Raw genomic sequence first — 576,716 nt, forward strand, 5'->3', positions numbered from 1 at the left:
AAATTAAGTCAATACCATGTTTGTTGACATTGATCCTTATATCCCTAAAGCTTTTTCTTTCTTTTTTTTAGCCCCTTAATTAAGAATAGAAAGAAGAATGGGAAAAGAAAATGGGCCATGAGCAGAAGTTCAGGCATTTGCACATGACTTTATAAATACAGTAAATATCAGAATTTGGAGCAAGGGTATATGAAATTCTTGACTCTGCTCTTCGTTCTGTAATAGCTTGGTGTAGTTTGCTTTGTGTTTGTACAAATCAGTGAGCTCAAGCAGAAGACAATTTCAGAATCTGAGTGGGTTTGGAGCCACAGACAGTGGGAGGCACTCATGACGTCTGTCTACATTTTCTTCCTCATAACTAAAATTGTAATGTTTTTCACAGACTCCAACTCTCAGCGATGAAAGCAAATTTGAGTGACTTCTAACTAGCCAAATCTGGCCTGAATTTTACAAGTGCATACCAACAGATTCTACCAGAAGGATGCGAAGGTTGACTTTTAGAAATCTTCAAGAGTGGTGATGAATTTCTCCTATTTAATACCTTGGAATGAATGGCTGGCAAGTTCAGTATAAAACCCATTCTTTTAATGAATATATTAAAAATAGAAGGAAAACAAAACAGAGACATCCTTTAAGAAAAGGTTTAAGATAGGCTGCAGGAATCTGACATGGTTCAAGGCTAATCTTTGTCATTCAGAGTAGAGTGATTTAAGCAGTTTAAGCTTCAAAGGGTAGAAGCTCAAAGAATTCAGTGTACTCCAGAATGATTTTCTTTTGATTCTGGTCAAATTACTTGGAGGGATGAAGTTTTCTTTTTCCTTCCTTCCTTCCCTTCTTCCTTTCTTCTTTGGAAGAAAGAAAGCATCCTGGCGTAGTCAAGAGAAAGTACTAATTGTATCACTCAGCCCTTCTCTAATAAAGAGTGTGGAAAGACAAGAAGAACATATCAGGTGTGTGTGCAGCCTCTATGGTTACTGAATCTTGGCCCTGGGTGCTCATATGTCTTGTACACCATAAAGAGGATAGAAACATTCTGATCATGATGGGACCCAGCATGAAAGGATGCAGGTGAGTCTTGGTATGTAGAAAATAACAATTATAAGATTGGTCTCAACTGTATTATAGTCTCTGTGTTTGCACATTTACAGATGGCAGTAAGACACAGTGAAAATACAATGCTGACTATGGTGGTATTACATCGTGGAATTACATACTTCAAGGACATGCACAGACAACAGGATGGAAGGTAGCCTCTTCCCAGCATTTCCTCTCTTTATGCTCCCATGTTAGGCTTCACCCATGCAGGAAAAGCAGGCCCTCCTTGCTTATCCAAGAGGACTCAAGTGCCTATTAGGCCATTATTGTGAACTTGGGTCTCCATGCAATCATATGCAGATGTTAGACTGCAGATCCCATCATTTCATTCCTAAGCAGATCAATACAGAGAAGAAAGAAATATATTTCTTTTTCAGCATCAACAACAAGTACTTTCTGGAACATAGTTTTTTTTTAAGCATTCTATTACTTTTTCTTCTCTTTCTGGGAGAAAGTTTGAGAAGATTTTTTGTGGTCTGTCCAGATATGGAGCAAACAGAAGCTAGAATGAAGGAGTGCAGTTTCTCACATGGAAGATGTCAGCTCCATAAAGCTGAAATTCTTTTCATTAGTAGGCAGTGCTGTTTCAAGGAAATTGGCAGCTGAGGAGCCCAGTGAGCTGGTACCAGAGAGCTACTTTCCCTGTCTCTTTCCACTCTCTTCATTTCCCCTCTACATCCTGTGCTCTTAGGAGGAGATGGCATGCCAGTGTGGGAGAGCGCATACAACTTAAGAAAAAGACAAAGGGAACTAAAAGTAGTGATTGTGGTAACCCTTATACCCATAGTAAAATGTGGAGTTTCAGTCCTTTTCGTGTGGGTGCACATAAGGCAAGAATTGTCTGTTTCATGATGAGACACAAAGGATGCTCCGGGTAAAGTTTTCAAGTTGTGCAGCTCTGTGATGTACATGGGAGCACCATTCATAAACGACAGCCTGCTATAGCTGCTACTGGTGCTGTGGCCTTAAAAGCCGGACTCCTGGTCAGCTCTGTCAGTAGAAACAGTCCTGGAGTGTTAGTAAGCTTGGGACAACTTCTGGGAGAGGACTTGGCCTTAGTATTGCCTGGCAACAGTCACCTCAAATATTTCAAAGCTACTAAAATAGTGCTGACTCAGTCCGTCTTGTATTTGTTGCTGTACCTATGCCAAAAGGATATTTTCTAAAGAATTTTTTTGAGTGATAGGAAAAGAGAAGGGAAGAGAGAGAAAGAGAGCGAACGAGCAAGAGAGACACAGAGACAGAGACTCCTGTCTCTCATCTCACTCCCCAGATACCGTGATGATTGGGACCGGGACAGGTCAAAACTAAATACTGGGTACTCAATCCAGTTCTCCTTCACTGAGTGGCAGGAGCCCAGTTCCTTAAGACATCACTGCTGCTTCTCCAGGTCTGCATTAGCAGGAATCTGGAGTCGAGAATCAGAGCCAGGAATCAAATCCAGGTACTCTGATGTGAAATGTGGGCATCCCAATTATGCCTGATGTAATTTTCTAGTAGCTTCAATAAAAAAAGGCTACAAATAGATATTTGATATTAACATATATTTCACCTAATACATTGCATTCAAAATGTGTAATAAAGATAAAGAAGTCATTAATAGGATATTTTATGTTCTTTTTCTTTCATGTTAAGTTACTCAAATCTAGCTCGCATTTTATGTTGTTGAATGTCTTGATTTGGACTAGTTACATATCCAGTGCTTAAATAGCCCTATGAACCTCACAGCTATTGTACTGAACTATGCAACTCTAAGGAACTAAAAAGTTAGAAACTATAATGCTTCTATTTTCTAAAAAAAGATTTATTTATTTGAAAGGCAGAGTTAGAGCTAGAGGAAAGGAGAGACAGACAGACAGAGACATCTTCCATTCATTCATGCATTCCCCAAACGTCCAGACCAAAGCCACGAACCAACCAGGAGCTTTATTCAGTTCTCTCAGACAGAGCTCAAGCACTTGGAGCATCCTCTGATGCTTTTCCCAACTCATCAACGGAGAGCTGGATCAGAAGTGGAGCAGCTGGGAATTAAGCCAACAGCCATAATGGGATGCTGACACTGCAGGGAGCTTCTTAACCTGACATGCCACAACGCCAACCCCAAACTCTCTACTTTTCAAGGATAAAAAAAAACAAAACAAAACATTCTGGAGACATAGATATAAGAGGCAATAAAATTATGGTAAGTGTGCAAAACTAGCGACTAAACTTAGCTATGTGAAATAATTGTGCTCATGAGATCTTGGGAAGGCATATGTAGGTCTCTGAGGGACACCGGGAACATACCTTGAAAGATGAATAATGGGAGGAGGTAATCCACATGGGAAGACTGCCAGAGGTTGGTTTCAGTGTTCTAGGGTTTGGGCACAGAGCTTGAGGGTCCCAACTCTGTCCTTTCAGGCACTGACCACTTCCTCTCATTAGAGGTCCCTTAGGGAACCTTCTTTAGGGTTGTTATTGTTGAAAGAATACTCTTAAAGCTGGCCTGCCGCGATAGCGTAGCTGTTAAAGTCCTTGCCTTGAACGCGCTGGGATCCCATTTGGGCGCCGGTTCTAAACCCAACTCCCTGCCTGTGGCCTGGGAATGCAGTCAAGGGTGGTTAAAGCTTTGGAAACCTGCACCCACATAGGAGACCTGGAGGAAGCTCCTAGCTCTTGGCTTCGGATTGACTCAACTCCAGCCATTGTGGCCACTTGGGGAGTGAACCACCAGATGGAAGATCTTTCTCTTTGCCTCTCCTCTCTGAATATTTGCCATTCCAATAAAAATAAATAAAATCTTTTTTTAAAAAAGAATACTCTTTCAGCAAGGAGGGGGGAAAGCAAAGTGTATTCCCACTGTCCTCTCATACTGTCACTCACGACAGTACAGAATGCCTCTGTAACCAGATGTATATTGGGGGTAGAGGAGTTCCTCCGACACCAAGAATTCTGCAGTGGATACAACCGAGCCGATACCAATTTAACCCAGCTCAGACTCTGTTTACTTGCCAATAGCATCAGGTGCCCTAGACGGAGGGCTCAGTCTCACAAGAGTGTTTCCCATTTCAGAGAGCCGCTGTCAAGTGGTAGGTTGTCACACCTACACTTCTGCCTGCCTGACCAAAAATCTGGGTTCCTAGGACTTTCTCCTGGAGTTCCACTAATTACAGTGAGTGGTTCACAGATCTCAGGGAAATGTAATGTTTACCATTTGATTAGTAAGGGATATAATAAAGGATCTATGTCAACAGACAAGAAGATGCACATAAGACACATGGGAAGGAAATGGAGCTCCAGGAACCTTCAGGTGTTTAGCTATTTGAAGGTTCTTCAAACCCAGTCCTCTTGGTTCTTTATGGATGTGCAATTTCATACAAAAATTTTATTTCATCCTTCGACATTGGTGATTTTTCTATCTCTCAGCTTCCCTTTCTACCCCAGAGGGTGGTGGGGCAGGGAGGCAGGCAGATGTGGCTAAAAGTCTCAACCCATTAGTCTTGCCTTACTCTGTCAGTTCTACCCTGAAGCTCTTTAGGAACCCACAACCTCTACCGCCTCCTTAGCCTCTGGCAAGCACTCATCACTCTAGGATTCCAAATTTCAATGCTAAGCAATGTGGACTAAGTACAAAGATATTTTATATAAATCACAATGTCATAGTGATTCTGCCTGATCCCTGCCATGAGAATTGAGAGACCTCAATTGGTCACTCTCCATCAACCTAGAGTTTTGTTCTCAGGCTGAATTTTGCTATTGGATAGCTCAGAGTTCTGTTACCCCTGTTGATAATTAACCACCTTCTACTGGTCAAGAATTCTTTGAATTAAGTTTCCCCTGTGCTATAAATGGGGATGTTTCTGATTCCATATTACACATTGATGGATAATGCACACACTCTCTGTCTCCCTTTCCTTCTGTTTCCCTTATTGCATTTATTTAATTTAAAGATCCCTTGGGCAAAGATGCCTCCAGTCCACATGTTAGCAAATTATTTATGGAGGTGTTAAGGATAAGCAGCAAAGTTTGCCATGATCTGTTCTTGGACCTTAGCATCTCAGAACAACCACCTACTTCCAATTGCTGTCACCAAAATCTTCATATTGAGCTTTCTCTGAAGCTTCAGGGAGTTGCTCTGCCCAGCTTACAGGATACCGTACCTGCCACTAAATCAGTATACCCCAACAGCAGGTATCACACCAATGGCCCACAAGATTCAGGGTGCAGCTTTACAGCCCTTTGCGCCTTGGGTTTCCCATGGCTCCACAGAGCTCCACAGGAGGAGTCCACCTGCCCCTGTGGTAGTTGGTAGAACAGTCCTCAAATCCACCCTTTGCTCTTCTCTTTCTCGCTTCATCATCTCAGGATAATCTCCCAAATAAAGCATATTCATTGAAATCGTTGTTTCATGATCTGCTTCTGGAGATTCCCAATTTGAGGCAATCTAATGCCCCAAGTCCACTAGGATTGCATATTTTAGGTCACAGAAAGATTTACCACCTCTAAAACCTATAGGTCATCAGTCGTAATATTGATTTCTATCGCAATCTAAGGAAAATGATTTAAAAAAAAATCCCTAATAGGCTTTGAGGCTGTGAAAGCATGTTGTTAAAACATCTGTTTGGTTTATTTTCTTCAGTCCAATAATCAGTCAACTCAGCCAAAAACATGTTTGCTTGTACAGATTGAGTTCCCAGGGGGTTGTTGAAACTTCCACACTCGAGTTACTTGGTTAAGTGTTGCTGGGGCACATCTGTCATCTCAACCACCTCCATAATAAACTGAAATAATCTGCAATGCTCCCCTCAGGCTGCTGTGAAGATAATTCTTAAATATTTTGGGGATGCATATGGCACATATGGAAGTGTTTTCCAAATGTTAAATAACAAACATGCAATATTCTATTAAGGTACCCCAAGAAAACAGACTAATGTACATGAGTGCTTAGAACTGGCATTCTTTTCCTCCTGTGTACCAGAGATTAAAAAATACCTTTTATCTTACAGATTTCCAGTTTTTTGCTTGTTAGTTTGTTTGTTTCATCTTTATCCTAAGCTTGAACAGTTCCTGGTCAGTTTTGTTTATGAAGTTCTGATAACACAGAAGTGACTAACCAACATAAACCCAAAATGACTAACGCAGTAGATAGCAATTATGACCTAAGTTGCTATGTGACTATACAATGTGGCACTTATCGCCACCGGAATCCTGCCTTTGCCTTGACTCTGGTTTCAGTTGAATTCTGAGTTCAACACAAGGCAAGAAGTTTATACATTGGACTTTGCTCTTTCTTGCATGTCTGTCAGTGCCATTAACACCTTGGTTGGTTTCCTGGGGGATGTCAGACATTTGGAGAACAGTCAAGTCACCTGGAGCTAACCATAACCCATCACTGAATCTGGTAGCCCAGCTCAGAGCAGAAGACCCTTCAGGTGACCGTAGCACAAACTGCCAATCCACAGATTTCAGTTCATTGTCTGAAGTGTCTAAACTTTGAAGAAACCCAATGAGCCCTTAAAAAGTTCATGAAAAATGCATATTATGGAAAACTATACATGGGTCTTAGGAACAATTTTGCATCAACATAAACTTTTCTTTTATATCCTTTTCTCATGAACTTTCTGAAATACTGTATTCTAGGCTTTAGTTTTAATTGGGCTTTGAGGAGCTGGCTCAAATAGGACTACTATGGTGTTGCATGACTATACCTATTAACACTGCTAAATTTACCAGCATGTCTGCAGTGGCATTCGTGGATCTAATTCCCCTGACTGAGGGGATGTTCACCCCTTCTGGTATTGACTTGCTGCCAAGAGTTTCTTTGAGACATAAGCACTCCAAGCCTTCCAATGTTTTTCTTCTCTTCTGTCTCCTTCTATCCTATTAGGAACCGGCTGCACTTTTTGCCATTAGCCAAATATGGAAGTCGGTGGTTCAATCATATAACCCCTCAGTAAGTTTCCTGTTCACTTTCACCCTTTCAAACAAGAGTTTATTATGACAGTGCCGCCAGCAACAAAAGTATTTTATTACTCTGACAGCTTAAAATAAGTTTTCTTTGACATTTTTCAAGCCAGAATGGGAGCTGGAGAAACACACAGTGGGTGGGAAGTTGCCGATTGGCAGAGATGTTTTAAATGTATTTTTATACAAAGGGATGCATCTCTAGTTTTCATAGCACTTGACATTTGAGTCTGAACTGCAATAGCTCATCTTCCCCTAAACTATTTTAATAATGTATTCAGAAGAAATATCATTTTTTTCCCCTATGAGTACACACATTCTTAGAGCACATACATGACCCTTCTCGGGGTCTAATTATGTCTAGAGCATGTGAGGGTGTCCCTTTTAGATTCTTTCATTTTATCCTTCAAAGCACTAAAATCACACTAGCATTTTTAGGAACTAGTGAAGATTTTACTGGAGAAGGAATGAATTTGTATTACCCGTCACTTTGCAAAAATTCCATGAGCCGTTCTTTCATGTTTTCCGCTATAAGATTACCTCAAAACTTTCACAGAAAATGGAATTAAAAGACAAGTTTACTTTGGTGCAAAAAAATATTTTGAAATCTGTGCATCCCAGCATATCTAAATCCCTCCATATGTTTTTGTCCTAGGGGGAAATAGTTTTATACAATAAACACTAAAATAAGTACTAAGGCTTTGGGTTTTAATAAAACAGTCTCGGAGAGTTGAATTAAATGGGTTCATTTTGATGCTAAATGTTTATAAATCGTATACAAGTGGTCTTCTAAAAGATCACAGAAGATGGATGCTATGAAAAACAAACTACAGAAATATATCTTAACCTTGTTTTCCCATGATGTTTAAAGAACCCTCATAAGGCTTAGGTAACAGGATGCAGTACAAAATTTGGAGAAATCTTACACCTTCCACCTTCTCTTTGAAACCCAAGGTGATTTCAGATTTGAGGACCCCAGGACTCCTGGCTCTCACCTTTCCATTTCTTTAAGTTCAACTTGAGGAATGATTTTCAGCTTTAGCTAAAAAGTCTTCAAAAGAAACACAAAGGGAGTCGAGAGGAGAACAACATTCTTCTGGGGCTTACTCAACTTTAAAACCTTAGCAGATACCACTGAGGAGGTTTGAAATAGAAAGGAAGAATAATTGAGGCAGCCACTTAGTTCTACCAATATATGTATGTAAACAGAATGCAGCACACTCAGAAATGCATGTGAATTTATTTCACAGGGCATCAGAAGGACTGCAACTGGACAGAGGGAGAGCTAGGAAAGAAATATTATTCCTTGTTCTAAACAAAAGCATACATTCTATATGAATAAAGACTCCATGGGCTGGAAATTTGACCTTTTCCAATTCGATGGTGTAACTTTGTGAAATCCTTCATTTGCTTTCATTAAATGCAAATGCTCAGCGTTATGCATAAGAGAATGAAGAGATAGTGTGGGCCATAAAATATTCACTTGAGCTTCTAATTTTGATTCTGGAGATAAATAATAAAATGGAAATAAGAGGAAAATATTCTAACATGAGTCATAAGATCCACAGAGGTCTGAAAAAAATCATTTTTAACTTTCAGATCATATTAGAATATACATAAGCTAATGAATCATCTATTAGTGCTACTTTCCAGAGTGTGAGCAGATGGTGGGCATTGCAGGAAAGTGAAGCTCACTCACCTCTATAGAATGTACTTGGATGCAGAACACGGCCCAGTGGTACTCAGGCAGTGAGAGTCACACTTCAGTGTCCAGCCCTACTAACTGATCTCACCACCAAAGTCCATCCCATCTCTGCACAGTGTGAACATAGCTTTAGTTGGAAATAAGATGCAGAGGAAGATTGTTGCAAAGAAGCTGCCCCACACAGCAAAGCAACTCAGCTAATGGTTTGCCCTCTTTAAAGTGAAGTTTCCTTTGATTATACCAAATTCAGTTGCATTGGAAAGTTACACACATAATTGAAAGTGAACAAAAGAGACAACAATTGAGTTAGAGTCTTGCAGCCTAAGAGGCCTGATGGTTGACCTGGTTGGGGCTACCAGGGTCACTCTCACTAGAAAGAGAGCTTGGGGGATGTGCCCACATCTTTGATACCTTTCCCATTTCTTCATCCATACCTTGATTTCTGCTTGAATTTTCTTTTAATATTTAAACATTAAGACTCTTTAGAGACCCGTCATTGGGCTATTATGAGCTGTTTGCTCGCAATATGTAGGATGCAAAATGCTTTTGGGATTAAGACCTTATGGGATGACCCATAACAAAAAATTGAAGAGTATGAGAAAATGAAAGCTTAGGCCCTTTGTCTCTCTGTTAGCACAAACTCAGAGCTGTAGAGTACACTCTAGGTCTCACTTGCACGATGATGAGCAGGCTTGGATCTTGCCTCATCTTGTACCCTCTCTCTACTTCTTAACAAAGAGACAAAGCTTCACATAATAAAGGAATTTTTATAGTAATTTTGCTGCTTACTGTATCTGAGACAATTCCCCTTAGAGAGCTTTCATAACCACCTGAGGGCACTTCAAAGTTCAAAGAAAATGGAATGAAGTTTACTTTGGAGCAAAAACTTTTGAAGCACATCCACAGATTTTTAATACTGTATGTTTTTACAGGAACTTTTCAGGTCCCCCATATACATATAATTATGTGTGAGTAGCATCATATATAATCTCTTCCCTATATAATATAGGTTCCATAGAATCACAGACTTCATTTTGCCTCCTGCTGTATCCACAGAATGAGACATTTGCAAGATGCCCAATATGTTAACTGTGGAAACAGGACAGACAGGAAGGAAGAAGGGAAGCAGGGCTCCCATGCATATATTTGCAGCACATTTGTACTTCTGACCAGAGCATGGCTGCTGCCTTACATTTGCATGTGAAACACAGAGATGGATTGGGCATTTGGCTCAGGGGTGAAAATGGTTGATTTGGCCTGTGTGGCACCCAATTGCCATATCAGAGTGCCTGGGTTCAGGAACCATCTCTGGCCCCAGTTCCAGCTAGTGCTAGTGTAAACCCTACAAGGCAGCAGTAATGACTCAAGTAACTGGGTGTCTGCCACCCACAAAAGTGATCCAATGGCATTGCTGGTTCCTGGCTTAAGCCTGGCCCAGCTTGAGCTGTTGTGGGCATCTGGGAGTAGACCAGTGGATGGAAGATCTCACTTTGGCTCTGGCTCTCTGCCTTTCAAACAAATAAGTGCTAAAATTAAAAAATTAAATGCCCCCAGAGAGCTTCCATAACCACCTGAGGGGACTTCAAAAGTTCATAGGAAATGAAATTAAAATAGGATCCAAAGATATCCCATTGAACAGGAGCATAAGGGGTCTTCTGGGCCCTTTTGGGCCCAGATGTTAGGATAATTGGGAATTAGGATAATTCTTTTGGGAGAATAATGCTAAGTAATTCACAGTGAGTTGAAAGCCTTGGTGGACATATATTTTGGCCATCTCAATTGACCTTTATGCATTAGAAGAGAATTTAATTGGTGCTAAGTCTATTGAACATAAAGGGATGAGTTAGGTTGAAAAGAGAGGTTAGTTTCTTATTTAAGGAACCAGGAGACTGGAATGGGGAGTGGTGAGCAGAGCACTGGCGGTGGGGAGGAGGTGTCATTGGCAGGAAGAAATTTCAAGATGTTCCAGGCATTTACAGCATTTCTGTTTCCCAAAATACCCAGAAAGTCGGTCAATTAAGAGATTGTGACCCTTCATTCCTACACAAACATATTTATCACTTTTCAGTGAAAGTCAATGCAGGGTGGAAATAAAATAGCAACCTCTTTACCAGAACTGCCTGTAAAGTCAATTACTTGTAGAATGTGAAAATTGCTTATGATTCTCAATGTCACAATCACCAGAAGGTTTCCATCCCAACGATGGACTGATACAGGCACTTGGCTCCAAATAATGCCAACTTGAAAGTGCCTTTTCCAATCATTTCTTTTTATTTATTTATTTTTTATATAGTGAGACCTCTAATTTTCTACTCTTCCAAGTTAGAGATCTCAAGAGTCCTCCTTGACCTATGCTTCCCTCTATTACTACACTCAGTCTACAATCAAATCCCAGTGGTTTCTCTCTTTTTTATGCCTTTTCTTTCACCTCCAGTGACATGCCCTCCACTCAAGGACACATCCCCATATCTTTTTATCTGAATTGTTCTAATAACCTGCTGGCTGACCCTAGGCTCCGTCACTGTTGGTTGCAAACTCAAATTGCTTGGGGGGCTTTCAGGTGATGTGCAGAAAGGCAGAGAGAACTACAGGGCTCCAGTCATAAATGAAACCAGCAGGGAATGATTATTTTCAAGGCAGTGTCATCAGGATACCCTTATTTTGCTCCAGGAACACTCTCGGGGTTTTCATTATTTAGTTATACAAAGGATGACCAGAGAGGAAGAATTCAGGGCAAATTATTTCAGCTGATTTTCTTTTTTTTGCACATGTAGGTAAAAATATGAGGTTGCCACTAAGCAGATATCTTCTGTTTTATTACCTGTTTATGAAAGTGTTAGCTCCCTTACAGAACACAGAGGCTGTACAGGAGATGTCATTTGTTTATAACTGTATTTCTCACTTGACTTGGAGTGGATTCTCCATAGGAACAGTTTACTTCCAGCCCTTTTGCCATTGGGTTTAACACTGTGCCTGACTGCAACCATGGGAATGCAGACAGGAGAGAGTGAGTGATGATCCTGAACACGGATGCCAAGAGGTCTGAGATGTCTCGATTTGCCTTTCTGAGTTTCATATTCCACCCTTATACATGGGGTTCTTTTTCCAAAAGTGCATGGAAAATCTGCTTTCTTTTTCAATTCCATTTTTAATGAACCTTTTGAAGTACACTTATGGATGCATGTATGTATGTTTCTATCCCTTATAATGGTTGTACATATTTATGGGATACAGATACTATTCCAATATATACATACAATATACAATAATAAGATCCGAGTAATTTATATATCCATCATCTCAAACAGACTTTTCCAGAGGGGTCCTACAAAACTGTTAGCTTTTTTGGAATATGGTAAAATACTTTAAAATGCCTGTGAAACAATGGAATTAACTGACAAGTTTACTTTGGTGCAAAAAAAAAAAGGTTTGAAATCTAGGCACAGTTTTGTTTTCACAACACACATTTCCCTTGAACTTGTTGAAGACCCCTTGAGTAATCAACTATCATCAACATATTTATCCTTCTGTGCTGTAAAACTCCAGCAGTTACTCCTCCTGTCCAGCAGCACCCTGGCACTGGGTGGTCCTCCTCTCAACATCCTGCCTCCCTCCTGCCATCCTATTAAGCCCTTGGTGAGCACTATTGTCTATTCTTCAGGTTCCAATTTCTTAACCAGTCACATAAGCGAGAACATGCAGTATTTTGTCATCCTCTGGCTATGGCTCATTAAATCAGGTTCTCAGAATGGAAATATGCAGAGCTAACCTGAAACAACAGAAAGCTTAGAGTCCAGCATAGCTCAGCCCAGCTGATTACCCTACAGCTGATCCACGGACATACAGATTGAGCAATTCTGTTTTAAATCACTGGATTTTTTTTTTTTGGCGTATTGTCTATGTCATATTGTGACAGTATGACTTAATGTAGGTATAAGGGGATTACCTGTGACTTTGTGGGACTCAGCCAGAGCTAATTTACCGTTAAGAATCTTGGATCTAGTTGGCTCCCATTTCAATTTTCATCTCACTGTTGTCACTTCCACTGTCTGCTATTTGCTGTGCTAACATTGTACAGTGTTAGCATATGAAAAATGATTGGAAACAAACCAAAAGGCTGGATTAGCAATAGGATATATAAATCTTGAGTAAAAGAGAAAAAAAATTGCTCATGACACTGTGGATCAGGCAAGAAATAAATTCAAACTACCCAACTGATATGGTTATTATTGGATAGAGTTATCAATTCAAAAAGAAGTTGGCATGGGTATCAACTTACATGATAACATTTACTATGGAAGAAAAGTGAAAAAAAATAGGAAGTGTTAAAAATCGCAAACATGGGGAAAAATTAAACTTGATGAAAGTAATCGACAAAAAATAAAATGATTAATGGAGTGGAAATTGATCAGAGAAGCAAGTCTTTTTAAGAAAATCCTGTTGTGAAAAAGATAATCCTGGAAACATGAGCTTGGTATTAATAAAGGCCACAGAAAACTGCTTCCAACCAGAACAGTGTAGGGCTTTCCCCTGGGCTCCACATGACCTGCTTGTTAAGAATATGCTATGGGTTGACCCTACACCTCCTGCCTGGCCTCTGCTGGGAGTGAAGAAATTTTTTAAAGACTAGAAATACGGGCTGGTATTGTGTCTCTCTTTCTGTCTCTCCCTCCCTCTATTTCCCTCCTCATCTCTTCCCTCAGCTCTGTAGCTCTGCCTTTTAAGTAAGTAATTTTAAAAATAAAACTAGAAATAAATGTAGCACATAAGTTTTACAGAATAAAACACATAAAATGTAGTCTTGCAAAATACAGAAAGGAGAATGGAAGATTGTCAGGAAGTAATTCTCATGGTGTTGAAATATCACCTACAAAACACTAACAGAGAAGGGGATATAGACCTCGATAGGGACAGATCTACTGGAGCAAGTGAAACAACTGTCATCTATTCTGGAAGATCCCTGGAGTTAACCCATCTGAAGGAAAGCACTTCTCCAAAGCCTTTGACTCCCATAGGTTTTACAGGAAATGCAGAACAAGGGAAACAACTTCTTGAGGTAATAGTCACATAATCCGCAGTACAGCTGGCACAGTCGCTTCAAAAAAAAAAATCAGTATCAAATCCAAGAAAATGATAAAGAATGGCAGAGAATGGTTCTATCTTGAAGAGCCACAGCAACAGAAGAAAATGGTTGAGTCTTCATTGGATATTGGTTGTAAAATAAATCCAGATGTTTTATGCAATCCATAACTGCATATTCACTATGTATTCATTCTGAAATAATTTTTGGCAATAAAAGGAATGACAGACCAACAAATAATATGCTACAACTTTGATATATCTTGAGAAAACCTTCCATGGACCAGCCCTGTGCTGTTGCTTGAAACATCCACATTTGGTATTAGGGTGCTGGGTGGAGTCCTAGCTGTCCCAGTTATCTGCTAATGAGTCTGGGCACCAGTGGATGCCTGCTACCTCTGTGAAAGCCCTGGATGGAGTTCCTGGCTTCTGATTTTGGTCTGGGGCAGCCATGGTTCTGACAGTCATTTGGTCTGCAGATCAGAAGATGGAAGATCTCTCCCTTGCTATTGCTGTCTCTCTCTCTGGTGCTTTCCCTTTTAGGTGAATAAGAACTAAGTCAATCTTTCTAAAAATTGTCTTAAGTAAAAGAAAGGAGACACACAAGACCACATGTTGAAGGATTTCATTTGTAGTGAATGTTCAGAATAGAAAAACTCTTACACAAAGTAGATCCGTGGTTGCCATGGACAAGTGGAGGGGAAATGGAGCCTAATTGCTAATAGCTTTAGGATTTCTTTTGGGTTAATAGAAGTGTTCTGGAATTAGAATCAGATAGCTGTGCTGGTTGAACCACTTTGTAACTATATTACAACTATTTAATTTTGTACTTTAGATAGGTGGCATTTTTATTTTGTGAACTGCACTTCAAAATGAATAGGTAAACACCAAACAAAACATAGCAAAGTTTTAAACACTCAAAAAAAAAACTGTAAAGAGAAAATTTGAAACAATTGAGAAAATCTGAATACAGATTGGATATTCGACAATATTAAGGAAATTATGTAGGTGTGATAATGATATTGTTTTTGGAATAATGTCTTTTTGGGAGATGCATATTTTATTTCAAAATAAAATACCATTCCTGTAATTAGTTCTCAAATAGAACAGGTGAAGTATAAATAAAATAAATGAATATCCATAAATACAAATACAATATGGTGAATAATATGACTTTTCATTGCACTATTGTTTCAGCTTTTCCATATCTTCAAAAAATTTTCATGCTGATTTAGAGAGAGACTGAAATACTTACGTGTTCACCCAGGTTTGGATGTATAAACAATAATATAAAGATTGTGAACTTATGGACATTATCTATGCTTTCAATGTCATCCGAAAGAGAATTTTATCAGCTCCATTTTTGGAACTTGAGCTGGAGATGCTGTAGAATAGCTGGAGAAGTAAGCATATGAGGGGAGCCAGCAATGTGGTGTGGAGCAGCTTAAACCACCTTTTGCAGTGCAACATTCAAATTGGGCACTGGTTTGATTCCTGGCTCCACCCATTCCAATCCGGTGCCCTGTTAATGTGCCTTGGAAAGCAGCAGAAGAGAGCTCAAGTGCTTGGGCCCCTGCACCAATGTGAGACTCCTGGAAGGTGCTCCTGGTGCCTAGCTTTGGCGTGGCCAAACCCTGGCTATTGCAGCGAGCTGAGATTGAAACAATGAATGGAAAATCCGTGCCTCCCCAGCCCCTCTGCCAATGCACACAACACTCTGTAATTCTGCTTTAATAAATAAAATAAATTGCACAAAAAAGAAGAAGAAATAAACAGGTGAGCACAGCCAGGGAAATTCTGAAAATGGGAATGAAAGTGAAGACTACCATCCTCACAAGCTATTAAACCATTGCACATACCCAAACTGTTTAAACACTGGGAAAGGGGAAAATAGTCAATTTAACAAAATAAAATAGGGAGCTCAGAAATGGACCCAAATCCATGTGAGAATTGCTTATTAATAAAGGTGTCATTAAACATCCATGGGAGGAAGGGGATTATGTAATAAATTGCTCTGGATTGCTGTTGGCACAAATCCAAACAGAGGTCTTCTTTCTAATACTAAATACATTCTAAATGGCATAAAATCCTTAAAAATAAAACCATATAAAAATTTTCCACAGAGTGTAGCTGAATAGCATACTGAGACTTAAAAATAAATACAGGGGCAGGTGTTTGTCCCAGTATTTAAGACACTGCCTGGAAAAAACTGAATTTGGTGTTGGAGCGTCTGCAATGAGTCCTGACTTTGTTTCAGATTTCAGCTTCCTGCTAATGTACACCCGTTCTTGGGGCCCTGCCCCTGGCTGGAAAGACCTGTCCTGAGTTCCCAGCTTCAGGCTCCAACCTGGCCCAGCTGTTGCAGGCACTTGAGGAAGTGCAGCAGCAGATAGAATATCTCTCTTTTTCTCTGCACCTCTCAAGCAAATAAGCAAATTCGCATTGCACTGATTAGCATGACTGTCTATTTTTAGAAAATTATGTATTGGACATTTTGTTGCCAACATGCCATTGGAAAAAATGAGCTATTTTTGTTGCCAATATGCCATTAGGAAAAAAAAATGGAGATGCTTGGAATTTTCATTGCACTGCATTTGGCCAGTGTAAATTTTGTGGAAAAGTTCACTGTTACAAATATCTTCCAATGAGGAAGCTTGCTGTCACCTCTTTTCAGACAGTGGGAGAGGGTCTCATTCTGGACTGGTGCCTGAAGTTACAGATGCTTATGGATAACAGCTCACAGTGAAACGGGCAAGGTAAGCCATGCACAGTGTTCTCAAAGACAAGTGCAAGGGGTGGACACCCAAACTTGTGCAGCCTTTGAAGGATTTGTGTACTGCAGTGCTAAGCAAATTACAACTCTTCAGTTATTTTTCTGACTTCAGAGTTGTGCTTGCAAACATGAACATGGGCCGTAGGAGTGGATCTTCTCTTCTCCGGCTTGGGGAGAAGTTTAATGACCCCCACAAGGATTTCTCTAAATTCCAGCAGTGTTTACGTTCCCCTGTCATTTCTGTGTAGAGAATGACTGAAGGTTGGAGAACCCATCAAAGAACTCTTCTGCTCCCAAGGCCTGAAAAGTCAAATTCTGCTCCTTGTTTCAGGGCCTTCTTCTGACTCTCCCTGAAGCTCAGCTCCTCTCTGTGCCATGTAGCACAATCTGCAGTCTGTATGAGCCATCTTCTTTTAGGCTGAAGTTTGACTGGATTATCCCAAACCTGCTAATGTCTCCACTGACACCAAAGAGCTTGAGACTGCTTGTTAACACAGTGAAGAAAAGAAGGAGAAATCTTCTGAAGAGCTCTCTGCTTCCTGCCTCACTTTCCTAAATCCCATTTCTACGCAGGGAAAGGAGAGGGGGTGAAAGTTTATTTCTTTTTTAAACCACAAATAAGACCACTAGAAAAATTTTTGATGTTCAGATTTTCTTTCCAATGGAAATATTTCTTTATCAGTAACCTATCCCAATTCACACATTTGGAGATTTTGAAACATGAAGCAGATACCTGTTTCCCAATATTTTTTCTCCTACTTTTTGCTCAAAAAATAAAAGTCCAACTTTTAGGCTGGGCTTGGCTGCCAAGAAGAAAACCCTTTCTGGGTTTCCTCTGAAACTGAGCACGACTACAGGACTGTTTTCCTGCAGGCAGAAGAACCCAGGCTGTGAGTTTTGTGGGGTTGTGTCTCTAATGGAAACATCAAGCACTTAACTTGCTCCATTCTCTATCTGCTAATTAAAATATAACTCATGGCTGGAACTCCAGTAGCCACCTTGGAATGTGAACTGGGCTCCACTGTTGATGGCAGGGGCCAAACACACAGAAAGATGAACCTCTGAGAAATCCAAAATGATTTCGTCCAGGCTGTTGGTATGGAATAGAAGCAAATTCCATTTTGTTTAAGTTATGATAATGCTGAGTTTTCTGGCCATTTGCAACAGTTCGCACACACATGTAACTCCATTGCTTCTACTGTTTCCAAGCCTCTCCTCAACAGTATATTTGATATAATCAAGATTCTTACTGAGATTTGATCTTCAGTACTTAAGATTTTCCTGACCAAAGTCTAAGAAAGCATGTTCATTCTTAAGCTTTTGAAGCAACAATAGTATACAAGTCAATTGGCTTTGAGCTGCAAATGAATAAAATCCTTATTCAGATTACCCAAACAATGCACATTTTGTCTGTCTAGTGTGAGAAATTTATATGCAAGCATGTTACTCCAACTCAGTGGTTCAGTCATGTCCAGAAGGCTTCCATGTCTTTTCCTCTCACTGCCCTGTTATCCCTGCCAGCAGGCTTTACCTTAAGGTAACAGCCAGAAATCCTTTTAGGTATCTGGTTCCAATGCTAATACTCAAAGAAACAAAGAAAGAAATATTTTTGGGTTTCTTTCATAGACGCAGTTTCTCTCACATACTGTGGACCAGAATTGGACCACATATACTAATTCATTTGTTAAAGAAAATGGATTATCTCTAGAACTTCTGGAACTAGGGGAGTGATGAAATACATGTGAAGAAATGTATGCGGTTATATCTGCTTATGTAAAAGAAGGAATATAGGACACTGCTCATAACAGATGCCAGATAGATATCAATGGCAGTCATGTAGATATCCACAAGCATACAATTATAAAGCTTCGTCATATTTATACAAAACTCTGTGCTCAACTCAAAGATATTAAGAGAAATAAGCCTCATCTTCACCTGTTATTCAGCTTAACAAATAATTTCAGTAATATGAAGTATGTTCAAAAATACATGAAAAAATTCATGCTAGGAAAAAAAATGTATGAATGAATTTCAAGAATGTTTTTGCCCCAAAATAAGCTTCTCTTTCTTTTTTTTTTTGTTATTATTTTTTTAAAGATTTATTTTATTGGAAAGGCAGATATATAGAGAGGAGAGACAGAGAGGAAGATCTTCCGTCCGATGATTCACTCCCCAAGTGAACGCAACGGCCGATGCTATGCCGATCTGAAGCCAGGAACCTCTTCTGGGTCTCCCATGCAGGTGCAGGGTCCCAAAGCTTTGGGCCGTCCTCGACTGCTTTCCTGGGCCACAGGCAGGGAGCTGGATGGGAAGCAGGGCCGCCGGGATTAGAACCGGTGCCCATATGGGATCCCGGGTATGCAAGGTGAGGACCTTAACCACTTGTGCCACCGCGCCAGGCCCTAAGCTTCTTTTTCAAATTCCCTTTTCCACAAACATTTTGAAGTCCTCATTAAATTGCATCTCCTCCTTGAATGACATCAGCTTTCTCTCCTTTGTATATAGATATACCACTCTTCTTTAATTTCAACTATTTACACAGGAATCAAGAACATACATGGATCCTTAAGAAACATTTGGTATTATCTAGTAGAGCTAAGATTAGCATTCTCTAAGATTCAGCAATTTTATTTTTAGGCACACACAATTTTACATGTTTTAAAAATGTACATAATATAATGCTTGTATATATTCTTTTGCAAGCTGATGTTTTTCCAATATAATGTTTGTAAGATTTATGCATGTTGTTACATACAACTTTGGTTTATGTATTTTCATTGCTGGATTGTATCCCCTGATATAAATATGCCATAGTTGATTTATCCACACTCCTTTTAATGGAGTTAGGCGATTTCCAATTTTTTTTTCTTTCACTCATTCAGCTCTGGTACACATCAATGGGTGTTAGAGCCTCGTTCAACCCACCTAATCCCACAATACAGTGCCACCACCTGCCTAGCCATGGCCAACCCCAGCCTTGGTTTTCATGCTCTCCAGTGGGAGGTGAAGTCCATCATAGCAGTGCCCAGTTTCCCAACTGGGTCCACTCCCAGTCCCCGATCTGGCACTCTCCAGGTCATTCTGCAGTCTAGTTGAACAGGATTTGCCCCCAGTTCCAGCACTTGACAATTGACACTGCAGCAAAGCCCATCCAACCTGCACTAACTCTGGCATGAACCAGTGGACAAAGACGGCTGAGATGTTTGGAAGATATTTTTTTAAAGATTTATTCATTTTTATTGAAAAGTCAGATATACAGAGAGGAGAGAGAGAAGAAGGTCTTCCATCCGCTGATTAACTCCCCAAAGTGGCTGCTACTGCCAGAGCTGATCCAATCTAAAGCCAGGAGCTAGGAGTTTCTTCTGGGTCTCCCACGCGGGTGCAGGGTTCCAAGGCTTTGGGCCATCCTTGACTGCTTTCTCAAGCCACATACAGGGAGTTGGATGGGAAACAGGGCCTCCAGGATGTGAACTAGTGCCCATATAGGATCCCAGCACAAGCCAGGCAAGGACTCCAGCCACTAGGTTACTACATGGGGTCTGGAAGGGCTTTTTAAATTATTTTATTTGATAATCTTTACATAGTTGATTAGGGCATAAAGGGTCAAGGGCTACAGGAAAGTGGGTAAGACCATTGTTTCCACATTATTATTACTATTTTTCTGTAAATGGGGTAAGAGAGGAGATAAAAGGAGAAGCCCCACCCAGCATCCAGGTCCCCGATGCTCTGAGGGTCTTGCTCAAGTGGTTTTGACAGTTCAACAGTTCTGAATTGCTGCCAATCTCATCATTCCAAGCACAATAAAATCTCTCCAGAATCTACTGGCTGACATAGTTTACTTTAGAGTCTCAATTTGCCCAGATTTTCACTGCCAACACATGGCTAGGGTAGTTGATCCATTTGTTCTGTTCTCCATCCTCTGTTGTGGTACCAGGGTCCTCTGCAGACTCCAATGCACTGCCATATCCTTCATGTGCACCTGGATATGCTGTCCACTACTCCGTCTGAGCCTCTGAGGAGGCTCAGCTTTGACACATGCACTCCATGGTCAGACCATGGAACCTGCAATTCTCTTCATGGTTGTGGTTTAAGATCAGCAATTCAGTTGGAGGGATCCTCAAAGAAACGTCATCTGAGGTGATCCCAGACCTGATTTTTTTGTGTGCTTACCAGAACAGGGTCCGGCACAGTTAACTTATGCACACGCTGGTGTTTGCAATTGCTGGGTCAGTTCTGTTTCCAGCCCTATGGAAGGTTTTTTTTTTTTTAATTCATAAATTCATAAATACCAGGGCTTTCTATCTTACTTAAAAATAATTGTAAAATGCAGATTGCGGGCCCGGCGGCATGGCCTAGCGGCTAAAGTCCTTGCCTTGAACGCACTGGGATCCCATACAGGCGCCAGTTCTAATTTGGCAGCCCCACTTCCCATCCAGCTCTCTGCTTGTGTCCTGAGAAAGCAGTCAAGGATAGACCCAAAGCTTTGGGACCCTGCACTCACGGGGGAGACCTGGAAGAAGTTCCTGATTCCTGGCTTTGGGTCAGCGCAGCACCGGCCCATTGTGCTCACTTGGGGAGTGAATCATCGGACGAAAGATCTTCCTCTCTGTCTCTCCTCTCTGTATATCTGACTTTGTAATAAAAATAAATAAATCCTTTTAAAAATGCAGATAGCATAAAATACATCATTATAGCTGTTTCAAGTGCACAGTTTAGCGGAGTTAAGTACATCCCCTGTTTCGCAATGGTTACTACTATTCAGCTCCAGATCTTCTTTCATCTTTACATGGAAACACTGTACTCATTAAATACTGATTCTCCATCCTGTCCCCACCCTTTGACAACTTCATCCTACTTTCTGTCTTTATGAATTTGACTGCTCTAAACATCTCAAGTAATGGAACTTGTAAGTGTTTATCTCTGAGATTGGCTTACTTCCCATAGCACAACTGTCCTCAAGACACCACGTTGTGCTGTGTGTCAGAATTCCATTTCTTTTTAAAGACTATGTAATATTCTACTATGAATATATCAATATCACATTTTGTTTATTTATTCAACTAATTCCTGAGGTTTTTTTCCCCTTTACTAGTAGTATTCATTATAATATGTGTCAGGATGGGGTTTGGTATCTCATTATAGTCTTGGCTTGCATTTCCTTAATGATTAATAATACTGATCATCCTCTTACATGCTTTTTTTTTTTTTACAATTTGTACATGTTCTTGGAACAAATTATTTAAACTGGATTGTTTGGTTTTTGTTGTTGAAATGTAGGATTTATACATTTGATCAAATTCTAATCAGACACATGGTTTGGGGAATACTTCTTTCCTCTGTATAGGTTGCCTTTTCTTTCTTTTTAAAGTTTTATTTGTTCATTTGAAAGTGTGAAGACTATGCTTTCAGGGATCATTTCTATAGTCCTTGAAAGGCCATGTGACACACAGAGATAAAGAGATACAGAGAGAAAGAGATTCTCCATCTTCTGGTTTACTCCCTGGATGACCACAATGATCAGGGTGGGGATGTACTGAAGCTAGGAGCCTAGAAACCTATCTGGCTGTCCCACCTGGATGGCAGGGACCCAACCACTTGGGATGTCATCTGCTGCCTTTCCAGGTTTATTAGCAAAAAGCTAGAATTAGAAGTGGAGGAGATAGGACTCAAAGTGGCCTTCTACTATGAGATTCCAGCAAAGCAAATGGAGGCTTAATACACTGTGCCAAAAGCCATGTCCCTAGAAGACAACATGTTTAATAAGCATCATCACTGGCAAACAGCAAGTGCCCAGCGTGTGCCAGCTCCTATTTCTGTTTGCGGGTGCTACTGTTCTGGGTCCCCAGACTCTCTAGTGTTCCTTCTACTAAATTCCTCTTTGTGTTCAATTTAGGCAGAATAAATATCTCTTTGTGGAAGTGACACTCTCTATTTGATTCAAACACTTTCCTAGTGAACACACTTTGCCTTGTGCAACCATCCTGTAGCATTACTTAAAAAAAGAATTGTTACTTAACAGACTAAAGAGTTGTGGGCAGACACTAACAGGACTTAACAAAGAAGGAAAAGCACACATTCGTGGAGGGACTTCCCCCCTCCCCATTTCCTCTTGAAGGTGAACAGAGCAAGCATTCATCAGTAAGTCCACAATTTGCCCTAGATTATAATATTTGGTTGTCTTAACCACATGGGAAATTAGGCAAAATAACTTTCAAGCATAGCTGTAAGAAAATTATAAGGCTGGCTTCCCTAACAGGCTTTTTATCCACATAAAAAAGAAAAATAAAACTCAAAAATGCATTAATAGAAGGTCCAGCTCCGAAGGTCAACTTCTTTGGAAAGTAGCTACTTGCAGAGTATACACTTGAATGCAGTGAGTTCACAGAGTTCATAAATATGAAGTCTTGTATGAGTTCATAAATGTGTGCAGGTTAATGAAGGTAGATGGAGTAGCTTGACAAATCTCAGATTTTTACTGTAAAAGAATCATCTCTAATCCTACTTCTTGACCATAACTAGCATGAGTGGTTATGATAAACTCCCCCCTCCTGAGAAAACATATCATATATTTTTATGATCTTCAAAGGGCATGTGTCCAGCAAAATATTTATGTGAAATCACTAAATTATAAAAAGAGCGTCTAGGAAATACCCACATGTAAATATAGATGAAAGAAAGAAATAGGCATGTGAAATAATTGGGATCACACATTGCTACTGAAACGTAAAATAGTCATGAGGAAACAGTTTGGCAATTCTTCAAAATATTAAACAGTTACCACAGGACTCAGCTGGCATCAATCCCTTGGACATATCATCAAAAAGAAGTTAGTTATCACCCATTTATTCCATGTATTCCTCAGTTGGCTCTGAAATTGGCAAAGGTTTTTGCTCCTTTGCAGGGGAGTCTTCAGTAATATTCTTTGTGTATCTGCCTCTTCTTTTGCTCTTGGTCATTGCATTTTTGGATAACAGATTCTTCTCCTTAGGGCGGTTTCTAAGTTGTGTCACCCATAGGCCTGCAGTTTGATTTATTGATTGCATTTGGTGCCCAATTCTTCATTTGTAGACACTTATGCCACTTCTTCTAATGAGTTTCAGGCCTGGACTCTCATGACAGGCTTCCACCATGGTCTCTGCAATCCCAGCTCGTAGCTCACCACTCTCCACCTCCTATGAATCTGTTCTGTGGCTTCACCATTGCTTGAATAGTGGTTCTTGCACTTCCAATTCAAGAAACTCCCAGGATTAGGGAAACACCAGGTGTCCTAAATAACTAGGTTGTTGGTGGTGCTGATTTTGCTGGAACCTGCTGGCCATTAGGTCTGAGGGCCACCCAGACCTATTTTGATCCATAGGATGCCAAAGCCAGTGCCATGCACTCTCCCAGTTTAGCACATGTGCAGCTCATTGCTGTCCCTCCAGTCCCACAGCCTTTGCCACACTGTACAAAATGGCACTTGATGTGGCACTGGTGGAGTTCTGGATCTGCTGGCCATTAGGTCTGGAGGCTACTTGGACTTATTTTTATAACTTTTTCTAACTCCTGGAAAATAAATTTATCTTTGTTTACAAATATTCAGAACCCATTGTCTCTGTATTATTTCTGAATCCAATTTTACCAAATCATGAAATATTCAACAAGATTGGGGAGAAAGCATTTTAAGTCATTATGCCAACCAGAAATGTTTATGTGGTGGAAAAATTGTACAGAACCGAATGAAAATATGCAAACACAGTAGCTTGAATACCTCTCCTAGGATTTCTCGAGAGCCTTTATGATTAGCCACACTTAGAACAAGCTAAGCAGCCAATTAATCAGGCAAATTACTGGCAGAGAAATTTGGAAAAGGATACGTAATTGTAAGACAATAGGAGGAGGCACGTGACAGGCACAAGCAGAGAATTCTTACACTTGCAAACTTGAAATTGGACTTGGTTTGCTTGTCAAATATAAACAAATGACCAGAACTCCAGGAGGTTTGGTTCATTTATCTCCTAGAGGTCTCAGGATCTCCTCCCTTTATGTATAAAAAGAAAGGGATGGGATAAATTAGTGGGTTTCCAAACCAGTGGTGCTTTTTAAAGAAGTGTGGATGCCAAGGATGAATTCTGAGGAAATCGAAATTCACAGGCCCTGGAGTCTGGTGCAGGGAGGCAGACAGGCTTTAAGTCAGCAATGAGTTTTCTGTACAGCCTGATTGGGGACTAACTGGACACAGTTAGTTCATTCTGGATGTTCTATCTGCCTGGTGATCTGTGTCCTAGCACAGTGGAGTAACAATTTGCAACCCTCCCCTGATTGCTTCCCCTTCCCCTCTTCCTCCAAATTGAAGTCATGAAGTGGGGGACCAAGGAAGAAATCTGCCAGGGAAGATGAGGGCCTGGCAAGGGGGGTACTGAGCAGAGGGAGGATTCCAGCGTGCTGGATTTTGTTGCTATGGCAACCCCATCCTTCCCCCAGCATGTGTTCCGAAAGGTTGTCTGTACTATTCTGTGTGCTGCACATCTCATGAAGGGTACGTCACTCCTGCCACCCATGTGGACATGGAGACTTGCAGATAGAGAAGGACAATTCAGTAACAGTGTACCCAAAATTTAAGAGGCAATAATACGATAACGTGAATATTGGTTTGCTTACTGGGATCCCACACGTCTCACAGATTTTCTTCATATCTCTGTACTGTTTTCTGTTTATTTTTATGTGATTGTGTTTCCAGAAACCTTTTCTCAAGATCAGAAATTATTCTGCCCTGGTCTGCTCTGTTCTTAAAGCTCTCAACTGTGTTTTGTATTTAACTGAGGAATTTTCAGTTCCAAAATTTCTTGGGGATTCTTTTGAATAATTTCTTTCTGTGTAATTTCTCACTCAGATCAGGTATCATTTTTCCTCATTTCTTTGAATTATCTGTCTGTATTTTCCTTCATCCTTAGGATTAATATTTTGAGGTCTTTTTTCCAGCCACTTCATAGATTTTTTAAAATCAGGATTAATCTCTGCAGATGTGTCACATTTCTTTGTTTTTCATATATTTTCTGTCCTTCCATAGACCTCTGTGCATCTCATGTCACAGTTCCTTCCTTATGAAGAGTGGCTTTTGCTGGAAAATAATTTTTTTAAGCTTGGAGAGCTACTTCAGTTTTGGCTCTAGATTAGCCTAGAAATGTAACCTGAGTGATTTCTTGAACTACAACCAATATCAGTAGTGTCCATGAGTGCAACATCTGGTCAGTCCCTAGAGGCTCATGAGGAAGTAGTATATCATGGATGAGAACATGAGCTTCCAGAGAGTGTGTTTTCAAGCCTTTGAGACTTGTATGTCAATCACACTGGGGTTTTTAATGGCAGTAGCCATGTTCCCCGTGCTGTTGGACATAGAATAAGCCATCTCATTGTCCCACCAAGGAAACTTGAATGATGTTGGGGGTTTGGGATATCAAAAACTGTGACCCTATAACTTTATGATTTCAGCAGGGCCTTCCCCAGGTCCTGTTTGGTGGGAATGAACGATGCTGGGGCTTATAACATCAAAAGTTCCAATCCCAGTACTGGAGAATGTAAAGAAAACCTTGCTCAGTTCCTATAGGAGTAAATTCAGGTTGCACTTGGGGCTGTGCACTGGCAAGCATGAGTCTAGAGCAGTGGGATGTGCGTAGGGTCTTCCCCAGCCCCATATTGTGAGTTTAGATTACTTCTGAGGAATCTAGAACTAAGAACTCCAGTAGCAGAGCTGCCAGAAAAGTAGGGTACATTGCCCAAGACCCACAGGAAACATGTAGATTGTGCTTGGGCAATGTGCCTTGACAACCATGGACCTTCTGCAACAAAATGAAGGTGGGCCCTTCCTGGAGACTCCTAGGACAAGCACAGGAGCTGGAGAGTCTATAGTGACAGCTCCAGAGCTGCTGGATGTATCAACCAACTTACTTAGGTCCTATGCTTCCTACACAAATTATTCTGGGAATTTTACACTTGCAGGCTTGGGCCTCGAGCAGTGGCAGGCAGTTATATTCCTCTCACAAAGTAAACTCGGGTGACTATAGAATTTAGCTCTCAAGAGTTCTGGAGCTACAGAGCCGAGAGGATGCCTTACCCAGGTCCCATGCGATGATCACAGGTAATACTGGGGATTGTACACTAGCAGGTGCAACATGGATATAACAGAATGCAGGTATGGCCTTCCTCAGTACCCATGGAACTCACAGAACCAACAGTCTCAGGTAGCTGAACTCAAGAGACCCTGTGCAATATAGTTTCAAGAGTCACTAGTTATAGCTCAGGTCTCACATGATGCTGACAGTTGTGCACTCCCGAGTGCAGTCACACAACAGAAAAATGCAGTTATGATCTGCCCCAGGCTTCACATGGGAGCATAGATGTCCTAGGACTTCTGGAATGAACAGCCACAGTCTCAGGCCTGCATGAGGCTGTAGGGTCCTTATCCTGGTCTTGCAGAATAAGTATTAGTTATGCTGATGGGTGTGTACTGGCAGCTTCCAGTCTGCAGCAGAGGAATGCAGAAAGTGCCCTCCAAACTCCACTAATGAGTACAAGTGACTGCAGGGATTATAGCAGCAGTGGTCTCAGTATCAGAGCAGTAAGACATGGAAGAGGCTGCTCCAAGGACTCAAGAGGCATGCAAGGAAGATACTGGGGTTTGTGTCCTGTTTACCTACCACCCTGTGTAAGAGATGCAAAAGCAGATCTTCCCAAGTCTGGTCTTCTGAGTTTATGTGCTAGATGCCGCAGTGCCAAGTTCCAGGAAGCAGATCCACTCTACACATGGATGGTGTAGGGTGAGTATGCATAGCTCAAGGGCTTGTGGCCAGCAACCCTGCAGGTGCAGGAAGCAGAAGGGCTGGCAGTCTTCCCTGAGAGGGGCCCTGGCTCTGATTGTGATTGGGCTGCCTGCTGTCCTCTAAGCCAGAATGAAGCTTAGCAGTGACTGTGCTGCAGAATCTGTGTCTAGGCTTTTGGATGGGAGAAAGTAGCATAATTTTCTTTTTGGGGAGAGAAAAGCAGTTACCAAGACTCCAGCCAACTCTCTAAACTAATTTTAAATTCAGTTTGGAGTGTGGGATTCTCTTGTAGTTAAGGGTTAGTTGCACAGGGATGGTGGAGAGTGGGAGTCTCAGAGCTCTCGGCTCCTCATTCTCCTGTCTTTATGTTTAACTTTAAGCTACCAGGAAAGTGTATCTGCTCATTTGCTTTAAGCTTCTAACATTGCCACCCCAATATTTTTTTTTATCGGTTTTAAACAACTTACATATTTTAAAAGCATAATAATAAAAAGGTAGAAATAGAAAGAAAGAAATCTTTCATATGCTGGTTCACTCCAAAATTGGCCACAATAGCCAAAACTGTGCCCAGCAGAAGCCAGGAGCTCAGAACTCCATCCTGGTCTCCCTTGGGAACCCAAGCACTTGGGCCATTTTCCACTGCTTCCCCAGGAGGATCATCAGGGAGCTGGATTGGAAATGGAGCAGCTGAGTCTTGAACCAGATATGGGATGTAAATATTGTAGGCAGCAGCTTAACCTCTCACCATGAGGCCAGACCTTATCAATTTCCTTATCTGGACCTCTCCCTTGAACACTATGCCTAGCTAAATTGCCTAATACAGATCTTACCTCTGTCCAACATTTTCTGGCTATTATCTTACCTCCATCTTCAATTTCTGTCCAACATACCCAGTGTCTTTCCTACCACAGCTAATGGTCCTGCTCTCTTCCTTGTCTCGCTGAATGTAAAGCCTGATTTAGGAACATTGAAAGCTGAATGAAGAGATGACACTGCTATGTACTGCCAGTGAGAATAGGGTACAAGATTTAAATTAGAAAAGCATCTTCAAAAACAATAATCTGAGGACAACCATATGAACATTTTGAGGGCTTTTTGAATGGCTCATTCATACTGTGTTATGTGTTCAGGGAGAGCAACAGGAAAAGCAAAATTGAGCTGGACCCTGAAAAATGGTAAGACCCAAATAGGTAGAAAAGTAAGGGATTTGTCAGTTAGAGAAAATGGCAAGAGGAAACATGGAGCCTGCATGAGCATGACAAGTTTAAGGGATGAAAGGGAAATTTGTTTTTAAAGAGCTTTAGGGTCTTGCTATGAAATATGATGAGTTCTAATGAAGAATAGGCTATTGCAGTCATAAGGACAATATTCTTTTTCATTTTTCTCATTCTTCAGTTCAATCATTTTTCTGCAGATTGTTTATAATGTTTCTTTTAGCATTTCAGAGGACAGATAAATTTAGAAGCTATGATTTAAGCGCTGACTTGTGTATTTATATAGTTCTATAGGACTGTACCTTGCATCTACATAATAATTATTATTGTTCCTTCAATTATCTGTATTTTCAGCTTTGCCTCTGCTAACTCCTTTTCAGCAATGACTGCATCATCACATATACTAAATTCTATCTCTTCTCTGTGCTTTCATAATAAATTCAGCTGCAGCCTGAATATTCTGACTGAGGATTCTGACTGTAGCTCTGACCTAACTTCATTTACAAGACTGTCACAAGTAATTAGGGACAGAGAGAATTTCCCGCTCAGCATCTGGAAATGCAAAGATATCAAGAAGGAGTCTCAAGTGTCATTAGCATCACCTTTCTGCCTGCTTTTTATATCACCCTGTAAAATAGTCTATTTCACAGCCAGCAAGGCCTATTATGGGAGCTGTCCTTCTCTTGCTGGGGGCGACAGATTTTCCCCGCTGGTAGGAGGCAAGAAGCAGGTTCCAGTCCTTGGAAGACCATATTGGTTTTGCTGTCACATTGACCTACCATTGATGCCTATGTGGCATTGGGCAACTTATTTAACCTTGACGTCCCTAATTTCCTCATTACAAATGAATTACTTCTAAAGATTTTGCGAGGTCTCCACAAAGTAATGTGTGTAAAACAACTTGTAATCCGAATTTTATAATACTCCAGAATAGATACAAAAATTGGCTGTTAAAGTTAGATGAGGCAGTGAAAGACTTTGAACTCATAGGATTTTTTATACGAAAAGTGGAAAAACTTTTAATAAAACAAAAAGAAATTATATTATAGCCAAATTTTGTTCATTTGTTGTTTGTTTTACAGAAACAGCAATCGTTTTGTATAAACAGAGGTAAGGCAAAGAATATTAGAAAAGTGAAAATGGGCATGGGTTACTCTTCAGACCCACGATTTAAATCTGGGAAAAATTGCAAGAGTGCACCTGGATACACAATCAAGTATGGGTAAAGCATAAAGGAAGAGGCTGAGAGGAAGATGTCTCTGGCAAATTAACAGCAGTGCCAAGGGTTGTTCTTTTTCAGGTTCTTCTTTAATTAGTGGAGAAATAACAATACATTTTCAGGGCATTTTTGGCTCCTGGAATCCAGTAATGCACACTCAGCTGGATGTTGCCTCTAGATTGTAAGATGAACCAATTTCTTATAACTTAAAATGAGCTTTGTTTTATGCACAAACTTCTTTTGTCAACTTGAATTGACAGTCATCAGGGTTACTAAAAAGACTTCAGGTAAAGATACCCCAAGGTTTTAGGAGGGCTCTAAGAGAAATTTTGGGCATCTCTGTAGTATGGTTGCTCCATGTGTCCTTATGTTCATTCAGCTCTGTGATTACTGTTCTTTCAGTAAAGAAGAAGCACTGATTCTATAGGCATAGTTGCAGTTTCACTGGTCCTACTATCAGGGATCTGGGATGTTCTTTTTTTTCTTCCTGCCTACGGCAGTCAGAAAACATTGTTCAACTGGGCTTGTTCACTCATCACAACCTTGTTTCTGTCAGCTTCCCATGATGACCCACTACCCTTCCTCTGCCTAAGCCACAGCTATAGCAAGAGTTGGGTTACTAAGGAGATAAGCCCACTCTCTGAGTATTTCACTCCCACAGTTGAACCCCTGATTCTAGATAGGGAAACATCTCCAACTTTCCAAACTTTTCAGCACAATACCCTCTTGTTACCATCCCATGTACCTACACACACACACCATTAGAAAAATATCAAGGAAAGCCAGATTCAAACATGCAGATTCAAACCAAAACATGCTACATAAAAACAAGGAAATTTTAAATTATAAAAAGGCAAAATGTGCAAAGAACAGAGCGATATCTGTGGTTCAATGCCTAAAAAAATAACTGAACTGATATTCAGAACCAAAAATGACAAAAGCTAAAAACAGAACTTTGTGAATGCACTGATGGCATGTGAGTAGCACTAGTAAAAAATGAGAACAGTAAGAATGAATTTGGGTAGTTAGATTTGAGACCATGAACAATAATACTTTTACTCCATATTGTAGGCTATAAAAGAGTGTCTCTTTCATGAAATTATGCACATCTATCTCCACATCTATATGCTCCTTTAGACTACTCACTTGTTAAAGGCAAGAATTATTGCTTCTCAATTTTGACCCCTATATGCAGTATATTTTCTTCTGTTCAGCTATTTCTTTTATATACATAAAATCATTTTTGGAAGACTTTAAATTTTTTTTTTAAATTTGGAAGGTATATTTACAGAGGAGAGACAGAAAGGATTTTTTATCTGCCAGTTCACTCCCCAAATGGCCATAACAGCCAGAGCTGAGCTGAATCAAAGCCAGGACCCAGAAGCCTCCCCAGCACCTCCCATGTGGGTGCAGAAGCCCAAGGGCTTGAGCCATCCTCCACTGTTTTCCCAGGCCACAAGTAGAGAGCTGGATCAGAGCAGGTGGGAATACCAGAGCGGCACTCATATGAGATACTGGCATTGCAAGGTGGAGAATTAGCCTGTTGAGCCACCTTGTCAGCCCCTCAGCTGTTTCCTTCTATCTTCACAATAATTCTGTCTGATAGGCAAGGTTACATTTAAACAGACTATTAACAATTATCACCAAAGTTCTTTTCAATGTGGAAAATTATGGAAATACACATGATTTCTGAGCTGTTAGAACATGAGTTGTTACTGAACAGTGTTGAAACATGGAGGTAAGTTGTAGTTATTTGCAAGAATCTTTAAACTGACCATTTGGTTTGAAAACAGTGTTAGAACAAATAAAATAAATTTTCTGTTGTATTTTTGTAGTGCCTCTGGTTGTTTAGGGAAAATGTTCCATCTGTGTAGCACCTTTGTCCAAGGCCCCTCTTGATACTTTCCCATAGATTTGGAGAGATTGAGCATCTTTACAAATCATTTAGTAGTCACTAGTTATGATTCTTCATAAGTCATCTGAAATTAGCCAACTGCAAGCCCATTAGAAGCGAATCATCCTGCCATGTTCACATTGAACTTCTGTTTTAACTTCTTCAGGCTGCCATTGCCTCTCTATTCATGTTTCTTTGCTTGGTTCTCTACTACAGCTGAAGAGACAGGAGCAAAAATGTATTGAAACTTAAGGCTTTCCTTGGCAGAGCCAATCAGAGAATCCAACTTGAAGGAAGTTTGAAAATTATCAAAATAAGGTGGTTGTGGTGTTTATTTATTTTGCCATCAAACTTAAATGATTCATGCTTTTTCATCCTGTAAGTATTCTAAATTTTGTCACTGAATAAATCAAATTGCATAAGAGAGATTTTGTTTCTAAAATGAAAAACAAGGGTAAATATTATAAGGTAGAAAGCAGTGTGATTCTGTGGAGGAGGAGAGAATTCATCTTAACTGTGTATACATTATCCAATTGCTTCATTCCTTAGGCTTTCTGATTGCTTTTTATAATTTATAACTTATAGTTTAATATCTAACCTTGAAATTAAAATGATCCAAAAATAACATAGTAGATTTTTAAACCAAAGAACTGTCATTAACCCACAGCAAACTGTATGCTGTTAATTACTAATTGTTCATGAGGCTAACATAACCCCAGCAGAAGCAAGACAAAAAAAAATTGGTGGAGTAGGGAGAGAGCGCTACAGAGGACTGGAAAAATAAACACCGAGTCAAATGTCTTCATCAAATTCTCTGGAAATGCAGTGAATAAACAGAGCCACCCTGTCTCTCTCTGATTTCTCCTGAGTTGGTAACCTGGATGTGCAAGCTAGACAAACATCAATGACAGGAAAAGGAGAAAGGTCACTGTGTATTTCTGGGACTTAGTCACAAAGAGGTGCTAACTTTTGGGCTCCACATGGACACAAGGTTGGAATCTCAACCAGGTTGTTATTAGGGAGTTATATTTTCTCTTTCTCTGAGTTAGCTCATAGCATGAGTTCTTATTCTCAACTCCAGTGTAGAACTTTAGTTTTAATCATAAAAGTCTTGGATCTATAAATTATTCAGACAATATAGAAATGAATAAGATAAAGTTTATTATACTTGGATTCAAGGTTATGATTGGGAAAAAGATACTGACATGAAGTAATATGTATCAATTATACACACTATGGTGTCCTGAGAAACTGTGATGTGTTAACTTTATGCAACATGAAAATGACTGCACTTAAACTAATCCCATCATCCAATGAAACACCCAGTAGATTGGGCCCGGCACTACAGTCTAGTAGTTAAAGTCCTCACCTTGCACGCGAATCCGTCTGTGAGACCTGGAAGAAGCTCATGGCTCCTGACTTTTGATTGGCTCAGCTCCAGCTATTGCGGCTGCTTGGGGAGTGAAACAATGGGCAGAAGATCTTTTTGTATCTCCTTCTTGATGTATATCTGCCTTTCCGATATAAATAAATAATTTTTTTAAAAGTCAGTGATTAGTTATTTAAGCGTATTTAACATTTTTGTTGTCTCTGTTAATTAAAGACAATTTCTTGGAATAGGTACAAGGAGATGAGAATTACATCCAACACAACTGGAATCAAAGTTTTAGATGCAAGTAAAGCAGCTTCCAATCTCCTCCTGTCCCTCTGTTGAACAGGGCTGATGTTCTTGGCTCCCTTTAAGGTATCAGATGGAAATCACTTTTGAGCAACCCTCGTAGGTGACTAACCGATTCATTATCCATGACCAGCTCATATATTTATATACTTTGTTTGATCTGGAGGACATTTGGGCCTGATGGGCCATTTTATTGACTCCATCATTGACCATCATGTGTGGAATTTAACTAAGCAGATATATTCTATGTTTTGTGAACACTCCTCCTAGCTAAAGCCAGCATTTATTCAAAGCAGCCAGTCACAGGCTGCTGGTCCTCTGTACTCTGATCCTTGCAATACGAGTTCCTTTAATGAAGTCAGACATATTCACTTGTTCATGGCTCCTGTGCGATCAGTCAAAATGATTCAGAGCTGTAATCTTAATATGCCAATTATTTTCTAAAGAAAAGCTCAAGACTGCTTTGCATGCCAGAAAATAATTTGTGTCTATTTCAGAAATTACAGATTCTTTGCACTGGATATGAATGTTCATTCTCCAAGAAAGCCTGGTATTTATAAGGGAGCAGGAGTTTAATGTTGCTTAAAAGAAAATTAGTTCTAAAATTTTTGCAAGTTCTTCATTAGAAATAATTTTTTCATTTCATTAGTTTGTCGATTGTTAGTGTGTCACCATTAGGTTGGGTGAGCTGCATCCAGCTTTACAGTTTCATGACCCAATAACAGAGGCCAGCACGATGGCACTTGTGAGCTTATGTACAGTTTGGCAGTAGAGAGCTTAATCCAGAGGAAGAGGTAAGCCTGATCCAGGCTCTACAACACAGGACTCATTTATTACCATTAATGAACTCACCATTTTTTAATAAAAAGTAATCTCTAGGTTTAAATGATTTATTTATTTTATCTTAAAATATCATTTATTAGGTTTTGGCAAATATTCTTGAAAAATAAATCCACTGCCTCTAGAGATAATGTGGATAATGCTTTATCCTCCATAGAGTTTTGTATTACAATCAAATGCTAAGTAGCCTGAATGAGAGGAGTGTGAAGCTAACTCCTCCTTTGTGCTTTGCTGCAGGGAAGGACTCTGAGGATTAAGACATGATGAACATTCTCCTGGTGTGCTTTATGAAACTGTCTGAATTAAGTTTTATGATCTTGAAAAAATATCTTTTGTTTTTTGTGATGAGAGATTGGGACAGGTTAGACAAATGTCAACATCTGTGTATCTTATGTTTGTGCTGCCCTAATATACACATGATTTGACTCAATTTGTAAATTTTGTATTATAATAAAAATTTTTCATAAGACAATTTAATAATGTCCCTTGTTAACTAATATCTACCTAATAGTCTACTGTATAATTATGTCATAACATACTTAAGCTTTGTTTACAGTCAAGCACTCTACGGATTCTGATATTTTGCTGTAACAGACAATGAACATCGCTTTTTCATTAATTTTTTCTGTAATTGATTGGTTACCTGTTCTATTCCAGACACTAGGCAAGCACTGAGAATAGCAATGAACATAATATAAATTTCAGTATCCCTCTCTGATTTTTCTTAGGAAATGTTGTTGGAAATAAAATCTTATTTTATTTCAGAGGGTTCAGAAGGACTGAGAATCTTTCATGCTCTTTATATCCATATCATGAAGCTATTTAGAAACATGCCAATCTCTGCATCCTCAGTAATAAGTGACACAATTCAATCAAAATACAATGTTTCTTAAGTGTCTGCATGAGTCTAAAAACATGTCCACCCACTGGAGACTCGGTTCTAAGAAACAGGTTTCTCTTTCTATTATCAGGAGCATACATTACAGTGAAAAAGCCACATCAACTCATTCAGTGTGGTGAAGTCATTTTAGAAAGATAGGAAATGGGGATGGGAGAGGTAGAGAAAGAATGTATCTGGTGGTATTAATATACCAGGTGATACACTCTTACAAAATACAAATTATGTCCTGAAAGGAGGTAAGATCTAAGGATAAGTATCAAAAAGATTTATGATAAAGCAACATCCTAATATAATTCCATATTATTTTAATCTGCTATTTGATATCAAATTATCAAGTATGAAATAAGACACTTTATCAAAAATGGGTCACATAGAAAGAGAAGAAATGGAGAGATGAGACTGAACTCTTTGGTTGTCACAATACCATGAGATTAAATTTATTAAAAACAATGATGAATGCAAAACCCAGTCCATTGATTAAGAAACTTATTTTAGTGTGGCTTTATTTAAAAAAAAAAAAGACCTTCTTTTGAGTTTTGAGTTCATGGAACCATAAATTACTTCCCATGTTTCTTTTCATAGATTAAGAGCCTATTGCTCAGGCCTTTAAAACAAAGGCAATAAACGCAATCTAACTGTGCAAAATGTCCCTAAGCAGTGTGTTTTTTTTTTTTTTTTTAAGATTTATTTTTATTATTTTTTCATTGGAAAGGCGGATATACAGAGAGGAGAGACAGAGAGGAAGATCTTCCGTCCGATGATTCACTCCCCAAGTGAGCGCAACGGGCCGATATTATGCCGATCCGAAGCCAGGAGCCTCTTCCGGGTCTCCCACGCGGGTGCAGGGTCCCAAAGCTTTGGGCCGTCCTCGACTGCTTTCCCAGGCCACAGGCAGGGAGCTGGAAGGGAAGCGGGGCTGCCGGGATTAGAACCGGCGCCCATATGGGATCCCGGGCGTGCAAGGCGAGGACCTTTAACCACTTGCGCCACCGCGCCGGGCCCAGCAGCAATGTGTTGTTGATGTTATATTTAGGGTTGATCAGTGGCAGAATAAATGGAAATGAGTCCCAAGCCAAGAAAAGGCAATTAGATTACGTTCCAGAAGTCAAGAGATAGAAAACTACTCTGGGATCCCAGAAAAAAATAACTCTGGAACATCTCCTAGGGGAATAAAAGGTTTGAGTACCTCAAATCAGGTGAGGCTGGTACCGACAGAAGACTCCCGGCAAGACGGCTCAGAGATACAATTCCTGTTTCTGGAGGTCTAAGGGTTCAGGATTGCCATTTTCTTAAGAATTCTACTACAACTAATACCTGTGATAGCGGCTACTATTTGTGAATTTGTTGCTATCTGCATGGTTTTACACACACAAACTTCTAATATCCCTCAAAACCTAGGGGAGGATAGTCTACTGATTCCTTTCCAGGGCAAAGAAACCAAGGCTCAGAGGGTCTTGACTGCATAAGAGAGGACTATCCAACAGAGGATAGCAGGTCCTGACTTTAAGAACTTTGAGTGAGTTATTGCTCAAGTGTTTTCTCAAATAGTCTAGCTTCTGAATCTAAAAGTACAAGGGGTCGGGGTTAGGAACATCAACAAGGAGACTGAGCATTAAATGGATGAGACTGGACTTAAACATCTTTTATTTTTTATTTTTTTTAAATAAAATTTAATTTAGCATTCTTTACATAGTTAATTAGGGTAAGAAGGTTCAAGGGTTACAGGAAAGTGGATAATACTAGTATGTTTTCCATATTGTTACCTTCATGTTTAAAGGGGGGTATTAAGGAAGAAGGCCCACCCAATTTCCCACCCTCCCCAGGTCCCGGATGTAGGGCATGCTCTGAGGTTCTTGCTCAAGTGGTTTTGATATTGCAACAGTTATGAATTGCTGTCAATCTTGCCACTCCAAGCACTATGCGGTCTTTGAAAAATCCACTGATTGACATAGTCCACCATAGCGGAGATGGTTGGTTGACCTGTTCCGTCTTCTCTCTTTTTCGTCAGGGTTCTGAGTCCAGCATTTAATTAGGAAGATCTCCAAAGAAACTTCTTGTATGTGCTAACAAGTACAGGGCCTGGCACCGTCCATTGCTCCAATCAGCTGGTGGTTGCAATTGCTGGGTTGGTTCTGTTCTCACTCCGACTTCTACTGGAACCAATGGATGTTGCAGTCCAGCCTGGTTCTGCCCAGCACATACTTGGCCCTCACATAAACCAGTGGGAGCTGCAGCCTAGTTGGAGCGACCCACAATAACCCCCACCAGGCCCACCCCCTACCCTGGTTTGCCAGTAAGTGTAGCAGTAATCCAGTCTGTCCCACACCCCATTCCACCCCAGCCGCTATCTTAGTTTTATGTCCTCCTGTGGAAGTGGTGACCCAAGAGGGATGAGCCCACTATTTCCCTCCCAGGCCTCTCCCACTCCCAGATTCCAGCTGATGCTGTGTCTAAGCCCAAACAACCCTTGCCCACTTTAATTTTGTTTGCACCAGTAGGAATAATCAGCCCAGCCCGGCTTTTCCCTGATCTAGTCCACATGAGGTGCACAGGTGTGGTAGCTCTGCCTAGTCTGGTCTGCCCCCACCCCAGCTCATGCTTTCCTGCAGAAGTAGCTGTACTGCAAAGGAACCCTCCCTTATTCCCCTGCCAGCTCTGCCCACTTCCTTTCTTAATCTCAGGCTGGTTGGGCACTGCGGTCCCTTCCAGTACAGGCAACCTCACCTCGGCATTCCATATTGTGCACTAGTCTTTGTTGCGACCGACCCTGGGTCGACCCACACTGGTGCCTGGATTTGCCAGTGGATGACGTGGACAGCTTCAGCCTGGTCTTGCCCCCACGTCTGCCAATTGTATGCCAGTGTGTAGCTTTCCATGGCCTTTTCTGGGCTGTTACCTATCATGTTGCTTGCGCTTACCTGCCGGGTCTGTGTCCTGCCAGAGGAGTTGCCTGGGCTCCTCCATCAGAACCTCTCCCAATGCCAGGTTTCACGCTTACCAGTGGGTCCATGAGTCAACCCTACTCAGTCCACCTCCTGTCATAGCAGGAACTGTGGCTTTTCCTGACTGGCCTTCCACCCAATCTGGTTCTTGCTGTTGGATGTTCCAGCCCAGCCATGGTTTGTCCATACCCACGTATGGCTCACACATGGCTCAGTAGGGGTTTGAGACTTGCCTACTCCATCCCACATCTGCCCTGGTCCTCCAGAACACCAGCGGGAGTCGGGGTCCAGCCCGGTTCTGTGCATCCAATCCCAGTCCACACTTGTGCCAAGGGAGACTACAACTGTTTCCAGATCAGAACGCAGCCCCGCTTCCAGGCCACTCGCCTCTTGGTGGGAACCTCAGCCCAGCTAGGGTTGCCCCCCTTAGATCCCCAATCGGGTCTGTTCCCAGCCATAGATCACTTGCCTACCAATGGATGCTCTGACTCAGCTTGGCACAGCCCCTCCCCTGTCCCGAACGCTGCCTTAGACACTATGGCTTAGCGTCCCTAGCTCCCGCAGACCAGTAGGTACAAGAGCCTAGCTCGGCATGACCTCTGCTCCCTCCTGGTTTCTAGTTTTACTTGTGGGCTAAGGTTTGCTCAGTTCTGCCTGATCTACTCTGTTGCATTACCAGTTGACACATTAGCCAGCTGTTGGAGCTACTTTTGCAGGACAAGCTGGGTTTAAATAACCCAGGCCCAAGGTCGCGCCCCTCCCAAATTCCATTCACCGCCCCATGAAGGCGGCGGGTGGGTCCCAGACCTGCCCAGTCCCGGAGGCCTCCCCCCTCGGTCTACTCACCCTGAAGGAAGCGGCCCCCGGAACCCAGCAGGCCCGGGGAAAACAGTTCACCACATGCACATGGCGGCTGTCCGGGAAGAATCAGTACAGTATATTTGATGCTTTTTGTGTAACTGCTTGACCCATTTTAATTACTTTTCTAGTAATGTAAGAAACAGGAGAAACGTTCTTCAATGCACAAAATTTGGAAAAACATACAAATAAACACAGAAATAAGCTGTCATTAGCCCTCATCACTTCCAGAGACTCTGCCAACATGTTGGTAAATACTCTTAGATATTACATTTTCCTGGATCTGCATGATTGTAGAAATAGATGATGTCAAAGATAAAGAATTATTAATAGGAAAGAAAACCAAATTTTCTGTACATATTATGGCTGCTACTATGGTAACCAACATTTGCCCTGGATGTGACAAGCAAGCATGCTTGCCAATGAGGAAATGTAACCCAGTGGCATTGTGATAGGGATCTGGGGGTGCTTTTGAGAACTGACTGTGCCCCCAAAGAGGACATAGGACTGATATGTAATGCCCTCTGGTGTGCACATCAAGACAAAAGACCCTTCCAGACCTGATCTGACATGTTTCAGGCCTGAGTTATCACAGTCCTCAGGCCTCAGGGTTCGACCTAGTCGCATGGGACTCTTTGTGGTGTGTCTGCAGCTCCTATGGCCAAGTCTGACAGCAGATCTGTGGGACAGATGCTTTCCAAGTGTCTTATGAATGCACAGAACAGAGTGATCGGGACCTAAGCAATCTTTCCGCAAACCTGTCTCTTTTCACTAATAAATGATTCTTAATGGGCTTAGCCTCTGTGTGGTAGCCGCAATTACCAAAGACTCCATGTAGCAAGCTGCCTTTGTTTTCCCTACAAAACACAGGTTCCTGTCTCCAGCAAAGTCCTCAGAAGCAGGGACTCTGGAGGATGGTGGGACTTCACACTGAGATGTCAGTTAGAGAAGCATTAGACACGGGTGACCTTCAGGCTGAAGAAGCAGGGTAATAAGAGTGTGTCTGGCTGTAGGCTGGTTGTTAGAATCCAAATAAAGAAAGCACTTTTAAAACTGACTGACAGTATCTTTCTAGAATGCTCTGGAGGTAAAACACCAACTAATTTTTTTATAAGAACTTCTGTGAGGTAAAATTTCTCTGAAAATTTTAACATTTTTCTTCCAAAAGAGAAGAATGATATTTTAATTTAAGAAATACATTGTTCTCTAAAATGATATGATGTTTCTTAAGTTTCAACTCCAGTTGAACTGTTGCTAATGATCACATAACAAGTTCTCCAATAGTCCTACTGTATTTCAAAGCCGGGGAAGATAATTGATTAATTAAAACTTCTTAAAAATTCACTCTAGTTTTATTAAGTTGCAGTTGACAAATAAAAATTACATGTATTCGTGATGCTGATGTGTATATATCACAAAATTCATTTCACCAGAGGATTAAATCAAAGTTAGTTACCAGGTATTAGACCAATGAGAACAGGCTGCTTCCTAGAGATCCAGCACACCATGAGAGTGACATAAATAGAAGAGGCAAATGTCAGAATTATAACCTTTGAAATTAGTTCCTAGACAGGAACATGGGAGCCATGAGTTTTGAAATAAACAGCTACAAAAATTATGCTTAAGATGCCAACAGGCTTCACTTGTCCTTCCTGTACATGGGTGTTACAGCTCTTTTCTATAGTAACATCATAGGGACCATAAACTTCCAACAAGAACCTGAAGGTTTGGAGTCACTTGCTCTGTTGCGGATTTCCTCATGAATAACTGGGGCGCATTCCAAGACAGTCATTGTTTATCCAGCTTACACTATTTTGTCAGAGAGTTTGAAAAAATGAAGAGATCAACTGCAGTAATAACTTCTAACATGTGATGTATTCATCTGTACTGTCTGTCACTAGGAGAAACTACGGAATGAGGTTCTTAACCAGGGCTCCCCCAGATCCCTACAGCATCCATTGAAAGAAATAAAGAGGGAGGGGGTTTCTAGAAACTGAGGTGGAAAAGAGGTCTTAAAAAGCTTAGCTTCAGGGCCACTGCTGTGGGGCATAGTAAGCAAAGCTTCAGTCTACTGAACTAGCATGCTCTACAAACACCAAATTGAACCTTGGCTGCTCCACTTCTGATCCAGCTTCCTGATAATGCATCTGGGAAACCAGTGGAGGATGGCCCACATACTTGGGTCCTTGCAGACACATGGGACATCCAAAGGAAGCTCCTGGTTCCTGGCTTTAGATCTGTTAACCTGCTGTTATTGCAGCCATCTGGGGAGAAACCTCTCTCTCTCCTCTCCTCTCTCTATTTGTAACTCTGCCTTTCAAACAAATACATCTTAAAATATATATTTATATATTTAAAATATATAAATATATAAAATAAACACATATATTAAATACATATATCAGCTTGAATTTTTTTTAAAAGCTTGGCTTCTGCAGTTGCCACTTCGCACTTCCTTCCAATTTAATGCAACAATCCAGAGTACTATTAGCAGTATCTGTGCCTTGTTCCCAGTGGAAATTTAAAAATTTCATACTATATCTCAGTCGTCGCAGCTCACAAAATACAATTTATACCCATCATTTCAAAATCAGGATAGTTCTGTGTTAGTGTAGTTAAATATTTAATGCCTTAAATAGGTAGTTATTTACTGCATTTATTAAATAGCTAGTTATTAGATGCATTCATAAGAAAACATATATTCTTGCTATAAATTTATAATCACAACTTAATCATAAGAAAACAGATAATATTCAAATTGAGGAGCACACTATAAAAAGTATTCCTCAAGTGTGTTATGGTCAAAGAAGACTAAACACAAATAGCTGTCTACTGTGTGGGGCTCTACAGCACAACGGGTGTTGGTGGTAAAAAAAATGCTGACACTCATAGTGCATGGTTTAGTTCAGCATACTGTAGCAATCCTAATTTTGACAAACGTGGCATGGCTATTTAAGATGCTAACATTAGGGGAGTTGAATGAGGGCAAACCGAAAGGCCCATGTTACTTTTGCAACCTTTCTACAAATCACATGTTACTGCAAAACAAAGTCTAAAAAATTATATTTGAGGGGTGGGGCATTGGGCAGAGCAGTTTAAGACACTTGGTTGTGGCGGCTGGCACCCACACTGAGATGCCTAGGTTCAAGTTTCAGCCTGGCTCCCAATCTTAACTTCCTGCATCCTGCAGTTTTGGAATGAATTGCTGTCATCCACACTGGAGAACCAGATCATGTTTCTGGCTGGTGAATTCAGCCTCTGCCCGTCCCAGTCATGGCAGGCACTTTGGAGACTGAATTAGCAGAGGGGAAATCTGTCTGTCCAGTTGTCTCTCTGCCCCAAATACAGAAGTAAAATAAAAATTGCACACATAATGAATACTTAAGTAAATAATGATAACACATGGAATTCAAAATAATAATAAAAAAACTATGTTTTTCCTGTCATAATCTGTATTTACAGTATTTTCATCAAGGTATTTGATAAAGGTATCAATAATTGTTTTCTTTTGATATTCTATGTACTTTTTGATTTTGAAATTTATCTTGTGAAGGGGCCCTCAAATTACTGAAAAGATTATGCCAGACAGGAGGAGCGACAGACTAGAAGCATCTGAAAGTTGCAGCTTCCGTAGGCCACAGTCGCTGGATTTTGATCTATGAGGAGCGTGTGGTCAGCAGAACCTCTTTACATTGGCCTTTGCATTTAACAAGTTGGCTTGAAATCAAGGCCTGTTCTTCAGTGTCCTTCAGTTGGACACTGCAGATTTGTGGTGAATGAAAAGCCTACCCAGAATGGCAGGCAGAATCCACATGGTGTTCGCTGCTGGCTGTGAGGCACATCCCCCTGCCATTGGACGCTAGCATCTGGCTCCTCTCCCAGCACAACAGTGCCCGAGGCTCACCATGGCCTCCCAAAGCACATTTGTTTGAGCTTGGGTCAGGGCTTAAATTATTAATCATTTCCTGAGATATTTGTCTCTCAGATTCATTTCCAAACCACTTTCACATGCATGCGGAGGCTTTGTCCTTCCGCCAGACAATTATGCAAAAACAACCTTGTAGATGTCACCGCCACCTCCGCAGGTGCTGGCGCCTGAGCCAGATCAACAGAAGAATCTCACTGGAGGAAATGTGGTAAGATGCTTTTAAAGCTGGATGTTTATGCAAACGGTTGTAAAATACAATAGGCAGAAAAGAGACAGAGAGGTGCCAAGCAAGAAAGGCAGGAGGAAGAACACGACTGCATTGTCAAATTTAGTCTAAAGATAACTACAAAGTCTGTTTCTTCCCCTTCTGTGAGGGCCAGGCATCTGGACACTCAAATTTGTGCCTTCTGTCCTCAAGGGGCAATTGAGCTCTTACAGGAATAAACTTCAGTGACTCAAAATGGAAACAGGAGTTTGCTTTACCCCGTGCTAAAACAACTCGCTAGAAATCATCTAATAAAATCTGGTGAAAAGGAACATGCTGTTTGCTTCTGTGGCAGTGAATTATGGTTTGGTCAATGTGTACGGAAGTGAGGCAATATGAAATCTCTGCTGTCCAGAGATTGGCAGTGTTACACAAGGCTTTCCCTGATTAGACGCTGCCTCTCAGCCTTCTGGGGCAGGACTGCCCTCGAGCCTAGCCCTTGCTTGACCAGCTAACTGCCATGATGTCTCAGCTGTGAGAGCAGTTATTATCTGGGCTAGGTGGGACTGTGTATACAGATTCAGAACTGAAAATAGCCAACAGGCAAGTCTTAAAAGCATTTGGATATAAGTGTTCACTGAGGGTTTGGAAACCTCTCATCTGGGGATGTTGAAAGAGCTGTTTGGAGGAATTCCTGGTAATTTTTATTGGGTCTGTAAAGAGGTTTACGATTTTTTTCTAGGCCATCAAGAACCTTTCATGCATACCATGGGGCTTATCGTTTCTCGATGTGTTTGTTCTATTCAACAGAATTAAAAATGAAGCAAACACATCTTAACTGTCAAACACAGGCACTCTGGAACTGAATGCAAGGTGATGTTAAATACCCATCATGTGCTAGATGTCCTACTAAGTACTGTAGATGTACTACTTTCTTTAATCATTGTTATGTTCTTAGAACTTGAAGCCTACTCATCTCATCTTATAAATACTAGAGGGGTTTTGTCAGTGGAGGAGAGTATGACTTTTTCTAGGCAGCAGCAAGTCAAAGAGAGCTGAGTATTGTAGCAGACACCCTGTTTTCCAGAGCTTGGCACTATGAGCTCTGATCTGGTTGGAAACTGCATTTCCTTTGAAGGAAACCATGTTACTTTTTCCTACAAAGAAAATGATCAGACAGTAACTGTCTAGACAAGATGCCATAAACTCACATCAGGTTTAAAAGCTATGATGCCTTTTTCATTGTATAAACCTGCTGTGAATAATCTTCCACATGACTATATTACAGAAAAGAGTTAAAATGCCTGTGAATTTATGTTGAAGAGGATATAAGGATTTCCAGGCCAGAGAAAAAAAATTTAAAGATTAGAGAGAAAATGTTTAGAGAGGACTTCTCTGAATTAATTAACTGGTGACATTTCTGAAATACTAGTGCTGGTAGAGATGGAGAATAAACATCTCATTAGGAATTCCTACCCAGTAAAGGGTGAGGGATGGATGGCAAGTTCAACCTCAGGGCAGCAGGTTTGGGTAGTGCTCCAAGGAAAGCAGTGGGTGGCAAAGAAGAACCTAGAAACTGAAGATCAGAGGTCAGATGTGGAGCACTGAGGAGCCCAGGGGAAGACCATGGCACTGGGCTCCTTGGCTCTCTTCCATCCAGAGAGACCCGTAGAAAGGAAGGTAGTGATTGACAGTCCAGGTTTGGAATTTGAAGAACTGCGTCCAAATCTCTACTCTGCCATATAACAATGAGAAAGCCACCTCAGCCCCTTGGTGTTTAATTTTCTTGTTTTGAAGTAGGATTGTGACGTTATGATGTCTATAGTTTCCATGCGGCTCAGTCACTAACATGCATGAAAGAACACTGTGGGGTTCCTGGTGCACAGTAAGTGCTCAGAAATGGTGTAAGTTGCTTTATCATGTCTCCTGACTTAGCTTCTCCACCATAGGACTGAAAAGAATGAAGGAAGATGGGGGTGAGAGGAAGAAAACAAATTCACAACATTTAAACTGATATACAACAGGATAAAATACCAAATTGTATCAAATCTATAGGAGTCAGGCTAATAAAAAGGTGCAGGTTTTCACAAATGTTCTCATCTTGTTCTGTAGTAAGTTTATGCAATATATAAATGGAATAACTATCAAGTTTCTCAAACTTTGTTTCCCATGAGGTTCCACATCCTTCAACATTACATTTAGAAAAACACCTCCCTTGTGGATATAGAGTAGTTCTAATGCCCATCTCCTTCCAATACATTCAAACTAATGAGTAAATCAATACTCAGTAGGGACAGTAAATGCTATTTGTAGTGGTGCAGGCAAAAGCATCCAGGAAAGGAGGGAGGGAGAGAGGGAAGGAAGAAGAAAGCAAGAAAAGGAGGAATGGAGGGAGGGAAGGAGAAAGGGAGCAAGGAAAGGAAAGAAGAAAAAAGTGAGAGAAGAAACCATGAAAATATCCATGGAGGTGAAGAAAGGCTAAGTGGAGAGGAGAGTGCAGGAGTGTATATCTTGTCTCACATACTTGGCCTATTAGGTTTGTTCCCCACAGCTGTGACTGCCATGCTGTTCTTCCACACCACAGCTGACAGCAGAAGCAGCTGAGGGCTGACCAAGATTGCCTTAATCTCTGCTACTACTCAGCTTGGACTTCCAGGAAGTGGATCGCTTCTTGTATTTGATGCTTTGTGCAGATGCCACAGAAAGAAGATCCATCATTTCTGGATCAACATTTCCTGAATATGCTCTCTTTTGCCACTTGGGATTAAATACCCAATGGAGGAGCTGGTGAGCTGGTGACACCTGCAGACTTGGAGGTCTAGCAAAGAGGACTCTATGACACCCGCTTGTCACCTTACAATGTCCCTCGGGACAGCTCACATTCAGGTTGAGAGTCAGCATCACTGGGTCAGTGCTGTTCATTCAGAGGAGGGTCTAGAAGAGAACTGTGGGCGGTGAGGGGTTGCCGTTGTCCATACTGGAGGTGCACCAACACTAAATCACAGCACACTCCTACCCCTCGGAAGGCACTGGTTGATGAGTCAGCCATGTGATCACTTCAGAACTCAGTGGCATAGTGGCTAAACAGATCCCAGGAATGATGCTCACTTGCCAAGTATACTGGGTGCCCGGCAGTATTCTCAGGTCTCCTGAGGGTGTTTCATGTAAACTTCGTGACCACCCTATGAGCTAGACATGGCTTTCATTTCCATTTACAGATGAGGATACTGATCTTAAGTCAAATTTGAAGCCCATATCTGGGTAGATGGAAATGTTCCCCTTGTTGGACTCCCTCAGTTGGTACAAGGAATAGAATTAGTTTTAAGAATGCTGCTGGCTGATTCTTACTATCTCATCTCTCTTTTTTTTTCCCCCTTGCAGATCCCTAATTCGTACAACCTTTCAATGTAGTTGTACTACTAAGGCTCAGCTTCCCATACACTTTTACAAATAGGATGGCTGCAGTTGAGTTGATACAACCAAAATTAACATTCTCCAATTTTGGTTCAGAGCACACAACTAGGGGGAAAAAAAACCCACAAAACTTGAACCACTCTCCACTAGGTTCTGATACATGTAAGCTACATGGAAATGACCATATTTTCAACTTTACCACTTTCCTGTTGCCTTCACATTGAAATTAAATTAATCTGGTAAGGATTTGACATAAGTAACCACTGACAACAAAACAAGGCAGAATATAATACTTCAAATGTCTCCTGGATTACTATGGGACCACAGAAAGTATAGAGGGATTCTGATGACACATCCTAGGAAGAGGATGAAGACACATTATAGAAGGAGGCAGGGAGAACTTCCAGGAGGCAAAGTTACCACAAGCACATACACAGAGGTTTCATGAGGATCCTGGGAGCACAATACGCTCATGCGTCCACTCACAGCGCAGGTGTTTCTCGCATTTATCAAACAACCACATATTTCCTTTTCAATAAGCCCATCACCTTGTCCACTCAAGCTTCTCTTCTCCAGACACTGCAGATCACAAAAGAAGCTCCTTCCTGCCTTTGATGGAAGATCCCTATCCCTAAAGCATTCTCAGGCAAATCCCTGAACAGAAACAAAAAGCTCATCTGCATAGTACCATGGTCCCTCTCTGCCTCCGGATCTGCACCCGTGCACTCAATCAATTATAAAAGGAAAATGTTCGGCAAAAGTTCCTGTGCTGAGCAATTGCAGACTGTTTTTCTTTTGCTGTTAGTCCCTGAACAGTACAGTAGAAAAGCCATTTGCCTAGCAATTACATCATATGAGATTTTTTAAGTAACCCGGAGATTATTTGAAGTCTAGAGGAAAATCTGCGTAGGTTACATACAAATACTGTTGCGCATAAGCCTAGGTATTTGGGCATCTACAGATTTTGGCGTCCACAGGGGTGCTGGAGCAAATTTCCCAAGAATGGGTAAAGATGATGGTATCTCTCTGGTTGCTAATGATGCAGCTCAATTCTCACAGTGTGCCTCTTGGGACATAAACCCAAATGGAATCACTCCCCAAAAGGGGTAACACAACCAGACCCTGGGGAAGCCCTTGCATCAGGATGCACCCAGGGTTCAGGACAACTGGACAGTGTCCTAGCCTGCTCCTGAGTGTGATGTCTGTCTCTCCCAGACAGAAAAACCTGTGGCTGATGGCACTCCTCAAATTTTTATCACTTCACAAAGAGGTAAAGAATTCCCTCTAATTTCTTTCTCTGGTAGAAAAATTCTTCATCATAGCTTGGATCAATCAAAGGCCCGAAGGAATAATAAGTCATCCCATGTTGTCAATGGGATCATGGGGTTTGGCCACACTTGATCATATTACCTAAAAGAGTGGAGGAACAGAGCAGACAGGACCCTAGGTATCTATGATACTTTCACCATTTTTTATCATCCTCTCAGCACAACCTCTAAGGCAAGTACATAACTGCATTTACTGAGGATTAAATTATATCTCAGATTTTTTTTCAGGACTGCCTATTTCATTCCATTTTAATGTTCAGTTCCTCGGCTAGATTTCAAATGCCCCTTCTTCCCACTTGGTTTACCCACCCTCTTTCCTGCACCTAATCCTTTCCCCTGCCTCCTCCTGTGCTTACTTCCCTGGCTCTGCTAATTCAAGCTGCCTTACCTTTCTTCACTCAAAAACGTTGTTAGCTAAAACCTACTTCGTCCTCTTGTCCTGCTTGTACTTCCTAATTAGCACATCTTCTGCAAGTTATTAAACCAGGTTATAACAGCAGTAGTCATCATGCTGTCTTGTCGACTAGATATTTAATTCTACAATTTTATTCCTAGATTCTAGACCCTTATTGGCAGGGACCCTATTTTATTCTTCCAGTAACTCATATCACAATGTCAGGTGTTCCAATTAGGATTCTGTGGTAAATAAACACCTCAAAATCTAGAGGCTTTAGATAACAGCCATTCTGGGGGGGTCATGCTTCTGTGAGTTGAGAATGTGGGCTAAGCTTGCCTGGAGTGGGGCTACTCCTATAGTTTGTAGTCAGTGTTGACTGGGATGAAGGAGTAGACAGGTAGCCCAAGTTTATTTACATGGCAGTAGCAGCATCTCAAGAAAAGGGAGAAAGGGGAGGTCCCATTATGCAAACATTTATCACCTTTGACCCATAGACCAAAGCAAGTCACATGATTAGGATCAGCAGCTAGAAGGGAAGTGGAACAGCTAGGACACAAACCTGCATCCATATGGGATCCCCACACTTGCAAGGAGCGGATTAGCCAACTGAGCCATCACACTGGGCCTGTAAGCTTGAATTTCTTCTTACTCAGGAAGGAAAGTAGAAATATCCTCAACAGTGACCCAAGTCATCTGAGCTATGTACTTTATCTTGACCACACAGGCATCATGATTCCTTATCCTGCACCTTGTAAGACATTCATGTGTCTGTAGACATATTCATATGTCTTCCTCAGCTATCAGTGACCTTAAAGGATTGTGTTTATTCTGATGGACTTTGACCTTATAAAGCCCTTGTAAAGCCCTTGAGTGTTCCTTGTCTGTTCTGTTAATATGAAAAAATATATTATCCTGGAGCCCAAGGAGGGTTGGGCTTGATATACAAGGAGGGAGACAGAGTAACTGAGCAAGAAATTTGGAAAGGGCACATTTGTGTTAAAATTATGGTTCTGCCACTTGGAAGCTATTTTCTTAGCCAAGTTCATTAACCTATGGAAGCTTCCAATTAGCTCCTATAAATTAAAAACTGTAATACTATAATACTTCTCTTTTACATCCAGAAAAATGTGTGGTGCAGCTGCAATGCTCTAAAACACTGTGAGCTTCTGCTTACATGGCAGGATTTTGTAGTGTTCTCCATCTGAAGTTTGTTTCAGGTGGAGCCATCATAATACCTAGGGTCATGAGATTGCCCTGAGCTGGGACCACCGAGATGGCAGGCTTCCTTTCCTGAAGTGCTTGCTATGTGTCAGCTACAACATTCAAGCCTTTGCGTGTGTGATTTTGGAACCCTGTCAACAACCTCCTATTTTTCTACTCCTCACTCTTCATCACTGTGGGCAGTTGATTAGCCAAGTGTCCTTGAAAATGTTTGCAGCTGCTGACTTGTAGCTCAGGAAATCAAGACTTGCAGGAGGTGGAGGGTGGGGCGGGGAAGACAGAAGAACTGGGCTAAAAACTAAAGCACTGTGTTGTCTGGAAAGACTGAATGGCATGAAAATGCTCTCAATCACTGGCTGTGCCACATTAAAATGTCTGAGCTAAGAAATGTTCACGAAAAACAAACAAAAAACAGTAAAAGAAGTGTTCATGGTTTTAACGCCAATTTTATATCCTACGGTGCATTTTAATTTGCTTTCCAGTGAAGTTGGTCATTCCCAGTTTTTGAAGACCTAGCAGTTCTATCTATCAAGATCCTATCAGTTCTCCAAAATACATACGCGATGCTCCCACTTTCTCTGTGCCCAAGTGCCTTCTCCAGCCTAGCCTTCATGTTCAGATTTCTGCTTTTCTCACAGAAATTGGCTGGACTTTGGGGACCTAACCCCGATTTAGAGGAAGAGAGACCTAAAAGATAAAAATACTCACTGGTCCTTTACAACCTGGAAAATGTGTGGTGACAATCGCAATTTTCTCCAGGGCTCTGAGCTGCTGTGTGTGTGTGCTGCTTATTAGCAGTGTCCTGTTTCTGAAATGATAGCTCTGCAGGGCTTTTTTTTTCCCATATCCACATCTTACACTGGCACCACATGCAGCTGTATAAATCTCCGGCCGCTAAATTCTGCTCTGCAACTCCCCAGCCTGTTCATTTATTATTAATTACAGCCATTATTTATCTAGAACCGGAGAGTTTTACGTCAGGGCTGAGCCCTAGCTGGAACATAAAGCAGCTCAGGGAACAGCTTGGCCACAAGGAGCACCAGGGGTCAGTGGTCTTGTGGTTTCCTCCTCCTGCTCCCTTACCAAGGGCAGAGGTGTGGCAAGGAGCTAGGAACAGGTGTAGACAGGAAGCTGAGGGAGGGGCTGGTCTGACGTGAGTTTTTATGTTCTGACAAATTTCTTTTGGAAGTAACAGGAGCAGCCGAGGGGCAGAAGGCACCCTCAGCTGAAATTTTGTACCTGAATATTAGGATATTCTGTACACGGATTCGTTTATTTGTTCCAGAGCCAATAACTGGGCTCAGTTATGCACTAGGGGTACGGAATATTAAGATTCAAGAAGCAGATCTGATCTCTATCCTTCTAGAACTTACATTCTAGGGGCATTCAAGGTCAAAGCTGCAGTTAGGACAGAGGTCTGGGTGTTGAGGTGGGGCAACCAGGGTGGCAGGAAGTGGAACAAAGATGGCAGTTTACTCAAGAGCTAAATCAGCATGAATGTCCTTTCTCATGCAGATCCAATTCATTTCAGCATGTCAGACTCACAGGCTGGCATATTTTCTCTTACTGTGTCTTGGGGAATGAACTCTTACATTCCCAACACACACTTGTATTTAACAAACACTGTACTAGTTTTCTGCACGCCAAGCTTGTTCTGGGGCTCTCACACGTGAACTTATACAGCTGTAACCATTTATCAAGGTAGGTAGTAGCATTGCTTTCATCTTGTAGATGAGAAAATTGAAGCCAAAAGCTAGCCACCTTGAAGGGGATGCAGTTTTATACATGACCTGCATCAAAGTACTTGGAATTCATGATTCCAGCTTCTCAATACATACACTAGGTGGCAGCAGTGATGGCTCAAGGAATTGGATTTCCACCACCCACACTAGAAATCTGGATTGAGTTTCCAACTCTGGGCTTCAGGTTGGCTCAGCACCAATTGTTACACGCATTTGAGGGAGTGAACCAAAGGATAAGGACTCCTTGTCTCTCAAAAGGCTAACTACATAGACAAGAAACTGAAGTTCCAGCGAAATAACTGAAATGGAGATGTCAGTTGAGTAACACTGTGAATTGCTAAATGTCAGTTTGCATTATGTGAATTTTACCTCAGTGCCAAAAAAGGAGGACAGAGAGGCAAGGTCTTCCGTGAAGACAGGGGGAGGGGAAGGCTGAGGAAGTGTCATTTATATCCTGATACAATGGCAACTGGATTCTAATGGAATCTTGCACATGGAAGTTGGGAATTCTGCAGCCTCAGTGCACAAGGAAGTATTCCCAAAGAGTGTCTATTTGAGTTGAGCATACCAAAAATCACACCTGAGGAAACTTTGCAATTGAAGATGGACATGTAAATAAATTTCTACTGGATGCACAGACAGGGTAAGGTTACAAGGCTATGGGTGGGCAGTGTACAGTTTATTGGTGAGTGGAGACAGGAGCTCCAGAGGAAACCACAAGAAGCATCAGAGGAAAAATCTACCCCTAATCAGCAAGCAGAAGGGCAACAAGGTATGGCAAAGGGTTTATCATCCCAAGGTACCATCCCATGCCCCTCCCAGGAATATTCACAACTTAAAATATTAAGCACTGGGCCCAGTACAATGGCTCAGTGGTTATATCCTCACCTTGCATGCAGCAAAAATACCATAGGGGTGCCAACCATGTCCCTGCTGCTCCATTTCCCATCTAACTTACGCTTGTGACCTGGGAAAGCAGTAGAGCCTTGGAACCCTACACCCATATGGGAGACCCAGAGGAAATTCCTGGCTCATGACTTTAGATTGGCTCAGCTCAGGCTGTTGCAGCCACTTGGGGAGTGAACCAACGGACTGAAGAGCTTTCTCTCTGTTCCTCTTTCTCTCAGTAAATCTGCCTTTCCCATAAAAATAAATAAATCTTTAAAAAAAATAGTAAGCATCGTGATGGCCAAAGAAAAGAAATGAACATGCTGGCTTGGCCCAGGTACATTAGGGCTGGTTTTTTTACTAAGGATAGAAGGCAATGGCACTTCCATTGCACTGAGTGGGGTCCTTGTGGTTGTGAGGCCTGAGCACATGACAATGCTGTTCCCGAGTTCTTTTTTTTTCTGTTTTATTGTTGTTTGTTTGCATAGGTATATTTCTTTGTTGGAATTCCTTTCTCATTAGACTAGGTAAAGAGAAAATAATCCTTTGTGGAAAATAAAAGCATGAATGTTAAATTTTCTCAATTTCAGCAAGTAAGGTGCCATAGTGGGGTTTTGTAGTTCATGACCATGAATTGAGCCATGGCAGTTCAGTTTCTAATTGTCTTCCCGTCCTGTTCCACTCATAATTCATGCCAGAAATGGGAGGACATTCTTTTTTTTTTTTTTTTTGGTCAATGAAGACTTCAATCAGTAAGAAATGTATTTGAGGAGATGAACCTAAAAAAACAAATCAAAATCCATGAGATATGGTTTCTGCTGATCTTTGTTGGTAAGATACATCTCCAGCAGGCAACAAATAGATGGGTTTTGTTTTGTTAATCCAGTTAAATAATCTACGACCTTTGATTGATGAATTTAAGCCATTTACATTCAGAGTTAATATGAATGGGTGGTAATTTGGTTCTGTCATTTTAGCAATGAGTCTTTCATTGATTTAGTTTTCTATTGTTATTTTACTAGGATGTTCTTCACATTTGCCTTTGGTTTTGGTGGGTGCTATTTCTCTTACCTATCAAGAGAACAAACATCTTTAAGTATCATTTGTAGGGCAGGTTTGGAAGAGGCATATTCATCTAACTTTTCTTTACTGTGGAAGAATTTTATTTCATTTTCAAGACAAAGAAAAGCTTTGCTGGGTACGTTATTCTGGGCCAAAAATTTTTTGCTTTTAGAATCTGGAATATGTCGCTCCATTCTCTTCTGGTCTGTAGAGTTTCCTGTGAGAGGTCTCCTGTGAATTTAATTGGCATTTCTTTATATGTCAATTGATTTTTTTCACAAGCAATTTTAAGAATCTTTTCCTTACGTACACTTAAAGAGAACTTGATTATCATGTGTCATGGTGAAGATTGCTTTTGGTCAAGCCTGTTGGGAGTTCTGTGCCCTTTCTGGATGCTATTTCCCAATTCTTTCTCCAGATTATTATTTTGTTAAATACATTTTAAAACACAGTTTCTGTTTCTGCACCTTCTGGGATTCCTATAATTCTTATATTTGGCCTTTTAATAGTGTCATTCTGTCCTCTCCTATTTCCTGGAATGTGCCCTCTCTGCTTCACCCTGGCTAATGTTTCTCCATCTGTTTAAACATGTCCTTACCCTTTTTTTTTTTACCATCTTCTCTGTTCTTGAGTTCTCTCTGCTCACTAACCTTTTAAAAATATTTATTATTTTGAAACTCACATTACAGATAGAGAGGAGGAAAAAGAAAAAGGGATGGAAAGAAGAAGGGAGAGACAAAGAGAGAGATAGCGTCCGTTCACTGGTCCACTCCCCCAGGTGGCTGCCATGATCAGGGCTGGGTCAGACAGAATCTTGGGTCTCTCACATGGGCGGCAGCTACTCAAACATTCAGGCCATCTTCCTCTGCTTTTCCAAGGCCATTAGTAGGAAACTGATTTGAAAATGGAGCATCTAGGATACAAAGCAGCATACAAATGAGATGCCAGCATTGCAAGCAGCAGCTTTACCCACTACACTACAATACCAACCCTTGTCCACTTTAATATGCTTCTCAAACCAACTACCAAAATAATAATCCATTGGGAGTACAAGATTCTCCTTCTCATGGGTACTCATTGAATTAAGTGTTTCCCATTCAGCCACTACTTCATTATTCAAACATTCAACCAAATTTACTAATAACTGCCCACTTTTCCAGGAGCTATAAATTATTTTTAGGAGTAACATAGTAAAAAAATGAGGCACCATTGTTGTAATTATGGAGGAAATAGACAAAGGAGAACCAGTCATGTGTTGGATAACCACATAAATAAATGTACATATTGAAATGAGAATTCTAACGGATAAATTACCTCTGAGAAGTCTCACTGTTAGCTGGGGAAAAGTGCTCAGGAAAGTAATATTGAAACTGCAACTTGGAAGATGGGCAGGAGAAAAACTAAGAGGAAAAGAGTAGAATACCTTAAGCAGAGATGACAGCAGGTGCAAGGACCCTGAAGAAAACAGAATATGGGCAATTGGAGATATGCAGAAGACAAGGGTATCTGAAAGATGGTGTGTAAAGTAGATGTAAGATTAGAGAGGTAGACGGTGATGGAGGGAGAAGTCTAATTACACACCAGCAGATTGTTCTGCTTCCAGAATTCAGAGTGGTTGCAGTAGGTCAACCAACATTGCAAAGACTAGCATGGAGGCTACACAGGAATGCAGTGATTAGGTTAAAGGAGCCTACGTATATGAGCAGGGTTGTGACCATGAAAACATACTTGAAGACCAGTTAGAACCAATGGGACCTGATGAGCTCGTGGGTGTGCAGTAAAAAGGCAGAGGGCTTTTCAGGTGCTGCGGTGCCAAATCCTCCAACACACCAGACTAGAGGCCTTGATTTGCAGAATCACTTTCTCAGGATGGGTACTAATATTATCCTGCTCAATACGTGAAAGAGGAAATAGAGACTAGAAGAGGTTAAGAAATATGCCCAAGGATAGACAGCCAGTAAGTGGCAACCTAAGGATATAAATGAGGGATTGGTGACTATTTAAATCCATGCTGTACCTCTCTCTGTGTGGCACCTTCTCTATATCCTGTCCCATTCTGTTGCCCTCCATATGGTCTCTTCATGCATCTCTTATGCTTCCATATGGTATCTGTGCGCATTCATTTCTCTCCAATTAACTTACTTAACCACTGTATGGGTGATATCCTCAGAAAACTGCTCTCTGCTGGATGCCAACCAACAGCAAAACTAATTTATGTCAATGGGGGCACAACACATATATCTTTTGGTAGGCAAATTTCAGGGACAGCATTCGTTCATGATGTGGCCTCCCGGGACTGGCAGCTATGATTCCAGGGAAAATCCCTCAAAAGAATTCCTTTTCCCATGCCTGGGTTGCAATACTGGCTCTTCTGGAAAGGGTTTCAAGCCCTGTTAGACTTCCCAAGCAAACTGTCTTCTTGCATCCCTATGACCAAGTTCAAGGCAAAGAGAATGACAGATGACAGGTCTCTGGGGTTTGTTCCTTGTAGATCTTAGCAACTGTTCTAATCAAAACCATACTCTGGAAAGAAGGCCGACTCACCTTAGAATTCCTACAAGTTGAAGACCTGTTGTCAAACAAGAACTCTGCAGTATTTAGTAGAATCTGGACACCGAGAATGATTAAGACACCTCTTATTTCCAAATATGTTCTTTCATATTATGGAAAAAGTAATCACCATTCTTGAAAACCCATTATATTTACACCCTAGCACTTGGAAAGACTTTTTTATTCCAGTCTCAGGAATCACCTAAAGTGAACAATATCAGAAACCTAAAAGGAAGTCTGCCTTATGGTGTAGTAAGTTAAGCTGCCCCTTGCAATGTGGGTTTCTGATATTGGAGCTGCAGTTAGAGTCTTCACCACTCTGCTTCCAATCCAGTCCTCCTGCTAATGTGTATGGGAAGACAGCAGAACATGGCCAATGTGACAGACAAAGATGGAGTTCTAGAATCCTGACTTCAGCTTGATCAAGTACTGACTGCTGTAGCCATTTAGAGAGTGAACCAACCCATCCCTTCACTGTAAAAGTATGTGGCCCTTTCTTGGCTACTCTCTTTAAAAGAATATCTACCTGAGTTCTGGCATGTTAGCCTAATGGGTAAAGTCCTTTGCATGCACTGGAATCCCATATGAGCATCTGTTCATATCTTGGCTGCTCCACTTGCCATCCAGCTCTCTGCTTGTGGCCTGGGAAAGCAGTCGAGAATGGCCCAAATCCTTGGGACCCTGCACCTGCATGGAGACCCAGGAGAAGCTCCTGGCTCCTAGTTTTGGATCAGCTCAGCTCTGGCCATTGTGGCTACTTGGGGAGTGACCAGAAGACAGATCTTTCTCTTTGTCTCTCCTCTCTGTGAATCTGCCTTTCCAATAAAAATTTTAAAAATCTAAAAATATATACTAAATGATTTATTTATTTATTTATTCATTTATTCATTCATTTAAAGGCAATGCAGAACAATCCAACAGACAGCATTATATTGAATGGGGAAAAAGTGGAAGCATTTCCACTAAGATCCAAAACCAGGCAAGGATGCCCATTTACACCATTCCTATTCAATATGCTTCTGAATATTTTAGATAGAACCACTAGGCAAGACAAAAAAATCAACGTGTTACAAACAGGAAAGGAGGAAGTCAAAGTATTCCTAATTGTAGATAATATGATCCTACATGTAGCGGAACCAGAAGACTTCCCTAAGAGACTACTGTAACTCATAAAACAATTTGGTAAAGTTGTAGCATATAAAATCAAAACAAATATCAATGGCATTTGTATGTACAAACAATGTCATGCCTGGAAAAGAATTTGTTATAAAAAGTCCCATTGACAGTATCTATGAAAAACTTTAAATACTTCAGAATAAATTTAATCAAGAACATGAAAGATCTCTAAGGAAAGAAATATAAGATACACTAAAAAATCTCCTATGATTATGGATTGTAAAAATATCATCAAAATATACATATAGTCCAAAACAATTTACAGATTCAATGAGGTCCCAGACAAAATATCAAGATCATTCTTCCAAAGATTTTTTTAAAAAAAGAAATCTGAAAGATAGTCTTTCTCTATGTTAAGGCAAACATGCATTGATGACTGTTAACTCAATACCACAGATATAAGGCACAGGTTGTTTGTAAATATTTCTTTACTCCTATACAGCGCACATATGGACTGGAACAATTCAAGCATCAGCCACTCAGGAGTGGCCACATATCACCACAGGTTGAGTGGAGGTGTGTTACTTGCCCCATTCACCAGATGAGTTAAACCCACTCAATATGGCAGGTATGCAGCCATCAGGAAATGATTGATCAAACAGCAACGATCAGGGGGCTGATCTTAACAGTTATCTCCATCTCGGCTACATACTGTAGGAACTCAGAAGCCAGGTGCTGTCAGTCTGAGCACCTCTTTGAGCTGCTTGATTGTGAGCTTGCCTTTAACTTCCTTACTGCTAATAACTGGCTAATTCGACAGAAAAAGAAAAACACTTCCCATAGACTCTTTTCATAGATTTAATCTCTTGAATAGATTGGGAAATTATGTTTATGAAAAAACCCACCAAGGGACCCCCCACAGAAGAACTATTTTGTGTCAAAAACCTACTCTGATTGAGAACAGTGTAGAAACATTAGACATTCTTTCTCAGAAAATCTTGGAAATGATGTTTTTTTCCAAAATCCTTGATAGGCTTTTGTACATAGTCTCTCAGACTAAGTAGTTCTTGAGTTTGTTAGTGTTTCTGATTTTCAGAAATACAACTTGTTATTCTAGGATCATGACAAGTTCTTCATTCTTCTGGGAAAATCAGCAAGTATAAATTAATACTTGTTTCAATATGGAGTATAGTCTTTATGGGAAATCTAAACAATACAAAAGCACAAGTTGGGTTAGGTCATCCTGATGCATATTCTGAAGGAGTAAAACAAACGCTTCACATGATGTTAAAAATATAAGAAAGATCTCATTTAGCATTGGGAAGATCTGACAAAGAAGTAATCTTTTCGGTGGGTAAGCATGTGTCAGTGTTCTCCATGCACACATGTCGATGTTGGCCGGTTAACAAAGTTCCAGGCAAAATCCCTTATTAAATGTGTGTGTGTGTGTGTGTGTGTGTGTGTGTGTGTGTGTGTGTGTGTGCGTTTATACACCCGAGCTTCTAATTTGCAAATGGCAGACTGATGCATCCAGGAGCTGGTTAAACTCTGTAATTGAAATTAGTTTCCACAGTTGAGAAGACCTAACATCTGCCTTCTGCAAACTAGGTACCAAGGAAAGACAGTGGCGCAGTTTCAATGATCCTGTCAGAGAAACAGAAGCAAATAATGGAAACTGATTCTGAGCAAGCACAGCCTTCCAGAGTACCTGGATCCAGCCCTGCAAGGTATTTACACCTAGCTGATACTACCACTGAATTTTAAAAAGGTCATTCCACCATTTTTTCCCCACCAGCTGCTTCAAGATAGTTGGAGGTGTGAGTAGAGCAATGAATTCCTTGAGCCCACTACCACACTCTTTCTGCGGTGAGCTGTTTCAGGATCAGAAGCAGTGCTGTGTGGAATGCCCTGATGTTGGATCAGGCATTCATAGGCATGATCACCAAGCCCCAGGCTTCTCATAAGTGGTTGATGAGGAGGATCTGGAGGTATTTTACACATTGGGTCATGAACCGTATCATTGCAATCCTTACTATCACAAACAGAGTCATTAGCATCTTTAATAAGATTAGAAAGTCAATTCCAGAAGCTGCACAATCACTGCAGAAATTTCATCCTGAAGATTCTGTTCCTTTAAGCTTTAAAAAAAAATCACAAGTGGGAAGAAGGTGCCTAGAGGTTAGGAAAGGAAGGAGGAGGGTAGTGAGAGGCAGATAGTGGGTCGCAAATGCAGATGAGGAGTTCTAATAATGTACAATAGAGCAACTATAGTCTACAATTAGCTATTAATTATACACTAATTAACTATGCATTGCAAAATAACACAGGAAAGGGCCTGAAGGTACCCAACATATGCAAGTGACAATATTTGAGGAGACAAAAATACTAATTTCCTTGATATGATAATTATATCTTATGTACATGTATTGAATTACCATACTGTTACCTCATAAATAAGTACAAATAATACATATGAATTTAGAAACACACCCATGAGGTCGGCTTAGTATGTAGCTTACAATGCCATTATCCCATATTGGAGTTTTGGGTGTGATTCCTGGTTCTGGTTTCTGAATCAAGTTTTCTGCTAAAGTAGGTCCTGGTGAAAGCTAAAGTGATTTGGTTCTTTCCACCCTCATGGGAGACTCAAACTGAGTTCCTGCTTCCTAGCTTGGTCTCATTCTAGCCCAGGTCACTGCAAGCTTTTGGAGAATATGCAAGTACCTGAAAACTCTCTGTCTCTGTTACTGTCTCTATTTCTGTCTCTCTGCGTCTCAAAGAGAAAAAAAATTAAGAACACTCATAGAAATGATATACTTGAGAAGATGGAAATACTATACAGTATTCATTTTATATGTGTACCAAACTATAATACTATACTCTATAAATATGCACAAGTGTTATGTGTACAGTACAAATATAAACAAATAAATAATTAAAAGTTCTATTCCTTTAGAACCATTCTTGGCACCACAATCTGTATTAATTAAGGCTTTCAGGGAGAATAAGTAGAGTATCTATGTATCTAAGTTTTCTATCTTAGATAGAAAATTCCTGATCAGGAATTGGCTCATGTGATTAGTGAGAACTCCCATTATCTATCATCTGCAAGATGGAGACCCACAGATATAGTGATGCAGTAGAGCCAAATCTGAAGTCTTGGGTACCAGCAGAACTGAGAGTGTAAGCTCCAGTCTGAATCTAGATGATCTAGATGCTTAAAGACAAGAATGGAGGATGGTGTTGGCCTCAGCTAAAGGTCCCTGTGGCCATTTTGGTCCAAAACTATGTCCAGTAGTCCAGTAATACAGTGGTTTCAAGCACATATACTGCTGAGCACTTGAAATGTGGCTAGGCCATATGCTGAAATGATAATTATGTTGATTTAAATACATTATTATAATTATTGCCATTATGGAGAACAGAATGGAGCTCCTCAAGAAACTAAAAACAGGTCTACCATTTGACACAGGTATGCCTCTTCAGAGCACATGTCTGAAGAAAGCAAAAATCAGTATTTGAAAGATACCTGCAGTCCCACATTCATGACAACACTACTCGCAGCACTGTTCACAATAACCAAGATGTGGACTCAGTCTAGGTATGAATTGATGGACACATGGATTTTAAAAATTTTTAAAAATTGGGAGCTGGTTGGAATAATGTGGTAAGCTAATTATCCACTTGCTAGTTTCAGCATTCCATAAGTGCACCAGTTCGTGTCCTGCTTGCTCTGCTTCCAATCCAGCTCCCTATGTATGGCCTGGGAAAGCAGTGGAAGATGGCCCAGATCTTTGGGTCCTTGCATCCACATGGGCAATCGGGAAGAAGTTACTGAGCTTCAGATCAGCTCAGCTCTGGACATTGCAGCCATTTGAGAAGTGCACCAGCAAATGGAAGCTCCCTTTCTGTTTCTCTTTCTGTAAAATCTGTTTTTCAAATAAAAATAAATAAATCTTTTTAAAAATTCATATATATGTATATACATATGTTAATATTACTCAGCCGTTAACAGGAATGAAATCATAACAGTTGCAGGAGGATGGGTGGAATTGGAACTCATTATGCCACATGAAATAAATCTATGCAGAAATAAAACTCCTGCATGTTGATCTGAACTTAGAGTACCGATTACCAGAGGCTGAGGCTGAAACAGCTACTGGTGCATGTGATAAAGGAATGTCAGATAATGGTTATCAAAACAGTGAGAATGTGACACTTGCAGAGACATTGTCTACACTAGGGTTAAATCTGATAGAAATGATGTTTTGAATCTAGTATCACAAATCATTGTCTCAATTCCCAATACAATGCAGATCATACAAGACTAGAGCTACCAACGAAAACCATTTAGTCAACTAATTTAATAAAATTATCTATTTCCTTGGTCTCTTGATTACACAGACAGTGACTGACAACAGTTCCAAGGAGAGATATGAAGATACTTGTAAGAGACATTGCATAAATATGAACGAACGCTTTACGAATGAAGGATCCCGGTTTACTGGGTGGTCAGTTAGATCACTGTGTGAATCACTGTTTCACCAAGGGCACTCGTCATTCCTCCAACAGGAAATATGCACAAACTTTTAGCCAGAAAGACACAAAATAATTACAACAACAATACTGGCTCAACTGATGAAAAGATAGAAAGATTAGAAAAAATGCTTTAATGTGTTAATGAAAGGAAAAAAAATCATGTGATTATCTTGAGATATTAAAAAAGCAAGCAAGCACTGAAGGAAAGGATATGAAACAGCTATCATATACTAACATTGCAAGTGTGCACATTAAAAATGGGCCAATACAAAAACCATGTATTATAACAAATTTAGCAAAACCAATAAACATCAACAGAGGATCCTAAAGTCCAATTAAAATAAACTCATCATCAACATCAACACAATCTAAGTGGCAAAAAATATTTATTTATTAAATAAAATAAAAGCTTTCATGGAGAAAAATGTTAAGATTTTAATAAAAATGCTTGAAAGAATCTCAATAAGGAAAGACTCAACTTATCCTTAGAGAAGATGTAAAATCACAGCTACTCTGTAAAATCCAACAGTTTTACAATCAAGGGCTTACTTTACAGGAATTTTCAGACATGAACACTGAGATATGTCCTAAGATGCTCATTACTGAACTATTTATAGTAGAAAAATAAAACAGTATAACTGTCAATCAGTAGAATAAATATGCATATATATACATATGTATGACAGTATTTAAATAAAATGGGGTAACAGCATTCAAAATTAAGAAATGAGGCCTGTAAGGATTGACATGTGTGAATCTAAAGCCATACTCAGTCAGAAACGGTGGTTGTGGAGGAATACATGGACTGTGATTTTGTGTAAAAATTTTAAAACAAAGACAGTAAGACTTTCAATGAATGTGCGTTTATGTAGTAAAAGTATGGAATTATAGCTAGGAAGAATACACATCAATTCAGAATCACAATCACCTCTACTTGGAAGGAAACATAATGAGTGACACTTCCAATTGCATGTTTAGTCTTTCACTTGTTTATTGAGAAAAGGGGGGAAACTAGCTTTGTGGAATAGGGAGTAAAGCTGTCACATGTACATATCGGCATCCCATTTGTGCACCAACTGGTTCACATCTGGCTGCTTCAGTTTGCATACAGCTCCCTGCTAATGAATGGCCCTGGAAAAGCATGTGAAGATGCTTCAAGTCTCTGGGCCCCCACCCAAACACAAGAGATCTAGAAGAAGCTCCTGGCTCCTGGCTTTAGCCTGGTCCAGCACTGGCTGTTGTGGCCATCTGGAGAGTGAATCAATGAATGAAAGATATCTTTCTGTGTCTGTTTCTCTTTACAACTTATAAATCTTAAAAAAAAAAGAAAGTAAAACCTAAAATGAGCTATGTTGATGCTTGCTAACACCAAGTGACATGTTAGCGGTGCCATCACATAATTTGATAATCAAATTTTCTCAACTTATTTCATCCCCATTTGTATTATAGAATTTTTACCTTTCCATAATCAATAGCCATAATAACAATAAACCCATCATCCAAATCAACAAAAGTTTCAAAGGGTAAGAAATGATTATTTATCAAAAAAAAGTACAAAATCTTAATATAGGGAAATGTAAGAATTTAGTGAAACACATATTTTAAAATCTAAGTAAAAAGAAAAATGGTAGGAATCACATCAGGTCCAGCTCATTTACGATGGTGATATAGAATCAGGCATATCTTCTCAGAAGAGTGAGCTGCAGACAAATAATCAGAGTGAGCCATGAGTTTGAGCAGCAGGACCAGAGAACAAGACATGGACTGGCCTGGGGAAATCCAGAGATGGAACCACCTGCCAGGCTTAGCAGTACAGGAATATTCATCCTGGAGAAAAATGCTAAGCGCCTCCTTATTGAATCAAAGAGGCAGGACCAAGAAAGCGGGTTTGGAAATTGACTTCAGAGGAAAGATTAAAAACCAATAGTTCAGTCTAGCAGAGAGGGTGAAACACACACACACACACACACACACATCCAGCATTGGAAATTTCACCACTGCTTAGTAACTTCTTGGAACCAAGATATTTTTCTTGATTTAAAAGAATCTCATTAAAATGCAAATATCTCACCTGGAGGTTAACAACTGATGCTTTCAATGGTTATAAATAAAAGGGAAGTAATCATTTATTGAGCTTAGTCTGTACTGTATAAAACTCTATGAAGAAGCTCTTGTTATCCCTGTATTATCTGAGACTGTGGTTCAGTAAAAAGGTAATTAAACATTGCAAAGGCCACTTGGTCGTTGACTAGGGTTTAAATCCTAATTCTTGTAAGAATAAATCTCTAACACTTTCCTCCCTGCTATGCTTGTCAGAGCAATGGAGAACTGTGCAGACTCTGAAATCAACACCCACTGAGGAACAGACCAGTCAGGGAAGAACAGAAAGCATCTGCAGGCAGGTCTGGGCTCCTGGTCCAGGGTGACACCAGCCTACCCTGCAGTCAGACCTACCTCTGCTCAACTCACAGACTTGCCATGCCACAAGATTCTCCCTTCACAACACTGCAGAGCAGCTGCTGAAGTCACACAGCTCTTCCATGCTGTCCTGCAGTCCCAGAACCCCTCTGCATTCCAGCTCCCTCCCGAGGAAGAACTGGTGCCCCACTACAGGCTTTGGAAACTTCACCCCATGGCTTCCTGGTCTGCAGGCTGATGAACCTGCGGAAGCAGCAGGCAGCTTCTGAGAGTGGAAATTTAAAGAGCTGTTGGTGCTGGTTCTGTGATTAGCATCAAAGGCTAAATAAATAATGTAGTGTTCCTAATCACAGAGTCACGCAAATAGCAATTAGGACTGCATTACAGGGGCTGCTCATGTCGATCTCTGTACCTGAGACCAAATTCGGCTAATTTGCCACTCTTATTTTAATTTCATCAATTACAGAAATAAATTGCCAATAAAAGCCCATCTTCTAAAAGGGATGGTTTTAACCTTTTGTAAGGTACTTGGGGAAAAGCATAGAGGAGAGCTTCCTAAGTGAGTAATAATTTATCAAGTTCAGGAGGGATGCTGTGAAAAATACTGCTCCGAAAAACAGCAGAATGCTAAAGGAAATGTGGTACAAAAGATTTGCTGAAGTCTTCCGAAACAATTTCACTTAGATTGAAACTATATGGGTATCAAGTTCGTGTCCTAGCTTCTCTGATTCTGATCCAGCTCTTTGTTAATGGCCTGGAAAAATCCAGGTACTCACATGGGAGACTCAGAAGAAGCACACAGTTCCTGGCTTCAGCTTGGCTCAGCCCTGACCATTGTGGCCACCTGGGGGAGTGAATCAGGGGATGGAAGATTTTACTCTCTCTCTCTCTCTCTTTCTCTTTCTATTTCTCTTTCTTTCTTTCTTTCTCTCTCTCTGTCTCCTCTACTTCTTTCTCTCCCTCTCTCTGACTTTCAAATAAATAAATAAGTCTTTTAAAAAACCGAATGGAAATATAATAAGGAAATTCAAACTTGGGTTCAGAACACAATAACAAGAGTTATCATGGAAGATTGCTACTTTTCATTCATGTATTTGTTCTGTCCCTGACTCTTTACTGATGTTCATTGTGCACCAAGTGTTAGGAAGATAGAGATAAGCTCCACCAGATAAGACCTTGCCTCAACAGTGTTAGAGCTTGCAGCTTTATTGGAGAGTTAGTTACCAGACAAATATATACATAGCTAAATATAAAATAAATAAAAGAGGGTGTGAGGGCAGCCATGATGCCCATGCAACAAGATGATGTAATTTAGGATGGAAGAGGTCAGAAGAGTGATGCATACCCGAGGAGAGATTTGAACAATGGATGAGAATCAGTTATGTGAAGGAGACAGAGCTTGTTCCATTCAGAAGGAATGGTGTGTGAGACAGCCAGGAAGTCAGAAAGACACAGCAACTTTCATGATCAGGCCATGCTTATGGAGTGAGAGATATTTACTGAGCACCCACTTCAGATCAAGCACCGAATAAAGTACTCCTCATTTGTATCTCACTTAATTGAATTATCCTTATTTTAATCAGGACATAACTTCATGAGGTTAAGTCAGTTGTCTAAAGCTACTGAATCAGGAAGCCTTCTGCTTTAGTCTGCAGGGATGGCATAGGCTCCAGGCAGAAATTTTCAAGGTTTCCTTCTAAGGGAGGCATGCACAGTGGAGAAAAGCTGGTAGTACAGATGGGCTCAGTGTGACCTCTTCCAGACTCTTAGGGGTCTTTCAGAGACCCAAAGCTTTGTGCTCAACCTGAGCCATCATTTGGAAAACACAGACGATGTGCAGCTTCCTATAGGAATGCACTGTGGCAAATAGATTCTTTTGCCACAGCTTATGAGAGCTGGGGGGCAGGTGGGGGAAAGAGGCTGCTGCAATAATGGGGATGGGGAAGGGAGGGATGAAAAAACAATCCGGAAAATGGGGCTGAAACTTGGCAATTGATGGTCTAGGATTGGGTAGGGGCCCAGGGGGTTTTCGATGGGTCTTTTCTGTTTCCAACAAGTGCCTCCTTGGACTTACCAAGAGACAGAAACTCACTGGCAAGCAAGAAAACAAAAGGAGAAATCAATTTCTCCACATGGAGAAGCCAAAGCAGAAGGTCATGATTGAAAACAGGCAGGCTTGCAAACACAAGTCCGGGAATATCCTGCCATGGTGCTAATGGTACTGTTATGACATCCTGGCCACCACATTTATACCACTGTTTGTTCTGTTACCCTTTTCATGCCATGATAAACTGAGACAGCAGATCCCCTGTGGCCAAGTGGCCCTTGGTTGAGATGTGGGGTGGGGAGGGATCTATCATTTGGTTAACCGAGGTCACCACGGTGGCTAACAAAGGCTTATGTACTAAGGGCCTGTCACTCATGATCCTCACTTAGACCACGGTTGCTTGGAGAAAATATAAAATATGATACTCATAATTAGAGGTAAAGGGTCTTCATTCTGGGAGGAACTCCCTGAATCATCCAGCCAGGTCTCTTGATTATTTAGGAGTCAGAAATCAGGTACTCAAGACACAGATGAATTCTCCAAAATGATGGAGCTGGGATGAAAATATAACATTTAGAACTCAATATCTGCACTAACCTCAGAGAAATTAACACTGAGGAGTTCTTTCCAAGCTTATTCTCACTGTGATTTCATAGAAGACCAAAGTGTGTGGGCCGAGGGAGAATGCAGAGCTGAGGACACATCCTCCTTGCCTCAGAACCTGTGTTGCTCTGCCCAGGACACTATAAATTTGCTGTACATACAGACAGGAATTAGTGGCCACATTCTAACTACAGTGATCTGGGAAGGCAAGAAGAAATTGTGGCTTGCTGGCTTATCTATCTTTGGCTGTGGCTGTGTGTTGGCATATGATAGTCAACAATAACCAAGCATAATTTCTATGATTGAGTAAGTAAATTGACACATGACCTCCCTCCTCACTCTTCAATCTAGCAATCATCTCAACACCCAAGAAATTCCAAGTTTCTTAAGCTTGGACATATCCACTGATTTCTGTGGCCCAAACTCTGAGGTAAAATCTGGCTAGTGTAGGGGGAGGGCATTTTTTCCAGGAGTTAAAATGCTGCTTCACACTTAACTTTCTATATCCCCTGTCAGATAGTCTGGCTTCAAGACCTGGCTCTGGCTCCTAACTCCAGCTTCTTGTTAATGCAAATTTTGAAGAACAGCAGTATTGGCTCAAATAATTGGACTCCTGCCAGCAACAAAGGGAGAACTACACTGAGTTCTCAGCTCTCAGCTTGGGCCTAGGCCAGCCCTAGACTTTGTAGGCATTTGAAGAGAACAAATTAACAGATGGGATCTCTCTTTGTTTATGTCTTCTCTGGTGCCTTTCTCTTTCTTTCGCTAATATAAATAAATAAATAAACTTTCTAGAGTCACCTGTTAGCTAGAACCTGTGTGGATCAGATTAATTTACGGTTTATGAATTTCCCTAATTGAGCATTTCTCTTCATCTTGGACTCTGTGAAGTCACACCATTCATTATTTAAAGAGCAATAATAACAAACCATGTTTTAAAATATTGTGCATCCATTTGCAAGTAGATTAGGAAAATAACAATTTCTTAGGTATGAAAACCGGTTGGTGAAATGCAAACCTGGCTGCAAGAAATCCCTTCCTTCTTGGAGAAGAGTCACAGAAGAGTGGAGAGCAAATTATTTTTCTCAGCTCTGGTCCTTGAGGGCATGCAGGCTTCCTAAAAAGGATTATCTATCATGGTAATTGTGAATGTACCTTATCATTCCATTTCTCTCTGATGAATTCTCCGAAATCGATAGAGGGACTTAACAGTTAAGAATTTCATTAGGCTTCGTTGCAATACAAGGAATCTCTTAGATTTATCTAACATCTAGCTTTAGCAAGCTTTTTGAAGCAATCACAGAGGATGAATGTGTTCTCCTGCTGTGTGAAATCCAGTGAATCATGTCAATTTAGAGTGTTTTTCCCATTGTGGAATCACTGAGCTTTGGATGACATGGAGTCTTTGCAAGGATTACATGTTTCCCTTGTTTGTATGTTTTAAAAATATGTAATCCCACTAAGTATGCATGCAAAAAAGGAGTCTAAAACATGAGCAATCTTTAACTACTACTTGGATGAAAAATTTGACTTAATACTAGGAGACAAACTAGGAAGAATAAAATGTAAACTAATTCTGGAAGACAAGAATGCAAGACAAAGCGAGCCCTTTCTCTGCCTCTAGGAAAAATTTTATAAAAGGTATGCAACTATTCAGCTAAATTTTTTTAAAAATTCCTTTATTTATAACATTGACCCATCTTTAACAACTCACAATCATCTATATATTTGCGTTCATTAAATAGAACTTTTAACCTGTAATTTTTGTTTGGTTGTTTGTTATTTTTTGAACGAGTCATTGATACTGTCTCAACCCAGCTGTTTTGAAGAATTGAACTTGCATTATTTTTAACATATTGTTTACTCAATACTATGTCAATTAATTCCATAATGTTGTATATTGATGCTGAGGTTTTGTTGGGGCTTTTAACTGACCGGAACTTTACTCTGTTAGCTCTACCTTCAGACCAGAGAAGGTCTCCCCAAGAGGCCACTGAACTTATCTGGACAATAAGACGCTGGACTTTATGCTAGGTATATGCTTGCAATGAAGGAATCTCAACTGAACTTGAACCGTGGTTATGCAGCAAGGTGGAGGAATCCACTATGGAGGGAGGGAAAGGGAGGGGTGGGGGGAATCCCCAGTGCCTATAAAACTGTATTACATAATACAATGTTAATAACAATTTTAAAAAAATGTAAAAAGAAAAAAAAACTAAAAAAAATAGAACTCAAAATTAAAACCTATGTCTCTGAAGTTCTGTAAGATGTTGAGAATTGGCGGAGGTCATAATTCTCAGCCACGCTAATTCACTGGAACCATAAACAGTCTCTGCCTCACCACATGTTAAGGAAAAAACAGTTACCCAAATGATATTATCAAGAAAGCTTCCTTGGGTGCTGGGATTGAGGGGTGAAGGGCAGACTAATTTGGTTCAGTATCTGCATCTTTGTTTAACATTGGGATAATCTTTGCTTACATAGACAAGATCTCCTTTGAATGTGCACATTTAGGGAGACACAGTGTATGTGATTTATTCTAGAGGGATTTTGTTTCCCTAAACACACAAACGAAATTCATTCTGATGATTTTTAGCTTTCAAGTCTACATGCCTGGGGCAAGCTCCTTTGAACCAATCTTATTCTGATTCATTCCAACTTAAGTCTTCTTTTGGTTTTCACCTCTGTGCCTGCCAGTATACCCATCATTTCTACAAAGTTAATAGAAAGATTATAGTAAAATCCATCAGGAAACTTATACGGTTTGATAAACACCCCCTCTTCCACCTCCATACTAATTAATTTCAGTTCTAATCATCTTAATCTTTGTGTGAAACAAAACATCTAAATTTGTTCCTCATAATCTTTATCTACCTTCAGATTTCTAAAAATACCTCAAAACATGCATAAACATAAGGTTCCAGAAGTAGGCTTTATCTCTTAACCCTCAGCATATTTCAACATGAAATCTCACTGTCAGAGAAATCAGATGCAAAAGTCTTCTCCTTTTAGCCAGCCAGACACATATTTCTCATAGCTTTGTGGTGTCTCTTTAAAGTAGATTTTCTTATTTTGGTTTCAGATCCCATTAATTGTACCATTTATTTCTGTTTCTTTGAGATTCTTTTTTGTCTGCTTTTGCCGTCTCCTGTATGCATTTCTGAATAGCAGGGAAGCTCTACTTGACTAACAGAACCTTTGCAGGCTTTGAGACATTGATGTCTCAATTGTGATGCTTGACAGCATGATAATTTTAGTTTAAAAAACTGTAAGCATAAAATTATAAAAATGAATAAATTATAATTACTTCTTGATTAGGGTCTTACACATCAATCCATAGGTTCTAGAAAAGTTTATCAAGTTATCACCTAAATGTTTAAACTGTGCACTATCAAAGGAAAGTAGCTAGAAATTACTGTGGCTGTCTCTAGATCTTCCTAGAAACACTAACTCAGAGTTGAACTAACTAACCCACTTCTTCAATAAGCCTGTTGGAAAGCATGTATTTTGCAGAGAATAACGTAGGAGGGTACAAAGAGTATTGGATGTGGAAGCCAAGAAAACTGGTATCTAAGCATCAACCTAGGCATTTTCCATTTGACTTGTCACCTTTCTGTAAGTTTGGCTGCTTTATTTGTGGAATAAGATGCTGGGTGGATAAAACTATGTCTTTTAGTTTGGATAAACAGTGATGCTGTAATTCTAAGGTGCTCACCAGTGAAATGGAAGCACAGAAATCAAAGTCTGAATCCATTTTTCCCGGCATTATGCAAACCCAGAAACATTTAGCATACAATAGGATAGGTCACAGTCTACTCTGGCTAGTTGTCCAGAGTACTTACTTTTGTGGCAAACAAGCAAATAAACATCAAAAACAGAAACTTGGAGCAGTTAACAGTCATGAAACTGCTCCTGTGCAATCAAGAGGAGAGAAGTCAGCATGGAAAAAATGACCAAAGCAGAAAATTTTCTGAATATCTGATTTGAAGCTCTTCAAAATTGAGAGGACCTACTGAAGTATCCAAACTGATGACATCATTTAGATTAAATCATTCTTGCTTGACGGAACTAACTATTGTATTGGTTGCCAAAAAAATAAAGTGCATGATGCTATCAAGGCATCTACCTTGTAGCCTGCTATGGAATTTTGCCTTTACCTCTTGGACATACCCCAGAGGCACCAGTACTTCTTACTCAATATATGTGTTAATTTCTGTGTTTTCAAAAACAGCATGGATTATGTGAAATCCTGCCATGGTAGACTCTATCGCAGGGGCTGTTGCTTATGGGTATCAAAAGTCTTCAGATTTAAGACTCTCACTCAACCTATCTAGTTCTCTTAATGTCAGTATCATATGTAATTGAGCATTCATTTTTTTTGTCTTCCCCCAAAGTACTGTGTCTCTTAGAAATGGAAAAAATCAAGGTTGCTGGACACTTTCCAGTGAAGATTTGGACTTTCTTATTCCTCTGCTTCTAAGGCTTCAAGGAATGATGCTCTCCTGTTAGACTGGCACTGTTGGTGCTGGTAAGAAATGCACACATTCACAAGGAATCTACTTCTTGTCTTCAGCCCTTCTTGGTCTTGCCTGAGGTCAGATTTACTTGTATTGCAGTACAAACAGCCACCAATCCATCATACATTTGAAAATGGCGCACATCCTTGAGATACTTACCTTAACAATTTTGTAGGTAGAAATGATTTTGTAATTGGGATAACTGGAGTAAAGATCCACTTTCTCCAGACCAGGTATTCATTCATATAATCTGTGATCAGGATTCGAGCTCCTAATTTCCACACTAATAAGCTCTTACACTATGTCTGAGTTTGGAAAGAAATACAGAAAGCTGTAAGGGGATGGGGTGAACTCTCAGGGAGATCATGTTCATTATGTGAGAAAATTAAATGTTTCCATATATGTTCACATACGCAAAGAGAGATATTTGTATCCTTTTGGACTTTTGTTTGTGTATAAATGACATATTTGATCTCTTTATCTTACTGATGACATGTCAGAGTTAGGATGTTCTGGCAACCTTCTTTTGTGAGTAAAATAGTGCTTGATTAGTTAGAGAAGAAAGTCTTTACTTTCTCATTATTTGCTGGACAGGTTGAATTTGCCTATATGCTTAGCTGGCCAAAGATAGTCTTAGTTATACCCGTTGTTCTGAATTAATTATTAATAACACCCCCTCCCTTACCAAAGTGCTCTTGTATCAGTGTTAGGATCCAAGCATTTTCTGTTTGCTGTCGGTGGCAACAAGTCTTCATTGTCTGGACCCTGATGATGATTTTCAAATATTTTTTGGCCTATGTGCACGACAGGTTTATAAAGTTACACAAATCCAGCAATATTCCCATCACAAATACCTATTAAATGGTTATAACGTCCAGTGAGAAACAGGGTTAATTTCCTCCATTTTCCCTGATTGTTTCCTCCATAGTGTGTGGGTGGTAGAGCTAGAGCAAGACTCATTTAGAGGATAACTGTGAAGGGCACTGCATGGTGGCCTTCAAATGTCACACTGCATATGCCCATGATGTCTGTAGGCAGCAGCTACAGACTGACCAGTGATCAAACTGAAATGAGCTTGGATGAGACTGGCATTTTCCAGTTTCTCTTCTTCATTCCTCTGCACTAGACTCATCTTTATAACCACTTTTCCGGACACCCAAAAGGCACAGAAAGGAGGCAAATGCCTAGCACATTCCATTTTTCTGATGGTTAAATCGAGAATGCATCTACTCTGTAGAGATAAGTCTCTATTTACTCGTTGGCATGTCATGGAAAGTTTTATGGTTGTGAAGCTTAGCTGTTTCTGTGTTTCCATGTTTGATATTATGCCACCAGGTAATATGAGAAATTCACTGATTTTCATGAGATGGTTAAGACAATTGCTTCATATTCTAGTTCCACTCAATCAATGTCTTTTTTTGTACTCATCACTGACATTTCGACAGAACATAAATTAAGACATTAGTGACTCTGTTCATAGATAATGGGTACTTGGAATTTCAACAACGTAATAACCCACAGGAAGGTAATAACTCACAAAAGTCCAATTTACTTTTAAATTTTCCCCAAATTATATATTTCTTTAGGAAAACATTAAGGGCCTTTCCTTATCGCTTGTGATTTCAAACTGTAACTTTCAAAATGGGTCAATTCTTTAAATAGTGGCTCATAAACGAGGACCCTGAGCAGTTAGATTAAGGGAGTAAATTTGAAAATGATGGAATTAATGATACAATAAGCAAATACTGGCTAAAAACACATACAAAACACTAGAATATTTCTTTGCTGTCTTTCCACTTCATGGGGCAACTAATTATTAACTCTATTATTTTTCACACAAGTACAGATCATGAACTAACAGCATTAACTATGAAGTAATAATTTTAGAACTGCCTGATAATTAGTTATGGTCAATGCCAATCAATTTTTATAAAGATTCTTCACATGTGTAACCTCAAATAATTCTTTCAATGACATGATAAGCTTTTAATATTTCTATTTTACTGATGAAGTTAGGTTCTTCTAAGCTGTAGTTATAGATCTAGGAATCATCAGATTCTATTCAATTTCGTAGAATAACAAACTATGCAGCTTTTTAAAACAATAAAAACAACAACAACAACAAAAAGAACAGTCCCTTGCACTTATTTTACTTGAGAATTTGTCTTATCTGAATCAAGGTCACTTTTGAGATGCACCTATTTTGTAAGCAAGGATATGTGAACCAATTCCATGCGATGGAATGTCCTAGCTGTAACTGCTTAGCTCGTTGCCAGCTGTAATTGCCCCTCAGCCTGCAGACTGGATTTGGATGCACTGGCACACAGTGTCTCTGAATTTCCCCGTTATTGGAGTAGCTGAGATGTGTTTGCTGTAAAGTGCCGTGTTTGCTATTCCCCTCGGGAAAACTTAATGAAGCATTCTGCATGCAGTCAGGATGATGCTCACATTAATCATTACTGCTAACTCCTGGTCTTGAAAGCAGGTGACAAAACCCATCCCTCCTCATACAGCCTGGACTGAGGTTGTGAATTGATCCCTCTTGTTTTCATTTAGAAGGCTTTTTTTTCCCCACTAAATTGGGCATTTTTATCCTTCTATTGGGAGGATGACTGTCACAAAAACATTAAAGGAATATTTAATGATACCTTATAAATTTATTTTGTTGCAAGAAAATTTTGGTATCTATGACTACCTAAACATTATAAAATATGTAATATGCATGACTATGCCTACACTGTTGATTTTTATGTAAATAAGCCAGCAACATCTTAGAGTAATGCTGGAGATATGGGGGACATAGCCATTGGCACTGAATGGAAGTTCTTCAGCTTGTGAGGGGGATTCACTAGATGAGGCAAAAAGAGAGTTCAAAACCCAGGATAGGCAAGCCTTATGACCTTAATCAGCAGGAAGCAAATACAAAAGATGTGATAAATCTTTACCATTCTGCAACCCTTAGATTAAAAGGCAGAAATCTCTGAGAGAGTAATTAAATGGGACAGTTAAGTAGTTAGCTTAGGGTCATGGTCTAGAAGCCAATTCCCCTTGGTCATTGTAAACCCAACTTGTGTATCTATCAATAGAGTGATCCTTCCCCCAGAAAATACTTCTCTTCAACAGGTAACATAAAACCATTGCCCTTCCAAAGATTATATGAATACTGACAATACAGAGGACCATCTTTCTCTTCCCATTGACACAGAATGGAAAGTGGGAACATTCACACTCCCAGCCTTAATCTCATGGCTCCCTTTGCCCCAACCATGCTCCATGTATATCCGTGATCTTATCAAGTTTTAAATGAACTTAAAAATATTTTTTTAAATTGAAATGATAAAAGGAAAATGTATGATATGAAAAAATTAACATTTGTTTAGGTGCACATATGTGCAACAATATCTGTGTAAAATTAGTCTTATTCCATACAGTCACTTTTCTCAGAGGGAAGATAATAAATATGATTAAGTACTCTCTTGAAGAACATTCAAAAAACTAAAAAAATATAAAAACATATTTCCTTAGAAGAATTAAAATATGGGCACAGTGTGACAGCCTAGTGACTAAATCCTTGGCTTGCATCCACTGAGATCTCAAATGGGTGCCAATTCATGCCCCAATTGCCCCACTTCCCATCCAGTTCCCTGCTTGTGGCCCAGGAAAACAGCAGAGGATGGCTCAAAGTCTTAGGACCCTGCACCCACATGGGAAACCCAGAAGAAGCTCCTGGCTTCGGATCAACTCAACTCTGGCCATAGTGGTCACTTGGGGAATGAGTCAATGGATAGAAGAATTTTTTCTCTCTATCTCCTTCTCTCTGTATATCTGCCTTTCCAATAAAAAAAATTAAAACATTCTAAATAAAAATAAAAGAAGAAGAAGAAGAAGAAATGCTTCAGTTACGTGAATGGATTGATTCCAGGGTCTCTAAAAACATCTCAGTTTGACCTTTCTTCTCTTCTACTACTCCACTTCCTTTGACATAAAAGCACCTGGAGAAACATTTGGATTTATAACGCGCCAACCCAAGCATGGTGCTTCTGTGTAACTTTCCTGACAAATTGTCTTCCATTTTGCTATTAAGGTTCTTCAGTTAGACTTTTGAAGCAGCATTGAGACTGATGGTTTTGTGGCATTAGACATTGCTATATTTTTTCCCACCCACTCCTTTCCCACATAACCATTACTGTGTTTTTGAGGCATACTGAGAAAGTTTAAGATCATCTTAAACCTTCGAGAGTTGCTTGGTTAGTAACTCTTTCCAACTGTTCTCGGAATGCAATGCAATCACCAAGTGAACTGGCTGTGAGCCTAGAATAATCAGTACATGTGTACCTGTTTTGTTTGAGAAGTCAGTATTTACAAAGAAATTGAAATTCCAAAGCCAGCTTTTTGCTACATGAGGGTGACATACCCAGACTCATATGGCCAGAGGTCTGTGCATAGTACTTTGAAAGTAGAGCATATCCAGCCTGGAGATCATGCTGACTGTTTTTAAAAGACACTGGGAAGTAAAACAGCCACCACCACTAACCACCAATTATAGCTCCTGTAAAAGAGGGAGACCCTGTGACATGGAAGTATCTTTTATTGCTTTGAAAACCTTTATTCATGTTGAGAAGCAGACCTTTTGCACTTGCTAATGATTTTATTAAGTACTAAGACAACTGAACAGGTCCCTTTTTTCAGTGCCTAAAATAAAAATAAATCACTTGACTCTAAGAAAGCTATACAGATATGAAGTTACATTTCTGTATGTGTGTTTGTGTATATGTATTTATATATACACAATATATTTATATATATACAATTAATGAAAAGAGGAGGTATGTCCCCTCCTCCAAAAATTCTCATGTTTAAACCATAATTTCAGCCTGGTGGTATTTTCAAATAGGATCCTTAGAAGGTGACTGAGTCATGGGTTGAAGCCCTCATGAATGCCATTTGTGCTCTACTAGGAAGGAGCAGAGAGGTAGCTTGCTCTCTTCCTGCAATGTGAAGATACAGCAGAACATTAACATTCTGAAGCCTAGAGAGGACACTCATCAGAATCTGACTCTGCTTCATATCAATCTTTCAACTGTAAAAAATGACTTTCTGCCTTTTTTAAGTCAATAAATCTATGATACTTTATTATACCAGCCTGAACCAAGACACTATCCAAATTTTCCTACCCCATCTCAAATGTGACCAGCAACATACACTTATAAATATATTTATGGTACAGACTGTGGTCCTGTGGCCCCACATTTTGCGGCTTGACCTTGGCCCACCTCAGTGGGCCACAGTGGACAGGTGCATTGCTTTCCATCCATTTCCAATTTCTTGACCCCCACACATTAAAATAATAACAACACTGTGATTGTGCAATGATCGTTCTCATTCCACATGATCATACAATATGACTTTAGCACTCCTCACAGTATGTCAGAATCACTGTCCCTTGTTCTTAATTGTGAATAGAACTTTCTCATTGCCATGACCCATGAAGTGTAACAGAAATGTGACTTCCAAAGAATACATCATAAAAACACTATACATTCCTGTCTTGATCTTCCTGGGACCCTGACTTTAGAATTCAACTCCATGCAGAAAGGCAAAACCAACCTTCACAGGTAGAGACCTGCTATAGGTGCTCCAAATAACAACCCACCTGGCTGAGATCCCACCCATTTCCCCACCAAGATCATGAGTGATGATGACCCTAAATGATCCCAACTCCAATCCCCTAGTCACCTTTGAATCTCTTCAGCTTGGCCTCTGACAATGTAGAGAGGAGACAAATCATTCCCATTCTATCCCACCCAAACTTCTGAGCTACACAATACATTTAGGAAACTGTTATATAACAGTAGTAAATGAAAACCTGGAAAAGCTAAGACTGAGCTTGCTTCCAAGCCCTGAATTATAAAAAAAAAAATAACATTCCATCACCAAAGTACTTGCACAGCTCTGCAAGGCCCCTCAAGTTTCTACAAATTGTAAGCTTCATCAGGGGCCAACTGGAAATTGCTAGAGCTCAAAGTGCTCAAAATGGCTCAAGGATAAAGACCTATTTTAAAGCACTGCATTTTTAAGTTAATTAAAAGTCCATTTTTATCCTTCTTTAAAGCAGTGCTCAATCCTAGTACTTCAATGGAGTCAACTCTCAGAAGGAAATTTAAAGTAATGATGCAGCCTTCTTACCTTATATAACATGCTTGAAGTACCTTCTCTAGCTTAATGATTGCCCCTCCAACTGTCACCACTTCCTTTTTATCACTAAGAGAAGAGTTAATATTTACAGTACTTTAAACACGTAGCATATTTTCTATGCCTTAGGGCTCAGTTATAACATTCATACTTTCATTATTTAAATTTGCATGAAGGCAGAGCACCCACTCATCAACATTTTGCTTTTGACCAAGCGCTCTTGCAGAATCATTCTCCCAACACATAGCATAACATAAAAATGTCAGTAACACCATCCTTCTTCCTCTTCACAGAAATAAGGACAAATACCCTGACACTACTATTTTTCTGTTTGTTTGTTTGGTGGGTTGGTTGGTTGGTTGGTTTTGGTTTTCTTTCTGGGAATCAGGCAGCTCCTCAGTGGTTCCCAAGGACCACCTACACTATTCCACCCACATCTTAGATCTCATTCCCAAGTCCATATCTGCAGAGTTTGGAAGGAAGAAACACCCACACACACATGTGCCCTTTATCAACTCTAGGAAGACACAGGGCTCTTCAATTTCCTTTACTCATCAATCTGAGGGAACAACGTGCAATTTTCTTCTACATCCGGCCACAGGGAAAGTGCATCTTGTTCTGAGCTAGACACTTGCTCCCAAGGATGAAAGTTGGATTCCAATCCTAGGAGTCATAGAAAGCCAATCAAAGCAGGAAAAAAATACAAGGCCCTTGAACTGCCAGGCCACCAAACAGGACCACTTGCCCCAGAGGTGGGAGAAAAATTTAATGAAATGTAGACTCCGAGTAGCAATAGAAAAGACACTTGCATTATGGATGGAAGGCCTCCTGGAAAAGTCACAAGAAGTAGTCAAAAGTCAAAGAACGATTTGAGGAAATGGACAAAACAACCATAAACAGGAATAAAACCTTAAAGAGCTAGCTACAAAGCTAATCAAGGATATCCAGGGCCCTGCTTGAATTCAGGTCAAGTTGTTGGCTAAAGGACATGTAGATATAATTCAATCTAAGACAGTAGTTAAGAATATTTTTCTCACAAAGTTTCAGCCACTTTTCAGGCCATAGCCAAGCATTTTGAAACATGTCTGTTTTTAACAAAAAACCCCCACTAGACTAGGTGTGAAATATTCTGGAATATAAAAAATCAAATTTATTTAAAAGAGCATATGTAAGGGCACACTGGTATCCACTGCACCCTCTGAAAACTCCACATGGTTGCCTCAGTATCCCTTTAATGCATTATGGAGGAGTCCATAATCTCTCCACCAAGGTTTTTTATAAATACTTCAGGGTAAAACAAATATTCTCATGGTACCTCTGAGTTGGGTTCATCTCTCAACATCTGTTGTTTCTTCTAGATCCTTCCACTTCAAACATAAAACCCAGCCTCTTTTCCCCAACATATACATAAGACACTTACCTTCACAGTTTCAGGAAGACTAGTACGCTCAGTGTCATATATTCCTACTCTGTGATGTCTTTCTGAAAACCTTGTCACCTGAGGAGTCTTAGAAACTTATTTTCAACTATGGACTTCTCCATTTTCTGGGGATTCCCTCCTCTCTCCTCTTATAAAGAACAGTAATTGAATTCCCTGCTCCTATTTTCACCTACCCAACTTTTAGCCATCTCTTTGGCTTGTCAAGCTGTAGTACACACAAAGTTCAAACAAAGTTCTGACCTTAACTGAAATCAAGATGGCAATAGCTGAGATCATACAAGTTGTGTTCCTATACGTTAGCATTAAGACAGCTACTCTTGGGCACGGGGGTTGGAATAGCAGTTAAGTCACCATTTGATATGCCCATGTTTCATATCTGAGCACCAATTTGAGTCCTCGTTTTGCTCCCAATTCCTTTTTATCCTGATTCTTGGAGTTGGCAGGTTCAAGTATTTAGATCATTTACTTAGGTGCCTTCCACTTGTGTGGGAGAACCAGCTTGAGTCCCTAACTCTTGATTTTAATCTGGCCAAAACCCAGCTGTTGTGGACATTTAAGAAGTGAACCAATGGCTGTAAGGTCTCTATCTCTGATTCATTCTCTCTCTCTCTCTCTCTCTCTCTCTCTCTCTCAAAATAAATAAATGCTTATTTAAATGTAAAGAAAGACACTTTCCATTTCAGTGCTTGAGTTTCCCTGCCAAGATTGAACTGCACCAAAATACACTTATCTCTTAATTCCATTTTCCAAAGTACCCTTGCATTATTTTTTTTAAAAAAGACTTTTAAAATATTTTTAATCTGAAAATGCATTTTAAACTTTATTTATTTGATACAGACAGATTGTTCTCAGAACTGGTTCACCTCACAAATGCCTTAATTTGTTCTGGGTGTGAGATCAGAAGTCAAGAACCTAAATCTCAAACAAGGTCTTCCATTGTGTGTGTCAGGAACCCAAGCACTGCTTCCAAAGGAGCATGTGAGCAAGAAGCTGAAAATGACTGCGGAACCAGGAACTGACATCAGTTCACTCGGATATGGGATGTGAGTGTCCTTACCATTGTCTTAACCATAAGGATAAATGACCTAGATAATATTTACAGAATTTCATACTTTGTTCACAAAAGCAGAGAATATTCCCCAGAGTTTATGACACATTTTGGGTTGGTATGGAAATAAGATGGCTGGCTAAGATATTCATATGCTGAGCACCTTGTAAATTTAGGGCCAAATTGTTGCATACTGGTGGAGCCAAATTCACACAATACAATGTGGCTGTCACAATACAATTGTTTATGTTCACATCTACACATTATAACAATCTCTCTAGTGTGAACACTACATTGAAGACATTAAAACATGACCTCGCAAAGGCAAATCGACATGAGATGTTTTATCCCTGATCTGTTCACAACATTTATTTTATAAGCCCATAAATTCCTACTTGTTTTCACAGTACAGACAACTGTGTCTGCCTAGTACTGAAGTGTTCATGTTCAGGTTGTATTTTCTTCATCACAAGGATCTGTTCTTATAGCAAGACTTCCTACATTGCTCCTTTATGTGTTTGATAGGCAGGCTGCATAGATCTTCTGCATTTTTTTTTAACATTTAAGCATTAGGAGCTGTTTAGGTTAAATTACCTTGAAATACACTAAAATGCAAGTTCCTACACAAATGATTTTGTAAAAAGGTGTTCCTGAGAGAAACAAATGGGGACTGGGAGGAAGCAGGACTGGGAAGGGGAGGCAGCTGTGCAAATGACACTTTGGAGCCTCCCAAGGGAGTTAAGCTTTCTCACTCTCCCACACTGATAGTCATTAATGACCATGTCCCCTGGGGAACATAAACTCTCAGAGGCTCATTTGATGCCAGGAAAGCAACTGCTGCAAGAATGTACCAGTAACAACACAAGAGATCTGGATGGAGCACCAACATGGGGCACACCTCCCATGTTTCAGTGTAGTGGCCACCTTCAGCCTGCAACACTGAACTCTCCAACGGATCTAGCACATAGCTCGTTCACTATCTCTTTTTCTCCACACTGTAAAGGGCACGGGAAATGATTCCCGAGTTCCTCCTGCATAGCCGGTCTTGGGCTTCTTTTGCCTTGCAACTTCTAAGCTTACCAAAATGAGAAAGGGAGGAAAGGTGGCAGTCGGAAATGCACATGGTCCTTCCTTGGGGGCCTTTCCCATAGGAAACCCTGTCCTTCTGACCTCATTTGTAGAGGAGAACTGAGGTGGTACTAACCAGGTCTTGACCTGTGTCAGCATCCTCAGTCTGAATCCCAGCCCCTAGCATGCTACCTGTAAGTTTTTTGGCAAGCAACTTAATCTCTCTGTGTTTCATTTCCATCACCTCTGAGACAGAAATAATAGTTGTTTTCAATGTGAGATTTGAAGGGAGGATTATATGCATTATTAACAGAAAGGTATACAAAACAAGGAAGCCCAGCAGGAGATGGCCTACAGGCTACACTTGCCAAACCTCTCTATCTATGTTTTCAAAGACTGCACTTATCTACTCAGTTATCCATTTGTAAAGCAGAGTGGGGAGGGTAGGGAGAAAAGAGAGAGAGAGAGAGGAGAGGAGAGGAGATCTTTCATCTGCTGAATCATTTCAACTGGCTTCAACAGCTATATCTGGACTAAGCCAATGCCAGGAGCTAGTAACCCCACGATGCACATCTCCCACATGGAGGGCAGGGGCCCAGCATTTGGGCCATCTTCTGTTGACTTTCTGCACGCACTGTCAGGAACCTGGATCTAAAGTGGAACAGGCAGGATTAACTGACATTCATATATTGGATACCGGTTTGTGAGTTATGGCTTACTCCACTGAGCCACAACACAGGCCCTTTGAGTCATTGACTTTACTATCAGGGCAGGCACCCTGTGCAGCAATAAGAATGTAGCCTAGACAGAAGCATATTTGTTCTGAAGCTTAAGCACTGAGACATCTTGCCTAATTTTTACTAGTAATATGTTATTATTTGGCTCGTAGACAATCCTCCTAATTGATTAAGCTTTCACATCTACAAAACATAACACTGCCTCTAAAAGTGAATTATTATTTTCTTTATGCTTTATTTCTTAGGGAAAAAAAACTATGGAGGAGTAGGAGAAGATGATTGGAGAACCTTATAAATGAAGTCTTGTTAAACCAGGAGTGATGCTGCAAGAGATGATCATCTCCATCTGTGTCATCACCTTCATCAACCTTGTCATCACCATCTTCTGCATCAAAGTCACCCTCACCACTGATGCTATTTGCAGCGTCCTCCTCATCGGTACCCTCCTTCTCACTTGCACCACAATCAACAGCAGCCCACTTGTTGCCATTCACTTCATGGCACCTGTGTCCCACCTTCTCATTTATTCCCCCAACCTTCCAAAGGGAGGAAAAATGTGAAAAGAACATGTGCTGAGATCTTCAGTCATGAGTCAAATAACAAAGCTGATTGCATAGCACGGCTCATTCTTCGTCTCATTCTCTTTCAATGCGACCTAGGAAAGATTCCAGAAGTCAAAGGATCCAGTGTTTAGATCCTCAGGTCCAGGGGTCAAATCTAAACACTATCACTAATACCTAAAGTTATTTAAAGGGACTCTTCACCTGTGAAAAGGAAGGGTAACATGTACATCACAATGAGAAAATAGACACTGAGAGTTATTACAGTAGCTACACAGGGGGTGGCATTGCCTAAATCTAAAATAAATAGCTCATTGTCCCCATTTGACCAATTGTAAGACACAGAATTCCACATATCTTAATATGAAAGAGGTGCACAGGATATTTTAAAAAGTTTATGCAAAATTTAAATTAGAATGTGTTTAGTTTGGTGCTAGATACTTGAAAATCCATGCACAGAGATCTCTTCAAAATGTTCATGGAAAAAGCATATTGTGAAAAAAAATGTGCATGTATTTTGAATTTTTGCATTGAAATAGATATCTTTAATTCCATTTTCAAATGATGAAATAATAAAATTCATGAAAGGGGGAATGAAATGACTGTCCTCAGCTTTAGTATTTTCCCTGAAGTAACTTACAACAGAGGAATCAACATGATAGCTTAACTAGCTAATCCTTTGCCTGCAAGTGCTGGCATCCTATACAGGTACCAGTTCGTGTCCTGGCTGCTCCACTTCCTATCTGGTTCCCTGCTTATGGCCTGGGAAAGCAGCAGAGAATGGCCCCAAATCTCGGGACCTGCAACACAACAGGCGACCCAGAAGAAGCTCTTGGCTCCTGGCTTCAGATCAGCTCAGCTCAGTTCATTGTATCCATTTGAGGAGTGAAACAGCAGATAAAAGATATTTCTCTCCGTCTTTCCTTCTCTTCATAAATCTTCTTTCACAAAAATAATCTCTTTTAAAAGAAGAAATTTACGACAGCAAGCCCTGTCCCCTGAATACATTTTCAGACACAAAGCAAGAAAGTACTAGCCATGTGACTCTGAGAGGTACAAATGTAGCATGATTGCATAGTATGTGTGTCTGGTATGCTGAGATGGCTTGAGTTATCCCAGGCACATGACCAGGGCTCACCTGTCAGTGCTTATAGAGCAGGTGCTTCTAAAGAGCAGGAGCGTATGTGGCAGGGCATCTGGACTCGATAATCACTCAAGGGGTAGGTAACAAGTAGGTTCTCAAAAGTCAAAACTAGGTAGTGGGAACTGAAGAGCAAATATTTCTTGGATCCTTGTTATAAAAAACAAAATCTTGCATTGTGATTCAGCATATTAAGACTTCATTTCCAATACCAGTATTGCATATGCTCCACTTCTGATCCAGCTTCCAGCCGGTGCTCGTACAAGGGCAACAGAAGACGTCCCAAACACTTGCGCTCATGCATCCATGTGGGAGACCCTGCTGGAGTTTAAACTTTCTGATTTTGGCCTGGATCAGCCATGCCATTGTGGCTACTTAGAAAGTGAAGACACTATGAGACATTTCTCTGGCTTGCTTGTTTGCTCACTCACTTCTCCCCACCCCTGTAACTCTGCCTTTCATGTTAAAATATTGATTTCATATTGCATTAAAAGTGCATTAAGGGGTGACATTTTGCCTAGCAGTTCAGTCACAGGTTAGGACATCTGACTGCCTGATTCTGATAACAGCTTCCAGCTCCCGATACCAGCTTCCCGATGCCAAGGCACACCCTGAGAGGCACTGGAGAAGACTCGAGACATTAAGTGAGACCATGTGAGACATTAAGTGAGACCATTAAGGACCATTTGAGAGACCTGGATTAAGTTTCCAGCGTCCAGCTTTGACCCAACCCAGCTCTGGCCATTGTGTGCATTTGAAGGGAGTGAATCGGTAGATATTTTGAACATTTTGTAAAAAAGTACAGAGAGAAAAGTATACCTTTTTAGATGCCAGAGAACAGAAGCACATTCATAAATGTCATATATTTTAAAATTTTCAAAGATAAAAAGAAAGGCTGACTATTTGAAAGTACAGAATTGGTATTTTTAGCCATAGATATGCATAATAGAAAAAAAAACAGGCAGGGGAAAATTGATTTGCCAGAAAAGAAGAAAATATCCAAGTACATTCAGGATATTTGCATGGACAAAACCATAGAGAAAGAGAGAGGCAGAGAAGAGGAATTAGAAAGTAACACAAAAACAAAGACTTTCCACAATCCAGATAGATTTTACTGAGAGAAAATGTTAACTGTCATGGTGTTAAAATAGGATGCACACTGAAGGCTGAGATCCACAGCATTTCACTAGTTGACTGACATTGCATTTGGTATTCACTTTCCCTATCTTTTGGGAAAATACCCAACTGCGCAGTTTCAGCTTTGCATTTAGCAGCTTGCACATGTCTCTGTCTTGTCCTCTAGTCCCATGTACAGACAAACCCTGCAACATCCATTTGCTTATTGATCTTTTCATACATGATCATGTGATGCCTGAATTAGTCCCTTTCCTCTGTCAAATCCATCTTACCATCTATTCTCCTTCTTCTTTGAGACCAATCAAAGGCTTCGCCTGAGATTGGTGCTGTGATATAGTAAACTAAGCCTCAACCTGCAGCATCAATGTCCCATATATACACTAGTTCATGTCCTGGCTGCTCCACTTCCCATCTAGCTCCATGCTTATGGTCTGGGAAAGCTATGGAGGATGCCTCAAGTCACTAGAATTCTGCACTCATGCAGGAGACTTGGACAGATTGGCTCAGCCCTGGCCATTGCAGCCATCTGTTGAGTGAACCAGAGGATAGATCTCTCTAAAATTAAATAAATGAATAGATAAATAAACAAATCCTTAAAAAGGGCACCTAATCAGTAAGTCTCCCCTATTAGTTGTGCTGATCAGCTCTCATAGCCTCCTAGATAGGTCCATTTTTTGTAAATGTTTATTTACTTTATTGAAAATGTAGATTTATATAGAGAGAAGCAAAAAGAGAGATCTCTCATCTGTTGGTTCACCCCTCAAATGGCTACAATTGCCAGAGGTGGACCAAAGTTAGAAGCCCAGAGATTCGTTCTGACCTCTTACATGCATGCAGGGCACCAAGGACCTAGAACATCTTTTGCTGCTTTTCCAGCCAGGCAAATCACCAGGCAACTGGTTCGGAAATGGAGCAGTTGGGCCTAGAACCAGCACCCATATGGGATGCTGGTGCCACAGATGTATGCGTAAACTATTATATCACAATGCTGGCCCCAAGTAGATTTATGCTAATGTAGAGATGTTCAACGGAATCTGAATTGTCTGTGTATTGATCACTCTCTTCCAATAAGTTGGACATTTATTAGGAGTAATAGGCTGTGTTCATGTATAACAGTAGGGATCCATGTTAAATGGAATAAAACGGAGTATGTTAAATATGGCATTTGCATCACTACATTTCTCAGGTCTTCTTTAACTCTGCTGTTCTCAAATCTCTTATCCTAGGAAACTTCTAGACATCATTTTGGGTGTTTGTCCTTTGGTGCTTTTATATGTGGTCAAGTAAGACAAATAGGAGTACCCCAAACATACCAACACATAACCAAGTGACCAAAGAGTCAAGAGCTGCATCGCCTCCACAGTCCCAAAACTTGGCAAAGCTCAAAACAGAATTTCTAATGCATCTGAGAGGATGTTTCTTAGAATACTAAGTTATGTAAGTTATCTATTTGTATGGCCATGGTAGTAGAATCACCTGCTTTTCTCAGCTGTGTGTCTTTCAGATGGCTCAGGCTGCCAGAGAGGGTCCAGTGCGCAACTCTCAGAAAACTGGGTCGCTTACAAGACAATGTCACATCTTTTAGATTCAGTGGTTTAGGAGGGAGTGGGTGGGGCAGAGCAATCAGATGGAATTGACTACTGGTGGATAGCGATTTGTCGCATTTTGCATTCTCTTCTGTACAATGTCTTTGATTACTAGCACTGTCATTTCAGGTTTGACATCTTTCTATGAAGAACATCTGTGGCATGCTGCATCTCTCTTCTTATTGGCAAAAAAGGCAACAAAACACGGATAATTTATTTTTTAATCACATGATATAGTGGCACATACAGTAACAATTATGCTGCATCCAGGCTTGAATTAGTTTTTTACTTTATTTGGCCAGTTTCTCATCTTGTTGCTTTCTTTTGTTTTTGTCAACACATATCCTCATGAGCACCTGGATTTGGGGGACTCCAGGCAGAAGTCAACATAACGATCATTTCTTTGGCGTTGGTTTGTGAGACACAGCCTTCAAAAGAAATAGGGTCATGAGGACCCATCCTTTGCCTGGTGTTCCTTGTTCCATAAATGTACTCCTTTTGATATGTCTTATTATTGTTTTCATCCAGAAGCTCACCACGATCCTCATACTTCTTCAGAGAGGAGGAAACACATGACAAAGAAGTAGTTCTACATCAAAGCTCAGGGATCCTCAGTTCTAATTCTTACCCAGCACCCTCACACACACAATGGCATTCCTCTTGATCAAATGGATTCCCAGAGGAATGAGGTAAATGGAATTAAGTGGTAATTCTGGGGCCAGCACTATGGTATAGCATCTGCCTGTAGCACCATCATCCTATATGGACACCAATTCCTATCCTGGCTGCTCCAATTCAATCCAGCTCCCTGTTTATATCCTGGAAAAGCAGTGGAGAATGGCTCAAGTCCTCAGGCCCATGCACCTCTGTTGGAACCCCAAAATAAACTCTTGACTTTGGATTTTCTGTGTGTGTGTATGTGTATGCTTCTCTGTGACTCTTACTTTCAAAAAAGAATAAATCTTTAAAAAATGATGAACACATGTCTCACAGCTCTAAAATGCTACCTAGTAGTGAGTTCTAGAACACTTCAAAAATTTTCTCACAACTTGACACTGGACTAGTAGCAAAACTACAAATTTCTCTGGAAAGTTGTCACCACAAGGATATCCAGTTGCTTTCTACTAAATGAGATGTAAATAAGACAAAATGCAAACAGAAAGAAAAACAAGGTTCAGATATCATAATGGCTTAGTAGTTTTTCTCACCATCTTTTTTGTTTAAATGGTTTTGGTCCACACTGTGGAGCAGTTGGCAAGATGCTTCTAAGAGAAAATATTATTTCCCAGGAAACTTGGTTTCTGATTGTATTTATTTGAACAGATAGGACACATACCAGTGTGGATCAGGTGCCTACCTCCCATTTGTCCAGCTATGGGGACATTGAAGTTTTGGGGTGGTGAATTAATGAGGACAGCTCTCTTCCCATGAGGAGAGGGGGTTGTCTACGAGCCCTTCTCCCTGACTGGGGCAGGGTCCTGGATAGCTATGACCAGTAGAATAAAGCAAAAATGAATCCAGATGTCTCTAGATCCAGCCCACCAGAGACTTGCAGCTTCCACTTCCTGTTTGTTAGAATACTTAAAGAAGAAAAGCCAACTCCATGTAAGAAAAAGAAGTGTGGCTAACTTGAGGCCACTATGACATGAGAAGCAAAACCTCTAGAAAGAGGACATGGAGTACATCTGGACAGAGAAGGCCAAGGTGAACCAAGAAACAAGTGGCCTGATTGGGAAAGCCATCTTGGTCATGGATCTTGCTGTTCCTGCCATTTTGGCTGATGTCTCATGCTTCAAAGAACCCTGCAGCTTTGCTCTTCCCAATTCCCAATTCTAAAAATCATGAGCAAAATCAAGTGCTTGTTCTGACCACTAATGCCTGGTAGTTTGTTGTGCAGAAGTGGGTGCCTGGAATGAGCCAGTAATAGGTCTCTGAGAAGGGAGCTGTCTTTCCTCTTTAGTGCAGAGATGATGGACTGACAAGTATCAGTCTGTGACCTTCATGTATGGACAGCAGCAGCTGGCCTTGTGACTCAAAGCTTCTTTTAGCTGAAATCAACAGGATATTGCTCCTTCATGAAGTCAAATATTTGCCTCTGCTAACGGAACTGTAGAGGCTCTCCATTATCAGTCATTCAGAAGAGTTTAATGGATCTAAAATCTCAGGTGGTATGTGTTTGGATAAAAAGTTGGGCAACCTTGTTTTGCTTGGTGTCGAAAAACATGACTCAGCAGAACATTTCATTTGTGAATAGGATTCAGAGAGTAGAAATCACTGATTCAGCATGCCAGATGGCCATAGATAACTTTCCTCTGTCCTGAAGTGCCCCAGGATGCATTCTGTTTAGCCCTGCACAACCTCCCTGCTACACTGTTTCAGGGACAGAGAAACTTCAGCATGCTTGACTTTGTTGAATGTGTTTTCCAGTCATGATTTAATGTGTACTTACCTTTCTCTGTTGACAAGATTCAATGATTCTAGCTACAAATTTTAGGCATTTTAAGATTTTTAATTGCCTTTGTTCTGCTTTTATATGTGCACATTTTAAAGTTTTACATTTTAATGTGTTTTTGCTTGTTTGTTTTGGAATCAATAGAGTTCTTTGGCACAGCTTCAAATTTGCAGAGAAAAAAACTGAGTGCAAATAGAGTTCTCACATACTCCCTATTTTTAACATCTTGCATTTGGGTGGTACATGTGCTATGTAATTGATGAACTAATAATGACATACGATTACCAATTAAGGTCCAGACTTCATGTTAGGTTTCACTCCTTGTGCTGTATATCCTGTGTATTTTGATAAAAGGATAAGGCTGTAGACCCATAGTTACAGTTTTGCACAACTCAAGATTTATACACTTCCTATAAAGACAGCACAACCCAGGTCCCTCTTGTTAATAAATACTTTTAAATAGCATGGTGCATTTGTCACAAATAATAGACAATGTTATATTTGTTGTCTGAATACTGAACATAATTCACAGTTCCTGAAGTTCTGATTTGTGGCTGTATTTCCAAGCCTCTGTGTCTCCTGTCACTCCTTGTGGTTCTGACAGTTTCTCAGCTCTTCCTTGTTATGGAGGGCCTTGCTTTGCCGCCAAGATACTTTGTAAAATGTTCCTCTGTGGGGACTTTCCTGACTTGTTTGTCATCATGACTTTAGGATACTAAATCTTGAGGGCAGGAAAATCACGGAGGTAACGTGTCATGCTCATCACGTCCCATCAAGGATACACATTCTCAAAGCGATTTGTCACTGCTGATGTTCACCTGGATCATGTGTATGGAGATACCTTTTTTTGCTCTCCGCTGTAAGCTTAGCTTTTCCTCCCTGCCTTTTCACACTGCAGTATGGAGGAAAGTTGCTAGGCATAGTTCATACTTAAGAAATCGTGATATTTTGCTCCACCTTCTTAAGGACAGAACATCTATATAAATCATTCAGAATTCTTCCACACAGGAAATTTGTGTCTTCTTTATTTTTTATTCATGCATTCAGACACTGAGTTTTATCCATTTAGACTTGTAGATTTTAAGTGTATATTTTAGATTATCACATGATGATGCTTTGTTAATTACTCAAAACTTCTCCAGTTTTGCCTTGTGAGAGCTCTTTCAGTTGCCTATCACAGTTGCCTGGGGTGTACACCAACAGCATAGATTTGAATCTTTCATTTTGTTTGGGAATTTTTTTTAGTGCTCCCTTACTTTCTCCACTACAAAATTGTCTAGGCTTATTTCTTTCCTCAGCCTTAAAATCAGCACTTTATCCAAAGAATCCTGGCTCTTTTAGAATTATGGTGGGGGATACTAGGTTGCTCCTTGTTTCTGAGGTGTCATTCCTGCTAGGAACTCTGAGCTAACTGACCTATGCGTGTGCACTAATCTGTGTAACTATCTGTGCTGCTACTAAGCAAAGCGCAATTTCATACTGGCATCCGTTAGCACAGGGATTATCCTACTGCCTTCCGCTTTGCTTGTCTAGCTCTTCATAGACCAGTAAAGAGACACCAGGTTCACTCATCCACCATGGGTTTACTAATTGTTCAATTATAATATACATGTAGTATCTATGCATCTCTCTGTGAGAAAAGGCCTTATCAATTGCTAACATATAGCTCTATGGAAAGGAACTTCATTGATTACAAAACAGCTCTTACACACAGCTCATTTTGCCTTTAGTTATTACATAGACTTCACCATTCCAAAGTGTTGCTTAGCTCAGCATTTTATTCCCCTAATCCCTTCAGCAAGATTTTATATTTAGATATTTTAATCACATTCTACACTCTATTTTCAAGTCCCTTGAACTCCAAAATGGCTTTCTTTAAAATTTGCATGCATTAAAATTTAATCTTTATTACTATAAAATTCTATGGATTTTGTTAAATTCTCAATGCCTTACATTTACATTACATGATCATACAGAATGATTTCTTCTATAAATTATCTTGTGCTTCCCTTGCTTTACCTCTTTTCACCTACCTCTGAATGCCCCACAACTACTGACCTGTTTACCACCTCTGTAGTTTGTCTTTTCCACCAGGCATTATTTAGTTGGACTCATATAGAATATAGTGTATTCAGACTTGCTTTATTCATTTAGCAATATAAATCTTCAATGTATGTGTCTTGGGTGGTTTGATTGTTCAGTTCCTTTTATAAATGCATAATATTCTATGGTAGCTATGTGCTATAATGTTTTATACATTTACTTTCAGAAAGGAATTATTTTGGGGGCCACTATAAGTGAAAGAGTTCTCAAGAATCAGGTGCAAGATTTGTGGGGATGTGAGTTTGCAAGCCTGTTTCATGAATATATGTAAGTGTGACTGATAGATTATAGGGTAATATTATAAGCGTTATGAAAACCGGATTATGATGTTTGCATTCTGACTAACAGATTCACTATTTTGTTTTTCAGAGCGGCACTGTGATGCAGCAAGTTGAACCATGATCTACAATTACTGAGGTCCTTTACGAACACCAGTTCAAATCCCAGCTGCTTCAGTTCCAATCCAGCTCCATCCAATATCTTTAACATAACAGTAGAAGCTCACCCAAATCTTTCAGTCTTCTCACTCCCGTGTGGAAGCCCTGGATGCTCCTGGCTTCAGCCTGGTCTAGCCCAGGCAATCGAGGCCATTAGGACAGTGAACCAGGGCACGGAAGATCTCACTTTCTTTCTTTCCACTCTTTCTGTAACTTTTTTTCAATAAGTAAAGAAGGAAAATAGAAGACTGATATTCTTGTGGTTAAATATTATGCATCTAGGTGTTAGGATTTGGGTTTTGGGTTCCTGGTTGTGGGGACTTTACTCCTGAGTCCATCAAGTATAACCTTTGTTTAAGCTATAATGCTATCATTTTTAATTATTCCTCTCATTTCTTTCATAAAATTCTACCTCTCTTACTGTGGATATCTTCTTGCATCTGACATTATCCATTCTTTCCATTTGATTACTGTACATATTAATGTTATTATTTTAAATTTCCTGACTGATAATTCCAAAATCCATGCCTCCACTGAGTTTGGTCTTGATGCTTGATTTCTCTTTCCAACTTATGTTTTTCTTCCTTTTTGGCATGTCTTTTATGTTTTGTTGAAAGATAGATGTATTCCATCAGACAATACAAACTTAGGTGAATAGCCCTGTGGTGTGAGGGTTTCATTTCATATTTTCTACAACTACAGGGTCAAAATCTTCAATTTCATGGTTTCTCAGGATTTCTACTTCCCTCCCCTGCCATGGCGTGTTTTTGTTTTGTTTTAGTTTCTTTCTCAGTTCTTCACTATGAGAGACTGCTAAAGTTACTCTAGGTGATAAGTCCCTAAAAGTGAAAGTAGACATGATTGTTTTGTAAACATAGATTCAGGTAAACGTGGGTTATAGCTGCAGAATAAACATGATTTTCTCCAAACCCTTCTTGTAGAAATTTAATCCCCAAAGTCAAATGTTAACGTCAGTTACAGAGTAGACAATTCCTCTTACTGCCGTGTTTATGAAGTGGAGCCTTAGGAAAATGATTGTGTTTGATTAGATCATTAGGGTGGAGCTCCCAAGATGTGATTTTTAGGGCAAGGAACAGAGACCAGCCATTTGTACAGTCAGGTTTGTTGACTGCTTCTTGCTACCAATACTATTGCAATACTAAGACAAGACCCCTACAGCTGGACACCTGAACACCTCCAGAGTCTTAAGCCAAAAGAAAATCCCTTTCCTTAGCCCAGGTAGCCAGTATTTCATTACAGTAACATAAAGCAGACCAATAGAACCTTCTGAAGACTGCGGCTTCCAAGAACCTCCCACACTCAGCTCATCCATACTGGGCCTCTGTAAAATCATCAAAATCAGCCTTTAAGTGTGTCTAAGGTCAATCTAAGGAGTAAACTCGCTCTCTGCTTCTGCTGCAGGTGAGCAGATCTCAGCTGTGCCTCACCCCAGATTTGGGGGTGGCAAATTTGCTCTGCAAATCAATTTACAGCAGAAGTCAGTGAATCTATGAATCTTCAAAGTCAACCTATATGATAACACTAACCAGCAAACTGATCATTTTTTTCTGTTCACCAACACAGACATTATTCATATAACATTTTATAAATTTAGTGAGGAAATCATAATTTCTTAAAACATATGGGCTTTTATCCAATTTATATCACAATGTGCTCAGATGGAGAATTATTTAAAGAAAAGTTTCATTATTCATAAAAACCTAATTTAAAAATTACATTTTTCACTTGATAAAAAAAATAGGAATCCTATAAATGCCTCAATGGGTTTACCTGATTATTTTGAGGCTAAATTCTAAAAGAAGAAGTAATATACTAATGCATATGGAATATCATCTCTAAGGGACTTAGAGATACCTAAGTTTGTTGTGCCTTTTATTAACTGAATACTAGTGGGAAAAAAATAAAGTAAGAAGAAAGAATGAAGAATTTAAATTATTTTTTTTCCATGTCTCTGCAGAAATAGAAATTTAAAAAGTAAAAGGTACTGTAGAGGAATATGAGGGTGTTTGAAAAAGTACACCAAAAAAATGGGAATGAAAAGATAAGTGTATTTTTGTGTAAAAAAGTTTTTGAAACCCATACATAACTTTTTCACCATACACATATTCAATAAACTTATTTTGGAAAACCCTAACCCCATAAATGTTGGGAAAGACCCTCTATGAAGTTTCAGCTCATTTGTGTTGCCTACCTGTGGTCATCGTTTTGTTGCCTTCCCACTTGTCACAAACCTCTGGGATTCCCTAGGTAGACTTAAAGGCATGTGACATTATCCAAGGGAAATGATTTTTGGAATCTCCTATAAAAGACCTTTGGGTCAAACAGTCCTGACTCATTTCTTTGAAGAGAAAGTTAACGCTCCACACGAGTTCAAGACCCTGCTCAAGCTCATTCTGCAGAGCAAACACATGTGGCCAATTTTCTTTTATAATGGAAAACCGACCAAGAGATCAGACCATTGGTCACTCTTGCCTGGAGATTTGTTAGTTCTTGAGCTGATTTTTATTGGCAAAGGGATGAGTTTAAGGGACACATTAAGCCACCTTTCATTTCAGCTTGTTCTTTCCATTTAACCTGTCTTCTGAGTCACCTGTTGTTTTTCCTTCAGGCTTTTAATTACCACTGCACTGGCCATAAAAATAACCCAAGTTTTTAGCCTGTGTCTTTGCACTGAGAATATTTTATGATAACTCTTGTCACCCTTCCTCTCCTTAAAGGCCATAGCCCTGCACTTTGAGAGGATTAGCCTTCACTGTGCCATTTTTGTCTTTGTGTGGGGAGTCAGTTTCTCCCTTGATAATGTGCCAGGTCTAAGCATCCTCCATAGGTAACCAACATGTCTCCTTTATTCTGCAGAGGAGTTGAGCTCTGGGGCTCGCTGCTGAGACAGGAACTAAGCTGGATTCATACTTGTGGCAGTGTCTCTGGTTCTCAGCTGGAGCTGTGCTCCCTGGCTCCAGTTCAAGGACTAACTATCCTGGTTATCCTGTGTGGAATCTGTCCTCTGGAGTCTTGTTCTGCCCAGCTTTTGTCCTGAGAATGTTTGCTCTTTGTGTCCCATCCTCTCTCCCAACTTAGTCAATATTTGCTTTCAGTGACACACTCTTCTCTTCCTGGATATTTACCTTTTTTCCACTTAACTCTCCCACTGTTAGACTAAAAAAAGAAAACAAAACCCTACATAATCAAAGTTAGCATTTGTGACTCCCAGAGTCCCTTAAGGGGCCCCAGACTCTACATGCCCCTTACTTCCAACTACTAGTACTGCTTATCTCACCATTACATCTTAGTACAAAACAGTATACTGGTGGACACATCTTTTATTTAATTACTTAGTTTTTATAATAGATTTCCTAATGATTTTTTTTCTATTGGCAATAATAAGTCTGCCTGGGAAGAGGGGAACTTCTGATAGAGGAGAGGAGGATGTCACTTGGTCACCACAAACAGCCCCCAAAACTCACCAGTTTCAAAGAAAATGTTGCCACTTTGACAAAGACTCAAGAATGCACCCAATCAATAACCTGAGAACTTTGTTGCCTCTAATAGCAATGAGAAATGACTGAGACTTCACGCCTGTTCTTCCTCCTGCCTGGATGTCTTTGTTGCCCCTGATCTCACAAATTCTTGCTCAGAGACCAAGCAGTGAATGAATATCACTTCTTCAGCAAGGCATGCCTTTGACCTGATGTTTAAATTACTTTTAGCAATGCTTTTATGTGACCCTCAAATTTTAACCAAACCTCTCTTTGAATGCCAGACTTCTACCCAGCTGCCTACTTGAAATCTCCACCACAGTCACCGTGAACTTAAGAAATACAAATTGAACTCATCAGCTTCTCCCACTCACACCTATTTATCACTGGTGTTCCTCATTTCAGTAAACACCACCACTGCTACCTAGTTGCCCAAACTAGACGCCTTCAAGCCATCTGTCTTAAGTTACGTTTCTTTTTTTAAGATTAAGATATTTATTTAAAGGTCAGAGTTACAGAGAGATAGAGAGACACACAGAAAAAGTGAGAAAGAAGGCACTGGTTCACTCTCTAGAGGACCACAAAGATCAGGACTGGGCCAGGCCAAAGCCAGGAGTCGGGAGCTTCCTCTAGGTCTCCTACTTGGGCAATAGGAGTCCAAGCATTTGGGCCAGCCTCTATTGCCTTTCCCAGCCCACCAGGAGGGAGCTGGAATAGAGACAGAGCAGCCCAGACAGGCATGCTCAAGGGATGCCAGCATCAAAGCAGCAGCTTTACCCAGTAAGTCACATGCCAGCCTCCAGGAACGATGTCTTAAAAGCAGAGTTTGACATTGTGATTTTTGTCCATGTGATATCTGTCTATGAGGACAAGGTAGGAGACAGGACTTAGCAAAGATGCCAGTGTCACTGGAGCTGAACCTCAGACTTATGTACAGGAGCTGTACTACAAGAGCCCCAGCAGGTTGTCTCACTCTCAGGCAAGGGAACTGAATCTGCTGTGCCCAGTATAAACAAGTTGTCGTTTACAAGCTTTCCCAGCTTGCCTTAACATTTCTAGGTGAGTAAGGTCCACTGACTAAAGCCACTTCCAGGAAGAGAGGAGGCAACTGAAAGCCACAGCAAGCAACACTGCTAACAGATGAAGCGTGGTGAAGGGATATGCACAGAACATCAACAGAGTCTACCATACCACTTAAATTCCTTTATTCCCCTCTCTGAACTGTCCCTTCACCACATTCCATCCTGACAGATCCACCTTTAAATTGCAGCCCAACATAGTTTCCTCACTGCCTCAATTGATGTTCTCTCAGTGCAAAACACAGCCTGTCTCCTGGACTGTTGTGGGTCCCCATGTCACTGACTAGCCTTCTCCCACCTATAAGAGGTAGGAAATAAGGGCCTAGCACAGTGGCCTAGCTGCTAAAGTCCTTGCCTTGAAAGCGCCAGGATCCCACATGGGCGCTGGTTCTAATTCCGGAAGCGCCACTTCCCATCCAGCTCTCTGCTTATCGTCTAGGAAAGCAATCAAGGATGGCCCAAAGCCTTGGGACCCTGCACCTGTGTGGGAGACCTGGAGGTAGTTCTTGGCTCCTGGCTTCAGATCGGCTCAGCATCGGCCATTGCAGTCACATGGGGATTGAATCATTGGACGAAAGATCTTCCTCTCTGTCTCTCCTCCTCTCTGTATATGTGTCTTTGCAATAAAAATAAATAAATCCTTTCAAAAGTAGGAAATAAAAGAATGAAAAGTTCTTTCTGAGAGATAAGCTGCCAGAACAAGGCAGGACTAGTCAGGAAAGTGAGAAGCTAGATTTGGGAGAAAAGAATGGGGCTGCCTGTAGCAAAGCAAGTCAGATGATACCCAGCAGAGTAGCACATCCTGCAAGTAGCCAGGTGACTCTTGGGGTCTGCAGGTTCAAACAACCACAGGTCAAAGTGTTCAGAAGATAACTGTATTTGTAGTGAAAAATACATCCAGACTATTTTTATGCCATTAATTCCTGAATGACACTATTACAATTATTCATATGGTATTTACATTGTTTTAGGAATTATCAGTCATCAGGGATGACTTACAGTATATGGAAGGATGTGAGTAGGTTATAGGCAAATGTTATGCCATTTTTTATATGGTACTTGAGCATCTACGAATCTTGGTATCATTGGACCGTTGATCCCAATCCCCACCAACAAGGATATTTAGGGTGACCTTGACTATATTTCAAAGGCACAGTCGCTCAGCTACACAAAGGGCAATGACAGCAGGAACCATTCAGAGACCTTACAAGTCTCAGTCAGTGGTTATCAATAATTCATATTTCGAGACATAAATGCAAACCTCACTTTAGCCTTCTGCTCTTTAGGCCAACCACTCAGATCCCTCACTCCTTTGTTGTGCATTCATGCTCACCAGTTACATGGAAAGCACAGAAAAGCTGAGTAGTCAAATGTCAGTGACATTTCCTTCTAACTGAAAATAATAAATGTGCAATTCTTTCTAATATATCAGTACCTTGACCCTCCCCCCCAAAAAAGGACATTTGGTGGATTTTATTTTTCTGTTTTTTTAAAGATTTATTATTTTTATTGAAAAGGCAGGTTTACAGAGACGAAGAGAGACAGAGAGGAAGATCTTTCGTCCAATGATTCACTCCCCAAGTGTCTGCAATGGTCAGAGCTGAGCCGATCTGAAGCCAGGAGCCAAAAACTTCCTCCAGGTCTTCCACGTGGGTATAGGATACCTAGGCTTGGATCGTCCTCAACTGCTGTCCTAGATGATAAGCAGGGAGCTGGATGGGAAGTGGAGCTGCCAGAATTAGAACCAGCGCCCATGTGGGATCCTGGCGCTTTCAAGGCAAGGACTTTAGCAGCTAGGCCACTGTGCTGGGCCTGTGTTTTTCAAATATGACCACAGGGTGCACATTACAGTGCACATTACAATTAAGTCATTGCTCCGGACTCCCACATCTCCTAACAGAGTATCTAGGACCAAGCCCTGCTCTGCTTCCCTTTCCTCTTCCAGCTAATGTGCCGAGAAGGGAACAAATGATGACCCAAGTGCTTGGGCTCCTGCCGCCCATGTGGGAGCTCTAGATAGAATCCTTGTGTTCTGGTCTCGGCCTGGTCCACTCCTGGATGTTGTAGAAATTTGAGGAGAAAGTCAACTGATAAAATTCTCTCCCTCTCCCTCTCTCTCTTTTCTCTCTCTCTCTCTCTCTCTCTCTCTCTCTCTGCCTCTGCCATTTAACAACTAAATAAATGATAGGTAAATAAATAAATGCATCTTTGAAATAAACAAACAAAAATGACCGCAGTAAGACACCTGGTTCCAAATGAGTATTCCAGAACTTTACTATCCTTCACTTAGAAAAGGGAGTCCATTTCCCTTTCTCTTGAATCTTTGTCATTGCTTTAATGAGCAGAATATAGCAAAAGTAATTCTGTGCAAGTTTTATGACTAGATCTTTGGAAACAATACAACTTGCTCCTTTGGGATGTTCACCTTTTGAACCTGTCACAATTTTAAGAATGATTAGGGTTCCAGACAAGAAGTGGATGACAGCTCCCACAGAAATCCCAGCCACCAACCAGCACCAGCTGTCAGACACGTGAATGAGTCTTCAGACCATTGCACGGCCAGACTTTGGAAATCCCGAATTGATGGGAAACAACTGAGATGAGTTGTCCTCTCCTGCTTACAGCAGATTGCAGATTCATGGGGGGGAAATGCTGCTGCTGCTTTCTGCTACTAGATGTTGGCATGGTTTTTCATGTAGTAGACAATCAGATAGGGGACAATGTGCCAAATAGTGGCAGGTCAGCCTGATACTTTCATTCAGCTGCACAAATAGTTCTGTCTATTCTTCATGTTCCCAGCTTCTGTGGTACTTGCATCCTTCTTTTATCATAGTCATAACCTCTCAGGCCAAGTCTCGTGTTCTGGTGGCACTGACTGACACTTCTCTCTGCCATGGCTCCCCCACCATCTGAGATCTTTTATATTGCTACTGTCTCTTTCTGAACTTCTGTTTCCCTATTTCTCTACAAAGATCACACCTCTTCACAACTTGGTTCAGTGAAGCCTTCTCTAAACACCTTTCTATAATTATACAATCTAACCTACCCGTTTCTTCTCCTTCCCGTTATTTTTTACAAGGGTCCTAACTACCATCTAAGAAATGATATATTTATTGATTTACTATTGGACCACATGTGCTAGGATATAGGCAGGGGCTTTGTTTGCTCATTATTATATATCTGGTGCCCACAACAGAACAGTGTCTGACATACAGTACAAACTCAACAAATATTTATCAAGAGAAATGACTAGTACCCAACTCAGATCACTTCCAGATTTCAAACTACAGCCAAAGGTACTCTTATGTTTTAAACTTTCATGTACAACCACTTAATAAACATTTAATGTTTGAAGTCATACAAATCCCTTAAATATTACAAGAAAAAAAAAACTTGTAGGATCCAGTGTGGTGGGACAACAGATCAATGCACCCTGATGTGATGTCAATAACCCTTATTACAGCATTGGTTTAAATCTTAGGAATTTCATTTCCAATCCAGCTCCCTGCAAATCACCTTGGAATGTATTACCTCAACCTTCTGGGACACCAGAACAGAGTTCCTGCCTGTTGATTTCTTCCTAGTTCATACTTGTTTGTTTCTGTCATTTGGACAATGAATACTTATTGAAGTACTATTTGGGACATTTCTGTGAGGGTGTTTTGGAATGAATGCAATGTTTACATCAGAGGAATGAATAAGGAAAAATGTCCTCCTCATTATGGTAAGCTTCATCCAATCATTTTGAAGGCCTCCATGGAACAAAAATATTACTTTGTCCTAATTAAGAGATTCTTTTCTGCTTCTGAACTTGAACTTAAACATCAGGTCTCCTTGGGTCTTGACTCTGCCTCTCCCTCTCTCTCTTTCTCTCTCTGTCTCTTCCTCCTTCCCCTTTCTGTCCTGACTCTCACTTTTCAAATGAATAAATAATTAAATAAGTCTTTAAGTAATACCCACAACTTTCTACCGCCACTGCCAGACCTTCTATTGCTGTGTTCTCTGCAGATGAATAAATACTATTGCCCTCCGCCTAAGTACTCAAGCTAGGAATCAAATTCAGTGCCAACAACACTGCAACTTCAAAAGAATGAGGACTCAAAGAGAGACTGTGAAATGAATTAGTGGCCTCTCACATTGAAGCACTTAATTGCATGCTGCTATATCTGATCACCAAATATCTTGCCAGCCGCTTTTGTTATCTCATTCTGCTCCCCCTTTCCATCTGTTTAAAGACTACTTGCCTTACACTCTTCAATTTGCAATCCAAAGAACCACAGCCGGTTCTGACTGGGTAAGAAATCTATTGCATCTGCATCCTCAGAATAAAATTATTCAAGTTGGAAGACTGAGTCTTTTACAAATACTCGTGTGTGTGTGTGTGTGTGTGTGTGTGTGTGTGTGTGTTTAAAGACAGAGAGAAAAAGAGAGAGAAACTTGCTATACAGAACTGATTCACATGATTAAGGAAGCCAGATCTGCAGGGAGAGTTGGCAATCAACAGACCAGGACAGATGAAGGTTTAGTTTAGTCTTGCAGGGTAGCAACTCAAGACCCAAGGAGACCTGATGTTTCAATTCAAGTCCAGAAGCAGAAAAGAATCTCTTAATTAGGACAATGTCTTTTTTGTTGTTGTTGTTCCATGAAGGTCTTAAAAATGATTGAGTGAGGCTTACCATAATGTGGAGGACATGTTTCCTTATTCGTTTTTCTGATGTAAGCATTGCATTCATCCCAAAACACCCTCACAAAAACGTTCCAAATAATATCTGGATTTCCAATGGCACAGTCAAATTAACACATGACACTGATGATCACAGATAGCAAATGAGATCAACCCTTGCATCCTTTTTAACCAGATCTGGGAACCCTTGCTTGATGACTAGTTAGTGGAGCAGGGGTATAATCCCAGGTCCCCTACTTCATGTCAGGACTTTCCTCACTCCCTAACTGAGTCTGTCTGGGATACAGGAATTTGTACCACACTTAGGCTTTGTAGGGAACCTGGCCCAAGTTAGCCTTTCCCGTAGGACAAAGGTACATCAAGAACTTCATGGAAAATGAAATTAAATGATAGACTTGAATACAAAATTTGAAATCCATGAAGTTTTTCATTATATTCATTATTATGAGCTTTTTGAAAACTCTTCATATTTAAGGGTTTCAAAAATTTTTTTGCCCTAGAAGAAAGTTTTAGTTCCATTTTCAGGGCCATTTTGAAGGTTCCTTAATCCTTTTTGGCTTTTATAAATGATGTCGCTTTCTTTCTGCAGTGGCCTTTACTTGAAAGTTTCGAGATGAACTAATATATGCTAAGGTTTGCAACGTCAAATGGCCAACTTGGTGTCCCTTTATGTTGGGTGTCACTAAGAAGCACACCTCAAAGGAAATTATAACATTTGGCTCAGCATGTACTTTTACCCTACTCTACTTTGAGCACAACACAGGGAGCCAGTATTACCACAAGATTCCCTGGGAGGCAGCCTCATTCTCCCAAAGTTCCAGAACGAGAGCTTGGGGAGGGCTACTATTTGTTAAATGATATACTTTATAATGAAAAGAGAGCATCAAGGAAGAAGCCATTTCTGATCATCATAAAATATGGTTAGCAGTTAATTTGTACACATGTGGACTTATTTTATAATTGCAGGTTGCTGGAGAGGTATGTTTTTCTTTGCCAGAGTCCCCATTGCCTGCAAAAGGCAATGATGACCACAATGGTCCAGCCCTGCTGATGACCCAGAGACACACTGCAGTTCTTGAAATGACTCAACTCCTGCTATCACTGAACTTCCCAGTGAAGAGAATTAGGCTCAAGAAACCACTTTCATGAGCAGGTATTTATTTTCTTCATCCACACACATGAACTAACTTTAATTACTTTAATTCTGCACTCTCCTATTCAACGAAGCACCCAGCAGTCTGTGACACAATCCTTTAACAGCCTGTTGATAAACACTGTCACAGAACAATCTTTAGAAAATGTTTTCACATTGTTCTAGAAGCCAGGCTATTTCAGAAGATGTTCTAGATTATCAAGTTTTAGATATTTAAGTGCAAATGTATACACACACACACACACACACAGTGCTATCACTGTCATGATGTCTAATGCCCGGGATGAGTGCTGACATAAAGTGAGCACCCTTCAAATGAACAAATGAGCATTTCCCTCACCCACATGTGTGCCAGAAGAAAGCCAAAACCACTGCAAACTGTCTCCCTGCTGTCTACCATACTCTTCTCGTCAAATTTACTTCCCATTCCAAATCTCCCATATTTTGTCTTCCCTTGTGTTGGCTTCCAGACCAAGGTTTCAGACGATAGGAGACCACTTGCTGTCACCCCATACAGAAGTTCACATGGTAATATGGGGAGGGGAAGGGGAGGGAGTCCCAGTCAAGGTGAAAGGGATTCAAAGTCATGGGGCCTGACAGGCTGGGAAATTATTAATGATCCATTTCAGTTCAATCCTAACATCTAAGGATGGGAAAAGAGGCAAAGTCCGACAGGAGGAGAAAGCCACAGGCTGGGAAAGAGCTTGGACTTAAGTAAACCACAGGGCTCCACTGAGAGAAAGGACATGAAAGGACTCTTGGGCAGCAGTAGCAATGATGCCTTACCAGAGGGCTGATGAAGGTAGGAAGTTTCTGAGGGAGCTGCTGTGGTGTGATGACCCAGCTCAGAGATGAGAAGCCAAAATACAGACTTGGAAGAGAGGGCAAGGAGCAGACCCATGTGTAAGTGAAACTGGAAAAAAAGAGGATTCTAGAAGTCATGTCAGTGTAAGCAGAGATGCCCTCCTGCTGTGGCAGGCTCCTGGGCCTCCTCTCTGACAGAGAAATGTGGATGCCATGAGCACTCATTAATTACTTGTTGGGTCAATCACTCTGATGTTCATTCCCCATGTCAGCAATTCTGCAGTAGGTGCCCTGAGAGACAGTACAACGATGAAACAGTAAATAAATTATCCTCCATGGGTATTGTCAGTTTTCAGAATCCCTGTTTCTACATTTCTCAAATATGCTGCTCAGGGATCCCTGCTGAGCCACACTTCCGGGTAAGGCACTTTGTAGGGCAAGATTGGCAGAATTCAGGGGAGATGAACACCCCAGAAGGATATCTCTGCCAGACCCCCTCAAAGCACAGGGATGACCAAGAGAAGGGTGCATTTGTTGCTTGTATTTGTGTTCTTCACAGACCCTGAATATTCATTGTTTCTACAATTCCTTTTAGCTGAGGAAATAAAATGAGCCCTTTTCCAGGCCGGAGTAAGGGGCTAAGTATAACACTGTGGTTTCATTTAAGGAAGATTTCCAGTTGGCTGAATTTATGCTGCCTTTGATGTCTCTTTGTTGCTTTGAATACAACCTTATGTCTCCTGGCTTTGTTTTCCCAAAGCCCTGAGAAAGGATTCCCAGATTGTTGATTAAAAGCTATTCAGAAACAGCCTGCAAGTGTTTCACTGATAACATTCTCTTTACAGATTCATCAGGGCTATCCCATAGGGAGCCTATGTGTGGGTCTCTCCAGCCTGTTCCATTAGGGTGCTGTGAACAAAGAATATAAAGGGAAAGCACAAGGTTCCTAGTGCAATCTTGTCCCAGACTTCACCCTGGCTTGCATTGCTTTCCTGTTCTGTGCTTTGGCACCCCAGTGCACCGTTTTCCCCTGTCAATCCCTTGAAGTGAGTGGGAGGCTATATGGTGCACACTGTGTGCTCCTGGTTTAAAACAGAAAGAAAGGCAAGTTTCTTTGCAGTTCTGCAGGGATTTTAGAGCTAACCCTTGATGACTGTGTGAAGGGGAGGCAGAACTCACACATAATTGAGCCCTCGGGGCTGGAGTTTCTCTCAATAGAAGTACTGGCAAGAAAACATTGCTAGACTGGGAATCTCTTTTTATTAAGATTTATTTATTTATTTGAAAGCCGGGGTTACAGGGAGAAAATGAGAGGAAAAAAAGAGAGATTTTCCACCCATGCCTTCACTCCTCAAATGGTCACAATGGCCAGGGCTAAGCAAGGATGCAGCCACGATTCAGGGCTCCTCAGGCTTTCCAACCTGAGTGGCAGGGCCCTGAGCACTTAGAGATTCCACTGCCTTTCAAATGTCATTATCAGGGAGTAACTGGATCATAGGTGGAGCAACCAATACATATTGGATGCCAGGATTGCAGGTGGCCACATCTAGTACACCATAAATACACCCACTTGGGAAGTGTAGTTCCAACCTCACAGCCTCTTTATCTGCAAAATCACAGAAACTGTCTAATCTCAACTGACCCTTACAATATGAGATTTCTAGAAATCTTTCTGTATTCATTAATATGTGTTATTTTTGTTCAGTAGGGGTAACAGGGAGGAGAGAAGCAATTTTCTTGGTTATCTCTATCATCAATAAGCTTTAATGGGAGCTGTCCATGGTACTAAAAAGCTAGAGGATGCAAAATAAGTTATCAGGCAAAGTAAAAATCTTCAAAAAATGAAAGAACTTGTTGTCAAGACCACAATACAAAATGGAATAAATTGCTTCCTCTAGCGATATCCTTTGAGTAGGATGACCCTAGTCATTCTGAGGTGACTTCAAAAAGTTTGTGGAAAATGGATGAAAAGAGGAACCTCTCTTTATGTAAAGTATTCTGAATCTATGCATCATTTTTACATAATATCCATTTTAAACAACTTTTAAAACTTTTGTACAGAAATAAATTCATCTTTTTAAAGATTTATCTGTTTCTTTGAAAGGCAGTTGGAGTGAGAGAGAAAGGCCGAGTGAGAGAGAGAGAGATCTTACATCTTCTGACTCTGGGATGGAGTCTGGGTCAGAGCAAAGTCAGGAGCCTAGACATCCATCAAGTTCTCCTACATAGATGACAGGAGCCCACACGCTTGAGCCACTTATCACAATGTTCCCAGAACATTAGACAGGAGTTGGATTGGAAGTGTAGCTGCTGAAACTTCAGCTAGCAGCCATAAGACTTAACCCACAGCAACACAATGCTGTCCCTAAATTTATTTTTTAATTCCAGTTTTCATGAAATTTCAAAAATATCTTTGCATTTTTTTTGTATTACGTTTCTTACTTCCCATAAGAACATTCTTTCTACCACTTTGCATTTGGTTTATATTGGTTCACTCTTTAACAAGCAAGTTTAAAGTACCTGTGCAGAAGTTTGATAAAATAACAGTCAATTATCCATGTCCTTAGGTTGTTCCCTCCTACACTGACTATGGGCTTTGCCCTGTGATTTTCTGGGGCCAATAAAACATTAGCAAGCACAACGTGGGGAAAAGAAGAAAAGAAAGGTTTATAAACCAAGGTCCAATATCTTGCCGCCTCATTGGAACTCTGCAGTTGTCAGGCAAACAACTGCACTTGTACTTGCTGGTGAGAACCCTGAAAAACTACATGCAGCCGAAATTATCTATTCCAAAGAGGGCTGTTCTAGACCAGTTAAATTCCATCCAATTCAGCTGCTGCTTGCAGATCCACGAACAAACCTCATTAAGATGAGAACATGCTCTCCACTGAGCCTACCCTGAATGTGCACTCCAACAAATTATGAACTAAATAAATGGTTGTTGTTTTCAGGCTAATGTTTGTTACATAGCAAATGTTGATACACCTTTTATTGTGGTGAAAACTAGAGAGTTCATAAGTCATCAATACTGGATCTGTTACACAGTAAGTATTATATGTATTATATACTATGGCATACAAATGTATCAAAATATAAGTGACATATGTATACTCACACACTTTTCTGCACCCTGATTGTGAGGCAAACTTGCCCAGGTAAAATAATAGTCCCCTTTTTTAGTACAAAACTGCTTATTATTAATATTTGACTATTTTCACCAAGGTTTCTTTACATTTTGTACCTGAAGAAGAGAAATGATGATTACATGCAGAACCTTGTTCTGACCCCTTAGATGAAGTGGGTAGGTTTGATTTTTTGTTACCAAGGTAACCTCTTTCAATAAGCCTAGAGAAGATAATTACTCTGTGCGAAGACTTTTGCTTGCATTGCACACCAAGACAGTTCACAGACAATGCATTTACATAAAAACAACATAAACACACAAAATTGCCTTGATTTTATGAGGAGCAACTATTCAAAGCACAAACATATATCTATAAAAGGGCTTAACTGAAGTCCATGTTTAAGTGCCTCATCTCAATGTGTAAGATTTTAGAGTTAAACACATTAAAAAATAAATATGTCCAATTTCTCCAAATAATGACACTGCAGCTCAGAAAAAGTAAGCTATAGTCCCAAATGTTTCACAGCATTATTAATGGCAGAATTTAGACTTTATATTAGTTTCCTAATTCCTAGTCTCATGCTCCTGTCATACATATTTATTTTGAAAGTCAGAGACAGGTATACAGATGGAGCTCTCCAATGTGCTGATTCTCCCCAGATGCCTGCTGGGTCAGGCTAACGTCAGGGACCAATCTAACTCTTCTACATGGGGAGCAGGGCTCCACCAACCTCAGCCATTGTCTCTTGCCTCTGAGAGTGCAACCAGACACTCTGCTATTGAATACAAGCATCCCAAACAGTTTCTCAATTGCTACCCCCAATGTCCATGCCTTGCTTTTTATGACTATCTGCCAATCCCAATGGATTTTGAAAATATAATAATTTTAACCCCTAAGATAGTACAGAAAAAATGACCACAATGCAGAGAAGCACAAAATAAAAATATCACACAGCCTTCCCATACAGAAGAATCATGTTTGATTTTTCTTGTACATCCTTCCAACCATTCATCTATGTACATCCTATATTTTTATAAAAGAGCATTCACATGAACTACAATTTGATATACTTTTTCTTTTAAATATTCCTTTGTAAATGTGTGTTTCATGTCATGCTTTTAAAGCATCATCATATTGGCATATCTCCTGTCAAAGTAGGTATGAAGACTGAACACACTTATGCTGAAAATGGCCGAAAACTTGTTCTACCCAAGGGTCAGTCTTGATTTACAGAGAAACAATCCCAATGAGACCCTGAATTCAAAGAGAGAAAACAACATGATTTTCATGACCTAAAAAAAAGTTAAAACTCAACTTCACAGACATCAGCAAAGATGATTATTGTTACTTAGAATGGAAAAACATTTTAAAATGACATTACTTTTTCTCTTTTTAAATTGGGAAAAAAATTGACAACTCTGATAACACATGATATTGGAGAACATTTAGAATATATTGCTTGTGGGAATAAAAAATCAGTGCAGCATTTATGGAGAAAAATTCAGCAGTTTATTAATATTTTAAATGTATAATCTTTGAATTAAGAAACATCTTCCTAGTTCCAGGAAATAGCATCCACATTTATTTTCCCACATGCAAAATGATATGTACTTGCAGTTAATGACTACATCATAGTTTCTAATCAAGAAAAATTAAAAACGCCTTCAGTATTGTCAACAGGGAATTGGTGGATTAGAAGGCATAGAAAGCAAAACCACACAGCTGCAAAAAAGTAGCAATTTCCATACCAATATGGTACACACTCCAAAAATTAATGTAAGTACAAAATTCAGGACACAGGAGGATTTATTGTGTGTTGCCATTCATGTGACAGGGAAATTCCTATTAATCATTGAGGAATATTCAGAAATCACCTATCTCAGAATCTTGGGTACCATGAAAATGATGTCCTTTAACAGAGATAAACTAGGGTTCCATTTTGGCGAGCAAAGAAGCTGAGCTTCTCATGTCTTTTTATTTTTTCTGCAATTGTCTGTCTGTTTTCTCTTTTCCTCCTAGAGATGGCTACTTTCCTCTTGGCAAAGATTCGGCAAATTCAACAAAATATTGAAGACCCAAACATGGGGATTTCTCTATTAGAATAAGACCTTGAACATTCTGATTATCACTTGTGTTGATTTTTCATAAGAAAACCTTTTGACATGAGGCCTGAATTAGCCCACAGGCCTACAATCAAGTGATTGGTTGAAAGGAGAATATAGATTACTGTCCCAAGATTTTGCTGCTTGCCAATGAACTAAGCCAGAGAAGACCCTGTGCAAGAGGAGACAGAAAAATGAAAACAGACTTCCAACCCACTTAGATCCTGAAGACAAGTCTCAAGATCCTGGAGACACTTTCCTGACACCCCAAACAGTCACAGGTGGATGCTTTCCAAGCAGCCCTTGACCATTAAAGGGCACCACAGTAAGTTTGCTTGCAGAAGGAGTCCAGCTGACTGTACAGTTACTGTCAGAGCTCAAAGTCCAAGCTCACTCAAAGGAAGGTTTGAAAATAGTCTACAGCCAATGGTGAACAGAGCAGTTGGTCCCTAAATCTCTCAGTCCTGTCAGTCTTCACTGGGGATGATGTAGGTGTGCTTTCACACAGACTCTCAGAATTTCCCAAGCAGCTTATGTCTCTGTTGACCAATGCAGGAACCTAACTGATCAGATACACAATTACAGATGCAGTAAATATGAACAAGAGAGTAAATGATTCATTTTCTAATAGCACAAGGTAAGAAAATTTCAGAAGAAATACTATTCAATTCCCAATTCTAGGCTTTAAAAAAGATTATTTAAAATTCTGGATTATTGAATGGGTAAAACTTAAGAGAATTCTTTGAAGAGTAGAAATGGCAAGAAAAGCAAATCCAGAGAAGTAAGTATTGCTTTTACCAGCATTTTCCCAGTATTTCTCTGATTTGGGATGATCTAAACCTTGAATTTTCCTGGGACACATGGTAGGGAAAGGAAGTATAACTTGAGCTTAAAGTGGGTGAGAGTTCTGATACACCTCGGGCAGGGAATTCTAGCAAGCAGTGATCTCAGATAAAGACAAGGGAAAAGATCCTTTTACAAGAAAGGAGGAGGGAGATCCATTGCTTGATAATAGTATAAACCTTAGTAAAAGTAATGATTTTAAAAATATTTTTTAAAGATATTTTAAAGCTCTCTGATCACAACATCACTAGAGACAGAATTTACTTAACACATGTGCACTGAAGCAACTCAAGACTTGACTGTAAACTAAATTGTTTCTGGGTTCATATTTCCTAAAGCAGCTGGAAGAAACAAAAGCACACCCTCTTTGGAAAACCATTGTCTCTACTCAAACCGCTAAAACATTCTCAGAGATGGAATTCTAAGAAAAGTAAGCTCACAGTTAAAATACAGTTACATGTGATTTAGTCATGAGGATGCATTCTAAGAAATACTTTGTTAGGCAATGTTGTAATTGTGTGAACATCATGGAGCGTACTTACATGAACGTATGGCACAGACCAATCAGAATGTGTTGTAAACCGGAAGAATGAAGTTGTTATCAGTGTAACATGGCACATGACTCAGGAAACATTTTTATAAGAGTACCCTCTAAAATAGTGATAATGTGGTTCATTGTGACAAGTGTGGTAAAATAAGGGAAGCAGGGTGAAGGGAACTTTTTGTATTCCTTCTTCACAGTCCTTATTTTGTAAATTTAAAACTATTCTGAAATAAAATGTCTTAAAGCTACATTACAGTAAATACACAAATCAGTAGCATAGTCACTATCAAGATTTATGCACTGTTATTAATGTTATGGCTATAAATTTATATAACTAGAAATATAGTAGCTTTGCTTACACCAGTATCACCATAAACACTTACATGGAATTATATTTCAAAGACTATGACCTCATTGGATGGTAGGAATTTTTCATTCCTTTGTAATCACATAACACCACCATTGTACAGTTGGTCTTTTGTTGATTAAACCATTTTGTTATGTGGTACATGCCACAAGTGACAGGAAAACCAACACACACAAAAAATCAAGCTAGCAATGACTGTAGACACCACAGCATTTACAGAATGTAATGACATACCGAATATAGGATAAAAGGACCTAATAAATGGATAGATCTAAGAAAAAGGGAAATTCGACAAGAGAACAAAAGACATTCAAAATGAACCAGAAACAGGTATTTTTGCAAAAGAACAAAACAGAACTTCTAATGAAAATTGTCACAATTAAAATTATAGACTTAATGCACAGGGTGGAGAGTGTGGATTTGACACTTTCGAGATTATTGTTTATGGATGAAAAGTAGATATAAAAATAGTATCCAAAGCTATGCAGAAGAAATGCAGTCAGAGAGACACTGAGCAGAAACAGAATGAAAACGTCTCACAAATGTGACCAAGGTTCCAAAAAAATAAGAAGCAGTGAGTCAGAAGCAATATCAGAAGTGCTGGAAGAATTGGCATGAGTCCTCAGTTGCAAAAACATTTATTTACTATAATCAGGAAGATTTTTAAAAATACTCATATGTAGATATATGGTAAAAAAAAAAGAATACAAACACACATTGTTTTAAATCTTGTAAATACAAATACATGACAATTAGAGAGCTGCTGTATCAATAATAGAAAACACAGGACCTAAGGACTTGAATCATAAAATGATAATAATTAAAAAGAAAAAAATATTAAAAGATTGAGATGTGATTTGTTCCTGAATCCACAGCAGCACTCCCTGAATGAATTCATTCTGTAAATCCAGTAAATTTACATTTGTGATTTTTTTATGCATAAACTATATTTTAGAAAACATTTAAACTATAGGTAGGGGATTTACTAGCAACACAGTCAAAGCATTGATTGGACAATATAGATATGACATATAACTAAAACCTAGCTAAAGAATTGGTGCAGATACACCAATATCAATATTAAGTAAAATAGACAGTCTGAATAAAACCTTTTCAATGGTAAAGTGGATCATGAAAAATTTGATAGATTTCAATACACACACACACACACACACACACAAATCCAGGAGTTTAGAATCTGTGTGACATCAAACATAGCTTACCCCTCAAAATTGCATTAATCATTAAAGTGGAAAAAATGAGAAGTCCACCATCCTGGTGGAAGATATTTAATTCTCCATTCTCTATAATTGAATGAGCAAGACAGAAAAAAAACAAAGCATAGGATAAAGGTTTGAACAATGCCTGGAGAAAACATTTTAAAATGTGATCTCAGCACCAGAGACACCAAACATCTGCATACATCTGAGCTAGTTCAGAATACAATTGAAACAAAAACAAACCCCATAGATTTATTTTTCCTGATTTCTAAAAACACTTAACAGGCTTAAATAATATTACAAGGCCCATTTAGGTCAAATTTTCATTATTCTCTCAAGTTACATAAATGTTATGTCCAGTGTTTGGTTTTCCTGAGATCTCCTTAATCACCAATTGTGAGACATGAAGTGTTTTGAGAGACATAGGTGTTACCAAACCAGTATAGGTGACCATATTCCTGTCCATTCCTATTGCAAGCTGCACCGCGATGTTGCTTCAGTAAACAAGAGAATATACTAGCCAGTTCAAGGGATCTTCAAAAAACTTATTAGAAAACCTGTCTTACAGAAAAATTATGATGATTCAAGTATTTGGGCCTATGTTTGCAATGTAGAAGATGTGGTTTGAGTCCTCACTCCTGGTTTCAGCACTGCCTGGCCCGAGGAACTGCAGGCATTAGAAGACGGAACAATCTGGGTCGTCTCTACTGTAACTTCTCTCAAAAAAATGATCACAAAACACATTTGCGTGAAAGTAAACATCTCTTAATTCAATTTCTCCATGAAATTTTCAAATATTCCCATATATATGCATATATGTATATGTGAATACATATATGCACCCATATATATGTAAGTGGTGAGATAAACTACCTAGTTTTGTGTATGTAAACTCTCCAGTTCAAACAATGATGAAATTCCCTAAAAACACAATTGTCAGTTGAGCCATGCATGACTGAAATTAGACCTCTGCACTTTACTTCGATACCGGGAAAATAACTGGTCTGAAATAGAGGAGGAAATGAAGATTACAGGATCCAATAAACAGATTTTTTTCTGGCTGATGAGAAGGAAGATTTAATAGTAAGATAAATCTTAAATACCCTTACAATTGATTGGAACTTTTCAAAAATGCTCCCTCAGCAATAATCGGAATGCACCTGTACCTTTTAGGGACAAAATTTAAGCAAAAAAGAAAAATAAGATAATATGGGAAGTGGAGAGGGGTACTCTAATGCTGTCTATTTCGATGCAATGGTGAGAACTAGATCCACTAACTTTAAATCACATACCCATGGCTTTCCCTTTGTTTTATGCTAAACAGAGGTATGTTGAGACATTTTGCCAAATATTGGTTATTATTCAGTCAAATTATGAGGCACTTTCAAAAAATGTGCTTTCTTATTTTATTTTTTACAAGTCCTCAAAATGTAGAAACATCTTTTAGATGGTCAGTGTTTGAATATTATGTTGCTTACACACAATGACTGTATACAAAGTGACTTAGAGAACACAAAGGGATCATCCTAGCATACTTCAGGTCAGAAGTTCGGCGTGTGTTCAAAGGGCTAGAAACAAGCTGTGCGTAGAATTAAACCACCTTAGCTATAAGGTAGCATACATCTCCTTGCCCATTTGATGTTGGCACAATTCAGTTCCTTTTGCTTGTGGGACCCAAATTCCTGAGGGCCTGTCAGCTGAGAGTCAGCCTGCACCTGCTGAGAGTCCACCTTCCTTGACTCCTGTCCTCCTTTTGTGACTTTCAAAGCCAGCAATGACATATAACGTCCCTTCCTTCTTCCATCCTTTCTACTGTTCCTCCAGCTGGGAAAAATTCTCCACTTTTAAGGACTTCTGTTATTAAACTAGGCTTTCCCTGAATAGTTCAGGATCCTCCTCCCTCAAGTTGTGCCCCCCTTAGTCAGAACACAATTCCATTCAACTACCACATAAGGTGACATATTCATAAATTCCAGAGACTGAGTGGATATCTTGTGGTGGGGAGACTGCATTCTGCTAGGCAGAATGGGATAAAGGCTGGTCCTCCCAGTTTAGAAATCAAGTTGGCATTTTAGGCTTCAAAAAAGTCTCACAGTGGGAAGAAAGAGAGGGTGTGACCATGTTATACTACTTCCTTGCTCCTCATTCCCCTTCCACACTCTGTGGAGGCCAGGAGCTAAGTAAGAAAAGCCAAGGAAAAACGGAGATCTTTACTGCACTAAGAGGCTCTGTGCTCACTCACCCAGCGAATATTTAAGGAACTCATCCGTGATTTCTTTACAAGTTCTTTCTAGGGCTTTTCCCTCTATTGAACGGAGAACGGGCATCTCTGTCCAGGGGGAGAATGCTTTGGGGAACGTATGTAGGAAGCCAGAAAGACTTGGGCAAACAGCACTAGTTGGAGGTCCAAATGGAGACTCAGCAGCAGAAAACCGGGTTCTATAAGGAGTGAGAAGCAGCAACTGCCAGAGCAGAGCCAGGGTCTAAGTGGAGATTCAGTTCTCTAACAAGATTAACTTACAGATGTGCGCTTCCCCAGGAGCAGAACTTGAGGGCTAGAAGTTTCCTGCCACCCTGGAAGGGACATGGAAATGTTGTGTAAAGAAATGGACAAAAGCCAATATAGGTCAGCTCTAGATAGACAACTGAAATGTCATGTCCTAGGAGTCCTTGAAAATGTTGTGGAACACACCTCAGAGGCAGTTCTCCTGAGGGCACTCAGATACCCTCTCTCATCACTCACATCTGCTGAATGATGTCCTGGGAGACATTTAATGACCAAGCACTTCTGGTCCAAGTGGACACAGCAACCTCACTGAAAAATCTGTCACAGAGAGGCTGCGAAAGGTGCCCAAAGTCCTCAGCTCTATGATGATATAACAGAGCTTAAGTCAAACAAATGACTCAGTGAAGCAAAAAGTACACTTAACAAGGAAAGTGTGCATGGTGCTGCTCATTCCTAAATACATTGGGAAGAAAATGCGCTCCCAAATCTGGATAGGGTTGAATCTGGAAGTAGAGAAGAGGGCTTCAAAGTACAAATGATGTTCAGGAAGCCAGGAAGGAAAAACCAAGATTAACATGCAAAATGATAGCAGCAGAAACCAGCATGTACTGAGAACCCATTTGCATGACAGAAATGAGAGTAAGGACAACAGAAAACCAGTGAGGCAGAAGGCAGTAGAGCCTCTATAAAGAAGACTGACCATGGATGTTGTCTTGAAAGAGGGATGTGAGTTAGCAGAACTCTTCATGCAATTTGCTTTAGTAATCTCGTTCAGCTGTGACGTTTAATTAAAGCCAGGAGGAAAGGGAGAGAGAAAATGAATTAGCAAACAGTGCTAGGGGAAGGGGCATCTTCCAAGGTTCATTCTCAGCATGGCCTGGGAGCACATGACGGATGCTGGGAAGAGTTGGGTTGGCTGTATGCTGAGATTGTCTCGGAAAAGATCCTGTAGTGTTATTTGAGGGCTGGAATGACTCTCTCAGCTCCCCTCTCTTAATTTGCTGGAGACTCGTCCAGAGAAAATAATTAGAGTTGCTTCAGTAATGTGTTTGTGTTACCACTTCCAATTAAAGACAAGAATAGAGTAAGAGAAGGCAAGTGCACAAAGACGGGAGTACTTTTTCTTTTTATGCCATCACCATGCCATTCCTCCATGCAAACCTGCACGATATTCTATTGCTTATTTTAAACTATTGAATTTCCAGGTAATATTATTCTAAACAGCTTTGTAAATATATAATTAACATACAACAAATTACACTTAATGTATAAAATATAGATAGACTTTGACATATGTACATGATGAAACTATCCTCCCACCTCAGAAAGTTCTTTGTGCCTTCTTTAAACCCTCACTAGGGCCCCTCATGTCCTTAGGCAACCACCTGCTTCTTTGTCACTCTGCAGTTTACATTATTAGAATTTTATGTAACTGGAACTGTACCATATGCAGTCTTTTTAAACTGCCTTCCTTCACTCCCTACAGTTATTTTAAAAACACATTCATCTGTGTGTTCCTTTAATGCATTAAAGCTTCAAGCTTTTGAAATTGCAAAATCAGATATGTCTTTTTCTGTGACCCGGTCATAAGCATCCATTTCCAAAGACTGTCTTAACAAATCAGCACAAATCGAGTGACTAGAAATAATGAGAAATTATGCTCATAGTTCTGGAAGCCAAAATTCAAAATCAAACGGCCAGCAGGGCCAGGTTCCTCAAGAAGGCATTACGGGAGTTTGTCACACACCATTCTTAGCTTCTGGTGTTACCAGCAACCCTGGGCATTCCTTGGCATGTCCATGGATCACCCTCATGTTTGTCCTCAGGCATGCATTGTTGCCTATTCCTGTATGTGTTCTCCTCTTTTCCTGTGGGGAGACTGGTCAGACTCATAGCACACCCTACTCTGCTATTACCTTGGCTTAACTAATTGCATCTGCAACAGGCCTGTTTCTAAATACTCTCAAATTCTGAGGACCTGGGAAGAATATGACTTTATGAGAGGGTCTTATTCAACCTCGTGCAGCCATGTTACACATGAAACTTTGCACGGCTCTGTAAAATCAAAGTAGAAAAAAGGTGAATTCTGTTTTATTTTTTTACCTATGTCAAGAACACATGAGCCAGGACTCACAGTTCCCAAGGTGTGCTCCAAATAATTGCTTACAAAACCATATTCTCTAAAAATAGGACCATGTTGTCTTATAAGTTGAATGAAGCCTCAGTTTTGAGAAACCAGTGTCTCTAAAGAAAGCTTACTGAATTTTCAATATGTATGGCTGGAATAAATGTGGCTCTTTTCTTGCCTTTGTCCAAGCAGCAGTGCTTTCAGAAAAGCCATGGAAATGAAAAGCAATTTAAATCTCTACTGCAGAACTCAAAAACACCACAGGGAAATACCTAACATTATATAAAGTAAAAATGCACCCCCAATCATCACCCACTTCCCCCAAGCTAGCTGACAACATGCAGCAGCTCTACAAAGTTATCCTTCCCCTTGTGGAGTTATCCTCTTAAGCAGCCTTCATTACCTTTTGCTATAGTCATCTTATTAAGCAATAAAACACCAGAACTCTCTCCTGTAGCTGTAACTTCATACCCAGTAATCAACCTTTCACCACCCAACTCATCTTTTTCCTGCCCAGGCTTTGGTAACCACCACTTCACTCTCAACTCTTATTGGAACAGTTGTTTTAAATACCACATACGAGTGAAATTGTGGTAAATGCCTTTTTGTGCTTGGCTTAGCAAATTGTTGCCTTTGATAACGCTACTTGCTCTACTCCGAAACAGACTGCCTGCGTGGACCTCTCTATGGCTTCCAGATGATCAGTGGATGCAAAAATGCTATAAACAAAATTCATGGCTCCCAGAATGCCAACAGTTACCTTTTCTCTCCTGTATTACTGCTTCTGTTTTCAACTTCATTTCTTGTCTCAGTCTCACAACTAATTCCTCACATGAATAAACTGCCTGCAAAATAAATTCATAACAAATACCTTTGGATTGTTCATCAAGAAACACTGCAAGCACTTTTTCCCAACCCTGTCTTGCAAACTCTGCTTCACTGTGTGGGATATGTCAGGCATCCCTGCTGTTTCTGAAGCCCTATTCTTGCCCTTAAGGATCTCATTAGGACATGTGGGTGGCTCCAAATGTTGACATATGCACAATCCCTTGACAGTGCCATTACCAGCCAGGGCTGCTAAAGACCCCCCCCCCCAGGATTTTGCATTGGAACCCACTGAAATGTAAGCAAGTATGAGTCACTCAAAAGATACACTCAAAACAGAATTTGCCTATCATTTTTTCATGTATGTAAATTCTCTGCCAGTGGGTGAAAATTTTAGTAGATGAAATGAATTAGGCTCTAGGTAGCATTGTTTTCACTTTAAATACTACACAAAGGCATGATTTGGACATTAAAATGACCAATCCTTGATACAATGATATCACTGAACATGATTTAATATCACACTTTCCAATCCTGCTTGTCTCTACCTGACCTTCTATGGGATTGGATGTCATGGGAGAGGGGTTCTTAATTCTCCCCACATTGCTCCTTCTTCCTGTGCTTGCTGGTGCAGAACCTGCACCTCCCAACACTGGCCCAGTATAGTAGTCAACTTTCTTTTAAACTCTTAATGAAAAGAGCATCTTTGGAAAAAAAAAAACAAGGTTCATTTCAGCACACAGTTTGAGGTTATCAGATTCACCAACAACATAGTCTAGCATCTGGAGACTGTTGGTTAATGATGGGTGGAGGGCCAGGGAAGGATGCAGGATCTCAGTCAGGTAGGAACCAGAGAGAACACTGTTGGACAGAACTTGAACTTCAATAATGAAAACTTGTGCCAAGAGACACCCTCTCAATACGGCCCTAATGACACAAAGAGGGCTTCTTATGGCCTCACCTCTCAGACAGCATCATTTAAATAAGCCTACACCATTGATCAACAATTAACACTGAGATCTCATGGTTTATACAGCTTCATAAGATTTGTGAAAAACTCCTATTCATCCCATAATGCTCAAGTGCAGTTTTTACCTCATTTCAAGATTCCCTAGTGTCAGGTGAACAGTATTAATCTAACACTTCTGTTTGCAATGTGGTGCAGAAAGAACTAACCCTCTGCCACTCTCAACTCCTGTGAGAACAACTGAGTCTGGCTTGTGCTTGAGCTTCTCACTGTTGGTGGTGCCACCACCCTCTCCTCCCCCACTTTGAGTTCATCCTGTTGTTCAAGCACTGAAATGGATCCAGGGAAGCTCTGTTTCATTGGATTATTTTATCTTTTTAATTTGAGAAGCAGTGGGACACAGGAAGACAGCTCTATCCACTGGTTCACCCATCAAATGCCTGCAAGTTAGGACTGGGACCAGCTGAAGAAGGGAACTAGAAACTCAATCTAGGTCTCCCACATGAATGACAGTGACCCAGTACTTAAGCCACTCTCTGCTGCCTCCCAGGGTTCACATTAGTGGAAAGCTGAAATGATAAGCAGAGCCAGGACTCCAACTCAGGCACACCAGTAGAGGATGCAGAAGTTTAAGCAGTATCTTCACCACAAGGACAAATACCCACCCCAAAGCTCTCTTCTGGAGTCAAGAGCCAGAACTCAGGAGATTTCCAAACATAATATGACAAACAGTCATATTATCCCCCTTGCTTCCCATGTGATCCCCCTTGCCTCCCATATGATCAACCACTCATAGGCTCCTGCCACAGAATCCCCAGCAGTCCTTCTCTGACATCTGATTCCCTGGGATAAAAGAATTCATTTCCTGAGTCTCCAAAAAACAAGAGATGCATCTTCAATTCAGAGCAGAACCAATAAGCATTCCTCCAATCCAAAACAGGCTGGAGATCAGGGAACAGTTTGTATCTCAACATCTCCTAGCAAAACAGCTTTCTCTAAAAATACTTGTCACAAAATCCTCTCTCCACAGTGGCACTCCCTTTAATCTCTAGATTATATGCCCAAATTTTCAAACGGGGGGTCTCTTTGCCAATGCTGCTTATGGTGATCTGGTACCTTGCTTTGTACTTTCACTTTCTATTATAACTTGGCTTTCAATAGAAACTTCCACTTCAATATTCAGTTAGAATAAGACAAGCACCAGAGGGCAAATATACTAGCATACTCTTTCTCTGAGAAGAGAGTCAGAAATTGAACTGGTCTAGCTTTGTATGATGTTTGTGATGCTATTCTGATATTTTTCTCTGTGAATGTATACTATCAGAAAGACATGATACTTTTTTATAAGTGTGTTATGTGTATGTTCATTTAAAAATTGAAATAATACAGGGTTGGCATAATGGCAAAACAAACTAAGCTTCCACCTGCTGCACCAGTATCCCATATGGGCACTGGTTTGTGTTCCAGCTGCTCCACTTCCCATCAAACCCACGTGGGAGACCCAAACAATGCCTTTGGCTGAATTCTGGCTATTGTGGCCATTTGGGAAGTGAACCAACGGATGAAGGATCCTTATCTGATTCTCTTCCTCTCTGTAACTCTGCCTTTCAAATAAAAAATACATACTAAAATTTAATTGATTAATTAAAAACCAAACAAAACATTAAGATGAGTCATTTCTGCATGGAAGCTTTAATTTTCACTTTTACTTCACATTTATCCACATCCTCACTTTTTTTACATTTTATAGACCTGAGGAGAAAAAAGAGACTTTCATTACTATGAAATATATTTCTCTTGCAAATATGAGGTCTTTTGGTTAACATAATTATGCTTAAGTGTGCTGTTATGGAATGCAGTAAGAATGTTTTATATTAATTATAATTTGCTTCCCAATCTGAATTCTGCTGTTTCACATGCAAGTAACACTGTAACGATTTTTAAAATATATTGATGAGCCAGACTATTTGTTAATCAGTTTTATTTATATTCTCACCATTTAAAATGTATTTCTTTTATTCAGTGGTTGTAAACCAATTACAGGCAAACAAAAAAAAGTCTTGAAAGCAGAACTTGTGTTTCTAGTCAAACAATAGGAAAATGTCTTTATAAATTGGGTGGCTTCCATTCCTGATAAAACAGATTGCTTAGCAGTGTTTGATATATACATGTGTCTTGAATTTCCAATAATACACACCACTTTCTAGTTAATGTGTTTACTTAAATACATATTCCATAGTCGCCATAACAGAATTATTGGAAGGAGGAAATTGAACTACTAGAGTAATACACTGAATAGACAGGAGTTGTGCACTAGGGCTTAATATGTGCAGTGTGTTCTCATTCAGTCTTCCTTGGGAATCACAAAGCTTGTAGATGTAGAGTAAATGTGGCGCAAGAATGATCTGGTATAGCATTATCTTTTAATTGGAGTTTCTATTTCTGTCACTGTTTCATTTGCTCGCCATAATAGCTTAAACCATAGCAATTGGCAGAAGCATTATTGTTGGTTTGGACTGTAGACAAAAGGACACATGCAAGTGCTTTATTTCCAAAAAGGATTGGAGAGAAATATAGGATTTTGCCTATATTTTGCTCAGGGAACAGATTAGGTCTAAAAACAGTTATGACCACATTAAACCAGATTCCTATGGAGTCTACATCCAAGCCACACCTGAGGAGTCCTCCCCAGTTCCTTTCCCTAACCTCCCAGACCTAGCTAATTTTTTCTACAAATTTAAAGCTATGTTTTTTCTCAAAGTAGTAGATAAGGATATTGGAAAATTGGAGCTATTGTGTTTTTTGGGCATTGATGATCAAAACCCTTGGCCAATCACTGCATAAAATGTGAGTAGGCAATTTGGTCCTACTTAATAGATGATGAAATTTCTCACAGAGCTTTTATCTGCATTTGGAGGAAGTTCACAAATGGAAATGGGAAATTCTAAGCCTGGCTAACCTGGAGAATCTCATTGTTTCTACCCTCCAAGGTTCAATATAGGTTATGAAAGAAAATTTCCTAGGGCAGGCATCAGCCTAACAGTTAATAAACCCTTGCCCCACATTGAGTGCCTAGCGTCAGTAACCTGGTCCAGCTTCCTAAGTCTACCGTTTTGGTAATTTAGAGCCTTGGAGACAGTGGTGATAGTTCAAGTAATTGGTTCCCACCACCCATGTGATTTCCAGATAATTCCACTAATGTATCCAAAGCTGAGAGCTATCTTCAGGGAAGCTTGTACATAAATTTGTGCATGTGACAAAAATTCTAGATTGTGGCACCTTGCCTATAAAGTTTTGCTAAAATATGTGTTTTCCATCTTCAGTCTTTCTTTTCAGTTCTCTTCCCCTCACCTATAAAGTTATTCTGCTGATGGAGAATACACCTTGAATAGCCCACATCATGACAACATTATTTCCAGAAGTTTCCCTATACAATCAGTCGGCTCAGGAGACTGTTTCACAAAAGCAAGCTATTCATTTGTGATGAGAGACTGTGTATTACACTTACTCCAACCATCCACTCTCAGCTTCAGGGGTTGAATTGAGAGCCAGACATCCTGCTCTGTAGAAGGCAGATCTGGTCTCGGTTTCTGTCTTGGAGGTTCCATGCCTCCATGAACTGAAAGACCTAGTGGACCATTCTAGAGAGGATCTCTGGGAACTCAAAAAACAAGTAGAATATCAGACTCCACATTGAAAATTGGAAACGCTGAACTTGGTAGAGCTCATGGTAAATCAGAGATCACCACCAAGTTTCAAACCAGCAAAAAACCAAACACACACACACACACACACACATATATATGATTCATTGAACAAAAATCTTTCACATGTTAAACATCTGAGAATTTCTTCAACTTTTATTGTAAACAAAACACTGGGTGATGCCCATGGTAAAATGTAAGTGGGAGCCAGATGTGCTATGCTTGAACATACAGCCCATAAGAAAAGCATCTCACCTTTATATAACAGATGCTATTTACCTGGAGCTAACTATTTTATGTATGGTCTGTCATTTCAACCTCTAAACAATTCTGTAAAAGGTACTGCCACGATTCTCAGACTATTCTGCGTACCAGTTTGTAGATCTCCAACTGTGTTCCCACAAATTATCTTATTGGGTCCTCACAACAGCCTTTTGGGTATGCTCTAATTATTCATCTTTTATACGTGAAGGAAACCACAGACTCAGAGAATTTAAAAATTTGCCCAAGGTCACATGTCTGAGAAGTAATAGAGCTCAGAATCCATCTGACCAAGGGCTGTTACCTTCACACTGTGGGGGAATAACCGGATCCCTTGGAGAGATCACATTATTTGTCTCTGTAAATACAGATTCGTAAGACTAAACCCACCACTTTTTTTCTTTTTCTTCTTACATAGCACCCAAAATGTTCCCATAGTAAATGTGCCCAGAATTAGCTTCTGATAAGTTAATTGGTTTTAGAAGTCAAAAGGAAGAAACAAAAGTATCTTTTAAATTTTAAAAATCCATGTTTATTCCTAATTTCTTAGGTTTCAATTCCCCTTAGATTGTGAAAACTCTGATTTTGTGATTGATCTAGTGGTCCACACCACATAAGCTGCAAAGACGATCTTTGAAACAAGCAAGAAGTAACAAAAGCTTAAACAACTATTCTAGTTTCAAAGAGTATCAGAATGGCTGTTAGCAGTTTGCACTTTTCAAAAATAGACACATCAATATCTCTGCCCCATAGGCTCCTCTTACAGGTGATTTGACACTTCCTGTGGAAAAGTGAGCTCTATGTTCCTTTCCTTTACCCCCAGAAGGTTTGGTGACTACAGTGGAAAAACCACTGTGTCACCTACAGTTCAAGTTAATACCTGGTGACACATCTCCCAGCAATTGTCTTAGTATTCTCCTGTTGGAATCCAGAACTAAACTAGCCAGATCAGCTATGTCATGAAGCGAGCTTTGTTAAAGAGCCCTAACCTGTAGTCTTTACTGACCATCAGACATGGTTTCCACCCCCAGCCATCATGACACTCCTCTCCATTCAATCTTTCAGGCTCAGGTCTCAAACTTCCCTGCAGGGACAGAAACCATCCCCACCATGCTCTCCTCAAACTCCTGAGCCATGATCAAGATAAAGAGGCTGTTTTATGCCACTACATTTTGAGATAGCTTGCAAAGCAACAGAAGATAGCCAAGAATGGCTGATTTCTCTTTTTCAAAGAAAATGTTGTTTGAGAGGCAGAGACATGAAGAGACAAAGGGAGAGATGGCCAATTTTCTGGTTCACACCCCCTAGAAGCCTGCAGCAACCAGGACTGGCCTAGAGCAAAGTTGGAAGCCTAGAACCCAGTCCAAGCTTTCAAAATGAGTTGGGCATCACTTTCTGCCTACCAGGCTGTGCATTAGCAGGAAGATAGAGATGGGAGTAGAATCAGGCCTTGACCCAGGTTCTTCCGTGATAAGTGAGCATGCAAACTGACATCTTAATCATTGTTCAAATACCTTCCCCAATGACTGATAGTTCTATCATTCATCATGACTTTAATATCAGGCTTTCAGGATAATTGAACCATTAAATCTGAGGCTGTTTTTTTATGTGTAATTTAACGACATTAAAGGTTCAGACTCAGAACTTATAATCACCACAGTAAAAATAAACATGATAGATGTATTCAAAATAAAAGGTGAAAAAATCTAAATGGAACTGGTGTGTAGTTACCAAATACATATCACTGAATAGGTATGCAAATAATATAGAATTATGAATATTAAAGTGTAATTTAAACTCTGTGTTATTTTGAAAGTAGAGAAAGTGGCTGGCTTTTGAAAATGACCTGGTTAGGAATATCAGATACAATTATGACCAAAGCTTCCTTTTCAAACACCATAATACCTAATTACAGTGCATTTTAGTAAAATGTACACAGATAAACTAATTAGAAATGGATTTCCTTTTCAAACTCTTTATGCATGCAATGCTAATTCTATTTATTTTCTTTCCTCACTTATTTGAAAAATGGAAAAATTTTACTAGTCAAAGGGAAATAGCGAAAAAGTTGGTTTTGAGAAATACATTCACATAAAATGTGTGTGTGGATTTTAACTCCTTCAGGAATTTAATAAACTTCTATCATCCCAAGTTTCAAAAACCTGAGAATCCAAGGGTAGCTTATAATATAATAAACATGCAATATTAAAACAGACTAACCAATTACATTATTACTATGTTGCATGAGCTACACTTCCTTTGTGATTTTCTGGTTTAACTCTCTTTTTACAGTATTTGAAAGGCAGCCAGAGACAGAGGCAGAAAGATTTTCTATCTGCTGGTTCACTTCTCCAAATGCCTGCAAACAATCAGTTCTAAACCAGGAGTTTGGAACTCAAGCAAGCTTTGCCAAATAGTTGGACAAGCTTCAACTTCTTGAGCCATTACCAGCTGGCAGAGCTTTGTCTCCTCTGTACAGGTGTAAAGACTAAAACATGCAAAATTAGCAGAAAGCTAGAACAAAGTAGCACTGCAACTCAAATGTAAGCACTCAAATGTGACATGCAGGCATCCCAAAAGGCGTCCAAACAATGCATGAAGTATCTGCCTCAAACACTTTGTTCTCATGGATGGAGGGAAGTCAGCCTTAGAGTAAAAAAGCTGAAGGCAAGGATGGGCTCATAATAATCATCTTGCCTTCTATTCACCTCTGCTTAGGATGGATGGGATCCAATGAAACAGCACAATTCTCTTTGTGCCTCCTGTTTCTGACTTCTACTAGTCACAAAATACTGAGAAAGAATCCTTTCAGCAATGTGCATTGAAATTTGATTTCTGAAGTCTTTTGTCCTCAGAATTTACAAACCAAATTCAAAGCTTTGTTGGAGACCCAAATGTTCCCAGTCTTGTAGTCTTTCTTACTGTAGCTCATGCTCTCAACACCTAGGAACAAAAGAAGCTTTCTTGTATATTTTGCTCTTGTTCCCCTTAGCTCTTGTACCACATCCTTTGCTTTCTGCTTGCCAAATATTACAAAGCCAACCCTGAAAATTAAATATGATTCCTCTTCCATCATTAAGATTATTCAATATATCAAAACCATTTCTGGAAAAAATGGGTAGTAGCATGCAGGACAACCAAGTCTAGAGACAGGTTGGGCAAGGCAGTAGTTTCCACTGGCTAATGTAAGAGCTACATCTGGGAGTGGGCAAGGTCAGACCATTGCACCCACCAGCATGCACGAGAATAAGGTCTGGGGACAGACTGGGTCAGTCTGCTGTACCCACTGGTTTATTTAAGAGCTGGGTCTGACAGCTAATAGGGTCAAGCAACAACATCCACTGGCACACATGAGAGTCCACTCTGAGGACCAACTCGGGAGAGGCTCTTAGGGGGTCTCCCTGCTCAGACTGCTGAACATGTTGATGGGCTTGGTAATTGGACCTGGAGGTAGGTCAGTCTGGCCTAGGCTATAGCACCCATTGAGAGATTCAGAACGGGTGTGGGGCAGTTGGGCTAGGACACAGTAACCAACAATGAGTGCTGGGACTAGGGGCTGGTAATGTCAGACTAGGCAATGGTGCCCACTGACACATGTGAGATCTGGGGCTGGGAGTGGGTCTGGTAGGAGTGGGTCTGGTAGGAGAACTTAGAGAACTCCAAGTGGTGAACATGAGATTCAGGGCTGGGAACAGGAGGATCAGTCCAGAGCACACAGTGGCACAAGTGAGAGCCAAGACAGGGGTACAGGCCAGGCTGGGTTGGACTGCAACACCTTACAGTTCACATGAGGGCTAGAGTTAGTTTGTCCCAAGCTGGGATAAACTGCAGCAGCCACTGACAAGAGCTGAGCTGAACCAGGCTGCAACACCTGCTGCCCAATAACAAAACTTTGGCAAATCATCTTAGACTGAGCTATAGAACCTATTGGTACAGCAAGAGCCAAGGTTGGGAGCAGGCCTAGTAGAAGAACTTTTAGAATTCCCCTACTTCCATGGGTGAGAATAAGAACTGGGACTAAGGACAGGCCAGGCTGGACAAGGCGGTAGCACCTGTCAGCATACATATGGGCCAGGGCAGTTGGTGGGTCAGGCTGAGCTAAGCCACAACATACATAGGCACACATAAGTGCCAGGTGATATGGAGGCCAGTTGAGGTAGGCCACAGCAGAGGCTGGCACGCACAAAAACTTGGATTGGGACAAGCCCGTTGGGAGTTATTGGGGCTACGCTGACAAGGTTGTAGCACCCACTGGTATGCGTGAGGACCAGGCCTGTGGTGGGCTAACAGGGCTAGGCTAGGCTGCAGCACCCATCAGTTCATGTGAGATGTGGATCTGAGGCAGAATTGACCAGGCAGCTTGTATCCATGGAAGTATACATTGGCTAGTGCAGGTAACAGACTAAATCTGACCCTGCACTGGCTGCAAATAAAGAGTCAAGTCTGAGGTCATCCCAGGCAAGGTATCTTGTGGACACCCCAACTAAATTGCTGGACTCAGATCCTGGTCACATAGAAAATCACAGGATGTGTGATCCAACCTTGGAGTGTATGTATCAGGACTGCACCTCCTCAATTGCTGATGCCTGTGTAGTGGACAGCATGCCCAGATGCACACAGGGGACATGATGGCCAGCTCATCTAGGCCAGTAGGAAACATCAACTACCTCATAAGAGCATGTAAAGTAGCACAGGTTGGACAATTCTGACCAAGCTTGCAGCATCTTCCTGGGCCTGTGGATGCAAAAGGTGGACTTTGCCAACCAGTAGACCTTGGAAAATTTTTCTCAACCCTGGAGCAATGAAACTAACAACTTCTCAGAACTACCAAAACCACTCAAGTGGTGTGCCTAGAACATTCTTCCCCACATTGGAGTCTTTAAGGTATTTCTCATTCCATGATGCTAATATAGTTTGACAGCAAGGAGCAGCCCTCTCCCCATTCCTAGCCTGAAGACATGGGAGAAAAAAAGAAAACCTGAAACATTTGTGCCACCCACCTTCCTCCATAGTTATTCTCCCCACCCTAATCAAAGGCCCACAAGGGCATGCATCCCTTTGAAGTATGTAAACAAACTATGTTAAGAAGAAAAAAAATTTTTTTTAGTATTTGTCATTTGAAAGAGTTACAGCGAGAGGAGAAAGAGAGCCATAGAGATCTTCATTTCCCAAGTGGCCATAAAGGTCAAGCTAGAAAGTCCCCACTTGGTGGTGGGGACCCAAGCACTTCCCAGGCACATCAATGGGAAATTGAATAGAAAACAGAGCAGCAGGGACTTGAACTGGTACTCATATGGGATGCTGGCATTCCAAGTAGCCAATTAATCTGCTCTGTCACAATGCAGCCATGTAAAAATAATATTTTTAAAAAATATTTATTTATTTGAAGCATAGAATAACAGAGATAAACAGAATCAAGGACAATGAGACATCTTCCATTTGCTAGTTCAGTTCCCAATGGCTACAAGAGCCAGGCCTGGGCAAGGCTGAAACCAAGTCATTCACTCCACCCAGTCAGAAATTCCAGATGTGTAACTCAAGCATTTGAGCCATCATCTTCTATATTCCAAGTGCATCACAGGGAGCTGCATTACAGGCAAAGTAGATAAGACTCAAGCTGGCACTCCAATATGGGATTCACATTTCTCAAGCTGCTTAACCCATTATACCACAATGTTCAACTCGACAATTTCTTCTTATCTACAAAATTTAAAAAGCCTTTGAGGCTAACTTCTTGGGGAAGAGTATGTCTGGAGTAGGAATATTTTTTTTTCCTTTTCTTAATTTCACCTTTAAGACAAACTCAAAACTCCTAAAAATCCTAGCAATACAAATTGTGAGTTTGGGTAGACCTGGAGAAACGACAGGAATAACAAATATTTCAGAGATATCTAGCTTTGACTTCAGTCTGTTCAGGTGTAAAGGCTAAAATGTGCAAAAGCATCTAATGAAGGAAAGGCTCGGTTCACACTTTGTTTTCAGGAAACAGAAAAGCACCTGCTGTTTATTTATCCTTCCTCAAGTGCAGGTGTTTTGAATCTAACTGTTGAGTGGGCTGGCATTTCTTTCAAACAAGCTGTGTTCTACAGCTCTTAGAGTCTTAAATAACCCACCATACTTGCAGGTAAAGATCTAACCTGGACTCAAGTCAAACTTACAGGCAGTTGTGTCTTTGTTCCATAATCTGTTTCTTTCACATGTCATTGTAGTTGGAATTCTACAGCAGACAGCCTTCACCGGATTAACCACTTCTACTTAGTGGTATGCAATTAAGGTTTTCTCAAGTATTTTCATGGTCCCAGAGGTGGGAAACTTTTTTCACACCAGGAACCATTTGGCTATTTATAACATTATTTGTGGGCCATACAACATTATCAACTTAGATAACATACTCTTATAGAGCTATTGAATTTCAAATTCTGCCTGTAGTTGCTTTGGCAGGGCCAGATCACAAACTATTTCACCAGCTTTATATGGCCTGTGGACCTGATGTTCCTCACCCCTGATGATATGCCCATTTTCAGCACTGAATCATATTCTACATTGTGGATATATATTTATTTATTCACCTATTAGAAGAATATCTTGGTTGCTTCCCAGTTTGGGTAATTTTTTGTTTTGACATAAATTTCCACCTCTTTCAGGTTGAAATCCAGGATTGTGATTTTTAGATTATTATTGGATTGTTGGATTAGTAAAACCATGATCAATTTTGTAAGAAGCAGCCAAACCATTTGCTGTTTCTACCATTTAGCATTTCTACCAACCATGCACGAAAGTTCCAGTTGCTCCAATTCATAGCACTGGATGTTGTCAAAGTTCTGGATTTCAGTTATTCTAATAACTAAGGCACCTCATTGTTGTTTAATTTGTATTTCCTGGATAGCATCTGATGAGGTGGAATGTATCTTCCTGGAGAGAGGATTCTAAATTTTCTCCCCTTCTATAATGGGATTATTGATTTTCTTATTGCTGAGTATTAAGAGTTCTGTGCGTTTTGGAAACATTCATTTATCACGTGTAGCTTCTGCAAACAAGAAATGAATCAACATACAGTTCAAGACACAACAGCAAACAAAAGAAACCCAAATCCCTGGCATCCTAAAGCTATTATAACAAACCCACATATCCCAACCCCCTAACTCTTACCTAATCAAGGCAAAAATGTTTGTCTTGTCCAAAAAGAAGTAGGGAAAAAAGAAGAAAAACAGTATGGTCCTATTAATTACCTCACTCTTAGGAATCCTCTCCCCTCAAGCAGCACCCAGGACATTAGAAATTATCACTGTATATCAACTGATCGGTCATATTATGAGAGGCTTTCACTGATCATAATTCTGTTTTTGTTAGAATATCAAAATGTGTGCAAAATAATTTTGACCACAACTCTTTTCACATCTTTTCTTCTATCCTCTGTTCTGGGGTGTTTTCAACCTTTATTTTTTAAAGATGCTATTTATCATTTGAAAGCCTGGTACACACACAGCACTCTAAGATTTTAAAACATCTCACCCAAAACCTCCAAGTCACTGCGTTCTCTCTCATGGGCCATTGCACAGTCTCCCAGCAGGCTCCTTGCCACCAACACCTCCCAGGCTCATTTGCCACCTGACTCTCAGCCACAGGGATCTTTGTTCTGAAACCGTATTGAGATCATGTGATTTACCATCTCATTCTGAAAGAACCTCAGAATTTCCACCTTTTTACACCAACCCCCTCACTCCATTTCCAGCCACTCTCCTGCTACCAAGCCTCCTCCTATCTCAGGGCCTTGACACTTGCCATTTCCATAACCTCAACTCACTTGCCAGCAAGAGAAGCCCTGCCCCATGGCAATCTAAGTTTCTACCCAAACGTCATCTTAACAAGAGGCCTTCACTGAAAGCACCATTCAAAGTGATTCCCTGCTGGCATCCTCTTTCCACATACCCTGAGTTTTTCATTCTCTTTAGCCTTTAGTATTACCTGATATTCAGGCAGGTTTTTATTCACTTTATTTAGCTTTGTTGAAGCTGTTCTCCCAGCATGGAAAACATGTAGGTCCTCAACAGCTATTATGTTCAGAGAGTGCCTTGTTGACTGCTTCTACACAGTTTTCAACTAAGTCCTAAGAACTTTGGAATGGCCGCATTTATAAATTTCTTGGACAATGAGCAAATAAGAAAAAGCTTCAGAAATAATGTTATAAAGCTTCTGCTTTATAAGTATGAAAATACGAAGCCTGGGTGGGTTGAGTGAAGTGCAGAAGAGCACGCATCTATTCATTGCATAGTTGCTTTTGGCAAAGTATAAAAACCCTGGCTGAAGCTGTTTACCAGCCTTACAAAGGAGGACGCCCATGCTGTGTGTGGGGCTCTTCTGATTTCAATTGCATCTGGAAAGCTCTGAGCAAGAAGCAGGTGCAGCCAGCTGGTTTTGTTTTCTCACAGGCCAAAGTAATATATGTATGGCCTTGACCTAGGCTTGCTTCCAAAGAAGGGATTGGGGAAGTCTGGAACACAAGGTCTTCCTCCCCCTCCTCCTGTCTTTCATTATCTCTGGCTGCACAAAGGAATTGAATGAAGAAATGACGCTGTGCCCCTGGAGCCACAAATGGGTCAATGCCCAAGAGCTAAGTCCCCTGTGCCTGGTCTGTCTCCCATTAACAGGCATGCCTGCTCCTTCCCTGCCTGCTTGCTGTACCATAACACTCTCGAAAGGACAGCATATTACAATGATAAATGATTCCCCAACTTGTTTGATAACACGGCTTTATTCTCAAGGGATCCTGATTAGCATCTCATGGCTTCCTTCCAAGACACTTGGAGAAATGCTACCTTCATAAAGAATTGCAAAGCGGGCGGCAGTACCCACAGCTTCTTCCTCACAATGCCTTCAATTTACAAGTGAAGATCTAGAGAAATATAATGATGGCGCTCTGGATCACCCAGCCAGATGCTGCACAGCAAGGCCCGGGACCTGATCTTTTCAACTAACCCAGGCTACCTATTCAATTATGCTCAATTTTGGTTTCTAGAGAAAATTCAAATTCAATTGCCTTCTCCCCACATGATGTGATTCCTAAGTAGGGCACTCACAGGACATGCTGAGGCCCAGGCAGTTTTGTGTTTACTTATTTCGTGAAATGCAGCATGAATGAAGGTACTTCAAAAAGCTCATGGAAAACAGAATTAGGACACCAGTTTCTTTTGGTGCAAAAAATTTTGAAAACCTTGGGAGGCTTTGCTTTAAGGATCTTCTTGTGCATGGATTTGGACTTTTTGCACCAAAGTAAACTAACCGGATCATAACAATGACTTTCTGAAGTATCCTGGTGTATCGTGTCTGTATTTTTGTATACACACATAAATATATGACTGAAGCATCGCATAGATAAGGCAATGAATCCCATGTACCCATAATCCATCTTAAGATATAAAACAATAAAAATAACAGTAAGTTCCTCCTATGCAGCCCACCCTTGAATATTATGGTTTCTATTGTAATTTGATGGTCATTTATTCATTGATCATTCACATTGTTTCTTCTGAAAATCAACCACTAGGGCCAGCGTCGTGGAAAAGTAAGCTAATTTTCTTTCCTGTGGTGCCAGCATCTCATATGGGTCCCAGTTCATGTCACAGCTGCTCCATTTCCAATCTAGTTATCTGTTTATAGCCTGGGAAAGTAGCAGAGGAAGGTTCAAATCCTTGGGCCCCTCTTTGGGAGACCCACGTGGGAGACTACAAAGGGGCTCCTGGTTCCTAGCTTCAGATCAGCTCAGCTCTAACAGTTGCACCATTTGGGAAGTGAACCAGGGATGGAAGACTTTTTCTTCCATCTTTCTTTCTCTGTGAAAATCTGCCTTTCAAAGAAAACAAATCTTTAAAAAAAATCAACTTCTTCTGTACTTACATGTACTTACTCAGTTTTTCTACTGGATTATACATCTTTGGAAGCGTCCTTTATGTATTCTAGAACTGAATCTGGATCACATGTATTGGCTGTATACATTCCACATATTTTCCTCCAGACTTTAATTAATTTTAAGCTAGACTCAAGCATGTTTTTAATTTTTCATATTGATCTATAAAGAGCATGATTTTGGTCTTAGTAAAGATGAATATACCACATTCTTTCTTAAGGCTTATAACTTTAACTCTTAGAAATATTTCTCTGAAGATATTCTGCCAAAGTGTTTTTTTTTTTTGCAAAGATGCAATTATTTACTTTTCAATCAGGTCAATAACCTGACAAGTTGATACTTACCATAGATAATGGCAAAGGAATGTCACATTGTCACCTAATGATTACATCTTTGTAAAGTAATGTGGTCATCCTTACCCCACAGACCTGTAATTCTCACTCTGACATTTGTCAGATTTCCATGTCTGCAGAGACCTATTTATGGATTCCTTCTTCTGTTCTTTGTGTGGTCTCCTGAAGCCACAGGCTGAGAGTAGAGTTGTATTTTCCTTAATAAAAAAAAAACTTGCTGAAGCCAGGTGATGAACCTGCCAAGCCTCATTACGCCATTCCACCTGCTGTTGTATGTATTTGCTAATTTCTTAGACTTATCAGACTCAAACAAATAACTGTATCTTAGTAGAATGCCAAATGCATGTGTTGGAAGTTACTCATGGACCAGGCTATTTGGGACCCCCAAATCTTAGTTGTCTGTCCTCTTTTAAACCCTGATTTTCCATCCACCATTGATTCTCCTGGCCAACGATACACACCCCTGATGACTTACTCATAAGAATCCCATTAGAACCATTGACTTGGCACCAACACTGTGACACACGGGGCAAAAGACACTGCCTATGGCACCAACATCCCATGTGAGCGCCAGTTCAAGTTTTGACTGCTCCTCTTCTGACCCAGTCCCTATTAATGTACCTGGAAGGCAGCAGAGCATTGCTCAAGTACTTGAGACCCTGCATCTACATGGGAGATCTGGAAGAAGTGCTTGGCTCCTGAGTTCAGACACTCCCCAGCTCTCATCATTGTAGCCATCTGTGGAATGAACCAGCAAATGGAACTTCTCTCTTGATCTCTCTCTTCTCTCCTTAACTTTACTGCCTTTTAAATAAATAAATATTGAAGAAAAGAATCCTTGGCTGAATACCCTCTGGCTAGGACGGTTGTATGACCCTTCTGTAGGCCCTCCAGAAAGGCTTTCACTCTCATGTGTCATGGGCTTGAGTTTTCCTGTCTGAAGTTGCCACTGAACTGAGCTCCCAAGCAGTTGGAGCAGTGCCTCTGTTATTTGTGTTTCTTGACAACCTAACGCGTTGCAGAGGAAAGTTTAGTTGTGACAATTAGCTGAAAAGTTAAGCAAAGGAATAAGTGAATACACGCTCATTTTTCAAAGGCCAACAGTGAACAATAAGAAAGGAATGGAAGGTCTAGCAGATTATTGATTTCTAAATTTGGCCCATTGAGTATAATCAGTACTGGGATGGTTCCAAATGTTAAGATTTTGACTCTGTCAGCAGAAAGAGTGGGAGAAGCCATCTCCAAAGCGGAACACATGGAGGTACTTGGCAAGCATGTAAGACCTGTGCTCCTACACAAACAGGAAAGTCGCTTGTTCTAATCAGCAGCTTGTGGAAACTCCTCAATTCTTGGTTTCCTTCTATAACTCCAAAAAACTAGCTTTTTGGAAGCCCAAGCCAAAAAAAAAAAAAACCCTAAGAAAAACAGGATCTTTCCACAAAGCAGAAAACATGATTCAGCCAAGAGCTCAAAGATAGCATGACCCGCCTGTCTTGACGACAGTTGGAAACGCATCTCAGAGAAATAAACAACCTTTCACAGAAGAACTAACAGTAAGAGCATACGGACAGTGGCTGTGTCGAGTAGTCTAGTATTTCTTTTTGTTCCTGAGATCAAGCCCTAACATTTCCACGCTGCTGCCATGAGTTGTTTTTTTTTTTATTTAAGTATTTTTGTTTTATTTTTATTGGAAAGTCAGAATTACAGAGAGAAGGAGAGACAGAGAAAGATCTTCCATCCACTGGTTCACTCCCCAAGTGACCACAACAGCTGGAGCCAAGCTGATCTGGAGTCGGGAGCTAGGATCCAAGAGCTTCTTCTGGGTCTCCCATGTAGTTGCAGGGTTCCAAGGCTTTGGGCCGTCCTCGACTGCCTTCCCAGGCCACAAACAGGGAGCTGGATGGGAAGTGGAGAAACTGGAACATGAACTGGTGCCCATATGGTATCCCAGCGTATGCAAGGCAAGGACTTTAGCCGCTAGGCTACTGCACTGGATCCACATGAGTTGTTTTCATCAGTGTATGTAAAAGGTTCCCCTGGATAAAAGCTGAAGGTGATTCTCCTCCCCACTCTATCACATCCTATTATATAATGTCTCCTCTGTGTTTTTAATATTGCTGTTTTCCTAAAGGAACAGCAAGAAGCCAACTGTAATAGAGTAAGATCAACCGAAGAGCTCACTCATTTAACACCAGCTGCCATGGCTGTTGTTCTTAGTTTACAGATGAGAATCTGGAACCCAGGCAAGTGGAGACATTAGGAACAAGTTCCTGTCATCAGTGAATGACAAGACTTCCTGACTCTAAATCAAGCGCTTTGATCTCTCCCCTCCTCTGTGGGTTTGTTTCTAATTAATCTGTATTACAACCCAATTAGGATGAATCAAGCAGATAATATGATGTGTTCTTGGAAATACAAACTTGGGCAATTTGATAATTGAAACACAGATAAAAATTGGAAGACTAAAGGATTACAGGTGTTTTTGCTACAGGATAACCGTACATCAGATGGTGTTACCCAGAAGCTTAAGGCTGAATTTCCTACTTGGAACAGAAAAGAAAAAAGCTTCATCTGCCTACTTAGTGCTACTCGAGACTATGAAAGGCAGTGAGGTGTGGCTTGTGACTTTATCAAAATTAGCAAAAACAAAAACACATGTATAAGCATGTATAATCAGAAGGGCATTATGTACATAATCCTAGCAGCTTTATTGAATGGCTTATTCCATTTCAGTAATCATGTTGGTAGATGAGCTAATTGCAAATATGTTAAATATTCATAACCAGCAATTTCTGCTAAGTGACAATGAGCTGCCACAGTCGAAAGGATTTCATACCCTGGTGTGACATGATTCCATGGGCTGCTTTATAGGGAGTCATTGCTGCAAAATCTCATACACTCCTCCTTACCTAAGATACAAGCTTGAAAGAATAAAGCAAGTGCCCAGTGTGGTGGGGCAGTAAGCCAGCAGTGGTCCCAATTTGACACCCACTAGGAACTCAAGGTTAGTGACTAGAGGTCTCAGGCTGACAGTTCTTCAGTGTCAAAGATTCCACAAGTGGATCTGAGGATTTGTTTATGCAGCAGTCTATTCCATAGCTCTCTCCTCTGCATAAGCACTGTTCTCATGGGAAGGTGACAAGCAAAGGCATGGTTAAAAATAATCATCAGGCAGCAACCTCAGGCCTACCATATACCTGCTGCATCAGGATCTGCATCTTCACAGGATGTGCATCTGCAGGCATGTACTATCCACTTTTAAGTTTAGAGAAGTTTTGCACACCACCGCTATAGTTGCTGGAGTTACTGCAATATTGTGGTAGTGCCTTTCCTTATTAGGACTTACAGGAATTTCTGTATTTTTCTTCTCTATTAGCTGTCACACCATGCTGGGCCAGGTGAGGTTATTTGTGTATTTTCCATAGTATACAAAATGGATCTGTAAGTTAACTCCTTGCTCTTCTTACACTCTGTTAAGCAGTTTCCACATTCAATCAAAAGCAGATACATTTTCATACACTGCAATCTTTTTTACACATTTGACATGGATGATTCTACATGTATCTATCTTATATTAGTCTAGTCATAGAAACGTATTTTTCATTTCACCATTACATTTGCCTAACTACTAAAGTTGAGCAACTAATCCATTGTCCATGCATTCACTCTCACAGCTATCAACTGCTATTTTGAAAAAAAAAAAATTTATTTTGAAAGAGTTGCAGAGACAGGGAGACACAATGAGAGAGATCTTTCATCTGGTGACTCAGCCCCCAGATGGCCACAACAGCAAGGACTGTGGATCAGGTCAAAGTCAGTATTTTGGAGCTTCATGTGGGTCTTTCACATGGTGGCAGGCATTCAAGCTCTTGGGCAATCTTCTGATGCTTTCATGGGCCATTAGCAGGAAGCTGGATCAGAACTGGAACAGCTGGGACAAAAACTAGTGCCCAAAGCCCCAACACAGGTGAACGAGGAAGTTGAGGTTAAATCCAGAGTGTAAATTGGCTTCTTTTCACTACCTTACACTCCTCTATTCATATTTGACTGCTGGCATCACTGTAACATTGCATTTGCATGACAATGTGATAAGTCTTGAATTCAGACCTGTAACAAAGTCACAAAGTATTGACAAATTTTCTCCTCAGTAAGTCTTAGCAGGCTGTTAAAAGATGGAAATTGAGCCATCTCCTGCTAGACATAGACTGTTTCTTGCAGTTGAGGATGGTCTCCTAATTAGAAAAGACTGGGGTGAGGCAAGACCTTGGGACAAGAGACCCATTAAGGAGATATTTTCTGAGAGACACCCTGGGCCCCAGAGATGCTCGCAGCTCATGGTTTCAGGTGTTCCCATTGGCCATGCTCTTTGCCTCTGTCTCTGTGGGTCCAGGTGAATTTCTTGTCCTTTAATGTCTTCACAAATCTTTTATTTGGTCCACATAGATGTACAACTTGCTAAATGTGTTTTTATCTCCACAATCAGTCATCCTAGAAGGATTCTGCTTCAGCAATTTGAACATAATCCAACGTGATCCCTATAACCAATTTTATATCACTCTTCACTTCTGACACTTAGCATCAATTGAACTTCCCTTAGTGCCATCCAGTTCAGTTTTCGGGGGTCTATTCTCAGTCTTTCCTTGGATGTGTGTCTTCCCTGGTCAACACATCTTAGGTTTAGTAAAACACCTTCGACACTGTTAACCAAGTTATAAGCCATGGAGGGACTGGCAATGTGGTGAATCAGGTTAAGCCACCACTTGCAAGGATGGTATCCCATGTCAGAGTGACAGTTCAAGTCCCAACAGCTCTGTTTGTGGTAAAGCTTTGTGCCAATGCACGTGGGAAGGTGGCAGAAGACAGCATAAGCACTTTTCCCTGCCACCCATGTTGGAGATGTAGATGGAACTCCTGGATCTTGGCTTCAATCTTACCCAGACCTTGTTATTGTGGCCATTTGGGGAGTGAACCAATGGATAGAATCTCTCTCTCTCTATCTGTGTTGTGTGTGTGTGTGTGTGTGTGTGTGTGTGTGTGTGTGTGTGTATGTGACACTCCCAATCAAATAAAATTTTTTTAATCTTTTCTAAAAAAACAAGCCAGGCAATTTTAATATTTAATTCAAGAGCTTTCATTCATTTATTCATTCAATGAGCAATCATTTAAAGTATATTAATTAAAAACAAAGATGACACAGAGCTCAACTCCATTTTCCACACAAAAAAACTGTGAATTATGTAAAGTCAAAGCTAACAAGTGTCTTCAGGGGACATGGAACACGCAATAGTAAAAGCATAGATTGACCTGGGAGGACTATATACAATGAATGTTCACAGTAGAGCTGAGAATCCAGAAGAGGGGTCTGAAGAAATTAAGTACTAAACTCCATTTTCTATCACAGCACTTGGATCCATTTGCATATAGTAAGCAAGAACTAAGATGCATATTCAAATGGAGTTTCACTATTCCAGGGAGCCTATCAATGTGTCAAATGTCTAACTGCAGGAATGAATGCCTGCCATAGATGAACGGGACTGTTATAGAAAAATGATGTTCAAATCAAGCTTTTAGTTTAAAAAAAGTTAGGATAAAGACATCTCAAAAATCATTTACACATTCCTCTGCCTTCATAAGTACGATATGTTAAACACTTAAAAACTGATCTGCAAAGTGCAAAGAAACCAGACCTTGTGAAATTAAGTGATGACCTGCAGGGAAATAATATACTTGTGCCTACACTGGGTTTTGTTGTTATTGTCCTTTTTTTAAAAAATCATTTTTCTATATTTTCCTGTTAGCAAAATTGTAATAACGTTGCTGCTTGCATAGTATCTATCTGCATTTACCAGGTTTGCCTCTTCCCAATTCTAATTCGCAGCGTCTGATCTGCCAAGGGAGGAAATTGGGTCAGGGCAACTATCAGAAACTTGAGTAAAGTGAAGGATGAAAGGCTCAAAGTAGGAACACAGCGCTGTCTTGTAAATTAAAGGCAGGAGATTTAAAGAACAAGCATTCTAAAACCTACTTTAGAATATTCAAAAAAACTCTATGCTTACAAATTTCCATCTGTGTTCTAGATAGATGAAGGTCTGATATGCTTGATTTCTCTATTTCCAAGCATTTGCCATAAAGTCAAATATTCTATGAAAATCTATTCAAGACAAACAGTTCCCCAACCCAGCCTCCATGCCTGAAGAAGCTCTGGTTGTCTACAGCCCTTGGAGCCTCAGCTTTGTGGAGAGTACCCAGTTGGCACCATGTGAAGAGATCTTTGTTGCATGGGGTTCCATTCCTCCTGCTCCAGGGAAAGATGCGGGTTGGCTTCTTTCAAGGGTATGAAGGAAGCACTCCATAACTGAATAGGAGTCCAATTATGTAGAAATCTATTGACCTGTCTCTTCTGGGAGGTAGGGAGTAAAGAACGGAAGAGGTAAATAGGTCACGAAGGGCAGCCTCCCTTCCACGTTAGTTAGCTATGTCAAGAACAAGTGGATTTTCCATCAGTCAGGTGGACAATGAAAACAGTAACTGTTTGACCAGAAATCTGCCTCCTGCACAAGAGGCAAAGGCAGCACACAGCTGTCAGTGGTAGAATCGGAGCAGATTAAAAGAAATGGAGCCAAGCTTTTAGGTCTGTGAGAAGGAACATACAGTGGACAGGTGTACCACATGATAGGCAGGCTATGACAACCAGTCAGGACCAGCATTAGAAGTGTTATTTACCATAATGTGCATTAATTTATTAAGATTTTTGGATTGGAGAGAATCAAGATGGTAGAATAGGGTATGGACATGTTTAAAAAGACAGAGACATAAGACAGGATGAAGCAGAGAGGGAACATTCCAGGAAATAGAAGAGAACAGACTGACAACAGAGGATCAGCAGGAAGATAGACAGACAGATGGGAAGGGGAGTTCACTGGGAACTCAGGAAGTAAACACAGGAAAAGAAATACCTGTCCTGCTGATTGATTTGATTTGACCAGGCACAGAGACAGAGCAACAGACACAAAGCAGGTAGTGCAGGAACAGGGTGGATTTCACAGCTAAAACTCCCATCACAGACACATCAGGTGCCATTTTGTATAGGGAGACAAATATTGTGGGACAGAAGTGCACATGCACTAAGCTGGGAGCAAACTCATTTCTGCCTTAGTGCATTGCATTTACATGGCATCCTTCAGATTCCACCCAAAATAGGTCTGGGTAGCCCCCAGACCTAATGGCCAGCAGATCCAGAACTCCACCAGTGCCACATCAGGCACTATTTTCAACAGGGTGGCAAAGACTGTGAGACTGCAGAAACAACAATGAACTTTGCGTGCGCTGCCCTGGGAGAAAACTCACTTCCAGCTAAGTGCATTGCACTGGTCCCATATCAAAATAATACTGATTTTGGTATCTTATAACTGGAAATATGCCAGTATAGCCCTAAGACCTAATAGCCATCAGATTCCAGCAAGATCAGCACCACCAACAACCTAGTTATTTATAACACCTAGTGTCTTCCTAATCCTGGAAACTGCTTGAGAAAGAAGTAGAAGAAAGGTTGTACAGAAAACTTTGCAGCTACAGCACAGGATCACAGGAGGTGGAGAGTGCTGAGCCAGGAGCTGGGGCTTCAGAGACCATGGTAAAAGTCTAACATAAGAGCCCAGGTCTGAAACTTACTGGAGGGAGTGGCACAAGTGACTGCAAACAAAGAACTGGGTACCAACCACAATAAGTAAAATTAAACTGTAGACCTGTGGGTGACACAGCTTAGAAACCTGCCCTAAGGAGAAGAATCTGCTAACCAGAAGTACAAACACCAAAACTAAAGAACAAACAGAGGCACAGTGAATATTACTGAAGACTCCCCTGCAAAGGAGCAAAAGCCTTTGCCAACCTCAGAGTTAACTGAGGAATATATCAAGAAAATGGGGGATGCAGAATTCAGAAAACTCATTATAAAGCTTCTTATCAACAAGAAGCACATATAGGAATTCAAGGAATTTAAGGAGTATGTCACACAAGAAATAGCAACACTGAAACACTAAAACTTTCTTTTCTTCAAAACCACATTAATCATAGAATAGCATGTTATTTAATTTTATGGCATTATAAATTTCTACTTTTTTCCCTGTTGTTGATTTTGTGTTGTGACTTTTCATTTAAGGGGATGTATAGTAACTGTGTAATGGAGATTATCACATCCAGATGTGCGGATACAATGCAGTATGCATCTCTACTTCCAGATCAAAGATGGACTCCCGATGAAACTGTGACATCTATCTTGACAATAGGATTCTGAACTTTCTGCCATTGTCCATGCCTGCAATGATTGTTCAAGAAGAACTATACTATTATAATAATACCAGGGAACTCAGTGGCAGGGAGGGGACTTGGGAAAGGGGTAAAGGATATCATATCATAAAATAATAATAAAAAACATAGAAATATTTTTGTACACATCAGTTTATTTGTTAAAAGCAGCATTTCTGTGAATAATTTGCCCTCCACCACTAAGCCCAGATTCACAGATTTTTAATTCCCATTTGAACAGAGAAATATTGCACTGATTTCCTGTATGTCTTACCAGAAATACCCAATATATATTCAACTATATGCAAACTACCAGAATACCTCTAAAGATAAATGTAATGAAATAATAAATTTATTTTGGTGCAACAAATGTTAATAACCATGGGTAATTTTTAATGGCATATGTCTTCCATCAACTTGTTGAAGACTCCTCTGAAGAAATGACTTCAAAATTTTTGGTAATCAAATAAATTTATTTTTTCATTCCATTTTAGTGCAAGGTTTTTTAAGCGGCCTCTTATAAGTGAGTATAGGGTTATGAAGGAAAGAAGAGCTGTCTGTAATTCCACACAAGTGGTGGTATATATATCACAGATGTCCAATACTTTGCCTTTTTAATTTTACGCAACATCTTCGCAATCCTTGCATATCAAAATATGCATAATATTTCATGGTATGTGCAAGCCATAATTTACTTAATCAACTCTCAACTGACAGGCATTTTGAATGTTTCCAATATTGAATTCTAACAAACAATACTGCCATGTATAATTCCGGTATGACAGCCTAAAAAGTGGTCCCCTAAACCATATCACTTCTAATCTGTAAAACCTGCAAGATTGCAAATATGTTAAAATTAAGGTTCCAAAGGTGCTTAGATTATTCTATACTACCTAGGTTGGACCTAAATTAAATAGCAGATATTCTCATCAGAAGTGTGGAGACTGGTCACATTATTCATACAGCAGAGATGCAGGGAGAGATATGAAAGTGTTTACCTTGAGACTGGAGTAATGTGGCCACAAGGTTAACAAATGCTGGCAACCACAGAAGCCAGAAGTGCCAAAAAGCGGATTCTCTGCTGAAGCTTCAGATCAACCAAGTCACCACTGACACCTTAATTTCGATCTCGTGATACTGAGACCTTTAGCCCTCCAGTAATATGAGAAAATAAATCTTGAGGGTTTTAATTCCTTTGTTTGTGATAATTTCATTAGATAGTCACATGAAATTCATGCACTTGGACATAAAAATTGAACTTAGAGATCAGTAAATCATAATAGATTTCCAAACAACAGTGACTTACGAAGGTACATTTACAATCTTTACAGACATTATAAATTGCCCCCAACTTAGTGGATATACCATTACCCAGTCGCAAAGCATAAAAGTTTCTATAGCCTGAAGCCACTGAGGTGGCATTAATATGCTAATCATTTTCTTGCGGCACCTGGATCCCTTGTGGGTGCTGGTTGGTGTCCTGGCTGTCCACTTCCCATCCAGCTCCCTGCTTGTGACTTGGAAAAACAGTGGAGGATGGCATAAGTCCTTGGATCCCTGTACCCAGGTGGTAGACCTGGAAAGAAGATCCAGGCTCCTGGATTCAGATCAGCTCATCTCCAGCCACTGAAGCCATTTGGGGAGTGAAACAACAGCTGGATAATCTCTTTCTATCTCTCTCACTGTGTGTGTGTGTGTGTGTGTGTGTGTGTGTGTGTGTGTGTGTGTGCTTCCTTCTCTCTAAACCGCCTTTCAAATAAAAATAAAAAATAAATCTTTTTTTAAGGGTTACATATACTGACACTTGCTGTGACAAGATAATTAAATGTTTATATTACAAAATAAAATTATATTCTAAGCATGGTTTTCATTTGAATTTATTTCATATGAGTTAGATGGGCTTGTTATTTGTGAGTCATTTGTATTTCTTTGTTCTGAAATATCTACTTGCATACATTGCCATTTTTGATTGTGAATTTGACATACTTGTCTAATCAATTTGTGAGATTCTTTATATGTCAAGGCAATTAGCTCTGCATCTGCTTAAGACATGCTCTTCAAGGGCTCCTGTGTTGGAAGCTCAATGCTCAGTGTGGCTATGTTGACAGGTGCGACAACTGAAAGTAGAGGAGCCTAGAGTGAGGACCCTAGGTCACTGGGGCCACTGCTTTTGGAGAGATTAAGATTTGTTCTCTAAGGGGCCAGCATTCTCTATGAGTGTCAAGTCAAGCTCCATCTGCTCCACTGCTGAGCCAGCTCCCTGGTAATGCACCCAGGAAAGCAGCAAAAAGATGGTCCAAGTGCTTGGGTGCCTGTACTCAACAGAGTGAGCAGAAAGAAGCTCCTGGATCCTGATTTGGACCACTTTAGCTCCAGTCACTGTGGCAAATTGGAGAGTGAAGCAGTGGATGGAAAATTCTTTCTCCTTCTGTAACCCTGTCTTTCAAGTCAAATAAATAAATCTTCAGATTCACTTTCATATCAATGAGTTGTTGTGAGAGATCCTGGATCCTGAATTGCTCTGTACTGTTTCCTGTCTGGCAATGTGATCTTTAACAAACATACATATGCACATGTTGCTCTCCCATTATGTAATCGGCCATGGTGTGAAGGAGCGAAGAGAGCCTTCACTACTGCTAGCAGCATACCCTTGAACCCTCAGAATTATGAACTAAACAAACCTCTTTTCTTTATGAAGTATACTTTTTTAAGCATTTCATCATAGTGATGAGAAAACAGCAACTGAATTGCAATTTGATTTTGGTCACCATATCCCCTTTAACATTATCATGATGTTTATCATACTAAATTTTTTGCGTAGTTAAATCAACAAAAAATATTTTGTAGCAGCTAGCTTTGGAATAATGCTATATCAAAATTACATTTTTAATTATTTCCTTCTAGTTATTTATGGTTTCAATTTTCATATTTAAATTGTGATTCTTTGAGAGTTCGTTTTGGTTAAGACATGAAAAACGGATTAAGCTGCTGCTATTTTCCCCACCTGTCTAGCCTGGGGTCCTAATACAACTGTAAATGATCCATCTTTTTTTAAATCTTTTTATATATCAAATTCCTGTGTGTGTATTGGGGTCTATTTCTGGACTTTGTCTCCTGCTCCAGGGATCAGTCTGTCTACTATTCTTTCAGAAATAAAATAAAATAAAGCAAGCTGTCAAAAGTGAATTCTGGTTATAGCATCCTTTGAGTCCCCTGGCTCCAGACTGGATGTGAAGGACACTGTGGGAACTGTGGCTCGGAATGGCCCACAGACAAACCCCACGCTGTGCTCTGATGCTATCTCAAGCTCCCAGCCATCCATCTGGTGAGGTTAGGTGATGACAGAGGGGCCCGTGATGGGGGCAACTACAGACAACCCCATTTAAATCAGAAAAAAAAATAAAAAGATTTCCATTGAAGGGACCAGGGAGACATGAGGCAAGGACGATCGTAGGTGACTGATGAAGAAAATGGATAAAGACCATGACTGTTTGGTCTCAAGTGATTACAAGGATGCAAAATTAATTTGGGCTGATGACGTTACCAAGCCTAGCCACAGGATGTCTCAGGAATCCTCTAAGCTTGCCACAACAGGAACCATGAAATTGCTGAAAGCTGCCCCTGGAGTGAACAAATAAGCTAGCCCTGAGGGTCACAGGTGCCCAGGAACAAAAGCAGAAACTGTTAAAAACAGCAGCAGCAGACACTGACGGCCCCTCTCACACATCCAAAGGGGGTAGATGTAAAGAACTGTCCCCAGTGTACTCCTCTTCTGGGATGGTTTTAAGTTGTGCCACATTTTCATGCTTTGTGCAGCCTTTTCTTTGTTATTTACTTATTTTAGCTTCCTTAAATGCATAGGCATGTAAAAGATAGGATGTCTCGATAGATGCAGTTCTCTTATGCTATACAATAGTGTCAGGTAAGCAAGAATCCCATGGCGAATGCAGAAAACAGGAAAACCAGTTCTTTTCTTATCACACTAGTTGTGGGAGAAGCACCTGTCAATCAGTTCCATGATAGCATCAGCCTGAAGCATTGCCTCAGAGACGCTCCCACACAGTTACTCAGGACCCACACAGGCTCAAAGATCAGGCTTTGGTGTTCATGAGCACGAATGAGTCCACCTCCTGCTTCTTATTTTTAGACAAACTGCCCTCTCAGCACAAGACACAGCAGCAGACGTCCCTATGAAAATTAAATTGAGCTCCGGAAAAAAAGGAAGATAAACCTCCCCTCCTTCTTTAACTTTAAAGCCAAATGGATTATCTATCTATCCACTGAGCTCTGGGATTGTGCAGCTCCTGGGAGCTCCAGGAGAGGCCTGTCAGCCCTCAGGAGGTTCTGGGAGACAGGGAGGATAGTGAGCATTCAATTCAATCTCATACTTGGCACTAGCAACCTTTCACAATAACATCTTTCATCCCTGAACTAGAAACTTTTCCTTAAGAAGTACACATATTGGTAAAGTGTGTGCCAGGAAAATGGAGCACTCCGGGTATCTGGAATAAAACTGGAAGACAGAAAACTTATAATTTGGAAAATACACAGTCTTAAAATACACACACACAAATGCATGCATACATATATACCCAACCTAGAGTATCTTTTTTCAGTTCTGTATTTTGCATAATCAAGAACTGGTTAAACTGAAAAAAATGTTTTGCAGTTACCACCCTTTCACTTCAAGAATTCTGAAGCTATCATGTGTGCTTTTCAATTATTGAAGCAAGAAGAGAAATATCCCTTCAAAAACACAAAGAAAAAAACCTAGAAACAGTATCAAAAGCTTACACAATCTCCAAAGCACTCACTTACCTACCAACATATACGATCTTGATATTTTGATAATTAGGAAAATAGAAAAAATGATCAAGGGTAAAAAACAAACAAACAAAAAACCAGGAAGGCTATGAAGTATATTTCACATTTAGAGGCTCTTATTATCTGGCTATGTTTCTACACACACACACACACACACACACACAGACATTTTGATTTTGATTATTTACTGATGTCTCATTTGAGCACCACATTTCAAAACTGCAAGAAGTCCAGATGGAATAACAGGGGTTGGATTTATTTTCTCACTTAAAACAACCAAATTTAAAAAAAAATCATAAAATCAATGAAATGATGATGCTCAACACACAGGCATCAAGCAACAAGGACAATGATTCTGGGGGAAAACAAGGCATGGGCGGGGGTGGAGACAAATAAAATCACATCTACAGTGGTTGTTCAGTTTCTGGCCTGAAAGAATTTTCACCCACTGTACAATAAAGCAGAACCAAAGTAGAGGCCAGCAAGCTTCCTTTATAAGAAATACAGAGTCGAGAACTCTGAAAAGATCAGGGCACTAAGAGTTTGCAAGACACAATACCAAAGAGGAGACATTCGAATGATTAGTAGTTTCAGTACCTCTCACAATACTTGGGAGAACAAATAAAACAGAGGGGAAAAAAGTACTCAAATCAAATCACACAAGCTGCATTCCTTATCCACAAAGGAATTAAATTAACATATATAGTACATCGAGAAGAATATTCAGATATTGAGAACCACAATGAAACAGAAGAACAAAACCAAACGTTAGTTCACTGATAAGATCAATAAAGTTGATTAACACCGGGGTTAAGTGAGGTGGCAAAGCTATAAGTACGAAAATACACAGAGATCTTATTCAAATATTCTAAGATCACAGCAAATGTGAAAAATGCCATGACAAAAAGTGAAAAGTTAGTTGAAATGGACAAATTCCTTGAAGGACACATACTAAATCACACTCAAAGAGAAACAGATGCCCTAAGTAATTCTGTGTCTATTAAAAAAATTAAATTCAAATCAAAAACCACCCCCACAAATGTAACTCCAGGCCCAGATGGCTTCCCTGATGAATGACAGGAAAAATTAATTGAAAAACGACAATAATAAAAAGAATTATTGATACATGTAACCACACAGCAGATAAGACTTAAAATAATTTACTGAATGAAAAGAAGTCAGATAAAAAGCAGTACATGTTGTACAATTCCATTTACATAAATTTCTAGAAAATGCGAACTTATCTACAGTGATAGAAAGCAGATGTGTAGTTTACTAGGAAGAGAACAAAAGGCTGCAAAGGAGTGTGAGGAAGTAGTCGACCTTAATGAAAACACTCACTATCTTGATTGTGGTGACAGGTTCACAGTACACATTTGTGTCAAAATACACGAAATTGTACACTGGAAATATCTTGTGTGACCACCATAATCAAATGATTGGAAAAATGTAATACACAGTAAAAATATGCAATATTATGTGAATTTAAATAAATGTCATTATCAATAACCTTTCTCATATAACATAAAAAGTTGTCTATTTCCTAGTTTCCATGTAACTTAGTTTTTTGAATTGAACATTCAAAAATCAGAAGCTTTATTGACCTAAATCCATTCACGCTTACTATGTACTTTCTTTGATGTAATGTTTAGTGTGTCCTTCATAAGCCTAAAGCTACATAATCACTAATCAATATTTCCTGTGATCTCTAGCAAGTCTTTTTTTAAAATATATTTTTATTTTGAATTTTGAATTATGTGGTACAATTTTGTATAGGCTGGGATTCCCCCCAAACTCCCACCCCCCGTACAATTTTTGATACTACAAAAAAATAGTTATGTTATACTCAGAATTTACCTGGGTATAAGCATAGGTGGCTTTGCTTGTAAAAGAGTACTAGCTGAACTGGGATGCTTTATGAAATTCTAGCTTGCCCTTACTGTATGTGCTAGTACCTATCTCAAGCTGACTTATGCTTTAAATGTTCTAATAGAAAGCATCTACTGAACACATCTCCCCTGTACCTTTTGCCCAGACCCTGATGGCATCTAACCCCATGGTCTCCTGCTTTCTACCCCTACTTTTATTGATTCTGTCTCTCTCATCACATCCACTCTTAGCTTTTATGTTTCTTTTTCTCTACTCCACACAGCACTTACCCACCTCCCAGGCTGTAACACTTGATTACAGTCAAGTTTACTGAGAAACAATTAAAATGCAGTAAGATTCATCTTTTGGAAAATACCTGCTACTATTTAACCACCACTACAATCAAAATAAAGTTGACATATCCACAGAACCTGCCCTTCTTTGCCTGCAGTCTCCTCCTTTCCCCAGGGTCAGCACTGCTGATGCGATTTCTATCCCACTGGTTTTGCTTCTTCCAGAGTGACACACAGATGGAATCTACTTGAAGTCTTTTCCCCCACTTCCTCCTTTTGGCATAATGTGCTTCAGATTCATACAAGCTGTTTCAATCAGGAGCTCATTGCTTTCTAGTGTCCTCCTAGCCTTTCTTTTTCGTTATTTCCCTTGCTAAGCATTCCATGGTGGCAATAAATGAAAGCAGCAGAGGACACATATCCCTGCTTTGGTCCTCAATTCAAAGATGAAATTCCAGCCTTTCACCAGAGAAGCTGCTACAGTTTGTTAGAATCTGATTAATAAAGTTTCCTCTCTTAATGCTTTTATTTATTTACTTAATTTATTTTTTATTTACTTGTTTATTTACAGGTGTTTTTATTTACTTGTTTGTTTCTATCATTAATGCTTCTTACATAGAGTTGGTGTGAAAATAATTTTAAAATAGGGAAAAAAGGGTTTTAGAGTCCTAACTACCTCATCCACCTGGATTATCTGTAACTTCCACTGTCTTTGAGATATTTTACAACCCAGAACCTGTAGAAAACAGATCGTTTTTGTCCCTGAAATGCAAACTGAGTCCAGGAAAGATACTGCTCATTTTTATTTCTGTTTAACGATTGAAGTTTTAAAGCTCCCACAGTCACTCTGTCCTTGATTTGGCTGCATAACACACACAGTGAAAGCCATAAGGACTCTATTACCAGCAAATTGGCACTTTAAGCCACGACATTGGTTCAGTCTGGATGCATTAAGGGCCCAAAGTGAGGAAGAAGCCATCATTTGCTAGCTCTCTCTTTTCTATACCGAACATCATTGATCCCCAGGGTAAACTAGAGGGCAAGACGAATTTAGAGCATGTAATGAAGAAAGAGAACCGAATTCATGTCCATCATGTCCTTTTCACCCCATCGACATGTGATTTTTGTAGTTCTCAGCCATGTAGAACTGTTTAAGATTTTTGTGATGTTTTTCTACCTGAGTCAAGTAAATAAATTTGCAAGGGGCCTTCAAGAAGTTCATGAAAAATAGGTAGCATTTTTGCACCAAAATAAACTTATCTTTTAATTCTATTTTCTACAATTTCCCAAGATACCCTCGTATTTGTCAGTGTCTATCTAAACAGGATGTTCAGTTTTACTGATCTGACACCTCTGATACTTTTCATCTAGACAAGTGAAGCCAACTTGCACCCAGAAAAGTCTAAAATCTACGCTTTGTATTTTACTTCACCTAGAGAGTCAGGTTTCATTTGACTTGCCCTATTAGTTTTCTGTACAAATGTTGAGTTTTTTCGCTTTTGATTAAACACCCTAAAGCTAGCAAAAAACAAAGTAGCAATATATATATGCAGATTTTCATGTTTTGCTTAATTGTTTATTCTTTTGAAATGTAGAAGGAGAGACGGGGTAAAGACAGAGAAGACAGAGAGAGAGAGAGACCTTCTATCTACTGATTTATTGTCCAAATGGCTACAACACCAAGATAGGTGCCAGGCTTTAACCACGGACCACAAATTCTGTCCTGGTCTCCCACGAGGGACACACTGGAAACTCAAGTACTTGAACTGCCTTTTTAGTACATTTGCAGGAAGCTAGGTCACAAGCAGAACACTGAGGACAGAAATCAGCACTCTGATCTAGGATGCTCATGTCATAAAGTATGGCATAACTTGCTACACCACAATGCTAATCCTGGAACTCTATCATGAGGTCTCAGTCTCATTTTGCTTTAATTCTGCTGCAAAATACAACAAAGAACAAAACTCAGTGATGTTTGTATTCATTACTGTGAGATGAATAGCTTAACAGTACTTTCCTTGCATTAACAACAGAGCAAGCTAGCAAAATCCATAAATGGAATGCAGGTGTGCAGTTTAATAGCTCCTATATTTATGCTAAAAAATTTTTTTTAAAGATTTGAAAGAGTTACCTAGAAGAGAGACAGAGAGAGAGATCTTTCATCTGCTGGTTCACTCCCCAGATGGCCATAGAAGCCAGAGGCTGTCTCCCACCTGAATGACAGGAGCCCAAACACGTAGGCCATCTTCTGCTGCTCTCCGCAGGCCATGAGCAGAGAGACAGATCATAAGTGGGGCAGCTGGGACACAAACTGGTACCCTTAAGGGATGCTGGTGTTATAAGCAGCTGACTAACCTACTATGCCACAACACTAACCCCTCCATAATAAATCTTAAAATAGTTCTAGCTGGATTGTCTGCAACAATACAAGAGTTGGCATTCGGGAAAGTTTCAATAATAGGTAAAGAAAATAAGAAACAAAGATTACAGAATATTGTGATGGGGATGGGAATTAATTCTATCAGAATGGCATTAAAGGCTTCTGAAAATACTATTTCCATCTGTGAAAACTTGTTTTTTGTGTTCCCTTTAGAAATAAAAGTATAAATTAGAAAGAGCCCCACTTCTTGTAAGAAAGGACTAGCAAATGCATCATTTAAACTAAAAGACACAAGAAGAAGAATACATAAAACATTTTTATAAAGGACCCAAAAAACCCATGGAAGGATGAGGAACTACTAGACCAAGATCCAGGAGAATAATAGAGTCTGAAAAATGAGCCCAATGCACAAGGAAATATCCAGCCTGAGGACAACTGCCAATCCTGAAAATGCAGCTCATCAACCGAACATCAGCTGTAACCACTACACAAGATAAGCAGCATCTAGGCCCTGTCAAGGTAACCCACTCCCATTTTGGGCTAAAATTGGACTCACCAGGAGTCAGGTGAAATGAACCAGCCCTTCCATACTCTACAGACTGTCTTCAACTCTAATGAATAATGCAGAAAACCGAAAACCTTAAAACTAGGTTAAGATTTATCCCTGATTGTTAGTGCTCTTAGATGCCTATGGGAAAAATAAATGCAAAATTTTCTTTGGAGGAAACAGAATGATTGTGTACTGAAAATTACTTGTTCATATATTTTTTAAATAAAATATCCAACACACAGTGAAATAAGCAAAAAGACAAGACACTGTAAGAATCAGCAGAAACGATAAGCAAGACTATATTAACATTAGGAGCAGAGATGTGACACAGAGAGCTAAGCCACCACCTGCAATGCCAGCATCACATACGGGCAAGGGTTCAAGTCCCAGCTGTTCCACTTCCAACCCAGCTCCTTGTTAAGCTCTTGGGCAAGTAGCTCAAGATGGCCCAAGTACATGAGAACTTCACTAATGTGGGAGGCCTCTGCATATGTTTGTGTCTTCTTCAATTTCTCTCACTAGTGTTTAATAACTTTCATTCTGGAGAATTTTCAGATCCTTGGTTAATTAAATGTTATTTGTAGCTACTGTGAATGGAAGTGTTCTATAGAATTTCTCAGCAAAATCACTGTGGGTGTTTAAAAATGTTCCTGCTTTTTGTGTATTGGTTCTTTATCCTGCAGCTTTGCTGAATTCATTTTTGGTTCTAATAATCTCTTGATAGGGTCCTTTTTGTCTCCTTAAGGTCATCTGCAAACAGGGATAATTTGACTTTCCTCCTTTCCTATTTGTATGAATTTTATTTCCTTCTCTTTCCTAACAGTTCTGACTAAAATTTCAACACAACACATTCAGCCAAAATTTAAAAAAAAAAAGCAAAGAGAAATTGCATTATCATTCCATTGACATAAATGTAAAAACAAAACAGACAAAGCTACAGTTTGGGCATGTATTCTTAGGTGATGAAACAGCAAAGCCAATTAAGCAAATAGGTGATCACTGTAAATGTCAGGAGAAAGATCACTTCTAGTGAGGGAGAAGAGAATGGGACCAGGGAGGGGGAAATGAAAGGCTGTTTCAGAAGTAGTGACAACCACTGTGCTTTGGTCTGTGGCTGTCACTTGAGTGTTTACAACACTTTGTTAAAATGTGCATTCATATCTTGTGCATTTTTGTGTGTATTCTATTTTCTAATAAAACAGGTTTAGGAGTGGACCTTACACAAATTAAGAAGAGGGAGATAAAAAGAAAAGGATAGTAGAGAGCTCTGGAAAACTTAACCCACCAGCCAATATTGATGTTCTTTCTATAAATGGGGAGGAAAAAACCCTAAACATTATTATTTTTCAACTGCCCCTTGATTTGATAGGAGATTTCACAGGAAACGACTGTATGTTTACAGAGGATTTAACTTGGAGAAAAGGTCAGTGTTCTTGCTGTGAATAAAATATTTATGAAAATAGCTTTGGTTGTTCTTTGTTTCCCCACCTGCCCAGAGCCAGCCAACCTTGCAACACTGAAAGACCTGCTTTGCCTGTGTTGGTCGTGGTGCCTTTCAGCGACAGCTTCATCATATCCTCTCTAAAAGAAATGGGCTTTTTTTTCAAGGTTGCCAAGGCCCTCATTTTTTTAAAATTTCCTCTTTGTAGGACTATCTGCTTACTTTTCCTTCACTGACAAGTGATAAATACAATGAATGACAGTTTTAGAATATGTGTCACAGGAATTTTGGCACTGCCATATTGCACAGCTCAGGCAAGAAACACTCCTATCCCAATAATCGTGTATAGCACAGTTGTTCAGTGCCCAGAGCACACATCACATGCAATAGCCTGACTGGTGCTGTTCCAAAGAGTTTATTTTAAGGTCTGCATGGATTTCAGGTAGAAGGAAGTGAGTTGTCTGTTTCATAAAGAATATGATACATAAATTTCTTGGTCCAAAAATTTCAAAATAGTAGCAATAGCAGTGAAGTTTTAGTGATTTCTACAGCACAAAGATGTAATTAATGCACCTTCTGATCTTCCATAAAGAGTGTTGGAGTTGATTCTCACAATTAAACCTGAATTCAGTGAATAGAATAACAGTAATCTAGCAGCTAAAGTCCTTGCCTTGAATGCTCCGGGATTCCATATGGGCACCGGTTCTAATCCTGGCAGCCCTGCTTCCATCCAGCTTTCTGCTTGTGACTTGGGAAAGCAGCTAGAGACAACCCAAAGCATTGGGACCTTGCACCCTAGTGGAAGACCTGGAAGAGGCTCCGGGCTCCTGGCTTCAGATTGGCTCAGCTCCAGCTGTTGCAGTCACTTGGGGAGTGAATCATAGGACGGAAGATCTTCCTCTCTGTCTCTCCTCCTCTCTATAAATCTGACTTTGCAATAAAAATAAATAAATCTTTAAAAGAGAGGGAGAGAGAGAGTGTGTGTGTGTGTGTGTGTGTGTGTGTGTGTGTGTGTGTGTGTGTGTGTGTTGGCTTGTCCTCATACTAACAGTGTGAGTTTAGCCAATTGTATAACTTCTATGAGCTTCATTTTCTTCAGGTTTAGAAAAATGACAGCGGAATTCATCTACCGTAGAGAATTAAATAAGATCATAAATAATACAAATAGGCACCCTGTGACTATTCAATAATACTGCAATTATTAATTTTTCTAACTATTCCTACTTTCTTCTGAAAATATCCATCCAGACATTCCTGCCTTCTCCTCCTAGCTGTCTGTCCACAAAACCATACAACTAAGATCTTAGTTGTCACTCTGTCTTACAATCACTTTCCTTTAAGTCTTGTCTTCTACACATTGAGACCTTGTTATGTACAGCAGTCCCATATTTTGTTACTTTAATCTTGTACCTTCGAATAATCACTAGCACTGAGGATAGGCTCAACTTGTGATTAATTTAAAGCAATATTAAGTAGAATCTTTTTCTCTGGATAATTTTTTCAGTAAAGGTTGCCTGGGTATCTCTAGAAAATCAAGCACCTTCATGGATACCATTTTTAGTGCTTCTGTTTCGACAGTCAGAAATCACACTGACAACTGCTGGATGAACTCTGATTCAGCGTTAGTAACTGCTTCCCACCACATTCTTTCCCCTCTTCCTTGGGCTTTGATTTTGGTTGGCAGAGAGAACTCAAAGTTTACTGACATCAGACACTTTCCTCTAAAGCCAATCATAGACCAACTCATCCCTCTTCATCTATACCAAATAAAAATCATGAACCTTATTGAATCGACCTGATTTCAGCTCTAAGAAAGTCTCCCCAGATGAAGCCTTAAGTGGTATGTCTTGGGTATGTCTTGGTGTCCATCATGTGTTTCCCTTGACTCTCAAGTGGGGTGGAGTGTAAAATGCTGTGTTCTAGATACCTCTCCCTTGAAATTCCATGACAGGTAGCAGAGTAGATGCTCTACTCTATCATATGATGTGGTTTGGTTTGAACCTGGCCAGAATCCCTAACTTCTGATGGGAATTTCATTTCTTTTGCTTATGCTGTGTGTTAACTTTCTGCTTGGTAAAATTGCAAATCCCCAATGAAAGCGTTCTACTACACATTAGACCCAGGCCACTTGGCAATTTCTTTCTAATCTCTTTTATTGTGCTTTCCATAAAAATGACAGCCCTGGTATAAATCCTGGTTCAAATCAATACCAGTAAGTGCTAATCTCTTCACAGCACTGGAAATGAAAATGTCAAATGGTACCTCTTGTGCATTAGAACTTCAGCCATAAGTCATCAAAAAGTAAAGCAACACTAAATTGATTTTATTTTCCATTTAAAAAAATCTGTTTTCAGATTTATCTTTTTTTAATAGAATTTTCCTTTCTTTTCTTTTACAATCAGTTTGGGTAAGACCGATGAACTGCATTTGTCACATTGAATGAGTTGATGTCTCATGGCAAAGTAGAAAGGATCATGATCAAGAAATCTCAAGACAGAATTGGCACAGTGGATCAAAACTAATCCTCCAACAGCAAGTGCCAGCATCCTATATGGGCACTTCTTATGAAGAACCATACTAATGTAACAATATAGGGGAAATCAGTGAGGGTAAGGAGATTTGGGGAGGGGATAAGGAAAATCTCAGAGCCTATGGAACTGTATCAAAGAATAGTAATAATAATAGGAAATCATTTTAAAATGGGAAAAAACATGAAAAATTTGTATTATGAAAAAATATGCATGAATTTTACATTTTTCAAACAAAATAGATTTATCATCTAATCATATATTTTCACAAACTCCTTGAATCTCCTTTGTTTTTCAAGACTTATTTCTTTGAAAAGTAGAGTTACAGAGAAAGAGAGATACAGACACAGAATCTTCCATTGCTCTTTCACTCCCCAAATGGCTCAAATGACCAGGGCTGGGTAAGACAGATGTCAGGAGCCAGAAGCTTCTTCCAGGGCTCCCACTTGGTACAGTGGCCCTAGCACTTGACTGTCCCTCTCAGGCACATTAGTAGAGAGTTGGATTAGCAGTAGAGCAACTGGGATTCGATTGTTGCCTATATGGAATCCTGGCATCACAGACAGCAGCTTTACCCGGTACACCACAATGGCTGCCCCTTTAGACATTTCTCATCAATGAGTACAAGATATTTTACAAAAAAAACAAACTTTCATTTCAGACCTGAGAAAGGGTGTGTATGTGTGTTTTATGTAAGTGGAAAAAAAATGCGTTTGGCTTTTTGTATTTGCTGGTTTCACATTCGTGGATTCAATCAACAGCAAAAAAAAAAAAAAGGTCTTTAATTTCAACTGTTCTGAATAAGCATAGCATTGTTCTTGTCATTGTTCTCTAAGCCATATAATACAACAACTATTACATAACATTCACATTCTGATGGGTATTCTAAATGACCTAGAGATTATGTAAAGGACATAGAAGAGTGGATATAAAGGTTCTACAAAAATCCCATGGGGTATCCTGATGCCTATCCCTCAACTGCAGTCACTCCTTTTTGTTACAGTATATCCAAAGGAAAACTTGTTGATGGGTAAAAATATCACTGCATGATTATGTAATCTAGGCATTAAGCATGATATAATATAGCCAAGAAATGAAGTAAAACCAAACCATTTTAAATAACGTGCTAAAGTTGAAATATTTATGATATATTTCATGTCTATTATTTCTTGAATTTGCATATCAAATATATTGCATAAAAACAGATTAAACCAAATGCAATGAGCATAGGTAGACTGACAAGTATTTGCAAAGCTAATTGGAACAAAGAGTACTGAATCACAATGGATTGTTTCCACAATATCTTAGTGGAGTAATATTATACCTAGTGACATTTCAGGTGCATTTTGCATTTGCAAAAATCAGTAGGTAGATTAAATCTTAAGACTTTCTACTTCGTGCTTAAAAGCTGTGTTTTGTTTTAACGATCCATTCAGTTGTAGGTATATCAGCTTTCAAAATAGTATTTTCTTATATAGTATAATTTCAAGCATTTTGTTTTTAAGAGACTAAAATATGAAATAGAATATTAAATACCTCAGGCTACTGAAGGATGTCTTAGAATGCTAAAACATTTTGACAAGTCATACTACTGGCGTCTTCCCCTAATTGTGCTACATAGTCAATGGATTTTCTAAGGTTATTTTCAAAATAATTGAGTAAATACAAGCACAATTTCTTGTCTCATAGAAAATTTTGGCTTAAAAATTTAGCAATACTGTGAAATATCACCTTCAAACTTTTTAAAGATTCATTTATTTATCTGAAAACCAGAGTGACAGGAAGAGAGGAGAGACAAAACCAGGATAGGGGAAGGGGACACACACACATAGAGGAGAAAGATCCTCCATCTACTGGTTCACTCCATCTGAGACTCTCCTTCACACGTGACAGGGATCCAAGTACCATAGCCATATTCCACTGCTTTCACAGGTGCATTAGCAAGGAAGAAAACAGAAGCAGAGCAAGCTCTAGTGTTCCTCATGTGGAATGCTGGGATCCTGAGTAGTGGCTGGTTATAACCCATCATGTCACAATTTCAAGTTTAAATCCCAGTAGTCTGAGTTCAGCAAAGCTACAATTTAATTGAAATACAAAATAATATATCGAAGCATACGAGATCTCAGGGAAAACAGATACAAAAAAGTCCAATTTGCTGAAATGTTCTTCATAAACGAGATACACAAATAATGAAGACAGCAGTGGTATATGGGAAACAACAGCACGTGTTACCCAATGTTGCCTAAACAATAATATTGGGATAGGCATTTTTATACAGTTAAGGTGCCCTTGTGATGCCCACATTCCTGGTATGAGTCATGGCTCCATTCGTTATTTCCTCTTCCTGCTAACATGCACTCTTCCTGCTAATGTGCATTTTGGAAGGTGGCAAATAATGCCTCAAGCAGTTGGAACCCTGTTACTCATGTGGGAGACCTGTATCAATTTCCCTCTCCTGGCTTTAGCCTGGACCAGTCCTAGCTACAGTGGACATGTGGGCAGTCAGTCAGCAGATAAGAGATTTTTTTTCCCTCTCTTTCTTGTTCTGTCTTATACTTAAGTAAGAAAGCAAATAAATAAATAAACGTTGTAAACCTTTTAAAATCATATGAAATACACCTATAAGAATATCAGGTCATCACTACAAATTATTTCAATAATGTGGAGGTAGAGTGAGGCACAAAACAAGAAATTATAATTCAACCTCCTGCCCCAGAGCAACGACACAGTTATTCAGTTATTAATAAACCTCAGACATTGATTAAGGAGTAAATCAATTTAGTTGGTCTTTGCTTTACTGTGTGTCCTAACTTTGTCCTCCCAACTCGATAGTAGGCTCTTCAATATGAACAGATCATGGCTGATTCTTCCCTCGATGCCACCTCCATGAAAAAAAGGGATCATAATAGAATCATAAGCAAATATTTACTAAGGAAAGTGACATGTGGTCAGTTTATCCAGAGAATGTGGAAAACATCGTCAACATTCACTGTCGCATTCCATTACTGCTCTTCAGTAATTGAGGCTTTACAGTAAAACTTGCTAAGAGTTTGGATACCTAATGATATTGTTTTGAGTTCTTCTGAGCCTTAATTTTCTCACCAATAAAATGGGATGATAAATTCTAATATATATATATTAGATGAATATCAAATGAAAAATAATTTAGTAAGGATGTTTAATAGATCTTTGTTGTCACTGTTTATCTACAAAGAATCTGCTTATAACATTTAATCAAATTTTAAAATCAGGATAGTTTGCTACTTCCTAGACAGTAGACCAAAAAAAAAAAAAAAACCCCAAGAAGAAGAAGAAAAAGAATTTAATTGGGATATTCCCAATAGATCCAAATGATTCTAGACCATTTCCCTTTTTCCCTATGAAAAGCAAATCATTAGTCTCCAGTCCATCATATTAGTCTCCATTATATTCCAAAGAGAAAACTGAAGTTTGGGGTCTCGATCCAACTTTACGATCTTTTGTAAAACTACAAATTTTTTAAAGCATTGATTTTGCCTTCCCTCCCCTCAGTCAAAGAACCAATACTCTCTGTTTTCCCACTATTCAGGATTAACTGTCATTCAACTTGCTTTCTTGCCAATCAATAATTCTTGGGGTTAGCCTCCATTGAATGTGTTATCTATCAACTTCTCCTTTTTACATCCTGCAGCATTCAATGAGAATGCCATTCTAACTCAGACCACAACTTCCCCCAACACACACACACACACACACACACACACACACACACACACACACACGCACACACTTGCAAAGGCAGGTTACAATGGGTAAAGGGAGAAGAAAAGACTTAAAGCTGGGTTCACTACATTTTCAGACTAGGATTTCTCTTTTAAAATGGTTGGAAAACATAGCAGAAAAAAGTGGATCATGCAAGTCCATATATGCTGAATCTGTTTAAAACTTAATACACATGAAGCAGTAGAAGAAAGTAGTAGAAAATCATCACAATTTCCTCTGCACTCGAATGTCATATGACAGTCATCTTCATCATCATTATTTTCATTCTCTTCTTTACCAACTTGGATTTCATAACACATTTGTTTCATGTTTCACTTAAATTCACAAAACTTTTCTCCTAGATGAAGAAATGGTTAAGTGGACAGATTCTTACTTCATTTCTCTGCTTACATCCAGAAAGAGAGCCTGGCACAATAGCGAGGACACATTATAGGTTAAATGCATCCACTTTAGGTTCTGTCACTCATTATGTAGCATCCCTTAACGTCATGTAATCTCAGTTCCCTATTATGTGAAATGGAATAAAATAACACACTGTTAGTGGGATTCTTAATTAGCATAACCACCATGGAGAACAATATGTCGATTCCTTTCAAAAGTACAAATAGACCTGTAATCTCAGTACTGGGTATTTATCCAAGAGATGTGAAATCACTGTATTGAAGAGAAGCCTGCTCTCCTGCTGTCCTTTTTGGTCATAGGTTACTGTGACTAACACGCTGGCTGCCTGTTCTACCATCACTAAGACGTATTTGACCAAATGTAGAGAAATCATGGGCTACATGCTCTGCCAATCATTCCACAGTTTTGACCCCTATAACATCCTCCAACAATGACAGTTATCTTGGCCACTTTGGTACAGGCCATAGCAGCCAGTATTGTGGCACTATCCTTGGCAATTTCTTTTGCTGCACAGCCTCTATCAACCATAAACCTAGCAGTGCTTTTGAAGGGACAGTGGGGAAGTATTTCTTTGGTGGTATTGATGGATGAAGTGAGCACTTTATTTTTACAGACTCAGAAAAGAAAACTCAACTGTCTCCAGTTATTTCCTATGGTGTATTCAAAAATTTGAACAAATCCTGTAACAAACAAACATCTATACATAAGGCTTTGAATTCACTGAATATTCTTCCATGTGAGATTCTAGCAATGACCCCTAGGCATCAAAGTTCTTCTTGAGGTTAGCACCAGCTATTCCACAGACCCATGAGCAGTAAACAGGTTCTTTATAAGGTTCAAAAGTAGCATCCAATTTCTTCGTGTACCTAAAAGAAGAGCGTGTCAACCACCTGGATCATAGTGGTCAGACATTCTGCAATGAAGTTCAGCTCTCCAAAGATCCTCAGCAAATATCTTTTTTTCTTATTGTCACTTTAAAAAAGCATGATCCAGCCAAGAGGATCAAGTCAAGAAAACAGTAACCTGCTTGCAGAAGGCAATGTTTTCATTGACCCAGGAAGATGCATAGGAACTTCCTATTATGCAGAAGTCCATGATGACCACCAATTGTGTAATATTGTAGCCCAACTTTAGAATATGCAATTGAAGTAATCTCAATATGAAATGTATCTGGTAAATTTGCCCCTCCTGAATTGATCAAGTAGGTACAAGGGAATCTATTCTGCAGTACAATTCCTGTGCCCGTAGGTATTTTTGCACAGACACTGGGTAGTAGGTACTATGAAGTTAGGACCCTAGTTCGGATCTGCTGGAATGAGAAAAAAAAAGAGAGAGAGAGAGAGAGAAGTCCTTTTAAAAGTGTACAAGACACTTGCTTCAGGTCAGAAGGTGCTTTTACCAAGACAAAAGTGATATGCCACCATTTTGAGTTTCTAATTTTATCATCAAAACAGAAAGAATCTTTTCTACCAAATCCTTTTGATGGTGTGTGTGTGTGTGTGTGTGTGTGTGTGTGTGTGTGTGTGTGTGTGTGTGTGTGTGTGTGTGCAAACTAAGCAGGATTACAATTCTGGTGTTCTGCTGGCTTTGGTCCCCTTTCTCTTGCTGATTATCAGCTGTTGTCTGCGCCATGGAATTGAGCTCAAGAGCCCAAATAGAACATTTACTCCCATCTTCCTCTCTTGGTTCTCAGTGAGGCTGCTGCACAGCCCAGGGCTGGGGTTCAGACCACATCATTGAAGACCTCAGCAAAAGCCTCCTAGGCTCCCATGCCAGCCCCAGAAATCTAAAAAGAAAATGCAGGCAGAATATGTAATCGGAATGACTCTAGAGAGGCATTGTATAAATGGATCTTTTCAGCCCTTTTCCTGTCCCAGTTATGTCCAGTTTGACAGAAGTCACACTAAAAACCAAATACTTCCCAAGTTAATACAATAGAATTAATTAAGTATGAGAAATTCCAAATGTATTGATAGTTAAGATTATTCTTATAATTAGATAACTCTTAATGACTCTGAAACTCCTGAAATTCATGGTTAAAAAGGGAAATCATAGGATTGCCCACAAAGAAAGAAGCACACACCAAATGTTCAAAACAGATAAAATCTAAACAGGCAACAATTAAATAGCCATTTCTCATGCTCAACTTTATGAAGGTAACACTGAGTGACATGATAGGCAATCAATTTCAGTTAAAGAGTTTTTTATGTGGATGTTTGAAAAGGGAAGTTGGATAACAACCTAGGGGTCAAAATTGAAATCCATTTCAGTTCATGTGTTACTGGGGGCGGGGGGGGATGAAACTGATACTCTGAAGAACGATACTTCACAGTAATCAAACGCGACATAAGGGCAGAGTCGGGAAACAAGCACTCCAGTGCTGTGGAGTCAGGAGTTCACTGCAGGGATTCCATTGCTCACAGAGGCCAGAGGTGCTGGGGAAGAAAGGTTCCAAAAGCAGGAGAAAGAGGATAAGGGAAAAGCCCCTGATCAGACTGTCTAAGGACCTGGGAAAGGTGAACATGTTAGGACATTCAGTGGCACTTGGAAGCCAAGCACAAAGAGCAACTGAAGTGGGGTCACATCTGTGGCAGCCACCACCTCTTCACTGCTTAGTGCTTTTGTGGGTTTGCAGCCAAAAGTTATTGGTCAACTTGGATTTACCACAGGTCAGTGGACCTGGGAGGCAGAAAGAAGTCTGTACTTGACATCGGACAGAGGGTACAGAGACAAACAAGAATTCATCCCTGCCTCTGTGTCTTTCTTGGTCTGACCAACACCACCTCCAAAGCACATGATCATTGCCATCACATGCCTCTCCAAATACCTATAATGTCCTCTTTTGTTCAACTGCAATCTGGAAAAACACAAGAAAGGTCTATTCAGGTTTGCCAAGTGATCCCTGCGCATAACTACACAGGACCATACTGCAGCCAGTGCAAAGTAAGAAAAAGAAATAATGATATGACCTAAGGATGCACCCTTTCTTTCTCAAAAGGACAGTTTCTGGAAGCCACTCATGATGTTTCTGCTTCTATTGTAATGGCCAGCAGCTACGTCATTCACTGATCAGATGTTTCCTTCTAATTTTTAGGTAAAATACCAGGACATGGCTTGGAAGCCCCAAATAAGCATCTGCTTTAATGCTTGACCTACCAAAACTTCCATTTGATACCTAATCACCTTCCATGACCAAATCCCAAAATCATAATGTTTACCAGTAACTAACACAAAAGCACACCAGCACCTGATGTGAAGGTGATAGCTCAATGTAGAACTGATGACTTGGCCTTCTACTTAATCCTATAATAATTATCTTTATATCGTGTACAAAAGTTAATTTTATGATGAATTTATTTATTGTAAAACACTGTATATGTTTTATTTTGTTTAATTCTCATCATCCTAGAAGATTTCAGCAAAGAATACATTGGAGACTGCACAAGTTTAAAATTTTGCTTTAAGGTACATAGCTAACAAGTACCCATCTAAGCCTTGAATTCTGAACTGTCAGAATTCACTGCACAACACCATCATTTTCCGTGTCTCCACTGTTTGGTAAAGACTCCAACACCAAAGTGCTAAGCATAATGGAGAGGCACAAGGCAGTACTGTGTTAGAGCTGTGTTAGCATCTGGGCCAACTGCATCAGTCCAGACTGGTTTTTGCCTGGGGTGTACCCCAAGCTGTGTGTTAACTCTGTTCCCAAGATAACTGCATGAGCCAGGATTGCTGCTCTAGCTCCAGTCAGCCAGCAGTAAATGTGATAACTCTCAGCTTCTGTGTGTGATATCACTTTCCTTCCTTCCTCACCCTGCCAAAGCTGTGTAGTGATATGACAAGCAACTTTACGAGCTTGCCTAGAGCGGCCATGCACCTTACTACTGGCATTCTGGTCCTCAGGATTCAGATGAATATGCCTGGGAGGCTGAGTATTTGAAATGCTTCCTTCAGCAACACGTAAACCCAGTTTCAGGTTTGGCCTTCCCACCTCTCCACTGGTTGGAAGACAACTTCTTAATATAATATTTCATAATATAACATTAAGTATGTGCCTAGTACTATTGTATACTTAAATTTTCATTGGTTTATTTGATTTAATTCACAAATCACATGTGTGTGTACTGTAAATTTGTTTAAAATGTGACGGGACCTGGCATGGTAGCCTAGCGGCTAAAGCTCTTGCCTTGCACGCGCCGGGATCCCCTATGGACCAGTTCTAACACCAGCTGCTCCACTTCCCATCCAGCTCCCTGCTTGTGGCCTGGAAAGCAGTCAATAACAGCCCAAAGCCTTAAGACCCTATACCCATGTGGGAGACCAGAAAGCAGTTCCTGGCTTTGGTTTAGCTCAGCTCCAAACATTGTGGCCACTTGGGGAGTGAATCATCAGATGGAAAATGTTCCTCTCTGACTTTCCTCTCCTCTATGTATATCTGACTTTCAATTAAAAATAAATAAATAAAAACAAAATAGATCTTAAAAAAAGTAACAGCGCCTCGAAAAACATGGACAATAAAATTAAAATTAATTTTATTTTGATGTTAAAAAAAAGCATTCATTGTGGAGTGACTAGATTGTGTAAATTAGCAAGCATTAACTCAGGTGTTTATCATTTCAGGGAGTTAAAATTGTTTGTAACTAAGAAGTAATTGTAAAGGCCACAGTAACAATCCTTAATCACAGTTGCATGATTTTAAATGCATATTTTAAACTCAATCCTCCTATCTAACTCAAATTTTGTAAGTTAAGTGCTCTGTTCGTACATCAGATTCTGGTGATTGAGGTGAAATTTTGTTCTGATCGTGAAAGCATGCTGCTAACAAATTTAAACCACTAGTTTTCTGGTTTGAGGTAGGGCAACTCTTGTTTTCCATCATTAGGAGCACCACTGGCCAAAAATTAAGACCAGAGTTGGCAAAACAGACCCTCAAAAGAGACTCCAGAAATGCCTATTAAGACAGATTGGCCAGTACCAGAAAGAGATCTATTACATACATTTTGCTTCATCTTGTTCTTGATGAAGAAGCATCTAATAAACCAAACATGTAAGATATGGAGGAACTATAAGCTAAAAACAATGCATGTGCTAAGTTCAAAGCCTATGACAGCTAATTAAACTCTAGTTTTGTCTTAAAACATTTAGTAAATGTCCAGGATGGCCACATAATATGTTTGCTCCAAATGGAATAATTCCAATTCTAGCTTCCAGTATTTTTCCTCAGTAACCTTTCTCTAGACTGCATCAATTAGTATTCATATAGCACTCTTATTCAAGTGTAGTCTGTTTATTATAGTTATTTATTTCTGTGCCATTTTAAGGAAGCTTCCATGGTACCATGATTGTATGATCAATTTATTAGTGCTACTAAAATAACCATAACAGGAAAAATATTTTTAATTTCTGTAACACCAGCTTTTGATAAAAGCTGCCTTCTGTTAACTCCATGGTAACAGTACTCTTGAGGAATTTCATGGGTGTGAATGAACAAGTTTAGGAGATGGGGTTTCCAGTTCCATGCCTGAATTAATGGAATTCTGTTTAACCTAATCAATGTATCCAGAGCAACCCAGGTGTGAAGACAAGCACAAGGAGGGGATTAAGATTCCCCCAGGCCATCCGGCTGGGATGCACAACAATCCAAATCAGATCCCAGGGACCTGAAGCAAATCGAATGTTCTATGGGTTACTTTTTAAAATATATTTTTATGTTTGTGCTTATTTAAAAAGCAAGATACCTTAAAGAGCCAGATGGCCCCTGTATCATTAGTATGGAGGGTAAGGGAACAGACGAGAAACCAAGCACCACAAAGGCACACAGCTTGCTCTGCATCATTGTGATCAGGCTGAGAACCTGTGTCCTACAGTTCTTTAATGTTCTTGTCACCACACTCGGAGACTTTTCCAGAGGCAGAGGGTGAAGGGCAAGAGGTAGAACACCAGGTGACTTGCAGGCACCTGCGTTTCTGAGGGATGATGGTGGGAAACAGGATCAGGATCATCAGCCTGTGTTTTTTGATAACTTAATCACAAAACTGAAAGGACACCTCTTCCTGACAGTTGGTTGTCTCCTGAGATTAATATTCTCTTCATTGCTAATTTTTTTTCTATTTCCTTTTCCCATCCAATTTCATGTCAATTCACTCTAATTTATAGAAAAGTTTTTACAGGTTATTAAAATACTCCCATTAGTATTAAATCCTACATTCTAACTTAAAGTCTGTAATATGAGAAGCGCAAAGCCTATCAAAACATTCAGATACATACACCATTTTCATGAATTAAGTAGTTCATGCTTTGTAAGAAGCTATACGTTTTGTTTTCATAAAGATTGATCATTACAGGGCCTGGCGTGCTAGACTATTGGCTGAAGTCCTCACCTTGCACATGCCAGGATCCCATATGGGCGTAATTTTGTGTCCCAACTGCCCCACTTCCCATGAGCTCCCTGTTTGTGACCTAAGAAAGCAGTCAAGGATGGCCCAAGGCCTTGGGACCCTGCACCCACATGGGAGAACTGGAAAGAGTTCCAAGATCCTGGATTCATATTGGTTTACCTCCAGCTGTGTGGCCATTTTGGGAATGAATCATCAAACAAAAGATCTTCTCTGCATCTTCTCCTCCTCCTCTCTCTCAGACATATTTATTTTTATTGGAAAGGAAGATTTGCAGAGAGGAGGAAAGACAGAGACAAAGATCTTTTACCTGCTTGTTCATTCCCCAAGTGACCACAACACCCGGAGTTGAGCTGATCTGAAGCCAGGAGACAGGAGCTTCTTCCAGGTCTCCCACGCAGGTGCAGAGTCCCAAGACGTTGGGATGTCCTCGACTCCTTTCCCAGGCCACAAGCAGGGAGCTGGATGGGAAGTAAAGCAGCCAGGATAGCAACCAGTGCCCATATGGGATCCTGGCACATGCAAAGCGAGGACTTTGCCACTAGGCTACTGTGCTGAGCCCTTCTCTCTCTCTCTTTCTATCCCTCCTTCTCTATCATATGATACCTTTCAAATAAAAATAAAATAAAGCTTTAAAAAGTACATTGAAGAAAAGATATGTCATTCTCTTCATCAGTGCTATTACATTAATAGTAATTTAATAAAACAAACTCTAGATTAAATTGTGATTTCCTCCAAAAGCCTGGAATATTCTTTGTTGTATCAGCTAATTTATTCTCATCTTAAGCTTTTTAACAATGTTATTCTTCTATTTGGAACATATGATAATCATCTTTCAGCTCAGTTATTCTCCTATTTGGAACACATGATTATCATCTTTCAGCCCAGTTTCAATTAATGGAGTCATAAAAGGATCTCTGATCCATTCTTATAGAGACATTTGGAATATTTCCAGGTTGTGGCTTTAGTTATTCTTACCCTGGCCTCTTATTTTGAAAATGCTTCTCTGAGTTCTCATATTTGTGTCTATCTGCACAGTAAATGGTTTTAGCATGGTAATGTGCTCAGATCAGTTGCTGGAACAGTAATGCCAGTATCAATCAAAGACCAACATGTGATAGCTTGGAGACAAATGAGGCCTCCCTCTTCTCCTTTTAGCCTGGTACAGTTTGCTCTTCTGGAAGATGTGTTCAGTACAATGTAATTTCCAGGGATGCCTTCGGGTGTGTGAGACTTTTTTCTGTTCAGCTGATGAGCAGAGACAGACCTGCACAACTGGTGTGATTGTTGTGACCCAGGCTGCACCTGCTCAGAGTCCTGCACTGCTAGGGTGGTGGCTCCCAGGGCTCTCACCCAGCTCAAGCCCCTCCTTTCCATCTATTTTTTTCCAGTGCATTATTATTTGATTTTTTTTCAGAGTCCCTTTTTCTCTTCTACAGTTTTCCACACCTCACATATAGGATTCCGGGGTTAATATTTTGAATTCTGATTGTTTGGTCCTGGGGACTTTTCCTAAAAATCCGGACTAAGCCATTTTCCCATGTCTCTTCAAATGGTTTTCCTTAATATTCTTGCCCACTATATGTCACATTTTTGTCCTTCTGTGTTACATTCTTTTGCTTTAAAAAAAAAAAGTTGGTTACTTTATTTTTCCAGCCAAGATCCCACAGGCACTTCGGTTATACGTGTATCTATCACGAGCGCTTTGTCCATATTTATACAATTTGAATGTAAATGCATTCTATGTTTTGAAAATACACACTATGTGGCATACTTTACATAGGTATTATGTCTATCAGACTGCTAGGAAAGCAGAATGGTATACACAGATGTAGTAACTTGGGAGGTTAGCAAGGAAATATTGTTAAATGCAAACACAATGAAGCATACTGAAGGCCCTGAGACTGGAAACTTACTGGAGGCATTGCCCTATGAGGTATAAGGAATGGAAGCGAGTAGCAACAACTCCACTGCCGATACAAAGAGACTGTAAACTCAGACTGTACGATAGAAGGTGCATCTACATTCAGCACCTGGTACATAAAATAAGTAGTAGACCCTCAATGATGTCTTGCCTGGATATTTTTTTCTCTCTTCAGTATCAAAGCCAATTTTTCTTCGTAAGAGTCTATCACAAAGACCTCATAGTGCTTGGAGTGGCAAGATTGACAGCGATTCATAACTGTTGCAATATCAAAACCACTTGAGCAAGAACCTCAGAGCATGCCCTACATCTGGGACCTGGGGAGGGTGGGAAATTGGGTGGGCCTTCTCCCTTAATACCCCCCTTTAAACATGAAGGTAACAATATGGAAAACATACTAGTATTATCCACTTTCCTGTAGCCCTTGAACCTTCTTACCCTAATTAACTATGTAAAAAATGTCAAAATAAATTTTATTAAAAGAAAACAAAACAAAAAAAAGAGTCTATCACTTGATACCACTCACCACTCAATTAGTTAGGCAAACGTGAGTGGGAAGTTCACTATTGTCCAATTCTTCAGCATTTAGTTGAAATGTCTCCCGACCACTGTATTCAACCATATGAGAACAATAGACTTCATGTTATACCAAAAGCTTTTATTCAATGTATTCAGTGATTTAGATTTTAAAATTGTCTCTGATTAAGGATGAATACAACCCTGGAAATCTGAAGACAGGCAGAAAGTTGTGGGTTTTTTGTTTTCTGGTTTTTGGTTTGTTTTTTGTTTTTTCGGTTTTTTTTTTTTTTTGACAAATCACCTCAGCAAAAAGACGCAAGCTCATGCTCCTTATTTATTCATCTGTTCTTGCCAAGGAAACTTGCCAGTTCCTTCTGGAGCATGTCTTCTGGGAAAAATGAGAGAAGAAATAATAAGGGCACCTTGAAGAAACAATGTAACTATACATAAAGCACTGTGGGCAGATGTGAAGGTTGAGATGATTTTGCCATTTCATGTGCAACTGAGGAAAACAAAACCCTCCTTTCCCTACCAGAGGTAGATGTAGATATAGGTAGTTGATATAGATTAGATATAGATATATAGATATAGATATAGATACTCTATAGATGCATGCACTTAGCATGGATAGATGTCTTTTTAAGGGTTTTCTTTTTATCACCACTTGATAAAATGACTATCCTTCCCGAAGACTAACACTTATTTGTTGATGCTACATTCACCCCCTAATCTCACCAACTGACTCAATCTATCATTGGCAAGTCACTAGACCTAAGCTAGTAATATATTCAAGCCAAGTTGATTAAGTGCTATCACTGACACACATATGGAATGGTCCATCTTAAAATTCTTTTTAATTGGGCCTGGCGCGATGGCACAGTGGTTAAGGTCCTCGCCTTGCACGCCTAGGATCCCATATGGGTGCCGGTTCTAATCCCAGTGGCCCCACTTCCCATCCAGCTCCCTGCCTGTGGCCTGGGAAAGCAGTGGAGGACGGCCCAAAGCTTTGGGACCCTGCACCCGCACGGGAGACCCAGAAGAGGCTCCTGGCTTCGGACTGGCATAGCATTGGCCGTTGCGCTCACTTGGGGAGTAAAGATCTTCCTCTCTGTCTCTCCTCTCTGTATATCTGCCTTTCCAATAAAAATTAAAAAATAAATCTTCTTTTTAAAAATTCTTTTTAATTAATTCATTTTCTTATGCATTCTTTCATTTTTTTGAAAGGCAAATAACAAAGAATGGGGAGTGGCTGAGACAGCCCATCAGCTGATTCTCTCCCAAAGTAGCCACAAGCTTCCCTCACCACTGGTCAGTGCTGAACCCAGCAGCCCAGAGCTCCATCAAGTCTCTCATAACAGGTGAGCAGGAGCCCAAGCATGTGAGTCATCTTCCTTGGTCTTTCTTGGTGTTCCCTCAGGGATATGAATGAAGCTTCTTGGATTCAGAGCATGACCCAATACCAGACACTGATGTGACAGGCAGCAGCTTCATCCACTGTACCAGGATGACAGCCTTGGAACTCTTCTTATCATCCACGAATAAATCACCAGAGCATCAGTCATTATTCTATCTGCTCAGGTTTTAGAGGGTGTTTGCACTTCACCAGCCCTTTTACAACATTCAGCTTTACTTTGTCAACAACTGCTTCATAAAGTGCCCACCCATCTATTGGTGCCATCCATCTTTGGAGAGCAGGAATTTTGTAATACATATATGCTGCTTTTATGTCCCTACCATCCTTGTCTCTCCTGTGGACAACAGCTTCCTTGTCTTTCCCTCCCTTCTAGGTCTACATAGCTTAACTTAGGCAAAAGTCACAGGTAGGTCAGCTCCAGGCCGGGCTTGGCAGCTAGTCCCAATTCCTGGATTCTGTAATTAGAGAATTGGCCATATACTACAAGCCAAGTTAGTGAGATTCTATAAAAAATTACTAGGGAATGGTGGGAGTTTGGCATCGTGGCAAAGATTCTACTTGGGAAGCCCACGTGCGTTGTTCACACCCACAAGGAACTAAGTCTGATCTTTTTGTGACGTGTGTGTGTGTGTGTGTGTGTGTAAGTGTGGGGAGGAATTTCACACATATCCCAATACAAATTTAGGAGCTTAATGATATATAAAGGCACACTTTGATTTCACTTCACATACACGAAAAAGTGATAAATACAAGTAAGGACCTGTAACCTGGAAGGTGCCCAAAAAGGCTAAGGCCACAGAGTTGAACTCTGACCTCTCTTCAAACTGGGTTTCAAAGCATTGATGAGGGATGAGTCCGAGCTGACTTATTTTCAGACAAAATAAGACTTGCTTATGTTGTCATCACCCTGAACATTGCATTTAAATCAGATTCAGACCCCTAGAAATGCTTAGCAGCTCTCCTGAGAATAACAGTATAAAGAACTCCAGTCCCCTAACAGAAGAATGACTCTGCCACACAGAAAGGAGATTTTTAAATTTTCTTTATCACATTTTTAATATTTTTAGATTTATTTATTTTGTATTTATTTATTTATTTATAGAGAGAAGGAGACACAGAAAGGTCCTCCATCCGCTGATTCATTCCCCAAATGGCCACAAAGGCTGGAGCTGGACCAATCTGAAGCCAGAAGCCAGGAGCTTCTTCCAGGTCTCCATGCAGGTTCAGGGTACCAAGGCTTTGGGCTATCCTCTGCTGCTTTCCCAGGCCACAAGCAGGGAGCTAGATGGGAAGTGGTGCAGTTGGGACACGAATCGTCACTGATATGGGATCCTGGTACTTGCAAGGGGGAAGAATCAGCAAACTGAGCCATTAATTGCACCGGGCCCTCTTCCTTGCATTTTAGAAGACACCCCCTAAATGTATTATAGATACCAATTTTTAATTAACCCTTTAAAATTCTTGAACCTGTCATTTATAACTTGTGGGAAAATATACTTTGAATTTTAAAAATCCTATCTTGTTTGTTATGATACTTTTAATGACTATTGAGCAAATATTGTCTCCCTAGTCATCTCACTCTGGATAGTGCTAGGATTAGCACTACTAAAATTCTGGGGCCACCGCCATGGTAAGTAAACTAAGCCTCTATCTACGGCCCTGGCATCCTACATGGGTGCCGATTCAAGCCCTGCTGCTTCACTTCTGATTCAGGTCCCTACTTGTGGTTTGGGAAAGCAGCAAAGGATGGCCCAAAGCCTTGGGACCATGCATTTGCTTGGGAAACCCAGAGGAAGTTCCTGGCTCCTGACTTTGGATCAGCTCAGCTGTGGCCATTGTGGCCATTTGGGGAGTGAATAAGCAGATAGGAAATTTCTGACTCTCCACCCTGTAACTGTACTGTTCAAATAAAAATAAATCTTAAAAATATTAACGTCCATTCAATTTTCTCATAATATATATTTATGAACATTTTGAAGATTTCTCATACTCCTGGATTTCAAATTTTTGTGACCAAATAAACACCCTTTAATTCAATTTGAATGAGATTTTTGAAGTTCATGTGCAATAAACCTGAACCAAACCTGACTGGCATCAAACAGAGCCAACCTACAGCCAGGTCCTGACAAGATTATCCAGACCACACAATTTCTGAAGATCCTTCATAATTTAAGAACAAAACACTTGTAAGCCATTTAGTGTAGAGTAGATGGTTTCACACCATTATAGTGCCATGAACTGACTGCTATAGTTTGCATCTATACACTTTTGTGTTTTATTTACCACAGTATAACTCATGTAGCCAGTATGCCTTAAGAGGTATGGGATGTATGAGAGAAGTAAATGTGTGGTCTGCACTTGACCTCAGCCAAAAGGTCGAGAAGCAATAACTGCATGGTCTAGAATGTCATCATTGCACATTAGCCCTAAACATGATCTTAGATGCAATCAGCCTAAAAAAATCCCTGCCCCTAATTTGCACTGAGGCCAAGATTAAGTGACATTCTTCACATGACTAAAATGACACAATATCTGCATTAACAAAAGAATCTTTGCTTACAGCTCCACAATATACCCACAATATCATTCTGTTCTCTCTTGAGCATCAATAGACTAATTCATATTCTAACATCTCACTCTTCTTTTATAAGTAATCCTAGGAGAGTTTTTCTTCCTTTTCTTGCAGTTCCTCTAAGCACTACCTTGAGGAGCATAAAAGCTAACCATATTGGGCATCTGCAAAGGCTTTCACTGCTGGGAAAAGGAAGCAATGCCACTTTGTCTTGTGTCATGAGATATGGACAGAGAATGCCTTTGGCCAACTCTGCACCATTTCCCTGAAAGTCTGAGTTCAACCGTTTTCACACCTCAGAAACAAACAAAAAAAAAAATTAGAGAATACATGTCTATGCCTATGTTATTTAAAAGTTTTGTTACAGATCTTGCAATTAGTATCTATAACAAAGTGAGTTGAGATCTCCAGGCTGTTCACACCAAAAGTTGTAAGTCCAAATGACCAAAGGCCAGATGATGAATGTAAGTCACACGACTGAGGAGGCTTGTTGAGAACTTCACAAAATGATTAGCTCAGGCACTATAACACAAGAGAGAAAATAGCAGCCACTAAAATTAGCTAAACTATCAACCTTAGGTTAGTCCACAAGAAGCCACACTTCTGAATTTCTGTAGAAAACAATTGATTGTTAAAGCATTGTGATTATTTTTATTAACACTGTGATCCATTTAAAGCATACTGTGTGGTATCATTTCTTTCAAATAAATCAATATTTTAAAAAGGATGATGGAATTCCAATGAAACTGTTAAACATATCTTGACAATGGGATGCTGAACTCTGCCACTATCGATACCTATAATGTCAGGATACACTTAAATAGCAGAATGAGGGACTTAGGACTGTTTATAAAGGACTATACTACTGTAATAATAAAGGTGAAATCAGTGAGAAGGTAGGCATTTGGGGAGGAGCAAGGGAAATCTCAGAGCCTATGTAACTATCATAAAATAATAAAATAATTAATTTTAAAAGGATATCTGCAAGCTGGATGCAACTATGTCACTGTTATACAGTCTCTGACAAAAATTAATAGAGAATAAGGTGTGTCATGAGAAATTAAGGTTATTGTGATTATATCCTCTTTAAGTCATAATCTCTTGATTGTCCAATTTTAAAATTATGTGACTGAGTAATTCTAGAAATATCTGCTTATAAGGCTGTACTTGGTGGTTGGCTCCTTCCTGTATCGTAAGAAAATAAAATACATAGTGCATGATGAAGTTTCTTAAAATAGACCATGTCATGTTTCCTCAAACAATGAAAAGATGGAATATTTTCAAAAGAATAGAAAGTAGTATATCTGAGAACACAATTATAAGCTTATACTTTTTTTTCAGTATGTTTAATATTACATAACAATTTCTTAGGCTACATTGTCCAAACTGACACTAAATAGTGTTCTATTACCCAAAGCATATGAATTAAAGAAAAGCCTTTCCTAGACTCACACTTCATTATAGTGGACAAAGTTGACCTTACAGAACTAGTACACATCTGTTAATAATTGAACTGCTATTTCACACATAAAAATTTTGTCGCTTAAAATTCCAGTTCTTTATTTGCTACAAAGCCACGTGCTTTGTGGTTTCTGAATTATTTCTACATTACAGGTAGTTTGAGGGGTACAACAAATTTCCTTTCTTAAAGACAGTTTTCATAATCATTCAAAAAGTGAATCTAGAAAGATTCGCTGTATGTTTTTAAAGACCATGAAAAGGAAAATAACACAAGGTAGAGAATTCATGAATAGATAATCACTTTGCACAGACAGTAAGCAGTGTTCCAATAAGCCCTGAGAAATAACTAATTAATTTTCCAAGTGAGCAAACATTATTTTGTAGTCCTGTAAGCCTAGGGAGAAATCTAAAGGTAGTGAATAGCAGTGTGTTTCTAATTTTCAAAAGAAGATTAAAAGGGCCCTTGGTCCTCATTGTTTAGCTACTTCAAGCCCTATCGAAAGAATAAAACCCAAATTAGCACAAAAAATAAATTTTCACTGTCCTGGAAAATAAGGAAGCAAGGGATAGCTTTTGTTTACAGTCAATTAGTAAGAATAAATTTTATGTCTTATTGATGAAGTAACAAAATGAATGTAAGATAAAGTACTCTAGATTCAGTTCCTTGATAATGATAACGTACTTGGTGAAACTTCCTACTATACCAACTTAAGATAGCTTAGGCAATAAGTCGATTGAGAACTTCCAATGGATGGAAAAATATATAAGTTAGTGAAAGCTATATGAATCAGAGGTAGAACCAATTAAATGTCCATGATTGAGAAAAGAGAATGTGCACTAAGAAAACAATTAAATTTCTGAACATCTGAATTTTGAATTATAGCAACTACAGGAACATAAGATGAGATCTCAAAAGATAAGAATTATCTGCAGAAAGAAAAAATTCATTGATCCTGGGATCAAAACTTAGATGAACATTATTTCAGAAACCCTGGGATAACTCTGGGTGTAAGGAATAGGTTCGAACCCACTTGATAAAGTCAATGATACAATATGAAAACAGAGAACTACTGTCCTCTGAAGATTCCAGAACAAATACAGCAGAGAAGGGATGTCCACCTTGACTTCTCGCAAGCCTGATTTTTACGGATCTCATTCTCCAACATGGAAAACAAAAACACAAAAATTTATCATGTCCCTAATGGTCCAAAGAATTCTTAGAGATCTGACAGGCTCTCCTAGGGGCTGTTACTGGCTCATTCTGTTCCCTTCAACACAGAGCCCAAGTTCTCCTCTTGGGTGGTTTGGGAACTTTGTGTTGCCTATAGTCATAATGATTCGTAATTATGCAACCATCAAAGGAGAATTTTCTGGTTTGCCTAGTCTAGACAACATCTTCAAAGTGAATGTTGAGGTTGTGAGACATCTGAACCAGAACCAAATACCACACATCACTGCTAGAGATACAGCAAAATACCCAGTGGATGAGTCGCAGGATGCTAACGGCTTTTGTTGCTGCTAGTGAACGTCAATATATCTGTGTCAGTTATTCTTCTCTCCAATCCACATAAGGAACTATGAGTTCATTTGGAAGATGCCACACAAATAAAACAAAATCTGCTGGCCACCCCAAAGTTATCTCAAAGTGTGGCATTCCCCAGGACTGGCATTGTAGCACAGAGGATTAAACCACCAGTCCATACAGGTATAGGTTACAGTCCCAGCTGTACCACTTCTACCTCAGAGCTCTACTGAAACACCTGAAAGCAACAGATGATGGTTCAAGTGCTAGAATTCCTGCCACCCACATGGGAGACCTGGATGGTGTTCCTGGCTCCTGGCTTAAGCGTGGCCTGCACCAGCCACTGTAACCATTTGTGCCTTAAGCCAGCAAGTGGGAGATTTCTCTCTCCTCCTTTCCCTTTCTTCTTTCTTTCTCGCTTCTCTCTCTCTCTCTCTCTCTCTTTCTCTCTCTCTCCCTCCCTTTCAAATAAATAGGTAAATCTTTTAAAAAAAGATTTTTTTAAAAAAAACAATTTGTGCCTATTCTCAACATTCTGCCCATGTACTTCTTTTTAACAACTTTTAGTTATTTATTTGTTTTCATTGTATTTGGAAAGTAGAGGCAGAGAGAGAGAAGGTGATCTTCCCTCTACTGGCTCACAACCCAAATGCTCAAAAGAGCCAAGTCTGTGCAAAGCCAAAGCTACGAGCTGGGAATTCAATCGGTCTCCCACACTGGTGGGCAGGGACTCAAGGACTTGGGCCACCATCTTCTCTCCCAATGGGTGCGCATTAACAGGAAGCTAAAACCCACAGTGGAGCCAGAACTCAAACCAGGCATTCTATTACAGAATGCAGGTGTCCCAAACTTAACCACTGTGCCAAATGTCACCCCCTTCATCTCTTAAATGTCCTAACTGCCTATCCTCACCACAGTAAAATCCAATTCTACCCTGAGTTGCAGAACAGACAAACCATATTCAAACGACAGCAATGTATAAGATTCAACACTTACCATCATCTCATATTTGGAATTTATTTAGGAAATGAAAACTCATTCTGTGGTTCCAGAAAAAAATTAATAAATGTCTCTAAATAGATGGTAATTTCATGTTTATCTTCAGAGAGATTTAGCTGCATTAGCAGCACTATTTCCCAACACCCATAATCTTCTAAATTGACTTATCTGATGCTCTTAGCATCTATTTGTTTGTAGACTTAAGCCTAACTACACACCCTTTTGAAATGCTCTCTGTGCTTGTGAATCTAACTAATATCATTTTGTCATTTGCTGCCATTTTTCTCAAGAAACAATATAGGGCAGGAAGAACCGTGTGGTACTGCTTCACATCAACCTCATGCTTTGATGCAAAATACAGAGGAGACATAAGGAAGAGAGCAGAAGGGAGGAATGAAGCTCTCTCCACATGAAAACCTTGCATGGTAGGCAAACAGATGCAATGTAAGAGGACAAGGTGTGGAGTCAATAGGAAATAATAGAAGAGTCTCTTGGTAGAAATGAGAGCTTCTGAGTAGTAATTAAGGGACTCAGACTTGGTTTGTTCCCTTTCATCAATGCTTTTCCAGAAACCTCGTCTCCATTCTGTCCCTGGCATTCTTAACTCAGCCAACCTTCTCTGGATTTTGTTTAATTGTCTTGCAGAAATCCAAATAAAAACAGCAAATTATTATGCTTTCTTCAAAACTGTCAATAAGTCCAAATTGTGTTGGACCATACTTGAAAGGGCTCTGGGGGAGACAGCCACTTCTGAACCACAGGCTCTCTGTATACCATGTGACCCACCATAACTGGGTTCTTGGGGAGAGTTCCTGCTGTTCCACTTTCGTTCAAGCTCCCTCGTCATCCAACTGGGAAAGCAGCAGAAGACTGCTCATGTTCTTGGGCACCTGTCACCGACGTGGGAAACTCGGAGTTCCAGCTCCAGGCTTCAGCCTGGCCCAATCCCAGCCACGGCGACCATTCGGGGAGTGAAACAACAGAAGGAAAAAGAGAGAGAGAGAGAGAGAGAGAGAGAGAGAGAACGCCTTTCTTTCAGTTGCTCTGCCTTTCGAATATATAAATCTTTTCAAAATTGTGCTCATTTCTACCAAGAGTGCTTTTCTTGTGGAATCTAACTTCATGCTGGAACGGAAAGGGAGAGTGCACATACACAGGTATGTGTAGTGTGTTCTTGTTACATTCTCTTTCGCTCTCACTCTCGCTCTCAATTGCATATGCTTAGCTCCTGAGCAAAGGTCTCTTACCTCTCATCCCTGTAAAGCAGGTTTTGAACTTTGCAACGAAATGCCAACCAAATCTCCGTAAATACGCTGGAATGCAACCTTGTGTGAATTGCTTGGAAACAATTGTCCTCATTTCGTCCCAGCAGAGCCTCCTCCACCGGTCCGAGCCAAGGCAGCCAACCCTGCAGACTGCGGGCATGTGTTTCCTCATGGGACAACCCATCAGACCCCTGCCACTGGGACCCAATCCACGTCCTTCCAAGGACGCTCAGGGCCAGTCTCCCGTCAAGCGCGTGGGACCAGTGGCAACACCTCCTCCAACTCATACCCTCGCTGTCCTTGGGCCGCCCAGAGTCCCCACGCCCAAGAAGGCGCCTCCATGTGTGTTCGCCCTCGCGCATCTCCGCCAGGGCAGTCTGGACAGCAGCGCAGCATAGGCTCCTTGGGGAATCAGCTCCAGGGCCAGTATACGCACAGGGCTAGCCCGGCCTCCCGCTGCCCTTAGCTCCTCACCTGCAGCTTTTCCCTGTATCCTTGCCCCTGGAGTTGCCCAGAACAGACTGTTTTACCAGATTCCCTCCCCCCGCCCCCCCGACCCTTTGGCGTACCAGCAAGGGAAGCAAACCTCCCCCTGGGGATTTGCCCCAAGTGGCAGGGCAGGGGTAAAATAAGCTTTGTTATTGGGAGGAGCAGAGTTACGAATGCCGTGTGTGTGTGTGTGTGTGTGTGTGTGTGTGTGTGTGTGAGAGAGAGAGAGAGAGAGAGAGAGAGAGAGAGAGAGAGTTGTTTTGCAGCGGGGCAGCGGAAAAATAATAAGCAGGGACGAGAAACAAGCAGAGGCTGAGGCTGGTGCCCCCAGCTCCCCTCGGGACCTCTGGTAGCCGTGCGCTCCGTAATTCCATTTCCAGAGCCGTACAGATTTCCACAAACAATGACATCACTCGGGCGCCGCCGGCCTGCTTGCAGCTGGGGGGATTTTCCTGGGTGCGCGGCGGCCGCCGAGGCGGAGCTGCAGGAGCGCGCCGGCTGCGGAGGGGACGGGGGGCGCGGGCTCGCGGCGCCTAGGCCCTCCCCTTCTCTCCCTCCGCGGAGGTGGCCGGCCGGGCCGGGCCGGGCCGGGCTGGGCTGGGGGCGGGCAGGGGCGGCCCAGGGCGGGGCCCACCACTTCTCCAACCCTCATTGGCCGCGGGCGGGCGCACGTCAGCCGGGCTGGTGCTCTCCTCCAGCCCCTAGGGAACTGGAGCCGAGGAGGAGCTGAAAATGCAGATTTAGCATCAAGCACAGACATACACTCGCTCTTTCTCTCTGGTACACACAGCTCCCCACGCTTGCACCCCTTACAGCGAGCCGGGTCGCCGGGCCACCCAGCTTTTCCCTCCAGCCAGGAGCCGGAGGGGAACGCACACTTGATTTGCTGCTCTTTAACCCCCTGTTCCGTCTCTTTCTCGACACAAAGATTTTAAAGAAAGAAAAAGAAACTATAAATATATATATATTTTTTATTTGCACCTTCCCTCCGGGTCCCCCTACTTCACCAGCCTGCGCGCCTCGGAGCCGCACTTTTCGCTCCCAAAGGAGGATGAAGGGTGGTTGTATCTCCCGCTGGCAGGCGGCCGCTGGGCTCCTCCTGTGGGTCACGGTTTTTGCATCCTCCGAGAGAGCAGTCTTCACGAATCATTTTCTTGTGGAGTTGCATAAAGGGGGAGAGGAAGAAGCTCGCCAAGTTGCAGCAGAACACGGCTTTGGGGTCCGAAAGGTAAGCTCTCTCGTGCATTTCGCATGTCGTTTGCCCAACGACGGGTAGCCCTGCGCAATCTCCATGCAGATTTGCAAGTTTTTCTCTTTCTCCTACGATGCAGATACTCTGCCATCGGCTCCTCCAACACGACATTGCCTCCGGTGATCTCTCACGGGTTATGTAATTAAAATGCCCTTCATCTGTACCAGTAAGGTCATCAAAATAATTTATTGCTCTATGACTTGGGGGCAAAAATAAGGCCACGTCTTTCAAAGGATGCTGTGCGCCCGGCTGCTGTCCGAGGTACCAAGTTCTCCAGGCTGCCTGGAGACAGACGGATGGAGCCCTGCACAACCGGGCTTGGCGTCCACTACCCCGCCAGGGACGACTCCCCTCCAAACCCCACCTCTGGTGAAAGAACAGTTTCAGAGCCACCGGGCCCAAAGCTTGGACGGTGCCCTCAGCGACCCCGCGCTGGGAGGACTTTCCTCCTTGGGACTTCGGTCCCTGCTCTTTCCCGGGAAAAGCCGCTCCAGACCGGGAGGATCTGACATAAGAGCTGGTCTCTCCCAAATCTGGGCGGAACTTCTGAGCCCTATTCCTCCCCTCACCCTTACCCCCTCCCCGCCTATGACTGCCCACCCCTGGATCATGCTCGTGGTTGGCTCCCTGGTCCTCCACTAGCGGCAGGTGTGGACTTTGAGTGGAATTCTCCACGGAGACGCGGAGGTGTCCCCTTCAGATGCGTGGGCAGCCAGCCTGGCTTTCCCACGACAGCGTGGGAATCCCCGTTGCCCTAAGTTGTCAAGAGTTCAACTGAGCAATTAGTGAAGGCTCCGGGTCTCCGATGCCTCTAGCCCCTTTGCAGACGCAGGGTGACCATTCTGAGACGACTTGGAGGAGAGTGCTGGCTGGGGACCGTGGCTGACATGCTTGCTCTTCCTTGGAAATATCTGTAATGGGGATCGCGAGTGTCCTTAGGGAACCTGGCCCGATTGCGATGCAGTGGGGGTTAAGGAGGTGCAGATCTGGAGCGAGGGGACACCAACAGACAGAAGGACACGATGTGGCTACCAGAGGCTGTGCGAGAGAGATTCCACGCCCCAGGAAAAGAGGCGGGACGTAAGCGCTGGGTGCTTCTGATGTTTGCTTTAACCTGGGGCTCCGACCAACTTCTTCTGTCCCTCCTTCCCACGCCTCTGGCTCCTAGCCCAGCCATCACTACCCCCGCAGATGCAGCGGGCTCTCCCACCTCCCTGCGATTTCGCCCCCGAGCTGATTCCTACCAAGTGCCCTGTCTGCCTTTGGCGCGCGGGTGGGTCTCGCAGAAGCGAACTTGTTGCTAGCAGGAGGCGTGGGTGGAGCAGGGGCGATAAGGCGCCAGTGGAGGGTGCAGCTCGCGAATGTAGCTGCCGAGCGCCTGGGGACCGTTTCAAGAACACCCCTCAACACAGTAAAGGAATATATTCTGCCTTATTACCCTGTGCTAAACTTGGGGCTGGGGGCGGGGAAGGGCGTTAGAAACACAGTGCTGATTGTCATTAGGGAACAAGTGTAGGAACACTGAGGTGCTGTGGTCCTTACATGAATTTCTCATCTGATCTGGCAACCCTTAGAGGAGTACTATTAATGAGACTGATCAGGAAACGGGTTCAGACAGAAGCCCAAGTTAAAAATAGGTAAGGATTGAAAAACTGATCTTTCTGAGTTGAATCCCATGTTCTCTTCCTCCTTGGTCCACAGGAAGCCAGGTGCTGACAGCTATTCTGGGAGTTAGGATATGCTGAGAATGGATGTGGCCCTGGATTATTTCATCCTTGGGTGTAAAGGGCTGCGGCTGATACAGAAAGACCTGTGACTCGCTCCTCTAGGCATGTACCGTTGCGTGGTGTGGGTACTGTCCTCATTAGTTTTATCTCCTCTTTGCTTCTCCCTTTTAAAACTGCTCTTAGGCTCTGACCTCAAAAACTTAACCAAATCTTACTGTAGTGGAGAATAATGCCCTAACTTACGAATTTACCCAGAGGTTACTCACTGTTCCATGCAGCAATAAACAGATTATTGAGAAATTCAGTTAGTTTGTTACTTGGGGGGCGGGGGGCGAGGGTCTAAGGATAATACAAGAATCATTTCTATACCTTAATCCCTTAATCTTTAAATCTCAGGGAGCTTGTCCTTTTGAGGCAAAACCAAATAACTAGGCCTCTTACTACCCCATTCTTCCTGGGAGAGGAGCCCTGATTTTATTCAGACACCCAGATCTGAAGAAATGGATTTTTTTTTCCCCCTGGCCATCTCTCTTCACCTCTCCATAGTTCGACAGGTGGTAACCTCTAACCTAAATCCAGTGAGGTAACAGTCTGACAGGATACTCCCACCCTGATGAGTCTGCAGGGTGTAACTGACACCTGTCAGGATAACCCTGCTTTTTCTTTGGACTCAGTTCCTGTCCACCTTTCAAGATCTGAACCGCAGAACCCCCTTGACTCCATTGCACTAAACATGTGGGGGACCAATAAAGAGAAAGTCTGCACTACAGAAACTAGTGTGTTCCACTGCTTGCCTGCATCATTTCACACAAGTAAATACATTTCAGGAGAGAGGGGACTGCTACTCTGGAAATGGAACTACTAGGGATGAGAGCATCTGGTTTCCTCCGATAACTACTCCCTCTCTGTTCTTGCCAAAGGAAAGTGCCTTAGCTGTACTGATTAGTTCAGGCTTCTCAAACATTGTTTTCTGGTCTTTTTCTGTACTTTTACATACATTTGTTACTCGCTGTGCATTTGAAACCTTCAGTATGTCCTTCCCCTATCTTACTCTGATTTCAAGCAGCATCCCAAACTCCCTGCTTCTCTGTTCCCCCATCCCATACAACATGTCCGACACCAAATATTCTCAGTGATTATTTATTATTGGCCCTTGTGAGGAGTCAGAAATATAAGCTAGCTGAACCTGCTATTTTTCCTCAATTGTGCCACAGTAATCTCACAAGCCTATGGAAGGAATAACTGCATCACCCATAAGTCTCAACTAAAACTCTTAAAGCACCAAGAGGTTAAGTAACTGATAATATCTGCTAAGTGAAAAAACTCATTTAAAATAAAAAATTGCTTGACTAAAAAATAATTTTTCTACATCATGCTCCTGAATGCCTCTTGAAGGCACGGTTTTAGATTTGTGATATTTTTCCTTTCATTTTAACTTTTTGTATACTCGCTATTTATCTGTTATTAACATAGAAACATAAGTCATCAAATAATGCTTATGTTCATGTTCTTATTCAAGTTCACTTTTCCCAGAAGAGACAAGGCATATGAATTTTTACAGCCTCTATATATAGCATGGTGACCTGAATATGAGGTATTCAATAAATATTTATTGATTATTTGATATTTCCAATACCATGAGCAAAACTGCTCATTTTCTCTCTAAAACGGAGTAAAAATACTACAAACTTACCACCACCACTTCCACAAAAGTTTATGTAGATTGAAATTTTCTATTATATCATGACCTGGTCCTGGCCCATATATATGCTATGTCCGTTACAGAAGATACACATCTTGAGGAAAATGAGTTTACAGTGATCACAGACATGGTACCGCAAAGGGTGTCATAATAATCCAAGTGCTACTACTTTTAGTTCTATTAAAACATAAAACAAAAATTATTTATTAAAGCAAAAATGTTGAAATGTGATAAAAAAAATCATAAAAGCCAGAACAAATTTAAGGCAAAAGAAAAACCTTATAATTCAGTATTATTGTTTCATTATAGTCTGCTCTATTGATTGATTGATTGATTATTTACTGAGGGCTGAGCCTGGTTTGATTATACAAGTAAAGTAATGGAAGTTTTATATGTGTGAGAATGTTAAAAATTATGTAGTTATTTGAAAGGCAAATACAGAGAATGGAGAATGAAGGAGAGAGAGAGAAGGAAGGAAGGAAGAAAGGAAGAAAGGAAGGGAGGAAGGAAAGAAGGAAGGAAGGAGGAGAGAGAGAAATTTGCTGGTTCACTCCTCAAATGGCCACAACAGCCAACGCTGGGCCAGGCTGAAGCCAGGAGCCAGGAATTCCAACCAGGTCTCCAACATGTGTGGCAGGAGTCCAAACACTTGGGCCGTCTTCCACTGCTTTCCCAGGTAGTAGCTGGTTAGGAAGTGAGTAGCCAGGTCTTGAACTTGCACTCATATGTGATGCTTATTTTTAATTCTCAAGTCTGATAACAATTATACTGTCAAGTACTGAATGTAAATTTCTGATCATTTTGCTTTCATGGAAGTGTAGTATCACTTAGGAAAGAGCTCAGCTTAATAAATTTGTGCAAACAGTGCATACGTGTGTAACTACTCTAAAGTAAAAAAATGTTTTGCTTATCTGGGTGGTTTTCAGGTTTGGACCATTATATAAATGTTGTTTTTCTGCATGCTGAAGTACAGTTGATCCTCCATGTCTGGGAACTCGGCTTCTATGGACTTAACCAAATCTTAAAAAATATTTGGGAAAAAAATCAACTCTGCACTAAAAGCATGCAGCCTTTTTCCTGTCATCATTTCCCCTTCAGCACAGGGTAACCATGGTTCTTACAACATATGCCTTCCATTAAGTATTGCAGGCAATCCAGAGATGATGTCAAGTATATAGAAGTATGTGCATAAAGGATATGCATGTCCTGCACCATTTTGTGCATGACCTGCACTTCCAGAGGTTTGATAATAACAAGTTGACTGTTTAGCAAATACTCTTCTCCTGGAAAGCAGCATGGATTGACTTCCATAGCCATGATAATTGACTGGATGATGAATCTATACCTAGTCCATCAACAACTCATCCATAGGATAACCAAGGTCCATGAAATGATATGGTTCAAATATTTCAGTGAACTTCATTTAGAAGGAATCATAATTTTCTCAGCCAATAACACAGATTCCCACAGGAAATTTTGCTGGCTAGTTGATATAGAAAAGAGAATAGAATCCATTCAGACAAAGGGGAGGCTCAAACATTTTGTGTGAGTTCCTAATAGTTTTCCATCCACATTTTACAGCAAAAATTAACTGTGACAGCTGAAGACATAAGTCACCAATTTCATTTCCCCTTCTTTATGAGTCACAGCAAGACCACCTATCCCAGTCGGCACTCAAAATAAGTGTGACCATGTGGTCATTTCTGTCTGTGCATTAAGAACCTAAATAATGAATTTTCACCCTTGAGCTGATCGATAAAAATTCCCTTTTGATTGACTCTAGATTCTTCACTTTCTATCGTTTTTAAAACAGCAACTTTGTAAAAGCCAAATGCTAAATATGGCAGAATCATAAGGCACAAAACACCCATGTCTCTGATTCTGGACTTAAGAGCTCTTATATGAGAAGTGAAATGCTATTATATTACTGAAACTAGGGTGTTAATCTTTAAAGCAGTAAATGTTACCCAAACTAATAAACCGTCAGTAAATATCCCTTTCCTACTGTTGCTAAAGTGAATCTCTAAACCTTACAACCAAGCCAACTCAAATTATAACAAAAACAATTTCTGAAAGTCTTGTGAAAAGCTTTTATGTTTGAATCTCATACCATCAACCAACTTTTCAGTTATTTAGGATTTGTGTTCTCTAACAAAAATATGAAACGCATGCACTGCTCAGTTCCTCACACTGATAATCAGTATGCTCTGCTCATAATAGACACTCAACATGTGCTTCTTGCACCCCAAGAAGATTTGGTCAGGAGCTCAGAGAAAAAGTGCTGGAAGAACTGCTCTGCAAGATGTTATCCCTGTAGGGTCCATTTCAGTTCAGCTAGGAGGCAGAAAAGTAACAAGCAACCAGAAAGTGGGTGACTGGCATGCTTCCCTGAGTCCCTACAACCTTCCTCTTAGAAGCTATCAGTAGTGAACATAGGAACTCTGAGCAAACAAAATAACATCTACAGCTCAAGTCTAATCAAGATACAAAAAGGAAGAGAAATTATATCACTTTTTCTCAAGTGAATGAATTGCTGGAAATCAATTTCTATTTCAAAAGGTCTTATTAGGTATAGATCAGAATATTATAGTTGGAAAGTGATGTTCTAGCAAGGTTTGAAATAATTACATATTCAGTTCTAAATGTTCAACGTAAAACTTTGAGTAAAACACAAAACTCGAAGTTCAAACTTCTCCCGACTACAGAATTAGTATCATTTCATATTTGAGTTCACACCCATCATTTTTAAAAGGACTCTACTGGATTTACAGATTGTGTGTGAGATCCAAATAACTTCTGGACAGTTCAAAAGCAGCAGTTTTTAGTTATTAAGATGCATTTTTATAGCTGAAGTTCACTAAAGTCCTCAAATGGTAAGAGTTAAGAAATTACATCTGAGTTAAAATTTTAGTAGCAAACAAATAGGTGGTTTTGACATGATACATATACCAAAAGAGCTAACCTGCCATGAAAAATTCATTTTGTTCATAAAAAAGTAAGTTGACTGTGGCTTTTTGCATAATGCTGTGATAATCTGAGTTTTTCTGATGAAACAGCTGCATGTAATAAATGCTTCTTTTGAAACTCTTAATTTTCTTTTGTAAAGAAAAATATATTTGGGAATGTTGAAGGATTTTTAAAAAGATTTATTATAATTACTCAAAAGGGTGACAGAAAAAGAGAGAAAGAAAGGAGAGAAAGGGATCTTCTATCTACTGGTTCACCTCCCAAATGGCCACCATAACTGGGGCTGGACCAGGCTGAACCCAGTCTGTTCCCCCTGGGTGAGTGACAGGGGCCCAAGAACTTGAACCATCTTCTGCTGCTTTCCCAGGTGCATTAGCAGGAAGTGGATCAGAAGCAGAGTGGTCAAGATCCCAAGCAGTACTCTAATACTGGATAACAGTATTACAATCAGCTGTTTAAACCACTGCATCACATTCTGCTCTTGTTATAGAATATTGATAGTCCTGGGGTTACCCTTTATTTATAACTTTAAATTTGACATTAACTTCCGTAAATATCCAATTAGTCTCATTTTTTCCATAATTGCTTTATTTAATGCTCTCTTTATATCAAGGGAAATTTAAAGAACAGTGAATAACTTATTTAGGGATATCAAGAACATACAGATAATCACTTAGTTCTAAAATATTGGCAAGGTGTTATATTGTCATTAGAAAGTTCAGCTGGGGCAAGAGTACTTGGGTTTCACTGTTCTAAAACTTTAATATAAGGTGAAGGTAAGAACATTGTCAGTCTTCTTTTCTATGTAATCATAGTATCTGACAAAATAGCCTGCCATGAGTACTTCTTGAACAAATGATCTAACTTACACTGCTATTAAACTGAGTAGACAATTGAGCACTTTTCCTTGTTTTATTTAAGCAAACAAGGGTGGGTGCTGTAGTGCAGCAAGTCAAGCTGCACTCTTGGATGCCTACATTCCATATCAGACTGTCTAGGATCAAGTTCTACCACTGTTTCCAGTCCAGCTTCCTTCTAATGCTCTGGGAGGCAGTGGATAATGGCCCAAGTATTCTTGCCAATCATGTGAAAATGTAGATGGAGTTCCTGACTCTGGGCATCAGACTGTCTGACTAACTGTTGGAGGCAATTGGGGACTGAATCAATGGATGGGAAGTCTCTGTTTATCCCTTTCTCTCCCTTTCAAATAAATACATAATCCTTTAAAAATGTGTAAGCAAACCTCTTTTATTTATGAAATGGCGAACATCTCCTTGTAAGGATGACACTCTTAGCATTGTAGCACTTACGAATGCCATAAGTGGAAATAATCAAGTTAAATAAAATCAAGATAATTAAGAAGCTCTAATCTCAGGAAAAATATACCTTTTTATTTTTTCCAAAATCAAACCTTCTCATTACTTGTAAAAGTAGCATTTTGTACCAAAAGAAAGCTCTAGAAGAGAGTACATTTTTAGTAATCCAGAATCTGATTAGTCAGAAATAACCACTACCAGAACTAGATCAATTTTATTGGAGATATTTCTACATTGAAAAGTATAGAAGCAAGCAATATGGGATCACATCATATATTTTATTTTTAGTTTTTAGCTATTTAATTTATTATTAACAGAGGATCAGGACATTGAAAGAAAATAAAAGGAATAGTTAAACTCTGCCATACAAAAACATGGTATGGCCTCATAGTGCTTGCTAAAGTTTGGAAAAATACATCTAATAGTTGGGAGCTTGTGATTATAAATTTTATGCATAAATGATTGATAATATGTATTTAGTCATATTTAATTATCTAATTACATATTTCCATTTCATTGGGGCTTACACTCAATGCTTTCCAGAATGGAGAAATCAGTATTCCAAACCTTCCTCTCACCTCCCTGCTTCTGCATCCCAATCTTTGTTAGCTCTATTGTTATTTTTGCATCATATCACAAATGTAAATATTAACCTTCTTATAAACATAGTTCTTACTACTGCTTGTATAAATTCTATCTTAAAATTACTTCTAATTTCATTATAATTATTTTTTTCCAAAATCTTTATTTTTTCATTTATCTGTTGGTTAGCTGGGCTTTATTTAAAAGTGAAGGGATTCACCTAAGGAAGACAAGGGAACTCTCCTCAACCAGACTAAAAGCAGAAAACTTAGTGAATGGAGTCTGGTTTATAGACACAGAGGAGACTGTGTTGGTAATATCCATTTAACAGTCATGATTATTTTGAAAGAGCAAAAGGCAGGGTCAGTGTTGAAGTGAAGGAAAAGGTGATCAGGTGAGTGGCTTCAGGGGAGTTAAAAGTTTCAACACTGCTGGAGGGAACAGGAGAGAAAGCTCACAAAGACCAGACAATTTCTGAACCATACTCGAGGTTCAACAAGCAGAGAATGAATCTTAACAGTGCAAACTGAGTCCTTTTATTAGGCAACGTTCAGATTTGGACTGTGATGGGATAGAGAAATATGAAAAGAGCATTTTTTAAAAATAGGGAATTTCAATGAATGAGAAGAATGGGTGAATTAGGAATGACAAAAAAAAACTGAAAGGAACCAAGATTTCCAAAAACTAAACACTAGAAAATGACAAGGTCCATGGAACTGAGTTACCAAAGGGAAAAAGAGGCAAAAGTGGTGAAGAAACTGAAAGTCATACATTGACTAACCCATACACCACCTTCTTCATGCCAGAGAAGTAAATGTCATCGCCTAGGAAGACTGTTGAAAGAAAACGTCTTGGAACAAAATGTTATAAAACTTCAGACTTGAAGAAAGAATGAGAAGTGAGGAGAGCAGGCAGAACTTGGACCACCAGAGATATAGGAGGAAAACTGAGAGTATGCAGGGAATTTAAGGAAGGGAGATGTTTATGGAATCAAGAATTGGGGAGCCATGACCACTGGTTTTAGAGACGAAGTCACTTGGAGAAGTCAGAGGAGTTGTCTCAGCACATTGGAAGAGGAACTGTACATCCATTTGGATCACCAGGAGAAGGTAGGACAAGGATTTCCACATAGCAGATTCAGGGAGTAATACTAGAATAGAAACATATTGCTATAGGAATGGAGACTTGAAATAGAGGTGGGAAAGCAGGAATAAAGGATGCAATATGGAGCACCTTGTCATCATGGATAACAGGTACCCAGACTCACTCAGGCAATCTAGGAACTGGCAGAGACCACAGGACTCAGATTTATTCTGCCTGAGAGCTGCAAGAACTGGGATATTTATATGCCACTTGCATTCAGAGATTGGTTGGTGATTGATAGTTAATCTAGGCTGTGCTAACTCTCTGGTGTTATTTTGTTTGTTGGTTGGTTTTGTTTGTTTGTTTGTTGCCTGGCATAGGTACAGATAGAGCAGAATTTGGCCATCTGGGGTGGTGGGGTGGGGACTTTGAAAAGATATGAGGAGGCTGACATGCACTCAGTAGAGAGAGCTGGAGGATCTGAACAAGCGATTGCTCATGTCTGCTGTGGGAAGAGTAATGGAAATTCTGATGACATGGAGCTAACAGATGTGGACAATTCCTGTAAGAAGTGCAGTGGGGAAAGGAACAAAAGAAGAAAAGTGGTAGTATAGTACCTTGATGCTGTTATAAGGATTTCTATGAATAATGATTTCTAAACACTTGTCAGACAACTTCGAGATTGCTGCCCCACCAAAATATTATGACATGCATAGCTAATCAGAGCTGCATGACTCTAACTGGTTTATCCAAAGTCATTAACATCTTAAAAATAATAACTGCAATTACAGAATCACAGCCTGTCAGAAAAGGAAAGGATCTTAAAAAGACATTTTTAACCCTTCATTTTATACATGAGGAAAATTATATTAAACACTATGTTTATGTTCTTAACTATTTTGAAAGAGAGTATGAGCTCTATTGCCAGTCGGCTGTAGTTTATACAATACATTGTTGGAACCATGAACCAATTTTTCAGACTTGATGAAACAACAAGCTGGAAGATTCTGTCTCCTGTGATTGCTTAGCTACATAAACAAATTTTATCTGACCATACCAATTCATTTCAGATTCTCTTTATCTATTCTCAGCATTTGATACCTAAAATTTTTATGAATTCATGTTTTACAAACAGCTGCCCATGAATTACAAGATCACACACCAACAGTGGACTCTTGATAGAATAAAAACATAGCTATCCCCTCAGTGAATAACAGTGCTGTATATTTAGGAAGCACTAAGTAAACATCAAAATACATGATTAGAGAAAAATGTAAAAGTTTAGCAGTATCATTACATGTTTCCTGTAGTATAGGTGAATGGGGCAAGAGATGTGAAACTAGGAGGGCCAAACATGCTAGGAAAAATTATATGAACATCCCATTTCATGCCTATATTAAATGGCTTCCATCAGGGCCAGTGCTGTGGTTGAGTGGGTTAACCCACCACCTGCAACACCAGCAGCCCATATGCATGCCAGTGTGTGTTCCAGCTGTTCCACTTCCAATCTAGCTCTTTGCTACTGCACCCAGGAAAACAGCAGAATATAGCCCAAGTTCTTGGGCCCCTGCTCTCATGTGTGAAACCCAGATGGGGTTCCAGGTTCCTAACTTCAGCCTGACCCTGGCCTGGTTGTTGCACCTTACACCTATTTAAGATTTCTCTGCCTGTCTGCCTGTCTGTCTCTCTCTCTCTCTCCACATGTATGTGTGTGTGTATAAAACTCTGCTTTTCAAGCAAATACATAAATCTTTTAAAATGCCTTCCATCAATAATTTGCCCTTCATAGCCTAAAATTTTGTGGTTCAGTAGCTAATTGATACAGGAAAATGTCATCCTTCTTTTTCCTTAGCTTATTGTTTAATTCTTCCTTTTTCTACAATTCATTTTATTTTTTATCACAAAGTCAGATATACAGAAAGGAGAAGAAACAAAGTGGAAGCTCTTCCATCTGTTGATTCACTCCGCAAATTGGCCACAATGACTGGAGCTGTGCCGATCCAAAACCAGGAGCCCAGAACCTCTTCCAGGTCTCCCACACCAGTGCAGGGTCCAAAGGCTTTGGACTATCCTAGATTGCTTTCCCAAGCCACAAGCAGGGAGCTGAATGGGAAGCAGGGCCACAGGGATTAAATTCGCACTCATATGGGGTCCCGGCATGTTCAAGGCAATGACTTTAGAGGCTAGGTCACAGCACCAGGCCCTTGCTGTTCAATTGTATGAGGGAAAACAAGCAATGTTATCAGGTGCCTATCAATCATCTTCAATGATGGTGGAATTTCAAACAAACAACAACAACAACAAAAGATAGAGTCTATTCCAGTCATTTCTGGCTGTGTTCTGAGAGGACTCACTCAACAATGTGTGACCAATAGAATTTGCCATTGGTTCTAAGAATGATTGGAAACAAGACTCTGTGATCCCTTGAAATCTATGAGCAGTGCTTTTCGGGCAGGAAGGATTTGGGGAGGGACAGAATTAGGCTAAGAAGCTTGAACATTTGCATTTTCTATGAGCATTGACATGAACCTAAAGTTGAACCCAACTGTTGCAGCTATTTCCTGGAATGTAAGAACTCCAAATCAATGGACAAAAAAGTGAACCGTAGCTACAATTATACCTGGGGAAAACATGGAAACAGAGGATATTCAATTTATTTAACAGTTTTGTGCCGAGTGTATGCAACAAGCATGTATTATGTCCAACACTGAGACATGGATTGGGGATGATTAGGCAGTTGGGATTAAATCCAGTTGGATTGAGTTGGGTTCCAATAAATAAAGCAAAGATAAAGATTCCAATGTGAAAACATTTGTAAAGTGCCTGTGTATCATATTTACTAAATCCGTTTTGTCAAAGAACTTACATACCATAACATTCTGCCATAGGACTTTCTAGCAGTAACAGATGGGAAGCTGGGAAATTGAGTGCCAGTTTTCATTTCCTTTTGTTTGAGGGTTTATCTTGAATCACATCAGATCTCTGACATTGCTGCCTGCCCCAGGTTGGCCAAGCTGGATTTCAGAAACAGAGGATACCCTCTGGCAGAGATGCATGAAAGATGTTTGCACGCATAGGCACTGTCTACAGGTGACCTCCAGGGTGAGCTAAAGGAATGGAGACAAGTCATCAATGCCATTTGAGACACACACAAAAAAACATAAAGTTAGATACAATGCAGGTCGTAGGTTCCAGAAGTCACAAGGGAACACAGGTGCTCTTGTGAACAAGCAGAGTACTGGGAAGTTTTGAGATATGTTTAAGATCTGATATACCTGAGGCAATGAGTGCCAGCAGAAGGGAATCCTCACAAAACAGGAAATGTTGAGATGAGTTGACACTGAAGCTTTCAGTTTCAACAGGTTAAAAGGAAAGGGGGTTTATAAAGGAAAGCACAAAAAGTGCAGCAAAACGTACAGGCATTTCAGTAGAATTGTTAATAGTCTTGTCTGTCTAGATTCTAAGAAACTAGGAAAAGAGGCCAAAGAAATGGCCTAGAGATAGGTCATGGGGTGTCACCCTCAGAAAAGAAGAGTTTAGACTTCTCATTTGGGTAAAAGGAGGAAAGGAAGGGCATTTGAAAGTGTGACTATACTTTTCTTCATATATGAGAAACTCTAGGGTAATAAGCTGAGCTAGTAATGAGTTAGAGAGACTTAGATCTCAGCCTACTCCCTTGGTCCAGTGAAGTTGCTCATGCCCTGGCAGCTAATAACACCATGCATTTTAATAAATTGTGCCACCAAAAGTCATGTTATGTGTCTTTGATCCAACTGTCACTGGCTGATAACATCAGTGATACCAATGATTTGATTAATTATTGTCTTTAAAACCACCAGTTATTGCTGTAGAAGCACCCAGTTCTATCCAAGAAGGCTAAGAACAAATAATTAAATGCAACTTACTTTCTCTCTTGACATATGTTATATGAGTCTAGAGAAGGCCTGCTAATTTAGAAGCCAAAAGAAGAGGAAAGAAAGTATTAGTTTTCTTTTATATAAGCTCACCTAATAGCTAGATTATTCCCTAAAACTACAAAGGAATAATGCTTGTTTTTAGATTTTTCTTTCTATGATAATAAATGGATTTTTTTTTACAGAGGAAGAAAAAACATGGCTTGTGGGAGTTGAGTACCCTCAACTCATCACATCTGGGTATCATTCTAAACTTGATATAAATCAGTGGCTCAATTCTTAGGGATAAGTCACAGTTTGAATAGCTTCTATCTCCATTACAGAATAGTGAGGAACCAAAGATAGTCAGGCTGGCCATTGGGAAGGGTGGCTTGGAGAATCACAGAAAATAGCTGAGTGTTATCCACAGAGAACAAATGTTTAGGAGCAAACAGGGTGGGCCTGCAAATAAGTGTGTTACGTGGTAGGTCAATAACTTTCTTCCCTTCTACCCTGTTTCTCTTCCACACAATCCCTTACATTTCAACTAACTACAGAGGCACATCCACCTCTATGTCATTATGTTATTAACAAGTTTTTACTGAGTCCTTTAGGGATGAGGAACTTTGAATGGATAGATTCTGTAGAAAAACAATGTATTCAAACTTACATGAAAGCAAAGCATATTATTGTACAAAGCTGAGTTTATACACTTCACCAAACTTAATATCTCCAACAAGCTCTTATGAATATCACTGTTATGAATGGAGGTAGGGAAATTGTTTTAGTGATTGGGCTCTAGTTAAAGTTGCCAAGGGCCTTCTCCGGCAGGACTAACTTTATAACATTCCACCCAAAACCCGAGGCTGTATAAGTCCTTCTTTCACATCTGCTTACTCCAAGAAATGATGTCCAATGTTCACAGGCCTCCCATTGACAGAGGAGCTGACATATAAACAATTCAACACCTCCACCGTGTGAAACAAATCTGTCTGAAGCAACAATAGGGCCTTCCATGGCTCTAGGGAATTCGTATTTACTTTACTCATCTAAAAATATAAGGCTGGTTTCCCTTTACATGAGCTATTTCTCATTGATTGGGTTTTATGAAGCAATGTATGATTTTTTAATGCTTCTATCTGCCACTCTGCTGAGAATGGAATGGCTTCTTGTTCAGTAGTTTCTATGACTATTCAGTTGATAGTTTTTGAGTCATTAAATTTACTCAAAATGTTCAGTTCCTCAACCTAGCCTATGCAGAGCCAGCAAATGCAATATGTTTCATTCAGTGATTACCAAATGCAGCTTGTTTAGCCAGCACCATGCTTTCAAAATGCTTATCTTGAGGAGAGCATGTCATCCATCTCACATCAGGTGCTACCTCTCCCCCACTGCTTTACACCTGCTTCAAATTCCTACATGTCGCTTACTTAATCCCAAAAGTATTTTTTAAAGATTTGCTTAAAGAGGGGGAAAGAGAGAGAATTCTTCTATTTGCTGGTTTACTCCCCAAATTGCTGGAATGCCAAAGCTGGACCTGTGCAAAGCAAAGAGCCATGAGCTTCATCCAGGTCTCCCACATGGATGTCAGGGGTCCAGACACTTGGGACATCACTACTACATTCTGAAGCACATTAATAAGGAGCTGGATCATTGGTGAAGCAGCCTGGACTTGAAACAGGGCCCATGATGTCACAGGCCCACTGTCATAGGCATTTACATAGGCATTGCTTTACCCTCTCCACCAGACCATCATCTCCTAAATGTTTTTCTAATAGCCAAAGAACAGTACATTCAAAGAGATTTAACCATCTACATTGAGTTGCTCAAATATTTAGCACCTCTTTTCAGAACCAAGAATCAATAAAATTGATGCCATGAATACTCAATACCAGACACGTGAAAAGTGAAACAGATTATTATACCTCTGGAAGAAACAGTCCGTCCAGTCTCGTCCAGGTCTTATTATAATTTTTCAGCATGTTGGAGTCATTTTGAAAGATGAAAATTTAAGCAATATGTCAGTAGCTCGATTTTCTCTTTTTTATTTTAAGATTTTTCTCATTCCTATTACTACATGTAATGCAGTATAGATTCGTGTGTATGACTATGTCTATAGGAAGAATCATTTCGTAAAGTGAATTATGCATGATCCACTTGGTTGTGGATTAGTGTGGTGGTTCTGCTGGAGTTCACTGGGTTAGCCCATCCCCGCTGGTAGGTCGATGAGAACATATAGATATCTAGAGAAATTGGAGTAATATGGCATCCGCTATGGCACCAGATCACTTCCCAGCTACTCTACTTCCAATCCAGCTCCCTGTTAATAGCCTGGGAAAGGCAGGAGAAGATGTCTCAAGTGATTGATTGAACCACTGTTGTCAACATGGGAGATCTGGTAGAAGCTCTTGGGTCCTGGCTTCAGCTTAGTCCAGTCCTGGCTGTGACAGCCATCTGAAAAGTGAACTGATGGAAGACCTAAAGACCTGTTTCTCCCTCTTCCTCCTGTAACTCACCTAAGAAAAAGAAATAAAAGCAGAATCCACTAGGATAAGACAATAGCTGATGACAAATGTTTGCACTCTGCAGTTAGGACCTGAAAAACCACCCACAGAGTACCAATTGTTGACCCATGAAATCGTGAGCTAAATCCTTTAGCGTACCTGTTTGTAAGGTTCTAAGATTTTTGGTGGTATGCAGCACAGCATGGTCACAGTGATACCTGACTGATCTTTCATGTGACTCACAGGCTGTCTCCAATGCTAGAGAACGCTAATGAGGACCCCTGGGGCTCCTTCACCATCAGAGTGGCAGCCTCCTTCCCAGTTTGCCTATCTCTCCGGTGTTCAGCCACTGATCATCATTTCTGAGCTTCTTTATGAATCACCTGAGAGCCTGGCAACAGAGGCAATTAATATTACTCCTGCAGGGCATGAGACAATTAGGAGTGCCAGGCAAGAGGGAAGAGGGTCTTTACCTGTCATTCTCTTTCTACCAGTCGATTTTTTGGGGGAGGGGGGTTTATTTCTCTTTGCCAAGATGAGGCAACCAAAGTAACAGAGTTCAAGTAGCTGAGAAAGGTACTCCTAGAGCCAGTCCTTAAGAAAGAGGAACCTAATGGAGGGAAATGCAAGTGAGTACAGGTGAGCAGTTAGAATGTATGAACAGATTATTCAGCCTAACTGAGGCGTGATTGTGACAGATAGGACCAGGTTTCTGCTACATGTTTCTCCTGATGCTGAATTCTCATCTCCTCATTTCTGGCCCCAGACACCTCTACCCTATCAGCAAATCTTAGGTGAAACGTAAGCTGCATGTGGCTTGGGCTGTTGCCCCTGCCAGAGATAACAGTATTTTCAACAAAATGAAGCATTCAGCACATGCACACAAGCATGAAACTGGGCCCTGGGCTGAGAGAGAACATTCTGAGACAACAACCGACCTTTTAATGTTACCTAACTCAGACCAACAACCTATACCACTCCATTAAGTTCTCAGCCCTGCCTCCCCTTCCTTTTCTCTCCCTAGTTTCCCCCATTTCACACATACCTTAGACCTCCATTTTATTATTCTTTGTTTCTGGGGTGTTATACGTGCCTCTCAATTGCACAATGTAATTTTGTCTGTATGTGTTCCTGAAAGCCTGGGACAGGTTCTCCCTGCAGGGCGCCTTTTTCCTGTCAAGATGGCTGTCTGAAAAAAGGGGGAAAAATGGGCTCCAAGAAGCATTTAGACAATGCAGAGCCTATCCCTGTCTGTAGACTACAGGCCCCCAATTGAAAGTGATGAGCAATAATCAACTGGGCCAGCTTTCAAGTTTTGATTGATCGCTTCATCTTCCACTTTTTATTCCTTGAATCTTGACAACTTCCCTTAAGACAAAAAAAAAAAAAATCATAAAACTCACACATAGGATGACTCCCAAAGTTCTATCAGAATAGATTCCCAAGTCTGATTGAGGATCATGAAAACCAAAACTATGGGCACATGCAAAGAAAATATCCACAGGACAACTGATGGGTATGAGCCAAGCAAATCTTGCTATTTGAAGGCTGGGCTGGGGGTGGCTCTCTGAGTCCATTTGGAAAACTGTAATAAGCAGTGAACTGTCTCCTGGGAACAAACAAATGCATAGACACAACATTTGGGGTGGAGGCTGTGGTCGCACTCAACTCTAGAGCATGTGTGATTCACCTGGTGTCAAGGCAGGCAGGCAGGCAAGCAGAGGACTCTATGAGAACCTAACATGTGTTTCCATTTCCATCTATTGGTTGTCAGTTCTCTGGGGTTCCCTACTGAGGGGCAGAGGGAGTATATAGGTTTAGAGAAGTGCTTTACCTTGGAGAAAGGAAGCAAGAGGGAACAAAAGAAGGCAATGAGAAACATTTCCATGCTTCATAATTTTTGAATAATGAGAATTCCCCAAAATATTACAAGTCTGAGTTAGCGGTATTAATATATTGTCACCCAGCCTGAACCCTTAAGCTGACAATTTGCTATGAATTCTTCTTTCACTCCTTTTGCAACTGTAACTGTACATTTTTTTTTTTTTGCTTAACAGACATGTGTATATGAAGAAAACACTTTAAAAAGAAAACCTAACTGCCCACCATTTGAGAAATGTCTTACCAGGATGCTCAGCTGAGTATTTGAGTCTTTGTTGTTCATAATATTAATATAATTGAGCTAAAATCCAGTGAGCATCACATCACTGAGCTGTGCAGAGGCAGCAAGGCCCTTGCGCTCCAGAGAGTCACACAGCAGTGATTCTTCCTGTGCTAAAGCTCCTGCCTGTACAAGATTCCCAAGTAGCTGCTGTTTTTAGATACTCAAATGACAGTAGCTGATAGATCTGTGCTCCAAAGAGGCAAAAAGGATCCAGAGGAATAGCCAATGCCTGTGATCAAGTCAAATCAGTTTACCTACTTATGACCCAAGAATAAGTTGCTCAGAGTTTCCGATTCTAGTTCCCCAAGACCAGTGAGCTTCACTTTCTTCTACAATTAAGACAGCTCCTCTTACCAAAGAATCCAGAACTAGGGGGTTGAGGTCCCAGTAATGGAGCTGTCACTCACTAACCTGGATGTCCTGTGTTCAATTCATTTCACAGAATCCAGCCTAAGATCTCACAGGTTTGTTGCCATGACTGCAAAGAAGAGGTGGCACAATGTGGTTCTTAATGGAAGCAGTGGGGTGCGAAGGGTGCTGGATATACAATGAGGAGACCTGGGATTGTTGTCAAGAGCACATCTTGGTTGGATAAGCCTTACTCTTCCCTGAGCTACAATGTTAGTTTCTCTAAAGCAAGGTAGTTAGATGAAGTCAGAGAGTGCAATTCAATAAGTTATTTTGGAAAATAACTTCAGTGATTGATATTCAGAGTTGGTGGGGCCTGTGACTTGACACTAATTAAGTATATGACTCTCCTAAAGACATTCAAATTAAAATGTTAAAATATTTTACATTTTAACTTGTAATTACTCTTTTTAAAAGATTTTTAAAATTTTATTTGAAAGGCAGTAATAGAGAAACAGAGAGAGAGATCTTCCATCTGCTGATTCACTCTCTAAAGGGCTGCAATGGCTGAAGCTGGGCCAGTCAAAGCTAAGAACCAGGAGTTTCTTTTGGACCTCCCAAATGGATGCATGGACTCAAAGACTTGAGCCAGCCTCTGCTGCTTTTCCAGGCCTTAAGCAGGAAGCTTTATCGTAAGTGGAGCATCCAAGACACAATCCAGCACCCGTATAGGATGTCAGCACTGCAGGTAGAGGTTTAATCTACTATGATACAGCACCGACCCCTAGGAGTAATCTTACATTTTAAAAATGTTACAAAAAAACTCACAGGTATACCTATACCCACAGAAGCATTATTCACAATTGCCGAAAGGTAGAAGCTAATGAGAAACATATTTTTAGAAAAAGAGGGATTGGTTATTTGGCCTAATAGTCAAGATGCCTACATTCCACATCTCAGGCTCCTGGCTCCAGTTTCCAGTTAATGCAGATTTCTGAAGGCAGTGGTAATGATTCAAGTGGTACAGGTCCTACCACTTACAAGGGAGATCTGGTTTATCTCATCACTTCCTGGCTTAGGCCTGGCTCCATGCCAGCCATGTGGAGATGTGGGAAGCCAGGAAATAGGAGAACGCTCTGTTATACACACATGCTCTGTGTGTGTCCATCTATCTTCTTCTCAAAAGTAACAACAATAATAAATAAAGCAAAAGTAGAAATGTTAAAAATAAGATAAAACTGCCCAGCAAGAGATGAATAGATAAACTGCTGTCTATACATAAAATTCATTTAAGTCAATCTTATAAAGGAAAGAAATCTGACACTTGCTACAGCATGTATAAAACCTGAAGACATCACACTTAACAAGCCAGACACAAAAGATCATATACTGCATTATTCCATCTACTTCAGGTTTTTAGAGTAGAGAAATTCATGGAGTCTAAGATTAAGATGGTTGCCAGGGACTGGCTGCAGGAGGGAATGAGCAGTTGTTATTTGAAAGAACTTCAGTTTGTGATGATGAAAAAGTCTATATATGGATCGTGGTGTTAGCTGGACACTACTTAATACCACTGAACTATACATTTAAACAAGATTAAGAAGTATATACATTATATCATAATAAAAATCCTTTAAAAATAAGACACAAGTTTCCATATGTCCTTCATTCAAGCTTCTCTAAGTTAGCATACTGTATAACAATAGTGCAATTACAAAAAATAGAAAACAGAGACATAAGGCTATTAACTCATTTGTGTATCTTATTCTAAATTTTCCAATTGTCCTAACAATGCCCTCTTATTGATATAGGGATCATCCAGGATGTACATTTTACATATTTAATGATCATAGCTTCTTTGTCTCCTCTAGTTGGGAAAAGTTCTATAGTCCCTTTTTTCTATTTTTTGAACACAATGACTCTAAAGAGTACCAGAAAGTTAACAGTTTACTTAATGCTTCTGCCTGAATGAATACATATTGCTTTATTTTGGCAACAAAACCATATCAGGGATGCTGTATCCTTCTGAGTGCATCTTATCTTGAGGCATTCAAACTTGGCACATCCCACCATTAGATCACTTGATTAAATCAATCTCTACCAGGCTTATCCACCGTACAGATAAAATCCTACGTTAGCATCCACTGGTATGGTTTGCCAGCCACCAGTACTATTACACTTCTTCATAACTGAATATAGCCAATTTTTACCTTTACTTCTATACTTATTAATTGGAATTCAACTATAAGGAAGAGTTTTCACTTTTCCTTCATCCAAACTTAATGTATAAAATATCAACTAAACAAAACCAAAATAGTGGTCAAATGGGTCCCTCAAATACCCACTGGCATTTAATACCCCAAAGATCCCCTCTAGCATTAAAATTTTTGGATTTAGGCCTGGTGCAATGACTCAATTGGCCGATTCTCTGCTTTGCAAGTGCTAGGATCCCATATGGGCACCAGTTTGTGTCACAGCTGCTCCACTTCCCATTCAGGTCCCTGCTTGTGGCCTGGGAAAGCAGTTGAGGACAGCCCAAAGTCTTGGGACCCTAAGCCCTAGTGGGAGACCTGGAAGAAGCTCCTGGCTTTGAATCAGCTCAACTCTGACCATTGCAGTCACTCAGGGAGTGAACCGGTGGATGGAAGTTCTTTATCTTTCTTTCTCTCTCTCTCTCTGAATCTGCCTTTCCAGTAAGCACAAATAAATCTTTTTTAAAATAAATAAAAAAAATATTAGATTTATCATGCCCTCCAAACCACCTGAAAGAAGACTGCAGAGGGCTGCTCATCTGTTTTCTTTCCCTTCCACCACTTTTTCTTTTTTTATCAAATCTTTTTGTTTCTTTTATTACATTTTAATATTGTCCTAAGTGTATCAGTGAGTTAAATAGGGAAAACATTTAAGAATCACTGAACCTGGAAAATTTACATAAAATACTTGCACTAAATGTTCTCTAGAGGCTTTGCTTTTTCATGAAGAGCACCTAAATCACAAAAGCTACAATTTTCTAAATGACTTTTCATCCACACACTATTCCCTTAGCTATCTTGGCTGTGCCTTTGAAGTCCACTTGGTACCTGCTGACTGCAGGTCCTTTCCAGTGCACTAGGGTTGTCCCTGGACTGCCTCTAGTTTAGCTGACCCAGGCTGCCTTCACAAACTGACAGACAGAACTCATACCGTTACAGAGTTTACAGCTGGTACATCTGTCAAAACTGAGACACTAACATGTTTTTAGGCAACTAGTTTTTCCTTATTATACATTGCTGAGCAATGAATCAATTACAGAATAAAATTTTTATCCTGCTTATCAAGTTTAGGGAGGAGAAATTCACACAGGGCACAGGCAGAATGCCAACATTCTGCTACAATGTCAGACAATCTAGCATCCCATTGTCTACACATGTCCAACAGTTTCATTGGGAATCCATCTTTTATCTGGAAGCAGGGATGCATGTTGCATTATACCCCCACATCTGTATATGATAGACCCCAGTACTCCATCATTATATATTTCCATAATTGAGAAGCCATGAAACAAGGTCAACAACTGGTATGAGTTAGAACAACAGCCTCCACAACAACAACAACAACAACAACAACAACAACAATGAATTACAGCACCATGAAAAAATGCACCACTGAGTAACCAACACATGGGTGACAAAAAGGAAATACAAAAGTCTCTTGGGAAAAATGATGCCACCATGTAATCCATGAGACAGCAATGAATTTGACAAGAGAAAAGAAAGTATTTGGAATAAATAAAACTGAAATAAAAACATCAAAACACATGGGATGCAGCCAAAAAAAAAAAAAAGTATGGATCAGATTATTGAAGTTACACTTTCCATGCTGGTTTCCTTATATAAGAGAGAACATATGGTATTTGTTCTTTTGTGATTGACTCATTTCACTGAGCATAATGCTCTCTAGTTGGGACCACCTAGTTGTAAATAGCATAATTTCATTCTTCTTAATAGCTGAATAATACTCCATGGAGTAGATGTACCACAATTTCTTTAACCACTCTTCTTTGGATGCACGTCTTTGCTATTGTGGATTGTGCTGCTGCAAATACAGGATTACATATCTCCTTCTCATATGCAGATTTCATTTCTATTGGGTATATTCCTAGGAGCAGGATAGCTGGGTCATATGGCAGATTTATTTGCAATTCTCCAAGCTCTTATATCAGGTCACCACCTAGAGACACATGTTGCACACACAAGATGTTGCTTGGCCTAGTCTGAGTTGGCCCACCTCCTGTCTTGGCAGGTACAGTGGCCTTACCCAATCAACCCACACCCATTCCATATCTTACTGCTGGGTGCTACAGCCCAGACACACGTGGTCCGCCCACAGACCCAGCTCTCCCGTGATTCAGCAGGAGCCAAGACCTAGCCCAGCCTGTCCTATACCTACCCTGGCTCTCATAAGCACCAGTAGGTACTGGAACCTAGCAGAGTCTGGCACACCCTAGACCCAGTCCACACCCATGCCGAAGGATACTGCAGCCATGTCCAGCCCAGTTCACCATCCCCATTGCAACTCTGTCACTCACTAATGGGAACTGCAGTCCAGCTGGGCTGTCTTCTTAGCTCCCTGACCAAGCTGGCTCCCAGTCACAGATCTTGCTCATGCTCGTGATTGCTCCAATTCTTCCTGGCATGACCCATCACCCAGCTTGACCTTTGCATAGATGATAAAGCCTGGTTTTCCCCTAGTCCCAACTTTTGTCAGTGAGTGCTGTAGCCTACCCCTGCCCCACCTGCCCATTCTTGCCTTTCATACAAACCAGTAGGTGTGATAGCCTCACCTGGTGCAGCAGAGCCTGCACCCCATCCTGGCTCTTGCACATGTCAGTGTGTGCCAATTTGACCTCATTCTGACCAATCCACCCCTCAAGAGCCAACCCGCACACCTGTCAAGGAGTGAGGCAGTCCTTCCTTGCCTGACCAATACCCAGCTGACTTACATGCTCACCAGTGGGAGCTATGGCCCACCAGGTGAGTTCCCCACGTTTCCCTCACCAGACCCACTCCCATACCCAGATTTCATATGTGCCAGCAGTTGGTTAGGCCCTTACCTGACACAGTCTAACCCCCAATGTCAGCCTTTGTGGGTGCTGGTGGATTTTGCAGCCTGGCTGCCCCACACCCAATTGTTAGATGCACCTGTGGGTGCTGCAGCCTGTTCCAGCCCAGCCTGTTTCCAACCCTAGTACCTATGAATGATGATGAGTTCCATGGTCATGATTAGCTTGAACAGTCACAACTCCCAGCCCTTGAGCAAGCCAGATGGAGTTGCAGTCCCACAGGGGTAAGCCCACAATTCCCCAGAGAATCTGCTCCCAGACCCAGCTCTACTGCATGCTGCGTATGGCCCAGACTGACATGATCCTACCCTGCTCCAACACTTACTGGCAGATACTATAATAGAGCCTTGCCAGACAGGTTCCCCAGCAATGGCTTGCATGTGTGGTTGGTACTAACAAGCCCAGCTAAGATCTCCTGTATAGGTGGGTATATTGGTTTGGCCCTGAAAGGCCCTCCAGTTTTCCTCCTCCAAACCACCCGGTCTTGCCTTTTCATTTATCTGTAAGTGCAGTAGCCTGGTTGTTGGAAATCATTCCTCACCTGTCACATTTTCCCTCAGCAATCCTCCCTCCTACAAATCCCCAGACCTCCTTCCCTGAGCAATCCACAAACCCCATGCACTCAAATGCACAGATCTGAAACCCAGTCCTCCAGCAGTGTGCTGTGCCACCCTGGTGTCCTATGTGCCTACCTGTGGCCCCAGACCCAATTTACTGTTGTGCCAGTATCTGCCCTTAACCACCAACATATCTTAAAAAAAAAAAAAGAATAGAATTGGCAACTAGGATGATACACTGGTATATTTAACATAAATTTGGTGTTAAAGCAGGTCCAGGATGCCTACCAGCTATTAGCTGCTTTTCTCCCACCAGAGTAGCACTTGGCATCACGGACTTCATCTCCTGGCATGAAAGAGTCAGGAGCTCTTCCAGGTCCCCCATGCGGGTGCAGGGTACAAAGGATTTGGGACATCCTTGACTGCTGTTCCAGGCCACAAGCAGGGAGCTGGATGGGAAACAGGGCCACCGAGATTAGAGCCAGCGCCCATATGGGATCCTGGCGCATGCAAAGTGAGGACTTTAACAACTATGCTATTGCGCTGGGCCCAGCAGAATAATTCTTTAGTAATCAAATACTAGTCGAAGAGAAAAGAGTGGACAATGCCATATTAACATGGATATAAACATAAGAGTTCAGAGAAAAGATGCAGTACTCAAAGGGTGTGTAGAAACTAAAAATGAGGGAATAAATAGAAGATGAGAACCAGTAAGCAAGCAAGAAGAAAAAAAGTACTCTGCTAGGTAATCAGAGGGCCAAATATGCAGGAGTTTAATCCTGTGCAGACCCAGCTTAGTTGCCCCTGTGCCTGGTGCAGCCCCAGAAATTAATCATACCTTGTGTCTGATTCTCCACAGCTCCCCTTCACTGAAGGTCTATACCACTTCTATCACAATGGTCTTGCAAAGGCCAAGAGAAGACGCAGCCTACATCACAAGCAACAGCTGGAAAGAGACCCCAGGGTGAGTTTTCCCTGGAAATCTGCCTTCCATTCTCTATGCTAAAACTGAGGGGGTGAAGAGGGCTTGGGCAGTGAACTTTGAGGTAAAGGAATTTCATGTACATTCGTAGGACATGGATTCCTTTGCAGAGGACATCATGGACTCTCTGCTTCTGTCTTGTTCATATTATTATTATTAGCTGAGGTCTTTTGTAGGGCCTTGGAGAGAAGGAAATGTTGGTTAACATCTTTTACTGGTTGTCTCATTGTTCATTTGCTTGTGAGGACTTGAATTTGCCGGGGGACATGTTTTGGCTTATGATGGATGGGAAGATACCCGGCAAGTTAATAAGTTATTCTGTGGAAGGTTGATGCTGGTGAAACCACAGGCTCTGAAGAGGCTGTCATGCACCATATTGTGAATAGGTCAGCACAGAGCACACATGGACTTTCCAGTAGTCATGGATGGTTGTAGACATGGGATCAACTCAGCCTTTCTTTTCATTCTATGTTCTCGCGCACTGATCTAATTTATCCCTCACACCTCAACTATCTTCCTGATGCTTATTACCCCTATTTTTTATTTCCACTTTTTTCTTAGTCTTGAACTCCATGTCTCATTTCCTCCTACTAATGCAACTTCCCCCAGTAAAGCATATTATTATAGCCAACAAGGCAGCTAATCTTTCAGTGTTCTTGTTCCCTACTTCCCTGAACATGAATTTTGATCATCGTTGAATTCCCTCATGCAGTCTATCACCATCCCCACTTACCTACACATTATTCATCGTATTGTTTAGATCCGGACTTCTCTCATGCAGCTCACTAAGCTGCAAATCAACAATCTAGGCAAGTCAGTCTCCTTGCATTGAAGGCAGATAATTTCTTGCCAACCCTCTTGGGGAAGAGTTAATGAAAAGTGGGTCACACATCTGAATTAGGGATTTGCACATGAAATTTCTTCTGAGCAAATGGAATCCAGAAACTGGTTCTTGTGAGGCTTTTCATACAAACATTTCCCTGGGTTTGAGCTTTGATTAGGAATGTAAATGACACAGGCTCCCAAGCAGATCACCAACTAACAGGCCAGAGGCAATTTTTCTTTAACTCCTCAATTCAAGAGTTCACACTATCCCTGCAGTGGAATTTCTGCTCTAGGAAACACTTCATAAGAAGAGCCAGATTGGTGCTGCTGGCCAATGGCAAGCATTCTCCAAGTTTCTGTTGTGAAAAAAGGCACTGCTACCTAGGAGTGATAGAATCTTGGTGCTAGTTGTACAAATTCATTGACTGACAATATGATACTATACTTCCTATCTTTGTCTATACCTGTAATACCATGTTGCACATAAATAGAACACTAAACTTGTAACCGTTACTAAAAGACAATACTACTGTAAGAATGTGGAAGAAAGGGCCCGGCACAGTGGCTGAAGTCCTCAACTTGCACGCACCAGGATCCCATATGGAGGCTGATTCTAATCCCAGCAGCCCCACTTCCCTTCCACCTCCCTGCTTGTGGCCTGAAAAAGCAGTCAAGGATGGCCCAAAGCCTTGGGACTCTGAACCATGTGGGAGACACAGAAGAAGCTCTGGGCTCCTGGCTTCAGATTGGCTCAGCTCTGGCTATTGTGGCCACTTGGGGAGTGAATCAGTGGATGGAAGATCTTCCTCTCTGTCTCTCCTCCTCTCTATATATCTGACTTACTAATAATAAAAAAAAAGAAAAAGAAAAGAATTTGGGAGGAAAAGGTGGCAGGGGGACAACAGGGAAGAGGAGGGGAGAGTTCCTATACTTACAAAACTGTATCATGGAAAATAATAAAAAAATTTAAAAATTCATTGCTGGAGAACCAGATGAGAGCAGCTATCTCACGAATGAATCCAGGATGAGCAGCAGTAGACAAAGACCATTCTAGTGTGGTGCACTGTGACATTGGTCTCCCCTACACTTCATCTCCATCTAATTATATATTGTGTGTGTGTATTTTATTTTCTTTTTATTGTTTTCCTTTTATTTATATATTTTCCTGAAAATTCCACTTTGTTTTTTCTTCCATGACTAAAGGCACTGTCTCAAGACAATCTGTTCTCTCAAAAAAAAAAAAAAAGAGCACATAAGTGAACTAAGAGTAGAAAGAAACAGATACTTATTTTGCTTAAGTTAGGAAGGTAAACTGAAGAACAGTATAAATAAAAAACTGCAGTTTGGAATAGAGACAATGTGGGATCACTCTGCTAAACTTTTGCTCATTTTAGCATTTTTTGACAGAATCCTGAGACGCTGACCCTGAAAACAAATGCAGAGTGATTTTTTTTCAAAAAACAAGAAGTAAATAAAGACTAGAGACTGGGAATTTCAATTATTTATCTTTCAACTCAAAATATTATCTTTCGTCACTACAAGAGGCATCTGCTCCTCCTTTGTTACCTACTGTGACAAAGGTAGCCCGCTGGCTCTGCCAGGCTTGGGTATGCATCTGCCCTGCTGGTGAAGGCAGACGGAAGAGAGCACAGAAGCTAATACAAGCTAATACCTGCGTGCCCTGGATCTTTGCTCTGCCTTCTCATCAAGGCTAAATATCACAAAGGTCAAATGTTGAGGTTAAATGTGACGAAGGTTAAATGTCATTAGGAAACTCACTGCAGGAAATAAATCAATAAATAAATCACCAATATCACGTAATTCTTGGCAAATATGCATATATATGTGTGCACACACACAAATATATATGTATATCATGACTGCTCTTTCAAAAACATTAGGTTAAAAATAAATTTCTCCCTTCGTGATGTTTTTGTAATTGTCTACTTTGAGTATCTGCTAATAGCAATGTATGTTGTTGATTGTTACGAAACAAAAATCATTGACTACGAACAATCTAAGAGTAATAAGAATTCTTCCCTTGTGGGTATACAGACATTTTAAAAAGGGTAAACTCTTGTTTTTTTTTAATCCAGTCTACTACTCTGTAACATTTGATTGATGAATTTAAGCCATTTACATTCAGGGTTAAAAAAAAAAAAACAGCTATTTGTTGTCTACAGAAGCCATATCTTACCAACAAAGATCAGCAGAAACTATATCTCATGGATTCTGATTTTTTTTTAAGTTTCATCTCTTCAAAACACTTTTTATTAAATTCTTTACTGACTCATAGATCATACAGTAGCATCATTTTCTTCAAGAAGGTTCTTGATTTTTTTTTCATTTCTTCAGTGACACATTAGTCATTCAGTAACATGTTATTTAACTTCATAGCATTATAACTGTCATTTTTTCTTCCATTTTTTATTTTATTTCATGGGTTTTCATTTAAGAGTATGTATAGTAAATGTATAAGAGACTACCATAGTCAGTAGCATGTTGTTTAACTTCATGGCATTGTAAACTTCTGTTTTTCTTCCTGTTGTTGATTTTGTTTTGTGGCTTTTCATTTACAATGCAGTATTCATCTGCTGTACTTCCAGATCAAAGATGGAATCTCAATGAAACTGTGAAATACATCTTGACAAAAGTTATTGGACTCTCTGCCTTGTCCATGCCAGCAATGATGGACTTACGACTATGAATAACTATTCTATTGTAATAATATAGGGGAACTCAGTAGGGGGAAGATTTTGAGGAGGGGATAAAGCAAATCCCAGAGCCTATGGAATTTTATCATAAAATGATGATGATGATGATAACTTAAACAAACGGGCAAAGTCTAAGTGTGAGATATCCCAATTTGAAGGCTACCAAGCACATTCAAATGGAATGGGAAAAAATCAATAAAAGTATAAAAAGGAAAGAGGAAGAACCAAGGACACATAGGAACTTTTGATCCAGATGTTTAACTCTAATGTAGAGGTTTCCAATTAGGCTTTATGAAGCAAGAGTTTAAGGGTAGGTTATTTCATCAATCTCTGAAGCATATTATCACCATGACCTATCAAATTCATCCATGCTTTTCGTCTCAGCTTCCTTCTTCTTCCTGACTCAGCCCTACTTTATTGGCCTCTCCCAATCACTGTCCACAGATTGTAAAGGGAAATGCAAAGTCCAAAACAGCATGCAATTAATACAGGATTCTCTGAGCTGCCGCAAAGTCTCAGAGCTGGACCTGCATAACAGTATTTTGATCAAAGAAACTGCCATGATTTGCTACCAACCTCAAGAAACAAAGAGAAAGAAAGCCCAAGTAACTTATTTGAGTTGTGTTGGGTTCAGAACATAAATTTCAATGATGTTTGTCTTCAATTTAGCACCCAAATTTAATGTTAAAGGGAAATGAGAAAAAGACTAGAAATAAATTGCTGTTTATAATATGCTCATTTTTGTTTATCAGTATATAGGACAATAGGTAAGAAAATAGGTTCTGAAGTAGATTATTCAAAAAATACTCTCTTGTCTTTACAGTTCGCTTTGCTAAAAGATTACCTGAGTATCATCATTTATATGCTAAAAAGTAAAATTGTTTCATTTATTTTTGTGCTTTCATTGCCTAGTGCAGCACTGAGCATTTAATAAATATCCAGTAAGTAGCTGTCAAATGAATAGATGATTAATATTTTCCTGTTAGAATTCTAATCCCTGGAACCGTATCGTTCTTCTTATCTTACATTTTTAACCTTATTCTAAATTATGCATCCATTAGGAAAAGACACAAAGCCTTCTCTCTACCTCCTCCTATAGGTACATTCTTAAATGTGGACAAGGCAAATCATTATCATTCCAAGTCTTCCTGGAAAATCAGTTTTAAAATTTTAAGGTCCAATATTACTATGTGTTCTTGTCCATATTCCCAGGGAACAGCTAGCTACTAAAGCAAAAATTATGTGTCTGGAATTTTTTTTCACAGTTAAAATAATTTAAAGGTATAATAAATAAACTCAAAGTTGTAATAAAGTAATAAAATTAAACTGTCTTGTCAGCAGTGGGGTCAAAACAAATACTAACTGGCCAAAACCCCTGTGAGACTTAAACTTCAGCTACAGCAGATTCAACAAATCTTGAAGCCAAACCTAATTACGGCCCATAGTCAACATCAAAGCCCTGTACCTTCTCCAAGTATTTGAAAAGCTGCTGGAGAACAGATTTATTTAAGATAATATTTGTTTCACAGACTGTCAGACCATACTTGCACTTCTGAAACAGAGTGTTGGAATGAAATAGATTTTAAAATGTGAAGGACTGACATTGTTCTATGAGGAACACACACAAGTTGTGTGGAAGCCAAACAATTTAATAGAAAAAAAAAAAAAACCTTGAACTTCATTTGTTTAGAGACTTTATATTTGATTCAAAAATTACAAACATTTATTACTTTGGCTAAACAAGTTTACTGGACCATAGAACTCTTTCAAAAGTCTTTTTACACCTGTTCCAATTTTACATCTCAGAAACTTCTGTCAGTCCAATGGAAACTTCTCTTTAATCTACCATTTTAAAGAGTAGATGAGGTTTCCTTTTTATTCTATGTTTGAAATCTGTATCTTTCTAGTTTCTTGTTCATCCAAATGTCTTCATGAGTTTAATCATCATAAATGGCACTTAGTGATGTCATGGTTATGTGTTTTAATTCCCTTTGGTTTAATGCCACAATTTATTTAATAACCTTCATGAGTTGGTATTATGGGATAATGTAATCATTTCAAAGATCTTATAGAACTGTACCTCCATAGCAAAAGAAAAATTTCCTATTATTACTGGACATGAATCATGTGACTTGTTTGTAAAAATTAGAGCCAGTGTAGGAACCCGGCTTTGCTTGTCAATGGGATTTGATAATTCAATCTTTATACTGTTTTTTTAAATTGATTTATTTTTATGGTTGACAGAAGGTGAAAATGGTTTGCAATTGTTTCAGGTACTTCTCTAACAAGACAGATCTATTCAGATGTATTTAGATCTAATTCAATTAATGCATCTAGATCTAACTCAAGGACACAATTTAGCTACAATTAGTTAAGACCTTTTATGACTACATATAAATTTAATCAGAAAGATTAAATGTAGATAAAATGAAAAGGTGATCTAAAGAAGCTCATGAACTCCATGACAATAGCATAACAGTGTAATCACAATCCACACTCAGTAAAGAAAACTGGACCCTCAACAGTTCAAAGCAAGCAATGACCTTCTCCCACCACAGTTCAATAAAATGCCACAAACTCTTAACTTCCAATTCTTTTTAAATATCTAGAATTAGTCAGAATCGTTCATGATAGGAGTATGCCACTATTAGGTATTGTGGCAAAGCTCTTATTTCTTCTGATTTATGTTACTTAAATATTTGACTATTTAAACATTGGAGAAGAGAAGAAAAACGCACATTTATCCTTTGAAATATCAACTTTCAAATAGAAAATTTCCTGGAGGAAAACACCCTCCTTTACTTTTATCTTAATCAAACCTCCCTCTGGTGGATAACTAATACAATTTCAGATATTTTCTACATAGGATTTCTACATAGGATTTACCCAGGAACTGGGTAAGAGAAAGAAAGACAGAAGGAGAGAGAGAGAGATGCTTTCAGCACTCTTAAAAAAAGAATGGAGATCCACACAATAGGCTATTTTATTTTATTGATGGTTCATATTTATGAATACAATGTGATTGTGCAAAAATGTATGCATTCATTGAGTGATAACTGAATCAGGTTAGCACTTAACATTTCTAAATTGTTTATTGATGCCTAAAAGGTTTTCATATGTGTGGGGGAATAGTGTGACATTTCAAGTAATGTACACAATATGTCAACTCTCTCACCCCATCACTACTCCATTCATTCTGTCTTTAACCTCCTCTCTTCTATTTATCACAAAACATATAACAATTTATTGTGAACTCTCTAGCGAACCCACTGTGCTGTGTAACATAAGAACTTACTCCTTCTATGTAACTGTGCTTTTGTTCCTGTTATTCAACCTCCCTCTAGTTCCATCACCCCTCTACCTTTCCCAATCCCTGGTAATCACTAGAAAAGGCTTTTTTTCCTCCTCATACTTATTGAGGATAACGGTTATGAAGTTTGAAATTTTGATATGCTGCTCTAAGCAATGTAAAGGAATTTTCCAATTAAGTCTTTCCTGTGCTTCCTATCTGTAACTTCTGTTTCAGCGGGGCCATGCAGGTAACTAAGATATCTTCCTCCCCATTTCTTATTGTGAGCATTACAGGAAATTGAATTTCATCCACAATCCACTGGATGTGGCAGAATCACAAAAGTAACCCCACAGGGAATGGGATAAAAATTCTGACCAATGTTTCACTTTCCAGAACATTTGACATGTCCTCTGAGGCCAAGGGTTCTCACTATACTAACAAACACCATTGTCTTCTCTACTGTCCTCCTCCAAAGATTGCATCAAACTTCAGCAGAAAACACAAATCTTTAGCTGAGAGATGCAAGTAGAGTCATTTCTGCCTCCACTTACTATCATTGATGCCCAAAATAGTTTTCTAGATCCCAAGGTAAGAGATCAGCAAGGGTGCTCCCCTCACTTATGGTGCTTTTTATGAGTGACTTGCTAGCACTGGGAGACGTGTGGTGGAGAAAAAGGGAGGAAAATCCAGGAGAGTTAGGACTGCATTCATGCCCTCCGCCTATGGGAAAAGTTTATCCCTAACTCACTGCTTCTAGCAGGCAGTAGGGAGCAACTTTCATCATCTCCTCTGGGCATTGCAGATGTGCAGGCTTCCCACCCAAAAAGCTGCTGCTGGGGCTATAATTAACTATTTATGGGAAACAATGAAAGATTCTTTACTATAGAAAAGCATGGGGAAAACTGCTAGTGAGTAAGTCTGGCTCTTCTTTCTCACTCCCAAGCATTATGAGCACATTCTAAAATAATAGCCTCTGTTTGCTGTAGCCAGTGCAGGAAAGGCATGAGCACAGTGATGGGCATGGTACAAGTAAGCTCAGAAATCACTGGGAAGGTTTTTTTCTTTTCTGCAGAAGAAAGTCTAATAAGCCCCACAGTAAAGGAAAGCAATGTGGGGAGAAGAATAGGGTATGCTTCATCTGTCTAATTTGCGAGGCAAAATCTGGGCTCCCAAATATTGTAGGACTTCCTGCAAAAACACCAAGTTCTTCTGAATGTCCTCATGAGGTCCCTTCACTAACCTTCCCCAAGACACAAAAGAAAATGTGCTTATATATTATCTAACATGTCTATCATATTTCTAAAAGTGATTATTTTGAGCCTGTTTACTAAATTCAACAATCTAATTTTTTAATCTAGTGGCTTGCTGGCAAATAATTTATTCACTTAACAAGCATTTATTGAGCTCAAACTATAGTCTGGGTACTATTTTGTGTACTGAGATATGACAGTAAACAAAGTTGACAAAATCTTCTCCTCTGATCTTGTATACTTGGAAAAATGGGAGAGACAAACACAGAAAAAGAGATTAACAGAAGCAGTTACATGGCTGGTGGTGAAGGTACTATGGGAGTATGGGAAAGAAGGCATGCCCTTGGAAGGGAATTTCTACTTAGTAAAAGGTGCTGTGGCTGTGTACTCTGGTACAGTGCTTAAATATAGAGCACAGAAAGTCAGGAAGGCGCATGCTTTCAGGAAGCAAGAGAAGGCCTAGAGTCCAAGGCATACTTGACTGTTCTAGCAACAGCAGGAATGCCTTTAAGTCCACAAAGGAATGAGGCAAGGATACAGTCAGACAGCAGAGGCAGAGCAAGATCATAGACAATGTTATAGGACAGATAAAGAACTTTGCATTGACCCTTAATGAGATGACATTCCTCTGCCTCTAGGTGAATCATAAACTGTGGAGCGGGTTCAGGAATGGATGGGACAAGTAGAAACCAATGAGATCAAGGGAAAGGGATTGCAATATTCCAGAAGAGAAAAGCTGGTGACTTAAATCAGGATCGAAGTGGAGGAGAAGGAGAGAAATAAGTAAGATGTGTGGGTGTACTGTGAAGCTAGAGTCCTGAAATTTGTTGATGAATTAGCTAAAGAACCGCAGAGAAAAAGAGAAGGCAGGAGTCATTCCAAACTTGTTGGCTTGAGTCATTTTATGTAAGTCTAACACTGAAGGAAGGAATGCATTGCTGGAGAGTAGGTAGGGAATAAAGGGTTTAGTCTGATGCATGCTAATACTTGAGGTTTGCTGTAAGTATTCCATAAAGATGCAAAATAAACAAATAAATAGATATAAGATCTAGAAGGATATCAGATTTGAGGATATAAATTAGGATCATTTATATATTGGTAATAATTCAGTGTCCTAAGGTAATGTAAAATTACCTAAAAACTTGGCATAAACAGAATAGAAAAGTTGGAGATTGAGTGTTGGAGAACTCTAAAATATATAATTCAGAAAATTCCTGGGGACCAGCACAGGAGAGGAGTCACAAGTAATAATAGAAAAAGAATCCGCTCAAAAGAAGACCTAGTTGTGGTCAATGAATCCTACCTCATCTAAATATTATCAGAGTATTGATTATTCCTATTATTTCATATTGAGCATACCCATTTCTTCAGTTTTTTCTTTGTAACGTACTTTTCAAACTCTTTCACAAAGGATATCAATATTCAATTCATGGTATATACATTCAGTTCACAGAATGAAAATAACAACATAAAATATTTTTAGACTTCTCAATTGCTGTCTGTTTTAAAGCAAGAAGTCACATTTAACACGAAATGATAAGAATTAAGCTTTGAAGGCTTCCAGTCTGATTAGACAATATCTCAGAACCAAGTGGATTCTGTAAGTTAGCGACCACAAAGTTGCCAGGAAACCCTTTGACAACTCAAAATGAGAATCTGAAGACCACTTTTTAAGTTTTACGAAGCTATAAACCTTCCAAGAGTGACTGGAAACCAAAAGGGACAATGTGTACACTCCCGTCCCCCACCACACACACACCCAGCTAAGCAAAATAAAATCCAAGCTATGCTGGTGTAATCTTGATCATATTTTCAGGGGTTTCAGATGCAGGTCATAAAATAATCCCCTGTTAATATTCAAAATCTATCTTGAAAGTAGTTTCTCGCTGGTTTAAAGTGTATTTTATTCAACATTTAGCTGCAAGAGACTTTAAATGCTTCTTTTTTGTTAAGATTTGTTTACTTATTTTAAATGTCAGAGTAACAGAGAGACGGACAGAGAAACAGAGAGATCTTCCATCTGCAGATAGCCACCGGAACCAGGAGTGTCACCCAGGTTCTCTATGTAAGTGGCTGGGGCCCAAACACTTGGGCTGTTACTTTCTCCCAGGGCATTAGCAGGGAGATAGATTGAACATGAACCAACAGAGACACAAACCAATGCCCTTATTGGATGCTAGCGTGGCCGGTGCCTCTACTAGCCCTATAAATATTTCTTAACAATATAAATAAGCAGTTAAAAATGTATGTCTGTTGAAGTGCAGAATATTCTTCCTCAGGTAATGTTTTGTGAGACAAAGGTGTGAGGCTGGAAATGCCTCAGAAAGGTTTTAAGAAATACTCTTACGGCTTTTTCCAGCATCTGTAAATTGCTGTAGTCATTTCTCCCTTTATGATACCCATTGGCATGTTTGTGATCCCATCCTCATCCAAACACAGGCTTCATGTTTTTAAATTCCAATCAAGGGAATTTTGAAGATGAGTGAAAGTGAATTTCTGCCATTTCCAGCTATTTCAGTCTTGTGGGTTCAGAAGAGGATAAGAGAAGTGAAGCCAGGGCTAGAGTAAACAGCAGTTAGACAAAGAGATTCATGTCTGAGTAAAAAACCCAATTGCTGGAGTTTATCTAATTGATTTGCCATTATCTGAACCAAAAATGGTGTTTTCCATCTTCTCTACACCAAGTATGTCCTATTTAGCAATAAAGAACTGATTGCCTGAGGGGGGAAAAACAGGTAAGGCAAAACAATTTTCCATCTTCCATTCCCTCAAAAAAGGGACAGCAGCCCCTCCACCCAAGTAAAGAATTCCTTAATGGATGACAGTTTGTAAGGACGCCTTAGAGAACTGACCTGAGAAATCCCTCCAGGGAACAGAAAAAATGCAGAACAATTAGAACCTATGATGTGGATAGGGACTTAAATAATTCTTTATCTGGAGAAAAGAAGTGTGAGGGAGAGATGCGATGTGAGGATAGTCTTGGGTGCTTGTATTAGTCCTAACACCAACTGTGTTTCCTCCAGGAAACCTTTTCACCAATCTTCAATTCCCTCACCTGCACAGTGAGGAGTGCAAATGAACTGTTCTCTAAAATCCCCCCCCTTGGGACCCACATAGCAGTGTTACAGAGTTAAGCTGATTCCTGAAATGCTGGCATCCCATATGCTTCCAGTTCCAGCTTCTTTGTTTCCCATCCAGCTTCCCCTTAATGCACTTGGGAAGACAGGAAGGCAGTTTGAGAACAAGGCTTCAACATGATTGGGGCCATTTGGAGAATAAAAGAGCAGATGAAAGATCTCTAATCTCTAGCTCTACTTTCAAGTATCCCTCTCTCTCTCTCTCTCTCTCTCTCTCTCTCTCTCTTACGCACACACACACACACACACACACACACACTGTAAAGAATGCCTAATATCTGAGATTTCAGGAACAAGAGCCTGAATTTTCTTCAACTGATTAACATTAAATCCAGGATTAAAACTCAGACATTCACACTTCTGATTATTCCTTTATGTATTCTTATTTTCATCTAAGAAATGGAAAATTTTTTAAAGATTTATTTTATTTTTATTGGAAAGGCAGATATACAGAGAGGAGAGACAGAGAGGAAGATCTTCTGTCCGATGATTCACTCCCCAAGTGGCCGCAACGGCTGGAGCTGAACCAATCCGAAGCCAGGAGCCTCTTCCAGGCCTCCCACGCAAGTGCAGGGTCCCAAGGCTTTGGGCCATCCTCAACTGCTTTCCCAGGCCACAGGCAGGGAGCTGGAAGGGAAGTGGGGCTGCCGGGATTAGAACCAGCACCCATATGGGATCCCGGGCGTGCAAGGTGAGGACCTTAACCACTACACCAATGCACCGTGCCCAAGAAATGGAAATTTTTTAAACCAATACTCTACAATGTTTTGAAGAACTGCTTTGTACGTGTTAGTGTCCTCATCTTTTAGAAGAGAATTTCAAGTCCTTGTGTTGTACAAACCAAATTAGCAGAGCCCTACCACCTCCTTCCTGTCTTGTCTTAAGGGAAATGTTAGGCAACAGAGATAATTCATCCACTTCAAAGAAAATAGCTACTGTACTGTGTTTCATAACTTCAAATTCCTTGTAACATTGCATTTGGCAAAGGGAATATTGGAGAAATGGAGTGGGAAGGGCCCTTCACTTAAAAATGTTTGAAAACCACTGGATTCTATAGAAGTCCCATTTTCCAAACCAGTCAATCCATATATCCTAATAGATCACACGCTCAGTGCTTAAAAAGGCAAGAAAATAAGATTTTTAAAATTGAGGTAGAGGCCCAGTGCTATAGCCTAGCAGCTAAAGTCCTTGCCTTACTCACACCCCAGAATCACAGATGGGTGCTGGTTTGTGTCCCGGCAGCCCCGCTTCCCATCCAGCTCCCTGCTTGCGGCCTGGGAAGGCAGTCAAGGATGGCCCAAAGCCTTGGGACTCTGCACCCAAATGGGAGACCCGGAAGAGGCTCCTGGCTCCTGGTTTTGGATCGGCGTTGCTCTGGCCGCTTCGGCTGCTTGAGGAGTGAATCAACGGCTGGAAGAAATTCCTCTCTGTCTCTCCTCCTCTCTGTAAATAAAATATCTTTATTTCCAATAAAATTATAAAATGAATCTTAAAAAAAAATTGAGGTGGACTATGTATAAGCAAACAAGAGGATAAATGACAAAATTATCTCCTGCCTAAATGTGGGTGACACTACAGGGCATGCAGGGTACTGTGAGGAACTGGAGCACACGCCTCATGGGCACATGGAAGCATTCTCTTCCCTAGATGATTGTTTTCTCCAAAAACAGTGGCCCATGCTGCCAGATACACCAGTCCACCAAAAGGGCAAAAAACACTGTGGCAGGGACTTTCATGCTAAAAGATCAAAATGATCACAGTTCATGCTTCACACTACAGAAGAATTTTCATGCGCACAATTTCAATGAGCAAAGCAATGTTTATTATAAGATATTAAACATGGGAACCTGCTGTGCAGCCTCAGGAGAGGGTTTTCAAGAGAGAAAGATCCAAGAATACAGTGGAAGTGGTATCTTTCAAGCACAATTCTGGTGAACAGAATAACAGCTAACAATCAACAAGAGGACAAGGTCAAAAATCTGTCCAAAGACCACACCTACAATCCTGTCTTCCTTGCTCATGATAAAAGAAAAAGCCATCTGAAAAGTGTGACTGGTACCTTCTTTCAATTCTAATGATAAGCTAAAAACTCAGAATTGGAGACCTGAAGCTCCTGGCTCCTGTCTTTGGATTGGCTCAGCTCTGACCATTGTGGCCATTTGGGGAGTGAACCAGCAGCTGGAAGATCTTTCTGTCCCTCCTCTCTGTAAATCTGCCTTTCCAATAAAGATAAATAATCTAAAAAATATATATTGTACCTACAAAATATATGAAATATTTTCTCTTTATATTAATAAAATGCTAAGATAAATATGTAAACAAGAAGGGAAATAATTAGTAAATAAGGCAAAATTTCTTACCACACTAACCAAGCTAATGAAAATCAGCCAGCAGAGAAAAGTCTCCCCATTAGTCCCATTTTGCAATCCCTACTCTTCAACCTCCAAGGATAAAGTCATCCAGCATGCGGCAGGACATCACTATGACTTTGACTTCTCTAATTGCCAATGAAGTTTATATTAAAGTGAGGCAGTGCCTAAGCTGCCTCCTTGTGGCCTTGGTCCACCATCCAGGTTCTGCATTCTGGAGTTCAGATGTGAGAATACTTCAAATTTTCTTGAGTAGTCATCAGGCCTCCTAGACCTTCCTAGAGCAAATAGTTCAGACTCTATCAGATGTTTTCATTGAATTTGCTGCTCATTTCCCTTGCTTTGCAGATGGCATCTCTCTGAATACTGAGAACTAAATACAGCATTCAGCTATCCTCCAATGATGTCAGAGTAACACTACACTCTCACTTTTCATATTTCTGTATTTTGAAAGCTTTTCTTCTATTTAAGCAACCTAAATTCACTTTAGAGTCCTTTCTGAACATGGTAGATCTTATTATTGACTGATAGTGGTTAGGTCCTTCTTTTATATGCTGATCATTAATCTATCCTTGGAAAATTAAGAGTATTGGTCCTAAAGCAAAATGCTTATATTTACTTTTAAAATTAATTATCTTCTTAAAATTCATTTCAACCTGTCAACATTTTATCAGATCCTGACCCAACCTCCTTCTTAACTTCCTGTCCTCCAGTATTTTGATCAACATCAATATCCCCAATCAGTTTTAACAGAAAGGTTGAATAGGACAGAAAAAAAATGACAAAGCTTGGAACTTCTTGTTCAGGGTGATATGAATCTATTAATATAGACTCCAGGGTGTGTATTTCATGCTGACCCCATGTTAAAAGGAAATTATAAAACATCCAAAGCCCCAGTAATAACATTCAAGGTAAATGAAAAGCAGTATCTCACCAGTAAGACTATTTAAGAGAGTGTTTTTATGGCTTACTGCATCTCTCTGAATCTAGTTGATTTGGTTGTGTACACTGCTCTCAGAGAAATCAGTTTATTTACAACAGAGCAATTTAATTCAGTCATTCACATGATAAAAATCACCAGACAACCAGTTCTTAATCTGGTCTTTTGAGGCAATTTGAATTCAGTTGATAACTTGTCCACACACCTGCAACTGGTGGATGTTTAATCATGAAAAATCTCAATCAAAGAACCAAAATCAATGGGTAATTACTAATCATGAGAGTGCCAGGTGGCATTCAAGTGTGGACAAAATCAAATTTGTGAAACTTAATAAAGTGATTTCTTTCAAATGATTTAGTGAAGTCATCCCATAAGTAGATTAATTCAGCTAAAGCTAACATTCTCCATCATTAAAATTTAACCTATCATTTGACTTAAATCAGGTTCCCAAAAAGAATTATTCTAACACTCGTGTGACATGAACAAGTCACTTAACCCCTCACTAACTACATTCTTAGTCTCCATCATTAAATAATGATGAAAGTCCACAAGCCTAGGAATAAATTGCCCCACTTTTTGGTCTTCATCCTGCAGTCACAATGAAAACTCAGGCTCATTGTGGCTACAAAGCTCATTCTTCCTAGAAAGCACACGTTGGTTTCACAGCTATGTTACAACTTTGCCAGAGCAGAAAAGGTTATGGTGTCATCTACAGCTTTGCACATGTTCTCACACTGAATCCTACTTTTTCTCCTTGTCTGCTCCTACTCCAGCAATATTTTTTCATGTGCATTAAAACAGTACTCACTAAGTGGCATTAGGCTGGAGTCCTTTCGCCTCTTCACATTGTTACCAATAAAAACTATTAGGTAGAATAAGACAGATTATATTGTGGTAACAAGTCAACCCTTTAATCCTAATGGTTTTGTTTCCTTCCCACATCTACTGCAAGGCCAGCATATGTAGGGGCTTCTGATTGCCACAATCATTCAGTAACTGACACTGTTGAAGGTGCTATCATCTGAGAGAACATCATCCTACCATCATGCCTCCACAGCAGGAGAGAAGAAAAGCAAAGCATGATGGACTCAACCCCACACCAAAAGGCCTAAGTTTGAAAATGGTACATGTTTGTCTCCTCAGCCCCTACCCAAAAGAGACAACAGGCAGTTTCTTACCACAGAGATGGCAAGCATAGTTCTCCTATGAGCTAAGAAAGGAGGAATAACCTGGGTGTAGGCAGCAGGAGATGTCACTTGAAGAGTGCATTTAAAAAAAAAAAATAAAAATCTTGAAAAATATATATTCTTTTCTTCTATATGATTCCTTTGGGCTGAGACTTTGCCGGCGTTCATGTTATCATTATATCAGCACCAATTTCTGTCACACAATTCCTAACTGATGAAAAAGGATGGACACTAATGTTAAACTAAGGCAAATATGTTGTCGTAAGACATTTGGGACAACTTTCTGCCATGTGACCAGCTCCTCTTCTGTCAATAGGGTAGAGTCTGTTTCTCTGCCACGTGAAAGCTCTGTGACTTTTTCCTGAGCAGATGGCAGCAGTGATGCTGTGCTGATTCTGAGGACAGCTCTTATTTGACTAAGCCAGCTGAAGGGGTTGATACACCCACCATTGGTAGAGACACTGAAGCACAAAAAGCCATCCTGGAAATGGAAATCAGGCATGGGTCCTTTGTGTTTCAGAAAGTGGCAGAGTCACAACAGTCCACTGGTGTCCTGACTCGTTAGATTCTGTCACCACTGAATTCTACCCCACTTCATTATGGATGTATCAGCTGTTGAGACACGTGACTTCCAGTGTTCCTAGGATCAATGATTGCCTTAATGCTATAGACCAGCATCCTGGATGCTGTACATAGTGCACCCTGCAATAGCACTTAATGAAGCAGAATAGTAAAGATCACTGGGCTCTGTGCCTAGATGTAGTAGGCCATTCATAACAAAAGGGTAATTTTATTCCAGAATTCTGGGGTATCTATTAGACCTAGCTACAACAATTAGAAGAGTCTCCATTAATTCCTTTGATCCTGACATGAGAACAAAGTACACCTAGTGTCAGGGCATTTTATCAGTTAGCTGGCATTAAGCTTTCTGGTTGTACGAATGGAGAATACACACAAAGTAAATCATGGCTAGCAATAATCTCCTGAGTTAACAGTCTGGGGATCCTATGCTGACTGCAAAATTCGATTGCTCCCCATAACCACTGCTTTCTATGACCACTGCTCTCCATGACCACTGCTCTCCATTAACCACTCCTCTGCATAACCACTCTTCTCCAGTAACCACTGCTCTCTTTAACCACTTCCCCCTAGTAACCACTTTTCTCCAGTAACCACTTTTCTCCATAACTAGTTTTCTCCATAACATTTCTCTCCATACCCACTTCTTTCCATAACCACTGCTCTCTAATGACCACTGGTTTCCATAACCATGTCTCTCCATAACCATCAGTCTCTAGTAACCACTGCCCTCCAGCAACCACTGCTCCCCAGTTACCCGTGCTCTTCGTAACCACTACTCTCCAATAATCACTGGATTATTTCTCTCTCCTACTATACTTTGATCTGTTTGGCAGGTCTCACAAGTGTTGTGACTACAACTTCAAACTAAACCTTATATGGTACCTTTGCCTTCTCCCCCTTTTATCTGTTGATCCTCTTTAACTCCTGTTGAATGCAAGCTTTTCACTTGACTATGTAGAGGCCCTAGAGAAGTTCATTATCAAGACTCCATTTTGGGTCACACTGGGCGGGCATGTGACAATCCTCAGTGGATATACCACCCATTTTGACTACCCAGGTAACCTGCAACAATTGAGAGAATAAATTTGTGTCCTCCTAACTCTGTAATGAAATTAGATTTATCCCTTATCTCCAATGGCCCCTCACCTAATTTCAGCAATCCTAGAACTCTCTGCTTTTCTGGGCACTTCTCCCTGACAAAGATGAAGAAACAGGTCTAGAAAGAAAGTCAATAAACTTTCTCCCTTGCTGAGCTATATATATTTTCGTCCTTCTCTGTGACACCAATTTTCTCATATAGCTACTGAGAATATCTCAAGGGAATGACACCCAGTTTTTCTACCAGCTCGGGGTGATTGGCATAAGTTTTCAAATGACCATAAATGTTTCTCTTCACTCTAATCTGCCTATTTACTAGAGTTAACACAGCTTCTGACCCCTGCCCAACCTCTTACTAGGTACAGTCTCCTTCTCTATCAATGCTCCCTGCACTCTTTGATTGAACCAGCCACAGTATTGCTGCAAATATAGTTTTGTCCGTCTTTTGCTTTACATGTTGTCAGATAAGTGACATGTTAAGTTTGAGTTAAGAATGTTAAATTTCTGTTGCTTAATGGTCTATAATTTACAATTTACTGTAAATGGATGAAATCATTCCATTTGCTTGTTATTTATAGTTCTTGAACAAACTACAGTCTTTTTAGCTTTCTAATTTTTAAACTTTTTATTTGGTGGAGACTAAGCCCTTGACTGTAGTGTAAATTAAAAATATATTATCTCAAAAATCATCTCAAGAGTCTTCAAAAATCCATGGGAATTTCATATTAGGAAATCTAAGGATTTGAAGGAAAAAGAGGAGGTGGGAAGTGGCTCTCAGTCTTTCATTATGCCTATTCCTATAGAACATTAAGTAGAAGCATTTGTCTCATTGGTTGTGCTTGTTTTTGACCCAAATATTCTCTTTAGTCCACTGTCATTTTCTTAGATAAGCTTACTCAAAGAAAGAAGAGCCCCCATTGTTGTATCAAATATAGATAAGTTCATGCCAGTATAATACCTCTTCTTAATCTTATTTCTGTAGCTTAGGATAAAAATAAAATCTCCAAAGGGGGCCAAAAGAAAGCCACATTAATTAAAAGAAATGATTTTTTTCCATGAAATGTCTAATAAGTAATGGACAAGAGAAGGAAACTCATTAGTGGAAATATTTCCTTTGAAACAGCATATACACTGTGAAAAAGAAGTGTTATTAAACCAGTCTTTACTTATTTTTTTAATAAAGTGAGACCTTTTGTCTTTTTGCTATTAATAACACAGGCTGCAGAGAGTGAGTCTTTCTGAATCTTGGAGAGAAGTTTCCATGATTTGAAGGTTATTCAGATCTCAGATTTCATATTTCACTTTTCCCTAAGGGAAGATTTTTCTTCATTATGCATGGTGTTACAAGTATGGGTATTTTGATCCAATTTTTCTAATTAACTTGTAAGCCACTTGCCAAAAGGATTTTCTACAGGCCTTGCCCCACTGAGCAATTGGATGGGGAGTTAATCACTTTTCTCAAGACGCTATACTCAAACAAGAAAGGCAAAAGGTGTTGCAGTCAGATAGATAGATAGATAGATAGATAGATAGATAGATAGATAGATAGAAGGCAATAATTTTTTAAAGACTTAAGGCTTCAGTTCTGCCATTGAAGAGTGAAGTCACAACCAATCTTGTCAAGGCAAGGAAAGAGGCTGGGAGAACATTCAATACCATTGTCAACTCTTCAAGTTGCTGACTTGCTGAAATCAAACTGGCAACCTCATCTAGTCCAGGATTGGCTAGGGTAAGAATTACTTACAGACTTCTTTCTCCTATCCAAGCTTCTCTTCATCGGTATAAGAAAGCAAAATAAGCATCTCAGAAACTTGCCACTGGAGAGAATTCTCACTTAAGAGAATCCATATCTCCTATTCTGATGTGTGTAACTCCAGCCATGCTCTCCAGTGATGGATTTTTTTAAAGATTATTTTATTTTTATCTGGAAGACACAGTTACAGAGAGAGGAGAGAGAGAGAGATCTTCCAGCCATAGGTTCACTTCCCATATGGCCTCAATATCAGAGCTAGACAGATCCCAAACTAGGAGCTTTTTCCAGGTCTCCCACTTGGGTGCAGGGGTTTAAGCACTTGGGCTATCTTCTGCTGCATTCCCAGGCCATAAACATGGAACCAAGTTAGAAATGGAACCACCAGGACTTAAATCAATGCCTACAAGGAATGCTGACGCTGTGGGCAGGGGCCTAGCCTACTATGCCACAGCACCAAACACTAATGACAGATTTTTGGCACACAGTCATGTAGCCCTGGCTCTTTTGGTCCGTTCTGTCATAACCCCACCCCCACATTCACCATGCCACTTGAATTTGGAAGATCTGATGCGAGATTGGCCAGAGTTGTTGTCTTGGCCAGAGCAATGGGAATGTAATTCCAATTAAATGGAGAGACAAGTTTAGAGAACTGGCATTCAGAGTGAGAATCATATCTGATCTTCAGTGGCCCTGAAAACATGGTTGCTTATTTTTTAATAGATTCACTCAATCAGCTAGCACTGGCCCTGTGTGTTTGCCTTACTGTGATCATAACATGTTGTAGACAATGCCTTCCATCATCTCCATGACAGCAATCCTTGATGTCCCCTAAACCTTACCCTAATCACATACATGACCATTTATTCACATTAGAGAAAACAACAACTATCGAGTAAGGACAGGGGTTTCAATTTTCTACACAGAATTATTTGGAGGAACCCTTGGCTGCTTCTGCCTTGCATTTATGCAGCGTTGTGCATAAATCCAGGAGTTGTCACATTTGCTTATGGCTGGGGAGCAGGTGCATGCCAACTGTGTCTCCATAGCCCTGAGTTCATGAGGAGGCTGTATTTTGAGTTCCTCTTGCAGGCAGCAGTAGACAAGGTGGCCCCAGGAGAGTGTTAACCTTCAGACCAAAGCTCCAAGAATGTGCCAGAGCCTGCAAAATTCTGCATCAGTTGTCCCTGGAACCCATGATCCTTCATTACTGTTTTAAGACTCAGGAATGGAATTTTCCTTCCTCCAGATCTAGAAATTAAGCCATAATCAGCTTTATCCAGGCACCAGCACACCACAGATCCACCTGTGGGCCCACCTAATGGGCTTGGAAGAGACTGGAAAAAATATTCTTACTCACAGACTCCACAGGCACTGCTGAAAATATCCCTGGACTGTAACTGCAGATTCACTTTGAGTCTTTTTAAGTTAAAGTGCATATTGTGAACATTTTAATTGACAGCGAATATAACTTTCAAAGCTCGCAGGAAAAAAAAACTACATAAAGGTAAGGTCAAGATATCCTTCCAAAGAATTCTGTGCAGAAAATAAAATCACATTATCTTCAGTCAAGTTCCCCTGTTTTCTTCACCAAGAACAAGCTTTGGATAATGAGGTGACAGCTCTTCCTGGAGCCCCACTGCTTAGAAAAATATATAGCAGTAAATGAAGACCTTGCTACCTGGCATATGTGGCTACTTGAAAATTAGCTGAAACAAAAACAAGCCAGAATCAGCATAATAGTGTATAACAAAACCCAGATGTCTCTTGAATAAAAGGTTAATCAAATGCTAATGTTAAATGAAAGAGCTTCATAGACAGGAGGAAGAATGCTGGAGATAAATGGGGAAATTAGTGCAGCCTCCATATGACTTGGAAAAGCAGGCACAGATTTTTTTTTTAAGGAATTAACCTTTGCTTTAACACCTAGAATGTGTCAGGTGGTTTATAAGAAAGGTACTAAATGCCATTCCAGCAGCTTAAGCTTTGGTGAAAAAGCCTACTTTTGCAAGTATTTGGAGGGAGAGAAATGTTGAAATTGCTGCAATGCCTTAGATATTGCCCTTGCTAAAGTTTGGTAGACATTATCATATAAGTCATAATTTTTCAGGAACTCTGTAATAATTCACCATGCTTTGAGGCCCCCCTGGTTTGCTTTGTGAATTGCACAACAGCCTATGCCTCACTCCCAACACCCCTCCCTGGTCCTTGTTCCCCGACTCCGACCCCACCACCACCACCAGATGGAGGGAGGAGTCATGCTCACAGTCTGTTAGATAGCAAGGTTCTCCAGGGAAATCACATGAATAGGATGTATGGAGAGAGAGGAGATTTAGTTAAGGAATCAGTTGATGAGTTTATGGGCCTGGAAAAATCAAAGTCTGCAGGAAAGGTGGCAGGCTGGCTGGCAATGCCAGCACAAATGAGTGCTCTAGTTCAAGTCCATGCGCAGTCTGCAAGAAGAATCCCTTCCTCCAGGAATCACCGTGTTTTCTCCTCAAACCTTCCACTCAGGCATATGAAAAAGTACAATCAACTTTACCCACTGAATTTTTAATTGCTCTATTGTGCCCTTTATTTCTAATAATTCTGCTTGATTTTGTTTCAGTGTTGCTATTTCTTGTGTGACACAATTCTTAAGTTCCTGCATGTGCTTCTCATTGTTGATAAGAAGCTTTATAACAAGTTTTTAAAGTTCTTTATCCCCCATTTTCTCGATGTATTCCTCAGTTAAATCTGAGGTTGGCAAAGGCTTTTGTTCCTTTGCAGGGGAGTCTTCAGTAATACTTATTGTGCCTCTATCTCTTCTTTTGCTCTTGGTCATTGTACTTCTGGTTATCAGATTCTTCTTCTTGGGGCAGGTTTCTAAGCTGTGTCACTCACAGGTCTAGTTCAACTTTATTGATTGAGTTTGGTACCCAGTTCTTCATTTGCAGTCATTTGTGCCACTCCCCCCCGGCGAGTTTCAGGTCTGGATTCTTGTGTTAGGCTTTCACCACAGTCTCTGTAGCTCTAGTTCCTGGCTCACCGCTTTCTACTTCTTGTGGACCTGTGCTGTGGTGGCACTGTTGTCTGTACAGCCTTTCTTCCACTTCCAGTTCAAGAAGTTTCCAGGATTAGGGAGATGCTAGTTATCTTAAATAATTAGGTTGTTGGTGGTGCTGCTCTTGCTGGTACTTGCTAGCTGTTAAGCCTGAGGGCCATATGTATCTATTTTGGGTGTGACCAATAGGAATCCAAAGTCAGTATTGCTTTTGCCATGGAACCATGGCAATGCACTGAGCTAGAAGTGTGCAGCTCACTGTTGTCCCTCCAGTCTCACAGCCTTTGCCACACTGTACAAAATGACACCCAACACGGCACTGGTGGCGTTCTGCATCTGCTGGCTGTTAAGTCTGGGGGCTACCTGGAACTATGTGGGGTAGAACTGTAGGATGACACATCAGTACTGTTTTCCCTATGAGACCAGCGCATTGTACCGAGTGAGCCGGAAATGAGTTCATTCCCGGCTTAGCACAGGTGCAGCTTGCTATTGCCCTCCCAGTCCCACAGCTTTTGTCACCAAACACAAGATGTGCCTGGTGTGGCACTGCTGGGCATCTGGGCTGTGAAATCTACCCTGTTCTGCACCACCTGTTTCAGCTCTTCTCTGTCTGCTTCTGGTTGGATCAAACAAATCAGCAGAACAAGCAGTTCTTTGCCTGGGTTCACCTGCTGAGCTCTCGGTGAACTCCACTTCCCACCTGGTTCCAGGTGGAGCTCAGACCGCCACTGTTTACTGACGCCTGAGTATTTGGTCACTCCATTGTCTCTGCTGCTTCCCTGTGTCCACAGGTTTCCAGGTACTCCTCTGCTGTCAGAGTGTCCTGGCCTATTTCCTGGAATCTGCCATCTCTGCTTCACCTTAGCTAATGGTTCTCATCTGTTTAAACATGTCCTTACCCTATTGCACCATGTTGATTCTCCCTCCAAATAGTTCATCTTTAACACAACCACTATACTCCAAAATTGAAGTCAACACAGTTGTTACTCATCAAATTATTTTTGGAAAGAATCTAACCTATCCTGAGGAGAAAGAAAATTAGGAAAGAATTAAAGCAGTCTCTCCAAACCATACATTTGTAAATATTGTCATATTTAACGTGCTTGAGAAACATGAATTCTCAATTAATAAAAATAGTAGTTTGCCACTGGCAACAGAAAAAAATCTCAGCAATAGTTTGCCAAATGTTTTAAATGTAAAAGCTGTATTGTTTTGGACTGATACATGAATAGAATCTTCATCATTACAATGGCTGTAATAGTCTTATACTCACTTTGTTTCAAGTGAAGTCTGTATTATACTATCTTATCATTTAAAAATCTTCTATTCACAATGCAGTGCATCATTAATTCTTTTTATTACAGTTTTAAAAGTTTTGTGTGTTACATTAGCTTTTTTAAAGAACCAAAGCTTAGTTTATCAGACTGACTCTGATGTTGCATGGAAAGATTTTGTTTCTGCTTGTATGTAAATGCTATCTCTTTCCTGTTTCGTTTGAAATTTTGTTTTTGTTTTTTGAGTAAATGCCATTATTTTATTTTTAACAGAAACTATATGTATGTTTCCTTAATAACTAATATTCTGTCAAAAATGCTTTCTTTGAATCAAGGTTTGGACTCAACTCATGATGTTTGGAATGAATGCCTCCATTTCTATTGCATTCTAAGTAGTCTATAATTATTTTTACATAATTATTTTTAAAACAAATATTAGAACAAATGTGCAGTATCTGCTTGTCAGTTGCACTGCTTTCTACATGACTGTTAAATCCAGTTTCATCACTGTGCTAAAAAAATCCTCTAGATCCTTGTGGTTGCTTCCCTTCTTGGTCTATCAGTTTCTGAAACAAATATGTAACCTCTCCACTATAATCAGCATCTCACTGAATTTTCTTTCCTTGTCTAGAAGTTGTCACTTGGTGTGAATTCCAAAGCTTCTAACACTTAAAAGTTTGAGATTGTGGAGTATCTTCAAAGGATTGTCAACAATTCAGTGAAATATCCCTCTTTTTCCTTTTCCTACCTATAACTTAACTTTTGTTTCTCCTCATTTTAACATGACCTGCCCTTTTCTGAGGTAAGATGCTTTGCATTTACCTAGCCTATCCTTCAGCAGCCCTTGCATTCAGCCTCTCTCTTGCAGTGTCTTTTGAATGATGGCATATGACTGGCATTTATTTGCTTTGATTGATTCAGGTTGACATTGTCTTCTCTGAGATAAGTCAGTCGGATTCAGGAGCACCAATGATTGTGTGTCTCATTTTAAGTCTGGTGTACTAGAGTCTGGTTGTAAAAAATGCAATTAAAGGGTAAGTTTATCCCCCTCTCAATTTTCAAAAGCCTGTCATTGTTTTTTTTTTCATCATACCACTTTACATAAACTTTTTGAAGACGCTCTCATAGATGCATACTTCAAAAATTATCTTTCAATCCCATTTTCCATTATTTCTTTCAAGTCCCCATGTATTTTTTAGCTTTCCAATGTTTCCTTTCTATTTTTTTTCTTTCCTGTCTGTGGCTGGAATAAACAACTCAGCTTTGTTGCCCTCCCCTACACATGTTAGATAGCTTCAGACTGAATTCAGAAGACACAATTCATTTCCTCTCAAATTTGTAGACCATATTCCATTTTTTTTCCTGGCATTTGGTGTTTCAGATAAGATGTCCAGTACCTGAAAAGCCCAGTCTGATTTTCCCTCCTTTATCATATTGTTCTTCTGCACAAGTTTAGATGACTTTTCTTTAGTCCACAAACTCAGAAATTTCCCAAGGTATGACTTGTCTTTAACAATCATGTCTGTCACTTAAGAGTTGCCAAGTGAAAACTAAAATCTTTCTGTAAAGTAGAAAGATTCTGCTTCTGTTCTCCGACTCCTGCTGTACAGATACAAGAGTCTCTGGGTCTCTTGGTTGTCACTGGCACTTATCCCGTCATTTGCTCCCTCTTTGCTCTGTTCTTCTATTTCCTTGAATTCATCACCTCAATTTACTGCTACATTAAATTTGGAATAGTAACAGTTTTTAATTTCTTAGAGGGCTTATTTTCCTACATATTCCCTTTCTCACAGTAAATTGTTCATGTCATATTGATAGTATTGAAAGTCTAATGTGTCTCTGGCATTGTTTCCCAACACAGTGTATATTTGATCCCAAACAAGCCTGGGAAGATATTGCATTTCCTATGTGCATAACGATCATGACCAGTATGCCATATGCAAGAAGATTGGGCAAAGCCTAGATGCAACCAGGCAGTCTGACAGTAGGGCCCAGAGCATTCTACCACCATACAATGCCAGCATTTGCTCTTTATGATAGTTGAGTCACTTGAGTCTAATTACTGCTTCTACAGCTATTTCCATCAGTTCTCCGTGACTCAACTATTTACAAGTAAAATATGAGGATGGGCATTTAGCCTAAAAGTTAAGATGCTCCCCACCCTGCATCTGAGTAATTGGGTTCAAGTCTCAGTTCTGGTAGTTGACTCCCAACTTCCTGCTGATGCAGAGTCTGGGAGGCAGCAATGATGCCTCAAGTGATCAAGAAGACTTGGGATCGTACTTCTAGCTCCCCGTTTTGGCCCTACCCGCAACCCTGGCCATTGCAGGCATTTGGGGGAGGAAGCCAGCAGATGGAAGCTCTCTCTCCTTCTCCCTAAAATGTTAAAACTTTTAAAAATTAAAATGTACCTGAATTGCTAACCAGTATGGCTCCATCCTAGCCCCTCTCTAAGTAAGTATAAAGAGGCAAGTGTACTTGTCTCTGACAGTTCAGATTTGGAGTACAAGCTGTACTGGGCTCCCAACTCTGGTGTCTGTCAGATTCTCTGCTACAGTCTCCGGTGGCAGAGGTGTACCTGCCAGGGTGCAGCAACAGATTGCCCGAGTAAAGCAGACCCTCTTTGGCCTGTGGTAGGGAGTAGCAGTAACTGTTAAGGACACATTCTGCTTTCACACTTCAGCCTCTCAAAAGCTCCCAACATCCCAGCACAAAACAGAGCTAATCAGCTACATAACGTATGAAGCATAAGTCATGGACTCTTCATCTAAAACTGCCAAAAACCATTTTACAATACTAATTTTTGTAAGGCAAAGAATAAACGCAGAGAGCCTACACATGACTTTGGCCAGACAGTCAGCCCCACTCCAATCCCCCATCCACTTCCTAAATTGGGACTTCACCTGTGCTCACCTTGACACCATCTGTCTCCTGTCTTACAGAAATTCTTCCAACCCAGACTGTCAAGTCTGGCCTTCTGGGCTTTGCAGCTCTCCTGCATATTTTCCATGAAATGTGCATTCCTTTTGTTATTTCAGTAGAATATTCAAGTTCAAATACTATCTTGGAAATGAGACTTGCTGTATTTCTGGAAGACTGGTATTGCACAGAGTATTTTAAAGTGGATCATCTTAAGTTGTTAATCAGAAAGAGAAACTGTGGGAGGGGATTTCTTCTTCTTTTTTTTTTTTTTTTTTTTGTGAATCATTCAGTCCTGAAAGTTTGGGTGAATTCAATTCTGTTTTAAAAGCACAGGCAGAAGACAATATGTGATAGCTCCTAATAGTGTGTTTTAAAATGTTATATTTCTTGTCCCAAAGATGGTATTTACTTTTGTAAATAAAATATCATTTTATAGAGGACCAAAGAGCAGCATATGTGGAGAGTAAGCCAGATTCACATGTGATTCCAAGCAGTACTTTTACATTTCTATTTATTTTAGTATTATCCTAAAGGAGTTATAGTTCCATGGCATGTGAATTTAATTATAACAGCATAAGCTACATTAATTGCATTGACATTTAAGCAGAGAACTTAGTGAATTGGGTGTTAAATGAAGTAGGGGTAGCCGAATTCAAAGTCACACTGGAGGTGTTGTTTTGGAGAAATAACAAAGAGCCCCAGGTGGCCAGAATGCAGAGAAGCAAAAGACAGGAAACCGAGTGTCCAGCAAAGACACAAAGTTCAGGCTGTGCTTTTACTTTGCAAAGAAACATAAGGAGGTCTGGCTTCTGGGAGAGCAGCTGGGTGACTTGAGTCTCAAGAGGAGTTGAGGGGCTAAACAGAATGAACTAGTGAGTGTTGGGGACTACAGGAGCTACTCAAGTAGACAGCTTTGTAAGATCAGAGCCTCACCCGGGAGACGAGGAATGAATTTTTCACAGATAGTCTAGACTGGACATAGGCACCATCCCAAACAATACAGACTGCCGTGTTGGCTGAGCTGTACTCTCAGGTTGCAGGTTGAACCAGAATCTCTCCCTTCCCAGGACTGGTACCTTCTAGAGCCTGCCTTTGATGTGGCAACAGCAAACAGGAATTGTGGGTTTTGAACTGATAATATTTGGCACCATTATCCTCATTAAAAATATAGTTTCCTATCAATGTAAAACAGATCATTTAATGCTTCTTGCTTTCAAGTTTATTTTATCCAGTATTAATATAACCTTACAGCATTGGTGGTTTGGTGATAGTATTCTGACCTCCCAATATAACACCACCCTCCTGCTCTCTTGTCACATGAGCCCAATAAATCTTTGCTAATCCCTTGTATTAATTATATTTTAAGTATGTTTTTAAATAACATGCCATTGGATTTTAGACATTGATTTAAACTAAAAGAACTCTATGAATCAAACATAACATTTTAAATTAAAAAGGTAAACTAAGTTCATTTCTTTTAGTAGAACACTAGAAAGCATTTGTATTTATCAAAACTTGTATTTGTTCTTATGACTTCCAGACAAGTTCCTTTTCTTCTGTCCTTATTTTATGGATCACATGTTATTGTTCCTTTCCTTCCTCTCTTGCTTTGAGAGCTATAATTCATCTTTACTCATCTCCTGGTTGCCATAAAAATTCAGCATGTTCAAAGCCCTTTTTCTCTCATTACATAATGTCAATGTTAAATTGTGTCCAAGTGAGATATTCCATTCCAACATATTGTTTTTTCCTCTCTGCCTGCCTATTTTTCAATTTCAATTGATAAGTTGAACTTCCCACTTACCTCCCACTTTTCATGTCTTACAAATACAACCCAGCTCTAAAGCCATGGTTCTCACCATACAGAAGGAGTTAGCTGGACCCCAGGGGACCTTAGTCATGTCCTGCAGTCAGTTATGATTGTCCCTGCTGGAGATGTAATAAGTGGTACTGGTGTCGAATGGAGAGACCAGGGAGGCTGCTCCATGTTCTACAATGCACAGGACAGTGTCTCCAGCAAAAAGAATGATCCATCCAAAATGCCAAAATATTGAGACTGAGTAACTCTGCTCCAGAGGTTTTATGGCTGGAGTTAATGTTAATGATACTAGTCATATTTCAATTTTAAGTTAATATTTTATGTGAATGTTACTAATCATATTCAGATATTTTACCAACAGTATAGGCATATCTTCATCCTTAAATTTCTTAAACTTCCATTTATCCTTTGACTGGCTATAAAATGTTTTTCTCAAGTAGTTGTGGTAGGGGAGAGGAACCATACTTTACTGGCTCCCAATGTTTAAGCCTATCTTGTTAGTATCTCCACATGCAAGCTCACAGCAGCAAACACCTCCTCCAAGAAATGATAGTTTTCTGCTAGATGTTTTTCCCCCCATATATTTGAATATATTTTACACTTGTATTTGTGGATTACCTGTCCATTTCTTGGCTATTTTTTTCATATCTGTGGTATATTATGCAGTTACATATTAGGAGTGTTAACCTCACATTAAACATATATACTACAAATATTAACATATGGAATTTAGGATATCATTGATATCCTGACTATAGTTCCAATTTTTCTGTACATGGAAGGTTTAAATTTTCATTTTTAGGAGTTTCTTCATGATCTTTCAAGTTTTTGCTAGAAAGCCCTTTTCCATTTAAAAAGCAGATATTGTCCTAAGTATCTCCTATTGTGTTTTAACTTGGTCATTTCAACCCAACAGGATTTACATTTGTGTTCCTTATAAGATACTTTTGACCTGATAAAAAAAACAGTCTGGGTTATTTAAAAACCCATTTCATCTCTAACTTGAGATGTAGCTTTCATACGATACTAAACACAAGGATCAGTTTCTGACAGGTATGTCACACTTCATCCAATCCTTCTTGTCTTCCTCTAGCCTCTCCACCTCTCCATTTTAACTTATTGAGCAATATGATGTGTTCTCATACCTGCCGGGCTTCTTTCATTCCAATTTCTTCTAACAGTCATCATTTCTAAGTCTTTGTCTTTTTTTTTTCTTTTCCAGAAGTCCTCTGGAGTAGCTTTATGTAATTTCAAAAGAACATCCTGTTTGGGGGAATCCCAGAGCCTATGAAACTGTGTCATAAAACAAAATTAAAAAAAAAAAAAAGAACATCTTTTGGAACTTTTGCATTTCAATTCCAAATGTAGGAAGAATTCTTGCAGTATTAAATATCCCTAATCTAGTTTCCATTTCTTTTTTCTTCCACAATGTATACGTCCTTTCTGTTTCCCCTAAGTTCCGAAAGAATTTCTCCAATTTACCTTGGCCTTCACCAATCCCATTTTCTACATAATCAACTATTTTCTTCAGTTTTGAGTTTAATAATGCTGTTTTTATTCTTTATACAATATTTACTGGTACTAAAGCATTTCCTTTGTAGAATTCTCAGCACTACTTTCACAAATTTGATTGGGATTTGAAAAACACTCATTCTTTCTTCTCTCTTTTGCTGAAAATCTATGCTGGTGCAAGCATCGACTTTGTCTATAGTTTGGAGGCAGAGCTGTGTTTCACCTGCTCACATTTGAAGTGTGTCCCTGAGAGAGGGTTAATAGCAAGCTTCAAACCCAGAGAAGCAATGAAAAGCCAATTCTCTGTGGTTTGATTTCACCTGCTCAGAGACCCAGACATAAGGGTTGGAGTCTGAGGGATGATCTTGGCCCTCTGCCAGCCTCCTTCTCCCTACACCAAGAAACCGTGAGTTAGTCCCAGCAGGGTCTATGCAGTTCACCGGCTACAGCTGCCCTCATTAGAAGTCCACAGCCTTGTCCTCCCGACACAGCCATCTGTGCCCGTCACAGCCCAGGGTCTGCACTGCGGTGGGCACCTGCCACCCAGTGACATTGATGGGGATTAAAATGCCTCTCCCCAGGGCTCTCCGGAGCTCTCCGGAGGTCCCTGCCAGCCCATCTGCACTGACTGTGGAGAACATGCTAAGTAGCTTAAATTAGGCACAGGCCCTGGTTTACACCCAGCTGTAGGTTATCTTTTACAGCCCTTTTCATCATTTCCATAGGCATTCAGGACAATGACATTCTGAAGTCTGTCTAACCCAGCCTCTGGATATTTAAGAGGCATAGCAGTGGTAACTGAAGGACACTGAACTTTATTTCTTGATTTTTTTTACAGGGCGATCTTTCCATTTTTATCACTTTTCATTTGCACATTTATTGTTTTAGTTGATCACAGAAGGCTTTGAAGCTATAATGTTTGAAATAATTTTAGAATGCTGAATTTGTCGTCATGCAATTGGAAGTTTTACCCACATTATCCTCAGGTGAAGCTTTGCAAGTTCTCTTACTTCACTCCCCATTACTTTACTTTACAAAATGGATTTATGATTGGGAATGGCTTGCCTTAAATAACCTTACTTGATGCTAATTTTGGACACTTAGAGAAGTGACTCAATGAAATGAATGAGCAAAGAATACAAAGAAACTGAACAAAGACATAGCTACTTATTACTTGGGACAGGGCCTCCCATTTCAAGGATGTCACTTGTAAACAGCCTTTTAAAACTAGTTTTAAAAGCCTGAGGCCATTACCCATAGGATAAAGAGAGAAAAGCCATTTGATGTTAGGATTATGGCAAGGGGAATTTAGGACTTACAACAAACTTCCTAGTGTTCCATGTGGATTCAGAGATGTAGTATCCTAGGTAATTTCAATGGCAGTGAAGTTACTAGGAGCTTTGCTTTGCCAATCACAGTGTAAGGAACTGAGGAGGAAGTGGAGCACATGATTACCACAGACCCTGCAAGCAACTTGGATGAAATAATGTCACAAACTGAGAGTGACAAAGCAGTGGTTTGAAATCAACACTCCATACAATTTTAAATGTGTGTCATTAAACAAATAATTTTCATGAGGAAACATTCAACTGACTCATCTGTATTCCAAAAGCATATGTAAATATATATATTTCTTCTTGAGAAACTTGGGCATCACCTTCTATTTGAGCTCATCTTCTGGACAGATTCAGTCATAAACATAGTCATGCTAATATAGGCTAATATATTTTAAGGGAAAAGTGACCCTTTCATTTTAGTTTATAGCACAATTCTATTTTTGACCTTTTGGAAAATCAGATTTATAAACCATAAATGTTTAGCTGTGTGTTGTCCTTTTGTTGAGTTGAAAATTGCTCTAATGATGCATCTCTGGAAACTTCACTATGTGCTTGTGTAATTTCCATAAGACAACTTAAACATGAAAACAAAAATCTGTGAATTTAGTGAGCTAATTGGGAATTTTTTTTTACTTTAACTGATTTATTTTTACTTATTTGAAAGAGGGAGAGACAGGGAAATAGGAAGGCAAAAATAAAGGAGTGCTTATTAAATGCTTATAATAGCCAAAGCTGGGTCAGATCAAGACACGGAGCCTGGGTCACGTGTGTTGGCAGCAGAAATCTAACTACTTGAACCATCATCACTGTCTTCCAACCTGCATTGGCAGATAGCTGAAACAGGGAGTGGAGCTGAGTCTTCAACCCAAGTACTCTGACATGCGATGCAACCACTTACCCAGTGCCGCACTGTACTGGCCCTGAGATAAATGAATTTTGAAGTCACTGCCTCTAAATTCAACTCATTTAAATTCTTAGTTGTGTGACCAGATATAACCAACCCTCTCTGAATTCAGTTTTCCTTTCTGTACAATGCAGACCACAAAAGTGTCTACCACAGAGTCACAGTAAAAATTAAATGAGGTAACAATTTAAAAAAAACAGTAAAAATAAAGCTTGATAAACAGCAAGCACTCAATAAATAATTAGCACTCAGTATTACCGACACACTAATAATAGACAGCAAAACAAGGAAAAAAGAAGACAATGAGGGGGAGAACTTGCAGTAACCAGAATCTAACACAAGAATACAATCAAAAGTAATTCCACTCTGCCTCTCCAGGCCTCCTATTGTGTTTTGATTTGTTTCTGCCTGAGTCATCTGCCGTAAGCCCACCTGAAAGTGCAGCCCCTTCTCTAAATCTCATTTCACAAGCCTAGCAACCCTTTTGTTGCTCCCTCTTGGTATTAATTTTGTTGCCCAGTGGTTGGGATCCAGGAAGTTCTAAGAGAGTTCAGTTTCTGCTCCACTAAAAACTAATTATTCCAAAGCAGTAGTTTCCAAAATAAATTCATTGTTAGGCAAGAAAGTGTTTCTAATGGTCCAGGAGTTTGCGTAAATACTTTGTTTAAACAGTATTAAACAAATGTATTTATCCTAAGACTATCTGGAATTTTAGACATAAGAAGGTTCTGACACATTTTTTGACAGAGGAATAGGTTATAAAACTTGTAACGTGAAATTGTCTTTACTGTGACATATAGAGAACTACTTTGTTTAAAGTGCACATGTTGAGAAATCTTTTGTTAAAGTTAAACCCAAAAGGGGGAAGGAACAGAGGAAGGTAACAATCGGAGGGAAGGTAAAGGGTTGTATCTTATATAGCAACAAGAACAATGCCACTAGGTTACCTGCCATAGGACTTGATGTGGCCACTTGAAATCCTTCAGAAGCTATTTCCTCATCGCTAAAATAAGTCAATGTCTCCCGTAGGATCATTATAAATATTTAGTTAGAAAAGCATGAAATACATAGCCTAATAAGCAAGCTGACAGGAAAAGAAAACTCAAGCACACAGTGAACACAAAATGTTTTCTTATTTTATTTATTTACTCTTTGTTTTCCTAACATCTGACATAGCATACATAACTGTAGGCACTCACTGCATCTTTGTTAAGTAAATAAGTGGGCAAAAACCCTTTCACTAAATCACCAAAAAGGCAATTAATCAAACCATTATAATTTAACACTATATCAAATACACAAGCATTAAAAAGATTATTACTATTATAATTATGTTGAGCATGATACATCTAAATATTCTTAGTCATTCTCATTGTGAATGTCACAGTATTTTCTTAGATATTTTTCTACAAATATATTACTCCCAAATGATAGCAAAATTTGCATGGCTAGTGTTTGGCTCCTAAACACTGGATTTATTAGGATGAACCATTTTTATGGGGCTTTCTAAAAGACAATTATATGGACATAAAAACGGACAACAATCTTATGTCCCTTTAGTCAAAGAACATTGGAAACGCAATTTGTGCAACATTTATATGGACAATCTTAGTTCCTCATTTGTTTTTCGGTCTGCAGATAAATTATTCTGTTAAGTACATCATCTGTTTTCAACTTGGCATTGAATGAGGGAAGTAGGCAAAGAAAAATATAGACATAGAAATAAGTCTTTTGGTGAGTGCACCTGCAGACTGATTGAAAGAAAAGCCTAAAGCTTTCCCAGAAACCACTTGAACCGTCTAACACAAGATGGTCCAGGCAGGTGATGACATAGTGTGCATAGCAAGCATTATAGCTTGAAAGTGAAACTGCTTTGCTCTAAGTTTCAGTGTGCAGTTTGTAAAGGTCTCACAGGGCTCTGCATAGGTGCAGTGCTAATGAGAAAACAGGGGGTGAGGAGAGTGACTCAACACCATCTATGGCCCCCTTTATCTCAGTACTGCTCCATCTGTGCCACGTCTGGCAAGATCACTGGGTTCATTAGCAGAAACACTTTTGTTGATTCCAGGGTTCCTGTTTTTGTCCTATGTAAAGATCAAAGCATGCACCATGAACTGGAAACAGACTCTCAGCCTCAGCCAAATTGTGTCACTGTAGCAAAGCACATCATAAGACCAGCTGATATTCAAAAGAATGAGAATAGACACTGATGTTGGTGTAAGGAGCTTGAAAAAAAAGGCATGTGGCAAAAAGCATGAATGAAATATATATGGACGAATGAAGTGTCCATTGTGGACATTATTGAACAATCTAGCATAAAGTTGAAGAGACTGGCCACAGAAATATTATGAGTAACTTGATTCTCCTTTCATATGAACATAAGAAATTAGGACTGCCATGGCAAAAAGGAAATAAAAGCTGTAATAATGTACAATATGTAACTGATAAGGGGTGGACAGTTGGAACAGAGTTAAGACATGGTTTAGGGCAGGCCGTCTCAGAGCACTTCAGATCAGCCCTGCTCATCATTCTAGTTTGCTGCTAATGCACATGCTGGGAGGCAGCAGGTCATGGTTCAAGTAGCTGTGTCTCTGCCACATACTTGCAAGATTTGTATGAAATTCCTGGCCACTGTCTTGGGCTCAGCAGATACAAATTCTGTCTGCCTGTTTCTATCTATCTGCTTTTCAGATAAATAAAAAGAATGTGTAAAATAAAATTTTAAAATAATAAAAATAATTATTGATGAGCTGGAAGAAACTTCATCCTTACTCTGTTCCATCAAGTCAATAGAAGAGGCAAAGTTTCAAAATAGTTCTTCAAATTCTTGTACAAGAGTCATTCCACCCACAACACTCCGTTGCTTAAAGATCTTCTGTAGATCTGTTGCCATTTTGTGCAGACTTAGAAATCACCCCACCTGTAGGCAACTGCCTAGGTCACCATGTCCCTAGGCGAGTATTACACTGTTGGGAGAAAAATCAACCACTGTCTGGTGGGCATTAGGGGCCTGGTTAATGTCAGTTTTGTGTTAACTTTACTAATATGCTATTACAGTTACCTATTCTTTTTGTTTTTTTAAAGATATGTGGGAAAGGTGAGGAACACTGGGCAGGGATGTGCCACTCCGGCCTCCCCCAGCCTATCACAGTCTCCAGAGGGGTGCTACACATTGCCTGGGGAAAAGGAGTCTCAGAACATTTTGGAGTAGGAATTGCTGAAGGCATGTTTGATAGGGGAGGAATGACTTCTGGAGCTTTCCACGGATCGGGTCACTGCTGTCACAAATAGGCAAGGGAGCGGAGATGGAGTGGTTTGAAGAGGGGTGGTGGAATCTGGAGGGCAGTCTGGGTCAGGTCAGGTGCCTCCAATGTGGCAGACCTGGGCTTGGATAAATCACCTGCTGCTCTCTGGCACATGTGAAAACTGGGGTTGAGGGGCATGCCTGATTGGGCTAAGCCACAGTGTCAGAGCAGGGGGTGGGTCATGTCAGGCTGGGCCACAGCACTCACCAGAACATGAGAGAACCAGATCTGGAGGTAAATTCTACAGGGGACTTGTGGGCTCACCTCTGTGGGACTGCAGCACCCCCTGATTTGCACCGAGAGCTGGAAATGGTGATGGGCTGAGCTAGGTTGGACCACAGAACTCACCTGACACTCACAGGAGCTGAGGCAGGAAGGAGGTTGGGCTATGCTAGCTGCAGTACCTGCTGGCACATGCAAAGGCCAATACTAAACGCAGACCATTTCAAGCATGACTGTGCCACTCACCAGCTCATATGAAATCCACAGTTGGGAGCAGGCCTGCTAGGGAAACTTGGAAAACTCCCCTGCTAGGCCACACCTCCTGCTGGAGAGCACAGTGGCAGGAGCTGGAGGCAAACCAGGCCAGGCAAGGCTGTAGCATTCCTCAGCATTTGTGTGGGCTAGGTCTGGGAGCAGGACAGGCTGAGCTAAGCTACTGCCTCTACTGGCATGCATAAGAGCCTGAATGTGTATGGATGAGTTGGGCTAGGCCACAGCATTTGCTGATAAGAGCATAACTAGACTCATGTCAGGCTAAACCACAGCACCATCTGGCAGGTGTAAAACCCAGGGCTGGAAGCGAGTCTGGTAGCAGAATTGTGGGCACTCCCTTGTTGAGCTGCAGCTCCTGAGTATGAGAGTCAGGACTGGGAGCAGGCCAGGCTGATCAAGGCAGCACTTGTCAGCATATGTGTGGGTCAGATCTGGGTACAGGTCAGGCTGAGCTAAGCTACAGTACCAATGGGAGTATACAGAACCAGATGGGAGGCAAGACAGACTGGGCTTGGCCACAACACAGGCCAGCACATGCAAAACCCAGGGCTGGGAGTGGGCCTACTGGGGGATACTGGGGGTCACCCTGACTAGGCCACAGCACTAGATGATGCATGTGAAAACCAGGCTTGTGGTGGGCTGGGCTGGGCTAGGTCATAGTGCCCATTAGTTCAAGTGAGATATGAAGCTAAAGATGGAATTGACCAAGACAGCTGCATCCCTGGCATATGCATTGCCAAGTGCAGGTGATGGGCCAAACCTGACCCTGCACTGGCTGGCACACATGGGTTAAGTCTGAGGTCATCCCAGGGAAGGTCTCTTGGGGACTCCTCAACTAATGGGACTCAAACTCCACCCATAGGGAAAATCATAATTTTTGTGGTCCAAACTTAGAGTGCACGTATCATGACTGGGTCTCCTCAGTTGCTGATGTCTGTATAGTGAACAACATGCCCAGATACACACAAAAATCATGACAGCAGCTCATCTAGGCCAATAGAGATTGTTGAGTGCCTCATCAGGATGGAAAGCAGAACAGGTTGGACAACTCTGCTGGCCAAGCTTTGCAACATGTTCTTGGGCCTGTGGATGCACTAAGATCTTTCCAGCCAACAGATATGGAAAGATTTTCTCAACCCTGGTGCAATCAAACTGACAATGTCTCAGAATATCAAGCCTATTCAAATGACACCCTCGGAATACTCTTCCTCATCTCAGGGTCTCTAAGGCATCATCAAATGACTGTCCTCCATCCCTGGGTGCTGATGTAGTTTGACAATAGGAGCTGCCCCCTTGCCTCCCTGCAGACCCACCTTCCTCCATGCCTAGACCCTCCCCACCCTAATGGGAGACCCACATGTGCATGCATCCCTTTCAACTATGTAAACAACATTAAAAATAAAATTATATTAAAACATTTTTTAAAGAAATATAATCACAGACCTTAAAGTTTGATCCTTTCACCTGGTCACAATGGCTGAAGATTTGGTTGCCATCAAAGGCCAAATCACTGATGACAATAATTATGATAATATTCTATAAATATAGAAATTTTATCTAATATCCACACCATTTAAAAGAGCTCGTGAAAATAACATGCTCATCACTAACACAGAATGAGAATATGCCTTGTGTGTCTCACCTTGAACTCTGAAATGCCAAAAATAAATATTACCAATCTATGCATTGTGCAAATTATTCAAACTATGTCTTCTTCTATGAAAAAATAATCTTTAAAATCAGTCTGTTCCTTCCCTGGGTCATATATACCCACACATATATACCCAAGAGGTCACATGATACTGCATCAAGCAAGACATCAAAATATTCATGGAGCAAATGACTAAAGTGCTCTTTGAAGATGCAGGAGATGAAAGTTAAAAACCATCAGCAAGATTTCAACAATCAGAGTGACTTGGTCAAATTTCCCTTGAGATCCTCCGGTTTTATCACTATATGTTAATTGATCTTCATAATGAAAGCTCTCTGCCTTTAAAAGAATTTCTATTCTGCATTCTAGTAACTTGAATGATTTCCATTGAACATACCCACTTTTTAAATCCATTTAATATTAAATAGTTAAGTTTCATTTCCTGAAAAAAATCACTTAATCAGAATAATAATCTCCTGATAATTTCTGATAAACATTAGATGAATACTTCATATGTATATATTTCTGAAAAAGTTCAAACACCTATGACTTGATTGCTTTCCACTTAACTGGAGTTTTAAGTAGCTGGTCCTCCAAGGTAATCGGCAAGTAGGCAGCTGAATCTAAAGCAGATGATTTATCACCTCATTCTGTGAGTGCAAAGAAGTTCTTGGCTCTAAGGATGCACCTTGGACCATTAAAGTGCACACTGACTATGATAAATGTGACTTCACTATGTGGTTTATAACACATAGATCAGGACTAGGGCAAAAGCCTACATCTCTTGGTCCTAATACAGTCTGTTTCCTGGATGCACAACTCCCATTAATGTCCCTGCTAGGAATCTCTAGACTAGAAGAAAATAGAAGGCCATGATTTTCACGGGACATCAGTTAACGGCTCCAAGCCCAACATTACAAGCTTACTAAGATCTCCAGAGAATAACTGCTTTCTTTCTTTCCTCCTTCTGTCATCCACACACTATAAATACCATAGGAAGCACTTTGCACAAAATGTCTGTATAGTAAACCTCCCTCTTTCTCATTCAGTATGTGCTCATGATAAGCTTACCTGCCATGATGGACATCTAGATAAATAGAACATATTCTATTTCATTTTCATAACTTGGCCGCTTTACTATGCAGACTCTATTATTGAGAATTCTCTATCCTGGCAGCAAATACGTCATTTCATCAAAAAATTCTTTACAAATAAGATGGCACTGAAAGGTAGCCTCTCATTTTTCAGGGATAGAAACTAGATTTTTATGGAAAACCTTAAGAAAAAAATCAGAAGTCAGCGCTCTGATACAGCCTAGTCTTCCTGCCAAGCCCAGCTTCTGAAGTCAGTGTGAGAGCAATGTCAGGGTGATGACAACCTCAGAGTCCAAAAAAAAGGACTTGTGACTCCTGCAATGGTTTAAAAAGTGAATCCACCCTTTTCCTCAACTAGCACTCCTCTTTAGAGGACCTATCACAGCCTGTTCATTAAGAACAAATTAATATTTTCCAAATAGACATCCAAACCCATTAACTCATTGGATCCATGCATCAACCCCACGAAGTCAGCAGGCCAAATATTGACATTTTTAGTAAATGAGAAAGTGAGGCTCAGAGTGTTCAAACAATTAACTCAAGGACAAACAGAAATTCTGGATTACCAGGACAACAAAAATATTAGCAGACCTGGACCCTAAGTGCTCCTGTGCAATTTCTCATCCAAGTCTGAGAGGAAGGGTGTGGTCTTTAGGATCAGTAAGCAGGCTAACTTTCCTGTAATGCTGGTGTCCCATATGGGTGTCTATTTGTGTCCCAGCTATTACGCTTCCAGTCTAGCTCCTTGCTAACAGTCTGGGAAAGCAGTGGGTGATGGCCCAAGTATTTGGGTCCTGCCATGCATAAGAGACCCAGAGAGAAAGCTCCTGGTTCCTGGCTTCAGCTGGGTGCATCCCTGGTCTTTGCAGTCATGTGGGAAGTGAACCAAGGAATTGGAAGATCTCTCTCTCTCTCTCTTTCTCTCTTTCTCTCTCTCTCTCTGTTTAACTGTGCCTTTCAAGTAAGTAAATATATCTTAAGCAAAAAATAAAAGGATAGTTTAGCTTAAGCCACCAAGTCAGCCCCGAAGAAATTACAAATTAACCAGCAAATGGAGCAGATGTAACTCTACATCTGGAACTTGAGAACTCTCAGTTTTATATGTCCCAAACCCAAGTTTTTCCTTCTTTTTTTCTCAGATTCTTAACACAAGTAGTAAATTTATGTCCCTAAAGGAAAATGTGGATCACTCTCTATCATAATCACTAATTCATCCTCAAAACAAACACTGCCCACTGGAAGTATGAGGGGAGCCATGTAAGGAATCTCATATTTTCTAATGGACATGTCTGAAATAGTAAGACAACACTAAATATAATTTTAATAATGTATTTCATTTAATCTAACATATGCCAAACATTATCCATTTCAACACACAATCGTGTATTCTAGAAATGTTAATGAGCTGTGCCCATTCTGGATTTTATCTTAAGTCTTCAAAACCCAGGCTGCATTTGCCATTCACAGCACTCCTCTATCCAGAACAGTCACATTTCAGGTATCTCCAAACCTCATACGGCCAGCATGGCTCACAGCAGAGCTCCAAGAGCACTCATGAGCTATTCCTCGTATTTTTTCAGGCTGTCTCTCAGAGATGTATCCGCCATCCCCTTCCACTCCCTGTTGCCACAGCCCTCCATCCTCAGAAACAGACTCCAAAAGCGGCTCTTCTATTTGTTCCCAAGAGTGTCCGCCGGAAGCACTTAAGCCCAGAAGGAAGAGATTGACGTAAGACCTTAGAGTGGCTTACTTCATGGAGAAAGCAGAGAGAAGCTGGCAAACCAGAAAACAGGAACCCACTTTCTCCTCTTCACCACCCTCATTGCCTAACCTGTTAACAGCCTGGAGGAGGGAGAGGCCTCCAGAGTAGCTTTTTGGGTCACTGGGGGGTGATTCACAATGGGCCCTAATTTATAAGGTCCCTCTATGCTAGTCAACTCCTGCTAATGGCAGGCCACCATTAACATTGATGCTAACAGCCCGCAAGATAAAAGAATGGATGTTTGTTTCTGCAGACCATTGAAAACTCCAGGTTCAAACCCATTTACAGAACATTTCCTAATAGATAAATGAGACACAAATCATGTGTGCCTGACTATAAATGAATAGCTCACATACACAGAGTAAACTAGAAACTCCACATTTCAACCCAGATGAAAATGACATGCTTTTGTTTCAGCAAAGACTAAGTGCTTCTTTCCATCTGGCCCCCTATCTCTGCCCCAAAGAGGCTGAATTACTCCCACTATTAACATACGTTCCCAAACAAGTGTATAGGAGGCCAAAACCCAATTCAGTTTAGCCATTTAAATTCTATCTTGAAGTAGCACCTCACTGGATAAATGGATCTGCCATTTAGAAATTTTCAGGGTTTCCAATCTGTTTTGATTTCCTGCCTATGTAGCATTTTATGTTGTGTATCATTAAGCTTCAAGTATGTAATAGCAGGGGAAAAGCATAGCCAAGCTTGAAAACAACACTAAGGTTTCTAGATTCAGATCCAGGACACAATGGGCAACAATAAAGTAAGGCAAGTTATTCAAAATCTATAAGAAGCGAAATATTTCTGTTCTAGGCCAAGTTTACCATGCATGCAGAAATCTCACTGGATTGGGCAGGTGTGGACTGAAAAAGCACTGCCTGAGCGATGCTCTGAATGACTTAGCATTTCTACCTCTAAAACAATCAATTTAGGGAGGGTGAGGTGTAGATTGGCTTCTGACCTATCAGTGAAGATGTGTTTGTTTTTTCTATTTTTATTGTGCATTAAACCAGATGAATCCAAACACACCAGTTGTTACTTTGTGAAAGATTTTTTAAATTATATCTCCAGTTGAGGCTATTGATTTATTCTATTGATAAAAAAAACTCTCTATAGTTCTTCAGTGTCTGCTAGTCACTAGCCTCAAAAATTAAATTTCCACATTTTGCCTTTGCCACTTTACCAGATGTTTCTTAAATGTTTACTAATCTGAGAGTGAAACTTTTCATGTGTACTGTCTAATGACATACCTGTGTTTGCAAAATAATTCTTTGGGCATATACTAATTCTACTAACTCACAGAAACAGAGATTTGGAGTAAGTAAAAGGGAGAACTTCCTTAAGTAGAAGATAATAAATGCTGAAAAAATATTTCAAAACCCCTTTGAAACAAGTTGGGAAAATAAGTAATGCAATCATTCTGTTGGAGTCTCCCAGAAAGTGTGTACAGCTTCCTCTGCGTATTCACCCAGCCCGATACCAGGGTCTCTCCTAGGACTACTCCTTGCTCCATTGCCTGACTAGAGTTTGATGCTAACTGCCTGATTCTCAAAATGTAGTATGATAGTGATGTGTGTGTGTCTCTGAATATGTTGGTTGGGATGGGATGGAAGGATTTGCAAGAGTTGAATAGAGATAACAGGGGGAAAAAGAAAATAGTAAATGAGTAGTTTCAGAATCCAAAATTCACAACAAGCAGTGTTCTTCATAAAGTTACTGGCAGAACTGAAATGTGGGCTTAGTTGATAGTCAAACCTTTTTTGATCCAAAGGGATGCCTGGCTGCTGGATCACTATACTGCCCTGCAGAGTGGGGTACACTCCTCAACAGCAGCATGCGGGTGCATTTCCCACACCACTCAAGAGAGCAACTGCATGCTGCTAAGGGTGGTGCACAGGTCTGTGCTGCCCAAGGTACAGCAGGCTTTCTTTTACCCTACCCTTCCATGTCCCCTCATCTTCTCTTATGCTCCACAGTCTTAGCAGAGGCAGGCCTGCAAAGCACACAAGGCTTATTGGCTCCAAATAGGCAAGAGAACAAGAGAGATTCCTGTAGCCAGGAACATACTCATTTTTCCTTACAAAGAAGGTTCAGGATATCCAGTTAGTGGGCGAATGAGAAAGAAAACGGAATGCTGAGGTAACACTGCAGCTGACTTAATAGGAAAACTTCCTAGTGGGGACAAAGGCTTTCCACTCGCCAGTGACCACACTTTCCCCACTATTTCATCCCACTGGCTGCTTCCCCAGTGCCCAGTGTGAATCCAAAGCTGACTGGGACATACTTGCCAGGCATGCACAGAGCAAAGGTATCTAGGTTCCTAGGGTTCCCTGGACACCAAGATGTGTCCACTTCCCACCATTAAAGATTAACCATCAGGGCTTTGTTGGCATTTTTATTAGCAATTCGATCATTACTGCTGACAACTTGATCATTACTACCAACACCAACACCAAAGTCAGAATGCCCAGGTTCAACTCCTAAACCTTTTCGAATTTAGAGCTCATTTCTCTTGGGGAAAATGGGAATCACAGTAGCCAGAGCCTCATTGAATGACTGAGGCATGGAAAACACTCAGCAATGTGTACGGATAAATATTGGCCGCTCACAGTTCCTGTTCCTCCTTTTGCTGTCATCACACTTCACTCATCTTGCTTCACCTAACCTGTTGATAACCCAACAATAGACTGATAAAAAAGCAAAGCACTAGGGGTACAGTCATTTATCCAAGTCATTTCTGCCAGTCTACCCCCTTCCAAAACCAACCCACACACTTGCCAACAGATAGAGCTACCTTGCCAAACCTGCCCATCACCCAGGCCTGGAGCTATGACCCAATGGGGGAGTTGCCCAGGTTCCCCCACTTGGCTCACTCCCAGACCCAGATCTCACACATGCCAGTGGGTGCCAGGCCCCCACCTGGCACAGCCTGCCCCCTCTGTCCCAGCCTGGTAAATGTTGCAGCCCAGCCTGCCCCACACCTGTTTTAAGGTGCACATGTGAGTGCTGCAGCCTGAACCTACTCTCCAGTACCCATGAATGTTGACAGAGTCCATGATCACTCCTACCTCATCCCTTCACCATCCTAACTCTTAAGGTAACCAGTGGGACTTGTATTTCCATAGGGTTAGGTTCACATATCCCCCACAGAATCTACCCCTGGACCTGGTTCTCTTGCTTGCTGGTTAGTGTCATGGCCCAGCCTTGTGTGACCTGTCCACTCTTCCGACTTGCATTGTCAGGTACTAGGATCTAACCCTGCCGGACAGGACCCCAGCCCTAGCTTTCATGTGGACTGGCACTGGTGGTCAGCAATGTTCCATGTTAACAAGTCCAGCTCAAAACTCCCATGTGGGCTTGTGCACTGGATGAACCCACTAAGGTCTTCTGGTCTCTCCCTTCCAAAGTACTGGGTTCCAGTCCTCTCACTTACCTGCTAATACAGTGGCCTTGTTGTTAGGAGTCCTTCTGGAGTCATTCCCACCTACAAGTAAGTGGCCTTATCCAAGGATGTCCCTCAGCAGTAATTCCTCACCTGGGCATGAATCCACAGGTCATTGCTCACCCTCACCTGTGTGAACCCTGCAAATCTTCCACCCCAAACCCCCAGGACGGGCTGCCCACACAGCTGCCAGACCTGGATAGGGGAAAATGCCTCCTGCCCCTACACTTGAAGGCAGCCAAGGGCTGCGCAAGCAGCCACTAGACCCGGGTGAGGTAGGATGCCTCCTATCTCCACCCTTGCTGGTGGCCCAGGGTTGCCTGAGCAGCCCAATCAAGAATTTTAAAGTATTATGGGTATCTACATAAATATATATATGAAGGGTATCTCATATATATATGAAGGGTATCTGTATATGCATAAGAAGGGTATCTAAGAATTGTGTGGAATAAAACATATTGTGAAGAATGCATGCATTTCAAAGAATTTTTGTACCAAAATAAATTAAGCTTTTCATTCCACTTTTCCATGAATTTTTGAGGTGTGTGTGTATATAGTATATACAGGTATAACACCAAATCAACAAGCATTTGTACATTTTCCTTGGTTTGTGATTTTGAAAATGCGATCCTTACTGATTTCATTCTCTTAACTGTCCTCTGCTTCTTTCTTTTCTCCCCTACCACAGCTTTTTGGAATCACCTCCAAATAAGCTGCTTGCTCGCGAATCCCACTCTCAGGGTTTTATTTTATGGGAAACCAGAGTGCTAGGAACTTGAAATCCTTTCCCAAGACTAGGATGATCTCTTACATACAAAAAAATGCATCGTTCTTCAAGAGTTAGAATTACAAACAGCCTCAAGTTCCGCTCATCAACAATTCCCACCTCTTCCCACTTGCATGATTCCATTACTTCCATGTGGGATGTTGTGGTTACAATATTTGATACTGTGAAATGGCACATGGTAGCCGCACTGTAAGAGTCAAATATATAACTAGATTTTTTGTTATATGAATAATTCTCAGGCCCCACAATGTCTATGCTTTGAAGAAACGGTTCAAAAGCCAAAACATTAAAATTAATTCTAGGGGCTAGTGGCCATGGCATAGTAGGCTAAGCCCCCACTTGTGGTGCTACTCCACTTCCAATCCAGCTCCCTGCTTGTGGCCTTGCAAAAGTGCAGAGGATAGGTCAGGTCCTTGCACCCTTGCACCCTTGCACTCATGTGGAAGACCCAGAAGAAGCTCTTGGCTCCTGGCTTCAGATTAGCTCAGCTCTGGCCATTGCAGCCATCCATCTTCCCTTCTCTCTGAAATACTATCTTTAAAATAAAAATAAAATGAAATTTAAAAAAATAATAATTCTGTTATTTCCTAACCACTCTCAAAGAATACTAAAGGAAGGGCTTATTAAAGTCCATCTTTATCTCTTTTCCCCTTTTGCTCAGCTGTCAGAATGTCCCATCATCTCCTCTAGTCCTGGCATCTCGCAGTTTGCTGAAGACTGTCCAAAGACTTTGTCTTTGCTCTCTCAATAAACTCTCCAGCTAGCTCTGTTAGTTAAATCAGCCTGGTCTCTCCACACACATTCATTTTTATCTCAGCCTCCAAATTCTCAGTCATGACGACTCAGCTGTTCCCCGTGACAAAATGGTGGGCATGAGGAACAGAAATATGACTATTTATACATAAGTAGTTTTTGCCCCCATTAAATTTCTCTCCTTGGAACATCCTGTGAGCTGTGCCAATAGAGGCCCAATGTTGGTCTAGATTTTCCAAAACTCCTTCTATTTCTTAGTTTAGCTTCCCTTTAGTTTTCTCACTGGCATGAGCATAATTTCTCACAATTTCCCACTGTGCTTCCCAGCAGAGCCTGACTGTGTCCATTAGTGTCTCTCTTGGCAAACTTAGATTTGGAAAATTGATAACTAAATCTCCATTTATTAAAGGTGTTTTTCTTTGACTAACGCTTGCCATCTGTTCCTCTCCACATCAGTGGAAACCCCTCTGCCCCGCCTCACACACACCCCTCCAACATCCTCTGGAGGTGTTTTAATTCCAGGTGCTCTTTTGCACTCTATTCACTCGTGTAGTCAATTGTTAGCCTTTTTCAAAAAGGAGAAATAAGAAAAAACTCAAAATAGAAATAATAACAAAATATTAACCCCAAATAAAAGAGCCATAAAAAGTGTTTTTTTTTTAACAAGTACATGTAAACAACTCATGAAAGGTTGGAAAATAATGAAAGAAAGACTTTTTTTAAAAAAGACCTAAATGCAGGGAGAATAATTTAGGAATGGCTGGAAAGACTAATAATAACCAAATAGCTGGAGATGAGCCTGCAGCAGAAATGAAGGGGATAAATCAGGAGAGAAAAAAAAAAACCTATTTGCCAGCTTCCAATTTACAGAAGTTTTTTTTTTTAAAGCTCTGTGTGTCACTCAAATGTGCTTTGATGTGCCAGATGTCTCCAGTGTCCACCCTATGCCTTAGATGCAATTTTGTTGCGCACACAAATGGGTGTGTTGTAAGATCTGCTATCCAGGCTCTCTGCTGATTTACTTACTTACAATGAGCGCCCAACAGGAACACAGTTCCAAATGACAAATAAAATTGAGGACAGAACAACATTTCCACTTCCATTTTCATCTATTATGTGGTCAAAGAAAACCCCAGTCTTTCAACTTGCACTCCAGTTTGTTGTGTGCCATTCAGAGATACATCTGCCCTTTGGGAAAGATGCAAGATGTGACTAGTTTCTGACAAATGGGTATTCAAGATCCAAAATATATTGAGATCAACTTGTTTGTCATCACAGTTTTTATTTGCCAGAGTTCCATATAGACAGAAAACGTCATCAGTCAGTTTCAAAGGCAAAAAATCATGCTGAATTGTATATGTGCTGGGTAATGTCAAGTGGCTGTGATTGCAGTGTGGGAGTTGTTTTGGTTTGTTGTATTTTGACTTAAGTCAGGAAACAATAGCTATGTCATTTCCTAAACAATATGGCCCCAATCCACTTGTGGCTGGTAGTCTTTCATCTCCATGGGAGATTCCACCAACAACTACCATCTGCCAGGGACGCCTACAAATGTCAAAGTTCTGCTGGATTTCTCTGAAGCCTGCCTCTGCTTTCAGCAGCTTTCAATCAGCTAAAGGGCCACAATTTACTTCCATTGTCATTTTTTCAGGGAGATAGAGTGGTCTCTGCTCTTTATTGGTCGTCTGCTCCTTTAGATGAGAAGCCTATGAGATGAGTGCACATGCAATCAGAGCAGAAGTGCAAATGCATTCAATTCAACTACAGTCAAAGCAGGAGAGATAGGAGAAAAGCCTCCACTCAATATGTGCAGTATTCATTTCCAAGCTAATGTTAGAGGAAGGGGCACATTTGTGAGAAAATCTTATATTCTGTTTTATAGTATTAAGTACAAACAATTTACAGAATAAATCACTAATTATTAAAAGGGAAAACTAACTTTTTTTTCCCATTTAAAATTTTATGTTTGGGCCCAGCACAATGGCGCAGTGGTTAAGGTCCTTGCCTTGCATGCCCAGGATCCCATATGGGCGCCGGTTCTAATCCCGGCAGCCCCGCTTCCCATCCAGCTCCCTGCCTGTGGCCTGGGAAAGCAGTCAAGGACAGCCCAAAGCTTTGGGACCCTGCACCCACGTGGGAGACCTGGAAGAGGCTCCTGGCTTCGGATCAACATAGCATTGGCCGTTGCGCTCACTTGGGGAGTGAATCATCGGACGGAAGATCTTCCTCTCTATCTCTCCTCTCTGTATATCTGCCTTTCCAATAAAAATAAAATAAATCTTTATAAAAAAATTTTATGTTTAATATTGCTTACATACTTGAGAGGGATATACACCCATTTGGCCTCTGATTGTAGTGGGGAGGGACTAAGGGAAAATTAAGTTCTAATGATAGACCTAACTATTTGTATGCCAGGACTCCTATAATTCCCATTGTAACAAATTACATTTTGTGCCTTTGGACAAAGTAGAAATGGAGAAATAAAGACAAAAAATAATTGTAGCAACTCATCTGACTATATAACAAACCATCAAGGTAGAATAGATTACAACAACGGCATTTATTGACGCAAAATTCTCTAATTCAATAATTTAGATTGAGTTCAACTGGGTGGATCTTCTATTTATCTTCCTTGGCATCACTCATGTAGGTATGTCAGCTGGTGGTTGACTGGGAGCTGATCAGTGGTCAGCTAGTTTTCATACTGCCTGCTGGCTATGTCTCCAACAGACTACCCCAAGGCTTATTTAAATGTTGGTGATCACAGTGTTCAAAAACACAGCAAGAGAGAGAACAAGACTCAATACACAAACACTTTCCAAGCCTCCGCATATGACAGGCTTGTTATATCCCACTGACCAAAGCAAGTCATGTGAACAGGTCCAGGGTTGGCATGGACGGGTAATGTTCAAGGGAGAAAGACACAGTGGGGCAGCAACAAGTCAGAGCCATTATTCCAACAACCTACCTTGGAAACCTAAGTATTCTTGGAAATGCTTTTATGTGTATCAAAAAAAAACTAGAAATCTGTTAACTTAAGAGCAATGACAGAACAAATCCTGATTGTCTCCAAATTCTTTCTTTGGCAAATGATACAACTTAAAAAGAGAGGTGACTATATGAATAACTGGATAAATGAATTCATTATAAAATCATTGGGAATAACCTGGGAACACTGATACAATAGTTTGACTTAAAGTGTAGGATAGGTAAAATTATTTATATTAGAAGGAAAAATCGAACTTGGCCTAAAGCAAAAAGAAAGAAAGAAAAGACAAAGCCCAACTTGGCAAGTAATGAGGGAAAGGCAAGTAAACCTCAAAGTGTCATTTTCTTAGATTCATAAGAACTTGCTTCTCAAATTTTAATGTTCATATGAATCACCTAGGCATCTTCTTATAGATTTTAATTCAAAAGGTGGGGTGTGAGACTAAATTTACTTTTTAAAAGATAGCTTATCTATTTGCAAGTAACCGTTACAGAGAAAAAGAGAGAGACAGGTCTTCCATCCAGTGGTTCCTTCCCCTAATGGCTGCAATGGCTAGTGCTAAGCCAGGCTAAAGGCAAGAGCTGGGAGCCTCTTCCATGTCTCTGATGTAGATGGCCAGGCTCAAGTACTTGGGCCATCTTGCACTGCTTTTCCAGGCACATTAGCAGGAAACTGGACCAGAAGAGGAGCAGGCAACACTTGAACCAGCACCCATAGAGGGTGCCATCACTGCAGGAGGTGGCTTAACTCCCTTTGCCACAATACTGGACCTGAGACAAAGAATTCCCAGGTATGGTTAATAAGGCCATACCTGAAAGGACAACATATTGAATGGCAAAACCCTGGCAGTCAGTCATTTTATCTAATTTCTCATCTGTCATCTTGCTGTAGTTTGAATGCTGATTCTTCTCTAAAATATATATGTTAAAGATTTGGTCCCCAAAATCTTATGTTAATGGTACTAAGAGAGCAGGAATTTAATTCAATTGGGAAATCTGGAGATGAGACCTTTGTGGTCTGATAGATTGGGCTATACAAATCCCATGATTAAATCATGTGGCCTGATAGGATAACATATAGACATATACTGAGACACATATATTCCCTGTTACCTCAGGACTCTGCCAGAAATATTGTCACCAGACAAGGAATCAACTATAAGTCTCCAAAACCACTAGCCCAAATAAATCCTGTCTTCATAAAGTCAGTTGCTTCAGGCATTTCAATATAGTAATGAAAACCTGACTAATACAGCCTCTAGACACATCTGTCTTCCCTAATATCACCACTCCTCACTACGGTGGCAGAAATCTGGCTGTGAGACCCTTGCAGAAGGAGCTATCTCACTGCAGCAGGTGTGTTCCCAAGAGACACTTGGTCCTGATTCACTGTTTTCAGAAATAATATAGAACTTGTCAGATATTTTCTGAAACTTCGATTTGGAGAGCTTCTCCCTCTGTCTCCACACCACTTCCTTCTAAAATCAGTGTCTTCTTTTTGTGGCTGCATTATCACCCTCTGAAACAAAAAAAAGGCTGCTCTTTTATGTCTTCTCTTTCTGGTCAGGCTACTTTCTCTAGAAGTGTCTCTCTGAATCCAGGACAAGTTCCTCCATAAGCATCAGTGTAGGCTTGGGGGAATGAATTTAAAAATTAAATAAAAATGATAAGTTGCATGTTTTAAAGAAAATTATTAGGGTGGGGCTTGTGGCACATAGGATTAAGCCACTGCCAGGGGCACCAATATATCAGATGAGCAGCCATTCAAGTCCCAGCTGCTCAACTTCCAATCCAGCTCCCTTCTAATGTACCTAGGAAAGCTTCCTCTGCCACTCACCTAGAAGACCCAAAGGGAGTTTCTAGCTCCTGGCTTTTGCTTGGCCCAACCCTGGCCATTGCAGACATTTAGGAAGTGAATCAATAGAGGATCTCTCTCTCTCTCTCTCTCTCTCTCTCTCTCTCTCTCTCCTCTTTCAAATAAAAGATTTTAAATAATTTATAAATAAAATAAAACAGATTACTGACATATGAACTGCTTCTCAGGCCTGCCAAGGACTCCTTGGAAACTACATAGAGCATGCCTCAGAATCATGCATCTCAACAAGAGAAAGTCAAATATTTATATACCCACTCCCCTCTGGATATGACTGGAGCAAAAGTGCTTTGCTGGAATTCATTCTCTGACACATGTGGTTTTTCTAGGTCTGTAATGGGAATGCCAGTGAAAGAGCTTCAGGCAGAGAGCCTTCTAGAAACAGCTTTCAATTTGTTGAGAGGTAGAGAATGCAAAAAGGAATATAGGCAAGATCAAAATTCTTCTGCCGTAATCATATTTGGAGAACTATTAAGAAAACTGACGAGTGCTTTTAAGTATAAAAGCTTTTATTATTAAAACCAAAAAAAATCAAATGAAAAGCAAAATATTAGAAAAAGCAGAAAATATTATGGCATCAAGCAACCATTTTGATTATTTTCTCTTTTTCTCCTTCTATTGATTACTTGGTTGGCTTATGTTGTTAAATATTTTTTCCATTGCTTCCATTAAGAAGTAATACAGTTGACCTCTTTATTCACACTCTCCATTAACTGAGATCTCAACCAAGAAAAGTTGAAAATATTTTTATATACCATGTCTGTACTGAATAGGTAAAGACTTTTCTTCTTGCCATTATTCCATAAACAATAGAGTTGATTCACTCTTTACCTAGCATTTACATTCTATCACATATTAGAAGTAATCTAGAGACAATGAGAGTACATGGAAATATATGTAGAGCAAAAACTATGCCAATTTCCTAGAAAGGACCTGGATTTTAATATCTGTGGTGGGTTCCTGAAACCAGTTCCCTTGGATACCAAAGTATGACTATATTAGATCTAGGATTCATTCTGTCCCTGTCAGTTTCCAAAACTGTGTCTTGGTTGAATTATCCTCTTCAGATTCTAATTTCCTTGTCTGTTAAAAGGAAATAACAATTCTGATCATATAAAATCATCGTGTGGATTGAATGCAAAGACTATTGAGTAGCTCACCATTTGAAAAAAACAAAGATGCCCTACTCCTTTTTCACTCTCCAGTACTCTCCTCATTACTGAGTATGAAGTCTGATTCTACTTAAACAACATGTATTAAAATTGTGTTGTGTATAGAAGCATATATCCCACCAGTGCTATAGAGCTACTAAAAACTATTTTTTTGGTTCTAGTAGCTTTCTGATTTAAAGAGAAATACACAAGGAAGTAGTTCTAACAGATTGGGTAGTGAAAAGTAATACTATCAATACAATGAGTGCCACATTCTGATCTTACACAAAGAAATCATTCCCTATTTTCCTATAATTTACATAAGAATAGTTGATTCCATAATTCACACTCCTCTTTTTTTCTTATTCTTTTAACGCTCAACTTCTAAAGACTATAAAATTCCCACTGACTGCCATGCTCAGTGAAATTCTATTCCACATTCAAAAAAACCCTCAACTAACCTCTAGTTGATTCCAACACTCCAAAGGGTAAGAAGAAAGCTTGAAAGTAATTTTAAAACTGTTGACTTGTATCAGGCATAGATTTGCTCAAATGAAACAGAGAGACAAAAGGTTTTGAAGTGAGATTATTTTTGTCAATGGGCCATGACAATGGAAGAAAATAAAAATTACTATTCATGCTTCGAAAATGTTTTCACTTCAGAGGAGTTTAGGACAGGGAAGAAACCTAAAATTGATTAATCAACTCTGAAGGCCAGAGACTGTAATGAAGTCTTCACTTACTTCACTTAATCCTGCCTACTCCCCAAAGACCACCACCAGAGAAACCTATTGCTAATAAAGGTCATGTTTATTAATCTTACTAGAACAAAGACAAATACTATCTTCCCTGTAGTTTAAGGACTAAACTGGGTGACTTTGCAGTGGGTCTTGCCAAGTGGAGAAATTCTTGGGACTAGGCAAAGTTTGTGGCACTATTACTGTTTACTTTGGTTTGGTGGACACATCAAGGTAAAGAGTTTTCAAAGAGTGCCTTGATGAATAAATTATCTTGATAAACATTGGTGTTATGGAATGAACTGAGTCATAACCCTCACAAAAGCCGTATGTCGAAGCCTCATCTCCCCTAACCTCACAATGAGACTGTAATAAAAGGTGGGCCCTTAAAGAGGTAATTTAGATTAGCTGAGATCACATGAGTGGGCTCCAATTGAATACAAATAAATCCAAAATATGTTTCTGCTGATATAACAAAATATCTGAACTTGGTAACTTAAAAAGAACAGAAATTTAATTCTCAGGGGAGGGGTTGGGAAAAGGTGGAAGGGGAAATCCCTGAGCCTAAGGAACTGTACAATGAAAAAGAAATCGTTTCTAAAAAATAAAAAAGAAATTTTAAAAAAGAAATCTATTTCTCAGTTCTGGAAGCTAAAAAGTCCAAGATTATGGCACTGACAGATATAGTGTCTACTAAAGGCCCTGCTAATGTCTCCCACTTCCCTACAAGTCATTCCTTCCCAGCTAACAAGTCATTGTTACATCTTCTGAAGACATCCCTGTGTTCTAATGTGGTAGAAGGGCCAAGAGGGCTAAAAAGATTCTCTCTCTCTCTCTCTCTCTCTGTGAAGCCTCTTTTATAAAAACATTGATTCATCCATGGGAGTGCAACATGCCCAAGGACTCCAATCCAATATGACCACAATGGGGATTAAGTTTCAACACATGGATGTGGGAGAACATTCAGACCATTACAATGAGTATCCTGATAAGAAGAGGAGATTAGACACAGGCACACATGCTCTAGGAGGACCTTGTAAAAACAAAAGGAGCAGGTGGCCATCTGTAAGTCAAAGAGAAGGGCCTCAAAGAAATCAAACTTGCCAATAACTTGATGTTGGACTTCTGCTCTCCAGAACTGCAGGAAAATTGATTTATGTTAAGTCACTTAATTTGTAGTATTTTTCTCTGGTAGTCTTAAAAAACTGATATGTTTCAATCAGTAATTTTTTTTTTCCTTCTAGAAGCATGTACTTCTAAAGGCAGCAAGTGCCCAAGACTACACAGCCATGAGGTTATAAACAATATTCTAACTTCAGTCTTCCGGAATACAAAACCAACTTCTTCCCCATATTTTGAATTACATACAGATCCACTAGGAAGCAACCAGGACTTTACTATACCTTTTTTTCCCACATTTTTGATTCATCATTTTTTTCATAGGGCAGAGGATGGCCCAGACATTTTTGTCTTTTTTTTTTTCGCCAATCCTCTAGTTTAAGATAACATTTTGCATATTACCAAGTATAGAGGCTAGTTGGTATTTTTTTTTCTAGATAAGAACTCCTGTAACTCATCAACATTCCCATGGGTATGACCATTTTGAGGCCTAGAAAAATTTATGTTGCCAATACCTACAATTCTTCATTGCGACGGGCTGGCCCTTATTTGGGACAGATTGAAAGTTCTGAGAAATGAACAATCTTACTGTAGTAACCCTCAGCCAATGATTGGAAGAAGTTGGTGGATAAATACTCCAGATCCTTCCTTTCTCCCATGGGATATCTGTGGGACATATTTTATGCTATTCCTAGAGCCCTCCTGTAGGGCTGACCTCAAGGTGACTTGGTAACCCCTGTCAAAATGTTTGCACTAAAATCACTGTCTTGCAGTGAGATTCATGAAAAGACACCAGGCTTCAATCTCAGTTTCCCCCCTTGTCTCCAATACCTATATGAACCTCTAGCTAGTTAGTTCTTTTCAGCCAAAACATTACTTTTCTTTCATATGACTCAGAACAGCTGGCATGATCTGTAACCTACCCATAAGTTCTTGGTCTTAACAACAGAAACAGAATATGAGCATTTAAAAGCAGAAGAGGAATTTATTAAAGGAGTCTCTCAGACTCAACTTAGCAGGAAAACAAGCTAATTCAGGGGTAACCAACCAAGAATTGTCTGTTTAAAACACCCTCAAAGAACCCAATACAACTTAGTCTTAAACACTCTCTACTTGCTTCCCAGATACACTCCCTTCCTCTGAACATTCAGGAGAACCCCCAATGGGAAGGTCTCTAACCTGTATGTGCCTGTGCTTGAGGAGTTGCTGAGGCTAGACATGTTTGAAAGGCGTACTCTGATCATGCAATAAATGTTTTTTCATCCCATACTTCTCCATCCGCAGCATGTTCAAATCCCAGGCAGTTGGAATCAGCCTATCACAAGCCCTTCCTCATCTGAATGCCAGCCCTACAAGGTTTTAAACACCTGCCATGCTCCATCCTGCCACAATGTATGCCATCCTGTTTGCATATGCTGCTTCCCTCTTCTGCCAACTCCCCTTGACTCATGGTCCAGGTCAGCCTTCTTCAAGGAAGGTTTCCTGCGAATGTCAACAGGTCAGACTCCAGAACCCTGATCCATCATAAATGCAAGCACAACAGCATTCCTTTGAAAATTGCATTATCCTCATAATTATGTTTTTATTTACATCTTTTCCAAGAAGTCAATTCCCTGAATTTGCAGGGCTAAGTCCACTTTTGCTCACCTGTATGTGCCCAGCATCCAGGAAAAGGCCTAGCACTGAAAAAGTGCCAAATAAACAGTTGTTTAGTTGAACATATTCTTAAGCGGTTCAATTTTTATTTTTACCAAATGATTGTAGAGTTTAATAGCTGAAAACAGTATCCTTTTGGCTTAGAGGGGAAGCAACTCATATCGTCAATTAAAAAATATTAAAATACTTCACTTGAGCTATTCCCAAAGAAATGTTTTCTAAAGAAGAACAATTTAAAAAGAAGTTTTTAGTTTTTCTGAAGTCTTGAGTATACTGAACATTTGGACACATGGCAATCAATAATTACTGCATATCATGTATCTCCAAACTCAGTAACTAAAAGCAACAATGGTTGACTATTATTCATTTTTCTAGAAATTGGCAGGTGTTGTTGATCCAAGCAAGATTGACCAAAATAACTCTGTTCCATGTGACTGTCATCCTGTTCATGGCACCAGTGGGCAGGTACCAGACTGTGCCCCTGTGTGTCCTCCCTTTGGGCTCCTTCCAGCCTCATTTCATTGTGATCCCACCTTTGTCAGCACATTTGCCCCAGAGTCAGCCTCCCCTTTTGTTTGCTGACCTGCACAGAAAGCCAGACGGTATCCATTCTCTAGATCTGACTCTTCTATAATATTTGAACAGCACAGTGTAAACAGGCCACCTTACACATCCACAGCAATAGTGCTACAGAAGATAAGATGCTGCTTTAAGAAGCCCACATCACCTGTTTAGAGAGAATATTTTCGAGTTCAAGCTACAAGTGCTGGCTGTGCTCCTGAGTCCGACCTTCTGCTAATACACACTCGGGGAGGCAGCACATAATGACGTGTAAATTCTTGAGCCCCTACCACACACATGGGAAACCCAGCCAGCTCCTGAATGCTACAGGCATTTGAGTGAGCCAGGAAATGGAAAATCTTTCTTTGTCTCCCTCCCTGCCTTTCAGAGAAAGGGGGGGGAGGGGGAGAGACAGAGAGAGAGAAAAGGAAGGAGGGAAGAATTAAAGGAAAAAGGAAGTTTCTTTTTAAGCTTACAGCTAAGGTAGGATTAGAGTAGTCCATTCTACCCACTTACTGAAAAAAAAAAATTTTCTTGACTTCTACAAGCCTTCATAAATTGTGTTTTCTCTAGACACAGGAAGCCCTAACCTACATAAGCATATACATTTCTTTAGGGTGTCATTCTTAACTATAAGTTTCTTGAAGGCAGGGCCAAACTTGAATGCATCCTTTATCCTCCAAAGATTTAACAAAATGCTAGCTCACATGCTTCCTACCCTGCCAGACACCCAACGCAAGGAGGATGCTCTCTAACCCCTCCCAGTGACAGAGCTGCTGTCTGAGGTTGCAGGCAGCTCACTGGCATAGCTTGCTGCCATGGCAACATGGCATCCCTCAAGTAGACCACGCTCCATGGTGTCGTGGAGCAGCTGCTACCACTGTGTCTCCACCAGTGCCATTTCTGCCTCCCTGAATTTTATATTGGCTGGGATAATAACAAAAATTAGGGCACTTGCTGCTTTTTATTACCAATTCTTGGTAAATCATTTTTTCCATATTAATGCATGGGAAAGAGAATGTCAGCACACACACTATTTCACTAAGAAAAAGCTTTAAATGCTCAGTCATGTTTTTCTAATACAATTCACTGCTTCCAAGTTTATTTACTTCTGCCTCAATAAATCCAAGTAAATCATCTTTTACATATGCACACTATGCCCATATTGAGAAGAGATTTGCTAATAGCTGTGTTTGTGGAGTCCTGAATCTGGCTACATACCTAGAACAATGGAACTGAAATGCTACTTCAGAATGGAATGGCTATTAACAGCAAAGTCTTATCCCAGTTCTCAAAGAGTGCCAATTTAGTGATGACAGGAAAAGATTCACCCTCTGTTCCCCACAGTTACATTTCCAATTGGTAGATGTAAAACATTTTTGAATTTGGATTTTATTATAGATTCGGAAATCCAATTGCATTGTTGTTTTTTCTTTGCTTTCTCCTGTAAGAAATCCTTGAGATCTGGGTGTTTAAGAACTTCAAAATGGGATTTCTTCCTTTATGTGTATATTTCAATACACATAATTATGTAATATGCAATTATGTAATATATAATATGCATATATCATATCAATTTCATTCTATATCATCCTATAATATAAATACATAATTTTATGTGTTATATAGTTTCTTATAAATTATATAGAATTATATCTATCAAAATGCATCGACACAGAAAGTTTATATATATATGTATAGATTAAAAGGAGGAATATTTATAATGCAAAGAATAAATGAAGGCTTTAAAATCCAGATAATCTGCATTTCTCTGATACACTGAATATCTCTGCAAAATAGAAAATCCACAGGTTAGAAGGAGGAGGCAAGTTCAAAGCTGGAGAATATTTTCAAAACCATCTTTCAGTCTGCAGGCCTCACTCAGTAAGTTGGAGGATGAGGTCCAAAGGGGAAAACCACCTAGCCGAGAATGCAGTCAACTCATGACAGCTATGTGTAGACTAATGCCCTAGACACAAAATCAGCTGGATTTCACCTTGAGTCCTGTGATCGTGAACTGACACCCACAGGCTCCAGGGCATAGACCTACACATCAATTAGTGCTTACACTTTGCCAAAACACAGTGAACAGAGCAAAAACATCTTGTAGGCTCTCCTCCCTTTCAGCAGCCTGAGAGTGAGTTCACACTATCCATTTTCAGAACCCTTATAGCTGTCCTTCTCTCCAACTCTATTAGCATGTGGGGAATTGTGTGCATGGCTCTCTAATTAAAAATAATAATAATTAACATGCCAAACACAGCATTGATGAAAACACACCATTATTCTCCATGAATTACCTAGACTCAGTCATTTATCTTGGTATTTAGCAAGCCCACCATGGGAATAAATCAATGTTAAATTTGAAATTGAATGACTTGGTAGTTTTAGAGAAAAATAAGCCTACCAATTCATTGCCAAAAGACAACAGCTAGAATGAATCAGGGCTGTTTTTAACAATTTGCTATGCTCAACCTTTCAAAACAAAGGATAATAATACATATTGCTAATCAGATCTGAGCTACCCAAAAACATCTTAATTCCCTTATGACACCTATTATTCGTCTTATTCATCTCATAAATATATTCAACTATCCTACCATTTGCAACCAAATGGTCCCAACTAGAGACCATTATGCTCAGTGAAACAAGTCAATCCCAAAAGGACAAATATCATATGTTCTCTCTGATATAAGGCAACCTTCATGCAAAATACAAGATCAATAGCCCTTTCAATACTGTTTTTGCTACATCTCAGGGAGTTTGATATTTTTATTTTTATTTTCATTCATTCAAAAGAAAGTTTTTGTTTTTCTTATTAATTTCTTCACTGACTCATAGGTCATACAATAACATCATTTGCTTCAGGAAGGTTTTTTATTATTCATTTCTTCAGCAACACATTGGTCATTCAACAGCACGTTATTTAACTTCATGTTGTAAATTTTTTATTTTTTTCTCTGTTGTTGATTCTATTTTATGGCTTTCATTTAAAGGGATGTAAAGACTATCACATACATAGGGGAAGATACAATGTAGTGTGCATCTCTACTTCCAAATCAAAGATGGACTCCCAATGAAACTGTTGAATGTATCTTGACAACAGGATGCTGGGCTCTCTGCCATTGTCCATGCCTACAATGTCAGGATATGCTTAAATAGCAGAATGATGGACTTATGACTGATTGTGAAGGACTATACTATTGTAATGGGAGAATATTGAAATGGGAGAAATTGGGAGGGGGGAAGGCAGGAACTGGGAAGGTGGAGGGGAAATCCAGGAGCCTATGGAGCTGTATTATGGAATAATAAACTACAATAAAAAGTTCATTTCATATAGGTTCTTCTGCAGAAATAGGTATTTTGTTACCTCAAACTCTGACTGATTTTCCATGTGCTTTGTATAATATATTTAAAATTGTAGAGATGGGGCCTGGCACAATGGCGCAGTGGTTAAGGTCCTCGCCTTGCATGCCCGGGATCCCATATGGGCACCGGTTCTAATCCCGGCAGCCCCTCTTCCAATCCAGCTCCCTGCCTGTGGCCTGGGAAAAGCAGTCGAGGACAGCCCAAAGCTTTGGGACCCTGCACCCACGTGGGAGACCCAGAAGAGGCTCCTGGCTTCGGATCAACATAGCATTGGCCGTTGCGCTCACTTGGTGAGTGAAACATCGGACGGAAGATCTTCCTCTCTGTCTCTCCTCTCTGTATATCCGCCTTTCCAATAAAAAATAATAATAATAAAATAAATCTTTTAAAAAAAATCGCACTTCTCCAAACGTGGTTTAAAAAAAAATTGTAGAGATGGAAAATGCCTGATAGCATATTTAAGTGCATATAATGATCCAAAACAGATGGTAATCAAGTTTAAATACAACACCCTCACAGCTGACATTTGAAATTGACAAAGCCGGTTTACACCTTTACCTGATTTTGCTCACCATTCCTAAGACTCACAGAAATAAAATGCAAATGTGTACTCAGTGTGAAAAATCTAAGAATAATATAGACTGAAGAAATAAAATCTTCCTCTAAATCAAATTTCACAACCCAGGAATTACTGCTATCAGTTTAGTATCAAAATACACATATATGTGCATATATACATATATATAATATGTAATGTGTATACATATATACACATATACAATTATAACTACATATAAATCATCAATTGTACATCTAAAAAGTAAAAATCTATAAACTAATCCTTTAAACTATAACTATAAGCATATACAGAACTATACTATAACTACAGAACATCAAGTGATTACATCAAAAGTATAGAATGTAAAGTAAACTTTTAAAATGTGGAAGAAATGTGTGAAATTAATAATGGATTTTGTGTAATAGATTGTGAGAATACTTGAAGTAAGGTTGGTCTGCATTACGATGTATATAGATAAGATAAAATACACACTAGTTTTGGAGATTTAATATAGGAAAATAATGCCATTTGACAATATCATCTTACAGAGCCAGAGAGAATGAGCATGCGCATGGTAAGAATTAAGACTTCTTTAGTAGCAGGAAGGACTAGGGAAGACTTCAATAACAAAGCCATGATTGCCTGAGCCCTTGAAGCCGGAAGTCTGGAGGTGGGATGTCCCAAAGCTGGACCACCAGCAGCTAACAATCCAAGTTCCAGGTTCAGATCACTGCAGTTCTGTTAACTTTAACTTGTGATTGCATAATGATGGCTAGAGGTTCACAGAACACATGTTTCTGAAGAAATTCCATACTCCAAAGATATGACAAAGCAAAAAATAATAATACCAGGGAAAATGAGAAAGTGGTCTCTCATACAGGTGCCAGTTCAACTACTGGCTGCTCAATTTTTGATCCCGCTCTCTGCTAATGTGCCTAGGAAAGAAGTAGATGATGGCCCAAGTACATAGAAACTGTACCACACAGGGGACCTGGGTGGAGTCCCAGCCCCAGCCTTTGCAGTCATTTGAGAGTGAAACAGTAGATGAAAAATCTCTCACTTCCTGCCTCTCCCTCTATCTCTCTCTGCCTGCCTTTCAAATAAATGAGTAAGTCATAAAAACTTTTAAAAGGCATATAAAAGGATTCCAAGTGGAGTGCTATCAAATGATTAAATGAACTGAGAACACAGCAATGGGCTGGATAAATAAGACATTGTTGAGTAAGGCACCATATGAAACCCTAAGCAGGGACACCATCTGACATGGATTTCTCTACAGCAGCAGTTTCCACATGGTTCTTTCCTGCATCAGCAGCATTATATCATCTTGGAATCTGTTACATCTTCTCAGACCCTACCACAGACCAGCCAAATTCTTAGTGGAGATGGGCAGAAGACAATGATTTGCATTGTCACAAGATTTCCAGATTCTGGTACTACTTCTGAATTTAGTAACTGCTGCTAGAAATTCCTGAGAACCCAAAGAAACAGCGCTTTTCATACCATTCACTATTGCTGCTGTCCTACTCTAAAATGAGTAATTTTCCACTCAAAACTTCCCATGGTTGGTATAATAATTGGGATTGATTTTAGTCTTCTTAATACCTGTCCTACAGACAGAATGCCACTTTACCTTTGACTTTGGTTTCTCCAGAGATGGAAAGTATTTTAAAACAAGAAAATCTGAATTAGAACCAAGCTTAGATCCAGGGTCTTCTGTTTTTCTTTACCATAAAGAACATTAATAGAACAAATTACTCCCAAGCCTACATGTGTAAAGCAACAGCAGTTCTATTTGGCTCAACTCTTCCGAGGATCAAGATTCTAGGTAGGCTTGGCCATTCCCACTGGGAATCTCACAGGGTTGCGATCAGATGGCAATGTGGGTGGGTCATCTGAAGACTCAACAGGACCGGATGTCCTGATGGTTCACTCACACTGTGGCAGCCTGAAAGCCCAGCTGAAGAGATCAACTAGAGCACCTCACCACAACTTCTCTAGCATAGCTGCCTCTTGGTTAGATAATATTTGGCTTCCTCTAGATCAAAAAGAAAGCAAGGGGCTTTTGATTGATCAGGATTTTACTCTGTTGGCTCTGCCTTCGGACCAGAGAGGGTCTCCTCAAGAGGCTGTTGAACTTGTCTGGACTCTGTGCTTGGTATATGCTTGCAATGAAGGAATCTCAACTGAACTTGAACTGTGGTTACGCAGCGGGGTGGGGGAGCCCACCATGGGGGGAGGGTTATGGGGGGGGGGGAATCCCAGTACCTATGGAACTGTGTCACATAATACAATGTTATTAAAAAAAAAAGAACAAATGTGAACATATAATTTTCCAGATTTGTGACCTTATCCAAACACAGCAGACAGGTGAGAAGAGCAATACAAGTGGGATGCAAACAAAAATAAAGAAACAAAAGGGATACAAAAATTGAATTTGGGAATGTTTGTTAATTTGTAACCATAAAAAATATATCTAACCATGCACATTTAACTTATTAAATACAATGGTATAACTGATGTAAAGACAATCTTTAAAAATATGAGCTAGTAACTGGATATGATTATGGATTTAGTCATAATCATACTTTGTCAACCAATCCCTGCATGCCTGGGGCAGTCTACACAACAGAAATCTCAATAAAATGTGTGATGAATGTGCTTCTTCAATACTTAAAAAAAAAAAAGAAAGAAAGGAAGAAAGAAAGAGCCTAACTTTGGAACTCAGCATGATTCCTGCCATATTCTCCTGGCTAAATCACGTAAAAGCTCTCACAGATCAACAGAAGGAACACAGATCCTACCTCCCCAGGAGAAAAAACATCAAATGACTGTTCTAAGAATTGAACAGTAACAGTGCACATTGAGGATTGTAGAAGAGACTCAATGTGTAATCATCAAGAAGTATTTTACATTGATGCTATTGTTGAGGTTTTTGTGATTATCTGCATATAGCAGGTCAATTGGTGCTACTTCACATCTATAGGACGGATATATGTTTTTGAAAAAATTCATCACTGGTAAACAGTATTGTTTCTTCAAGTCACAGCTTTATGCAAATTATAGTCACTTGAATCCAGAGTAACAACTGGTTGAATACCATTGATTGTTTGGACAAATTGGCAGGCACCTCCACCGGGTCTCTAAGATATATTAATCTGCCTTTCTCCCCAGCACGGCAGGAACGCCACTGAGCAGTGAGTGGCTGTCAAAATGGACAGAGATATTGATTTTCTTTTCTCCCTTTTTTGAAAGCTCTTTGCTTACCAGGAGCTGAGCAAACATCAGGCAAATGGCACACCACATAGAAATAGATCAAGTGAGGAGCAACAAAGGCAGCTGTAGCTTTCCGAACATGAAACTGGTTAAGCATCAGATGCTCCCTCATGTATACACACCCACACTCCGGTTTCATATCTGAAAAAACACACCATTGTTCACACTTTATTATTTGTCAATGCATAATAAAGTTGGTCCAGATGCTTTCAACTAGCATCATGGAAAGAATTTCCAATCATCCATGGAAATGAGGTTCTAGCCTTGTCTGAAGGCAGCTGATTGAAGACTGAGATGAACTGAGTGCTAATATCAGATAGTGCTACCATTTCAGAGGGTAGAAGTTTCATTAATGTTCATTAATTATACTCTCAGAAATCATCAAGAAGCTCTATCTTTGTCTCAGCAGTAACAGATACACACAGGTTAATACATTTCTGGGAGGTTTTGATATCAAAAACTTTTAAGAAACTATATCTTTATTTATACCCAAGAAAACAGAGATGTGGTTTTCTTCAGCCAAAAAGAAAAAAGCCCATAGTTCTTTCACGCTAAAAATCACCTATGGGGCTAGTGCTGTGGAATAGTGGATTAAGCCTTTACCTTCAGCACCAGCATCCCATGAAGGTATTGGGTCATATACTGGGTGCTACATTTCTGATCCAGCCCCCTGATTATGGACTAGGAAAGCAGTAGCGGATGGCTCAGCTCCTTGGCCTCCTGCATCTACACAGGAGACCAGGAGGAAGCTCCTGGCTTTGGATTATCTCAGTTCCAACCATTGCAGCCATTTGGGGAGTAAACCAACAACAAGTGGAAGATCTCTTTCTCTCTCTCTCTGTGTCCCTCCCTCTCTCATTCTTACTTTGAAGCAAAAATCGGTAAACCCAAAAGAGAGAGAGAGAAAGGAGAGAAGAAAGGAAAGAAGAAAGGAGAGAAGGAAGGAAGGAAGGAAGGAAGGAAGGAAGGAAGGAAGGAAGGAAGGAAGGAAAGGAAGGAAAGCAGGCAGGCATAACATTGGAAGGAAACCAGTAATTGTGGAAAAGAGCCCTTAGGATCTTGACTGGGTCATTTCCAACATTTCTCACCAGAAGGTAGCACAGTGCCAGAGAACTTATCTCAAAGAATTATAAAAGTGAATCTCTAAAGAGCAATGTCTTCACATAGTTTGTTGGGTTTTCTGAATGTAAATGGTTGTGTGTGATGAAAGTCATAATGAAGCATCCTGGGGCTTGGTTTTACATTTTCATCTGCTTAAGGAAAAGATATTAACAGGATATGCTCACCAAGCTCATGTTTTCAAGAGTATATTTTCAGCACTTGATTTGAAGAATATTAATTTTCATTTCCACTGTGGTTGAGGAAGCAACAATTTCATTCCAAACCAGAAAATAACATTGACTTGCCTACACAATTTCCATAAGTATACGAAGAAGAAGAGCTACCTTGTCTTACCTTACAACAGTAATTTCCTTTGTCTTCCCAGAGATGACAATGAAATTATTTAAAAGCATTAGCAAAAGTGGGAAATAAAATCTAAAACCCCCACCTGAATAAGAAGTATGTGGATTCAAGATAGGCAGGCACTAAAATTCTGGCCAGTCATTTTTACCTGACCCTGATAGAGGTATTTCACACCTAGAAGTCAAAATCTCTCTGCCCTTGGATTACTTCTTCTGAAGAGAAGCTTGACTTTTTTGTTGTTGTTGCTATTTTTGTTTTAAAGTTATTTTTTCTTGCTCTGGAAAAAATCATTTCAGGGGAGTAGCAACCCTGAAGAAGACTCTGCTTCTCTCCCACATATCTTTCATTTTCAAAAAAAACAAAGCAAGTACCTATTGAACTTTTGTTCTACACTTGACACTCTGGGAAGCTCAGACGCAGAGGGAAAACCCTAGAAACAGGGCCAATACCTTCAAGTAGCCTTGAGTGTCACCGGGAGGGTAAAAAATATACCCTGATCCAGGGAATAGTTAAGAGAGGCTATTGCAATTCAAAGAGAAAGTAAATTTGCAATATCAATGTGACAGGTGAGTCCAAATTGATAGTAGAATTGAAGCAAAGTGACCCTGCCTTAAAATTCAAAACAGCACTCACAGGAAAAAACATAAGGAAGTCCCCATAGCCTATTATTTTCGAAAGGATTTTTGCTGGACTCATCAAAACATGTCATGCATTTTTCATCAAAAAACCAAACATTTTTAGGAAGATCCATTCATCAATTAATGTGTCAAGAGTCTCCTCTAGAAGATTCCTTGGGAATGCACAGCATTTTTCAGATTCCATGAAACGACTGCATACAAGTGATAGAATTTCACACCGTGAAATGAAGCACATTATAGCTTTTTAAAATGCTGACACGGCATATGCAACCCAATGACTTTCATTTGCTTGTGAAACCAGAGGAGGAGCCGATTCATGTTTGGAAATGGAGGAAAGGGAAATGAATGAAAATCACCTCATCAAATAACTACCCTGTACTCTCCATGTCTAGAAGAGTGGTAGTGGAAGTGCTACAAAGCCATGGCCCATAAATCCAAAGCTGCAGTATGTGAGTGGCAGTATCTTTTTTTTTTTAATGTTTCTCTCTGAAAATGGAGAAAACACATTTCTGAAAGGCAGAGAGTTCAAGGAAAAGAGAAAAACAGATACAAAGAAAACTCCCAATTCACAGATGCTTGCAATGACTTGGGTTGAACCAGGCTGAAATGTGGAACCGAAAACTCAGTCCAGGTCTCCTACATCAGTGGCAGGAATCCATCTACTTCAACTGTCATTGCTTCCTCTCAGGACCCATATTAACAGAAAGTTGTAGTCACAAGCACAGCCAAGACTTGAGCCAAAGTTTTTGATGTGGAATCTGGGTGTTATCCATGAAGCTAAATGTCTACATTGTCATCTCCAAGGAAATCACAGTTCAATCATGGACACACTGGAGCACAGGAAATAGCCAATGATCTAATGCCAAATAATGTCGTTCCAGCAATCTGTTTTTAAAGAAAGTTATTAAAAATAACAATGCTGGTCATTGGGAAATGAAGTGGACATCAAAAGAATGGGCAGAGTGTGGGCAGTGGTTTGTTGCTGTTTTGCCATAAAAACATTGAATTGTGAGTGAATAAGCCCATGGGGACAAATGAAGGTTTAGAGAGATTAGTGAGTCTGGATGATTCTGAAAAGAACATGATACAGAGCAAAGACTGGACAGATGGGGTGAGACATTGTTGCCTTGAAATTCAGGCAATGCAATCATTACATCCCACATAACTTAACTTCTGATTTTAGGAAGTAATTGAGCGAGGCAACAAATGTGTAGGACTAAGCTTTCCTTTGATAGACTCCATTCTGATATCCTAAACCAGCAATAATAATCCTCTTAACCCCTGAGTCTCCCTGCCTTTGAGTTCTTCCAGTTGAGGCTCTAAAACAGTGGTAGAGACCAAGCCATTCTTCTTTGCTGTCTCTGAATTCCTGACCCTCAGAATCTGTGAGCCTGGGACACTGCTTACTTTGAGCCACCTTATTTTGGGGTAATTTGTCACACAGCACTCTTAGCTATAGCATGGGCATTTACCTCTCGATCCATCTATAGCTCCTCATTGGCTTTCACCATTCAAGTGTTGCAGCAAAAGCCTAGCCCAGATTGATTCTTTTTTTATCCCATTATAATTAACATGGTTTTGTTTTTCTTTCCTGCTTGGATACCTCTGGGATTTTGTCATTATCACAGAAATTCAAATACATCCTGGAAATGGCTAAGTACAGATCTCACGTTAATAATCTTGCCAAGATTGGGATGCATTTAAGTCTACAAACTCCAGTGTTTTACTTTGTGTATATTCTAGTAGTTTGGCTTGACTTGTTTGGTTTGACTTGATTTGGCTTGGCTTAACTGTCTGTATTCCAGGGAAGTCATTAGGAACTTCACCAAGCTAAAGATTTGGTCCCCATAGAAAAACTTACAATTTTAAATTTAAGTTGTTCCCCTCTACTGCCCATTCACAGAAAGAATTAGGAATCCTTATCATTTAGGGTAGACTATGGCCTCAGTCTCTGATGCCAGCAATGGCTATGTCTCAAATGAATTCTTTAGGTTCTGACACTAACTACCGAAGGCTCAGTGTTTATAACTCACATCATGACCCAGGCCTACATGATACTACCTGTTACATGACACATCTCTCCTCTCAGGCCTCTGAAATCCATAACACTCTGGCTGTAAATTCTTTAACAGGGCATCTGCCCCAAATACTGGCACTGATACATACAAATTGGGATAAGAAAACCTGCCTTTCATCTCTGTTGAGGCTTGTCACAAAGGATGTACTGGAGCTTCTGGAGTAAAAATGTATAGACAGCCAGAAGGTACTGTCATCCAGATCCCTGTGACAAGGCCGTTGGACTTCAAACTTCCTGTCGCATATCATTAGTATTTGTTACTGAGAAAGCATTTAGGATGTTCCTGTCCTCCAAGTTAATTATGACTTTTATGCTGACTCTGGTTCTCTGTTCTATGACTTACCACTTACAATGTTCTGTTTCAACATTTTATCTCTTTCTGGTATAACTCTTAAGATTTACTTTTACTGCTATCAGTCCACTTCTGGGGGGATGAATTCTGCTCTTTGTTATTTTCAAAACCAATTTTAAAGTTTGCTTTTGTGCTTGGAATCTTCCTTATTTCTGCGTTTATTGGAAAGGCAGTTCAGATTTACAGAGAGAATGAGAGATAGAGAGAAAGATCTTCCAGCCCATATGGGATCCTGGAACATGCAAGGCAAGGAGTTTAGCCATTAGGCTAATGTGCAGGGCCCCAAATGAATTGATTTTAAGACAATCCACATATACACTGCTACCAGGCTTCTGCTTCATGCTGTCACAAACAACACTCAGTTGTGTGATTTAGAGTCGCCAAAAGAAAAAAGGGTCATTACCAGTCTCTACCTTCTGTCCATCAATTGTGTGTTCTGGGAATGCATGTTTCTTAACATACATGGGAAAGCTGATATAAACACTGAAAACGGGGATAAAGAGCAGCTCTTGATGGTTACACAAATACCGTGTTTCTGAGCTAAGAGGCAGACACAAGAGGGACTAAAGGCTACTAAATCAGATTTATATTTTTTAAGCAGATCTCGTTTTCTGTATATTAAATATACAAGCTGTAAAGTATGTTTGCCTAGTCAGCAACACTAACCTAAGTACTTCCAGCAATTCCTTTGCATTCTAGCATTAGCTACCTACCAAGGTGGTAGGATTTTTTCAAGTATCTTGAGTACTTTTGTGGGAGAGCCAGGAACCCATGGCAAGGTGTTTTATTATTCAGAAGCCAATTCCACACAAATAAAAAAAATGTTTTCCAGAGAGACAAGCACAGAATCAGAGTAAGCACATGTGTTCTCAAAAGTTGGACTTTTGTTTACTAAGACATCAGTCTGACTTGTTTCTCACTGTCTTCCATGAACATGTCCCTTGCCACCTCGGTGCCTGCATGTGCAACATGCATCTTTGGCATCTTTCTGTTCATGATCAGCCTGCTTCCCACATGTTCCCACAAACATAAAGTTAACTCTGGCTATGGAGATAGTTGATTTTACAACATATTTAGAGAAAAACTAGGCAAAACATAAAGCTCTTCTCTGAACATTGATGTTTTTAACTGTCCATGTTTTTCTTTTTTTAAGATTTTATTTATCTTTTTATTAGAAAGTCAGATATAAAGAAAGATCATCCATCCATTCCTTCATTCCCCAAGTGGCCACAACTGCCACAGCTGCTAATGTCCAAAGTTAGGAGCCAGGAACCTCTTTCAGGTCTCCCATATGGGTGCAGGATCCCAAGGCTTTGGGCTGTCCTCGACTGCTTTCCCAGGCCACAAGCAGGGAGCTAGATGGGGAGCAGGGGCGCCGGGATTAGAACCGGCATCCATATGGGATCCTGGCACATGCAAAGCAAGGACTTCAACTGCGAGGCTATTGCACTAGACCCTGTCCATGTTTTTTTTTATGGCCATGACTTCTAATGCAAGAGGTTGAAAGTGTAAGCAGACATACATTTCTCAGCATAAACCCAAAACAATTTACATGACCAAACTCAATATCAACAAAGTAGAGTAACATACTCCTTTCAAGGAGGTAAGAGAGTAGTAAACTTAGAAACCCCAAGAGTATAAGCAACTAGTAAAAGGCTCTCAAATCTTGGGGAAAATTTTTGCCCAATTGTACCACCATTTGGAACACTGAGCAGATACTATGGATGCCACCATTTGCAAACCACCCATGAACCAGGGTTTCACACCTCCAATTTCCTACATGTGTAGTTTCAAAGATCTGTCATCATTTCAGCCCCCTTCGTCTGGACACAAAATGTGTCAGAGTCTTTCTGAGAGCAGACCGTGGCACTGAGCAGCCCGTGTGACTCAGCAGATAACTCAGCACCTGCCCTTTCCTCCCTGTGGAGCTCTCCCTCTGCTAAGTTTGAAGTGACTTTGTCGCCAGCAATAGCAGCTCCACACTCTTCCACATTAATCTTATGGTTAGATGAAACACTTTATCCTGCAGTTGCATAATTGGTGTTTTTAACCTAAGAATAGTATTTGAGATGTATCCATCCATCTACTGATACATACTTGGGCTGCTTCTGCATCTTGGTCATTGAGAATAATGTTGAAATGGACATGAAGTACATATAATCCCTTGACATAACAATTCCATTATACACCCAGAAGTGGGAAAGCCAGATCAAATGGTGATTCTATTTTTCAGTTTTGTGAAGAACCTCCATAACCATTCTCCAAAATTCTGGTGCTAGTGCTAATTTATTTTCCCACCTACACTGTGTAAGGGTTCCTTTTCTCACTTTTGCTTAATTGTTCAACTGATCTAAGACAAGTAGTTCAACCTATGAGTATCCTTAGGGAGGTTGTTTCTGTGTCCATGGACTAGCCATTCTTCCTCAATTAATGTCATGTTTTGGTTATTGATAGAACGAGCTCTAATTACTCCACTAGAGAATCAAGTCACTAAATCAGATTCATCTTCCTAGCACTCTGCCAACTGTAGTCCACCCAGTGGTGTGTCTGCTTAGTTTCTTTGCTGTATCTCCACCACACTTCCTATATTCCTACACAAATGTCTTCAGTAGAACACATCAGCAATTGGTCTTACTTTTCCAGCATGAATATTAGCTCTATTTTTGCATGTGGTCAACATAACAACCTCACATGCCCAATGATATCCTAATCCTAGGTGCTGACAATAGGTAATATTGCATGATGACGAGGTATTAAGGTCCTAGATAGAAATCAAGATGATAATAAACTGACATTAAGACATGGAAATTATCTTGAGCGATCTGGATGAACGCAGGATCATCATAAGCATCATAAGAAAAGGGCAGAAAACCAAGTCAGACGAGTGCCATACAATAAGAATTTGATCCATACATATTGCTGCCTTTGAAAAGACACGAAGGGGCATCACACCCTAGAACTTCCAAAAATTTTAAAAGGCAAGAAAGCAGGGCTCCTAGAATGGGCACAGCCCTCCTGACCCCTCCAGAACTTTAAGACAATACACTTGTGTTGTTTTAAGCCACTAAGGTGGTAACTTGCTAAACAGCTACGAAAAACTAAAACACTGCAAAATTAAAAGCCATTTTATCTTTGTATTTCTCAAAGGGCATATACAAGTACATGGATGGCTCTGAACATTCCAGAAACACTACTGCCAAGTCAATTCTTTTTTTTTTTTTATTTGTTCTGCATCACTGTACTGCAGCTCATTAACACCCCGTCACTGGGTGCTCCATGCATAAGTAGATGTGTGCTAAGAATCAATTGCTCTGACCTTTTTTTCCTCATTGATGTTTTGTCATTTGTGGGCTGCTTAGCTTGATATGCAAATTATTCTCTACCTGCCTGGTGCTTAGGATGTTTGCTCACCAGCCACCCCCTCCCAGAATGTTTCAGACATATGTCAATTACAATTTTAGTACACATTCCTCTTCCACTTTGTACACCCTGTAACTGCTTCATTGACAGCCAATGGCATACCAATAGGAGGGAAAAAAATGACAAGGCATTGCTGTTGACAAAGAGGCTAATTTTTGAGGAAAAATGTACATGAATATCCTTGAGAAACAAACAACCAGAAAGGTCAGATTTCTCTCTTCTGGAGCTCTTATCTACTGTCCTAATCCAAATATCAAAATTTCTTAAACTGTTAATTTAAGAAAAGGAGTTTGTGGGCCTGACACAACACTCAATTGGCTTAACCTCCTCCTTTCAAGTGCAGGGATCCCATATGGGCGGTCCTGGATGCACCACTTCCCATCCAGCTGCCTGTTTGTGGCCTGAGAAAGTAGTAGAGGACAGCCCAAAGCCTTGGGAGCCTGCACCCATGTGAGAGACCCAGAGGAGGCTCTTGGCTCCTGGCTTAGGATCGACTCAGCTCTGGTCACTGCAGCCACTTAGGAACTGAACCAGAGGATTAAACATTTTTGTCTCTGCCTCTCCTTCTCTCTGTAGAAGAATAAGTAAATCTTTAAAAAAGAAAAAAAGGAGATTGTTAGTTTTTAAGAACCCCGTATTCTGCGGCAGACAGCTTTTTATGGTTGGGCCTCCACTGAAAACTTGCTTTTAAAAATAATAATAATAATGGTAACAATAATATGAACTTTGTCAGAACAAAAGTGGAAGTTTATACTATTTGCAAAAATATGCTGTGCATACAGAATGTGCCTAGCGAATAGCATTCTTCTTGGGATGCCCACATCCCTTCTCAGAGTGCCTGGTTCTGGTGGTGGCTCTGCTTCTGATGCAAGTTTGCTGCTAATGGCACGTAGCAGACAATACCTCAGTACTTGGGTACGGACACCAAAGTGAGAGACCCATACTGAGCTCCAAGATTCTGAATTCAGCATCATCCAGCTTCAGCTATTGTAGACATTTGGGAATTGAACCAATGGATAGGAGACCTGTCTCTCTGCCTCTCAAATAAATTTTTCTCATGAATTTGTAAGAACGTACCTGGAGAAGCAAGGGGCTCCTGTCCTCTCTCCTGCTTTGTCTTAATCAATCCTCTTGTAGGGGTATCTGAAGTGACTTTGTCACTTACAATAAACTGCCTAACACTTTTCAAATTACACTTTCCTTAAACTTCTCTTCCAACTTAACACCAATCTCAATCAGCATCATGGAGAAAGGCTGTCTAATCAATGAGCCCTTGTACGTGTGTAGGCAAAGTGGTAACACCTGGATGTGTTGCCCTTCTCCGAGGATATATTTTCTAAATATTTTAAAGAGTCACAATCAACCTGTATGATGAATGCTTACAAACAGTTTAAACCTTTATGGTGGCAGTGCAATCTATATATATGTATGTGCCTAGGGGAAGGGATCTGGGTTGCTGGAGGCTTTCATTGTGCCCTCAAATCACAAGATTTTACATATATATATACATATATATATATACACACATATATAAGGTATATTATATGTTAATATATAATCTTATATATCGTACAGTGTTATATATAAGATGATATATGTAATATTGTGTATATATATATATATATATTAGAGAAAGATTTGTTTCTTTGTTTTAAATGAAAAGTTACAGAGAGGCAGGGAGAGACAGAGTTCTTCTATCTGCTAGTTCTTTCCCCAAGTGGCTGAAATAGCCAGAGCTGGGCCAGTCTGAAGCCAGGAGCTTCTTCTGGGTCTTCCTGATAATGGGTACCCTGAGAAGTAGCAGATGCCTCAAGTACTTGGATTTTTGCCAAAATCCTAAACTCAGCATAGCTCAGCTTCAGCTGTTCTGGACATTTGGGAATCAATGGACAGGAGACATGTCTCCTTGCCTCCTGGCTTTAGTCTGTCCCAGGTCTAAGCAGATACAGATACAGAGAAGAAAACCAACATATGGGAGATCTCTCCCATGTCTCTCTCTTTCTGTCTCTCTCTCTCTCTCTTTCTCTCTCTGTGTGTCTATGTGTGTATCTTTCAAATAAATAAAATAAATGAAAAAATCAAATGAAATTCAAAGATAGCTTATTTTGGTGTAAAGCATATTTTAAAATGTTACAGCTTTTTATTCTTTTCTGCATGCAACTTTATTTTACTTATTTTTCTTTAAAGATTTATTTTGATTATTTTTGTATTGGAAAGGCAGATATACAGAGAGGAGAGACAGAGAGGAAGATCTTCCGTCCGATGATTCACTCCCCAAGTGAGTGCAACGGCCGATGCTATGCCGATCCAAAGCCAGGAGGCTCTTCCGGGTCTCCCACGCGGGTGCAGGGTCCCAAAGCTTTGGGCTGTCCTCAACTGGGCCACAGGCAGGGAGCTGGAAGGGAAGCGGGGCTGCCGGGATAGAACCTGCGCCCATATGGGATCCCGGGCGTGCAAGGCGAGGACCTTAACCACTTGCGCCACCACGCTGGCGCCACCACCTTTACTTATTGTTTTAAAGGACTAATACCAGTTTTATTCAGAGTAAAATATAAGTGACGTAGACCAGGGAGACACAAATCAATGGTTTTTGCCCAGTCTTGGGAAGTGTGGTCTAATTCTAATTGGAATTTATTAATTTCATGACAGTAAACTTATAATTATCATTACAAAGTGAATATACACACTTTCCATTTACTTTTCTGAAGACTCCTCATACTGTTCAGCATGATTACAACTATAGATATTGACAATATGTTTCATTGATCCTAACACTGAAGATGTACTTCACATGATGATGCTCACCACTGAGTCTGTGAGGTTGAGAACTCCATCACCGCAATGCTAGACATCAGGGTCAATGGACCCATTTCAGACATACTTCAGCTTTATAGGCCATATGTTCTCTGTTGCAACCACTCAACCCAACTGTTGTAGCATGAAAATGGCCACAGGCAGAACACAAACAAATTATTCTAAGCTGTGATCCAACAAACTTTATTTACAAAAGCAGGAATGGGCTGGGTTTACCAAATTTTTGCTCTGGAAGAGAACATAACTCAGAGAATTTGAGGAACCAGCGTCAGAACATGAACAAATGAGAAGCAAGCCATCCCAGTACCTGGGTTTAATGTTTTCTGACTCTATACATAGTGATCACTCACTGCATCATGGTGAGTTTGCATACCATCTTTTGAAAATTAATTTATTTATTTGAAATGAGAGTGAGAGAGAGACAGAGAGAACCAAGTGTCTTCAACACACTGGCTCGTCCTGCAAATGGCCACAACAGCTCAGCAGGTCCAGTGCAAAGCCAGGATCCCAGAGCTCTATCTGGCTTGCCCAATGGGTGACATGGACCCAAGTAATCAGACCATCTTCCACTGCTTTCCCAGGGAGCTATGCTGGAAATGGAACATCCAGGACTTGAACCAGAACTCCAATATAGGATGCTGGCCTTGAAATCAATAGCTCAGACCACTGTGCTACAATGTCAGCCCCCAGTAGCACAGTTTTTAACAGTGAGGAAAGTCATGACTTTGGATCAAATCAAGCACACTGTCTTCTCACCTCACTTCAGTATACAAACTGATGAAACTGCACCTGCAGCTGGGCTGCGGTACCATCATTAGTCTTTTCATCATGTAGACAGAAACAAAGTAACTGACCAACAGACCAACCCAGGTAAACTTGATGCTATGGGTGAAGCCTCCTAGCCAGAGACTGCATAACTAGGGGAAACTGAAGTGTATCTTTGACCACATCCACCCTTGCCTTCCAAAAAACATACTTGAATACATTCAGCACAGAATAGCAAATGGGCAACCCAGAAATCCCTACCACCTAACATTCATCCTCCTTCTGGGTCACCAGCAGGACTAGCACCTGCACCAACATAATGATGGAAGAGCTGTGTCTCTAAGTGGTGGCAAAGCCATTCCATCCTAGCTGGGTTCCATGAGGGCCTTCCTCAGACGTCTTATTGGGCTGAGTCACCTGTCTCATTCGGTGCCTTCGTGGGAGGTGCATTATTCAGGCGCAGCGCACATGTGAGGGTGTTGGTTGGCCACAGATACAACAGAAGGGCTTTATCCTTCCTTATCATCTTCCCCTTCCTCACTTTCGCCCTCCAACCCCCTACTCCTCCTCCCTTATGCCCTCCTGAGACCCTTCTCTGTTCAACTGAGGTCCTGCTGCCGATCTGTAACAAGAAACAGAGCCAACAACATAAGCTAGACAGGAGCTCCAGGGTGCTGTACTATGTGTGTGAGCAAGGCTACCAAGGTATGAAAGTAACTTTGCTTTGCTTTGCTTTGCTTTGCCTTTTTTACTGCACTGATTTCTCAGAAGAATCACACAGAAAGGATCATGTTGGTCACAGAGAGCATTTAGAAACTTCTTACTTCTCTGGTCATTTGTTCTTTCCAGCATACTCCAGTCTAAACAGTCCTCAACCACTGGCATAGCATCTATTTATCTTTTAATATCACTTCTCCTTAATAATCTCATAAATCCAACTCCTAATATTTGCCCCACCATACCAAGAACAGGAGAAAATGGGAGATGGTGATCATGTTAAAGCACAGGAGCCTTGGCCACAACACATACATCCTTGCTGGTGTGGGAGCTGGAGTGCTCAGGGCTCACTGCTGTTCCCCTTTTCCTTACCAGTCACATCCTTTGATCCCTCCCTCATTACACTTCTGAATCTCATGGTATACCTTATGTACAGAGCTTTAGATGACAGATAACAATTTGTTAATATTGTGTCATTAAGAGGCAGTAACTGGAACTGTGGTCAGAGGCGTGCAGCCATATCCTCTCTCTCCTCAATTGATCGTCTCCATTCTTGCTAGATGGGCAAACCTCTCTAAATGAGGGCAGTCAATACTGTGCATTCAGCCGTAATTGTGGCTTAACTCAGTGTTCTTTGAGAAGTTAAGCCGTGTGATTTGCCTATAATTGGGCTTTCCAAAAAGTCATACCTACCTGCTCAAGTAAGAAATTAAACAACCAGACTCCCCAACTGCTCTGCACCTGCTCTCTCCCTCCCCGTGCTTGTCCTCCTCCGGTCATGTCTCTTCTTCCAAAACCTCTCATCTCCAGGTGCCTACTTGGATCCTGACAACCAAAGCCAGCAGTTGGAGCAAAACTGATGAACTAGAATATGTGAGCCTAGGAATGGCCTCCTTCCTGGACAATCTCCTGCAACACACCCCCACCAGCAGCAATGACTTTTCAGTGTCCCTTGCTTAATGAGCTATGTTCAACTCATAAGTCAAACACTGGACTTAACACACTGCCTTGGAAAGGCAAAGTCAAAAAGAGATGCAGATCCTCATGGCAACAGTGGACTCTGAGTGATAATGATGTCTCAAATGAAGCTCAGCAAGTGTGGTAAATGCACACAGTACCCAGCTGGGGACTGGATTTAAAGAAAAAAAGCTGCATTGTGGGGGTGCACGGTGTTTGTGGGACACTCTGTACCTTCCTTTCCATGTTTCTATGAACCTAAAACTGCTCCCCAAAATAACTGTCTTTATAAAAACTGGCAAAAATGTGCTCTTCCTGTGGGTAGACCAGGATCTGCTCCTGATGTTTAACTTAGCTTCTCTTTAGGTTACTAACAGCTGGAATGACATAAAGGCACCCTAGGATGCTGTGAACAAGACAAGCCTGGCTTGAGGTGGGGATGGAACAAATCTCTCACTGGGTATTTCACCCTCTCCCCCAAAAAATGGCCTCAAAGGCTGGAACTGGGCCAAGCTGTAGCCAGGAGCTTAGAATTCCATCTGGGTCTCCCTTTTGGGTAGCAGAGCCCAAAGTATTTAGGCCATCCTCTACTGCTTTCCCAGGCACATTAGCAGGGAGCTGAATTGGAGGTACACCAGCCAGGACTCAAACTGTACTTCAGTATTAGATGCCAGCATACAGGTGGAAGTTTAACCCATCATACCATGCCCTAATGCTGATTTCCAAAGCAAAGAACTTTACCTAGTATTTTTCATTAACTTTTGGAAGCACTCTCATACATAAATAATATTTACTGGTTGTATATCACAATATATAGCACCTACATGCTGATAGTAAACATTTGAAAATAACATATTAATATTATGTGTTAATATTTTACTGATGAATTCCTATGGCTACCTTAACAAATTTCCACAGACTTGGTTGGTTAAGACAATGGAAGTGTATGTGCTCACAGTTCTAGGGGCCATGAGTACAGAATGAATTCTTTGTAGCATTGTCCTCACTCCTCCCTGAAGGTTCAAGGGAGAATCTTTTCCCAGCCTCTTCCAGTTTACCAAAGTTCAAAGTGTTTCCTGTCCTGTGGCTATATCTCCCTAATCTCTGCTTCCACCTTCATGTGGCCTCTTCCCCTTTTCTGTGTGTCTCTCCATTGGATGTCTTTGATAGGACATTACTGGGTTTAGGGTCCACCAAATAATCTGTGATGAATCTCAAGATTCTTAATGACACCTGCAAAGGTTCTTTTTCATAATAAAGTCACATCCACAAGTTCTGGAATGTATTCATTTATCGGGAGGTTGGGAGGAAGGCTAGCTTTCAGTTCATTACAGTATAAAAGGATCATGCTAAAATACATGATTTCTAACAAAATCTTAGTGTGTCTATTTTTGAACTTGTATAAATACATTCTGGAAGTATTCACAAGTTATTGACTGCAGCCTTCTTTCAGGGGACAGCTATTTGGGAACAGGGATAGAAATGAGAACAAAGTGTTCCCTTTCCACTTTATAACTTTCTGTACTCTTTTGATCTTCTCACCATGTGCATGTGTTACCTTACTTTTCTTTTAAATGTCAACAGGGATTATCTGGAATGAAGTAAGGGAGGAAGTATGCGCTTTCTCTTTTTCTACTTTTCTATTTTAAAAATCCCCATTTTTAATTTATTAAAGAAACAGCTCATCCTAGGACTGCTGATGCTTGAGTTTACCACCAGAAAGTCTAGAAAATCAAAGACTATCATCCATCATCAATTCCAAATGTGTGTTTTGCATGCATCTTAAAACTGTCCTCAGCAGAAGACAAAAGTGAAAAAACTGTCATCATTTGGAATAATGCATCAAATTTACATAGCAGGCATGGCCTAACAGATTAACACTCCACCTGCAAAACTGGCATCCAACATGGGCATTAATTCAAGCCCCAGCTGCCCCATTTCCAATCTAGCTCTCTGTTAATGGCCTGTGAGCGGTGAAGGATGACCCAAATGTTTGGGCCCCTGCACTCACGTGGGAGATCCAGAAGAAACTCCTGGCCTCTGACTTCAGACCAGCTCAGAACCAGCTAATGCAACCATTTGGGGAGTGAACAAGATGAAAGATTCACTCTCTCTCTCTTTCTCTCTCTCTCCCCTCTTTTCCTCTTCTCCTCTTCCCCTCTTCTCTCGTCTTCTTCTGTGACTCTGCCTTTCAAATAAAAATAAATGCTTAATAAAATTGCGGAGTAAGGGTTGATGGCTAGGGAAAACACTCCAGAAAACAATCACGGAGCAGTCCCTCAAGACTTTCTTTCTAGATTACAGTGCACACGTTGGCACAGAGGACAATACTGGGTGAGAAAGCAAAGATATGCACAATTCTAACTTAGCTCTAAATATGAAAAAAGTTTAGGAACATGATAACCAATTTATTTGACTCACATTTTCTTCTTTTTTCTTTGTTGGCAAAAGTTACATATGACAAAGCAATCTTTGCCCAAATACAACCAGAAGATCTCTTAAAGTACAAAATATAGTTTCCATAATGAGAGAGAAGCTTGGGACATTGCTTCATTCTCAGTGGTTATGTAAAGTTTCCTGTGGCATCCATAATGAAAAATTAGCAGCTGAGTGTCTGAGTACAAGATAAAAGGTTTTTTTCTGATCATTTTGGAGTTCAGAAGCCTGAAACCAAAGTGTTAGCCTGCTGGTGCTCCCTTGATGTTTCTAGCTGTTTGCTTCTCCCAGGTTCTGGTAGACGCAGGCACTTCTAGACTTCTAAAGCATAACTGCAGTCTCTGCTTCTTGCATCAACTCATGGAATTCTTTGATGTTTCTCTGTCTACTTGTTATAATACCAGCCATGTCTTAGCGTGACATCACCTTGACTAACTACCTCTGCAATGACCCTATTTCCATACAGAGTCACATTTTGAGGTCCTGGAGTTTACACCTCACTATATCATTCAGGACAGCATTCAACACATAGTAATGGTAAATAAAATAGTTATTAATAGTACAGAAAATAACATTACATGATCAAAAGCATCAGAGATTAATGAACTCCAGTATTTTCAGTAACATGCAAGCTTTGTTTCACTTTTCCTGCACTCACTTCAAGACAGGATGGTCCTCACTCTCTTTAGACGCACGTTTCCCTTTTAATCCCTTCTCTCCTTGCCTTCCCCTACCCTAAACACTCACTGTTTATCAACAGCTACTTAATTATCAGCCTGACAGGGAAATAAGCATGGCCCTCTTCCTTAGAGAGGTACAACCATAACTAAACTGTCCCAGATACTGGATGAGGGGGACCACATTACGTGTCCTTGGGGAGAAGACTGTAGCTTAGTAGAACATTCACAGCATCTAGAATTGGTCAGCCCAGGTGCATCAGCCACATTTTTAAGCTTTGGACAATGATTTCTGAAACTGCATTTCCTTGACTAGAAGGAAACCCAAGCAAGCCTCACTTCTGTTGAGAAGATGAAATGTAGTGGAAGTACCTTACTAACTGTAGAGTTGTGACCAAGTGTGGTTTCTGCTCCACCCTGGTAGGATCCATAGATGGCCTGTGATAAATGCACAGAAACCATGTCAACTGAGAAAGCCTCAGATGAGGAGAGGAAGTAGAAGGAGCAAAGGAGCATGGGTCAGGTGAATTGCTTAGGTAACATATTTGCCCTTATGCCAACTTAAGTTTAAAAGCTGAACAAGAATGGTAGAATATCCATCTATTTATCTTAAGAAGAAAAAGAAAAAAGAAATACTACCCAGTAATAAACATGCCTCCATTCTTCTACTACTTCCACTTATTTTTTATTTGTTCAAATGTTTACGTGAATGGTCCAATTGGAGAAAGCATCTGAAACCTAAATATTGAAGTTTATGGTACATTATTTTTGAAAAGGGGAAAGAAGCTATGATTAACTTGTATGTGTGTCACTGGTGTCATGTCTAAATGGCAATAAAAGGCATCATATGTGAAAAGTTAGAATTAAGAGGAGGAGAAAAAGAGAGTAAGTCAGTGACCTTTCCGTTATAATGTGAAGAATATAGTTCAAACACTAGAAAATATTTCTCTGACATTAAGGACTTTGTCACACAAAGACACACACACACACACACACACACATTTCTGAAATATTCCCCAAAAGTCTTTTAAAATAGCTTATAACTTTGTCTCTTGGTCATGGTAATTTCATTTGTAAGAGGACATGATCTAAATGACCAGTAACAGAAAAATGGTTTCACAAAACATGGCATCCTGTCTCTACAAACCCACAGGAATTAAAATATGATGGTTGTGCAGCAGCAGCATGTTAAAATTATCATGGTGGCTCACTCAATAAGGAAGGAGTACATAAGAATCCAAAAAAATAAAAACAATTGAAAGGGTTTCATGTTATCATTGTGCGGGGCAGAGGGGATAAAGTGTCCTCCGGTTATCTGTGTGTGGCAAGTGGAAATAGAACATTTCCAAGGCATGCCTGTCTCAGCAAGTGGAACTGCAGTAGTTCCTGAGGACAGGAGGATGGACTAAGGCCTCCTCTCAGAATGCCTCCTCTCCTCCTAGGATTCCTAGGCCCCTATGTTACAAGGAGGGGTGGTGTCCAGGGAGTGCAATGTTCCAAGCATCACTGGTTCCCATGAAAACCTAATTTATAGAATTAAAAATTAATTTTATGGAAATGAATTGAGACAGTCTTCATTAGAGTGCACTCGGTCTAATTGAGTTTGGAGTGATTGGAATAGCTATTCCTGCAGTAATACTAAAAAGATAAATCTTTTTCTTCTTGTACTGCTGGGAAACAACATATAGGGGTAGGTGAGAGCTTTCCAATTGCCACATGGTAGTTGCTCCTGCTTCCTGGAGGGCCCAGCATGGAAGGAAGTCATCTCAAGAAGTCATTCATGACAAGGAATCCAGTATAATTTGACATCCTCACTGGAAGCCAATCAAAGTTTCCCATTAGTGAGTAGAGCAAATTAAGGATTCATTGTGAGAACAAAATGGGAAGATGCAGTGATCTAATTCAGGCTCTCTTTTCAAGCTAAAGTGGCACCCTAGTTTAAATATTATTTCCACAATGAAAGAAGGATTATCATGACTGTCTCCCCAGCTTCAGAACTATACATTTACTCATACATTTTAAATGTTACCCATTAATGAATACACAGACACACATTGAAATATCTTCTGGTAGCCATGAGATACAAGACAGACCCCGGATTTCAGGATGAATAACTGGCCAAGGACTCCCACTATTGTGCTCTGAAATCTATGATTTTATGGCAATAAGGCCACATTGCCCATGCCTGCTCCCAGCTGGTGATTGACAAGGCAGGGGTGCTGAGGCAGGTCCATCCCTGGCAGACACAAAATCTAATAGCCATGTTGTGATCCTTTACAGCCTTGTAAGACCTTCCTTAGACCACCGGGCATTTAGAGAACATATCCTTGTTCTCCCTCTCCTTAACCTGAGGGGACACTTGCAACACAACTTTTCTTTCTCAATAAAATTCTGGCGCGTTTAATTCCATCTTGGCATCTGCTTCTTAAGGGATATCGCTATAGAGATATTTACACGTATGTATGTAGAGGATACTTCAAAAAGCTTACAAGAAATACGAGAAAAATATTTATTTCAGTGCCAAAAAAAACTGAAGCCAATATATAGTGCAAAAAAAATTGCTGAAGTCCATATATAGCTTTCCTAATAGTTTTTCTATGAACTTTTTAAGGATACTTTGTATGCATGGATTTCAAAACTTTTTGCATCAAAACAAACATTTTGTTAGTTCTGTTTTTCCAAGACTTTTCTGAAGTGCCCCTTTATGTGTGTGTTATGTGTGTATTTTAACCATAATTTGTCTCCAGTTTGCAGATGCGAGATAAGTCCAGATTTTTGTCATTACAAAAATATCCATCCATATTCTGTTAACCCAGCTAGTTTCCAATTTCATTAGTTGTAATTTTTAAAACAGTGTCACAGAAAATGCCCCTTCTTGAAATCCCTCCAAAGAGCTTATGGAGCAATGCTACACTAACACTTCTTTTCCACATATAGTTTCTGGTAGCATTAGGAATTTTCTGAAAAAACAGCCTCAAGCCTTGGAACAAAGTAAGGAATGAGTCTCCCACAATTCTGCCATAGTCCAGGCAGCAGATAAGAAAAAAAATCTGGAGTCAGAGCCGCAGTTCGTTTGTTCTTCCATTCTTACAATCACTCTTAGACTCTGCCAACCTCCTCTCATCCCGTGCATGTCAATCAGAGTTCTTGATTGCAAGTAGCAGGAATTGATTGTGGGTCACTTCCGTAAAAGGGAAGTTGTTGGACAGGTGTCAGCGTTCATAATCGATGGGAGGCTGAAGTTCAGTCTTTGGGGATATCCATAGTGAGGACAGAGAAAACACAGCAAAGATGTTTTCCCAGGACAGTTGGCAGGTGAGCCTCTTAGGTAAATAGACTCCAAGGGTTCCTATTCCCTCACATCAGATTCAAATCCTGGGACACAGACAGCACGGAACCTCAGAGTCTTTACAATTCCTTAGTGTTAATTCCATCCGATAACTCAGGGTTCTGTTTTATCATCTAGAAAGGAAATGTGGCCAGTGCAGAGACAACAGTGCCATCCATCAACGTCTCTTCAAAGGTCTCTCATGTACCTTCTAGAGATGAACTACGGGACCTCCAGGCAGATGTTAGGGTCCATTTGTTAATTGATTTTCATTGTAATAGCACAGTTCTGTCAACATATATAAAGGCAGGGATGTCCAAACAAGCAAAAAGCAGTAAGCAACAGTTTTTCTTCTCTCCTTCCTTGAAGTATATATGTCCATCTCTTCCTTGATACACAGACATGTGCCATTGCTTTATTTATGACCCCTAACACTTTGCCTTCTTTGAGAGGCAAAGTGGTATTTTTCTCCATCTAGTCCTTGTTTTTCTCCCTCTAGTTCTTATTTTAAGGAAACTCATTTTAAGCCATCACTGAAATTTAATTGCTCAGTGCAGCCATCAGTAATATCTCTGGAAAGGAATCACGGAAGCAAGAGATTACATGATATGAACTTGTTTTTGCAGAGGGAAAAGGAAGCCATGTTACATATAAATAAAATGCGAATGCATGGAACTAAATCCCAGGAGAGATTTGGCACTTAGGTAACACCTCAGGATTGTCCTTCCAGGTAAAGACCGCCTTGCAACAGGAAGGATTTGACCGGAAAAAGCGAGGGTACAGAGACATCAATGAGATCGACATCAACATGAATGATCCTCTTTTTACAAAGCAGTGGTATCTGGTAAGTCTCTACTTGAAACATTTCTCATCTTGAAACTTTAGATGAGAGCTATATTTCTGTGTTCACATTATTCAATGGGATGTTAGCGAGCATCTGACTCAATGTCCCTTGCAATATGTATTGATTTTCTATCAACACTGGGCAATTAGGGGCATCTTGTCCCCTAATCTTCTTTCTTCTAAAACTGCTAAAAAGCCATGAACTCCTTGGTCAGAGCTACTAGCAATACCTGATCATCCCCTCATAGCCTTGGCAAGAGCGCCTTGGTTTCTAAGTGAAGACTTTAAAATTGTGTGGAAGTCAAATCAAAGGTCTGGGAGTAGTATAGCCCAGGATTCCAACAATCTGAATAATGGTGGACAAAATAAAGTCACAACTATACAAAAAAAAAAAAAGTCGACTTCACCAGGAACAAGCCAGGAAGCTCAGGGACCAAATTAGCAAAAGTAGCTTCTTAAAGTGATAGCACGAAATCAGTCCCAGGTCCGGCGCAGTAGCCTAGTAGCTAAAGTCCTCACCTTGCACCAGCAGGGGATCCCACATGGGCACTAGTTCTAATCCTTGAGGCCCCGCTTCCCATCCAGCTCCATGCTTGTGGCCCGGGAAAGCAGTTGAGGATGGGCCCAAGGCCTTAGGATCCTGCACCCACGTGGGAAACCTGGGGGAAGCTCCTGGCTCCTGGCTTCAAATCAGCTAAGCTCTGGCCGTTGCAGCTGCTTGGGGAATGAATCATTGGACAGAAGATCTTCCTTTCTGTCTCTCCTCCTCTCTTTATATCTGACTTACCAATAATAATTTTAAAAATCTTAAAAAAGAAAAAGAAATCACTCCCATTGCTGCAGGATTTGGGACAGCCCAGTGTATCTGCTAAAGTGGGCATATCCACCAACATTGTACCATGATTCATGTGAATTCGTTGGGTTAAGGTTAAAAACAATCAATGACTCCAAAACAACCCCAACCACAGACCATACTGCTGGAAAATGAAAGCTAATTTGTAAAAATGAACGAAGCTTTATTTTAGCTAAGATGAAAACCACAGAGAGATGAAACTGAATTGTTGCCTTGTAGGCCTCTCTATTAAGACATGAACCATCATTTCATCCTGGAGCATCAAGCTTAACCATGCCTTACGCTTTTCGCATGGAATTCTGAAAACGAGAGCTGGATAATGCAATGAGCTTTCTGTATGTTAGCATGTTAGTCGGAATAGGCTAGATTTGCTTCATTGATAATAAACCTACACACACACACATAAAAATCTCAGTGGCTTACCAAAACTCACAGCTTATTTTTCATTCTTGCTACATGATCAGTGTTTCCTTGTCCTTCAGAGAATAATGCTGATCATGCCAACACTGCTTTCAGAAGCACTTCAGCAAGGAAAGGGGGCAACTTGCACATTGCCGGTTAAATCTTCAGCCTGAACATGACCAAGGGTGCATGAGCTCACACTGTATTAGCCAAAACAACTCACAGCCATTCTAAATCCAGACTGGGTGAATGGTATAGCTTTAGCCTGTACTCACCAGAGGAGCAGAGACTTTCCTCAACAGCACTACTGGCATTCACACAAAAGTTTTAGCAACACTGTAATAGCCACTGACCATGGCTAGTACAAACTCTGACATCACTATTTTTTTTCACAATCAATATTTGAAATGGTCTTTGCATATTTAAGAAAATCTATGATAAAGAAAATTTACAAAGTTATAGAAAAAGAGTGTAGTGAACTACTAATTTAGAATTTTTCTTTCTTTCCCCTTATTTTTTAAATTTTTGAATCGGGGGGGAACACAAGGTTTTATTTTTCTGTATTAGAACATAGACAAAAGATGAGCCATGTCTCTTTAGTTCATTTCAACAAATATTTGTGAGCAACACTGAGTATAATGGCAACAAAATTGCTCATAGGATATGGTCCCTCCTGCAGAGAATATTGTCATTTGGTGAGGAAACTGTGTTCAAATAAGAATAACCAAGACTATATGAGCTAAATTTAAAAATGTAAGTATGATCAAAGATCTATTCAAGTGAGCATTTAATTCTCCAGGAGAATTTCTTACAGTTCTGAGGACTTTATACAGAAGTTTAAAGACTTCGTTCTGGCTATAATATATGTGGAAACTGAAACTGCTTACAAATTTACATAAAACAGAAATAATCAACTTTTTATCTCCAAAAAAAAAATTTTGGAGAGGACTGCTATAAGAGAGTGGTGGAGGGGAAAGAACACCCAAAATGCTATTTCATGGGCAATGGGATCCTTGAATATCAAACAACTGCAGAGTTAGTCAAGCCAATATTTATGCAGGGGGTTTGCAAGTTCACCCTAATAAGATTCTCTGCTTTGGAATTCCTGTGCCAGATCAACACAGGACAAGCTGATGGGACTCCTGGCCTTGACTTGAATGTGGCAGAAGCCTGGGAGCTGGGATACACAGGAAAAGGTGTGACCATCGGAATTATGGATGATGGTAAGTATTTTGAAGCTTCAGATGATTTGATATCATTTGCAACATAATGCGTCTTTGCATGCCTTCAAAATGTAAAAGATTTACTGGTTCCAGGTACCAACCTAATTACCACAAATGGGCTTGATTGCATCTTCTCCTGTCTCTACATCAGTGGTCCTCAAACTTGATGATGACTTTAACAAATATCTTTATAATTAATGAATAAAAAATTGAAGCAGATGAACTAAAAGTTGCTTATCACTCAACCATGATTTCTTATTGAATCACATGAATTAATGTCTAAAGAAATTCAATTCAATTTTGTTTACATCATCACATAAAACTCTATTGCAGAGTGTGGGTCTCGGTCCATGAAACAGCTTTGTACTAACAGATTTGTGATTTGGGGATATTTGGCTTTATTGCTGATTTCAAAATGAACCCTTGTAGGACAGTCCTTGAATACTTTATATCTCAGCCACCTTCTATAGAATATTCTATGCTACACACCTGCCAGATGAACATTTAGCTGAGCTCTGTTCTCTATAGCTTAAAATACTGTGTATCTATGGTATGTATTGGTGTTTTTCCAACTGCACATGTCCTTGATTCTGTGTTCTGTGGAGTCACCACTCTGCAGCCACCCGCTGGGGACCGGCCTCTGCTCTTCATCAGGCAGCAGTGCCCCCCGTAAAGAGCTCCAGGATACACTGTCAGTCCAGGTACACACAAGGGTCACACAGGATGGAACACTGGAGCGTTTCCCTTCAGAAGATCCTCAAAGAACACTGTGTTCTCTAAAGCAAGCCTTTGAAGCAGAATTGATGGGGAAAGCAAGAGGAGTCAGCATGCTTCAAATCTGTGTTCTGTTTGTATGGGCTCATTAACTAGCAGCACAAAAACAATGCTCCCGCATCTTCTGATGTGTGAGACGTTTTGAAGTGCAGGTAAAAGCTTTCTCCATTGGGCTTTCAAGAGAATAAAGGTCTCTATACACAAGTGGATGAGGACAGACATCAGCAGTTTATAAATGTCTTTTGTATCTTCATTCTTTGGCTTGGAAATGTGCCCAAAAGGGTTGAAGCTCACTCACTCAGAGGAAAAAAAAAGGCATGCAGGTTTGGGGAAACCTTCCTGGGATGTATCATGATGACCATTTCTATCTACAGTGACCCTACAGTGGCAACACATGCCACTGCCCTTTGGAATCTCCATCAGCACTGCAGAGACCCTTTTCAAGATTTTTTACTTAAACCCCCTAGACTGACTTTTAAGTCATCTTTTCCAAAGACAGAAAGAGAATGACTTCTGACTCTGTTCCATAGCAAGAGGCTGAGGCCTTTAGGAAAATCTAAGTAGATTTTCTTGTCTAACCTTATTTCTTTTGTTAATTTAAGGTGTGGGGTACAAAAAAGTGAATTCTCTCCCTCTCAAGGCTCATAACTTCTCCATTGTTTCGTTCATCTACTGCTGCAAAACAAATCATCCCAAAACTTAACAACTTTCTGAAAGCAGTCCTATCATCCCTCACAATTACCTGAGGGTTGACAGGGGCCCAGACAGTTCTGTTGCAGGTCTCATTAGGGTATCTCATGCAGTTGGGATCAGAAGGCAGCTGAGGCTGGAGTCTGCTGGAGACAACCAAGCAAAATTGGCTTGGTGAATCCGGTGTGATAGCTTAATGGCTGAAGATCTCGCCTTGCATCCACTGGGATTCCATGTGGGCGCTGATTAGTGTATTAGTTCATCAGTTCATTAGTTCATTAGTTCATTAGTTCATCATCCAGTTCCCTGCCTGTGGACTGGAAAAACAGTGGGGGATGACCCAAGCCTTAAAACCCTGCACCTGTGTGGGAGACTGAAAAAAAATCTCCTGGCCTCTGGCTCTGGATTGGCTCAGCTTTGGCCATCGCAACCACTTAGGGAGTAAACCAGAGGATAGAAGATCTTTTTCTCTGTTTCTCCTTCTCTCTGTATATATGCCTTGCCAATAAAAATAAATAAATAAGTCTTTTTTTAAAAAATAAATTGGCTTGGCCTCCCTCTTTCTACATGTGATCTAAGACCTCTCCTCTCTGTATAGTGTTCCCAGAAAGGTAGCCGATTTCTTACAGGTGACTTAGGACTCTCCAGAAATAAGTGGAAGCTCTTCAAGACTAAATTCACAATGGGCAAGCATTGTTCTGTCATTTTGTTGGATGAATAATCAAAGGATCAGGCCCCATCTCCTGGTGCAGAGAGATACAAGGGCTGTGACCATCTTTCTCTCATTATGTACTCATTCAGCATGATAAACTGAATAACATCTACCAAGACTTTCTCCAAATCTATGGTCAAATAGCCTAATGAGCATGCTTGGACAATAGCTGCCTCCCATGTGCCAAGGACAAGATCAGATGCGCACAAGCTCTCTCTTCTTGTTCTTAGCTATCTTCTTCCCAAAAAAAATATGAGTGGTTTGGTGTCATTTCTCACATATTCTCTCACCAAGATATTCCAAAACAAGGTAAAAGATAGCCATAGATGCTGACATTGATACCTAAAGACAAAAATAATGTAGTATTTTGTAAGTATAGTTCCCTGTATTTTGCCCTATAAGGCAAATGCTTAAAAATTTGCAAATGGAAAATTCCCTTAGTGGACTGGCCAGTTCTAATGGCTATCACCCTTCTCTTGTACTACAACTCAATGCTGAGCTACTTCCACTAGATGCAATGACTCATTAGATGCTCAGTATATACCTACTGCCTTCATTTAGGTTCAACATAACTTCTTTCCCATGTGTTATGTATCACTTGGAGAAAACTCCCATGGCTGGAGACTTCTGGGAAACTCCAAGGATATCAATGTCAGCAAGCACCCCACTTGATGGTGACAATTTCATTCATTTTATTGTCATAGAATTGCTTAGTATCAGGACCTTGACCTGATAAATGAGATGTGATCATCATGAGTTACAAGAATGAACAACAGTCACCCAGCTGAGCCACAGTTCAGAGTAGGTGGCTACTATCAAGGTCAAAGATGTTCAATGAAGACCTAAGGCAAGACTTTGATTTTATTTCTTGCCCAGAGCTACGAAAGATTGAAGATCATTGAGACAAGGCCAAGGAGAGCTTCATATTGAAGTAACAATAAAAATAGCAAACATTCATTGAGTATTCACTATGTGCTAGCCGCCATACAATTTTGGAGAATTAAAGAAGCAGAAAACTGCCCATAGTCTCACAACGAATTCTAGTCACCCATCTTCAGTCCCTGAAACCCTCCCTTTAGTCCTAACATGCTGGTGGGACTTGATGAATGCAGCCTCACTCGTAAGAGTGAAGGTTCAGGCTTAAAGAGTGAACAATCATCCAGTTCTTTCCAGCAGATTCTAAACTCTGCATCATACAGAAAAGCAATATGGTGACCCAATAGGATGGTGGTTTCAGTTACCACTGCTGCACAACAAATGAATCTAGTACTTCACAACTTAAAGTAACTCTTTTTTATGGGGGGGGGGGGGCACAGGAATTTGGGTAAGACTGACTAGGTGTTTCTCAGAGTCTTGTGAGCAGTTGAGATGAGGTGTCATCTGGGCTGCAATCTTGCATTGCCTCATTTCCATGGCTGCTGGTTAATGCTGGTTGCCACTGGAGCCCAGCTAAGAATGTCACTGTAGTATGAGGAATGCCGGTATATAATACTGTTCTCTAATTTGGTCACAAGAATGCCTACAAATTCTAGCCTGGCTGTCAGGCCCTGTGAGATCAGGTCATGATGTTTACAATGCACCTGTTTCACTCCATTCCCATTGCTCTAACCAAAAGCCTTAGGCTAGCTAAATTATAAATAATGGAACCTTCTCACAGTAGTAGAAACTAGGAGTTCCCAGATGCTGGCACTGTAGGTCCAATGTCTGCTCATGGGGTCACCTCTCTACTTACAGTATGGTGCCTATTGCTGCAGTCTCAAAGTGGATGAATTCACATGGAGGAAGGGGTAAAAGAAAGATAAACAAGCACGCTCTGGCTCCTTTACAAGGGCATAATGCCATTCGCCTTAATTGTCTCTTAAAAGCCCCAGTTCTTTATATTATCACATTGGGGAATTAAGTTTTGACATGAATTTGGGAGGAAAGCAAACGTCTGCATCATTGCAGTGCCTTTCATGGGGTGCTTATTTTATCCTGGCAGACAGCTGAATGTCTAAGTGTTGAGACTGTGACCAGGTGTCCCTCTGACCAGAAACTAATTTACAACAGCAGATGCTCTAGGGCTCTTCCCTGACCTGTGTTCACCTGATTAGGTTTGGGTGTATTTGTCAAGTGAGATGAGACACAGGAGGAGCCACATGATAAAACACATGGAATAACGGAAGTGGTTTATTACCACCAGATCTCAAAGAGAGCAGAGAAGGGCGGCCCTCAGTGGTAATGAGAAAGAAGGGCTGGGCGGGAAATGCACACTCCACCAGCAGAAAAGGAGTGAAGGAACCAACAACCTGCAGGCAAAGTCTTTATTGGAATCCAGAGCATCCTCTAGGTGTATTTCCTGCAGAGAGTTGTAATTGGTGGGTTTGAAGCATGCAGGCATGAGTTCCATGGAGTCACATTGAGACTGAGAGAGGATCACTGTGGCAGATACACAAATTCCATACCAAGTGTGGGGCCAATCAAGTAGGCTGTCTTTAGCCCTTGCACAGAAAAGAGCTGCTGTGTGGATGTGGCTCTGTAAAGCAGATTTCTGGATTGACCACATCAGGGATGTAGAACAAAGCAGAGAATCAAGACACTGCTAAGGATGATTAAGTTCTACTTCCTGGTATGAGAAGATTAATCCTATAATCAAAATTGATACTGAAGAAACTTAAAATTCTAAGAATTGACTATTCTGCACAAGCTTCTTAGCCAACTTCTAGTTTCCTCCAGTGTGAGCATCCAGAGGGAACAGGTGGAAGATGCCTGGGCTTTTTTGGCTACCCCTGGAAGCAGTGCAATGGAGTTCTACAACCCTCTGAGGGATGCAGTCACAAGCCCACTCAGATGGAAAAGTAGGCAGTGGGCCCACCTCTCAGTGGGAGGTGTGACATATGGAGTGGGAGATACTAAGCAGCTGGCTTTGAAGAACACAGCATGTTCCTTGAGGGCTCCTTCTCACTACATAAACTCAGTGAGATGTGTCGTGTGCCAGATGCTAAGTTCTCTTTGGAAACTGCAAGGGCTGATCTCAGGGTGTTGTGATGCTACATGTCTCAACTGAGCAATTAACATTCTGAGAATAAGACCATGGAATCCCTTGCTGGTTCTCAGTAGGGGATGGGGAAGATCTCTAAAGATATCACAGCTTCCTGCAATTTTGGACTCCTGCAAATAAGAATCTGAAAAGATTCAAACTTATCAAAGCATACTAACGATTGATGAACAAACATGCATCATTTGTGCATCACATTCATCACAGTTGGTGATAAGTCAATCTCTCCCTTCCCTCACCCCATAGACTGAGCACAGTTCAGGTTCTGTATCTAAATCATCTGTACTTAAATGAGTCCAGTAATAATGTAAGAATTTTTAAATTAATAAGCAGATACTGATGATTGGTAAATTCCACCTCAGAAGATGAACAACCATACAAAGGCATTAAAATGCTATCTACTTAGCAGGCTATCATTCTCATTCTTTAGGTCATTACTCCTTTTTCTGACACATGTCTGTCATCCTTTACAATTCTGTCTATAATCATTTCTTCTCAAAGTCTGCATCTTTTCTACCTAACACTTAGTTTTCACTCTTAATCAAGTCCTTCTTCTAATCAGACTAAATGAGTTTGTTTTCATTCTAATTTCTTCTAGTCTCACATTAGTTCCTTGTTCTAATATTTTCCCTTCAGTAGAGACTACAATTTCTTTTTATTAGAAGTGGCTTTGGTTTTTGTTTATCAATCTACCTACCTATGAGACAGATTGAGTTCTTGTCCTCTGGTCCACTCCATAAATGCTTGCAATGCCTAGGATGGGACCAGATCCAAAACTGGTAGTAGAGAACTCATTTTGCACCTCCCATAGGTGAAGGAACCTAATTACTTGAGCCATCACCACTGCATCCCAGGGTCTACAGTGGCGTGAAGTTAGAGTCAAGAGCCAGAAGCAGTAATCAAACCAAAGCATTCCAAATGGGACACTTGTTGTCTCCACCAGAGGTCTAAATAACCACCCCAAGACTACCATTTCTTGAAACATTTTTTTCCTGCCAAATTCTATCAGAACATAAAATCTCTGGACAGATATCTGTAGAAGAACAAAATTAGCTCCCTACCTCACACCATTCATAAAAATCTACTCAAAATGAACCAAAGATCTAAATTTAAATCCTGAGACTATGATATTTCTAAAAGAAAATGTAGGGAAAATACTTCAAGACTCCTTGGATAAGAACCACAAAGTGCAGGTAACAAAAGCAAAATAAGATGAAAAGGTTTATATCAAACTCGGAAACTTCTGCATAGCAAAGAAAACAATCAACAGAATGAAGATATATCAACAAGAATGGGAGAAAATATTTACATGCTACGTATCTGACAAAGGATTAGTATCCAGAATATGTCAGCAACACAAAAATCTCAATAACCTAAAAACAACCATTGCAGCTAAGACATGGGCAAAGGAATGAAATAGACGGTTCTCAAAAGAAGAGATACAAATGTGAGCAAATAAATGGGAAAAAAATAATTCATATCACTCATCATCAGGGAAATTCTAATCAAAACCACAATGAGATATAACTTCTTCCCTATCAGAAAAGCTATCATAAAAAGGACAACAGATAATGAAAAGTATAAGGAGAAAGGGAAACTCATATACCCTGTGGAAATCTAAATTAGTGCAGCCACTGTAGAAAACAGTGTGGAGATATCTTTAAAAAAACTTGAAACAGACTTGCCATATGATCAGCAATCCTACTATTGTGGATATATAGTAAAAATTATGAACTCACTGTATCAAAGAGATATTTCTCCAGCAAGTTTATAGCGTCACTGTTCACAGAGCCAAAATACAAAATCAATCAAGACGTCCACAAGCCCAAGAATGGATAGAGAAAATGTGATATATTGATACACTCACACACAGAGTGGAATATTAACCAAATGTAAAAAGGATGAAATTGTATCATTTCCAGCAAAATTGTTGGAAATGGAAGAAACCATGATGAGTGAAATAAGCAAGACATAGAAAGACAAATACTAAGCATTTCCTTTTACACTTAAGAACTAAAATTTTTTAAACTTTTGTGTACTAGTTTTGCTGCAAGTGGAAGATTTTGTCAAAAAATTAATTTTTAAAACAGCAGTAAGAAATGTAATAATATAAGGGATTCTAGGGGTTGAAAGAAGAGGGAGGGTGAGAGGGAAAATCCCTGAGCCTATGATATTTGTATCATAAAAAACAAAATATTTTTAAAAGCAACAGTAAGAACTACTGATAAAAAGAACACAGCATCATGTTTTCAAAAATGGCTTCCTACTAGAAAAAAATATATTCTCTGTGTGCTTTATTTTGACTGATCTATATATATATTAACATTTTTCCAAACAATGAGGTTACAAAATGTAACCAATTTCAGCAAGTACACACAACATCTCAAAGCCAAGTAAAATTTTTAATGTTTTTGTTCCTGTGTGTTATCCATATTACCTTAGTGATGTGACTGGTAATACTAATAATGATGATAAGAAATCCAATATACCAAGTCTTTACTACCAGCCAAACACTTTTGATGGATTGTCTCTAATCTTGAAAGCTGCTTTTCAAGGGAAATTGCAGTCCCATGTCAAAGATAAGAGAGACTGTGCTATTTGGCCAAAACTACATAAACACTAGCATCTGAGACCAGAATGGAACTGGATCTGTTGGTCTCATAGCTCATGCTCATCCCCAACTCCATCAAAGCTTAACTGGATGAACTTGGAATTAGTGACTGTAATTAGTGATCAGAACAAGGGTCAGCAACCTTTGTCACTTGGGATAGCCACATATCAGAGTGCCTGGTTGGAACCCTGCCACCCACTAGGGAGACCTGGATTGGGTTTTGGACTCTGACTTTGTCTCAGTCCAGTCCCAGCTATCGGGAGTAAATAAGTAAATCAAAGATCTCTCTGCTTTTCATGTAAAATGAAAATAAATGTCAATATTGTTAAAATATTAAATTTTGAGATCCATTTCCTACTGCAGATCATAAGAAGGGAAAAGAAGCAGCAAGCATGATAGTGAGTGAGGAGTGATTGGTTATACTCTCCAAGCTAGAGAAAGCAACCAGGGTGATGGCTCAGTATCTAAGTTCTACATGCGCCAGGATCCCATACTGGTGCCAGTTCATGTCCTGGCTGCTCCACTTTCCAACCAGATCTCTGTTTGTGCCAGGGAGAGCAGTAAAAGATGTCTCAAAGCCTTGGGACCCTGTACCTGCAAAGGAGACCCAAAGGCAGCTCCTGGCCCCTGGATTCAAATCAGCTTGGCTCCAGCCACTGCAACCACTTGGGGCATGAACCAACAGACAGAAGATCTTTCTGTATTTCCTTCTCTCTGTTAATCTGCCTTTCCAATAAGAATAATCAAATCTTAAGGGAAAAATAGCAACCATGAAGACCACCACTACTTCACGTGCCATGATATCCACAGTGAAACCCAATACGTGTGCTGTAGTTCAGTGACTCTCAATTCATAAAATATCTATACAACCACAAAAAAAATAAATGAATGCAGGGAGCAGATGTTTAGTCAAACAATTAGTATGTCCGTGCCCTACATTAGAATATAGTATTTTGATTCCCAGCTCTAATTCCCAACTCCAGCTTCACGCCAATATATATTCCTGGAGGCAATAGGTGATGGCTCAAGTAACTGAACTCTTGCCATACATATGGTAGGCTTGGACTGAGTTTCCAGCTTCCAGCTTCAGCACTTGACCCCAACCCTAGCCACTGCAAGTTTTGAGAAGTGAATCAGGAGATAAGAGTTCTCTCTCTTTTCTTTCTCCTTCCCTGCCCCTTCCTCCTTCCTGTTCTCTCCCAAATAAGTAAAAAGAAATACTCATCCATATATAAGAGTAATTTTAAAAGTTACAGAAGATGAAATTAAGGGTTCAGCAATATGACATTACTAGTAAAGCCCTTGTCTAAAGCACCAGCATCCCATATTGGTGCTGATTCAAGTCCTGACTACTCTACTTCCAATCCAGCTCCATGTTAATGTGCCTATGAAAGCAACAGAGGATGACCCAAGCTCCTGGGCCCTGGCATCTACATGGGAGAACCAGAAGTAGTTCTTGGCTCCTGGTTCTGGCTCCTGGCTTTGCTCTAGCCTGGCCCAGCCATTGTGGCTATTTGGGGAGTGAATCAGCAGATCACAAGACCTCTCTCTTGCACTCTCTCTTTCTCTATGTGTAACTGTGCTTTTCAATCAATAAGATACATCTGCTTTTAATTACATTTTAAAATAACTTTGTTTTGCTACAAACAAATTTGAACTCATATGCAAAATTTCAAGAAAATTAGTACTATGAAAAACCATTGCATGGGTCTCAAAGGCTTTTTTTATGTTTTTCCACAAACTTATAAGTGCGCTCATCTAAGTCCCTTTCTGCAGGAAAAGGCTATCACAGTGGCACGACTTTATGCAGCACACAGTGCAGATGCCAGCTATGAGTCAGTTCATGATTCTCCTGGCTTTAAAGTATGGCATCCCAATGTAGTTGCCAAGTGCACCAGCTCCACTGCTCCCACTTCGTTAATTCTTGCCCTGCTAAACAAACAGAGAGGGCAAGCAACCCACTTGAAGTCTCACAGCCAATCACTGGCTAGCTGGGACTCCAATTGTGATAGTTGATACCAAAAGTCTACACTTAACCTTCCGTATGCCCTGTTTCTCCCAGAGCCAGATGCTTAGGTGTAAGCCCTGCAACATTTAAAGAGCACTTTAAAAACTTCATTGGAAGTAGAATTAAAAAATAAGTCTGTTTGGGTGCCAGAATTTTTAAATCCATGCATAGTGTTTTCATAATTTGCATTTGCCATGACTTTTTGAAGATCCCTCCTAAGTGTTTTCACAGACCCAAATGAGGACTTTGCCCTGGCATCCCTTGTTGGTTAGTGAACTCCTAGGGCCTGAGGGGGCGTTCAGCAGTGCTTACAGACCATGGTTCAATCACTGGACCAACTCCTTGGCAACCAAACAGCCCCCAAAAAGAGAAACACAGGGCTCCTCCCGAGAGCTCCCAGGCCTCAGGCTTCCTAGAAAGCCACTTTTCAAAGAGGCAAACATCAGCTCCCAACTGGGAACACCACGCGGGAAGCCATTTGCCCTCTGACTAATAGCTTTTCCACCTGAGCCGCATTCCCCTCTTTATTTCCATGCCTGACTATGCTCTCCTAATCCATTGATACCCCATGCCTTGTGAAATAATAATTGCTTTTTCTCCCCAAGGCCAGTTACATTTCAGAGGAAATGCCAGTTGATGCTTTTAAAATGTCAGAATTTCTACAAATCTCTTAGATCACTTATTTGAGGAGCTATCCATCTTGCTGTCACTAAGCCCCTTAGTGCTGAAATCCATGGCAGAAGTGTGATCCCAGGGTCCAGGTGCTATTAGCTTTGCTGCCCTGAAGAATGGGGGCAGCTGGACAGAAACTAGGGCAGAGCAGCCCACCTTGTCACAGGAAGAGAAACCTAAGCTGGTGGCTTAGGGAGCAGAGCTCAGGCCGGCCTGCCTGCGGTGACACTACCCTCTTGAACAGCTTTCTGGAGGACTAACCTTGCTCTTGTCTTGTTGTCTCTTCACAGGGATTGACTACCTTCACCCGGACCTTGCCTCCAACTATGTAAGTACAAACTGACATTGGTGGAGAGAAGTGTGTGTTAAGCGTTTTGGTGCCCCTGGTTGCTGGGAACACAGTCACATGCACAATGCACAGGAGCAAGCATGCAGACACATCAACAGGAACACATGCACACAGCATGCACGAGAACACATTCAGGCACATATGCACACACATTTACACAGTAATTGAGATGATTCATTCAGAAACACAAGCAATGCATGCAGGAACCCACACATTCACAAACATACATATACAAACACATACAAATACTAGAACAACCCAAATGGTTAAGAGTCACAGTTGAAGTAATAAATCAAATGAACAAGGCCCGGGACCTAGCAGCAGGCTTGTTAAATGGCTGTATGATAAAAGAAGAAATAAAAACTTGAAGTCTAGGAAATAAGAGTACCAAGGTACTCTTACCAAGGTACAGGTAGAGGAAGGTACAAAAAAGAAAGGGACTTGGCAAGGCTTAAAGCAACTCTCGCTAACAATCCTTAGGGGAGGAAATGAGCCATTTGGGTTCTCACTTAACAAAACTGAAGGCAAAAAGACAAAAACTTCAGCAAAAATGTTACAGGCAAAGCTTCATGAGAGTGAGAACATTGCTTATGACCACTCCATACTTTTTCCCCCACAACACTGAGAATCCCAGTTAGTGGCCCTGGACAGCAGGAAGTTTTAGTCAAGAATCACAGCACGTGCTGCTGAACCGTCACATGCTGTGTTCCTGATAAAAACCACAGGCTTTTAAACATCATTGATCCCTTTATTCTAACTCTAACAAGCACAGTACTCAAGCCCTGGTATATTCGCTTAAAATTATACTCCTATTAACTCCAGACCTCAGTCTATAAAAGTGTTATCTTAGTAGTCACACACACTCATAATTAGGGGCACAGGGTTGAAAGGATGGTTTGCAAGCTAGAGCTTAGTGCTCTGGACATGAGCAATCAAGTCTACCAACAGTGAGAAAAACGGTTTACTACGTAGATCTTACAAACCCCAAGGGGTACAAATTGAGCTGAGCATTTTTTAATACTGAAAATTAAATGAATCATTGGCACAGTACAGGAAGAAAGGACAGATGATTAGCTGAAGCTAGACCCTCAGTGACAATAAACCACTTCTGTAGAACAAACAGTGAAAAACTACCTATCGGTTTTTAAGAGCAGAGTCAGCTCGGCGCTCCTGGCCCTGGCTGGCTCTTCCAGTGTCTGCTCTGTTTCCATCATCCCCCATAAGTGGAGCTCTGTCTCTGAAGCAGATGTTGGAAAACATTCAGGGCTCTGATGCCCCAAAGTGCCTTCCCAAGATGCACAGAGGTCCGCTGCACCTCTGGGACAAATCAGCCTGTGGAGCATTCTCACAGGGTTTTCCCCATTTTCCCAAAATGGAATTGCTCAACCTTAACACTTGGAGGAATTTCAAGTGTTGGAGGGCTGTCTGCTCAGCGTTTTGGAAAGCTGATGTTACGCTGCCTCTTTCCTGCACACACAGACCAGCCCCACCAAGGCCACAGATGAGACTGACCTCTGCACCGGTCCTGGAGTTTTTTGTCAGGCTGCTTCCAATGTCAGTGAACAGATTTAAAAAAGAGAGAGAGAGAGACTAATTAACACAAGGTGAAAAAAAAATTCCCCTAGGTATGATGAAATTGAGAGTGAAACATCCAAATTAAGAGATATTGGCTCTTCTTGGCTCTCCAACATCAGAATACAATTAGTGCCATGTTCTTCATTTCTTTTTGAAAAACACTTTTCCAAATTAAAGAAATAAATACATGTTTCCTGTAGAAAATTAAAACAGATTCAAAACCAGTCATAATATTGCTACTATCTTTAATGTTTGGGGCATTCCTTTCTATGTATATATTGGACTACTCTTGCATATTTAACATATCCCTGCCTACTTGATATGTAGTGTCCTTTTCATATTATTATATATTTTTCAAAACATGATTTTAAGAGCTACATTGCATTTTCGATGGCTATAAATCATTTAAACATTCTGATCCCCAAGTGTTGGACAAGTATGTTGCTTCCAATGAGTGTCTCACTCCAAAAGAGACTGTGAAAGCCTGACACAGTTGGCAGAGGGACACAACCTGCTTAAGCAGAAATAACTAGAATGTTTGTTCTAGATGGGAGAAAACTTCAGTTAGACCTTATGTTTTCAAATAACTCAAATTCCCCTTGGAGTATGAGGATCAAGAATTTCTCACAAGAAAATCCCTACCACTGGGTAGAACCCTGATGGGAAATTTGAATTCAGTCAAAGGAAGAAGTATGAAATGAATAAGGTTAGTAAATAAATGGAGTGGTGAGTTCTCCCTCTCTGCCAATGTTCAAAGCTAGAGTCAATTGCAACTTGGCAGGAATGTTGTTGGAAACATGTCAAAGGCTACCCCAGGCTTAACCTAGAAAATACCTAACAATCGAGTGAAAAAATGTGAGTTCTACACAAAAACATGAATCTTGATCGTTTCCATCCAGATATGCATTATCAGCATTTCCCAAACACTAGGAATCTTAGAAAGAATGTATATAAGGGAGGAAAATGAACATCCTAATGTCTCATTCTTTAATTTCATAGTAGAAAGCCTAGAGTGACTGGCTTTTTTCTCTCATACCATGCAGAATTAAGGGTGAATCTATTATCCACACTTATCTTCTTTATTTTTAATTAAAATGTTTACACTGTCACTAGCTGAGTGAGGATGGCAAGTGGAGCAGACCTGCTCAGGAGAGCACTGAAGGCAGTGGACAATACTAGGCTGGAAAACTGTTGGAGCAAAGGACTAGCAGGCGATTTCAAACCTTGTTAAGGGCCTTCATGGCTTGAATGTTATGCACTAGTCCAGTGCCCTTCTAGAGAAAGATGCTTTGGGGGAGTCTTTGGGTTTCCCCAGAAGCAGACCCTGAAAGAAGGATTTGAATGTTAGTAATCTATATGGCAAGTCGTTCCAGGAAGCAGATGAGGCAGAGAAGACAACAAACCTTGTGTTAACAAATCACAGCTGGCAGTGGGAACATAACCCCTAACTGTACATGATTGTTCCAAGTTATCCCAAATGGCAGGGAGCACCGGGAAAGCTAGGATATTTGTACACCAACTCCACTGGTCGTTGGTTGAGGATCAGCCCAGAGGATGTGAGTATCACACATTTTCCATCTCCCTGCAGCTCAGGAGAAAGCTCTTGCTTGACAAAGAGATACAAGGGAACGTAAGAATATTCCTGGGAAAAAAATAAAGTTAGAATACAAGTTTTTTGGGGGATAAAAATTGTTCACATTCATTTGTAATTTTTTCATAATGTTCATAATGCATTATTTTTCATGAATGTGTTAAAGAATCCTAATATGCATATATTCCAGTTTTGCGGCCTAAGTTTATGTTTTATTCTATTTTTTCCAAAAACTTTTTATTTTATTTGTCTTTATTTATTGGAGAGTGACAGAGTTACCACCTGCTGGTTCACTCCCCTAATGAACACAGTGGCCTTTTGGAACCAGGAACTCAATCCAGGTTTCCATGAGGGTAGAAGAGACCTAATCACTCAGAGTTGGCATTGTGGGAAGAGTGGGTTAAGCCATTATTTATGATGCCAGTATCCCATTTGAAGTCCTAGCTACTCTACTTCTAATCCAGTATCTTGCTAATGTGCCTGGGAAGGCCCAAATGCTTGGGCTTCTGGCATCCCTGAGGGAAACTAGGATGGAGCCCTCACATCAATACAGGGGAACGGATGTCAGATCAAACACATACATAGCAATGTCTGCAACAGAGATGATACCATGGAAATTTTTTAAAGCCCTTCCTGATTTATGTTTGGTGAGAAGTGAAACTGTCCCTGAAGGTTTTCAAAATTTTTTTTCTTAATAATAAAACCAGGCAAAATTTTCCCCAAAACAGGTCATTCCATGTGTCAAGAAAAGAAGGTGAATGTGTGGGTAGTCCAGTGTTCTTTCCACTAAACTTGAAATTGTAATACTTTGAAAACTAAAAATCGATATGTAAATGTAAGTAATTAGTGCTAATTTCATTCAGCAAATCCTACACTGACTGTTGAGTGTTAGGCACAAATGATAATAGCCACTTATTTTATTCCTTTATTTGAAAAATATGAGGGACCCAGTCCCACTGGGAAATGCTCCCTATCCCAACTAATTAAAATTTGTCCTTTTCTTCCCCATTAGTAATAACACAGAGAGAGTACTGTCCAAGATCCTGCTGTAGAGCAAGTCCAAAGAGTGCCCCTCACATCATGGTCAGGATAGTTTATCCCACCCAGGAAGCACAACGTCTGTGTCTTAACCTGGCATGTGCAAGCTGCAGAGGAAGAGAGATACATAAAAAGCAAGCATTCCATGAAGCATCCTTCAGGTCAGTGAGAATGCAGGTGTGTGACCCCTGCCTCTGAGGTGAAGGGCAGATTTGCAAGGAAGTCGTCCTGCTCTTCACTATGTGGCTCCCAGTCCAGTGATAATTGTATGCTTATGATCATGGTAATGTTCCAAGCCTATGGGGCTCTCAATTTTTAATTACTACAATTAAACACCTGAGGCAACTAACTTTAAAAAGAGCATAGTGTCTTTAACTCACAGTTGTGGAGGTTCAAGTTGAAATTGGGTAGCCACATTTTTTTTCTTTTGTTTTATGACACAGTTTACACTGGTGTCTCCCTTCCCCCTCCCACAACTTCCCTCCTCTCCCCACCAATCTCTGCTCCAGTCTTACAGTGGGTGTCTTTCATGACCTTTCACAAGTCCATCGTGCTGGGCAGCCACATTTGTTCAGCCTCTGCTGGGGAGTGGTGCACAGCAATGACAGTATGTACAGAAGGATCATGTGGTAAGTCAGGAAGTGGAGAGCGGCCAGGCCCAGACTTGGGTTTTTATTATAACAACCATCTCCCCAGATTTACCTTCTGAAGGCATACATCCAGTGACCTAAGGAACAAGCCCACTTCCTAGACACCATAGTTGCATAGTAGAACTAAATGTTTACCCTCTTAGTACTACTGACTCATGACTTTGGGGTTTAAACATCAGCATCAATTTGGAGGTTAAATAGTGTTCAGACCAAAATAATAATAATAATAATGTTCAAACTGAGCAAAAGGAAACTTCTTTAAGAACACATGGCCCGTGGCAAAGGGAGCTGGAGCAAAGAGGAGGCAAAACGTTGCTTCCTTTGCTTCCAAGGCTGTTTTGATAAAGCCCACAGATTTGTGAGAGCCCTTTGAGAGTGTTCACGCTGAGTGGCAGGGTTTTTTCCCAGGCCTGGAAAGCAAGACATTCATTCATGAGGAGATTCCCATAAGCACCAGGCAGGGAGAAGTGAAGTGAAACCAGAAAGGGAGGACAACAGGCCAATGCTTATTATGGGGTGCATTTTCACTGAGGGCATCTGGAGCTTGCAGAATACGAGGAAGCAGCACAGAGACAGCCTCTTCCACCACTGCCAGTCATTGGCAGAGGCTGCCTCCCAGGAGCAGGAGTGAAATGGGGAGGCAGCAGAGTAATTTCTAGAATCGTGTCCTTTTCCAACCTGCCCTAGAAGGAAGCAGAATGGTGTTTGGCAGCCAAAGAGGATCTTCAAATGCCACATTTACAGAGAGTTGGAAATCATCCAGCAAGTAACAGTAGGATTCTGACAGGGTGATGAGAGTGGAAAATGAGTCAAACCCGAATGTAAATACTGGCTCCTTACCTCATGATTCTGCAGTATTAGACAAGACTACTAAATCTTTACTTTGCTTAATTATGGAATGAGCAAAATGAATGTCATGTCAGATTTGTTATGGGATATCACTGAAATCATGTATATTGGACCTGGCACATAATAAATGTTCAATGAACATTAATTTCCTTCTCTAAGGAATTGAGAATGACAACTCTACAAAAAATCAGGTTGCACTGATGGAGAAGAAGCAGGGATGTGTCTCAGCAAACCAGTGTGAGGGTTCAGTGTATTTCCAGGGAGCTCACCATCATCAAAAGAGATAAAAAGGATATCTCAACCAAGCTCTGCATATGATTCTAAGATGAACAACATTCAGGCTTGAAAGTAGAATTTATTAAAATAAATCTCAAAGGGTTGAAAAACAGCATCCAAACCAAAAGAAACTAAAGGAAGATAGAGGACCCACTGCTCCTGGCCAGGGGTGCAGTGACAAAGCAGGCCTGCAGGAAGCAGGTCTTCTCTGTCACAGGTCTTTGAGCTAAAAGGATGGTAACAACAAGTTTGAAGACAGGGCTCCAAGGTGGGATTGTAAGGTAGCAACTTCTCCAAGTAAGGTTGCTTCCAGGCCAAGAAAATTACAGTGACCACAGTGGGAGGCTCGAAGGAGAAAGGGCTGCTTCTTGCCCTAGGAACCAAAAGGCATCCTCTTGGCACCTCCAGGATCCCACACTGACTACCTGCCTAGATTTCTAGAATTTTTCCTCGGATTCTTGAGTGCATCAACATGGAAGATTGCACTAACTCAACCATGCCCATTCTTTCCTTAACTTATAGCTTCTGGCTCATCCAGGAGGTTTCCCCAAGCCTTCATCAACAGGGTCTCGTGACTTCTTTAAAGCCATAATATAGAGTAGCCCCTTCTTACTTATAGTTTTCCTTCCTCTGATTTCGTTACACACAGTGCACTGCAATTCAAAACCATTAAACAGATTTCCAGAAATGAACAGCCTTAAGTTTGTAAATATGTACTCATTCCGAGTTGCATAATGAAATCTTGAACTCTCCAGAACCATCCTGCCAGACACAGGAATTATCTCTGTCCAGCACTGCTGTATATGGTGCCCACTCATTTGTCTCTGGATAGCTCTCTCGGTGATCTGAACAATTATGACATTACAGTGCCTGAGTACCCTTTATTTAGAAGCCTGTGCTAGATTATTCATCTCATTTCATCTCACTCCATTTGATATCACATCATCTCAAATCATCACAAGAAGGACCAGTGCAATACAGTAAGATATGTTGTGAGACAGACCACATTCATGCAACTTTCAGTATAGTAAATTGTTATAACTGTTCTATTTTTATTAAAAGTTATTGTTGTTAATCTCTTACTAGGCCCAATTTATCAATCAAACTTTATCATAAGCAGGTACATGGTACTTTAAAAAGATTTCAAAAATATGAAATTAAAAGGTATGTTTATTTTTGGTACAAAAAAATTGAAATCCACGTTCACAATTTTCATAAATTTTTAAGGTCCCTCATATATATAGAAAAAAACCATAGCATGCAGTAATACAAGGGTGCCAGTGTGCCAGTGTGGAGCCTGGACAAGATGCCTTGTGGATATCCCTGAGTGGTACTAAACCTCTGGCATCAGCAATAGAATAGCAGGCTTAGGCTAGCCCACTGGAGCCAGTAGGACAGACACTTGGAAAAGGGCGACCCCTGCTGCCACAGCCTGAAACACCTGAGTCAGCCAAGTCAGTTTACGGAACTGCAGCAACAAGCAGAGCTGCCTGGTTGAACCTGACCAATTCCAGCCAAATATCCACCCTCAGAAACAACCAAACCTAGCTGAAATCAGCTGGCTCCCAGAAGCACTGCAGAATCACAAGCTACATAAATACATAAATACATCTTAACATAAGGAGGGTCTGCAAAATCTTCATGAGAAATGCATATTGTGGGAAAAATGATGAGTGAGAGTCAAATTTTTTTAGTTTTTGCTTATTTGGGAAACAGAGAGATATAGAGGCAGGACAGAGAGCTTGGCAGAAAGAGAGCTTCTATCCACATGTCCCAAATGCCTGCAATTGAGAAGACTAGGATAGAGTGAGACCAGGAGCCAGGAACTCGTTCCAGCTCTCCCACATGGGTGGCAGGGATCCTAGCTGCCCCAGCCACTACCTGCTGCCTCCCAGGGTGCACATTAGCAGGAAGCTTGAATCAGACACCACAGTTGTAGATCAAACTTAAGTATTCCAGGTAGGACATGAGCATCCTCACTACTAGGTCACAAATTTTAAAACTGATCTGCAAAAAAATGAATTTAGTTTTTAACTTCATTTACCAATAATATGTCTGAAATTCCCTGACATTATAGCTGTTCAGGTTACCCAGGTTTGACTCCTATCCCACCTGGTACCCCTATACTATTTAAAACTCACGCCAGTCTAAACAGAATAGGTTTCTAACCCAACCCCATCAAAACCTTTAGGAATAGCCCTTATAATCTCTATTTCTTTAAAAGCACCCCAAGATTTTGGTGATTTATCCTACTCATTTATTTTGGTGCCTCCCTCCTTCATTCACGAGTTGATGGAACAGGGCTAGTTACTAACAAAGCATATCTGCATCACAGTAAAATTACAGGCACTTTGTAGGAAAGTGTATGCCCTGAAAGTATTTTCTGTCCCCCTTAACATTCAGTACAGTATAAAGCAGTTGTTTAATAAACATTTATTAAATTGCATTGAATATTCTCTCACCAGTGCTACTGCAAATGAAACAGGAAAATCAAATCATACAGTGACCCTCCTTGGATAAGGATGGGAAACTCCAGCACACAGCTTTCAGTCACGTTGTAGATGAATGTCACTCACACATCCCTGACGAGGGGAATTGAGGGCCATGGAACCTGAGACTCCATGGCTGAAGGTTTGGAGACAATGTTGTTCTCAAGGTTTATCAACCACTTGCAGATAACAAGGGCTGTGTCTCTTCTGTAAGAGTGCAGCCCACTCAAGCCAGGGAAATGTAATTAGGTCCCCAGATGAGAGAGCTCAATTGACGCTCTCTGGTTCAGTTCCAATTTGGGATTACTGTTTATGCTCCACTGTTGTTATTTCACCAACACCAAGTGCTTAGAAAAACGAAAAAAAGCCCACCCCGATGCCTGCACTTTTCCATTCTTTCTATGGCTCCTGACAGGTGACGGTCTCTAAAGAAGGGGTCCTTGGAGAGCTAGGCAGGGGAACCAATGCTGAGCCTGAAGCAAGTGCCTTGAGGCCAGCGTGGTGTGCACACCAGGGCTCCAGGCGGCATGAGGCTGCCACAGTGAAAGGGTGACCACTGGAGACAGGCAAAATCTCCAGCCCTGAATGATTCAGAAGCTATGAAGTATTGATCACACATGTAGCTCCTGGCTTTTAGACCTTTTAATATTTAAATAAGCACATTAACATTGCATATGAAATCAAAGATTAAATAACCTTTGTCTCTTACAAAAGGAGAGGATAATTCTCTCCCCACTTCACCCCCTTGTTCTCATGAATTCTATTCAAACCATTGTGAACACTTTCTCGTCAGGAGGCCAGCTTTTTTAAATCATTTTGCTAGACTGCCACTCAAATGACTGTCATCTGACTCAGCCAGTATACTAGAGGAAACTGCCCATTTTTCGGGACATACTTTGGAAAAAATAAGTGGGCAAAATAAAATCTAGCTGAACAAAATAAAACTATGTGTTTAGACACAGACATACCAAAAAGCAAAGGAAGGAATCAGCCAATAGATTTTTTTTCAAATTGCTCAATTGACTGGTTTTTGTTCACTGAACACTGGCAACATCAGCAAAGCCTTATTGAGTTCCTGCAGTATGCAAGACGCTGTACTACAGAACTGATTTACAAAATGTGAAAAGTCAGTCCTGCCCTTGGAGGGTCCACATGCAAGCATGTTCACATGACAACATGCTCAGTGCTATCTCAGAAATAAAACATCACTGCTTTAACAAGTAAGTCAGCCCTAAGAGAGAAGGAGACACCTAAATGCATTTAAAGGAGGAGGAGCAGTTTACCATGTGGGAAATGAACTTGTTTCCTTGGATCCATAACAGCACAGGACTTCACTTGGAAAACTGGTAAATATGATACTGGGCCAATGGTGACTGGATCTTCAACTGGAAGTTTGCTTCCGCTGAGAAGCTAGAACAAAAGTGGCACACCCCCTCAACACACACACACACACACACACACACACACATTTCCTAAAGGCCTTCAATGAAGTCTTGTCACTTTGACTAAATTTAAGCCACTTAAAAACCAGGGTGGTGTCTGTCCTCCAATGTTTTAACTTATGAGAGAATCAATTGGAGGCCTGATGTCCCCAGAAGATCATTAAGAGTTATAAATTATTGAATAGATTAATGAACAAATGCAGGTGGATCAACGGATGAATGGATAGATAGATAAGTGGATAGTGGATGGATGAATGGATGGATAAGTGAATGGCTATAGATGGACAAACAGGTGGATGAGTGAATGAATGAATACATGAATGAGAGGAAAAATCTAGTGTAGGAGTTAAGTGCTCTAGAGTCAACCTCTCTGAATCTGTCAATATCACTCTCAACCACTTACTTGTGACCCAGAGCAAGTTAATCTCTGTACATCAATCTCCTCTTTTGCAAAAGAGATTGGTAGTACTGACCTTATTGGTGATTGTGATCATTTGATTAAGCAGCGTGCAAAGCTCTTGGAATTGCTCCTGGTACGTTAGACATCCTCACTAAACACTCACTGTCATTAAAGAATTTTGTCAAAGATAGCATGACTAGAATTTTGTAGTCACATCCTGAGTCTGAAATGGTCAGACCAGAGTTCCTACTCATAACCTCCTCTTGCATCCAGGACACATAAAGAATTTATGAAAAGCATTTGAAAGCGAAATTAAAAAGGGAACCTAGTGGGTTGGGTTTTAAACTTTCATAGTTTCATTTTCCCTTCCCTGCTCTAACAGTATATATCAAAACATCATGAATAATCTTCTTTTGTTTTGCCTTTTAATCCAATTAAAAGCCAGGCCCCAGATACTGCTGAATATTAAAATTTTAACCCATTACTTGTATAAAGAAACTGACTTTAGGAATATACTTGGGTTAGACATAGGCACATGAACCATAGAAGCATTGAAATATTCATTTTCTCCTTGCTATGATAAAATATTTACAATGATACTTCCAAAATTTCATTAAAAAAAATGGAATCAAAAGATAATTTTGGCCATCCTCGACTGCTTTCCCAGGCCACAAGCAGGAAGCTGGATGGGAAGCAGGGCCCCTGGGATTATAACCAGATCCTGGTACATACAAGGCGAGAACATTAGCTGCTAGGCTACCACACCGGGCCCAGAGCTCAACTTTCAAATCTCATAGCAATAGAAGACAAGAGAGGACACTGCCAGCCACCACACCAGGACTGCAGGTTCAGTGAGGACATAGATAAACCAGATCTGAGACCTAAACTGATCCCCACAGAAGCACAGGAAATGAAAGCCCCTCACAAGTCACAGTGCAAAAAGATATGTGCACTTTGAGATGAACCCCAGTGGTCTGAGTCCATCCCTGGGGGATTAGAGCCCTTGATCAATAGACAAATCTCCCATTACTCCAGCCCATGTTTTCTCAAAGCTGAAGCTGCCTCCACATCAGGTTGATTTAAGTGTCAGTTTGAGGGCTTTTGGCTGCCTGTTAATCTCCTTTTTCAATTTCTGCTAGTTGAACGGCTGAAATGCCCTAAGAATTGCTGCCCTAGCACTGGTGGGCTTAGCCATGCTCAAGTCTAGCCTCCATCTGCTCAACAGTTCTTAGAAACACTGGTCCAATCCTCATTGCACAGAGGAGGAATGAGACCCAGGAAGAAGATGAGCTGTGAGAGGTCTCACAGCCCATGACAGCCAAGCTAGTCCTGGGTCTCAGGTCTCCAGCATCCCCTAGTGGCTGCAGGTGTCACCACACTGTACCAATTCCTACCACAGCATTTGCTTTAAGGGGCTGAGAGCCACCTGTGGGAGCTTGAAACCTTTTAATCCCTCTGAGGACTCCCTCCTGGTGGAGTCCTCCCAATCCACACCTACAACCCCTGTAGTCAGCCATTACAGGTAACCTCCGGGAGCAGGTGATGCCTGCTTTGACCCCTTGATACTAGTTTCGTAACGCCTGCAGGCCCTGCTGGGCTCCATTTTCACCTCCCACTGCTTCATTATTTTATTGTATTTTTTTTTTTACCTTTAGGAGGATTGTTCTAGGGCCCGCAACTTGTTTTGTCCCACACACATGAAGACATAGTACAAGCGAAACTTTCATCCACTCACAGCAGCCACTAACTTATGACTGTGAAGTACTAAAACCTTATCTTAGGAAATCCAACCTCCAGCGTCAGCTGTAGGAGCATGCAAATACCACTCCTTCCAGTCTTCAGCTGAAGTTTCACTCACACATAGCTTCCTCCCATTCCCTTCCTGCCTCCCTGTTTCCATGATAGGTTCCTGCCAGGCGCCCAGCCTTAATAAATCCTGTGTCCACAGCTATCATCTCTAAGAATCCTGACCTTTTACATTTGAGCAGTCTGGAGCTTGGGACAAAGCAAAATTTTCCATCCTACCGAGACCAAGGCAGAGAGAATTTCTGACGTAGAAATGAGATTAGCTTCTTCCCCACCGTGGTAACCCTGCTGCCTCCCAACCTACAGGAAATTATTTTTCACACACACAAAATCCTTGGTTACTAACCAATAATTAAAACTGGAAGTCAAATACAGAAAGCCAGGGCTTGGCTCTCAGCAATGTTCCTTAACATCGCAAGCATTTTACACAAGTCCTACGTTTTCGGTGCGGCACTCACAGAATCTCTCCACAATAAGTCTTTTGCTCAGAGGAAGCATAAGATGTATTACAGTATGTGGGAGGTATTTTCATTAAGCTATGGAATGAAGTTATATTATATGTTTTATAATGTGGACACTGCCAATTTTTAAATACAGGGTTTAGTGTACATCTAAGCTCTTTATGGAGCACTGGCTCAAGGACAACCCTGAGTCAGTGCAAAGAAAAATATGCGTGATTTGACCTGTTGTGTCCTCTGTTTGCTCAACTGTGCAATGGGATGACTGTCCTCCCCAACGTGACCATGATTGTCCTAGGAATCAAAGGAGTTGTAATGAATATTTTTATTGCTGATACGAACACTCATGACATTTGTTTATCTGTCAAAAGTACAAATTAGGTGCCCCAGAGTGCTAAAGGCACTGATGCTACTCTTCTGCAGATGCTAAACTATCCTCCTTCCCTGGCTCCAAGATCACAAACAGACACCCATATAGCCACTAACTTGTAGAGAATGTTCCAGAAGACTCTGTGGGAGGAAGCCAGTCTCTGTGTGGACACCTCTGTGATGACCACACAATCCTGAGTCTTTCGATATTTTGTTGGGGTTCTTACAAGGCACCTTGCAAAGAATGTGTGAGGATCTTCTGGGAATAATACCATGGCCAAGGTTCATAAAACAATTAGGTTCATCACTCACAAGCTGTCACTATTATCTTATACTGTGTAACAATTTTGCAGGAAATTTTTTATTTGTTTCTAGCACTCATATGGAGAGCTGACTGTTTGTGAGCAGGATACGAGTACTGTATTTTGTCTCCCACTGTCTATGGTTCTAGCATCTTTGTCCCCTGATTGGGACCCTTTTTTCTCCATTGACTCCTTCTAAATAACAGGAGTATTAATACCCAACATGTGTTGAGGATGTACTGTGTGCCTAGCTTTGTGTTTCACACTTGCAATGTGCTGACTTGGATCACCTTTACCATCTTTGTCCTGCTTGTGATGGACTCCACTGCAAGACCTAAATAGCTCCCACACTGGCTTTTCCCACAGCTACAGTAGTCCCCTGCTAGTTCCTAAACTAATCTGTTCTTCTGCTCACCCTGATACAGCATTTCTGTGTGCCTCCCTCTCAGAATGCCAGCCCCAGGAGGACAGAGATCTTAGCTGCTCTGTTCCCCATCTTGACTCTCAGCACAGCACAATGGCTGGAACTGTGGTGGCCTGGTTTTATGGTTTGTTTCTCTCATGCTCTGTCACCACCCTTTCCTTTCTTCCAACTGTGCTCCCCTTAATCCCTAGCCTACTCCCAAGCCACCACTGAGCCTGAGCCCTGTCTCTGTCTTGTGATGCTCCTCTTTGTGTTTTGCTCATTGTAGAAATCATTCTCCCTTTAAGAAAAACCATAAAAACTAAACAAAGCAGCAGGAATGATTTTTCTCAATGCTTTAACTCATTCATTTGACAACAGACACTGATTCTGCAAAGATGCATTTTCAAGCTGGAAAAAAACTCAAATGTTTAATGCTAGCTTAAGGATCAAAAATGCTTCTGGAGGGCCTGTGTTGTGGCACAGTAGCTTAAGTCACCACTACTGATGCCAGCATCCCTTATCTGAGCACTAGTTCAAGTATCAGCTACCCCACTTGCAATCCATCTCCCTGCTAATGTGTCTGGGAAAACAGAGGATGATGGACCAAGTACTTGAACCCCTGCCCTCCACAGTGGGAGACCCAGACAAAGCTGTTGGCCCCTGGCTTAGGCCAGCTCTGGCTCTTGTGGCCATTTGAGAAATGAACCAGAAGACAGTATCTCTCTTTCATTTTCTCTCTCTTTTAAATAAGTAAACCCTTTTTTAAAAAGACTTCTTTATTTTTAGTAGAATGGCTGATCAGATTTACAGAGAGGAGAAAAAAAGAAGGTCTTCTGTCTGCTAATTCACTCCCCAAATGGCCAGAGCTGAGCCCATCTGAAGCCAGGAGCCAGGAGCTTCCTCCAGGTCTCACACGTGGGTGCAGGGTCCCAAGGCTTTGGACAGTCCTCTACTGCTTTCCCACACCACAAGCCAGGGAGCTGGATAGGAAGTGGAACAGCTGGGACCAGAACCATATCCATATGTGATCCTTGCAAGGTAAGGACTCAGCCATTGAGCCATTGTACTGGACCTAATACATAAAATAAAATAATTCTTAAAAAAAAACATTGAAAACTAAAAAGAAATACAAAAAAAAAGGTTGTGCATGCCTGCTTTTAGTAAAAAAAAAAAAAAAGCTTTGCTTATCCACTATTCTTAGAACAAGAGAATTCTCAAAACACAGGAATTTGATTTGATTTACGGGACTCTTTAAAGAAATGTGAAATTTTAATGCCATCTTTTTTATTTTTCATTTTAACAGACATAAAACCATACATACTGGTACCATTTGATGTATTGAAACATATATACTTTTTTAATGTCCTATCAGGGCAAACATACCTATTTCCTCGATATTTAACTTTCATTAATGGCAAAAAAAAAACTTTACAAAATCCTATCTTGTAGGTTTTTTTAATGAAGAAATACACAGTACATTACATTACCTATAGTAAGCCTACTGTGCAACAGAAACCCAAAATTTCTTACTCTGATGGAGCTATAACTTAGTACCCATTAACCAACCTTTCCCATCCTTCCTCCTCTCTTCCCTCACAAGCCTCTGGTAACAACTGTTACACTTGAGCTTCTATGAGGCTTCCACATAGGAGTGAAGTAATATGATATTTGCCTTTCTATGTGTAGCTCATTTCACTTAACACAGTTGACCTTTTGTTCCGTTCATGCTATTGGGCATGACAAGATTTCATCCTTTTGCGTGGTTGGGTAGTATTCCATTGTGTGTATAGACCACATTTGCCTTGACTATTCTCCCAGACTCTTAGCTTCTGTGTCTTAGCTATTTTGAATTGTGCTGCAATAAACAGGAAGACACATGTATGATTGCTGAATCATACAGTAGTTCTATGATTACTTTGTGAGGAAGCTCCACACTCTTTTCCAAAAGCTGAACTGATTTACATTCCCACTAACACTAGGCAAGGGTTCCCCTTTCTCTACATCTTTGGCAACATTTGTTCTCTTTTGTCTTTTTGATAATACTCCATCTAACTAGAGGGAAGTAGTATCTCATTGTAGTTTTCACTTGTATTTGCCTGATGATTGATGATATTGAGCATTTTTTCACATATATGTTGGTCATTTATATGTCTCCTCTTAAGAATTTTCTATTTAAACAGCTGCCCATTTTGAATGGGGTTATTTGTGGGGTTTTTTTAATATTGAGTTTGCATTCCTTAATGTTCTTATTCCTATTCCCTTGTCAGATATAAACCTTGCAAGTTTCATTGATTCTTTCTTTTGTTTTGCAAAATCTCTTTAATTTGATGAAATTCCATTTGTCTGACTTTGCTTTTGTTTTCTGTGCTTTGGGGCTTGATTCAAAAAAAAAATCGTTACCTATTTCAGCAACTTAACGTATTGCCCATATGTTTTATTCATATGATTTTAAAGTTTCAAGAGTTATATTTAGGTCTTTACTCCATTTGGATTTATTTTTGTACATGGGGAGAGACAGAGGTCTAGCTTCATTTTTCTGCACGTAGATAGCCAATTACTCCAGAACTGTTTATTGGAAACGCTGCATTCTCTTAGCAGCTCTGTCAAAGATCAGTTGGCTATGGGCGGGTGGGTTTACTTCTGGAATCTCTAATTCTGTTCCACTGGACTATGCATCTGTTTTCATGCCAACATAATACTGCTTTGCAATTACTGCATCTTTGTAATGTATTAAAAGCAAAGTAGTATAATACCTTCTGCTTTGTTCTCTCTTTCAGAAGCGTTTCCTTAAATTTCAGTTTGCTTCCTTAGTATAATTATTTTGAAAACTTTATCTGGGTATTTGAAAACTTCAGTTTCTAGGTAGTTGGTTTTCATCATCTTATTTTTCATTAAGTAAGACTTTCTCTGGAAGTTCTTGGTATTTGTTGGTATATGATATTGTCTATGCACTGAAAGATGCATTATAATAATCTGGCTTCGTCTGTTGCCATCCTTCTAGAAGTCCTAAGCATTCTGTTTAGTTTCTCTGCACTTGTGGACTCTCTTCTGTTTCAGTACTAGCTTACACCTTAAGTCAAGGTTTGCCACAGATCTGCTGCTGATCTGTCCCAAATTCATAGTTGGTGTGGTCAGAATGAACTGGATAAGTTCCTACAAAGAAATATTTCATCTATAAGCCTTTTCCTTTGGCACAGACCCAGTTACCTAGCTCTGGGCCAACAATACCACCACAACTCTAGATCATTCTCAGAGCTCAAAACTCATTGATACCAGTACAGCCTGGAGACAAGACTAAAGCCTATCCTGCTTTTGTCCATCTACTATGGAGATGGACTTACTGCCTAATAACAATCTTGCAAGTCACTGGGATATAAGATTGGTCAACTAGAGCCACAAATCTCCAATTAGCACCTGAGCAGGTCCAGATACACCATGTTCAAGCACTGGCTCAGCTTTCATAGTTCTTGTGAAGGTAATCTAGTACACAGATAACTGTTTCAGCAGGTGTCTCTGTGAGCAGGTGGTCATTGGAGTGTCCTCTTCAGCTGCCATTTTCCTCTGCCCTTCTCTGTCATCATTATTAATGCCAAACTAAATGTGCCACATTTACAGTTCCTTGAAAGGAGAGCAAACCTGCTCTAGAAATAATGTGTATAATTACAATCATAGATGTTATCAGTTCTTTACAAGGAATGCTTAAAAATCAATTTAAATGCAAATGAATCTTATCATCCCAAATCAGACTCATATCATTGTGTTTAGATTAATCCAGAAAATAATATTGAACACTAAATTACAAGTAATTAATATTGACACATTGCAAGCATATACTCTTGTACTGGTCTGTGGAAGAGAAAAATCTTAATCTGTGTGTGTACCATTATGTCTTATACACAATGACTAGAACAACAATATTGACAACATTTGGCAAGGTTAATACAAGATTAATAACAAAAATGTGAGGAGAAAGTGGAAATAATGCATCTTAGGACTCCACTATTCTTTAGCACTGAGGAAAAATACAAATTCATATTTCAGTGACTACATACTAGGATTCTTCAACATGTTCATGAAAAAAATGGAGTTAAAACACAAATTTATTTTGGTAACAAAAGAATTGAAATCCATACACAGTTTTTCATAAAACAATTTTAATGAACATTTTAAAGATACCTTACAAGGCATCCATTTCAAATTTTTTTGTACCAAAATAAAATCCTTGAATTTCATTTCTTCACAAATTTTATGCAATAATCTCATACTGTTCAAAACTAAATAAGCACACAAATGCTCAAAAGCTTACAAGGTCACATTAAAATTTGAGGCAAGTTTCAGCCTATTGGTTCAGTCTCCCACATCTCATGTCAGAGGACCTGGGCTTAATTCAGCTTTATCCCTTCAGTGGTTAAGTATTGATTGCTATTATATGCCAAGAACTGCAGAAAATTAGTTACCTATTGCCTACATTATAGATTCTTGTAAAACCTCGCAGCATAAAACAAGCAATATTTCTTAACTTTGTGTGGATTTTATGGGTCAGGAACTCAGGGTCACCTGGGCCGGGTAGTTCAGTCTCTTGAGACTGCAGCCAAGACCTTAGCCAGGATGGAAGTCAGCAGGAGGCTCATTGGATTTTTTTATCCACTTCCAAGATGGTTTACATGGAGGGAGTTGCTGGTAGGAGGCCCCATGTGTGTCTCTTCATGAACACCTTGAGTGTCCTCCCAACCTTACAGCTGACTTCCTCAGAGCAAGCAATCTCAGAAAACGAGAAAGATGGAAGACACAGTGTTTTCTTTATAATTTTAGCTCCCAGTTATTAAGGAGAATAGGTGGCATATATCTTTCTGAATACGCCTTATTTTATTCAGCATAATGCCCTCCAGGTTCGATCCAGAATTTCATTTTTTACATTTGAATAGTACTTAATTCAGAAGGTCTCTTACGTTCTAACCTTGGAAGTCACATATCACCATTGTGCAATGCTCTGTTGGCTTCATGAGTCAGCTTTGATCTCTGAGGGGCACACTGTATGCCAAGTCACCAGTACCGACAGTTGAGACTCATAGGGACCAGTCTGGAGGCAGGGATCAGTCAACGAATAACACAGAAGACTCTCAACCCTCAGGAATTATGGCATCTACAGTGTAAAACAGACTTCGTGGAAATAGCTACAGAAATCATGACTTATTTGCAACTATGGTGCTCTGTTATGATGGAAGAATAATATATGCTATAAAGAAGTTTGACAAGGGGAATTTGATTTGGGCTGCTAGGTGAAGGAAGATAACATTGGTGATGAGATCCTAAAGGCTTATGAGGATTAGAAGGAGCTGGCTAGGTATCTGATAGCAGAAGCAGTAGCCAGTACAAAGGCCATGAGCCAGGAATGATCCAAGGGAGGCTGGTGTATCGGGGGAGGGAAAAATGCAACAACTTGGAGAGAAGATGGTACGAAATGGTCCTGGAGACTTAGAAAAAGCCAGTTGTGTGCGTGGTCTGTGTGAGCCATTATAATTTGTAATTTCAGTCTAGGACGTCATCTTCTTAAGATGAAAGTGGAGGGCAGAGAATATATCCAGATTTGGCATTTTTCCAAGATCTGTCTACCATGGAGATACAGAGTAAGCAAGAATGGAAACATAAAGGAGACTTTAAAGGAGAAAGATTATTTGCAGAAGAGCTATTGTGGTTTGAAAGAGAAATGTAGTTAAGTACTCTGAACTTAGGAGAATCAATAAATGTCACTTTCCAGAAGAAAGAGAGAGGGAGAGAAAAAAGAAAAAGGAGGGAAGAATGGAGGGAGGGAGGGAGGGAAGGAGGGAAGGAGGGAGGAGGGAAGGAAGGGAAGGGAAGGAAGGAAGGAAGGAAGGGCATGCCAGTCACAGGAACATTCAAAATAAGAAGAAACGTACAAAACAGGTGTTTCTAACAAGAGCAGACAAAAGCTTTATCAAATTATCAGAGATGGCTGGAATAGGCCCTTGTCATCCCTTAACAAGGAAATTTCAGACATGAGGGAGAGAGCAGTAGTAAGCAAGCAAGCAAAGTTTAATGCACTAGTATATCCAATAGGGCAGATGGTCAAATCATCAAAAGAAACTGCAAAGGCCCAGTCTGCATCAGACTGCAATTTGTAAGGCCATGGGATCTCCGGTTTCCCCTTCCTCCTCCCTCATCTACTGAGATACTGCAGAACAGAGGTTCCCTGGATATGAACTTGGTGAAAAATCTTCCCAATTAACTCCAAGTTAACTGTATTACCCAGCGTTATCCCCTTGGCACTGGGTCAGGAAGTCTCCTAGGATATCTCTTATTGTAAGGGTGGGACCCCTACAAAATTACAAGGATGTGGGAACCTAAGGTGCAAACATTGGGCTTCTCCCAAGGCATGCTTCTAAGCCTGCTTTATTCCTTCCCACAGGAATATCCTGTCTTTTCCCATCAGCCTGTTCACACACATAGACTAATGCCCACCTTCCTACCCAACAAAATAGCACAGGCCTCGTGAGGCACCTGGTAAGATCAGCATTAGGGTCCTGAAGGGCTCTTGTCCATGGGAAATGCAGAATGGAAGTCTTGCTCTACCATCCACAGGAACTGTACCAACCCAGGAAGAGCTGTGAATAGCATTTATGACACTTAACCAGAAACCCTGCCATGATGATCTGGGAATTAATTGGATGCTCAGATTTTTCAAATGTTACAAAAAGTTCAATATTACAAAGATTTTGGACAGAAATATATTTAGTGACAATTATCAACAGTGTTCAGTCCAAAGTAGGGACCCATGTCTATTTTAGGGTTCATTATGTTCTGAGTGATAACAGGCGCTTAATCTCTTTTGATTTAAAAAAAAATCTCTTTTGATTAGAATAATCAACCAAGTTGCTCAGAGTGTCTTCAATAGCTAATGAGGACTTACCCCAGAGCTACAATTTTCTAAATACAAGACCAAACCTGGGTTCTCATAACCCGCTGTGCTTTTATTTATTTAATCACCTTTATTTCACTGATTCACTATTTTAACTTAATAAACTGTTTTCTAAGTATGTTACCATGAATGAAAAAACTCACTTGTCATATAAATTGGACAACCACATAAAACCTATGTATGTGGTTTGACAAACACATGTATGTATGTGGCTTGACAAACACAATACCCCCTGTGAAGTGCTAGACCTTCGTGATCTTGGAAGGGGGAGCCAGGGTCATCAGTTCACACAGCTGTGATACACAAAATAAGTCCCCACAGCATACAGAATGTATCATTGATACATACATAGTGATTGATAGCAGGAAAGAATAGCAAATGCAATGGGAATCGACAAGAACCTACAGAACAAGTGCTCTTTGCTACAAGGATGAAGTGTGAAAATATGCTCAGGCCTGGAGACTTCCAGGACTCTACACATAAAATAGTCTCTAGACTTGTCTCCTGGGGTAGGGATCAGGACTCGTGGTGTGTCCCTATCATCTGGGAAAGGAGAGGACAGGGATGCTGTGCGCAAAGGCTTGTTACAGTATCTATGCTGCCAAATGATTCCTGTAGATGTTCTCTACTGGAAAACACCCAATGATACCTAAACATGGGTGTTTTTCAAGGCGAAGCCTGTCTGTTACCTAATGTCTTACTAATGCAAATGCAAATGGTCCAATTCATTTGGGAAAAGATTTTACATTTCTTATTAAGCTAAACACACATTTCGCACTCAACTATTAATACCACTCCAAAGTATTTCCTAGAAAAAAATGAAAACATACATTTATAAAAGGCATATCATAACATATGTATATAACAGGTGCTATATACATAGTTTTATTTATATTAGCAACAACTGGAAATAATTCCTAATTCCACAACAAAGAGCAGACAACCGATGGGCACAACAAAATAGGTGAACCTCAAAACATTGCATCAACTAAAGAAGGCAAATAGGGAAGAGTACAAAATATTCCTAGGCTCCATAGGAAGCTCTAAAGCAGCTAAAATTAAGATATAGTGGCAGCAGGCAGAACATGATGGCTTGAGAATGGTGAATACTCACAATAACATGAGAGAATTATACAATGTGACGAAATGTTCCTTTCTTTACTAGTGTGATGGCTACATAGGTATACATTCCTCCCTCTATTTCCAAAACTGGTGAGTTCCAGAACCACTTACAGATATAAAAAGCTGTGGCTGTTCAAGTGTCTTAAAGAAAATAATACAGTATTTGCATAGAACTTATGCACATCCTCCCATATACTTTAAATCAACTCTACCATTGTACTTAATACAATGTTATATGTAAATGACTGCTTTATTATACTTTTTATTTGTACTAAACTTTCTTTTTATTGTTATATTGTTACTTTTACTGTTTTCTTTTTTGGTATTTGTAACCTGTGGTTGGTTGACTCTGCAAATGTGGAACCCTCAGAAGCAGAGGGCTGAGCATATACAGATGACATACTAACTGGCATGGAACTGTGGCTCACACTTAATATTTGACAGTTAAAAAAATATATATGGGAGATTCCCCCCAATACACCATCAAGCAGGCCCCGAGTCAGAGTGGAGACAGAATAAAGGATTCAAAACAGTTTATTTGCTGACTGGTTCATCTGAGTGGGGACTGAGCACCGTGACTTGAGACCAAACTTGGAACAAGAAGCCCCTTAGGTCAATTGGGCAAGCAGGTTCATGGAGGGGGTACAGAGAGCAGATGTCAGGACATTTTTCTCCCAAAGACAGAAAGATGGTAGCCAGCTGTTTTACCAGACAAAGAGACTTTCAAACCAGGACCCAACCTGACTGCCTATTACTTCCATTTACCTCCTCCCAGTAACAAACACCAAGGCACCTGAAACTCTCCCATCACTGCTCAGGGTGACAGATGTACTGTTTAATCATTGTTATTAAATTCTTAGAAATGCACTACTTTGCTTTTTTTCCTATATTTGCATTCTATTACAGAGGCAAGGCATGCTCATCATGAAAAACATACAAACATTACAGAAGTGCAGATAAAATTAAAACTGCAATTCTCTCTTTTTTCTCTAAAAATCCCTTTACCAATTCTAAGTGCACCCTTCCAGACTTTTCCTCCAAAACTGGAATAATACAGTATATCATCAAACTGCTCTTTTACTTGACAACTTAGTCTTTTCCATGATATAGCTGCACTGCAATTTATTTCACCAACCCCCTAATGATTGACACCTTGGTTCTCCCCCAAAGTTTTGCTATTGTAACCCGCAGAACAAATAGTCCAGGGAATTTCGTAAAGTTCGTGGAAATAAAATTAGAATTAGTTCACCTTGGTGCCAACGTATTTTAAAATCCATCTATATTGGGAGACTCAAAACCGTTCGTGGGAAATAAATATTATGAAAAAAATTACACTTTGGTTTCAAAATCTTTTTGCACTAAAATAAAGCTTTTTAAGATTATAATTTACAGAGTTATGTTAATGTTTACTGTTATTTTAAAGGAAAGTGATAGAGAAGGAGAAAGATCTTTCATCTGCAGGTTCACTCCCTAGATGCCTACAACAGCCAGGGCTGTGCCAGGCCCAAGCTAGGAGTGATCACCTCTAGGCAGATCTCCCACAGGGGTGACAGACACTCAAGTACTTGATCCATCATTTGCCGCCTCCAGAACATGCATTAGCAGGGAGCTGGGTCAGAAGCAGTGCAGCCAAGATATCAAACCAGGAACTCTAATACGACAAAGGCACATCCAAAGCGGCAACTTAATCCTCTCTATCACAATGCCCATTCCAAAGTAAGTTTTTATAATTCCATTTTTCACAATTTTTCTGAACTTCCATCATACTATCCTTGAACGCAGATCACTTCCTTCCTCATGTCCATATGTCTTGAAGATGAATTTCTGAAGTAAAATGTCTGGGTCAAGGAATGTATGAAATTTTGGTTTTGATAAAAGTTATTAAATTATTGTCTGAATAATTCATAACATCCCTTCTCATTTCAATCTCAAAGAGAGGAGAAATAAAGCTGAAGGACTGTCACAATATCCAGACTCTTCAACACCCTTGAAAAGCAGAAATGGAACTGAAGCTAAAGTGTCCTTATTTTTGTTGCTGACATAAACTCCATGATGAGGAAATAAAACCCATGCTATAGAGAAAATACTCAAATCATGAGATTACTGAGAGTTGAGAGCCCATGACTTGAACATTTGCTGGTTAATAGATGTAGGAATAGAAACAATGTTGTATTAATTATTGTTATTAACCAGAAATGAAGATAAATTGAAGGGAGCTCCTGCCAGTCAAGCCCCAACTAAAATGCTAAGTAGTGAGCTGCTAGTTGGGGCAGGAAGGCAAGCATTGGGCTATGACTGGGAAAGAGAAGTAGCCTGTATTCTCCCAGGGATTCGGAGAGGCTCCAGGGCCACACTGGGGGCGCCAGCATCCCATATCAGCCCAGTTCAAATACCAACCGCTCTACTTCTGAGCCAGCCCCCTGCTAATGTGCCTAGCAAAGCAGCAGAAAATGGGCCCATGTGGGAGACCCAAATGGAGTCCAAGTTCCTGATTACAGCTTGGCCCAGCCCCAGCTATTGTAGCCATTTAGGGAGTTACTCAGAAATGGAACCTCTGTTTTGATCTCTTTCTGTAATTCTTTCAAATACATAAATTTTTAAATAAATCATCTTGAAAGAAACAGAGATTCTGTTAATAAGTAATCTTAGAAGGTAGGAAGAAAATGATGGAGTGAGGGAAGAAGAAGGATGAAGGGAGAAAAGAAGGAAAAGAATAAAGAAAAGAAGGAATGAAGACAGGAACAAAGGAAAGAAATGGTACCATCCTGCAAGGTGTCCCAAAGAATGACAGTGTTTGAACATCTTTTGGCTACATCCCCAGGGTTTTTCTTTCTTTTTTCTTTTTTTTTCCACCCTTAAACAGAGTTAACCTCCTTCTGATCCAGAAAGGATATTGCCCTGAAGGCAACTCAGCCAGCTCCTGTGATGAAATGCCCAGGCTGAAGAAGTACTCAGGCACTTCAGAAACCAAGTCCAAGAGAATTCGTGACCCATCCGATCCTGGGTCTAGTCCATTTAAAAAGAAAAATTCCTTAAAATAGACCAAAAATAGGCAACAGAGGATTGAAGAGGAGGGCAGTGCACTCAAAACTATGATAGAAATCATCTGTAATTCTCCAGCAGAAGAGGAGCACTTTACTGTTATGACATAAAATGACTCTAGTCTGATAGTCAACTGCTATTCGTTTAATTCAATTTTTATCTCCAAAAAGTGAAATTTACTTTTTCAACAAACACATTAAATTGTGTAACCACCACCACAATCAAGAGACAAAATGTCCCCATCACTCAAAAAATAATCTCCCATGCCCCACCCTCCATCCTGTCTTTTCTAAAATATCGTATGAACAAAACAATGTACCTAAGAAAGCTTTTGGAGTCTCTGGCTTTTGTCCTGCATTAATGACCCATCCACGTGACTGTGTATATAGATAGGTATCCTGACCCTTTTTATCAAAAGATATTATTCTATTGTGTGACATACCAGTCTATCTCTAGTTATGAGACACTTGGATTTGGGTGACTTTCACTTGGAAAAATTATAAACACAATTACCAAAGGCATTCACATATGGGTCTTTGTATAGAACCACCATGTCCTTTCTCCTGGAATTTCTGGATAGTACAGACTTAATCTCTGGAACATGTGAGCATTCCCACAGTGCATGGAAACAATTTGGTTGCCACTGGGGCTGGGAAAGTTCTTCTCCGTAAATAACATTCACACTTACACAGCACTGGTCTGGGAATGGATGGGCTATTTATCCAAGTTGCATCCCTGTGTGGAGGAGTAAATCTCAGGATGCGAACTCTAAGGCTTTCAGTCCCATAAGTCCAGAAAATCACTTGTCTATTTTCATTTCATGATTATGTCAAGTCGAGTCAAGACACTTCCATTTCTCCATCAATTTTTGCATCTTAAAAGTTTCATATAGGGTTCAGTATTGTAAACCCTATTCAGTTATGCCACCACCCTATATTGAAGTACTGGTCCAAGTCCTAAGTGTTCCACAGTTCAAATCTAGCTCCCGGCTAATGTGCCTGGGAAAACAGTGCCAACTGCATGTACCCTCACTACCTTGTGAGAGATCAGAATGGAGTTCTGAGCTCCTGGCTTTGGCTTAGACCAATCCTGGTTGTTGCAGCCACTTGAAGTGTCAATCAACAGATGAAAGAGCTCTCATTTTCTCTGTCACTCTGTCTTTCAAATAAATAAATAAATCAGAGCCAGTATGTGGCATATTAGGTAAAACTGCCACCTATGATCAAGCATTCCATATGGGCATGAGTTCACTCCCTGACTGCTCTACCAACTTGCTAATGATGTACCTGAAAAAACAGCAGAGGAAGGCCTGAATGCTTAGACCCCTGCACCCACAAGTCTGGTAGTGGGTTCCTGGCTACTGGCTTCATTGTGGCCATTTGGGAAGTGAACCAGCAGATAGAAGCCCTCTCTTTATCTTCTCTGTCTCTACCTGTAACTGCTCTTTCAAATAAATAAAATTAAATTATGAATAAATATTTTTTAACTTTTATAAAGATTTATCAGCAAATTGACCTATATTTTTTAATTCATTATTGGAAAGGCAGATTTACATAGAAGGGAACAGATCTTCCATCCACAGATTCACTTCCCAAATGGCCAAAACCAGAGCTAAGCTTTGATTTGAGGCAGGAACCAGGAGCTTCTTTCAGGTCTCCCACACGGTTGCAGGGGCCCAACACTTTGGGTCTTCCTCTACTGCTTTCCCAGACTGCAAGCAGGGAGCTGGATGGGAAGTGGGGCAGCCAGGACACAAATCAGCACCTATATGGGATCCCAGTACATACAAAGCAAGGACTTAAGCCACTGGGCTACTGCTACAGGCCCTGACATGCAATTTCTAACTGAAAGAGATTAATTTAAGTGAAATACTGATTGGTTTTTCAGTTGAACATTTTTGGAAATAAATGCTGTCCTCAAACTTGAACACAAAATGTGAATTTTTAATGTAAGATTATGTTCCCAGGAAGCTTTAAGAAGTTAAAATTATCATAATTACATAATGCCTTTTATACTTCAATTCTTAGAAGTAATATTTGATGATTTATCTTCAAAAAAAAAAGAGGCATCTTTTACATTTTTTTCTTTCTATTATAGTTGAATATGGCTGAGTTAAATCCAATGAGTATTCAACCAGAACTAAAGACCTTCTTTGCCTGCACACGTAATGATTTCTATCTTGTTTCAGTGTAGTGGGCTGATGTGACCTCTACCTTTATCTAAAGTTTCAGCTTATTTCATTTTTCTGTTTTTCATTGTTTATTCTAAGATAACAAAAGCAAATGCAATTAAAATATGCAGATAATGCTACTTAAAACAGTACAATAGCCAAATGTGTTATAAATAAAAGTGGTATGAGGTTGGCTCATTTTCAGAGGAGGTTTGAGAACAATGAGATTTAATGTTCAAAAATATAAATAATGAAAAGTTGAGTGTTTAAAAGTTTGGAAACTCTTGGAAGCACACTTATGTTGTTGTTCTGTCTAATTCCAAAAACAATCACATTTTTAAATTTTGTTCATGAGCATATTCTACTTTTTAACTGCCCCAAAATGTCAGCAGATACTGGAGCGAACAAAATAATTTAGACAATTCTTATAATTAGCTTGCTCATTCAACCCATTGAGTAAGACTGCTCTGTAAACAGCAGTGTTGGCTGAAAAAACCAGCCCACATCTTTGAACCAATGCACTGTTTCACAAGGAGATATAAAAATGGAATATTGTACTGGAAACTCTATTCACAGCAGAGCATCTTATTGGGAGGGCCCTTCCTAAAAGAGGACATGTCTCAGGTCAGTCACTTTACCAGAGGACAGAATTCTAGACAGAAAAAATAGCATGGGCAGGGAATGAGTGTGAGCAAATGAAAAAAGACAGTGCGGCAGCCATTTATTCTTAGAGCTACTGAGACAAACTGCCCCACGAGGCAGCTTTAAACAGCAGAAATTTATCCTCTCACAGTTCTGGTGATACAGTCAAGATGTCAGCCAAGTTGGTCTCTCTGAAGACTCTGAAGGAGCTCTGACCTACACCTCCCTCCCACTTTCCAGGGACTGTTAATAACTCCATTTTCAATCTCCATCCAAGTGCGGCATTCTCTGTGTGTGTGTGTCTCTAGGTCTGTCTTTTAATGTGACAGAACACAGGTTATTAGATATAGGCCCCACACTAAATCCACCATGACTTCATTTCTACTTATCTGCATCAAGTGCCATGTAACAATGACCTGATCAGTGACATGTATGCTGGTCAGCAGCGTGTAATGGTGATCACCTGAGAACATAACAAAGCTGATAAAGGTAGGCTGTCACTCAGCAACATTGGAGCCATTGTAAAATCATTGTACAATGCACATGCATGCATGTGCGCATATGTACTTACGTGCATTAAGAATACGTGAAATCATGAAAGACTGTATTAGTGGCTTATATATTTATGACAGTATATTTTCTATCAATGTTAAATTCCTCAATTAAAACAATGATTTTAAAACAGCCATGTCATATGATACCAGTTTTCCCCTTTTTAAGTTTTTTTATTCATTATTCTCATTTTGTTTGAAAGGCAGAAAAACAAATAGAGGAAGATTTTTCATTCTCTGATTGGCTCCTCAAATTCCCCAAACAAAGGTAGGCCAGGTCAAGTGTAGGAGCTCATTTGGGTATCCATACTGAGTACCAGGAATCCAGCTCGTTGAATCACCTGCTGCCTCCCAAGATATAATTAGTAGGGAGCTGGGTCAGAAATAGAGTACTTCAGTCAATGACTCCATTATGTGATGTGGATGTCCCAAGTGGTAACTTACTCATTATGCTACACATCAACCCCTACCTCATCTTGATTGTAAGTATCCTCTGTAACACAATACAACAATCTCAACTCTCTCACCTAATGATGTGTGGCTAAGATATCCTTGTTAACCAGTGCCTGCTGTTAATATTTCCAAACAAGGTCACATTACATCTGTGGGGAGTGGGAGGTATTAGGGTTTACACAACATAGTGAATCTCCAATACATTTTTCTAGAGCAACAATTCTACCCACGGTAAGCAGAGTGATGATGTCTTTTTTGTTGTGTAGTGTTTTTGTAAATAAGGTTTTAATAGAAACACTGCCACCACACCTGTTCATAAATCACAATGACTATCTTCCTTCCCGCTGCTATACATGTGAGTAGTAATGACAAGGACCACACAACCCATAAAGGTTGAAACATCTGGGCCTGGCACGATACCCTAGTGGCTAAATCTTCACCTTGCATCTGCCAGGATCCCATATGGGCACCGGTTCATTTCCCAGATACTCCACTTCCCATCCAGCTCCCTGTTTATAGCCTGGGAAAGCAGTAGAGGATGCCCCAAAGTCTTGGGACGATGCACCCACATGGGAGACAAAGGAGAGGTTGCTGGCTCCTGGTTTCAGATCGGCTCAGTACTGGCCTTTGTGGCCACTTGGGGAGTGAACCAACGAATGGAAGATTTTTTTCCTCTCTATGTCCTTATGTCTGTGTATCTGCCTTTCCAATAATATAATATAATATAGTATAATATAATATAATATAATATAATATAATATAATATAATATAATATAATACTGAAATATTTACCATCCAACCCACTCCATAAAAAGTTCTTGGAGCTACAAAGAAACTGGTAGAACATCAGCCATGAATAACCTTGGGTGTGAAGCTGAGCAGAGAGAACTTGACCCTGAGAACTTAGGAGATGGACTCCAGTGTTGAACTGTAATATTGAAAAGGTAAAGAGAAAAGTAGAGTGGAAAGGGATTTCTTTGTAAAGATTTATTTATTTTTATTGGAAAGGCGGATATACAGAGAGGAGGAGAGACAGAGAGGAAGATCTTCTGTCCGATGATTCACTCCCCAAGTGACCGCAACGGCTGGAGCTGAGCCAATCCGAAGCCAGGAGCCAGGAGCTCTTCCAGGTCTCCCACGTGGTGCAGGGTCCCAAGGCTTTGGGCTGTGCTCAACTGCTTTCCCAGGCCACAAGCAGGGAGCTGGATGGGAAGCAGGGTTGCGGGACTAGAACTGGCGACCATACGTGATCCCAGAGCATGCAAGGTGAGGACCTTAACCACTATGCTATCATGCCGGGCCCAGGACAAGGGATTTCTAAGGGCCCTGATGAGCTGTGCTGGAATTAGAGAAGAAAAGTGAGCAGATTCACAACAAGGGAAAGGAATGTGCCACTAGCCATTGTGGTTTTGATGAAGTCACCATTTATGGATTGAGAGAAGACCAAGGAAGATGTGGAGATGAACCTGAATAGATACATGTCGGTTTTAACTTTCTTGGTATTTGCCTTTCAGTTAGGGGGTTCATGGATCAGGAGGTCATAAGTTCAGATAGGATCTTTTCCCGGTTCTTGAAAAGATCAGGGATGTCAAGGAACACCATGGTTGAGAAAGGTCTAGAATACAGAATTGCTTTCCCAAAGACACAGTATAACATCAATCACTAATGGAGCACCCATGCACACAGAGATTGTGTGATTAATGTGCATTTTGATGTTCCACATTGTAGCAACTTAATAAGGTATGTGCACAGCCTCTAAATGAAAGCTGTAATCACTTTTTCATAGTGATTTTTCATAATAAAGTTGGATTCCCCTCACAGATGCTGTCAAAATTTTTTGGCTTCAAAACCAATTAAAAAGATGAATAGCTGTGAAAGAAACTGGAAGTACATTTAATCTTTCTACAGAATAGTTGGAGATCAGTCCCTTTTCTTTAAAAAAATGGAAATAAGAAAGTGGTCCTGATCAAACATAAGATTCAGACAACTTCTTCCTGAAAGCAAAATGATCCCTTAGGTGTTTGCAGCCGTCAACACTGAGATGTTTACAATGTTCCTGCCCCTCTTTCCACCTGTCTTTCGAGGTCATGACATTTTGTTTTTTTTTGTTGTTTTTTTAAATATATGTATTTTTTATTAATTACATTGCATTATGTGACACAGTTTCATAGGCTCTGGGGATCCCCCAACCCCTCCCCTACCCTCCCCCCATGATGGATTCCTCCACCTTGTTGCTGTATTACATTTCAAATTCAGTCAAGATTCTTTCATTGCAAGAGTATACCAAGCATAGAGTCCATCATCTTATATGACATTTTGTTTTCATCTTCTCCTCTTAGCAAGGTTATCCTAAAAGGATCACCAGATCAGAGGTTAAGCGTAGGATGCAGAAAGAAACAACTGAGATGATGGCAGACAAGTGTGAAGGCTTGGATTTTTTCAAGGGATGTAGACATAACTGGAAAGCCAAAGACCTCAGGGAGCGTCTTTCATCAGTGCCCATCTGACTGCCATGCCATTCATCTTGCTCTCACTCAGTGCAGAGTATCCCAGTGTCAGCAAGGAATGTGCAGTCTCATCATTTCTGTTTCTTTAATGGTCATGATAGGAATAAACAGCAAATGTTATGCAATACAGTCAGGAGATAATGAGTTCTGAGTCAGAAGATCTAACTCAATCACTTCTAGCTGCATATCACATTACCTCCCAGAGCCTCAGCTTTCTGGTCTGTACACTGGGGAGCTAGCACACTCTCAGAGACATTGTGAGGCCCAAATGAAACCAGTTTGTGCCAGATTCTACACATATAAGGACATATTGAGAAGTTTGTAGGGAATGGAATTAAAAATCAGCCTATTTTGGTACATATTTTGAAATACAAGAACAGATTTTACATAATATTCATTTTACATGAACTTTTTAAAGACGCCTTGTATCCATGGGTTAAAGAATTACTTTGGCAACAAAATAAGCTTATCTTTTAATTCCATTTTCTAGTATATTCCATTTTGAAGTATCATCACAAGTAATTGAAATATACAATTTATATGCATTTATATAATAGCAATAGACCCATGTGTGATACATTTATTATCTATGTAGCTATATTTTTGACAGCAGGAATGAACATTGTGTAAAAATGTATTGAAGACAAAGTCTCCAATAAATGATACTTGGACAGAACAACCCCTGTGATGAGGTGACTCAGCTATCAGTGACCTCATCTTTGCTATTTTTAGGGCTGAAAATGGAGAGGCAAGTGATCCTGAAGTTGTGTAATCACTTGCAGAGGGAGGGCTAGAAGCCAGCATCTCTATCCCTCCCAGAACACATGGAATCAAAGGTCGTGCCCTTGACCTCACCCTCCATGTGGAAGAGGTACGGAATGCTCACAGCTGAGGCAAGGCTGGAGGAACTTGGAGCATTTCTGTGTCAGAGAACACCAGTCAAAAAACAAGGAAACACAAATGAACTTGCTCCTTGTCACCTTGACAACCCAGCTATAGACCCTGGCCGCTCTATTATCATCTGAGTCTTTCTGCAGAGCTGTGTCTCTGCTCTCCTTGAGCTGATTTACAAAGACACTACTGCTAGACCTTGACAATGCCTTGCATTTGTGGAACTGCAATTCTCAGGCCTGGACTGCCTTTATAGTCAGGTACTCCCCTCCCAGTTCAACTTCTACTGTGCAAGTTCTTGCCGGTCCATCGCCCACTGGCCTAATCTGCAGGGCATCCCTGCTGTCATCCTCTTATTAAGTTGTCAAGACTCAATTCCGCTGCCTTTCTTAAATGTCCTTTTTTCCCTTCAATCTCAAATTAGCTATTGATTCCATATCACTCTCTCCTTCCAGGATAAGTAATGAAGTAACAATGGCTGGCAGCCCTATTTCTCCCTGCATTTATGCTTTTATGCAGTTCAATCAAGTTCAACTGTCATCATGGTAGACACAAAAAGACCTCAGCAGTGAAAGCCACTGAGATCCAGGAGAAATCCAGCAGGGCTACAAGCCTAAGAGAACTGACCAGTCCAGGGCAGTCACCTAAACAGAACAGGTCATTACTTTGGATCTGCCTAAGCCAGTAACTACATATTCTCAAATACATCAAATTTGGAAAAAGAAAGCCAAGCAATTAACAAGCACAGCATGATTATGGTTCTCTATGTGCACCTTCAGTTTTATTTAATCCAAATCATATATCTTCCTAGATTAGTAACTTCCGATTGTCTATGTCACGTATTAGAACTCAGAAACCCCATAATCTTTCTTTTCACAAAATAGGCAGGATGTAAAAATAACTACACTCTGAAATATGAACACAACACACACACACACACACACACCAATTGCTATTAATACAGCTTGGCATTTAGCTTCTCTGTGAGGTGATATATTTTTAAATTTGATCAGAAACTCTATTTCAAGCAGTAGGATGCAAAAATAATTCACATCTGAATATTCATCAAAGTCAAATTAACATTAGGAAACCCATTACTAGCAACTTTTACACTCCTTTCTTGTAAAAACATCTATTCACACACTCCCAATGGCCCCTGTCTGCCAGAACACACAGACTTCACTAATATCATGCACAGCAATCACATGCCTTAGCCTGCTTTCTGTTATCTTCTTTGGCCCATTGGGTTCTCCCTCCAATCCAAAGCAATCCATTTTGAAAGCTCTTCACTCTGACACATGCCATGAAGTTCTCAATGCTCCCAGAATGTCACCCTTTGATCATTTTAACACTACATTGAGTAGTAAACAGCATTCTTGAGTTAGTTCTAATGTTCCTTCCCGTCTATGGAAGCAAATAATGTTGGGAAGGAGCCTTGAATTGAAGTTATTCGTGCTTAGGTATAAATGGCTTAAAAAATTCAATAGCTTCCCATGGAAAAGTTTAGCGGTAGGAAGGAGAGAAGCAAAGTGGGAGGAGGCGGAATTTGGAAGAAGGAGATTGTGGAGACAGAGGAAGTACAGGCCAGATGTAAACCTAAAGTCCATTTTATAAATGGAAGAATCAGTGCGCACATGAATCTGGGAACATTTCAGCAGATCTGGGAAGGAGCCCAAAAGTCTGTATTATTAATTAATTAATTTGAAATATTGAGTTATTATGAGGAAAACAGCATGAAGGAAGGAGGCCTGGGTTCTTGTCTCATGTGAAAGAAGAATTTCCACATGGACAAGGCAGTGAGCAAAACAAGATTTATTTAAGTCAGAAACCTCCTGCCACAGCAGCCAGGAGCAGCCAGCAGCAAGGCTCCCAGAGAGGCAGACCCCAGAAACTCTGACAGCCAAGTGTTTCCAGCACAATTCGAGGGAGAGAGAACAGCAGCCAATAATCGAAGAGTTGGGACAAAAGGCCTGAGCTGCAGCCCTGTCTCCCCTACTCATGGTAAAACAAAAAGCCATCTGAGGGGTGGCACAGGTAACTTTTTTCCATTCTCACGATAAGTTAAAAGCTCAGAATAGTGGCATCACTATTCCCTGCTATTCTAAGGACAAAACTGGAAAGTCAGAAAGCTGGAATCAGCACTTTGATCTTGCTAAAGGAAACTTTTGGGGAGAAGCATAAATTTTATATCCACTTAAAGAGACCTCCCTTTTCATCACTTTTATTTGCACCCAACTTAACTTTCTTTTAGCCCATCTACCTTCACACAGAGTGACAGAGAGGGAGAGAGAAAGACAGAGATCTTCCCTCTGCAGGTTTACCACCTAAGTACCCACAATAGCCAAGGCTGGACCTGGCAAAATCCGGCGACCCAAAATTCAATCTGGTTTCCTACATGGGTTGCAGGAACCCAAGCACTTGAACAGTCAATCATCCACTGCCTTCCCAGGTGCACTACTGGGGATTCGAATCTGAAACAAAGTAGCCAGGCCTCAAGCTGGCACTCCAATATGATGCCAACATTCCAAGCGGAGACGTAGCCCACTATGCCACAATGCCAGGACCACATTCTCCATTTCTAGCAAATTTTCAGCTTTATGTCAGTACTACTAGTCCACAGATCACACTTTAAGAACATGGGGCTAAGATATCAGCCACCAACAAGGTCTTAGTTTAAAGATTCTCCACCTTGGCTGTGCGTCAGCAGAAATTTTGTTGCTAAGTTACTGATGCACAACCCCTAGCATATATCAATTCAATCAGAATCATGAGTTTGCTCAACCTCATGCTCCTGTTCCTAGAAGTTCTCCAGGAAATTATCCTGTACAGCCTGAATTAAGACTCACTGTTAGTTGATAATGTATTATCTCAGGATGCTGATAAGATGCCCCAGCTAAATATGTTCCTCTCCAATAATATACAATGCCTGGTAAATAGTATTGGTAGATATTTGCTCCTTGAAAATATAAATAAATGCTTGGTTGCATGCAGGAGCAAATGATGACATTCTGCAGTCTATAAAATAAAAAGGATTAAAACCAAAATGTAAAAATGGCCAATTCCAGGATTGAGATGTAGGACATAAATTTTTTTTCCATTACTTTCTTTTTTTTAAGATTTTTTTTTTTTTATTACAAAGTCAGAGTATACAGAGAGGAGGAGAGATAGAGAGGAAAATCTTCCATCCGATGATTCACTCCCCAAGTGAGTGCAACGGCCGGTGCTGCGCCAATCTGAAGCCAGGAACCTGGAACTTCTTCCGGGTCTCCCACATGGGTGCAGGGTCCCAAAGCTTTGGGCCGTCCTCAACTGCCTTCTCAGGCCACAGGCAGGGAGCTGGATGGGAAGTGGAGCTGCCGGGATTAGAACCAGTGCCCATATGGGATCCCGGCACGTTCAAGGCGAGGACTTTAGCTGTAGGCCACGTCACCAGGCCCTCCATTACTCTTTCAAATCCCCAACATAAATACTTAAATCTTGGGCTACTTTTAAGACTGACTCTGCTGATAACCAGAGAAGTCAGAGCCATCAATCTGCTGCTTTCTTCTAGCAATTCCCAAGCATCCATTAGTCTCAACACATCTTCATAATTTTTGCTACTGATATTAGAATGATTTCTTAAATTGGCAAACATTTTAACATTAAATAAATGTATTATACAGGAAAATTATAACTCAACATTTCAACTAGGAAAACAACCAGTAGCCCTCGACATTAAGTAGAACTGACTGTCAAAATAAATGCAGCTGAGGCAAGCAGAGCTGGATGCCTCTACCTGTCGTTGCCTCTGTCAGATGAGGAGTAATAGCGGAGCGAAGTGTAAAAGCCATGGAGCACTTAACAGAGACTCTGTCACTGCCAAGTTAAAAGGGAATAGGGGCCAGGAAGGCATCAGTAGAGCCCTTGTTCTTGCTTGCATGCAATGCCGTTATTTAAAGCGAGGAGAAGGCACCACATACTAGGGTATTTCAAAATGTTCATGGATGCTGGTGTAGTGACACAGCAGGTTAAGCACATGACACTGGCGTCCCATATGAATGCCATTTTAAGTCCCAGCTGCCCTACCTCTGTTCTAGCCCCTCGCTAATGTGCTTGGAAATGTAGTAGAAGATTGCCAAAGTGTTTGTGCTCCTGCCACCCCCAAGAGAGACCCATATGGAGCTACAAATTCTGGCCTCGGGCCTAGCCCAGTCCTAAATGTTGGAGCCATTTAGGGAGTGAACCACCAGATAGAAGCACTCTCTCTCTCCTTCAAATCAATACAAAAAAATCTTAAAAAAAAAAAAAAAAAAAAAGTTCTTGAAGGCCCAGCATGTTAGCCTAATGGATAAATCCTCGCCTTACATCTCCCAGGATCACATAATGGACACTAGTTCATGTCCCAGCTGCCCCACTTCCCATCCAGCTCCCTGCCTGTAGCCTGGGAAAGCAATCAAGGATGTTCCAAAGCCTTGGAACCCTGCAGCCAAGTAGGAGACTCGGAAGAAGCTCCTGGCTCCTGGCTTTGCATTAGTTCAGCTCCAGTCACTGAGGTTCCTTGGGGAGTGAACCAACGCATGAAAGACCTTTATCTCTGTATCTCCTTCTCTCTGTAAATCTGCATTTCCAATGAAAAAGACATTTTTAAAATGTACTTAACTGTGTTTTATTAAAATAAAAACATCATGAAATGGTCTGGCATAATGGCTCAATTGGCTAATTGTTCCCTTACAAGTGCCAGGATCTTAGTTCATGTCCCACTTACTCTTCTTCCAATCCAGTTCCCTGCTTGTGACCTGGGGAAGCAGTGGAGGATGACCCAAAACCTGGGACCCTGCACCTGTGTGGGAGGCCCAGAAGAAGTTCCTGGCTCCTGGCTTCAGATCGGCTTAGTTCTGACCATTGTGGCCATCTGGGAGTGAACGAGCAGTTGGAAGATATTTTTCTCTGTCTCTCCTTCTCTCTGTAAATCTGCTTTTCCAATAAAAATAGATGAATCTTTTATAAAAAAAAATAGAAAAAAGTTTATGCAAAGTGAAATTAAAACACAAGGTTCTTTGGTGCAAACAATTTTTAAATCCATGCATTTTTTTCAAATTGCACATTTTCCATAAACTTTCTGAATGTCTTTCACAGGTGTAAATAAACATAATTTAATTCTATTTTCCATCAACATTTTAATTATCTATTTTAATTAATATAAATATAAGAGATACCATGTAATTAACAGATACAATTCTAAGAATATAATAATATTTCCTTCCCTCCCCTTTCTTTCTTCCTTTTCAATTTTTGAGATAGCATATTTTTAAGTTACTTGATAGTAAATTAGTAAAATAAGTTAATTCTCCACTAAATAAAGTTCAACAAGCACAAAGTACAAAGATCATTGTTTAGCAGGAATGTAAACAAAAGCTAGAACAATAATCAAACCCCAAGATGTCAAGATTTATTTTATTCAAAAAGGCACAGTTAGAGGGCGCGGGGTTAGGAAAGACAAAGAGATCTTCCATCTGCTTGTTCACACCCCAGATGTTCACAATAGCCACACCTGGCCCAGGAGCTTCTTCTGTATCTTCTAAGCAAGCGCAGGCGCCCAAGTACTTGGACCATCTTTCACTGCTTTTCCAGGCTCACCAGCAGGGAGCTGGAACTGAAGTGGAGGAGTTGGGATTCAAACCACTGCCCCATAAGGTACGCTTGCATCCTGGGCAGAGGCTTGTTCAGATGTCCAATTCCATGCCATAAATAAATGAACTTTATAAAAAATGTTTTAAAATGCATTGGTGGGAACCAACCTGAATCTAGCTTAATACAAGCTTCAGTGGTACCTTCCAGCAGCAAAAAAGAAGACACAGAGAGGCCAGGCCATGCTTTAAAAGCCCTCCAGGGCTGCCATTTCCTGCATTAATATTTTCAGCACTTTTTCTTTCAACACTTTTGCTCTCATACACAGCAGGACTTTGGAAAACGCTTTTTTTTTAAATCAGAGACTGAAAAAGAGGCATTCTGTTGATTTAAAGCACCACGTTAACCATTAGGAATTCATATTAATTAATAATATTAACATTATTATCTCCCCCTATGCTTGGTGCTTAGAGCCACTGTATGGCCCAACTATAAATTGTCCCTTTCCTCTTCTCTGGGGAATGCTCCAGTAACTAGAGACATTGCTAGAATTTCTCAGGAGTAGGAAGGAAGTAAAAGAGGAGGTGTCAGCCTCACAATCAAGACCATTGCATCACTTGAAAAATGTATGACTGGAAGTCTTTGGAGTATGGAAGAAAGATTTCAAACAAATTTCTGACTGTGTGCCTTTGTTTTTTCTCTTTAGTTTTTTTGAGCACTAGAGAAATGTTAAATTTCATTAAGTTTTACAGCCAGACTTAATATAGACATAAATCCCTTTAATGTCGGTTTCAGTCAAAAGTGAGTTGAACATTATCGTTAAACAAGCACATGTGGGAGAATTATTTGAGGAAATCAAAATAGGCACAGTTGGGAACAATCAGCCATGACCATATGAGATGCAAGTAGGAGCAGTAGCAAAATTCTTTAGGCTCTAATGGACTGGGCTATTTTGTTGCACAGTTACCATCCAGATGAGCTTTGTTCTGGGGCAATATGGTTATAGTTTGGAATTCTATCTGGGAAAACTCATTTCTCTTTCATTAGCCCGTAAGCACAGCACAATGTCAGCTAATACTATTATCCAGCTCCTGGCTGGGTTATTTGGTGAAATGCCTTCAGGGGAAATAGCAAAACATTGCAATGTAGTTTCTTGTTCTGAATTCCTATATCATGGAGTTACATAGGCAATTAATCATACAATAATGTTGGACTCCAGTTCAAAAACTCCTATTGTTTGAGATGTTATTTACGTATTGTATTATCTGATGATTCCTAAAGACATCTTGTCTCCTTGAAACAATTTCTTCAAGATCTCAGCTTGTATATGATCATAGATGTAGAGGCCTAAGACTTGTCATGGCTCACAACAGGCCATCCTCACACAACATATTTGTGTGCAACTGAAAAAGATGCCCCCATTGGTGGATGAACTGCAAAACTGCTGAACAGTACTCTCCCTCTGGCTTAAAATAAAAAAAAAAAAAAGATGCCCTCTTCTGGGGGGGCGGGGGGGCGGGAAGGAAAAAGGAAAAGGCAGCCCCTGTGGGTTCAGAATTTTTTTTTTTTCTTTTTAAGTCTCAAATCAGGACAATTGGCTTGATGAGTCCAGCACTGCCCCAGCTGTGCCCGCTGTGCAGACAGACTTGTGCAGGGCACTGTCTGCACAAGTCTGCACAACAGGCCTGAAGACAAAAGCCAATGTGCTAATTTTATAATCAAGTCAAAGAATTTGTCCCTCAATGCCTTCAAAATGTCTCTTCAGTCACATCAAGATCAGCTCTTCATTAATGTATTGCCCTATTACAAGAACCCAGTATTTGCCAGAATGTCAACAGAGCATGAAAAATCAGTGAGAACTTGTGTAGCAGACATCACATGCATCATCTCACCTGGATGGCCCCCTTGGTATGCTGCAAGTCTGCTTATTGAGAACACCTGCCATCCTCTGCTGAGGGTAATGTTCTCACCTCGGGATGAAACAGGACAATACAGGCAGAGAGAATAGGGAAAGGACCGGTGTGCCCCAGGAATCGCCCTCAACCCGTGATGGCTGGCAGAGTGATAGAAACAATGATGGCACTTCCTCCCCATCATGGCAGAATGGTGCTGTATGGCTTCCATCCCTGCCCCAAGGGGCTGAGCCTTTGTCTCTGACCACAGCAGCATGCCTGGTAAGTAGCCCACATGGACTGGCATGAAACACAGGGAGGGTGAGCTTCAAAGCAGCGGAATCAAACCAGCTCATATCAGATTCCTTTTCAGCAGCTACAACCTCTTAGAAAGAACAAGAAGAGTGACAGGAATACACAGGCTAGGAGAGTGACTACTGTGTAGGCTATCAAAGGGAAAGCTGGGAGCCCAAAAGGACCAGGACATTGACCAAGGGTCAGCCAACTCTTAACGATAAAAAGCCAAATAGTAAATATTTTAGGCCTTGAGGGAGTCTGCCACACTTGCCTAACTCGGCTACTATAGGCAAAAGTAGCCGTAGGCAGTCTGTACTCAAATGATCATGACTGGCTTCCAACAGAACAAAACTATTTGCTAAAACAGGTAGTAAGACAGATTTGTCCTGTGGGCCATATTTTGTGACCCTTGCTGTGGGTGATCAGAGAAGAAAGCCACAAAATAAGAAGAGGCAGCAGAATGCCACACTGAGCCAGGTGATGTGTTCTGCAGCTCGCATCTCTTCTTCCATCTTAACCTCTCAGCAATCAAGTAGTTTCATTATCTGCAGTTTTTAAAGACTTATTTATTAGTTTATTTGAAAGGCAGAGTGGCAGAGAAACAGGGAAAGACAGAGACAGAAAGAGATCTTCCATCCACTGGTTCACTCCCCAGAATGGTAGCCAGGGCTGGGCCATGCTGCAGCCAGGAACTCCATCCTGGTCTCCCACAGCAGTGGCAGGAGCACAAGTACTTGACACAACTTCCATTCCCTTCCCAGCCACATTAGCAGGAAGCTGGATGGAAAGTGGGACAACTGGGACTCCAACTGGTTCTCATATGTGAGATTCTGGTGTTGCGAGTGGTGGCTTAGCTAGCTGAGGCACAACACTGGCCCTATAGCCTGCATTTCAAAGATAGAGAACCTATGGCCCAAAAAAAAAAAAAAAAAGAAAAAAAAAAGGCAGAGAAAATTTTCCAAGATCAAAAACAGTCTAGTTTCAAAACCATACTGATCTGATTTTAAACTTCCTTTCCCTTCCTCTCCACCCACATATGACAGGACAGAGAATTTCATGAAAATAAACATTTCTCCTTTCTTAGCTTAGAGTACACATGAGCCATCTGCTTGAAAAGTGCACACAGTGGGGCTAGCATCACCTGCTGGAATATACCAGTATCTCATCCTGGAATGCCAGTTTGAGCCCTGGCTGCTCAGCTGCTGATGCAGCCTCTTGTTAATGCACCTGAGAAGGCAGCACAAGATGGCCTGAGTGCTTGGCCCCTGCACCCATATTAGAAACCCAGATAGAGTCCAGGCTCCTGGCCTCAGCCTGGTCAAGCCCCAACCATTGCAGCCATTGTGATGTGAGCCAATATATGGAATATTCCTGTCCACACCCCCATAAACTCTGCCTTTCAAATAAATAAGTCTTTCCTAAAAATTACAAAGGGCAAACATTGCCAAACCCTTAATTATCGAGCTTCTTAGCCTAATAGTAAATCCAGCCTTGCTTCCTATCACTAAAATATTCCAAAATTAAACATCAGAAGTATCAAATTTCAGAAGCAATTTGTTTTCTTCCCTGTGAAAACTTTTTAATAGAAAGTAAACCGTTATCAGAAATTTCTTACAAAAATAACTTCCCTGGGAGCTCTGAGGTTGGTTTGGACTCAACCCCATCTTCTCATTTTCTGTATAACGTTACGATGAAAACTCAAGTTCTTAATGATGACTCTGAATCATCCTGATCCTGAATCATCAAAAACTAAATCATGTTCACTAAACCAAAAAAATATTTTCTAAAGCAAGAAAACTATTGCATTATAGAAATTAGCTGGCAAAGTCCAAACAAAAACTAGCATCTGGCTTAGAGCTTTAAACACTACTTCCCCCAAAATGTCCACATAAATAACCATTGTAGAAAAGTTCAGTATATGGCAAGGCAAGTTTAACTTAGTTCCTGAATGCAATTATAATGCAAAGCAATAAATGGTTCAAGCTATCAAAGCCCAAACATAACCCTTACACAACGTTCGCTATCATTCTTGCTATAAAACATTTGATTTTTAGCCAGAAGACCTATAGAACCAATCAGGAAAAACACCGGTTTGTTCTTACTCCTGCTCAGCATAGACTGTTATCTAAGCAATTTAAGCATATCAGTCATCAAGTCTATTGTAAAGACAACAAAATTATTATTGTTCAAAAGTCATCATCTCTTTCAACATATGGTCTCTCTTCTTGTTGTAAGTGCTTGCAGAATGCCACAGGCTTTTGGCTACACATTCTCCAAGTCTTCCTTGTAACCCCACCGATCACGGGGTGAACAGTCTTCTCCAAAGTCAGGAACAAGAGCCAAGATGTCTCAACCCACTGAGATGCTATAACAAACCAGAGAGATGGGCCAGGATGGAAAGCTAAAGAACCATTCTTTAAATTCTGGATCCTTATCCTGGCCACCAGAACTTTCTAGACCAAATGATTTCCAACACAATCTACTCACCAATCTCAGCTTCCCATAGAATATTTCTATGCACCACTCTGGAGTCCGGAGAAAACAGAATGGTGCTATCCTAAGCCTGTCAGCTAAGACACTTCATGGAGTTACCTCTGCTATGCAACTTCATGTCTTTAACATGTAGTGAGTCCCAAACCACTTCAAGGTTGGACCTTCCAGCAGGCCCTTTGCACTTCAAGAATAGAGCTCAGCAAATAGGAGCCCCATAATGACTACTATCTGCAAATTTCCAATCCAACTCACTTTGGACCAGGGAATTCCAATCTCTTCCATGGAGAAACAAACCAGACTTAGCAAAGAATTTTCCAAATCTATTGCTTAAGTGCAAACTCTCAGCTTTGAAGCCCAAAGGAAAAAAATGTTAACCTACTTCTTTCAATATTCATACCCTACTAACTCAACCAAAGAATGCTCTTGTCTCTGAAGAATTCAGGGAAAGTTAAGGGTAATGGAACAAAACTTCGGGAAAACAATAAAGTTACTAGTTCAAATAGTATCCCTGAAAAGAACTGAAACACAAATATCTTAAAGAGATTCAGGGGACAAACACGCCAATTTTAGGTGGGTCCCCCTCAGACCAGGGCAGTATACCAAATTCAAAATTAAATTTCAAAACTGAACAAAAAACGCTTGGATCCAAATGAGACACAAGAAGAAGAAGAAGAAGAAGAAAAACAGTGCACTTACCAATCTTTATGGCGAGTGGAGACTGAAGTCTTATTCTCCAAGACCCAGGAGGTAGATGGAGATCTAGATTCCAAAACAAAGGATAGATATGTTTAAGACTCAAGGCAAAATGACTGGGTCAAATTTTGGGGAAATTCCTGCCAAAGTATATGTATTCAAATAGTTTGGTATTATACTGCTTATCATGGAAACCATTGGTGACAATCAGCCCTTTGTCATCCAACAAATCAAAATGAAAGTTAATGAAACTAGTCAGTGGGCTCTTAAAAACATGAAGCCATGAATACATTACGTTTAACAACTCAAGTGTTTTAACCTTATAATAGAGCACAATGACTGAAAATATCTGAGGGCTCTTGGAATCAGAAATGCCAGTGGAAGGTTGCCAATCTAATCCAGTATTTCCTGACCCAGTGTGTACTGTGGATCAAGAGCTACCTAAAGTCTTTACTGCAAACTCCCAAAAACAAGAAGAGAGAGATGCAGAGATGAGCTTCCCAGAGACCAGCGTCTCTGGACCAGCAGAAAAGGCAACAGCCTCCAAATGAGGATGGCTCATTGCTCACCACAGACCAAACAAAAGACAGATCAACTAAACAACTAAATTAAATTTTTTTAATGAGAATGAAATCACTTAAAGGCAGTTTAAGTGAATATATAATTGCTTTAGGTAGAGAAAGATTCTCCATGGGAAAAAAAGAATTGTGAGGGTGGACAATTGAAAAAAAAATGTTAGGGGTTAAGACATTGACTAGGTACCTCATAACAATTCCAGGGTTCAAGACTTAGCTTTGCCCCCAGTTCCTGCTAATGCACATCTTGGAAGGCAACAAGCAATGGTTCAAATAATTGAGTCACTGTCACTCACATGGGAAGTCTGGATTGGGTTCCTGGCTTTCAGCTTCAGCCTTGCTCAGCCCATTTGAAGAATGAATAAGCAGATAAAACATACATATCCCTCCATTCTATCTCTCTCTTCTCTTCTCCCCTCACCCCCCCCCTCTTCCTTTTCTTTATCCTTCCTTCTCAGGATAATCAATTAATTATACAATATTAAGGCACTGGAATACCTAGAACTTTGCACTTCTCTCTACTGTAGGACATAGGAGTACATGTTTATTGCCATTTGCAACTGCAAATTGATTTGTTTGATCTTTTGATTAATTCTGTCCCCCAACTAGGCCATAAGTCACAGGAGGGCAAGCATGCTACCATGGTTCTACCATACCCAGCAAGGTCTCTGACATATGCTTGACTCCCATGTTATTAGCCAAATGAATGAATAAGATCAATTGTTGGCAATATTAGGAAATTGGGCAAAGATGACACCAATGAGGGAAAAGAACAAGCCTTATGACAGTAGGAAGTAGGGAGACTGAAATGAACCTTCTGCAAAAAAGCAAGAGAACTCTAGAAGCTACCACAGTTATGACATGAGAACTAGAACTTTCTGCCCATTAATCCAAAGAAGTAACACAGAAGTTTACCTTGAGTCCCAGATTCTGGGGGAAATCTACTAGCCCACAAGGTACACCTCAGCTTAAAAGAAAGACAGTCCCAGAGAACACAGAGCTCAGATTTGCCAACCTCTTGAGCACATGGAAAAGGCAGACATGAGGCAGCCTGGGAAAGAGTACAGGGGCAAGGTCGACAGCTCCAAGGACACTTTAAACTCTTTCACAGTTTTACAAGGACTGACCCAGCACAGACCACTAATATGGCACTCCAAGGAGGGACTGTAATCTTCCCTTTATCAGGTCTGTGGCTTGACAGACCTAATGAAATACCTTGTGTTTTTCAGAATGCCGAAGCAAGTTATGACTTCAGCAGCAACGACCCCTATCCTTACCCTCGATACACAGATGACTGGTTTAACAGGTAACCAGAATTCTTGGGCATCTTTGACTTGAAGCAATGAGATTTTATTTCACTTTGCTTTAACGCTTGACCATCACCAGCAAAATCATCACAATGCTTCTCTATACTGTGAATTTCTTTTCTTCCTAGTGGCTCCATTCTATAAGTTCTCAATTTTTTTTTTAATATTAAGGCACTTTCTTAGAATTATCTTTCAACAATTCTGTTCAGTCAAGCCAGGAATTATTTGCTACTTTAATCTCTTAAAGATTTTTTTTTAAGTAGAAATCACAAGTCCTTTCTTAACCTACCACAAGATGATTTGACAATACTGACTTTGCTTGGTCTGCTACAATTATTGCAGAGAAACTTGTCCCTTAGGTTTGGGTCTGTGTTTGAAAAAGTACTTCCTCTATAAATTTAACAACAGCTCATGTGAGGCTCACTCAACAAAAGTAAGCATTACAGGTAGAGGTTTGAAGTATTGCATGGGATAACGTTCCTATCACATAAAACTACCCAAATGGTCTATCCAAAGATAGTTTTGCTACTAAACATGCAAATTCAGCCTCTATTTTTCTGCAATTAAATACATGCCCAAAATGGCAAATAAATATAAGGAATGTCAAGAGAGAAAGCATATGGCTTACTGAATAAAAGAATGTTTAGATATTTAAACTTAGTGCTCCTTTTTTGATGTCCTTAAGTAAAGTTAATGAAAACCCATTAATTTCAATGTAATATATTTTATGTGTGGATCACTGTATCCATTTCTCTCACATCTCAAACCAACCTAAGTTGCACATAAGACAAAAGCTGATGTTTTCCATCCAGTAATAAAGAAACAAGCTCAGAGAGTTGACTGGCTTCTCTGATCAGACAACTGGAGTACAAGTCAAAGCCAAGGGTAGATTTACACTTCACATTGCTTCTAAATTCAAATATATATAATTCTTTTATGGCAATCCTTTTTCTCGGCCTACTGAAAAAGCAGAATGTCTGTAGAAACACCAGGGTAGATTTCCAGTGGCCCACACAGCTCACTTGTGTGTCCACATTGAGCAAGTACAATTGAGAGTGGCACTGGCAGAGACAGGGTCCCAGAGATTGGTAACACAGAAAAGCATGAGAAAAAAAACAAGATGTAACTTTATAACATAATGGTCAGTGTCTAATAGCATGCTTCTTGATCAACTTTACCTGCAGCCTGAATATGATCACACGATCACACAGGACTTAGATCTATGAAGGTGGAAGCTGAGACTGTATTAAAAATGTCTGATAACTTTGGGCATGAAATGTCATTTACCCTCATAACTTATAACCCCATACCCACAAATATCCTTAGCAAATAAAGCCTTTTCAGACACAGGGATATATAGTTGCCAAACAAGTGTCACTTAGCCAGGAGTTGAATATAATTAGCAACTTGGAGCACCATGTGGAAAAGGGTCCAGCTCCTTTATGATTGAGTAGCCACCAGCCACATGGTATCAGAAAAGAAGGCAGCAACAAATGTGTTGGCTACTTGCTGGCTCCCTGAAGCTAAAGGTACTAAGTTTCTCTTCAGTGGATTGATCCAGGAATACAAAGGGTCTTCAAAAATATTGTGGAAAAACATGCATTGTGAGAAAGAAATCATGTGTGGACTTCAAATCTTTCTCTGTTTGGTTATTTTCATCTGTCTGAAGGGCAGTGAGAGAGAGAATCTTCTATCTACTGGCTCACTGCAGCAAATTCCCTCAATATCCAGGGCTGAACCAGGAGTCTGGAATTTCATCCAGGACTCCCTCATATGTAGAAGGGGCCCAAGAACTTGAAGTATCATGTCTCCCGGAATGCAGCAGCAGGAAGCTGAATTGAAAGCAGAGTAGTCAAGACTCGAAACAACGCTTCGATATGAGATACCAGCATCCCATCTTAACCCTCTAGGTCAAAATGCCCTCCCTCAAATTAGTTTTGAATTCCAGTTTCACTGAATGGTTGAAGCACCTTTATATAATCCCTAACCACATTTTCTGAACCAAAACACAATATGCCCCAACCAAATCTTCCTGGATGATGTGCTGAAATAATACTTCAAATAAAAAAAAATAGCATTAAGAAAATGTCTTCTGTCTTAAAGCACTGCATATTTCCAATTGCAAACTAGTTCTTGAAAGTACCATTTTAAACCAGCTAGAAACCTCTAATTAGGGCTAATTATGCTTGGAGTAATAAAAATTCATCATTGTTGGTGAAAAGAATTCCCAAGTTTCTAATTACTCACGACACATACATAGTGACTCAGGCAGGCACCATCTTTGGGTCTTAAGGAGCCAATGATTCAAGACAGAATGTCCACTTTGACCAATAAATGTGCTTTTCCCAATTATCAAGTCATTTTCAGAGATCCTCGACCAGCACGAATTGTTGTTACAAAGACTGAATGATGCCACACTGAAATCATGAGCTCTGGGGACATAACTGCTGCTGTAAGTGATGTGGGAGGATAATGTGTCAGAGCTCAAAACCTTGGTCCAATGGCTGGCATCATCCTGGAGATGGAAACCTGCTTGGCATAAACAGGAAGAGAATAAAGCAACCTTCCCATGAGTGTAGGATATATTTATTCAAGAATCACGCTGGGAGGATATGCTCTTTTCCCTGATATTCACTACTACTGACATGTTGAAGAAGGAGGGAAGAGAATGGGTTGGAGTGCAGAGAAAATAAAAATTTGTCATGAATTGGTCATTGCCAAAGCCAGGGGATTGGTACCAAGGATTTCATGCTATTTTGCAGATTTTTATATTTTCTACAATAAGAAGTAAATTTGAAAAGCACAGAGCATAAAAAAAGAAGCAAGAAAAATAACAGACTTTAGTTTGGCACTTATCAAAGAGCTTGTAATTTCATACGAGGAGGCAACAGATGCCCAATAACTACACTGGAAAATGTTGCCTAGGCCAAAATAGCACAAGTGCTCTGTGTGTGTGTATGTGTGTGTGTCTTTCTCTCTAACTCTGCATTTCATATAAATAAAAATAAATCTTTTAGAAAAAGAAATGCTTAAAATACACATTGAGCAGGAACTATTAAGACACTGTTTTTAAGCACTTTGCATGTACTAATTCAATTACATCTCACAATCACCCTCTGAAATAGGTATTACCATAATTATTTCCATTTTGAAAACTGAGGCACAGAAAAGTAGCTTGTGCAAAGTCATATAACTAATACACGGTGAAGGAAACGTTTGATGCTAATTAGGGGGTCACCAATCTAGTATATGAAGGAAGCTAAATATGGAACTGAAGGAAGGGGCAAATGCACTCCAGGATAAGAGTACAATACAACTAAGGCAATAATGGGGAGACAGAGGGGTGCAGGATGCTTTTGAGGAAGTGGTAACTGTAACTGATGCGCCAAGCAAAAGCCAGTGCAAGGATTCTAAGGAGTCCTAGAAGAGGTGAGATGCAAAAGGTTTGGATGAGGTTTTGAGAGAAGAAAGGAAAGATGTGGTGGTTGGGTCAGAAACTGGATGAGGAGCATAGAGGAAGATCATTCTGCCATTGCACTTAAAGAGGATTGCCACCCAGTAGGAACCTTGAATCTGGCACTTGCCGTTGGCAAGGGCAGCATCTACAGATGTTTCAGCAGGAACCCCTGGCCAGCTGTGCAGCCACCAAGACATGCAAATGGCTTTTCAGGTACTCTCTGGGTGCGGGCATCATATGTGGTGCCCATCTCTGTTTGGGGGCTCTGTTAGGGGGATCATGCTAACATACACCAAAACCCTGATAAAGGCCATGGGGTGCTGAGAAGCCAAGGGCTCAATGCTGTTGGCTCTGTTGTCTCACAACAGAGACACTCAGACAAGTAGAATGTTTGCTTGGGTTGGCAAGCCAATGCATCTTTCCCAAGCCATCCTGACTTTCAAACCAACATATCACACCTACATACTGGCTTAATAACTTGTTTCCCTTCAAGTGTATTTTTTCAAAACATATTGGAAACTCCAAGCCATGGTTCCTTTATGAAAACAAACTTCTCACATACATAGTACTGCTTTCAAGGAGCCTGCATTGAGAATGTATTAATTTCCACTTTTTTTTTTTTAGGACTGTTCTTTTTAAGCAGAGCAAGTGTATCTATTCTACCGTGAACCACTTAATAGACACATATGATATTGAAATTCCAGAGATACATGTGCAAAACAACTGAGAAATCTGAAAAAGCAGTTTGATTTTTCCCCTAGCTTGCACTCAGGAAAATAAATCTGCACAAATAATAATAATAACCTGGATTACAAAATGGTAGAAAGTAATACTCATTTAATGAATATCATTAATGAACAAAACAGAGAATTGATTTGCTGTGTGGGATCTGGCATCACATCTCCTTCCTTGCTGGCATTCAATAAATATTGATCGACTGGCTGATGGATAGGTGGTTTACCTTCTCAGCCATGCTGAGATGTTGAGTGGCCTTGACATCTGTCCATTTTATGAGCTGTCTGCTGCTTACAAGGTTTGCAGCCCACGTTTGGTCAATAATCTTGCAGCCTTGCTCAGTTTTAAGTCAATGTTTGGTGATGCATTGCAGATCTGTATTCCATTACTATGCTGTTGTCCATAAAACTCCATCTTGCATAGCATTTCCTTGACAGGCATTCACACTGAAATGTCATCTCTGCCACCAGCAATATTTATGAAGCATCAGAGGATGCAGCACACTCTATCTATTAAACCTTAAAGAGTAAGGGTTTCTGGATTAGATGCTATCCCTGGCTGCAAAAAGTTTACTATAAATTCGGAGGAGGGAAGACATTTATTACTCAAGCAACCAGAGTGGGGAATGCAGAAGATGAAATGGATACAGAAGAACATTTATCCTGTGGGAGTTAATTTGAGTGACAGCATTCACTAAAGCCTCAAACAAGAACAAATCTCAGTGACAAACTTTTCTTTTTTACTGAAAGTCGTATTTCATTTTGAAGAACTCTACATGTCTGGCATCAGAGGAATGTGTGGGGAACAAGGCCCCTCTGGCTGACAGTCCACACACTCACGGAAAGGGATACTTCACTCTGGTGATGCCTCATGGCTTCAGAAGAGAGGAGCATCTCTTCCTCGCATATGCATGGACTAATTCTGCAGACACTCATGGATAGTAAAATCCAAACTGTTCTCAAAGACCTAATTTCACTTTTCTCCATGTGTACTTCAAGCCTTCCTCAGGAAATGACAGGAGCTCAGAGGCTGTTGCTTAAACTACCTCCTGTAAATTCAAACCAGAGCACAAGGCAACCCAGCAGAGGGGAATTGGCTTGCTCTCCTGGGCTATTAGAGGATTAGCAGGTTTTGTTGTTTGTTTGTTTTGCTTCTAATTTCTAGTCCACTACCTGGATTATGCAAATCTTCATCATTTAAAAGTTCCCTTTAACTAAATAAACAGATATGATACAGATTTAAAGATTGGAGAGAAAAAAAATAAAGATTGGGGAGAAAATTATAAAGATCATTAAAAATACTTCTGTGTTGGTATAATCATTTCCACTTTAAAAGTTATGTTGTGCATGTCATACAGGGAGATTTTAAAGCACTCATATTATAAAGCAGTCGTAATTATATTCTGAAGGGAGAAAAAGACAGCAGGTACTGGCTGACAAATGCAGAAATGCAGTAGCATGGCCCTTGGTTGGTAAGTGATCTTCAGGTCTACTTCCCTGTCTCTAAAATGGGTTCTCATGTTGAACCTTTGTTTATGTTAAAAATTGCAACTGTATATTAGAAACATTTATACAGTGTTTAGTATAGAGCATGGCACAACGTAGGCACTTCCTAAATGGCAGCAAGCATAATTTTGAATATCAATAAAGGGATTACTACAAAAGTTACATCAAATATCCTCCAGCTACACAGGAAAGCAGGAAGACGAGCACCAAAGGTGTGGACTAGATGGCCCAGCCATTTACCCATCTTTCTCAGACATCCATTCTCTCATCTAAACCCTTCATGAACCCAGGGAACAGTCAATTCAAGATTGAAGTTCCTGGGCCCAGTGGCATGGCCTAGCGGCTGAAGTCCTCGCCTTGAACGCGCCAAGATCCCATATGGACGCTGGTTCTAATCCCGGCAGCTCCACTTCCCATCCAGCTCCCTGCTTGTGGCCTGGGAAGGCAGTCGAGGATGGCCCAAAGCTTTGGGACCCTGCACCCACGTGGGAGACCTGGAGGAGGTTCCTGGCTCCTGGTTTTGGATCGGCACAGCACCGGCCATTGCGCTCACTTGGGGAGTGAATCATCGGATGGAAGATCTTCCTCTCTGTCTCTCCTCCTCTCTGTATATCTGACTTTGTAATAAAAATAAATAAATCTTAAAAAAAAAAAAAGATTGAAGTTCCTGATGCAGATCTAGTGCTGTGCTTCTGCACTGCTGCCTAGAGCAGGAGGGACACACAAAGACACTGCCTGGACAGGAGACGGGGCATACATCAGGAGAATTACAGAGCCTAGCACCTAACCTCAGAAAACAGAGCTAGGGTGGTGGGCCGCAAATCGAATTTCCCACAGAAGTAGCCATGTACATTCTCACCTGTCGCCTACTGTAACCTGTCCTGACTTTCCCATTCATTCTCTTATTGTAACCCACAGAGTATTAAAACCCCAAGGTCTTACCCTATAGAGTTCACCAGGCATTAGATAGACAATATGATTGATGTAATCAAATCTGAAGAATCTCCATTTCAGCTCTAATGGAGCTAACATTGACATTTTATGATCCAAAGACAAGGCTTGAAAATACTGCAGCTGGCCACCTCAGGATTCTAGCTTCCAAGAGCCTGCAGAGCTATAGAGGCTGGAGACTGGAGAAAAAGACAGCCTCATGTCCATGAAGTTGGCCAACTTTGACCCTTAGCTTGTTAATTAAATCTACCTTCTCTCAATTAGCTTTGTGAATCCTGAGGCCTGAAGCAATATTGCAGTGCCTGGATGTGGGTCACAGAACCAAAGAATCAATAGAAGCGACTATAGAACTCATAGGCAAGAAAATAGCCCAGGGAAGAGAGAAAAGGAAGTGGGGAATCCCAACCTCAAAATTAACCTGCAATCACGGTGGCCTAGTGCCTAAAGCCCTCACCTTGAATGAGCAGGGATCCCATATGGGCACCAGTTCTAGTCCCGGTAGCCCTGCTTCCCATCCAGCTCCATCCATCTCCCTACTTGTGGCCTGGTAAAGCAGTTGAGGATAGACCAAAGTCTTGGGACTCTGCACCTGCATGGGAAATCCGGAAGAGCTCCTGGCTCCTGGCTTCAGATTGGCGCAGCTCCAGCTGCAGTCACTTGGGAAGTGAATCATCGGATGGAAGATCTTTCTCTCTGTCTCTCCTCCTCTCTCTATATATATATGACTTTGCAATAAAAATAAATAAATCTTTTTAAAAAGTTAACCTGCAATCCAAAAGACCAAAGACTCTGAGCCAAGATACATCCAACAAAATTAAAAACCATGATGTAAATTTCAATCAGAAGGAAATAATTTTGTGGTGCCATCTTAAAAAAATTTTAAGAGAACTTATTTACTTATTTCAAATCATACAAAAAACACAGACAGAAACAAAAAGCATGAGTGCAAAAAAGAGTCAATTACCAAATCCAAAAACCTATAGAACACATTATGTGTAATGCTGAAACTCTGTATAAAGACCTTCTAACAAAATCCATCCACATATCAATGAAAAAACAAAAGATGAGCAACTCAATGGAAACAAATGAGCCAAGGTAATGAAGAAGATTATGCATAGCAATGGAAATTTGTATTGAAGCCCCTTATATATTCCAGATATTAATCCTCTGCCAGATATAGAGTTTGCAAATATTTTTTCCATTTTGTTGATTGTCTCTTACACCATTCATTGATGGTGTCTTTTGACAGACGGACGCTTCATGTTTGGTATAGTTCTGTTTGCTTATTTCCACCTTTACTACCTATGTTTTATACTCTTATCCAAAAGATCACTGCCTCTATCAATGACCTCAAGATTTTACCATATGTTTTCATAGTTTCATGTCTAAGATTTGGATTCCAAATTGATTTGACTTTTGTATAAGGTGGAGCTAGAGGTCAAGTTTCAGTATTTTGCACATGAAGTTCATTCTTCCCAGCACTATTTATTGAAAAGATTGTCCTATTTTCTTTGGTGTGTGTCTCTAACACCTTGTCAAAGACCAGTTTGCTGTAGCTGTGTCTGTTCATCTCTGGTATCTCTAGTCTGCTTCATTGGTCTATGCATCTGTTTTTTTTGTGTAGTGCTGGGTGGTTTTTTTTTTTTTTACTTCTTTTTTATTATTATTATCATTTTATGATACAGTTCCATAGGGCCTGGAACAAGTTCCCCCTCTCCACTGAGTTCCCCTATATTATTACTATAGTATAGTTCTTCATAAACAGTCATATATCCATCATTGTGGGCATGGACAATGGCAGAGAGTCCAATATCCTATTGTCAAGATAGAGTTAACAGTTTCATTGAGAATCCATCTTTGATCTAGAAGTAGAGATGCATACTGCATTTGTTAGTTATTTAAAACAGTTTAGAGTTCTAGTTCTAGTTCATACGATATTACAATATTTTACACACAGCTAATTCCCACAACCTGGTTCTTTACCATGAGCTGAAAACACCAGATGCAACAAGGTATCTTAGGAGGTTTATTCCAGCAGGGCAGGAACAGGGTGGAGGTAGTGGAGATCAGAAAAGGGGAAGGGGAAGGAGAGGAGGGGAAGAAGAGAGCCACACCTGGGGGCCCTTTTTGTCTGCAAGGTGTTGGGGGCAGGGATTGGGAGGGATTAAGGGCAGGCCCCAAGGGATTGGTGCCTGCAGGTGAATGCCTAGGGATGATTGGTGAGTGGGCAGGGTTGGGGAAGGGCTGGAAGATTGGGGGTGGGATTCTCAGGTGGAATGCCAGGTTACATCTGATTGGTGGATGGCTAGACTGGCGCAAATTTCATGAGCTGTGAGGAAGAGGAAATGGCGCCAGGTCCAGGGTGGGATATTCGAATAACTCCTTACAGCATTGTATCCTCACATCTAAATATGATAGTCTCCATTACACAGTTACCATACATTCCCTTAAATAAAAAGCCACAATACAAAATTAACAACAGGAAGAAAAATATAAATTTATAATGCAACGAAGCTAATGACATGCTACTGGATATGACAGTCTCCATTACACAGTTACTATATGTGCTCTTTAATGAAAAACCACAAAACAAAATCAAAAAAGGGAAGAAAAAAATGACATAATGCCATGAAGTTAAATAATATGCTATTGAATGACTAATGTATCACTGAAGAAATGAAAAAGAAAATCAAGGCCATTCTTGAAGAAAATGATGCTATTGTATGATCTATGAGTCAGTGAAGAATTTAATGAGAAAGTGTTTTTGAAGAGATGAAACTAAAAAAACAAAAAATCAAAATCCATGAGCTATAGTTTCCACTGATCTTTGTTGGTGAGATATACATCTCCTGTAGGCAACAAATAGATGGGTTTTGTTTTTTAATCCAGTCTACTTATCTATGACATTTGATTCATGGGTTTAAGTCATTTACATTCAGGGTTAGTATGTATGGGTAGTAATTTGATCCTGTCATTTAGCAATGGGTTGATTGATTTAGCATTGATTTAGTCCTCTGTTATTTTACTGAGATGTTCTTCACGTTTGCCTTTGGTTTTGGTGGGTGTTAATCCTCTTCTCTGTCAAGAGAACAACTTTAAGTATCATTTGTAGGGCAGGTTTGGAAGAAGCATATTCTTTTAACTTTTCTTTACTGTGGAAGAATTTTATTTCATTTTCAAAGAAAAAGGAAATTTTTGCTGGGTATGTTATCTGGGCTGACAAGTTTTTGCTTGTACAATCTGGAATATGTCACTCCATTCTCTTCTGGCCTGTAGAGTTTCCTGTGAGAGGTCTCCTGTGAGTTTAATTGGCATTCCTTTATATGTCAGTTGATTTTTTTCATGTGCACATTTAAGGATCTTTTCCTTATGTTTGATTGAAGAGAGCTTGATTATCATGTGTCTTGGTGAAGATTGCTTTTGGTCAAGCCTATTGGGAGTTCTGTGATCCTCCTGGATGTTGTTTCCCAATTCTTTCTCTCGATTAGGGAAATTTTCCCAATTCTTTCGTTAAATATTCTAAACCCAGCTTCTCTTCCTGCACCTTCTGGGACTCTCATAACTTTTGGCCTTTTAATAATGTGTTTCGGTTCTTGAATACTTATTTAGCTTGACCCAGCTCTGCTTCCAGCTTTTTGCTTGCTTCCTCCTCCTCCCACCCCACCCCCCGTGACAGGAAATATCTTCTAATTATAAGGTTCCTTCTTCTGCCTCCTTCATTCTATTTTGGAGACTCTCCACTATACTTTTAATTTGCTCCACTGTATTCTTCATTTCTGATAGATCAGCTTTCATTTGATTCATTTCCTGTGTGACATATTCCTTAAATTCCTTGAATGCCTGCTTTACGTACTTCTTGTTGATAAGAAACTTTACAACAAGTGTTTTGAATTCTGTGTCCCCCATTTTCTCAATGTTAACTCAGTTAACTCTGAGGTCGGCAAAGGCTTTTGCCCCTATACAGGGGAGTCTTCAGTAATATTTATTGTGCCTGTGTCCCTTCTTTTGCTCTTGGTCATTACACTTCTGGTTATCAGATTCTTCTCTTTGGGGCAAGTTTCTAAGCTCTGTCACCCACAGGTCTACAATTTGATTTTACTTATTGTGGTTGGTACATAGCTTTTTGTTTGCAGTCACTTATGCCACTCCCTCCAGTGAATTCCAGATCTAGGTTCTTATGTTAGATTTCTATGATGGTCTCATAGCCCCAGTTCCTGGCTCACCAGTCTCCACCTCCTGTGATGCTGTGCTGAGGCTGTACAGTTGTCTGTACAACCTTTCTCCCTGTTCCAGTTTCAACAGTTCCCAGGATTAGGGAGACACCAGGTATCCTATATAGCTTTGTCTGGCTTCACCTCCTGAGCAGCTGGTGAACATCCCTTCCCACCTTGTTGATGCCAGACTTCTGGCTGCTGGTGCAGTTCACATCGCTGCTCACTGAATGCTAGTGGGGTATTGGTCACTGCAACACCACACTGTTGTGTCTGCTGCTTTCCTGTGTCTGTCAGTCTCCGGGTGCCCCTTTGCTGTCATTCTGTCCTGTCCTATTTCCTGGAATGTGCCCTCGCTGGCTAATGTTACTCCAACTGTTTAAACGAGTCCTTACCCTGTTCCACCCTCTTGATTCTTCTATGTCATGCTGTTTTGATTACATTAGTTCTGTAGTATGTCCCAAAATCTCAAACTTCATCACTTCATTCAAGACTGCTTTGGCTATTTGGGGTTTTTGTGCCTCCATTTTGCAATTTAAAATCACTTGTCAAGATAAAAAAAGGTTAAAAAAAATCACCTGTCCAGTTCTGTGAAGAATGCCATTCGCATTCCAAAGGAAATTACTCAAAATCTGTAAGTTGTTTAGAATGGACATTTTAATAATATTAATTCTCAATTATTTTTTATCATCAATTTCTTTTATCAGTGCTTTGTAATGCTCATTTTAATCATGCTTAAGTGGTTACATTTATTTTTGTAGCTACTGTGAAGGGATTGCTTTTATAATTTCTTTCTCTTTTAGTTCATTATTGGAGTATAAAAACGCTACTGACTTTTTGTGCTGATTTTACATCCTGTGACTTTACTGAATTTGCTTATTAATTCTAATAGTCTTTTAATGGAATCCAGGCTTTTTTTACATAAGGACTCAAGTCATCTGCAAATAAGAATAATTTCACTTCTTACAGACCTATTTGAATGCCTTTTATTTCTTTCTACTAGTTAAGAGTTTCCAATTGTATTTTGAATAAAAACAGTGAGAGTGGACTTCTTATCTGAGTCCAGATCTTAGCAAGAAAGTTTATGCCCCTTCCCCACTCAACATAATATTGGCTATGGGATTCTCATTTGCAGTCTATTATGTTGAGACATTTCTGTAATCTGAAAGGATCCTCTGAATGCAAAGATCTTAACATTTTTTTTACCAAAATAAATTTAACTTTAAACTCCATGTTTCATGAGCACTTTTGAAAAATTCCTCCATTACTTTTCCAAATAAAAAATTATAAGCTTAACTATTTATTTATTTGAGAGTCAGAGTTACAAAGAGAAAGGAAATAGAGAGAGGTCTTCCATCTGCTGGCTCACTCCCCAAGTGGCTGAGCCAAGCTGAAGCCACTTCCATGGTAGGGACCCAACCATTTCAGCCATCTTCTGCTGCTGTTGCCTGGCCATGAGCAGGAAGTTGGATGGGAAGCAAAACAGCCAGGACATGGACCATTATCTATATGCAGTAACAGTGTCATAGGTAGTGTCACAACCCCAGCACCCCCTTGTATTTCATATTATATATATATTATTATATTTCATGCATTTTTAACGTCTATTTATTTGTTTTACATTGAAAACAGAGACACAGACAAGCAGAGATATCTCCAATCCAATCATTCACTCCACAGAAACAGTCAGGGTTAGGCCAGATTGAAGCCAGTAGCCAAGAACTCCATCCAGCTCTCCCAGGTGGGTGGCAGGGGCCCAAGAACCTTGGACCACTACCTGCTGCCTTCTAGGATGCTCATTAGTCAGAAGCTAGAACTATTAGGCCAGGCAAATCATAGAAAAATCACCTAATATCTGAGATGCTTAAAATCTAGTAAACCTCAATAAAGTCCTTAAAGTTTTATGCAGGGGCCAGCACTGTGGTGTAGCACAATTAAACCTCTGAATGCTAGGCCAGCATCCCATTCGGGCTCTGGTTCAAGTCCCAGCTGCTCCACTTCTGATCCGACTCTCTGCTAATATGCTTGGAAAAACAGTGAAAGATCACCCAGTCCTTGGGCCCCTGATTTTATATGGGAGACCAAGAAGTCCCAGCCTCCTGGCTTCAGACCGCCCCAGCTTTAGCTGTTGAGGCCATGTGGGGAGTGAACCAGAGGATGAAAGATCTATCTCTGTCTCTCTCCTTCTCCATCTGTAAATTTGCCTTCCAAATGAAAGTAAATAAATTTTTTAAAAAAATAAAGTTCCATGCAAAATATTCCCAGGGTTTGCCTTTTTGTTCCTGTGTGAAGGTAGGACTCTATGGTACACCCTCAATCAGATGAAGGTAAGAAATAAGCCAAGACCTACCATCAACAGGCAGAGTTACACCCCTATGTGCTGAACTTACCTTGAAAACAAGTACCAGCCCATGGCTCAGGGCTTCAGAAAAATTAAAGCTTTTCCAAGAAGCACAAAATGTACCTTACTCTGTGTTTCCTTTTTAAAGGCAACCTATGTGTTTTCTACGACAAGCTGCTTTGAATTCCAAAGACTAAATGACATAGGTGAAGATATTCTCTTTGTTACAGAAAACCCAGGGTCACAGAGGCATCCCAGGCCAGCAGCAGGCTGAGCTGGCATTCACATGCATGCATCCCACACTAGAGCGCTGGTTTCAATCCTGGTTGCTCTGTTTGCGACCCAGCACCCTTCCAACGCTCTGGGAACACAACCAAGGACAGCTAGTGCAGTCCTGCTACCCATGGTGGAGACAAGGATGGAGTCCTTAGGTCCTGCCTTCAACCTGGCCCAGACCTAGCTGCTGCAGCAACTCGGGAAGTGAGCCAACAGATGGAAGAGCTCTCTCTTTCTCTGTGTATCTTTCCCTCGCTCCCTGTTTCTGTGCCTGTCAAATACAAAAACAAACAAATCTTCAAAAGACAACTGAAAGAAATGAGCGAGAACATTAGCACCCACAGAAACCAGGATGTGCCACATATTAGCACCAGCTCAATCACAGAAAAGCACCTGTTTTCCAGTCCATGGAACTTAAAGAACCTCTTCCCAATGCTTTGCATGCCTGATCTGAATCATCTTAACCGTGTTTCCACAGCCACGGAACCCGCTGCGCAGGAGAAGTCTCTGCTGCCGCCAACAACAATATCTGTGGGGTGGGAGTGGCGTACAACTCCAAAGTTGCAGGTAAGCAGGCCCCATCAAAAAGCAGATGCCAAGCTGGGCTGCCAGTCCCAGCACAGATCACACCTGCTCCCCAGCCAGCTCAGGTCAGGCCCAGCCAAAAATCCCACTGGGGCAGAAATACTAGGCTTTGTTGATGTCGATTTAGTAGGCGTGGAAACACTTCTTGTTTTTATTTTAACCCTAGTGAAATATCAATATAACATTGAATTTTTAATGTAAGCATGAGATAAACACAGAAAGTGTGCAGATCATAAGCACACCATTCAAACTGGCCACACACTCAGCACCACCAGCATGGCCAGCCCCTCCCAGCTATCACCCAAATGTACAAGATTAACCATCACCTTGTTCCCTAACAGCAAATATTGGTGATTCCCAGTCTCTGAGCTTTTTATAAATGGATTTATGTTAATGCCTATAACATGCTTTGACAAGATTTACTTATGTAATTGAGATGTAGAGTTACACAGAGAAAGGAAAAGGCAATGAGTAGAGACAGAGAGAGATCTTCCATACATTGGGTTCACTCCCCAAATGTCACCAATGGCCAGGACTGGGTCAGGCCAAAGCCAGGAGCCAGGAGTTTCTTTTGGGTCTCGCACATGGGTGAAGGGGCCCCAACATTCAGGTCATCTTCCCCTAGTTTCCCAAATGCCTTAGCATGCAATTGGATCAGAAGTGGAGCAGCTAAGTCTCAAACCGGCGCCCATATGGGATGCCATAGTGGCAGACAGCAACTTAACCACAGTGCTCACCTGGTCAGCAACATTTTAGTGAGATTTGAACCAGACTCTAAAAAATAAGGTACATATTCTTTGTAAACACACTCAGAGCCCTTCGAAATGTTGCACACAATAAATTTCTTCATTAAGGACATATGTTCTATTTACAAACTTTTTATTTTGTTTTATGTGAAAGGCAAAGGAATCAAAGAGTAAGAGATCTTCTACCCACTGGTTCACTCTCCGAAGCAGTAGAGGCTGGGCCAGGCCAGGCCTGGAATTCATTCCAGGTCTCTCAGAAAGAAAAGATTCGGGCCTGGTGTGATAGCGTAGTGGTTAAAGTCCTCACCTTGCATGTACTGGGATCCCATATGATCGCTGGTTCTAATCCCGGCAGCCCTGCTTCCCATCCAGCTCCCTGTTTGTGGCTGGGAAAGCAGTCAAGGATGGCCTAAAGCCTTGAGACCCTGCACCTGCGTGGCTCCTGGCTCCTGGCTTTGAATTGGCTCAGCTCCAGCTGATGTGGTCACTTAGGGAGTGAACCATCGGCCAGAAGATCTTCCTCTCTATCTCCTCCTCTCTGCATATTCGCCTTTCCAATAAAAGTAAATAAATCTTTAAAAAAAAAAAAAAAAAGGTTCAAGTCAGCCCTGATGGCTTCCCAGAGTGCACCTGAGTAAGAAGCAGGTCTGGAAGTGGAGCCTGGACTTGAATCTAGGTGCTCCACTAAGGAAAGCTGCTCTTAGAATGTTTCTTTCGAGATCACAGTGGTAGGTGGTAGAAATGAACTCCCCAGCATCCCCCAAAGCAGAGAGATGAGTGGAGAGGGAGGGGCTGGGGAAGGGAGAGACTGCCAAACATTCAACAAGACACACGCCTTCTCCCAGGCGCCGCCTCTAACTGCTTCGTAACTGATTCCCAACCTCGATTTTTCTTTTTCATTTCCATTTTCTTGCTTTTTGTTTTCACAATTGTCTTGATTTTTTTTTTCTCCTAGCAATTTAATGGAACCACAAACTCCCTTTTGTGCTAACACATGCATTTTCAGGACCTAAATGGCTCAGCAGTCACCTCTGCAAAGTCTGCCGGCGCTGTCTGCCGCTTGCCCGCTCTCCCTGCTCTGTGGGCATCCCAAAGGGCAGCGCTCGCACTCGCCAGGGGCTGCCAGGGGCTGCCAGTGTGGACGGGGCCAGGCCAGCCGGCTTCACACTGGAGCCAAGCGGACCGGGCAGGTTCTGTACTCACAGGCCGAACCCACGGCAACGGGAAGACACCAAGCACGCGTCCCTGCAGCTCCGTGATCTTCTCCCCACACGGTTCTGTAGCCTGCGCCGTCCCAGGTGGCTGGCTTTTGAGCAAAGGGGGTTCTCCACAGGTTGCCTGCCAACATTAACCGAGTTGGGGGCAGCTTGCGGCTTTCTTGTCACTTGCACCCCCAAGAAAGCACCTCGGCCCTTCATACAACATCCCTAGTTCTCTTCGTTTAAAATCGCAAACATCAAAGCCCGAGGCCTCAAGCAGTCTGCTGAGGAGCGAGTTCTGAGGAGTCTGCTGTTAGGGGAGGAGAGCGGGATGAGCAGGTGTCACGGCTTCCCTCAGAACGGGGCCCCTCGTGGGGCACAGCGGCCATGGCCACCGCCTGGGGTGGCTCTGGGCCACCCACGGGCTCTCGGGCTGAGCACAGTCCACCTCCCGGGCACCGGGCCGTGACCTAACCCAAGGACCCGGAGGTGGCACGGCAGCAGCGCCCGCCTCACGGGAGGACGTCTGGGGCCGTGTCTGTCCTGAGGCCCAAAATGGCGCCCGCGTCACGCACGCCCAGCCTCCCGGGGCAGCCTGCGTCCTGCCGCTCCTGCTCCAGGAAATCCAGCCGTGTCCTTGGCCACGCACGCACGCCGGCTCCCGCCGCTCCAGGGCTGAGGAAGTGCCAGGCCCCGGTCCAGGCTTGGGGTGAACTCCCGGGTCCCGGCCAAGTCAAAGAATTCTTCTAGAGAACGCTCCCCACAACAATACACGAAGCCGAGTGTTGGCACTCTGAGTCCTTACAGTCACAGGGGACTGTTCTGTGCCTTCCACGTAGCACTTCTAGAAGTTGGCTGCTTTTTAATTATTCACCAAAATGGGTCAAATTCGCCCTGAAGTGGCTTGGCCTTCCAGAACGAAGCAAACGAGGCCCGGCGCGCCCCCTGGTGGCCAGGCGTGATCATTGCTCGCCCCAGCCGGCTCCTGGGCGAGGTGTGCCGTCTCCCAGATCGGCCTGGAAAAAGTTAAAGTGCTGTACACCTTTAGTCCGAAAATAAAAGCGGGGTGAAGGTAAGATTATAAATTGATTTCTCTAAAAGCAGCACTAAGTTTCTTCTTCTGTTTCTAAACTGCTCACATTTGCCTCAGGATTCATTTGTTAGCGATGTTATTACATCTTTGCTATTAGCTCCTGGTCTCTGAGTCAGTACTAAAATGTCTTATCCTAAAATTCCTACTTTAAAAAAAAAAGATTTATTTATTTTCATTGTAAAGTCAGATATAAAGAGAGAAAGACAGAGAAGATCTTTCATTCAACGATTTACTCCTCAAGCTGGCGGAACGGCTGGAGCTGAGTCAATCCAAAACCAGAAGCCAGGAGCTTCTTCCAGGTCTCCCACGCAGGTGCAGGGTCCCAAGGCTTTGGGCCATCCTCGACTGCTTTCCCAGGCCACAAACAGGGAGCTAGATGGGAAGTGGGGCTTCCGGGATTAGAACTGGCGCCCACATGAGATCCCAGCGTGTGCAAGGCGAGGACACTAACTGTTAGGCTGTAGTGCTGGGCCCTAAAAGTCTTACTTTTTTAAGATTTATTTTATTTACCTAAAAGTAAAGTATAATGGCCCAGGCTGGGCCAGGCGGGAGTTTCATTGGAGTCTTCCACAAGGGTGCAGGGTGCACCCAGGCCATCCTCTCTTTGTTTTTCCAGCTGCATTGACAGGAAGCTGCATAGAAGTTGGAGCAGCTGGGACGCAAACTGGTGTCCATATGAGGTGCCAGCATCACAGATAGTGGCTTAACCCACTGCACCACAACATGAGTTCCCAATATCGTCTCCTGCACCTTCACACAAGGTCACTGGTATATGTGGTACTAGCTCCATTTCCCTCCAAATAGTGAACCTTTGGTCCTAACAGTGCTGCCTCAGTGGCCCACCCTGTCCGGCTGGTATGTGCTGCTAAATTTAATTACCAGACCAACACGGGTCAACCTCTGAGAGGGCTTCAAAAGTTAATGAAAAAAAATGTATATTATGAAGAAATTATACTTGGATTTAAAGATTTTGCATGCCAAAACAGACTCATTTTTTCATTCCATTTTCCACAAATATTTTAAAATTCCTTCATACACTTTAGATAAAACCTACTAGCAAATATAAAATGCAAAGCGTGTCCACTGCAGCCGTTTAGGCGGTGACCCAACAGATGGAAGATCTCTCCCTCTCCCTCTCTTCCTCCCCCCCTTTGTGTGTGTTGCTTTGCCTTTCAAATAAAGAAATCAATAAATAATTTTCTTTAAAATGATTTTTAAAATAATTCAAAAATCTAGCGGTTAAGTATTCTTAAAAATCTAAAATTTTTCTACCAGCAAGGAATTGCTTTCATAAAATATTGTCATGATTACTGGCCAATAAGTTACAGACATTATATGCAAACTTTTATATACTACAGAACATATTGGTCAGACATTATTCACTGGCCAATAAATCATGTCAGCATATCTGTGTTCATACATATTTTATCTGAGTTTTTAATGTCAGCAAAAATCACCGTGAGGATGTTCATGAAGAGATTACAAATATTAGAAACCGAGTGGCCGTGAACTTGCTCTTAGCTCCTTAGCACAAAAGGTGACACCACTGGCATCTTGTGGGCAGATGTATCAGGCACCGGTAGCAGGTACAAGGACGCCTTGGGTAATCAGAGCAGGGGTGGAGGAGTGTGCTCACATCCACAGTCCCTGCAGCACTGCCCCCACCCCCCCAGCGTGAACCAGGCCTCTAAACACGGAAGAGGAACAGAGACACACCTCTAAGCCTTCTAGTGGCAGGCAAGCCTGGCCAGAGGTGGGATATAAGACCCCCGAGGTGCACTCTATGAATCCTTGCCGTTGAGTCACACCAGCCAGTAATGCGTGTATCAGCTGCCAATCTGCTGACTCCCCAACCTCTCTCTCTGCCTCTCTCCCTCCCTTCCCTATTCCACAGCAGCTCCTGGAGCACCCAGGGGCACAGAGAGGCCCTCCCTACAATCCTCAGGTCACCCTGAGCCCTTGGCTGAGCTGCTAAATGGTGCAGTTGCTTGCAAAATTAATATGGTATCTTATTCAATTAATGCATGCCTCATTCCTCCTAAGCTTAACATGATTAAAAGAATGTCAGTCTGGCGCCTAGTCCCTGAATATAAATGAGCCCTACTCCCAATTTGTGGCCAACTCTACCCTTCCCCCTTCTTCACTCCCCATCCCCCTTGATGCTGAAACAGCCAGAAGATGAATGCACACTAGCCTTGAGGTTCTTGTGGAATGCAAAGGGAGCCCATGAGGAAAGGAAAAAAAGAGGCGAAGGGGCCAGAGCAAGACGCTACCCAGCTGAGCCAACAGCACCCTGTGCTGGCAATGACTCCAGTCAGCTGCGTGGGTGGGCTTGCACCAACAAGGCCAACTTCGGCCAGGGTTGAATTTTCCCCAGCTTCTCATTGAGGTGGGACTCCCATTCCTGGGCATCTGGGCTCTATTCAAGACTTTCCTCCTTGCAGGTCAGTGAGTGCTGAACTCTTGGTGTTAACTTCCCAAGCACAGAGCCAGCATACTTTTGAGCAAAAAGTAATTTACTGAGCAGCTTTCTCTGTAGCCTGTTGTCTATCCTTGTCAAATATGGTTTTTTTTTCTGGTATATATATATATACCAAATATATATATATATATATATATTTTAAAGCAAGAGTTACAAAAAAAGTTACAAAAAGAGAGAGACATACAGAGAGAAAGGGGTCTTCAATCTACTGATTCACTCCTCCGGTGGCCACAATGACCTGGAACCTCCCCCTGAGTCTCCCACACACTCGAAGCATTCTCTGTTGCTTTCTCAATCCATAAGCAGAGAGCTGGATCAGAAGTGGAGCATCTGAGACTCAAACTGGTACCTTCCTAGGATGCTGGCACTACAGGCGGTAACTTAACCTGTTTATACCATAATGCCAAATCCTCAAATATATTTTTTAAGAAAATAAAACATTGGTAGAGCAAAGGCAAATGTAGAGCATTAAGCTTCCCAGCTCCTTATAAAATGAACCCTAAGAGTGAGCCCATGGAAAGCTGACACTAAAGATTAGGTTCCTGCCAAGTGAGAGTCCTCTTAGCATATGTTCACGGATGATCACAGGTTTGTTAGCAAAAATGATGACCTCGTGATGGATGAGTGATTGAGGATGGTTAACGAACTGGTTGCTTTGGTTTTGTGGGTCTGTCATCTCTGCTGGGCAGAAAATCAAGCAAATACAGTGATAATTCCAGACATGTATTTATCAAGCTTAAGATAAATACCAAGCATTCCGTCGATCCCCAAGGACATGGACGTGAACAAAATAGACATGTCACTTGGACTCCAAGACCTTGCCATCCGGTGGTGCATGGAACATTCTAAGCATTTGTGATGGTTAAAGATGCATGGAGAGCAGGTGCAGTCCATGTAGAAAGGGTGTTCCCTGAGCCAGCAAGGAGGAAAGAGAGACCCTGGCACTTCAGCAATCTGAATACAGTAAATCCCTAATGAGAAAAAAAAGCAACTTCAAGTCACAACTTCAAGCCAACTGCCCTTGCCCTGCGGAACCTGACTTGTGTTCCATGTTAGACAGTGAGGTTTATGAAAGAGAGTCTTTGAATAACGATGTCCATTAGCCTTGTGGGGCACAAAGGATGTCAGGATCCAGATGTGTTTTGTAAAGATTGATTTCTTTCTTTGAAATCCAGACTTACAAAAAGAGTGGAGGAGAAAGAGAGATCTTCAATCTGCTGGTTCAGATGGCCACAATGGCCAGGGCTAGGTGGATCAGAATCCAAGGCCCAGGAGCTTCCTCTGGGTCTCCCATGGGGTTGTAGAGGCCAAAGCACCTAGGCCATCTTATGCTGCTTTCCTAGGTACATTAACAAGGAGCTGGATCAGAAGTGGAGCAGCCAGGATTACCCAGGTTCTCAACCAGGGCACCTGTGTGAAATGCCCACACCAACCACCCACTAACAACACTAGCCCGAAGCCCTACAAGGTCCTGCCAGCCTTGGGGCCAGCCCATTGTCTGGCGTCCCAGAGGAAAAAACCTTGCAGAGTAATGTGGCCCCTGCAGTAGGGAACATTCCACAGGGAGCCTTACGGGGGGCAGAGGTGCAGAAAGCCCATCCCACTGACTGCTAGTGGGTTAGCCCTGGCTGACCTTTTGCATACAGCCGGAGAATGATGTGAGCCATGCTTTCCAGAGCAGAGGCAGCAGAAACAGCAGCCACCCACCCGTTTTCTCCCTGCACCCCAGTATGCTGGCTGAATGTGCTTCCACTTCATCAGACCTGTGGGACACTGCTCCAGGAAGTGTCAGAGAGTGACACAAGCTTTCCAGAGATGTGTTATACACGAAGGGCAGGGGTCTGGCTAACTCACACTCCCTGTAATAACACAATTCAGAATAGCACACGTCCCTCTCCCCGCCCTCCTGTCACAGTTCAGCTGGACAGTCTCACCCTGCTGGACTCTCCCTACCCCTCCCCCTTCCTGCCCTCTGCCCTTTGCCCCCTTAGCTAATTTCTTCCCTCCTTTGTCATGCACAATACCTTTGTGTCTCCTCAATCAACATCCCAATGCCTGGAGAAACTGGCCAATCTGGGGAGTCACCTCTGGTCTCTCATTAGGAACCCAGGAGAGGGACCCAGCGCAATAGCCTAGTGGTAAATCCTCGCCTTGCACACCTGGGATCTCATGTGGTTGCCAGTCCTAATCCCATCAGCTCCCGCTTCCCATCTAGCTCCCTGCTGGTGGCCTGGGAAAGCAGTTGAGGACGGCCTAAAGCCTTGGGACCCTGCACCTGTGTGGGAGACCTGGAAGAAGCTCCTGGCTTCTGGCTTTGGATTGACTCAGCTCCAGCCGTTGTGGTCGCTTGGGAAGTGAACCATCAGATGGAAGATCTTCCTCTCTGTCTCTCTTTCTCTCTTTATATCTGACTTTCCAATAAAAATAAACACATCTTCAAAAAAAAAAGAGGAACCCCCAGAGGAGCAGGCTAGGGCAATAAAATGATCTTCAACCACTTACGTGAGGCAGACTGAGGTAGGGTGCACACAGAGGCCTCCACAGTATCCTTTTGGGCACCTGGCGGGGCCCTAACCCTTTCAGGACCCAAGCCCTCCTCCACCCCAAGTTCCCTGTGAACTGTAACACCAAACCTGGCGTTCCCTCTGCTCGCACCTGCCCACAGGTATCCGGATGCTGGACCAGCCATTCATGACGGACATCATCGAGGCCTCCTCCATCAGTCACATGCCCCAACTGATAGACATCTACAGTGCCAGCTGGGGCCCCACGGACAATGGCAAGACCGTGGACGGGCCCCGGGAGCTCACACTTCAGGCCATGGCTGATGGTGTAAACAAGGTAAAGACATATGTTTACCGGATGGGACATATAACAAGTGAAGTGGTGTGACAGTAAAGCAAACGGAGGAGGGCCAGGGCAGGCTAAGAATAGAGCTGTTACCTTGTGCGTTAGGTCAGGGATACTGCTAGAAACAGATAGCAAGACAGGTGCCTTGGAAGGGACTTCTATGCAGGATACAGCTAAGGGGATGGAAGAATGAAGGGGAAACTTCGGCAGGGCCTGAACCCCCTGGGAGGGGGAGAGGGAAGGACAGAGGGTTGGGGAGGGAGGGGGGTGTCTCAGACTGCAGTTCCGCTTGCAGGATGTTGGATGCTCCATTGGATCACACTGCTTAGTGGTTGGCTGGGAGCCACCTGCAGCAGAGGGATCTGAGCGCAGACTGGAGGGTGGATGCAAGGGCCAGCCCCAGGGACCAGGAGTCCATTGCTCCCACGGCAGCAGGTCTGAGTGATGCATTTCCAAGGCTGCAGCTCCTGGAGATGAACCTGGCAGGGAGCAGAGCCCAGGAGAAGGGATGGAGACAGCACCTTCTCCAGGAGGGTGGCCAGGAGTGGAAGTGCAGTGATCATGGGGCAAGGAGACAAGAGCTCCTTTTGTGGGGTCTCAGGGCAGGGACCACCCCAGACAAGTCAGAGCCCAGGCTCAAGGGCTTCACACCAGCGCAGTGGTCAGAACTGGCCTGGTTCAGTGAGAGATGTGACCTCGCTGACCTTGCTGCACCAATTTCTCACCTATGGAATTATGAGTCCTGCCTGGGTGTTTGTTGTCAGCTGTACATGAGATCAACGCGCACTCATGTGCAGTAAGTGTCCAGCAAATGACAGCTGCCCTGTCACTACTGTCACTAATGACCTTAATGGCTCAGCACGACTGTTTGATGAGACGTATGGCTCCCCCATGGCTCAGGAGATCGGCCAGGGTTGGCTGAGCAGCAATTTCAAAGCTGTGGGTCTGCACAGCTGTTTTGATGCCTCGTGCCATCTCCATATTGCAACCCACCGGTCACGCATCAGGAGAGATTGCCAGCAGTTCTCTGTGATCAGCCATGCCTGTAGGGGCTTAGATACCATAGACTCCAACAACAGTGTGTGCAGAAAGCGAATGCACCCCAAGCAAGGGGAAGAAAAATGTCTGACATTGCGTTGGAACACCATTTGAGGAGTTTTTAAAGATGTATCTTATTTGAAAGGCAGAATTGCAGTGAGAACAATCTTCCAGCTGCTGATTCACTCCCCAAAAGGCTGCAACAGCCAGGGTTGGGATAGACTGGAGCCAGGTGCCAGAAGCTCCTTCCTGGTCTCCCACATGAGTGCAGGGGCCCAAACACTGTCCATATTTCTGTTGCTTTCTTGGGCACATTAGCAGGGAGCTGAACCAGAAGCGGGATTGCCAGGACTCAAACCAGCACCCGTATGGGATGCTCGTGCTGCAGGTTACACCACAGTCCTGCACCCAGGGGCTTCAGAACAGTTTCACTGCATCTCAGAGCTAGCTGCTTCTTTCTCCTCCATCTGGAAGCCTCTCTGACTATAGCTAGAGGCCCTTGCCTGCATGACTGTTTTTGCAAAACATGCCAAACACACTGCGACTTGAAGAAAAGTTGTTCCTAACTCATCTTCACGTGGCAGATGTAAATATTTCAGGAACTGAAGTTCGTATGATGAAACTACACAGTTTCTTATCTGATTTTTGCTGGTCTCCTGGAATGACTCGCTCCAAGGTGATTCTTTTTTTGTTACTTTGCAAGTGATGGTATGCTATATATTAGCAAAGATTTGCTTCCAAACATTTCCATTGTCTTGATAATGCTTAAGGAAAACCCACCTCTGAAAGGTGAAGACCAAATTCTTAATGTCTGCCTCCAGACTTTGTTTAACCAACACATTTATGATTTTAAAAAAAAAAGAAAAGAAAAGAAAGAAGGGGAGCCTGGTGCAATAGCCTAGTGACTAAAATCCTTGCCTTGCATGCACTGGGATCCCATACAGGCACCAGTTCATGTCCTGGATGCTCCACTTCCCATCCAGCTCCCTGCTTGTACCCTGGGAAAGCAGTCAAGGACAGCTCAATGCCGTGGGACTCTGCACCTGTGTGGGAGACCCGGAAGAAGCACCTAATTCCTGGCTTTGACTCAGCTGAGCTCTTGCTGTTGCAGCCACTTGGGGATTAAAACAGTGGATAGAAGATTTTTCTGTTTCTCCTTTTCTCTGTAAATATGACTTTCCAATAAAAGTAAAATAAATATTTTAAAAATTGTGAAATGATATACTTCTTTTTAAAAAGAGGAAATGGAAGACCTTTGTCAGGACATGTCTGCCACAGAACCCCTACCACTCAACTGTTTAGTGTGGGCCTCACATACAAATGTCATGTACCCTCCTTCTTCCTCAAGGACTTGGGTTTGCAGCTCAGTGAATATTTGAGACAGACAAGGCACTAAACACGAGATGTGACAGATACTCCTGAATTATAACACGTAATGACCAACTACCTCAGTTTGGAATCCCCCAAAAGCAGACCCAAAGCAACAAGATTGAGATCAAGATGTTCAGGGCAAGGAAAAAGGAAAGCCAGCAGTAATGGGGTAGGTCTGAGAGAAAAGAGCAGGCTAGGGGCAGGCTAAGTCATTAGGCCAGCTACCACTGGGTACAGCTGCACAGCAGTCCCACTGGGAAACCTTGGAGGACCATTTCCACCCTGGGACCGACCATATTGCAGTTTGCTCCCAGGTACGAATCATTTCAGCCCCAGGACAGGTGGGCGGGTACCCACCGCAGTCTGCTGGGACTGCCAGGGTGCAGTTACAGCAGTCCTAACTGGAGCCAGGCCGCCACCACTCTGTGGATCAGTGACACACCAGGAAGGCGATGTGTCCTTTGTTCCCAGAAAGAATATAACCCTTGTAAGGAGACTGGCCAGAGGAGGAATTCAGACAACTGGAGGGTCCTGCAATTGACAACTGATTTGTGATCTCTTCTCCCCATCTGCAAGAAGTGCAGTCCCCACAGGCCACCCTGACTTGGGGAACAACACCCCAGTTTCTTATTCTTCATTCCTTGGGGTTGCTGACAGGAATATTTACATTTTCTTATTGGGGTTGCTGACTGGAATATTTAAAGCTTAAAAAAAAAATGTGTAAGATACAGAGGAGACAAAGATTGATGTTTACTCTTTCTTGGGAGATTGCAAAGTTGCCAGCTAGATCCCAGTTCTTTGGTTGGAATGCATGGGAAGGTGCCAGTTGCCAGAGACTGGCTCTAAATCTACTCCCCAGAGAGGAGGGGCAGGGACAGAACACTGCACTGGAAGACAGTGATTAATTAGGCATAGGTGAGGTAAGGCCATGGGGCTGCCAGCTGAAATTTAATCAGAGCGTGGGTCAGACACGGAGGCAGCAAGGGCTAGGGCATGTGACAGGCAATGAATGCCTCTTGCCAGGGAACTCTCCAGAATTCTCCATGAGCCAAGATTTATGCTCTGTAACTACGAGAAGATCAGCATGCAAGCAAGGCAGCTGCAGTAAAGGAGTGTGCAGCTGTGCCTCGGCAGGAGCAGGTGCAATTCCAGCTCCTTCCAGAGAAAAAAGAAAGGAAGGCTGGCTGAGGCTGGGTGTGAGCTGTCCCAGTTCACCCTGGACTTACCTGGCTTCAACAGGAAACCCTGTCTAAGCAACTCTGAACCACGCCAGACAGTTGCTCACTCCATTCTTGGGCACTACTGAGGAAATGACCCCTCAGGACCTGCAGCATCAGCAACATTTATCACCATGTGGAGTAAGCAAGACTGTGGTCTGCGAGATTCTGACATCCAGGGTTGTGACCCTAAAGGCCAGGAAATAATAAGAAACACCCACAGGTGCCATGGGACATGCATCAAGTGGAGAATTCGGATCAAAGCTAAGAGTGGCTATTCCATTCTCAATTTGGCTTTTCTGGAGATTCCCCACACCCCACTCGTGCTGAACATCCATAAACCCAACCACAGGCAGGTGTGCTTGCTCTGTGAGATCCTGCCACCCTCTGCTCCCCCTACAAATGAACTACCTGTTTGCAGATCCTTGTCTCAGCATCTAGAGTTGTGCCTAAGGACTTTGAATTTCAACTACAGAAAAACAAGAGGAAGGTAACTCAAAGCAACAAGGTCCCATCTTTATCCCCTAAGTCACAGTAATCCTGACCCCTGACCGAGTGTACTGGATACGAAGTTGTCTGCAGTCCTGGTAAAAAGAGAAATTGTTACTGAACTTCAAAAGAGAAATACTACTGATTAAGAATCATCAAACATGTATTCTTTTTCATGCAAAACTTCCCTCCTGGAGAAATTCTTTTTTTTTTTTTAATAAGATTGGGTGGTATTCTTTCTTTAAATATTGATTTTTAAATTTTTATTTGAAAGGCTCAGTTACAGAGAGAAGAGACAGCTTCGTTGGTTCAATCCCCCAAAGGCCACAACAGCCAGAGCTGAGCCAATCCAAAGCCAGGAGCCAAGGGCTTCCTTCGGGTTTCCCACGTGGATGGTCCAAGAACTTGAGCCATCCTCCGCTGCTTTCCCAAGCTAAAAGCAAGGAGCTGGATTAGAAGTAGAGCAGCTGGGATTCAAACTGGTACCCAAATGCGATGCAAGTGGAGGCTTAACCTACTATGTCACTGCACTGCCCCCCCATAGAAATTTTGCCTGAGGAAAGAACAGAAATTATCCCCCATATAGCCCTTCTCCCCAACACACCCGGCCTCCCCTTTATCGAAATCCCCCTCCAAGAAGAACCTTGTCACCATTAATGACCCAGTCCTTAGCCCCACAGTCATAGCTCACATGAGAATTCAACCTTGGCATTGTGTGGTCTCCAATTCTGAGCAACGTCAAGTGACATACTACCCAAAAGAGTGATCTCACAGCTTTACAAATCCCCCTGATTCTTCCATTTGTCCTTCCTTCCCCAACCACAGTTTTGTCTTTTCCAGAAAGTTGCACAGTTGGACATAGTACGTAGTCTTTCTAGATTGAGATCTTTCACTTAGTAACATGCATTTAAGGTTCTGTGTCTTGTCATGGTTCAATAGCTCATTTCTTTGTGGCACTGGAAAGCATTCCACTCTCTGGATGCACCATAGTTCACCAGTTCACCTACCAAAGACAGCTTGGTTGTTTCAATTTGAGGGAATGATGAATAAGGCTAGTATAAACACCCATGTGAAGGTTTTGTGTTCATGTAAGTTTTCAGCTGCTTAGAGTAAATATTAAGGAGCCGGGGTACATGATAAAAGTGTTCGAGTTGTTAGAGACTCAGCTGCTAAACAGCCTCCTGAGTGGCTATACCATTTCCCATTCCAACCAGAGAAGGATAAATCTTCCTTTTGTTCTTTTCCTTTCCTGCTTCAGTGTTCTCTGGGTCCCCGCTGTGGGCCAGTCAAATAAGCATGGTGTGGTTATTTTATTCTTGTTTAGTTAGCATTCTCCTGATGATGTAAGTTGAAGAGCAACTTGTCACGTCTTACTTGTCTTCTACATTTCTTAGATGACGGATCTATGTAAGAGCTCTTACAGATCAACAAAAAGAATGTCAAAACAGAGAAAGTAGGAGGAAATATTTTCTGAGGCTGGGTTATTCACAAAGCAAGAATACAAGTGAGAGGTAAAGATCCAAAAAAGTAAACTCAACCTGTAGTAAAAAATGTATAACTCAAAGCAAGAAGATGCCGCCTGTATCCATCAAGTCTGCAAAACCCTTTTTTAAAACATTGTAATCCTAAATCCTGACCCAGAGATACCGCAGTCCTGGTAAAAATATAAATTGTTAGTGAACTTCATAGAGCAATAATATAGATCAACAATTATCAAATATTCTTTCCTTTTCACCCAAAATTCCCTCTTCCAAAAATCTCTCTGAGGAAATAAACATAAATATAAAGATACATATAAGAATTTTTTTTTATTTTTAGACATAAAGCATTTTTTAAAAAAAAATGGAAATGGTCATGTATACATGAGAAAATGAATTGATACATTATGGAATAGATACTTTATAAGAGCAATAAAATATTATGAGCTAAAAGAGTATTAATCAGGCCCAGTGCGAAAGCGTAGCGACTACAGTCCTCACCTTGAATGCACCGGGAATCCATATGGGCACCGGTTCTAGCCCCGGTGGCCCCACTTCCCATTCAGCTTGTGGCCTGGTGGGGGTGCAGTCAAGGATGGCCCAAAGCCTTGTGACCTGCACCCATATGGGAGACTCAGAGGAGGCTCCTGACTCCTGGCTTTGGATCTGCTCAGCTCTAGCCATTGCAGCCGCTTGGGAAGTAAACCATCAGATGGAAGATCTTCGTCTCTGTCTCACTTCCTCTCTATATATCTGCATTTCCAATAATTTTTTTAAAAAGAGTGTTAATCACATAAGGCAAAGTTAGTTATGTGATAAGCAAGAAATACATTCCAAGAACTCTGAGAAAGTAGATGTGCTTTATGTTTCCAATTTTATTTTTAAATCTATTCTTAGACTGCATTTATATAGAAAACAGGCAGGAAGCTGCAAAAAATATCAGCAGGGATTAGCTATTCATGGAACATTATAGAAGGTTGTATTTTCTTCTTCAAAGTTCATATATTCCAATTATTCTACAATAAATATTATTTTTCTTAGTTGGAAAAAATGCAGCAATTTTCAAAGTATGTTATGTTGCATCAAAATGTCAAGATGATTGGAAGTGAGCTACTGTTGCTGAGCATTTAGGAGGAGACAGTTTCCGAAATGTTTGCCTCTTCCATACAACTGCACAGCCTTCCCACCACAGGCTTGGTCTACTCAGGAACCTGGCCACTGCCCATTGGCTAGGGTGAAGCCTTGTGCTTCTCAAAGTGAGATTTTTCTCTCTTTGGGAGGCAGGCCGTGTGTTGAGGGCACAGAGAGCCACAGCACCCATCTGTAACTGGAACTTAATCTTGCCTGATGGTGAGAAATTTATAGCATTATTTTTGAATGATGAGCAAAATATTAGATCTGCATGACCTAGTAAGAAGTTTTGAGTTTGTGAGGGGTTACTTTAGGTTACATTTTGTTCAAGTATGAATATGAACTTATTCTTCCAAAACTCAAGATAGAATTGGATGACCATTGGGAGGTGGGACTTGAAGAAGTGATTAGTTAGAGGAGTTAATGTAATTCTTGTAGGACCAGAGCAGTGACTGCAAGGAGTCCTTAGAATGCAAACTCTCTTGCATTTTGCCTCTTCCACCCTCACCCTCTTGCCCTTCCATAAAGGAACCTGCAACAGAAGCCAAGATGATGATGCCAGCACCACACTCTGGGACTTTGCAACCCCCAAGTTCAGGAGCCAAACTAAACCTGTGCAGCTTAGAAACCAGCCAGGTTCAGATACACTGTTAGAACAGCAGAAAACAAGCTAAGCTGTATGCTTAGGACCAGCAAGTTCCAACTCGCTGTTCTTTCACTAGATTGCAGCAGCATTTCTCAACCTTGATATTTTGAGCAGGTGAATTCTTTGTTGTAGATGGGAGACAATGTCCCACGCATTGTACAATTTAGGAGCATCCCTACCCTCTACCTGCTGCATGCTAGCCATACACACCATCACCACCATCACCACCACCACCACCACCACCGAGCAGTGCTCCTGGGGAAGTGAAAATTGCTCCTTAGATGAGAATTGACTGCCTGGTTGAAAAGTTCTCATTTGGTTAAAATGGTTAAGAATTAGCATTTAGACTAAACTCCAGAAGACTAGTCTGCAGTTGCACCACTTGCCTGATTATACTTATATGCACCTGTATTCCTTAAATAAATGAATGAAATGGATTCAAGCAGAGACAGTTCCAACAAAAGCAGCCCAGGGAAGTCACCTGCCATTCCATATGCATCGGGATAAAGCTGCCCAGCCCACAACAACCCTACCTTCTGCAGCCTAACTCCCTCCAAGGTCATAGATTCTGTAATCCCAGGGTAACTTCCTATAACCTACTCGGGTTTTTGATTCCTTGACCACTTGTTTCTATATAAAATCTCTGCTGCTGAACTCTCAGATGTGGCCATTTTACCCAGAAAGAATCTTGGTTGTAAAGTTATAGATTAACGCAAGGCAAACAGGTTTCTTTGCAATGCTGCCGTTTGACTTAGGAACATGATGCGTGTCTTCAGCAGATTCTGTCTTCCTTGAGTCCCTACAGAGACCTGCAATCTTATTTATGCCTAACTTTTTTTCTTTTTAGTTTCTGAAGGTGTAGCTGGTTTCATGGTGAGGATTCAGTAGCACAACATGGGAGATACTTTGCTCACACAGCAGGTGCCATAGAAATGCCTGCCATGATTATCACCCTAGGTTTCTTCTATTGAACCTCTTCGACTATTGGATGAGCCATAGTTGTTCTGTCTCAGCTTCTGCCCGGCTCCTGTCTAGGACGAAGATGGAAAAAAATCAGTCATTAAAAGGCAAGATGTAATCACAGGGCCTCAAGGGTGCCATCTGGCTTCAGTAAACAAAGTTTAACATTCCTAGGAACAAAGGACTATATTTGGGTAAATCTTCCAGTCCAGTTACAAACCGTTTGCTGCTTATATAGAAACAGGCTGTCTGTGTATCTGCCCCCAAAATTCAGGAGTTTAAAACATCAACAGTTTTGCTGGTGAGTGACAGAACAACTGGGTTCTGCTGATCTTCACTAGCATTGACAATACTCGGCTGACCTCACACACCTGTAGTCACCTGAAGGGTAAGCCAGGGACAGGCGGGTCTAGGACTTCCCCTCTGGCAGTGACTGACTGTTAGCTGGGGCAGGGACTTGGCCTGGGTTGTGACTCTCATCAGGGGCAAACTAACTTAGGCCAATAGTAATGGTGCATAGATGTCCCAGAGACAACAGAAGTGCACTGGGCTTCTTGAGACTTGTGCTTGGGTCACAGGCAGTCTCTCCATCTCATTCTATTGGCCAGAGCAAGACATGAGGTCAGCCTACATTCAGGAAGTGGGAAAGCAACTTCTCCGCTTCACCAGCAGGGCTTCATGGTCAATATTGCAAAGGGTGTGGAGGACTCTGGAGAACTGACATCCTGTCCGTCTGCCACACTCCCTACCTACACCGAGAGAGGACACTTTTGGCAACAATTTTCTTTCAACACAGGTTTCTTTGCCTTATAAGCAGCTTGCACATGGTCTGGTTTGAGGGAAAGTTTAGCAGAGAGTCGGTCTCATCCTTCTTCCTGACTCACACCAGTTCCAGAAGAGATGGTTTCTTGACTTTGAAACCAAATCTAGGTCTGTTGTATGTCATCTTCCACATATGTTGTAATGTGATCTAGGTCCCTGTCTGGTTTCCTTTTTTTTTTTTTTTTGCAATTTATTTATTTATTTATTTGAAACCTGGAGTGACACAGAGAGAGGGATATCTTCCATCCACTAATTTACTCGCTAGATGGCTGCAATGGCCAGGTTGTGCCACAACAAAGTCAGGAGCCAAAAGCTTTATCTGGGTGTCCCTCATGGGCAGCAGGAGTCCAAACACATGGGCTATTAGCCACTGCCTTTCCAGGCACACTAGCAGGGAGCTTGATAGTGATTGAAGCAGTCGAGATATGAACCAGTTCACATCTGGGATGCTAGGGTCTCAGGCCTATGCCTTCCCTGCTGCATCACAGTGTCAGCCCTTGTCTTTCCAGTTTCCAAAGCAGTTGCTTGTTTTAGGTGGAGTTTCTTAGCATAGGTATACCAAAATGCTGAGGATGATTCCCAGTTAATGGTGGAATCAATATTTGTTGGCTTATCAAGCTAATTAACTCAAGGGCTAATTAACTCCAAGTCCCATTAGGAATATTTGAAAATGTTAGGGGCATAAAGAGTTTGGAAGTAATTCAATCATCCCTCCTCCTCCTACCATCTCTGCCTTTAACTTACGTACCAGGAATGTTATCCACTGGTGGTCACACAGGGACAGATTTTTCTCTACCAGCATCTTCCATCCTCTGGTTCTATGGGGAGTTGGATGATGCCTCAAGTCCCACCATTTTGGGGATAACAGAATAGGAAGCAAGAAGCCAATGATCTAGTCCTGACTCCTGGACAAGCACTGGAATGGGTGGCAGCATGTTTCATTGCTCTCCCCAGGGCCGTGGGGGCAAAGGCAGCATCTACGTGTGGGCCTCTGGGGATGGTGGCAGCTACGACGACTGCAACTGTGACGGCTATGCCTCAAGCATGTGGACCATCTCCATCAACTCGGCCATCAATGATGGCAGGACTGCCCTGTATGACGAGAGCTGCTCCTCCACCTTGGCCTCCACCTTCAGCAACGGGAGGAAGAGGAACCCTGAGGCCGGCGTGGTAAGTGCAGCCATCTCATCCTCACTTCCAAATACCCACCGGCCCTCTGAGGCGGCATAGGATATACCATTCCTCCCAGAGAGCTAACACCAGTTCTGAAAAGAAGACCCATTTTCTGGTTTTTTTTTATTATATTTACTTTTATTTCAAGAGGTACTTTCAGTGAAAATCAGTAACATTAATAATCTTATACCTGACAACCTTTCAGGCAGCTTCAAAATGTTGGGTATACAAAGACGTTCACAAATAGGTATGATTTTCTGTAGTGGTTTGAGAGTTCAGAACAACCCAAATCTTATGTAATATTTGAGGCCTTTTTTTTTTCTAATTTTTTATATAAAAAAATATGTTTCATGCATTCCATAAATACAATACCAAAAAGATAACCACATTTCTCTCCCTTCTCATTTTTATCTTTAGTCCTCTTCCTTCCCTCCATCTCTTCCTCTCATCAGTTTTTTAATTTTAATTTTAATTTTAATCCACTCTATAGCCACAGGCTTAATGCACCACCAACCATAATATTCAACAAGTAAAACTAGGAAGACCACAGTTCTATAGGAGTACAAATAAGGGCTAAAAAAGACAACCATATCACACGGTTTTCATTTCATCCCTCTATATTCCTTTGTATTCTATATAAACTGCCACATATCATAGAAAAAAATGAGAGATTTGCCTTTTTGAGTTTGGCCTATTATTTAGCATAATTGGTAGACACATTTTCTTTATGCCCAGTTATTTTTTGTAGTGGTCTACTATATGCTGGGAGCAAGCAATGGTGATTCCTTTCTAGCTCATTTTCCATAAATTTTCTTCCTTATAATTTTGGCTTATGAACAATGATAAACACTGGTTTGCCCTTATGCTTTCCCAGCACAACATTCTTAAAAATAATTATCAGAATGGACACGTCACACCATTGCCTTGTCTGAGCCAAGAACCTATACATGTATGATGGTCATTAAAATATAGCGTTTATGGATGAATTTTCTAGGCCCATCAGCCTCCTAAAACTCTGCATACCTGTGGATTTTCTCAAGAAGGAATTTTGACTTTCATGGTATTTCTTTTTAATTTATTTATTTTCATTAAACAATCAAATATACAGAGGAGGCAAGACAGAGAAAAAGATCTTCTGTCCACTGATTCACTCCTCAAGTCTCAAGTAGCTACAACAGACTGGAAGCCAAAAGATAGGAGACTCTTCCGGGTCTCTCATGTGGGTGCAGGGTCTCAAGGCTTTGGGCCATCCTCGACTGCTTTCCCAGGCCACAAGTAGGGAGCTGAATGAGAAGCAGGGCCGCCGGGATTAGAGCTGGTGCCCATATGGGAGCTTGACACATGCAGGGCGAGCGTTTTAGCTGCTAGTCTACCATGCTGGGTCCTAATGGTATTTTTAAGTAGATTCACAAGTTCAAAAACAAAAACATTACAAATCATGCATGTGAGTTATTTACTTCTTTGTGCTGGGTAACTCTGCCTTCTTAAATCACTCAGTTTACGATAATACATTTCCCCACCTCTTGTAAATATATCTCACCCGTTCAGCATAACGAATCCTTTTGGGTCATTTGTTCTCAGTGGTTGTTTGGTTCCTTAAACTCTGCTTAGACCTCCAAACCAGGAGTCTAGAGGGTGACCTCAAAGCCACCGATGAGCCCCATCCTGACAGCAACACCCTCTGCGCCAGAGCTTTCCATGACAGGTTAATAAAGAGCTCAGAACCAAGCCATCGGGTGCCTTCTAGTGCTTCACTGCCATCTGATCTCCCACTTTGGCAAGCTGGCCAGGCTCCTGTGTGAGCCACCAAAATCCTTAACCTAGAAGGAATACAGACCTTGACAGCAGGTCCCTCCCAGGAGTCCTCCTGGGCTCTTCCTGGCCTAAGGGAGAAGAGCAAGCACGCCAGGTGCTACCAGAAAGAGGAGGCCTTGGCCCTTCTTAGCATAAGAGAAGCAGGCGGGAAAGATTAGGTGTGGACAGCCCCATTCTCCTTAAGAGGTCTCCTCCTGCCTCCCACCCACCCCCAGAAGCTCCACTCCTCAAGGGCCTCACAGCGTGGGGCTTTGCCCCAGCCCTTATCTGTGACTTTCTTTCTGCTTGGGCTAGAGAAGGGCCTTGAGTTTCCTCTGAATACTGTCATTTTGCCCAGTGGATGCCTTTACGCCTCCCTGATACTTTGTTCTTCAAAATAATAGGCTCTTTTGAGGAGCCTACAGACAGAGAAGAATTCCTGTGGTTTATACATGACCCTGGCACACATTGGAAATAAGATTTTACTCTTGGTGAAAGTTCTTTCAAACTCAGCTTGCCAGTTCCCCCTTGGCCCTGAAATGAGACTTGGCGTGGATGATCATGCATACTGGGTCCTGTTGACTCAGCCTGTCTCAGAGCCTCTCCATGAGTTCTAGGGATTTAGAAAGATTCATTTTTTATTACCTGGTTCTTGGCAGACTTAAGCTGAGCATGTTATTCTTCCTCTTCACAAATTCCATCCTTGTCTTCATAAAGGAAAAAGAAATGCTGCTTCAGTGGCCTTTACATTTTCCCAGAGTCGGTTCTAATTCAACAAAAAGATTTGCACTGAGTATGATGATGGAATTGGTGCTTAACTTCCCACCTCTTAGGGTTTTTAGGCTCAGGAAGTAAAAATACCTCTGGTCACTGGAACAGCCCAGATGTGCTGCTTCCGACAACTGGCTTGTGTAGTGGGGAATTGTTCTGTAACTATAAGTGATTATATGTCCCTTTTTGCATCAGCTACTAGAAAGCTCAGATAAAATAAATAGCAAAGAGCAAGGTGAATAGATGCTAAGTCTCTCCTTAGCTTTGTCTTCTTAAGGAAAAAGATAAAGTTTAAGTAAAATAAATAGACAACCCTCCTACTCCATATTGCTTTGAGGGGATCAAAAAAGCATTTTGATGTGTTCACTCATTATTCAATGTCTTCCCTTGCAGGCAACCACAGATTTGTATGGCAACTGCACTCTGAGGCATTCGGGGACGTCCGCAGCTGCTCCCGAGGCAGCTGGCGTGTTTGCACTGGCTTTGGAGGCAAAGTATGTTGACGGCTCTGGGCCCAGGGCTGGTTCTGCAAGGTGGAATAATATGCCGGTCTCTCCATCCACATAACAGGTGTCCATGGAGTCTCATATGGGTTGGAGAACCAGTAGATAGTCAGGGCCAATGAACTCTGCTGGATTTTTCTAAATCACTCTTACACACACACACACACACACACACACACATACACACACACACACACCATAAAACTACACCCTTAGGAGAACACAAACTATACACCCAACAGCATATTAGCACATATCAGCAAGCTATTCAAATACCAATAGGGTCACACAGCTATTTCTTTCTCTCTTTTTTAATTTGAAAGCCAGAAAGACACAAGGAGAGAGCTCTTCCATGCTCTGGTTCATCCCCAAATAGTGCCCCACATGAGTAATAAGAGCTCAACTGCTTGAGCCATTACCTGCAGCGTCCCAGGGTACACATTAGCAGAAAACTGGAGTAAAAGTGGGACTTGAACCCAGGATCTCTGATACGGAATATGACTGTCCCAATCAGCACCTTAAGAGGTTTACCAAATGCCCATCCTTCTTTTCTTCATGAAATCCACTCCTTTGTCCTTTGTCCCTTGGCTGTTTAACTCTACTAGTAGTCACGATCAACTAAGTAAAGGAAAACAAAATAGCCAAGCTGAGTGTCTCACAAGGTGCTTGAGAACGTGTGGCAGCAAGGAGTTCATACTCCAGACTACCCACTTGTAGGTAAATCCTTTAACCTTAGAGAGAAGGTGGGTGTGGTCATGCAGTGTGCATGCAGAGCTTTACTGGGGAACCTTGCAGGCTACGAGGAAGGGGAGACCATTCCCACGTTCTCGCCATTCCTCAGGCAGGTCACATGCTGCTGCTGCTGGACTAGCCTTGGATTTGATCATCATTGGGGGTGTCTGCCCATAAGCTTGAGAAAAAGCCAGAGACCAACCTTATGTTCCAGACCCAAGCTTTCAGCTTCAGACACTACGTTTGTGGTGTGAGGGCAACTGCCACCAGCTGTGTAGGAAATTGTCAGGAAACATAGCACCCAGAAACTTGTGAGAAGTTAAATTCGGGCTGTTGGGAAAGAAAAGTCCTTCATTTGCATCAGTTGTTTTAGGCAACCTGAGTTTTTCACCTGGGTCTCCAGGCACCTTCATCTGTCTTTCTCTGCATATGCAGTGCATTTTCTGATTTGCAACCGAGGCAAGAGTTGGTTCCTAGAATAGGAAGGGACTTCAAACTCAGTGTAGTCTTCTGCCTTCAAACAGAAGGGGCACAAATACATGACTTTTAGATAGAAATATCAATATATGCATATATTAAAAGCAAAAGGAGGAGGAGAAAGAAAGACTCTGGAATAAGAATGACTCCTCTTTGGATCAATTTCAACTTTGATTTTTTTTGTAACAAAAGTCAGGACCCCAAGAGACAGACACTGGTGGGAGCTTAACTATTAAGCACAGAAACCAAGACGTGGTCTCAATATGCACATGCTGAATGTGAACCTGTTCACTCAGAGCCTGAGGGGACCCCAGAGTCTAAGTGGACTTTCCTCATGCCATCTGGCCTGAGCATTGCTGGGCCTCACAGGGAACAGGGAGCTGGAGTCGTTGTGGTCTAGGTTCTGGGCAAACATTTATTTCCTAGGTTCTTACCTCTTAAAAGGCATTTTAAGCATAGGCACTAACACGATTTAAGGAAGTGGTAAAATTTATTTGGAGGGTGAGAAATACAGATATAACATGGGCCATGTTCAGGGACAGAGGAACAGAAATGGAAAGCAAAGGGAGAGAAATTGCTGCCTCTGTCCTCAGAATCCATCTGCAGGAAGCAGAAGAGCGAGAAGGTGAGAGGCACAGGACCAAGAGAGCAAGCCCCTCCCCATCATGGGCATTTGGGGGGCTTGAGAGGGGAATGGTTACACAACAATGCAAGACCGCCCCACCTCAGACTCCAGGTGTAAGTGTCATTTGACTCATAGGTGGGCAGAAAGGATTACGTAGGCAGGGGATGTGGAATTTCCAAACTTGAGATCCTGAACTAGCTGCCTAACACCGTAGCAGAATGATCTGAAAGCCAAATGAGTTTCTGATCCCCCTTTCAAGCTCTAGTGGCAGAACTTGACCCACAGTCTCCTGGGATTTGGAACAATCAAAAAGTCACTTGCACAGGTCCATGTACATACAAGGGGATAGCCTCAATAAACCAGTGGAGCAAAGCTGCTGCATTCCTACTCATCACCATCCCTTTAGCATCACAGTGCAGACATCTGACAAGATGAATGTGCCGAGCACTAGAGCAGCCTTTGTTTGGGAGCAATGGACATAAATTTAAAGCTTTCAATTGACATAAGGAAGGAAAACAATACCTGGAGGTAGTAGTTCAGGTCATCTTGCTCAAAAATTCTTCAGAGCAACAACTGCCTGAGAGTGGCACCAGACTCCAAGATGAGGTTTGCATGTGAGTTATTTATTAAAGAAAAACTGAGTTTCAGGAAATACCAATAAGCAAGTGAAGTAGGGGAAGGAGTTGGGGATGGGAGATAACTCAAGCCAGGAGAAGTTTTAGCCTGGGGCTAATCCTTTAGAAACTCCAGAATGCCAAGGATGCCTCAAAGAACAGAGCTGGGCTATACTTTGTCTAAGAGAAGCCCCAAGGGATGCACACACTAAGAAATTTCTGGCTGTCTGTGCCTTTCTGGCCTTCCAGCAGCCAGCAGTTAAAGGCATTGATCAGGAAAGCTCACAGACATACAGGAGGATCCTAGAAGTCCCTCTCTGCTTCGGCTCAGATGAGGCAGCAGGGAGCCCCAGTGACATATAGGACAGTAGTGCAAGGCTGTTTCCCATGCAGCGGTCCATCCAGCAGCTGTTCCAAAGTGGTTTGAATGCAGTAAGTGATCGTGTCCACACACCGGCCCACCAGAATCTTGGAAAACTAAGAATAAGCCTTTCTCCCCACAGCATGACTCCAGCAGGGAATGGTAGCATTCTCTCCTTCTGACCCGTGTTCACTTTGTTGCTCCATCTCAGAAAGTTCCAAGAACTTGAAAATGGCAACTTGAGTCACAAGGGAATATTGCTCACACCTCTCCTGATGGTACCAATATTAGAGAAACTACCAAGGGCATCAGTATTTGCACACAGACTGGTTTAGTCACTGAATAAAGTATGAAAGACTGTCCAAGGCACTGGAGACACAAACTTACTAAATATACTGTCTGTTCCAAAGAAGACTCAACAACCTGGTTAACTAACCACTACCCTGACCTTGGACAACATAGACTAGTTGTTCCTGTTTCTCTGCTTTAAGTAAGCAGAATCATGCAGACACTCTCTACACGGGTCTGTGTTTGTATTGCTAGGACAAAATACCTGATGCTGAGTACCTTATAAGGAAAAGAATGTTTATTCAATTCACAGTTTGGAAGCTGGGAGTCCAAAATTGAGTAGCCCCTCTGAGGAGGACCCCTCGGCTTACTCATATCATGAGGCAAATGCATGAGAGGAAGTGATCACATGGAGTTAGGAAGCAAGGAAGCCAGCATGGGCCAGTATTGCTCTTTTATAACAATGCTTTCTCTCAATAATAAGAATCCCATGAAAACTACATACGTTGCCCTCCAAGGGCAGTGCCTCCTGTGACCTAATCACTTTACACTAGGAACAACCTCTTAAAGGTACTGTCACCTCCCAGCGTCACCACACTGGAGGCCAAGCTTCTAGCACATGGACCCTTGGGGAGACACACTCAAACCATAGCATTTTCTTCCACCTTCCTCAGGTCAATACTGTATTTGTAAAAATTGTCCATGTTATTCAAAATAACTATAACATCCTCCTCTGGGTGAATATCTGCGGACTTCATAGTTTGGAGCTAAGAACATTCTAGTCTGGTGAATGTATGCAAGTTTCTGTCATATACCTACCTAGGGGTAGGATTGCTGTGCCATAGCTTAGACATATGGACAGTGTTAGAAGACACAGCGAGGCAGTTTTGCAAAGTGGCTGCCACAATTTACACATGTGTCAGTGTAGAACAGGAGTTCTGGTTTCTCCACACCTCTTTCAACTCTTGACATTGTCAGTTTTTTCCACTTCAGCCGCTCCATCATGTTTGCTTGAAAACTCTTTCAAAGTAAATTTATTTGAGAAAGACAGGAATTTTTTTTTAATTGACATGCATAGTGGTTCTAAGTTAGTCCATGTACATCTATCATTTTACTGGGGCTCACAAATGTTGCTCATTGTGTTTCTCTCTCTCTCTCTCTCTCTCTCTCTCTCTCTGCCTCTTATTCTTGCTCTCACACTCTCTTCCTCCCTTCTCTAGCCTGGGTCTGACCTGGCGAGACATGCAACATCTGACAGTGCTCACCTCCAAACGGAACCAGCTGCATGACGAAGTCCATCAGTGGAGGCGGAACGGAGTCGGCCTGGAGTTCAACCACCTGTTTGGATATGGTGTCCTGGATGCAGGCGCCATGGTGAAAATGGCTAAAGACTGGAAAACCGTGCCCGAGAGATTCCACTGTGTGGGCGGCTCTGTGCAGGACCCTGAGTAAGTGGGGCAGCAGTGTAACTCCAGGGGTGCCATTTACATAGAAAATTTACAATTACATAGATCACTGGGGTAACTCCCAACTCCTGCTTTTAGCTTTCAGCTTTGACTGTCTCAGTAGCTAATGTCATTATTTGTTTCTTTTTATTTAAGAGGCAGATTTTGTGAGTCCTCTACAGAAAAAGGAGACAGAGAATGCTCCATCTGCTGCTTCTCTCCCCAGATAACCTCAATGACCAGAACTGTGCCAGTCCAAAGTCAGGAGCCTGTAGCTTCTTTCAGGTCTTCCACAAGGGTACAAAAGTCCAAGCAATTGGACCATCCTTCACTGTTTTCCCAGGCCATCAGCAAGTAGCTTGACCACAAGTGGAGCAGCCAGGACCAGTGCTTAAGTTACTATCCTACGGTTTCATCCCCTATGCTGTTATTTTTTTAAGTGCACAAATCAACCCAGATCAACAAATAGAACATGCTAATATCCCAGGAGGCCCCTTGTCTCCTTCCCTCATCATCTCCCCAAGCATATCTGTTGTTCTTTCCTCTGACCCTGTAGATCATCCTGCCTATTCCATATTTAAAATAACAGAAGCATCTACTATGCTTTTGTTCAGAATTGTGTTTTGGGGATTTGCTGATATGCGGTGTGTACTTGTAGTTTATCATGATTACAAGAAGAGCATTCTGCCACGTGACTATGGTCCCCTTGGCATATTCATTCTCATGAATGACTAAGCTGGACTTCCAGCCCCACAGAGAAGCCACTGTGTTGGTCAAGTGTGTACTAGCTGCCCTTCCAACTTCCCACCATGACAACAGGCTGGCATGATAAGACTGCTTCTCCACTTAGTCTCTGTTGATCTGTCAGGAAGGAGATATCAATTCTTATCATTATTATAATTGAGATATCATGCCCATATCATGAAAGGTACAGAGTTTATATGTTTTATCTGTGTTTCCATAAACATATGCAGCAGAAACTATCACAGAGCATTCATCCCCCACTCCCCGCCAATATTCTTCAGGCTCCCTTCCAGTTACTCCATAATCAGCACCTTCATTCTCCCCGCAGTAGATTGGCCTCACTACTTCCTGGATTTGGTCTAATCAGAGAACCACATGGCACGGGTGCTTTTGTGTCCAGCTCCTTTGATGCAGCATTAGTTTGGTGGGATTTGTCAAAGTTAGAGCACACAGCAATCATCCACTCATTCTTGTGGCTGGGAGACACACACCTCTGTGGCTTCCATTGTTTACATCAGGGTAAATCTGACTCCTCATCCACTTCAGTGGTCCCCAACCCTGACCTCACTTCTGCAAATCAAGAGAACTTAACTGGACCCTATTCAGTCCACAGTATCATCTTCCTTTCTTCTCCTCTGGACCTGGGTTCTGTTCAACTTTTGTTGCCAGTTACTCAGACCTGAACTCAATTATTTTTTTAAACAATACTTATATATTTATTTGAAAGGCAGAAAGATGGGGGGAGAGAGAGATCTTCACCCTGTGGTTCACTTCCCAAATGCACACCATGCCTGGGACCAGATCAAAGAAGGAGCCAGGATCTCCTCCCTGGTCTCCCATGTCGAGCCATCCTCTGCTGCCTTTCCAGACACATCAGCAGGGAGCTGGACTGGAAGTGGAACAGCCAGGCCTCAAACCAACATTCTGATATGGGTGGGTGGCATCATACACAGCAGGTTATGCTGTGCCACAACACTGGTTCCTTGAAGTCAAATCGTGACTTCCCCAACATTCACAATGCATTTAACTTTTGTAACCCTCTATTTTACCAATCCTCAACCTCTGACCCCTGACCTCTTTAGTACAGTAAACCAGGAGACCTTCACTCAGCATGATGTTTTCAAACTCATCAGCCCAAACAGAGGATTATGAAGGAAATCAACGAGGTTGAAATTCAATGATGAAAGATTAATATGCAAATGGGTTGGAATACACCCTTTTTATTCACACAATATTTAGAAAGCTCTAAAGGCGAGTTTCACAGCCATGATCGTGTGGTCACTGAATGACCATGAGGACCGCTGGAGATGCCTGCAATGACTGTAATGAGCTGTGTGGTGACAGGGGCTCAGGAAGTGCTCCTTCCCCTGCTCAGTGGGCTGCTTTCAGAACAGAAGAGAAGGTATCTGTTGTGGGTTGGGGAAAGCTGAGACACAAAGCAACAGCAACCCAGCGTGGTCCCCTTGGAGACAAAGGCTCTGGTCTTGTGTACGATTCTACCCATGGCCCCTGAGGGTGATTCTCCAGGGAAGGAAGCAGCTGAGAGCTCACAGTACCAGCCAATGGGCACCGCCCAGGGAAGGGGGTCTGGATAGAGGGTGCTCTTCCTCATACCCCTTTGCCACGCAGTGCCTGAGATTGGCCCAAGCTTAATCCAAACCCTTGTATCATTCCTTCTATCTCAAGAGATTATCTCAGCATGGGCCAATCTCTTTCTTGTGTGAAAAGAATACCTTATTGCTGACTCAGAAACTCTTTACGGAGTGGGCTGTGGATCTGACTTCAAGCTAATGTGGCCAGCTCATCTCTGACTCTCAGCTGAAGAAATGTTTTGAGTTTTCACTTGGTGGAAAAGCAAAGATGATTTTCCACCAGAGTTGCCACAAATTGACTTGTAAGAGAATTGTCACTGTGTGACTCCTGTCCCTAAGTGCCCTGGGTGCAATCTGTTACAGTGAATGCATTTTCTTAGAATTTAGTTGGAGTTCTGGACCCTTGTGGTAATCGTGACGATCGCATTTGACAAACAGTTGGTAATATTTACGGCACCAGATGGTTTTACTTGGGCTGTTAGTTGATGAATGTCCTAATTGAACTTCTCAAGGGAGCAGGGATTACAAGACAGAAAAGGGATTCAGGTTCCACGTGGGCTTCAGAGCTGAGGGCTGTCTTCCTGTCGTCCTTCTCTATGACCACCAACCATTCTCCTTAGAGAGTCCCAGAGGTCCCAGGCTAGAGGGAAACCCAGCCTGGACCTGCCTGTTTACCTGCATAGAAATCCCATAGTGAAGCTTGGTTCTTCTCTTTTGTCTTGATTTGGAACACTCCAGAACCTTCTCCAAAGGTGGCTGTAAAATCTGTATACAAGGGTCTCTACTTCCCCCAACTGCTTCAAAGACTGTGCTGAAAAAGAAGCCAGAGAGACTTTCTGTACATTGTTATTCTTAAATTCAAATGCAACATACACATTAAAAAAAAAGATGTGTTTCTCCATTTGAAGTCAAGCATGACAAAGAGACAGAGATTTTCCATCCAATGCTTCACTTCCCAAACGGCTACAATAGTGTGGTAGGTACAAGCTGAACCCAGAATCCCCGAGCTCCATCTGGGTCCTCCGCATAGCTAGTAGGGACTACATATTTGGACCACCTTCAGCTACCTTCCCAGATACATTAACAAAGAACTGGTTTGGAAGCAGAGCATCCAGGACTTGAACTGGTGCCCACACGGTATGCTAGCTTTGTGGCAGCAGGTTAGCTTACTGTAATACAAAAACAGTCCCTGACAACAACTTATGCCTGTGCTAGTATAAAATTAGTGAGTAAAAATGTACTGAATTTAAGTCACACAAAATAATTTTTTTTAATTATTTTTATCGGAAAGTCAGATTTACAGAGCGAAGGAGAGACAGAAAAAAAAATCTTCCATCTGCTTGTTCACTCCTCAAGTGTCCACACAACAGCCAAAGCTGAGCTGATCTGAAGCCAGAAGCCAGGATCCAAGAACTTACTCCAATTCCCTGACATGGATACAGGGTCCCAAGGCTTTGGGACATTCTTGACTGTTTTTCCAGGACACAAGCAGGGAGCTGGATGGGAAGGGTGCCCATATGGGATCCTGGAAAATGTAAAGCAAGGATTTAGCTACTAGACTATCACACCGGGCCTCACACAAAATAAATGTAAAAGTCAGTTCTTCATTTCTACTGGCCCAATGTCTAGTGTTCAGTGACAATAGATAGCCAGTGACTACTATATCAAGAAGCACAGATACAGAACACTTGCATCTTCACAGAAGCTTCTATTGGCAAGCACTGGTCTAGGCACTTGTAAACATATATAATATATATTTATATACATATACATATATTACACATGCATATACATCATGTACATGTGCAGGTATATACATACATATATGTCTATTTTATATCTATTTGTGCATACAAATATATAGATATAGGTGTATAATAATATGTTACCCTCACCTCAACTCTTCAAGGTAAGAATTAACATGCCATTGTGCAGATAAGGAAAATGAGGCTCAACTCAAATGCCTTGCCTACAGCCAGATCCTTCGTCTGAGACTCCCCTATGCTACCTGCGAGCTTTTCCACCCTTTAGTAACTTATCACCTCACCTGTCCTCTCTCTGACCCTATTCTGAATAAATGATGTCTTTGTTGAGAGGTACACATCACACACCTTGTCCCCTGCCCTCCGAAGTTGGCTTAACACCTGCTCTCCATCAAACTGGTTGATTTATTCACAGCCTAGGAACCAAAAGACCACCTCCACCACCATTGCAGGAGCTCCACAGCCAATGGTGCTTTGTTCTCTGCTCAGCTTCAGCACTCCAGGTGCAGTGTGCACAGTCATACACCATGAAAATTGTTTAAGAAGATATTTAAAACATTCCTGAAGAGAATTTGGCTTTGTTAATGAGTTGTAGTGTAAGGCTCAAAGTTCATTGCCATGGAGTGGCTTGGCTCTGGGCTGGGTGTGTAACCAGCATCTCTTTGTACATGCACTCCACCAGATGTGCATTTTTAAATACCCAGCACTGGGCCCCGTTCAAATATTCGAAAAGCCAAAAGCCAAACGCTGCAGTCTGTAACACTTTGAATAACAGATACTCAACCTGTAGTAACCAGTTAGCAGTAGCTTTTCTTTATCGAGGTTCTGGGCACTTTGAAAGAAAGGCAATATATGCTTCTGTCTCCATGTGGGTTGCCCCAAAAGATAACCTGAGATGGGACTTGTTGCATACATCTTTTTAATTGATTTGTTGATTTGAAAGGCAGAACAACAAGGAAAGGGAGAGACAGAAAAAGATCTTCCATCTGCTACCTCGCTCCCCAAATACCTAAAATAGCAAGGGCTGGGCCAGGCCAAAGCTGGGAACCAGGATCTCCATCCACATCTCTCACTTGGGTGGCCCAGGTCCTTGAGTCAACCTCCACTACCTTCCCAGGTACTTCAGCCAGAAACTAGATGGGGAAGGGGAGGAACCTGGAGGAACCTGGACTTAAACCAGCACTGCGCTGGTGGATGGGAGTGTCCCTGCAGAGGCTTCCCCCACAGCAGCACAACTGTCGGGTTTTGAGAGATGATTCCAGGAAACACGTGAGGAAGTGGAGACGTGAGACAAGGGATAAGGCCAAGCACAACTGCAGGCACAAGAGCTTGCCTCTGTGGGTGCCTAGGCTCGCACCCAGTGGAAAGCCTGAGAAAGGGCTTGTCCCACGGATGTTCATCCACCAACTCCTAGCAAGCACTGCTTAAGGACCCTTGGCAATAAATCCCAAACATCTTTGGGCTCTCCAGCACACCAGCTGGGCAGGCTCCTGTAGTGTTAGCCCGTGCAGCTGCTAGAAAGCGTGAAGGTGCCTAAAGAAATATGGGAGGGGAATCAGCAGCACCTGCTACCTTCCCTTTCTGCATTGCTCAAGCTCATACAGCTGGAGTGGAATTAAACCCCGGTTAACATGCTTAATTCCAAAGCCTTGCTCTTTCTGCTCCCTGAGGTTACCTTTGGCTTATACCTCCTGCCCCTGTCCTGCTATTGGTGTGCCCACTATCTCTAACCGTGTCTCCTCCTCACATTGCCCCCCAGGAAAATTCCCTCCACTGGCAAGTTGGTGCTGACCCTCACAACTGACGCATGCGAGGGGAAAGAGAACTTTGTGCGCTACCTGGAGCATGTGCAAGCTGTCATCACAGTCAATGCCACAAGGAGAGGAGACCTGAACATCAACATGACTTCCCCTATGGGCACCAAGTCCATTCTGCTGAGCCGGCGACCCCGGGATGATGACTCTAAGGTGGGCTTTGACAAATGGCCGTTCATGACCACCCACACATGGGGGGAGGACGCCCGAGGAACCTGGACCCTGGAGTTGGGCTTTGCAGGCAGCACACCCCAGAAGGGCGTGCTGAAGGAGTGGACACTGATGCTGCATGGCACGCAGAGTGCACCTTACATTGACCAGGTGGTGAAGGATTATCAGTCCAAGCTGGCCATGTCCAAAAAAGAGGAGCTGGAGGAAGAGTTGGATGAGGCCGTGGAGAGAAGCCTGGAGGGCATCCTCAACAAGAACTAGGCAGCCCTTACCCCCAGCACCCTCGCACTTCCTCTCTGCCTCTGTCCACAGCCCCCCGTTCCTGCCCACACCCAGCAACCGTCACCCCTCACAAGCCAGTCCGCCGTCTCAAGCTGAAGCTTTGCTCACTGTCAATAATGATTTCATCACAAGGAAAGTAACCTTTCTTTTTATTACACCATGCCCCAAATATAATGTTTGCCACCATTATCTATATCCCATGTGATGAGACTCCAAATTCTCTCTATCATCCAAACGGGTGAGATCCTACAAACAAAACTGGCACAGCTTTACCCCACCCCACCCAAATCCTCCCTCCCCACCCCATATCTGAGAGAAGAGTGACTTTAACAAGCGACGCACAGGTACTCCCAGGACACGTGTCCATGGCCTCATCTAAGCACAAGGCAGGTGAAAGATCCTTCGGGAAAGGTGATTGGACTTGAGCACGATTTGTCAGACACGTTGGTGAAGCTGCCATCCACGGAGCGGCCTCATTGCTAGACAGGAGAGAGAGATGCAAGCAGCAAGAACTTTGGAAGTGTTGTCACTTAATGCCAAGACCCAAAAGAAAATACGATAAGTCAGCAAGGCAGATCTGGCTCTGCCCGTGGATCTGATCTGGGGAAGGGTCCTTTGTTCTCTGATTTCAAAACCTTTGGAGGCATCTTTAACTGATATAAGAGAGAGGCAAGAGCAGCAGGGTTTTTCTGTTTTGTTCTGGTTTTTCAAAACTTTACACACACCTATGTGGGCTTTAATTTCAAACACCCCTCATAAAAAAAAAAATCACAGAAAGGAATAACTTGCTCCCTCTTGCTATAATGTCCTGATGTGTTGTGGTGATGGGGTGTGAAGGACTACAGAGGCCTAGTTGGGGAGCTGAATGGCCGTCCCTACATGGACCCCTCTCTGGGTGCAGCCTCTTCTGTTGAGAGAGACATGCCAGCTCTCCCCCGGTCACCTGAGATGCACGGGAGGCAAGAGGGCATCTCCGCTGACTAAGCATCTCAGCCACCCATGATCACATCCCCCCCCCAAAAGCACCATTTCCTTACTAGATAGATGTCACCAAAGTGACTTCTTATCCCTCTTTTGGCCTATCAGAGGCTTGGCCTCGGTTGCAGCACCAACTCATCCCAAGAAATGGTTACTTCTCACCCTCTCCCGGCTCCTCCCTCCCGTTTCCCAAAGCCAGCACTGCAGAGCACCAGTGTCCATTCCCTCACAGTGGCAACTTTGAGAATCTGAAATCCTGTTCTCTGCCTTTTCTCCGCTCCCTTCATGCTGCCATGAATTTCTGTCTTCTTAATCATCTTGTGATCTTCCCTCCATCATGCTTTAAAGTGTAATATTTATGATTTTTTTAAAAAGAAATTTATTACTCGTGGCAAAGGTCTTTTTAAACCAGTTATTTAAAGAAACAATAAATGGAAAATCATTGGAAATTCATTTCACATTTATCATCTGAAACTAAACCAAAGGACATTATATGTGTGTAAGTCACACAGAAATATATATATACATATGTAGACTATATACACGTGTGTATATGTGTATATATATACACTTGTATAAATGTATAGACACACATATACCCCACATGCGTGTATGTGTACTTATTAAAGAAACAGATACTATATTCATCTCTAAAAGAATATTCAGAGACCATCAAGATGATTCTGGCTAAAGAAAAAGGCCGGCGGGAATTCAGGTCAAGTGTCCATCTACCCATCCCCATTGCATCACCTGTGTAATTTCACAGCTTTCTGTATTAACATTAAATGTCTTATATAGCAGCAAAACTATAAAGTAGTTGTCCATATTTTCACAGTTGTGGTATAATTTATGAAATTAGAAAGTCAATTATCAGCTTCTCAATAGAAATGGCAAGTTTTGATATGAGTATACGCTATATAAATATATATTTAGTGCTATATATACATATTTGGTCTCTTTTTTTGCATCAGGATTGACACTAATCTAGCTAGTGCTGTTTTTATAGTATCCTTGATCCTAATGCAAGAGACATTTCTAGTCATTTATTTAAAAAAAAAAAAGAGAGAGAGAATAAGTGAATAATAATGGATCAGGTTAACTTGTTATGCCCTGTGCCAAATTTTATAAGTAAATTTAAAAGGACATGCTGTAAATCAGGAGACTCAACAATAAAACATTGCCTTCCAGAAATTATGTGCGATATCTTCCATCCATTCTAGGGGCATGGAATGAAAAGTCACTGTAGAGAAATCTTAAAAGTCTAGCTGAGTAAATTTGCGTGAAAAATGCATAATTAATGTGTAAATCACACACGTAAGTTATAGTCAATGGCAGCATGTTTCAAATTGAGGTTGTGCCCCCTAGTGTGTTGTAAATTCAATTCAAAAAGTCAATACCAGAGCTTTTCTTTTTGTTGGTCTTTTTTATTTTAACTTTTTTTTTTTTAATTTGGAAGGTAGATTTACAGAGAGAGATCCATTCGATGATTCACTCCCAAGTGGTCACAACGGCCTGAGTTGAGCCAATCCAAAGCCAAGAGCCAAGAGCCACTTCTGGTATCCTACACAGGTATAGGATCTCAAGGCTTGGGCCATCCTCTACTGCTTTCCCAGGCCATAGGCAGTGGAACAGCTGGGACACGCAGGAGGTGCCCAGTGGGATGCCAGCGTTGCAAAGGGAAGGATTAGCCTGCTACATCCTGCCACCCCTGCCTGAGAGCTTGTGGTTTTTAGAGTAACTCCCTGCCTAACTACTTGTTCTCTGAGTGTAGATTCTGGGTCACAGTGGGAAATCCATTTCCCAGTACGGGTAACAATAAGAATCTTCTAGAAAAAGTACTTCAGGATGTGTTCACCAGGGTAGACCAAGTTATACTACCAGAGCAAACATCTCAAATTTTCAATCATTTAACATAATCAAGGTTGCTGTATCATTGCTACAAGTTCCAGTTGGGGCACAAGAGACTCCCCAAGGCCACAGAAGTGAAGCCTTGGGGACCTCCCTCCACTTTTTTTTTTTTTCATTTTCTTTCTTTATTTTTATGCATTTGAAAGACCAGAGGCAGACAGTGATCTTCCACCTGCAGGTTTGCTACCTAAATGCCCATAACAGCGAGGACTGGACCAGGCTGAACCTCCGTAAGAAGCCCAGTCCAGTTCTGCCACAGAAGTGGCAGGAACCCAAGTGTTTGAGCCATCTCCCACTGCTCCCCAGGGGTTGAGATGGGTTTGAACTAAGGGCGCACTAACATGATACAGATCTTAGTCACTGAACCAAATGCTTACCCTGTCACATGGCTTTTTAGTAGGTCACCACCAGTTATGTGCTGGAAAAACTTTAGGGTGGACTAGATTCTAACGGCGGCTCAAAAATCCTCTCTGCTAACACATACTCCAAGTCAAGGAGAGAACAAAAGTGAAGGGTCGCCCACAAAGGTGGCAGAAAGACAGAGACACCAGTTTACAAATGTCTTCTGATACCCAAGTTGGATTTGGTAGCCAACTTTGCGGCTGCATCTCCAATATCCAGGATTCAGCAAACTGCAGCCCACGAACCCCTATAATTCCTGTGTTTGTCAACATGATTTTGCTGGAAACAGCCATGCGTGATGGCTTTTGTGTCACTCATGGTGGCATACACGCTGTCACAGCACAGCTGAGTGGCTACACAAATGACTGCATAGGCTGAAGTTTGGCCCTTTCTAGAGAAAGTTGGCCAGCCTTCGCTCTGGATCGTTACGGCCCTCCAAGGGTCACCTGTGAACTGTTAACATACAAGTCAAAGGCTGCACAGCCCTGCCTGCAGCCGCGAGGTGGGGACAAAGGGACACCCTCCAGCTACGATCATGCCAGGCCCTGTGTGCAGCAGGCTAGGGTCGCCAGAACAGCAATGGCCAGGGCCACCATCAACAGAAGGCATCAGATGACAGAGAAAAAAATCTCCACTTCCTTGCCTCCCACCAGGGCAATGTGGTGAAGGCCCCCTTGCTAGTCTCTTTAAGGATCATTAATGGGATGGAGTCCCAGCTGCCCCTCCTTTCCCTGTCTCATGTCCATCCCTTCCTTCCTCAGGAGATACAGACCAGAACAGGGAGTCTTTAACAGGCAGAATTTACTGGAAAATACCATACATGAAGGAGAAAGCCTTATTACTTAGTGAATTCAAAACGCCAAAGAGAACTCAAAAACTGTATCTGAAGTTGTCTAACATGGGGGAGGCAGTGGCTCAGAGCTGTAGGGAAATGGAAGTTCCACTCTTCTCCCAGGGCAGGATCCTAAGGCCACCCAGCCCTCCATTGGGCCTGCTGTCGTGTCTCACCCACAGTACCAGGAGATGGAGTCTGAGCACCTGTACCAGGACCTGAAAGGTGGAGAGCAACAGCTGCGCAGGACCAAGCCAAGGACACGCCTCGCTGGTGGAGGTCCACAGGGGCCCCAGATGTCAAAAAAAGCAAAGGAACCATCTCACAGCTGGTCCCCCTCAAGGCTTTGTGGTCTTACACTTGAATCTGATAAGACAACTTGAAGGGGGCTGGCACAGTCTCTCAACTGGCTAAGCCTGTGCTTGCAAGTGTCAGTATTCCATATGGGTGCCAGTCCCCATGTGGGAGACCTGGAAGAGGCTCCTGGCTTTATCAGCTCATCTCCGGTCACTGGGGCTTTTTAGGGAGTGAACCAGAAATGGAAGATTTTTCTCTGTATCTCCTTTTCTCTATAAACATTCCTTTCCAATAAAAATAGAAAAATAAAAAGGGGGTGGGGGGGTGGAAACGAGGGTACAGGACCCAGGCTCGGGGCTCCGAAGAGCGGGAGGCCCCATCTAGCCAGGGGGTTTCTCTGGGTAGGTCCCAACAAGAATGCCTTCTCCAATGCTGGTGGAACTGGGAACAAGAGTCAGCTATGGTCAGAAGGGCATTGCCAAGGGGAAGCAGCTGCCAGTCAATTCGGGCTGCTGTTCCAGAGGCCCCTAGGCTGACGTGGACAGGAATCGAAAGACACGAAAAAGGAGTGGCCCCGGCTCCCTTGGTCCTGCAGCGTCTTACTCCTCCTCTCCCCACTGACAGATCCCCACCCCACCCCCCAGAAGGCATTCTGACACCTGCCATTCTGGCTTTGGGGAGGCCTGCTCAGAGACCCCAAGTTTACTGACAAGGAGACGTCAAGGCAGGGAACAACTGGAAAATGAACCCCTCTGTCACTCCTGGGAGAGCAGGAAGAGGTAGGAAGCATAGAGACCAAGCAGGGGAGTGGTGGGCAGAGGGGGCAACATCCCTGGGACACCAGGACTGTGGGAGACCAAATAACCACTGGGACCAGCTCCACTATTACACCCCAGGCCCAACCACAGGAGGAGCCTACCAGCAAATGGGGCTCCCCAGCTCCTGCCCACCACAACTGAGCTTCCTCCCATGGACCCTCTCTGTTCCCTTTATTTCTCCTCCTGGCACAGGCCAAGTTCCACATGCAGCTTGGCCAGTAATGCTTGCTCCTTGGGTCTTCACATAGTGACCCCCTGTTGTCAACACATCCTCCAGGGAGTCTCCCCTGGACCACCCAGTCCCCAGTAGGCCCTAGTCACGCCAGCGTGTGACCGATGCGATTTCCCACCAGTGTATCTCCCACAGAAACTAAGCAGTGTCTTGGCTGTTTGCTTCATGGTGCATCCTTCCTCCCCCAGCAGAATGTTCCGTCTTATTCTCTGCTGCCCAGCACAGAATGGGTTCTCTTGATTAATGGAATCAAATATTTAAAAAATTAATCACCTTTCATTCCAAAATAATAATTTCTGCCTTTTAAAATACAAATGTTGACTATACATATGGCCAAAGTAAATTGAATGAACTTCATGATGGGCAAGCCAGTGTTTGCACCAGCTGCTAATGCTGCCTACCACATACACACAGGGCCGAATTCCTAGCACAAACTGGTTCTCCAACAGACAGCTCCTGGCTTACACATACTTGAAACCTCTGCAATGGAGTGTGTTCTCCAGGCATCTTCCAGAAAGAACCCAGAAGCCTATTTCTTTCTTGAAATTAAGACTTCAGATGAACTTGGGTCAACAAGTTTAAAGCTTTAAACAGAATGGAAAGGTGACTCCAGTTATGCTCCTGACATTCATTACCAAGATATAACAGAGGGTTAATGTGTGTCTGTTGGTTTTTCTTTGATAACATGGACCTGCCGGATGCTTTTCAGGGGCTGAGTGATCCACTTAGGCACATTGCGTCAAAGTCTTTAACTGTGTATTTGAGACAATCCACATAGGGAGGAATTGTCTTAATTAGTATAAATGGAGTTATTTTTGGACAGCTAGTAGGAAAAAATTAGATGCTTAAGGGCACCTGCAATTTTGGTGAAGATGGGGTGGGAGTAATTTCTGGCTTTTTGGGTGTGGCATGGTCACATTCCGCTAGGATAGGGATAGACCCCAGTCATTCAGACCCTCAATAAATCTGGGAAAACCTCCCTTTACCAGCCTAGTAGTCAGGTGGCACACAGCACATGCTCCACCTGAAGGACTCAGTCACTGACTGCTGAACAAGAAACTAATGTAGCAACGTGCCTGTGTCCTGGCTCCATGCTCTGGGCCCTTCTTGCTCCTGCGTACTTCTGTGCCTGACCTCTGAGAAGTCCAAGCCTGCTGAAATTTTGGTCACACCTTCAGGTGGGAGGCACAAGCATGGCCCAGCTATTTCCTAACTGGTTAAGAGACCACCAATGTGGAACTGCTTAACTGTAGGTTCCTGCCCAACAAAGAGGGACCAGAGAAGGCTTAAAACCCCAGACCCTTTCAAAGACCCCTTTACTGTCTCTCTCTCTCTCTCTCTCTCCTTGGCAGAGGCACCACACCTCCAGGCTTTCTTGGCTTTCTCTCAGCAGGTGTTTCCCCTCCCTCTTTCCCTGCCCACCTGGTCCCTTCACAAATTCTCTGTAACCGGGTTCCTGGCTTTTCATTTCTGTATTAAGCTGAGGAAAGAACCCACCAAATGTGTCTGGTAACAACCTCCAAACAGCAACACCCTTGCATCTGGGCCTGTGAGTCAACACACGAGAGTGCCCCCACTGCCCCCCACCACCACCAGCAGCAACAGGCAGGAGCTGGGGGCTCTATAGCCCAGCTTCCTCTCTCCAGCAAGGATACACTCTCCCGCATGCACACAGCTCCTCAGTGGAACTCAGACCTAGGGACTGCGGATGGCGTCTCTCTCACAAACAGGTATCAACGAAAACTTCCTGTGTTCAAACACTTGTTTCGCCCTCAGCTTCTGAAGGAACCCAGACTAAACTCTACACTTGTAGCCGCCTTATCTTCAAGGGAACAGTCACTCGTGCCAGCACACATGTGTATTTTTAAGAGGGAAGGATGAAGTGCCAGGGTCACCAATCCCTAAGCATGTTGCTGTGTGGAATCCAGATCCCGCCTAAGTATCTAAGCAACTGCCTGCTGGCTGAGCCCAGGGCCAAGCGGGCTTCTTCGCTGAGCAAGGTTGGCTGCAGGGGCCACTGAGCTGAGCACCCTGAGCTTACCTGCCTACAACCCCAAGGCGGCTATTGACCAGGCAAGGGAGGTGCAAGCAAAGAAAACGCTTTAATGGCAAGGCCAGAGGGGTAAATGTTGATGTCACGAAGTCACGCAAGTGGGCACCCTTATTCTTGTAGCACATGTCCTAAACTACCAAAGCCCATGCAGGAAGCTGCATGCCCCACCCAGGGAGCCCGGCTGGGTTAAGATCCCTTCTCCCCAGGCTTCATCTTGTTGGCCTTCGTCTTCCCAACCACAGTCTCTACGATCACGGCCGTCTCCTCGTAGGTCTCGATGCTCTCCGTGGAAATCTTCTCAATGGATTCTACCACTTCCACCTTCTTGTATGCTAGAGCCCTGGGACAGCCTTTGTCCGGCAGGCTGCCACTCCTCGTCCCCTGCCCATGCCCACGCCCTGGTGATGCATCCCGACCTGGCTGGGGCTTCTCAGCCTGCGGGGCAGCTGGCCCCCCTGGCCCAGGCACGGCCCCAGCGCATGGTCTCTGGGGCTCCTTGTCTTCCTCCTTTGGGCTGTCTTCTTTCTCCCCGGGACCCTTGGAGTCTTGGCTGCTTCCCTCGCTCTCCTTGTCTGTAGACTTCTGGCTGCTCAGGGAACCCTCTTCTCCCTCCTGGGGCTCCTCCTGGCCATTCTCCTGAGGAGGCTTGGGCTGTTCAGGAGAGGGTTCCCCATGGTCATCGAGAGGCTTGACGTCATCTATGATGGAGACCACCACCCCACCCTTGGCTGGGATGGAGGAGGGGCAGAAGCCGGGGTCCACGTGACTGGCCTCGCCAGTGACCAGCACGTGCCGCCCCTTGGTGAAGAGGTCGGCAGGGGGCTCGGGCTCCTGGGAATTATGCGTTTGCTCCTTGAACATCTTGCAGAGTTTCCCAAAGGCTTTGCTTATCTGGCCCCCATCTGGCACATCCTCCAGGACTCCTTCCTGCTTTGGTTGACTTGCCACCCCAGCCCCCAGCTCAGGTCTAGGCTCCTCCTTGTCTGTAAGTGCCCCCTGCACCACCATGGTGTTTTCCGGGCCTTTGGAAGACACATCCTCCTGGGGTCTGTCGCCTTTATCTTGGGCCAGGATCTCTTTTCTCCTTGGAACACTCTTGGGGAGGCCTTTTTGTCTGGGTTTAGCCGTTGTTATATCCTGCACAGCCCTGGTAAGGTCTAAAATACACAAACACACAGAGAAACAGAGGCAGTAAGTCAATGATATGGAGGTGACATCAAAACAAGGGGGGAATGGAATAAAAAGATAAGGCATTGGGGTGGCAGCTAAGATATTGCTCAGGGTCCCTTGTTCCCCTATCAGAGGTCCTGGGTCCCTCTGGATCCCAACTTCCTAACCAGGTACACCCTAAGAAGAAGCAGCTGGGTCCCTGCCACACCCATAGGAGAGACTGAGCTCACGACCCGTGACTTTGGCCTGGTCTGGGCCAACCCCGGCTGTTGCAAGCAGTTTCTTTCTCTTCATTCTCCCTTCTCCCCATCTTTTTCTGGCTGATGTGCCTACGAAAACAACAGATTGTGGCCCAAGGGCTCAGACTCCTGCACCCACATAGGAGACCAGGATGGGGTTCCTGGTTCCCAGCTTTGCTGTTAGTGGCCATTGAGAAGTGAGCAAGTAAGTAGGTTTTCTCCCTGTCTCTTCTTCTCTCCTTGTCACTCTGCCTTTTGGGTGAATGGATGGACGGGTACATGAATGTATAGGTGGGTGGCAGATGCATCACACACGCACACAAGTTTGTGGAAATGATAAAATGAAATATAAATGCATGGCGGGCCCAGCTCCGTAGCCTAGTGGCTAAAGTCTTTGCCTTACATGTGCTGGGATCCCATGTGGGCAGCAGTTCATATTCCAGCTGCTCTACTTCCCTTCTAACTCCCTGCTTGTGGCCTGGGAAAGCAGTCGAGAATGGCTCAAAGCCCTGGGACCCTGTACCCACATGGGAGACCTAATCAAAGGACCTATATTTAGGGTTTCATTCTTTCCTTGATCTTTAGGCTCTACTTTTCTTTGTGATGCATTTCTTCCCTTAACTGAATCCAGATTGAGTTGTAGAATGAGGCTTGTAGTAGGAATGTGTTACTGACTGATAGGCACCATCTATTGAGCACTTCCACTGAGAGCTTTAAGGTGAAACAAACGGCAGAATTATTCTTGGAAACACCCACTTGACCATGACGTGAAAAGTCTGTGCCAGAGCTCGTGAGGGTTTCTGTGGAAAGGGGACAGCTTTCTTGCATTTGTCCATTATGATCATGAAATTGTAGTGGTCCATTTATCTTCTTTTCTACAGCTGCTCTACACACCCTTCTCGAGTTCCAAACTCGGCTGGAGCTGGACTCCGGCAAAAAGACTGCGTGGAGATCAAAATATTTTTGCACCAAAATAGACTTCTTACCATTTCTTCCTTAACATTGTGAGACACCCTCCTCCAAATCAATATTTACTTCAGGCCAACACGAAGAAACAAGAAGTGAATCTGCATTATGATTGCCCTCAGTGTCACCCCCTACCCAGGGAGGGAGTACCCGAGGGGCCTACACCCCCAGCTCACAATGTTCTCCTTATGTGTGCTTTGACTCGGGTATTTAGCATCCAAGGGCTTGTGTTGAAGAGCAAAAGGAGAAGACCTCCCTCACATAAGAACATTGCATTTCCAGTCGAACTAGAAGCGTGCATGAACGACCAAGTCAGGAAGAAGAAGGGATACAAGGCGGGGACGGAGTGGGAGAAGGGAAGGGGAGAGGAGAGAGGGAAGGCTGAAGGCAGGGAGGAAGGGAAGAAGGAAGGAGAGTTGGAGGAGACGGAAGGGAAAAGGGGAGGGAGGGAGGAGCATACAGAGGGCAGAGCTGGGGACTATTACCTTTCCCACCGGATCCCAGGCTGAGAGAGGGTCCCTGGCTAGGTGTGAACAGGGCCATAGGAGTCTCTATGAAGGCAGAGCTCAACCTGACGGGAAGAACCAGAAAGAAAATGACACCATTGGAATTCCTCAAGTCGATCAAGTGGCTAGGAACAAGAGATACACTAAGATTGAACAAAAGAGAACACAGCTTCCTCCAGATCCAACTGCTCGTGACACGTGATTTTTCAAGAATCATTTTCTTTATTTGAGAGGCAGAAAAATAGGTACAGCTCCCACCTGCTGCTTCATCCCCTCCATGCCCACAACAGCCAGGGCTGGACCAGGCTGAAGCTGGGAGCCCAGAACTCTTAACAGCAACCCAGCAATTTGAGCTCCCAGGGTCAGAGCAGCACCGGAAGTTGGCTGGAGCTGGAAACTGAAGCCAAGCCCTACAACAGGATGGCAGATGGTCTTTCAGCATCCAACCTACAACGCTCAACATCCATGCCCAGGGGAACTTTTGAGAGACTTCTCAGCGGTCAGGACTGGCCTGGCAAGCGTTCAGGTAATGCTGGTACCCCAAGCCAAAGCCCACACCTACATACAATTTGTAGCAGATGTACACTTATATGCTGGAAAACAACATAAGGCTGACCAATCCAGGCTGACGGATTTAAGGCAAGCAGGGCAGCTGACACCAGCAGTATCCCTGCACCGGCAACCTCACCCTGAATACCCCACATCACCACCCACCTGCTGGGACACTGGGAACCCAGAAGCCTGGAGCGGGGAGGGGAGCAGTCGTCCCAGCAGCCTCTTCCTTACCAAACTTCCAGCATCCCCAGCCCTCCTCACCTCCCTCCATCACTTTCTCCATGGCACCTGTCACACCTCACCGAAAGCTCACTCATCGACCTGTCTCCCCCACCGACATTCAAGCTCCCCGCGGTCAGGGGGGAAGTTGTGTTTCTTTCCCAGCTCTCTGCGTCCGCACACCTGTTGCCTTCAATCTCAATGATGCGATGGTACCGCTCCAGCTCGTTCTTGAGCGTCTGCTGGGCGATGGCCAGCTGCCGGCAATCATAGGTTGACTTCTCGAGGTTGCGCTCCGTCTCTTCGATCTCCTTGCGCAGGGTTTCGATCTGCTCGTTGTACAGCTGAATCTCGTCGTCGTAGCACTCGTGGGCGTTCTTGATGGCTTGTTCCAGGGTGGACGTCTGCAGGGCAGAGACATGCTGCGCATGTGGAAACCCAGCCTGGCCTCCCAGCCAGCGCAGGCCGTGGGCCTCTGCCAGCAAGAGACCGGCTGTAGGTCCCCTTGTGATTCTTAAGCACAAGCAGAATGGAGACCCTGAACATTGCCCAAACATCCACCTGGCTCTGGGATCGACCTGCTCTCCAAAGCAGTTTACAGGTGACACGCCCAGAAAATCAAAACAACCCTCCATGAGTTTATGCATGGAATTCACATAAACTACATCATTCTTCCTATTTTAATGACTTAGCAGAGATCTGATAGCCAGTAGAGAAAGAAAGAGAGGGAGAGAAAGGAAGGAAGGAAGGAAGGAAAGAAAGAAGGAAGGAAAGACTGACCAAGGACACTTCAAAAGATCCATGGAAAATGCAATTCAGATACATCTAAGGGCAGCCCAGCAACACAACAGGCTGTTTCCTCCTGTGACACTGGACTCTGGCGGTCTTACCCCAAATGCACAACCTCAACCCAAACCTCAGAAAGCAGCAAGAGGGGTGAGCCCCCAATAACTGGCCTGGAATCTTTCAGAAAAGCAGTTGGGTCATGAGAGGAGAAACTCAGAGGGTGGTCCCGATGGGGACACTTACAGCGCCAGCTGGATCCTGGACAAGGACAAAGCTTGGGGTGGGGGAGGGGGGTCAGCAGGACAGTCCCACAGCATCGACAACAGCAGGGCATGCTGGAAAACTGTCCCCCAAAACCCCTGCCCCCCAGCCTCCAGCCTGTGAGCACCAGGATGCTCACCTCTGGGGAAGGCAGCTGCAGTGCACAGGGGCGGGAAAGCCCTGGGGGGTTTTTTGCTAACTTCTCAGAAATCTAAAATGATTTCAAAAGAAAGTTAACCAGTGCCCTTCCAGTTTCAATGGCTCTCATCAAGTTTCTGTTCCTCTCAAGAAAGAAAAAAAAAAACCAAAGTCAATCACCTGCAATGTCACAGAGCAAGTCACACTGCCAGCTCCCAGGGCAGCTACGTGTGCACCAGTGTGCCTGTGTTCAGGAAATGCTCCTGAGCAGCACGGAGTGTTTCAGAACTCCATGAAGGCACAGTGCCTGGAACCCAAGAAGGGCTCTGTGTTGGAGCTGGGAGCGGAGGGTTCCCATGGCTCATGAGACCATGCCCCTACTTTCCCCTATGTTTGAAATGTCTCATCATAAAAAAAAAAAAACTGTGTCTGGGGAGACTCTGTTGTTGCTATTTGCTTCCATGTTCTCATCAAACTACATGGTCCAAAGTTGAGGCTGAGCTCCCATCTGGGACAACTGGTCAACCTCACACCCAATATTACCTATTGTTAATGGTCCCACTTGACAGATGAAGAAACTGAGTCATTCAGGTGAAACAGCTGATGAATACCACAGCAGGAGCCAAGCCTCGCTGGGGTGTCAGATGCTTCCCTGCCTTTCGGCCTCCTCCCCGTGGCTGGTGGACACAGGAGCAGATACACACACTCTGTCACCTGTGCATCCCCCACTGCCCCACAGCAACAGGCAAGCCCCAGCGGCTGCTCCCCCTACAGGCCCAGAGAGCCTGGCGGATCCCCCACGTGGATCCCCTCCTGGCATGTTTCCACTCAGCAAACAAACAAACAAAAAAAAGTGTGGGGAGCCGAGCATGGCCACACAGTGGGAGAAGACAAGTAGGAAATCCCATCATGTGTGGCCGAGACAGGACAAGGAATCTGACAAGGAACCCCACCCAGAGGGCTGGCTGAGTTCCACCTCACCCTTCTGGCACCCCACACACCCAAGGTCATTATTTTTTTTTTTTTTTAAGAAATTGGGGGCAGCTGGGGAAATCGAGCTTCTAGCTTCACAGGGCTCCTGTAACTGGGTCCCTGCCACCCACATGGGAGACCTGGATTAAGTTCCCAGCTTCCAGCTTCGGTTCTGTTGCAGGTATCTGAGTAGGAACCAGTGGATGCAAGCATGCTCCTCTCTCTATTATCTCTATCTCTTTCCCACAACTAAAATTTTTAAATAAAATTATATAAACTGGGCAGGTGCAGTGGATCAACAGTCTAATCCTCTGCCTTGCAGCACCAGATTCCATATGAGTGCTGGTTTTGGTCCCAGCTGCTCCACTTCCAACCCCGCTCCCTGCTTGTGGCCTGGGAAAGCAATGGAAGAAGACTCAAGTCATCTTGGACCCCTGCACCCAAATGGAAGACCCAGAAGAAGCTCCCAGCTCCTAGCTTCAGATTAGCTCAGCTCCAGTCGTTGTGTCCATTTGGAGAATGAACCAGCAGATGAAGGATCTCTGTCTTTTCCTCTCTCTGTAAATCTTCCTTTCAAATAAAAAATAAATATCTTTTTTTTATAATGACGGTGTAAACAAGAAATCCAAGGATACTTCATTGTCTTACCAAATCTCACCACTAGATGGTGCACGGTGACTTTCAAGAGAACGATTTTTGTCACTAATGAGTTCACAGAGAACAGCTGTATGTCCCCTGTCCTCTCCCGCCATCTCCAGGGGTGCTAGACGTCTGTGTGGCGTCTACTTGAAAGAGAGGTCCCCCCCATCTCAGACAGCTCTAATTGCAGGTGCTACTGGGCCAGTCTCATAGTAGGGGTCTCTCCAGACGGGGCCTGCACAGCACCCGTCCACACACCCCAAAGGGCTTGGTTACAATAGGCACTGTAGGCTCCGCTACAGAGTTCCTGGTTCAGCTGGTCTGAGATGTGCCCGTGAACTTGTCTTCGCGCATTTCCAACAAGTTCCAGATGAGGTCAGAATGGCCAGCGAGAGAGGAAGAGCTGTTGGCACCAAGGGCCACGATCCTTGGCGCTCATTAGCAAGAAGAACCGCAACCACAGGCACAGCGGTTCCGCCAAGCCTGCTGAGACGGCATCGCCTGAAGGGAGACAGGGGCCTGGGGATGCGAGCTGCACGCTGACACACTTCTAACCGGAAGCAGACCACTCCCTGCAGTATAATTTAGATCCAAAAATGTTACCAAGAGGAAGCACAGGATAAGAATTTCCACACGGGTCTGGTTTTGATACTTACTAAGTATCACCCGGGCAAGACACAGCTCTGGGGAGGCAAGGCAGCCGTCCCCTCCCGGGGAGGAGTGTAACTCGGGGAGCCAAGAGGGGCTGGGGACTCACATGCTCCCTGTCCTCCATTGCCCTTCACCCTGCGGATCCTTCCAGTTTGGGCACGCAGAGTCATGCGTGCGTCTTGGGACACCCCTCAGGGTCCAGGCCGTGCCAGGAGCCTTGACAACCTACCGGGAACACTGAGTTCTGCCCTGCAGTGCTGGGCATTCGTTTGTGTCCAGAGAGCTGTGGGAAACTCTTATCCACACGCACGGCATGAGCCCTGATTCACACGCATGGTGTGGACGCCCGGCAGACGCATACCTGGGCCTGCAGCTCCGCCCTCTGTGCCTGCAGGTGGGACAGTGCCTCCTGGGCCTCCTCCAGCTGACTGCGCAGGGCCGACACCTCCCGTTCCGTCAGGAGCCTCTCCTTCATGGGGAAGACACACATGGGAGGAATCGCAAAGAGCAAAGGACGAAGGTCGCTTGCCCTCTGTGTAATATGCACAGTGGAAGCCCCAAGCTCCCCACCCAAAGGTGATGGGGAAGGAGGCGGGGCCCTCAGGGATGATGCATGCTGTCCAGGCCAGGAGGGTGGGGCCTGTGACGGAGGAAGTTAGAGATCCCAGACTTCTTTCTGCTGGTCGCCTTGAGACGGCAGGTCTGGGGGAACCACCCTGGGCACCCTGACCCTGGCCTCCAGCGGCCAGAACTGTGACACATAAATGTGTGTTGGGTACACTCCCCACCCCACCACCATCTGAGTCATCCTAGGACACCACCCAGGAGAGGACACGGGCAGTGGCACTGTGAGCTCAGGGTGGGGCGGGGGTGGCCTGCAGTCTCTGCTGTGTTGAGGACGTTGAGTACCCTCCTCCCCGCTTTTGCCCTAAAGTCGTTTCCTGACTCTGGAGAGAAGATACCTAAGCCAATGGCCAGGGAGAGTGAGGGCCGACGAATATTGCTATGTCATCATGTGTCACAGCAACAGGAGTCAGCTACAGAGCCATGTGCAGTGTGGGAGCCCAAGTCAGCCTATACCCCGGGTCTGTCCAGGGCTCCGAGGCCAGGACTGTGGGCCTCAGCTGCTTCCCGCAGTGGCCGAGGCTCCGTCCTTACCTCCTTTATCCCACCTTCACCGGTGGGCACCTGAGGAGCCGTCTGCATGATCTGATGCAGGATGCTGACATAGGCCTGGATTTCCAGAAGATTCTGTGGGGAGAGCAGAACATTCTCAGTTCCTCTTGAGCTGCCCAGGTTTCTGCATAGCAACAGGTGCACCCAGGAGGGGATCCTCCTCCATGTTCTCCCAACACAAACAGGACAGACTGGGATTAAGTCAGGGCCGAGAAAACAGTGATGGGCCAGCCCACCCCTGGACCCGTCACTGCCACTGACACAGCACACCTCCTTGCATTCCCATGAGAAAGGGGCCGAAGAGTACATGGCGGCTGGGTTTACCTGCCCGTCTCCCATCAGCTGCCTGTTGTCCTCATAGAGCCCTGCATGGCAGAGGCCCAGGAGAAACATGGAGCTGTCAGGAACCCAGGAGCACCCAGAACCCTGTCGGACATCAGCACAGGGCTTCAGTCAGCCAGGCCTGGGACCTACTGAATATGTGTGGCCACGGGCTAGCCATGAAAACCTCCTGAGAGGGCTGGCATTGTAGCATATGGGTAAAGCTGCTACGTGCCATGCCAGCATCCCATATGGGCACCGGTTTGTGTCTCCGCTGCTCCATTTCTAATACAGCTCCCTGATAATGACCTAGGAAAAGTAGTGGAGGATGGCCCAGGCGCTTGGGCCCCTGCATTCATGAGGGAGACCTGGAAGAAGTTCATGGCTCCCGGGTTCAGCCTGGCCCAGCCCTGGCCATTGCAACCATCTAGGGAGTGAACTAGCAGATGGAAGACATCTCTCTCCTTCTCTGTAACTTTTTCAAATAAAAAAGCTTCTTTTTTTTTTTTTAACTCTCCTGAAATGCAAATTCATCTATAAAGCAGAGTAAGCCTTCTGCAGGGACACCTGGTCCCTTGCTGGGCAACACTCCTGTCTCCAGCTCTGTGAACAAGATGAGGCCTTCTCCCAAGAGCTACCTCAGCTAAATGACACCCCGGAATGAAAGAAAGGACAGGCCAACCTGCAGGCCACGTGACAGTCACACCCCACACTCCCAGCACCCCCAAGAGTGGCAGTCAGGGCTGGCGGGGTCAGGGGGCCGGGGGACCTGAGCCCATAGCTCCCTGCTTGCTTCTCCCCGAGTCCTCCACTCAAACACCAATCACGCAAGCTTTCATCTCTCTATCTCTCTCTCCACCTTCTCTGTCAGGGGAATCCGCAGAGGAAGCCGGGGAAGCATATTACATGAGCCACTTCATCTTGATTATTCTCAGTGGCCTAAAAAAAAAAAGGCCTGGACTAGAATCACACCCCAGGCCCTGCTCCTAGCAGGAGAGTCCAGTGAGTCCAGAAGCAGGAAACAGGGAAGGAGAGGGGAAGGGGGGACACCTGTCAGGAGCGAGAGTGCTAGCACACAGAGCCACAGCGCAGGGCCCTCGTGGCCCTGGTGCAGAATCACAGGTTTGCCCAGCACAAGCCAGGCGTGGATGCACCTGCATCACCATGCCTTAGTGTGGGTTCCCCGAGAAGTGGCCTCTGACGGCAGGCTCAGAGTGAGACCACCTGCTCTGGGCAGCGACACCAGGAAGCTGGACTGTGGAGGGAGATGGGAGGAAGTCAGCAGTGAGGGGTGGGTTATCAACGAGTCACCACTGGGGCACCTAAGACTCCATCCGCAAGGGGGTTCTGTGGGTCCCAGAGCAGAAGCAGAAGCCGCCATACAGGCGAGAGGAAGCTGGGGTATGTGAGACATCAACTCCCACCTGCTCACAGGGGCAGCAGATCATCCACACAGCCCTATCGGACACAGCAGCCTCGGGCTGCTTGGACAAAGTGCCCAGGTGGTAAATAGGCACAGTGGGAGGGTCAGAGCTCACCGAGGGTGAGGACCGTGTCCTGGTCTGCGGGCGCTGCAGAGCTGCCCCACTGGCCAACCCACACAGCTTCCTTGGCTGGATAGGCGAACCCAGCCCTGCAGTTCACAAAGGTGAGGTCCCTGGGCCATGGGGCGGGGGTGAGGGGAGGGGGCAGGAACCCCTCTCCTTCCAAAGTGAAGACTGTGAGAAATTGGTGCTGTGGTGATCAGGGCATGGCAGGAAGAGAAACACTTGAATGACTACATTCCTTCCACGAACTACAACTCCCCTTTCTTTTTTATTATTATTTCTGCAGTTGGAAGAGCGCTGTTTAAGCACTGGCTTAAGCAGGACAGTGTCCAATAAAGTCACTTTGTAAACGGGAGACACGATGCACAGGCTCCCCACACTGAGACACACACAGCCCCCCCATCGCCAACATGCCCACCCTTGCCTGCTCCTCTGAACACGCCAGGCCCAGCGTGGCTCAAGGTGGCCCTGGGCCCTTCTGACAAGCCCCAGGCAGGTTTTCCAGGAGTAGGGGCATGGTTACCTTCTTGTACCTGTCCTTGGCTGCTGTGATGTCATCCTGCAGGAACTGGGCCTCAATCTGAAGCCGCAGGTTGTGCAGCAACGCGTCGTCGGCTTCCTGTGAGGACAGACAGTCACAGCCCAGGCACCTGCTATGGTGACCCTGCCTCAGAGGCCTGAAGTTGACCAGCGTGAGGGCGCTCAAGAAAACACACATCCTGGGGCAGACGTTTGGCCTGGCAATCCAAACGCCCAGGTGCTACATCAGAAAACCAGGGCCCACTTCCCAGCTGCAGCTGCTGATCCCACCTCCCTGCAGGGCAACAGCGAGTGCACAAGTGGCTGGATCACTGCAAGTCCTAGAATGAGCTGCCTGCTCCCAAATTCAACCTGGTCCTGGCCAGGCCATTACAGGCATTTGGGGAGTAGATGAGTGATTTGGGGAGCAGATGAGTGATTCTCTCTCTCTCTCTCTTGTTCTGCCTAAGTATGCCTCAACAGAAAGATTTATGTATGTGGGAAGGGGAGTGAGGAGAGAGCGAGAGGTTTCCCACCTGCTTGTTGACTGAAATCTGGGGGTTCTCAGCTGGGATTGGACAGCCTGGATCAAGTGCCTATCAGCCCCTTAGCAGAACCACAATGACAGGAAGAAACCAAACCCTAGAGGCAATGGATTGTTGTGGAGTGACGTCCACCCCTGGGGTTGGGGATACTGCATGACAGAGGCTTGGCTAATGCTGGGGCCAAGGAGAAGGCGAGCTGGATGAAGAGCTTGAGCCAGTCCCTCCAAAGGTTTTTCTGCCTTCCCTCCAGCTCTCTGAACTCTGCTAAGGACAAGGCAGATTGGCAAGTTCTAATCATCTCCACTTATAGTACAGCTCTCCCTCCATGACTCAGCCACCATTGCTAGAGCTGAAGCACTGAAAGCAGGATCCTGGGAACTCTCGTTGTTGATTCTGCAGGGAGCACATGTTCAAGGCTTTAGAGTTAGAAGACCATCAGGGCAACTTCTTTTAAGTGATAGCTGCCATCTTTCAAACTCTCCCATGAGAGCCAACGCACATAGCAAAGCCAAGATACTCTTTGTAAAGGACAGGAGGGGACACAGGCACCCCCATCCACCCTTCAGCTTTCTCTAGGGAACCTTGGGGTTTAGCCAAGTACAGCTCAAGACCAAGAGTCAACCTTGGCAGATTGGAGTGCTGAGCCACAAAGCCCAGTGGGTCAGTGAGTTAATGGACAGTCAAAGAAAATGTGAGAACAGGAGTCTGCCTTGGGCTTCTCTGGACTGGTCAAGGGCTGGGGGCTGATCCCTGATTCCATCCCTCAGGGCGTCTGCTACTGCTCCCCATCTCCCTCGTAAGGTCATGTCCATCACAGTGATAGAAAGCTGGTCATGGATTTGTCCCCCAAGCAGGGATGGCCCAAAAGCTTGCGAAAGCACATTGTCTGGCCCTGATGACAATCACCTGACCAGTGGCCCTTGAGGATGACTAAGCACCGCTGAAATGTGCGGCTGCTGGTATGTCGTGGAGAATTTGTTTTGGATCCGTTCTCTTTTGTGTACGCTAGAACTCAGAAAATGTGTGGACGCTCATGTTTTCATGAGGCATTGCGTGCTGTCAGCTGAACTGTCAAAAGCTTTCAATGGCAGAAGAATCTAGATTGTACCAAAGTGAGTCTCTGGGTCAACAGTTTCATTTTAGAAAACATCCCAGCCCTGACGCTGCGTCAGTTCTAGAAGTAACCCAGCAGTTGTCAACAAGCAGGCTCCAGACCACACCACCCAGGGAACTGACCCGAGATTCACACAGCAGTCTGGAAGACCCCCAGACCAGATCAGCATTCCTGGGGCTCAGACCCAGGGATCTGGGTCCCACACACCCTCCAGGTAACAGAGGCACAAATTGGGTCACAAACGCTGGTCCAAGCCGTTTGCAGCCACTTTGAGAACGAGATTAAAGAAACCATTGGTATTCAACATATCCTGGAAAACCAGCCTGGCCAGCCTATTTAGGGAAATCTGGAACCCCTTAAAAACTCAACTACTAAAGGATATTCAAGTTCATTAAGATTTCTAGTTAGGGGGCTGCTACGATGATGTAGCAAGTTAAGCCTCCACTATGGTACCGGCATACCATATAAGTGCCAGTTATAGCTTCAGCTGCTCCTCTTGCCATTCAGCTTCCTGCTTGTAGTCTGGGAAAGCTGTGGAGGATGGCCCACGTCTGTCCTTGGGCCCACCACCCACGTGGGAGACCCAGGAGCTCCTGGCTCCTGGTTCTGGACAGGCTCAGCTTCAGCAGTTGCAGCCATTTGGAGAGTGAAACAATGAATGGAAAATCTCTCTGTCTCTCCTCTCTCGTTCGCTCGCTCTTGCTCTCTCTCTGTAGCTGTCTTCCCAATAGGAAAAGATTTTTTTTTAATATCTTCTTTAAAAGATTTCTGGTTAGCTACATTTTAATAACCACTTTTCCTTCATTTTCAAAATTCTGAGGATATCAAAGAAAAAAATGGAGAGTGAAACCTTTAAGTCTACTGCTTGAAGCAAACCCTCAAGTTCCTGGGGACCATAACTGCATCTATACATGCTTAGTGACAATGAGCTGTCGTCAGACTAGAATATTTCAGTGTCATCTCAATTTTTTACCATGTCCAAAGGCTAAAAACTCTAATGAATCCGGCTATCATGTAGGTGAGGGGATTGCTTTGGCTTCCACGTGCATCGCGAAGAGTGGCCAGCTTTAGCATCTCTGGCTGTTAAGAAAACAGGAACTCAAGCCTGGAGGTTGAAACCCGTGGGAAGCCTCTATGCATGACGGCTGTGTGAAAGCAGCCACACTTCGCACTTTCACACACACCCTGCTGTTTTCTAAGCACGATTCAAAGTGGGGGTCAGTGACTTTCTATGGTCATGCCCTAGAACGGACAAACCCCAGCTGCCAGCAAGACCAAAGCAAGTGGTCATGGAGACTGACCCGAGAGACGCATTCTTGTTGATCCCGTATAAGCAGACTCACCAGCCAGAATCTAGACTAGAGGTGAAGTCCCCATCCATTCTCATCTCTTCACCTCAATGGACAGAGAACAAGAAGGCCCTGGGAACCCACATGAGAAACCCAGAGTTCTTGGCTCCTGGCTTCCCCCTGGCCCAGCCCTGGCTATTGTGGCCATTTGCAGAGTGAACCAGTGGTAGATCTCTCTCTCTCTCTCTCTCTCTCTCTCTCTCTCTCTCTCTCTCCAATTCTCTGTCTCACAAACAAACTTGTAAACAAATAATGTTTTCTCTGCTCTCTGGAGACCTCCCCTTGGGGCAGCCATCTCAGAGCCCTGACTGCATCCGGACGACCACAACCAATGGCCACATCGCTGCTGACTGAGCTGTCTGGGATCAGGCTGTCTGAGAGGTCGGCCAGCAACTGATCCTGGTCAGGCTGGCATGCCTTGGTGACCCCCACATGACCAGGACACTTCATGGCCAATGGTTCTCTCATGAGACCCTATCTGATGAACAGAGGCGTGTGAGGGTGAAGACTGCACCATTTATCGGAAAGAATCAAAAGTCCCAAAACAACATGAAGAAGAGGCATGTGAAACCTGGGCTCTGGCCCTTGGTCCAACGCTGACCCCAATGCATCCAACTCACCTTGTTAAGCCGTTCAAGCATCTCTTTGAGCAGCAGCTGACACTCGCACTCATTTTCATACCTGCAAAGGGGACACACAAATCAGAGGCCGGGCAGCTGCTGCGATGCCCCACCTGTGGACCACACGCTTGGCCTGAGTGCCATGCCCTCTCCTTCAGGGAGAGTGTAGCAGTAGCTAAGGCAGCACTAGGCAGCCCACTGCTGCCCACGCCTCCTCACACCAAGGTGCAGCCAACAAGTGGTAAAAATTGCACCATGCATGAGGGGGACAGAGTGGCTCCCTCCTCCTCTGCTTGGATAACCCAGCCTGTGGAGCTCCCAGTGCCCACAGTGGTATCTGGTAACAAGCTTCACCAGGCACTGAGCTTTAGCTGCCTTCCCTGCCAAGTTGTCCTGGTTCGCCTCACAAGAGTGACTGGCTCTCAGAGTCCCATCTCGGGCTTAGCTTCTGCAGGACTCCACACTAACACACAGGTGGAATAACCAGACATCAAGCCCTGTGCCCCTGGGGGACCCCGAGGATCTTCCTGGATGCAACGAGAAGACCCTTCACACCACCCCCCACTCATCCATGTAAACACACACAAAGTGAATAAAGCAGATGCTAAAAGCAGGGTTTTTTTTTTTTTTTCTCTCTTAATCAATGTTTTCCTGGACTTGTAGAAATGACAGGTGTAACTTGAGACCCCAGACATGATTCACAGCAAGGCCTCCCCTTCCCAAATGATCCCTGCCTGTAAGCTTTCCCCAGCCCTGCCTCCCTGCCCCACCACCCTACCTCCACCCCATTTCACTTTTTCCAGAATCTATAGCCCTAGATGTTTGGCAACCACGCAGTTGCCAATAAGATAAACTACATTTCCCAGCTTTCCTTGCAGCCAGGTGTGCCATGTGACAAAGCCTTGACCAGTGGGAAGGAAGCAACAGTCTGTGGCACTTCCAGGGAAATGGGGGCTCCTCCAGATTTCTCTTCCTCCAATCCGCAGCCTAGAACGTGGCTGTGGCTTTCTGGAAGCCCAGGCAGAGCCTGCTGGGATTCAGACATCACAGAGGGTCACATAACTGACATAAGTGCTTACTCAAGGGCTGGTACTGTGGCACAGCACCTAAAGCTGCCGCCTGCAGCACTGGCACCCCACGAAGGTGCCAACTGGAGTCCTGGACCAGCCCAGCCCATCTCCAGCCCCAGTGACCATCTAGGACGTGGAACACGTGAGGATGATCTCTCTCCCTCTCTGTCTCTTTAATTCTGCCTTCCAGACAGAAACAAACTTCGACGTCAGGCAAGCCAAGCCCTCCCTACTCGCCCCTCTATCCCCGCTCCCCCTTTTTTTCCTGGTCGTGGTGGTGAAACATACAAAGCATAAAAATTACCCACTCAATTACTTTGAGTGTACAGGTCGGTGGTGTTAACTGTACTGTGGCACCATCATCAGCATTCATCCCCACAGCTCTTCTAAAACCCTGGGCCCCTATGTACCAACCCTTCCACTGCAGCCCCAGCAACCTCCACGCTACTGCGTCTGCACAGCTGCGACGGCACTCACCATCCGACCCAAGAGGAATTACACAGCACTGTTCTTTTCACAAGTGCCTTCTCTGACTTAGCTTTGGCTTCTCAAAGTTCATCCGCTTTGTAGCCCATGTCAGGACTCCTTCTTAGAAACAATTTTCTATCACTTTTATTTATTTGAGAGGCAAAAGACAAGCAAAGACAGTGCATCCGCTGTGCACTCTCCCAAATTCTTGCAGCCTGGAGGGTGGGCCAGGCTGAGACTGGGAGCTGAAATGGCAATCCAGCTGTCTTTCCTGGTATTACGGCCCAACTACTTAATCCATCACCTACTGCCTCCCAGCGTGCATACTGGCAAGAAGTTGGAATATGGTGCAGAGCTCTGATAGGGAATGGGGCTGCTCCAACCAGAATCCTTAAGCTACTAAGCCAAACAACCCACGCCAGAATTTCCTTCCTTTTGAAGGCTGAAAAAAATGTTCCATTGTGCACACTCTGAAGCGCCATCCGAATGGAAACTGGTGTCAAGGAATGCGCCACGTGGCGGGAATGAGCTCATCTGTGCCCGGGGGAACCGAAGCTGCACTGCCAACCCGGACCCACGTCCAGCCTTGTTTCCACACATGCACACACACGCGCGCGCGCGCGCGGACCGCCGCCGCTTACTTGTTGCGGAACTCGTCCAGCGCTCGCTGCGCCTCTGCGCCCTGACGCTCCAGCCGGCTGCGCTCAGCTGCCAGGTCCCGGGCGCGCTGGCGGTTGCCCTCCACGTAGCGGGCGAGGGCGTCCTCGGGACCGGCCAGCTGGCCCAGACGCTGGAAGGCGTCCAGCTGCCGCCGCAGGGCGACGTGGCGCTGCTCGAGCGCTCGGGCCCGCTGGATGTGGGCGGCCACGCGCTCGCCGAGGCCCTGCAGCGCCGCCAGGCTGGAGGGCGCTCCCCGGGCCCCGTCGGCCGGCCGCTCGGGCGCCTCGTCGGCGCGCTCGTACTGCTCCTGGCGAGTCTGGAAGACGTAGCTGCGCCGGTACATGGTTACGAGAACAGCGGCTCGGCCAGGAGCCCCGCGCCGAGCCCAGGACTGCTAAATAAACCCGGGCGGGCCCCAGCGCGCCGCTGGTACCTTCCAGAGCCCGGCAGTCGCTGAGCTCCACGCAGCGCCCGGGCGCGGCGGACAAAAGCGCAGCCACCGGCTTTGTGCGCGGGATTAGCGTCCCATACAGACCCCGGGGGTGGGGTCGAGGGGGAAATGCACGTGGGCAATGAGGCTTTTGTCCGGGCAGCTTGAAGGCCAGAGGCTTTTATGATGGACTGGAGCGGTAGCAGGACAAGAGACGTGGCCTTGGTTTTGTCTCCCCCTTGGGACTGTGAAGACAGCCCAAGGCGACCCCTTTGCACTTGGCTGATCCTGGCCGTGGCTCTGTACTTTCCCTTTCAATCACACTCCTGGATGTTCTAATTAGCTCAGCAATTCCTTTTCAGAATAACAGGACTTACAGGAGGCCACCCTGGGAGAAGGATCTTTACCGAGGAGGCAAAGTGAAGGTCGCACAATAGAATCATTACAGATTAGTTCTTCCTGGGACTTGTGCCTAGTCCTTACAGCCTGAAGCGCTAATACAGTGGCTGACTATTCCTTAGAGGCTTGCCGCGAGGGTTCGTTTTCATTTTCATTGTGGAGTAGCAGTTGGATTGCAATGACAAGCTTTTAAATACACACACATACACACACACACTCTCTCTCTCTCCTACATTATTAATAGCTAGGCTCCATTAGATTTTAAAAGTGAATTGTGCTGTTGAAAAAAAGAAAAAAACAACATCTGTGCTCACCATAGAAGTATTTTGTCATAGTTTCTGTTTTTTAAACATCACATCCAAAGGTCTGTTTTATTGGGAGAAAAAGTAAGAATTAGTAGTGTCACAGCCTTATCACCTGTGTGGATTGCACCTAATTGTACTGCAACTTAAAGCTGTGGTTATCAGAGCCAGAGGAAAAAATAAGTTTGTGAGTCACTTGAGAGCCTTTTGAAGGTACAAAGATTGTGCTAACAACACAATAAACTGATGTTGGTCTTCCCAGAGAGCAAAACCAGCTCACAGGAAGAGATCTCCATAAACCATTCCTTCCCTTGGATATCACGAATTGGTCAGAGTGCCATCACACAAACTGTCCCCCACACTAAGTGCCATGCCATGAGCAGCAGTGTGTACCAGGGAGCTCCCAGGTCTGTAGGGGGGCAGGAGCTCTCCTGCGAGCTGCGTGTCCTCTGGACACCGGGGTCAGCTCTGTTCCAGCTGCCCCTCAGCCTCCTAAACCAGCAACGACAAACACACAAGAGCAGCCAAACACACGGACACGCATCGTGTTTGTCCCACTGGTCAAAGCAAGGCCAGGGGCCACAGCCCAAGTCGGGGGGAGGTGGGGGCTCATGCCTCAGCCGGAGGAGGTGGCCAGGATGTAGGCCTGTGGCCCTGTTCCACTGGAATGAAGAGGGGACTCAATCTACTCTACTTGAGAAAAATATATCCCGGAAGCACAAAACAAGAAAGCCTGCTACTCCAGTGCAGGGCGCTGGGACGGGACACAGGAAGTTATTTATTTGCGATGCATGGTTGGTTAAAAGAGTTTAACATTGAACAAGGTCAAGGCCTTGTACTTAGGCTACAGCAGACACATCTGTGCCCACAAAATACCCAGTATGTGGCATACACTTGAAAACAGAAATCTACCCAGTATGCTGTTAGACACCAGGAGGGGCAGGAGAAGAATCCTAGACAGAGCAGTTGGCATGGATGAGGAGGTGTGGGCAGAGGGCAGGTGAGCAGTGGGCTGCCTGCCCATAGAGACGCCGCCTTAAGGAGTGGATGGCAGGAGGGGGTCCCAGCGAGGAAACCTCACCAGGAGGCTGTGGCTTCCTTTGAGAGGCAGTGCGGGACACCTGGGTACTGTCCCTATTCCTTAACTGCCCCTCCAACAAGAGCATCGACGAATTCTTTTGGGTTTGCTTTAGAATCAAGCTGCACCAAAGAATGGAGGGCAAGAATTAACCACGGATGAATGGGTCCACAAGCTTCCAAGAGGCCAGGGAGAGATGGGGAGCCGAGTCCATTAGCCTGCCTCTCATTGTAACCAAGTATGTGACACAGCCCGCTTAAAAGGAATTTATTCAACTCTGTTTGCCAGGTTCCAGGGCTTGGCGCTGGCATCAGTTTGGTTCCAGCAGGTGAGGGACAGAGGTGGCGGGGTCATGGGTCAGGACAAGGAGCCCCATCTTGAACCAAGAGCTGAGACAGTCTCAGAGTACACAGACTTACTCTATCTGTTACCCTCTTTGCCCCGGAAGTTACCCTGCCTCTCCCACCTTCTGGGAGCACCACTTCGTGCCAGAGGCGCCCGAAGAATTTTGGAACAGCATTGTGGGGTGGAGTAGAAAAGGCAGAACATCTAGATAAAAATACCTGGAGACTCAGACCTGCTTGGGTTGGCACTGTGGCTCAGCAAGTTAAGCCACTGCTTGCAACACCAGCATTCCGTATCACAAGGCTGGTTGGAATCCCAGGAGCTCTGCTTTCTATTCAGCTTGCTGTACTTATGAAAGCAGTGGACATCCACGTGCCTGGGCCCCTGCCACGCATGTGCAGTGGAATTCCAGGTACCTGGCTTAGGCCTGGCCCAGCCCCAGCTATTGCAGCTATTGCAATCATTGCAACCATTGCAGCCATTTGGGGAATGAACCAGCACCTTCTCCCACCTCTCTCCCTCACTGTCTTTCAAGTAAATAAACAAACCTGAAAATTTTTCAGACTTCCTGCCCTGCCTCCTGTATATCATCCTGGTAATTACCCAACCCCCATGATGACACATGACTTGGAAATGATTGTCTGGTGAAACTGAACCACAGAGATCCTATGTTCAAGGTTGCCAGGCACAGTCAAGGGAAGGGATGAGCCCATACTGAAAACAAGTGCATTATGGGAGTGTATCCATCCAACATTCACCAGTTCACTTCCAGGATGCTGACCACATGTCATCCATTTCCCCAGCCAGGCAACTAGGGATTATTTTAAGTATCTTCAGGAAAAAAGAAAAAAGGAAAAAAAAAAAAATATATATATATATATATGTATCTTCAGGAAATGACTTCTGAGAAAAAGATGTCTCCGGTGCAGTAGCCTGCTGGCTAAAATCCTCACGTTGCATGTGCTGGGATCCCATATGCAAGCCGGTTCATGTCCCAGCTGCTCTACTTCCCAACCAGCTCCCTGCTTATGGCCTGGGAAAGCAGTCGAGGACGGCCCAAAGCCTTGGGACCCCGCACCCACATGGGAGACCCAGAAAAAGTTCCTGGCTCCTGGCTTCGGATCAGCTCAGCTCTGGTATTACAGCCACTTGCGGAGTGAACCAGAGCACAGAAAATCTTTCTATCTTTCTTTTTGTCTGTAAATCTGACTTTCCATTAAGAATAAATAAATCTTCTTTTTTTTTAAGATAAAAACAAACAAATGTCTCCAGGTTCTGAATTTTGAATGTGACTGGCTATTCGTCCTAGCATGTGATACAGTTGCGTGGTCCAAGATAATTAAAACCAAGCCACAACTCACCGACTGAGGCCTGCTTCATAGTAAGCTTCTTCTGGTTGGCAGCCTGTAAATCCCTCTTCTGCGCTTAGAATCTCCCCCAAAAGTACAGATTCACTAAACTTTATACATAGCACAATATCCTGCCCCCAGCTCTTTCTGGCGTTGAACATGTAGACATTTCTTATGAGAGTCTTGCTATAATTAGCAGGCTTTTCATCTCCTATGAGGAAAGAGACACAGAAGATGAGAAATTGGGAAGACCAGTTGCCTGGCTTGATGGGTTTGTGCTGTGCATGTGAGCTGAAATTTTGCATTATTACCATAAAAATGTGCAACTATTATACATTCACCAAAGATTTTGTTACTGTAAATTTTTTTTAATCAAAAATGTATTTTTGGGCCCGGCATGATAGCATAGTGGTTAAAGTCCTCACCTTGAACATGTCAGGATCCCATATGGGCACCAATTCTGATTCCAGCAGTCCAGCTTCCCATCCAGCTCCCTGCTTGTGGCCTGTGAAAGCAGTTGAGGACGGCCCAAAGCCTTGGGACCCTGCACCCACGTGGGAGACCTGGAGGAAGTTCCAGGCTCCTGACTTTGGATCGGCTCAGCTCCAGCCATCGCGAGCCAATTGAGGAATGAACCATCAAACAGAAGATCTTCCTCTCTGCCTCTCCTCCTCTCTGTATATCTGAATTTGCAATAAAAATAAATAAACCTTTAAAAATGTATTTTTTCTCAGTCAATCCCAAAAGGACAAATACCATATGTTCTCTCTGGTATAAGGCAACTTTCATGCAAATTATAAGATCAATAACCCTTTCAATACTGTTTTTGCTGCAACTCATGTGTTTTGATATTGTGTTTATTTTCATTTTTAAAAAATAGTTTCTTTTCTCTTATTAAGTTCTTTACTGACTCATATATCACACAATAGCATAATATTCTTTGAGAAGGTTTTGTGTTTTTATTTCTTCATCGACACATTGGTTATTCAGTAGCATGTTACTTAACTCCATGGTGCTGTAAATCTTTTGTTTTATCTTTATTCCTGTTGTTGATTTTGCTTCATGGCTTCTCATTTAAGGGAATGTATAGTAACTGTGTAATAGAGACTATCATATCCAGTAGTGAAGATGCAACTCGGTAGGCATCTCTACTTCCAAATCAAAGATGGACTCCCAATGAAACTGTTGGATATATCTTGACAATAGGATGCTGGACTGTCTGCCATTGTCTGTACCAGCAATGTCAGGATACACTTAAATAACAGAATGATGGACTTATGACTGCTTATGAAGTATTATACTATTGTAATAATATGGGGGAAATCAGTTGGAGGGAGGGAAATTGGGGAGGGGGTAGGCAAAATCCCAGAGCCTATAGAACTGTACCAAAAATTAAAAATAAAATAGAAGAGAAAACTGTATTTTTATTGTAAAGCCAAATTTATAGAGAAGGAGAGACAGAGAGAGAAAGATTTCCCATCCATTGGTTCACTCCCCAGTGGTTGCAATGGCTGAAGCTGAGCTGATCCAAAGCCAGAAGCCAGGAGCTTCTACTGGGTCTTCCACATGGGTTAAGGGTCCCAAGACTTTGGACCATCCTCAGCTGTTTTCCCAGGCCACAAGCAGGGTGCTGGAAGGGGAGTGGAGCAGCTGGGACACAAACTGGCACCCATATGGGTGAGGATTCAGCCACTAGGCTACTACACCAGGCCTAAGACCACTTATTTTTAATTAACACACATATGGGATGCTGCTGCTGGCAAACATTGAGTCATCACATTGGTCCCTCCATGTGACTGTTGTAATTTGGACTCCCTGGAAACAGTCGCTAAAACAAGGCTTCAAGTGCAAATACAAGGGTACTTCAAAAAGTTCATGCACATGGATTTTTTTTTTTTTAGTTCAAAAAAAATTTCAGAAAAAAGCCACAGTTTTCTCAAAATGCACATTTTCCATGAACTTCTTACAGATCCTTGCACAGTCGGGCGCTACTCAACAAAGAGTTGTGAGGAAATCGCCATGGACATGTCGTGTGAACCCAAGAGTGTTCTTACACAACCCTGCACAGCACAGTTACTCGCTCATGTGGCCTGTGAATGCGATCAGGTGACAGGGAACAGAAGGGACAGAGAAGGTGGCCTAACTCAGCATCCCATTTTATAGACAATTTTATTTTACATGTGAAAGTAGTTCACTCTAAAACAACATCAAAGGGTTTAAGATAATAAATATACAACAAAAATATTATGTCTTATCAGGTACATGGAATCTTGAAAGAATTCATAAAAATGCAGTCTTTTACTTCTTTAAATGTTTTATTTATTTACATTTTATCTGAAAGACAAGGGGCTGGCATAGTGGCATATCATGTTTATCCTCTGCCTAAAGCTCTGGCGTCCCATATGGGCACCAGTTGGCTCAGAACTACTGCACTCACCAGGAAAAAAAAAGCTGGAGAGGTTAACTCCTTACTAGGGTGAGGTGGAATGCGCACCCTATGGTCAGACGGAGAGCTAAGGGAGACACAGCTTCTGGCAGTGACGTGATAAGCCAGCAATCAAGAAAATGGTCAGTACTCAGGGGGCGCTACAGGTTCAGTGTCTGTGTCTGCCCTGCCTCCCAAAATCAAATGTTGAAAATCAACCCCTGGTCCCAATGGCATGGTGGGTAATTTGAAAATGGAGAATGGAGTCTTCAAGAAGTGATTTGTCTATAAGGGCAGAGTCTCTATGAAATGGGATTGGTTCCTTATAAAAGAGACTCAGAGGACGAGTGTTGTGGTATGGCAGCTAAACCAACACTGGGACTCTCCATCCCATACCAAGGTCTCTGGTAGAATCCCCCACCTCCTCTTCCCATCCAGCTTTCTACTAAGGCACTTGGGAGGAAGCAGTTGGTGGCTCAAGTTCTTGCATTCCTGCCACTCATACAGGAGATGAACTTCCTGGCTCCTGCTTCAGTCTGCTCCAGCACTGGCTATTGTGTACATATAGGGAGGGAATCAGTGGATGGAAGATCGGTGTGTTGTATTTTCCTCTCTGTTACACAGCCTTTCGAGTCAATCAACGCATACATCTTTTTAAAAGAGGATGGCTTAGAGATTCCCTTACCCCTTAATATGCGAGGATGCAGGAAATGGATTGTCACCCAGCGTTGAGCCTGTCACACCCCAACTTTGCCCTTGCCAGGGTCCAGGACCTTGAGAAATTTCTGTGGTTTGGGTCAGCCCATCTCTGGTAACTGTTAGAGAAGCCCAAGGCACTAAAGTAGATATGTGGTCATCACATCCCCAGCCACTCCTACAGCAGTTAGAGAAGACCACTCGTTTCTCCTCCCAATCATTGTATGGTTCCAGTATCACATTTGGAGGCTCCAGTCCCTGTCCCTGCTCCTCCACCTCTGATCTAGCTCCCAGCTAATGCACCTAGGAGCCACCAGATCATGGCCCAAGTATTTGCGATCCTGACACCCACACAAAGTGGAGATAGCTGGTGGCTCCCGGAGGGAGGGCTAGAAGAAGCCAATCCTGCTAAAACTTGGATCCCAGACATAGTGTGAGTCCCTTAGTCCTTGGTGCTTTGGTCTCTGCCCTAGCAACTTCATTCAGGGCTCTCCCATTCTGAGTTCTGCACCTTCTAGTACACCAGTCTCTAGGACATAAAAATGTCCACCACAAGAGGGCCACACTACCCTGAAATTGGATTACCCAGCCAGCTCTCCCCAAGTATGGCTGCAGATAGAAGAGGGGTGCTTGCTTAAACACAGAGGCCTTTCCAGGAACCTGAATCAACTGAGGAAGAGAACACGCCATGGAGAGTCTCATTTTGAGCAAGGTCCTGGTCAACAACCCAGGAGCAAAAAGGCAGAACCCTGACTGCTAGATGCCCACTCCTTCATGCCCCCATCCGTGAAGACAAGCTATTCAGTAAAGCTGGAACTTCTGAGTCAGCGTGGAGTGTGACACACTGTGAAGCAAGCTCCCTCTCCAACGGCACACACGTGAGTGGTGTAAAGATGCTCTAGGAATGGAAGCCAGAGGCTGGAACACTGTGAAACTTCAAAGATAACTAAGCATCCAACTGGTTCCTCTACTGCAGAAATTCCAACAAGTACCAGAAAAACCCAGATCTTTCTGAAATCAACTGTCCTCCTGCTGCTCAAATGATGGTGTCCAAAAAAGGGGGGCAACCTAAATACACTGCCCATGCTAGATTGGAAAAAAAAAGAGGGGGGATTATAGGGCACAACACTGTGATGACCGATGGCATGTAAAGACAGAATGTGGATTAGTCAATGAAATCACGCCAGACAAAACGCCTGACTGCAACACTGATTGTGTAATACGTAAGAACACGTGTCTTTCTTATGAAACTTTCTTATACAAGCTGGGTTAGGCATGAGGAAGCACAATATCCAATTTACTCTTTAGTGCAAAAGATGAGTTCTATGTGTATGTACTGATATGAGGACTTTGTGCGTATTTCACAAGTAAATACATTGACTAATAAAGCAACTGAAGTAAAACGCAGTAATTGGTGATTCAGGTAAAGGGAGTGGAAATGTGCCTTTGACTCCGCCTGCACCTGTTCTGTAAGTTTGAAATTAAAAGAAAAATTCCAAAGACCTCTGAGCAATTTTTGCTGAGAGAAAAGGGTAGCCCTCTCCGCCAGTACAATTCTCCTTTGTGTCACCAGATTGTTTCATGGTCTCAACACCTAGAATTTTGTTCATAACTCAGCTAAGAGCTAAAACCTACCATACTGAGGTGAATGACAGCAGGAAGCTCAGGACATGCCTGGACTTGCCTGCCTGCACACAAGCTGACGGGACACAGCCTTAGAACGTCACCGAGACTGTCACACCAACCGATCGCCACCCCGATTACGCGTGGGAAAGGGCCACACCCATGACTTCGGTGCCCAGCGGTAAGTCACTAGCCAGGCAGAGTGCATCCTTGGGACTGAGTTTGGAGAAGTCTGATTCACAGCCACAGCTGCTATAAATCAAAATTGAGCCATGGGGTTTATAGTTTCTGCTGTTTACTTTTCCTGAAGACGTCCTGAAACAGACTTATCACCACTCACGTGAGTCAGCCACTCTCCTTTCAGGAATAGAGTGTCCAACCTCGGTTGGCGAACTGCAAACCCACTCTGCCCTAAAGGAGCATGCTCTAAACCCTGTTTTGCATCATTTAGGAGATGGAGCCCAAAGAGTTGGGCACTCACATCTGTGAGACATTTCTGATGGACATAACGTTCACAGCCTTACACATACATTCGGAATAAACAGGCGAGCATTATGGCACAATAGGTGAAGCTTTCTCTCTCTGTCTCTCCCCCTCCATCCCTCCTTCTTTCTCTCTCTCCCCTTCTCTCTGTAACTCTGCCTTTCAAATAAAATGAAATAAATCTAAAAAACTTAAATCTAAAATAAAATCACAGATGAGAAATATCATTGCCCTCTCTCAATATGACCATTTCCTCACTTGCCTAACACTCAATTATCATGGCTCAGTTCTCTAAGGCATGATAATTCAGATTTGTTTTTTTTTTAAGATTTATTTTATTTTTATTGGAAAGGCGGATATACAGAGAGGAGAGACAGAGAGGAAGATCTTCCGTCTGATGATTCACTCCCCAAGCGAGCGCAACAGCCGATGCTATGCCAATCCGAAGCCAGGAGCCTCTTCCGGGTATCAGACATGGGTGCAGGGTCCCAAAGCTTTGAGCCATCCTCGACTGCTTTCCCAGGCCAAAAGCAGGGAGCTGGATGGGAAGCGGGGCTGCCGGGATTAGAACCGGTGCCCATATGGGATCCCGGGCGTGCAAGGCGAGGACCTTAACCACTGCACCATCGCGCCGGGGACCCCCAGATTTGTTTTCTAATCATTTCCCTTCTTCCCAATTTTTTTTCAAATAGAAGCTTACAAAGTAGCCAATTCAGACTGCTTCTGTTTTTTTTTAACTTGTTTTAAATTTATTTATTCATTTAATTTATTTATTTATTTGAAAGGCAGAGAGAGAGATCTTCTGTCTGTTGGCTTATTTTTCCAATGTCTATAACAGTCAAGGCTGAGCCAGGCTGGGGCCAGAGGCTGCAACTCCACCAGGTCTAACAGCAGGGATAACAAGGACACAGTACTCGGGCCATCCATCACCACCTGCTGCCTCGCAGGACGTGAACTAGCAGGAAGCTGAACAGGAAGCAGAGGCTCCTGGACTCCAGCAGGAACTCTGTACAGTATGCAGGTGTCCCAAGCAGAGCTTTAACTGATGCACCAAACACCCATTTTTCTTCTCAGTCTTTTTTTATGCTTTTGGTTCTTAAGTATTTTGATTCAAATACTGTGTCAACCATTGAAATGGATATTAATTCATTTCACAGAGAAAACGGGTCTGTTTTATCAAAAAAAAGAATGTCCAGCATGACTTAGTGTAGATTTTTTTAAAATACCATTAAATATTTTGGGGAGGTTTATATATGTTATAATGTGGAATAATCACAAACATATCAAAATTCCTGGGTAAGTGTATGTTTATGAATTTCCTAACTCTCAAAAAGAAAAGAAAGATACCAGGATTACCTTGGCACTGCCAGACAGGAAGGCCAGTGGTCACTACAGCAAAGATGAAGCATTGGAAGGGCTTCTACTGGCAGCTCTGGGGGTCCCCAGTCCCCTTGCTCTATGCTGCTGACTCACGGCTCTAGGGGGCATGGCCGTAGTATCAGCCCCAAACCCACATTTACTGTGCCCTCTGCTGGGGTGACTGACCTTTACGCTGCTGGAGGAAACGCAAAGGAACAGAACAGCAATACAGTCCTTAAGGAAGAAGCAGGGCACCAGTCCGCAGAAGGGCTGCACTTGCAGGAGACATGAAATGGAAAACTAATTCTTCAGACAAGGCCTTTCTATTTTAAGAAGGTGGAAAAAGAGAGAGAGAGGGCATGAAGGCATTTCCCAGGCATTCTGAATCACTGTGGCTTTTCAGATATAAACCCAAACCCAACTCCGTTTCAGAGGATGGCACCCGGCTCGAGTCCTGCTTGCTTATTTTGCTCTGTGGTCAGCCCTTGCCGAACATGGCCATCTCAACTGGAGCCGCAGAGCCGAGTGGTCCTCGCCTCTAAAAGGCCCTTGGACTCTAATTGTAGTGCTGCTAATTGTAGGACCCAGCTAAGATAACAATGGAAGGGTATGCTTTGGATCACATTTGCTCTTTCTTCAAGGTACTGTGGTTTAAGCACACCCTCAAACGTGCTGAAAGCTTAAACATTTCAAGCAGCAGCGTCAGGAGATGGAGCCTTAGCAGGGGGTGTTCAGGTCCTGCGGACGAGTTCCATGAATGGATGAATAACCTGCTCTTGAGAGTAGGGTAGCTATTGTTTAGCTAGCTAAACACGCCCAATCTTATCTCCTACGCAGGCCTGGTTAGTACTTGGATGGGAGAATGGGGTGGCTCTCACAGGAGCTGAACCCCGTGTCCTGTGCACTTGCCCACTTTCTCCTCCTCATGAGGCCCTCGGCAGAGGCTAAGCAGGCGCTGGCACCGTGCCATGCGCATTCCCAGACTCTAGAACTGTACCCCGAGCTAAAGCTAGACCTCTATTGTTGTTGTGCCTTTTTTTTTGTAAAGTTTATTTGCTTGTTTTGAGATTTACAGAAAGAGCGAGAGACAAAGAATTCCATCTGCTGGTTCACTCCCCAAACAGCGACAGCAGCCAGAGCTTAAGCTAGTGTGAATCCAGGAGCCAACAGTTTCATCTGGTTGTGCCACATGAGTGCAGGGGCCCAAGAACCTGGACCATCCTCCACTGCTTTCCCAAGCCACAGGCAAGGAGCTGGAAGGGAAGTGGAGCAGCTGGGACACAAAATGGCATCCAGATGAGATGCTGGCACCTGCAGGTAAAGGATTAACCTGTTTTTCCCCAGTTCCCCAGTCTTAGGCATTCTGTTTTAGAGACAGGAAATGGACCAAGACACTGAGTGACACCCACACATAGAGGTGCCACTGCCAGCATTTGCTGTGTGATGTCCTGGTAACCTCTAAGATCAACTCCAGGACATGAAAGAGCCAGCCAGCAGGTGTTTCCCAAGTCTAAGCTTGAGGTATTGATGGACTGAGCCACTTGCAGCGCTGGAACTCATTTGAGTCAATTGTTAATTTTCCAGAATTTTGTGAACCAATTAACTTGTCTCCAGTAGCTTAAAAACTAGCCACAGTAAGAGAGTATTTACACCACAGAAATTGACACAAACACAACCAGTTAAGACACTTCCTTCCTGGAAAGTCAGTCTGACATGAGCTATGAAATAATAGCCTCTCTGGTGGCTGAAACTGCTGGAGAGGAGCTTTGACATCCGTTCCCTGATCTGTACAAGCTCAAAAAAAGGCATGCATCTTCCCAAGTATATAATTTAAAATGATGACCTATATTTAAATGCTCACTGGAAAAAATTAGAGTGTTAAGCTTAAGAATCTGGTTTGTTTTCACTTCCAATAGGCTCAAGACACTTCAGAAAACGAATTCATGATAAACTGCCCTATAAAGTTAAAATGCCTTCCAAACATGTATGGGTCACTTTAAAACCTGGGGATGCCAGCCAATAGGCTAAGTTTATAAAGAGAAGGAGACTTATCTCAAAAATATGTTAGGCCCAGATGGAAGAATTTGCTTCTGTTTCAGAAAGAGAGATAGCAACCCCTGGCTAATCTGAAGAATTCTTCTTTCTCCTGAAATAATGGCTGAACATTGGTTCTGTTGTTTTTGGCCACATCTCCCACCAAAACAAAAATTTTGTAGCTACAGTGACCTAACTTGGGAAGCAATCTTACAACATTTTCTAGGAACCACAAAACATTTGTCTTGCTCTTCCTGAAGGCCAACAGTAGGGGTTAGAGGAGCACATGGTATTTTGCCTTGCAACAAAGTCAAAGTGTGACAAAGTCAGTAGCCAGAAGACTGCTTGGGTTCAAATGCAGGTCATCCAGAGCCTGTGAACCTTTGTCTTTCAACCCATCACGGGGTCACGAACATGCCTCACTCAACATCACAACCAGCTGGAATCCAACATTCACCCAGCTGGCTGATAGGAACTTTTATTTATCACACAATGAATTTTAAGCAAAGCAATTAGTGCTTTAAAAAATCAGCAGAAACTGTGGTCAGGTAGAAAACCAGATTCATCTTTTAGAACATTGTCACTGATGCTGCTGTGTAAGCAATTTATCTGTTAGATAGCATAAACCAAGCAAAAGGCAAATTCAAGCTACTTATTACTAGCTTCCAATAAGTAGTTATAGTGGCATTTTCACTATGTATGACTGCTCATGTATGGCATTTTCCTTAGGAATTTTTTTTTAAAAGCTGATGGAAAGCTAAAATAACACTGATTTTTTTTTTTCATAAAAAAAAGAATAATAAAAAAGAACCTCAGTTCAGGTGGCCACCAGTTTGTGGCTCTTATTGTAAATGTGGCTCTTTTTGTCACCAGTTGTCACTCCTCACCTTACAGTTTTATCCAGGATGTCTCGGGCCTCCCCTACACACAGAGGAGCGGGACGTGGAGCTCCACTTCAAAAGAAAAAAAATATGTATTTATTTTCCCTTTTCCTTTCAAGGAGAAAATATTTTATGTTCACCCTCATTCATCTTTATACTTGCTACAATATTTTCATAAGCCACAAATAGAGTCTAAACAAAGATTTAATAAAGTATAGAGCCAAAGCCTTTTGAAATGCTTTCATGAGCAGGAGGGACCCGAGAACCTCTCAGGGAAGATTCTGGCCTCAGAACAGACAGGAGCTTGACCTGCCCACAGGAAACTCACAGAGTGAGGCTTGCCTCCTGCCCGATCCCTCCCCATCAAGCCTGGAAGTGGAGTCATGTTATTTGTGGAATACTCTCTTCTTGTTTCTTGTCACCATGGCATTTCGTTCAGTGGAGAGTGTTCCTTGTATTGGGCTCCTGCTGAGCCAATATTTATCGTTTTAGAAATTTCCATGAGTCATACAAGAAACCCGCAACCCGCTGTACCTTCTATGGGCGTTTCTTTCCTGGAGTTTAAAAAAAAAAAAAAAAGCCAAACTTAGAATCAGACACTTGACATTGATCAGAACGCCTGTGTGGAGAAACCTTGTGAACATCTCAAAGGCCGTTTGAGGCGTGCAAGCCTGCTGCCTGAGGGGCGGGGCCTGGGAGAGAAGGGAAGCTTCCAGAAATTTCTCCAGGGGAAGCTTCCAGAGGTTTCTCCAGAGGAAGTGACTCACCAGCTCCAGGGGCGGGAGGGAAGGTTTTCCACAGGATCCAGAATAAAAATGAACTGCTCACTCCTTCCACTGTTGGTCTGGAAAATCTGTGAGGAAACCACCTTTTCATGATGGGGTCTGAATTTATTGTCCACTTGGTGTGCACTGACCACCCTCCTCCCCCGCCTCCCACCTCAGAAGACACCAGAGCAGGGCTGATGGCAAGATGTGACGTGCTGGCTCATTACCAGTTAGAGCGTGTGCAGGTCATGCTGTCTTGCCCAGACGTGAAGAGCTGACAGAACCCCAGTCTCCAATCTGCTCAGCTGTGGCAATTTAGTCATTGTGCTCTTAAAGAATAGGCCCTGGGTCCAGAGCCCACAGCTTTGAGTAGATAAACCCAAATTCCAAGGGCTTGCCTCAGTGTGACTGGGATACTTGCAGGGGTCTCTGCGGAAAGCTTAACTCTCAGAGGACTCAGGCATCATGTCCTCAGAGTCACCGTGGTTTAAAAAAAAAAAAAATGCATCAACATCTCAGATCCCAGGTGAGGCGCCCGGAAGTAAACCAGGCAGAGTTCAAGTGGCCAGGCAACGTGGGGTGAAATTCTAGGGAGTGGTCAAGACATGGCCAGGGACACCCACCTGCCTCCTGGGAGTGCCTGGGTTCAAGTTCCAACTCAGCTTCTGCTTCCGTCTGCCTGCTGTCGTACCAAGGGAGGCAACAGGTAATGGCCTTGGTACTTGGGTCCCTGTCACCCATGGTTGACCTCCTGTTCCTGACTTCAGCCTGGTCTAGCCCCAGCAATTGTGTTTTGAGAATGAACTAGCAGATGGAAGATCTCCTGGCCTGCCTGCCTCTTTCTCTCTTTCAAATAAATAAACATTTAAAGAAGAACTCTTGGTAACATAAGCCAAGCAGCTGCACTGAGAGGCCTCAGCGCTGTGGCAGGTGAAGTGGTCCTTGAATGGTCTGCCGAGTTCCCATACCAGGCAGCTCTGGGTCTCTCTGGCTGGTGTCCATCTCCCAACTCCCAGAAGGCAAGCCAGAGCACCCTCCGGAGAGAAAATAAAAAGGCCCTTCACTTCTATGTGAAATCTGACCCATTTTGCACCCACAGAGCTTAAGTTTTGGGTAGGAACATTAGATGTTCCCCTGCTGCAGACCGGGTAACGTCTCCGGCCACCTCTATCATATTCATCCTCACTAAGTGACAAATCTCTCCTCTGAGAATGCCTTTCTCATGCCATGTCTCCCTGGTACCTGCCCCACCAGAGAGGCTCCCGAAAGTCTTCTTTGACCCACCTGTGGTCTTCTTGTGGCAGAGCCTGTGACTTCTTTGTAGTTCACACAGCCAACAGCGAACACACAGGACCTCAGCAAGCAACTGTCAAATTAACTGGGAAAAAAAAAGTTCAAAGTGGCATTCCACTGTGAATGTCAACAAGATAACTTGTTTTGCCTCCACATACAAACATGTGTGTGTGCGTGTGTGTGTGTGTGTGTGTGTGTGTGTGTATTAGCATTTGGTTCTTCTCTTTGATGCAAGGAATTCATTTGGAAATGTGCATGATAGCTGATGAGATCATGAAAACAACCTTCTTTTTGGAGGCCAGTGTGATAGTTCAACAAGCTGATCCTCCACCTGGCATCCCAAATGGGCGCCAGCTCGAGTCCCAGCCACTGCACTACTGATCCAGCTCCCTACATGTGGCCTGGGAAAGCAGCGGCTCAACTCCTATTATGACCATTTGAGGAGAGAAACAGAGGATGGAAGATCCGCCAGTCTCTGCTTTTCTCTGTAGATCTGCCTTTCAAATAAAATAAATTTTTGTATCAAAAGAGAAAATAATACTGTTTTTAAAATCATTTTAAAAATATTTTAAATTACCAGGTTCTTTGGACTTGTACTTGAAAAATTCCTGCTCTGTAGGTGAAAGTTGAATGTTGTCAGTTGAAAATTACAAAGCAACAACACTAAATACACTAGCGAATACCCAGGGGATATTTTCTTGGTTACTCACCCCACCTCCTCAACAGTGTCTACATGGCCACCATGAGCAGGCCACCATGAGGCTACCTCTTAGCCCCATCCGGGTCCACTCACCTGCTCACCAGGCCCCCAGTCACGGTTTCCCTTTTGTAAATGGCATATGCCAACCTCATTTCCTCTGCCTGGGATGCTGCCCGCCCTGGCCTTCACATGATCAGGACCTTCTTGGCATCTATCTTTCAGCTGCTAGTCCACCACTTCCCAAGGCTTCTTCAAGCACCACCATCTGGCTGTCCTGCTGGTGCCCAACCACCTGCTGTCAAGCCCTCAGGTGTCCTGCCAGCAAAGCACCTGTCACTCAGTACCTGTGTGCAGTCACTGGAAGCGTGTCTTTCTCAGTGGTTGGCCTCTGACAGTCGCAGGCAGCTTCTCTGTCTCCTTTACAACTCTGAACACGAAGGGGGACAAAATATGAAGCTATTGAAACAATGAATCCAGTATCTGCTTTCTAAAAAGCTGCAGATTCAAAGTTGTAGTCCGGATTCTTCAAAGAATTCCTTTTCTTGTTTCACTCAGAGTTCCTTTATGTGGCTATTCTGCTCTCTGCCCCACTTGTAGTCAAACATTTTTCTCTCTCTTTATCTCATCTTGATACCTTCCAAATTCATCCTTCACCTCATCTTTTGACTGTTTTTTTTTTTTTTGCATATAGAGGTATTTCAAAAAGTTTGTCAAGCGATTTCAGAATAACAGGATTATTTTAGTGTAAAAAAGATTTTTTTTAAAGATTCGTTTATTTTTTATTGGAAAGTCAGATATACAGAGAGAGGGAGAGACAGAAATATCTTCCATCCAATGATTTACTCCCCAAGTGGCTGTGACAGCTGGAGTTAAGTCGATCTGAAGCCAGGAGCCTCTTTCAGGTCTTCCACTTGGGTGCAGGGGCCCAAGGCTTTGGGCCATCCTCCACTGCTTTCCCAGGCCACAGGCAGGGAGCTGGATGGGAAGCAGGGCTGCCGGGACACGAACTGGCACCCATATGGGATCCCAGCACATTCAAGGTGAGGACTTTAGCCACTCGGCCATCATGCCGGACCCAAAAAAGTTTTTTTTTTTTTTCTTTAAAGATGCCAGTGTAATGGCTCAACTGACTAATCTTCCAACTGCAAGCACTGGCACCTCACATGGGCACCAGTTTATGTCCCTGCTGCTCCACCTTCCATCTAGCTCCCTAACTATGGCCTGGGAAAAAAGCAGAGGATGGCCCAAGGCCTTGGGACCCTGTACCTACACGGGAGACCTGGATGAAGTTCCGGGTTCCCAGCTTTGAATTGGTTCAGCTTTGTCCATTGTGGCCATTTGGACAATGGATCAGCAAATGGAAGATCTTTTTCTTTGTTTTTCCTTCTCACTATAAATCTGCCTCTTTCCAGTAAAAATAAATCTTTTTAAAGTTTTTTTTTTTTTTTTTTTACTTTTATTTACTTTACTTGAAAGGTAGAGTTATGGGGAGCAGGAAAAGATATTTTATCCCTTGCTTCTCTCCCAAACAGCAAGAGCTGAGCCAGGGAGAAACCAGGAGGCTGGAAGTCCATCCAGGTCCCCCACACAGTGCAGGGGCCCAAGTGCCTGGGCTTTCCCAGGCGCAGGAGCAGGGAGCTGGATGGAAAATGGAGTGGTTGGTTGGTTTTCAGACTGGTGCTCACTGGGACGCTGGTGTTGCAGGTAACGGCTTCATTTTTCACTTCACAACGCTGACCCTACGTAAATGCGTCTGGATGCTCTGCATAGTTTCCTCACCATAGGCATGTTCCATGAACTTTTTGAAGACCCCTTAAAAGGCCAGTCTGTATCCCAGGCCATCCATGGCATCTGCCCATTCTACAGTCTTGCATTCTGCAGGTCTCCAGTTTCTGCCTATTCCTGCTTCCAATGAACTGAAAGCATTCTCTGAGAATATTCTACTATGTTCCTTTTGACATCACGGCTTGTTTTTCCATTGGGGTTTATGTGGCCTGCTGCCTTTCACAGGGCTGAGATTTCTCCAACCTCATGCTCTTTATCTGTGGACTCAAATTTTTGTCCACAGGCCCTTCATCTCTCTGGGCTCATGCAGAGTAGCCAGGGGAGGGGCAACAACTGACACAGCTCCTCAAAGTTTGGGGGTGACAGATGGAGTGCACCAGGCTGGAGGGCCCCTGGAGTTGGAATCTGGGCTCCACCCCTTCTCTCAATCAGACAGCTTTATCCCTTTCAGACAACTTCCCACATGCTGATCCTGCACTGTTCCAGGCTATGATCTTTGAGTTCACATCTGAGGCAAAGCTCTGGCCTGGGCAGCCCCTTTCATGTGTTGGCATCACCTCCTTGTAGTCCCCTGCTGGTCTCCCTGGTAGCCTCTGGGGTGGGCAGTGTGCAGCCCCTGAGGTTTTCCTGCCCAATGGTTGCAGTGGGAGGAGCGGAATTCTGCAGAGAATGGTGGGATCGGAGGAAGGAAAATGCGTGTCCACAGCGACCTTGCCTCTGAGTCTTGTCGCGATGTGTCTGTCTTTTCCTCTGTCATTTTCTCCCTCTTTTCTTCCCCTAAAATTACTTCTTTGGAGCTTTAAGGGAAGCCCTCTTGTTTTTATAAGCTAGAATTTGCTGCAAAATTGCTATTCACCGAATTCCTAGCCTTTAGGATCTCTAACCTTGGGCTTTCTTGAGATTGTGGAGGGACTGCCCTCAGTTCAACTTCGCCACAAGTTCTCATGCCCTTCTTTGTCACCTTCTGCGTGCTCCTCTTTTCTCTTCTAGAAGTGCAGGCAGGTCAGAACTGTACAAAGAATGCACCATGTGCTAAAGCAGTAACAAAAACAAGCTACAGGCCTACATGTATTGCTTAGGTTATTTATGTTGTTAAGAAAATATTTATTTTGGGAGCTGGCACTGTGGCTCAATAAGCTAATACTCCAACTGCAAGCACCAGCACACCACATGGACATTAGGTTGTGTCCCAAATGCTCCACTTCTGATTCAGCTCCCTGTTTGTGGCCTGGAAAAGCAGAGGAGGATGGCCCAAGTTCTTGAGACCCTGAACACCCACACGGGAGAACTGGATTAGGTTGCTGGATCCTGGCTCCCGACCGGCTCATCTCTGGCCATTGTGACAGATTTTTATGGAGAGAGAGGGAAGAGATCTTCCATACTCTGGTCCACTCCTCAAATGGCTGCAATGGCAAGGCTGAGCTGAACTGAAGCCAGGAACCAGAAGTCTCTTCCCCAACTCCTACATAGGTGCAGGGGCTTAAGACCTTCAGCTATCCTCCACTGCTTTCCCAAGTCATAAGCAGGAAGCTGGATTGGAAGTGGAGCAGCTAGGGCTTGAACTGGCACCCATATGGGATGCTGGTGCTTGTAGGTTGAGGGTTAGCCACATCACTGCACCAGCCCTGACCATTTATATTTTTAAAAATGGTCTATTTCAATGGTCTGAGAGATTTTGTGAATAAACACGAGTGGTGGGACATTGACTGGGATTTTGGTGTGTATGTAGGCAAAAAATTGGGGACCTACAACGGGTTTCCTTTGAGAACATTTCCCAGAAACTTTCCAGGACTGCCTTGAGGTCGGGACTCCTCACTAGGAACAGCAGTGAACATTGACCTTTCCTGAGGCAGGTGTGGAAGTCACATGTGAGCAGTTAGCCTAAGGGTAAAGATGCCACACCCCATGGCCGAGTGGCCATGCTCAGACGCCCACACACCCATGGCCGAGCAGCCATGTACAGACGTCAACACCCCCATGGCCGCGTGGCCATGCTCAGATGTCCACACCCATGGCCGAGCGGCCATGCTCAGACGCCCACACACCCATGGCTGAGCAGCCATGCTCAGACGTCAACACCCCCATGGCCGAGTGGCCAATCTCAGACGCCCACACACCTATGGCAGAGCGGCCATGTTCAGACGCCCACACACCCATGGCGGAGCAGCCATGCTCAGACGTCAACACCCCCATGGCCGAGTGGCCATGCTCAGACGCCCACACCCCATGGCAGAGCGGCCATGTACAGACGTCAACACCCCCATGGCCGAGTGGCCATGCTCAGACGTCCACACCCATGGCAGAGCGGCCATGTTCAGATGCCCACACCCATGGCAGAGCGGCCGGGTTGGATTTCCAGCTCAGGCCCTGATTCCACCTTTCTGTTGACACAGCAGAGGGTAACTGTCAGGTAAGCGGTGCCTGGCTCCTGGCTTTGGATTCCATCCAGGTTGGGACACTGTACTTAGGAGGGGAAGTTCTCTCTCTCTCTCTCTCTCTCTCTCTCTCTCCCGCCTCTCAAATAAATAAATAAATAAATAAACCAATAACATCTAAAAAAAAAACCCTCAAAGGGAACCCATGGCCCAAGAGGAGTTAACAGCCGTTGGCCAAGACTGTTGTGCTACTAATTCCTAGTCCATGTTCTCGTGGTTTCACTGCAGGTACACAGTTACCTGAAACCCACATGTAACAGCTCAATATTTAACGCTATAAAGTGCTGGTATATGACTTTAACACTCCCACAAGGTCTAAGAGAGAAATCAGTGTTTTCACATGGTACTATATCCCTCTAACCTGTTATGCTTAAATATATCTGGCCTTTTCCTAAAATAGATGCCAGGGCCCATGGGGCTATGTGACCCCTCAGAACTGGGCTATGTGCTCGAGTACTGCCCAGGAACTCTTGTCTCCAGCTTTCTTTCATTTTGCCAATAAACCCTGACTGGCAATAAGGAAGCAACGAGACGCCTCAGTTCTGTTCTGCCACACCCACCAGTGATGTCATGTGGCCTGGATAAAGGTCAGGGACTTGAATGGAACATCTATTCCTCTTCATCCAACCTCATCCGAAGAGTGAGAATGATACTCTTAGATACCTAGGGTAGTCAGCATCCATGATCTGTGGGCTCCTCCTGCCTCCTCCATGCACCCCAATTTCTCAGCTGAACCCATGGCTGATCAGTGAGCCCACCACATTCCCCAGCCCCCTTGCAGTCACAGTGATTGAATTCTGGCCAATATAATGGAAGTAGAACCCTCTACACAGTCCTTCTGGAAGAAGTTAAATGGGTAAGGGCACTCTTTGTGTCTTCTTTCTTCCTTCTGATGATCTAGGATGTGGAAGTAATGGATGGTGCTCTAGCAGCCACTTGGACCTTGAGGTGACCTTGGGAACCTGTGAGCAGCAGTACAGCCAAGACTGGATCTCAAACACCACTAAATCTACATACCCGGTCTGAACTGTTTGTTTCTGCACAATTTAATTGTGGGTAGGTTAAGTTAACATTTTGTTAAGTCTTTGTTACTTGCAGCCAAATGGAATTCTTAAACACTCCTTCTTTTATTCCCTTAATAAATATTTATTGAGCATGCACTCTGTGTCAATGATTATTCTAAGCACTTAAGACAAAGCAGTAAACAAAAGGGCAGAAATTTCTAGTCTTGATGGTGCCTTCTCAATGAGGAGCTGGACAATAAACAGGACAGATGAAGTGTATGAGTGAGATAATAATAACAATTAATACAACACTGGCAGGAGTGAAATGGGAAAAGAATGCCTGAGGTGGGAGTTCCATTTTAGAGAATGCCTCATGAAAACACGTTTTTACAGGAATCTCAAGAAAATGAAGGAGTGCGGCTTGCCAATATGGGGTAAAGCACTGCGCAGGGGAGACACTGCCGATGTGCCCGAATCATGGGCATCAGGCAGCCCAGGTGGACGGGGAGACCAGAGGGAACCCTGGAGCCTTCAACGAATCCCTAGAAAAACGAAACAGGCTTAGGCACAAGTACATGCTACACACTTAATACGCTTGATTTCCCTGTAAGCTGACCCCAACAAATTAAAGTTACTTTTGAACTTGTATGAGACACACAGAGTGCATCCGTCTGCTGCCTCACTCCCCACAAATGGCTGCAAAGTCCTTATTTGAGTTGGAGGCTGTGGGCTGGGAACCCAATGCAGTTCTTTGATGTGCGCAACAGGCACCCAGTCGCTTGAGGCACCACTGCTGTCTCCCAGGGGTCAGGAACAGAAGCAGGCAGAGAGCCCAAACACTCACACAGGACACAGTGCCTTAACTGCTAGGCCAAGCTCCAGTTATAAAAACTTCAAATACGCAGGGAAACTGAGAACATTACATATATATGTGTGTATTATAGATACAGATTATATTTACTAAATAAACCCAAATGCCTATCACCAGGATTTTTTTTTTAATTTATTATTGGAAAGACAGCTTTACAGACAGAAGAGACAGAAGGATCTTCCGTCTGCTGGTTCACTCTCCATGCGGCTGCAACAGATGGAGCTGAGAGGATCAGAAGCCAGAAGCTAGAAGCTCCTTCCAGGTCTACCTATCTACGTTTTTAAGGTGTATTTCAGAGCAAGTTGCAGACATAAAGTACACTTGATTTCTTAACACTTATGCATGTGTATCATGAATTAGAGTTCAATATTTGTTTAGGCAGTTCTCCCCCCTACCTCCTCCCTCTACCACCCCTCATTGCCAGGTAATATGTGTACTTGGTGAAGAGCATGAATCTTAAGATGAAGTTTGACAAATGCATATACCCAGGTAACCCAAACTCCTAACAAGGTAAAAAGAAAAAGATGACCACACCCCTAAGGTTCCCTTAGAACGCCCCTCCAGGGAGTCTCCCTCCCCACTGGGATTACTCTGGCTTTCACTCGCTATCAATTTTTTTAAAAGATTTATTTATATTGGAAATTCAGATATACAGAGAAGAGGAGAGACAGAGGGGAAGATCTTCCATCTGTTGATTCACTTCCCAAGTGGCCACAATGGCCAGAGCTGCGCCGATCTGAAGCCAGGAGCCAGGAGCTTCATTCGGGTCTCCTATGTGGGTACAGAGTCCCAAGGCTTCGGACCATCTTCCATTTCCTTCTCAGGCCACAAGCAGGGAGCTGGAAGCAAAGCAGGGCTGCTGGGACATGAACTGGCACCCATATGAGATCCCAGGTGTGTACAAAGCGAGGACTTTAGCCACTAGGCTACCGTGTCAGGCTCATAATCCGTATCATTTTGCCTGTTCTAAAATGCCTTACACTTTGAAGAGCAAAACAGTCGAGAATAAAAATCTTCTCAAATACTGAGAGATTAAAAACCGGTATAGCTTTTGCAGGAGGCAGTCTGCACCAAGTAATTATTAACACAGAATGTATGCATTCCTCAAGGCCTTGTCATTCGTTGCAGCGATCTTCCGAGAAGCGTGCTACTTCACAAATGCACAGCCGCTCACTGCACCATTGTCGGTGACAATCGAGCACTGGAAATAACCTGAGCAGCTACCAGTTGGGGAAGGTCACAGAAGACAGTCATGGGCCTGACATGATGGCTCAGTGGCTAAATCTTTGCCTTGAATGTGCTGGGTTCCCATATGGGTGCCAGTCCATATCCTAGCTACTCCACTTCCCATCCAGCTCTCTGCTTGTGACCAGGGAAAGCAGCAGAAGATGGGCCAAAGCCTTGGGCCCGTGCACCTGCCTGGGAGACATGGAAGAAGCTCCTGGCTCTTGGCTTGACACTGGCTCAGCTCCAGCCACTTGGGGAGTGAATCAGTGGATGGAAGATCTCTCTCTCCTTCTCTCTGTATAATATCTGCCTTTCTGGTAAAAATCTTTAAAAAAAACAAAGCAGTAAATGCAAACTGTTTGATGCTACGGTATAAAATGTTTACATAAAACAGCACAAAGTGCTGAACACACACAATCACAAGGTAACTTTCTTTGTAAGGCTGTGAATGAAACTGACATCACTGGCTACCTTTTGACATTATGGGAAAGACAGCACCTGCTCAAGGGCCTGCCCTTGGTTGTACTGTTTTTATAGTAATATTTGTTGGACACATATGTGTACAGGTAAGACCAAGGGCATAAATAAGGGACAGGGAACAGGCTTTTCCGGGTTATATATTAAAATCCACTCTCCCCAAGCTCCCAAGAATACAATGCAGAGTATTCTTCCCTGCCACTCATGTTAATCGTTTTAAATGAAAGCGCTGGGATGATCACAAATGACGCCTGCAGTTCTAAATGAGAAACGGAAGCCATGCACATGACCTTGAAGACTTTACATGTTCCTCTTTGGGCTGTTCCTACACCACTCCAGCCAGAGACTGGGTGTCAGCAACGCCAGTGCTTTCCCGCACAGTTCTGGGAGCCAGAGGCCTCGTCAGGCTGGGGGTCTGGGGAGGGACCTTGGGCTGGGCTGCTTCCTAAATACGGTGCCAAAGGGGTGAAGCAGTGTTTGGGTGTGTCAGGAGGACACAATCCCACTGTCCGGGGTCCTGTCCTTCCAAGAACATCACCCTCCCCAAACCACTGTGTCTGGAACTAGGGCTCCGCGGCTGAACCTGGCAGAGGGACGTAAGTGGTCTGTTTTATTCTGTTGAAACTGTTAGGTTTTAAATGCATTTATCACAGGTGGGTGGGTGAGGACTAGGGGGAGAGGCTGCAAGAGATTGGGGGGCGGGGTGTGGGATTCTCAGCTAAGAACCAGGAGATTACATATCATTGCCAGATAGCCGGGACTGTGGGGAAAGGGGAGCAGCAAGTGCGTGGGGTCCAAGGTGGGATGTTGGAATCACTCACAGAAACGCTCACCTCTGTGACAAGAGCAGAATGAACGTGTCTGGGAAGCTGAGTGTAAATGCAGAGGCTCAAGTCACGGGGACTTGAACAATAGTGATTCACTCCAGGCTATCATGAGTACATACAGCATTTGGCCCGGTAAGTCACAAAATCCTTCTGATATGGATTCACTTGCTAAGGAAACATGTGTAAAATGCCCGTTGTGTATCAGGGGCTCTGCTAGTTCACATGGGACACATCCAAACATCCCTTTACCTCAAGGAACTCTGGTAGGAGTGGCAAAGATGAGGGGATTCCAAAAAGTTCTTGGAAAATGGCATTAAGCGATTATTTTGATGCAAAATCCATTACAGAGCTAGGAAAGCAGCAGTGACGGGGGTGGGGGGCTGGTGTTGTGGTGTAGTAGGTTAAGCCTCCATCTGTGGCCCAAGCATCCTATATGGGTGCCTGCTCACGTGCCAGCTGCTCGACTTCCCATCCATGTCCCTGGGAAAGCAGTGGAGGATGGTCCAAGTCCTTGGGTTCCTGTAGCCACATGGGAGACCCAGAAGAAGCTCCTAGCTTCAGATTGACTCAGCTCCAGCTGTTGACCAGCCATTGTGGCCATTTGAGGAGCAAATTAGCGGATGGAAGATCTTTGTCTCCTTCTCTTGCTCTGTAAATCTTAAAAAAAAAAAAAAAAAAAACTGGGCCCGGCGCGGTGGCGCAAGTGGTTAAAGGTCCTCACCTTGCACGCCCGGGATCCCATATGGGTGCCGGTTCTAATCCCGGCAGCCCCGCTAACCTTCCAGCTCCCTGCCTGTGGCCCTGGAAAGCAGTCGAGGACGGCCCAAAGCTTTGGGAACCTGCACCCGCGTGGGAGACCCGGAAGAGGCTCCTGGCTTCGGATCGGCATAGCATCGACCCGTTGTGCTCACTTGGGGAGTGAATCTTTGGACGGAGGATCTTCCTCTCTGTCTCTCCTCCTCTCTGTACATCCGCCTTTCCAATGAAAAAAAAAAATCTTTAAAAAAAAAAACTTAAAAAAATATCGCGTATTAAAAAATATAGCAGCATGGAAAATTCATTAAAGCTCCTGCTCCAAGTGCAGCCTGCCCCTGCAGCTGCTGGGGGCATCTGAGGACCCCAGTGCCGGATGCTCTGGGCACCTCAGATTTGAGAAGTGCTGAGCTGTGGGCTGGAGAGGAGGACCCACCCTGGTTGCTTAGGGGAATGGTCAGAGATGGCTTCAGCCTGCACCGGTGACAGGAATATTCCAGGCTGGGAAAGGCCTATGATCACCATCTTAGTAAGCACAGGGAGCCTTCTGGAAGAAGTCTGGTCTGGGACAACAGTAGGCACTTTGCAAGACTTGGGAGCTGGCGCAGGCGTGTGGGCTGAGGAAAAAGGCCCAAGTTCACTTGCTAAGGATTCTGGTGGAAGCCATGGCAAATACCGAGCAGGAAAATAACATGGTCAGACTGTTATGCTTGGACACGACTCCCAGGGACTGAGCCGGGAGAGCATGAAAGCCCAAGTTGAGAGGCTGGAGCTGTGTCCTTAAAAGAGCACCACTGGACCAGACTTAGAAGTCTGACCCTCAAGAGCTGGGGGAGCTGGGAACGCTCACTTGCAAGCAGAGACAAAGATTCCAGCTGCAGCTGAGGGGCCCGTCCTCACCAGGAGTTGTGAGGAATGCGGGTTCTGGGTCGCAGCTTGGAGCAGCATCCACAGATCCTCTGGGCGAGGCACCAATCCCCACGCTCAGCCAGTTCCCCTGAGGGGGACGCCTCCGAGGCCAAAAACCGAGCCACCTACAGTCTAGATCCCAGCCGTCTAGTCCACACTCAAAGCCGCATATTTGGAAAATTAAAATAGTTTTGATTAGAGACCACGAAGTTCTCATTACCCTAAATTCAGAAAAAATTAAAAAATCATACTAGTAGTAAAATTCTGTTTCCCGAGGTTCCCCACAAAAACCCCCGCCGGGGAAGGTGGACAATGCTGGGATTCCTTCTGGGTCTTGAAAAACTGGTGTTTCTGATGCAACCGCCCTTCCGAAAAACATAATCCCAAATTATATTCCCCCAAAAAACGGAGCAGAGGAGGCTGGCGCCATCACCCCCAGGCCACGCAGCCGGGTCCCAGCCACACCCCTGCCGGCCGCCAGGCCAGCTTCCCTTACCCCCTGCCTCGCCCGGGGCTGTACCCAAAGATAAATAAATCACTCCTTGTTTTCCAGACCTGAAATTAGCGGTGACTCACGGAGCACCCTGAACTGCCACGGTCGCCCCGTGGAAAAAAAAAAAAAAAGGAAAAAAAATTAAAATGTCTGGAGTTTTCTCCTCACGCGAGGGCCGGGCGGGCCAGACTGGCCAATCAGGGCAGCGTGGCAGCAATCGCACCAAAGTAGGTAAAAAAATGCGGGATGCGGTCCTAGGGCCTCGGCCCGCGACTGGGCTCCCGCGGGTCCCCGCCACCCCGCCCCGCTCCTCCGCCGGGGACCCCACCCACCCGCACCCCGGATCCCGCCCCCCGTGGCGGCGCACACCTGCCCAGGTGGCTACTTCCTTATACGGGCAACGACGGCGCAGTGGGCAGGGCATCCTGCGGCCAGCGGGGGATGGGGAAGGCTGGCCCGAGCCAGCCCAGCTCTGAAGGAGCGGCTCCTCGCCGCGCCCCACGAAAACCCGAGCTGATCAGGGGGAACCCCGCCCGTCCAGCCTCCAGCAGGTGAAGCGTTCGCGGCCCGCCTGCCGGTCTGCCCGCCTGCCCGTCCGCCCCGGCGTCTGGGCGGCACTGGGGCGTGGCGCCGCTGGGCCGGGCGGTTGCGTAGCAACGGCGGGCGGGGCCCGGCGCGCGCAGGCGCGTTTCCGTCCAAAGCGCGCATCCGCCCGCCCCCTAGAAGGCTCGCGCCGCCGCGTCGGCTCCGCGTTCGGTGTCGGTCTCGCTTCGGTGAGGACTTCGCTCCGGCTGAGTCGGCGCCATCCGTCTCGCTCTCCCGCGTTCCTGCTACCGCCGCGGCCAAGATGGTGAGTGGGAAGGAGCCTGAAGCGTGGGCTCAGGCTGCTGGCCGCGGATCTCTGCGGGCCGCCGCGGGGACCGAGCCGCGCCCCGGGCCGGGCTGCAGCGTCCCCGGGCGGAAGAGCGTCTCCGGGCCTCCGCACCCCAGGGCGGCTCCCAGCTGCTGGCCAGGCCGCCGCCCCGGACCGTCGGCTCCGCGGCGTTTCCTGCCTGGCGTCGGGACGACCCAGCAGCGGGGTCGAGCGTATCCCGAGCCCCTCGGTGGAACCGATCGGGGGGAGGGGGGTTCGTGGACAGCCACCCGGTGCTGTCCCCCGAGGCCCGAGATTCCCGCGAAGGTCCTTGTTCAGAGAAGGTCAGAGAGCTCGGGCGCTTCTCGGCCCATCTCCGGAGGGAAAATAAAGGCCTTTATTGCAGCTCCCTGCGAGGCGGAACGAGCGAGAGCTAACGAGCCTGACCCTGGCATGATTAAGAACCGAGTGGCCTTGCAGCCGCTTTGTTTGTCCTATCTGGCGATCAGCTTCCAGCAGCACTCTCTCGTCGTGCTTGTCAAGCTTGGCAGTGTCTCTCTTAACCCTCCCCTGCCCGATCTGGCTATGGATAGTTGGGGAAAACTGCAACAAGACCCACCAACTCTGGATCGGCCACAGTTGAGCATGCGAGGTGCGGGTTTAGCCCGAGGATGCTGAATCCTAGCAATTTCTTCTTCTTTTTAAAGACTTATTTATTTTTATTGAAGAGTTGGATTGACAGAGAGAGAGTTAGAGACAAAGACCTTCTATCTGCTGGTTCACTCCCCAAGTGGCCGCAACGGGCCAGAGATGCCTACCCATCTGAAGCCAGAAGCTTCTTCCAGGGCTCCCAGGCTGGAGACTTTGGGACCATCTACTTTCTCAGGCCACAGGCAGGGAGCTGGGTGGGAAGTGGAACAGCCAGGATACGAACCGGCACCCATATGGGATCCCAGCGGATGCAAGGCGAGGATTTAGCCACTAGCCTCTCAAGCTGGGCCTTAGCAATTTCAACTGATTTGAAAAGGTTGTGAAATGAGATCCGCCCCCCCACCCCCCCATATTCTAGACAGATGGACTTATGGCTGGACTGTCCTTGTTCTCCCCGCTTTAGACTACAGTGGAGTGAGGCTGTGGGCTGGGGCAGTCAGGTACAGCATTTTGTCGTTTTCTCCAGTCTGCACTCACTGTGACCATTTTTGGTCAATGATTTGCAGGCAAAACCCTTAGCCGGCTGAGTGAGGCAGATTGCACTGGGCCTGCCTGTCTGCCTGGGGCAGCTGGGGATGTCTTCCTGAGGTAGTGCAGCTTTTCTGCAGAGTCCCAGTGGCTCCTGAGGACGCCAAGGAGCGTCTTGGGTGTTTTTTTGATGGCAGGAGACAGGTAACAGGGAGTTGATAACTTAGTTTGGAATTCTCTGGTTTACTTCCGCAAGTGACCAAGAAGGTCACGTCTTTTTAACCTCTTCAGTTTTCCAGTGTGTAGGTGCTATAATACTTTTAACTTTATACTAAAATACCTTCACATCGGAGGGTTTTCTGGTGAATTTAAGACCATCCACCCTTGGTGAAAGTGTTGGTAAGTGGGCTGGAGCCTGCTCTACTCTCCGGATTTCATGGACTGCTTTGCTTTGCTGACTGCTGCTACATTTTATATTTGTATTTGAAAGTAGAATCAAACATTTAAACTTCAGTTAAATGCCTAAGGGTAAATGCTTGGCTTTGAAAAACTCGGATTCTGTACACGCATACGTTAATGTGAAGAAACAGCTGTTATTTTTGTGGCTTATGTGAAGAAGAGAAAAAAAAAATGAAAGAGGGATTGATTCCAAATAGATTTCCAACTTGTACTCAGAGAGCCTGGTAGGCTGCCTGGTTTGGATGATTGTAAGGAACGTAAGACCGCCCGTTTGTAAAGGTTGTTTTATTGGCCTATGTCTCTCCACTCAGTCCAGCTGACATTTTCTTTTACCTGTTAAAAACAGTTTGGCTTGGCTGGAATTTAGCTTGTAAGAGCTTGATTTCAGATACTAACACTTTAAAACTATTCAGATCTGTTGGCTGGACACTTTGTTCCAAATTGCTTTTTACACACACACACACACACACACACACACACACACACACACAGATTAAATTTTAACTGCTGATGTGTTTGTTCTGAATTAACAATCACTTCCTGGTATTCATCAGCTGATCTAGAAGCACTTGGAATAAAGCAGTTGAAGCAACTCAGATCATGCTGGGCACTTTGAGGTATCATAATAGTGCCAACCAAGAGGGATACGTTTGCAGGTGCCATTTGTGTCTGTAGTGGATGTGCCCGTTTGCTTGGAAGCACAGAGATGGTTTTCCTGCCCGTTACTGAGTTCTTAGGGTTAGTTGCTCAGTGCATCTGTTGAGTGTGGATTGGGACATCGCCTCAGGCTTGCCTACCTCCTTTTGTGACCAGGGTATGCCCTTGCAGCAGGCTGGCTGCTACTTCAACTTTGAAGTGCATTCTTGTCCCTGAAAGTGAGATAAGATCTGGTATAATCAACGATTTCCCTAATCAAAACTCTGCAATAACCGAGGAAGTTGGTTCAGGCTGAATTACAGATATATAATACCAAGTGGTGATTTGCAAAAACACTTGTAACAATCCAGTGAAATAGATTGAAATTGTGTTTCTGTGCCTAATATGACTATAAAGAATTAATTGGTATCTACTTAGATGATTCCACATCATCGGACTTTAAAATATTATATAGTTAATGTTGAGACATTTTCAACAGGGACGTATAATACAGGATAACAAATTTCTTTTTAGCAAAAACAAACCAAGCAGCCAGTTGCGTGTTGGCGGTGTTTCTGGTATTTCTGTTAGTAATGCGGTTGGCTATTTGTCTTCCTCATCCTGTCCCCTCCTGTCCCCTTCTGTCCCCTCCTGTCCCCAGAGATAACTGCTGTTGGGACAGAGACAGAATACACTGGCCATGAGGATGCGATTTTCTTTGCTGTTGCAGTTAGGAGAGCCTTCGGTAAGGATAAACATCTCCAAGAAAAAGAGAGGGGATGGGGCAGATCCACCTGGGGCATGGCTGTTATACAGCTGCTACCTACACACCAAGTAGCTACCCGGAGCATAAACCGGCTGGTGCACTTCTTGCTGTGCACTGCCTGCCAGGCGTCCGTCTGGGGAAAGGTCAGCTGTCTCCTGACATTGATGTTCATCCTCATTGATATTGTCATACTTTTAGCTATACATAACAGATCAGTTATTAGTCCTTGATAATATATATTGATGTGTTCTAAAAATTCCTGTAAATGTTATGCATCATGTCACTTCTTATGTGACTTTAAAAAAATATTTATTTGAAAAGCTTACAGCAAGAAAGGGTGAGAGGGTAGGAGGTAAAAAGTGTGAGAGAAGGAGAGAGATTCCACCTGGTGGCTCACTGCCCACATGACCCCAGTGGCTGGACCAGACCAGAGCCTGAAGCTTCATTCAGGTCTCCAGTGTAGGTGGAGTGGCCCAGACACTTGGGCCATTGTCCCCTGTTTTTCCCAGTGTATTAGCAGGGAGCTGTATCTAATGTGGAACAACTGGGATTTGAACCATAGCCCTTGTGGGGATGCCAGATTAACTGGTGGTTTTACTGTCAGTGCCACAATACCAGCTTAACAGTTTTGTTTATTAATCCTGCGGTGTTCGTAGGCATAATGTTTGATTCTAGCTGTAGCTTTAGTTTCATTGCCCTGTTGGTGGACATTTGAACATTTCTAACTTTTTTTTTGTCTACGCTAGTTATTTCTACAGTAGGCAGTTTCCGTGTGGTATTTGATTGTGCGTGTAGGCAGAAGGCCTCCGTGTGAGGGCATGAAGACATGTTTTTGATCTGCTGGTTTGTTCTAGTTTATGTTCCATCATCTTTGGCCCGTTTCTCTATGTCCTCTCACCAGTTAGGACTGTGATACTTAAAACCTTCTGATGACTGTGGCATTGTTTCTGATTATTTTAATTCACATTTTTATGATTAATAGTGAGTTGTCTGTCTTCATATTTAATTGCATCTTACATTTTTATTTGCATGCTACATCTTGTGAACTTCAACTAAACTTGTTTGCGAAGTCATTAAGTAAATTAAACACTACAAGCAATTAACAAGATCATGATTGTCAATGCTAAAACCTCATAGCGAACACTAACGTTCCTCTCTTCTGGCATGTAAGTTCCTTTCCAGCTCCATTAAAACTGCTGAGGGCCAAGTTCAGTGTGCTTAGCTACAGACATGCTGTTTTCAGGCTCCTGGTGGTGGTCGGCTAGAGTGGGCCAGGCAGTACAGATGGTGGTTGACACTTCCTGTGCAGGCTTGCCCCTCTCTATTTTTCCTAGGAAGCTCATCTAGCCAAAATGTGTTAGGAACAGTCAGTACAGGGTCCACAGGGGGACTCTGTGGCTCCTACTTTGTGGTTACTCTCAAATATGCTGGAAACAGACAACATCTCTTAAAATATAGAAGGTGTTAAACAAAAGTTACACAAGATAAGCATGATGTTTTCATTAATAACATTGACTTAAATAAAAATCATAGCAAACTTAGTAATTGATTAACATTGGTAAGCACCAAATGTTTGTGTTACCGTAGCTCTGTAATGTATTTTGTTTCACTAGTAAATACTTTGCATTTATCAGAAGTGGAGGGGGAGGGGTAGGCTGGTGTGGTGGCATAGCTGACTAATCCTCCATTTTTGGCACCGGTTCATGTTCCGTCTGTTCTACTTTCCATCCAGCTCCCTACTTATGGCCTGAGAAAGCAGTGGAGGTTGGTTCAAATCCTTGAAGCCCAGTACTCACCTGGAAGGCCTGGAAGCTCCTAGCTTCAGATCTGCTCAGCTCCAGGCCATTGTAGTCATTTGGGGAGGGAACCAGTAGATGGAAAATTCTCTCTCTTTTTTTTCTGTCTGCTATTCTCTCTACAAATCTACCTTTTGAATCAAAGCAAATAGATCTTTAAAGAAAAAGGAGGGCAGCTGGGACTTGAAATGGCACTCATAGGAGATGCATGGGTCACAACAAAAGGCATGTTGTTGAGATGCTGCTTTTATTTGTTTGAAAGATAAGAGCTCCCATGCCCAGATTCCCAACAGTCCCTCCCTGAGACTAAAGCTGGGAGCCGAGAGCTCAGTCCCTGTCTCCTAAGTGGGTGATGACGATAGTAACCAACCTCTGCCTGCTGCCGTCACCTGCTGCCTGCCCTAAGAGGGAACCGCAGTCAGGCGGAGGTGGGTCTTAAAACTAGGACAGGATGGGATTGGGCCAGCTAGCACCTGGCCAAATGCCCTCTGTTTTTAAACAGATTAATGTTTTCAAGATATATTTTTATTTTGAAAGCCAGGCTTACAGAGTGAAGGGGGAGACAGTGAGAGTGTATATGTGTACACAGGTTTTCATCGGGTGGTTCGTTCCTGAAGGGTCTGCAGTGGCTGGAGCTGAGCTAGAGCCAGAGCTGCCTCTGGCACTCCCATGTGCTTGTGGGGGCCCAAGCACCTGAGCCTTCCTCTGCTGCTTTCTCAGGCACATTAGCAGGAAGCTGGGTGGGAAGTGGAGCAGCTGGGACAGGAAGCGGCACCCTTAGTAAAATGCTGGTGCCACAGGCAGAGGTTTAGCATACTATGCCATGGCGTCGGCTCAAGCCACGTTTTTTTTAAATTAGGAATTTTACCTCAGTTGAACATGTGAAAAGACTGAGAACATCTTAAAGAAACTTCATGGTGTACTAATCCAGCTAGGGCATCATCTGCCATGTCCATGCTTTTGAATCACATAAAAGAAAGATTATTCTTTTTAGTGCTTTTATGTTACTGTATAGATTATTCTGTTTGTTATCACAGAAAGCAAGGATGCATTTCCTACACTTATTCCTATCCTAGGTCGACTTGGAGAAAATTGCCAGGTTGTACATTTTTAGGGTGTTCTTACTTTTGCATTGTTGGTTGTGTTTTCCTACAGTGTCCAGCAGAAGGGAAAGCCAAGGTGTGCAGAAGCTGGACTCCTGTAGCCAGTTTGACTGTCATCTTTTCTCTTTTTTAAAGATTTATTTATTTTTATTGGAAAGTCATATATATAGAGAGAGGAGGAAAGACAGAGAGAAAGATCTTCTGTCTGATGATTCACTCGTCAAGTGACCACAGTGGCCAGAGCTGGACCTGTGTGAAATCAGGAAGCAGGAGCTTCTTCTGGGTCAGCCAGTTGTGTGCAGGGTCCCAAGGACTTGGGCTGTCTTTTGCAGCTTTCCCAGGCACATAACGGAGTTGGATGGGAAGTGGAGCAGCCGGACTCCTGTAGTGCCAATTCAGGGTGCTGGTGCCCCTGCTTGGCCATAGCGCCAGGCCCTCTAGCAGTCTTTTTTTCTTTTTTTTTTTAGTTTTGTTTAAAAAGGATGAACATAATCTAATATATCAAAAATTTAATCAGAATAAAATTTGAATGATTTTACACTCATTTCATGCAAACAGAAGACTTCATATGTTTCATCCTTAAAATACATTTCAACTTTTATTTTTAAATTACTTGGAAGAAAGAGAAATAATTCCGATCTGATAGTTGCCTCCCCAACAGTGCTGTGCCAGGCAGAAGCCAGGAGCCAGGGGCTGCCTCTCAGCTTCCCACATGGCTGGCAGGTCCTTGGCTCAGCATCCCCTGGCTGACAGGTGCAGCAGTAGAAGACTGCATCAGGAGTGTGGAGCACTGAGACTGTGGCCAGGCCTTTCTGTGTCGGGGGTGGGGGGGGCCCAAGTGGCACACTGCAGTCCCCTCCCTGTGTGTCTAACTTAAAAACTATGCTTATCGGAGAAAAATTGGAAAGTACAAGAAACAGAAGGTAAAAATCTACTTACATTCCCACTGTTAAATCATGGAATTTCTTTAAACTGTTTTACAGAGTTGATACTACACTGTTCCTAAAACTTAAAGCAAGCTCGAATAGTTCCCCAGTGTTGTTAGCCTTGTCTACCAGCAACTCTGTCAGAAGTGTCTCCTGTGGATGTATTAAAATTTAGTTTGTAGGGATTTTGTTTGTTTGTTTGGACTGTCTGGATTTGAGTGTTCACCACAATAAATTCCTGGAAGTGGAATTCCTGGGATATATGATCAGAAGGTTTGGGTTATTTTAAGGTTCTTAGTATAAGTGGCCAAGTCACTTTATGAAGACCTTGGGAACAAATAGAATTGCTTGTGGTGATTAATGAATCTGGAAGATTCATTTCTTGAGTCAGTGAGGGCCATATTATTATGTTATTAACATACAAATTTTATCTTAAAGTTGTTAGGAATTGTGCAAGATTTTTAATTTTGAAAGTGACACAAGACCTTTTAAATGTTTTTGAGAGGTTTAGCCGCAGAGAGTGTAGGGGTGGGGGCAGTCTTTCATCTGTGGTTCTTTAAATGCCAGCAGCAAGCAGGGTTGGGCAGCAGTTCCATCCAGGTCTGCCACTGGGTGGCAGGGACCCAAGGTGGGGCGGTCTGCTGCCTCTGAGAGTGTGTGTTATCGGGAAGCTTATCAGAAGCAGAGGTGGGCTAGAATCTAGGCACTCCAGGAAGGCCTGATGTGCCATAGCACAAGCCCAGTGTGATATGTTGAGAGTAGATGTGAGAGAATAACTCGGAAGTATGTTCATGTTTAAGGAGGAACTAACACTGGGGTAGTGGTGAAAGAGAAGTTGTCAGTTAACCAGCAAGATCAGACTGCTTAAGTAGATGAAGTTTGTTGACATGCCAGCTAATCACCAGAGGACTGGGACTCATTGTTAACCAAGGAGTAGTCTTTCTGCTCTAGTCTGTGATTATTTAATTTGCTTTTTCTTTAGAGGAATAGATTAGGTTGGGAATAGATTAAGTTGGGAATCATTAAAATCATTTGGTACATAAAGAACTCATCCTTAGTATGTGGATTTTGCAAGTTTTCATTAATAATACAGTGTGAAATTATTTATTTCAAGCAAAATCTAGAAGATTTTACTTAAAAAAAAATCTTCGTTTTAATGCCTCCACTCCTCCAAACTATTCATCTGGTTTTGCCCTGGAGTTTTACCTTTACAAGAACATTGTGAAACTGAAATCATACTGTCTTAAGCTGAGTCCAGTTTCTTTTTGTTTAGCGTGAGGCATTTGATGTCAGCATTTGTTGGGTTTTTTTTTATTATTAACTTTTATTTTTATTGGAAAGGCAGATTAGAGGGAAGGAGAGACAGAGAGAAAGATCTTCCATCCGCTGGTTTACTCCCCAAGAGGCTGTGACAGCTGGAGTTAAGTCAATCTGAAGCCAGGAACCAGGAGCTTCTTCTGGGTTTCTGATGTGGATGCAGGGTCCCAAGGCTTTGGGCCATCCTGTACTGCTTTCCCAGGCCACAAGGAGAGAGCTGATGGGAAGTGGAGCAGCCAGAACACGAACTGATACTTATATGGGGTGCTGGTACTTTTAGTTGGGGGATTAGCCAGTTGAGCCATAGGGCCAGCCCTAAGCATCTGCTTTTTTTGTCACAAATATTCCGTTCTCCAATGTGGAGGGCAAATGTATTCTATTTTACTGAAGGATGTGAAATGGAATATCGTAAAGATTTTTTTTCTAATATTGATAAATACTTGAAATGGTCATTCGCTGTACCCTGTATAAAATTACTAGACTTTAACTGCAGAATCAAATGACTAAGTGGTACATTGTAGAGATTTTCAGAAGTGTCAGTGTTTTATGGGATATTGATTTCTTATAGGTCACGTTTGCATATTAAAGTATGCATTAATGTCTGAAATTAAGTGATGCTTGCATATTAGATATTTTAAAATATGAAAGTACGTATCCCCAACTTTTAAACAAATGCTAAGTGTAGAACTTTACTTGATTAGCTACACAATTCTGATAGATGAGAAATTGTATGCATTGGAGTCTTCAACTAACAAATGGCTCTCCAGGGTACTAGACAATTGCAGTCTGTGTTAGTAGATGAATGGATCTTGTAACTTAGAGCTGGTGACAGCAGGACCCAAGTACCAGTCAGCTGCCTTTCTTTGAAGGAATTGTGTGACCAGCTAGAGAGGAGAAGAAGGTCAAGGTGACAAGAGAACTTGGTGCATTCAGAGAGTCACAGCTGGGTGTGACTGGACCTGAGCACCACCTGTCGGGGTCATGTGGAAGGAGATTGGAGATGGGCATAGGTTCTGACCTGTCCTGCCGGGGCCTTGATTTCCCCCTCAAGGAAACTGGGGATCATTGAAAGAAAACAGTAACAGGAGCAGATCGTTTGCCAGTGTCCTTGCCATTTCCAAGTTGCTCTTCTCCCCTCCTATCTGTCTCCTGTTTTCTGACGGGTGTGTGCAGTGAGGAGGACAAACAGGGAATACTCCATTCACTGTCAGTCTTCTACACTTTCTTATTGTTCCTGCCTCCCAAATGCGATGGCCACTCACTCACAAATTGTATGAGGATTGTCTACAAAGAGATGATGCATGCAGTGCTGGGGAGATGATTCGCTACTTTGGGAGTGAGGCGATGATTTATAGAATGTAGGTCATTGAACACATTGTTTCCCTTAAGTAAGGGTTACTCAAGAATGGTTTTAGTGGAGCTCACTAGCACATTACAAGGAGAATTGCTGTGTAGTCTGCAGGAGTCATTATCTCAAGGGTGCCACACTTTGCTGTAAGCTGAATGAGGATTTTTAAAGTAGGACATTTGTGGCAGATACGCTTTTCACCTTGGCTTTCTGGAGTGATCTGGGGAAGTAAGGCAGGGAGTTTGGTGGGAAGGTTTTGAATCTCTGTTAGACTAGGTGGTGACTGTGGAAATGAGAGGGTGGGTGTTCCCCTGGGTGCTGCAGCCTTCAGAGCCCGGGACATGGCCCTCTGGCAGGTGGCTGCAACCCTGCGGGAGGCTGGTGTGGCTCAGGGAGCAGCAACTTCAGTTCAGCACTGTCTTGCCCCCTTCCATTGGCCTTGTTACCTTAATCTAGGTACATTTTAGGAAAATGCACACAACAGTGTCTAGGCCATTTTGAACTTGTCAAGAGATTAGGGATTCATTGTGCATTTGCTTTGCTAATATATGCTGGGGAGGATTTGTTTTTAAATTGTTTTGTTTATTTGAGAAACAGTATCCAGATCTCCCACTTGGGTGGCAGGAACCCAGCTGCTTGAGCCGCCACTCCTGCCTCTGGGTCTGCATTGGTGGGAACGTTGGTCAGGTGTCAGAGGTGCTATCAAACTCAGGCAAATTGGTATGGGATGTGAACCAGTTAATTTTTTTTAAGGTTTATTTATTTGATTCCCCCCTCCCTCAGATACAGGAAGTAGAAAATAAATTGCCTAAAAAAGAAAAATTGTCTAGAAAAGAAGTCTGCAGAAACTGACAAAGAGAGGGGAGGGAGGTCAGGGGATTGTGGGGAGGAATCCGGGGAGTGAAGGAAGTGTGGTTGTCTCCTTGGAATTGTATGGAATGCATGAAATCTGTTCTCTGTATATTAATAAAAATTTTAAAACAGAAAGATTTATTTATTTGATTGGTAGAGTTACAGAGAAGGGAGAGATAAAGAAGGAAATCTTCCTTCGGCTGGTTCACTCCCCAAATGGCCACATGTGCCCCGAGCTGGACTGGTCCGAAGCCAGGAGCTTCTTCTGCGTCTCCCTTGTGGATGCAGAGGCAACCTCCACTGCTTTCCACGTGTGAGAGCAGGGAGCTGGGTGGGAAATGGAACAACCAGGACTTAAGTTGGTGCATTTATGCAGTGTCAGCACCGTGGGTGGGAGCTTTATGGTGAATGTAAGCCACAGTGCTGGCCCTAATCCAATGCGTGTCTTAACTGAAAGGCCAAATGCCTGCCCAGAGTGAAGATTTTAGTACAAGATCTTTTAGTTCACTCTGTAGCCCCGGTTCTCCTTAATGTAGACATTGATTTATGGCTGCAGGTGATGGCTGTTCCTGCTAGGTGGTAGTGTAATTGGATCTACTATGTTAAAAGGACTGTTGCCTTCTCCATGCTATTGTGTATCTTTGCTGTTTAGCTACTTACTAGTTGTGGTATGAAAGAAGAGGTCAAATTGGGTTTTAGTTCATAATTCTTATCAGAGAACAAACCTCAGTGTTTCAAAAATTAGTTTTGTGTTGATTTCATAGCATTTTAATGCTTTACTAAAAATTGGCCACATTTGGTGACTAGGAAGAAGTGAGAAAGCTCTAACCAGGTAATCAGGTTAATAGTAACATAAAAACATTCCCCACTTAGTGCTAACAATCACCAGGCATTGAATTCAGGTACTTTATGTGTGGTACCTTATCAGACTTGTTGAGGTGGCAGTATCATAATTCAAAGTTTACAGATGATGAAATTGAGGCTTATGGGAGGTTGGGTGACTTGCTTAAGTTGCAAGATTTGAATGAGTATTATTATTCAGCTCTGTGGTATGATTTCTTCCTCTGAAGAAAATGAGCTTGAAGGGAAAATGCTTCAAATTCTATTTACTGGAGAGAAGAAAAATACAGCCCTTTTTAAAAAAAAAAATTCATTATCTCACTTTCTCAACATATTTATAAGCCATATTCTCAGTTAAGTGTAAAATTGACCTGGAATAGCCCTGTGTGTATGTTACATAAAGCTCCTTTATTGCTATTGTGTAAGCCTTGTGTTTTAATTTCATTACTTCACTTCTTTCCCCATAGCCAGGTTGCTCTTCTGTATGAGACTTCATGACCATTCTTTATTTGTGATTATTTTGATTTTTCCAAAGTAACACTGACAATAGTAGTTTTTAACAACGCTATTTGGATTTCCCTCCTGGTTGCTTCCGTAGCCCCAGCAGTAGTCGACCGTGGTTCTAGGAGACTGGAGTTGAAATCCTTGCTCTTGGAGGGATTGCACTGTCATTCCAGAGTCTAGCCATAGTCCCTGATACTACAGACCATCGGTGAAGCGGAATTCTGTGTCACTTTCCAGGCAGAATACTAAATACAGCCGTTTGTTTACATAAAACATGCTATTTTAGTATTAAGATAATTTATGTGTTGATATTTATACTAAATTATTTAGAATAAAAATATAGTTCTCAATATTAACTAGCAACATCAAACACTTAACAGCCATATGTGGTGGTATCATGTGTTAGTGCAAGGAAGGAACATGAAGTCCTTCTGGGCAGTGGAGGTTTTCCAGAGCAGTGGGACTGAGGACTCAGTACTTGGTGGTCAGGCTTCGGCGGGGGGGTGGTGGGGTGAGGGCCTCAGCATTCTGCCTGTTTCCTTTGTGAGCACCTGCTAATCCTCTCCAGAACCCAACTCTGGAGTTTGAGGAGAGGGAGGTGTGCTGCAATGGCTGGAGTCAGGGTAGAGTGCTCCTCATAGGAAATCCATTCCTTCCTCCTTGGGAAGAGGTCCTTGTTTATCTCTCTTCCTTGTCTTAGTGCGTTGATGTTCTTTTCAAAAAAATTCCCTTTTGTACTTTCAGTGGAGTTTTTGCTGGAGAGATACATTTGTTTATTCAGCACCCCCCTCCCCTATCTTAACACAGGACCTGCAAACCTATTATCTTAGTATTTGCATGTAAAATTGTACCCAAAGCAGCAGACATTTTCATTTTGCTATCTCAGCATCATTTGTCAGAGGTATCTAGTTGTAGCCAAAACCTCAACTCTTTTTGTTGCCCATCATTCCATTTTCTGTTGAGTCTTGTGCAAGCAGTGATACAGTTAAAGAATTGTGAGCAGTTTTGAGCCATTTCCCACTTGCAGCTCCTTTGTGAATTTGGATCAAAATAGGTAGGTTGAAAAGGAACCTATGACTCTTTGCTGCAAGTGGTTTATAAATTTGAGATTGTGTTAGTCTGCTGTGTAATATCCTTCAAATATTTCAAATAAAAAATAATTATAAAAATTATTAATTTTCTGAAGTGAAGTCACTTTCATTCCTGATTTTTCTGTAATGATAAATATGGTTGACAATATACTAAGCCAAGATCAGGTGTTCTGCTTGAGTTTAATAGTGTAGACACAGACTCTGTTCATGACACTTTGTTCAGGGTGGACTGAAGGTGCAAGATGTCTGATTTAGTTTTTCAGCTGGTTTCCTTGTTCACAGACATGCAATCACTCTGCAGCTGGGATGGAAAGAATTGCTGCTTTGTGTTCTATCTTGAATACAAAGGCTGCCTTGGACACACCGACTGGTGTCCTCCCCTCTTGGTTCCAGTTATGCTTTCTGGGAATTTCTTCTCTCTGTGGTCAACTGCACTGTAATAGTATTAAGAGGCTGGTGCTGTGGTGTCCCGTATGGTGCCAGCTCAAGTTCCTGGCAATGTTCTGAACAGTGTGATAAAGTCTTACACATACCAGCTTGCTTCATCCTATGGGGATGCGAATCAGCTGTTTGTCAGACACATCCCTGCTGTATGTACTGCTCACCTGCTAGTGCTATAGTAGCTGTCTGTGTTACCAGATGGGCTGTCACGATGTGTCAGGCCTTGTGTTCCAGGAGCTCTTGCTTTACCTTGGTAGTAGCGGCCCCAAAGTGCAAGAATGATGCTCCTCTGTATTTGAATGTGCCAAAGCTTTGTTTAGTGAAAAGGTGAGACTTCTCCACTGATAACAGAAGGAAAGACAGCAGCATCTAAGATAGCTAAGGGTGTGGTACTAATTATGTCTTCTTGGCAAGGGAAGACCTGCTTAAGATCACCTTAAAAATATTTTTATGGTTGACGTAACTCATTTTATTGAGTTCATATTGATGTACGTATTAATGCATGTAAAGATTTTTAAGAATTTATTTAAAAGGCAGAATTACAGAGAATGGGAGAGACAGATCATATGCTGCTTTGCTCTCCAAATGGCTGTAGCTGCCAGGGCTGGGCCAGGCCACAGCACAAGCCTGGTGTTTTATCTGGGCTTCCCACGTGAATGGTAGAGGGTCCAAGTGTTTGGGCCATCTTTTGGTCTCCCAGGCAGATTAACAGGGAGCTGGATCGGAAGTGCGGTAACTGGAATGTGAATTTGCACCATAACTGAGTTGCCAGCATTGCAGACAGCCGTTTACTCACGGAGCCGACTTGTAAAGGGATAAGGCTAGAAATGATTTATAGCACCATGCTCACCTTTGCTGTATGACATCAGCTGAGTTGAAAGGCCCTGGGGAGTGCAGGCCTCCTGTGTGCCTAGGAAGGGAGGAGTGTGATTCCTCTCAGCCCACTGTCCCTTCTTGGCATCAGGTAGGAGGCGTGAGAACTTGGCCCGGGATAGTGGCAGGAGATGAGCGTCTTGAGTATCTGAGAGAAAGGGTTAACTAGGTGGAGCTCATTGTTAAGGATGTCTTTGAGGCTTCAGCCCTGTGATTACAGAGATTGTGATAGGAAGCAGAAGATTGGTTTGATCACGGGGCAGGCCAGCTGGCTTTTTGGACACGCTGAGGCTCAGGTGCCTTTGAGACTTCCAGCTGGAGCTGTTAAAGACTGGGTGTGAAGTCTGGAAGCTCAGAGAAGCAGGAGGCTGAGAGAGTTGAAAGTTTGTGTTTGGAAGAAGCCTTGGGAGAATGTGTAGTCCTTCCTCTCCACTTATTTTGTCACCCACACATGCTTTCAGCTGAACTGCCGTCGTCTCTGACCCCCGCTGAACCCTCTCAGGCCCCAGAGCCCTTCCCCGAGTCTGTAGGTGACTCTCTTGCAGTGCCCAGCATAGCAATGCTAAAGCCTTTCATGGTGTGTCTTCAGACCCCTGCCTATCCGACTCCTCCTGGCTTATGTTTCCTAGAGAAAATAGATCCTTACAGGCACGGTCTTTGGCAGTTTGTCTTCCAAACTGTCATTTCCCTCTCCGTTTACAGGGAAGAAAATCCTCACCTGTGACTGACTCTGCATCTGTGCCCTGGTTCCTGGCAGGCTCTCAGATCTGGCTCTGTTAATTCTCTGTTTAAGAAGCCAAATTGCCTGATTTCAGATCTCACTTGTGTCATTTCCTGTGTGGCCCTGGGCAAATTACTTTTTTTTCTTGTGCCTCAGTTTCCCCATCCGTCAAGTACAAACACTAACAGCTGTTTCATAGAATTACTGTGATTTAGAAATATCTAGCAGTAAGTACTCAGTATTTGTTGATGGGTGTATATGTGCGTGCACGTGTGTGTGTGCGCGCGCGCGCGCGTAAAATGATCCCGCTCTCCTCTGGGTCCTCCAGCTCCTCATAGAGCCAGGTCTCCCCCGTCCTGAGGCAGTTTTCAGGAATTCAGCACCTGGCTTCCCTCATGATTAACCATCCTGCTTTTTGTCTTTACCTCGGAAGTTCCTCATGGATGGTTAGACCCTGGGACGTCTGCCCTTCCCCGTCTGCTGAAACGCTCCTAGGCAGAGCTGCCATCCGGGTGCTCTCTGTTCACTCTCTTTTTTTCCCTCTTTGTCAAATTCTGAGGTTGTTGTTAGTGAGCTCTCTCCTGGGATGTTCTCCTTCGGTTTCTAGGATGTGTTTTTCTCTCCTTTGCTTCTTTACTTTCAGGAAGTGTCTTCTTGGTCTCCTTGATTAATGGTGCTCTTGCAGGGACATCTGCCCCGTATGTCGTATCTGCCCTGTGTGTGCCATCTGCCCTGTGTGTGCCGTCTGCCCTGCGTGTGCTGTCTGCCCCGCGTGAGCCATCTGCCCCGCGTGTGCCGTCTGCCCCATATGTCCCATCTGCCCCGTCTGCCCCGTGTTAGCCTTCCAGGATGCGTGCAGGGTGCAGCCCTGCTGTGGACCCTGCTGCTCACTGACTGGTTGTCTCCACCTGCGGTGCTGCACAACCTTCAGGCTGATGTGTCCTGCTGCAGGAGCCGCACGCAGCTGCTCCTGTGCTGCGTCCCGGGGCTGAGCGTTATCTGGCGCTACACCTTCCTGGTGTGCTCCTGGGTTGGTCTGGCTTGACACGTGCTTGGGTCGGGTCTGCATTTGGAGCCAGTGCCGAGCTCTCTCCTCAGCACTGCTCTTCCTGCTCTCAGTCCTGTGGCACTGGCTCCCATCTGCAGTGTCCACACAGGCTCTGGGCGCTGGCGTCTCCTGGCCTTCCCCGTCAGGCCTCCACAGGCCTTATTTCCCATGGGAAAAGGCCCAAGCTCCTCCAGACTCAGGCTTTTAAGGTGCCTGTCATGCACAGCCAGGTGTAGCTGCATCGTTCTTACATAAGACACATTTACTTACTGTCTTCAGTTGCAAGCAAATGTTTAATTAGACGTAACTTTGAAATAAAAATTTATAATGCCGTTGAAATATTTAGATAATCACAATATCCAGATATTGGTTGAATAAGACTTTACATTTTCATTGTCTTAATGGTTTTTAAATTGGTTGTTGGGTCAAATGTGGTTTACAGATAATATTACAGACTAGGACATTGAAGGAATTAGATCAGTTTCTGGTTCATTAACTTTTGTTACTTTGAACATGTAAGTTATCTGTTGCAAAATAAATGTCCTCAACTTGCTTAACATAGATAAATTGTAAAGATTAGTAGTAACAAGCTCTGTTTTTTTAAAAAGTAGAGTAAGATTGTGTAGTTTTTGAGTTTTCTAATCTTAATTTCCCATATTACTTCATTTATTTACTTGTGGTGTTCGTTTATGAGCTGAAAATGTAGATTGATAGGATTGAAGTAGATTGTGATTCAATATGAATTAGATGGGATTGGGGTATATTATTTTTAGATATTCCTAAAATGAGTCAGATGATTAACAAGCTATTATCCCATTGTTCCATATGTAGGACACTAATTAAACTTCAGTTGAGTAATAAATAGCACTGTTTATGGTAATTTTGAAGTACTGTAATGTTCAAATATTTGCAGAATTGAAAATTTGGGGCTTAATATTAAGTAAGTGCTTAGATTTTACATTATCTCTCTCCTCAATACTTACAGACATTTTTAGGTAACAGCTTTACTGAGGTGCTATTCACATAAAATGAACAGCTTAGGTTCACTGTATTCACAGAGTTGTGTTAATTCCAAAGCGTGTCCATTCCCCTGAAAGAGACCGGCCCCTGCTTGCACTCCTTCCTGGTTCCTGCTCGCGCTCGGCCCTTCCCTGCCTGTGGAGTGGCCTTCCTTGGACGTTGCATGGGAATGCCGTGTGTGATATGTGGCCTCCCCTGCCGTATTTGTTTTCCTTGTTTAAGGTTGCTTTACTTGAAAGGCAGAGTGATGGAATCAGATCTTCCATTCTTCTGGTTCACTCCTGGGTGTCCTCACTGGCCAGGGCTGGAGTCGAGGACGCCCCCTGGTTTCCCACCTAGGCAGCAGGGCCTAGTACTTGGCTGTCTTGTGCTGCCCTCCCAGGCGTGTTATCTTGGAGCCAAGTGAGAAGTGGCACCTGGGACTTGAACCAGCATTGTGGGATACTGGTACTGCAAGAAGCAGCTTCACTTGCTGTGCCTCTCCAGCTCCCTTCTCTGGGTTCTTTTTTCAGTAAAGTTTTTTTTTTTTTTTTTTTTTTTTTTGGTTCTTCTATGTTGTGTATTTATGGCTAAATAATATTCCATTGTATAGATACAGCACATTTTGAAAGTCTGTTGAACACTTGATAGAAATTTAGGGTTTTTTTTTCTATTGGGTTCATTACGACTAATGCTACTGTAAACATTTGTGTACAAGTGTTTGCGGAATTCCTAGGTTATGTATTGACTTGGGTTCAACTTTTTGGGGGGCAGCTGCATTGCTCAGGTGCCTGGGAGCGTCCGGTTCTCCGCAGCTTCAGCAGTGTCTGCCATTGCCCGTCACGCTTCGGTAGCCATCTGCGTGGTGTGAAGTAGTCTCTTACTGTGGTTTGGATTTCCATTTCCCTGGTGAACATTTTTTTCTGTGCTTATTGGTCATTTGTTTTTCTTCTCTGGAAAATTGTCTATTGGAGTCTTTTGACCATTTCTAATTGGCTTATTGTCTCCTTTTAAGATTTATTGAGAGGAGGATCTTCTGTCTGCTGGCTCACTCCCCTCTCACCCGCTGCGTCCCAGCACAGGGACTGTTGTGAGGGCTCTGAAGTTGGCAGCACTGCTAAGTGTCCATGCACGCACTCTGAGATGGAATGCACAGCGCCCCATCTTTACTTTCAAATTGTTTGGGTTCTTTATATATTCTGAATCTGATCTACAAATATTTCCTTTTGTTCTGTAAGTTACCTCTTTAGGTGCATTTTTATTTATTGAATTACCTGATGTTAGCTTTGGGTATAATTAATATTCTAACTTGCAAAGTGAAATAGTTGATAAACCAAATTATGGATATAGTAAAGTTAATAGATGACATGTTCCTTTTAAAAGAGAGTAAAGATTAAGAATTGATTTAAGGGCCCAGCACGGTAACCTAGCAGCTAAAGTCCTTGCCTTGCACATGCCGGGATCCCATATGGGCACAGGTTCTAATCCTGGCAGCCCCGCTTCCCATCCAGCTCTCTGCTCATGGCCTGGGAAAGCAGTCGAGGATAGCCCAAAGCCTTGGGACCCTGCACCCTAGTGGAAGACCCGGAAGAGGTTCCAGGCTCCTGGCTTTGGATCGGCACAGCTCTGGCCTTTGCAGCTGCTTGAGGAGTGACTCAATGGATGGAAGATCTTTCTTTATGTCTCTCCTCCTCTCTATATATATCTGACTTTCCAATGAAAATAAGTAAATATTTTTAAAAAAATGATTTAAGCCATTTTTCCATCAATGTCTTGGTTAGAGGCCAGTACTCTGTGACACTGTGACCCTGTGTGAGCCTGTGGCCTGATGCAGATTCCTGCTGGAGCATTTGGTCGCGCAGTGGAAGGCGGCTGAGGGCGTGGGCACTGGATCCGTGTGGGAGGCCAGCTCGAGTGCCTGGGTTTGGCCTGGCTGGGGTGATCATTTGGAGAAGGAACTGATGGACGGAATGTTTCTTTCTCCCTCTCTCTGACTTCCTTTCACGTAACTTTGTCAATTAAATTAATATTTAAAAAAAAATCTTATTTAGCTGTTTATCCCAGAGTAGCAAGTATAACATGATAAAACACTTGCTTTACTGGTCAGAATAATCTCAGATTTAGTCATCCTCTGTTAACAGTGGTTAACATTTTCTTATTCTAATCTTAATTTAAAACTTGGAGATTTCTTTCTCTCTCTCTGTAACTCCATATTTCAAATAAATAAACCTTTATTCTACCTCCCCCCAAATGGGGGCTAGCATTGGGCCAGGTGGGTAAAAGTGCTGCATGAGACCTGCATCCCATATGGGTACCAGTTTGAGTCCCAGCTGCTCTACTTCCCATCCAGCTCCCTACTAATGTGCCTGGGAAAGCAGTGGAATAATTGACCAGGTACTTGGGCCCCCGCACCCATGTGGGAGACCCAGACAATGCTACTGGGCCAGCCCTGATCATTGTTACCATTTAGTGAATGAAGCAGCGGGTGGAAGATTTCTATTTCTCTATGGTCTCCCCCTACCTTTCAAATAAATAAAATAGATCCTTGAAAAAGTTGGCCATCTTTTTGGTAGGTGGAATTTTATTGGCAAGTGACTAAGATGTTAGTGCATATACATCACATAATTTTGAAATATGAGTAAAACAAGATTCTGACCTTCTAATTATTTTTTGAGAGAAAGAAATGCTTTGGAAACGGGGTTTTCCCAGCCTGGTAGCTCTGAGCGCCTGTGTGCCGGCAGAGGCATTGCAGATAGCACTGCTGTTTAGGTTCCTGGAGAGAGAGAGGCTGCTGACGCCACGTCCTCCCGCGCCACCCTCCTCACCATGCTGATAGAGGCCTTAGGTATGTAATCTGTAACCAAGTGTGATGTTTGAAAATAGTGGTTTTTGTCTCGTAATCCCCTTTTCTTAAATGATAGTAAGTATATGAGAAAAATATTAAGTATATGCAGTCTATAACCAAAAGTTAGTGTTTTGTATTTAGTATGATAAAAATTCTAAGCCTTTGCCTCATTTCTTCTCTCATGTAGGCCTCAGGAGTGCAAGTCGCTGATGAAGTCTGTCGCATCTTTTATGACATGAAAGTTCGGAAATGCTCCACACCGGAAGAAATCAAGAAGAGAAAGAAAGCCGTCATTTTCTGTCTCAGTGCAGACAAAAAGTGCATCATTGTGGAAGAAGGCAAGGAGATCTTGGTTGGCGATGTTGGTGTCACCATAACCGACCCCTTCAAGCACTTTGTGGGAATGCTCCCTGAAAAAGATTGTCGCTATGCTTTGTACGATGCCAGCTTTGAAACCAAGGAATCCAGGAAAGAAGAGTTGATGTTCTTTTTGTGGTAAGTGTGATAGGAATGCTGGGCCTTGTGTGAATTCCTTATTTTCAGCTCTTGGAGAACCGGTTCTAGGATCAAATCATTTTTATTCAAGCTACTGCTAGTTGCTTACATGTAGTTTTTGTTTATAAGGTTTCATGTTTAGGGGACACGGGTTGAAAGTGCCTTGGCCTCTGCCTTGTGCCACTTTGGAAGAAGGTACCCCATTGCCTACCCACTCTGATTTGCTCTGCATTGCTCACTGTACTGTAGGCAGCCATTGGCTGGTGTGTTTACCTTAATTTAAATTAAAATTCAGTTTCATATTTGACTGAACTGCCACATTCCAAATGCCCCGTAATCCCATGTGCCTGGATAGAGGCAGTCTTAGGAATGCAGATGTGACTACTGTCCTCACATTGTTGGGCAGTGTTGCTCTAGGTCAGGGCGGGAAATGTGCAGCCCTGGCCCAAGTACGACCTGGTCCTGCCAAGACATTCAACAGATCTATAGTATGCAGATTTTGAAGTTGATTACAGATAAATTTCTAGGTGGCCCTTGGTGGAAAAAAGACTCCTCCCGACCCCTACTCCAGGTGGTGACAGAGTTGCTGTCAAGTATTGAGGTGGCTTTTTTCTGAAACTAATCATTTGGTCTTTTCATGTAAGTAAATCAGTATTTGAATTTAATTTTTCTTTTAAAAGATTTATTTTATTTTTACTGGAAAGGCGGATATACAGAGAGGAGAGACAAAGAGGAAGATCTTCCCGTCCGATGATTCACTCCCCAAGTGAGCACAACGGCCGATACTATGCCGGTCCGAAGCTAGGAGCCTCTTCCGGGTCTCCCACGCGGGTGCAGGGTCCCAAAGCTTTGGGCCGTCCTCGACTGCCTTCCCGGGCCACAGGCAGGGAGCTGGATGGGAAGTGGGACAGCCGGGATTAGAACCGGCACCCATATGGGATCCCAGGCATACAGGGCGAGGACCTTAACCACTGTGCCACCGCGCTGGGCCCAGATAGAAATCACATTTGGCTCATCATTGACTGATGAGCTGCTGTATTCCTTCTGGCCCGGTAGCCATGTGGTGAGAACACTCCCAGGGGCAAGGGAAGTGGCCACGCCCTGACTGTAGGAGGGGACATCTGAGCAGGCCAAGGGGGACTGAGCGTCCACCCAGGTGCCATCTGCGACCGAGGCGAGAGGGAAAGGAAGCTTAGAGGAGCATCACGACCCACAGTGCTGAGGCAGGAAGTTAGGGATAGCTCGCCTCCCGTTGAGGCTGGTCTGTAAAGGTAACAGCTGGGCAGATTTGGGTCTGAATGAAGGGTTGGTACACTGCTGCTACAGACAGGGATTGCATGAGAACCTGAGAAAGGAGCCCTGAGTGAATGGGTTACGCCCAGTCCTTCTGGGACGGATAAGTCAGCTAAAGGTGCAGGCATTTAAATTGTTGACTGTTTCCTTCATTTACAATTTTTCTGGTTTTTATGAAGTTGTTATTGTGAAAAATTAAGACATTTTTACTGAACCTTGGAAAATAAAAGGAGAGAGGAAATTCAATATTAAGGCAGTGGTTTACTTTGCATTATTCATTTCAGGAAGAAGAAGGCCTTATTAAGGCATTTTCTCTAAGAAGCTGGGTCCTGAGAGTGGCTCTTAACATATTTTAGCCATCTGGGTAGATAAAATCAGCACAGTTTTGCTTGTCCACGTCCCTGACCTATTTGACTAAGGAGAGAACCCACTTACCTTGGCATCTCAAACATCTGCTGGCCCTGGGTGCTTGTGGCTTGGCCCCTCTCCCTGCAGGTGGGTCTGGAGCAGAGAGCATGGGTGCCGCAGGCTGCCCTGTACCTAGGGTGGGGGCCAGTGAGAGCCTGTCCCAGTGCTGACTGCACGAGTGTCCCTGGGCCGCGGCAGCTATGTGGAATCGTCCCTTGCCTTTGCTCACTCCATCCGGGAGCGTGGTGTGCAGCCGGGCCTGAGGCCAGCTGCTTGTCACCCAGCAGAAAGCACTATAACTTCAGAACTGACAGCTTATTAGTAACATTGCCAGATGTGGCTGCTGCCGGATTGCCCTTTAGCCAAGAATCATGGGGCTATATGCGTGGATTTAGTGTTTGCCAGAACATGGTTGGTTTGATTCTTAATTTGATCGGAAAACCAGTCCTTTTGTGGCTGCTGTTGGAACAGGTAGGAATGGGGGACTTGGGTGGGTTAGGAAGGGACCTCATTTGCAGTTTTTTATTCTTTAGTAAACAGTTGGAAGCAAAAACTGCTACAATATAAGCATTTCTTAATTGTTTATGGCAGATATAGTTTATTCTCTATTTCATTTATGTTCTAGAACTATCTCCTAACTAGAAAAGCTTGTAGAACTTGGGTGTTTGTAGTTGTTAGACTGGACACAGCTAATGAGAATCCCTGGGGATTCTCAACTCAGGGTTGGCTGCGCTACTCTGTTTTTTTTGGTTTTTGTTTTTTTAAGGATTTAACAGATTTAAGATTTTGAAGAGACAGTGAGATCTTCCATCTGCTGGCTCACTCCCCAGATGGTGAGAGCTGAGCTGATCAAAGCCAGGAGCATCTCCAGGGCTCCCACATGGCTTCAGGGATCCCAGGGCTTTGGGCCGTCCTCCCTGCTTTCCCTGGATAGGAAGCAGAGCAGCCAGAAGTCAGACAGATGCCTGCGTGAGATGCCATTGCTGCATACAGAGAATTACCATGTTATGCCACCGCACTGGCCCTGTTACTCTGATTTCTAGTCAGTAGTTTTCTTTTTTCACCAGGGCTGTCTGCCTTTTTCTTTCTTTCTTTTTTTTTTTTTGTAATATTTATTTATTTTTGTTGGAAAGTCGGATATACAGAGAGGAGGAGACATATAGAGGAAGATCTTTCATCTGATGATTCACTCCCCAAGTGACCTCAATGGCTGGAGCTGTGCCAGTCTGAAGCCAGGAGCCTGGAACTTCTTCCAGATCTCCCCATGGGTGTAGGGTCCCAAGGCTTTGGGCCATCCTCGACTGCTTTCCCAGGCCACAAGCAGGGAGCTGGATGGGATTAGAATCAGTGCCTATATGGGATCCCAGTGCGTGCAAAACAAGGACTTTAGCCACGAGGCTATCACGCTGGGCCCCAAAGATGTATTGGTGGGGCCGGCCCAACAATAACTAGGATCAACTAGTTAATCCTCTGTCTGTAGGTACTGACATCACATGGGGGCACTGGTCTATGTCCCAGTTGCTCTGCTTCTGATCCAGCTCCTTGCTTATGATCTGGGAAAGCAGTGGAGGATGGCCCGTGGTCAGCCTTGGGACCCTGCACCCGCATAGGAGACTGGGGAGAGGTTCCTGGTTGCTGCTGCAGGTTGGTTCAGCTCTGGCCATTGTGACCCTTTGAGAAGTAAACCAGCATATTAAAGACTTTTCTGTCTCCGTAAGTCTTTCTTTCCAATACAAATAAATTAATCTTAATTAATGTGTATAGCTTGTTTGTTTTTGAAAGGCCAATCTAATAAGAGGGGGAGGGAAAGATTGACCTTCCATCTGCTGGTTCACTCACCAAACAGCATTAACGGCTGGAGCTGGGCTGGGCTGAAGCCTGGAGCCAAGCGCTCAGCCTCCCATGTGGGTGTAGAGGCCTGAGCACTTGGGCCGTTTTCCTCTGCCTGCCCAGGCGCATTAGCAGGGAGCTGGATTGGAAGTGCAGTATCCAGGACTTGAATTGGCTCCCATGTGGAGGGCTGGTATTTCAGGGCATCGGTGTGCTGTGCCACAGTGCTAGCCCCTCTGCCTTGTCTCTGCTGTCACCTGGAGTAGTTTTGCATAGGCCCACCTATGACGTGACACTGTGAGAACAGGTCTCAGGAAATTCCAAGACCACCCCCTCCTGAGACCAGCCGTTTGACAAGCGGTAGGCTGTGACTTTTCTGAACTAGCTTTTTTTTTTTTTTTAACTTCTGGCATCTTTCTATCCAGGGCACCAGAGCTAGCACCTCTGAAAAGCAAAATGATCTATGCAAGCTCCAAGGATGCGATCAAAAAGAAATTCCAAGGTATGTTCTAGATTGGCCATGGTGAGTTCCGGGACCAGAGGAGGGGGCCCGAGGGCTGCTGAGGTCCCATACCTGCTTTTCGTTGGAGCCCTTCCCTGCACCTTCACTATTGAACGGTGTGATTGTAGGTAATTGATTCACCTCATTCCCTGGGAGAGTGCTCTCTGCCTGAGCTGGCAGCTCAGTGTGACTTGTCATTTGGGCGCTGGGATCCCGGTGAGTCCCTTGCAGGTTACAGCCAGGAGGCCGTGTTGGGGTGACGGGAAGTGCATGGAGCTGTCACCCAAGGCCTGTGGCTGGGGCTGAGCTTGTCATCTAACTGCTGTGTGAGCTTGTCAAAAGGGCTTCACCCTGGCAGGCTGGGAGGCCTGGTCTGCATCAGGTGAGCAAGCTTCCCTGCTGAGCCCGGCTCACCCAGTGCTGCTGGCTTGGTTTGTTTACCTGTGACTGGTGGTTGTGCTTTTCTAGCAGAACAGGTTTGCCCTGGCTTGTTTGACTTCAGAAAACAAAATTCTTGCTACCTTGTCCAAGTCCTGCTGCTGCATAGTTGAGTGCTGTGTCAGGCTCCCTCGTGCATTGGCTGGATGTTGGAGTACCCCTGGAAGTGTGCTCTTTTAACTGGTGTTGATGGCTCCCTAACAGCCATTCCTCAGATGAACGCGCACTGCCTTTCCTTGGGGGACTTGCTGTGGTGCCTTGCAGGGGTGCGCGGGGTTGACCGGCTGTGCTGGTCAGGTGGGCCTGAGACCTGGGCCTGCCTGTGTAGTGCAGCCCCTCCTTCCCAGAGCGAGCAGGCTGCAGCACAGTTGCAGTGTTCCTGGTGACAGGGTTCTTTTTCAAGAAACAATTTACTGTAAGGCAGAGCGAGACTGGCAGGAGTACTCTGTGCTATTCTGTTCCCAGATGCCCACACCAGGACCAGGCTGCAGCCTAGAGTCAGGAGCTCCATCTGGCCCTCTCCTCCAGTGCCTTTCCAGGCACATTAGTGGGCAGCTGGATCCAGAAGCCCAGTAGCCTGGACCAACCATGCACACACACATGTAGGAGGCCTGTGTTGTGAGTGGCGGGTTAATGCTACAGAACAGTTTTCCAGTTAAGTTATTCTAATTATTGCATACTGTGGTTCTTAAATAGCTACCCTTATTACAACTGGGTTTTATCTTGCAGAAACAGATAAGCTGCTGCCATAATTCTAATTAGGATTGTTGTTTCTCCTCCCTAGGGATAAAGCATGAATGTCAAGCGAATGGGCCGGAAGACCTCAATCGGGCTTGCATTGCAGAGAAGCTGGGTGGATCCTTAATTGTAGCTTTTGAAGGATGCCCCGTGTAGCTCATCATTCAGTGCCACAAATTGAAAGCTTCCATGTGTAATGTTATCTTCTTACTATATAAGTAAAGCAAATATATGTAGGCCAGGGTCTTGCTGAGAGGGAGCTGTCTTGTAACCTTTTAGAGTAAACGAAATATTCTATAAATGTGCAATCATGGCCCTAAATAAATCTAGATCTGCAGTTCTATTGGTGTGAAATTAAATTCTTACTGGCCTCTGTTTTGATGAGTTGCCTTATAAAGATTTTTGTTGAGCTCAGGAGTTTTAATAATGCAGTTCACAAAACCAGGCAAGGCCATGTGAAGAGAATTGCTACGTCTTTGTTGGCCTCAGCAGTCACTTTGTTTCTTTGCCTAGTGAATTGGTTATAATCTGGTTATAATTTTGGTCCAGATTCCTTATTCCTGCTGAAACTAAACAGAATCACAGAATATAATTCTTCTCATGACATGTAACAATACTAATGTACTAACAGAACACTAAGATGAAGTTGGGCAGTCTTTTGATCCTACTCAGTGTGTGAGGAAGACTGACTCAAAATCATGTCCACTTGTGACTCACGCTGATCTTGCACATTTCAGGCCTGCTGATGGCAGCAGCTCCTGCACCTGTGGCGGGCTTACTGCTGGCATGGCGGGAGACTGCGTGGAGAGTGACCTTGTATCCTGGAAGTGTGGTGTGTCCTCAGGAGAACCTGCGGTGTCTTGTAACACCTAGTTACAATACAAATTAGGGCCCCACTGTAATCTGCTTTATTAATGGAATGATAAAATGATATCTTGATGAGTTAGGACACTTGTGATTCTTTTGAATTGCGTCTCCTTCAGAGCATTGCTGCTTCTGGTGTGGTACAGTGTGGAAGAACATGGCGTGTGTGTTTGCTTGGGCCTGGGAGCAGGGACTGTGGGTGACACTTGAGGTTTTTGTCATTGAGTATCACAGCATAAAACACTTTGAACAATGTAGAGATGCACAGTCAAAAGTAGCAGTTACTGGCATTATGTAATAAAGGAAGCATTTATAACTTCTCTCTGTGTGATTCATGTGGGAATTTGCCTTCCATGTGGGTTGTATCCTTGAGGCAGAGTATTTACAATGAGTGCATAAGGTCATAGCTCCTCTCTGATTGATAAGTTGGTGTGAAAGTCGGGAAGCTTTTTTAAAATTCCAAGTATTTCTCCAAGTCCCAGGCTTTGGGGAGGCAAGATGTTAAAAGTACTTTTTGGGGGGTCAGTGCATGGCTCAGCTGGCTAATCCTCTACCTCCAAGTGCCAGGTTCCCATATAGGTGCTAGTTTGTGTCCAGCTGCTCCACAATTAACTATCTGGGTGAGTCTTAAATTACTGCAGAGACAGAGCACTTCACCTGCTAGTTCACTCCCCACATGCCTAGTGTAGCTGGGCCTGGGATCTCAACCCAGGTTCTCGGGGCACAGCAAGGAGCAGCTTGCTGTGCCATCAGCATTGGCAGGAAGATGGGATCAGGAGCTCTAGCTGGCAGTCTGACTCCAGGCCTCTGCTGCAGGTGCGGTGCCTTCACCAGTGTTCCAGCTCCTGGGGGAACTGTAGGGAAAAGTTGGGGCCAAGGATTATGCTAACAGCTACAATAGTTGATTGTGATACAGAGTGAAGGGTTAGACCTCAGTTGCCGTGGGCTGGGAATAAAACTGCAGGTATACTTTTAGTCGGTGCAGGGAAGGTGACTTAGGCTTCACCTAATGGTTATCTGGCCCTTGGAGAGGCAGATAACCTTCCTCTCTAGCTAACTATTCAGGCAGAGCTTGGCCATGAGGGTTGTTGCTGCTCTCATGGGAAAACAGCACAGACACTTGGAAAGCAGAATTGGGTTCAGTCTAGAGGTCTTCTGTATCCAAAACTGCCTACAGTGCTGGCTGGTCAGGAATGAGCCTTTCTGACAGGTGCCTTGCCCACTGGACCATCAGAGACCACAAGCAGTCAGGGACATGCCACTGTCTGTAATCCAGTATGCCTGGACTGGCTCCTATTTGGGCTGCAGCTGAAGAAGCGGACATGATTGGCACAAGAGTGATGATAGGATGTTCCGGAAGCCAGGTTTCAGTGCTCTCCTTGGGCTCTGGCCAGTCAGCTTAGTAGCCAGCCCAGTAATGGCCACAGATCACTTGGCTCTCTTGAGCCACTCACATTCCGGTCCAAGGATTTGGCACCTAGAGCTGCCAAACGAAAATGTGCAGGGGACAGACCCAGCCCCGAGGAAGCTCTGTGAGATCTCCCTGGAGGTGCCAGCTGCAACTGGAAACCTCATCTTGGCCTATCCCACCCAAAGCTGGTCCTCTGCCCTTCACGGTCTCTTCCCTGCTCGATGCCTGCACTTTGTAGTGGGTTGCCCACAGATGAGCTGTCAGGTGTCCTGAGTGCCCAGTTGGAATGGGCTTCTGGTGCTCGAGGTGCTGTCTCAGGGCTGTGTGGACCTTTTAGTGTCAGGTGGAACTCAAAGGGAAACTTTAGGCTGGGTGTTAGGCCTGTTACAAGCCCACCCGCGTGCCCGCCAGCACAGGCTGCGAGCCAGGATTCTGTGGAGGTGAGCATGTTCTCTTGCCAATCACTCACAGCTGCTCTTAGCTTCTGTTGTCCTGTGGAGTGGAACTGTCCTGAAAGGTGTGGTGACAGGGCAGGCCCGCTGCTGGCAAACTCGGGCTCCCTCTGCTGGCCTTAGAGGTGCCACTGCTGGGCCTCAGGGCTGTGGAGGCAGAGGAGCAGGCAGAGCTGCTGTGAGGGCCCCAGAAAGTGTACTGCACCCGCTTTTGTCTTCCCTATGGCTAGGCTCCCATGGGTGTTGAGGGTGTTGCGGGGGGTGCTATACCCAGAGTACAGGGCAGTCACTGTACCCCTGCCCTTCTGTGCACTCTGGCTCTGAGGGTAATGGTGGTGGAGGAGTGTTCAATTTGCAGTGTGTGTGTATGTGTGTGTGTGTGTGTTTTCGAGTGCAAGAGGGGGAGAGAGCAAGCAGTGCACTGGAAATGCAGCTCCCAGGCCCCCGGTGGGGATTCCGAGTCCCGGCGCAGGCACAGTCTGGACAAACCACAGAGGCCACAGCCTGGGGCCCTGAGCTCCTGTACCAAGCCACCTGTCCTGGATGTACCAGGTGTTCAGTGGGTAGTTCTGCAGTACCACAAGTAACAGGGCTCAGTGGCTACTGCTCTAAAACCAAGCTCCTCCCTTCTGATCCTGACCCATCTAGGAAGCCAGGATCCTAGTGTTACTGCCAAGTGCTGTGCGGAAGGGGATTCATCACCTGCCCTGCCAGGTAGGGCCCTTCAGTGCCAGTCAGGTACAGGCATCAGGCTTGAGCACTGATCACTTCCATCGTTTCCTGGCCAGAACTCATGGTGTTGAGGTCTCAGGACCCATGGGCTCCCTTTCCTAACTCCCTAGGTTCCTAACAGGACTGTCTCTCTTGGCTGAGCAGCCTGTCAGGACAGCTCCTGCCTTATTTAGTCATCATCACCTGGGTCCCTGGCACTTCCCCACCACATACCTGAGCTGTACCTGCTGTGCCCAACAAAGGCCTCTCTGCTGGCAGGCTCCAGTTTAGGCCCACTCCTGCAGGGAGAATTCCCAGGAGTCCCACGACTGTTTCCAGTGTAACTCAACACCCAAGTGCCATGTGCTATGACTGTACATACTGGGCTAGAACCAGGACTGGCCCCTGGCAGATGCTGTTGGGAGTTGTGGAGGTGAAGGACCCCTCCAGAGGAGTCACATGGACCACCAAGGATCCATAGGGACAGTTCAGCTGTAGGGATATATCCCCTGCTCCCGCAGTGCTGCCTGGCTCCCTCAGCCCAGCCTGGCCAGTCAGTGCCTCCAGGCTTCTGAGGTTCAGCAGGGAGATGGAATGGAATAGCAGACCTCTGACATGGCTGGCTGACACCCGCCACTCGGGCCCCCCTCCTTTTCCTGGCGTGGTCCAGGAACTATAGTGTCTTTCTGCCTCAGTTCCACTTCTTTTGCTTTCTGTGTTGGTTGAGGTGCCTCTGTCCCACACTGGGTGGGTCACCAAGGACACTAGCTCTGCCTCTAGGCAGGCAGGGACTTCTCTACCCAGGACCAACCCTCCTGAGACATGGGCTCAGCCATGGCCCTGTGTTCATTACTCCTGGGCTCACCTCACCCAGCAGCTCAGGCCGCTGTAGTCCAGCATGGTGCCTCTGCTGCCTTGAGGCTGCTGGGGGAGCAGGAGTCAGAAGTCCCACCCCTTGTTCCACCCAGCTATCAGTCTGCTGCCTTCCAAGGAACCAAGCCCCAAGCTCACATGCTCCCCCAGAAGGTGCCCCAGCACCATAGGAGACTACACACTGGATAACGATGTTGGTTTTAATGGCATTCACATCCAGGAGGTAACACCAGTTCCGGTTGGCAGTCTGCAGGGGTGAGGGGCAGCCGCCGTGCTGGGTTCTGGCCTTGCAGCCTCTAGGCTGGCTACTCCCACCCTGCTCAGAAGACACAACAATTGCACTGCTGGCCGCAGAGGGCCCAAGCCCCGGCCTCCCAGCACCCAGGCTCCAGTGGGAATAGTGTTCAGCAAGGGGACGGGTCCTCTTGGGGGTCACAGGGCTTCGAGGTCCGTTTCTGTGGTGCTGAGTGCCCCATCTCCGATGGCTTCTCTCGGAGCCCCTGGCAGGTGGGCCTGGATGACACTGTGGTGCTGGGCCGATGGACTCATCAAAGGAATGTGTAAGGCATTTTGGTAAAGTCGAACAGTAAGGTCTTTGTGGCAGACGAGGCTCAGACGGAGGTGCCCTCCTTGGCGCCGCTGCTGTCCTGTGGACAACGGAGGGCAGGGTGAGGGGCCGGCCAGCCATGAGGCTAGGAGAACCAGGACAGCTCCAGCCCTCACTGGCAGGAGGTAGACACTCACGGTTTTGGCTAGCTGCTCCTGCAGCTTCTTCACTGTGTCCTTCTCCCTGGCCAACTGCTTCTGAGTTGTTTTGAGAAGCTCCTGCAATTTGGTGGCTGCGCGCCCCAGGTCACTTGTTAACTTCTTCTCTTTGTCTAGTCTTTCCTACAGGATGAGAGGGAAGTGGAAGTCAGGCCTGTGCTTCTGTCTTCCACCTTTGCTGCTGGCAGGTCCAGCACAGCCCCAGCCCACTGTGCCCTGCACCTACCTTCAGCTGTGCTGCTTCTTCTGTGCCCGAGGACTCGAGGGGCCCGGCGGTACGGAGCTGCTCCAGCTCTTCCTGTAGCCGACATGCAGCTGTCTGCGCCTTGTGTGGAGGAAGGAGGGCCAGAGAGCGTGAGGCCTCGCTGGCATTCTCCCTGACTGCCCCCTAGGGATGGGGTACCCAGGCTGACAGGGCCCATGGGGCCAACAAGGCAGCAGGGTGACCCCCAAGTACCACCTCCTTGGGACCCCCAGCTCACATAACCCCCGGCACTGGGAAACGCAGCTGCAGCTAATCAGGTGGTCAAGGCTGGGGTGAGGACCGCTGACTGGGAGATGGGTGGGGGATCACATGCAGGGCCTCACCTCCTCAAACTCTGCTGTGAGCTTCTGCCGCCGAGTCTGCTCGTCCACCAGGACGGCCTCTGTCCGCTCCAGCTGTGTCTTGAGCTGTGTGCAGACACAAATCCCATGGGAACCCAGCGAAGGAGTGCGGGGGCCCAGGACGCCTGGGCAGGTGACACATACGGCTCTCCCACTCCCTTCCCTGCAGCAGCTCTCATGCTCTCTTAGCCTTCCCCCACCCCACGCAGTGGGTCCTGGCACTTGCCTCTATGACCATGCCACTGCTACCCTGATGACAAGTCCCTGCACCTGGTTGAGGACTCCTGGCAGCTACTCCTTGGGCCAAAACTCTGGAGAGCAAAGATCCTAATGGGGTCCAAGGGCAGACCTACTCCATCTGGTGCCTTTAGCCCTGGCCATGGCCAATACCCCAACCTTGAGTTCCTCCCACCCAAGTTCTTGGGACCAAGAGTTGTGGGCACCCTGGCCCCCCACCTAGCACCTGCCCTGCCCTCTGTGTCTTACTCAGGCCCAGGGACCCTGGCCTGGGGGAAGTGGGCTAGGAACCGCGACGCAGGGTTAGGGGAAGACAGAGCTGGCGACCTACACCATGCCTCAGGGTTAGTGACACATCTGGGGGCCAGCTCACCGCCCTAACCTCCATGGGCTCCTGCTCGGCTGGGGAGTTCTCTGGGGACCCAGCTACGTCACCATCCTCTACGTGGCTCTTCATCTCACTCAATTGCTGCCTGACCTGCAACAGGGAGGGGACGTTTGTGCAGATCACGGATGGTCATGCACCCACCTTGCCTTGCACACTCAAACACAGACATCGGAGGAGCAGGGTGGCTCTCCAAGCCTGAAGGCCACACAGAGGGGGCCTGCTCTGGATCCTGGGTCCCTCTAATCCCCCTGCATGGATGTCTGGTGGGTCAGAGGCCAGGACCTCAGCTCCCCTGGGAGCCAAACTGAGGGCTTCAGGAGAGCCAGGGCTCTGCTCCAAGTTCAAGTGGCAGGGAGTGGTGGGTGGAGCCAGGTGACCTTGCCTACATCCTGCAGCTTCAGGAACACAGGCCCCCACCTGGGGCCCTTCCTAGGCTCCAGAACCCTGGGATGTCATTTCTGCTTCCCCCAGGAGCTCAGGCAGGGCCTCAGTGTGAGCTCCCAGAGATACAGGTGGTCTTGGGGCCCGTCCACAAGGCCCTGCCTACTTTAAGGAGCAACCTCAATTGCTTCTCCCTACCCCCTCCCTCCATAACCCCCCAAAAGCAGAAGTGAGATTGTTCAGTCCAAGGTGAGAAGCCACTGGGGTTCTCCACAGGGTATCCAAATGCGGGCCACACCCTGCTGACAGTCCAGATCCAGTTTGGCCAATAAGTGACTAGAAGGAGGGCCCTTCAAGGCAGGCGCCTGACCAGGTGATCCGGGGAGGCTGCCTGACCCTAGGCCGCAGCCTGCCTCCTCCCAAGCCAGAACTGCACATCCTCTGGTTTCTTGACATTAACAATGACTCAAAATGTCAGAACAGATGCAACCTAGCTGGGTGGCAATGCCCCAAGGAGATGGGTTGCAGGTCAGATCCTGCAGCTGGCAACAGCATAGCAGGCAGGACTCAAGTTGGCTGGCACAACAAGGCCCCCAGAGCCACGTGCAGCAGGTTCTACACACCTGCCTGTGTGGCTGACTTCTCAGTTGTTGCTGGGGTGAGAAACGCACCCCCGCCCTCCAGAAACCAAGGAACTTGTTGAGAGCCACTGGGCAATGGCTTCCAGGTCCTGTGTCATGGGAACCCGGTGACCCGAGACCCTGGGAGTGGGCTTACCAGGAGCATGGGCTCCCATGGCAATGCTTCCTCTACTATGCCACCCCAGCTGCTGCCAGTGGCAGCACCTCCCACACATCTAACAGCCGCTCCCCCTCCCCACAACCTGTGGCAAGGGATCACATGCCCACCTACCAGGGCCAGTTCATCACTTTGCTTCTGCGCTTCACTCTGGGCCACCTGCAGCTGGGACTGAGACTCGAGCAAAAGCTTTCTCAGCTTGGGGAGAAGCAGGGAGTGAGTCAGCACAGCCACCCATCTACCCTGGGCCCACATGGCACCACAGGTCTCAACACACACCTGGCAGGCTTCTGTGGTCACCAAATGTCTTTATGTAAGAAGCCATGAGTCTAAGATGAACCCCAACTAGTCATGCTGGTGTGCATAATCAAAACTCTGCCTCCACCAACTATGGCAGCGATCTAGGCGCCACACCCTGACCTGTCTCTCTGAGCATCTCGGGCCAGCGAACCAGGCAGGGTGCGTACAGGCTGAGCCTCACCTGAGACCCAGACTCACAGTAAGGCTCGCATGTAAGGCTGAGGGTTGGTGGTGAGGGCAGACTCACCCCTGCCACCTCTCTAGCATAGTTCTGGCACTCGGCACTGGCCGTTGCCATGTACTTCTCCAGCTCTGCTTCTAGCTGCGAGGTGTGTTCCTGCACCTGCCAGGACACAAGTGGCCATCATTGCTGACACCACATGTGACATCCCAGCTGAAAGCAGCCCAGGGTGACGAGTGACCCTCCATGGCCCACGACCACTGCGGATGCTGAGACCATTTCCTGAAAATGGCTCCAGCCCTAGCACTGCCACACTGGAGAAATGTGCCTCCATTTTCTTCTCTACTCCTGTTTGCATGGCCACACATTAAGCAGGTCCTCAACATACTCAGGACACATGGAGGCTCCCATTGGAGACAGCCAGGAAGCGACCGTGGTGCGGGAGAGAATGGCCTGTCCTGTGGCCCTGGACTCTGTTCCCCTGAGAGCAGCTGCCACCCACCTACCTGATCTGAACTTTTGAGCTCCGCCTTGAGCTTCTGCACGACCTCTTCAAGATGCTGCACAGTGCCCTGAGACTGCAGAACCAGGGAGAGTCTGTCAGGCACAGGTTCCTCCCAGAGACGCCTGGGGCCCCAGGACCACCACCCTGGTCAGCAGGCTCCAAGGGGGATCTCCCAAGGCACACCAACTTCCAGCAGAGGGGCACAGCTTCTTCCCGACAGAGGAACCCACAAGGGGTGACGGTGACCACCAAGTTCTTCACTTAATGGAGGAGGCCCCAGTAATGCTCCCCCAGAGGCTTTCACATTCTGTGCCCAGTGAGTCCCTGGGAGTCATGGGGGAGGGGGTGGTGAGGTGCTTAGGGAAGGGGCTGCCTACCTTGTGTAGCTCTTCCTCCTTGGCGCCCACCCTGGCCTTCCACACCTGCTCCTCCTCCTCCACGCTCTTCTGCAGGTTTCTGAGCATGCCCTCCTAGGAAGGGGTGGGAGGAGGCACACTGAACCAGGGGGCTTTCCTGCCAGGCCTTCCTTATGGCCCTGTGGCCTCAGCTCTTGCTGTGCCTCCTGTGTGCTCCCCCGGGAGGAACAAGGCCCAGTCCTGGCTGTGGAGACCTCTGCCCCAGTGGGGAGGTGAGAGCTGTGACCACAAGGGGTCTCCAGGCCTCTCAACAACCCTGGGCTGGGCAGTTGGTGCTAGCACTCGGCTGGCCAAGGGTGCTGGCCCTAGCATTGCTCTTTGGAGTCCCAGGGGGCAGGGTTCAAACCAACAGCTGCCTGCTCACTGCTCCCCGTGACCAGCCCCAAACCTTTAAACGATGCCCCGAGAGACCTACAGCCCCAGACTACCCAGCGCCAGCCTTGACTCCAAGCCACCTCCCACACTGTGGGCCCCAGGGTCCTTCCCCGCAACTCCCGCCTGCTCACCGTCTCAGCCAGGATGGTGCGGTACTGATCACACTCAGCCTGCAGGGTGATGTTCATCTCCTGGGCCTCCCTCAGCTCAGCAGCCCTGTCCTGTGGGCACAGGGACTGGTAAGCCCCACACAAAGGCTTCTTCCCAGCTATCTGCCAAGACCACGTGTGGCACACCTTCCCCAGACACTGGCAGGGCCTTGCTTACCGAGGTTTCCATGTCAGTGGGCAGCTGCTTCAGCAGCTTAGGGCCTTGCTCTCGGAGTTCCTGCAGCCAATCGGCATAACTCTGCAAGGAGACATGCAAGATGGGCCTGGAGACAGGCCCTGGGCACGAGTACACAGGGTGGGCTGCCCACCTGCCCACCCCCTTACCTGGTGAGCTGAGCTTGAGAGTTCTGGCACCAGTGCCAGCACGGCCTCCTTGGTCTGTGCCTCGGTCAGGTGGAGCTGCTTCTCAGACTCCTCCTGCAGGGGGACAGGGCGTCGTCTTTCAGCTAAGGAGTCAAGGAGAGGCTGCAGTGGCTCAGTGGAGCTGACCGAGAGCAGCCTGTACTGGATCCACTAACAGACTGAGCTCAGATGAGAGGGACACAGCAGATGCTGGGCCTTCTGGCCCCTCGTGGCAGCTGCCTAGGTTCAGCACCCTTTCACTTGCAGAATTCTCCTGAGAGGGTAGGAGTTTGAATGGGCATTCTGGAAGAGGGGGTGACATCTGTGTCCTGGAACAGCAGCTGGGGTGGAGGTGGGGTCAGGACAGAGAATGAGTCTTACAGAAGCCACAGTAGGAGGGAAATTAGTCAGTTGCGGCTCTCCGGGAAAAGCTGTCACTCCCCGCCGCACTGAGGGAGCAACAGGGTGAAGCCTGGGGACAGCAGTCAGCCCATCTCTGGGGTTTCCTAACAGCCTGTCCCTAGTAGGCTGGACCCTCCACTGGCCCTGTCACCTCCTAGAGAGAGCAGGGAGCAGCAGCAGGAATTCCAAGTGATGTGGGGTCAATGGAGGCTAGCCCCAGAGGAACAGTGATGGGAAAAGTAGTGTGGGGCCTGTGACAAGGAACGCCTAGGTCTCCGACAGCCCACCGGTTCTGGACTCACACCCATGCCTGTGGTGCAGCCCACCCCTGGGCCTGCAATTGTGGCAGTCCACACTGCAGACAACCTGGGGCCAACTTTCCTCTTCTGCCAGTGTGACTGTAACTATGTCAGGTGACACTGTGGTCACTGAGGTCTAGTGGCCTTCACCCTGTCTCTTAACTTTCTATCAGGTGGACTTTGGCCCTTCAGAAAAGATGGGGTGGGCAAGGGCTTTAGTTGACATCATTGCTTGCCAGGAGCCCTGTGCCATGTGCCGTGTATGCAGGTTCTTTTCTAGCCTGGGGCCCAGACCCTGGGAGGTATGTTCACCATCTCTCCACCTAGACAGCCCAGAGCAACGGGCAAGAGGGGACCTCACCCAAGTGACCAACTGCAGACGTCACTCTGACTTTTGGGACTTTCTAGGCCAAGCTTTCAGAGGGCCAGGACAGAAGCAGGCAGAGCTGTAGTCCCACTCAGGGTAGGGCAGGCAGTAGGCTCCCACCCTGTGGCCTCTGACTCCACCCTGGCAGCCATCCTAGTCCTGTACCCTCATGGTGGTAGGCCCTGCTGAAAGGGAGAGAGGGCAGGGGGAGCAGCAAAGAGGACACTGGAGCCCAGGGCCAGGCCTGTCATGTTCATAGCCTTTCTGCTGTGCCTGTCCCAGGCAGGAGTGCTAGTTTGGTGAGGGGTGAGTCTGAGGGCAGGTGAGGCCCTGACCTTGGCCTGGGTCAGGGAGCGCAGCTTTTCCTCGCAGGCCTTCTCAGCTGAGGCTAGGGCCTCCATCGCCTTCCAGTTCTTCTCACGGAGGTCCTGGGTGGGGGGGGGGGGGAGGAAGACAAGGACAAAATCAGCCACTAACAGTCAGTCCCTGTGCTCCAGGCCAAAGCAGGACCTGCAGAGGGACAGTGTGTTCTTGTTCTGGCCATGCCCAGGCAGGCAGGCTTTCCTGGGTAGCACTTAAGATAGGCTGAGGTGCAGGAGTGTGGGCAAGGAATGGGGCGTGCATGGAGATTGTCTTTTCAGGGGAACTCACTTGGGGGCTGGCGGCTGTCATACACAGTCCTGGGGCCTTCAAGGAGAAGAGGTAAGGTGCATATGGCCAAGGCCTCACACCCTCGGCAGCCATGGGGATGACAGCTGCGTCACTCCCTGCTCTCAGTGCCCACCAGGCACAGCATTCCCACCACAGGGATGGCTCCATACTTGAGCCAACTCAGCCCTGGGACCTGTGGTGTACTGGAAGGTGGGGCCCTCCTGGTCCGCCCCCTTGACTATCCAGGCAGCACCCTTTTCTGCCAGCCCCGTCCAGCACAACACCCGCCACTCACGTTGTTCTTCCCTTTCTGCTGCTCCAAGGCCTCCTTCAGCTCCATGGCTTCCTTCTTCAGACATGAGACCTGCGACTCCAGCTCCCCAAGGCTAAGAGGACACAGTGAGGTCACTGCCCTGGCTTCAGGGGTCCACAGCTCCCACAGGTCCTGTCTTAGGAAGGCCTTCCTGTCCTAGCCACTCAGTGTAGCTGAGGCTCACCCAGCAAGGAACACCTGGGGGCTGAGCCAGTCTATCGGAGAGAGCCTCTCCAGTGCCACAGGTTCCCAGGGAAGGCAGAGCAGCTGCCTGAGTCCTCCCACCATGGTGGCCAGTGCAGGATGGGCTCTGGGGTATGCTATAAGACACTCTCTTCTCTTGAGCCTAGTCCTGCTACTGGTGCACAGCTCCTGCTCTGGGGAGCCCAGCACAGACAAGCTAGCCCTGTCTCTGGCATAGCTGACCCTCAGAAGCCTGAACTAAAGACTCAGTGCAGCCATGACAGCACAGGGACCCTGGCTAATACTGCTCCTCAAGGACCGTGTGCCTTGTGCTCTTAAGAGCCTATGGCACACCCTAAGTCCCAAGTGACTGCCTCGTGGACCCCAGGGAGGCAAGCCCCAGAGGGTATGGTCATATCAGCTCAAGCCCCAATCTGTTCATGGAATCCACCCAGGTGTGTCTCCAATCAGCAGTAGCAAACAGGCCCCAAGAAGGGCCCGGGGCAGCTGCCAGAAGGGACAAGGTCTGGCTAGCAGTGAAGTCATGTGTGCTTATTAGCTCCTATGTCCCAAACCTCCAGTCCAGCAAACTACCCAGGCAGCCTGCCCAGGTCTCTACTCTAAACTGTGTAAAACTTCTTCTTACTTGAATTATTGACCACAGCCCAGGTGTCCCTTGCCTTGTGAGGTGGACAGAGCCCAAGTGGTGGCTGAATGGGTGGTAGCAGACAGACAGGTGGGTGCTTGGCTGAGTTTTGCTCCTTGTGAGGAGCCAGGAACCCTCTGCAGGCTGCCTTCTCTCCTGCCCAGGCCTGTCCTGGCCTCTAAGTCACAGAGGGACAAGGGATGGGGCAGGAAGGGAGTCTCTAAAGGGGGCTCTTCCCCAGGGCACCATGAAGGTGGCATCTCCCAGGGTCCTCTGCTCATGGCTATGATAGAAGCAATTGGGCAGAGTCCAGTGCATCTCGTCCTCATCAGCTTACCGGGTCTGTTGCTGCTCAGCTTCTGCGTGGCTAGCCTGCAAAAGACACAAAAGGCTCCTGGGGCAAGGGCAGAGCTAGGGCAGAGGCAGAGCTCTCCCCACTTCCTGTGGAGGGGCTGACCTGAGCACTGCGGGCCTGGCCTGCCTCCAGCAAGGCCTCGATGGACTGGATCCGCTCGGTGAGCTGTGAATTCTCCGCCCTGGCCTCCTTGAGCTGCCCCTGGAGGCTGCTCAGCTCCTCACGCTTGCTCCTCACCTCAGCCTCGGAGGACTGCAGTTTGCTATGCAGCTCTGTGACAGGGAAGGGAAGGAGAGGGGTGTGAGGTGCTGCCCCTGCTGACCGCTGCCCCAGGCAGGCATGACACCCAATGCTGGCTTCCTTGGCTCCAGTGTGTGATCCAGGGTGGGGTGGGGAGGAGTAGGTCACAGCCACCGGACACACTAGGGTGGAAGTGCCCTCAGCCCTGATGAGACAATGATGGCCTGCGACTGCATCTCAGTGAACTTCCACTCGCCCCAAAGACATTGGCTTGTGTCTGTGGCCCTGCCACCCTCCCGGCCTACCCTCACTCACCTCCAAGCATAGCTCCAATCAGGCGCCTCAAACCCAGATCCCAACATCTCAGGCCCTTGTCTTGGCTGCTTTGCTTTCAAACTCCATGTCTACCACCGGCCACACTTGTCCCCACCTCCCCAGGGACCCTTTCTGCCTGGGGCAGGCTCTGCTCCTCTGGGCCTGGGTGGCCCCCAAGAGCCTCTTCTTTGGCATACCCCAGTTGCTGTACCATCATGGCCCACTTGCTACCAGCATCAGAGAGATTGGAAATGGATCAAGGTGTGCCAGTTCCTGGCCCTGAGCCACGCACTTCACATGGTACCTGGGCCCCTCCTCCACCCAGTCCCCCATTAATCACAGTAACTTTAGTTCTCAAATAGGCCAGGTTCAAGTTCACTCCTCTTAGGAGCCCAGAACTGGCTTAATGGGGCTGGACCCTTCCATCACTCTAATTCAAGCCTATATATCCCTTCCTGCCTCAGAGAGAACACTCAAATCTATTTGGTTTAAAGCCTCATGTGGCCCCTGGTGCAGAGGCCAGCAAGCCAGAGGCAAAGGCTGCTCTGGGTTTCCATATAGCAAACTGCAGGCACAGCCAGGCCTCTCTGTGTGCATACTGCTCACAGCCACTTTTATCCACAGCAGCTTAGAGTCCCTCATCTGTCTTTTCACAGAAACAGTTTGCTGATCCTGCCTCAGCTGATGTTGCTGTGGGACTCTGTCCTTGCTGGTGACACTGCTGGTGAATAACTGGCCCAGCCCATTGGCCCCCAACATCTGCCCAGAGGTCCTTCCAAGTCAGGGAGCATCCAACTCTCAGTGGCACCAGCTGCCCCCTTTCTCCAAGGTCACCCAAAAGCCTCATCCTTGTTACTGTCTCCACACCAGTGAGGTGCAAGGACCCAAGATAGGCCCTACCTTCTGAATCTGTCTGAGCTGGCAGAGCAGAAAGACCCAGAACAAATATGTGATCAACAGACATTAGCCACAGCCTCAGTTTACCCAGACACAGGTTCCTTACCCCATCCCTGCCCGAGAGGACAGAACCCTTACCTCTCTTCTGAGAGGAAGAGTGGAGCATCTGTGCTATACCCAACACCTGATTGTTAGGTCCTGCTAGTGGGGCCAGGAGGTGGGCAACCCAGACCCAAGCCAAGGAGTGCCACTGGGGCATGGCCCTCACCAGCTGCCCGCTGCTGCTGCTCCTGGGCCTTCTCTGCATCCGCCCGCAGGCTGGCATGGCTGGTCTGCACTCGGCATAGCTCCCGGCTGACCTCATCTAGGCGCTTCTGCAGGGCTTCCTCATTCTCCTTGTGTGACACCTGGTGAGCGGCACAGAGGGCAGGACAGAACTCTTACCTGGGTCAGCCAAACCCCACCAAAGCCCACTGTGGGTCTCTGACATGCGGAGGCAAGAAAGAACATCATCGTCTCTGTGTGAGAAGGGCTGCAGCTTTGCAGTGAGCAAGCACTTCCTCCGAGGTAACCCTGGCTTTCTCGGGGGCCTCTTGCTTGAGGCTCCTTGCATCTATACAGTCACAGGTGTAGCATGTGATTAAAAGCATTTAACATGTGGTTCTCCTCTGTCACCTGACACGGGGTAGACCCTGTGATGTTGCCAGCATACAAACAGCAATCCTATATAGTTCTCTCTAGGATCTTACAAGCAGCACCACACTGCCTGGTCTACCTTCCACTGCGCCACAAGGGGCCCCCTTGTACGGTGTGGGCACTCCTCTTGTTGGGCTCCTGGGACACGAGTGCTGTGTCTGACTGCTGAAGTCACAAGCAGGTTCCAGGGGAAGGTAGGGTTAAGAAGTGCCAGTCTGCAAATGATTCCTGAAGACTGGGTCCTCCTCAGCCCTCATGACCAGATCATCCTCTCCACTCCTGCTTAGGGCAAGGAGATAAAAGCTGGTGTGCGCATTTTGATGAGCGATGTCAAGGCACCGGTGGCTCTGACACGACTTGCCAGTGGGCGCAGGGCTGGGATCTGAGCCTGGGAGTTGTCTCCAGAGGCCTTGACATTGACAAAAGCAAACTTGCACCCTTTTGTCCTAGCACCTTTGGTCTTAGATAAGGACTGGACCCATCTGTGCATCCCTGCGCCTTCCTCCCATAATGGGTCCTGACAGGTCCAGGCAGATCCATCTCACTGTCAAGGTCTGCCTGCATCACAGAAAGAGAAGACTCCACATTGGCCAGCTCCACTGCTCACAGCTACATCTGTTTTTTTCCACTCACATGTTAGCCTATTTGGTGTATGCAATCCCAGTCCTTTTCAATTTCCCTACCACATCACAAAGCCTTTACTGACAAAAATAAGCCTCTGGAGTCACCAGGATGTCCTTGCTTTCTTAAAAGCTACCCCAAGGAGGGTGTGAAGGCAGCAGGGCGCTGTGCACCATGCGGCAGGATACTCTCCTGTGAGAAGAGGCTTCCAGGCCATGTGTGGAAGCTGAGAAAGAACAAAATCCACCTGGCATTGAAGTCAGAGGCTGAATCTATGCCACTCGGCTTGGTGTCTGCTGCAGACTGGCAGCATCATAGTGGTGCCCAGTGTTGGAGGACAAAAACAACACTGGAGCTAAACTTAGTTGGAGTTCAAACTCTACCTGCCATGTGCGGGACCTGGCTATGCAGGGAGGGGTGGTCACCTCAAATTTCCCTTTGGGAAAAATGCAGATGCCAGTGTATCTCTGGCTCATGGAGTTACCAAGGGAACTGGCTGAGTTTGCTCAGCACATGGGAAGCAGCTGCTTGATGCCCACTGGCACTGTTACTGACTAGGTTAAGGTCAAGGGCTTGAGCTTTATTGCCAAAGAATGACAAAGTGTGGCCGGGTGACCATGAGCCTCTCCATACCATGCAGACAGGCTGGGTGGCAAGTGCACAGGGCACCCCGACTCACCTGCAGCTGCAGCACCTGCTTCTCGAAGGTGGCAGCCTTGGCCTCCAGAGCCTTCCGCTGCTGCTCCTCCTGCCGGCTGGCCTCTGACTTCTCCAGTAGTTCCTTGCTGACCTTGCTGAGCTCTTGCCGCAGCTTGGCCAGCTCTGCGTTCTGCCTGCAAGAAAGCCACCATTCTGCCTGCAAGAAAGCCACTGGCGTCCATGCTACTCTGGGCCATGCCCAGCTTTGAAAGTCAGATCTGGAGCAGGTATTATATTTCAGCCCCCGGCAGGGGGCGCTGCAGGCTGTAGCAGTGAGGGGGACAACAGGCTAGCTGTTAGAACTCAGGACTCAGACACTGGAGGAAGGCCCCAGTCAGGGCCCTACACCAGGTGGCGGCAAAACTGTAAGGCAATCCCTGGTTCACATACATGGTGCCTGGGCACAGTTACACATCTAGCAAGAAACCAGAGCACACCTCTATAGGTGCTGGAGCCCTGGGGATGCAGGGTCACTGTGGCTTACTTGCTCTCCACCTGGCTGGTGGCTTGATTCAAGGCATCTCTCAGGATGGAGTTCTCCTGCTGCAACCGGGCCAGCTGAGTGTTGGGGCCATTCTCCAGCTGTTCCTGAAGAGTTCGAATCTGCAACGACACCATCAGGGACATCAGAACTGTCCTGACCCCACCAAGAGAACTGGCTTCCAGATGAGGCAGAGTGAAGACATATGACAGAACCCCCAGATGGAAGCGAATGCCGGGCAGCAAGAGACCAGAACATCAAGGCTGGGGGCTTGAGGCCAAGTGTAGGCTGCCAGCCACTCCTCTCCACCTCACTGCTCACTGCCGGCCTGTGGTCACAGGCTGAGGTCACAGCGTGACACATCTGGGGAGGTCTGCTCCTGAGGTCACCAGAGTCGACTGTGCTGAGATGAAGCACACAACCGCAAGTCACAGCCTCTTAGGCATCCTGAGGAAGACTCCCTTCCTGCCCTCTGACCTCCTGCGCCTCTGAGCCAGGCAACAGGCAGGAGGCTGCGACCATGGCGGGGATGTGAGATAAGGATCAGGCTCTGAGTAGGGTAGACAGCTGCCTGGTGCCAACCTCAGATCTGTGCTTTCCTTTTAAAAGATATTCATTTAGATAAAAGGCAGAATGTGAGTGAGTGAGTAGTGAAGAAGGCAGAGATCTTCCTCCTGCTCACTGGATCACTCTCCGTAGCATGGCCAAGTCAGGACCAGGCTGAAACCAGGAGTCGGGGTCCCATGCGCGTCTCCCACACAAGTTGCAGAGGCCCAGTGACTTGGGTCTTCCCCAAGGATTTAATAGCGAGAAGCAGCAAAGCAGCTGGGACTCAAACAAGTGCTCTAACATGGAACACCACCATCCTAAATCCTAAAGCGCCAGCTTAACCTTCTGCACCACAGGTCCAGCCTCACTGTGACTCTGGCGCTCACAAGCCCACAGCAAAAAAGCACTGTCCAGGGTCACAGGCAGGCTGAGCACCTGATGCACAGAGCTGGTTGCTTGAAGCTATGTTATCAGAACATGCTCTAAACTCTAACGTACTTTCCTGATTAACATGAAATGCAGCACCTCTGTCCAGTTAGATAACCCCAGCTTCCTGCACCCCAACCACCAAGTGCCCCCCACCCCCAGGGCCCCAGTGCCACTGCCCACCTTGCCCTGCAGCTGCTGCACCTCCTTTACGTGCTCTCGATAGCTGGCCTGCATGCGCGCCTGCACAGCTGCGATTTCCTGCTCCCGAGCCACCAGCTGCTTCTTCACCTTGGCCTCCCCAACTGCTGCCTTGGCCTTTTCAGCTGCCATCTCCTGGGAAGAGGATAGCAGAGAGAGAGAGAGCCGGTCAGGCCTGTGGAGGAAGAAGTGTAAGTGCCCCCAAGGTCAGGAGGTGACTTGAGAGCTCAGTAGAGACCCCTACAGCTGGCTGAGGCCACCAAGAGCCCTGCCAACAACAGCAGGAGCACCAAGAGAGCCTGCTGACCTGGCTGGACGTGGCCTTGGCCATGGTGAAGCGTGCAGAGCCTACTACCCCGGTGTTCCTGAGCACTGGCTCAGCCTGTCTCCGCTGACAACATCGCAGCGTGGCTCACACCAGGTTCCCAGAACATCCACTTCCCCTCCAACACTTTTGTTACGACAGAGAGGCACGACCCTTGGTGCTTGGGACCAGGATGTGGCCAGCGTTTCTAGAGGGCCTGCATGCCAGGAGCCACCATTTGTCTACTCCAGTCCAAAGGAATGTGTGTTCCAGTCCCTGCCAGGATGCCCACAATCTGGGGAGCTGGCAGCCTGTGCACAGGCAGCAGAACCCAGGGTTGGCAAATTATCCCAGGATAGTAGCACTGAACAATGTGGGGAAAGGCAGGGTTCACAACCTGAGGAAGGGTGGTGGGCATGCTTCCTGCCCCTGACCAGGCCAGTGTCTATATGGTGAGCACATACACTAAAGACATGGCTTCCCTACTGGATGCCTGGGTGCAAGTACCCCATGAAATTTCAGGGCTTTCCCCTTCCCCGAACTGGGCACAAGACCACACAAGGGAAATTCTAGCCTTCTCCCTACCAGCGCTGTGAGGGAAGCCCATCTGCTGAGACAGAAGAACCAGGGCATGGACTGGGCTGACCACAGTGGCACAGGGTACTCATGTGGTTCTCTGGGTCAGCACTCCTGGGATCAGCACTCCTGGGATCAGCTGGCACCCACTGGCCCTGCTTTTCAAAGATCGGCATCCTTTGGCTCTCCCCAGGGTGGGCCTGCAGGGCTGCCGAAGGGACACTGCCTCGTCTTTAGTAGTGGGAGGGCATCATTCCCACTGTGCCTACAGAGGACAATTAAGGTCCACTGCTCATCTGATTCTTAGTCAGATGTGGAAAGTGATCCACAGCTCAAGTAGATGTGAGACCAGTGCTGGGGAAACGTGACAAACGAGGTATGGCCAGATCTGGGTGTGGAAGACCGATGCCCTCCTCTGTCCAGGGAGGCAGCACCACGTACCTCAGCAAGGAACCCCAATTTGGGCAGCACAAGTGTGCCTCCACACACACCAAACTGGAAGGTTCCTTTCTCCCTCTAGCTTCTTCACTCCAGCCCCTTGAAGTGCCTGGTCCAGCCTCGAGAGGAGGAAACCAAAGCACAGAAAGGCCTCGGCATGCCCATGGCTAAAGAGGGAGGGTGGGGGGAGTTGCCATGGGCTGTTATCCATACACCTGTGTCACCTCAGCACCACAGTTGGGTGCTGGGCTACGAGAGGCAAAGGCTTTGCCCGAGGCTTACAGCCAGGAATCTACTGCTGCCCCACGCAGGCAGGGCTGGGCTGCCTCCTCACATGCAAGGTGTACTTGCTGCCATCCTTGGTTTTGGAAATCAACTCACAGTTGGTGCTGAAGGAGAGCATACTTGTGTCCAGTGACCAGCACAGGGAGGGGGCTGTTAATGAGCTGACGTCTGGGCTACCTGACTCCAGTGGACAGGGAAGCCAGCCAGAGTAAGAGGTGAGGACCACATGTCACTGCCTGAAGTGGCCACCTAGTAACTGGTCACACTCCAGCCATTCTGTGTTAAAGGTGGGAGGCATGGGGAACTAGCCAGGCAATGGCTCACTAGCCCTTCTAACTCGAGGAGGGTGTGTGTGTCAAAATCTCATAAGGATGCCTCAGTTTGCTTATAAAGAGGGAATGAATCAAGACTCTGAAACCAGCAGGCCCTTGGGATGGGAAGCTCACATTTGCAGCACATACCAATCTCTGTGGTGTAAACGCTCTTCGATTTGCAGAAAGAGAGGTGGACACAATGGGCTTTCTGAGCCTGGGAGGGCAGCTCCAGCCATCCCACAGTTCACCAAAAACCCAGAGCAGCTCATGTGGAGGTTGCACGTACGTACGCTTCAGAGGCATGGCAGAGAGAATGTAAATGGCAATGGCCACTGGAGGCCTGCCCTTTACTTCTCTGTTCTTGCCTACCTCCACCCAGCGATCCTTCCAGTCTAATTTAACTGCACCTCCTGAATTTAGGCCAGAAAAACAGGATACCTCATCTCCTGGTCCTCCTGAATACCAGCAGGAAGTGCTGCAGGCCACCTTCCTGCACCTACGGCCCAGGACAGAGGAGCAGACAGCTTCCCAATGCAGTGCTATTGCCCTGTTCTGCATGTCCTCTTGGAAGGCAGGGTTCGGGAAGTGGAGAGTCAAGACACAGATCCTGGTGAACTTGGCAGGGCCAAGAGTGGTCTGCAGCACTATGGGTCCCAGCATGTCCTCAAGGATGCCCTCCCAGGAATCATCTCCCCTGCCATGCGAGCAGCTGACACTAAAGTTGCCTGCCTCCTTACACATCACTCTCTGATACTGGAAAAAGCTCTTCTCCGCCTCCCCACAGGGTTTTCACTCAATTCAAGAAACCACTATAGATGTATGGTGCCCAACTGAAAACCAGGACCCTCTTCGTGATGGGACCAGCCTGGTGAGAGTCAGTTCTGAGCCAGTTGAGCTCCCAGCAGCTGCTTAACTTCCACGCACTCTTCATGTCACTCACTGGGCCTGCAGGTTCCACTGAGCAGCCACCCCCAGAGCCTGCGACCCAAGTGCAGCAGTGGGCGGAGGTCCTCACTGGGCAAGGACAGCAGGGGCTGTACCTTGTTGAGCTCCCTCAGTTTGCTCTTGGCCACGGCCGCGTCTTCCTGCTCCGTGGCCAGCAGCTTCTCCTTCTCTTCCAGCTGTCGTTTCAGAATCGCCACGGGGTCACCCTTCTGAGTAGCCTAGAAATGCCCAAGAGCTTCATAAATATAGGGGGACAGACAGACTCAGGGCTTGCCCCCCAAGGTGAGTATGCCTGAATCTGAACACTGCCGGAGCCACACAGCCTGCCAGGCCTCCAGGCGCCGGGGCACCATGTCCTAGGGCATTTTTCCCATATGCGGCCATTTCTAGCCCCTCCCAGGAACAGACTTCATTTCTGGTTCAGAGTCACCCCTGAGCTGGTGGGGGCAGCCTGGGGATGAGGAATATGGTTATGGGGTGGTGGCTTGAACTGAGCCTATCTCCTCTAGCATTCACAGCCAGAAGGGTCCCACTCCCTGAGCCAGGAGCCCCTAGCAGGAATGCTATTATGTGTGATGCAAGATCAAACCCCAGCTCCTGCTGGCCTCAGGCAAGGCTCCTGAGACATGCTCGCAACACAAAACCCTCCAGCAAATTACCTAACATCTTGATTCCAGTAAAGGAATAAACGTGTGTGTGTGTGTGTGTGTGTGCGCGCGCACCCACACATGCTATTTCCTGGTCTTACTGGCCAGAGCACTGAAGTGGAGGTAACATCTGACAGCAGGGGTACTTCTGGGTTCATCACAGGGTTCCCTCACACATGCTGTCCCTACAACTTCCTCACTGTACACTGGTTGCAAACTGGCGTGGGGGCGAGGCAGTGTGCAGGGTGGGGAGGAGTGGGAGGATACCAGGTACCCAGTTCCTTGTTCCACACCCAGGGTCTCCTGGAACACAGTGGCCCTTCACCCTTCACAGCTTTGGTTTGAGTGCAGGGACCCCAGAGTCTGCCTGGAAAGAGAAGTGCAGGTTCTTCCAGGAACATCCTCTGCAGCTTGGCAAGGTGGTAGGGTCAGCTTGTAAGTGGCCCCCAAATCCTCAACCTGGCCAGCTGCAGTGACCTCATAGTATGGCCAGGGACTGGGGGGGCCTACCTTGTGCCAGGTATCCTGAACGATGCCAGCCTTCTCAGACAGGATCTCGATGAGCCGCTGGGCCTCCCCCTCATTGAACACCATGCTTCCAATTGTGGAGACTAGCGTCGTGTAGGGCAGGTAGAGAGGGCTGTCGGTGTCCAGGGGCCCTGTACCTGAAGAGGGAAGGAACAGGATCTTATACCCACTCCCAAACCCCAGCAGCAGCCCTGATGCTGCTCCCCAAGCCCATACAGCCAACGAGAACTCTGTCTGCCTGGCAAGTGGGCAGGCCCTGGACGAATCTCCTGAGAAACACTAAAAAGTATGAGGCAAGGAGTCCCTGCTCCAGCCTCTGAATTTGCCCCAAGCCTCTGCCTGGGCCAGGAGTAACCAGCCTCCTTTTTAAACCACGGAAATAATTGAGTAGAATCACACAACGCATGAGTGACTTTCCTCTCCTACCAGCAATGCACTAGTTCAGTCCCCCCGCCCTGGTTTGACAAGGTTTTCCCACTTGGCCATGACCACTGTGGGTCCTGAGTCCCAAATCTATCCCTTACCCTGCTACACACACAGAGTAACAGGCCCAAACATCCTACTTCTGACCTTCCCTGGACGAAGCACAAGCAACACAGGCCTGTGGAGAAGGAAGCCTGGGACAGGCCGGTCCACTGATGACTGCCTGGAGGACACAGCCTTTTGCCAACAACTGAGAGTCATCTCTAAACCCCCAGCTCTGTCCTCCCTGTGGCTGATCAGGGCGTATCACACTGACACTGCCTAGGCAGCTATCCCTGAGCAGGCAGAATCTGTCTGGGAGCCCAACAGAAGAGCCAAAAAATCACTGGGCTGCTCCTTAGCTGAGCCCACCTAGGATGGACAGAGAACTGGGGGGAGGTTTCCACAGCAACTCTGAATTCTCAGGCTTGTCACAATGTTTTCACTTACCTGTTACAATATTTTCATGGCAAGTCACTGCATTTAGCATGGCACCTTAATGAGGGGACGTGGGTGAACTGCTTATCATGAACACCCCTGGAATGTCCTAACTTGATGAAGCCCGACAGCTTACAAATACCCACACTGACACTACAGGTGTCACAGCTTGTGGGGGCCCCAGGGAGGGTGTGGGGAAAGCCTCTTTCTTCCTTTCTGTGGCATCGTGTCTGTGTGCAGAGGTGAAGGCCTGCTTTTGGAAGTATGGGGGTGGAATTTGAGCTCAGCCAGGCCACTGGAGCTGCAGCCTAGGCAGGATGACTCCATGTCAAACTGATGGTCACCAACAGCTTTTCCTCTTCCTGACTCCTGACTCCCAGGGCCACCAGTAGGAAATGCTAGGAGTTTCAAAGGCTTGGATAAAAATTAGTAAGATGTCTGCAATGATCTGTATTTAGTGACTAGATGCTGAAAGAGCATTTTGGATGAATCTGGATCCACACAGACTGTTTCTGGCCAGCCTCTGTTGACATTGCTGAGGTGGGACATTTCAATCACAGGTATGCCACACATATGTACTCACACTGCGAAACTCCTCTGCTCCACTCCTGCTCAACCCTGGGCATCAAAGTGCTGTCCACAGCGGCTGTCCTACGAGGGACCAGGGGCTCTGGCCTCTCACGTACTCTCCTCTGGAAGACCCTGCCTTCCAGGTTCCCACACAGTGTACAGCCAGGCCCACTGCTCTCCAAGGTATGAGCCACCAACAGCTGTGTGTGCTTCATCCTGCAGCCTCTGCCCACCTCTGGTATTCCCTGGAAATGCTATTTTTACAATTTTTTATTCATGTTAAGTCTATTAAATTTAATTAATATCTTAATTTTAAAAAGCAATAAACCTTGTAACAAATGAAACAACTCAAAACTATGCTGAGGAAAAGCCATTTCTCTTTTATCCATCCCCAACCCTGCCCACACTGTCTTTAAAATTATTTTTAAAAACTGTAACATTATAAAGCCATTTTTGATTAAACTATTTACCTAAGGACTGTGACACCTTTATTGTCCCAAAGTCAGGGGCCGTAATATTGAAATTGAAAAAAAGCTCCTAGAAGCAGGAGGAGGCAGGACTTTCCCGAGACGAAAGAGCAGGACCAGGTCACTGTCTCCGGCATACATTGGTGACTCCAGCAATCCCTGGCACTGTGAACACGAAAGGCACTAAAGGAAACCTGTCTAACTCCACAGTTCATCTGGGAAACCACAGGCTGAAAGGACGCAGGGAAGTGTACTGCACAGGTTAGCTCACTGAGGGAGCAGACACTGCAGAGGGCACAGTGACACTCAGGGACAGGTCCGTCAATCCTAGCCAAGCAGCCCTGGGCACATTCTTTCAGGTAAAACCCTCTTAGCAGAAACTAAGATACTCAGCTTTGTGGACTAGTTCAAGACTAGAAACGAGATTTTAATGTGCCATTCCTGATTGATAGTGCTGCCAGCTAATTCCACAAAAAACCAAGGAAGAAAACTGAGGGGCTGAACTAACACCCCACAGGCATGTTGCTAGACAAGCAGGTTCACCTCCCTTTGCCTTGGTGTCCCGTCTGTGAAGCAGAGCTGTCACCTATCCCTCCCTCACAGCCAGCTACAGTGATCCAACTGCAACAGGCCCAGGATGATTCCTGGCACAGCAGGGCAAGCCTTCAAGGGAAGATGGCAGAAGCCCAGACCCCGACCCCTCACAAAGGGAACGGCAAAGGAAGGCAAAGCTGATGCCCCAGAGCCAATCCCTCCAAGTCCAGTCCAGGATGTCAGCCCGGGACCTCGGCACCTCCTCCGGCCAGGGATACCACTGTCCTCACTCAAGATTCTAAACAGGCAGAACATCAGCTAACAAGCCCTGCTCCTCCCAGGACCCCCCCTTCCAGAATTATAGTGTCCCACATTTCAAAATGATGTTCTCTTTTACAGCCACAATGGAAGCTTAACCCTACAATTCAGGGACAATCTCTCTGCCTGCATCATAACCAGGGCCTCAGCTATAACAGAACTTAGGAGACTCAACAGCCCAGCACTGGCTCACTCAGCCACAGAGAGAGCATCGGAACCAAGCCAAGAACTGCTCCAATGCCCACAGACAGCTGTTGGTTAACGGGTGGGGATTATCGCCTTGGCCCCAGAATGAGCCCATCAGAAAGCTCCAGCCTGACATCAGCTGACACTCAATGTGCGTGTGCTCAGGGCAGGCAGGTCCGGCTAGTCTCCATAGTAAGTAGGTACCTACTGTGTATCTGGCAGTTTGCAAAATGCTAAACCTGCAAAAGTGAGGTAATGGTAGGACTATGTTGAGAGAGGCAGACAGGAGACCAGGCAAAATGGAGGGAAGGCCAGCAAGCAGCACCAGCATGGGTTTCAAGCAGGTACCACACACATGGTGGCAGGAGGCGGCAGTGGTGAGGGCTTGGTGAGGGCAGCAGCACAGGAGAGCAGCCTGGGCCATCAGATTTCACCCTATAGACCAAGAGTGAGGTTTCAGGACCCCTAGCGGGACGAGGCTAGGGCAGCAGCCCAGAGACGGGCCCAGATCTGAAGACTCAGGAGGCCTGGCTGCTGCCAAAGGGCCAGGCATCACTCTAGGAACTCCAATGGTGGCTCCTGACCCAGCAATGGGTCTCCAGGTGAATTAGATGACAAACATCCTCCTCCTTCTGGGGATTCGTTTCCACCCGTCCTGAAGGCCTCCCCTACAGACACATGCCTTCTATTACACCAAATCCGGCTGCGCCCTGTGCAGAAGGCCACCTGGAGAAAGGAACCCGCCCTAGCCACACTTGCAGCACCCTGCCATCCCCAGACACCCAGGCAAGAAGCCCTAGGAAGGGGCTTCTGGGTTCCTAAGAGCCAAGCACTGCACAAGGCATCACCGCATCTGCAGTCAGATTGATTCAGAAATGCAAGGCGAGTCCCCTACTCCTGCTGACCCCAAGTCCAGATGGCCTCCCTCCTATGAATCAGAGGCAACAGCTCCCGTCTGGATTTTATCCCTGGCTGGCAGGCAGTGCCATCTTTAGGAATAAGGTACTCTAGCCAGCCTCTCCATGATGGCACCTTCATGAACCAAGGCTGTGTGGCAGGTGCCAACCCTGTGAGGAAAGCACTCTTACAAGGACCTGACAGACACGTGAGCTGCTCAGGCCACAGCCACCTCAAACATAACTCTCCAGCCAGGTATGCCAAAACCTCCCCCGGCCCCATAACCACTGTTCTGACTCCAGATTTCAAACTCTATTTCCACCTGATTCAGAAGAGGTGGCAAGGGTGCCTGCCAGGTGCTAGGGACACCTGTGTGCCAAGGGATTGGCTGGTCACTACAGCCCAAGGGAGCAAGATGCTCTGTTCTGTGGCTCAAAGGGTGCTTGACAAATACCAGGCTTCATACAGACTGTGGTGCAGTTTACTAAATTCAGAGACAAACAATGGAGCTTTTTCTTCTTCTTCTTCTTCTTCTTTTTTTTTTTTTTTAATTTCTATTGAAAAGGCGGATGTACAGAGAGGAGAGACAGAGAGGAAGATCTTCCGTCTGATGATTCACTCCCCAAGTGAGCGCAACGGCCGATGCTATGCCGATCCAAAGCCAGGAGCCTCTTCCGGGTCTCCCACGCGGGTGCAGGGTCCCAAGGCTTTGGGCCGTCCTCTGCTGCTTTCCCGGGCCACAGGCAGGGAGCTGGAAGGGAAGCGGGGCTGCCGGGATAGAACCGGCACCCATATGGGATCCAGGGCGTGCAAGGCAAGCACCTTAACCACTTGCGCCACTGCGCTGGGCCCTTCTTTTTTTTTTTAACTTAAAAAACAACATGTGGGAGGCCAGTGTTGTGGTATATGGATGCCAGTTCAAGTGTCAGCTGATCATTCTGGTCCTGCTCCCTGATAATGGCCTAGGAAAAGCAGTAGAGGATCGTCCAAGTGCTTGGATCCCTTGCACCCAAGTGGGAGTCCACATGAGGCTTCTGGCTTCAACCTGGCCCAGCCCAGCTCTTCCAGCCACCTGGGGAGTGAACCAGCAGATGAAACATTTCTCTCTGTTCATTTCTCACTGTAACTCCTTCAAATAAATAAATCGTTAGGGAAAAAAGGTGCAGTAAAGTTAGAAAATGCAAAAGGATAAGATTCTAAAGGCTACCCAGAATCTGCCTTGCCCTTTGGGGACCTCTTCCTCCCTGTGGACTTGACAAGGTGGCTGAAAGTGTTTTCTGCCTTGTAGAAACTCATCAGGCTCTTCTGGACCTTGCCTTGCTGGCTTTCTGGTTTGAGCCAAACTCAGAGGGAAAGTCCTGCAAAAGCTAACCCAGAGTCCAAGGCAAGGCTCCAGGCTTTGGGGGAGCTGTGCCTGTGAGGCAGAAGGCCACGGGTTCTCAGGGACCTGCATGCCCAAGTGTTCCCAAGCTGGCCTGGGCCTTACCCAACATGGATACCCATGGCCCTGGCTGTAGCTAACGACACACCATTCTGGGGCCATTAACTCTCAGGCCTCAAGGCTCAGCTTCTCAATTATTCAGGGTGCAGGCCCACATCTCACTGAGCTAGACTCAACCCTAGGTGCCAGGGCAGATCACCTCTGCTGGCAGCCTCACGTCAAGGTGCGACAAACACACCATCCGAGCAGGCTGGGGTTCAGGGCAGGAAACAAGCCAATATGGTTACAATGGCAAAGACTACATGTGAGGATAAAAACAGGTTTTTCAAAACAACCTATACCATATATACATACCTTCTATGACACCAAATGCCAACTTAGCCACCAGAGAAGGAACCAGGTAAGGGTCATACTCCAAATACCTAGAAATTTCACTTCTCTGTGATTCTGCCAACTCCTCTTCCTCCAAACATTTAGAAAAGAATCTGGGGCCTTATTTGAAAATCCAGTATGTCTATTTACTCCATGCCTACATTTATAACACTCCCATTAAACTTACACCATTTCCAGCAATCAAGTTAGAAAACTCAATTGAAACATACTGTGATGTATTTGTGAATGGTAAAGCACCACTGTCTTCAAGATGTAGCTACTGAGTCTGACAAGATGGCTGAATGGCTAAATCCTCACCTTGCAGGCGCCAGGATCCCGTATGGATGCCAGTGCCTGTCCTAGCTGCTACACTTCTCATCCAGTTCCCTGCTTATGGCCTGGGAAAGCAGCAGAGGATGGACTAAAACCTTGAGCTCCGGATTCCTGGCTTTGGATCAGCTCAGTTTCGGTCATTGCAGCCTCTTAGAGGAGTGAACCAGCAGACAGAAGATCTTTCTGTTTCTCTTTCTCTCTGTAAATCTGATCTGCCTTCCCATAAAAGACCTAGACCTCAACTCTCTGGGAACTTACTTCACAGACACACAGAAACAATGATACATGCACATCACTGCAGTATTAATTTTAGCAGCAAGAAAAAAAAAAGAGCCTGCATACTTGTTAAATGCAATTTAAATAAACTCATATTTTCACACCACAGAGTAATATGCAGCTGAATGGGGAGCACAAATGCAATATGGAAAGGTGTCACCAATACAATACTAAGCAAAGAGAGCTTATAATTCCTGTTTGTGGGTGCCCAAGTGACCAGCAGTGCTCCTGAAGTTCCTATGAGGTAAGGGGCAATGAGGATCAAATGGGAAGAAAGGTTTTCAATATTAACTCTCCATGCTTCCATACTCTTTGATTCTGTCTGCTGAGCACATGTATTTATACCATAATAAATTTTAAATGCAAGGATTAGGAGGCAGGTGTTCACTGTCAAATAAAGCCACGGACAGGGGGTAAAAACCTGTCACCCAGCCCCAGGCTGCTCTTGTAAGACAATCATAGCAGCAGTTTGTGCAGAGCTCCAACCTGGGCCTGCAGAAGCATGTCCTGAACCCGCCTCCACACCTGCTGGTCGCCTGGGACACCCATCAGTCAGCAAGGGCCATGCAGCAACTGATGACAGAGAAGGCCCAGGAGGCTGAGGAAGTGGCTCTGGTCTCTGGTGGATCCCAGTGCTGATTCTGCTGTCTGTCTCATGCTGTGTATGAGGCACCTCTGCTGCTGTGTCCTCACTCAGTCTCACCATGACAGGAAGGCGTGAGCAGGCAGCCAGAACAACACAGGGCTCAAAGACATCACTGTCTTCACAGGACCACCTGCAAGGGCACCCCAGGGGCCCACTTATCTCCAAATGACACAGAACAATGCCACACAACAGACCTTCCAGGCCACTAGAAATCTCCTCTGTCTGCCCTTTCCAAAGGTGGCCACCAGTCATGTGACCACTGAGCACCCAGAATGTAGCTGGCACACATCAAGAACTGAATCTGGAATGGTACTCACTATGGATGGGTACCTTGTGGTCCAACCCTGCCCAGCCCAGCCCTGGCCTCCCTCCCTCTCAGTTATCCATCATGAAGAACACTCCTGTACCCCAGTGAGGGAGTTGCAGGAGCAGCTCCCCACTACGCAGCTGGCTTTGGGGTGGGTCTGCGCAGGGCAAGGCCTGCAGGGGAACTCTGTTGCCCATGGCGCTCCCTCGGCCATGTCTTTGCCTAACACTTGCATGTGGGATCAGTGAAGGTGCTGAGGGGCCAGCATTGCTGCTGCCCTAAGGCCACCCTAGGGGCCTGTCCCATAGGGGGAGACCTGCCAACCCTCAGGTGCTCTTGAGCACAGACCCCCTCCTCTTCTTCTTTCCTCCTTCCTCTCATACCTCCTGGCAATGGCCCAGAGATTGGGCTCCCTGCTTGTGCTTTTGCAGAATGGCAGCCACAAGGACATCAAGCAATGTCCCTGGCACTTATCAGAGAATGGAAAATACATGTGTGCTGGGGAATAAGCATACCATGACAGAGCCCAGCTGATGCAAATCCTCATGACCACAAGGAGAGCAATACACACATACACAGAACTACTATACCCCTGCCCCAGCCACTGATGACCATGCTGCATGCTGCCTGGGAGACTGCTGACACATACCCACACAGACCAAAGCATGCACAGCTAGTCACAGGCACATTCTCATCTGCTGTGGCCCCCCACAATGGCAATGCAGGGTGTGGCTGCTGCAGAGGGGACAAGGAAAGGATGTGCTCCTGTCCTCGGCCACTAGCCAGCCAGGTAGGCGGACAAGTCAAGGACAACTCTGAGCAAGTGTGCCTGACCTCATGTCCTAGCAGTCAGCATGATGGGAAGGCTACTGAGCAGGATAGCAGGAGGATGGCCAGAATGCCAGCAGCAGATGAGTCCTGGGGGCTAGAAGCAAGAATGCCAAAAGTTCTCCCCATTCTCAACCACAAGACACTCATCTCCAGCAGAGGGACAACCACTGATGGCCACAGAGACATACACGTTTCCTGGAAACAAGCTCAGCCTTATAAACATTCTGGTGCAACGCTTGCACTTGTCGAATGGGCAGCCCTGGACTTTTGGGCCCTGCCGCCAGCCCTGGCACTGGTCAGTGTTTCTTTTCCATGTGCACAGCTGACTCCTTTCCTCTGTCCTAAGCTCCACTACTGGACAATCAGGCTGGAGTTCTGGGCCTGGTCCCCAGTTACAATGGTCTTTACTGTCAGAGAAGACTCTCTGGGCACCCTAAATGGCCCTAAGGTCTACCTTCAGTGTTACTCTGCACATCACCCCAGAATTACCAAGGTGAAAACACACACAGAAGCACAATATCTCGGAGCTCTGTCCAAGGAGTGTCATCTGCTCCTGCTCTCCAGCAATCTCTCTGGAAGCTTCACTGTTGACTCCTTTGGGATGGTATCTATAGCATTTAAAATAACACAATGGGATCCATTTTTATAGCCCTAAAATAATGTTTAAAGGTCATTAAGTAAGAAGGGTTTTAATACCAAATTTTTCATGCCAACAGCTCCCTAGAATTCCTCTACTGGCAATTCCAAGGGATGCAGTCACAGCCACGAGACTTGAGGCTTTCTTTGAGGCCACTTTTTGAATTTGAAGGGTAAGTATTAGTATACTGAAGAAAAACTCAACTGCAGTAGTCACCATGGTACAGCCAGCCTCACTATCTTGTCTGTTCCATCTCCACAGAGTCCTGCCCTTCAGAATAAACAAACACCCTGTGCCGAAACCCTCAGCCCCTCTCTAACTCTCTGAAAGATCCAGTGCAGCAACTGTCTACCTGTAATTCAACGGGAGTTGGAGGTTGTGCAAATGCCATCCAGTTGCTTTCAAGGGACTTGCAATCCACCAATCTGGATATCCCCCAGGAGGCCCACAACCAGCTGGACATCAACACTGAGGCACACATGTACCCTGAGGTCACTGTTTCTATCACTGTCATTCCCCTAAGGCCTTTACCTCCCACAATCACCACCACACATAGGGGAAAGAACCACACCATGTCCACATCTTTGCACACAGCGCACCTTCTCATCCATCCCTTCTAGGGGATGCACCAAGCCCACCTGAACAGTTGCACTGGATCCCGTCTCAGGAACAGCAAGGCCACTAAGCCAAGACCTGGCTCTGAGTACCCACAGATAACCCCAAGAGTCAAAGAACAACCACCAGGTTCTTCAATGCTGTTTTCATACATTTTGCAAAGCTGCTTTTGAAAAGGGTCACATGGATGCCACTTCTGACCAACTCATGATATTGTTTATGTCGGTCATTTTTACTGAGGTCGATTTGTTTCCATGTGGATTTTTAACACTGTTTGCTGGTTACAGGAAACCGTTTGAGGTCCCTACTCTAGTACAGGCTTGTGACCAGCAGCACCGGAAGCCCCTGGGAGCTGTCAGAGTGCAGAGTCTCCGGCTCCAGCTATGCCTGCAGAGCCAAAATCTTAGGGACTTAACTGTGCATTCAAGTCCAAGAAGCACTCAGAGGTCATTCTGGTCTGGGGTAGGTGGCCTGCGACCACCACAGAGGGCCTGGAGGATGCCTTCACATATCAGCCCAAAGGGAAAGCAGGGCTTATGTGGTGCCCACTCAGGACAACTAAGCACAAACAAGTACTTTCCTGTGCTCACAGGCTTCAAGTCACTCTGGCAAATGAAGCCACATGCCATTCCAGTGTCACGTTGGCTGCATATTGCCCATGCTCTTAATTCTCCAAGTCAATCCTGGCAGTCTCCTGTGGCTAGCAGTATGGTCATGGTCTCCCAACCATGGTGTCCTTGGTGACCTCTCATTGCAACCTCAGAGTGGCCATCTTGTACCATCTGGCTGACCAGGATTAATCTCTTTTACAATTAAACACATTTCCAGCCCACCTTACATTTTTCTTCAGCGGTAAGTGCCTGTGGCTCAAAGCAAACTGTTCAGATCCTGGGCACTCTGCCCAGTGTCTCTGTGGAAGGACAATGCTTCACATGCTTAAGTTCATGTAGGCAACATGGTTGATTCCTGGGCCGGGCTATTCCCTCCCTAGTGATCACAACAGTTAGGAGCAGCTGACACACCAGGCAGGACTGGCTTTCCAAAAACCACTTTAAAAAACTGACTCCACTTGCTTATCTCAGGTGGGACTTTTACGGAATTTCTGACAACTCTGTGTGTGTTGGGGGGGGGTGGGGAGGGGGAGGAATCCCGGTGGAAGGGTGGCAGAACTGGGTTAAGCTGGGAATGATAGCCATTTCATCTGCACTGCATCCTTCCTACTCCGGAATGCTGCGTTTACCTTCTTGGCTCACATTTTCTCTTTAACCACCTCCACAAGCTGCCTTGTGCCCTTGAGGTCACATTCCTACCGAGATTCTACTTTTACCTTCCTTTCCAGTGTTCTCACTAGTTCTGTCTCACAGCTCACTTCAAATGTCTAAAACTAGCTGGGGCAACACCGACTACAAGATGCAGGAGGAGCTGAACACAACTTGAGGTGGGAGAATCAATGCCTCATTACTGCCTTGAGTCTAGCTGGAACAAAATATTATAGGAAGGGCAGAGTGCCTACCCACCAGCCCTGAAATACAGGGCTGAGGCACAGTGTCAGGGCTTGGCAGGGCCAGGCAAGCTGAGCACTGATTCCCAGGAGTCCAGAGTCACTCTCCAAGGGTGCACACCCCTCTCATGCCTGAGCAAATGTCCCATCAAAAGTTGGGGAGGGGCCCGGCACGGTGGCGCAAGTGGTTAAAGGTCCTCACCTTGCACGCCCGGGATCCCATATGGGTGCCGGTTCTAATCCCAGCAGCCCCGCTAACCTTCCAGCTCCCTGCCTGTGGCCCGGGAAAGCAGTCGAGGACGGCCCAAGGCTTTGGGACCCTACACCCGCGTGGGAGACCCGGAAGAGGCTCCTGGCTTCGGACTGGCATAGTATCGGCCGTTGCGCTCACTTGGGGAGTGAATCTTTGGACGGAGGATCTTCCTCTCTGTCTCTCCTCTCTGTATATCCGCCTTTCCAATGAAAAAATAATAAAAAATAAATCTTTAAAAAAAAAAAAGTTGGGGAGGGCAGGAAGAAAAAGCAGGGGAGGAGGGAACCTGAGAGAAGGTGACACAGCTCAACAGAATGCACAACAGGGGAAGCTCAGCTGAAAATAAGAGGCCCTGCGCCACTCAACACAACACAACACAACACAACACAACACAACCCAGCCCTGATGGTATCTTTTGTCAAGACAAAGGGAACTGATTTCCAAGTTGGCTAGTGGTTTTCAGAGGTAAAACTTAAATAAATAAATAAAACAAGTGGATTAAATGAATGATAGAACATGAAAGAGGAACTTTCCCTTGACCTAATTCTTATTGTAATATGTATTTAAGATGATGGATGGCAAATCAACTCTGTTATTTCATGTCGATTCATGCATCTATTCAATAAAAACGAATGCAACTGCTCCTTAAAAACAACACCCTATGTTTACACACTGAGCAAGCAAGCACATAGATGCACCCAGATTAGAACACCTAACAGGCTGACAATAGAGATGGACTCCCAAGCAGACACTATTCAATCCTCACAGCCTCTTTCCCATGTCACTGCAGTCCCTCTTGCCAGACAGCTCTGGAAGCAGGGCTGTCACATGACTTGCCCTGGTAAATAGGCTACTGGAGTGACATACACCTGCCTGAAACCCCTGTGTGTGAACCTCTGCCTCAGGAGCCACTGAAGCCACAGGCTGGGTCCCGAGTGACACACACAGACACCCATAGTGAGGAGCCAACCCAGTTCAATCCCACCTTGAAGCAGAGCCAGCCGGTTGAGACAGACGCAGAGCCAACTGGCCAGCCGCATCTGAGGTGCAAGGATAAACACCTGCCTTTGTGGAGCACTAACTCCTGCAGTGTGTGCTACACAGCTGCGCAGTGGTACCAGCTGAGACAGATGGCATGCTCAGAGGAAGCCCACAGGCCGCTTAGACAGACCCCCTTCAAGATCAGAAAGCAGTAACTTACCAGGTTCCTCCTTTTTCTTTGAACCAGACTTCTTCTTCTTCTTCTTCTTTGCAGGAGGATCCTCTTGCTTTGGCATCTCCTGGCTCTGCACTGCATCTGTGATTTTGCCCTGGACAGGAGCTGAATCTGTCTTTTTACCCTGATTGGCAGCCCCTTCTACCTTTTTGCCCTGGTTGGGGGCCCCCTCTGTTTTTTTCCCCTGGTTTGTAACATTGTCTGCCTTTGTGCCCTGATTCTGGGCTCCCTCTCCCTTCTTGCTCTGGTTCTGGGCCCCCTCTCCCTTCTTGTTCTGGTTCTGGGCCCCCTCTCCCTTCTTGCTCTGGTTCTGAGCTCCGTCTCCCTTCTTGCTTTGGTTCTGAGTTCCCTCTCCCTTCTTACTCTGGTTCTGGGTTCCCTCTCCCTTCTTGCCCTGGTTTGGGGCTCCCTCTCCCTTCTTGCTCTGGTTCTGGGTGCCCTCTCCTTTCTGGTTCTGGGCCCCCTCTCCTTTCTTACTCTGGTTTTGGGTTCCCTCTCCCTTCTTACTCTGGCTCTGGGCCCCCTCTCCCTTCTTACTCTGGTTCTGGGTCCCTTCTGCCTTCTTGCCCTGGTTTGGGGCCCCCTCTACATTTTTACCCTGGTTCTGAGCCCCCTCCCCTTTTTTGCCCTGATTCGCAGCCCCTTCTGCTTTTTTGCCCTGGTTTGGAGTTCCCTCTGCCTTCTTACTCTGATTTGGGGTTCCTTCTCCTTTCTTGCCTTGGTTTGGGGCCCCTTCTACCTTCTTGCCTTGGTTTGAGGTTCCCTCTGCCTTCTTACTCTGATTTGGGGTTTCTTCTCCTTTCTTACTCTGCTTTGGGGTCCCCTCCCCCTTCTTGTTCTGGTTCTGGGTTCCCTCCCCCTTCTTGCCTTGACTTGAGGTTCCTTCTGCTTTCTTGCTCTGGTTCTGAGTTACTTCTCCTTTCTTACCCTGGCTTGGGGCTCCCTCTGCCTTCTTACCCTGGTTTGGGGTTCCCTCTGCCTTCTTACCCTGGTTTGGGGCTCCTTCTCCTTTTTTACCCTGGTTTGGGGCCCCCTCTGTCTTCTTACCCTGGTTTGGGGTTCCTTCTCCTTTCTTACCCTGGTTTGGGGTTTCTTCTCCTTTCTTACCCTGGTTTGGGGTTCCTTCTTTCTTACCCTGGTTTGGGGTCCCTTCTTTCTTACCCTGGCTTGGGGTTCCTTCTCCTTTCTTACCCTGGTTTGGGGTTCCTTCTCCTTTCTTACCCTGGTTTGGGGCTCCTTCTCCTTTCTTACCCTGGTTTGGGGTTCCTTCTCCTTTCTTACCCTGATTTGGGGTTCCTTCTCCTTTCTTACCCTGATTTGGGGTTCCTTCTCCTTTCTTACCCTGGTTTGGGGTTCCTTCTCCTTTCTTACCCTGGTTTGGGGTTCCCTCTCCTTTCTTACCCTGGTTTGGGGTTCCTTCTCCTTTCTTACCCTGGTTTGGGGTTCCCTCTCCCTTCTTGCTTGAGGTTGGAGTCCCCTCCCCCTTCTTGTTCTGGTTCTGAGGTCCCTCTGTCTTCTTGCCCTGATTTGGGGCTGCCTCCCCCTTTTTGCCCTGACTCTGAACCCCCTCTGATTTTTTGCCTTGACTAGTGCCAGTGCCTGCAGTGCTGGCCTTGGCACCCACTGGGGGCACAACCACCATAGGCACCTCCTTGGGCGCAGCTTCAAAGATAGCAGCCTTGGAGGTGAGAACCTGGACGGAATTCACTACAGAACTGACTGCTGGCTCCACCTTTGCTACTTTTTTCTCCTTCTTCTTTTTGTCCTTAGGGGATGAGGCTGGCTTCTCTTGGGGCATGGCTGTTACAGTGGCTACAGGGGCAATGACCACCTGGGACTGGACTGGAATTGGGGCCACAGCTACAGCAGGTGCCCGCAAGGTATCTTTCAGGAGAAGGGTCACGCCGGGGACTGGTTCATGATCAGGTATCTTCCCATTAGGTTTCTCTTCCTTTTTCTTGGTCTTTCCTTTCTTCTCGACTGTTTTCTCCTTCTTTTTCTTCTCTACCTTCTGGTGGTGGGTCTTGGCCATCTCTTTGCGCTGGTTGGCGAGGGCTTCTTCGTACGATGTCTCCTTCATGGAGAAGGTGGACACTAGGAAGATGCCGATGGCGGAAACCACCATGAACCCACCAAAGACCACAACTCCCAAGGTCTGAGTGTCGTAAATATCCATCTTGGCTGGCCTTCTTTTCACCTGCCAAATACACACAGGGAGATGATGGTGATTATTATTTTTATTTTTATAGAAATCGAGAGACTTGATAGTCTCCACCTCTGCCCTGGCCATCACACTTAAGGTGCCTGTATTCCTTCTTCAGGTGAACAGATTTAAGCTTTAACATCCCGTGTTCTTGCCCACCCACTGTAGGAGTGAGGAGTCCCTACCGGTAGACGGGGGCAGACTGCAGGTCTAGAAGCTGAGTACACAGTGCTCAATGATGCCAACAGAAGACAGCCCTGCTAGAGGGAAGTACAACACACAAGCTGGTGTAAAACTCAGAACGGCAGCAAATCCCCCCATGTCTTCCTTGACTGCCTTCCCAGGCCACAAGCAGGGAGCTGGATGGGAAGTGGAGCAGCTGGGATTACAACCGGCGCCCATATGGGATCCCGGTGTGTTTAAGGTAAGGACTTCAGCTGCTAGGCCATGTTGCCGGGTCCGAGAGATGTTTTGATTTTTCACATTGGGCCAATCTTTTCCTTCTCTTCTCTTGATGTGAAATTATTAATTCAAAAATACCACATGGGCCAAGGTAAAAACACACCTGTACTGCATGCTCTGTGCTCTGGTCCTGTTGTGCGTTTAGGCCATGTGCTCTGGGCAGCAGGTGCTGGTTTGCGTTTAGACCACATGCTCTATGGGTAGTAGGCCCCTGGTATGCGCTTAGATCACGAGCTCTGGGCAGCAGGTCCCTGGTGTGTTTAGGCCATGTGCTCTGGACAGCAGGCCTTGGTGTACATTTCAGCTGCATGCTCTGTGGGCAGCAGGCCCTGGTGTGTGTGCCATTTCTGCTGCGTTGCCTCCCCTCTCCAGTGCTGATCAACATAGCTACGCAGGGGCCTGCATTACAACCCTGACAGGTCACGACACACTGCTTTTGTTGGCCAGAAATGGCTCCTGAAGTCACCGAGCCTGCACCTACACAATGGACAAAAGGCTCAGCAAGCCTGTTTGGATCTTCAGTCACCAAGCCCTGTGCTGAACTCACATGTCAAACCTTACTGCCTACCAAGTCCAAAGGGCAAAGGCCAATGGACCACACCTTCTGGCCACCTCCACCTCACTGGGATCTCCAAGAGGTTTGCTGATTTGGGTGTACTCATTCAATGCTGATGTTATTACCCTTTCCCAGGTCCCTGAACTGGAAGAGTCTACAAGGATTTGAATGAGTGAACAGACCTGGGGAAGGAGGGTACAAGAGAGGAGGGGAAGAAGGGAAGTGGCTCTCCAGGCACTGGAGAGGTGGGTTGCCATGGTTGGCAGCACAGACTTTGAGATTTCCCACTCCTTTCTGAATGGTTACAATGTTCAGATCTTACTACAAACAAAATACTGTTTGTTTTTTAAAATAAAAGGTGCCAAGTGTTGCATTTTATGAGCCAACCTAGAAATCAGAACTGTAAAGATTAAGGGAGAAGCTCCAGTGAGGCATTCAGAAAAGGGTCACAGACAGGAGAAGAAGGAAGTGCCAGACACCTGCCCAGGAACCCCAAACTTGACCTCAGAGTGAAAAGGGGCACTGTGTAACTGGGCATCTGCTCTAAGAAAGATATCACTTGCAGCCAGCACAATGGCTCAAATGGCCATCCTTTGCCTACAAAGTGCCAGCATCCTGTATGGGGTCAGTTCATATCCCAGCTATCAGCTTTGCATCCAGCTCCCTGCTATGGCCTAGGAAAGCAGTAGATGATGGCCCAAGTCCTCGGGACCCTGTACCCAGATGGGAGACCTGGAAGAAGCTCCTGGCTGCTGGCTTTGGATCAGCTCATTTCTGGCCGTTTCAATCGTTTGGGGAATGAACCAAGAAATGGAAGATCTTTCTGTCTCTCTCTTCTCTCTGTAAATCTGCCTTTCCGATAAAAATCAATAAATCTGAAGAAAAAAGTCACTCTCAAGTGACATGCACATATCATGTCATGCGCATTCATTGTCTCTCTCTAGAAAGGTAAGACCTTTGTGGCAAGAAGACAAACTTCCCAGCACATGCTGTGCAAACCCATCCCTCCACCAGCTGTAGCTGTGTCCCTCCCTTCATCCACAGACAGTACCCTGGGGTGGGCAGGCCAAGGCCCAGCCATCTACGTCAGCTAACACTGTTGCAAACAAAGCCTGAGGTCCCGGATGCCAGGCAAGGTGGCACATACATCTCCACATGGATTCTGACCTCTGGCCCTCAGGGGCAATGGCATGATTCACTGGCACAGCCTAAGCCCAAGCCTAGATGCTGGAGAGGGAACTGACCTGCTTGGCCTTGGATGAAGCCAGCAGTGGGGAGGGCAGGCGACAAGCCAGATGTTCCACGTCACACAGACATCCCCAAGAAGCTCATCAGCAGGGGAGTGTTCAGGTACAAAAACTTTATTACCTTCCCTCCACGCATTCTATTCATTTGACCCCAAAACCCTCTCAAATAGCAGCCCTTTCTCCAGAGGGTGTTGGGGGTTAGAGGTGGGAATAAGAAGGGCCTGGGTCACCCTGGCTGAGACTCTGGAACCCCAGGGCTTCCCAACAACCATGTCCTATAGAGGGGGGATCCCTGGGCAGCTGGAACAGACATCGCTCAGGCACCAGAACCTGACCAGCCAGCGGCCATCCACAAAGCAGGGTTTGTTTGGTGCCAAGCACTGTGGAACTCTGTGTAACCTTGTGGTTCCCAACTTGTGAACTCCAATAGGGACGCCAAGGCTAGAAACTCAGCCTTTAATCTTGCTCCACAGAGGCAAACATGAGACACAGAAATACATTCTCTGCAGGGAGCACAGAATTGAGCAAGGCAAACCTGGGAGAGTATTTTCCTTCACAGTGCAGACAAATGTATGTTTTATAGTGGCACCTACGTGGCTTCCCAGCTTCTGCAGACTGAGCTGCTTTAAAAAGACATCACATACTCAACAGTAATTCCTGAGTTAGAATTTGGTAAAAAGGAATCCTTCACAGCAAAATGAAAAAGCCCTGGTATGAAGTACTGACACAGAGACTTTCAGGGCCCAGGCAGCATGACCACAGCCAGCAGAGAAGCCAATGAGAAAACCACCCCCACTGGGAGCTCCTGGAGTTGCAGAAGTGGTCAAACAGAGATGCCCCCAAACACATTCGCTGCTATTAAAAGTCACCAAGATTACCATGATCATAGGCATTAGGGCTTTCAGCCACACTCCTACCCAGGGGAGCAATCAAAATAGGCCCTGTACAGCCCGACCACAGGATCTTCACTTTTATCAATTCCAGAACCTCTGTGGCACAGGCACTTTGAGTCACTATTCTGAGTACATACACCAAGTCCAAAGCAAACAGACAAGGGACCCAGAGAGCAGGAGGTGGGAGGTCATGCAGAGGCTGGGGCATCTTCAGGCTCAGCAGACCGAACTCATAGCCCACCTCCAGGACCCCCTGAGAATGGCTTTTCTTCTTAGACTTTGGGAACAAAAGGAGTGGAAGCTCCAAATACCTTAGACATGGAGCACACCCGATAAGTCATGTGTCCCAACCAAGCCAGTCAAGTCTAACGGAGCAGTAGGGATCCAGACAGGCTATGTGCCAAGACCCCCAGTGACACCACCACGAGCCTGGTCTCATCATTACTCAACAGTTCCAATGCAGATCACACATGGACGCCCACTGAAGCAAAGGGCAGGGTGATCAACCAGAGCAGGCTCCAGGCCCGTCTCCTGGGCAAAAGGTAACTTAGCAGGGGGCGACAGAGCTAGAACACAATGAGAACAGAGAGCGACAGACACAGCTGCACCCCCTCTATTTTCAATTACACAGCATCCCTAATCTGAAAACCCAAAATGCTCCCAAATCTGAACCTATGACCATCAACATAATGCCAAGTGGAAAATCCCATCACTGATCTCACATGATGATAGGCTGAAACACAGGCATACTAAAAATGATACATGCAATTGCCTTCTGGCTATGTGCACAAGGGGTATGGGAAACATAAATAAACTTGCTTCTTATGCCTGGGCCTCCTCCCTCAGCTGTCTAATATATCTATGTAATGACAAAGAAATCCTGCTTGGGAAGCCCTCCTGATCCTAAGCATTTCAGGTAAGGGAATACAACCTGTTTTCATGACACAGCTCAAACACCAAAGAGTAAAAATGAAAAATATGAACATCTATTTGCCAACACCCAGGCTTATCAAATCCTGATGGTTTGCCACAATTGCCTCCAGGTCACTTAGCACTTACATATTATTTCCACTTAGATCCCTGCAAGCGAAGTAAGTGATTTGGCTTATACATCGGTAACTGCAGTGAGGGACCCCAGCCTGCCTGGGTGTCATCTGGCATCATCTCCCGACTAATCTTTGTTCCTGAGATTGCTTCCTACAGGCTGTCATGGCTTCAGCTCATTGATCCTTACCCAGACTCACATGATGGCACCAGACCACAAGTACACTTCCCTGTGTGTTTAGGTTCTTCAAGCTGATGCTACTGGCACAAACCTGTAGGGTTAAACAGGTTTGGGAAAAGATCTCCCCATGTCCATCCCCTTCCACTCCCCCCAAGTCCCTTCCTGGAGACAACCCCTGTTGCTGGGAGTCCCTTTTCTGGTTGGGAATCAAATTCCTTCTGAGAGCTTTGGTAACGCTTTTTGCAGTTAGGTTTTTCCAAGTCCTGTTTTACAAGGGATTCACTCTGGCAGCTGACAGGAAACAGTGATATGACTTTCCCCCATGGGCTCAATGACCCAACACTGCTTCCTGTCAGGGCTCCTCCATCCCCTTGCATGCACACGGCCATCTCCCAGCCACTGAATCCTACACTTTGTTCTCTCCTGTCCACCTCTACTCCTGGCATCAACACTACGTTCTCAGTCTGTGGATGCTCTCTGAAATGTCTGCTGAGGTTCTCATTTACGCCTCTGAATTTCTGAATGAACGTGGGGAGAACTGACAGCAGTACCTAGGAGTGCTGCCGGTCAATGAACACCACATGCTCTGACTCTACCCAAATTAAATGTTCTCTTTAACACTTTCAGAAAGGTTTTTTTTTTTTTAATGGCTTTCTTGATAAAAGTCATAGATTATGTTAAATGTGCTAGAAAAAAGCTATTTTTTGTAAACTACTTTCCCTATTCTCCAGCAACAGATAGACAACCAGCAAACTTATTCACTGCTGGGTATGTGTCACTGACACAACAAAAAGAACAATCACCTGTGGGGGAAAAAGCAATTACTGTTTTACTGTTTCTTTCTAAACTGTATTGTCTTCTCTTCTGCCTTAACAGAACTGAAGGCAGCTTCCCTCTGCATGCCTGTGGCCACTATCAGTGTACCACTTCCCAGCTGGACTACCGTAGGGTTTTAGCAGAAAACTTTTAGGGAACATGGGAATCTTACACTCTTAGGGACCTTTTGTTCAATTAGGTGTTTAACCTTGGCCAATATGAGCTCCTTATCACATGATCCTTTCCTCCTTTCACCTGGAATGTGGTTCCCTCTAATTGGTAGGGAAACACCCCAGCACTCTCAGAGGATGCCTGAAACCGCAGAGAAAAACTCCTCACTGGAGATGCTAGTTTTTTCCTCTATGTACAAGGGGACTTCAAGAAGTTAATGGCAAAAACACAATTAATTGTGGGCATCTAAAAAAAAATCCACACATAGGAGCTCTCTTGCCCTCTGAGCCTCTTAAAAAAAAAAAAAGGCTTATTTTGACAGGGAAGGTTGAACTCCATGAAGTTTTTCACAGTATGTACTTTCCAAGAGCTTTTAAAAGATATCTTGTATACATCTATGAACATTTTAAATTTACAGTTCTGCACAGAAAGACATTGGCAAAAATAACTTACAGTAAGTAAAACACAACAAACTGCCAGAATATCATTCTTGCACTTCAGGGCCACTATTAAGTAAAACAAGGGTAACATGGCAGTCACGCTACAGGCAAACCAAGACGACTGATGAGGGTCTGACAGGCAGGTAGCACGTAAAGCATGGACACACAGGACAAAGGCAGGAGTCCGTGCTGAGCAGCAAAGGCTGGGACAGGGCACTGAGTGTCATCAGGACACTTAGAAGAGTGCAGTGTTAACACTTATGATTTGGTGAGCCTGAAATCTCCCATGCTCGACCAAAAGGTAACTGAAACCATGGAAAGCAAGACCATGGCTAAGGGGAGACGCTGCTATATATGCTCTATGGCTCTTTCATAATACATGCTGTGCACCTTTATATGAGGCATCTCCCTGTGTTCTGGGTGAGAAACACGGGAGAGTATTCTTAAGCTGTCAACAAGCTACAGTTTATCCTTCTCCCCATCTTGTGGGGGCTTGTATAAAAATGGGGCTGTTTGTTGCAGGTTTGAAAGAACCCTACTCTACAGATCTCTCCCTGGCATGGGGCAGCTGGGAAGAGCACTGACACATTCTAATCACTGATTTAATTTCAATGATTCTAGAAACAGCTTTCAGGTTTAGGATCCACTCTGTAGTATTAGTTTTCATTGTTCCTGGGTCTATCTTCCACTGGTTTATTCTGTTCTTTCGCACTACTTGGCGGGTATCAACTTTCAATGTTTCCTCTCTTCTTGAACCACACATTTACACATTCAAGTCTCCCTGTGGATATGGCTATGGCCTCCTCCCACACCCTCCTACTCAGTGTCCTCACTGTTGTCCCATGTTATTTTCTGATTTCCACATTCTCTCTCCTTTGACTTGTGAGTATGTAGCATGTTTAACTTTCCTACTACATGGTGGGATTCTGAACTTCCATTGATAAATCCTGGTTTAACTACACTGCCACCAAGGAATACGTTCTATGTGATAGTTAAAAGTTGTTAGACTTTTGTGGTTGTTTGTATTCATTTGAGAGGCAAAGCAAAATGTCTCCCTAAGTATCTGCAACAGATTGGGTTGAGCCAACCCAAATCTAGAGGGCCCAAACTCTGTCCGGGTCTCCCCAGATAGGTGGGTGGTACTCAAGCTTTGGCCCCATCGTCTGCTGCCTCAGGGTGCACATCAGCAGGGAGCTGGATTAGCCACACAGGTGGGCCTCGAGCCCACGGTGCGGGATATGGGCACCCCAAGTGGTGGCTTATCCCATAGCACAATACCCCTTTCAGCTTTCAGAAAAAATTAATTTACCTGCGTTCCAGGACTTGAGAATCACATACACACGTTTATTATCACATGCAAATAAACCCATAAAACAGTAACTCAGTATGTAGAATGTACTGGTACTTTCTAGGCCATCAAAAACATTAAGGTTTCCAACAACCAAAAAAACTCCCACAACAGGTGAGGCTTACAGTTGAAAACCACTGATTTGGATTACAGCATATTTGGTGAACTTTGCTAGCCTGTGGACAATTTTTATAAACAAATGTATACCCTAATAGAGTATCAGCCTCTATGTGTCTTCAAGTGTAGTCACCTGAAGAACTTATTTTTTTCTGCTTGCTTACTCTTGCCAAATTCTGGGAGCTCTTAACTATCCTGCTATGATCACAGACTTGCCAATTTCTTTTCAAAACCTGTCAATGTGCAATTACTTAGTGGTCATCTCATTAGATTGGAACGGAGTATCAGAACCGTTACATTATCCTGGTAAAGTGCCTGTTATTTTTTCTCCCTATTCTATAGCAATCCTTGTTACATAATGATTTTCTCCTCATGAAACTCTAGTTTGCATTATTTATTTTGAAAGTTTTACTAATGTTTGAAGTGTTCACATTGGCCTTTTTTTTTTCCTATTCTTTTACTTCCAACCCCCTGTGTTGCTATGCTTTAATTGAAGCTCTTAAAAATAGCATATAACTGGATTTTATTTTAAGATCAGTGTGGTAATTTGTCTTTCTAACTGGTAGATTTAGTCAACCACCACCAACTGCGAGCTCCCTATCTAATGGAGTCACTTGTATTTTTATTTTCTGTTTCTCTACATGCTTTTTCTCTGATTCACCTCCTTCATCTGCACTCTTCATTGTACCATCCAAGCATTATCTCTTTTTCTTCTGGAAAAGGTATGGAAGTTAAACATTTCTTTCTTTCTTTTTTTTTTTCAGCAAGTACTCATTCAAAAAAAATAGCCTTCACCCTAATGTTTTCTCAACTTACATCCCTAAAGCCACCAGCCACCTCCTGAACAGAACCCAGGTCTCCAGTGTGGTGTTCTTCCTTTGTCTCTGTGCCCCCCACCTCCTCCCCAACTCCCCTCCTGTCACTCACACCTGGAGGAGCCACTGCTGTTTCATGCCAGATGGCCCACGCTGACTGTGCAAATCCCCCAGTACTTGCCATTTGCTCTTTACTGCTTCTTACCATCCCTCCTCTTTCAGGGTCTTGTCCAAGCATATACACTACTAGTTCCTTCAGTAAGCTTTTCTTCTTGAAAACGTGCTCTGTCCTTACAGGTCTGAAAATCTATTTCACCTTCATTCTTCACTGGTGGATTAAAAGAGCACACAATTTCAAGCCAACAGCTGTCTCACACTGCCTTGAAGGCACTGTCTTCTGCCTTTTGTTTTTTAAGTAGCAAGATTACCACTGAGACCCATATCATTATTTGTTACTCCTTTATTGAATTCCCTTATCTCTCTCTACTTTGAAGTTTCTGGGTTTCTAAGAAACCAATCAAGTATTCTTAATGGTGTACCTACGCCATTCAGTTTCCCTGCGCTTCCCCAGTTTGAGGAGGCATAGTTTTTCATCAATTCTGAAAAATTCTTGTCTACTTAGTTTTCTGGAAATAGCTATTCTCTTACCCTTATGTGGCTGAAGCCCACAGTGAGGCCTCAGTCTTCCTGCACTACAATTAGGCAAACTCCTCAATAATGTGCTCCATTCACCAATTCTCCTTTCAGCTACATCTAACCACTTGAGTTCTGCTTCGTTTGATTGAGCGCTTTTTGCATAATGTGATGTTTTTTCCCTTTCCATGCTTTTAATCACCCTCCTTTCCACCCTAACCAGTGCTTTCTATATTGTGTCTGCTAAACGCCAGAGAGAGAGAAGGAAGCTTCAGCAGCAGCAATCCTTTGTGGGGATATGTGGGTCTGCCAGTCCCCCAGGCCCTCAGTGGTTAGCATTCTGAGGAATGGGCACCTTGGTTGAAACCCTCACGACAAGACAGGTATGCTTCTCAAAGTCATCTGCCCTTATTTGCAGGCCAATCTCTTTTCCAGAGGTGCATCCTTTCCGGGCTCAGGCTTTGCATGGGACATTAGCCATCTGCCACAAATTTCTTTTCCCCTGGATGTGAAAGCCAGTCTCGAGATGACCTTGGTGGACAAAACCCCACCTACACCTCACAGCAGGTAAGCAGAGATGAGCTGTAAGTCACTCCCCTTGCTTGAGTTTTGACTACCTCATAAGTTCAGCTGTGCTTTTTAAAAACTATTAATTTTATCTAACATTTCTAAGAGGGTTTCAGATAATCTGATCTGAAATTTTAATTGCAATCTGATTGGTTTTTTAATCCAGAGAAAATGAAGCAAGTAAAAGATGGATTGTGAAATAATTCATGTTTTAAGAGGATAAAGTAACTAATTTTCTATTTTTAAAAAATAACGCTTATTTTTAAGTTGAAGCACTAAAAATAGAAATGTATTCTATTATTAGCCTTTGCTTATTCACCAGCCATTTCAGATCCAATTTCTATGCCTGAGGGGGAAAACCAAAGAATTGACATGTTTTTTGTTTCTCTAAAATAATGATCTTTGGAAAAGCAGACACACAGGTAACCTGAGAGCTTACTATTAAGGCTGCACCTTACTGAAGGTGACAACATGCTTAGGATCAAGACTCTTGGCCTCTTAAGAAATCCTGAGCCTGAGACATGCTGGCACACAGTTCTCACTGCACCAGAAACCCATGGCCACAAAGCAAGTGTCAGTCTGACTGGTGACCACACCTCAGCAACGCCTATATGTCCTATCAGAACAGCACCTGCTCATTTATATTAAAAGGATCAGATCTGAAAAGGTGCAGGTTATTCACATGGAGGAATGCAATGCCGACCACGGCATCTTACATATTTTTGCTAAGAGTCATTTCGGTTCTTCATACTTTTCACACTCACACACGCTCAGGGTGTCTTTAAGTTTCATTTTCTGTTTGTTGCTGGTATGCAGAAATAAATTGATTCCATTTTCATAACTCAAAAAAATATTGATTTTGCTTTTCTGCAGCAACCCTGCCTAATGATAGTAATATATCTATAGCTTTAAAAAATGTTTCATACAAACACATGCCTCATTGTTTCTTTTCTTTTCCAATCTTTCAATCTCCTACGTCATTTCTGGAAGCCTGCACAGGACAGGGCCTCCAGCAGTACTGTGCAGGAATGACAGCAGGCATCCTGTTTCTTCCTTTCCTGAGAGCAGGGCAAGTTTCAGGCAGCTCATTGTTTAGTGCAATGTTTGCTGACCACATCCCTTATCAAGCTAGAGAAGTTGGCTTTTATTCTTTGCCTGACCAGATGCTGTATTTTATCAAATACTTTCTCTGTTTCTATGAAGGCAATCATACTAGCCTACCCCTATAGTTCAATAGCATGGAATATGACTATAAATTTATTTTTAAGAGGTACACCAAGTCTACATTTCTAAGAGAAACACAATTTAGCCTCTAAACGAGCTGCAAGATTTGGTATGAGATCTGATATTTTTCTTTCCTCCTATTTTTGTCAGGTTTTGAGGTTGGCTGGCATCCCACAGTAGACAGGGTGGTATGGGGCTTTGTTTTTTGTTTTGCTTTTTCTTTTTGGTTTTTTGGAAGCGATGAGAACAACTGGAACTGTTTAGATGTATAGCAGAGACCAAGGAAGCCACCTGGGCCTGGTATTTCCTTTGCGAGAAGACAATCACAGAACCTACCTCTGCTTGGCTCAGTGTAGAAGTTAGATTTTTCCAGAAATTTATTATGTCAGGTCTTGAAAACTTTTCTCCAGGCTCAGATATATAAAAGAAGCTATACATCTAATGTATTATTGCCTCCATATCGATCATTTATACAGTTTTAATTCTACAGAACAACACTACTTATAAAAACTTTACAGCATCTTCTTCCTAACAGCTTTTTAAAATGTGTAACCATTTGTCATGAAGTTCCTTCCATTTTACATTCTTGATACTACCTGTACCTTCGTATAGATCAATTCTGCTTGAGATTCATCAATAGTATCCATCCTGGGTTTTTTTTTCCCCCTAAGGTTTATTTAATTTTATTGGAAAGGCAGATCAATTTACAAAGAAGAGACAGAGACAAAGATCTTCCACCCACTGGTTCACTCCCCAAATGGCCATGACGGTCAGAGCAGAGCTGATCCGAAGCCAAGAGTTTCTTCTAGGTTTCTTATGTAGGTGCAGGGTCCCAAAGTTTTAGGCCAACTGCTTTCCCTGGCCATAGGCAGGGAGTTGGATGGGAACAAAGTAGCTGGTACACAAACCAGTGCCCATATGGCATCCTGGCACTTGCAAGGTGAAGATTTAGCCATTGAGCCATCACGTTAGGCCCTATCCATGTTTTAAATTATTTTCCAGTTTGCAAAGCAGGATTTATTCAGGAAAAGGGGGGCAAAAGGGCACCTTCAATAGTGACATGAGAGGGCTCCAAGTATCTATCTTTTTTAAACATGCTGTTTTGGCTTTGGCTTTTGTATGTTTGCTTCCTGTTTCGGAATTTATTTCTCACTGCTACCCCCTTCAACTGAGATTTGTTTTGCCTTCTGTAGTATCTGGGTAGGTCCTTAGCTCATTGAGTTTTCCTTAAAATCCATTTGAGAGGCAGAGTTACAGAGAGGTTAAGGAGAACAAGTGAGAGAGATCTTCCATCCATCCTCTGTCAACTCCCCAAGTAACCATAGGCAGGTGCTGAGCTGCAGTTAGGGACCCAGAACTCTACCCAGGTATCCCATGTGGGCACCAGGGTCCAAATCTTTGGCTCATTTCTATTGGTTTCCAGGTATTAGCAGGGAGCTAGAATGGAAGTAGAGCAACAAGAACTTGAACTAGTGTTCAGATGGAATGCTGGTATTGTAGGAAGTGGCTTAACTCACTATGCAACACAATAATTTTCTTCTTAAATGTATTTAAGGCATATTTTAGTTACACCCTACAAGTTTTGACAGTTTCATTATCACTGGTTTTGAAGCATTTTGTATTTCCATTACTTTGACCTATAAACATGAGCATTTTAAAATGTGCAAATACATGCAGATTTCTTATTTATGATGATAGATTTGACCATTTATTTTGTCAATTTAAGTACTGAGATTATATTAAGAGACAACAAAATCATTACACCTTTCAAATGAATCAGCTTTTTAGCATGATGAAGTGACCTTCTATAGTATGTTTTTGCCTTAAATTGTATGTATACAACATTAATATAACATCAGTTTTCTCTAAAAAAAAATTCATGGTATATCTTCATTTTAAATTTTTACTTTTTCTGCTGCTCATAAACAGCTAGATTTTTAAAATCTAGCAGAATATATTTATGTGTTGAGCATCTATCATACATTTAATAAGAACAGACATATTTAGCTTTAGATTTGTAATTTTGTTTGTGCTAGTTCATACTCGTTCTAAGCATGTTTCCTGGGGGAGGGGGTCTCCTTTCTTATCTCCTTTGGATTGTTTAGAATATTCCATTTTTCTGCTCTTTATCAGAAGTAACTTAATGTTCCCCCCTCCACTGTCCTTGAACAATAATTCAGTTAACAAACCCATAGCTTTCCCTCCAATGCATTCCATCACCTCTTCTGCTTTTATGTACCTAAGCCCATCCCTCTTCCCAGTTCCCAACATTATCATTTACATCTGCTCAGTACTGCACTGTCTGAAAATGACCATCTTCCTTACTCTTCACTCCTTTTCACAGTTCACTTTTTCTGTCAGTATCACCATCCTTCTAAGGTCTGTCAGGAATTGTTACTTTTTGTCTTCAAGTGACCCCTTCTATGCTGTATCAGATGCTATATCACTGAGTTATCTGCAGGTCCACGGGCTTATTCTCACTCTTCGTGGGGAGGGGCGGGAACAGGTCTTACACATTCTCTGAGCTTCCCAATTATCATTTCTTCAAAAACCGTTGTGTCCTCATCCTCCTCTGGAACCCAATCAGACATGCCTCTCAGCCTATTCTCTTGGATTAATTGGTCATCAACATAAATTTGATTCTCAGACATGAATTCTGTATGTTTTCTTCTGCTCCTCTGGTTCATTTATTCTCTTCACTCCTATCTCGCCTGCTGGCAAATCCATCCAATGGCTTTTCACAGTTAATTGAACATCCTGTCTACAGAGTTATACCTGGCACTTTTTTCAAGTCTGTGAGCTCATTTTAGCTTCCAGCTCCTTGCAGATGATTTCAGTATTGCCTATTCTTTTCTGTGTACCAAGTGGCATTGGTTACAGTCTGTGTTAATTCTGTCATCCGTGTTTTACAGGTCTGCCCCTGCCAGCCCTCATTCATTGTGCTTTGCATCCCTTATAAGGGACCATTCCTTTTTTAAAAAAAAAAAGATTTATTTATTTTTGTTGGAGAGTCAGATATACAGAGAGGAAGATCTTCCATCCACTGGTTCACTCCCCAAGCAGCCGCAATGGCCAGAACTGTGCCAATCTGAAGCCAGGAGCTTTGTCTGGGTCTTCCATGCAGGTAAAGAGTCCCAAGGCTTTGGGCCATCCTTGACTGCTTTTCCAGGCCACAAGCAGGGACGGGAAGCGAGGCTGCTGGGATCAAAACCAGCACCCATATGGGATCCCAGCACATTCTAGGTGAGAACTTTAGCCACTGATACCCAGAGGGCCACCTTTTCCTTTAGTAATTACACCTGGGGATTCTGTGCGTTTTCAAAGACCTACTTGGTGCAAGAACGGCCATGCACAGGCTGCCAGGTGGCCTTGGCTGACTGATCTGTATGGGGTCACCAGGTGGTGCCCATGTCTCAAGACACATCTTCCCAGCCATCCTAGTTCCAGGGTACTTGTTTCTGACTCAACCTGCTCCTGGAAGTGCAGCTCTTGTGGCTCCCGGCTCCAATAGTGTCAGACAGGGTTATCTCTATTCCTGCTGCCTCTTCTGATCACTGTGCCCTGTGTGGGGAGATACTATCAGAGGTTAGGGTTATCCTACTTGGCTAGAGGCCCTCAGGTCCTGTTTATTCTCCTGGGCATTTTCTACACCATCTGCCACAGTATCTCCTGGGCCAGTAGATGTTTCTCAGAAGTCCTATACCATCACCAGTGTCTCTCCATGCTTAAACTACTTGATACTTGTCATCATTGTTATTCACAGTCAAACCAAGGTTCACAAACCAAGTCTTAAAAAAACAGTGCCCTGAAGCTGTGCAACCAGAGGGTCAGCCACACTGTACAACTCTGATGCAGACAGGCCTCAGTCACAGGTTGGGAAGAGCAGGGGTGGAATGGGGTGAGGGGTAGTTCTATCAGAAGAACTGCAACATCATCAACCCCCAGAGGGACATGGGCAATACTCCAATTAAAAAATGTCACAGCCAGGGAAGAAAGAGGTCTGGGATTCCAATTCCTGGCTCCTCATATTGAAGAAATCCACTTGCTAGTGTCTGATGAGAAACTCAAACTCAAGATTAGAGTACTGCTGAATTCCTCTCATTCAGCATCTTTTCACTCACATTTACATTTAAGAACTAGCTCATGGTGGAGGCCACGTCCTCAAGTGTTACTGTTTTGCATCTGATCCAGCTCTCTACTAGTACACCAGGAAAAGCACTACAAAGTGGCCCAAGAACTTGGCCTCTGCCTCCCACATGGGAAACACTGATGGAGTTCAGGGCTCAACCCAAGCTGCTACTGACATTGGGGAAGTGAGCCAGCAAATGGCAAGATGGCTCTCTACTCCTCTCTCTGCCTTTCAGATAAACAGATCTTTTTAAAAAACAGGTAGTTCCTCAGCAATAAACCTGACCTGCTCATAAGCCCTTCCCAAAGGCACACCTTTGATGGACAAATTCTGCCAGCCCAACAGTCCTACCTGAGATCAAAGAGACCCCAAGATGACTGACAGACTAAAGCAGTAACCCAAGCTTCAGTGTAATTCCTTTTAGAATCAGCCATTTGATAATACACATCAAACTCCCAGAGACTGAGGGTGGGAGGAGAAACATCACTTTGGGGGTGAGGGAAAAAGTCTAGCACTGTGATCTAGAGCTGAGTACAGGGCCCCACTAGCCCACAGCAGATATACAAACTTGAAGGCATATGTAACCAACAGCCCCCCATAAGTCAGGCAAGACCATCTAGGCCAGGACGAGCCAGCATGGCCCCAGGCTGGATGCTTTCCCGGTCTCCATATGGTGTGACATACACACCCTGCAACAGGAATGACAAGCAGGAAGGAATGCACCAAGACCACCAGCACGACGAATCCCAGCAATGGCACATGGCCTATGACTCCACTCACAGCCAGTCTGAGCCAGGCACAGGAGCCTGTGGCACGAGGAGGAGGAGAGCGGGCACCCTCCGGACAGGCAGCAATGGAAGGGGACAAGAGGAACTAGGGAAAGAGCGAGATCATCTACTTCTGGATTTGCTGGTTAGGCAAGGGTGTTCTGTCTGGGGGATGTGAAGCTGTAGATGCTACACAGTGCATTCTTCCGCATATTCACATCTTCTACTCCAGTACAGAGAATGTTTAAAAAGGTGTGTCATCTTTTCCAGGAAAATGCTTCCTCCCTACCCACCATGGATCTTGAAGGAGGAGCATCCTCAAGGCCCTGTCACAGGGCACCTTCCTACCTACTGCCCCTCCCAGCTCACTTGCTTGCTCGCTCTCACACACACACACACCTACTCCCTCCAAAGAGGGAGTGTTGGGAGCAGGGCCAAGGTAAGCATAGTTCCCAGAGTGACATGCAGCACAGGGATATGTTGGTGCCCACAGCCCTTACTGCTGACCTGCGGCTGGGCCTACTGCACTGCCCACCTCAGCCTTAGGGCTGTACAGAGAATGGCTCAGGATCTCCTACAGTGGCTGGGCTCTGGGGCCATGGCTCAAGCAGACCTGCTGGAAGGTCCTTGACATGTTACTCCCAAGAGTTTACACTATGAAGATCAATGATGCATTGATTCTTTTATTTCTTCTTCTCTCAATCACTATGGTCACGATTAAATTCTGAAAATTAAAACCTCTCCAATTACTATAAACAGCAAGAACCAACAAGATTATTAAAAAAAATCCACAGAAATAAAGATACATGAAATTTCTGTTCAGGCTCAGTCTTAATTGAAAACTGGCTGATGTACTTGAGGGGCACACTCCAATTCCTTGATAAAAAGTTCCACAAAGACTGCACCACCTGGGTGAGCAAGGGGCCTTCACTACTGCTCCTAAAGGGAGTATCTCTGACACTCTTGCCACCAAGGGTCAGGACCCTTGATTCTACTCTGTTCTCCTTTGCCTAAATCAGAAGTAGAGGAGGAGGGAGACAGATGGAGTCAGCCCATCCTGCCTCAGCTCTCTGCCACACAAAAGGCCATGAGAGGATGAGGGAGAGGTCTCAGGGCAACCCCTCGAACCCTTGCCTGACTCAATGCCAACACCTCCCACTGAGGAACACTGGCACTCACGGCAGCAGCTAGACCTCCTCAGACCAAGCCAGCACACTGCTCTAACTCAAAGAGCCATTCTGTGCCAGAGCCCTGATGCCACTCTACAAGCCCACTCAGAACAATAGTCCGAACACACACACATACACTTAGTGGGAGCACCTGGGAAACAACAGGAAACCCTGAGACCAATGTCACAGGCCTGGGGCCGCTTGGGGGGCCCTAGAGCACACCCCAGCTTTCTCCTAAAGGCTCACTTAAGCCCCTGCCTCTCCTGGCACCACACATTGCCCTCTACCATGTTTCTATCAATTTCCCAACTGGGGCCAGACTGGAAGAAAGCCAAAAATCACTTGCATTTGGCTCTGGAATATGTTTTTGTGTTTATACTTGAAGCTCTAGGAATCCAGGCTACTTCAGGCTAAATAACGCCCTCATGAACATGAGCACTGGAAACCAGCTCTCTACCAGATCAGTAAGAACTGTGTACCACGCTCCAGTCTCAACACTGGGGACACTTCTGGAAGCGCAGGAGGGATATTTCCGCATAGCAGACAACAAGGTCAGACGAGGGATGGGGCAGGGGCTGCTAGGGAGGAACAGCAGGACCAGGAGCCAGGGGGTGGGGGTGTGTGGGGCTTTCACTTCATTGGACAGTCAACAGACCTAAAGCTCCAGGAGCCAGGCACGTGGCCATCTGTAGGAAAAGGCTCCCTGGATGGAAGCTCAAAGAATGAGGAAGATGGCAGGCGTGAAAAGCCAGAGCAGAAAGTAGGGCTGTGGAGGCTATAGAGGACTTTGGCCAAAGGCAGTCTTAAACAGAAGAGTGCCCAGCAGCAGCCTTGGGGACAGGGAGTGAGGGCAGGAGCCAGGAAGGCACTTCAGAGCCCAGTGGAGCGAGCACTGAATAGGGAGTCTGAAGCAGGAGGCACATGAGGCAGTGGGAAGGGCTGGCCTCCAGCTCCATGCACAAGGGATCAATTAACTGAGGAGGAACTGAGGTGTGTGGGCTGAAAGGTGGGGGTCCCCTGGTCTCCTTCCATTTTACCTAAGGACACTGAAGCACAGGTGCCACTGCCAGGCTGAGGTCCTGCCATGTCCCTCTGGAATCAGGACCCCCAGTCAAAGCCTCTCTCAGGACCTTGCTGGTGACTAGCCAGGTCAAACCAGACGTCTTCCAGCCCCCAACCTCTCCACCCTCGAGGGATTGTCAACACAAGCACATCATGTCAGTAAATGCAGGGTACCAGGGGTGTTGGCACAGCTCTGCCCAGCAAAGGCAACCAGTTTTTAGCTACCAAGCAAAAAATCCACCATGTAGCAGCCTTAAATTCTGTCCTCAAGACAGCCTCCAAATCCACATTTTCATTTTTAAAAGATCTTCATTTTTCTAAAAAGGTGGCTCAAGTATTAAAGACATAACGTCTTAGGCAGGCCTAAGCACAGGGAGCAGGCTTGGAACCCGGCTCCAGACAACAGACACTGACCTACCCTGCTTACACCTAGCCCGGGGTTAGAGTACAGAATTCAAGGTTTCCATTCAGGATTGTGTTCCTATCCAACTTCTGAGTCAGCAAATGATATTCTAGCCACTAAAAATAACTGGTGTCTTCTGGCACAACCTCAGTGGGTCTTCTCTCTGGCCAGTGGGAGCTTAACTAGCTACCCAGGGCCTGAGGTTCTTGGGTGAGACTCTAGCAATGTGCCTTTTAACACATGGCACTAAAATATGCCCACCAGCACAACCAGGACCTCCAAAACTCCAAGGGATCCTTTCCAGAGTGTAAGAGCCCCGGAAATCATTCTGAAAACCCCAGGACCTCAAAGTGAGGACCAGGCAGGAACTCTGTGTCTGATGAAGTCACTTACCACCTGCACCATGTTCTCTCTGCATTGCAGCGACTGCCCCTGGTTGGACAGACGGATGGCTGGGAAACAGGTCATTTAAAGGGAAAACATCAGATATGTTTCATTTTTCAACAGAAGATATGTCTGGGAGTCTGGCTGCCTCTTTCAAGAGGTTCATTCAGAATCTGTTGGCCTAAGAAAACAGCCTTCTAGGAAGCCTGAGTTAATTTTCTGTAGGGTCAAGTGGTCTTCCTTGCCCAGTTCTCTCCCATGGATATTAAATATTTACTTTCCTTGCAGGCCATATGCTTTCTACCTAACACCTATTTATTTCCACGTTTGGTACACTGGGCCGTCCTTATGCTTCTGGTGTAGTTAAATATCTCTGTGGGATGCAGCCACTCTAGGCCTCACCCCTGCTCCCCATGTTCTCCAATGGCAACACTGCACAGGATAGAAGGGTGTGAACTGCCACCAGAGGACTATTTCTTACTTACAGAACCACCAGCCTCACACGGTTCAACATCAAAAAGTTCTCCACAAAAAAAAAGGTTCTTCACGATGAAATGGAACAGAGATCCCACTGTGCAGAGCACATCAGCTACCTGCAGCCAGGGGCTGTCCACAAGAACTCACTAACTCACAATGACCGAGGTAAGGCTACTGAGTACTTACAATGGGGCTCATGTGCTTGAGAAACAGAATTGCTGATGCTATTCAAGTGTAACTGTTTCAAAAATTAACTTCAACAGTTTCGTGTGATCCATCTTCAGACAAGAGCTAGGGCTCATCCCTGGAATGAAAAGCACCTTCTGGCTATCCAGCCCCTGCCTCCTGCCACAGACATTCTCCACTTTGGTCTTCTGGTCTCCTTCCTGCGGTAAGCCCCGCCCCAGGGAGGTGGGATTACACTCAGCAGGGTCAGCAGCACCTCTCCAGCGGCTGGGCAGCAGGCACCCGCCTGACACTGCCCTGACCTCCTGGGCCTACACGATCTTATCCACTGAACCGGTGAGTCTCATCACCCTTGAGCCACAGCATCGGATGGTTGGAAGGCCTAAATGTATATCAAACGCACAAAACTCTAAGTGGCAAATCTTACAAGCCAGCTTGGCCTCAGCTTTATCCTGTGAGATACCTGGTCAATTACTAAGGTATTGCATACTTCATGGAATCGACATTAACCACTGTAGGCTTAGGGAGTGCTGAAAGACAGCAGGCCTTCCGCCTTCACCACTCAGGCTGATTTATTCCAAAACAAGAGTTCAGCAAAGAAAACTCCGCTGCCTGCCTTCAAAGTACCCTGTGTCATGTACTGATTAAGGTTCCAGGGATGATAAAGAACCAAGTATGATGTGGGGGTTTGATTCTGACACCTTTAAAAGGTATCCCTGCAACATAATAAGCCAATATTCCAATTGAATCATTGGCATGCAGCCTTACTCTGAGTTTGCTGCTATATAATTATTGCAGCCTGTAGAGTTAGGGATCGTTTCAGCAGCGAGCATAATTGCTCAAATGTGACTTGATTTGGGATGTATTTAAAACTTTCTCATCAACAGAAAATATTCTCATGCCAGGGTACCAACTCCAACCCCTCAGTCTCTGAGCAGGGTCAGACAGTATTCTGTTACAACACAGGGCCTGCTGCTCTACCCACCATAAACTTTCTGCTTCCAGACCCCAGTGCACCCCTTTGTAGCTCCCCACCCTGGTGTCCTCCGGGACCACCCAGCCCAGGCAGCCTGTGTGTGAGGTTTGTCCTGCTGCAAGTAACGGAACTCCTGACCTACCAGTCCCCACCGTTCTCCCAATGTTTCAGCTCAGGGGGAAGTGGCATGTCCAGGGCCTCTGGACCGGAAGCTGCTTCTGGAAGGGAAGCCACTTGGCAGACCACAGTGGGGCTGTCTTCTGCAAGGTTCACGAGCCAGACACCACATGGTCAGCAGCACCCTGCAGGTTCGCAGTGTGTCAGGGACTTCTCAGGGTGTCAGGTGAATGGCAAGCTGAGAGGCACAGCAAAGAGTCAAAAAAGCCAGGGAGGGAGGCAGGAATGGAAGGGGAATGCTCCAACCCAAAAACACTGGATTTAGTTCTGCAAGGATTCCTGAGCTGGGAGGTGAGGCCCTTCCAGTCCTCCCTGCCCCAGGTGCAGAAAACACCAGCTAGCTGCACACATACCCCGCCTCCCAGAAGGTTGGAGCACTCTGAGCAAGAAACAGTGATGTGGGAAGCTCCTGAGTTTCGTTTCCTTGGTGCTTCCCAGTCTCTTCTGACCTCTGACCTGCAGAGCATTGCCAAACTGTTCTCTTGTTTACACAAGGCCCCTGGCACTTCCCTGAGGCAGCTCCCCGACCCTGTTCTAGGTGGGTGGTACTGGCCCCAGGATACAGATAAGGAAATCTAGGATGCAGGATCCGGCAGTGGGAGGAATCAGCACCCACCCCACTCCTACCTCTTTCCCTTCCACAGTCAGGCCCTCACTTCTGGATCACTCGGGGCGCTGGTATCCAACAGCAGATCCCCGTTTGCACATGGAGAAACAGGGACCCTGAGCCAAACAACTTGGCCCAGGTCAAGCTCAGCGGTGTTAGGACACGAAGAGGGAACTACAAGTTGTGACTGATAATCCAGGAAGCCCTATTGGAAGCGCTTGGGCCCCAGGCGCCCTGCCTTGCCCTGTGCTCAGCCCGCTTAGAAGCCTGGCAGGTCGGTGCGGCCACCAGGCCGGGTGCCAGTGCGCTTGGCCGGCCGAGCCGGAGGTGCCCGCTTCCGTCCAGGGCCTGGCACCGCCGGCCCATTCATCGTGGCCGCGGACGGGGCGGGGCGAGGCGGCCCGGATAGGGCCAGGGCTGCCCCCCAAGTCCTCCCGGAGCCGGGCAACGTGCGGCCCCGCCGGAGGAAGCGGCGCTCTCGGCCCCGCCGCCAGGGGGAGCAGGGAGCCGCCTCTCGCACTCCGGGAAGTTGCCTCCCGCCCCGGACGGTCTCCCCACCTCCGCCCCGAGGTCCTGCACGGCGTGCCCGCGTCCCCCGTCCGCCCCGTCGGGGCCCACCCGAATCCTAGAAGCGATCCCCAGCTGCGGACCGCAGGCAGGGGGAGCTCGGCCCGCGGGGGTCCCTCTCCCCAATTCAACCCGGCCCTTCACCCCCCCCCGACACACACACACACACACACACACACACACCCTCTCCCCAGTTCAATCCCGCCCTTCACCCCCCAGACACACGCACACACTCCTGCCGGCCTCCGCCCGCCCCCCACCCGGACTCCAGCCTGCCAACGTCATCCCGCGGCTTCCCGAAACTTAACCCCTTCCTCCGCCAGCTGTGCGCCGCCCCGCCCCGCCGCCAACTTTCTTGGCCCAACTTGGGGAGCGCGCGGGGCCGGCCCGACGGTCCGGCCGAGAGGGAGGGGTCGCCACGTCGCACGCCGGGGCCATCGCCAAGGTCCCCCCCCCACCCCCGCCGCCACTCCCCGCCCCACGACGGCCTGAGGCGTGAGGTCCGCCCGGCCGGGGCGCGCTCGGCCGCCGCCCCTGCACGAGCCGCGGTCCTCGCACACGCCTTCCTCCGCCACCCTCGGAGTCCGAGCCCGAGGGGCCGGCGGCGGCGGCCGGGGAGGGCAGCGGGCGGCCGAGCGGGCCGGCGCCGCCGGGGGAGGGGCCGCCAAGGAGACGTGTCACTCGCGGCCGGCCCCGGCGCCCCGACGGCCGGGCCCGCGCGCCCGCCGCCGCCGCTGCAGGGCCGGGCCAAGTTTCTTACCTGCAGCCGGAGACGCGGGAGGCAGAACCAGAGCGCAGGAGCCGCCGCCGCCGCGGATTCGTGAGGGAGAGACAGAGAGGGGGGAGAGAGAGAGGAGAGAGAGAGAGAGGAGCCGACCAAGCCTCCGCCGAGAAGCCGCCCCCCAACAGCTGTAGGCGCCGCGACCCCGACGCCGTCCGCCCCGTCCGCCGTCCGCTCCGGCCGCTCGCTGGTTGCGTGCGCGCGTGTGGAGTCGTGGCACTTTCTGCCTCAGAGCTGGCGAACGGCTCCCCCCCCCCTCCGCCGGGATCGCCGCCTCCTGCCTTCCCCACCCGGGCCAGCCATTCATCGAACCGCCGCTCCCCATTGGCTCTCTCCCCGCCACTCTGCTGGACTCGGACCAATCGGGACGCGGGAGGTCGAGCCGCGGCGACGGCCATTGGGCAAAGGAGGAGGGTCTCCGCCTCGGCCAATGGAAGAGGGGAGGAGCTGCGGGGAGCCACGGTGAGGGGGCGGGGCCGGCGAGGGGCGGGACCGCGCGGCGCAGCGCTCGGCTGTGCGCGGGGGGGGGCAGGGCGGGGCGGAGGCCGGCACGCCCCGCCCACCGTGCGGAGGTCACCGGCCGGGCCCGCCCCTCCGGGGCCGCGCGGCCCTCCTGCCGGCCGGCGCTGGCTTGGCGGCCCGGCGGTGGCTGTGAGGGCCGCGGAATGTTCGAATCCCGGCGGCCCAGCAAGGCCGCGGGGGCTGAGGCGGTCCTCAACCCCGCGAGCAGCCGGGGAAAACGCAGCGCCTCCCATGGGTCCCCCGGGTTGTGAGGACGCAAGTTCTTCCAGGGGTCAGCCCAGGAGGGGTAAGTCCTTACCTTAGCAAGATTCCTGTGGGCACCAGAAGGACTTTCCTTCAGTTGAATGGAGGAAGCCGGGAATGGAGGGGGACGTCATGGCGCCCTTAGGGAGGGTCCAGTCTTGTTGGGGGTTCTTGTGGGAGCTCCAGCCCACAGTGCATCTTAGGAAGCCTTATTCCTTGTGATGGGTTGCTGAGAGGTTGTGGCTTAAGAAGATCCCCCCGAACCCTGAGTCTCCTTGGTGTTTCCACCTAACAGCATTTTCTGTTATTAGCCAATCCTCCTGAGCTTTAAAATCATTTATTTTGTCAGAGGGCCATTTGGTCCCGGTGTCTTGAGACTCCACCTAGGACCCCACCCACTTCCTATTTTGGGGGTTCCTGGGTCACTGCCCCAGTTGAAGCAACCGATGAGGGTGATGGCTTGGATCTCTGCTGTCTCACGTGGGAGACCTGGATGGAGTGCTGGGCTCCATGGCTGTCGTGGCATTTGAGGAGTGCCCCAGTGTTGGAAAGATCTCTGAGTGTATCTTAGCCTTCCGTGTGTGTGGTGTGTGTGTGTGTGTGTGTGTGTGTGTTAGGCTTGGTTTTGGATCATATGAGATCCCTTAAGACTCACCCTCTGAACTTGAGCCCAAACCCGTTTCTTGAATTTAGAAGGGCTGCTTCCTGGTTACATGAGGTGCCCGCCATCCCCCGGTCCCAGTGGCTGCAAAATCTCATGCTTAATATCTATTTCTTAGTCAATGTCACTTCTCACTTTGACACCTCCCATTTGTCATTGGGATTGTACTTGTTAGAAAAATTGGTTGAACTTCAACCTTTCAATCCTGGTTTTGTTGTTGTTGTTGTTGTTGTTATTATTTCAGCAGTTCCTTACCACAGTATTGATTACTCAACAAGAATGAACCTGGATTAGCACTGAGCTCCAGCATTTTCCAGCAGTGAGCCCTGGCTTGATGCAAAAGTTAAGAATCCCAGTGTCTGGATGAGAGTTGACACCAGCTAGTCCTCCTTCACCTTGAACAAGCCATGACCTTCTGTGGACACAGGTATACGCCCCCAGGACAGTCCCTCTGAGCTCTAGGTTTTAGCGGGGAAATTCATCCATCATTCATTCATTGGTGTTTGTGGTGTGTCAGAGGTACCCCACCAAGCTGGGTAGGTGGCCTAGAGTGACTCAGATCCTGTTAAGAACCAGCTGTCCCAGAGCCTGTCCATGCCTTTGTTGCACTGTTTGCAGAGGGGCACTTGGTTCCAATACCTGCCCTTCAGGATCCATGGGGACTTGAGTCTAGATCCACCCTCAGCCAAACACCCAAGTCCACATATGTTCAAGTGCCTTCTATGAAATGGCATGGTATTTACACATAGCCTACCCACATCCTTTCATATATTTAAATTAGATGACTTACAATACCTAAAACAATATGAAGGCTAGGCAAACCATTGTTACAATGTTGAGGGAAACTGACAAGAAAAAAAGTCTGCACATGTTCTGTATAGATGTGTTCTTTTTTTTTTTTCTACATTTTTACTTAAAATTGAGAGTCCCCATGGCTACTTGGTAGAATAGCAGATTAAGCCAGTGCCTACAGTGCCAGCATCCCATTTGGGTGCTAGTTTATGTCCCAGCTGTTCCACTTCTGATCCAACTCCCTGCTAGTACATCTGGGAAAACAGAAAAAAGACTAACCAAATGCTTGGGTCCCTGCATCTATGTTGATGACCCAGAAGAAGTTCCTAGCTCCTGGCATTAGCTTGGCTGTTCCAGCAATCAGTGAGCTGCAGAGAGTGAACACCCTTCCAGCAGTGATGGTTGAAATCAAATAGAACAAGAAGAAATACACAAGTCTCTTGGTGGCAGTTCAGAATGGTTTTGCTTCTACCTCATTCCATTGGCCAAAGCCTGTCCTCCAGTTGGGTCCAGATCCAAGAGGAGAGAAAATGCAGCCAGGGCTAGAGATATGACACCGACAGTGCAGCATACTGCCAAGTCCACAAAGAAAAGGTGGGAAAGGGGGAGGAAGACAGGTTGTGCTATAGGGAATGGGAAGCAGTATTACGTGTGGTCCAGAAATCCAGCCAGATAAAAACCAGGCCATGTGTTAGAACGAGGCAGCAGAGATTATAACAGGGACCTTGGAGCAGCACCCAGGAGGGAGAGGGTGGGCTATAAGGTGGCCACCAGGCTGTGGAAGGGTGAATGAGGGGTTGGAGAGAAGGTGAAACCCATTCATCCAGCACAAACCTCTGGCTGAGCACCAACCCCCTCGGGCAGTCACTGGCCCAGGGACTGGACAACAGTCTTCATATGTGGAGCTTGCTCCCATTCTAGTGGAAAGAGACAGTAGACAAACTGATCGTCAGATACAGCCAAGATGTGATCAAGTGGTTTGAAGAGGGCAGGGAACAGACTCAAGAGACAGGGAAGAATAGAAGCTTGGAAATAGGATGCGCAGGGGATGTGAAGAAGATGGTCAGAGAAAGCCTCTCTGGGGAGGTGATGATTGGGCAGAAGCAGCTGATTTGTCTCAGCCAGACGAGGAAGAGGTGCAAAAATTCTGGGACAGCAGGTAACTTAGCAACAGGTTCAGGGAGCAGCAGCATTGTGTGGGGCACAAGGACAAAGGGAGGGAACAGGCATGGGATCTGTGGGCAGGAAGGTACCAGGTCTGTGAGGCTATGGGATGCTGATGGGGACCCTTCTTCAGGGGGTTGGGACAGTCTGATCTGCTTCCTGCCTAGTGTACACAACACCCTGGACAGTGCAGTGGGGGTCCAGAGGCTGGTGCCAGATTCCAGGCAAGAGAAGGTTGATCTGCTGATGAGGATTAACCAGCGCTCTTGAAGGTGAGGGTGAAGAGGGGGCACTCGCTCTTTTAAAACATTTGCTGATTCTTGCTGTATCAGCCCTCCTATCAGAATCGCTGGTTTCAAGCCGTGGAGTCACCAGAGGCAAAGGCGGGAAGGCAATTGAAACCACAGACCAACATGTGCAGTCTCTACCGCAGACACTGTAGATGATGTCAGTGGTCTCAGGAGCACACATAATAGTGAAATGCCATAAAAGGCCTAGGGAAGGAGGGCCTTGAATACTTGTTACCTTCATCTTTAATATGATCTACTTCATCTCAAGTTTATACAATGTAGTGTTGGATAGTAGCTGTGTTTAATGAATTGCCAGAAAAAGTCCTAAAAATATACCAAGCAGCTCTCATAAGTAGGCTACTTCCACCATACCACTAAGAGATGGCATTCACCTAGCCCAGAATGGCAAATGTGTGTGTCTGTGTGTGTAAGAGAGAAAGAGAGGAAGCACATGTAAGCCAACAGCATTTTAAAATGTTAAAATGAAATTCTGTGTTTATCTGGACATTTTTTTTTAAGATTTTATTTATTTATTGGAAAGTCAGATATACAGAGAGGAGAGACAGAGAGGAAGATCTTCTGTCTGATGATTCACTCCCCAAGTGAGTGCAACGGCCAATGCTATGCCGATCCGAAGCCAGGAGCCTCTTCCGGGTCTCCCACGCGGGTGCAGGGTCCCAAAGCTTTGGGCCATCCTCGACTGCTTTCCCAGGCCACAATCAGGGAGCTGGATGGGAAGTGGGGCTGCCGGGATTAGAACCGGCGCCCATATGGGATCCCGGGGCATTCAAGGCGAGGACTTTAGCTGCTAGGCCACACCACCGGGCCCTATCTGAACATTTCTACCCATCTCATCTTCCTGTCTTAACTGGGGACTCACTGAGGTCAGGTGCATTGTCTGATGTGTCATTATGAACACCTAAACCCAGTGGCTTCATTCTGGTAAGAACTCCCCTTGGACAGGGGCCAATGTTGCAGCATATCAGATTAAACCACTGCCTGTGATGCTGGCTTCCCTCTTGAGCAGCAGATGGTGTCTCGGCTACTCCCCTTCTGATACAGCTTCCTGCTAATGTGCCTAGGAAAGCAGCCAAAGATGACCCAAGTGCTTGGGCCCTTGCCACCCATGTGGGAGACCTGGATGGAGTTCTGGGTCATGTCTTCAGCCTGGCCCAGCCCCAGCCATTGTAGCTATCTGAGCAGTGAACCAGAAGACCAAAGATCTCTCATCTCTTTCTTTCTCTCTCCCCCTCTGTCTCTCTGCCAACCAATACATCTTTTTAAGATTTTTCACTTATTTGAAAGGCAGATTTTACAGGGAGAGAAGGAGAGATACAGCGGAAAGGTCTTCTACCAGTTGGTTCACTTCCCAAGTGGCAATGATGACCAGAGCTGAGCCAATCCAAAGCCAGAAACCAGGAACTTCTTCCAGGTCTCCCATGTGCATTCAAGTCCCAAGGACTTCTGTCAACTTCCACTGCTTTCCTAGGTCATAAACAGAGAGCTGGATTGAAAATGGAGCAGCCAGGACACAAACTGGTGCCCATATGGGATGCCAGCGTCCCAGGGCGAAGGATTAGCTTGCTGTGCCATTGCACTGACCACAAGACAAATAGATCTTTAAAAATTAAAAAAAGCACTAAGACAAAAACACAAAGGACTCGCTTTGGGTTGGATCTCCCCCAGGAAGAGGGACAACCAACATGAAAAATATTGGAAGGAAAGCAGTTGATGAGGAAGGTGACCCCAGGAATCACCAATAGGGTTGTGGGAAAGGAAGGACGAAACAAACTGCCGAACAGTAATCCAGAACAAGTTGCCACTGTGAGCAACCAAAATGTAATCCCACTAAGGGACTGGGGAGCCCACATGGAACTTTCTGAGAGCAAGGGCGCCAGCAGTTCACTGACTGATCCGTGCTTGTCTGCAGGCAGCTCCTGAAGGCATGAAATGCCCTGGCATTAGCAGTGCCTGCCCCAGAAAAAGAACCGGGAAAGAAGGTTGCTCATGTTTTCAACCAGGAATGCCCCAGGAGTTGTGAGCAGGCACCCTAGAGCATCTGCTCCAACACTCCTAAGTGTTTTTCAGTTGAACAAATGAAGTGCCATTGGAACTGCCTTAAACACAGATTTAGGGTTTTTAAAAACAGAATGGAGATCCATCTATTACAAGGTCAACATATGCATTGTGTACTTCAGTTAAAGTGTAGAGCACAAAACATAGGAAATCTCTCAGACGGTTTTAATTTTGTGGCTGTCAAAATCAGAAAACCCTTTTGTCACACACATGAAGAGAAATTCCTGTAGAGTGTGGTCACTGTCAGAAGGAAAATAAAACATACACAAAGAAAACAGCTGGTAACCGTGAACTCAAGTTGTGTGGTTGCTAGTGGTGATAGAAGAGAACTTGGGTAGCAATATTTGGCTTGTTGTGTAGGTGATGTTGGCCATGAGCTCAGAAGTAAGGGCTTTGGCAGGAATGACAAAGAATGAATGACAAAGAAGGACCCAGGTGCTGTCATGAGTTGCCGCAGAAACAAGGAAAGACTGAATAACAGGTGGCACTTGACTGTGTCTAAAATGCCTTGCAAATGAGCCTCTCCATCCCTGTGAAAGGGGAGTATTATTATTACCATCATTTTACAGGTGAGGATTGAGATTTAGCAGTTCAATTAGTGACTGGCATAAGGCTTCCCATTTTTTACAAAGCTCAATAGGCCTCAAAGTCCCCCTAAATCGCATCTTTCTGGGCTGTGCCAGTCTGCCTTCTGCAGGGAAGAACCAGCAGTGACATAGGAAGGTCTAACAGAGCCTCAATGGGTTAGCCAATCCTTCTGACCTTTGGGAACTTCTTAGAACATAGTGATGACTTGGTAAGCTTGCCACAGGATTTTCATGGAATCAGACACACTGTCCAGTTGCACTGTCCAGCATGATGAACCAGGGATCCTGGATGACACCCCACCATCTCAGATAGGAAGGCCCAATCAGGAGAAACACTTTGTGGCCCCAGAGGTTAATCTGGCAAGACCATTTGGCCCATATTAGACATCTTGGAACAAAACCGAAAGACCATGGGACTGGAAGGTACAATGGGGCCCCATTCTTCTACCCCTGAGCATAAAGCATCTGTTACTAACATAGCTGTTTGGCATGTTAGCTGTTCTCTAAGATGACCAGGTCAGGACACAGGTCTCTGACCTCAATTCCTGGACAAGTTCACTCAGTAAGTAATTCTGGGGGCTGATCTTGTGGTGGTTTAAGACCCAGCCAGTCTTCCAGTTGAGCTCTGTGCTAATGTGCTTTGGGAAAGCATCAGAAGATGGCCAAAGTATTTGGATCCCTGCCACCCACGTGGGTGGCCTAGATGGAGCTCCTAGCTCCTGATTTTGGCCAGGCCCAGATCTGGCTGTTTCGGCTATTTGGAAAGTGAACCAGCTGGTGGAAGATTGATTCTATTTCCCTTCCCCTCTTTCTCTCTCCCTCTGTCTCAGTCTCTAGTCGGTCTCTCTCCCTTTCTCTCTCTCCCTTTCTCTCTCTCTCTCTCTCTTTCTCTCTCTCTCTCTCTTTCTCCCAGAAGAATTGTTTATTTTTATTTGGAAGGCAAATTTTTCAGAGAAAGAAATAGAGACGGATCTTCTGTCCACTGGTCCACTCCTCAAATGGCTGCAGCAGCCAGACCTAAGCTGATCTGAAACCAGGAGTCAAAAGATTCTCTCTGGGTTTCTTGAGCTGTCCTCCACTGCTTTCCCAGATCATAAGCAGGAAGCTGGATGGAAAGTGGAGCAGCCAGACTCCAACTGGCACCTATGTGGGATGCTAACACTGAAGGCAGAGAGTTAGTTTGTTACACTACTGTGCCAGGCCCTAAATAAATCTTCTAAAATGTCAACAAATTCTGGCATATGATAGCTAGCTATCCAGAATCCAGATCAGTGAAAAACAGATCAGTAAGATAAGAAAGGCTCAAAGACATATTCCAACATGTATAGGAATTTGGTATGTTTAAAAGGCTTTCCAGTCATTGGAGAGAAGAGAGATCATGCAGTAAGTCATATCACGACTGCATAGCCTGCTTAAAAAATAATGTGTATTTGCCTGATGCAGTAGCTAGGGGCTAAAGTCCTCACCTTATACACACCAGGATCTCATATGGGCACTGGTTCTAATCCCAGTGGCCCTGCTTCCCATCCAGCTCCCTGCTTATGGCCTGGGAAAGCAGTTGAAGACAGCCCAAAGCCTTGGGACCCCGCACCCACATGGGAGACCCAGAAGAAACTCCGGGCTCCTGGCTTCGGATCAACTTGCTCTGGTCGTTGCGGCTGCTTGGGGAGTGAGTCATCGGACGGAAGATCTTCCTCTCTGTATATCTGACTTTCCAATAAAAATAAATAAATCTTTTTAAAAAGATAATGTGTACCTTCCACAAAATGAAGTTGATTTTTAAAAACTATAACTAGGAAAAAATGATTGCAGAGCCCTGTTGCATGCCATGATCCACACTGGCTTCTGAGATGTCAACAGAGGACAAGGCAAATAGGACCCCTACCCTCAGTGAGTTCATAATCCAGTGCAGTTGGGGAGTTGGCGGGTATGTATTAACACCCATAGGTTGAATTGAGGTGTCACATGGATCCTGTAAATATGTATAATTACAATGTGTCAATCAAAACATATCTACATATTTAAAATAAAGAAAATGTCACATGCAGTAAGTAATTTGGTAGACTAGTCAGCATTCGAATCATTTGTGCTATGTGCACCGTCGTAAATCCACATGGTGATATGGTAGAACAGCACCTTGAAGGGCTACATTGGCCTTCCCATCTTCTCCTCTTTCGAATACATCCAGCTTGCCTTGCATAATCTTTTTTTTTTTAAGACTTATTTTCATTTGAGGAGTAGCATGCTGTAACACTGTACTAGCCCTACCTTGCACAGTCTTATCCCACTCAAACTCTTGCCCCTGTCTTATCCTACTCCCGAACCCAGGTCCCTAAAAATGTTCGCCATCATGGCCCAGTCCCTGTTTCTGTGCCTGAAGTTTGTGAACCCCTATATACCATTGCCCACCACCCTGTGGCCAAGCTCTGTGTATTCCTATCTGTGCCTACCCCATTTCACTGCCCTAAGCATATTCTCCCCAAACTGAAGGGCATCCCCGCTCCTCTCATCTTTCAATCCTCTGTTCTGTAATCGATACAAAGTTTGCCAGTCCCCCTCTCATCTCAGGATACAGAATTAAATGGCTCTTCATGACACACCTTAAAGCTTGGGGATCAACATTGCGGCATAGTGGATGAAGCCATTATCTGCAATGCTGGCATCCCATGTGGGTGCCAGCTTCTGTCCCAGCTGCTCCACTTCTGATCCAACTTCCTGCTAATGTGCCTGGGAAATCAGAAGATGACACAAGAGGAGACCTAGGTGAAGCTCTAGAATCCTGGCCAAAGCTTGGGCATTGTAGACATCTGAGGAGTGGATTAGCAAATGGGAGGTCTCTGTCCCTCGCTCTCTTTCTGTAACTCAGACTTCAAACAAATTAAAAAAAAAAAAAAAAACTAGAAGAAATCCTAAAGCTTGCCGAAGGTCTGAGTTCTCTGTGACTGTATTTCTGTGATGACCTGTGCATTTAACTTTAAGATGTCCTTTCTCTTGTCTGCCTTATGTCACTCCCACTGCACTGTGTACATATTTCTTAAAGTTGTGCTCTTAGTGGCTTTAGGGCTGAGCTCAGGCAGTCCGCTCAGCCCTGGGCGTCTGCCCCGCGTACCTGAAGAGTATGGCAGTTGATTACTGAGTGTGCAGGACTTAAACATCGTTATCCGAGCCCTCCTCTTCCAGGTCCTTCTCTCCAGACATAGCTCCTGAAACCTGCCTTCCACAGCCACTTCATCACAGGAGGGCTCTTCTCAAACCCTGCTAATCAGCTTTTTTTTTTTCTTGATTTTTTTTAATCAGTAGAGTTTTGAAGAAGATTCTTAAAGCAGAAGAAAAAAAGTATAATAAAATTTAGAAAGGGCAATTGAGTTCAGTTCTCTGCCTTTGATCTAGCAGGCCCTTCTAGCAGCTAATAAATAGATGAAATTGTCTGGCCCAACTCAGCCCAGCCCACCTAGTCCCTGATTTGAATTGTGTTGCAGAAAAGTTAGATGTTGAGGAGGTAGCATCTAGCCTGCAACTGAACCAATATTCTCCATCAGACTGATGGTGAACATGGACTCAGAGAGCTCCAAGTCTGGGCACAGGTTAGCTAGCCAGTTTCATTTAGGCAACTTTCATTCTTCCTTCCAGTCTCATGTCTTGCAAGTCTGTAGATTCTCACAAAGCTCTTGGTGGGTGCCCTCTTTGAGGTATGTGTATTTGGGAGACAGAGAAAGAAGTCAGACCAATTCACACTAAAGTGTTTACTGACTTTCCATTCAATGTGTCTCCAACACTTTGAACCAACTGCCTCTAATAACAGGGCAGATTGAACGGCTGCTAAACCATCTGTGCCAAAAAGGCATTAAGACTGATGTCACTGTCATGAACTTTTATTTTTTTTTCTCCAAAAAACATATCCACACAAGCAAGTTTTCTCAAAATTGGGATAGTTTTATTGTTATCTGTAGGACACAAAAATAATATAGATGTGTCCGTAATAGTAGAGGAGAAAGTATCCAGAAAAACATTGGGAAAAGAATGTCATCTGAAGCTCTGGCCGCTTGTCCCGGCATTTCAACTTTTCCCCTTTCTGCGCTGTTTTCTATTTACAAAGAAGCACTGCATGAGTTAAATTACTCACCCTATGCAGAAAGGTCCTGGCTATCTGTCTGGTGGAGACAGGTCAAGGCACTGAGGAATTGATCCATTCAAGTGTGACACCCTAAAAGCTGCAGGCTTTTGGGAAGACACAGGGAAAAGAATGTTCTGGAAATGAACTGGGTGGCCACATTAGAATTGGAGGGGGGAAGGACGTTCTTGCCATGTCTGGTGTCACCCGTAGGTAGCTGGTGGCTGGCAGTGTGGACCATGGGCTTTGCAGTGCACTGATGTCACCAGCAATGGCTCAGCTCACGGTCATACCTAGATTAATCTTCCTGCAGGGCTACTGCCTCCTCCTTCAGCAGTGTGGAGCACACCCATTCCTCAACAAGTGTTTTCTTTCTCTTGGAGACAAAAATTAATGAGCTCCATTTCTGGCATGGATTAGAAAATTCCACCGTGGTGTTGGCAGGGCGTACATCAGCTCCAGAACTTTCAAGCAACCTCACAGAGAAGGCCACGAGCACCCAGGGTAAAGCAGGGCAGTCTGATCCCCTTGCTTACCGAGTGGGGCCAGAAAACAGAGCAAAGATGCTGGCAGAGAGAGGTGTGAGCTTTCAGGGCAGCTCTATCTCAGCTATTTAAGGGAATGTGTGCATCTTGGTGGGCAGCACAATGCCTATCTTATTCCCCAGACCCCTGCTCTCCAACACTGTGACTGACACAGATCCTTGCCGGTGGTGACAAGCAAGGTTCAGATCTCTGGGCAGGTGTCCTCCGCCACCGGGGTGGGAGCAGATAGCACACTTGTCTCACTGTGTGCCCTTTATACAAAACAGGTGGCAGGCAGAACTACAGACACACAGCCTGTGCCCTGATTGCCCCAAACTGTTTGTCAGTTTATTCACGAAATGAATTTTCAGCACCTATGCTTCAGTAACATAGGAGAGACAGCAGAGAACAAAAACAGACATAAACACTTGAAACAGAGATTTGGAATGGGAGATGGGTGACCAGCACTAAACAAACACAATGATAGTAAGTCCTTAATAAAGCAGAATGACAAAAAAATGATAATGGGAAGGCAGAAGCCAGTTTGACGTAGTTAGGTAAAGCCTCAAGACACTCTGAGGTTGAAGGTTGAATCATCTGAAGGAACCAGATGCAAAAGGTGAAATCTGCAAAGCTGGAGCAGCATGGGCAAAGGCCCTGCTGGGTGTGTGTGTGTGTGTGAGAGAGAGTTTCTGGGAGCTGACTGAAAGCCAGTGAAAAAGTAGAGGTAATAATCAAGAGGTCAAGAGGTTAGAAAGAAAGGCAGAGGTGAGATTCATAAAAATGCCACATGTAATGTTATAGAGTCTTTTATAGTTTGTAGAGGGCATTGAACACACACACTACGTTGCTTTAAGCATTTCGGCAAACCCACGATAGATAAGGAAACCCAGGGTGGGGATGACTTCCTCAGGATCACATTACTAGGAAGTGCAGGGATAGGACCTCTGGCCATCTGACCCAGCACCCTGAATGCCCTGGAGAACAGTATCCACCCAGCAGCAGTTTATATCATTGCTTAGAGTTTGTGCTGTGAACAACCTGAGCCAGTGACACAGCATCCTCCTTGGCAGATTGCATCTGTTTTCTCCAAAATTCTGTGCTTTCTAGGTGCTAGCAGCTGTTGGGAATACAAAGAATAAAGATATTCTCCCAGCCCTTGGTGAGTATGTGATGTGGTTAAAGAGAAACAATGTATGAAGAGAGGGTGGGTGATTAAACATAGTGTTTATTTCTAATGAGGACACTGTGGGTGACTGAGTTGGGGATGTAAGGTTTGAGCCTGAGCCTGGCTTGAATACTTAGACTGCTGGATTCACAGGCGCAAATTCATAGGCCTTCATCCCACAAACATGAAAAAGCTGGTATGTTGTAAATCACTATAAATAATTACCTCTCATAGCTTATACATTTTTTTAAAAAATCAAATTTTGTTATTTTTTTTAAAAGATTTATTTTTATTATTTTTTATTGGAAAGGCGGATATACAGAGAGGAGAGACAGAGAGGAAGATCCTCCGTCTGATGATTCACTCCCCAAGTGAGCGCAACGGTCGATACTATGCCGATCCGAAGCCAGGAGCCTCTTCCGGGTCTCCCACGCGGGTGCAGGGGCCCAAAGCTTTGGGCTGTCCTCAACTGCCTTCCCGGGCCACAGGCAGGGAGCTGGAAGGGAAGCGGGGCTGCCGGGATTAGAACCGGCACCCATATGGGATCCCGGGCGTGCAAGGCGAGGACCTTAACCACTGTGCCACCGCGCTGGGCCCTGTTATTCTTTTTTTTTTTTTTTTAAAGATTTATTTTTATTATTTTTTATTGGAAAGGCGGATATACAGAGAGGAGAGACAGAGAGGAAGATCTTCCGTCCGATGATTCACTCCCCAAGTGACCACAACGGCCAGTGCTGTGCCAATCTGAAGCCAGGAGCCAGGAGCTTCCTTCCAGGTCTCCCACATGGGTGCAGGGTCCCAATGCTCTGGGATGTCCTCGACTGCTTTCCCAGGCCACAAGCAGGGAGCTGGATGGGGGCAGCAGCCAGGATTAGAACTGGTGCCCATATGGGATCCCGGCACATCAAGGGCGAGGACTTTAGCCGCTGGGCCACGCTGCCGGGCCCATATTTTGTCATTCTATCATATAAAAAATGGAACATCCAGGAAATGTTTGACAAATCTGAGATGAGAAAATAATCATTTATAATCTCATCCATTAAAACAATTACTTGTTACAATTTAGTATATTTTCTCCTGGCGTGTCTACTGTAGATATGTATATGTTTGTGGTATATATATATTCACCTTTATTGAGGTATAAAATACAAGTTTTAAAATGTACACATTTTTAAGAGCACAGATAGAGGCCATTATTGTGTTGGAATGGCTTAAGTACTTGCCTACGACACCAACATACCATGTGGGGACCTAGTTCAAGTCCCAGCTGTTCCACTTCCTATTTAGCTCCCTGTTAATGCACCTTGGAAAGCAGCAGCAGATCACCCAAGTGCTTGGGCCCCTATGCCAATGAAGGAGATCTGAAAGAAGTCCCCAGTTCCTGGCTTCAGCCTGGTCTAGCCCAGCTATTATGGCCACTTGGAGAGTGAACAAACAAATGGAAGGGTTTTTTTTTTTTTTTTCTCAAGATTTATTTATTTTTATTGGAAAGTCAGATTTACAGAGAAGAAAGACAGAAAAATCTTCCATCCACTGGTTCACTCTCCAAGTGACCGCAATGGCCAGAGCTGGGCTGATCTTGAGCCCAGAGCCCTCTCTGGGTCTCCCTCGTGGGTGCAGGGTCCCAAGGCTTTGTCGTCCTCAACTGCTTTACCAGTCCACAAACAGGGAGCTGGAAGAGAAGTGAAGCAGCTGAGACATGCATGAACTGGCACCCATATGGTATCCTGGTGCATGCAAGGCAAAGACTCTAACCACTAGCCTGACAACGGCGTGCCCCAAATGGAAGATTCTTGAGATATCTTTTTCTCTCTCTGTAACTTCCTTTCAAATAAAATATAAATCTTTTGAAAAAAGATTTAAAGAGAAATTGCCAGGTCAAAGGCATTTTTGTAAATGTAAGGGTATAAAGTACAAGAATGGGCATTGAGATCTGTGGTTGACAGGGCATAAACTGAGCTGCCATTCTCCTGCCGGGGCTCCATCCTGACATCTTGGAATCAGCCCAGGTGGAGTGAGTGGTGACTACCACAATGGTGGACACAAGGCTCAGAGACAATGGGCTCCATTCTTGCTTGAGCCCAGGTGAGGAGAATTGTGGGGTGCCTTCTCTCCTAAGAGTAATGTGTGAGAACAGTAAGTGAATCCACCCGTGGCAGTTCCAGAATTTCTGCACATACAGTGTCTAATCACAGGGTGATGAGAACTGTACCAGAAGATTTTATTGTCATGCAGGGTCTCCACTTGGATTATGTGTTTTGGGGGACCCTCCTTGGGAAGAGTTTATTCAGGAGGGAGGAGTTTAAGATGAGAACTAGGGCCCCTTTGAAGGCCATGGAAGAGTTGGATTAATCCTGCTGTAGTAGGCCATCTTCTGCTATTTCCCTAGGCACATTAGCCAAGAGCTGAATCAGAGTAGAGCAGCCAGGACTTGGGCCAGCACCCATATGGTGCTGTCAGTGTTGCAGGTAGTGAGTTAACCCACTGTACCACGATGCTGGCTCCTGCCTTCATATTATTTCCAGAGGAATTGTTTAGGGGGTGGAAAGCAGGAAGAATTTCTGTAGCATGTCAATCTCCCACAAGTAGTCCGTTATGGCCTCCCTGTGCAAAAGAAAAAGTCCTGGTTACCTTCCCTGAGTCAATTAATTGTTGCATTTCCTCAGGGCATCTTTGATGAAACTCCAGTGGGCAACCAGCAGACATGTCCATGTGCCCGCTGACACTCACCAGTCTTGCCCAGAAATTGGAAATGATACCAAGTCGGTTTATACATTGGTGCCTAGAAACAGCCCCTGAGACCAGGATTTCAGTGGAAGTTGTTTGAGGCATCGATGCAGAAAACACCAGCGGGGAATTGGAAAGGTGTGATGGGAGGAAGGGGCCACAGAAGCTGTTCTTTCACCATAGTTGACCCCGTGGACACAGGTCCTGTGGGGGCCTCTGGGAGGTGGTACAGAATGCGCCTGCAAGCTGTCCTACCTAGCAGGGCGGAAGCCAGAGTGTCTGGCTACCCACTGCCAATAGTCACTACTTGAGGACATTTCCTGGGAGGCTTTAGTTCCTGCACTTGAAGCTGCCTGCCTTTTAGGCAAGGTAGATTCCAGCAGCTCAAGACCCCACAGACAAAGACCAGCAGGTGCTTGCAGCTGGCGTAGTAATGACCTTGGTAATAAGGCCGAGAGGCTAACAACAGCTGTGTCTCCACAGTACTTGGTTCTGACGATGAACAGATCCTTAATAAACAACACAGTTTGGACCTGAGAGCTGAACTAACTCTGGCTGCAGAGCTCTGGCTCCTGTCGATTCTCCTGCTGTGCCTGAACATGGCCATCCACTGGCAGTGCTGCCTTCCAGCCAGATCTGGGAGGCCAGCGTCCCTGTTCCCAAAGTGCACCCCCTGACCCACCAAATCAGGAATGCTGGAAGTGGATTCTAATCAATTCTGACATTTGACGCCCACTGTTTGCGTCTCTGAAATCTAGGGTGACCAAGCAGAGTCGTTTGCTCTTTGGTCAAAAGGCTCCCAGCCCTACCCCAAAGTAAGAAGAAAAAGGAGCTGGAACTTCTGGAAGCCTCTAACACTTTGCCCCCTTTTGTGAATTTTTCTCTTCTTTGAGACTGATTAAATATAAACTGTGCCTGATTTATCAGTTGCTTACAGTGTAAAGTAGCCCAGGCATTGATAACATAGAAGATAACCCAAGGGACAACTCTGTTGGACTGAGCCGCGGGGAGAGGGGCAAGTCTGATTTATGTTCCTGTTTGTTGTCCTGAGCTAATATTTAAATTCTTTTGTTTGCTCTAGGCCACACCAGGTGGATAGCAGGGGAAAAGTCAGGGGTATGCCAAAGTAAAAACTACTTTGGGATTTTAACTCAATCGCAGCCAATGAGCAGAGTTAGAAATACTCATGTGAGTTGATTTCAGTGGGAAAAGTGTTATTTAAAGAGATAGGCTTGTTTTAATCAAGTTAATTCAAGCCAAGCAAGTACAGGAACCATGGCAGTAGGGTGGTTGCATCAGCATCACCTAGGCTGCGTGCCAAACACAAGACACTCGCCATGTGGCAGACACACCTCTTTGGTTCATTAGCAGGGCTGGTTGAGAACAGCTCCTGGAAGTGACCATTTCTCCTGGGCCCTAACGTCAGGAGTCCCAGCAGGCCCTCCTGTGGTGTGACGTCACAATGTAGTGAGTCAGGTGCTTGGGACTGGTTTGTCCCACAGGCCCAGGGCCTGTGTAGAACCTCCTAGGGCCGGCCTGCAGTGACAGATCCACCAAAACGGAGGCCGGCTAACCTGCTGCCACTGAAGTTTGGGTGCACCTGGTGAGTACAGAGAACACCCCCAGCCCTGGGGAAGGAGATGCAGCCGATAGCTGGCTGGTTTAGTGCTTTGGGTCTCATACTCACCAAACAACCTTGGATGAGACAAACTGAGAGCCAGGAGGGTTCCAAGACAAGCCCCAAAGTCTTCTTAGGAAAGCTCACTCACCTTGAGCTTCTTGCCACTTCCTGCTGGGTAGCCTTGTGCAGAAAGTAGTACTTCATCATCCTCAAGCCTCAGTTTGCTACCTGTGCCAACCAGCTCCCCAGGGCAGAGGTTACCTGTGTTCCTAACCGGCAGAGTGCCGCTGCAGGTAGTAGGTGCACTGGGGCATAACAAATGGAAGCCTCCCTCCACTAGAGTGTGTCCCACTCACTTTCTTCCCATTGATGCCTCACATTTGGACTACTTTAAAATCCAGTTCCCCATGATCCCCCAGGAAATCAAATCCCTTACCTTCCCTTTAGGACAAGGTGTTAGAGATGGGGATAGGAAGTAGCAGATGGGTTAGAGCCCTGGAAAAGGAGACAAGTAGAAGAAGGTGGCTGGCATGAGGCAGGGACCACAGCCATCTCTGGAGGATTGGGCCCTTCTTAGAGAGGCCACCAGCAACTGGTTAAGAGGTGGGTTATGGACTGAAGACATGAAGACAACTGTATGGATCAGTTCAGAAGCAACAGGAGGCAGAGCCAGCCTCCCACTGGTTAACTTCTTCCTATTTCCCCCTGTCCATGCATGGAGTTTCTGCACCTGGAGGGACTGCTTCCCTGTTTACAAGTGCTCACAGGTCCTGACAGCAGCAGCAGCCATGGCTTTCCAGGGTGCCCGTGGCACTAAGCCAGAAAGTGGTGCTTAACCGTCCATCCTGTCTCTTATGTGGTAAACTGAAGTCAGCCCCTGCCCTAAGACACAGGTGGTTCACAAGTGTACTGATAATGCTTGAGCTCCATCTGATGTCCCGCTGAAGGAAAATAGTGCAGGGGCCAGAGCTAGGGTTGGTGGCTCTCTGCCCTCATCCGGAGAGGAGGGAGACAGCGAATGCCACCTCCACTGTGTGTCTGACCTGTGTCATTGCTCCGTGAAGTGGTGTTCTTGTGCTCATTTTATAGACATACTAACTGAGAACTCTGTTCCATGTTAGGTGCCACATTCAGTCAGGTACATGATCTTGGAATGCATACATTATTAACTATCTTCAAGTTTGTGTGCTTAGCAACTTTGCAAGGCAGCAGGAACACAGGCAAGTGGGAGGCCATCCATCCATCAGCATCACTGAGAATGGGATTATTTCTGTCTTTTTAAGATTTTATTTTTACTTGAAAAACAAGATAGAGCACAAGACAGATCTTCTATCCACTGATTGACTAAATAGGACTAGGCCAGGCTGAAGCCAGGAGCCAGGAACTCCATCCAGGTTTCCCATTGTGAGTGGCACAAGCCCAAGGATTTGGACCATCTTACACTACTTTCCCAGGCACATTAAGAAGCTGTATTGGAAGCAGAGCAGCTGGGACTTGAACTGGTGTTCCTGGGGATGAGGGAGTCATTTGATAATGCCTTAGAAACCTCAGTCTGAGGAATAGTGTTCCAAGAATGTTACTTGAGTGGTTTTTATAGTTCTGAGATGTTGCCTGTTGTTACACCAGGGTTGAGAAATCTTTCCAAGGTCTGTTGGCTGACCAAGTCCACTTTAGTGCATCCACAGACCCAGGAACATATTGCAAAGCTTTGCCAGTTAGTGTAGTCCTATGCATTCTGCCTTCCATCTTCTGACAAGGCACTCGATATCCTTTGCTGGCCTCAGGAATGGGCTTCTTGAGATAATTCAGGAAATGGGCCATAGGGTCATTTTAAAAATGGTTATTAAAAAAGAATCACAGAGAGGACAAGAAAGGGAGATCTTCCATCTGCTCATTCACTCCCCCATGACTGCAATGTCTAATGCTGGGCCAGATCAAAGCCAGGATCCAGGAGCTTCATCTGGGTCTCCCATTTGGGTGCAGGAATCCAAGCATTTTGGCCATCTTCCACTGTTTTCCCAGGCCATTAGTAGGGAGCTAGATCAGAAGTAGAACAGTTGGAATTTGAGCCATCACCCATATGGGATACCATTGTCACAGATGGCAGTGTTACCCACTATGCCACAATGCTAGCTCCCAGAACGTCTTAAACAAATATTTGCCAGTCCAGGATTGTATGATTCTGGGCCTCAGTAGTTTTCTCACTTTCCATGTTTGAACCTGGTTTTTTCCAGGATAACTGCCAGCTTTGTGTTAGAGCTGAAAGGAAATGTAGAGTTCAGCTGGGCTTCCCAGTGGGGCCAAGATGAGTAGGAGGAGCCAAGGCTGATTAAAGTCCAAGGCCAATGGCACCCATTCACAGAGTGAATGTAGTTGAATGAATGAGTGAATCAATAAAGGAACTCTGGGAACCTGAGAGCCAAACAGCCCTGTGCCCATCTGTCTTCCTCACCTGACTCTGTCTTTTTCTTTTTTAAATATTTATTTTATTTTTATTACAAAATCAGATATACAGAGAGGAGGAGAGAGCGGCAGTCGAGGAAGCTTTGGGAACCTGCACCCGTGTCCGTCCTGGCTTCGGATCGGCATAGTATCACCCGTTGCGCTCAAGTGAATCATCATGGAAGATCGGTATATCCGCCTGGATATACAGAGAGGAGGAGAGACAGAGAGGAAGATCTTCCGTCCGATGAATCACCCCACAAGTGAGCACAACGGCTGGTGATGCGCCAATCCGGAGCCAGGAGCCAGGAACCTCCCCCAGGTCCCCCACATGGGTACAGGGTCCCAAAGCTTTGGGCCGTCCTCCACTGCTTTCCCAGGCCACAAGCAAGGAGCTGGATGGGAAGTGGAGCTGCCAGGATTAGAACCGGCACCAACATGGGATCCTGGCACATTCAATGTGAGGACTTCAGCCGCTAGGCCATGCCACCGGGCCCCTGACTCTGTCTTATAAGGTGGTGACTCAGCTACCATTTACTGAGTACCTACTGTATGCCAAGTGCCTTCCTAGAGATCATTTCTCCACTAACGCCATTCAGGGTATCTCATCGTGTCCCCATTTCCCAGATGAGGATGGTTATTAGGTGACTGCCCTGTGAGGGGATGTCACAGATGTCATCAATGCCCAAGCAGGTCTCCTTGAGTCCCAGCAGAACTGACATTTCCACGTGTGGCTTCCCTCTCCTGACTTGTCTGAGAAAGCAACATTCTTTCTCATCCTTTTCCCAAGACAAATTGGTTGCCCGAGCAATGTTTCAAGGCCCTCATAGACTGTGTCCCAGCTGACTCAGGGCTGCCTGTGGGCTCACCTGGTTTGTTGCCCAGGCCTTTTGCTCTGATGCCATGAGACCCAGCAGCCGTTTCCACACCGGCAGATGTTAGGTGCCAAAGAGGCAAACAGCTTCGGCTAATTGTGGCAATTTCCCTTCTGTGCGTTGCCCTGAAATAGTAGCCACGCTCTGTTCTTTTTGGTTTTGTTTATTTGTTTTTTTTTTTTTTTCACATCAGGGAGTTCCAGATTGGCAGCATAAAGGAGGCTGCAGAGAAGGCAGGCGGACAGACCTCTTTGCTGCCAGTTGCCACAGATGAGATCTTGCTCATGCTCTTTGCATAAGGCCTAGCTTCTTACTGCGAGTACTCTGGTGGACCTGGCATCTTGCCGTGGGTAATCTGGAGGCACAATCAGACTGGAAGAGCCTCATTTAGCCCTGGGGAAAACCAGAATCTCAAAGAGTTTAATGAAACACCAAGCCCAAGGGCACTTAGTTTAACCTTGAATTTGGATCCTGGTCTATTTGTGGTGTGTTCTGTAGCCAATGCCAGCTGATAGAACTTCCATCAACATTAGCAATGTTCTCTATCTCCACCATGGAGCATGGCGCCCACTGGCCACGTGCAACCGCTGCACAGTGGGACCGAGCAGCTACATTTGAGCTTATGTTCAGTTTTGAGTTACTCAGCCCTGTGTGGCTTGGGCTGCTGAGCTGGACGCAGCAGCTCCAGCCCTTGCCAACTTCTATGACTTCATCTCTGATCTCATCCCCATCCTCCTATCCTCCTCCCCAACTCCCCATACTGTGCACCCCCCTCCCAGACCTTCTGTACTTGACGACTTTGGCCTGGGCATGTATGTCCCTCTAGTGGCATTGAGCTCCCTCTGAGCATTTCACAGTCCATCCACTGGATAGACCCAGGGAGAGATGTCCCCTGTTTTTCTTAAGTAGCTTCCCCGTCCTCCACATCACTCCTCACCTCTCTGAAACCACATGCTTGGACCTTCCCTTGTCTGTTTCCATCTCCTGAGCGAGTGCATTGGTCCCACCAGGGAAGGTCCTCTGCCCTGTTCCATTGCTGCACTGGGAGCAGCACTTGCCGGGTGTGCAGAATGAGTGAGCCTCCACATGTGGCTGAGGAACAAGCATAACCACAGTGCAGTAGCCTCTAACAGCCAGCACCAGGTGTTTCTCCCAAGCCTCTGGGCTGGAAATTGGAGTGGGGCTCAGCTGTCTGTGATGTTGGAGAGGGTCAGTGACTCGGCTGTTTTAGCCAGAACCTGAACATGGCACAGGCTTGCGCCTCTGGGCCCACCAGGTGGCTTCTCTGTGTTGGGGTCTTGGGTTTCCTTGCAGTGTTTTCCTCCATTACATAGTATTGGTGCAGCCAGGCATTTAGGGGCACTCTGATTCCAGGAGAGCAAGGCCTGGTCACTTCTTGGTGGGTTGGGATGTATGCCTGTGCAAGGAAGGAGGAGTGGCAGACATTGTGGTACAGTAGGTGAATCACTGCTTGGGACACCATTGTCCTATACTGGGACACCTGTTTGAGTCTCAGATACCCTGTATTTCTGATCCAGGTTCCTTGCTAATGTGCATAGGAGGTGGCAGATCATGGCCCATGTACTTGGAGACCTGGCTTCAACCTGGCTGAACCTCAGAAGTTGAGGTCATTTGAGGAGAGAATATTCATTCTCTTAGTGGGCATGCAGACCATCTAGGGGCAAGTTAAAATGCAGGCTCTGTAGCTGGGTCTGGGAGGGAACCAGGAAATGCCAAGGTTGCAGAGCCACAGGTTGCCCTCAAAGTGGCTGGGCTTATTATAAGTACCTCGTGTCAGGCTTGGCCTTGTGCTTAGCACTGTTTTGACCTTGTTTGGCACAGCAGTGACCCTACAAGGTCCGCCCCAGATTAGGCATTGCCCACTCTTGCTGAGGTCCCCGTGATCAGCCCTTTCTCCTTGGCACCTGGGTTGGTGCCCACACAGTCCCACAGGGTGACTATTTGCTTCAACTGCCAAGCTCTTCCCCTCCCTCACCTTCTGCACACCCCCTAGCACCTTTCTTTTTTGCTTTCTCTCATGTTGATTCTCATCATGCCCCTTGCCAAATAGATGAGATAGGTTCTTTCCATTGCAGGATGTTAGAGCCCAAGCTCCAGCTGCAGAGGTCCCCAACTCACAGTGGCCACATTGATGATTTCTCAACATGACGATGATGTGGATTTGAAATGTTATGGGTGGACACCAAACTTACATTTTGATTCTTTGTCCTGCTAGCAATGCACTGGATGTTATCCTGAGTGGCTGCTGGAAAGTGTTCAGCAGCAGTCCCGCTCCAAGTCAGCCATGTGGCCATGAAGGAGAATAACCCTACTCTACAACGTGCAACATTCCATAGATTATGAGACATGCAGCACTTCATTATACATTGGCTTGGTTTTAGATGGCTTTTGCTGGCTGTAGGCCAACAAAGTATCTTAAATATATTTAAGGTAGACAAGGCTAATCCATGGTGTTTGGTAGGTTAGGCATTTTGTTTTAAGATTTAGTTGATGGAGCTTGCATGATGGCTCAACCAACTAATCTTCCACTTGCATGCGCCAGAATCCCATATGGGTGCTGATTCATGTCCTGGCTGCTTCACTTCCCATCTAGCTCCCTGCTTGTGGCCTGGGAAAGCAGTGGAGGGTGACTCAAAGCCTTGGGACCTTGTACCTGCATAGAAGACCCAGAAGAAGCTCGAGGTTTCTGGCTTTGGCCTGGCCCAGCCACCAATGTTGTAGCCATTTGGGGAGTGAACCAACATATGGAAGATCTCTCTCTCTCTTCCTCTCTCCAGAACTTTTGACTTTTGAATCAATAAAATCTATTTTTTTTACTGCCAGAAATAAGGGGATATTGTGAGGACCCAGGTTGGCCAGATAAGCAGATATGTATTCTTTTGTTCTGGCTGAGAAAGTAGAGGCCAGGCGTCTTGCAGAGTCCAAAAGACACACAGCTAAACAGCCCCCTGATCCTGTCTTCTAAGTGGCTATCAAATTCGAGAATTTAAGCCCCAAAAGCAACTTGAACATTGGCCAAGTGTCTTCCACGCAACACTGGTACAAGGTGTAGCAACTGACATTACTTTAAAAGCCGAGTCACTTTGGGAATTTAGGACACTCCAGGTCAGGCTAAGTCAGCAGTCCCCTGGCTATGCAGAACTTATCAGAGCCTTCATTATGTTATCTGGGTGCACTGTGAATTTCCAACCAGAATGGATGGAAGATTAGGGACTTTGGGTGGATAACAGTCACTGTCAGTCTACTGTACTTATTGTACAGATGAAGCGACTGAGGCTAAGAAAGGGAAGGTGACTTGGGCAGGGTCATGTGATTGCAGCAAGTAGGTGAAGGCACCCCGAATGCCCCCTCACCCCTCCCTGGAACACGTGCCTCTGAGTTGTAGGACAAGGGAACTATTGAAAAGCACAGGGAGCATTGTGGGTCTGGCCTTAGGTGAACACAGCCACCCAGGCAGTGAAATGATGGCGCTGATGGGGGCAGAAGAGGCTCAAAGCTTGGCTGAACCTGCAGAAATCAGTGCCAGGCAGACGTGGAGGGAGCCAGGCAGGAGGCGAGGGAGGGAAAGGAATATTCCTGGAGCCCGGCAGGCACTTGAAAGCCAGAGAGAGCTTGTGCGTCAGGGCTGTGCTGTGCTGACGCCAGGGCAGCCGCTGGAACAATCCTGTTTTTGAGAGCCTCTGTGGGCACTTCAGATGAGCTTGTTCTAAGACTCCCAGTGACCCGCTACAGGCTTTGCCCTGACCCACATAGACAAAGAAGAGAGAAGCAGCTGTCAGTCGGCTGCCTGGATGCACAGGTGTTTGTGTGAAGGTTTCAGCTCTGGTTCATCTCCCTGGCACGCACACGTGAGCTTGGCAGTGTTGATACCCTCCTTCAGCCTGGGTTTGCCTCTGCTGGCCAATGAGGTTAACATGAGTTCCTGTCTCCCAGCTCAATTATGAATAGTAAATAAGATAACATCTGTGAAATAGCAATGTGCCTGGTCCATACAGGGAAAGGACTCCTTAGGTGGTAGAGGGAATGGGGGCATAGGAGCAGGGTCAGGTGTCCAGCTCGTAAGGAGACAAGCCAAACTCAGTGGCATGGCTGTCTGTCCCCCTGTACCACCACTCAGAGCTGTAGCCATCGGTGAGCACAGAGTGCTGCAAGCAGCTCTCTCAGCTCTTCTCTGGGAAGGAGAAAGGGTGGCAGGTGTGTCTGCTTGGTCATTTCCAGGTGACTCCATCCCAAGTCCACGCAGAAGGCAGGTTTTGGGGATGGTGGTTAAGATGCTACTGAAGATGCCTACGCCCTATACCAGAGTGCCTGGGTTTGAGTCCTGGCTATGCATCTGATTATAGCTTCCCGCTAATGCACCCCCACACACAGCAGTTGGTGGTTCAAGAGGTTGAGATCCTACCACCAATATGGGAGACTTGAACTGAATTTCTGGCACCTAGATCTTGGCCCAGCCCAGCCCAGCCCAGCCCCATGAGTTGCAGACATTCAGGCAGTGAACCAGTGGATGGGAGAGTTCTCTGTCTTTCAGAGTACCTGATTTGAGTTCTGGCTCTGCTTCCAAACTATAATGCCCTCCCTGGAAGGCAGCAGGTAGTGACTCAATGACTTGGAGATCCTGATGAAGTTCCTGGCGCTGGCTTCAGCCTGGCCCAGCACTGGCTGTTGCAGACATTTGGGATGTGAACCAGAAAATGGAACATCTGTCTCTCTGTGTCACTTTCTCTGCTTTTAAATAAAGTGAAAATAATTAATGTAAAAACTTTTTGAAATCTAATTGTTGGCCTTCCCTGGAAAGGCTCACGAGATCGGATTCCTGGAACCTACATTGCAGAGAGGGACCTACTTGCTTGTGATAAGGCCACAGCCCACACCATTTATAAGATTTCCCAATGGAGGCCAAGTGTCAGTCCTCATTTCTGCCTGCCCTAGCACTGGTTTGGCTCACTGATTTCATCCTTCCTTTTATTTGCTTTGTCCCTCAGTTTTTACATTTGTCTCTCCATCCTGAACTTTTAAGAGGAGCTCAAGAGGGTGCTTAGTTTCAAAGCTGTCATTGAAACTGAGCCCTTGCAGCTCCAACTCTTCTCTGGCAACCCAGCGTGGAGAGGAAGCCTCCATTGGAGCGGAGCACCATCTGCCCGGCTGCAAACACAGATGCCCTTTCCCCTGAGCAATGTACTTAATGCTACTCACCTAAGGGTTCCCACACAGCCACGCTTAATATCTGATGACTACCAAAACAAACAAAAGCACTGAAAATTATTCCTGTAGCTTCTGTCAGAGAATTCTCAGATAATAAAGCACTGAGTGAAAGTGACAGTAGTCTTCGGGAAATCCTTTCTTCATGACCTTGGGAACTTGGCTTTGCAAGGAGCAGATCAGAAAGACAGATCTCTTGGGGCCTGTGTTGTGACACAGCATGTAAAGCCGTCACTTATGAGGCTGGCATCCCATGTGGGCATTGGTTTCAGCTTAGCTGCTCGACTTCTGATCCAGCTTCCTGTTAACATGCTTTGGGAAGTAGTGAAGGATGGCCCAAGTGATTGGGCCTCTGTACCCAGGTGGGAGACCCAGAGGAAGCTCCAGGCCCCTGGTTTAGGCCTACCCCAATCCCTACTGTTGTGGCCATTTGGGGAGTGAATCAGCAGATGGAAAATTTCTTTCTTTCTTTCTTTCTTTCTTTCTTTCTTTCTTTCTTTCTTTCTTTCTTTCTTTCTCTCTTTCTTTCTTTCTCTCTTTCTTTCTTTCTCTCTACTCCTCTCTGTAACTCTTCCTTTCAAACAAAAAAATCTTTTAAAAAAAGAACTCTCTTGCTGAGATCTGCTTTCTGAAGCCAGAGCCAACTAGTATCGTGATTTTTTTTTAAGTCTTGAGTATTTGTGTTCGCAAAGATCAGGCAAGCCACTCTGAACTGATATCTTTTGCTTTTGAAAAATGTTGTTTAAGGGACAGATAAAAAGAGAAGGCAGAACAAGCAAAGAGCCCTGAGCACTCTTTAAATGCCCACAACAACTGGCCCAGGGTCAGAGCTGAAGCTGAGAACTGAGAACTCAATCCATGTCTCCCGTGTGGGTGGTAGGGAGCTAACAACATGAGCCGTCATTGCTGCCTCTCCAAGTCCACGTGGGCAGCTGACCTGAAGCTGGAGCTAAGAATTAAACCGAAGTACTGCTGATGTGAATACAAGGCATTCCAACCAGTGTCTTAATCCCTAGGCCAGATGTCCATTTCTTATACCAAAGCCTACATGTCACCTACTTAATGCCCACTCAATGAAGTAAGACATGTGCAAGTGGAGGGGGCTCCTAAAAGGCACCAGGACTTAAAGCGCTGAGGACCAGCAGGCCAGGGCAGTGTACACAAGATGTGAGAGCAGAGGGGCCAGCACTATGGTGGAATAGCCCATATGGGCCTTGGTTCAAGGCCTGGCTGTTCCATTTCCAATCCAGCTCCCTGCTAATATGCCTGGAAAAACAGCAAGAAATGGCTCAGGTCCTTGGGCTCTGCACCAATGTGGGAGACCTGGAAGAAGCTCCTGGCTTTGGATTGCCTCAGCTCTGGCTGTTGCAGCCAGTTGATTTGGAGAATGAATCAGTGGGTGGAAGATCTCTGTCTCTCCTTCTCTGTAATATGCCTTGCAAATTTAAATAAATGTTTTTTTTTAAATGTGAGAGCAGAGCAAAAACACAAAGGTGACTCGTTAGTGAAGCATTCTGTCTGGCAAAGAACCAGAGGAAAACAGAGCTTGTGGGCCTTAAATATCTTAGGAATGGAATGAATGTAATGCTACAACACCACACATCACACAGTTCCACCCGCACCTTTGCCACAAGATGTCCCTCTGCTGGCCGACAGCCAACTGCTGCAGCCCTGTTTGTACCCATGTTGTGCCCATGTGGAAGAACTCAATCCGGAGGAGAAGAGGAGGATGATACAACCACCCAGAAGTCCAGTGTGAACCTTTCTTAAAGACTCAGACATTGTGGCTGGCATTGTGGCTTAAGCCACCACCTGCAGTGCCTGCATCCCATAAGGGCACCAGTTTGAATGCTGGCTGCTAATGTGCCTGAGAAAGTGGCAGAAGATGGCCCATATGCTTGGGCCCCTGAGCCCACATGGGAGACCTGAAAGAAGCTCCTGTTTTCTGCCTTTGGCTTGCCCCAGCCCCAGCTATTGTGGCCATTTGAAGAGTGAACCAGCAGAAAGATCTCCCTCTTCCTTCTGTACAACTTTGCCTTTCAAAGGAAGAAAAATAAATAGAAAGAAAGAAAGAGAGAGAAAGAAAGAAAGAGAGAGAGAGAGAGAAAGAAAGAAAGAAAGAAAGAAAGAAAGAAAGAAAGAAAGAAAGAAAGAAAGAAAAGAAAGGTGGAGGAAAGAAAGAAAGGTGGAAGAAAGGAAAAAAAGAAGAGGACTCAAATGTGAGTCTGAAGCACACTGAGGCCAGTCACTGTATCTACCCGTTAACTAAGGGTAAAGGTAGAACCCATCTATTCATGTAGACTAACATGTTCAATGGGATGTTACATATGGAGCGCTTGAGACAGTATTCAGTGAGCCTCAGTGAGCTTTGGCCACTCTCTTAGGCTGGGGTCCCAACCCTGAGAACTGAGTGTAGGGTGTGCATGATCCTGACTTAGCATCTCTTGAGCACGCAGTGATGTAGGAGCAATGTGCCTTCTGCAGGGACTTACAGTCCTTTTAACTTGGATGTCACTCCATCACCAGTCAAGGAGTCTGTGCTGTTCACTGGTAGGGAATCTCAATGGTCAAGACAATGAGGGATGGAGGGAGACAGGAAGGGGAAGGAGACTACCATGAGAAAGTTACTGCGGTAGCCATCGTGGCTCCTCCCACTAGCTACTTGGGGACTGAATGCTTATCCAGCCACATCTGTCACTGACTGGGGTTGCTCCCAGTGGGCTGTCACCCAGCATGGGCACTCAGTCTCTCTCACAGTGAACAACCAGGAGTATTCACCAGGGGAGCCATGAAAGGGCATGGACATGCTGAAATCACCATTGTAGAGGGCCGACATTGTGGCACAGCATATTGGTCCTTTGACTGCTTTTGGCATCACATTTGGGCACTGATTGGAATCTCAGTTGCTCCACTTCCTAGGCAGCTCACTGTTAATGCACCTGGGAAGGCTATTGAAGAAGATTCAAGACCTTGACCACCTGCAGCCACATGGGAAACTTGGAAGAAGTTTCATCAGATGGGTACACTTGTCCAACAGCACCAAGTTAATACTAAAGGTTAGGTGTAAGTGGCCATCCGGGGCACAGTGGAGACTCAGCCACAGCAAGCCTCTTCCATCTGGATTTGCTTCTCCCAGTTGTTCCCTTTCTCATCTTAGGAGTCAGACAGGCACCAGGGCTTCTTCCAAGACAAGCAAACTTACTGAACTGATATCCTCCCTCGTGTTTGTCCTCAGGGCAGACTCTTGTGACAGGGCCTGCCATATGATTACCCTAGCTACATGTCCTCAGTTTCCTCTTGAGGTCTAAGCTGTATGAGGCTGTGGCTTTCTTTTCTTTTCTCTTCTTTTCTTTTCTTTTCTTTTCTTTTCTTTTCTTTTCTTTTCTTTTCTTTTCTTTCTTTCTTTCTAGATTCATTTATTCTTATTGGAAAGTTAGATTTACAGAGAGAAGGAAAGACAAAGATCTTCCATCTACTGGTTCACTCCCCAAGTGGCTGCAATGAACAGAGTCAAGCTGATCTGAAGCCAAGTGCCTGGAGCTTCTTCTGGGTCTCCAACGCGAGACCAAGGTCCCAAGGCTTTGGACCATCCTCTACTGCTTTCTCAGATCACAAGAAGGGAGCTGGGAGGGAAAGGGAGCAGCCGGGTTACAAACCAGTGCCCATATGGGATCCTGAATTTTGTGTGCAAGGCAAGGACTTTAACCACTAGGCTATCGTATTGGGCCCCGAGGCTGTGGCTTTCATCAGAGCCACAGAGGAAGGACTGAGTGGCTGGCCCCACAAAGCATAAACCCAACAGAAGGATGGCTGACCCTGTCCTTTCCATGCTGGCCATCTGGAGTTAGGAGTGTGGTTAGGTCTAGGGGCTTCTGCCAAGTCAGACTGTGTGAGACAGAGTTGCCAGGTGACATTAGGATGCTCAGTTAAATTTCAGATTAATTATGAGTAAGATGTTTTAATTCATTAATTTTTTTTTTTCAGGAGGCAAAAGATAGAGCTCCTATTCATGAGTTCATTCCCCAAATTCCAGTGTCAGCTAGGCCTGCACACAGACCGAAACTGGGAGGAGGAAACTCAATCCAGGTCTCCCATTTGGGCGGCAGGAACCCAACTTCTTGAGCCATCACCTGCTGCCTTCCAGGGGAGCATTGGCAGGAAACTAGATTAGAAGTGGAACCAGGATTCAGACCAAGGTACTTGGGCATGGAATGCCTGAGTCCCACTGGCAGATTTCACTTCTAGATCTGCTTGAATAGTTTTCTTAGTGTGTCCTGTGAAAATCTATGATCTTACTGGGACTAAAATATGTAGTAGCTGCTGTTGTAGTGTCAATTTGAGCTCTGGCTACTCTGCTTCTAATCCAGCTCCTTGATAATGCACCAGAGAAGGCAGCAGAAGATAATACAAGTATTTGGGTCCTTGTGCTCATATAGGAGACCTGGATGGAATTCCAGGCTCCTGATTACAGCTTGGCTAGGCCCTGGCTGTTGTAGCCCTTTGACTAGTGAAGTGCTGAGGCAGGGAAGATCTCTTTCTCAAACTCTCCGTCATTTTGTCTTAAAAAAAATTTTTTTTAAATGTGATTTAGTGTTGATATGAAATTCGGGTTTAGCTGGGCACCTTGTTATATGTCCTAAATCTGCCGGCATGAGCTTGCCTGGACAAATGGGAGAAGAAGTGCACTGGGATATGCTCAGGAGAGCACACAGCAACTTCCAGAGAGGCTGCAGGCAAGGGGAGCCGCTTGCCCCCACATGGTCTCTCCTGGGTATCTTCCTCTAGGGCATAAATTCGTCATTGGAATCACCTTGACCTTAGGATATCTCTGAAGTCACGGGTACAGACTCATTCTGACTGTATTTTCCTATGCTAAGGAAATGCCCTTTCATGCCTTTTCTTTATGCTTGGGCACCTCCACCTGCTGGGGAGTAGGGACATGCAGACCAGGGGAAAACGCTCATGTCTTGTGTGGCACATCCTAGAAGCAGAGCCTGAGGGGACATCCCCTCCCCCGCAGTGTATGTGCACGTGGCTCAGCAAGGGAAGTAGACACTGTGTCAGGTGAGCTGCCTTTTGTCCGATTCCAGCCAGAGACCTTGAGATGATGGGCTCTGATCTGGGACTTGCATATCTACAGGTTGATAGCCTTAGGCAAGAGTCTGGTCAAGCAACCTCCAGCTCCATGGTGAGGAATAACTGGCACCTGCAGCAGCTGGGCTGGGTACACTGGCTGGTCAAGGGGACTTGGGCGTGGCAGGAACAGCACATATACTTCTGTCTCTTCAGACAATCCCCACTGCAGTGTCAACAGGCAGCTTCTGCCCGGGTTGACCTGGTGAGTCCGCTTAGGGCTGGCTCTGCCCTTCCCCCATCCTCTTCCTAATGACCTACAGACACACAGCTGTAAGAGAGAGGGTGGGGGCAGGCCCTTGTGTCTTCCTGGCAGTTGGGGCAGGGAATCGCACACTGAGGTCTGTGGATGATGGTGATCCTGTGTCAATCAGTGCTCACTCCTTCACTCTGGGAGAGCTGCCTGGGTGTGCCAGGTTGCAGCCTGCAGCCTGGTCACTTGGTGGTAGCTGTCAAGGTCCCCACTCATGGGACCTCTTCATCTTAACTCCAGGGGGTGACTCTTCAATCCATGCCTGAGAGATCTTCTGCCCTGCCTGACCACCGTTTGTGGCACTGCCCCCAAGTACTTTGGACATGTCCCTGTCCTTGGCATCTGCTTGTAAGCCCTGGGAAGCAGACCTCTCCCTCTCATGTACCATGCCCCTGTATTATCCCCACAGTCCATCCAACAGTCCAGACTCGGCCTCTGGAATGCAACGTGTCTGCCCACTTCCGGATTCTTGTCCCTCTGAGGAAAGGTCAAGTCCCTGCCCCCACTGCCTACTTCCCAAACATTGTCATTTCCGCCTTTGCTGGAAGAGGCTTCTGTGCATCATGGTATGAGCTTACACCTTCCTTTTTCTAAAATCCATGGGGCAGAGAAGGCTGCCCTCTTTACTCTTTCTTTCTCCTGGAGCAGTGGCTCCTTCCCAAGTGGCATTCTCTCTAGGATTATCCTGGCAAAAAGAAGTGCACGCATAATGCTGGACTGGGGAGCAGTGTTTGGCCGGCCTCAGGCTGTGGTAGGCATCTGGGGAGTAAACTGGCCTGCGGGAGCTCCTGATCTCTCAATAAATAAGCAAAGACCCATTTAAAAAATAACTACACTCTACTTACAAGAGAGTGCACATGAAGAGGTTCGAGCGATGTAAGGACACATGTGTTCCTAACAGTATTACCCTAAATGGCCAAAAAGAGTCAGTTGATGGGTAAATGGATAAGCAAGACATGATAGCCCTTCGCTTCTGTGCAAATAATCTGAATTAAAAGTTGTTTTTAAAAATGGCAGCAATACTGAGTAAGTTCAGATTCTTCGATCCATATTCCTTCAACAATGTAACAGCTACAGTCACATAGCATTTTAATTGTATTCAGTATTAAAAGTAATCTAGAAAAGGGAGTACATGGGTAGATTTCCTGCAAATATATGCAATATAAAGCATATATAGAGTGAGCATCTGTAGATTTTAGTACCTAGGGGCATCCTGGCACCAGTCTGCTGCAGCCACCGATAGGTGACTGTGTATGCATATGGTAATACTATTCAGTCGTAAAGAATTTGCATCCTGTGTCAAAGCACAGATGTGGCACTGGCAGTGTCTGAGTCCACTTACTTGAGGTAGCCAGTGTAGTCGAATGCATGGAGACAGAAGGTACAATGTGGTTGCCAAGACCTGGATACTGGGCCATGAGGAGGTGTTCACTGGGTGTAAAACCCTTCTGGAAATTGATGATACAGTCATGTGACTGCACCATACAGTTAAGCTGCACAAGTAAAGATGATTAAGGCGTAACCTTTTTTGTGGTACATTTTACTACAATGAGAAGTAAAAGGTGAAGCAATCGTCCACCTTTGGCGAAGGCAGATGTCTTGATCATGAAGGGCAATCGCGTGCATGTGACTATTCTTGGTAGAGCTCAACAGATCAGCTCCAGATATCTTGCAGGCAGCAGGGCCCCACAGGGAAGGCAACATAGCAAACTTGCAAATGCTTGAGAAAAATGGAACTGAAGGGCAGGTTTCTTTTCATGCAAGACATTTTTGCAACCAATGTATAGTTTGTTAATATGCATTTTACCATGATGATATGCACTATTATTATTTTTTCAAACATTTGTGTATTTCAAAGGCAGAGTTACAAGAGTGCAGAAGGAAGAGATAGATCATCCATTGGTTTATTCCCCAAATGGCCACAACAATCAGGGTTGGACCACACTCAAGAAGCCAGGAACTGCATCCACGCCTCCCACGTGGGAGCTGCAAGCTGCACTAACATGCATGAACTGTAAAGCGACAATGCCAAAGGGAAGGGATCACCTGTCCCAGAGAATCAGCAAGCGGAGAGCAGATCAATTTCATGGGCTCCAGACTCTGCTTCAAGGACCATCTGGGTCTGACAGCCAGAAAAAAAAATTCAAACTTTTTTTATACCCAAATAGAAATATCTTTTAAGCTGATTTTCCACAGACTTTTTAAAAACGATTTTTAATTTATTATTTTTATTTGGAAAATCTGATATACAGAAAGAAGGAGAGACAGAGAGGATGTCCTTCGGACTGTTGATTTACTCCCCTCCACAGACTTGTTGAAGTGACACCACCTCCTATTTTCATGAAGGAACAGTCCTTTCTGGAATCACCAACTAGACAAACACGCCTATCCTGGATCGGCTTTTTACCAGAAGAGGCAGTTATGTTTAGAAAGAGGGAGCTTTGGAGGCAGAGAATCATGGAGCAACAAGGTGGAGTGTGGATTGGCTGCGGAGACCACACTGCAGGCACAGTAGTCTTGCTAACCACCGTGAAACCTGCTGAGCCTGTAGTATATAGGAATTTGAATGTTTGAAAGTTATTTATTTATTTATTTTGTAAAGGCATGATGCTACCTCTTCTGTATATTAAACATTCCCAGTGGAGTCTGGCAACGCTCCCTGTAAACAATTCCATTAATATTCCTGTGGCAAAACATACACAGATTCAGACTAAGTGGGATCAGAAAGACTATAAATAGCTTCACATCAGTTCAGGCCAGGTTTGGCTGCCAACTAAGTCTCCTGTGCCCACCTGCCCAAACCCAAAGGAAAAACAAAACAAAACAAAGCAAAGAACTTCTGGTGTTCAGAGCGTTTTAGATTTGAAAAGGGTAGCAAAGGGACTGTGGCCTCTATGAAGCTGTACCATCTTAAGACTAAACAGAGATGAGCATTGGAAGGAGCTAAAACGATGAATGAGAGCGTTTCCAGTGTTCTGAGTTTTCTGCAACCCGCTCGAGGTCACTTGCTGGTGCCCAGCAAGGCTGAGATAGGGCCCCAGCCTGTCACTCCCAGCGGAAGTTGGCAATGGCTGTCTGACCCGGATGGTCCTGGTCTGAGGTTCGTAAACTTGAGTTGCACTGACTTTCCAAGTTCTCCAGAGAGGTGAGCTCTCCACTCCTGGAATCTAGTACCCCGTACTCTGTGTATCCAGTTGAATTTTCTCTGAAGGAGGCATCTACGGTCGGCCTTGGCTCTGCAGGTTCCTACATTGACCTCAAGACCTTGTCTGCAGACAGGGCTTAGTGAAATGTGGGGGAAATTCTGATGAGGCTCTGGGGAAAGTGTCATATTTGGCCCTGAACAACCAATAGCAAAAAGAGCTATAATGAAGGATGCTCATGAGCCGACCAGGAGCAAAGGAACGAAAGAACTTGTTGTGACAGTGGGAGTGGGACAAAAAAAACAAGGAAGGTAATAATAATAATAGTTATCATTTTTATTTATTTGAAAGGCAGAGTTTGAGAGAGGGAGGGAGGGAGAAACAGAGAGAATCTTCCAACCATTGTGGAACTCTCCATCCGCTCTTTACTCCCCAAGTGACCAAAGTGGCCCTGGCTGTGCCAGTTTGGAGTCAAGAGCCCAGAGCTTCTTCCAGGTTTCCCATGTGTATGCAGGGACCCAAGGACTTGTCCTGTCCTCTATTGTTTTCTCAGGTGTATTAGCAGGGAGCTGGGTTAGAGGTGGAGCAGCCAAGATTCAAATTGGCTGCTCAATTTGATGTCGGCAACCCAAGCAGAGGTTTAACGTGATGTACCACAATGCTGGCCCCACTACCTTCGTTTTTCAGAGCTGATCATTAATGCTCAAAGAAAAATGATTTCTTCTCTTCCTAATGCCTAGGCCATGAGATTAATCTTACTCTAGATCTGCAGTTGTCTGGCGATAATTTTGTGCCCAGCACAGTGCTTGGTACATAGCTCATGTTCCACAAAAACATGCTGAATGGGTGAGTGAATGAGTGACGATTGTGGCACTGTTAGGGTTGTTTGTTTTTAAATGGGGCAATGGCCCAGGGCTGGTGTTGTAGTATAGCAAGTTAAGCCTCCTACTGTGACACCAGCATCCCATATGGACACAAGTTCAGGTTCATATTCCTCAGCTTCCAACCCAGCTCTTTGCTAAATGCACCCAGGAAAGCAGCTGAAGATGGTCCCTCCACCTGAGAGACCCAGGAGAAAGTGTTGGCTCCTGGCTGTGACCTGACCCAGGCTGTTGCAGTCATTTGAGAAGTGAACCAATGGATGGAAGATCTCTGTCTGTAACTCTGCCTTTCAAATAAGTAAATATATCCTAAAAAAAAAAAAAAAAAGGATGAGTTGGTGGAAGGTGCAATCCCAACTTAAACTGAATTAAACAAAACCATGTCTTTGTTTTTGATCTTTTTTGTTTTTGTTTTTGTTTTTTATGTTGCTTAACATAGCTGACAAACCTGGGGTAGATGCTTTCCAGGCATGGCCAGATCTGGCCATGTGAGTGATGGCTGTCCCCTGCCTTCTCAGGTGAGCTCACCTCAGGTGGGGCAGGGAGGGCCAGCAGCAGGCTCTGCTCCCAGCTGAGCCATCCTCCCAGAGGAAGCAGCCCCTGGGACGGGGCGGGGGAGGGAAGTAGGAGAACATTCTCCAGCCACGGATTCCTGGGGTACACTATGAAAGGCAGGTCTGGTGATGACTACCTGAGAGCATGAGTAGCATGAGTTTCTATCCCAAGAAGGAGAGGGAGACAGAGAGAGGTGTTTCTCCTTCCAGGGTCCTCCGGGACCCTTAGCAGCATGCGGATAACAAGGCTAGCCTCATTGCAAAGCAACACCACCTCCCTTCTTTTTATTCTTTCTCCCTTGTTATTCTTTCTTCTTCTCTGACCTGAGGTGGGAGGTGAGCTGTAGGTTTAAGAGTTGGGGGAGAGGTGCAGGGCACCAGGAAGTGGTACTGACCACCAGACAGGGATCCTTCAGAGCCCAGATGTGGGAAAGCATGGGAGAATGACAGCTGCCTCCAGCCTGGCCCCTTCCACCGCCCTCATGAGGAGACCTGGGGCCCTCCCAGCCTCAGCAGGCACAATCCCAGGATCACCCCCTGACCTTGGTGAAGGACAGCTGCCCTGCTTTGGTGGTGTTAGAGATGGATCTTGGGCTTTCTTGTACATCTGCTTGGCTTGGAAGAATTTACTTTCTCTGTCTCTTGGAGGCCTTAGCTAAAGGGTGTGGGTACTTGGGGGACAAGACTGTTTTGAAATAAAGCCATTGTACTAAAGAAGCATGATGTAACTAAAAGAGAGATCATTTCATTCCCTTCATATAATCATGATATTTAGCTCAGAGCTTCCTGGTAGACAGAAAAGGGAAACAGGATATTAAAACTTTTTTGGAGAAAGTTTTTTTTTTTTCTCCTTGCAGTTAAGATGCCCAAAGAAATATGTCCTGTGGGAGATATTATAAAGCAAAGTGTAAGTCATGGCATTCTCAACAATGTTATAACAGATGCAGAGTTCTTGCTTTGTGATGTTTCTTCTTACCTCAAAAAAGAGGAAAGAAGGGATAGCATTGTGGCATAGCAAGTAAAGCTACTGCCTGAAACACTGGCATCCTGTATGGGCACCAGTTCATGCTCCAGGCTGCTTCCCATTCGGATCCCTGCTGATGACCTAGGAAAAGCAACAGAAGATGGCTAAGTACTTGGCTCTTGCCACCTGCTTGGGAGACTCAGATGAAGCTCCTGGAGGATGAATCAGCAAAGGGGCGATCCCTCTCGTACTCTCTACTTCTCTCTCTAACTCATTCTTTCAAATAAATCAATACATCTCTTAAAGAAAAAGAAAGGGGGTAATGAGGAGGGGAGGTAACATGGAAGGAATACACAAAGTTTGAGTGTGAACATCTCAGTGCTCTGGGATGAGCAACGCCACATGTGCCCAGATATAAGGCCAATGTGAAGGTACGATGGCTCTGGGACAGGTGTTTGCTAAGTGATTAAGATGCTGGGTCGGGGGCGCTGCGCGATAGTGTAGTGGTTAAAGTCCTTGCCTTGCATGCGCCGGGATCCCATATGGTCGCCAGTTCTAATCCTGGTGGCCCTGCTTCCCATCCAGCTCCCTGCTTGTGGCCTGGGAAGGCAGTCAGGGACAGCCCAAAGTCGTGGGATCCTGTACCTGTGTCGGAGACCAGGAAGAAGCTCCTGGCTTCGGATTGGCTCAGCTCCAGCCAGTGTAGCGGCTTGGGGAGTGAACCATCATCGGACGGAAGATCTTCCTCTCTGTCTTTCCTCCTCTCTGAATATCTGACTTCGCAATATAAATAAATAAATCTTAAAAAAAAAAGGATGCTGGATCAGGCACCTGGGTTCCCATCCCAACTCCAATTCTTGATTCGAGTTCCCTGCCTCTGTGCACCCTGGGAGCTCAAACAGTTGGATTCCTGCCATTCACACAGAGACCATGGAATTCCTGACTCCAGGCTATGGACCCAGGCTATTGTGAGCATTTGGGGGTGTGCACCAGTGAGGTGGAGCCTTCTCTTTCTAAAACAAAAACAAATAAGGAAGATAATCCCTTAACTTTCTCTAATGTTTGCAAAATGGGCTTTGGCCATTTGAATGCATGATTTTTTTAATTATTAAGGTTCTGTTTTATGTGAAAGAGTCACAAGGAGAGAGGGAGAGATTCAGAGAAAGAGAGCTTCTATCTACTGGCTCACTTACCAAAGGGCTGTGCCAGCCTGGGCTAGGCCAGGCCGAGATCAGGAGCCAAGAATTTCGCCTGAGTGTTCCACATGGGTGGCAGGTGGCCAAGCTCTTGGGCCATCTTTCACTGATTTCCCAGGTGTATTAGCAGGGAACTGGTTGGGAAGTGTAACAGGGAGGACTGAAACCAGGGTGCCTGGGGATGCTGACTTTACGGGTGGCTATTTAACTTGTTGTACGACAATGCTGGCTCCTGAATTTATGAAATCTTTAAAAGGCACAGAAAAAAGTTTTATACTTGCATAATTTAAATATATGCATTTAAAATAACACATAATTAAGTCATTCTAAACAGTTGCACTTTTCCCATTCACGTTTCAGGGCGAGTCACATTCCAACAGGAGTCACTTTTTGTATTATCTTGCCATTTTCAGAGAACATCAGCTTACTTATGGAATTTGTAGACAATGTCCCCACTGGAAAACACTATCCTGAACCCCAAACAGCTGTTTGCATGGTCAGACAGCACCCCTCCCATGTGTTCTCCATCTCCCCTGGTTTATCACAAACCCACATGTTTGTGACTCGCATCTCATAAAGACAGCTTACAGTTTCTTTCTCTCTCTCTGTCTCCCTCTCTCTCTCTCTCTCTCTTTAACTTTCAAATGACCTTTAAAGATGGTCAGACATTACCAACCGGGAGTCCTGATGAAATGCTGTTGACTCATTTATCCCTTGTTTAACTAGGCAATTCTATGAACATCTAGAAAACCAGCACTGATTGAGGTCACAACACAGCTTCCCCCAGCAATACTTTGTGGTTCAAAGACACTGAGAGAATCCCAAACCCTTCTACAGGATGGAATTGTGTTGAGACATTTGCTGAATGCTGTAGCTGATGAGAACCTAGCCAGCCCCGAAGCTGGACTTGGAGGAGGGCTGATTCCCCCGGGACTGTGAGTGGGCAGTCTTTGCTAGGAGCCTGCTCTAGGGCTCCTATGTCCTCACTTGTTCTTCTGGGTGAAGAGAGAGGTTCAGGCTAGATCAGGACGGACTGGGGAACACAAGGGTGCTGTGCAGAGCCCTGTTCCATGTGGATCAGGGCACTTCTAGTGCCTCCCCCTCATTCCTAAGCCAACAGAGTGGCTTCTATGGGCAGGTCAGATTGCAGGCAAAACTTCCTTTGAAGTGAAGATCTTCAATCCTTCTTTAAAACTTTTTGGGGTGGGGGATGGGGGCTGGTAGGCAGAGGAAAGAGGTTATTATGGAAATTGCCTGTTCTGAAGTTTTCTGACTTCAAAGCCATCAGGGTCATCGTTAAGTCTTCCTGTTGATGGGTAAGGAAGATAGGATGTGCTGGGGACTGGGGTAGGCATTACCTGGGAGCCAAGGAATCTACAGCACAAGGTGTCAGGGGCATTTCAGGTCCCAACAGGAAGTCCCATCATCCTAGCAAGGCTGCTCAGAATGTGTGAAAAAGAAGCAATGACAAATAGGTGGCAGTGGTCCTCCAACTTTGCAACTACTGGAGCCACTTAGGGAACTTAGAAGATTCTCATGTCCTCCCTTTACGGAGGAGGAGCCAAAGCACTAGTCATTTGTTCATCTCTCCCAAGTGAGTTTGATGTGCTTTCATATCTAGGAACCAGTGACATTGCTTCTTAGAACAGTGGATGTTTCCCTCAAAAATGAAAACTAGAAGTTGTACATGAGCCAGCTACACCATAGCTGGGACGCTGGGTCTCAAAGAAATATTTGTGAACCCATGTTCACAACAGTAAAAAAAAAAAGTGGGAGTAAAAGTGCCAATCAACAAATGAAGCATGAACAAAATAGAGCAGAATTCTGGCATTGAAAAGGAAGGAAGTCCACATTCATGGATGAACCTCAAGGGCGTTATGCTAAGTGAAGTCAGCCAGATGCAGAGGCTCACAAACTGACCAATTGGTTTGGTCTGATAAACCTAGGGCAACCTGATTCACAGAGATGAAAAGTAGGAGTCAAAAGATAGATGCCATGGATTGAGGATTGTTGGATGGGGAATCTATGTCATGGATACAGTGCTTCAGTTTTGCAGAACAGGTCTGGAGGTTGGCTGTACCACAGCGTGGACGTACCCAACGTACTGAATGTGAACTTAGAAATGGTCGAGATGGCAAATTTGGTGAGCTGCGTTTGCTCACAGTAACATCACATGAAAAGACAAATGTCATCATTAGTGACTTATGGCTGCAGGTGGGCCTGTGGATCAGGAGCTGGCTAGACTTGCTGCAGCTGAGCTGATGCACAAGCCAGAACCTGCATTTAAAAAATACTTTTATTTAATTAAAAAAACATTTTAAAATTTTTATTGGAAAGTCAGATATACAGAGAGGAAGAGAGTTAGAGAAGATCTTCTGTCCATTGATTCACTCCTCAACTGGTCACTATGGCTGGAGCTACGCTGATCTGAAGCCAGGAGCCAGGAGCCTGTTCCCAGCCTTTCCTCTATGGGTACAGAGTCCCAAGGCTTTGGGCCATCCTCCACTGCTTTCCCAGGCCACAAGTGGTGAACTGGATGGGAAGCAGGACTGTCAGGATACAAACTGGCACCATGTGGGATCCTGATGCGTTCAAGGCAAGGACTTTAGCCACTAGGCTACCTTGCTGGGCCCTTTTTTATTTTAAAATAAGAGATCTTTCATCCATCCATGACTCATTCCCCAAATGTCAGTAACAGCTAGGGCTGAACCAGGCCAAAATCAGGAGCCAGAACTCCAATAGGAACCCAAGTACTTGAACCTTCCATCATCTACTGCTCCCAGGTGCATTAGGAGGAAGTTGGAGTGGAAAGAGATGTGGAGTGTAATCTCAGACTCTGATATAGGACACCTAAGGGGGCTTAACTTGCTATACCATGACACCCACCCAGATCCTGCTTTTTTTTTTTTTTTTTTGCATGACCTGTTCTCAAGTGGTTCTTACACCTGCTAAACTTTGAGAAGCAATCATTGTAATATTTTTTCTTTTTTAGTTTCTGGCTCCTGGCTTTGGTCTGACCTGATGTCTCTCTGTCTCCTATTCTCTGCCTTTCAAATAAACTTTATCAAGAAATCAGGGTTAGCAGGCATAGGAGTGTCTCTTGTTTGCCCGCCCAGCATCCACTTCCTGTCTTTCTCCTCCTTACAGACCGGATGTACGCCTCAGTGGCCATGTGCTTCCAGGAAGGCTAACTTGACCACACCCAGCCTCACCCAGCCAGTGACTGCCTTCTGGGTGGGCTTGTCGCCTGATTCCAGCCCATGAGACCCATTGATGTTCTGCTGCAGAGCTTCTGAGACAGGCTGCTGACATCTACCAACAAGAAATGGGCTCTCTTGCTACAGTTGCTTTCCTGGCGAGATAGATCCAAGCCAATCCTGCAGGTGTGTTGGGAACCTGGGGGAGAGCTGGCCTGGTCCTTGAGAACCAGGTTCAGTCCAGAGAGCCACCAGCTGACAAAATCCAGGGTCCTGCCTCCTTTTAGGGTTTCTGATATTGGAAGATGAGAGATATTGCTTAATAAAACCAGTGAAGTCAGGATTTTCTCTTGCTTCTTGGCCAGAGTTTCTTTCTCCATGTTGACACTTGAGGCAATAACCTTTTGTTGTCAGGACTGTCTTGTGCATTGTGGGACGTTTAGCATTCTTGAGATGCCAGTGGTATGGCTCCTTCCCCCAACTGGGACAATGACAGGTGTTTCCAGACATTGCCTGGTGAGATCCCCCAGCAGGGAGCTACCCTTACAACATTTGAAGACATCCTGAGAAATGCAGAGACTGCTGGTTCTGACGGCTTGTGCTACTGCCGCTGGACCTTTAACAGGACTAAAAAAAATCACCATCCAGCCCAGCCCACCACCGACAGTAGGTAATTCAAGGATCCATGCTGGATGAGGTGCGTGAGAAAAGCAAACACATGGAAGGGGCAACTAATCCGGCCTCACCTCTGCTGCTGCTGCCCTGATAGCAGTGTTGTCCTTTCCATTTCTTCTTAGAAGGTTGAGCAGGCTTAACTGACCAGATGGCCAACAAGGAGCGTATGGAATTTTCCCTCAGCACAGCTGCTGTGGCTTACGGGATTTCCAAGCAATTCCTTGCCCCTGAGTCCTGGATTCCTCCCAGGCCAATGCCCAGCTGGTCACCATTCCCAGTCATCAACTCAGACAGCCAGTGGAAGTGCTCCCCAGCTTTTGTATTTAGGGGAAACCCTCTTTATCACAGTGGAGTTACAGTTCCCAGTACCCCTGTGTATTGAAGCCCTCAGGGTCAGGGACACTCTCTCATCTTGTTTCTCTTCTAGAATCAGAGGATGCATGAAGTCCACCTGCCTTAGGAGGCCCCTATTACTAAACTCAATGCCTTAACATCCATATTGGCCCTCAGATTTCCTGCCCCTGAAGTGGACAGATTGCCCCTGCACAAAAAGGCTCCCAAACGAAGCTCAACCCTGTAGATTGCTCTAGAGAATGGGGACAATGGGGACAGGTGCTGTGACCGGAAGGCAGTGAGTGCAACCCTGTGTTGGCACAGTTCCAAGCAGGGAGGCTGGGTGGAGGGTGGGTGCCATTAAGAGGCAGCTATGGTCCTCAAGGGTGTCATCATCCCCTGGGAATACCAGAGGACTTGAGAAAATTCAGGGAAAACGTGTGTTATATACTTTAGCTCCATTTCTGTATAATGAAAGAAAGAATTATTTGAAAGGTAGACTGTCACAGAGATAGAGAGAGATCTTCCATCTACTGATGAACCCCCTAGATGCCTACATCAGCCAGGACAGGGCCAGGCCAAAGCCAGAAACAGGAATTTCACCCACATCTCGCATGCATGTGGCAGGATGACCCATGCAAGCTCATGGGTCATCTTCTACTGCATTTCTCAGTTGCATTAGCAGGAAGCTGGATCAGAAGTGGAACAGCTGAGATTAGAAACTGTGTTCATGGGGCCCGGCATGATAGCCTAATGGTTAAGGTCCTCGGATTGTACACACCAGGATCCCATATGGGCGCCGGTTCTAATCCTGACTGCTCCACTTCCCATCCAGCTCCCTGCTTGTGACCTGGGAAAGCAGTGGAGGATGGCCCAAATCCTTGGGGCCCTGCACCCCCTTGGGAGACCTGGAAAGAAGTTCCTGGCTCCTGGCTTCAGATTGGCGCAGCATCGGCCGTTGTGGCCACTTGGGGAGTGAACATCAGATGGAAGATCTTCCTCTCTGTCTCTCCTCCTCTCTGTCCATCTGCCTTTCCAATAAGAAAAAAAAAAAAAGACAGAAACTGTGCTCATACAGGATGCCAGCCTTGCAAGTGCCAGCTTAGTCTGCTGTACCACAGCATTAGTCCCCCAGTGGAGCAACTTTCAACCATGAGAATAAGGTCCTTGGGCCCTTGCTTACACATGGGAGATCTGGAAGAAGCTCCTTGCTCTGGCTTCCTCAGTTCCAGCTGTTGCAGCCATTTGGGGAGCCAACCAGTGGCTGGACGATAGTTCTCTCTGTCTCTCTCTACCTTCTCTTTATAATTCTGCCTTTCAAATAAAAATAACACTTAAAAAATGTACAGCCACTTATTAAAAAAGGAAGCACTTGACTAATTGTAAGGATGCAGGGGTGTATGGCAAGGGTAGAAGGGATGATCAGGGAAAGATTTGGGGTGCCACCTTGGGCCAGAGATAAAGGAGCAGGGTCATGGTGAATTGTAGAGGCTAGTTAGCATTTCAAAGATTCTGACTGAGCAGGTGCCTGACTCTGAGCATCAGCCTGACTTGAGCAAAAGGAACACATTAAGTTCTTAAGGGAGCTGAGTTGCTGAGTAATACAGCTAGCCATGGCCTGAGATAGCTCATCCCCACAGGCAGTCACTGAATTTGCCCCATAAGCAGTGCAGTGCTACAACAGCAAGTCTCTCTGGAAGACATCAACCCCATTCCCATTCATATGCCAGTAAAGCACAAAGCTGGAGGCTGCCAAATGGCCTGACCAAGGACCTCACGTTACCTCTACAACAGGGGATCCAGCAGTGACCAAGGACAAGAAACATGCTTCCCTGTCTCTCCTCTCCTTTCTAGTTGTGTTCTGGGGGTGAAATTGAACATTTAATTTTTAGGTTCCCCATATGCTAAAGAGTATAATGTGCCTCCCCACCCCTAAACACAACCTTGAATTGAATCCAGTAATTGAATTATAAAAGGGTTGCATCCTTTTGCAGAAGAGAGTGAGTCTGCTCTAGCCAAGTGTATTTTTGCTCACCAAGTAAAAGAAAGAAGTTGAGTAGCTCAAGAGAGGTGACACATAGTAAAATATTATGGGCTCCTGCTGTAACGAACATCATCCCTGCTCTGGATAACAGTCCCTGTTTTGTTCAGAACTCTCAGCCTATGTATCTTAGAACAAGCTAACTCTACCTCCAGATCTAGGACTGCAGCATACTGTTGACTCTGATCTCAAACCAGTGAACTTGTTGCATATCAGAAAAACAATGCTAAGCAGTTGTTGGAAAATGTGAGCTATCTTACCACCATGAGGAAAACTGAGGTGGAAACCAATACAGGGGAAAGAATCAAAGGTAAATGGAGCTGAACCCTGATTATGCTATTCCTAACCTCTCTCCCGGACTTTTGAGCTATATAATGCCATGTTTAATATGTGAATTTTCTCAAAGAGTGTTCTGTTACTGCAACCAAACATCCACCCAAAACAGAGTATAGCAACTCTTCAAAATAAAATGTGGTGCAGGCCTGGCATGGTAGCCAAGTGGCTAAAGTTCTCGCCTCATGTGCACCTGTATCCCATTTGGGTGCTGACTCTAACCCCGGCGGCCCCACTTCCCATCCACCTCCCTGCTTGTGGCCTGGGAAAACAATCAAGGACAGCCCAAAGCCTTGGGACCCTGCAATCGCTCCAGAAACCCATAAGATACTCCTGGCTATAGGGACTTCTTGGGGAGTGAATTATTGGACAGAAAATCTTCCTCTCTGTCTCTCCTTCTCCTGTATATCTGACTTTCCAATAAAATAAATAAATCTTGTTTTATAAAACGTGGCAAAAGTATTAGGTAGAGGGAGGGGGACAGCACTGTAGGTAAAGCCACTGCCTTTGACACCAGAATCCCGTGTGGACACCAGTTGGAATTTCAGCTGCTCAACTTCCAATCCAGCTTCCTGTTAACAAGCCTAGGAAAGCAACAGAAAAAAAACCCAAGTACATGGGCCCCGCACCCACATAGGAAATCCAGAAGAAGTTCATGCCTCTGGCTTTGGTCTGGCCCAGTCTTGGCTATTGTAGTCATTAGAGGAGTGAGGCAGGAGATGGAAAAGTTCTTACACTGTCTCTTTTCTTCTCTCTCTCAAACTCTGCATTTCAAATAAATTTTTTTTTCAAAGTATCAGGTAATAAAGATAGAAGGGTAAGTTAATTAGCTAAAAGTGCAAGCCTTTGTCTATTTTTGTTTCATCTTAAAGAGACAGAGAGATCTTTTCACCTGTTGGTTCACTCTCCAAATGACTACAATGTCTAGGGCTAGACCAGGCTGAAATCAGGAGCCCAGAATTCCATCCCAGATGGTTGGGCCATCATCTACTGCCTTCCCAGGGAGGTGCATCAGCAGGAAGTTGGATTGGAAGTGGACCAGCTGGACTCACATGGGCACTCTCATGTGGGGTCCAGTGTCCCAAGTAGAGGCTTAACATCACCAGTCGCACAAGCTGTGTCTTTAAGCACAGAGAGGGGAGAGTTGGCAAGAAACCCACTGCAGTTCTTACAATGGAATATAGCCTGTGAGAGTGGATTTGAGGAACTCATTTGTGGTCGGTATTATTCTTGCCTTCGTCTACCCAGATGGGAATGGATGTGTAAGGCCTTCAGAGCAGGCAGTACATGCTGCATGGTGGCAAGGCGCCTGTCATCTGCCATCCCCAGCTCCTTGGCCAGCTGAGGGAATTCCCCCGGTATCTACTTGCACTGAGAACGGTGACACCTGCTAATCCTTTTCACTCCCCGCTGCTGTTGCAGGAGATGGCTTACGTGTCACCCAGGCTCAGAGCCTTCCTCTCCGAACCCATGGGAGACAAAGATGTTGCTTGCATAGATGGGATCAGCCAGGCGCTTGCCAACACCTTAGTCGCCAAAGGTTTCAGCAAGGTAACTGTTTTTTCCCTTTGCAACCTCTCTTCCCAACTTTTCTCTCCCTAGTCCTGTCAGATGGCAGTCCCTGCCACCTGCTTCAGTAATACTGCCCCCATATACTTGGGCAGCTTTGGGAACACATGTCCAATGGGCAGATAGGATTGCTTCAGCCCCAGCAATTGGGCTGGGCAAGACCCCATGGTTATTCAAATGCTCTAGGGTAGGCAGAAGCGGAACAGAGCTATTGCATGTGCTATATCTGTCACCTGAAGGAAAGCATGGAATGCCGCTTGCCACCTGCTGGGGCACCAGCCTGGCCGTAGGGTCTACATCAGACTCAGGGAGTGGGAGTGATTCCAAGAGGTCAATCTTCATTCAAGGACAGCCTCAAGGGTACCAGATGGAATTGGAGTGTGTGTTTGTTTCCTGTTGCTATGAAGGGTACCAGGTGCTAAGTACTTACAAAGGAGGGAGAGTTATTCAGCTCACTGTTCTGGGAGTCATGAGAGTTCAGGCAGCGCAGCATGGGCACTGATACTGGTGGGCTCCCTTGGCTGCATCACAATCCAAGTCAATGGTGTCGGAGCATGCGCACAAGATGATCCTGTGGTAAGAACAGAAACCAGAGAGCAGGGAGAGACCAGTCTTGCCCCCTACCCCTGCTCTTGTTTTTCACAAAGATTTGTTTTTTATGAACACATGGGTGACAGGGTCTCAAGTACTTAGACTGTCTTCTACTGCTTTCCCAGGCACATTAGCAGGGAGCTAGATTGGAAGCAGAACAGCTGGGACTTGACCTGGGGCTCTGATATGGGGTGCTGGTTTAACCAAGCTATGGTTTAACCCATTGTGCCACTTTGATGGCACTGGGGTTGAGTGTTGATATGAAGAGCTCAGATCCAGTAGTCTGGATTTGTCTCCCTCCAAAATTCCAGATGGTTTTCATGTTCTTCCCCTAACACCAGGGATAGCATCTATTACTGCTGATTTAATGTTTGCATAATGTGGAGTGTCGTTGCTACTGTTGAGCAGTGCTCATCATTTGAAAATCATTGTTACCAAAGTATATTTTCCACACAATGAATTTCATTTTTTCCCAGTAGCAGTTCTATGAGCTTTGGCAGATGTCTGCAGTGCTGGAGCTGACCTCAACCAAGACACAGAACTATCCACCCCTTCACTTCCCTGTGCCCTTCATTTTCAGAAGCTCCAGTTCATGGCACTCGTGGATTTGTTGTACCTACGTTTATGATTGTGCCTTTCTCAATTTAACGTGCTTTAGATGAGCACTGTATGTGGAATAAAAAAATGTATTTAAAGTAAAGGTAGGAATAATCAATGAGAAAATTTCACACATCAATAAACTTGCCTCTGTAGAATTGGGACTCTAGGGACAGTTTGCCTGTGAGTGGCCCAGTCCCTGGATGATAAACTCTTGTCTTCCCAGTCTCCTGGCCAGGGCTGTGATGGGGGTGATTCACACTCGCCCTCAGCATTCTGAAAGCCACTAGTTGCAGGCACCAATGCTGGCAATTCAACCATCACCTTTTACTTTGGGCCTGCGCCACCTGGGGCTGAAGTGATGAGATTCACTGTCTCCATTTTGAAAGTGAGGAGACAGGCACCCAGAGATGCCCTGATTCAGGTCCCCGAGGAGAATGAGAATGATTGAGGAGTGTGTCATCATGGACTGCGCAGCAGGAGCCAGGCCTAAGTGATTTCGTGTGGCCGAGAGGGGCTTCAGCCGTGAGTTTGCGATGATGTCCCACATGGCCTGCACTTGATCTTAGCCGAAAGGCTGAGAAGCGATCCTCATGGTCTACAATGAGAATGTGTGCAGCAAGCAGGGCCTGGCAGAGCAGGGTCTTCAGAGTTGGCAATGAGAAGGCAGCCTTCTGGGGCTGGCATTTGGCACACTGGTCTAGGCACCACTTGGGAATGACTGTTCAAGTCCTGGTTCCTCCTCCACTTCGAAGCCAGCTCCCTGCTAATGCATACCCTGAGTAGCAGCAGGGAGTGAATTTCTGTCACCCATATTGGGGACCTGAATTGGGTTCTAGGTTCCTGGCTTTGGCTGTTTTGGATAGTTGGGAATGTACCTGCAGCTGGAAGATCTCTCTGCATGGCTTTCAAACAAAATGAAAATACATATTAAAAGAGAGAGGATGTAAGCACCTGCATTTTGAGTCTGGCGCAGTGGGGCCTCCCACTGCCCTTTGCCTTGGCTGCTGATGTCCCCTCTGCTTGTCACCCACCCCTCTCCAGACAGGGACTCAGCTTCAGTGTCTTTGCTACTTCTTTGCTGTCCCTGTCTGGTGGCCACTGGCTGTCTTGGCTCTTTCTGGCTGTCTTGGCTCTCTCTGCACCCTTCCAGAGGACACCCTGGGATGCAGACCCCTGTGCTGCCCCAGATCTCATTTGCCTGGACTCCTCTCCCAGCCATCAACTCCCCCAAAGAAACCAGAATGTTAGGTGCACAGAGGGAGATGAGGCGCCAGCCACCTGCCTGGATGCAATGAGTTAGCTGGCTAACATACTTGTAATATAACATAACATGTAATATGCTTGCTCTGTAGGGTAGCAGCCATGAATGGGGCCAGGTACAGAGGGACCTTCTGCAGCTCTTGCCACTCCCCACATCTCATCAGTTTTCCTCTGTCCCTGTCCTTGCACAGGCCTTAGTCTTTCATACCAGGGCTGGGTGATGGAGTTGCTGTCCTCACCTCCTTCTCGGGGTCCAGAGCTCTGACTAACGGCATGACTGGGTCCTCTAGCTCACAGTCTACATCTTGACTCTCCAAACCATGCATTCTGCTGTGGATTCTCTTCAGGAGCTCCAAAGCCACAGCTGGGACTGTGTTCTGACTTACTTAGTGTCTCTGCCTCCAGAGGCGGGGGGGCGGGGCAGTCAGCTTTGGTCGGCTGATCCAGATCCAAGGCAGCGGCTCCCAGCCACGTGGGCCTGCTGAGCACTCAGCCGAACGACCATGTACCAGAAATAGAAGCACACACTGGGATGTCACAGCCCATGCTCCCTGACTCCTCGCTCCATAGAGGTCAGCAGCCATGTTTTTATTGGCTACATCTTAGAATGATGCTTCCTCACAAGCAGGGGAGTAAATGGAAATAAAAGAAATGGTGAGAATGTTCATTTGACCTGTTTCCTTCCCCTTTTTCCCATGGGTACTAGAAAAAGAGAAAGGACAGATGAGGCTGGTTCACCTTGTGTCTGTCTAACGGATGGTGCCGGCCTAGATGTAACACAGGAAGAGCTGCAGGAGAAAAAAATTATGAAAGTGAGAGAACACCTAAGGCACAGGGAGTCCAGGTTATAGCTCTGTCTAATTATTTTTAAAATATTTATTTTTTTTAATTGGAAAGGCAGATTTACAGAGAGAAAGATCTTTTGAAAAATATTTATTTTTATTGGAAAGTCAGATATAAGAGAGGAGGAGAGACAGAGAGGAATATCTTCCATTCGTTGATTCACTCTGCAAGCAGCCGCAATGGCCAGAGCTACACCAGTCTGGAACCAGGAGCCAGGAGCCCCTTCCGGGTCTCCCACACGGATACAGAGTCTCAAGGCATTGGGCCATCCTCGACTGCTTTCCCAGGCCACAGCAGGGAACTAAATGGGAAGTGGAGCCACCAGGATTAGAATCAGTGTCCATATGGGATCCCAGCATGTGCAAGGAGAGGACTTTAGCCACTGGGCTATTGCGCTGGACCCTGCAAAAGATCTGTCTACTAGTTCGCACCCCAAATAGCTGCAATGGCTGGAGCTGAACCAATCTGAGGCCAGGAGCCAGGAGTTTCCTCCAGGTCTCCCATGCTAGCGCAGGATCCCAAAGCTTTGGATCATCTTCCATTGCCTTCCCAGCCAAAAGCAGGGAGCTGGATGGGAAGTGGAGCAGCAGGGACACAAACTGGCACCCATATGGGATCCTGGCAGTTGCAAGGCAAGGATTTAAGCCACTGAGCCATCTCACCAGGCCCAACTCTGTTTGATTTTTAAACATTAAAAAAAAATTACTCTACTTATTGGAGGCATTGGGCTGCCATCTGTAGGTTCACTTCCTAAATGTCCAGAACAAAGCCAGGATCCTGGTCTCCCGTATGGGGACAAAGACCCAGTATTTGAGCTGTCTCCTGCTGGTTCTTAAGGTGCATTAATAGGAAGCTGGAATTGAAAGGGGGAGATGCTACTCAAACCCAGGTATCCTGGTAGAGTGCTAGCATCACAAGTGATATCTACAATCCGTCACCTTCCCCCAAATGGTACTGCTGCCAGACTCTCCAAAAACTGTAAGCACAGATGAGAACTCCTCCCTCCCATTTGGAGCCACCATCAGAATGGACTCTGACCTTCCTACAGCCCCACTGGTGGCCCCTTCCTCTGGGAAGTGCTCCTTCTTTGCACCTGCATCCCGTGCCTCTATGTGCCAAGCCCACACTCTTCACACAGATGCACAGCTTGCCCATGGGCTTCTCTCCAGACTCCCTGCCTCCCTAGGAGGGGACCCCATGTAGGTGGCAGGAGGCTTCCAGACATGGAATCAATGGGCAGTGGAGTACGATGTGGGTACTAGTCTACAGGTCTCCAGTACCACTGAGGGAGTTAAGCATCCAGAGGAGGCCATGGTGGCAGTGCTTCTTTGTGGGTGCTAGGAAACCCCCTTGCTGGACCCCAGTCTTCTGCCTGAGAGCTACTGAGGATGTCAGAGTAGAGTTAATGTTCTCAGTGCCACCTGCCCTGTGAGTCTCTTCTAAGTGACTGACAGATGTCTGTCGCCATCAATTGTTTAAAGAAAAAAAAATTCTGCAAGGTTCATTTCATTTTGCCCATGGAGAAACTGAGGCACAAGGCAGCCCATCTGTGAGTAGCTCAAAGTGAGGTAACAGTAATGAAATCTGAATCCAGGAATCCAGGCTGCAGGATGTGCACAGCCAGGTACAGCACCATCCACTCCCCCGCCTGTCAGGTTCTGCCCTCTGCTGCACCTATTGGCTTGTCCTCAGGCATGCCCTCTTCTTCAAATGCTCCAGATTCCGGGATTCTCCTCTGCTCCCAAAACTGCTTTGTTACAATCAGTAGAAAGAAGTGAAGGCTGCACTCAGGACTAGCAGGCCGTGGGGTGATCAGCCCCACCTTCCCTCAAGTGTGCAGGTTCCCATCGCTTGAAGGGGTCCCCTACCTGTCCAGCTGCTGCACTGAGCCAGCTGCTTATGTTGGGTGCTGCACGGGGTCAGTTACCCAGTCTGGGTAGAGAAAAATTCCTACTTGGAACAAGGGGCCCAGTTCAATTTGAATTTTAGATAAAGAAGTTTTTGTTTTTCTTTTAAGATGTATTTATTTACTTGAAAGTCACAGTTACAGAGGGAGAGATCTTCCATCCACTAGTTCATGCCACAAATGGACTTAATGGCTAGAGTTGGGCTGGTTCAGAGCC

The 576,716-nt window shown here is 43.5% G+C and overlaps 5 protein-coding genes across 9 annotated transcripts in view; 3 read left to right on the top strand and 2 right to left on the bottom strand.

Annotated features, from left to right (window-relative positions):
- Positions 1-176,553: 176,553 nt before the first annotated feature.
- On the top strand, positions 176,554-391,312 carry LOC121166638 (neuroendocrine convertase 2). 2 transcript variants are annotated; one of them, XM_040995856.1, is made up of 12 exons: positions 176,554-177,024; positions 201,852-201,956; positions 284,883-284,996; positions 287,365-287,473; positions 298,268-298,305; positions 343,080-343,156; positions 357,112-357,200; positions 365,404-365,579; positions 375,695-375,910; positions 378,872-378,972; positions 383,299-383,526; positions 389,382-391,312. In XM_040995856.1, exons 1-12 carry the CDS (start codon positions 176,848-176,850, stop codon positions 389,866-389,868), a joined length of 1,917 nt encoding a protein of 638 aa, XP_040851790.1. In that variant the 5' UTR covers positions 176,554-176,847; the 3' UTR covers positions 389,869-391,312. The 2 variants fall into 2 exon arrangements, with proteins under 2 accessions (XP_040851790.1, XP_040851791.1); XM_040995857.1 differs by lacking the exon at positions 201,852-201,956 and having other exon boundaries at positions 176,585-177,024.
- A 6,283-nt stretch (positions 391,313-397,595) lies between these two features.
- LOC121166639 (filensin-like) lies at positions 397,596-414,243 on the bottom strand. The gene is made up of 8 exons (XM_040995858.1): positions 413,882-414,243; positions 411,703-411,763; positions 408,079-408,174; positions 405,670-405,762; positions 404,873-404,980; positions 401,248-401,468; positions 400,270-400,355; positions 397,596-398,566 (listed from the first exon to the last, which is right to left on the bottom strand). The coding sequence occupies exons 1-8, from the start codon at positions 414,241-414,243 to the stop codon at positions 397,596-397,598; spliced, it is 1,998 nt and encodes a 665-aa protein (XP_040851792.1).
- A 27,319-nt stretch (positions 414,244-441,562) lies between these two features.
- LOC121166641 (destrin) lies at positions 441,563-468,330 on the top strand. The gene is made up of 4 exons (XM_040995861.1): positions 441,563-441,695; positions 461,630-461,937; positions 465,894-465,970; positions 467,193-468,330. The coding sequence occupies exons 1-4, from the start codon at positions 441,693-441,695 to the stop codon at positions 467,300-467,302; spliced, it is 498 nt and encodes a 165-aa protein (XP_040851795.1). The 5' UTR covers positions 441,563-441,692; the 3' UTR covers positions 467,303-468,330.
- Positions 468,331-471,639: 3,309 nt separating this feature from the next.
- On the bottom strand, positions 471,640-526,211 carry LOC121166642 (ribosome-binding protein 1-like). 2 transcript variants are annotated; one of them, XM_040995863.1, is made up of 25 exons: positions 525,981-526,211; positions 503,248-503,796; positions 501,609-501,693; positions 489,282-489,430; positions 488,220-488,342; positions 485,245-485,397; positions 484,090-484,208; positions 483,586-483,739; positions 481,858-481,996; positions 480,240-480,409; positions 480,120-480,154; positions 478,936-479,026; positions 478,325-478,417; positions 476,904-476,996; positions 476,737-476,817; positions 476,541-476,630; positions 475,996-476,088; positions 475,620-475,691; positions 475,180-475,275; positions 474,747-474,830; positions 473,448-473,543; positions 472,811-472,894; positions 472,449-472,547; positions 472,202-472,345; positions 471,640-472,104 (listed from the first exon to the last, which is right to left on the bottom strand). In XM_040995863.1, the coding sequence occupies exons 2-25, from the start codon at positions 503,773-503,775 to the stop codon at positions 472,069-472,071; spliced, it is 2,907 nt and encodes a 968-aa protein (XP_040851797.1). In that variant the 5' UTR covers positions 503,776-503,796; positions 525,981-526,211; the 3' UTR covers positions 471,640-472,068. The 2 variants fall into 2 exon arrangements, with proteins under 2 accessions (XP_040851797.1, XP_040851796.1); XM_040995862.1 differs by lacking the exons at positions 473,448-473,543; positions 474,747-474,830; positions 475,180-475,275 and having other exon boundaries at positions 489,282-489,436; positions 501,585-503,796.
- A 401-nt stretch (positions 526,212-526,612) lies between these two features.
- Positions 526,613-576,716, top strand: part of LOC121166643 (barrier-to-autointegration factor-like protein) — a 55,453-nt gene continuing 5,349 nt past the window's right edge. Inside the window, exons 1-4 of one of the 3 annotated variants that reach the window (XM_040995864.1) lie at positions 526,613-526,809; positions 527,672-527,854; positions 566,299-566,534; positions 571,153-571,281. In XM_040995864.1, coding sequence (XP_040851798.1) covers positions 571,156-571,281 — 126 coding nt within the window. In that variant the 5' untranslated portion in view covers positions 526,613-526,809; positions 527,672-527,854; positions 566,299-566,534; positions 571,153-571,155. Of the gene's footprint in view, positions 526,810-527,671; positions 527,855-542,097; positions 542,470-566,298; positions 566,535-571,152; positions 571,282-576,716 lie in introns of those variants that run through there. The other 2 variants (XM_040995866.1, XM_040995865.1) reach the window with 2 other exon arrangements.

Source organism: Ochotona curzoniae, unplaced genomic scaffold (genome assembly GCF_017591425.1).
Source record: "Ochotona curzoniae isolate NIBS_2020 unplaced genomic scaffold, NIBS_Ocur_1.0 patch188, whole genome shotgun sequence".
Taxonomy (NCBI): Eukaryota; Metazoa; Chordata; class Mammalia; order Lagomorpha; family Ochotonidae; genus Ochotona; species Ochotona curzoniae.

Bases quoted from the DNA above. Each gene is read 5' to 3' on its own strand.
- LOC121166639 (XM_040995858.1), bottom strand. From the start codon at position 414,243: ATGTACCGGCGCAGCTACGTCTTCCAGACTCGCCAGGAGCAGTACGAG. The intron at 408,175-411,702 runs GTGAGTTGGATG...CTGTCCTCACAG, and splicing joins TGCTTGAACGGCTTAACAAG to GAAGCCGACGACGCGTTGCT. The intron at 405,763-408,078 runs GTAACCATGCCC...CTCTCCCCACAG, and splicing joins CCAAGGACAGGTACAAGAAG to AATCTTCTGGAAATCCAGGC.
- LOC121166641 (XM_040995861.1), top strand. The intron at 461,938-465,893 runs GTAAGTGTGATA...CTTTCTATCCAG, and splicing joins GAGTTGATGTTCTTTTTGTG to GGCACCAGAGCTAGCACCTC. The intron at 465,971-467,192 runs GTATGTTCTAGA...TCTCCTCCCTAG, and splicing joins GATCAAAAAGAAATTCCAAG to GGATAAAGCATGAATGTCAA.
- LOC121166638 (XM_040995856.1), top strand. From the start codon at position 176,848: ATGAAGGGTGGTTGTATCTCCCGCTGGCAGGCGGCCGCTGGGCTCCTC. The intron at 177,025-201,851 runs GTAAGCTCTCTC...GATTCTCCACAG, and splicing joins ACGGCTTTGGGGTCCGAAAG to CTCCCCTTCACTGAAGGTCT. The intron at 298,306-343,079 runs GTAAGTACAAAC...TGTGTTTTTCAG, and splicing joins CGGACCTTGCCTCCAACTAT to AATGCCGAAGCAAGTTATGA.
- LOC121166642 (XM_040995862.1), bottom strand. From the start codon at position 503,775: ATGGATATTTACGACACTCAGACCTTGGGAGTTGTGGTCTTTGGTGGG. The intron at 489,437-501,584 runs GTAAGTTACTGC...TTCCCTCTTCAG, and splicing joins AAAGAAAAAGGAGGAACCTG to GTACAGGGCCCCTGGACACC. The intron at 481,997-483,585 runs GTGAGTCGGGGT...GCCGCTCACCAG, and splicing joins AGCAGGTGCTGCAGCTGCAG to GTGTCACACAAGGAGAATGA.